This window comes from Halichoerus grypus, chromosome 1, assembly GCF_964656455.1.
Source record: "Halichoerus grypus chromosome 1, mHalGry1.hap1.1, whole genome shotgun sequence".
Taxonomy (NCBI): Eukaryota; Metazoa; Chordata; class Mammalia; order Carnivora; family Phocidae; genus Halichoerus; species Halichoerus grypus.
Window position 1 is genome coordinate 170,902,743 of NC_135712.1, and position 486,362 is coordinate 171,389,104.

The 486,362-nt window shown below is 42.7% G+C and overlaps 2 protein-coding genes, 2 long non-coding RNA genes and 1 other non-coding gene across 10 annotated transcripts; 1 reads left to right on the top strand and 4 right to left on the bottom strand.

Annotated features, from left to right (window-relative positions):
• Nucleotides 1-825: 825 nt before the first annotated feature.
• On the bottom strand, nucleotides 826-2,048 carry LOC144380030 (uncharacterized). Its single transcript, XR_013443746.1, has 2 exons — nucleotides 1,908-2,048; nucleotides 826-1,729 (listed from the first exon to the last, which is right to left on the bottom strand). It is a non-coding gene; the product is annotated as an uncharacterized LOC144380030 (long non-coding RNA).
• A 26,379-nt stretch (nucleotides 2,049-28,427) lies between these two features.
• Nucleotides 28,428-34,097, bottom strand: BHLHE40 (basic helix-loop-helix family member e40). Its single transcript, XM_036075560.2, has 5 exons — nucleotides 33,723-34,097; nucleotides 33,489-33,558; nucleotides 33,123-33,230; nucleotides 32,057-32,180; nucleotides 28,428-30,735 (listed from the first exon to the last, which is right to left on the bottom strand). Exons 1-5 carry the CDS (start codon nucleotides 33,800-33,802, stop codon nucleotides 29,879-29,881), a joined length of 1,239 nt encoding a protein of 412 aa, XP_035931453.1. The 5' UTR covers nucleotides 33,803-34,097; the 3' UTR covers nucleotides 28,428-29,878.
• Nucleotides 34,098-134,428: 100,331 nt separating this feature from the next.
• On the top strand, nucleotides 134,429-150,433 carry LOC118525063 (uncharacterized). Its single transcript, XR_004911951.2, has 2 exons — nucleotides 134,429-134,619; nucleotides 150,211-150,433. It is a non-coding gene; the product is annotated as an uncharacterized LOC118525063 (long non-coding RNA).
• ITPR1 (inositol 1,4,5-trisphosphate receptor type 1) lies at nucleotides 134,753-460,499 on the bottom strand. 6 transcript variants are annotated; one of them, XM_036075555.2, is made up of 62 exons: nucleotides 460,273-460,499; nucleotides 459,395-459,465; nucleotides 439,838-439,945; nucleotides 435,608-435,678; nucleotides 341,937-342,052; nucleotides 331,532-331,618; nucleotides 328,834-328,992; nucleotides 326,842-326,940; nucleotides 325,377-325,460; nucleotides 325,121-325,267; nucleotides 319,565-319,660; nucleotides 318,067-318,111; nucleotides 313,941-314,095; nucleotides 307,886-307,985; nucleotides 306,750-306,910; nucleotides 306,110-306,251; nucleotides 304,226-304,384; nucleotides 301,966-302,138; nucleotides 300,220-300,339; nucleotides 299,062-299,256; nucleotides 296,603-296,854; nucleotides 295,937-296,078; nucleotides 295,053-295,206; nucleotides 293,584-293,771; nucleotides 290,471-290,609; nucleotides 289,738-289,792; nucleotides 287,217-287,382; nucleotides 286,927-287,097; nucleotides 286,371-286,436; nucleotides 285,190-285,327; nucleotides 281,955-282,080; nucleotides 279,483-279,683; nucleotides 277,554-277,805; nucleotides 276,166-276,291; nucleotides 273,647-273,775; nucleotides 270,133-270,253; nucleotides 267,249-267,433; nucleotides 263,304-263,452; nucleotides 262,262-262,373; nucleotides 256,685-256,717; nucleotides 248,442-248,477; nucleotides 247,216-247,263; nucleotides 241,830-241,962; nucleotides 239,605-239,795; nucleotides 209,205-209,385; nucleotides 207,287-207,540; nucleotides 200,087-200,287; nucleotides 198,427-198,537; nucleotides 196,696-196,791; nucleotides 193,995-194,117; nucleotides 192,812-192,916; nucleotides 189,840-190,032; nucleotides 183,200-183,322; nucleotides 177,479-177,654; nucleotides 173,169-173,333; nucleotides 168,112-168,307; nucleotides 166,642-166,734; nucleotides 165,322-165,461; nucleotides 164,585-164,750; nucleotides 161,690-161,850; nucleotides 143,638-143,799; nucleotides 134,753-136,083 (listed from the first exon to the last, which is right to left on the bottom strand). In XM_036075555.2, exons 3-62 carry the CDS (start codon nucleotides 439,927-439,929, stop codon nucleotides 135,997-135,999), a joined length of 8,247 nt encoding a protein of 2,748 aa, XP_035931448.1. In that variant the 5' UTR covers nucleotides 439,930-439,945; nucleotides 459,395-459,465; nucleotides 460,273-460,499; the 3' UTR covers nucleotides 134,753-135,996. The 6 variants fall into 6 exon arrangements, with proteins under 6 accessions (XP_035931448.1, XP_035931447.1, XP_077931926.1 ...); XM_036075554.2 differs by having other exon boundaries at nucleotides 247,216-247,266; XM_078075800.1 differs by having other exon boundaries at nucleotides 287,217-287,378; nucleotides 289,734-289,792.
• On the bottom strand, nucleotides 433,367-433,511 carry LOC118525069 (U4 spliceosomal RNA). Its single transcript, XR_004911954.1, has one exon. It is a non-coding gene; the product is annotated as a U4 spliceosomal RNA (small nuclear RNA).
• Nucleotides 460,500-486,362: the final 25,863 nt, after the last annotated feature.

A 486,362-nucleotide genomic window follows, 5' to 3' on the forward strand; every position in this document is an offset into this window, starting at 1 on the left:
TCTCTGCTCAGCAGGAAGCCTGCTTCTCCCTCCCCCACTCCCCCTGCTTGTGTTCCTTCTCTCGCTGTCTGTCTCTCTGTCAAATAAATAAATAAATAAATAAAATCTTAAAAAAAAAAAAGAGTTCTGGTCTAGAGCAGGGTTTGTCAATCAGGCAGGGGCGATGTTTCCCCCCAGGGGATATTTGACACTGTCTGGAGACATTTTTGGTTGTCATATCTAAGGGTGTTGCTGCTCGCATCTAATCGGCAGAGGCCAGAGATGCTAAGTATCCTACAATGCATAGGACAGCCCCTCACAACCAAGAATCATCCAGCCTAAAATGGCAATAGAGTCAACGTTGCAAAATTCTGGTCTAGAGTCATCTCCACTGTCTCTGAAATTATTTATTTTATTACTCGTCTATTCATTGTTTTGGTCCCCTCTCCTAGAATATGAGTCCCATGAGACCGGCGGTGCCGCCTGCCCGTGGGTCCTAGAACAGTGGCTGCTGTGAGTTACGCATGGCCTTCTGGAATATACATGGAGGATCTCCCTGGCCACCTGAGCCAACCAGGTGGTTTGAATCCATCCATGCAAATTAGCCCAGGCTCCCCAGCCACCAGACATCAGAGTACATTAAGGCTGCTCTGCCCTGCAGTCAGGCTGGGACAAGACAGATTGGAAACGTCTCGGCTGGATTGCCCTCCCAATTGCACACGAATCAATCTATCAGTGGCAGGCATTAACCCAGGGAGCAGAGATAGGAACTGTCTCCGAAGGGCCGTCTGTCTTCTGCCCGCCTGCCCAGCCACACCCTGACAGGACTCTCACAGATCAAGCTGCTTCGGTTTCCAGGGACTTTATTTACCACCCAGGGGTGGTTTCAAAGGGCCGCTCCAGCCCATCTGATCCGCCGCCTTTCCTTAGTTGCTGGGCCCTGATGAAGCCCAGGCCCAGGCTTTCTACGGAAGAGTCATCTTGTGAAGGTTCTCCCTTCACAAGAGGCCGGTGGGTGGGGAGGGTGAGGCCAGAAGAGCAACTTGGGTCCACCCAGGGCGGGCGAGGGAACAGAGCCAGAGCAGATTAACTTCTCTTGTTCAGATAACTCTTTAATCTTCGGTGTAAAGTCTCGAAAGCCACGGTTCTGGGCGCTCTCCTTTCCCACTAGGCAGGCACTCCCGAAGGTGGGGCCCTGTCCCGGTGGGAGTCGGGAGCCCAAGTTTGGCCCCGGAGCTGGGCTGTGTGGCCTCGGGCGAGGGAGGGAAGTGCTCTCGGCCTCAGTTTTCTCTTCCATAAAATGGAGGGAGGGAAGTGGGGGAGTGTGTTGTGCTGATCTTTAAATCTTCTAGCATTTCGCTCTAGTCAAAGAGTCCAGGCTCCTTAGCAGGGGCGAGTGTTACTCCCAGCAGCCTCCTGGGTCCCAGCCCACAATCTACTTCCTTGCCTTGTGTTACAAACACATCTCAAGCGTCAGCTGCAACAGCCCACCTTCAGGTTCATTAGCGTGCCTGCAGTTCTTTGGCCATACCCTTCTGCCCTTCCACGGAATGTTCTAGAGTAGGGCTTCACAACATGCACGGTGGAGCACATGGCACGTGTTGACAGTGTGCCCTGCAGCAAGTTACTTAACTCTCTTTGTGCCTCAGTCTCTTCTGGGAAATGAGAATACCAAAGGTATCTGATTTATAGGGTTATTGTGCTGGTTAAGTGAGGTGATTCCTGTACGGTTGTTAACAGTGCCAAACACCTAGAAAGCAACAGGGTAAAAAGCTCCAGTCATCATTATTATCAATTCTAGGAACTGTTCCCACTCAGCTCTCAGGAATCAGCTCAGTTGTCACCTCTTTCAGGAAGCCCTCCCTGACTCCCACCTGCCAGCTGAGGTAGCTGCCCCTCCTCTGGGTTCTGACTCACCCTGAACTCACCTTGGTCACCACCCTTATCCCCTGGGTGGTAACGGCCTGTTTACTTGTCTTGCTCCCCTCAATAGACTGTCGCTTCCTTTAGCAGAGGTTGGAAATGGACCACTTGCTGGCACAAACCACAGGTGTGCTTTAACTGGACTGAAAGGGAATTCGGAGGCATTTTAATGGGAGGCGATTCTTTTAAAAAGTCTATGAGAAAAAATCTAAATAAAGTCTGTTTAGAAAAAAATAGGATGATTTTGTATAAAAACCTAGATTTCCAGCTTGTCTTGGAGAATTAGAAACTGTGCTAACCCAAGCCGCCATCATCACTGGCACCTGACCCATGTCACCTTCGGCAGGCTCGAGCTGTTGTCTGCTGCAGGCCCAGCCCAGCCCAGTCCAATTAGCTCACACCCTCTGCCCCAGAAATCCAGGGAGATAAGCTATCCTCTTCATCTGGGCACTTCTGAGAGTGAAAGGGGGATGTTATTTATAACCACAAATAAACTGGACAGCCCAGGAAAAACCGGAGCATACACCCCCCACGCCCCACCCCACTCCCACCCACCCCCAACGATAGGGCAAGGGTCTGGGGCATCTTTGGGTCCCACACCATGCACTTCCTGCCACATCAATGTTCAATAAATGGTAACAGCCAGGGGCGCCTGGGTGGCTCAGCCCTTAAGCGTCTGCCTTCGGCTCAGGTCATGATCCCAGGGTCCTGGGATCGAGCCCCACATCGGGCTCCCTGCTCTGCGGGAGGCCTGCTTCTCCCTCTCCCACTCCCCCTGCTTGTGTTCCCTCTCTCACTGTGTCTCTCTCTGTCAAATAAATAAATAAAATCTTTTTTAAAAAATGGTAACAGCCAGAACTGGCTTTCTTGACCATTTGTTAGCTGTGTTAACTCAGGCAGCCCTCCCAAGCACCCTGTGGGGTAAGGGCTGTTGTCTGCATTTTGCAGTTGAGGACACCGAGGCATGATAAATTAGTAACCTCTCTCCACTGCACAGCTAGGAAGTGGGCAACCAAGGCAGTCTGGGTCTAGAAGACGCCGTGTTGGCCAAATCAAGAAGCAGCTCTTAAGGTCCCTCTCAGCTCTAAAAATCTGTGGTTCTTTGCATTTTTTCTTTTCTTTCCTGTTAGTTTCTCCTTTCTGCCCTGAGGCTCTCCCTCCTATTGTCATGTCTCTTCTCTGACTCTTCTACTCCACGGCCTCTCCTGCTCTCTCCCTCTGCATCTCTTCCCCTTGTTTTTGTTCTGTCGCGGCTGTCTCCTGTGCGGGCTCCCCAGCGCGGTTTCTGTCCGTATTTCTCACGCCCCTTCTCTGGCTGGACTTTCTCAACGTCTCTCTTCCCATGTCTCTGCTCTCCCTTTCTCTCGCCCTCCTGCTCCTCCTGTTCTTCCTCCCCCTCTTGCTCTCAGGCATTCTTACCAACCGTGACTAAACAAACACTTCTGAGGTGGAGGACTATGTTTTCAGTAACTCCCCGTTGGTCGTGGCTGGCGGGAACCGACAAGCCAGACACCGTGCCTTCTGCGCACTTTGCCGAGGACAGAGGACAGGACTGCGGACAGAGGTCCGGGGCCGGAGCCGGGAGGCTCAGACGCCAGTGGACGCACCACTCGCTCCCCACTCCCGGCCTGTGCCTCTGTCCAAGTCGGCAAAGCCGCTGCAAGCCTCTCCGCAGACAGCCTGCAGAAAGGGAAGCTGCTCTGGGTTCGGGTCTTCCCTCCCAGCGGACTGACCCGCAAGTGTATCCTTCTGTTCGGCAAGAGCAGGATGACCGAAGGACACTTGTCATAAAAGCAATCCCGCCAATGACTGTGATCAAAGTATATGAAACCAATGACTTTTGAAGGGAGAAGACAATCTTGGAATATTATTTTGAAGGCAGGGGGAAAAGGCAACTTTTTTTTTATTTTTTAAAGATTTTATTTATTTATTTGACAGAGACACAGCGAGAGAGGGAACACAAGCAGGGGGAGTGGGAGAGGGAGAAGTAAGCTTCCCGTCGAGCAGGGAGCCCGATGTGGGGCTTGATCCCAGGACCCTGAGATCATGACCTGAGCCAAAGGCAGACGCTTAACCACTGAGCCACCCAGGCGCCTGGAGGCAACTTTTTCTTAACAAACAAACAAGGAGCAAAGGTATGGGGTGGAAGAAAGAAAGGGGTTCTCCTCGCCTGCAACGTGTGCCAAGAATGAAGGGCAAGGCATGGCAGAGGGGAAAGAGAGAAGAGAAGGGAACTTAAACAAGAGTCAGTCAGTGGCCAGAGGAGGAGAGGTTGAGAGCGGGGGAAGGAAGGGAGAACGGGTGACAGAGATTTTTCAAATTCAAGGTGACCCTTCAGCAGCTTCAGGCCGAGGCAGCCGCCTGGTTGGCTCTGCTCGAATGAACGCGCATTTACTGAGGAAGGAAGGAGGAGGAGACGGGGACAGAGAAAGACCACACAGGTGTAGATGCCCAGGCTCCAATCTCAGACTGGACTCTACCCTCTTTTCACCTTGGTTTCCAAATGGGTGTTCTGGCGTGCTGGAGGGGAAGTGTTCAGACACAGCTCGGCTGGTGGCGGTGAGTCAAGGCCCCACCCAGCCTGCTGCCAGCCCCAGGGGTCCTCTGGCCTGCAGGCCTGGCAGCTGCTGGATGTTATCGGGAGAGAACGAGGCAGCAGGGGCACGGCAGGCCATTCGAGTTCACTCCAAGTGACCTGTGGCCACAGGGTCTAGCTCCAGAGCTCTGTTGCTTGGGTGGCTCCATCCATTCTGGCAATTAATGGCGAGCTGGCTGCTGAGTGTGATTTCAGTGTGAACAGTGCAAGGGAAACAGCCTTGCAGAGTGGTATCAGCCGAGCAGCCAAGATCTGTCACGGAATTATTACCCACGTGCCTCTTCAAGTGGAAGCCCTGAGAGGGCAGGAACCCCGTTGCGGACCCCCCTTCAAAACCGCACTGGACATGCAGGCTGGTATACAGTCGGAGCTCAATAACAGAATGATGAATCAGGATGCCTTCAAATCTCCCTGCTGCACGCCCCCACTGGCTATATGACCCTGCTCAGTCCCTTAACCTCTCTAAGCTGCCGCTTCCCCTATCAATACAATGGGATAGTACCAGTAAAAGTATAGACTTTATATTTAGTGAAATAAGGGGGTGGGGGCACCCCGTCAGTAGCTGTCACTCAGATATGGCAGGCATGTGAACGGAGGAGATCTTTTACACTTTGTGAAATCTGCAGCTTCTGCTGCTAATAGTTCCAGGTGGGTCATATAGATGTTACTTTTTAGGAAGACAGTGTGGTGAGGTGGTTAAGAGCTCATGCTCTGGAGGCCCAAAACTTGGCTCCAAATCCTGCCTCCACCCCTCACTGCCTGTGTGTCGCTGGGCAAGTCTATCTGTTGAACAGAGCTGCCATGAGGCTTCCAAGGTCAATCCCATGCTGTCCCTGGCACGTAGTAGATGCTCAATTTGTGTTAGTCACTAGCACTGGTTTCCACCGCCAAGCCCTACGAGGCAGACAAGACCATCCCCAGGGTGCAAAAGAGGAAACCAGAGCTGGCCAGGTGGAGAGGCATGTCTGCCGGCAGAACCAGAACTAGACATCTTCTGCCCCCAAGGCCCACCACAGCTGCCAGAAATAAGGCCGAGTTATCACCATGCCTGCCTCCACCCCTTGCTCCGGTGGAGAAGTGAAACACAAACCCACCAGTGTCAGAAAGAAGAGAAGCCAGCTGAGGTGAGAAGAGTCCAGCGGCCCCCAAATCCTGCCAAAAGGACGGTCTAGGACAAGGTCAAGTGGAGGGCGGCGAGAGGGTGGGGGCAGTGGGAGGATAGTGTGACAAGAAGGGGACTGGTGGCTGAGTCGGCCAGTGGCAAGGGGTGAAAAGCCGATCCTGAGAATGCGGAAGGAAGCCCTTTTATCAGCGTTAACAAGAACAGAGAGGGAAGTTGTTTGCATCTGGTCAGATACCTCGGCTATGACCTCCTGTCTCGAAGAGAAGGGTCCATGCAAGCTTTGCTTTCAAAAGTCTCTTGGGAAAAAACACATGGCCCCGATTCTTAGAAGCTGCCCTCACCCCAACTGCATAAACGTCTCAGCTGCTCTTTGACCGGCTCCGAGGGGTGGGCCTTCTGCTTGCTCTACCTTCAGGATCTCAGGAGAGTTGACATTTCCCAGGCTTTCAGCCCATCCATTTTATAGGTGCAAGACTGAGGCTGGAACCTGGCCTCTCCGGTCCTCGCTCTGCCATTAGCCAGCTCTGGGATCCTGGTGGCTTCACTTGGCAGGCCTCAGTTTTCCCATCTGCAAAGTGGACATGTTTAGACCACATCTTCCTTTCAGCCCTTCCTCTTCTTTTCCCTCCAGACAGTGTGGAATTAGAAGGCAAAAGTCACCCTGATCAAATGGTGTGGATTAGTAATAACCCAGCACTGAGGTCAGCCTCTGGAAGCAATTTAAGATGGCCCGAGGATCTGAGATTCCAAACCCCGCAGGCAAGCAGAAGTGTTCCCTCCCACACTGGGCCGCCTCCCTTCCTGAGCAATTCTGCTCCCATTCTGTGGGTGAAGCAGCTGTGCCTTCTGCAGAGTTTTGATGCCAAGCACGTCGTAGGTCTTAGACCAGGCAGGATGCTCCATCTGTACTGAGCACTTACTGAGCACGAGCCAACGGTAACCACGTCTTTCCTCCTCACAACAAGCCCAGGTGAGACACACACTTCCTCCATGCATTTTATATCCATGGACGCTGAGGCCCACAGGGGCACCTTACCCAGGTCACGTACCTGCAGGCAACAAAGCAGAGGTTCAAACCCAACCCCTGCCGGAGCCATCCCATTGAAATCAACACCAGGTGATTGGGATATGTGTCATTTTCTTCCTCTTTTAATTTAAAACATTTCCCCCCTTGTCAAGAACACAGATTACTTGCATTTTAAAAAGGAGTACTACCAATCAAAGCATTTCCAAATAACACGATAAGTTGTCTGGAATTTGATTTAAACGAATCCAGTTTGGGGGGAAATATAAACAAAGCAAATGGTGCAGGAATGGGTATTTCTTGAAGCTGGGTCTTGGGTGGGAGGTTCTTTATACTGTTCTCTCCCATTGCAAAAGTGTTTGAAAATGTCCCTGATCATTTAAAAATATAATTTACATTTAGCATGTGAAGAATAATTAATTCAGGAGAAGCGAAGTGGCCCCGGGAAAGGCCCTGTGCTGGGGGGGGGGGTGGCGGGGCATCACCCCGCTCCACAGCTGAAAGCACTTTCAGGGCGCCTCGAGAAGGCATTCATTACGGCCTCCAGGTTCTGCTCTCCCTGGATCACAAGGGCCCTCTCTGCATCCAAGAGAACAATCTGCCCCCAAACTGCCAGCCAAGTGGCGATGCGTGTTAGGGCTTCTGAAGCCCCACTGCGGTTTTGTGATGGAGTTTGGAACCATACGGGGTTCACGTTCACCCAGTCGGGATATCTGGGGAGTCTCTTATCAACATGCCGGCAAAGGCACGGGGGCCGTATATGTCCTGGGTGCCCAGAAAATTGGGGAAGACCAGATCTCTGACTTCCACATGATTGCCAACTTGTCTGGAGCGGCCCCTCTCCATGGGCCCCCGAAGCCCTAGTACCCTCTGCCCTGGCCTTCAGCCAGTGTGCCGTGGGAACTTCACGTGTCCCTCCAGACACCCCCGAAACAAGGATACCTCCTGTTTGCAACCTTCCTCGTCTGCAATTGCTCCTTGCTCAGACAAGTGGAACTCACCTCTCTATTGGCCTTCATTCTATTAAGCTGTGATCAGGCACTTATTCAATGATTGAGCACCAACTATATGCACTGGGGTTATAGCACATAGCAAGCAGATAGATAGACAGATGAAAGGGGGCGTAGATAACATACACAGCATGGAACAGCCTTGGTACCTACGCTCCAACGGCTTCTAATTTCCTAGGGGAGAAAGGCAATCATCAACTATTAATACTATTAATCATTGAATTATGAGTCTGACAAGGGCTTTAGAGAAGTGCGGCAGCTGTGAGGGCACGTAAGGAAGAATGAGGTCTGATGGGGCGGGGGCATGCAGAGGATTCAAAGTAGGCTTCTTGGAGAGAATAGTGTCTAAACTGGGATCTGGAGATTTGAGGCATTCGCTGGTCAAACAGGGAAAAGAGGTTATTCCTGACAGAGGAAACAGCACGTGCAAAGGCCTTCTGGCTTAGTGGAAGGAAGTGAAGGAACACAGTATGGACTCTGTAGTCTTAAGGAGTATGAGTGGGGAGGAGATCATAGAGCTGGATGAGAAGGAGCTAATGGCAGATAGCAAAGGAGCTTGAAGGCCAAGTTAGGGATGATGAGGTACTCATGAGGTAGTGTGTGTGTGTGTGTGTGTGTGTGTGTGTGTGTGTGTGAACATTGTTCTTTTAAGCCTGAAACGATCACTCTGGTTATGGGGACTCGAATGGCTCAGAGCAGGGCAAATGTGGATGCTGCTGGGCCTGGACTAGCAAGCTCATATGGCACATTTGTGAGAAGTCGGAGAAAGGACCTTTCAGGGAAGACACAGCCCTCTAGACCCATGCTTAGGAAATGGAACCTGGCTTGAATTTCAGCACCCATGAACTCTGAGCCTGTGCCCTTGTGCAGTGAACAACTTTACAATGGACTTGGATTCTGGGAAATAGAGAAATCAGAATGCTACAGAACATCTGTTGACAAATCTGTCTCCTCCACTTTCAGTATCTTGAATTCTGAGTTCTTGAGTTCCATATTCATTTTTGTAACGCCAGTGCACCATAGGACATGCTCCACATGTTTGCTGAATGGATTATTCTTTGACCACATTTTTTCCCTTTAGACTTTCTGTCCTCTTGTTCTTTTCTTTTTAATTCATAATGGCTTCCTTTTAATGCACACCTGTTAGGTGTTAGGAAGCGCTGTGTTAGACATTTTGCCTTTTTAGTCTTCCAAATATCTTGTCCTCTGTCCATTCAACAGTGACTGTGGCCATGGTCACACAGCCAAGAAGGTGGGCAGGGAGCAGGTCATACTGTGTGTGAATCTTTCAAGTCCTAAGGGCATGGAGACAGGGTAGGCAGCAGCATCCCTTCTGGTAAATATTCTTGTGGTTGAACCTCTAAACTTTGAACCCTAGAATGTCAGAGCTGAAATGGACCATGTGGGGCCTCATATTATAGATGGGTCACCGAGGCCCAGAGAAAGGCTGGAAATTGCTTGAAGTCACTGAGTAAGTCAGAGCCAGAGCAGAACTGGAAACCAGGTCCCCTGACAGGTTTGGAAGAAGTAGACAGATATCAGCAGTGGAGATTAGAAGAGAAAGACCAAGGGGGGAAATAGCTCTCTCGCGATGGTATCTGACGGCGATAGCTATCTGTGAGGCTGCCAGGGGTTAGCACAGGACACCGGAGAGTCCTTGGAGACTATCTGAAGGGGAAGAGAAGGGAGGAGAAAACAGGACTTCCTCAAGGAATGGGTGGGTCTCTAAACTGGAATCCATCTGGATCCAGCCTGGCCATGAATGTCTCAGACCCGAAGTGCAGTTTCTGGTTCTGGGCCTGGTCAGTCTGGGGACCCCTGGCCGCGAGCCAGGCCAGCCTTCACCGCCAGCAGCCAGCCTCTGATGGCCTGCTGTGAGGGCAGAGGAGGAAGGCAGAGAGAAGGCCTGGTTCCCCTTCCCAGGGGCCTCCGCCACAGGCACCGTCTGAGGGGCCCCGCTCCGGTTCTCTGTCGGTGCCTGCTCGGGGTTTTCCTGGTTCTGGGTCTCTATCACAGCTCCTCTTGTGTCACATTGCCTCGGGTCCCACTAGCGTTGCCCTGAGCTGGAAAATCCCTCAGAGCCCGAGCCGCCTGTGACCATAAAGGCAGGAAACTGTGACACGGAGGCACGCAGGGTGTGAGGTTTATTCTTGGTGTGTGGTTGGGAAGGGCGGGGCTGAGCAGGGGTGGAGTGGGATGGGATAGTCAGGAGAGAAAAGAGAAATCCAAAAAGAAGGAACCCCAGAGGATTTCAGACTAGTTTTCCTTCCCAGAGTGTCACCTTTGCTTCCGGCTCCCGGGATTGTCTCCCTACCTTGGGACTCCATGGAACCTCTTGGGGGACATCTCAGGATCCAGGGTGCAGCTTCTCAATTCGGGGAGCCCGACCTATGGGGTCCGATTAATAGTAGCAATGGTAGCAATGCAAGTAAGAGTTGTCGTTAATCAAACTCTTTCCAGATGCCAGGCTTTGTGTACCTAGTACAGTGCCTGACACACAGGGAGCCCTCGATAAATGGCAGCCTTGTTTTAATCCACATGTCCACCTAAGAAGTAGGTATTAATCCCATTTTATAGATGGGATAACTAAGGCCCAAAGAGCAAAGTCATTTTCCCACCGTCATACAGCTATTCATTTGTCTGTGGACTCAACAAATAGGTATCGATCCCTCCCATGTGGTGGCCACTGTCCTAGGTGAGAGGAATAGAAATCTGAGCACAGTTCCTGTTATCAAGTTTATTTGTGTATGTTCTAGTCAAGGGCGAACAAATAAGCAAATCAGCAAGGAAAGCAATTGTAGATGGGGATAGGAACAAGCAAGGCAAGGAAGTATAGATTGTGAGCATGGTGGTGTTTTAGCAAAAACGGTAAAGGAAGGCTTTTTTTCAAAGGTGCCATTTGAGCTATGGTGGGATGGGTGGGAAGGAAGCTGGGAAAGGCTGTTCTCAGCAGGACAAACAGGGAGAGCCAAGGCCCTTGGGTGGGAAAGAAACTGGTGGGTTTCTAGGAAGTCCAAGGAGGGACTGAGGTGAGCAAGGAGAAGCATGGGAGGAGGGGAGGTGGGGCAGCAGGGCCTGGGTCACAGCAGCCTTCTAGACCCCGGGAAAGGGACAGTTTTTTCAGGGGCTGTCAGTAGCAGAGGTTGGATTTTCATCCATAAATTCAGGCCTCCACGGCCAGCCCAGGCTCTGTCCTTGGCCCAGGCCTCAGTCCTGACTCACCTGGGTCCCTGCTGTCCATGACCCCCTCCACTCGCAGAGGGTCATGGGTCAGGCAGAGCCACTCTCATTTGCCCAGCTCAGAAGCCTCTCAGGCCTGCGGGTTCCCCACTGAACAACAGGAACAAACTCGGGTTATCAGACGATCAGGCCTAAGGAAGCCATTCCAACCCAAGACCCTTCCTTCCTGGCTCCCCGCACCCTTCTGCATCTTCCCCTGCCTCCACTCACCATTCCCTCACGGTAGAGTCAGCATTGGCCTGACCTGGGTTCAAATCCTACCCTCCTCATCAGTGGGACAGTGGGCAAGTGCCTTCATCACCTCTCCAAGCCCCCTTCCCTGCCCTGGGAAGTGAGGTAATACCCGTGTGCTCTCATAGGGACGTGGGTGAACACAAATTAGGACAGGAGGAATATCGGCACATATTGAGAGCCTGCTCTGGGTCAAGCATATGCTCATTGCTTTACAGGCATTAACTCACTTCATCCTTGTATCAACAACATGGGAGAGCTATTGTCAGAGCCAACTCCGTGGGCGTGTGGCCCGTGCAGTCACACAGGGCCACCCCGCACTTCAAAGGGCCCCGCGCTTGGTTTTATACTCAGCCATCGCCATCTTGAAAGTCTTGATTTTTCAATGAGGGGCCCCACATTTTCGTTTTACCCTGGGCCCTACAAATGATGCTGCTGAACCTGATTATGATATATTCATCCAAATATTCAAGAGGTATTTATTAAGCCAGGCACGGCTGAAGACCCTGAGGAGATAGGAGTGAACAAACAGAATTCTCTACCCTCATGAAGTTTACTTGCATCCCCTGCCAGGTGAGAGAAAGGAAGTTCCAAGAAGGTAAGTACTTGCCCAAGGTCACACAGTGAGAAAGCGGGTGCCCAGCTTCCAACTCAGAGCTCATGACTGCAATTCCAACCCTCCCCACCCCCCTCCCCGACCCCACCACCAGCATCACACCGGCCGCCCCAGCATAGGGCTGGAAAGTGTCTAACAGGATGCCAGGCAAACAAATAGCAGATACTGTCCCAAGAGCTTTAAATGTATTAACTCATTTAGTTAGAACAACCCCATTTTAGAGACAAGGAGATGGAGTCTCAGAGAGTTTCAGTAACTTGCCCAGAGTCACAGTGCTGGTAAAAGGCTGAAATTAAGAACCCAAGTAGACTGGCTTATAGCCACACTCCTGGCCACGCCAACACATTGCCTTTTGAAGTAATCATTTAGAAAATATGACTTTTATGATTATTTTCATCACCACTATTTTCATTTTTGTCTCTGGAGGCCCCATGCACACATGAGGCATGACCCAAATCAATTCGTGCAGAATGAAAGGATTAACACAAGAACGAGCAGACTCATTCGACATATGCCCCACCCCCCACAGCACCCCAACCATCCCAAATCTGACACGATTTATCACCTTGACACCCAGCTTCTCTGTCTTGCCTTGAGCCAGTGATGAAATCTCTCAGTGCTCAGGATGTAGAACACAGGGTCGCGTCTTCCAGTAAACAGGCGGGGGCTTGCAGGGAGGGGGTGCCGCGGGGAGGAGTTCACAGCGATGGTTATCACTGAGTAGAAGCTTTCCTTTTCCTCCCTACGTGATGACGTGATGACGGGGCTCTTGAGGCAGAGGTTCCCTCCCCCTAAAGGCTGTCGCTGTTCAGAGGGTCTCCTCTCCCATGCGTGGGCTGATTTGAGGACCGTATCTGTCGAGCAGGCTGTAAGCACCGGGTGGGTTCTAAGACTCCAGAGGCGACCCCTGCCAGGACTGGACATTATGCTCACTGATGCCTGACATCCCCTGTCATTCATTCATTATTCAGCAAGGAGTTATTGCGTGCCTACGATGTGTCAGGCACTTTTCTACGACCTGGGGAATAAAACACAAAAATCCCTGCCCTCGGGGGGCTAATATTCTTGTCCAAGATATTGCCACTGGAAATTCTTTCGAATGGATAACAGACGTTGGGAATTTTACCTTGTTGGGTGCTGGATATTTTTTCACTCTTATAAATATTATCGAGTTTTGTCAGGACACAGTTAAGGCACTTTTTAATTGTTTCAGGTGGGAGAGTAGAACTGGCCCCTGTTACTCCATTTTGTCCAGAATCAGTTTTTCTTTAATGAGAAAGGCTCTAGGCCTGGGAGAGGTAAGACTTGAAAGCCCATAAGTTATTTATACCTTCATGGGAATGACTTTCTAAGATCCTTTCTGAAGCACTGTAGTAACAGGAAGTGAAGAACTGGAAGACACTAGCGTAGAATGTAGGACCCAGAAGAAAAATCCAAAAATGCTCATGGAGGGGCGCCTAGGTGGCTCAGTTGATGAAGTGGCTGCCTTCAGCTCGGGTCATGATCCCAGAGTCCTGGGACTGAGCCCCATGTGGGGCTTTCTGTTCAGCGGGGAATCTCCTTCTCCCTCTCCCTCTGCCCCTGCCCCACTCTCCCCCGCCAAACCCCCCTCACCGGCTTGTACCCTCTCTCAAATAAATAAAATCTTTTTTAAGGATTTTATTAAAAAGATTTTATTTATTTATTTGAGAGGGAGAGTGAGAGGGAGAAGCCGACTCCCCGCTGAGCAGAGAGCCCAACATGGGACTCTATCTTAGGGTCCTGGGATCATGACCTGAGCCGAAGGCAGACATTTAACCGACTGCGCCACTCAGGTGCCCCTCAAATAAATTAAATCTTTTTTTAAAAAATGCTCATGGAGCCATTATTTCATTTGAATTCATCACCATCTTGCAAGTCTGCCGCTAGGTCAAGGGCTTCTTTCCATTTTATAGATGAGGGATGAGCCTTGGATTGTTTAGATGACTGGCTCAAAGCTAGGCAGCTGGTTAAGACCCAGGGCTATGACTTCTCCCCTAGAGTTCCTTCCAACAAACCTTGGGTCAGGGGTCACCATCCAGAGAGGGAGAACAAAGGGCATCTACGGTCCCCAGCACTTGTACCGACTTGGTTAGTTCACACACGGCTGGCCTTGCCCCTTCTGCTTCAGGTTTTTCTGAGAAACAGCCTCGGGGCCGAAGTCAGTACCGTTCCTTGTCCTGGCAGCAGCAGCTACAGGTTAGGAAGACTGAGCAATCTGACAGGAATGTAGATGCCATGAGAGCAGGGACTGCGTCCGTTTCAGTGACCCCGGGGCCCCAGTGCCTAGCACAGCGCCTGACCCCTAGTAGGTTGTCAAAGAATATTTGTTGGACAACAAAGCACGAAGGAAGGGATTTGGGGGTTATGCAGACAATAATGAACACCTGTCTCAGTTACTTCAGCTACCAAGTAGAGCGATGATCCCTGACTTATAATGCTGCTTTTCAATTTTGTTGATGTATTTTATGCTCCATGATGGCAGGGGTTTATGTCTGTTTTATTTAAGTACTGCTCTATCCCCAGCATCTAAAACAGTACCCGCCACACAGTAGTAGGTCCTTAAGAACTACGAGTTGGGTGAAGGGACAAGAGGGAAACATCTAGGTTTCAGTGAAATGTGTGCCTAATAGGTCCCAACATAGCCCTCTGGTTAAGAGCAAGGAATTTGAAGTCAGACCTGAGTTTTACCCCGGCTCTGTCACTTATTAGCTATATGACCTCCAAAAAATCTGAACCTCAGTTTTCCCCAGGACATGTGATGAGGGGAGTCATCTTCTCTGCATAAGGTGTTCTGAGAATTAATTAAGAGACGTTCTGTGTATAGAGTGCTTAGCATAGTACCAGGAACAAAGAAAATGCTCCAAAGTTATTTAAGAGTTCATGTGTCTAAGAGTGAGGGTGCATTTTTTTAAGGGCCATTTTTCTCCAAAAGAACCTTTATCCCTGAGACTCCCCAAAAAGACCCCAGAGGTTGTTCTCCTGAAAGATGAGGCTGCCTGGAAAATGAATTTTCTTCAAATCTCCTGTTGGCAACTTGGAAACCCCTTGAGCCCGCAGGGCAGCACCCCGTCCTGCCTCGCACCAGCTCGATTCTGATGCAGCCAGATTTGCCGTGGGGGCACCAGCCTCTGCCCAGCGTCCTGGTCTGCAGCAGCCCTTTGAAATTGGGATGTGCCTTTTCTTGTCTGGTTGGCCTGGCCTCAAAGCTAATAAGCAGCACGTTGCCACACCAGGGTGAAGTGGGTGCTCGAGAGATCACCAGGGGAGATAGCGAGTGAAATCTAGTCCCCTAGCGAAGGCAGCCAGCAGATAAAGTGACCTCCCTGGGCTCTGCCATTCCCACTGTGGCTCATCCACCCTCATCCATGGATCCAGTCCAACTCACAGGTCGGAGTTCTGGGCTTCCTGTCCTCAGCTTGTGAAGCCTGTGGGTGTCATAAATATTTGTCAATTTTTGCCTTAGAAACGTTGGTCATTATCAAGGAATATTGCATGGCTTTGAAAAGAACAGCTAATGAAGCTGACCTTGCTGTAGACTGCAAGGCGGGGGGCGGGGGGGGGAGCCGTCCAAAGGGTGATTAGACAAGCCTCTAACACCAGAGGATGAGACGACTCAGAAGATAAGGTAGGAAGGGTGCAGGCCATAGAGAACGCTCTCAATTCATGAAAGCAATTATTCTGTTGATTTAAGAAGGAGATTCCAGGGGCACCTGGGTGGCTCAGTTGGTTGAGCACCTGACTCTTGCTTTCAGCTCAGGTCATGATCTCAGCGTCCTGAGATGAGCCCCACATTGGGCGCGGCACTCAGTGCAGAGTTTGCTTGTCCCTCTCAGTTCCCCCACTTGCGCTCTCTCTCACTCTCAAATAAATAAATAAATAAAATCTTCCCAAAAAGAAGGTGATTCCGGACCTAAGTGTCCCTATTTCCTTGTGACATTCAGAAGTCCAACTCATGTTTGAGGCTCATTCACACCTCACTTCTTTGGGAATCTTTCTGGAGTGTAAGTTTCCTAGGCCTCACTACTTCTCGGTGCTTTCCTCCCCATCTGCTATTCTCCACTGCCAGCTCCCTGTGTGTCTTTAGCTAGCTGGTGTGCTTGCACTCATTCATTCAAAAATAGGCAGTATGGGCCAATGGTTAGGAGCGCACCTGGGAGCCAGAGGGCTAGACATCGCTCTGACAGTTGCTAGCCTACCCACTTACTCTCTCAGCCTCAACCCTCTCATCTCTAAAATGGGCATACGGTACCAACCTCATAAGGCTGGGTGATAGTCAGCTAAATGAATACCCACAAAGCATTAGAAGAGTGCCTGGCATATAGTAAGCTCTCAATAAATAAGATACGCATTGTTCTTATTCTCTAATAGCCGAGGCCAAAAGGAGAAATGTGCGACGATGAATCTGGGAGTAACTCATGTAAGCCCAGGAAAAGCAGAAGTGCAGCCAGCCCTTGGGACAACGGAAGGGCTTTCCCTTGCTCTGTCTATCTCTTTTTGTCTTTCCGTCTCTCCCATCTTGTCTTTGCCTGTCAGCTTCATTCCCACAAACCGGCCCCTTCTATGGGGCAGGAAACATGGCCACCAAAGCATCCTATTTCTTTAGAGAGAAACTGAATTTTCTTCCCTAGATCCAAGGCTTCTGCCCTGCCTCCAAAATCGCAGGGAAAGACTCTGATTGGTCCAGCTTGGATCATGTGTTTATTCCCTGGGTCAATCAACTATGGGGGGAGGGGGAGGGAGAGACGGAGTTGCACAGCACAGATGTGGCCACCAGGGGGCCTTTACCCAGGTATCAGGACCCCCTCTCCTCTCCCACCCCCATAAGGGAAACCCCCACTTCAGCCCCTGAGAATATCTGATGCTGTCTTCTTACCACACTTCACACTTTATTGTGTACTGGCCTAAACGAATGTCATGTCCCCAAGTAGACTACAAGCTCCCTAACAACAAAAATGATGTTGGATACTATTTTCATTCTTCTCTCTTCCCTCTCACCCTGCCCGTCACACACAGGGTGGCAACATCAAGCACACTGCTAGTCACATGGTCATGGAATGTCCCAGATAAGGAAAGAGATTGAAGAACTAAGACACAGAGACAGCAATTTGCCCAAGGTCACACAGCTCCAACTAGACTCCAGGTCTCCTGCCCTGTGATTTCTGATAGATTTCTCTCTCTCCTAGGGTTAAGGCTCCAGTCCTCATCCCCACAAGAAAACCTCCACCTACCCCAGTCACTTGCTGCCTCCGCGGGCTTATCTCGATGTTCTATCCATCTTCAAGGTGCTTATTATTTTTATTATTTGTATAGTTGCCCTCACTGACCCCCTCTCCTCTCATTAGAGATAAAGGGATTTGTGACTCTGCCTTCCAGCCAGGGTGGCTTGCTTTCTGAAGTTTGCCTCACCCCCCTCACCTTCAAGGCTTTCCCACTTGTGGCTTCCTCCGCGTGGAACACTGTATTGGTTTGCTGGGGCTGCTGTAACAGAGGACCACAGATTAGCAGAAATTTATGTTCTCAAGTTGTGGGGGCCAGAAAGTGCAGAATCAAGGTGTCGTTGGCAGGGGTGGTTCCTTCTGAGGGCGTCGAGGGAGAATCTGCTCCTGGCCTCTCCCCCAGCCTCTGGTGAATTGCTGGCCACCTTTGGCGTTCCTTGGCTAATAGATGCAGCCCTCTGATCTCTGCCTTCGTCCTCACATGGCCTCCTCCCTGTATCATGTCTGTCTCGGCGTCCAAATTGCCCCTTTGTATAAGGACACCTTATTGGATGAAGGCCCATCCTAATGACCCCAAGCAAGGTTGACTTGCTTACCTCTGTAAAGACCCTATTTCCAAATAAGGTCACACTCTGAGATACCGGGGTGTTAGAACTCCAACATCTTTTTCGGGGCGGGGGGACACAGTTCAACCCATAACAAGCACCATTCTCACCCTCTTCCTCACTCCAACTTCCCCCAGACAACTCCTCCTTATCTGTTCTATCTCAGGCGAGCCTTCTCTGACACCAGGCCCTGATGCCTTCTCTTGCATGCTCTTCCTTCATATTTTTCATGGATTGTTGGTATCTGCTTATGTAATTATCTGGAGAGTACCTGTGTCCGCCCCTCAGACTCTCCACAAAGACAGGAACATGACTGTTCCGTGCACTGCTACACCCCCAAAGCCCAGAATCTGGGCTATCAGTAAAGGGTATCAGCAAATATCTGTGGCCTGAATGAATGGTCTAGTGAGAGAGGTTAGTCCTTGTGAATCACAAAAATGATGAGGAGGTCAGAGCCTCAGAGGCAGAGAGAAAGAATTTGCTCCATGAGCCACCAAGGGCCAAAACCCCACCCGCACACACCCTTCCCACCTTTGACTAATGGTCGTCGCCTCTCCCTCCCCCAGTTACACTGGGAGAATCCGTGTCAGCAGAGCTGTGCAAACCTCAGGGAAGCTGGGGGTGAGTCAGAAGGGACGGTAAAGTGAACGGCTCTGAAACCCAAGCCCTGGCACTGAGCTGGGGGTGGGGGCGGGTTCATGGAAGGTAACGGTGTTTGCTTTAAGATTCCGGGGGCCCTCGGCAGCAGCATCTTCAGGAAAGCATTCTAGTTGGTAAGGGGCCAAGAATGCCCCAAGCTCCAGGTCGCTGGGGGTGCTGTGCCGCCCCAGCCTGCAGAGGGTGGCAGGGTGGACTTCCTTGTGTACACCCCTTCCCCAGCGGCCATTCTGGGCTCACCTGTGTAGCAGATGCAGATACAATCTTTGTGGCCTCCACGTTCTCTCGTTCTCTCGTGTAGGGGAGGGACACCTTCATCCTGCTCCATTGAAGCAACTCGACCTACCCCCCAGCATAAGAATTCCAGCCCCCATGCTTCCCAGGACCCCCTGGGAGCATGCCCTAGGCAGTAGAATCCCAAAGGGAGAAAAGAAGCCCTCCCAAAACCCAGCCCAGGACCACGGCCAAGCTGGAAAAAGTGACTTGCCGGCCAGTCACCACGTTTTTCCCCAGTGAAAGGCTGACTCATTGCAACAGGCCTGGGCTGGCTCAGACTCGAGCCGGTGGCCTGGAACATGCCTGGACAGTGAGCGCCTTGTCTGAAGGGCTGGTCCATGGGAAGCCACGGGTCAGGGGAGACCAGGCCACTGCCCCGGGAAATACCCGAGTGCGGCCTCAGGAGCCCCTAGGGAAGCAGGGTGGCGGGGCCCTCCTCACCGCCCCTCCGAAACTCTTGGAGGGTGGCATAGTACGTACGCGCTGGGGAAGGTCTGGAGAGGTCCTAAGACCCCAGGGGGAATTAAGCCCTAATATCCTGAGGCATAAATGTCATGGTGCTCCCTCCCCATAGGAAATTCAAACAGAAAACAACACTAAACAAAATAAATGTAGAAAAACCCAATAAGGTCTTGATTGGCTTAATGAGATTATCTCAATGGTTTTTTCGGAAATATCAAAAAGAAATTATTTTCCAGTGTTGGGGGGCCATGGAAGGGAGCCAGGGCTGCTTTCCCAGGGCCCTTAGTGCACCTGCCTTTTGGGTAATTCGGCACCAGGCACAGAGTGCAGCTTGTCTCTGGTGGATGCCCCAGAACCTCTTCACTCCTCAGGACATCGTCCGTGTTGTCATCCAAGGCTCTTTGGCAAGGACTTTTGAGTCATATGTTGGCTTAAATCCTGGCTGTGCCATCTGCCTGCCATGTGACCTTGGGTAAGTCATTTGATCTCACTGAGTCTCAATTTCTGTACATGCAAAATGGAAATTACACAACGTAGTGCCCTAGTACAGTACTTAGCACAGAGTCTGGGGTATATGCTAGGTGTCTCCCAGCTTCTCCCTTTGTCCCCTACAAAGCTTCTCTCAGGAAAGAATGTCATCAGTCATTCGCACTTTAATGTGAATAAGCTCCTATCAGTGCCCTTCGTTCTTTCCATTCAGTTATTCCACAAATGCTTGGGTACATGCCATGTGCCCGATTTGAGCCAGGTGCTCTTTAATCTATGTACAGATTTTTCTTTTCATCCTCACAACGGTGTCTACAAGATCGCTAATATCCCCATTTAGTGGTGGAGGATACTGAGTTTCAGGAAGGTGAAAGAATGTTCCCAAAGTCACCCAGAGGAGCCTGGGTTCACTTGTTCATGCAGGAAACATGGGCTGAATTTTTGCTCTCTTTCAGGAGAGGTGCTAGGGACACAGCAGTGAAGGAGTTGGACCCCTATCTTAAGACTCTGGCCACTGTGTGCATTTGTACCTTTTGTCATCGTTCTAATTGTGAAAGTCCTGTTCAAAGCTTGTGCACGTGGGCAGGGAGAGCCTCTCCCTTCCTTCTAATTGACTGTCCGAGGGAGTTGCCTTCTTCCTACTGTGCGGAGCTGATCTTACCCAAGACTGAGCTGACAAGCCAAAAAAACCTCCTGCCTTTTCTTTCCACATCATTCTGGGGCTCTGCTGAGTGCAGATTTCCAAGACTACCTCAGAAGAATTCCATTATTCCATTCTTGTCCTTTTTTTTTCTTTTGCACTTCATGATATATATTACAGAAACGACACATGTTCATTATTAAAAAAAAAAAAAGAAAATACAGAAAAACGAAAATTCTCAAATAATCACTCTAAGTCCTGCTAAGATGGTTAAAATTTTGTTATATTGTCTGCCAGACCTTTCTCTTATGCAATTCCTTTTTTTTTTTTTTAAAGATTTTATTTATTTATTTGACAGAAAGAGACACAGCGAGAGAGGGAACACAAGCAGGGGGAGTGGGAGAGGGAGAAGCGGGCTTCCCGCGGAGCAGGGAGCCCGATGCAGGGCTCGATCCCAGGACCCTGGGATCATGACCTGAGCCAAAGGCAGACACCCAACGACGGAGCCGCCCAGGCGCCCCTCTCTTATGCAATTCTAATACAATTAATAATGATAAGAATAATGGTGATTTTCACTAATTTTCACTAACCCCGACACAGAACTTCCTCTGGGCCAGATACTATTCTAAGCATCTTAGAAATTTTAACTAAATTAATCCTTACAGCAACTCAGGGAGCCGATAATTATTGTCCTCATTTTACAGGAGTGGAAATTGAGGAAGAGAAAGAGAAAACTTAAAAGTATAGATGCTATTCTTTATTTTAAAAATGGGATCATTCTGAAGATACTGTTTTGTGACCTACTTTTCCCCCCTTAACAAGAAATAAATAATAACTAATACACTTTCCCCACATACTTTTTCATGACTATGTAGTATTCCAGCATTTAAACATATCATAAATTACTCAGTTACTCAACCAGTCTTCTGTAGGTCATTTTTCTGATTGTTATTTTTTTTTTTTATTATGACACAGAGATGTTCATCCTTGTAGCTAAATCTTTGAAAACCTGATTCACAACTCCCTTAGAATAACTCCTAGAAGTAGAATCTCTTGGTCTGAAGATGTACACGTTCCAAGGCTTCCAACATCTCTTGCAAACTACTTCCTAGACAGGCAACTCTGCTGGGTTGCTAAAGGAATACGAACTGTCACAGCCCCATGGAAGACAGCTTTGGTAATACCCATCATAATGACAGATGCTCATGCTACGGACCAGCAATCCCACTTCTGGGAGTTTACCCCGAAAGTATTGTTGTACACATGCAAAATGATGCATGTATAAAATTAGTCATTGCAGCCCTGTTGATAATCGCCAAAGATCAGAAATAACCCAAATGTCCATCATAAGGAACTGGTCAAATAAATGATAGTATATACAATAATATACTATACAGTTGTGAAAAAGAATTAAAAGCCTTTCTATGTATTCTTGGGGATAGCTGCCAAGATATAATAATTGAAAAATAAGTGCAGAATCGTGTACATAGCATGTTATTTGTATGAGAAAAGACTACAAATGATAGCGAACGTTCCTATTTGCACATATAAATATAAATAAGCTCTAAAATAAGTTAAAACAGTGCCTAGCAGCCTACTCGTGGGTGACTTTGGTGAGGAGAGGGACTGGATGAAAGAGGATGAGTCGGGACAGGAGAAAAATTTTTTTCACTGATCATTTCTCATGCTTTTAGATTTTGAAACCATTCTGTACTTGTTCTCAGAAAATTAGTCTTTAAAAATCGCCTTCCAGGAGACGGCAAGTGAAATGCATGCATTTTTGGTAACCGTGAACTTCTGGTGACTGTACAGTTTGAAATACTATTTTTTTATCGAATTTTATAAAAAAATAAAAATAAACAAAAATTGGCTTCCAGTATGGTTAAATTGTTTTAGGTGTGATAATGCTATTGTAATTTTTAAAGATTGCTTACCTTTTAGATATATATATTAAAATATTTATAAATGAAATTATATGATGTCCAGATTTGCTTCTAAATAATATATGAGCAGGGGAAGCAGATCAGTACATATATTACAGATGACACTGAGCATGAGTTGATGATTATTAAACCCAAGCAACTGGTACAAAGAGGGTTTATTATGCTATGCTGGGTATTTTTTAAAAAATAATTTATATCGGTGAGATTCACATAAAATTAACCTTTTTTTCTTCTTTTTTTAAAGCAATACGGGGCTTGAACTCACAACCTTGAGATTAAGACCTGAGGTGAGGGTATCCGGATGACTCAGTCAGTTAAGCATCTGCCTTCGGCCAAGGTCATGATCCCAGAGTCCTGGGATTGAGCCCCCGCATCAGGCTCTCAGCTCAGCAGGGCGTCTGCTTCTCCCTCCCACTCTACCTCTGTGCTCTCTCTCTTTCAAATAAATAAAAAAAAGAAAAGAAAAAGAAAAGAAAGAAGACCTGAGCCAAGACGGAGAGTGGGACGTTTAACTGACCAAGCCACCCAGGTGCCCCCAAATTAACCATTTTATTATTTTTTTAAGATTTTATTTATTTATTTGACAGAGAGAGAGCCAGAGAACACAAGTGGGGCAACAGCAGAGGGAGAGGGAGAAGCAGGCTTCTCGCTGAGCAGGGAGCCCGATGTGGGGCTTGATCCCAGGACCCTGGGATCATGACCTGAGCCCAAAGGCAGCCGCTTGACCAACTGAGCCCCCCAGGCATCCCAAAATTAACCATTTTAAAGTGAACAATTCGGAGGCACTGAGCACATTCATAAACTTATGCAACTACCACCTCTATCTGGTTCTAAAATAGTTCCATCACTTCAAACTGAAACCACTGTACCCATTCAGTACTTTTCCCCCATTTCTTCCTCCCTCCAGCCCCTGGAGACCACAAATCTGGGTTCGGTCAGTGTGTTATTCTCAAGATTTCATATAAATGGAATCATCCACTATGCGACTTTTTGTGTCCGGCTTCTTTCACTGAGTGTAATGTTTTCAAGGTTCATCCATACTGTAAAATATATCAGCACTCCATTGCTTTTTAGTCTAATATATATACGTGTCTGTGTATATATACACACGGCACATTTTGTGTATCCATTCATCCATTGACGAACACTTGAGCTGTTTCCATCTTTTGGCTATTGTGAATATGCATGCCTGTGTACTTGCTGGAGTACTTGCTTTCAACTCTTTGGGGTATATACCTAGGTGTGGGATTGCAGGGTTCTATGGTAATTCTATATTTAACTTTTTGAGGAGCCACTTAAGTGTTCCCAAGCAGCTGGACCATTCTACATTCCCACTGGCAACGTATGAAGATTCCAATTTCTCCACATCCTCGACAACACTTGTTATTTTCCGTTTTGTTTTTTCTTCATTACAGCCGTCCTAGTGGGTGTGAAGTGATATCTCACTGTGGTTTTGATTTGCATTTCCCTGATGACTAATGATGTTGAGCATCTTTTCATGTGCTTCTTGGCCATTTGTCTATCTTCTTTAGAGGAATGTCTATTCGAGTCCTCTGCCTATTTTTAAATTGGGTCATTTTTCTTTTTGTTGTTTCTGTCTACTTTTATATATGTTTTAAATTCTCCATAGTAAGAAGAAGATACAAAAATATTAGATATTGTATTTAAAACTTTAAGAAACACTTTTTTTTATTTTCTGGAGAGTACTTTTCCCTCCTCCTCCCACCCCCCCACTTGAATTCCCCAGAGACCCTTGCATAATCCCAATCTCCATGTGCCATTCATAATGCGACTTCAAAAAAAGCATTTGCCCTTCAAACAAATAAATAAGCATGTTTCTTCCCTTTCTCCTTCTCAAAGGTGGGTGGGAGACACAGAGAGCAGGGCTGAGTCTTTGGAGGAACAGACGCTGACTGTCCCCATCACTTTGGCCTCAGTCTGAGGCTGACCCCACTACCTACCAGCCTGGTGATTCATTCCCTGATGTCCCACCTCAGTGTCTTTACTAAGATTCCTCCGGGAAGGGAGGGTCCCATCTATACCAGAAGAAACCTTCTGGGCCCCAGTCCAGCCACATCATAAGACTGGATGGCCCAGCCTCGAGACAAGCATGTCAGGCTTCCATAGCCAGTGGGAGAGGCTTCGCCCGGCTCATGTTCCGCTGTGGTAGTCGGGCCAAACAGATGGCTTGGGATAAACAGGGGGGTGGTGCTGGGTTGAGGGGGTGGAGGTGGCTTTGAGTGGCCTCAGCCTCCCTCAGGATCCTGGAGAAAGAGGCAGGGAATGGGAAGGCCATGCCTGAGGAAGGGTACGCTACAGTTTAGTGCCTTCCAAACGTGTGTGGGATGTTTTTAGCAGTAGAACTCTCGTTCAAACAAATCATTACAAGACATAAGACAGAGGAAAAAGGAAAAAGGAAGCTGCTCCAGTTGAAGAGGCAGTGAGAAGCCCAGAGCCTCCCCGCCCTCCATGCCACGTGGCACCTCTGGGAATTCTGGGTCTCAGAAGAACACGCCGATCCTGTTAACACAGAGTCATTATATGAGAGCGCTTGGGAACTCAACACATTCTGTCTCTTTGAGCCTTGCAGTGGGCTCTAGAGGCCTGAGGAGAAACCCAGCAGCAAGGCAAGCTCCCACCTGAGACACTCGGCCCATGCCCCCAAGCAAAATGGCTTCTTGCTTACCCGTCATCAGCCAAGGGCTGGGGACATGGACCAGGGTTCGGGTGGGCTGAAGGAAGCTGAGAGAGACAGCAGCTACAGTGGCCAGGTCTCTGCGCCTGCCAGGTTCCCTTCCAGCAAGACAGCATGGAACTTAGTGTCTGCCTCCCTCTCTCCCTCCCTCCCTCCCTCCAGCAGAGTTGCTTTGACCTGAGTGGTCCACATGCAGCTCCTCCCTCAGGCCCCTCTACCTGTCCCTCTTCTAACCTGAAGAGAGATGTGAGTACCCCTAGTCCCACCCCAGAAAATATGACATAGAATTTCCTCAAACCCAGATTCTGGTTCTCAGCACAGTCAGTCTCTAGGGCCTCCCCATGTGACCCCAAATGCCTGTGGGGTTAGTTCTTTAATTAGAGAATGGGCCCATTTTTTGCTGCAGGATGGTGTGTGGGGGCATTTGTAAGGCAACAAAGGGTGGGCAAATAACTTCACTCTGAGTGTCAGTTATCTCATTTGCCCACTGGGGAGCATAGTACCTACTCCATAGGGCTATTTTGAGGATTAAATGAGCTCATGCATGTCCAAGCCCAACAGCAGCTCGGTTTAGAAGCAGTTCCATACCAGAGAAAGGGCATGACGCTGTCTTTAAATGATGTGTCACCTCAGATGAGGCATTTCCTCTCTCTGAGCTCCAGTTGTGTCATCTGTAAAATGGGCATATTAATATCTGTTATCTATCACAGTTGCTAGAGGAAATAGAGATAATTCACACAAAGTGCTTAATAAAGTGCATGGCACAGGGAAAGTGTTCAAAATATGGTAGTAACAGCTATAATTATTACCACTTTTACTTTTATTATTATTACTATCATTTAGCTAGAAGGGCAATGTGATTTCGTAGCTAAGCACATAACTCTGGAGCCAAACTGCCTAGGTTTGAATTCATTTCACCACTAGAGCTGTGTGACCTTATGCAAGTTACTTAACCTCTCTGTGCCTATGTTTTTTAAAACCATATGAGGGGATTAATAATTATATCTATCTCATGGAGTTGCTGCAAGAATTAAATTATTGTATGGGAGCGCTTTGAAGAGTGCCTGGCAAATTGTAAGTGCCTCGAATGGGTTTGCTGTTAACAGTAGTGGTAGTTCTGTTGCTATTATTATTATTATTATTATTATCATCATCATCATTATTAACAACCGAACTCTGAAAGCCTTCACCTTGGATCCGATTAAGGAGAGCCACAGTGCAACATGTTCACCATCCCACTAATGGTTTAGCAACTCGGAAGCTGTGTGACTTTGGGCAAATTACCTCCCCTCTCTGAGCCCGCTTTTATTTCTCTCCAAAACGCGAGTTATACTACTACCCCTAATGGTGCTTCTAGGTTGTTAGGCTTCATTAACGAGCGATGACCCGTGGGAAGCTTCTAGCTTGTAGTTAATTAGGCCCTTGTCCCAATGCCCTGCCTAAATCCAGCTCCCTACCCCACCCCTGCGGGAGCGCGCTTGGATTCCTTCCTGCTGGGCGCGAGGGGTAGGGGTGGGGGTGGGGGGCGGGGGCTGCCCGGCGCCCGCTGCCAGGCCCTATTCTGGGGGCCGAGCGATCCCGTGGCCGTGCCAAGCTTCCCCGGGGATCAGGTTTCTGCTGACGCGGTGCCAGGCACGTCTGCTTCCAGGAACCGGCAGCCGCATTTAGCCGCGGGCCGCACATGAAAGGGCTGCAGTCGGAAACGTGACGTTGTGTCAACAGGCGAGGCAGGTCAGCGCTGGGTGAGACCATCCCGGCAGGCCCGGAGGGTCACGCCCTGTCTGAAGGCGGCCGGATCCCCAGCCTCGGCTCCCCTGCCTCAAAGCCAACACTTCACCCCCTCACACTCACACACACCCCTTTTAAACAGAGGTCCTCTTTGTCCCGAATGGGCGAAGGGCTGGGGTGCAAGCCTCTCCTCGCCATCTCCCTGGGAGCCACTTGGAACCTGCTGCAAGTGGGCTAGAAGGAAAGGCAAGGGCAAAGGGGGCAGCGGGGCAGCGGCTCCCTTGAGGGGTGTGCGACCCCACAGACCCCAGGAGGGCGACTCTGGGTCGACTGTTAGGTGTCTGAACGCTCACATGTTTTTTTTAGTTCAGGTTGCTCCAACCACTTCCTTCAGTCTCCACGGCGACTCCTTGAGTTATGGCCCAGGAAAGAGAGAGGGGCATGCAAAGGGCGTTTGGCCCTGATTTCAACCCCATGCTCCATCCCGGGGAGCAACTGACTTGTTTAGGTTTCTACCAAAAAAGCCTAGCCAGAAAAGCCTAGCCATTCATGGAGGCATTTCAAGGGACTTAGCAGGCAGGAGACCTGGAGGCCCTAAAGAGCTGGGAGAAGGAGGGACTTCCAGAATTTGCCATCTGCCTGCGACAGGACTTGTGACAGGGCTCAGAATCCTTATTTTACCTAGTCAAGACCAGGTGTGGAAGGGAGATGACAGGCCATCGGTTCATCTCCAGACTCCTGGTGCAGGGCTCCCGTCCATGATTCCATGCTGCCCCGGGGGATCACTGTGTCTTTGAGAGCATGCGTTCTGCATCTCACACAGCCAGGCAATGCTCACTCTCACCTGCTGGCTCATCAAAGGACAGGGAAGGCGACGTTGGAAGCAAACTCATGATGGGCAGGGGGCGCCTTTGTCTGGCTGAGAACTCCCTGGGGGCAGGTTCCCTGCTTAGGCTCCAGATGACCAAAGGGTTCTGGAAGACTCAAGATACTTGGAGATCTGAAGCATGGCAAGCCAGGCACTGGCTATCAGGACATCCCTGACAGAAGGAGAGAGGCAAAAATCCTCGACCGGGTCAGGTCATTTCCCACTTCTTTTCACATGGAATTTTTTTTTTTTCATAAGAGCACTTGACTAAGGAACACCAATATTCATTCACACACAAACACACCCAATGAGAGGAAGTCCAGGAAGGATGTAGAAAATAATTATGGAATGTTGCCCTCAGCAGCAATAAGACAGGATATGGCAAATCCATTAGACTTTGCTAGACTCAAAAAAGTTAGACTGGCTTGGCAGAGGTGCTATCCCCAGCACTAATTATTGCATAATAATCCATTAAATCTTTTCTCCATGTGCCTACCGTTCCAGCAAGCTCCCCAGACCCTACGGCCTAACCATTCCATAATTTGATTTTCTGTCAAGTTCTAAGGACCATGACAAAAGCAGGCCAGGGCGGGGTGGGGGGTGGCAGGGACAATGTACTTTTTGCCTAACTCTGGAAGGAGGCACAGGGTGACCATGAACCTTTAGCAAGTGTTAAAAAAAAACCAAACAAATATTTACCTACAAAATTGACCAAGTTTATTCGTTTATTCTGTCTGACTGAATACAAGGCACATAAAAAGCTGAATGAAATGTCGCCAAGATTAACGAGTTGTTGTCTCCAGCCAAGAAGGGGAGAGCAGGAGACAGCCGTTTTCACACGACTGGGGTATTTTTAAAAAATGCAAAAGACCGGGGACCTGGGTGGCTCAGTCGTTAAGCGTCTGCCTTCGGCTCAGGTCATGATCCCAGGGTTCTAGGATTGAGTCCCACATCAGGCTCCCTGCTCGGCGGGAAGCCCGCTTCTCCCTCTCCCACTCCCCATGCTTGTGTTCCTGCTCTCGCTATCTGCTATCTCTCTGTCAAATAAATAAATAAAATCTTAAAGAAAAAAAATGCAAAAGACCACCTTTCTCTTCCACAGGAAAAGGATTATTTTATTAAGTATTTTAAAACAACTACTTAACATTGACTCATAGATAAAAATATTTACAATTTCACACCTTCAGGAAGGCTCCAAAATATAAACACTGTACCTCTCCCTAGAGAAAAAAATTCTTCTTCTCTTCAAAAACAGGAATACATTCATTTTTCTCACTTTGTAGATCAAGTAATTATACAAATAAACATCTGAAACATTTCCTGTTTAATATACTTATATAATATATATTTATAACAGTTTTACAAATAAAGGCAATGACTTTATACCAAAATAAAAACAGGAAAAGAAAAAGTTAAAACACCATCGGCGATCAAGCATAGTGCATTTTGAAAAGCTGGTGCAGGGCTAGCTGGACAAGTCAGAAAACAAGTACTCTGGACCAAAAATAAAACTTCTTTGAAGGAGACAGAATCCTTTTTAGCAATAAGGACACTCCCTATGCCGTCGGGCGAGGGGCATTAGCCTGCAGAAAGGATCTTGCTGTGCCAAGAGCTGGTTAGGCCTGTAAGCTAAGCTTGGTTAAAAGGAGTTTTAGGATAGAACTGAAAACCGAGTCTAGCTCTGCTTGTCGAAGGTAGCAATTTGTTACTTGGCTTTACGCATTTTGGGGGTGAGTGGAACTTAGGCACCTGCATCTCTCAGACCCTGCTTTGGTTCCCGGGACAGCAAGATTGTTTTCTAGGTGAGACTTAGAAACAGGTGCCATAGGGCCCAGGGACGTCTCCCTCATTCCTGGCAGCTCAGCTTTACCAGGGGGCCCTTTTCAGTTCCTTATTAAGCTAATCACTACAAAAGCCTGAGCAGGAACTACATTCTCTTTATTCATCAGAGGCAGGGGGTGGGGAGCAGACCTGTGGCGATCTCCCTAAACCACTACCATGCTATGCCTGCGTCTGCTACCTCACCACTTAGCAGAAAGCTCAGTGTGGCTGCCCTCTCCCCGTGTGGTGAGTCACGGCAACAATAAAAGGGAGAAGGGTGGGGTCATAAGAGCTGGCTGGGAACAGCGCTCTGGAAAGCCCTCTTTTGAAAGTACCTTTTTCTCAAAGCCACAGACCCGGCTCCCAAAATGAAGACTGACTCACAGACCAAGACTTTGAAGCTTTTGAAAATCCAGCTGATTTGTCTGTATCTGAGGGGGCTATTCTCTGGGTGGGGGAAAGCCCAGAGATCTGCTACAATCCCCCCTAAATCTCCTGACGTCAGGCAATCCTTCATATCTTCCCTACGCCAGAAGGAGCTTTCATGTCCTATACCAACACACCATAATGCGTGTGCGCGCACACACACGCACCCCAAATCTTCTCTCCGTGCCTCAGATTATCTCAGCATACACACTAGAGCAATCTTGCTGCAGTCACACTTTCTTTTTTTGGGGGGGGGGAGTAGGGAGGAAGGAAAGCAGAGCAGCAGGGTCCCCTAGTCTTTGGTTTCTAAGTTTAAAGGGGGGATCTGCTTCAAAGCTTGGAGCAGGGCAGAAGAGTCGATGGCCGGATGTGCTGGCAAGGGAGAAGGGAGTCTCTGGGGCATGAGCAAGGGGGCTGAGATCTTGTCTGGGTTCATGAAGCTGGTGAGGGCTGCTGCGGAGGCGTTGAGGCCCGGGTATAACACGGGGACGGAGGTGGGATACCAGCACTTCTCCAGCATGGGCAAGTAGGCAGTTGCTGACGGCGGGATCAGATAGAAAGGCAGACAGAAGGGAGGTTGGTGTGGGTGTGGGCCCAGGAACGGGGAGCTGATCAGGTCACTGCCAGTGAAGTGGCCTTCATCATCGGAGAGCTGCATTCTGCTCTTTTTTGTTGGGGGTTCTTCCGATTCTTGCTTAATAACACCGATCCTTTCTCCCATGGTGAACCTGCGTCCATGATCGCTTTTGAAATACTGCTGCTCACCACGCAAGTCACCCTTCTCGGATTCTCCTCCATAGCCACTGTCTGTGTCCGTGTCACTGCCACTTTGCTCCCCACTCGAGTGCGCGAAAGTCCGCTGGATGACCGGCACACAGTTTTTCCCAGGGCCTTCAGAGCCTTTGGCCAGGGAGCTGGGTTTCTCCTTGAAGTCCATGGCTTTGGGAGCTGGGTCTGACGGTTTCCTGGAGGTACCCCCCTGCAGCAGCTCTGAGACCACACGGTGAAGGTGGGTGACTAGCTGCGAAGACTTCAGGTCCCGAGTGTTCTCATGCTTGGCCAGGTACTGAAGCACCTCCCGGGCACACGTCTGGAAACCTGAGCAGAACATCTCTTGACCTGCTTCAACATTTCTCCCCGACAGCTCACCTGGATCGACACAGATCCAAAGGAAGACATTTCAGAAGGCCCTGTGGTTCACCTGGATACCTACACCTCAAAGACTGGAAGCTTTCCTCTCTGTTATTAGCACTCACTGATTTGTGTTCCTAACTCCAAAAGTAATATGATCAGAAAAAATTTGGGTTATACTGAAAAGTACAAATAATAGAACAAAAATAATCCATTATCCTACCACTCAGAGGTAAAATATGAGTTGTAAGGGTTGCATAATATCCCATCACAGAAACAGAACATAATTAATAGCGATGGGACTATTTTTCCTCTTGTTGAATCGATAGCTTGTTCCTGAGTTTTCATTATACATGACACAGCAGTGAACATCCTCGTATGTTTATAACTAGAGTTGATTTATAGAACATCAGTCTTACCAGAGCAAGATCGGACAGAGACCAGTCATAGAATGAGATAAAGAATGAGGAAACGATGTCACCCAAGTAAGCTTATTTTCGATTAAAAAAGTTGCAGTTGTGCTGCAATCTTTAAATTTCAAAGCTATTTCTAAGCCTTTTCCATGTATTCTATCCACAAGCCCCGAGAAATCAGGTATGATCATCTTCCTATTTTCAATGAAGAAACTGGCAGAAGCACCTGCTAGGTTTTTGTGATTCTCATCATACTAGTCTTGGAAAGAAGGGCAAGAAGAATGGAATGAGGGAGTGGGTAGAAGAATTTCTTCCCGGTCTGTACAGTATTATTTGGAAGGGGTGAAACTAGAAGGTTACAAGCTGACTGTGATTCTCTGGAAGTTGGTAGAAACTAATGATGAAACTTCAGTGGTTTCATTAGATTGTGCAACTCACCAAGATACCTAGTGGCTATTCAGGGAACCACATGAAATGCAGGAAAAGCTCCTGCTGTCATCCTGCCAGGATCATACCACACACAGAGTGATAAGGAAGTAGAGAAACAGGAAAACACTGGGGCATACCCATGATTTATTCTCCAATGAAAGAGGACTAAGAAGACCAACTGTAAAACACCCACGATACAAATTATAGGTGTCTTGGCATTTTAAACAGGAGGGGGAAAATGTCCCAGAACCCAGAAACCCTTAAACCAAAATGCCACGGAAATATTTTACCACTTGACTAATACGTATTCATGCCAGGTGGCATACAGCAGCATTCCGAATGAAAAGTCTGACCTTTTAGGAAAGATAAAATGACATCTCCCCCAATGAATGTGCATAAGCAATTTGTTGTAGGAATGTTCCTTATACCAGATGTTGAGCCCACAGGCTATTTGTGCTACAACTCTTAGGTGATGATAACCAGACTCGGGCACTCACCAGCTTGTAAACCGCTCTGCAGGGCAATGATTTTCTGCTGCTGCTGGTCAATTAGGTTTGTTAGTGCTTTCACATGCTTCAAGGTAAGTTCCAGAACCACTGCTTTTTCCAAGTGACCCAAAGTCTGGAATAAAAAGAGCCTTAGTCAACAGTGAGCTCAGAGAAGTCCCACCTCTGGGACACTTATTAGCAATGGGAAATATCTCTAAAGGAAAAAAAAAATATGAGCCTTTCCTGGTTGACTACATTTAGTTTTAAGTTTGGAGATGATGTTTTTAAAAAGTGTGTGTATGTATACATACATGCACACAGTTCTGATTAAAGAATAAAAAATGAGCGTCACTTATCTTTGGAGGCATTTGGGAAGAGGCAGCTACATCAGGAGAAAGCTCTGACAGATAAATTTCTCCAGCAGCCGCAGCTGACCTTAACTCAGGGGAATCCGGAGATAACATTTCTCTGCAGTGGTGTCAACCTGAGGAGGGACTTCTACTGTGTCTGGCAGCCAAGAGGCTTCCCCTAGCTTCTTTCCTGACACCCTTTCATAACTTTCAGCTCATCCAGGCTTTTTACTTCCTCCTCAAATACTATTTTTTTTTTCCTTTCCCAACCAAAGGCTGCCAAAGCCAGTAAGCTGTTGGCTACCGCCAAGAAAGGACAGGACATAAAAATCACGCACCCAAACAAGTCCTCTTTATTTTTAAAAAGGGGGAGGGCGAGAGAAAGGGGGTAAATAAAATCTGCGTGTTCCTTGGTTTACCCAAGTCAGCAAAACTAAAGAACCCTGAAAATCACCAGAAAGGAAAGGCTTAAACTCTTGAAAACGAAGTCTAGTTGGTGTTGGAGCCAACTTGGAGAAGTCCAAGCGGTTCTCACCTCATTTGCATGAGGCTGCCAGAAAAATCCCCGGGCTGGGGAAGGGTACCCCAAAACTGCCACCCGCAGGCAAGCTCTTGAGCCGCGCATCTGGTCTGCAGTTCCCCGTGGGGCCTGCAGGCGGCGAATGACCCCCGCCCGCTCTCTGGGCAGAAGAGCTGGCTTGGAGAGGGGCCAGATTCTCACTTACTGTAAGTTTGAGATGTTCGGGTAGGAGATCCTTCAGCTGGGCGATGCACTCGTTAATCCGGTCACGTCTCTTTTTCTCGATGAGCCGGTGCGGCAGTTTGTAGGTCTCCTGCAAGGCGCACGGGGAGGCGGTGGGCACCAGAGGAAGCGGGTAAGAAGCCCCTCTCCTCCCCCACCCCGCGGCGCGGTAAGAGTTGGGGCCGCGGAGTCACACCCTGAACCACTTTCTGCCCCTTCTAGTCCAAGCCATTTCATAGAAGCACCGAGCTCACACCTTGCATAGCCCGGCCAAGCTCAAAGTGAGAAAACTTTTCTTGGAAACAGCGCGCGCCAGGGTCTGGGGTCCCGAGGGGCGCGGTGTTCTTACCTTGCTATCCTCGCTCCGCTTTATTCCCCGCCTCGATTTGTACACTTGGTACATGTGGGCAAAATCCATCCTGCAGGGAGAGGGGCCAGGTAGGGTCATGACTTTGCGTGCGCATAGGCTGCAGGAGCCCTGGTAAAAGCCCCTCGGATGCGGCCAGAGCTGCTCCGAGTCGAGAGCCGCGCAGAACGCAGGGCTGGAGCCGAGGCTTGAAGGGGCCAGGGAGTGCCAACTTACCCAGGTAGGTCTCCGGGTTCCAGTCCTGGAGCTTTGGGCAGGCAGGCGGGGGGCGGTTGCGCGCTGGGGATCCGCTCCATGGCGCGGCGAGCCGGGGCCACTGTGCACTCCTGTCTGCAGTAGCGGAACGTCGGGGTGAGGACTGTCCTGCAAGGGGCTTCCGGGGGGTGGGGGGTGTCTCTCTCAGCAAGGGTTCCTCTGAGTCTGAGCTCCCTGAAATCCGCTTGGGCTGCCGGGCGCTGCGGCTTTGAGGTGCTGCTTCAGTTGGGGGCGTGCATGGTGTCCCCGCGGCCTCTGGCTCCGGCTCTGCGCACAGACTGGCGGCGTGTGCTCCCTGCGCCGTCTGCGCGGTGCGAGCCAAGTGAATGAGAAGTGGGGCGGGCGGGGAGGCGGGAGGGAGCTCGGAGGGGGGGGGCCGGCTAGGGTGGCGGGGGGTGGGGGGGGCGAGCTGAGGAGTAATGGAGAGGCTGCGGGCTGGGTTAAATGGGAGCGAGTGGGTGGGTTGGAGCTACGTGTTCTACCCTGTGACTCCAGGCACGTCTGGCCGCTGCCAGGGAGGGAAGGAGCGACCTGCCCGCCCTCCCCCGGCTTCATCACATGAGTCTCACGTGTTGGACAACGCTCCCGCGGCTGCGAGGGAGCCCCCACCCCCAGCCTCGGCCCCCAGGTGTCTGCGGCTGCGGCTGCCTTTCCCCGAAGAGGGGGTGGCAGCACGGCCTGGGTCCTGCCCAACCGGGTGGGGGGCGCGGAAGCTGGAAGGGGCCGGGGAGCCGCTGGGCCCGGGTGGGGGGGGGGTTGGTAACGTGGGCGAACCTGCCCCAGGGAAATGAAGTAAGTTCCCGTCTCCTGGGAGGGAACGGGGGAGGACGGATCCGCCCGCGTCTGACTCAAGCCGGGAGAGGAATATCCCCTCGCTCGCTCCAGCCCAACCCTCTTCCTCCTCCCCCGCCCGGCCGGCTCCGAGGAACCGGCGCGCAGCGGAGGGAGTCGCCCGGTTCCCCTGCCCTCCCCAGAGGCTGGTGTTTCTTTCCGTCCCGGCTTCCCCGCCCCCACCCCTCAGCCGGGCGTCCAGGAATTGCCCGCCGTGGGGAGGGGCCGAGGGGCGGGGCGGATGTCACCCCATGGGAAGCGGGCTGGCAGCCAAGCGCAGGGGCAGCCGAGGCCGCCGCTGAGCACGCTGCGCGCACCTGACCGCCGAGCGTGTGCGCCACTGCCCCCTCGCTCCCCGGGAGCTCCGCTCCTGGGTACAGCCTGCGGGCCGGCGGGCACCCTCTTGCGCACCCCCCTGGGTGTCCCAGTGCCCACCTCCACCCCACTTCGGCTAGTCCGGCACAGAAAGATACCGGGCGCGATGCCCTGCGTTCCCTCCCTCCCCTGCCCCCTCTGGAGCAGAGGCTCCCGGGTCGCCTCCCCTCCGGCTGCAACGTTACACAACTGCGGTGGCGACGCCTGCCCTGCAGCAGCACGGGGCGTGACGCTTCACGTGGCCAGAGCTCGGGCCACAGGGCCGCCGCATGCGAGTCCCTCTGCGCCGCCCGTGGGACCCAGACCCTGGGGACGCGGTGTGCCCGCCGGGTGGGCCATCTCCCTGTCTGCCAGGAACTTGGGCGGCGCTCTTGGCGGTCTGCACCCGGAGCGGGAGGGAAGAGAGACTAGAAAAAACTATCTGTCCATCACATTGAAATCTTAGCACTCATTCAGTCGATACACATTTGTTGAGGCCCCTCCTGTGTGCCGGGCGTTGTGACCGTTGCTAGAGATACCGTGGGGAATCAGACAGATTCTGCCCTTGAATTTACAGGAACCTCTGGAAAGAGGATAAATTGGGCAATGAGGGAAAGGCAGCCCTGGGAAAATTATATAGGTGCCACTGGCTGCCAGAAAAAAGATAAGTTTGTTTTGTTTTGTTTCAAAATTTATTTAATACGGACCAAGATGCGTGGGAAGAGAAGGAGGAAGAAGCTAACCTACTGCCCTGAGCTTGGGGCAGAAAGGCCTCCCCCAAGCAGCCCCAGATCTCCGCAAAGCGCGCCTGGGGAGGGGGGGCGGCGGGGGGTACCTACCTCCCCCGGCAAAGTCCGGGCTCTGTGACCTTCTAACTCAGCCTGGAGCAGGGAAAACAGCTGAAACTCCAAGCCCGCGGTGTGAGCCGCGCTGATGCAGTCAGAGGAGGGAGCCAGTGGAAATTCATGACTAAAATAAGGCCTGGCTGGGGATTTCACTGACCTCTGCGCTGCCCTGCCCTGCAAGTTCGGGGAGTTGAGAGATGACTGTAAGCCGTTCCCACCGCGCCTCGGGTCAGTTACCCCGCTGCTGAGTGGCCTGGCGGTGGGAAGGATTGAAAAAAAGAACAAAAACGGGGTCGCTGCGGGGACTGGGTGAAGCTTTGCCTCGGGCAGAGTTTGGGGGTGTCAGTCTTAATTGGCAGTGTCCTTGACAACCTAGAGAACTGGGATTCACACTTTGACCAAACTGGGAGTGGATTTCCTTCAGGTCGCTTTGGAGAGCTCCCACTTCCTGTTTATGTTTCACAAGCGTCGAACTCATTAGCAAGTGTGAGAAATGCCTCCTTTTCTAACTGCTAACTGGCGTGACCTCTCTTGGGGGCTCAGGGATCCTTCCCTCCCAGAATGTACTTTTGCTGGTTTCTGTTCTCAGCCATCTCTAGGGAGGGAATGACTGCGCCGCAGCTTCCTGCCGGGAGGTGGGCAGCAGAACCATCGGGGAAGGAGGGGACCGGCCTGCTCCGGGTTTGTGCTTTCAATCTAGGGCGACCTGCTTCATTGTGCGACTTTAATACGGGTGAAGGATTGTCATGACTGCACCTAAACCACAGTTCTACCAGGAAAGAAGCGCTGGGGGAGGAAGGAACACCTGTCCCTGAACCATCATACACCTCGCTCCCCCCATGCCAGACATGAACCCAAACATTTCAGCTCCCATGGCACAATGTCGTTCTTAGAATGTTTTGATGTTATCAATACTTTTTGTCCTTACCTGTGCTACAGTTGGAAATAACAAAATATATGCATTTCCTACTTTTTGTTCCAAATGTATTCTTAAGCTTCAAGAAATAAAAGAAAGAAAAAGAAAAAGAAAGAAAGGAAGGAAGGAAGAAAGGAAAGAAAGAAAGAATCTCCACCCTACAAAAGTTCTATCCTATCCAGATTTTATATATTTTATACCATTTCCAGATTTTATATATTTTAAACCATTTAGTCTGTTTTTCTTTTCTCAGTAGCTTGTGATTATTTTTTCATCAATTTAAACAAAATAATTCCTTCCCAACCTGCATCTTTCCACCCTGAAGAATCTTAAAATTTCACTCTGTCATCTTTTGTAGATACTTGTTTAATGCTGTTTTATTTTTTAGACATCTGCAAAAACTTTGTCTATGTTAATTCATTTAGTCCTCCCCACCACCTTATAAGGCAGGCATAAGCTCATTTTTATATTCATTTAACACATATTTATTGAGAACCACTATGTGCCAGGCACTGAAGTAGGTCCTAGGAATATATGTGTCCTCTTAAGGAAATTGAGGCTCAGGGAGGTTAAATAACCTGCCTCAGGTATAATAGCCTGAGATTAGATCTGGAACTAGACCCTAGGTTTGTTTGGCTCCGAAGCTTGTACTCTTAATCATTATACTCTTGGCTGCCTGGTAGGGTTGTATGAGTTATGCACTGTTCAACTCCAGGGGGAGCCATTCACATCACAGTCTGTGTGAGAGCACCCTCTCGAGTTGTGCATTGTAGCACTGAGCAGCTGCACTGGGTAATTCTGACATTTTGTAGCCCTCCCCTCTGTTTTGTCCTTTTAAGTGTAGAGAGAACATAATCTTGTACAGGGAAGGACCGGATTTTCCTTTTCTTTTCCTACTGAGACTCAGCATTTTAAAGGTCTGATGCTGTGTGTTGGGGAGAGTCTATCCTGTTACCTGGCCCCTTCCTGTGTAGGAAGTTAGAGCTCACTTTCTTTCTTGCTCAGATAACATCATTTTTTGCCTATTAATGGATCCTCAGGAAATTTTTTATCACATTTCACATATCACATTTTTATGTATCAATAAACACATACAAACACATACACTTTAAGTACATTAAGCATAGGGCAGCCAAGTCCTGATGGGGCTACAGCAATAAGCCGCCACTACCCTCTCTCTCTTACTACTGAGTAACCATTGCTCACTTAAAGAAAAGCTTAAACTATTTAGGAAGAAGCCAGCTCAATGTATTTCGGACGCCTGGGTGGCTCAGTTGGTTAAGTGTCTGCCTTCAGCTCATGTCATAATCTCAGTGTCCTGGGATGGAGCCTCGAATGGGCTCCCTTGCATGGGCTCCTTGCTCAGCAGGGAGTCTGCTCCTCCCTCTCTCTCTGCCCCTCCCCCCCTTGTGCTCGAGTGCCATGCGCACTCTCTCTCTCAAATAAAATCGTTAAAAATTTTTTATAAAACAATATGTCCTTGATATGTGAATTCTGATATTTTCTAGTTTAGTCTAGTCAATTTTATTTAAAAAATATTTTGGTCTTGGGGTTCCTGGGTGGCTCAGTTGGTTGGGTGGCTGACCCTGGATTTTGGCTCAGGTCATAATCCCAGGGTCCTGGGATCAAGCCCCGGGACGGGGTCTGGGCTCAGTGGGGAGTCTGCCTGAGGATTCTCATTCTCCCTCTCCTTCTGCCCCTTCCCCTGCTTGTGTGCCCACATGCTCTCCTTCTCTCTCAAATAAATAAATAAAAATCTTAAAAAAATATATTCTGGTCTTTACTTGATAAATTGATTTTACAACCCACCAATAAATCCTGACCTACAATTTGAAGATGTGTTCTCTCCACTAGAGATAGTGTTGTAATTTTAGCTTGTCCCCACCAGAAGGAAATCAATAGCATTTGTACACTTGAAGATCTTTAAAATCACTTATAAAAATGTTAAATAAGACTGTTGGTTCTGGTTGAATTTGGTGTTATTAATGTCTCCATTCAGGATATCCTTGCCTTATGCTCAAATGTAGAAGTAAAAATATTCAGAGTTTCATCAATACATATAATGTTATATGCTGGTGAAATGTAGTTCCTTAATTCAGCTGAGGATGTTTTCTTCTATTGCTACATCTCTGAGAGAGTTTATCATAAAGGATATTGAAGTTGTCAAATGCTTTTTCTGCATCAAATGAGACACTCATATGGTTTTTTCTTTCATTTTGTTACTATTATGAATTATAATCTGTTAAATGTTAAACCAGGGGCGCCTGGGTGGCTCAGTCGTTAAGCGTCTGCCTTCGGCTCAGGTCATGATCCCAGGGTCCTGGGATCGAGCCCCGCATCGGGCTCCCTGCTCAGCAGGAAGCCTGCTTCTCCCTCTCACACTCCCCTTGCTTGTGTTCCCTCTCTCGCTGTCTGTCTCTCTGTCAAATAAATAAATAAAATCTTTAAAAAAAAAAAAATGTTAAACCAACCTTGAATTCCTGAAATAAGCCAATCTTGATCAATGTGTTATCCTTATTTTTATTGCTAAATTTGATTTGCTAGTATTTGCGAGGGATTTTGTGTCTGATTGTGAAGGGTATACATCTGTAGTTTTTCTTATAATCTTTGTCAGGTTTTGTTGTCACAGTAATGCTGGCCTCATAAAACAAGTTGGGAAATTTTTCTTCTTTTTTCTGAAAGAGCTTATGTAGGATTTGGTACTGTTTCTCTCTTAAATAGTAGGAGATGCTGCCTGGGCCTGGAATTATCTTTAGGGGAAGGTTTTTACTATGTATACATTTTCTTTAATAGATGCCAGATATTTAGAATTTTTATTCTTGGGAATAAAGAAGCGCCTGGGTGGTTCAGTCCGTTAAGCATCTGCCTTCGGCTCAGGTCATGATCCCCGGATCCTGGGATGGAGCCCTGCTCCAGATCAGCAGGGAGCCCTCTTCTTCCTCTCCCTCTGCCCCCTCCCCTCCGCTCGTGCTATCTCTCTCTCTCAAATAAATAAATAAAATCTTAAAAAAAAATAAAAATAATAAAATTCTTATTTTGTTCTCAGTTTTGGTAATTTTTGTTTTTTAAGGAATGTGTCTATTTCATTGAGATTTGTTAATATATTGGTAAAAAGTTTTATCCCTTTAATGTCTATATAATCTAAAGTGATAAATACTTTCTACTCTTTTAAAAATTTTTTGTTAATTTGTGTTTTCTTTTTTTCTTGATCATCTTGCTAAGAGTTGTATTAATTGTATTAATCTTTGCAAATACCCAAATTTTTATTTTGTTTTGATTTTCTCGATTGTTCATTTTAAAGTTGATCAATTTTCTCTCTTATTTTTCTTATTCCCTTTCTTCTAGCTATTTTGGATTTAATTTGTTTTGAGTTTTCTAGTTTCTTGTGATGTAAGGTAATATCACTGATTTTAAACCTTTCTTCTTATAAGTATTTAAAGCTAAATTTTAAGTATTTATAAGTCATTTCATTATAAGTATTTAGAGCTAAAATTTTTCCTCTAAGCACTGCTTTCACAGGGTATTTGTATTTTATTTATCATTCAGGTCAAAATATGTCCTAGTAGTTATTGTCAGTTTTCTTTGATTCATGGGTTACTTCAAAGGGTATTGTTTAATTCCCAAATATTTGCAAATTTTCCAGGAAACCTTTTTCTTTTTCTTTTGAAATATAGAATCATAGAAAGTTACAAAAATAATACAGAGAAGTTCCATGTACCTTCACTCAGTTTCCCCCAATGGTACCATTTTATGTGACTGTAATACAATATTAAAACAAGGAAATAAGGGGCGCCTGGCTCAGGCAGTTAAGCGTCTGCCTTTGGTTCAGGTCATGATCCCTGGGTCCTGGACAGTTTTCAGATTTTCACCCATTTTACATGCACTCACTTGTATGTGTGTCTGTATGTGTATAGTTCTATGCAATTTTATCACATGTGTAGATTACTATAACTACTGTCACCATTAAGATGCAAAACTGTCCTATCACTACAAAGTCCTCTCATGCCACCCCTTTATCCCTTTATAATCATACCAATTCCTTTCACCTCTCCTATCCCTAATGTCTGGCAACCACTAATCTGTTCTCCATCTCTGTAATACTATCATTTTAAGAATGTTATATAAATGGAATCATACAGTTTGTAACCTTTTAAGATTGAAAAATTTTTTCCCCTCAGCATAATCTCTTGAGATCCATCCAAGTGGTCATGTGTATCAACAGTAAGTTTCAATGAGTGGTGTTCCATGATGTCGCTGTGCCATGATTTGTTTGCCCATTCACCCACTGAAGGGCAATGGAGCTGTTCCAATTTTTTGTGATTATAAAACTACTATGAACATTTTTCTACATGTCTTGTGTGGACATGTTTTCTTCTCTGAGACAATGGACCATATAATAATGTATGTTTATAAAGAAACTGACCAACTGTTTGCTGGAGAGGCTATCCCATTTTACCTTTACAATTGCAACGTATGAAAGATCTAGTTTCTCTTTATCCCTACCCACATTTGCTATTGTCACTATTTTTTTTTAAAGATTTTTATTTATTTATTTGTCATAGAGAGAGAGTACAAACAGGAGGAGTGGCAGGCAGAGGGAGAAGAAGACTCCCTGCTAAACAGAGAGCCCCATGCAGGACTCTATCCCAGGACCCTGGGATCATGACTTGAGCCAAAGGCAGACACTTAACTGCCTGAGCATCCCTGCTATTGTCACTATTTTTAACTTTAGCTTGTCCAAATAGGTGTGTAATTCCAGGTATCTTTTTATGTTGGTTTCTAATTTATTATTATTTGGTCAGAAGATACACTCTATTAGATTTTAATTCTTTGACGTGTATTAAGATGTCTTTCATTACCCAGCATATAGTCTATCTTGACGAATGTTCCCTGTGGGTTTGAAAGCATGTAAATTCTGTAGTTGGGTGCAACATTTTATTAAGTTGGTATTTTATCAAGTTGGTTACAGTGCTGTTCAAATATATCTCTCTACTGATTTTTTCCCTCTCTGCATCCTAAAATTACTGAGACAGGAGTATTAAAATCTTTCCAAGTATGAGTGAAGCGTTGTCCATTTCTGTCATTTTTCTTTATGCATTTTGGAACTCTATTCTTAGTTGCAAGTACATTTAGGATTGACATATCTTCTTGATGATTTTTTTCTTTTTTCTCTTATCATTAAATTTTTTTCTTTCCTTATAGCATTTTTCTCTTTCTTTCTTTCTTCTTTCTTCTTTCTTCTTTCTTCTTTCTTTCTTTCATCTTTACCTCAACAATGGGAGGCTGACTACATGAGTCTCCATCCAGGTCCCAACAACAAACACTCTTTCCACTTGTCCTTTCTTTTTTAATTTTTTTTATTAACATATAATGTATTATTTGTTTCAGGGGTACAGGTCTGTGATTCATCAGTCTTACACAATTCACAGCGCTCACCATAGTACCTACCCTCCCCAATGTCCATCACCCAGCCACCCCATCCTTCCCACCCCCCTCCACTCCAGCAACCCTCAGTTTGTTTCCTGAGATTAAGAGTCTCTTATGGTTTGTCTCCCTCTCGGGTTCCATCTAGTTTCATTTTTCCCTCCCTTTCCCTATAATCCTCTTCCGTTTCTCAAATTCCTCATATCAGTGAGATCATATGATACTTGTCTTTCTCTGATTGACTTATTTTGCTTAGCATAATACCCTCTAGTTCCATCCACGTCAGTGCAAATGGCAAGATTTCATTTTTTGATGGCTGCATAATATTCCATTGTATATATATATACCACATCTTCTCTATCCGTTCATCTGTAGATGGACAACTAGGCTCTTTCCATAGTTTGGCTTGTGGACATTGCTGCTATAAACATTGGGGTGCATGTGCCCCTTCAGATCACTACATTTGTATCTTTGAGGTAAATACCCAGTAGCCTTATAGCATTATTCTTATTCTAAAGTCCAGTATTATTCTTCTATCTTTGTCTGATATTAATAATATAGGCACACTGACTTTTTGTTGTTGTTTTTTTGAGTCGGCTCCATGCCCAACATGGGGCTTGAACTCATGATCAACAGTCACATGCTGTACAAACTGAGCCAGCCAGGCACCCCCACACTAGGCTTTTTTATACTTAGTGTTTGCATGATATATTTTTTTCTACCCTTATGCTTGCAACCTATGTCTTTATAATTGAATTGTACATTATTAAACCACATGTTGTTGGATCTTGCTTTTATATCAGTCTGACAATCTTTGCCTTTTTATCGTAGAGTTTAATATATTTATATTTGAGGTAATCATTAATACAGTTGGGTTTAAATCTCCCATCTTGATATTTATTTTTCTATGTATCCCATTTATTCTTTGTTTCTGTTTCTACTTTCCTACCTTCTTTTGGGTATATTGCATTTTTTAATCATTCCATTTTATCTCCTTTTTTTAAGTATACTTCTTTGTGGTATATTCTAGTGGCTGTTCTTGAGCAGTGGTTCTTAAACTTTACATGTATTAGAAAACAGCTGGAAGTCTTATTAAAACATAGATTTCTGGGCCATACCCCCAAAGTTTCTTACTCAGTAGGTCTATGACAGAGCTCAAAAATTTGCCTGTCTGATAAGTTCTCAGATGCCACTGATGATGTATGTCTAGGAACCATACTTTGGTAATCTCTGCCCTAAAGATTATATTCTATACCTTTAAGTTATCACAATCTACCTTTAAATCATATGCTGAAAAATACTATTATACAATTTTACAGATATGTAAGAACCTTACAGCAATACAATTCTATTTATTCCTCCTCTTAACCTCAGTGCTCTTATTATTTATATTTTATTTCTGCATAAATTCTAAAGATTTATTTATTTTAGAGAGAGAGCAGAGGGGAGGGGCAGAAGGCGAGGGAGAGAGAGAATCTTAAGATTTTATTTATTTATTTGAGAGAGAATAAGCAAGAGAGCAGAGCAGGGGTAGGGGCAGGGGCAGAGGGAAAGGGAGAAGCAGACTCCCTGCTGAGCAGGGAGCCTGATGTGGGGCTCGATTCCAGGACCCTGGGATCATGACCTGAGCCCAAGGCAGCTGCTTAATCAACTGAGCCACCCAGGCGCAACGGAGAGAGAGAATCTTAAGCAGGCTCACCACTGAGTATAGAGACCATCAAGGGGCTCAATCTCACAACCCTGAGATCAGGACCTGAGCTGAAACCAAGAGTCAGTTGCTTAACCGACTGTGCCACCCAGGCACCCCAGCTTCTGCATAAATTATAAATCTCAAAAATATATATATATGTATTTTGCTTTAAACACTCAATAGTATTTTTAAATATCATGCACATGGATAAAAAGATATAGATGTAGATATATTACTTTAAAAAGGCCTTTAAAGGGTTGCCTGGGTGGCTCAGTCAGTTAAGCATCTGCCTTGGCACAGGTCATGATCCAGGGTTCTGAGATCAAGCCCCGCATTGGGGTCTCTGCTCAGCAGCAAGTCTGCTTCTCCCTCTCCCTTTCCCTCTGTGATCTCTTTGGCGCTCTCAAATAAATAAATAAATAAATAAATAAATCTTTTTAAAAATTAAAAAAATAAAAAGGCCTTTAACATTTACCCATCTATTTACCCTTTCTGGTGCTCTTCACTTTTTGCAGATCTGAGTTTCCTTCTGGTATTTTTTCTAAAATGTTTATGTTAGCTTTTCTTGTCGTACTGGTCTGCTGCAGATGAATTCTCCCAACTTTTGTCTGTCTGAAAATGAATTTATGAATTTATTACACCTTTATTTTTGAAGTATATTTTCACTGGTTATGAAGTTCTAGTTTGATGATGTTTTTCTTAGCACTTTAAGGGTGTTCTATTGTCTTCTGGCCTCTGCTGATTCTAGTGAAAAGTCACCTGTTACTTATATCATCAATCCCTTATGCTTCTATCTTTTATCCCCTTTCTTTTTTTTATAGTTTTTTTTGTTTTCTTAAAGATTTTATTTATTTATTTGAGAGAGAGAGAGAGAGTGAGAGAGAGCAAGAGCAGGGGAGAGGGTCAGAGAGAGAGGGAGAAGCAGACTTCCCACTGAGCAGGGAGCCTGACGTGGGGCTTGATCCCAGGACCTGACCTGAGCCGAAGGCAGATGCTTAACGACTGAGCCACCCAGGCACCCCTCTTTTATCCCCTTTGAGATTTACCGCTTCCCATTGCTTTTCAGCAATTTTGCTATAATTTATTTAGCTGTGGTTTTCTCTGTATTTATTCTGCTTGGGGTGTGCTGAGTTTTTCGGTTCTGTAAGTTGATATTTTTCATCAGTTTTGTTAAGTCTTAGCCAACAAAACCTCAATGATTTCTTGTGTCATGTTATCTCTTATTTCTGGACACCATTTACACATCGGGTTGTTTGAAATTAGCCCCAACCCAGTCAGATGCTCAGTTTCCTTTGCTCTTGAGGCTGCTACTAAGCTCATATAATGAATTAATTTTTGATACTGTGTTTTTCATTTGTAGAATTTCCATATGGTTCTTTTTTCTGGTTTCCACTGTTTTGTTGAAATTCCCCATCTCTTCATACATGTTGTCTTCCTTTCTGTGCAATCTTTTAAGATTTTTATCATTTTTATGTCATAGGTATTTTGTATTTTAATATGCCTACTTGATAATTTCGACTTCTAAGCTCTTTCTGGATCTGCTTCTATTGCTTTTTTTTCTGTGTTAACCGCAAGACACATTTCCTCGCTTTTCTGTAGGTTTTGGATTTTTTTTATTGTGTGCTTCATATTTTGAAGTAAAGTAGAATACAAAGTAAATATTTACCTCCAAAAAGAGAAGCCCCTTCTTCCATGAGAGGCTGTCAGTCTGATCTCTAGTTGAGCCGGGCCTGGGTTTTGTTATAGCTTTAGTTGGAATCATTTCCCTGCTGCTTTCAAACATTTTGAGGGTGAGATTAGGACTTCCCCTTCAGCAGAGCCTGAGATCTGAGTGCTGATGAGATTCTTGAGATCGACCTATACTTCAAAACTAAGCTAACAGGTGTGAGAACTGGGGGAAGTCTCTCCCTGCTCTATTGCCTAGCTGATAGCTTTCTGATTTCTCTTTGCCATTTGCCCCCTATTTCTGCCCCTCTGGAGATCTCCTCCAGTCCTTTTGTCCCTCTCAGTACTTTGCAAATCCCTGGACTTTGCGAAAGCCAAAAATGACTCAAGGAGTGCTCCTTGGCCCTTGTTCCCTGCCTCCAACTTCGGCAAACTATTTCCAGCCCTCTGTGAGGACACGGGGGAGGATGAGGTAGATAGGTGTAGACTTGCTCTGTGGCTATGGCCCCTCAGCCCACAGACAGCCTTTACAAGTCTGTTAACATTTCAGCTGAGTTCTCCTTACCCTTGCTGATCATGAACCCTTCTTTCCTCTGCCATTCCACTAGACAATGGCCATGGGTCCGCTCTCTCCCACGTAAAGCTAGTTACTTTGAGTTTAGTGCATTTAGGTTTCTTTGTGCCATCAGTTCTCTGATGGGTTTTAAAAATCAACGATCGTTGGGGCACCTGGGTGGCTCATTCAGTTAAGCATCCAACTCTTGATTTCAGCTCAGGTCATAATCTCAGGGTCGTGAGATCGAGCCCTGTTTCAGGCTCTGTGCTGGACATGGAGCCTGTTTAAGATTCTCTCTCTCCCTCTTCCTCTGCTCCTCCCTCACTGCTTGTGCTCTCTCTCTCTTAAAAAGAATCAGTGATTGTTTTGTGCTTACCTGACTTGTTTTAGTTGTTAGGGTAACAATGACATTCTCTTGTAATCCTATACATGTGACCTATAAACAGAAATCCCCCAGATAACTCTTACCAGAGATGAAAAGGTGCTTAGGGATCTTTAGGAACTGATGAATTGGCAGGAATTGAAAACCTGAAAGATGAAGCCAGTGTGAGGATCTGACAAAATAGGGGATGGCAAAGGTGTATTGTATTCTATCAAGCACTGCTAAAATCACACACAACACATACACACACACATACAGGGTCTGGGAGGAGACTGTGGCAAAAAGGAGATGCTTTGGCACCCAGCAAGTGATATTTACTTTCAGAGAATGGACAGTGCACGTAATTGTGTTGGTGTCTTCTTTGGACAATGTCCCACTCCCTCATCCGTCTCTGTCTCTTAGGGCAGTGATTCTCACATTTTACTCTGCATATAAATCACCTGGGCATCTTGTTAAAGTTCTGATTCTCTCTTAGAAGGTCCGTGGTTGGGCTTGAGATTCTGCATTTCTAACAAGCTCCCAGATCATGCTGATGATAAGGAATAACAAGGTCCTCAAGTACGGACACCTGCATTTTTAGGTGGGTAATAGCAATAGAATTTAATTGTGCTGAGGTGAGTTTACAGTATAAAGGACAGAGGAAAGATTTTAACTGAATAACTAAATAAAACTAACAATCCAGGACACCCAAGAAGTAGATAGAATGTGGTTTACAGTCACACAAAGTGTAGATAAAACATGTCGAGGAAACGTTTCCTGTTGAGGAAATCCAGCGAGAGGCAAGCCTACAAGTCATCACACCGGCTACTTTGGTGGGGATGTAAGTTTGTTTTCAGGTGGGCAGCTGCCGTCCTGGGAGCTAGAGTCAGGGGAAGTGCATTGCCCAAGGGATCAGGCCTTTTATGGCTCTGCTGTCTGCCTGAGGCCTGGGAACACCCATTCTGCAAGGAGGGAAGGATGGAGAAAGGATGTGTGGAGAGGGTTTGGGTAGCTCCCTAGGAGCTCAGCCAAGAATTTGGCTCTGTACATGGATTGGTGGCAACTGCAGAGAATATTCATCAATTGGTTACAAATTAGCACCTGACTCCCATTGCCCCTCTTTTCCTTGCAATAACTGGGTAGATTTGTTTTCACCAAAAGAGACTTACCAACTGGAATTTCATAGCTCTGATATTAGCTATTGGTCCTATGTTACTTACAATGTTATTTTCAGGACTAATTAATGCACCAATAGAAGAGAAAATAAAATTTCCTTCATTTTCTGTACTTAGTAATGCAGTACTAATCTCAAAGAAAGATGATTATGGTCCAGATTGCCTTGTTAGGAGAGCTCTGGAAAATCATAATAAACCAGCTGAATATAAAGATTCAATTTAATAAAACTTCACCATTCAAAGAAATGTGGAGGGAGGTAGTCTAAAGTTTTGATGACATCCTAGTCAAAGAAAATTTAAGGGATTGCAGTATTTATTTCATCAAAAATATTTACTGAGTTTTCTATGTACCAGACACATACTACATGAATGAAATTTTCATGATGCTCACAAATCTCATGGATGGCAATTTTATTACTTTGAAGCATGTAACTTGAACTAGGCTAACTAATTATTGCATGCAATTCCCTTGGGGCAACTGTTTAATGAGTAGACAAGCATTATTCAAACTTACCACGGTTTTTGCATACAAACAAGGGCATTTTAACTGGCAGATAATTTGTTCTCTTAAGTACTTAAATCAAATTTCTTCAGATATTATGCCCCCTATTCCTTTGCTTGAGCAGTACCGCTTCCCTCTTTCCTTCAATGGCACAGATAAAGTTGAGGCTGAGCACTAGCCAGTTAGTTAGCACAGTGTTCTCAAAGAGTAAGGACTTAATGAAATGGGGAATGATAAATAAGATGAAGAGATTCAAGAAAGCAGGATGAAATGATTAGTAGTTAGAACCAGTGCTTTGGTGCAATAAGACCAAGGAGGTTAAGAGCCTTGTGGGAGTTACTTAAAGCCTCAGTTTACTCATCTGTAAGATGAGGTAACAAAAGTAGCTATCTCATAGGGTCCTTGTGAGGATCAAATTAAATAATGTGTTTAAAAGACTATCACAGCACTTGGCACATACTAATGACTCAATATTTGTTAATACTACTTATTTTTATTAGTAGAATGCCAAGGATTGCTTAGCATATCTGAGCATTTAGTCACATATATATAACTTGGACATTAGCAGTACAACTGGAATTTTCTCTGCAAAAGGTACTGACATTGACCTCGGGTTCTAAGACGGGAAGGGTTTTGTATTCAAACAGTCCATTGCTTTTGGGACCAGCAGCAAGGTAACAATTTGGGAGTCCTGAACTTTTTGCCCAATAAAAGGTAACATTGACCTTCTGTTGCCCTTCCCCAGCATGATAGTCTCCAGAATAACCTAATAGGCTTTTGTTGTTGTTGTTAACGAATAAAGGAAATCTTAAGTTTTAGCTTTTAAGTATATAAAAAAATAAATAGATGATTCTGAGGAATATGAATTAATGTTTATAAGAATTGTGACTGAACTGAAAAAAAATGATTGGACTCATTTTTAAAGTATCTTCCCTTAGAATCTAAGAAAAGTCATGGAAATTTTTAGAATTAACCTATATAAATTCATTCCACAAAGAGTCAGGCAGTTTCATGGAGGTGTTCAGAGCTCGGTGGTTTTGTCTACAGGGTGCTGAAACTTTTGAACAATTCAAACAATTGGACAGTATTTTTTTTTTTTAATAAAATAAAAGCTGTCTGACAGATAAGCCTGGTTAGTTAAGACATCTGTTCCGGTGGTCAGCTGTGCCTGGATGGACTTTGCCTGGATGTATCTTTCTAAATAGTTTAGCAATAATAGGGATTTGTGATAAGAGTAGCAAAGAAAAATAGACAAGTTGTGTTTAATAAAGCTCCTAACAAATACAGTATGAAACCCTGGCCAACTGACACTTTAAAAAAATCATCCAGAACTATTCAGACTACGAAATGTAGTTAACTCTTGATTACATACAGGAGATTATATATTCGTTCATTCAACACAGCTTTATTGAATGCCAAATTCATCTGCTTGGGCTGCCATAATAGAATACCATAGATTGGGCAGCTCAAACAACAGAAATTTATTTTCTCACTGTTCTCTGGAGGCTAGAAGTCTGAGATCAGGGTGCTGGCGTGGTTGGGTTCTGGTGAGGACTTTCTTCCTGGCTTGCAGACAGCTGTCTTCCCACTGTGTCCTTACAGGGCAGAGAGAGGGAGATAGCAAGCTCTCTGGTGTCTCTTCTTGTAAAGGCACTAATGCCTTCATGAGGGCCCTACCCTCATGATCTTATCTAATTCTACTTACTTCCAGAGGCCCCATCTCCAGACACTATTACACTGGGGATTAGGGCTTCAACATATGAATCTGGGGGGAGCACAATGTAGTCCATAGCAAGTGCCTTCCTATGTTTGGGACTGGAAATACAGATATGATCCCTGTCCTCCTGGTGGAGGGGAAACAGACAACAAATGAATAAACAAATACAGTCAATTGATCTGAACATGATGACTGCCGTGAAGGAAATGAATGGGTCTCAAGAAAGAAAATAATGGAGCTAGAGACGAGGAGGCCACTGGCCCTTCTGATGATGGGACATTTAAGCTGAGACCAAGCAATGAGAGGGAGCCAGCCACCAGAGACCAGCCAGCAGAAGGGTATTCTATAGAAGGGACCACAAGGGCAAAAGCCCTGAGGTGGGCAGGGGCTGCCATGTTCTAGGACCAGATACAAGGCCATTGTGATTTAAGGGTCTTGAGACTGAACAGTGAGTGACACAAGAAAAGATTGTAGTGGTAGCCAAGGGCTGGATTATCTGATAATCTCCGGTTTTGTTCATAGCAATGCTGAGGTTTTATTGGTACCTTGTCAGTTGTTGTGAGTTAAACTCAATCACCTACAATATTGTAAAATGCCTGTGGATAATTCAGCTTCCTCAGTTCACTTTGCCTATGGGGATACCCTTTGAAACCAAGACACCTAACCACCTATGGAAATTTAGAAAGACTCAAGATATTCAATGCCATCACCAGTTTGGGACGAGTTGAGCCCAATCAATGACCTGTGGCAGGTTTTCATTATTGTGGTAATACCCAAATCTTAAAACATTAGAAAGCATGCTGAGATCAGCTGGGGATCAGCAGCCATGCACAAAGGTGTGACCAATTAAAAACTGACCCTCTCGTCCTGAGTTTAGATGTGGTGACACACTAGATCCGAGGCAGCAAAGTAGCCCACATACAATTAAAACCCATGCTGTTGCCTCCTTCTATAACCTACCCAACCCTAACCCAACAGGCATATTTCCCTCCTCCTTTGGCACAAAAGATCTTTTGTCTTGGCACAAGAACCCAAGGGGGCCTTTGCATCCTACCCTGATGTTATGCCGATGACTTCCTTGAGAGGTAGAAAATATATTGCTTCATTAGCCTTTTGGTAAGTTCACTAATTTTCCCTACCTGACATCACCAAGTATCCAGGAGTAGACTTCCAGTTCCTCCTCATCCAGGAAGGCACTTCCTTTCTGTCTGCTTCTACTTGTTGTAGTGAAAAGGTTCCTGAAAAATATGCAATGATAAGATGCAAAAGCAGCATGTAAAACTGACAGCTTTGACCTCCAATGTCTGCAATCTGGAGGGTAAGGTTTAGTGACTTTTAAAGGCTGGGTACACTGCATGGATCCTCGTCAATTCAACCACTTGATTATAGAAAGTACTGAATGTATTACTAACATCGAAGTGCTAATTGAAATGTGTAGTCATCGAGAGAAAATGTGTATCGTTACTTAAAGGGTCTGATCTAATATGCAAATACTGAAAAGAGAAGGAATACTTGAGAATTTATGAGAGGCAAGACAAATCAATCATTTCATGTAACAATGCAGGCGTAGCCCCCATTTACACCAATGAGTCTGATTAAATCCTGAGAAACATGATTCTTTCAGCTTTCTGGACCTGGAGTGTGGACCTCCTGGTGCCAACTCTCAGGAAACACAAGTTAATGCACGGGGAGTATGGAGATATTTAGTAAATATAGTAATCATTTTAATTCTGCAAATATGCCCTTTCTGCTTTTTAATTCTTTCATGAATTGGACTATAATGTAGAACTATTTAATATCAGTTGTTTGTATTAGAGCCTAATTAGATTAATAAACAACCAAATGAAACTTTATTTCAGCATGTCATCTGAGTGCATATGGTTACCATACCAATGCAGTATGTATGTATGTATGTATGTATGTATGTATGTATTTATAAAGATTTTATTCATTTATTTGAGAGAGCGAGAGAGCAGGAATGGAGGGAAGGACAGAGGGAGAGGGAGAAACAGACTCCCGCTGAAGTGGGGTGGATCCCAGGACCAGAGACCAACACCATAATGGAAGGCAGGCACTCAATGGACTGAGCTACCCAGGCACCGCCCCCTAATGCAGTATTTAAAAGCTGTATATTGTATGGTTTCACTCATATGTGGAATATAAGGAATAGCGCAGAGGACCATAGGGGAAGGGAGGGAAAACTGAATGGGAAGAAATCAGAGGGGGAAACAAGCCATGAGAGACTCTGGACTCTGGGAAACAAACTAAGGGTTACAGAAGGGAGGGGGGTGGAAGGATGGGGTAACCGGGTGATGGGTATTAAGGAGGGCACGTGTGGTGATGAGCACTGGGTGTTATACGCAGCTAATGAATCGTTGAACACTACATCAAAAACTAATGATGTACTATATGCTGGCTAATTGAACATTAAAAAAAAGCTGTATATTTTTCTACAATTATTTGGATTGGGTTTACCTTGAAGTGTTTTTACTTAAAAAAAAAAAAAAAAAGCCCAGGATTTAATATGACACTGAACTCAGGGGTATATTAAGTGCACTTGAGTATATGCTCCTTCTAGACAACTGTTTTCATGGATTTAAAGAAAAAGGAAGAAGGAAAAAGGGGGAGGGGGGAAAAGTGAGTTTGTAGAATATACACACTTTCTTGAACAAATGATTTGTGCTTAGGCTTTTTGCCCCACCCAGCTTTTGTCATTAGCTCTAAGATTAAACAGGACTTTCCACTGGGAGGGACATCAATGCGGAGGCTGTACAAATGGAAAGGAGCAAAGATCTAAGCAGAAGATCCAGCTCGGAAGAGAAACTCTAAGAAGTCAGGGGCCTCTATCTGATTCTTACCTGTTAATTCTGTAATTCTTTCCCTGGTGTCTCTTCCATGCATGCATTCCCTCACTCATTCATTCAGTGTATTAAGTGCCAGACATTGTCCTTTGGGAATTGTCATTAAGGAATCCTTTACTGACTTTCTGTTAGTCTGTTGTTTTCAAGAATGGAAGAAACAACAACCAGCGACTTCTGGTATGTGGAACAGATGAGTCCCATTTGAACTTCCTTTCCCTGAATTAGCTCAAAGGGGCAGCCTGGCTCTCTCAGAACACCACCCGGCTGCCAACGCCCTTGGCCAGATGTCCACAGAAGGCTCTGGCTCTTGGATAAGGCCAGGAAAAGACTGTGACTCCAACGCTAAGCGAGAATCTCTACAAAATGTGTAGAAGAAGATCCAGACACGTTTGTCATCGTCATTCAGAACGCTGACCCCTGACTAAACCCTGCCGTTGAGGAGTGGCCACGGGAAGTTTCCCAAATTGTGTTCATGGCAGACGTGTTTCAGTGGTGGTAGCAGGTGTTCTTTCTGGTCTGGGGCTGGGCTGAGGCAAGTGACGTGCCTAGGGTGTAAAACTGAGGGAGGCACTCGCTCCTGAGCCCTGGCTGCTCGAGTGCTTTTGTGCAAGTGGGCGCCTTCTTACCTGCTGGACCCGGGTGCCTTGCTTGCCTTACCCTAGCTCCGGCCCTGCAATTCATTCTTTCCTTTTTTTTTTTTTATTCCCCCCATTCCTTCCCCAAGGAATCCACTGGCAAATGAATTTAGAAAATATGGTTCACCATGTACAGTGTATTCTTCAGTTCCCCATCTGCATTTTTTGGTTTCTACTCAGTGCACAGTTTATTCTCAGTGTCTGTTATGGACCCTGAGAATCCCTGCAGTAAAGAAATCCTATAAGCCTATTTAACCTGCATTTCCCAAATGTATTTGTGGCACTCTTCTTGCTTTTTAAAGAGATACTTATCAACATCTCAGGGGACTTTTTGGAAGTTAAGAACTACCTCAGAATGGTTGCATATGGAACATACTCTATTTTGAAAACTTTGCTGAATAATACCTACTTTCTATGCTGGGTTTGGGTTCATTTGCAAGTTGTGCTAAATCCTTCAGCATCTGAATAAGGGGAGGTGAGAATGTTTATTTATACCTTCCACTTCCCAGATTATCAGTTCATTTATTCAGCCAACACGGATTAGGCACCTACTATGATCTAGGAATACAAAGGTGAGTGATATAGGGACGCCTGGGTGGCTCAGTCAGTTAAACTTCCAACTCTTGATCTCAGCTCAGATCTTGATCTCAGGGTTGTGAGTTCAAGCCCTGCATTGGTCACCATGCTAGGCGTGGAGCTTACTTAAAAAAAAAAAGAAAAAAAAAAAAACCAAAAAAACAAAGGTGAGTGAAATAGAGTTCTTTACCCCTCAGGGACTAAGGAGGAGGGGAGTAAGTCCAAATACAACTTGACAAGTGCTGTAAAAGAGCAAGACAAATAAAGAAAGTAGCTCACAAAAATGTCCTTTTATGATTACACCTCCAGAGTAAATTAGTTGCTTCTTAGGAAAGAGCTATTTACAATATTTTTCAGTCTTTCTTATAACACTTAGCTGGGACTATGCACAGAAGAGATGCTCGATGAATGTTTGTAAAATAAATGATAGTTGAGGGAAAATCTTACGATTTAATTGATGCACCCTTGATGAGAGTATCTATTAAAGATCACTTGCAAACATACTTTAAAGGAAAAAACAAAAAGTTGTACTAACATCTCTAAGTTTCCATTTCCCTGTCCATGAAATAAGGATAAAAGCCCTAATTTCATGGGGTTCTTGAGAGGATGAAGTGAGAAGGTACAAAAAGCAGCTGTGTTCCTTGGCATGTCAATAAACTACGGTTATTATGACTACAATACAGTGTGCTTTTTATCCACAAAGTTGCCAAAAGTGGCACACTCTGATTCGACAGAGGTCACCTAGAGCTTTAGACGGTTTCATCCACGTTCTCTCCTTGTTGAGAACATGGTTTTGAAAGGTCGGAGTGAACACATGTAGGCCAAGAGCCCTGGGTAGGACTTACACATACACACACACACACACACATACACACACAGATTATACCACACCCACCACACACATATAACACACCACACACACACTTGCACAACACAATACACAACACACACCTACCCCACACCACAGTACGCACACCAAACCACATGCACAGCACTACCCCCAAATACATACCACATACACACCACATCACAGAGACAATACACACACACCACACAACCTGCAAAACATCCACCACACACATACCACACACAATCATACAACACAGTACATAACCACACACACCCCGCAGACTCCCCCATATGTACACCAAACCACATACATAGCCCTACCCCCAAATACACACCACACACACACACACCACACTCACAGAACACAATATACCATACACATACAACATACAGATTCTACAATACACACACCAAAACACACACAGCCCTACCCCCAAATACATACCACACAAGCACGCATACTCACCTTCCCTCCCTCAAAAAGCACCAGCTGCAGCTCCCTAAACGGCCTGATTTCCCCAATCTCCAATGTAAACGTGCCATGAAAGAGTCAGGTTGGTCCTTCCCCTGAAGGCTCTGTTTGAGACACAAAGCAGGCACGAATACTGGAATGGAAGAGAAAACCCAGGAGCACCCAACGGCATGAGACCGCGCCATATTAGTTCCAGTTAGCTTCAGGTTCCTCAGCCGGCTCTCTGTCGTGCTCTCATTGGACACCTCACTGGTTTCTGCCGCAGCGTATAATTAGCTGAATTGCCGATCATCCCCACTAATGGAAACCCTCCCTGAGAATCAGCTTTGAGCCACATTCACTGACACCCCTGGCTAACCCCCGCAGTGTTCTCTAAACTGGAATAGGCATTCCAATGACCCGAGTGACTTTTTAAAAATACAGATTCCCTTCAAAATCTCTAGGAATGGGACCCAGTGAGCTGTGTTTATAGCCTTTCAGGGAGATTTTAGACAACCAGTGTGATGTTGGGGATGCCCAGTCCCACAGTGCTGTGCTCCACGTCTTGCTCATGCTTGGCTTCCATGTTTACTGAAAAAAAGGAAAAATGAATGACCTCCGAGAGGGCAAGGCCTTGACAAATAAGAAGGCATTTTGCAAAGCGGTATGTGTGCGCGTGCGCGCGCTCGCGCGTGCACGAGCATAGGTGCCGCATGATCTACAGACTAGAGATTGGTCTGTGGTGTAAGAAGTGGCCTGTATCCAGGACCAGGTGACCCAGAAGCCAGAAGATCACCATGAGGGGATGGTACCAGAGGGTGGCAGTAACTTGAAGGAGCCTGAAGCAGAGTGGACCCCTTCCCATGTTGCTCGTCCTGTAGACCAGTGTAGCTACTGACCCTAATAGGCTGCACTCTTTTGGTTGCTGATTACAGACAGCACCAGGTTTACATTATCCTGTGTCCAAAGGATCCCAGAGGAGAGCAGGAGCTTTTCTCTCCCAGCATCCACAAATAAACTACCCAGATAGGAGCCTGATGGGCCCAGCTCAGCTCATATGCCCTTCCTTGGGCTAATCACTGTGGCCCATAGGCTGGGGTATATTGTTGGCCAATCCAACTTGGGCTAGTGGACAGAGTCCTGTGATGGACCACCCTACCAGAAGCACATGGGGTGGGAAGCAGCGGTTCCTTGAAGGCACGATGGCTCCAGAAGGCCTCCAGCAGTTCCAGAAGGCCTGGAAGGGATGGCTGTAGGGATGGAATCCATGTCTGTTCCCAGCCATAACCTTGATCTGCTCTAACCCCAGGCAGCCAGCTAGCCCCAAAGGGATGCAGCCTACCCCCCAGGCAAAACTCTTAAACCTCTCTGTTGAAGGGCCTTTCACCTTAAAATAACCTCGAAGATAGTCAGTTTTTATTTCCTGGTTCTTGTATGCTCAAAGCAGGTGTAGTCAGTTTAAGAAACTTTTGGAAGTCTCCTGTTTCAAATGAAGAAAATTTTGTGAACTGTATTATACCCATTCGGTGCAAAAATAATGTTTCTTCCCCAAATTTTTATTTTAAAAAATTTCAAACCTACGGAAAAGTTGAAAAACAGTATGATCGACATCCATTTTCCTTCAGATTCAACAATGTTCACATTTTGCCACATCCACTTCATTTTTCTCCCTCTGCACATATGGAAAGATAGAGACACACACATAAATAAAAATATTTCCTTTTTTTTCCTCCACCAGTTAAGAGTTGGTTGCAGGTATGGTGACTCTTTACCCCTGAACACTTAATCTTATATCTCCACAGAACAAAGACATTCTCCTACATAACCACAGCTAATTATTATACTCAAGAAATTTAACATGGATGTGATATTATTATCTAACATATAGTTCATATTCAAATTTCCCCAAGTGTCTCAGTAATGTCCTATGGAGTGTTTTTCCCTGCCTCTGGGATCCAGTCAAGCACAAGTCTCCTTCTTTTTTATATTTCATGCCATTGATATTTTTGGAGCCCAAGCTCCAGTGGCAAAATGTACCTTAATTTGGAACTCAGAGTCTTTCCTTATGATGAGATTCAACATTTTTGGATGGAATACCGTGTACTTCTCAGTGCATTCCCTCAGGGGCACACGATATCAGTGCGTGCAATTATTGGCAATGTTCTCTTTGATCACTTGGTTAATACAGTACCTGCCAAGTCTATCATTATAACAGTACATTTTCCCTGTATAATTAACGAGTAATTCACATGGGGGTCATGTGAATACCCTGTTTTCCAACAACCTTCCCCCTTATGGTGATTTTTGTCTAAATCAGTTATTACTATGGTGGTTGTAAAATGGTGATTTTTCTATTTCTGTTATTTCTTCCACATTTATTAGTTAGTATGATTCTGTTAAAATAGAAGCTTTCTTGGGGCAGCTGGGTCGCTCGGTTAAGCATCCTACTCTTGATTTCGACTCAAGGTCATGATCTCAGGGTCATGGGATGGAGCCCCGTGCTGGTGCAGAGTCTGCTCAAGATATCCTCTCCCTCGGCCCCTCCTCCTGCTCACTCTCTCTCAAGTAAAATAAATAAATAAATAAGATCTTCAAAAAAAGAAGAACCTTTCTTTCTACCCAATATTAATTTTTATTTTTAGTAACAATATGGACTAGTGGATTTTACAAATTCAATGTGTTATAATCCATTCCTGTTTTTATTCATTCTGATGCTCATATTGTCTGCAATTTGGCCAGTGAAAGTCCCTTCGTGGTGGCTCCACTGTCCTTTTGAGATAGCCACATTAGTTTTTTTTATTATTAAAGATTTTTATTTATTTATTTGAGACAGAGAGAATGAGAGAGAGAGAGCACATAAGAGGGGGGAGGGTCAGAGGGAGAAGCAGGCTCCCTGCCGAGCAGGGAGCCGGATGCGGGACTCGATCCAGAGACTCCAGGATCATGACCTGAGCCGAAGGCAGTCGCTTAACCAACTGAGCCACCCAGGCGCCCTCGCCACATTAGTTTTTGACAGTGCCCTTACTGTCTGGCAGAAGATGGTCCCGAATGACCCTGTATTTTCTCTGCTTAGCCCTGGAAACGGCCATTTCTCCAAAAGGCCCTAATTCTTTTTTTGGTATTTAGAAATCAAAGTATAGATGATGGTGTGTGTACTCATTACTATTGGAATGACACTGCTTCCCTCTAGCAGTAGACAGAACCCAGGAATACATGCATGTATATATATGCACATACACACATATGCCCACACATATCTAGAGCCATTTCTAGGGTCTAGCTACACATCTTAAAAATTAGAAGGTCATACTGTGAGCCCCAGTACCAGTCAAACATCACAGGATTCATTCTATTCTTCTCCCTTTCCACATTTGCAACTGTTCTTCAACCATATAGAAGATAAAGTTTAATCTTGCAAACACTGTTATAGCCATAGAATGGAATTCTGCTCAGTAATAAAGAGGAATGAACTAATAATGCTCAACGTGGATTAATGGATGAATCCAAAAAAATTATGTTGAGCGAAAGAATCAGACACGAACAAAAATTAGGTACACATATTGTGTATATTGTATATTTCGTTTATACAAAGTCCAAGAGCAAGCAAAGCTAATCTATGGTGATAGAAATCAGAAAAAGTGGTTCCTTCTGGAGGTAGTGGGAGAACTGACTTGAACACAAGGGAACTTTCTAGGGTGATGGAAATGTTCTAGATCTTGTTCTGAGTGGTGGTTACACAGGTGTATTCAATTGTCAAAATTGATTGAACTGTACACTTAAGATCTGTACATTTTAATGTATCCATATTATCTTTAAAAGGAAAAATATAAAAATATGGAAAATAGGGGAGATGGGTGAAGGGTTGGCATAACTGGGTGATGGGCTTTAAGGAGGGCACGTGATGTAATGAGCACTGGGTGTGATATGCAACTGATGAATCTCTGAACTCTACCTCTGAAACTAATAATACACTATATGTTAATTAATTGAATTTAAATAAAATAAAATTTAAAAAATTTGAAAAATAGCTCTTAAATGAAAAGATATGAAATTTCACTCATAATAAGAGAATGCAAATTAAAACAGCACTGAGATACCATGTTCACTTACCTAAATGGCAAAAATAGAAAATGGGCACCTGGGTGGCTCAATCAGTTAAGTGTCTGCCTTTGGCTCAGGTCGTGATCCCAGCGTCCTGGGATCAAGCCCTACACTGGGCTCTCTGCTTAGCAGGGAGTCTGCCTCTCCCTCTCCATCTGCCTCTCCCCCACTCATGCTCTCTCTCAAATAAATAAATAAAATCTTTAAAAAAAATAGAAAACTTGACAATCACAATGTTGGCGAGACCATGGGAAAATAGGCAATATTATCTAAAAATATCTAAATATCTAAAATTATCTAAAATATTTGTAAATAGCTATATGTACCCTTTGCCCCCTCAATCTCACTTCTGAGAATTTATCCTGAATATATAGTCTAATGCTAAATTTCCATATAGACTTGGGTCTATTTCTGGATTTCCTATTCTTTTCTGCTGGTTTATTTATGCTCTAATATCATACAGTTTTAATTATAGGGGTTTTATAATATGTTTTAATGTCCACTAGAGCTAGTCCTCCCTCCTTGCCTCTCTTTCTCAGTTTTCCTAGCTATTCTTGTGTGCTTTATGTTTTAAAATACATGTGAAGTTTAAAAGCAACTTGTCTAGCTCCAGAAACAAAAACTTAATGGTATTTTTATTGGATTGCATTACATTTATAATTTAGGATAAGTGACATCTTTATGATGGGTCATACTTTCCAAAAACAAGGAATGTCTTTCCATAAAATACACTTTTACATCTTTCAGGAGTGTTTTAAGGATTTCCTCATACAACTTTTACACATTTCTTGTTAATACCTAAGTATTTTATCGTTGTTGTCATTGCTATTGTCAATGAGGCTTTTGCTTTCATTATCCTTTCTAATTGTTTTTTTTTTTAAATTCTAACTGGTTATTATTTGTTTATGTGAAACTATTGATTTCTATGGGTTAGTTTTATATCCTGCTATATCATTGAATTATTTTATTATTTAAGTTTTATCTTTAAACCTCTTGGGTTTTGCAGGTCTAATATATTATCTGCAAATATAGGTCATTTTATTTCTGCTTTTCCAATTCTTATGACTCAGATTGCTTCTACCTGGCTAATTGCATTGGCTGATACCTCCAATAATATATCAGATAGTAGTTGAGATAGTTGGCATCCTTGCCATATACCTTACTATAGTGATAACATCTCTAGTGTTTTCCAGTTAAATAAAAAGCTGGCTTTTGGACTAAGGTATGTTTTATCTTTTAAGGAAATATCTATCTTCCTATTTTATTGAATATTGGAATGAATATTGAATTTTATCAAAAGCCTTTGTGGCATTTATAGAAACAATCATATAACTTTTCTTCTTATACTAATATGGTAAATTATATTAAAGGATTTCCTAACATCAAACCATTTTTGCTTTCCTGAAATAAATTCCACTTGATCCTGATGTATTTTTAAATGAGGTGGTTTGTGGGGGTTTTTTGCATCAATATTCATAAGTGAGACTGATCTTTAGGTTTTTGGTGTGCGCTATATTTATTAGGTTTAAGTATAAATGTTAAACTTTATAAAAAATTTAGAAGTTTCTTTATTTTTTTTTTAGAAGTTTCTATTTTCTATGCTCTGGAATAATTCATGTAGCATTGGGATTATTCAAATTTGGAAGTTTGGTAGAAATCCCCTGTGAAACCATCTGAGTGTGATGATTTTTTATGGGGTAGTTCTCTGAAATATTCTTTAATACTTCTATGGAAACTTGTCTGCTTAAGCATTTTTTCTCTACTGGGGTCAATTTTGTAAAACTGTATTTCTAGGAAGTTATCCATTTCATCTAAGTTTTCAATTTTATTTGTGAAGGTTTGTGAGCGTAGTCTCTCATGATTTAAAAAATTTCCTCCATTTTAAAACTTTTCATTTTTCTTTTTTATGTATTTACGCTTTTTTGTCTTATTGATTAGGTTAGCTAGTGTTTTCCTCCACTTCCAAGGAACTGTTATTTTCATTTACCAATTAGTTATATTATTTTTCTGGGGTTTTTATGCTGTTAATTAATATGCACGACTTCTTTCCTTATGCTTTCTTTTGGTTGACTTAGTTGGTTTTCTAGCTGTTATGAGTTGGAGTTTCGTTCACTTGTTTTCCATCTTTTATTGTTATTTATATAAGTATTTAAGGCTATGAATTTTCCTCTGACCACTGCTCTGATGTATCCCGTAACTTCTTATATATAATGCTTTCATTATTACTATTTTTTGGGAATCCTGCTTTTGTGATTTTTATTTCCACTTTCACCTAAGTGTTGTTTAATAGAGTGTTTTAATTTTCACCTACAAAGACCTTTAAAATATGTTGTTGGTTTTTTTTTTTAAGCTTTTTTTATTTATTTGAGAGAGAGAGAGTGCAAGAGCATGAGCAGGAGGAGGGGCAGAGGGTAAAGCAGAGTCCCCACTGAGCAGGGAGCCCAATGCAGGACTCAATCCCAGGACCCTGGGATCATGACCTGATCTGAAGGCAGACACTTAACCGTGTGAGCCACCCAGGCATCCCCAAAATATGTTGTAGTTTTATTGTATTGAGATCACAATTATGTTTTAAAGTACTTATCAATTTAAACTTTTTACTCTGAAAATATTAAATTAAAATTAATATGAAGAAGATGTGGTATATTCATCTGGTTACATCTTGTAGCCCCTGGCATATTACCACATATCCCGAACAGCACATTTAGTATTTTTTGTCATACTTTTTAAAGGATAGAATCAGTTCTTCTCATATGTTCTAGTATTACTTTCTTATCAGTAAAGGATAGTATTTGATTAAAATAGTCTGGAAAAATCAAACTGTAGTGGTTCATTAGAATGTCAACCTAAAATATGTATATATACTCATTTTCTTATGGCTCAATACTTTTATGAAAAGTAAATCCCTCTCTTTTTTCTCAGTCCACTGAAAATATTTGATCTCATGCAGTCTTTTTTCTGTAGGGTCAGGATCACATAAGGGGTTACAGTCCTACACCAAAGACAAAGAGATGTCCATATACACCACAACCTGGCACAAGGCTTCACCATTAGTGTGTTCAATAAATACTTTAAACATTGATGAGCAAATGAATGAATATACTACATACAGATTATAATTCACTTGTACCAAATAACATCACTCTGATAGATCTTCAGGTAGTTAAGTATGAATGCTTTAATCTTACTGCTAGTAACTCCTTTTCTATCATGCTTATAATCTAAGTTTAATGGGTTGGGGTGCCTCATAGCTTAAGCACAGTGCATTGAAAAGAGAATTTTCACGGGTGGGTACAAGGACACTAGTGTTTTCTCAGGCTGATGGGAAGGAACTAATTTCTCAGGCTGTCTTAAAATAACAAATCATACACTCTTTCAATTGATGATACAAAAAACAACTCTTGAAAGGATCAGTGTTGGAGAGAAAGGATAGCTTCACAAGTCACTGAACATTTTCCCTAGGTTAAGGGTCTCTAGACAGAATGTGGAATGGAACATAGCTTTAGTTTATGGAAGTATTTTATTTTATTTATTTTTTATGGAAGTATTTTATTTTATTTATTTTATTTACTTTTTATTATTTTAAAGTAGGCTCCATGCCCAACGTGGGGCTTGAACTCATGACCCTGAGAGAGTTAAATGTTGCATGCTGTACTGACTTAGCCAGCCAGGCACCCCTGGAACATAGTTTTAATAAGCAAAACTCTTAGAATTTTGTGTAACAGTCTGTTACATTTGATAACCTCCAGTGAACCATGCCTCCCAGTACTTACACCCTTCAATAGCCCTCCTCCTTGAATCTAAGCAGGCCCTGGGACTCACTTTCACCAAAAGAATATGGTGGAAGTGATACTATGTAAGTTCCACACCTAAACTCTAAGAAGGCTCGACAACTTCCACTTCATTTTTGGAACCAAACACCAGGCTGTAAACAGCCCAAGCCACATGAAGAAGCAACTAGGTAGTCCATCCAAGATGGCTCACTCCTGGAGTACTACCTAGTTGAGCCCCAAAATCTAGAGTGGGCAAATGACGGCTTTCAGTCAAATGTGGCCTACCATCTGGTTTTGTAAATAAAGTTTTATTGGAACATAGCCATGCCCATTCATTTATATATCATCTGTGGCTGCTTTCTCACTACAATGGCAGTGTCAAATAGTCATGACAGAGAGCTTACAGCCTGCAAAGCCTGAAATATTTACTGTTTGGCCCTTGACAGGAAAGTTTGCAGACCCTGTCCAAGATGGCTGTAGCCCCAGCTGACTTCACAGGAAGCAGAATGCCCAGGTGAACCAAATCAACCCACAGAATCCTGAGCAATAACCAATGATTTGCTGTCTTAAATCATTAAGTTTTAAGATGGATTATTATGCAGCAACAACTGAAACAAATTATAAAATCTGATATCTATATTTTATAAGCTTGGTGATTCCATGGCTTAAATTTTTACCTTCTTTTCTCTTAACTTTTAGTTGGTTCTATTGAAATTTTTCTAACTTGTCTTAGTCAGTTGTCACTGAAACGTCTCTCACCAAGATCAGTGCACTCCTTGTTACTAAAGCCATTGGATGTTTTTCAGTCTTCATCTCATTTGAGTCTTGGTCAGCCTTTGACACTGTTGGCCATTTCTTTGGTCTTAAAACATTTTCCCCTCTTATTTGTTTAACATTTGTTAAATGTTTTAAGATAGTAAATAATAATAAATAGTAAATAAATAAATAAAACTTTAAACAAAGTTAGGCCTCCTAACTTTCTTTTGTCTTCTAGGAAGTTCTTTGTCAATTTCTCTTTGGGGGAACTGATCTTCTGCCTAACACTTAATGTTAGAGTTCCTCAGGATTCCCTCTTAGATTTCATTCAGCATTCCACTAATAGATGTTGAGCCTACTATATGCCAGGCACTGTTCTAGGTTCATGGGATACGTTAGTGAATAAAAATTCTCTGCCCTTGGGGAAATTTTTAAATGTATATATAATAAAATACATTATTACAAAATCTTAAATTTAATATTTATTTTAGAAAAGAAAATAAAACAGGTTAGAGAGTATGGGGTGGGGGGGGATTTAAAGAAAGGTGGTCAGAATAAAAATCTGAATCATCTGAATCAGAAATCATGTCCTTGACATTTGACCAAAGTCTTTTAAAAAAAAGGTAAAGCGACAGGCATGTGGATATATAGAGAAAGAACATTCCAGGCAGAGGGAGCAACAGTGCAAAGACACTTAGGCAAGGAGTGTGCCTGCAGTGTTTGAGAACAGGAAGGATGCCCTTGCGGTGGAAAGGAGCAAACAATAGGAGATGAGGTCAGAGAAAGAATGGGCGCCAGGTCCTGTAGGGCCTTGTAAGCCGTTGTTAGGACCTTGTCTTTTCTCAGTGAGATGGGCTGTCACTGGGGAGTTTTGAGGAGATGAATCAAGTTATCAAACAGACCACTCTAGCTGCTGAATTGCGAGGGGAATTGGGGGTGGCAGAAATGGCAGGAGACTCTTGGAGAGGGCAGACCAACAGGGTGCCAGCAGAAACCAAGAGGAGTACCCATGTCTTCTCACTTGACACACTTTTCCTGGACCATCTGAGGTACTGGTGCTGCCATGTTTCTAATTATCTTTCATGTGCTGCTACTCCCAAGTCTTTTTTTTTTTTTTTTTCCCAGCCCAAATCTCTCTCTTGAGTTTCAGACTGACATATGTGAAGACCTAGTGGCCATCTCTTCTCCCAGTGTTCTCTAGGTATCTCAGGATCTACTGTTTCCTCTACGGCCCTTGTCCCCTTCCATGCTTCCTCTACTTCACCACTAAAGCCATGCAGCCACACCTTCTTCTTAAGGCATTCTTTTTAAGAGGCCATCGCTAACACATATGTTAGTGAACAATCTTTGCTGGCCTGTAAATGCTTTGGCTTCCACTAACACATCATTACGGTTTAGTTTACCAGATTTTCTGCCTACAATGGCAACATGAGGATTAGACATAGGATAGGTAGATTTTAATTGGGATAAGATGATGGAATGCTGCCTTAGGAGACAGTTCAGGGCAAGGTGCCATACTGGGGGGAACTAAATGCTCTGGGGAGAGAGGATGGAACTACAAAGGGAATTCTCTACATTTTGCAGTTTTCCCAACAGGGACACTGCCTTTGGGTATTGTGAAGACACATAATTCTGAAATTGTCACTTTTGTTACAAATAGTACATTTATCACATAGCCAGCAAGAGTTAGGCTCCATATATATCACAGACTTTTAATTTGTGAATTCAATTTTCTACCATCTCTCAGGAATTTTTTTTGTCCACTCCCCATTATAATTTTAGAATTTAGCATTCATTCTTTTGACTTTCAGCAAAGGAACCAGTTTTGTTCTGGAAAATATTTAGTCAGAAGGGTGTGTGATGCCTTTTTCCATGATCTTCGTCTTTTATAATTTGTAAAGGAGCTTAAGAAATATCTTAATCTTTTCTAACTCTTATAAGTATTTTTTAAGATTTATTTACTTATTATTTGAGAGAGAGAGAGCAGGGAGAGGGACAGAGGGAGAGGGAGAGACTCTCCAGCAGACTTTCCACTGAGCAGGGAGCCCAATGTGGGGCTCAGTCTCATGACCCTGAGATCATGACCTGAGCCAAAATCAAGAGTCAGAGGTTTAACCAACTGAGCCACCCAAGTGCCCCTCTTATAAATGGTTTTTTAAAAATAATAACTGATACAAGGGAAATAAGTCTTCCTAGGTTATATTTTTCCCATATTATACCTATATGTGGGAAAGAGTCTTGTAAAAAATCATTAATGTGAAACTAACTAGGCCAATGAGAGCTATTACTTTTTATTAGAAAATCAACTGCAAAATGAATGTTTAAAGGCAAACTTAACATAGTTAATAATGTAATTAAGTCTCATCCTTTGAGACTTGAAAGCTCTGTTTTATTTATTCGTCATTTTCAACAATATTTATCAAAGGCTTGTTCTGTACCAGGCAGCATGTTTGTGCTAGGGATAGAGTACAGACAAAACAGAGAAAGAGCTTGCCTACCATGGCACTTAATTCTAGTGGGGAAGGCGGACAATGAAGCAGTAAAAGGAATTACTACTTGTAATAAGTGCTAGGAAGGAAATAAACAGAGAGGTGTTGGAGGGGAGAGAGAGAGAGAAAGGTAGACACACAGACAGACATTGGTGGCTGCTTGCAGAAGGCCCTCTCTGAGACAGATGAATGGGAGTCCTGAAGGATGAGATTGAGGCTGCCAGGAGAACTAGGAGAAGCCTCCCAGACAGAGGGCCCAGCTGGAATAAAGGCCTAGAGGCAAGAAAGGCTTCATGTTCCAGAAACAGAAAGGAGGCCAGCATGGCTGCCGTGAAGTGCCCAGGAATGACAGAGGCACAAGACAGGCTGCAAAGAGGGCAGTAGTCAGATGGTGCAGGATGTGTTTTATTCCGAGTATGATGGCAAGACCATGAAGAGACTCTGCAAAGGAATGTGGTGCTCTTCCTCTCTTTTTAAAAAGATTGTGGCAAAATATACATATCATAAATTTTACGATTTTAACTGTTTTAAGTGTATAATTCAGTGGCATTAAGTCTATTCATAATGTTGCACAGCCATCACCACTATTCATTTCCAGAACTTTTTCATTATCCCAAGTGGAAACTTATGTACCCATTAAACAGTTACTGTAGGCTACCTTATTTGAGAATCATATTTTCTTCTTTTTAGTTTTGTATTCCCATGATGACTTTTTTTTAGGCTTTTCCTAGGTAGATGTCTTTTCACCCAGGGAAAGCTATGATGGTGACTACAGGAGTTCTGTCCCTAAATCGTGCCTGTAGTCCAGACTGGAGCCCAAGGTAGTACAAGCTAATGCTTCTGGTTGGGGACGTATAGGAAGTAGCAGCTGGATTTTAGACCAATTCTAAGCAAATAATCTTCCTCATGTCAAAAATCAGCTACACCACTTTGGAAAATGGTTTGGCAATTTTTCAAAACGTTAAAACATAAAATGATCATAGGACCAACAACTCCAGTCCTAGGTATCTACCCAAGAGAAATGAAAACATGTGTCCCCACAAAGATGTGCACATGAATGTTCATAGAAGCTTTATTCATAATAGCCCCCAAAGGAAACAACCTAAATGCCCATCAACCAATGAATGGATGGACACTATGTGGCATATTCATGCAATGGACTACTTTTCAGCATCCAAAAGGAACAAACTACTGACACATGTTCCATCATGGATGAAGCTCAGAAACATGAAGCCACACACAAGAGAGCGCATATTGTATTTGGATGAAATATCCAGAAAAGGCAAATTTATAAAGACAGAAATAGATTAGTGGTTGCCTGGGGTTAGAATTGGGAAGGGAGATCAACAGTAAATGGGCATAAAGATCTATCTTATTAAGAAGATGAAACTATACTTACACTGATGTATGATTATGGTTGTACTATTTGGTAAAGTTACTAAAAATCATCGGTCAGGGCACCTGCGTGGCTCAGTCGGTTGGGCGTCTGCCTTTGGCTCAGGTCATGATCCTGGGGTCCTGGGATTAAGCCCCAAGTCGGGCTCCTTGCTCAGTGGGGAGCCTGCTTTTCCTTCTCCCTCTGCCTGCCGCTCCCCCCGCTTGTGCTCTCTCTCTCTCTGTCAAAGGAATAAATAAAATCTTTAAAAAAATTTTTTTAAATAAAAATCACTGGTACACTTGATATGGGTGAGTTTTATGCATATAGTCTAATACTTAATGCTCTCTGGAAGATAAAAGGTCTGCTGGACCAATGTTGAAATCTTTTTATTGAGCAGAGTGGGAGGGAAAACCTGTCCTAATATTGCTGATGCCTTGCTTTATCTGTGATGATTATATTTGGAAAGCCTCTCAAACTGCCTATTTTATTTATTTATTTATTTATTTATTTATTTATTTATTTATTTGAGAGAGAAAGCACACGAGTGGGGGTGGGGTGAGGAGCAGAGGGAGAGGGAAAGAGAGAATCCCTAGCAGGCTCCACGCCCAGCGCAGAGCCCAGTGAAGGACTCCATCCCATAACCTGAGATCGTGACCTGAGCTGAAATCAAGAGTCAGACACTTAACGGATTGAGCCACCCAGGTGCCCCATCAATCTCTCTATTTTAAAAAGAATTAAAGTCTCTCAGGCCATTTTTTAAAGAATGTAATTATTTCAGTTTTACCCATTAACTGTAATTCTATTTTTCCTGAAGGATTTAGGATCTGAAATAATTTTTTTTTAAAGATTTTATTTATTTATTTGAGAGAGAGAATGAAAGAGAGAGAGCACAAGAGGGGGGAGGGTCAGAGGGAGAAGCAGACTCCCTGCCGAGCAGGGAGCCCAATGCGGGACTCGATCCTGGGACTCCAGGATCATGACCTGAGCCGAAGGCAGTCGCTTAACCAACTGAGCCACCCAGGCGCCCTGAAATAATTTCTGTCCCCTGAACTGTTATGTCTGCCTCCCTGAAAATTGGTTATCCCAAAGATTATTGCCGAAGATTTCACGGTTGGTGATATAAAGGGTTTGAGGAATTTGTTTTTTAAACTTTAGAGAAGCATTTGTTCCTCAGAAGGCTAAAAAGTTCTGACAGATACGGTGGGAGAGAGAAAGCCTTCACAAGAGCACTTGGCCAATGTTTGCTAAAATCCTGTGCTTGGCTGTTTTTGAAAACTATCTTCAAATTAATTTTAGCGTTACAGGGTATGGTTGGAAAAGAGTGGCTGTTTTACTAAAATCCTTCTCTAAAGTAGCACTTTAGAAAGAACCCAAGAACAAAGGCCTGTGGTGTGACCTTGGATAAGTCTAATTACCTCTATTTTCCCTCTTTTCTCATCTGTACCATGGGGACAGTATCTACCTGAAATAAGGCAATGTATAGAAGCACCCTGTTTGTTGTATTTTTTTTTTTATATTCCCATGGAAAATGCCATTGGTAGTAGTTTGTGCAGTGTTGATTTATTTGGACTTTTTTGTTCTCTTTACACAGTCATTTCTTTTCAAGGAACAGAATGAAAAGCATTGTATATCTTGGTTTTTGAGAGAACAAAGCAATTCTCGTCTGCATTACCATCACCGACAACAGATATTTATAAATGCAGGATGGTGTCGCAGTGATGAGCGGGAGCTGGGTCAGCCTACCTGGGTGTGAATGACCACCCTACCATTACTAACTCTGGTGACCTTGAACAACTCCCTTAGCTTCCCTTAGCCTGGTTTTCACTAATACATTGGAACTCATAAAGGTACTTTTGTCATAGGACAAAGGTTGGAAGATAAAATGTGTAAAAAGCACAACACAGTCTAAAAATGGAGCCCAAATGATGACTATTAGTCAGTACAGATTCTTAGACTCTGTATAAGAGACCATCCCCGCTCTTGAGTAGCTAGCAATCTCTGTTTGTACTTGAATTCTAAATTTGATGCGACTTTACTCAGTTGATAAAGTTCAAATTTCCTTACCCATAAATGGAAACCACTATTGTAGTTTTAATGAAAGGCAGAGAACTGTATTGTCTGACTCCTCTACTTTAGGTTTGACGACGTTGGTGCCCTTGGCAGGTCCAAGGAAGATTTAAATCAGGCGAGGTTTATCTTCTTGTCTTTGACCCTCCTTTTAGCAGTCTTCTCTCTCTTCCCCTCCCCAACTTTGAAGCCTCTTCTCTGGCTGACTAGGGTCTTCATGTTACCCCCTGCAGTAGACTGAAAAACATGGCAAAAATATTTTACAGATACTCCCATCAAAAAAGGTAGAGTCTACTTCCCCATACTTGGGGTCTTGGTCGGTCTAGTGACTTTCACTGACAGAATGTACCAAAAATGATAGCATAGCAAATTCAGGAGTCCCAAGAGGCCTTTCGGCCTCTGCTTCTGCTTCTTGGAACACTTCCCTGTGACCACCATACTATGAAGAAGCCTAGCATGTAAGACCATGAGAGGAGAGAGGCCTAGACAATTCCAGCTGTGCCAGCTGGGTTCACTAGAGTCCAGCCCCGACTGATCCACTGGCTGCCTGTGGCCACGTGAGCAAGCACAGATGAGACAAATATGACCCACAGGACTGTTAGAAATAATACACCATTGATTCTCCTAGGAGTGGAGTTGCTGAGTTATGGGATAGCTCTCTAACTATTTGAGAAGCTGTGAAGATGTTTTCCACAGTAGCTGAACCATTTCACGTTCCGACCAGCAACATATGAAGGTTCTAATTTCTCTGCATCCTCGCCCAAACTTGTTATTTTCTGCTTTTATTTTTGTTTTTTTAATAGCCTTCCTAGTGAGTGTTTATTGCTAGTGGATGGAAATACAACTGATCTTTGTATATTGATTTTGCATAATGCAACTTTGCTGAACTGGTTTATTAGCTCTAATGGGTTTTTTGGTGAATTTTAAGGGTTTTCAATATATAAGTCATGTTACCTGTGAATAGAGACAGTTTTACTTGTTCCCTTCCAATCTGTCTTTTCTTTTTCTTGCCTAATTGTACTAGAACTTCCAGTACAATGTTGAATAGAAGTGGTAAGAACAGACATCCTTACCTTTTTCCTAATCTTAAGAGGAAAGCTTTCTTTCATCATTAAGTATAGTGCTAGCTATTGGTTTTCCATAGATGCAGCATGAGGGTTTTTGTGTTCTTCCAAGGGATAGTTTATTCATATATAAGAAAATATATCTTAACATAACTGTTAGATGCAATGTGTAGATCTTGACTGGATGAAGTTTTGGTCTACACATTGCATTTTGGTTGTTCTCTCTTAAGTATCTTTTATCTAGAACATTCCCATATATATTTTAATATATAAATTATATATAAACAATACACAAATAATAAAATATTGACTTTTTGAAGGGACTAAGTTACTTGACTTTGAGAGTGTTCCACACTCGAGATTTGTCCGATTGTTTCTTCATGGTATTGTTTACTCTGTTCTTTTATTCCCAGTGTTTTCTGTAAATTTGAAGGTTAAATCTAAAGATTTGATTAGATCCAGGTTAAATATTGTTGGAAGGACATTTAGTAGGTGATTCTATAGACTTACTGCATCCTCTCAGTCGGCATGTGATGTCAGGTACTTCGCCTATTTGTGATATTAAGTTTGATCACTTAAGTGGTGTCCAACAGAACTGTCCTTTGAAAAAGTACATTTTCCCCTTTCAGGCTCTGAAATAGCTGCTCCTTTAACAATGAGAGAATATCGAAGACTTGGATTTGGAGGAGAGGGAGTAGACAACCATTTGCTTTTTTTTTTTTTTTTTTTTTTTAAGATTTTATTTATTTATTTGAGAGAGAGTGAGAGAAAGAGCACAAGAGCGGGGAGCGGGAGAGGGAGAAGCAGACTCCCTGCTGAGCAGGTAGCCCGACGCGGGACTCGATCCCGGGACTCCAGGATCATGACCTGAGCCGAAGGCAGTTGCTTAACCAACTGAGCCACCCAGGCGCCCCCATTTGCTTTTTTTCTTCCTTATACATCCCAATTCCAACTAGTGGTTTGGATGACTTTTAGGTACAAACGGAAATTTAGAAGCAAGCTTGCAATAGATCACATGACATGCTATAACTTGGAGTCACAGTCGGCTTCTTACTCAGGGATCAGTGAAAAGGTCATTGCATTAGAAATCAAAATCAGGGGGTGCCTGGGTAGCTCAGTTGGTTGAGCACCCAACACTTGGTTTTAGCTGGGGTGGTGGTCTCGGGGTCATGAGATGCCCACATCGGGCTCCGTGCTCAACAGGGAGACTGCTTGAGATTCTCTCCCTTTCCCTCTGCCCCCTTCTCCCCACCACACGCACCCTCTCTCTCTTCCTCTCTCTAAAATAGATAAATAAATCTTTAAAAAAAAAAGAAAATCAGGGATCAAAGTTTCAGTTTCTGATCTGTCACTAACTAGCTATGTAGCCTTAACTCATTTAACTTCTCTGGGTTCCAGTTTCTTCAGCCATGACTCAAGATGGTCTTTAGAGTCCCCTCCAGCTCACAGAATCATACTTCATGATTCTGTGGTTTTACTCCCTTTCATTTAGTGAAAAATACTAGGTCACATTTATTAGCTACATGATGTGGGAGCTTTTATTTCTCTCCAAAATCAAAACACAGGAATTTCAATTAATCTCATGGAGAATGCCTACTCCATGTAGGTGCTCAGTAATTATTTTTGTGAACCAGGACACTAGTTTTGATGAGTGGGCATTTATTTTGCTTTTATCATTATGTTTTATTTTATTGTTTCCCTTTATTCTCCATGACCTAAGAAAATCGTTGGGCAGCTAGGTTACTTTTTCTCAGTCCTGTGGCTTGAATTGTGTCCCTCCTTCCCCCACTCTCCCCCCAATTCCTATGTCCATGTCCTAATCCCCAGGACCTCAGAATGTAAATTTGTTTGGAAATAGGGTCATCACAGATATAATTCATCGAGTTAAAATGAAGTTGTTAGGGTGGGCCTGAACCCATGTGCCTGGTATCCTCAATGAAAGGGAGAAGTCTGGACACAGATACAGATGTACGTGTGCGCTCACACACACACACACACACACACACACACCCACGGGGAGACTCCCATGTGAAGGTGAAGGCAGGGACTGAGGTGATATATATATGAGCCAAGGAATGCCAGATTGCCAGTAAGCCTCCAGAAGTTAGGAGAAAGGCCTGGAATAAATTCTCCCTCTAAGTTTTCAGAAGGAACCATCCCTGCTACCACCTAGACCTTGGGCTTCTAGCCTCCAAAACTGTGAGACAGTAAATTTCTATTGTCTAAGCCACTCAGTTTTTGGTCCTGGTTCCAGAAGCCCTAGCAAACTAATACACTTGCTATCGCTGATCTGGTAATGAATTCCTTGAGGAAATATAATAATAGCCTATATGGAAAGTAAAGAAATCATAGGCTTTCTCTTACGTAGAAGTCAGAGCCCTGAGCAGGTTGAAAAGTTCTTTTTTTTTCAAATTCTGTCTCAGGCCAGACATCTTCTGAACTGTTCGTGGAAGACTTTGCTGTTACTGTGTCTCTGGTAAGTTTTGTGCATATGTATGTGAGCATGCGTATATGCTCTCGGGCACGTATGTATAATGTGAGTGCTGACCTCATCCTTTCAACAGATTTTGACTTTTGATACCAAGGAGACAGACTAGAACAAAATTTAAATATCTTAGTTGTTTTAGCATACATATGATCACATCTACAATACAAAAGAATTACAGTCAGACTTTTGAGTGAAAATTTTAATAATGGCTCACATTTCCTGTCTGGATTTACAGAAAGATTTCAGCCATAGAGAAATATTAAGGGGCCCAGCTAAGTAGAAGAGACCTGTGAAGAATACAGATGATCTGCTAAAAATTTTCATTTATTTCTAAGCTTTGCCATAATCTTAGAATGGAGAGCTCTCAATACATGTTATATTTCAGTAAGTAGTTTAAAAAGCACACGGTTGCAAACATGCTTTTGTTTGGTTCAGATGAGTCGCTTCAGAAAAATATATGGATCTAGTGGGTTTTTTTGTTTTTGTTTTTGTTTTTTTGAGCATTGCTTGCTTTATCCATTCTAACAGTATAATTTGTTATGCTTTGGAAGAATTGCTTCCGCTGTGCCCTGATGATCACTGTGGTCCCTTCCACTTATAAAATGCCATCAGCCTAACATAAATAATGGCATAATGAGTTGGTATTAGCATGGATTTTTCAAATATGACTTTTCAAGGTTGACATTCTGACATAAGCCTTCTTCAGTGATTTGTAACAACAAAATCATCTTGCAAATTTAACAAACGAGTCTAGCTTATGTTATAAAAATTTTAACTGCCCACGTCTTTGATTAAGTACCATGCTAAGAAAAGAGCACTTAACCAGAGAGTTGATGGACAATGAATAAAAAAGGGACAATAATGGGATTTTTGTACTTAGTGATGAGTAGAAGTTCACATATATCTGCATGTCTGCACTGAATGCCCTGTGTAAATGTAAGCAAAAGGTGCTCATCTGCCTGAAAAGAAGATCACCTTGCAAAACTTAAGGTTTTAAAGCAGTTCTCTTTTGCATAAGGCAAAGTGACCGGTGATGAAGGAGGAATGGGTTTTCATCCTAAAGACGACAGTGGTATCCCCGATCTGGTAATGAACTCCTTGAGGAAATAGGATAGCCTGCAGGGAAAGTAAAAAAGAAATGACAGGCTTTCTCTTGGGTAGATGTCAGAACCCTGATCGGGTGGAGAAGGTCCGTTTTTCCTTTTTTTGTAAATGCTATCCCAGGCTAGACACACTTTCCGAACAGTTCCTGGGGTGCTTTGCTGCTGTTGTGTCTCTGCTAGGTGTCGCGTGTAGGTGCATGTGCACGTGTGCACGCGTCTAGACGCCCCAGGGCCCCAGCAAAACTCTCACACTAGGGACTGAAATGAGAATGGTTTTCTCAGGCACACCAGTTTGGAGTGAAAAGTCATCATGCAGACATTATACACAACACTCAACTTCTATGGTCGTATAAAAAGAATGGAGACTTCAGATTTTTCTCTTAGGATTCACAAAGACAGACAAATGGAAACCAAAATGAACTCCTACAAGCCCAAAGGACTTTGACATCACTTTGACACTATCAGCCTAAAATACTGCCTTCACCTAGGCTCATGGAAGTTCTAAGAAACACCGGAGGAGTCATTCATCCAGGGATAAAATTTATTCCATAAAAATTGTCTTTTCTATAGGGATGCTTCTGGAACTATCAGCACTTATCTCATGAATGGGCCCGAAAATGACTCCATAGTCCATAATTTATCTTTACAAGCGGAGAGCCTAAGAGCCCAGCTCCAGCAATTTCAGTTTCAAAACCCAAAGAGATAGAAGCAGGACTGTGACTTAGGGCACAAACATGATAATAAATGGTGATCAAATTTAATCTGATTCCAGATTTTCTAATGATGATACAGCGTTGCAATGTGGGGCTGCAGAAATGTTGTAAATAATACATTTTTAAAATGCCAATGTTTTTATGATCTCATTTCATATCTGCCAGTTCAGGTTATTCAAGACATCCATCAGTGCAGATTGAACATTGTTCCATGTGTTTGACTCTCTTCGATCCAACTGCTTCTACTAAAACCTGTGCTGAGTTGGGTTCTTGAATTCTGAGAGTGAGTTTCTCAAAGGTCACATATCCGGCAAATAGAATTATTTTGATATTTACTAATTCCCTTTCTTTTGCTATTTTTTAGGCAGTTTGGGCTGCCAAACACAAGTTGAGGTGAAACTATGGGGAAGGATTATTTAATATAGTTAATGGGATGCCTAGGTGGCTCAGTCCCTTAAGCATCTGCCTTCCACTCAGGTCATGATCCCGGGGTCCTGGGATCGAGTCCCACATCGGGCTCCCTGCTCAGCGTGGAGCCTGCTTCTCCCTCTGCCTGCCGCTCCCCCTTCTTGTGCTCTCATCACTTTCTCTGACAAATAAATAAGAGCTTTAAAAAATAATATAGTTAACTATTCCTGTTTTGTTCACAGCAACAATCTGTCTTCAGACATCCCAAGACATGCCCTGTGTTTGGACTCTTTTTCCCCCAAATTCTCCAGTGTTAGTAGATACTTAAGGACTCAGGAAGACAGTTATTGATAAAGTACCAACGAGTCCCCACAAGACCTAACTAAGGCTCAAATACATTTAAGCAGCTCATGATAGGAGAGGACAAAGATGGGAATTCTCTTTTTCCATGTACTCACCCGAGGATGTGCTGTCCACACTTGTCTTTAGGGGTTGGGTGATGCTTACAGTGTGTATGTGCATCCACCCTCCTGAGCCTAGTGTGACTTGTCCAAATGATTTCCCCTTCTTTCTTTTGAATCTCAGCTTGAGTATCCCTTCTGCTGGGAAGGCTTCCTCCCCCAGCCTAAGACGGGGCGTGGGTCGGGGCTGCCATGTTGCACAGCTACAGGCACCATTCACATTGTGCTTTAGGCGGATGGCGCCCCTGGAGTTGAGGCAATGAGGCGGCCCTCCCCACATGCCCTATCACAGCACCCTGGGTTTACCTCTTCCACGGACTTTACCCAGCTGGATTGTAACTGCCTGTTTCTTTGTCCATCTCCCTTCCTCAAGGGCCGGGACTGTCTTCCTCTTACAAGGCTGAACTTGACACAGAGTATTGCCCTCAGGAAAGGCTCGTAAAGGACTAACCTGAGTTGTTGCATTGGGAGGCTCTGGATCCTGCACTCCCTGATGTCTAGCCCTGATCAGCCAGTTGTCGTCATCTTGTTTTAGAAAGGGGTGCTACTAAATCCATATGGGGGCTTCCTGTTCCTTGTCAGTTATGAGCCTTAGCTCCTGCCAGGCTCCAGTGCCCTGTGGACCTTCTGAGAGAATGGGGCTGCGTGGGGGGCTGGAATGGGAGAGGGGCTGAAGAAACACAGGTGCTCCTGGCTTGGTTGGCAACAGGGTTTTATTTTAAAGATTTTATTTATTTATTTATTTGAGAGAGAGAGAGAGAGAGAGAGAACATGAGAGCGTGCACACACAAGAGGGTGGGGGTGGCAGTGGGAGGAGGGGGAGGAGGAGCAGAGGGAGAGGGACAAGAAACAAGCAGACTCCCTGATCAGGACCCTGAAATCATGACCTGAGCTGAAATCAAGCATGGGTGCTTAACCAACTGAGCCACCCAGGAGCCCCGGCAACATGGTTTTTGGGTTTTTGTTTTAAGATTTTATTTATTTATTTGAGAGAGAGAGAGAGCACATGCGCACACACAAGCAGGGACAGAGGCAGAGGGAGAAGCAGACTCCCCACTGAGCAGAGAACCCGATGCAGGGGCTTGATCTTAGGGCCCTGGGATCATGACCTGAGCTGAAGGTAGACGCTTAACCAACTGAGCCACCCAGGCGCCCCAGCAGGGTTTTCAACAAAAGCACTTCTGCCCCTCCTACAACCCCTTCTTTTTTCTGAGGTGGACCTGTAAGTCCTAAGTTCAATTTTTTTAATGGCAGAGGATTATATAACCAGTAAACTCTGATTTTTTTAAATTTATTTAATATTTTATGACTATATAAGTATAAATGGAAGGATCAAAATCATTGAAATCAAAAAAGTTGGTTCAGCTTTGTGGAAAACAAATCCTTCTGCTGTAGTACATTTTTCCATTAAAAAAGAAAAAAAGAAAAACTGATTTTCAGAGTCCTGCCAACAACACTCTAAATGTAAGTGCTAGATTTGCAAATAGGCTTATATTCAAATTTAGAGAATATGCATATTCAGAGACTTATTATTCAGGAAATATTTGGTTATCTTCAGACTAAGTAAAACTTTTGGCTAAAAATAAGAGGGGTAACATATAAATAGTGGGGAAAGTTAGGGAACATGCCATTACAAGAATAGAATAGAGAGAAAGAGGTAAGGAGAACTGTGTGTTTTCTGTTTTGACTCGCCTTTGCCACTACCTGAAATTCAATTAAATTTAACAAACATTAACTTGGTGCCTAGCATGCAAAGGGTTGGAAAATGCAATCTTGACCCCCATGTTCTTAGAGTTGAATAGGCAGGATATAATGGAACAATGAGACTGATTTACCAACACCCTCTCTTACACCATTATGAAGACCAGATATAATTCAGAGTTTCTACTTCAGTTCAGGAGGTGGGCTCTGATTGGTTTAGGACTATTATCGTACCCCCCACCCCCTCATCAGTGACTGGTTCAGGCACTCATCAGGCCACAGTGGTTGGTTTAGGAATGATTGTGTGACCCAGTTTAGGCCAATGAGACACAAAAGAGTTTTCTTAGGGTTTCAGGAAATGTTTCCTCTCCTAAAACAGAGAATAGATAGTGGAGTATTCTTCCTCAAGCCCTTGTTGGGTATGAATAAAAGGCCCAGAATCGCTGTAGCCTCTTGCTATTTGAGGATAAAAGTTGTGAACAAAGATAAGTAGAGTCAACAAAATCTTAGAGAAATGGATGAAGAACCCTGATCAAGCCTTGCCTGAAGCTGCCTACCTACTTAATTTCAGTTATGAGTTGATAGATCCTTTTTATTGTTTAAGGGAGGTGGAGTTGTCTTATTTTTCATACTAACTGATGCAAGTGATAAGCACGTTGATACTTATAACACTTGTCAGAATATGATAAATGATGTTCATTTTATACCCAAGAACAAAGCAGAGTCCATCAGAGATGGGATCCTGTTGCTAGTAATTACGGAGTGCAGTAATAAAAAATATTATCAACTAGAAATTAAACGAGGCTTACCAGGATGAATTAACACTGTACAGGACAAATAGCAAACATGAAATAAGAGAAACCTAAGTTAGAAATGAATAAGAATTTGAGAGTTGGAAGAGATCTCAAAGCTTAGATAGGAAAGCCCCTAGGTTTCCCGTGCAGAAATAGGCCCCTAGAGGTTAAGTAACTTGCCTGAAGTCACAGAACTGAATTGAGCAGAGTTGAGGACCCAGTTTTTTTGAATTCCAAATGGGGTTCTTTCTGTTACAGCTTCCTCTCTAAAGATAGGAAATGAAATAGGAAAATGATATTTTAAAATGTCAGCGTCGGAAGAGGAGAGAGGAAAATTCTGCGCTTTTATTTAACGGGAATTTAGGAAGCTCATAATAGAAATTTTGGATATTTTGTTTTTAAATCAGACTGTGGCCTTTACTAAAAGGTTGAGCATATGCTACCATGTGGAGCCACCTGGGGTAGCTCTGTTGCTAGGCGCCCCGCCCAAAGCAAGGCAGTGCTGGTTCAACCCAGTCTCACCCAAACCCTGACCCCCCAGAGCCGTCAGTCAGCTGGCTCTCACCAGAGTTAGACTATACATTCTTTTACAAGATCAAAAGTCAGTCTATCAGGGAGCAGACCAATAATGTGTTCAGCCTGGTGCCTGCCCCAGTATAGGCACTAAGGGATATTTCTCTCTCTTTCTTCCTTCACACATGGAGCAAGGTAAGAGATTCCAATAGAGCCATATTATGTTATAACGGCAACAAAGCAGATCTTGAATTAGAACTGTGTTCTGGTCTCAGGTGTTCTATTTTAATTGCTCTCAGATCTTAGACACATGCGATCTCTGAGCCTCCATTTCCTCGTCTGCTAAATAATAACCATCCTGCCCACCTTTCGGGGTTGCTATGAAGATCAAAAGACCTACTGATTGTGAAAGCAGAGGGTGAATTCTCCAAGCCTGTTACCATGATCTACTTCATACCCCTCGGTTTAAAGATCAGGGAGCCAGGAGCAGCTGAGTGATTTCCCCGAGGTCTGTTAGTGACAGGTAGACCTACCTCTTCCCGAGCTTGGTGAGAGCTGACCTCCAGCAGAGGGATTTATAATTACCTACAAAACAGCCACAAGATTTGCTAGATTTATTCAGCAACAACTGCCTAACCAAGCTACATATTCTACCAGCTCTCTTGAAATGATGCCCCAAGTATAACGAAGCATGATATACAATGTCAGGAGAGATCAGTAGGAACAGTGTAGCCAAATCAAGCCCGTTTTAAAAACAGCTTCCAGCACTATTTTGCTTTTTAGCTAAAGAAAGGAAAAATGCTCAAAGAATGACTAGGCAGTTCAATGAAGGAAATGAGAACTATTTCTTATAGACTTGCATTAATGTTACAGTCCTCCAACAGATCATTCTCTTCCTAAATTCTCCTTTTGCCCGAGTTGGTGAGCCCTGCAACGTGAATACGTGAGGTGTTTCCTCACACTTAGTTAGTCTCTAGGGTTAACAATTCAAACAAGTGATGTCTTGGCTTAGCCAAAAGGACTCTCAGATCTTCCAGTCTATCATATTGTGTGTCTGTCTTATGTGTTTGTCTGTTTGCTGCTTTCCACAGAGGGACTTGAAGCTGTTTATACAAATAGATGCTTTGTCCAAGAATAAGATAATGTGAAGTGAGTTTGGAGAAAGAAAAAAAAAACGTGGGTAAGGAAATGTGATGAACTGCCAGACATAGATACCCAATAGCCTAACTCAGTTGCCAGAAGAGGCGGGGGGCAGGGTGGAGGAACAAAACCAAAAAACCAAAAAACAAACGCTAAGCTTTCTAGAAGCCAAGAGCAAACTGGTGATTGCCATTTGGTTCATACTCAGCAGCCTGTGTGGGGCTGGAGGGAAGGGGCAGAAGACAAGCTTGGCTTATAGCCAACGCAGCACACTCCTATGGAGCCACACTAGTGAAAGCATTAAAGTGCACCTTGAACTCTGAATATTCACTTTTAAAACATCCGTCATCCACCCACTGAGCTCAGTGGAGTGGCTGCTTCACTTCTCCAGTGAGTACCCGATTTACAGATTCTCCTACCTTGAACAAAGTGGGCAATATCCAAATTCAAAGGCTGTGTTTGCTCTCATGGAAGCCACTTGGAGAGTCTGCTGCCCTTGCTAATTCACTGCGCTAGGCAACTGCTTGTTCCATCTCTGTTCTTTTCCCAGCCAGAGTCATTGTTCCAACTTATTTGTATGACTTAATGCTTCTCCATACCCAGAAGCCTATTCCAGAGCTCACTCATTAGTCAAATCTGTTTTTTCACTAATCGATTATATTCTTTTGTGAAGTAGCTAATCTGAAGGAAAGTGAGTTAGCTAATTTGGAAAAAGCAAGTATTTAAATCTTGGTAATATAATGTTCTCATGAAAAGTGCTTCTCTAAATTAGAGTCAAGTTGCATATGTGAATAATGCAAGTGGTTGTGGAATTTTAGGAACGGGTCTTTATCCCCATGTCGTATCTCTCTAGAGTTTCCTCTCTCCTCAGGTGTTCCTTTTAAACAAGTGTGCTATATATAAACTACTTCATTCCTTGTTGAAAAAAAGGAGTGTGAAATGACAGGACAATAGGTGTGTACGGGAGGGCAGATTGAGACATTCGAAGTAGGCGAAGAATGGGCGATACCAGTTGGGCAGTTGGATTTAGCTGTGTCTGTAATCATTACTCAGTGATAATTTTTATCACCATCTGCCTTGCTAATCACGTTTTAAAAACTAGGACCTTTATTCAACCTCTACAGATTGTTTTAAACTATTTGGTCTGTCTAACAATTGGTGAGAAATTACCAGAACCTTTCAGAAAAAATTTTTAATTCATTTACACAGACTTGAATGTTTAAATTACATGAACATATCATCACTTTTATTTTAGTCAGTTTTCTTCTCTTGTTTTGATCTGCTGTTTGACTTTTTGCCTTGCCAACCCAGATTCAACTGTCTTCAAAGATGTCTTTAGCTATCATTTAAAAAATCAGCTCTCTTTTCTTTGGATAATTCTGCAACCTGGAGAATTAAAACAACATTGTCTAGTTGTGCTGTTGACTCATGTGCAATCTTCAGAAAAATACATCATTTTCATGTGGCTGATTAAGTTTTGTAGCAAGGTTCTCATAAACATATGTTCTTTGGAGAGTAGCAATAATTCCGTCTGTTTTTCTTTCCTGTTCTTTGTAATACACAAGTAGAGGATGTACAGGGGATGTGAATTCCTAAAATTCTCTATACCTTCAAAAATGCGTCTCATATGGCAAAGATTTTTGTTATCTTTGTTGAACAGTACAGTTTAGGAAAAGAAACTATAAATCTATAAAACTGATATCTATCGAATGTTTTCTGTGGATGCTGGGGTTTTTTTTTTTTTTTTTCTTGTCCATCTGTTGCCATAAACTAACAAATGAGAAACAGAAATTATTATGAAAGCAGAGTAACCAAAGAGTGGTTCTCTCCAGTTTTGGAATAGGTTATACTACTTTGTATTCATCTTTATCTGAAGATGTCAAATATCAGTGGAAATCTCAATGCCTCTGTGAGGTAGATAATTTTGTTATCTTACAGAAAAGGATAATGCTATACTGAGAGGTAAATTAAGTCCTGGGTCACATCACCATAGCACAAAGTAAGATTTTAAAGATCAAATTCAAGGAACAGAAGTATGATTTGCAATCAAACCACATCAACAGAGATTCCCAGATTTTGACCCCAAAGCTATGTTTATTTGACATAAAGATAGGGAGGTCAACTGGCTAAAATTTGTCTCCATCTCTCCAGTTTTCCCTCCACTTAATCAAATAAAACATAAGCCTCCTCTTGCTCTCCCAAAAGTTTCATCTGTAAAACAGGGATGATAATACTAATACTTACCACGTAGAGTTGTTTTGAGGAAGAAATGAGAAAATGGAGATATCTTATTACAGACACTGGCACTTAGTAAGGTATCCAATAAACATTAACTGCTATTAACATTATGATCAGTTCATAAAGAAAATAAATGGAAGAAACCCCTGACTTGGGGCATGATAAAAAAATGTTTGCTTACTTCGCAAAAGAGAAAGTTTCTATTGTTTTTTCCAAAAGATTGGAAGGGATAAAATACTCTTTTGTATTCTATCATGTATTATTATCTATCTAGCATCTATGTATCTATTATCCATTATTATGTTTTCATCTTTTATTATCTAATACTACCTATTATCCTTTCTATTATGCAAGAATAAATTTTTATCCTGTAACTATTTGATTACCCATGGCCAATTGACAAGAGTCAAAGATAGTATCATTGGGATAACAAAGGAGAAATATTGAGGAGGTAGCCAGCAACCACTTACGAAATCACCAATATTTGACGATTTTTGACCTAAATAAGTGGCAATTTCACTTATGAAATAGTGAACCTAATAGACTCCAGAGTCAACCTAATAGACTCCCAATCCAGACACATCCAAGCTAAGGATTAAAAACCAAAGAGACAATATATCTTCTACTGTTTCTTCTCACCTACTACCAAAACATATGAAACAAACAGCAAAAAACCAACAATAGAATAGGAAATAGTGATTCACCAGGGTACTTCAAACTTTGGAAAATACAATTTAATTTAGCACAATTTCTGTTTATTGTATTTTCTATTTTCAAAAGCCATTTTGTTCATTTTTTTATTATGTTCAATTAGCCAACATATAGTACATCATTAGTTTTTGATGTAGTGTTCAACGACTCATTGTGTGTAACACCCAGTGCTCATCACAACACGTGCCATTTTAAATATAGTAAATGTCATTTTCTCAATATAAAATATAAGTAAATATCAAATGATATATATATTTTTAAATTACGGCTATTTCTAGCATGAGACAAAGATATTTTTAAAATTTACAGTAGATCACGGGTGCCTGGGTGGCGCAGTTACGCGTCCAGCTCTTGGTTTCAGCTCAGGGTCTCGGGATTGAGCCCCGGTGCCGGCCCCGTGCTCAGCACAGAATCTGCTTAAGACTCTCTCTTACTCTGCTCTTCCCTCCCGCTCTCACTCTCTCTCTCTCTCTAAAACAAATAAATCTTAGCAACAACAAAAAAGTTTATGGTAGATCCAGCTTCACTTTTAGAGGACAAGATTATTTTTAATAAAATTCTGTCCTGCTTTTGACCATAATTTTTATTATGTGTTAAATAGCTCTAACTTTGAAGAGTATTTTTATAAGATAATTTTATACTTCCCTTCTTGCTGTTTTCTGCTTCCTTAATTGGTCACCTAGCTAACAGAGCTCTATTTGAAACATGGCTTCCTTGTCAAAAGGGAGAAGTCAATAGGCTTCTTTAATGCCGTCTGCGAAGCTGGGATTATGATACTTCAGCAGACCTCTCTTTCATACAGGCTGAGCAACCATCCATTATAGTGTGTACGTGCTCTCCCAGGACAGACTAACCTCCAGCATACCAATAAGATCATGACATGCCCTCCAACACACAATTAAATTTCGCTGAGGTTTTCAGATGTGACATCTTTAAGAGAATTTCATATGCAAAAGTTTCACGAATCACACACTCTGGCAAATTACCAGGACACTATCCTCAGCTGGATCTCCTTGGGAAAACAGGCTGAAGTATTAACATGAGGGTTTTTGAAAGGCTCCCTATGGCACCTTTGCTGAAAAGATATTAAACCAAACAGCTGCTGATATGGAAACCGGCTGTTTGAACTGTAACTCGGTTAGATATGTTAATAGGGGAAGACTATGATATCTGACAAACGTGACGCAGGAAATGACTAAACAGTTAATGCTTATTACTTTGCAGTATTCCTGAGGCCGGGGAGGTGGTTAAGGGTGGTATCGTGTGGGCACTAAACAGTAACCCAAGGCAGTGACACTTGAAAGGGACCATTTCTTTGTCCTTCTTTCTAGAGTTTCAGGCATTATAAATATTAACTCGTCCAAGATCCTGCTTCACAGCAATCATTGACAGGACAAATGAAACATTTTGCAACACCTTAAAAAAACAGTCCTATCACTGTTACAGAGCTAGTTTTATTATCCTGCTTCCTAAAAAAGGCCGTGAGGCCTCAATAGCTCTGGCAGAGTTTCTGTAAAGGTGATGGAATTTGGCCCTTGAATGACGCAAAAAGGTGCATGCATGGATTTTGCAAATTCATGCTTCCACATACATAAATGCTGGATTGAACCCAGGTTTTTAACCGTTTGGATTTTTAAAATAAAATAAAATTAAAAAATCCCACTCCCCCTGCATGTGCTCTCTCTCTTTCTCAAATAAATAAGTAAAATCTTAAAAAAAAAAAAAGTATGAAAAGTTAAGCATATAAAAATGTACTAGGGCGGGGCGCCTGGGTGGCTCAGTCTTTTAAGTGTCTGCCTTCAGCTCAGGTCATGATCCCGGGGTCCTGGGATCGAGCCCCACATTGGGCTCCCTGCTCAGCAGGAAGCCTGCTTCTCCCTCTCCCTCACTTGTGTTCCCTCTCTCGCTGTGTCTCTCTCTGTCAAATAAATAAAATCTTTAAAAAAAATAAAATAAAATAAATGTACTAGGGCTACATGCACCATTGATCTTTCACAATATTAGAAAAATGGAAGAAAGCATATTCCCTTACAAATACTGTCATTTTTTAAAAAGATTTTATTTATGTATTTGAGAGAGAGAGAGCACAAGCAGGGACAGGGGAGTGGCGGAGGAAGAGGAAGAAGCAGTCTTCTCACTGAGTGGAGAGCCCAAATCAGGGCTCCAATCCCACCACCCTGAGATCATGAGATCATGATCTGAGCCAAAGGCAGACGCTTAACTGAGCCACCCAGGTGCCCCACAAATACCGTCATTTTTTAACCAGTAGAAAAATCATCAATTATGCAAAAATGTCCGTAAATACAAAATAAGTAATTTCCAACATAACTCAAGACCATCGATGATAACGCAAGAAATATTTACTAAGCCGGCAAACTATGAAGTCAGACAAACTATGGCCCCAGGGCCAATCCAGCCCCCAGCTGACCTGGGAGCTAAGGGTGTTTTTTGTTTTTAAAGGGTTGTAACAAAGAAAGCAAAGAAGAATCAACAGCGACTGTTCACAGCTGGCAATTTCCTAATCAGTCTTTTGCAGAGAGTTTGCCCACCCCTGTAGTAAGCAGTTCCAAACCCTGTGAGGCGAGCTGCGTTTTCGTCTCAGACCAGCTGAAGACGAATAAAGCCTCCTGTGCCTGTAAATAGCTCATAGGCTCCGGGGGCGCAGGGCTCGTCAATAAGCCAGACTGTGAAACAAGATGGCGTCAGATAAGGGCTTCAAAGAAACAGGCCCCAGGGTTGGTGGGGAGAAAGGGAGTGGCCTGTTGGGAGGGTGATTCTTAAAATGAACCTTGAAGACCACAGGTCTTGAGGGATACAGGAGGGTAGAGTGAAGAGGGGATCGGAGAGACCAGAATGCAGGGTGTTCCGCACCCAGTGGGTGATTCACTCTCAGAAGCACTTAGGTGGCTGCAGGTGGCCTCCCAGGCTAGAACGTGAGGTCAGGGCTGCGTGACAGAGGCCGTGATCGGGAGCTTGTATGGAATCGAGAGATTCATTCTCTTAGAGACCGAAAGGACAATGCGTGCTTTTACTTTGGTGTCTGGTATTACTGGGCTCGCGTGCGGTCGCAGAGAAGTATTTTATTATAATCGGTGAAAAGCGAGGGAGACAGTCCCTCTTAAGCCATGCATCTAGTAAATGAATGGCTTTTGGCTGTAGGTCAATGAATAACATGAGTATATGCAGTTACCAAGTCACCGTTAACAAATAAAGCTGGTAGAGTTTCAATGTACTCATCAGAATTCTTGAAAGCCTATTTTCCAGGCAGTTCAAATAGAGGCGAGGTAGCTGAGGTTGGCGAGGCTGCCAGGAACACCGAGTTCTGAGTTTGCCCCTGACTCAGTGCGTGACCTTCGGCAAACCACTCAACTTCTCACTATCTCAGTTTCCTTGGCAATAAAATGGGGATAACAGACCGTAGCCACCTCATAGGAGTGTGACGAAGAGTAATAAATGTCTGCAAAAAGATAAGTGTTCCTGAGGGTGGGGGAGGTGGGGGGCGGGGGGTGGAGGAGGAAGAAGTTCTCTTTCGAGAGTTTAGAAGAAAAATGGAGATTTTCAAAATTAAAGTAGGACACGGTTTGCAGCTTCTAAGAGCCAAGAGCTTTGTAAAACAGAAAGGATTACGGATGACACAGAACCTACAGCTTGTTAAGGTACCTGTAAGCTACCAGTAGAAATTTGGGACTGTATTCTCTAAATTAAAATCAGGAGACAGATTATTTTGGTTCAATGGTGGGAGAGAATATTGAAAATCAGACAACACTGCCCTAGACAAGGTGGCCTCATATGGCTGCTCTGTCTGTACTCCAAAGCTTAGAATGTTCTGCTCGGTTCTCCTGTGTATTGTTTGGTTCCAAAGCTGCAGAGAGAAAAAAAATCCCTTTCTCCACTTCCTTTTCTCTTCAGACTTTCATAATCGGTCCTAGAGAGGGACTGTGGCAGCAACGTCTACCCGGCCAGAAGGGCTGCCTCATAGCTAATCATCTGTCATTGGCCCTTGGAGGCTGAGGGAGATACTAAAGTTCTAAGGAAAGTTGAAGAATCAGCCCTAGCTATGCCATACTGTGCCTGGAGCAGACCACTGGGGATAGAAGACATGCTCCGCACTGCTCTGGACATTTGGGGCAGTGAAATGTTTCTTAGGATCCTTGCTGTCCCTTACCCCCACCCCTTTTTTCCTCTCCCTCCCCTCCTTCCTTTTTCTTGCTCTTTCTCTCTCTCTTCCTTTCTTTCTTAAAGAAATCTTTACTTTTAGTTGGCTAAACTGGAGAGGCAAGCCAAAATAGTTCAATTTGCAATTTGCTATCTTGTTGGGAAGACACTAGCTCAAAACCACAAAGCCCTGAGTTTGACCCTAGCACTCTGTGGCTACTGATGACTCATCCTGATAATTATCAGATTGAATCTTCTCTACTGGTTTGATAATAACAATGAGTGGAAAAAGAACTTCAATCCAGTGTTCATGCCTAATAATCGGTCTCCTGATTGCCTTTGTAGACTCGTGGTTCTCTTCATTTTCCTGGTATGTATAAGACAATATGCTATTGATGCAATCCTTGGGTGCATAGTTTGCATATATAACCCTGTTATATGGTTAACCCTGTTTTTGGGTCCTTGGAGAATGCTGCCTGAGTAAAGGAGGGAGCCACAAGACACAAGTACCAGTCAGAGATGGCTGGAATAGAAGCTGCTCTCTGATGAAATCTTGATTTTATGTGGCTTTTCTTAATAACAGGGTTGCTAAATAGGAAAGCTAAGCTGGAATTTAACTGCCGTGATTCTGCCTTAGATTTTGGAGCTCTGGGTCCACTGATGTTCCTTTCCATCCCATCCATTTATAACTTTCATCACTTTTTCCTCAAAGTAAAGAAGACGTACCTCTGTGACTCAACGGCATGCCAAGGCCATTTGAGCCTTCCCAGGGTTCCAAAGGAAGTATTGATTTGAATTCTGCTGCTTAAACAATTAGTCTCTAAGACGGCAGCTTGCAACTTCCTTAAAGTAATGGTGTGGGTTTGGAGGGGAAATTATCTTGTTGGTAATTGTTTTAATTTTTCAATTCATGGTTATTCATCTGGTTGTGTGTAGTCTTTTGAGCCTGATACTCTGCTGAATGAATCTCTATGCTGAAGTAAAATGGGAAGAAGACCAAATTTCTGTTCAGTGGAACTATGTATTTTCGGACAAGGAATCACTTGCATATCCTTAATAAAAATCACGTATGGATGGCCCACAATAAAACTCAATGATGCGTATAAGTTATATACACTTATATATATAAAATATACATTTTTATTTATATATATTTAAGTATATTTATATATTTTAAATATATATATTTAAAATATATATAAATATATTTTTATATATACTTATATAAAGTAATAAATATAAAAGTGTGTATACATGCACCAAAAAATTATATTATTCACAGCAGCACTAGTCACAATAGTTAAAAATTAGAGACAACTCAAATGTCCATCAACTGTAGAGTGGATAAATAAACTGTGGTATGCTTATACGATGGCACGTTACATAGCAATGAGAAAGAACGAGCTCCTGCTATACACAACATAGATGAATTTCACAAACAAAATGCTGAGCAAAAGAAGTCAGATGCAAAAGGACACATACCTATGAATCCATTTATCTGAAGTCCATAAACGGTCAAAATTGGTCTATAGAGATGTATTCTGATAGAAATCTGAACAGTGGGTTTCTTTGGGGTGGGGCTAGAGTTCTTAAAGGGAACTCCTAGAGTTTGGTGATGGTTACACAAGCATGGAGCTGTACAATAATGATTTGTAAACTTTTCTATATGTATGGTCTACTTTAATAAAGGTTTACCTTAAAACATGCATAGTCATTATTATCAGTTTGAGTTTAGTGTTATTTCACTTTTCATCAGAATGAAGGAGGTCAGTATTGTGTGAATGCTCTTAAGCTGCAAATGACAGGAGACCCAACTCAAAAGTGGTTTAAACCAGGGGTTGGTAAACTTTTCCTATAAAGGTACAAATAGTAAAGATTATAGGTTTTTTGGGGTGATGGGACTTCTTGTGAGTATTCAGCTCTGTGTTGTAGCAGGCAAGCAGCCACAGAAAATATGTAAACAGAGGGCAGGGCTGTGTTCTAATAAAATTCAAGTGAACTTGGGGGTTGTCTTATTTTGCCGTCCACCAACCCTAACCTATAACATCAAATCAGGTAAAATAGCACAGTAGAAAATGGCACATTCAGAAGAAATAGGCTTTATTTGGCATTCTCCTTGCTTGGAGGATTTATGTTTAAAATCCAACTCCATAAAGACAATGATAACATGGAAGTCTTGGAAAATCTTTAGCGATTTGCTGTAGCAAGATTGTCAAAATACCAAATAAAATACTGAACTATTTACATAAAAACAATCAAAGTGGCGAGGGCTTTTATTCATTTTAAATGTTATTTATTTATTTCTGGACTAAGTAATATACTAACAACATTCACATCTCCAAAAATAAAGGAATGTGAAGAGAAAATCTCTTTCCTAGTTGTTTCTTTTCTGGAGACAACGGATGACTGTAGTTTCTGGTTTACCTTTTACTTTGCAGTAGGTCATGGGAATCCTTCCAAATCAGTATATAAAGAGCGTCCTCGTCCTTTTTAACAGCTGCATAATGTTCCATTATAGAGATGTAGCCCCACTTAACAAATTTTCTATTGGTAAGCATTTAGATTATTCCTAATCTTTTGCTATTAGAGAAAATGATATATTAAATAACTTAGTACCCACATTATTTCACATACGCTCAAGCACACATACAGGATAAATCACTGCAAGTGAAATTGCTGCATTAAAATACAGGTCCATTTATGATTTTGATATATATTGCCAAATTGCCCTTGGTGGTATTGTACTGATTTAAACTTTCAGCAGTAAAATTGGAGTGCCCATTTACCATGCTTGTTTCAACAATGAATTTAATTTCATCTTACCCAATCTGACAGGTGAAAATGATATCTTATTATGAGTGAACTGGAACTTCCTTCTATTTATTTCTTTTTCTGCAAACTATCTCTTTTTTAAGTGAAATACTGATCTTTTTCTTATTAATTTGTAGGAATCCTTTATCTGTTATATGGATTACAATTTTTTCTAAAAAAATTTGTTTTTTTTTTGTCTTTCAACTACGCCAATGTTTTGTTGTTGTTTTGCCATACAGAAGTATTTGATCGTATATATATATATGTATATATAAATGGTATATATATCAATTTTTTAATGGATTCTGGCTTTTATTCTATATTTCAAAGGACCTACCCTATTCCGAGATTATATTTAAAAATTACCTAACAATTTATTCTGGCATGCTCAGAATTTCCTTTTCCTTTCTTATTTCTAAAAATGTTAATTCATCTGGAATTTATCATGGCAAAAGGTGAAAGGTTTGAATCCAACCGTAATATTTTCTCCCCAGAGACCTGTTCAATTGCTTGAACACCATTTATTGAATGAGTGTCTCTCTCCACTGATAAGAGATGTTGTTTTATCCTATACTAAAGTTCTTTTTGTATTTGAGTCATTTCTGTTCCAGTGAGCTGCTATCTATTCATGTAGCATGCCTTTTTAATGATTGTAGCTTTACATTTTAGTATCTAATGCAGCTAGGTTAACCCTTGTTTTTCTTTTTCTTTTTTTAAAGATTTTATTTATTTGACAGAGAGAGACACAGCGAGAGAGGGAACACAAGCAGGGGGGAGTGGGAGAGGGAGAAGCAGGCTTTCCGCTGAGCAGGGAGCCAACGCGGTGCTCGATCCCAGGACCCTGAGATCATGACCTGAGCGGAAGGCAGATGCTTAACGACTGAGCCACCCAGGCACCCCAACCCTTGTTTTTCTTTTTGAGGGTTTTCCTGCATATTTTGGCATGTTTATTTTTCCATATTAATGTTATAATCAGTACATACCATTTTTAAAAAACTTATTTTTAAGTGATTTTTTTTTACATTTAGAGATAATTTAGGGAGAACTGACCTCTTTATAAAGTCTCTTTTATCTAAAAACATAAATACCCTTCTATTTGTTCAAGTCTTCTTTTTGACCCTCAGTAGCTTTAAAAATCTTCTGCCTGTAGCTCTTCACTTCTCAAGTTTATTCCCAGGAATTTAATCTTTTTTGTTGCTAATACAAATGAGGCCCTTTCTTCCATTTTATTTTCCAACTGATTGTTATTTCAAGGACGTTTAAAAACCAAAGGGGGGAAAAATTATTTTTAGCTAAATAAATGGAATCTTCTAAACCATAATAAGTAACCATAGCAGTTGTAATTTAATTCTGTTCAGAATAGTTGCAAAGGAAGAAAAAAAAATCCCAAATTCATACAAGTAGAAGGATATTAGGAATAAATTAAAATATCTTTTTATAAAGTTGTTCTTTTGATTCACGTTTTAATCTTAAAATAGAATCCATATAATTTTCCTGTTCTCACACATCACTCACTGTTCATCTTTTGCCTGGTAGGGTACACACGTTGTTTTTACCCAGGGCTTCTCAGGGCGCTCTGCTAATTGCTTACCTCGCCCCTGGGGAAAGCTGGCAGCTCAGCACTTCTTTCTCACCTAGATCTTAAGGGACAAACGCTGCTGGGAACTAGAGCTTACAGCTCATGCAGAGGAGAGGCTGATGCCTCCAGGGCCCCACTTCCCAGCCCCCACACGCCAGTTCCCCTCCACAATAGCCTGGGAAAGCAAGATGTATCCAAGAAATCCCAGCTCTACCGAGAAGTGAGAACATTTCCAAGGTCAGCAGGAAAGAAGAAAGAGGGAAGTTCTTACAGAGGACTTCCAGATTTGCAACCTGGGAGGTTATAGGATGAAGGACTAAATTGTTCTGGGAGGGGAGCCTGGAGCTGGGAGGACACCGGGCTGTGTAGCCTTAGGGGAGAGTTTTCCTTTAGTGAGTGGCCACATTAGAGTCTTGGTTCTCATCCTTAGAACTGAGTTGGTTGACTCTCTGACTTTGGAATAACCCTTGATTGGGCTAGGAGAGGGAAGAGCAGGGTGACTTCTTGCCTCTCCTTTCATGCGGGGAAGGGACTGGAGGCCATAGTCTTCTCTTCCTGACAACCAAACAGCCTTTTTACAGGCAAAATCTCTACTGATCACATTGCTTAGGGTTAACTGGTGGCCTCTATATTTATTGGAAGGCAGTCAAGAGGCCTTTTGCATAATAATGCTAATAAGGAGTCGAAAGGCTACTGTATTTGGAGTGCCATGTATTGTCTCTGTCTTTTACATGGGTTCCCTTAATTTAATCCTCGCAATGGCCCTATAAGTCAAATATTACTGTGTTTCTAATTCACAAATGAGGAAAGTTAGGTTGAGGGAAATCACATAACATTGCAAAAGATGGAGTTGGGATTTGAAATCGAGTATCTGACTTTAATGATCATGCTTTTTAAAAAGATTTTATTAAAATCTTTAATATATTATTTGTATAAAACAATTTATTTGAGATATAGAGAGAGGGGGAGAGAGAGCACACAGGCAGGGGTGGGTGGGGCAAAGGGAGAAGGATAAGCCCACTCCCCAGTGAGCAAGGCTCTGGCCCAGCACCAGGGATCCTGACTTGAGCCAGGCACTCAAGGCAGACACTTAACTGACTGAGCCACCCAGGCGCCCCAGTGAATATGCTTTTTACCATCACACTTAGGTCTTATGAAAATGAAGGGCAAATCTCAATATTTTGAAATAAGGATGAGCAAAGAGAGTAAAGTTCTTTTTCTTTTTCTTTTTTTAAAGATTTTATTTATTTATTTGACAGAGAGAGAGAGAGAAAGCACATGCAGGGGGAGCAGCAGAGGGAGAGGGAGAAGCAAGCTCCCCACTGAGCAGGGAGCCTGAAGTGGGGATCAATCCCAGGACCCTGGGATCATGACCCGAGCTGAAGGCAGATGCTTAAACGACTGAGCCACCCAGGAGCCCCAAGTTTTTCCTATATATTAGATATTTCTTCCTGTAATTTTACATATTAATATATTCATTCTAAAAATGTGAGCTTTACATAATCCTGACTGGGCTCATGTCTACGAGGGATGTTGTAAAGCCCATTCACAAGCATATAATATTTTTTGCTTTAAGAGACAGATATATTCACACAGACATTGAAGTATAAGTAACAGCTCAGCCAGCATGTTTATTATACCATGTTCCAAAGACTATTCTACTTGTGACTATAATTCTGTACTCATGGTTTGTAACATTCTTCCAGAGATGTCAGATGTGTGTATATGCCCGTGTGTGTGTGAGTGTGTGTGTTTATGCATAATGTGATTTCCTTGTGGGTGTGAATTTCATCCTCTCTGTGATTCCTGTGCCCTAACCATATTGCTAGGCAACACAAAGCAACACACATCCCACATTCTCCTAATTCCATTTAATGTTTCACCAATGGACCTTCGCTTTTGTATGCAAGCAGAATCACACCAGTGGGTTGAGGATTTTGGATTTTTAAATAAGCAAGTGTCCACTCTGGTCAAACCAAATGACCGTAACTATCAGAAACTGGCAAAAAAGAGGGAGAGCTGACATAAAGCAAATGCACATATTTGTTTTAAGGCTTCGGTGATAATTCATTAGTAAAATTGGATGTGATTCTTACAGGTGACATCGAGGAGAGAGAGAGTACTGGCTTCCTTCCAAAGGACTCCTAGGACTAGAGGGGAATTGTATATGGAATACTTTTTCTGATATTGGCGATGTTGCACACGTATAATCTGCCAGATGAAAATCAGGTGCACATCTCCTCTGTTAACACAGAGACCAATAGTTTCATGTCAGGCTCCAGTTTAGTAGAGTACAATGAAGGTACTCATGATAATTCCTTGTCATAAGCTAAAGTCACTTACATTCCTCCTGCCCTCTGTTCCCAGGGAAAGGTCAGAGGTAAGCTTCAGTAGGCATGAAGCATACTGGAATTAGGCCTACAGTGGGCAAACACACAGATCTTCATCGCTACAAAAAAAGATCCCTTGATTTTCCCCCCATCCATTCAAGCCAAACCTTGGAGAACCACAGGAGGAAGAACTTGCAAGTGTTCACAGTGCTGATCAGCATTATTTAAGAGGTAGCATTGCACAGGTCAGAAAGTCCTATGAGGGCACTCTGAACTGACACTCAACCTGTAAAAGCAAATATCATATTATAATTCCTTAGCTGCAGGCTTAGGAAAAAGAACAACCAAAATTTTTGCCAGTTGGGAGATGAAAATGACATGGAAAGGAGGCCACTGGTAAGAACAACACATATGGGAAAGTGTGATTGCATTAGTTACTGAAGGCTGTGTAACAATTTCCCCCCGAAGTTAGTAGTTTATTATTTTAGTTTTTTAAAAGATTTTATTTATTTATTTGACAGAGAGCACAAGCAGGGGGAACAGCAGAGGCAGAGGGAGAAGCAGACTTCCCATTGAGCAGGGAGCCCGATGCGGGGCTCGATCCCAGGACCCTGAGATCATGACCTGAGCAGAAGGCAGACGCTTAACCGACTGAGCCACCCAGGTACCCCCAAACTTGGTAGTTTAAAACAATCAGAAACATTTATTATTTCACACAGTTTCAGTGCCTCTGGAACGGAAGAGTGCCTCAGCCTGTTGGTTCTATCTCATGATCTCTTACGAGTCCACAGTTAAGATGACAGCCAATGCTGCAGTCATTTGAAGGTTTGGGGCTGGAAAATCCACTTTCAAGATGGTTTATTCACATAACTGGCAAGTCAGTGCTGGCTGTTGGCAAAAGGATTTACTTGCTCACCATATGGCTTCCTACATGTCCTCACAACACAGTATCTAGCTTCTCCAGAGTGGACAATCCGAGAGAGAGCCAGACAGAAGCCACAGCGTCTTTTATAACCTAGCGCTAGAAGTCAGAGTCATACCATTCCAGTATCCTCCTATTGGTTATACAGGTCATCCCTATTCAGTGCATCAGTGGACCACATAAACCCAGTGTAAGCACTGGGAAGTGGGAATCACTGGAGGCTATCTTGGAGGCTGGCCACCACAATGATAGAGACATTTCTGTGTGTACAGGATTGAGAAGAGACTCATGTATTGGTTGAACGATTGACGGCACTGGACCAGTGGTCCCAATGCTAGCTGTAAGCAATCGCCTGTGTCACAGTGACCTGAGGCACTTTAAATAATATTGGCTTCCCAGGCCTCTTCCCCAAATAGTCTGATTAAGTCAGGGATGATGCCCAGATTTCAGAATTACTGGATTAGGTGATCTCCAAGGTCAAGTCCAACCTTAACCTTGTTCCCCAACCTTTCCAGATCATAGGTGTTACCCAGGGAGTTTGTTTAAAATACAGATTTCCAGGCCCTACCTCCAGCTTCATGAATCAGAACCTCTAGCGAGGGCCCTAAAAATCTGTATTTCTGCTTAATTTTTTAAAAATTTGGACCAAGTCATTCAACATGATTGGAAATTCTAAAAGGTATAAAAGGATGTCATTAAGAAGTGTCTTTCCCAACTTTGTCCTCCCAAAATCCCAATTCACCTTCCTAGAGAAGGTGATCAGTATCACTTTGTATGTGTGTGTGTATTCTTCCAACAATAAATGCACACATATAAATGTGTATATATATGTATATATTTTATTTTAAATATTTTATTTATTTATTTGTCAGGGAGAGAGAACACAAGCAGGGGGAGCGGCAGGCAGAGGGAGAAGCAGGCTTCCTGTTGAGCAGGGAGCCTGATGCGGGGCTCGATCCCAGGACCCCGGGATCATGTCCTGAGCTGAAGGTAGACGTTTAACTGACTAAGCCACCCAGGTGCCCCTAAATGTGTATATTTAAAAAAATGTTTTTTTAAGCAAATCAAAAATCAAAAGCATATATGGTAAAAAGCAAATTCATTCCTGATCCTAATCACCAGCTCTCAAACACTTTTACCAGTTTCTTGTGCTTTTCTGTCATTTTAATAAGTGACTCAGGCATTCTGACAACCCGGTGTGTTTGGGACACCATAAGTCTATCAGAATAAGTTGAAAGAGCTGGAAAACTTCACTTGGCTACTTATGCATTGTATAACACTCATTTAGTTGAACTCGACCCTGGATATTATAGTTAGATTCTTTCATTTAGCCATTACTTACAAGGTGCCCGGCCCAGTCAGTGGTAAACAGTGAACCCAGCTCACAGGAGCTCACAGTCTGATAGAGCAAACAGCCACTTTCGGTGCCAGAGTGCTATGAGAAAGGGGGGGAGGGGCGCCCCAGCAGCTCCCTGGCACTGGAGGTGGGTGAGGGCTTCTGGAAGGAAGGGGTTTCCACACTGGGGCGGAAAGGATGATGAGGCAGTGCTAATTGGGCAAATGGAGAAGCAAAGTATTCCTGGCAAAGAGAAAGGAAAAATGCAAAGGTCCCAAGTTTTGATCTGGCACGCTCCTCTCAGGCAACCTAAAAGTGAAGCATCTTGGTGTCTGTGTGCAGGAGAGGCCCGAGATGAAACAAGGGAGGTAAACTGAGGTCAAAATAAGAGGGAGGGACCTATAATGGCTCTGAAAGTCAGGAATTAAATTTAGGGATGATAATAATCAGTGTAAAAAGTGGATTTGGGGGCACCTGCCTGGCTCAGTCGGTAGAGCATGTGACTCTTGATTTCAGGGTCGTGAGTTCAAGCCCCACATTGGGCATAGAGCTTACTTAAAAAAATAGATATTCAAACATTGATGTTGATGCAAAAAAAAAAAAAAATGGATGGGAAAGGGTAAGAGTGGGGAGGTAGGGAGATAGTTTAGGAGGTTGTTGTCAGAGGAGATAGGTGCAGCCTGAATTAGATGGTCCTCGTAGGGATGGAAAAAACGAGAAACCGTTTGAAATTATATGAGAGGTAGATTCATCGGGACTTGGTGATTGATTGACAGGGGATGGAACTGGGTCACTCCCAAATTTCTAGCACAGGCAATTAGGTGTTCTGCACTTCAGTAGGGAACACAGGTGGGAAAGCACTTTGGGAGAAGGCATTTGGGAGAGTGAAGGATGAGTTTGACATTTTGAGTTTGAGGAAGAGAGAGCGAGTAACTAAATGAAAATCTAGCGTCAGACTGAGAAATAAGAGTCGGTTGGTGGTGGTCAATGGCAGGACGGGCGTCTCCTAATTTGACTTGAAGCCTTACCTAGCTTGCACCTCCACCTCTACCCCTGCTTTTGTCCTGCCCCCGACCCTCTCCCATCCCTTATAAAGCAGGCTGGTTCAACCTTTCTCCACCCCTTGGAGTGGAAGGGGCTAATGGATGGTCCTGCGTCATAAGCTGCTGCCTGCACAAAATTCAGTAGCTGGCCAACAATGTATTAGGTTCAGTAAAAAGATAATATGCTTCCGTTGATTATAAATGATAACCTGATAGTTCCATGTTTCCCGGCATAGTGCCCTAAGTGGACTCTGCATCTTTTTTCAGTTCTTAGTTTATTCTGGGTACTGAGGCTATGTATTGCACGGGCAACTGATGGCACTGTGGATATATTTGAAACAAGGTAAGCCCGCAGCCATAGTTTTCTTTGCCTTCTGGAGTTCCTAATTCTTTTTGCCAGAATGAATAGGGCTTCAGCTAATTAGATGTTTGAAAATGCTCACCTTTGTTTGGTGCTGTGAACAACCAGCCAGAGGCATTTTAAATTATGAGGGTGACTAAGAAAATAAGATCTTTGCTATTGTGCAGAGAAATCTGAAGAATTTTATCCATTCTTCAGTTCTTGCTAAATGGCTCATTGTATGCTATCTGTATGGTATGGGTCTAGGACAGATTTCTCTCTGAACTTCACAGCATGGGTGGAAGAGAGTAATTTGGCCTTTCCTTTTTCCTGGCAGTCCGTGCCAGTCCATTTATATGGTATGTTCACAGGAGAGCTGACAAGTGTTGAGAGGTTTTATTTGATATGCATTTTTTTAAAGTAGAAAAAAATCCATAAAAATAGGTACTTTTAAGCCAGTTTTCCTAGTTAGTCTTAAGGTCATAACCCATTCTGTTTCACTAAAAAGTTCCACCTCAAACCGACTGCCTACCTATGCTAAATTCTCTGGGCTGTGTTTAATATTTATGATGAAACCATGTACTACAGGGACAGTTTTTAATGATACAAATGCAAAAATCACATTATTTTTCTGTGTAACTTGTAAAAGCCATTCCTTCTAAAATGGGGCTGCTTATGCTAATTTGTTATAGTTAGTGAGTTGCAGGCAGCTCTGTGAATTTACTTTTCTTGGCAGTTCTAGAATATCCTGCCATAACACATACTGAAAAACTGTTTGATGGATTATGAAAATCTGGATGTACTAAAGGTACATCTTGTGCAAACCATAAGATAAATACATGATTACATCTTTAAAAATCTGTTATCTCATCAGGTTAAGGAAATTGTCATTATAACAACCCAAAGAAAATTAAACTGTTTTGAATAGAAGACCCATTTGTCCATGCTGTAAATATTTTTAATATCCAATGCTGGCTCGATTTTTGCTGGTCTTTCTGAAAATACTGCCTGCTAGAGATAAACTGTATTTCATCTAGAACCCACTTTGCAGATGGGTAGCACTTCATTGCTCTAGTTGATATTCTTAGTGAAGCGTAAGAAGCATTAGTTGTTGGGATTACTGGTGCAAAATATATTTTGAAATGTTATCATTACATTTAATGAGGCCAGCCATGTTCTATTACTTCAAGGACGTTGAATTACTGGGCCTGTCAATATTAGATTTGCCCTGATATATGATTGCTTCATTAATAATAAATGAAAAAAGTATATAATTTGGTTCAATTGTGTGTTAGCTACACGTAACCGACACTTTTGAAATAGTCTTTAACCTCTAGCACCTTGCGTTTCTAACAGATGAAAAGGGGTTGGGAAAAAAAAAAAAAGGCAATTCATTTGTTCATTTATTCAAAAAAATATATATTGAGAAACTATTATGTAAAAGGCACTCTGTTACACTTTCTTGGGGCCTAGGGAATACACCTTGATGAATAGGAGAGATCTGGTTTATATCTTTGTCTTCTATCAGGGAGACAACATGAAATGACAAATTATAAAATTAATTATTTAGTAATTATGGGAAGTGTTTTGAAAGGTACCAGTAGGGTGGGTTGAGGGCAGATAACTGGAACTGGGTGGAGAAGCAAGCTTGTTTTAAGGGAGTTTTTAAAGTTTAAGTTGCATTTGGAATGAACTGGAATAAAATCTTAACCGTGTCAATTAAAAAAAAAAAAAAAGGAAGAAGAGTTCTTGTATTGAAAGGTAAAGAGCCAAAAGATCTGTAAGAGAAATATGGTGTAGTGTGGTAAGAATCTTATACAGACAGGAAAACATCCTTGCATGTGCTAAAAACATCTTACCACTTGAAGGAATGATTTTTAACCCTAGGCTAAAAGTAAGATACTATATTTCACTTTAGAAGGAGGAAAATGGCTAAGAAATGCAGATGGCCAATTAACTTTTTCAGTTCAACTTCATGCACGTGATAAAATATGTAAAACTTAACATAAAAAACTTTAACATGTTTATATGCTTATAAATGCTTCAAATTGATTAAAATTCTTCAGTTACAAGGTTAGGCTCCTTGATTACTGAATGTTCTCACATATTTAAAAGCAAAATGGAATTTTATCGGAAGCTGAAGCATAAGGACAGAGTTATACAAAGAAAGCCTAAATTGACTAAGAAAAGTCAGGTATGAGATGAAAATAATTTTTGCCACTTACTCTTTCCATAATGAATTTCAATCAAACCTAATTTATTTTAAATTTCTAGCATAACATGCAATTTTAGAAAATGTGTCATTAGAGAGATGTAAAATCGGAAGTAAGTGTGATCATCTAGGCTTAGATTGAGTAAAAATTAATTTATTGTTAATTTTTTGAGTAGGTAATACGTATATTATTGAAAAAATAGAAGAAATCCAAAAATTAAGCTTTCTCTCCACCCTGTTTCCTACCCACCCTGTTCCCAACCACCCTCGACCACATGCAGAAACAACTGCACACTTGAACGTATTATTACTTGTGCATAAATATGCACATACCAGCAAATCTCAATATAGGCTTGTCTTTTTTTACACAAAAGGTAAAGTGCCTTCACTCTGTTTTCACTGAATATTATTTCTTGGAGATCTTTTGTAACAGATGCACATCCTTTCACTTCTTTTTATTTTTTAAATATTTATTTATTTATTTTTAGAGAGAGAAGGAGCACAAGCAGGAGGGGCAGAGGGAAAGGGAGAGAGAATCTCAAGCAGACTCTGTGCTGAGCGAGGAGGCCCATGTGGGGCTCAATCTCACAACCCTGAGACCATGACCTGAGCTGAAACCACCCTGCACCACTCAGGTGCCCCCCCACCCTTTTTAAGATTTATTTATTTATACTTGTTTTTATTTTTTTTAAACAGCTGTCTATTATAGTATGGATGTACCATCATTTATTTAACCAGTCTCCTGTGGATAAGCATTTGGGTTGTTTTCTTTTTCTTTTTAAAGATTTTATCTATTTATTTGACAGAGAGAGAGCACAATCAGGGAGAGGGACAGAGGGAGAGGGAGAAGAAGACTCTCTGCTGAGCGGGCAGTCTGATGCGGAACTTGATCCCAGGACCCTGGGATCATGACCTGAGCTGAAGGCTGACACTTAACCAACTGAGCCTCCCAGGCGCCCTGGGTTGTTTTCAATAAACAACTCTATAGTGAACAACCTTGAGCATGGTCATTTCACAAGTATCTCCACAGAGGTAGAATTACTAGTCAAAGGATATAATTAATCATCAATAATTTTAGTAGATATTGCCAAAATGTCCCAGAGTTTGTACCAATTTACACTGCCAGTTGTGATACATACGAATGTGTATTTTCTTCTTGTGTTATCCAAATTTTGGATTCTTTTTGTGAATGATTGGAGAAAACTGGCATCTCATTTTCTCATTATTTATCTCTTTTAAGATTTTCCAATTGGACCATTGGGGATTTCCCTCCCCTCACTTTGAAGAAGGTCTTTTATATTAGGAAGGTAAGATTTTCATTAGTAATAATAGGAGTTGTAAATATTTTTATCTCACCTTATCATTTGTATTTTGATTTGCCTGGTGGTGGCTTTTGCTGCAGCAGTCTTATTTTTTTGTAGTTTAATTTACCAATGTTTTCTTTTATGGCTTTTGGATTTGACCCATAGCTGGGAGGGACAACTATACCCCAAGGTCATTAAGAGAGTATCTTGTTTGTCTGCTAGGGCTTGAGTAGTTTGTCATTGTTTGTCTTCAAATCTTTTATCCATTTCAAATTTGTCCTGGTATAAGATATGAGTTTTCCTCCTAAAATGGTACCCAGTTATCTCAATATCAAGTATTGAATTGTTCATACTTTCATATCCCTTTAAGATGTCATTTTTATCCCATATGGATTTGGATCAATTTCTGCACTTTTTTTGGACATATGTATTTTTACATGTTTCAACTCAAAAACATTCCCATGTTGTTTCTGTGTTTAGGCTCCTTTTAGGTAACTGGAGCGTTTAATTATTTTAAATATAGTTTTTCCTATTAACAAACTTTGCATTTGTTGCTTCCTTGAGCAACATCTTTAGAAAGTTATACGAAGTGAAAAATGTGTTTGCAATTATGTGAAAATATTATCCACCTCAGAGCGAATTCTGCAAAGCCTGGAATCTTGTGAAAAAGAAAAATCTATTTCAAGTGAAATCTCCTCAACCCCAGGGAACCTCCAAATACTCAGACCAGGAGTGGTTTTGGTTATACATAATGTATTTTAAAGAGAAAGATGGATCAATTGGGCATTATATCTACCTCAGAATCCCTCAGTGAGGTTACTTAAGAGACTTAACCCTAAATCACATTTATTGCAGGCTGGTTTTGTCGCTTTTTGGGGGGATGATTGGCAGAGGGAGAGAGAGATAATCTTAAGAAGAAGCAGTCTCCACGCCCAGCACGGAGCCCAACGTGGGGCTCGATTTCACAACCCTGAGATCATGACCTGAGCCGAAATCAGGAGTCAGGCACCGACTGAGCCACCCAGGTGCTCCTGGTATTGTCACTTTTAAAATATATTTTTCAGTTGGAAATGACAGCAAACTGGTTATATAATACTTGTAATTACAGGATTTTAGTGAAACTATCAGGCCTGCAGGTTTTAGATAACCACAAGCAAAGTCATGTGTGATTGTGGAAAAGGAAGAGGAGCAGAGATATGTCTGTCTGATTATTTACTCTCTGTGAGGTGTACACAGATTACTTCTGGTGCAATTTAATCTGGAAGGTTATATAGCTGAGAATAAGAGATCAAATTGATATCCTCCAGATATCAGAATCTCATGAGTCAGTTGAAAGCATGGGGCACATGGGTTACCTCTGACACTCACTGAGGTTCTCTTCCTGACTTTCTTTAATCAAATAAGGTCTGTTTGAAAGGCTGAAGTGAGTATTCATATAAACAGGGAAGTGCTAAAACCAGCTGGCATTCTGCAAATGAAATAAATAGAATGGGGACTTGGAATATTTGTTTTTTCTCGATTATTGTGCTAGGTGGTCACCATAAATGGCTCAAACCTAAGTCAACTCTCTGACTCTTTCTGGGGGAGATGTCAACACTAGCCTTTTACAGGGTTTACTGAATAATTTTCAAAGCATACGTTGAATTTAATAGAGACATGGCTATTTATAAGAATACAATGACTACTTGACAATTTGGGAAGAGTTCCATGGGATGCTACAAAAAAGAGAAAGCTGTTCCATTACCGTCAGACATGGAGTAGAACTTAGTGTTAGCTGGATCCTACATACAAAATCGTAATAAAAAAAATCAAAGTTACTTTTTAAGTTTGTGTCAGAAAATCTTTCCTCTTCAGAACATTGATCCTGAAATTAAAATGAACAAATCAAAAATGCTAGTCTAATCTACCCATCAGAAACATAATACGATCACTTGAAAAAAATCTCATTGACTATACACCGAATAGTTTTGCCTATAAATACCAACACATATAAACATAAGTGCATAAAGTCAAAATTAACTTTAAACTTGCTCAGCTCTATATTTTTGATGATCGAAAGGGAAAAAAAGTAAGCATTACTGAGAAAATATCCCAAATTTCTTTTAAAGAAATTTTATTGAATATGAGCACTGAACTGCTTTCTTGTATGAAATGATTGACCAATGTGTGGATTTTTTTCCAAAGATAAGGAAATAGGCAAATCAAGATTAGGATTAAGAGTCTGGGGAAAAAAAAGAATGGATGATTTAAATGTTATATGTCTAATTAAATGTTCTTCCTGCTCTAAAAGTAGCACTTTGTTGGGCCTACCTGCACAATAGGGAAACGGTCTACGGGTGTTACCCTGTGATAACTATACAGTAACTGTATGGTCGATAAGAAGCAAATTGATTTACTACTGATGAGTGAAGAAAATACTGCAATAAGAGGGAAGAAGAGAGGAGCTGTCAAGTTGTTAGTATGAGGCCAAGAATGGATGAAACAGTGGATAATGGTGATTATTTTGTAGTAAAGCAATGAAGGCCAGGATTACAGTTTATATTTCTTTTTATAACATTTAGTGCCTACTGTGGCTTTCGCTGTTTGCTGATTTTGTTGCCTGAGCAGCATGAATCTCCCTGTCTGATTCCTTTTTAGTGGTTCCTCATTTCAACTGCTTGTGACAAATGAAAATTGAAAAGGCTTTTTTTCTTTTTTTAAGGAAAATAAGACTAGTATGAGGTCAAATTACTCTCTGATTAGTGTGTGTAATAGAAAACAATTATATCAATTTAAAACGCCTTCTCCTGATATTTTAGACATTCTAGGGCTTGTGGTTTTTTATTTTATTTTTTTTAAGATTTTATTTATTTATTTGACAGAGAAAGAGAGAGAGAGCGCAACAGGTAGAGGGAGGAGCAGACTCCCCGCTGAGCAGGGAGCCCGATGCAGGACAATCCCAGGACCCTGGGACCATGACCTGAAATGAAGGCAGATGCTTAACTGACTGAGCCACCAGGTGCCCCAGGCTTGTGTTTTTTTAATTAATGGATTTATTAAGCACATTCTATGTCTAAGGGGACAAGACTTGGTCCCTATTCTATAAGCAAATGATTTTGTTTGAGGGACAAACTTGATGTTTTCTTCCATGTAATAGTTAAATGTTTCAAATAATTCCAGTCACAGCATTTCAGAAGGAGAAAGGCTATATGAATTATCATTTCAGGAAGGTTTTCCTTCCTGAAAGAGATTAACGTCAGTTCTTCTCTCTACTTCCACACATTGCCTGTAACTGGTGAGGAGTCCGAGAACTGGCTTGTTCCTGCTTAGAAAAGAATAAAGGGCAGGACTGATGGGATTCAAGAACTTTGTACATAAACTTGGGGAAAATTGCTTAACTTGTCACGGGGGCGCCTTTGAGGGTATGGGGTGTGAGAACTATACCTCACCCGAATCAGTTTTTTTTCCTGGAATTTTCTCTTTCCTGAGCTGGTAGCTGAAGATGCCATAGAGGGAGTAGAGGTGGTACAGAGGATGGATAGGATTAGGTTTGAACGCAAAGGTCGTGGTTTCAGGAGTTTCACTGCAGCTTCTGAACCTGGGGAAAGACAACTTGTCCTGGGAAACATTATGAAAATGCAGTTCCTCTCAGTATGCGGGAAGCCAGCATTGGAAGGAATTCAGTAAAGCTCAGGGAAAGACAAAAACCACACCTTCATTTTTGATAGGAATGGAGATAGGAGCAGAATCATTTGACGTCATGGTGGGGATGCTTTTGTCTCTGAATACATTCTCAGCAGGCTTCCTGGAAGTCTTTCCAGACGACTGAGATCTTCTGGTTTTCTGTCTTAGACTTCTTCCTGCCAGCAATGAACTAAAACACAGTAGCAGACACTCCTGATCTGTTCATCTCTAGCAAGAATCTCTTCCTTTGAAAGAGAACCCCTCATGTTCAGAATCCTGTCTCCTGCTTTTTTACTCGCATTTCTGTCCCAGCAGGTCCCTCTGAAGCCCAAGGTACAACTCTGAATTCTAGGAATTCTCTGACTTTTGCTCAGGTTCCAGAATGAACATTTGCCTGAATCAATCCTCAGGTCGTTCTTTAGAAATAAATCCATCTCAAACCATCCTATGCAAACTACTCTAATACTACTGGAATCTTTCTTCTGGGTCTGGATTTTCTAGAAATGAATGTTTCTTCAGGAATGCTAGCAGGGTTGCGAAATCTTACCTCGGTTGAGCGTTTTGTTGCTTAGTGAGCTATTCTTTGATTCTTTTTATCTATTTACAGCTGAAAAGCTATGATGATTGGCTACGGTCAATGTGTCATCCAGAACCTCATTTAACAAATACGAGTGTTCTGACGATGTGCATGGCACTAAAATGCTTTTTTCTTGCCCTGAGGAAAGCAGTATAATGACCTTCCTTCTTTTTTGGGAAATGGGGGTTGCTGCTTATCCAACATGCTTCTGTTTGACTTGGCATCACACTATTTCTTCTTTTCGTTTAGAGTTTTCTGGGTTTTTTTGGAGTTTCTATACCAGTTACATATATAATTTAAAAACCGTCTGAATGGAAACATCATGCCCCCCAAACTGAAAAAAATGGAAACTTCAAAAAACAATATATGGAGATGCGCGCGCGCACACACACACACGCACACACGTGCACACACATGCAATGTAACTGTTAAATAAAGGTTCACAGTGAGGAATTTTTAATAATGGTGATATTTGATGTTGGCCTATCATTTTACCACTTCATAGTTGTTTTCATATGTCTTACATTGGAGGTGGAAAGCTTAGTAGTTAGAAGTCAGTTCACATCTTGCCTCTGCCGCACACCAGATGTGGCCTGGGCAAGGCATTGCATTTTCTAAGCTTTGGTGTGATCTCTGTACCTGTCTCATAAAGTTATTGTGGGGATTTGGTGGAACGACGCATATAATGTGCTAAGAGGGTAGAGATCATAGGAAGTGTTCAGTTCATGTTACCTATTGTCTGACCTTTGTGTTCCCTCCACAACACTCCTGTAAAAATAAACTAGGCCATGTGGGATTACCTTCATTTTACCAAGGAGAAAACGAGTGCTCGGAGAGATTAGGTGAAATGACAAGCAGTTCTTCAGTTTTTATTTTTTTATTTTTATAAGATTTTATTTATTTATGAGAGAGCATGCACATGCACGAGAGAGAGAGAGAGAGAGAGAGAGAGAGAGAGAGAGAGAGAGAGAGAAGAGCACCAGAGCAGGGGCAGAAGGAGAAGCAGACTCCCTGCTGAGCAGAGAACTCGGATGCTGGGCTGGATCCCAGGACCCTGGGATCATGATCTGAGCGGAAAGTAGACGCTTAACTGACTGAGCCACCCAGTCATCCCAATTATTCAGTTTTTAAACTGAGTTTCAATTGCAGTATTAATGCCAGGACTAGAAAGGGCCATCAAGTGAGTTTACTGGGACCTTTCTCTAGGGTGGAGTAAATATGCAGGAAACCTGAAACACCTGTTGAACCACTCTTGTGGGTTGAAGAGAACCCCTAAAGATCTGACACTGTCAGATATTCTTTACGGTCAGGGAGCTAATGGCCTAAAGTTCAATTTGAGCTGAACATTCTAACAAGGCAGGTTCAAATCATTTTTCACTTTTTTGGGGGGGAGGAAATGATGCAAATAAATTATATTTATTAATTTCAGTAACTTCCTCATCTCTAAATGAAAATGACTTGTCTGAGAATTTCTGTGAGTGTGTAGCTACTTTAAAAAAACTCAGCTTCCTTGGTTAATGTGACTTTGCAAAAGGGGCACACACAGAGACTGGGAACCACAGGGCACTGGCTGGCCCTTGCCTTATTTGGCCAGATGTGTTGATCCATCAGCTTTAAATGAGACAGGGCTCCTCTTTTTAAGCTACTTGAAAAGTAATGCATCTCATCAACTTGTGACAAAGATGCACTCTGTGATTTCATCGCAGCAATTTTATTTACTTTTTTATTTTTTAAAGATTATATTTATTTATTTGACAGAGAGAGCACAAGCAGGGGGAGCGGCAGGCAGAGGGAGAAGGGGAAACAGGCCCCCCGTTGAGCAAGGGAGCCTGGGATCATGACTTGAGCTAAAGGCAGATGCTTGACTGAGCCACCCAGGCGCCCCCAATTTTATTTTATTTTTTTACTAGATTGTTACCTCTGCACAGCACACTTTTGCCATTCTTTGGCATGTAAGCCAATTTCCTTTTTTCTAGCAAATACTTCTTAAGATAAATTCATTCCTTTTAAAATGAACCAAAATATTAAAATGTTTCAGCTAGGAACAGACTCACCCCTCATTCTACTGTGCTTTTTGCAGAAATAATCTTGGACTGTTCAGCTTTAAAAGAGATAAAATATGTAAGTGAAAAAGTCCCAATAAACAAATAAACAGTGAAAACTCATTATTAAAGAATTTTTTTGCTCAGTGATGGATTCTGTTAGTTATACATTTAATTTAGAGGCATGAAATGTTAGAAGTCAGTTGACCAACAAAATCTCTGAAATCACATTGTTGAGAAGACTATTTTTTTGATATATATATATATATTTTAATTCAATTAATTAACATATAGTGTATTATTAGTTTCAGAGGTAGAGGTCAGTGATTCATCAGTCTTACATAATACCCAGTGTTCATTACATCACGTGCCCTCCTTAATGTCCATCACCCGGTTACCCCTCCCCCGGTCCCCTCCCCTCCAGCAATCCTCAGTTTGTTTCCTATGATTAAGAGTCTCTTATGGTTTGTCTCCCTCTCTGATTTCAGAGAAAATGATTTAAAATGCAAACCTTGGGGCACCTGGGTGGTGCAGTTGGTTAAGCATCTGACTCTTGGTTTCGGTACAGGCTCTGATCTCAGGGTCATGAGATCGAGCCCCACGTCAGGTTCTGCACTCAGCTCTGAGTCTACTTGGGATTCTCTCTTCCTTTCCCTCTTCCCCCCCACTTATGCTCTCTCTCTCTCAAATAAATAAGTAAATTTTTTAAAAAATTAAAAAAAAATGCAAACGTTGGATACATACCAAAGCTTTTGGTAATGTAGTTCTTTGGTAAACTTGAAAGTGGAATCTCCAAAGATTGTCTGGAAGGCCACTGTTAAAAGGTTTATAAAATCTTATCTTCAGGTTATGATGAAAACATAATTTAGGAAAGGAAGCTGAAAAAACTAGGTTTAGAGATCAGACCACAGATAAGTATTTAACATCGGTACAATAATCTGCAAAGAATATATGGATATTTTTACCGGATATTTATTTTTACTTGTAACAGTTTCAAAACAACTACAAAATGACATAGAAGTATAGCAGCTCTTCTCTGATTGGTACATGTCCTGGGGCACGTTTTTGCAATAACAGAAATGTTAGGTTTGCTGTTCGCACACAAACTTCCATTTGGCTAAGTGTTAGGCACCATATGATTCCTACCAGAAGTACAGTAAGACACCGCACGCTTTACTTCCTGTCCCGGGCATTGGAGTGTTACTAGGCAACCGTTAAAAAGGCACTGCATCCCTTTGGTGTGGCACTGCCAGATCAAAAAGAAAAAAAAATACCAGGTGAGCTGGGTTGAGAAGCTAGAAATCCCTCGGGAATAAAAGATAATGAATGAATGTGGTGTGTGCGTCTGCATGGATGTGCATGTAGAAATGTAAATTATTAGTATTCATCCATACAGAGCATACAAAACTAATTTCTTTAAAATATGTGGTTGCCAGAGGCAGATTAAATTCATAATGTCTCAACCTTCCTATGAATACCCTACTTGTTTCAACTATAAGCAGTGAATCTATTTTTCTAAAGAAGGGGCAGGTTTACAAAACAGCAATAACAGTAGATTATACACATTCCCTTCTCCCCAGCTGTAATCCAAATCCCTGGGCAAAAAAAGGAGATAAACTGTGGCTCTCAAACCAAGTCATCTATAAGGAAAATGAATTAACTTTCTTAAGTATTGCAATTAGCAATAAAATTAAAAAAAAAATCAAAGCTCCCAGAATTAGTTTTTCTTTTTCTTTTTTTAAAAATATTTTATTTATTTATTTGAGATAGAGAGAGGGAGGGCATGAGCAGTGGGGAGGAACAGAGGCAGAGGGAGAAACAGACTCCCCGCTGAGCAGGGAGCCCGACACGGGGCTCGATCCCAGGCCCCTGGGATTACGACCTGAGCCCAAGGCAGACACCTAACCAACTGACCCACCCAGGCACCCCTGGAATTAGTTTTTCTATCTAGATTTTATTCCTAGCATGAAATTCACATGCACGTTTGGAAGCTGGGTGAGGCAAGATTGTGTTTTCCAAATATGGGAGCACTAACCTAGCCCTTCCCATATGCTCTTCTAAAAGTGTGATGTTGGCACTCCTCCATCAAAAGGTGGCCTATTGGGCACCTGGGTGGCTCAGTCGGTTGGACGTCTGCCTTCAGCTCAGGTCATGATCCCAGGGTCCTGGGATCGAGCCCCCCATCAGGCTCTCTGCTCAGTGGGGAGCCTGCTTCTTCTTTTCCCTCTGCCTGCCGCTCTGCCTACTTGTGCTCTCTCTCTCTGTCAAATAAATAAATAAAATCTTAAAAAAAAAATGTGGTCTGTTTCCTTGAATATGGGTAGGCCAGTGGCAGGGCAGAAAGGACTTTATCTGACTTCCAAATCTAAGTCATGCAAAATGATACAGCTCCTGCTGGGATCCCTTCCTTGGGACTGTGTCTTCGGATCCCTGAACTGATAGGTAAGAGCACCAGCCAGCCAGAAGCCACTGAGCTGGGGAGACCACGTGGGAAGCTCCATGGAGATAGTAATCTCGAGAAGCCCAGCTGTTCTAGCCTCCAGCTGTTCAAGTTTTCCTCCCACTACCAGTCTCCAGTTGGGAGAGAACTGGCCTTCAAGCCAGCCCTACCTGATGCTGAGTAGGGCAGAGACTGGCTGCCCTCGTGGATCTCTGCCCAGATTGCAAAGTAGTGAGCAAAAGGAGAAGTGTTATGTTAAGCCACTAAGTTTTCCGGTGGTCTGTAATGCACCACGAGATAACCAGAACATTAAATTTTTTTTTCTTTTTTTTAAAGATTTTTTATTTATTGATTTGACAGAGAGAGACATAGCGAGAGAGGGAACACAAGCAGGGAGAGTGGGAGAGGAAGAAGCAGGCTCTCGGCCGAGCAGGGAGCCCGATGTGGGGCTCGATCCCAGGACCCTGGGATCATGACCTGAGCCGAAGGCAGACGCTTAATGACTGAACCACCCAGGCGCCCCCAGAACATTAAAATTGAAGAAAATGTTGTCATAGTTAAGTATTAAGTTAATATAACTGGGGCAGGGTTGGTTGATTAGCAAATTAATAAACTAATTTATAGCCTTAGTGTCTGAGTTAATTTAAAGCAGAAAACCACGTTGTCTTGATAAGATACATGGAAGTGTTGGTCGATCAGGTTCCTAAGACTTCGGAGACCTAACTATGGTCTAATGTCCCGATTTCTTAATTATGATAATCAAGTGAACAAAATAAGGCAAAGGAGGTAGGGGTCATTCAGTTGTCTATTTCTCATGATTCTCTGGGTCAGGAGTAGAGTTCAGTTGGACAGATCTTCTGCTCCATGTGACTAGGTGGGGGTAACTCATTCAGCTGTGTTCAGCTTGTGGCTGGGCTGGGCTGGAAAGTCCAAGGAGGCTTCTCTCAGGTCTGTTGAGAGACCTTCCACATGTCCTCTCTGTCCATGTGCTATGGCTCATCACTCAGTAGTCAATCCCGGCTTCTTTAAAGCATGGAGGCTGGCTTCCCACAGCAGGAAGTAGAAGCTGCTAGACCTTTTAGGGCCTGAACTGGGAAGGCTCATAATGTTACTTCCCCTGCAAAATATTGGCTAAATGAAGTCACAAACCAAGTCAAGGGGTGGAAAGAGACTCCACTTGCTGACAGATGTCGAGTCATGCACATCCATGGGTGAGGTGGGAGGAAATTGATGACCATTTTGGGGACAAATGGGAAAAGTAATTGTCTCTAAAGAGAGCGATTCTAATCCTAGCTCTGCTACTCTAACTAGGTATGTGGTGTTGGCCAAATCACCTATTAACATGCTTAACCAGTTTGCACACATGCCAAGTGAGAAGAATGAGCCATGAACTCCAAAAGTCCTGTCTAGTTCCAAAAGTTTGCTTCTCATCAGGGCAGAGCCTACGCTAAGCCTGGAAGGTGGGGGCGGGAGGGGAACACAACTAATGAATTCTCCAATTGTTCTCTCCTGGGCTATTGTTAGCCTGTGTGTAACCTCAGCTGTGGACTGGGTAACTCGTGACATCTCCCTAATCAATCATCATATGAACTCTGCTTTTGAGAGATCATATGTTCCTGTTACAAGCTACACTCCCCTTCCTCCGCCTCCTCTTTGTCAGCCTCATGGGATGGGAAATCAGTTTCCACAGCTGTTATTATCTTTTACAGTGAGCAGGAGACACTAGGGCTTCAAAGGGACTTGGGGTAGGGATCCTGGAACTAAGATTTGACAAAATAATCTAGCCAACTCTATGAACGTTGTGTTGAATCTGTTGCAAGACGAGACCCCTGAAACAAACTGAAACAGATTTTTTGGTGTGTTTTTAAAAGGCTTCAACCAGGGGGCTTTATAATTTTGAAATACACAATTTCTTCAGCAAGTATTCTAAAAAACTTCATTTTAGGAGGATTACAGGTTGCCACAAGGACACCGCCTCGAACTAAATCTGTGATCATTACTTGGTGAGGGGCAGTCCATAGAAGATCCATGGTAGGTGTACAAGGAGCTCCTTAAGGAGCTCAGCATTCAGTAAATTATCTGGTGCCTTCCAATCTGTGGGCTGAAGTTAGACATAGCATTTGAGCCCTTACAGGCTGTATGGCCCCAGGAATTTCAGCAACAGCATCCAGATTCAGGCAGAGACCTGTGTACCTTACCCAATTACTCCTTCCCCATAGTCTTTGATTTTCAACTTGGGGGGTAGGGTGGAGACACTAAAACAATATGCACTGAGATCTACTGGATCCCAGATTATCTTTCTTGTCCCAGATTATCTTTCTTGTACTAAACTATCAAACCCTCCTTATGTCCTTCCAGCTTTATTGCCAGAACTCGTAGGACTCCTCAAATGAGGAAATGGTAATGTTTTTTTGTCATCATAAACAATGTACAAATCTTCATGCCCAAGAATATCATTACTATTAGAGCATAGAAGAATCTGCTAGATCTGCCACCCAGTCTATTTTTTTTGTCTTCATTCTTTCTCTAAGCTCTACTTATCTCCCCTCACCAGAATTTTCTTATCCTCCTTAACACACGACACTGTCTCCCCACACACCCTATTTCCAGTGCTTCCATTCCGCCAAAATTTCAACTCAGGCTATACAAATCCAAATGCAGGAAACATTATGAAGAAAGATGCGATTAAAAGCATCGGCGAACAGTCAATGAGTTCTAAAATCTTAGGAGGAGAGGGTGCCAAAGAGGAACCAGAACATTAAGATCTCAAATCAGTAAAGGTTTTTTTATTTGTTCAATTCTCATTGTTCCTTAATCCTTCTCCCTTTCTTACAACTGTCTGACAAAAATCTTCAGTGAAACTACTCACCCTAAGAGACGAGAGAAAGAGAAACAGGAGTAGCAATTCTGTATTAATAAGAAAATGAAGTTTGGAGGTAGAATAGCAGATCTGGAGCTATTTCCCCATGGTATTTGCACCCCGGTAACAACCTAAAAGTACTGTCCATGGGAATTCATAATCAAGCACAACTATATGCTGCCAAATATGACAAATGGGGGACATATGTTTGGCTAAGTCCCGTATCAGCAATTTCCCATGTTACCATAGGCCATCATGACAGCTTCTAAGCAGTGTTAAAAACAACAAAAATACTTCGTGTTCTTAAGGGGCATGTGGCTTAATTGAGGGACCTGTGACATAAGAATATGCACAACTGACCTAGGTACGTATGTCGGTTTCGGACATAGCAACGTGGTCTAGATATAGTCCTATTTTTTCTTCATAAAACCATCCACGAGAAAGCTGCACGAGGATACCTGTAATTGAATTAAGTTAATGACAGAAGTCTAAGTGCCACTAAAGTTCGAAGCGGGCCCTGGACTAGCCGATAGAGAAGGCCACGGGCCAGGTGGGTGTCCTCGGATGAGATGAGCTCTATGAGCCGGCTATTCCTCCTGGAAGATCACAGACTTGGCCCCCGGCAGTGCTCAAGAGATGATCATTACTGCTCCATGTGCAGCTACTGCGAAGTAATTGCTGATGTTCCTGACGTGACGGAGTTTGCGGGGGTTCGAGTGATTTAACCATAAAATGGGAAAACCTGGAGCCGTTCTTTCTGACTTCCCCGAAAGGGCAGTGTGTGCAGCAGGTGATACCCATTTCCTTCCTTTTCCTGGGAAACGGCCCTTTCCCCATCGAGGCCTTCCCCGACACCCCCGCCTCCCCCTAGAGCTTGTGGCTTCAGCTGCCTCAACCGCGTTTCGACGACACCCCCCCCCCCAACCCCCCGACCTTGCACACGCGCATACACAGCACGCGGCAAAGCAGGCACAGCCGGCGCAGCGGCGAGGTACACGGGCCAGCCCCGAGTCCCGCTTTCCCTCGAGGGGGCGGGGCACCGAGGGGCGTGGCAAACGCGAGGCCCTGTTTTGCCATTGGTGGCGGCGGGGCCACGTGGAGGCCCACGTGAGCAGTCGGCTCTCGGGCCCACGGGCCTTGGGCAGGCGCGCGCGGGCGCTCAGCTGGGTTGGGGCGAGGGCGGAAGGTGGTAGAGGGGTGAAGGCGGAGGAGGGAGTGCCTGCGAACAGGCAACACATGCTTGGCGCGGTGCCTTGCAGCTGGCGGCGGGTGGGGCCGCCGGGCGGGCCGCAGCTTTCTCCTGTCGACGGAGGCTGCTGACGGGAAAACGATCCAGGTGGGGAGCGCCCCGGCCCTAGGCCCTTTCCCCTGAAAGTCAGCGGGAGCCTAGGGCCGGGTAACCCAGGTAGAGACTCTGGGCCGTCTTACAAACGGACGTTGAGGATCGCAAAGATCAGCCTTCTAGCCCTCTCTCTGCCTATTACGGGCTCTGTGACCAATGGCAAATCACTTTACCCGCGCCTCAGTTTCCCCACTCTTCTAGAGGGCTTGCGACCTGAGAGTGGCCAAGAGGAAAAGAAAGTTCACGTCACAAGCACTACCTGCCTAGTGAGTATTTAGAGCACCTAAGCCATACCCTTGCCCTCAGGAAAACAGGTGCACTGAGCAAGATGAAAGTTCCACGGTGGTTTATGCCAGGGCCCTGGAGTGGGCCCTCCTGGTGGATTGGCCGCACTGCCTGTGTGAGCTTGGGACTCAGTTTCCTTACCAGGGATAGAAGGTGCTTCAAAGGCAATGAAAGGTAGCGCGGAGTGGTAAGCGTCGTCCTTGGCACATAGTGGTCTCCTAACACTGTGACAAGCTTCAGGCAGCGCGAAGGGCTTCTCTGTACAGTTGCTCATTTCAAAGCAGCTGGGATGTCTGCGGGAATGCGAGCACAGTGTAGGAGCTGGGGTGCACACCCGCAGAACAGAGGTTGATGTTTATTCTCTAGGCTAGCCAGAGGGAAGGAATGCGATTATTGATTAAATACATTCCTATTTGTCCCTGCCTTAGAAAAAAGCTTCTGCGTCTTACTTTCTGAATCCCTAGTTGGTAGTGTTTTAGAACAGGTGAAGGAGAGATTTAGTTGGGGATTTTTCTGAATTCACTCTGACGTTTAGACCTGATGACCAAGAAGGAAACTGGTTGATTTGTATGTGGGGGCAGTTAATAGTGTATTGTAACAATTCGGGATGAAATTGTCGGTACTTAACAGGAAAGCCGGCAAAAACATACTCTTCAACTGTTACTGTGGCTCCATGTTGAAAGCCTGAAAAGTATTCGTGGGCTTTGTTGTATTACCTCTTTATTTTGGTCTCCATAATACCCCTGCCTCCATTGTTTCTAGGTGGTCCTTAAAAACTGTAATTTATTACTTTTGTATAGATGTGCATTTTGACCTTAATCTCACCTTTTCTTACCAGTAACCACTTTAAGATCCTGTTGCTACAAGAGTTCAGGAAAATCCATTTGTAATATTATTTAGAGAAGGATGACCACACCCTGACTTTAGCAGAGTGTTGAGTAAATCAAGCTACTGTTCTTTCTGGAAAAAACCTGCAGCTGAAACCGGGATCAAGGATAAAGAAACCCAGCTGGATTTTGCCCAAGTGCCAGTGATAGTTTCTGTTTATGGTCTGTTTATCATACAACATGCTTTGCCAGAATATGACTAGTTTTTTGGTAAGCCTACCATGACTACACATAGTATGTATGTGATGCCTTGTGTCTAAAGGATGTATAAATAGCTGATTGATCTTGACCTTTTAAGTGAGTGGAAGATGTTTGCTAAAAGTTGGTAGCTTGTCCCCATATAGGTCTTTGTTGGAAAAAGTAGCCATTTGATTGATGCTATCTAATTGAAAGCCTCTGAGAGATTCCAGGAACTTTTTCATTTATTTTCAGTTTTTCATTTTAGTATTGTAAACACTTGTAGAGTTTACATGCAGATGTTTCAGTTTCCTGAAATTGGCTTTAAAGAATTAGTTGTCCTTGGTCTCACTCACTATTTCAGTTCAACATACATTATTTAACACAGTGTAGTAGCTGAGTAATTGCAACAATCATAATAGACATTTGTTGAGCATGTACTATTTATATTCACAATTTATATATATCATTTATATCCATTATTTCACTTCATCATTTTGGACACTGGGGAATAAAACAGTGTTTATTATATGTTCCTCCGCCTCAGGAAATTTATGACCTGCTTTCTCTATTTATTTATTTATTTGACAGAGAGAGAGCACAAGCAGGGGGAGCAGCAGGCAGAGGGAGAGGGAGAAGAGCAGGGACCTGATGCGGGACTTGATCCCAGGACCCTGGGATCATGACCTGAGCTGAAGGCAGACACTTAACCGACTGCACCACCCAGGCGCCCTGTTTTTTGTTTCTTTTTTTAAGAGAAAAGAATCTTCCGGGAAAGTTACGCCTTTCAATTGTGATAGAAATCCTGGATATATTTATAGTGTTTCTTTGAGAGTACTCGTTTTCTTTAACATTTTTATTTTTTCTTTGTTTCAAATGAAATAATCTTGCAATGTTAGTGTAGGTCTTAGCCACAACTGATTATTTTCTCACTTTATTAAAGGGATCAAGAATTTTAATTTAACACATAACAAGTATTTAAGAATTTGCTCATAAAATTGATATTGGATGATGAGGGTTTTATTATTTTTTTTAAAGATTTTATTTATTAGAGCATGCACACACACAGAGAGACAGGGAGAAGCAGGTTCCCTGCTGAGCAGGGAGCCCATTCCAGGGCTGAACCCCAGGACCCCAAGATCATGACCTGAGCTGAAGGCAGATGCCTGACCGACTGAACCACCCAGGCACCCCTGGATGATGAGGGTTTTAAACAAGGGTTTTTGGGGCACCTGGGTGGCTCAGTCGTTAAGCATCTGCCTTCAGCTCAGGTCATGATCCCAGGGTCCTGGGATAGAGCCCTGCATCGGGCTCCCTGCTCAGCGGGAAGCCTGCTTCTCCTTCTCCCTCTCCCCTGCTTGTGTTCCTTCTCTTGTCTGTCAAATAAATAAATAAAATCTTAAAAAAAAAAAAAGAAAAAACAAAACAAGGGTTTTTGACTTCAGAAAAGGAAAGGTAAATTTGTGTTTATTCTGTTTCATTAAAATAAAACTAGTAAATTTGAAAATGTAGGAAATTAGCACTGATGGATAAAAGTAAGCCATTAGACTTTGGGCACCATGGATTAGTTTATGATACATGTATACTTGTATATAATGATATATATGTGTATGTACCATTGTTTGATTTACAAAATGCTTTTACTTTATCTCCTTTTATCCAGTTCTCCTATATCACTTTGATATAGGTGTTGCTTAATTCATGTGAGAAATGGAAAAAAAAGATGAAGGGAATTGCTCAGCATTTTTTGAATCCAAGTTAAATATGAAGACATAGATACATTAAAAGTAAAAAGATAGAGATAACATATACTATCCAAAACACTAATGAAAAGAGAGATGAGGTGGCTATACTAATACCGGACAAAGTAGATGTCAGAACAAGAAATATTACTAGGAAAGATGAAGAGCATTGCATAATGAATAAGGGGTCAATTCATCAAGAACACATAACAGTCATAAATGTGAAAACACCTAACACAAAAACTGAAAGGACCAAAAGGTGAAATAGACAAATATACAATTTCAGTTGGAGATGTCAATAGTCCTCCTTCAGTAACCCATAGAACTAGTAGAAGATGAATAGGGATGTAGAAAACCTAAACAGCCCTACCAACCAACTTGATTAAATTGACTTCGAGAGGATACTCCATGCAACAACAGCAGAATACACATTCTTTTTCAAGTATATATGAAAAATTCACAAAGTTAGACATTCTGGACCATAAAATGAACCTCAACAAATTTAAAGAAGTATAATTTCCCTGGTCACAAATGAATTAAATGAGAAATTAATAGCAATATCTGGATAATTTCCAAATATTTGGAAATTAATAAACAACACACCTCTAAACCCATGAGCCAAAGCAGAGGCATAGGGAAATTAAAAATTATTTTGAATGGAATGGCAAAATATATGGAACTAAGCTAAAGCAGTGCTTAATGGGAAATGCATAGCATTAAAAATACTTAGATTAGAAAAGAAACAAAAAATACCTGAAATCAATGATCTCAGCTTCCACCTTAAGAAACTAAAAAACAGAGGGGCAAATTAAGCCCCAAAGAAGCAGAAATTAGTAGGAAATAGTGCAGGGCAGAAAAAAGTTTGAAACAAAAATAGAAAAAGTCCGTAAAGCCAGAAGCTGGTATTGGAAAGATGAAATTGACAAACCTCTAGTAGACTTGTCAGCAAAGAACAGAGAAGATACATATGTTAATATTAAGAATGAAAAAGAGAACATCACTGTATGTTCTACAGAAATTAAAATGCTAATAGGGAATATTAGCAATTTATGTCAATAAATTTGATAACTTAGATGAAATGGACAAATTTCTTAAAAGACTACCAAAACTTACTTAAGAAGTAATAGACAATCTGAAAACTTTCCCACAGGACAACTCTGATAGCTTCACTGGCCAGTTCTACAAGTATTTAAGGAAAAAATAATAGCAATTCTATACAAACTCTTCCAGAAATAGAAGAGGAAAGAACACTCTCCCACTAATTTTATGAGGCCAGTATTAACTCATACCCATTAGGATAGCTACCATCAAAAATAAATGAATAAATAAAAATAATAAGTGTTGGTGAGGATGTGGAGAAATTGAAACTCTTGTGCACTGTTGATGGGAATATAGAATGAGAGCTGCTATGGAAAATGGTATGGTAGTTACCCAAAAAATTAAAAATAGAATTACCATATGACCCAGCAATTCCATTTCTGAGTTTACACCCAAAAGGATTGAAACTACCGTCTTTTTTTTTTAAAAATATTTGTTTATTTTTTAAAGATTTTTATTATTTGACAAGAGAGACACAGCGAGAGAGGGAACACAAGCGGGGAATGGGAGAGGGAGAAGCAAGCTTCCCGCTGAGCAGGGAGCCCAATGCGGGGCTCGATCCCAGGACACTGGGATCATGACCTGAGCCGAAGGCAGATGCTTAACGACTGAGCCACCCAGGCGCCCCTGAAACTAGGGTCTTAAAGAGAGATTGTGTACCTATGTTCATAGCAGTATTATTCACAATAGCTAAAATGTAGAAGTACTCCAGAATGTACATCAACAAATAAATGGATAAGCAAGATGTGGTATATACATACAGTGGAATATTATTCAGCCTTAACAAGGAAGGAAATTCTCATATACGCTACAACATGGATAAACCTTTAGACATTGTGCTAAATGAAGTAAGACAGTCACAAAAAGACAAATACCATATGATTCCATTTACATGAGATAGAGGAGTCAAACTCATAAAGACAGAAAATAGAATAGTGTTTTGCAGGGGCTGAGGGAAGGGAGAATGGGGATTTATTGTTTAATGAGTACAAAGTTTTAGTTTTGTGAGATGAAAAGAGCTGTGGCGATAGATGGTGGTGATGGTTGCATACGTTTTGAATTTCTATAATGCCACTGAACTATACACCTAAAAATGTCATGATGGTAAATTTTATGTTACATGTATTTTATCACAAAAATAATTGAGAAAAGATCCATTGTATAAAAAGAAGAGTAAATATGTCTTGACCAAGTGGGGTTTATCACAAGATGCAAGGTTGGTTGGCTATTTGTAAATCAGTCAATGCAGCATACCGTATCAACAGACTGAAGAAGAAAAACCATATGATCATCTCAATAGATGCAAAAAAAGCACTTTACTAACATCTATCATTAATTCCTGATAAAACTCTCAGAAAAGTAGGAATAAAAGTGAACTTCCTCTACCTGATAAAGGCCATGTAGGACACACCGACAGCCAACATCATACTTAAAGCAAAAGACTGATTTTTATCCCCCTAAGATAGAACAAATCAAGGATTTTGGCTGTCACCACTCCTATTCATCATTTTTTTTCTGGAGATCCTAGCTAGTGCAATAAGGCAAGAAAAAGAAATAGGCATATAGATTGGAAAGGGAGAAATAAAATGCCTCTATTGGTAGACAGCATGATTGTCTATGTAGAAAATTCCAAAGAATTTACAAAAAATCTACTGTATCTAGTAGGAAGTTTAGCAAGGTCACAAGATACAAGGTCAATATATGAAAATTAATCCTACTTTTCTAACAGCAAACATTTTGAACTTGAAAATTTTTAAAGTGTTATTTACAATAGCATCAAAACAATTAAAATACTTAGTGATAAATAAAATATATGCAAGATTTGTATGCTGAAAACTACAAAACTGATGACAGAAATCAAAGGAGATCTAAATTAGTGGAGAGATGGACTGTGTTCATGGATTGGAAGACTGAATATTGTCAAAATGTCATTTCTTACCAAATTGCTGTATACGTTCTTGTGAAATTATAATCACAGTGTTAGTAGTTTTCTTTGTGGAAATCAGGTTGTTATTTTTGTTTTTATTTTATTTTTTTTTTAAGACTTATTTTAGAGGGAGTGTGTGTGTAAGCAGGGTGAGGGGCAAAAGGAGAAGGAGAGAAAGAATCCTCAAGCAGACTCCCTGCTGAGCTTGGAGCCCAATGAGGGGCTCAATCCCAGCACCTTGAGATCATGACCTGAGCCAAAATCGAGTTGGCCACTTAACTGACTCAGCCACCCAGGCGCCCCTGGGCTATTTTTTAAAATTTATTTATTTTCTAGTGAAATATAGGTGACATAGAATGTTATATTAGTTTCAGGTGTACAGCATAATGATTCAACATTTATACACGTTAGGAAGTGCTTACCATGATAAGTATAGTTATATCTCTCATTATACAAAATTACAATATTATTGACTGTATTCCCTATGCTGTACTTCATATCTCTGTTACTTATTTTGTAACTGGTATTTGTTCATCTTAATCCCCCTCACCTGTTTTCCTCATCCCTCTGCCCCCTTCCACTCTGGCAACCACAAGTTGGTTCTCTGTATTTGTGACTCTGTTTCTGTTTTGTTTGTTCATTTGTTTTTTAGATTCCACATATAAATGAAATCATATGGTATTTGTCTTTGCCTGTCTCACTCATTTCACTTAGCATAATATCCTCTAGATCCATCCATGTTTCCGCAAATGGCAAGATTTCATTCCTTTTTATGGCTGAGTAATGTTCCACATACATACATACATACATGCTTACATACATACAACATTTTCTTTATCCATTCATCTATGGATACATACAACATTTTCTTTATCCATTCATCTATGGATGGACACTTGGGTTGCTTCCATATCTTGGCTATTGTAAATAATGCTGCAAGAAACATAGGGATGCATATATTTTTTCAAATCAGTGTTTTCATTTTCTTTTGGTAAACCAGAAGTAGAATTACTGGATCATATGGTATTTCTATTTTTAATTTTTTGAGGAACTTTCATACTCTTTTCCATGGTGGCTGCACAGTTTACATTCCCACCAACAGTACATGAGGGTTCCCTTTTCTCCACATCCTCATCAACACTTGTTATTTCTTTTTCATTCTAAGCCATTCTGACAGGTATGAAGTAATACCTCATTGTGGTTTTGGTTTGTAGTTCCCTGATGATTATTGATGTCGAGCATCTTTTCATGTGTCTGTTGGCCCTGTATGTCTTCTTTGGAATAATGTCTATTCAGATCTTCACATTTTTTAATTGATTTGGATTTGTTTGTTTTGTGTTGAGTTGTAGGAGTTCTTTATGTATTTTGGATATTAGCCCCTTACCAGATATATCATTTTCGAATATCTTTTCCCATTCAGTAGGTTGCCTTTTCATTTTGATGATGATTTCCTTCACTGTACACAGCTTTTTAGCTTGATGTAGTCGCAATAGTTTATTTTTGCTTTTGTTTCTCTTGCCTGAGGGGACAGATCCAAAAACATACTGCTCAGAGCAGTGTCCAGGAATGTACTGCCTATGTTTTCTTTTAGGAGTTTTATGGTTTCAGGTCTCACATTTAGGTCTTTAATCCGTTTTGAGTTATTTTTGCATATAGTGTAGGAAAGTGGTCCAGTTTCGTTTTTTCCATGTAGCAGTCCAGGTTTTCCATCACCATTTATTGAGCTGAGTGTCTTTTTCCCATTGTATATTCTTTCCTCCTTTGTTGTAGATTAATTGGCCACATAAGCATAGGTTTATTTCTGGGTTCTTTACTCTGTTCCATTGATCTATGAGTCTGTTTTTGTGCCAGTACCATATTGTTTTAATTACTATGGCTTTGTAGTATAGTTTGAAATCTGGGAATGTGATACCGCCATCTTTGATCTTTCTCAAGATTACTTTGGCTATTTGGGGTCTTTTGTGGTTCCATACAAATTTTAGGATTATTCTAGTTATGTGAAAAATGTTACTGGTATTTTGACGGGGATTGCATGGAATTTTTGCTAAATCTTTATGAATTGCTTTGGGTAGTATGGACATTTTATTTTATTTTTTAAGATTTATTTATTACTTTAGAGAGTGAGCGAGAGAGCACAAGCAGGGAGAGATGGAGAGAGAGAGAGAGAGAGAATCTCCAGCAGACTCCCCACTGAGTGCAGAGCCTGATGCACGGCTTGATCCCATGAACCTGAGATCATGACTTGAGCTGAAACCAAGAGTCAGATGCTTAACCAACTGAATCACCCAGGCACCCCTGGGTACTATGGACATTTTAACAATATTCTTTCAACCATAAGCATGGTATATCTTTCATTTGTGTCATACTCAGTTTATTTTATCAGTATCTTATACTTCTCAGAGTATAAATCTTTTGCCTCCTTGGTTAAATTTATTCGTAGGTATTTTATTCTCTTTGATGTAATGGTAAATGGAATTGTTATCTTAATTATTCTTTTTCAAGTATGTTATTTGTATATAGAAATACAACAGATTTCTGTATGTTAATTTTGTATCCTGCAACTTCACTGAATTTATTGATTAGTTCTAATAGTTTTTGGTGATGTCTTTAGGATTTTCTATATGTAGTATCATATCATCTGCAAATAGTGACAATTTTACTTCTTTACCGATTTGGATACCTTTTATTCCTTTTACTTGTCTGATACCAAGGCTACAACTTCCAGTACAGTGTTGAATAAAAGTGGTAAAAGTGGACATCCTTGTTCTGTTCCTGATATTAGAAGAAAAGCTTTGATCTTTTTACCACTGAGTATGTCAGCTGTGGGTTTATCATTTGTGGACTTCATTATGTTGAGGTGTGTTCTCGCTACACCCACTTTGTTGAGAGCTTTTATCATGAATTGATGTTGAATTTTGTCATGATTTTTCTGCATCTGTCAAGATGATATTTTACCCTTTATTTTATTAATGTGTTATATTAATTGATTTGCAGATATTGAACCATCCTTGCATCTCTGGAATAAATCTTACTTGATTGTGGTGAATGATCCTTTTAGTGTATTGTTGAATTCATTTGCTAATACTTTGTTGAGGAGTTTTGCATCTGTGTTCATCAGGGATATTGGCCTGTAATTTTCTTTTTTGTAGGGTCTTTGTCTGGTTTTGTTATCAGGGTAATGCTAGCCTTGTAGAATGAATTTAGAAGCTTTCCTTTCTCTTCAATTATTTGGAATAGTTAGAGAAGGATAGGTGTTAACTCTTTAAAATGTTTGGTAGAATTTACCTGTGAAGCCATCTTTTCCTGAACTTTTGTTTTGGGGGAGTTTTTTGATTATTGATTTAATTTAATTTTTTTAAAAGATTTTATTTATTTATTTGACAAAGTGCACAAGCAGGGGGAGTGTCAGGCAGAGACCAAGGGAGAATCAGGCTCCCCACTGAGCAGAGAGCCTGACATGGGGCTTAATCCTGGGACCCTGGGATCATGACCTGAGCTGAAGGCAGATGCTTAACTGACTGAGCCACCCAGGTGCCCCTAATTTCATTACTTTCTACTAATTTCTTTTCAGATTTTTATTTCCTCCTAATTCAATCTTGGAGGATTGTTTCTAAGAATTTATCCATTTTTTTCCTAGGTTGTACAATTTGTTGGCATATAATTTTTGTAGTAGCCTCTTATAATCCTTTATATTTATGTGGTTCAATAGGCTATTTCTAACATTTATATAGAGAAGCAAAGAACTTAGTACAGCCAAAACAATTTTGAAAGAGAAAAGCAAAGTTGGAAGACTCATACTACCTGATTTCAAGACTTACTATAAAGTTATAGTAATTAAGACTATGTGATTTTTTTAAATCTATGGTAAAACATACACAGAACATGAGCTCTACCCTCAATAAATTTTTAAGTGTACAATACAGATTATTAACTGTAGGTATAGTGTATAGCAGCTCTCTAGAACTTTTCAATCTAGCATGACTGGAAGTTTATACTCGTTGAATAGTGACTCCTTGTTTCCACCTCTTCTCAGACTTTGGCAACACTATTGTATTTTGTGCTTTGATGACTTTTGACTAGTTTAGAACCTCATATAAGTGGAATCATGCAATAATTGCCCATGACTGGCTTATTTCATTTAGCATAATGTCCTCAACTTCCATCTATTTTCTGGCATATGACAAGATTTCCTTCCTTTTTATGGCTGAATTATATTCCACTGTTTGTATATACCATGTTTTCTTTATCCATTTATCTGTCAACAGACATTTAGGTTGTTTCTACCTCTTGGCTATTGTGAATAATGCTGTAGTAAATCTGGGAGTGCAGATATCTCTTTGAGAACATGATTTCACTTCTTTTGGACTTTTTTCTTTTTAAAAGATTTTATTTATTTATTTGAGAGAGAGGAGCACAGAGGGAGAGGGAGAAGCAGACTCCCCACTGAGCAGAGAGCCTGATGCGGGGCTCCATTACAGGACCCTGAGATTATGACATGAACTGAAGGCAGACACCCAACCAACTGAGCCACATAGGTGCCCCCAATTCTTTTGGATTAATACCCAGAAATGGGATTGGTGTATCATATGGTTGTTTTATTTTATATATATGTGTATATATATATATATATACACACATATGTGTGTATATATTTTTTAAGATTTTATTTATTTTGACAGAGAGAGACACAGCGAGAGAGGGAACACAAGCAGGGGGAGTGGGACAGGGAGAAGCAGGCTCCCCGCGGAACAGGGAGCCCAATGCAGGGCTTGATTCCAGGACCCTGGAATCATGACCTGAGCCGAAGGCAGACACCTAATGACTGAGCCACCCAGGTGCCCCTATTTTATATATTTTTTGAGTAACCTTCATATTTTTTTTTTATAGTGGCTATACCATTTTACATTTCCATCAACAGTGCACAAGGGTTCCCGTTTCTCCACATTCTCTATACTTGTTACTTTGTTTTCTTGATAATGGCCATCCTAACAGGTGTGAGGTGTTAGCTCATTGTGTTTTTATTTGCATTTCCCTGATGTCTAATGATGTTGAGCATCTTTTCATATATTTACTGGCCATTTGTATGTCTTCTTTGGAAAAGTGTTCAAATTTCTTGCCCATTTTTAATCAAATTATTTGTGTTTTTTTGCTTTTGAGCTGTAAGAGTTCCTTAAATATTTTGGATATTAATCCCTTATAAATTTGCAAAATATTTTCTCCCTTTTGATAGATTGATTTTTCACTCTGTTGATTGTTCTCTTTGCTGTACAGGAGCTTTTTAGTTTGTTGTAGTCCCAGCTTTTCTATTTTTGCATCTACTGCCTATCCTTTTGGTGTCATATTCAAGAAATCATTGCTAAGACCAGTGTCATGAAGCTTTTCCCTGAGCTGGTTGTCAAAATTTATTCTTTTGCATGTGGATGTCCAGTTTTCTCAGCACCATTTGATGAAGAGACCATCCTTTCCCCATTTTGTATTCTGGACGCCTTTGTTGAAGGTCAGTTGACCATATACCAAGGAAGGGTGATCCTGGTGAAAGGATAGACATATAGGTCAATGGGACAGAATACAGAGTTCAGAAAAAGACATAAACATGGCCACAGGTGCCAAGATAACTCACTGGAGTGAAAGGTAGTCTTTTCACAAAATGGTGCTAGAATAATTGGATGTCCGTATTTTTAAAAAATGAACCCTGATCCATACTTCAAACACATACAAAAATTAACTCAAAATGTATCATAGACCAAAATGTAAAATCAAAACTATAACACTTCTAGAACTTCCTGTCCATATGGTAGCTACATGTGGCTATTTAAATTTAAATAATTAAAACTAAATACAATTTTAAAATTCAGCTCTTAGTTCTAGCCACATGTCAAGTCCTCAGTAGCTGTGTGTGGTTCGCTATAGCTAGTGTATAGGTTAGCTTGGAGGATAGCACGTTTTCATCATCACAGAAAGCTTTATTGTACACTGCTGTTCTGAAAGAAAACCTAGAAAATCTTTGGGATCTTAGACAAAGATTTCTTAGGACACAAAAAAATATGAACCACAAAAGAAAAAATTTGATAAATTGGGTTTTGTCAAAATTAAAAATTTTGGATGTTTGAAAAGCTGTGCTAAGGAAATAAAAAGACAAGCCATAGACCAGGGGGGAAAAAGTATTTGCAAAACATGTATTTGATAAAGAAATGGCAACCAGAATATAAAAAACAAAACTTAAAATTCGGTAATAGTAAAATAAATAAAAAGGTAAGCAAAAAAATTGTACAGACACTCACCAAAGAAGAAATATGGGTGGCATATTATTTAAATTTTCTAATCTTATGCAGGTATATATTGGCTTCTCCCCCCCCACCCCCCCCAACAAGGCTTATTGCCTGGGAAGTTTATGGTCCACTTTTGTTTTCTTTGAGTTTCACTGGGTCTTATTTACTTATTTTTTTATAGGTGGGGAGGTGGGACAGAGGCAGAGGGAGAGAGAGAATCACAAGCAGGCTCCATGCCCAGCGGAGCCCAAGCAGGGCTTGATCTCACGACCCAGAGATCATGACCTGAGCCGAAATCAAGAGCTGGCTGCTTAACTGACTGAGCCACCCAGGCGCCCCTCACAAAAGTGCTAATGCTCAAAAGTAAAACTGAGGAAAATAAGATGTGTGTGTGTGTGTGTGTGTGTCTAAAAAAGCAAACACATCTCTTTTGTAGTTGTTTCTGGTTGTCCCAAGAGTATGACTAGTGAAGGTAAAAGGAAGCAACATGCCGTCTTAGGTAAGCCTCTATAGCTTTGTCAGTTTTTACGATCATGTTAATGAACTGACTTTTCAGTCTTTTTGGACCATAAGAAAATGTGACCTTCCTAATTGTATTCAAATCAGTTAAGCTTGAAAACAGATGGGTGATTTGCTTTTCTTGTCTTATACCTAAGCACTTGCCTAGACTCTGCTTAGGTGTATGTGGTAGGCAGAATAACAGACCCCTTAAAGATGTCAACATCGTAATGCCCAAACCCTATGAATATGTTACCCATGGCAAAGGGATTTTGCAGATGTGATTATGTTAAGGATTTTGAGATGGGAAAACTCGACGGGCCATTTCAGGTTTTGAAGATGGGAGCAGGCCACAAGCCGGGGAATGCAGGCTTCCTTTTGAAGCCAAGAAAGGCAAGGAAATAGATTCTCCCCTAACGCCTCCAGAAGTAATGCAGCCCTGCCAAGCCATTGTAGACTCACTGGAAGTGTAATTTGTGTTGTTTAAGCCACTACATTTTTGGTAACTTGTTGTGGCAGCAATAGAAGGTGAATGCGGCATTACTAGAGGACTGTTGCATATACAAGTTCTAAAACAATTTTTTTTAAAGCAGGAACACACCTTATCTTTTTTTTTTGAAGTCTCGCTGCCAGCCTTAGAGGACACCCAGTGAGCATATTTTTTGCTCTTACCCTCCTACTGAACTCTGTGAAAAGATACTCCGTTCCAAAAGTGTGCACATGGTGTGTGCCAAGAAGGATAAAGGTACCGTGATGCGACCCAGACATTAGCCGTGCTTCTCAGCCTGTGGGCTGCGGACGGCCTGCATCAGAATTACCTGGGGGGCGAATGAAAATGCAAATCCTTGGACCTGGCCCTTTTATCTCCCCTCCCTCACCCCCATTAGTTTCTAGAAATATTTTCAGTCAAGTTTACTGAGGTATAATTTACATATAGTACAATTTACTTCTTTTAGGTTGTAGTTCTTGAATTTTGAGAAGCCTGTGTAGTCATAACTATTAACACACCGAAGATCTTTCCATTATCCAATGTATTTCCCCAGTGTCCCTTTGTAATATATCCCTTTCTCATACTTCCTGTATCTGGCAACCACTGATCTGATTTCTGTCCCTGTAGTTTTGCTTTTTCGGGAATGTCATATACATGGAATGACACATTATGTAGCCTTTCAAATCTGACTTCAGTTGTTTCACGTAATGCTTTTGAGATTCATCCATGTTGTATGTATGTTCATATGTAAATGAACCATAATTCTTTGTTACCCAAAATGGCCCTCACTTCCTTCTGTTACCTAAATTGTGTTCTGTCTCTTTGCGGACAGTCTGAGAACTGCTACAGCACTCCACGGATCATGGAGGGAAGGTGTCTTTTAGTGTTGTTAGACGAGGGGCTGTGGTGGAGAGAGGAGCGTGGGAGTATGCGTGCGTCTGAATTTGCGCCTTCATGGAGACAGCACAGTCACGCGTTAACCTGTTAAAGAATTGAAAGAAGGGAGAGGTGGGGGGTCACTAGGTTAGAGGGAGCAGTGGAGTGGAAGATGGTCTTGAGTTGTGAAGCGGGGCTGTAGGAGCCAGAGGCATTCCAGTTAATCATTAGTTGTAGGATTAAATGGTCAATTAGCAGCAAAAGGAGTAGTGACTGTTCTATATGTAACACCCTTGGGGCCGCTACTAGATACTCCTTCTTTATTGAAAGACTCCTAATTGGCCTTGGCTCCAAAACCCTTGAGCAGATTAAGTGAAGATTTGCAAAGAATATTTTCCCTCCCCTCATGTATTGAACACCTTTGGCAGGAACCGTGCTAGGGACCCATGGTACAGAAATGAACTAGTGCAGCCATGACCCTTAAGAACTTTTACATTCCTTTGTGTCTCAGAATTTTTAGCTGGTACAGATTTTCCCCAAACAGGTGGGCAGGGAAGAAGGGGCGGCCTCAGCACCTTATCAGCAGGACTGCACCTTGCAGAGTGAAGCAGCGGCATCCAGACGAATGTGGATAAGATCACATGATCGGCCCTGGAATCCTAGGTCCCAGGTTCTATTTGGGCCAAACCACTTCTAAATGGATTTTTTCTTCTTTAAGATAGGAATGTATCAGGAAGGAAAAAAAAAAAGCTACTTTAAAAAGTGGTTGATCTTTGAGTTGGAAGCTAAGGACAATGGAATTATGTTTTTTGTTTGTTGGTTGGTTTGGTTTGGTGTGGTCAAGGTAAAGGGCTAATTTAGATAGGAGTGGTTGGGACCTGGGGGCTGAAATTGCTCTGCATGGTAAAGAAACAAGAAGTTTTTGTTTTTAATTGAGGCTGGAGGGAATTTTTTAATTATGCTTTTGTTTGGGCAGGAGTGGTAAGAGAGTGGGCCCAGCAGTAGGGTAGACGTGAGAAGTTGCTCCTCCAGTGGCAGAGAAGGAAGGGGGCGTGGGCTTTGATGTCTGATTCTCAATTTTAAGTTGTTTCCTATTCGCTGTTATAATCTTCCTCCCATGAAGATCTGCTTGCATGACACCCAGATGTTAATGTGTTTTGGGGACAGAGAGTAGAGCAGGCTGTGTCAGCAATAGGTGTGAAGTGAAAGAGGGCAGATGATGAGAATCAGGTTGCATTTGGGGTTTAGGATCAGAAGTGACAAGGAGTCATTAGGAACTTCTAAGCACCCTCCTTAGGATCCTCCTTAGGAGTGCTGGGCTCTCCACCGTTATGTGAGATCTGGTCTAAAATATGCATTTGCATGTTAAATGACAGATGGAATAATTTAGAACCATGCAGATGTCAGGGATAATGGGAGGTGTAAATGAGAATGTAGGTGAAAGCATTTCATAAACTGGGCACCTGGCTGGCTCAGTTGGTTAAGCATCTGCCTTCGGCTCAGGTCATGATTCTGGAGTCATGGGATCGAATCCTGCATCGGGCTCCCTGCTCAGCCGGGAGCCTGCTTCTCCCTCTGCCCTCACCCCGCTCCTGCTCTCTCTCGCTCTCAAATAATAAAAATAAATCTTAAAAAAAAAAAAGCATTTCATAAACTAAGGAAACACATCATCCTCCAGAAGATAAAACATCTTTCTATGAAGAATATTTTGAAAAGTCAGATTTGAATTCAACACTGATCACAAATATGAGAATAATTATCTGGAAGTCATAAGCTAGGATAGTTTCCTTTCTGTATAAATTCACTTCACATTGGTAATTAAGACATAGTTTGGATGTTAGAGATACAATTTTAAAAAATGACTCAATGTGACCCCAACGTGTCATGTTCAAACATGAGGATTTAGGATCCTACAGTAGTATCAGGCCCATTTGGTAGGAACAGAAAGCATCTTTGGTCATTTACTATTTGGCTGAGATTGTGGATAGGTATGAGAAAGGAAGTGATTATGTTGCAAAGAAATGGTAAGAGCATGTATCGGATATATATATAGACACTTGACATGCTCAAGTGTCTTTAATGCTCATTATTGCCCAAAGAAGTAAGTGGTGATGTCCATTCTTTAGATGGGGTGTGACAATTATAGTGATTAAAGGACTTGCTCGAAGTCATAGCACTGAAGTGGCAGAGCTGGTACGAAGACTCTCAACCAACTTCAAGGTCCTTGTTCCTTTCATCCCACCGTGCTGCCGTGTGGGCTCTGAAGTGAGTCAATGCTTAGCCCCCAAGCCTTGTGCGCTTCTGGGCTCCTTGTCCCAGTTTCATACCAAATCTCAATTTTTGTTCTTCCAGAGAACTCGTACAGAAGGCTTCTGACAAGACTTGATGAGATGCTATAGCTGACAAGCATATGAAAAAGGATTAAATAACTTGAGTTCTGGAATGAACAGTTAAATTCCTGGATTGTTGAAAGTTCCATTCTTTACATGGGACTAACCATTTTTTGTGAGGTAATTACAGAAATGCTGGCAAACTCTTTCCATTAGTGGTTCTTGCATACAGTATGCATTTCTTATGTTGTGGGGGCTCTTTTTTTTTGTTGTTGTTCACAATTCACCTTAGGGGTTTTCTCAAACTCTGCATTCTTATTCTATAGTGGTTTTTAGCTTTCTTTTTTCTTTCCAGGCTGGGTGGATGATGCAGTTTCACTTCTAGGTGTTAGGATTCTCTTTCACACTGGTTTGGCATGACCTTAAAGTATTTTAAGTTTCTCCTTTGGTAAATTTATCTCTCTTTAAAATGTGGTACCCCCAGTAAGCTAGAGATTTGTTTTACCAAATGAGTTTAAAATACCAGCACCTGGAGAACCCATAGTCCATAAGCATTGTTGGGAGTTGACCACATGTCAAAACCCCCTAGGGATCGACCTTTTTATTTTCTTTATTTTGGCAGGTTTTGGGGGTCCACACTTAAAGGCTAGTTATGGTTCTGAATTGTCGTTAGGTTGCAAGAATTACCAATGTGGTATATATTGCCAAAGAAGAAAAAAAAGTTATGATAATCATAATTGTCTTAATTTATAATTGCCATCATAGCTCTCCCCTGTAGATAACTGATGAGGCCTAATAGTCGTTTTGAGCTGCAACCACCCACAAAAACCACACACATGGCATTTTACTCAAAACTTTACTTTAACCACTACTTTGTGATGCAAAACTGGTGGAATTTTGGGTACTTTCTGTAAAATTGAAATCTTTATGGGGGTTTTCCAACACTCTAGTTGATTGTTAGCAAATTATCAGTATACTGAACAAGAGCAAAGTGGGGTTTGCTAATAAACACCTACTTCTGTGGTAGGATAGGATGCCAGTGATCTGTATCTGAATGTTTTCACTAGGAGGAAGCCACCCTCATTGAGAGAACAGATTCTCCTTCTGAAAAATGCAGTTAAGTAAGAAGTATTCTGTGAGATTAGTAGTTGTAAAAGAGAGATTTTAGGAGCTGCTTATCTTTGCCACAGTTTTCAGTCTTGACGAAGTATTCATATTCAGTACTTTCTAACTTGTAGATCCCTTATAAAAATAGGTTTGTAAAGAAAAGCAAATCGAGGGGCGCCTGGGTGGCTCAGATGGTTAAGCGTCTGCCTTCGGCTCAGGTCATGATCCCAGGGTCCTGGGATCGAGCCCCACATCGGGCTCCTGGCTCAGCGGGGAGCCTGCTTCTCCCTCTCCCTCTGCCTCTCTCCCTGCTCATGTTCTCTCTCTCTGTATCTCTGTGTCTCAAATGAATAAATAAAAAAAAAAAAAAAAAAAACCACACATTAAATTAAAAAAAAAAAAGCAAATCGATTTGCATCGTAGGACAAAGCACAATTCTCCCTAAGCACTTTCTGTGAAGGGAGAACTCTTGTGGAAAACTGATTTCTCATGAGATATTACAGTCCCATTCTGGAAGACAGGTAGTAAGTGGGAAGAATGCTCTCTGTATTTGGCTAAGTCAGGAGACCTTTGTTTATTCTGGAACTGAGTCCTTAGGCCAGTTGCTTTACCTCTCTAAGTCTCCACTTCTTTTCTCTTTTTTTTTTCTTAATCTCTGTGCCCAACATGGGGCTCGAACTCATGACCCTGAGATCAAGAGTCGCATGCTCTACCGCCAGAGCCAGCCAAGCGCCCCTCTAAGTCTCTCGATTTCTTATCTTTGAAATGAGTTTCACTCCTCCTGCATGGTTTGGTAGATACAGCATATTGTCTCAAGAGCCTTCTGTAGGAGACCTTTGTAATATCCTGTCTTCTATAAAAGTGACTTTTATTGTCATATAATTTACACCTCCTATCAAGTACCTATTCTGTCCTTTAAAATCTGTAAAAACATTATTTTAGCAAAAACCAACTCTACTTCTAGAAGTATGTAGTTATGCCCCTTTTGTATTTAGTATTTTTGAAGGAGTAAATTTCCATCTCTGCAGCCCAGAAGTCAGCCTTAAAATAACTGTCAGAAATTTCCAGGCTATTTTTCATTCATGCATTATCATGCTCAGTAGGAGGATAGTAGACCATCCTCAGTAGGAGGATAGTAGACCATCCTCAGTAGGAGGATAGAGAAATCTAGAATTGAATTTTTAACAGGTTAATTCCTTAGTTTACTGTGAAGATCTTGATAATGTCCCACTAGCACATAAGTAAAGCTTTGTTTAGTTTGCTCTACGGCATAGACTGTTGGTTAGCTTCCAGAAATAAAGTATGCTTGCTTTATAATTTATGTTAGGAAATATTTAAACAGGATGAAAGAGCAGTTTTTACAGGACCCAAATCAAGCAATCCATTTTCAGAAAGTACAACCAAATAAAAAAATTGGCTGAGTGAAGAACAACGAATAAGAAGCATGAACTTGGAAACAAAACAATTAAGTTGAATCAAATTTTTAAAGAATGAAATAAAAGAAGTTGTATTTTGTATGTGTGTGGGGTGAGTAGAGACAGATACAGTACTAAGAAAAATTGTATGGGATAGAATAGCATTTAAAGCTTTAGGACCCAGCAGAGTAGAAGCTTTCTTTGTAGGGGAAAAGAAGATTTATCAGTACACAGTTTTATATACAGAGGTAGCAAAGGGCAAGATATTATAAATGTTAGAAAAGTGGAATGGAATTTCCCAGATCCTTTGATTTAACAAATGGTTTATTTAAGGAAATTGGTAAAATCTGGAATTTTGGATTGGTGCTACAGCAACCTTTTAAAATTAAATAAAGCCAAAAAGATTTTCTTGCATATTAGCACTCTATTACCACATTTGTTACTCAGCCTGATAATACCAGGCAACTTTGAAGGCGATGTGGACCTCTATCCTTGAAATAGAAGTGTTTGAAAAAGCAACGTCTGGAGAAAGGTGAAATCACAATTATACATCAAAGGCTATAGAAGTTTTAACTTCAGATTTTATGTTTCAATTATACTTTGTGTTCACACCCAAACTCCCAGGGTAGGATCTGCCACATACAGGGTGGAGTGGCATTCCAATTCCATTTATTTTCTGCTGAAGCTGGCAAATTGAATGAAGATTTATATCTTAAGTGACAGGATTCAGATGAAACATGACAAACCTGTAAACGCTACAACCTGGACATGTCAATGCAGAACTTTCCAGTGAACTGGATGGGACTGGGGAGACAAACCACACACACACTGCCACGCCGTGCACGAGAGATCAAAGAGAAACCCGAGGAGGAGCAAGTCCTCGCTGGCTCAAGCGCAGGTGGTGGGCTTCAACAGAGACGGCGCTTTTGTTTACAGGTTCAAGTGTGTGTCTATCTTGGGTTTGCCTTATTACGGAAAAATACGGAGATACACTGCATTGACTGGAAAATTATTCATTTGTTTTTTTAAGTTATCAAATTTATAACGTAGAAGCATTGGTTATGAAACTAGTCATTTAACTGGAACTCAATCCTGACCTAGTTCCCAACGTTGGGTGGTAATTATTCGTATTTACCAAAGCACAGAGAGAATCAGTGTTAAAAGAGCAAGCAGGCAGGCATTGCTTTGAGGAGGGAACAAGTTTTACTACCTTTGGATAGACGAGTCAGCTCTGTGAAACATTTTTGACAGTCTTGCTGAAGGCCTCCAACCACTGGACACGAAGGAAAACAAACGGCAACTGTTTTATTGCAGACAGCAAGTCAGAGCCCTCGAGTCCCAGGAAAGCCCAGGAGGCCGGAGCCTCATCAGAGCCCACCCCTGACTTTCCCTCCGTGTGCCCTGGTGCTCGCTGCTCAGGACAGTCTGCTTGGCAGCCGCTCTAGAAAAATGAATGAACATCGTATTAAACACTCCCTGATCACTCGCTAATCAGGTAAGCATTTTCAGAATTAATCTGGTAACCAAACCAGTTGCACTTTAAATTGGTCCCAAGGAAAATAAGTAATTGGAACAGCTGTTAAGACACAAAGAAATGCCAAAATGAAAGCCACCAGTCTGCCACTGTATATTATTCTGCATCATTAAATATTTATTTTCATATATGCATTTACAAACTTTACTCATTTCAGAACTCTGCTTTCAGTACATTTTTAAACTTTTTTTTTGCAGAGAGATTCTCTTGTAAAATGAGATCCATGTACAAAACTAGGCAACAGATATAAAAGTTTCCTTTCATACTTTTCATCCATCAAGGAAAGAAATCATGTGACAAGGAAATAAAACCAAAACGTGGCTCTTTCACAAGAATAACATGTCAGTGTTCAACTATGAGTTCTAATGGGATAGATCATATTTCATCTTTATATGGATGTATATAGTTTAAATACTTCTTAGCTACTGTAGCATGTTGGTTCAGATGAAAAAAATCAACTCTACTGTTTGGACTAGATAATCTAGACACCATCAATTATTCATTTCTTTATCGCGTGACACCAGAATTCACCTTGGAGATGACACTGATTGGCCAGCAGTATGCATTTATTCCAAATGTTGCATAAAAAGTTCCCTTTCAAAAATTCATTAACTTCACAAGCTAAAGTCTGAGCTTCTAATTTAGCTCTCTTACTTAAAGTTTAAATGATCAGTTCAGAAGCTTAAAATTATCTTTGAAACTAAAGTTGCTTTTCTTAAAATGAATGCTGACTTGGAGCACTGTCACTATTAGACAGAGGCCCTAATGCCACCAGCAACGAGAAACAGTATCACCACAGAGAAGTATATGGTACAAAACGCCCAGGGGCCGGAAACTCACTATTCATATGATTTTGGCAGCAGCATCATTTGATATTTAACCATTTATTACATAGTATTAACACACCAGCTTCAAAGATGTGCACTCCCTTTAGGACACTCAGGAGTTACAAATTCATTGTGATTGCATAATTCGTATTGCACAGTTTTATAAAAAACATAAATACTGGCTATTCTAGTTTTAAATACAAAATACAGGTCATATACTTTTAAATCTATAATCTGGTTCAAGTGCAAATCAGGTGCTTTCTTTAGTCCTTCCAAAAAAGGCATTTTTAATATTTTTGGCACAAATGAAATTTCATCATGCCAACAATTCTAATTACAATACATATATCCAAACCTTTAGAGTAGCAATCATATACATACAGTATAAAACTGATTATTTACAAATGTACTAGGCATTAATGTCACCTTTGTGGGTGAATCAGAACTAAGTAGCCATACCCACACTAATAATAATTAGCAAAGGTACGGGAGATTCCTTTATTTCATTTGCTTATGCTGGTTGCTGTGGGTTGACATTCATATGAGGAGGATGTCCTAGAAGACCAATTCTTTGTTTCTGCTTCCTTTGTTCTGTCATCTGGAAAGTTAAAAAGTTTCATCATTAGACCCAGACACTTCCTGTACGTCAGATCATACACTGAACCATAGATTTACCTCTGTGGTTATGGTTTATACTGAAACCCACTTTCTACAAATAGTGTACCGTCACTAAATCAAACACACACAACTTCAAAAGGGACATCTTCCTAGGCAGAATGGGGAATTCTGTGACCTAGTCATGCAATGTGGCATTCAGAAGTATTGCTTGCTATTTGTTTCATAAAGAAACAAAAAAACGGTAAAAGCACAGGATTCTTGTTTCTCAAATCCATTTCCAAATGATTTAAAGGCTCATTGGAAAATGGTGGCTTTGTGTGGTGGTGACAGCACACCAAACTATCAAGAAAAGCAGTGTGTTTAGAATCCTAGGTTTGAGAGGGACTATGTCCATGGTCTTCAGGGGGTCCTGATTTCATTACTCAATAATTCCAGAGTAATTCTGGTTTGAGAGGGAAAAAAAATGATGTAGTACCTTGAGGAAGATGAGGAATGTCCTCACATGTCACTGAGATCCAGAGTGACTAAATGTCATAATGCTTTAGGCACTCAGTGGGGTCTGTTCTTTGCCACACACAGACACAGGACTGATTAAGCTCAGGAAAGACTGGTCAAATGAAAACGTGCTTTCAAAACCCCACACAAGAGGTTACTATTCATTTGGCTGCTGAACTAAATCACTTCTTATACTGATGGGTAGCTAGCTCTGTTCTAGGTATTTTAGGGCACATTTAGTTCTCTGCATTAACATTTTCTTAACCAGTTGGTCCTAGCTCTGGATTTGATGCTGGGCATTTAAGCCAATTAAGATAAAAAGGCTATGATGAAATATATATTAGATAAAATTGTTGTCTACAAGTGGCCATAGGTCCTGCATGTAGATTTTTGGTTTCCTAAAGTCAGAGATGAATTAGGTATCCTGGTAAAAAGAACGTGGGCTTTGGAATCAGACCCATTTCCTTATGTTTCTATGTTATTTAGCTTCTCAAAATCTGTTTCTTCACTCACACAATAAGGATGATAATTCCTATCTCACAGGTGGAGAATTGAACAGATATATGTAAACTTCTTGGGAGAGTGTCACATAGATGCTTAAATCTCAGTTTTCCCTTGGACTAATTTTTGGTACAAAATATCCTGAGAGAACATAAAACAAGAATAGCTTACCTAGGTTCAATTTTTAAAGTGGTTGCTTATTCAAAACATGGCAGTTTTCTTTTAAATCAAAATACTATTTTTAGGCTCCTTTGAAGTGCCTTCTGTTAGAATTTACAAGGAGTGAATATTTCCAAAAGGTAGCTTTTTATAAAGAATTGAATTAGGATATTCCAGCTAGCCTCTGAAGTTTCCTTAGATGAATGACAAATCTTAAGTGTTACACACTACACTATATTTCACAGATTCAGCTGAGAAGAGAGAACCTAATTTGACATGTGGGATAAATGCACAATTAGATTACAGTGTAATCTGTAATTCATTAATCTTACTGCCTGATACTTCAGATACTTAGCTCAGATTTCCTCCTCCCTTCCCCAACTGACGGACACACAGATGGACACACTCACTCACTCTTCCCTTGGCAGTTAACCCTGAGAGGGAATCCAGTACAACTTCACGAAGTTTAACAATCTCAAGCATTCTAATGGATTTAGGAATCCTGGGGGGGCTCAATCCCTATTGAAGGCTACTTTATTTAAATACTTTCATTTAAAGTTACTGAGGTCTTTCAGCTGTCAAAGTTGGCTATTATACCCTTTTCTGTAATTTTTCTATAAATAACTACTTGCATTTGAGATAACCTTTTATGTTTGCAAATGTTCATGCCTGTTGGTTCAATCAGCTTTTAACTTTCAATCTGTTGGCTATTCATTCTCTTAAATAGAAAAGCCTCTACACTGTATTTCCTATAACCAACGAGAGTTCAGCTGATGGCACACCTCCCTTCCCACTTCTGCAGCCATCACCTGACACCTCATTGCTGCTCCTATTCTAACTTTCTAGGTTTGCCTTTCTAAGATAATGATCACATCACCCGCCCTCCCTCCTAAACCTTCAAACTCCCTCCTCATGTAGGTTAGTGGCCATCTTCTTTTCTCAGGCAGTCCTTTTCCTGGTAATTTCAAGTACCCAGTACATACCTATCTAATTTTGTTTTCTATTTCTGTAGAATAGTGGTTCTTCAACTTTGGCATAAGCCAGAATCACACAGAAGGTTTGTTAAAACAGATCAAAGGGCCCACAAACAGAGTTTCTGATTCAGTAGGCCTGGGGTAGGGCCCATGAATTTGCATTTCTAAAAAGTGAGGTTTATGTTGCTGCTCTTGGACCACATTGCTGCTCTAGAAGAACTTTTCATGGAGTCTCTCTGAAATGGGTCAAAGATCACTTCAGGTGTACTTTCATATTCTTGAACACAAAGTATTTTGGGTACATATATCAATCATTTTTCTCAAACAAGATATTGGAGAAGATTATAGCTGAGCACAGTAGAGGCACACACATTTCTCTGAATTCTGTTTTCATCAACCCTGGCCTTTTAGAATAGCTGTGATTTAAGTGACTAATAAGTGAGAAGGAATAGGGCAACTGCTAAAGGACTTGGCTCTTTTGACAGTGGTCATCATCCAATTATGATTATAAGGAAACAAAAGCCGTAAAGCCTAAATCTGGCCTGTAAAAACTCAAGGTCAACACTGTGGCCAGTTAGGTTTCCCTGGCCCACTAGTGCACGGTCTCACATAACTTCTGGCTTTATGGGCTCAATTCTACCTACTTACCTATCTACATAATTCACACACAAACTGTGTATAAAATATGCGTGTGTGTGTATAAATTCTTATTTAAAGTGTATTACCTGTTGCTGTTACCTTTATCAAAGCAAATAAATATAATGACCAAAGTGAATCTTTATATTCTCACATAGTATTCTCTGGACATTTGAAACAAAACTGACTCAAAAAGATCCATCAGATTCTGATCTAAGGTAACTATATTCAAAATATGAATACTGAAAAATCTGTTTCATTTAAAATCCTCAAAATTCCCATTTAACTAAAGGATAAACATTTGAAGCAGTACTCTTCTTCCTATCTCTATGAATATAAAAACTAGCTTGAATGTTAGCATTCCTTCTTTTGACTCAGTCTAAATAAGAAGCAAAGAATATTGTAGCTTCACAAATCAGATGCAGCCAAACGTCGGAAAGATCTTTTACGACAACGCTAAGGGTAGAGAGCACATGAGCACATTTCACCTCCCAGCACTGGCCTCAATGACAGAAGGCTGGCAAAGGAAGGACCGCTCAGCAGCAGCACAGGGATGCCACGATCTGGTTTCTAATGGATCAAGAGTCCGAAAAACTGCTTTCCTGTCACAGCAAGGTCTTGGTTACTCAGATTCTAAACAGCTGGGAAACTCTAAAATCAGCCATGTTTCTAACAATGAGCCTAAAATACTAAGAAAAAAACCCAACACAACTCTCAGACACACTTATGTTGATTTAATGTCAACATACAGATACTTGTTCACACTCTGAGCTGATCCCTAATACTCTTCCTCTGTTTCACCTGGCAGACTCTTCCTCAAACTCTGAACTCAAGCTCTTGCAGTACCACCTCTGAGGCTTCTGTGGCATAATGAATTCTCTCCCAGAGATCAAGTTGACTGAATTGCTTTCCTTCTTTCCCAGTCTGTTCATACCTCCATTACATACTTACAGGGTTGAATTCTCAGTTAACGGTTTACTGATTTGTTTCCCACTCTAGCCTGTTAGGTGTAGAAAGAGAACAGGTTCTATTTACCTTTGTAACCCCGGTCCTAGGGCTGCACCTTGCACATCCGATTTCACAAGTGGTGGTTCAAAGAACGAACTGAATTAACCAGAACATAGTGCCGTTCCTGGAGCATGCCATGTGTTCTCATGCCTTTGCTCATGCTGATTCCTCTCCTGGGATGCCCCCTGCTGCATTCTCTGCCAGCTCAGAAGTCACCTACTTGTACAGGCTCTAGTCCTTCCTTACTCCAAGCCACACACAGGACTAAATGCCTCCTTCTCTGTGCTCCCATCAAGCGGTCTTCATGTCTCGAGTGGGTTGTACAACTTTCCACACTGTATCATACTGTCAGAGGTCTATATTCCTGTCTTTCTTGCTAGATTATGGGACCCTAGAGGGCAGTGGTTACCTTAGTCCCCCTTTGAGGTTCCAGAACAGGGTAAGGAACAGAGGCACTCATTCCATTTTCCAACTGTAGGCAATTATTCTAATCTAATCTAATTATTCTAATCTTTTGTTATTCCTCCCTTCCTTAAGCAGTTAATGTTCACAAGATAACCATCTTGCATGAAAAGTGCCAAACAGGAACATGCTAATGTGATCTGAATTTTCAAGCACTGTTCGTATTCCTAACACATAAGGGTTACTGTCCCATAGGAAGCCAGTCACATTTTCAATGAAGTGAAGCCTCTTCGATATTTGCTCTTTTGCATTATGAAGAAAACATGCAAAAAAATGTAGGTTCTTACATCAGTTCCCCTCCTTGGAATAAAAATGTTAAGAGAATCACATTTAGTATTCGGGATCTCTTGGGAGGGGAAACTTCAAGATGAGATGCATCATTAACACTTAGAATAGCAATTCTTATCAACTGTTCTTGGCAGTAGTAGGAAAAGTGACACCACCAACCAGGTTTTTAAGTTTGATCCTTCACAAGAACTTTTTCTCCTCAAATTGGTATTTTAAAAGAAAACAACTACCAAAGAGGTCAATAGCAGTACAGATTAAAACCAAAGACATTCACATTTATAAACTATCATTGCTCCATTATGCTGCTTTTTGGACCAGAAGATCGAAAAAAATAGCTCAGTGATGAAGCAATTTTTGTGTTTCCCAGCACTTTTACCAGTGAATGGTATTCTTTCATAGCAGTTTTAGAAACAGAGTTTCTTGCTCACTATAATCATTTCTAGGCTTTTATTTTTTAATTCAAAAAATTTTTTTCTTCAGAGGGCAGGAATTCTTACAATTGCCATTTAAGAACCAGCAACTCTAACATATCTGCATGATTTTTTATGCAGAACAATTTAAAAAATTTTTTATGATTGCTATTACACCAAATTTAATAAAATTACCCCAAATTTTCAGTACGTTGATTCTTAAACAAATGGCCTTAAAGGTTTGTTAAAAGTTACATAATCAAAAGAAAATGTTGATTAATTCCTTTGGAAAGAAACACATTTCCCCAATAAAAGCAGCTGTGCTGAATTTTTCCTGAGCACCTTAAAACCTAAGCAGATCAATCCTGGTAAGCACTTGAGAATATATTACTGGTTTCCTCATACTTCTTTTTAGCTTATAGTGTCTTCCAAGAAAAAATGGTTCATATGCATTCATAGGGGAAGGGCTTTCGGTCCAACTGCCAACGTTAAGACAAAAAATATTAAAAGGGCCCAAACCAAGCAGTTTAAACCATACTGGCTTTAATGTCACTTAATGAACCCTAGTCCCTATGTAATGAAGTTTTACGTATTTTGTTTAAGCCGAAATTTAGGCTTAATGGAAACAATTCTACCTTAGATTTTAAAAATGCCAAGTTTCTACCATGCATAGCTACGTAAAATGGCCGTGAAGGTATCCTCCACAGCGCTCAAGTGTGGGAGGCAACTTTGGAAACTTTAAGGCTCTTCTAAAAAAAAAAATTTGTAAGAATTTAAACAGCCAACCTGAAAGGCAAACTGGGTACAGTGACAAAACAAATGAAAACAAAAATACGACATACAAAAATCAAACCCACATGGGAGAATCAGGAGTTGCAGCCCTGGCACTGTCCAAGAGAGTTCTGGAAGCTTCCTAGGAGTCTTCTGTGCACCCCGGTACCCTCATCAATACAATGAGGGAGTGAGGCGGGAGGACCTCTGTGGTCCTGGATGCCCTCCTGCACCTCGGAAGCCCCCCGCGAATTCCTCAGCTCACCTCGCTCCTGTAACCATTTTAACGGGAGCTCAACAGTTCCTTTATTGAACTCTGTCTTAGATCAGTTTCTGGAAGGTTTTTGAAAACCTCAGATTTGACTAAGATTCTTGTCGCCACAGCCCTCTCCAAAGGGAGATGGTAACTAAGGCGTTGCTGGACGTGGTAAGAAGTCCCCCCGGCTCCGCAGAGGGGCGCACGGAAGCCGCGGCAGCAGTGCTCCGCAAGCCGTTCAGTTCTCTGGAACATTTGTCAAGTGTGTCACAGAAGGGTACAGAGTTAATAAAATAAGAAGCAAAGCAATCTAGTTAGATTCTCATTAGTTTTACTCACTTCAGGTGGCCACCAAGCTCAGCGCTAGAGACAGCCTTCATAAATAAGCCTTGCGGTTGTCCTTAGTCTCTTTTATTTGCATCTTAACACAAGTCAAAGAAAAGAACTTGGAGGCCAAATGGTATATCTGGGCGCATAGTTTGTAATAATTTAGTTGGAAAAGAAATATAATTCAAAGTAGGATCGTTACAATTGCTCTACAGACCGTCGCCAAGAAGAGTTTATTCTAGATGGGGTGTTCACTGGCTATGTGCCTACGAGTAAAAAATCACCTGTGGGTACACCTTGCCACTTACCTCCAAGGCAGCCTTGCCTGACAACTTTGGCTGTGCAAAATTTATAATCTTGTCTACGGAGTTGATTAAAAAACTTTCAGAAACCATCCAGCCTGCTGACCTGTTCCCACGTCTGTGCCGGATTATCCCGTCAGCTTGGCATAGCAGCTGCTCACCACCCCCCCCCCCCCGACACAGCGGCATCCTGTCACCACATAACCACCCGGTGACTGTTCATTTTAAGGGGATCAGAAGGAGGAAAAAAGTACATAGGGTTTGCTACAAACCTACCCCTCTCCTTAACTTTCTTCAAGGGGCAAGTGTTCACCTTAGGGACAGGGAGCAGGATGGAGCGGTACTTTGTAGACTGTTACGCGCTGTGGGAGCAGGGATAGGTCTAGATTGTTCGTGGCTTCATCCCCAGCACCTGGCATAATGCCTGGACTACGATGGCCACTCAGTAAGGATTTGGCCAATGAATGAACCAAAAGGAGCTTTCCCACAAGTATGGTTTATCCTGGGATGCTGAATTTAAGTATCTTGAGTGAAGGGTTGATAGATTTGAGGGCCAGAAAGCAGAACTAGAAACAGCTTTTATTCTGTCAGTAAGTAAAGTAAAAAGAGTATGGCTTTACAGGTCATGTTTTCTGTACAGCACTTCACTGAAGTCATTTGCACTCTCCCATTTTCTGGTTTTGTTTTTCCTATTAAAGGCTTGTACTAGCACTGCAAGTAGTGTTATGGGCTTATCCTGTAAAAGGGCAGTGAAGGAGGGCTGGAGGGGAAACGGGCAGACTAGGCGAATTTGTTCTCTGTGCCCCGGGTTCCTTTTCTACATCCACGTGATGGAAACGTCAGCATTTTAACATGAGCACTACTGATTTTGCCTCAGCAAATTTGGTGTGTCTGGTAGTGGTGTGTGTGTGTGTTTAGGGGGCAGATGGGGTATCTTTTCTTTACCTGATCCTTTAATTCCGACAGCTGGCCGGAAAGGTTAGTGACCAGCTTCATGGTGGACTCCAGCTTCTCCTGCAGGTTCCTCAGCTCATTCTGCTCTCCTTCAGAGTCGCTGCTGACCAAGGACATGGCTCTCATCCTGGGGAACCAGTCAAGGTTTCTTTCCTAGAATCCACATAAAAAAAAAAGTCATTTCTAGGAGTAGAGACAAGAAAGGCAATCCTACCATGCTATCTTTTCTTTGTGACATCTTTCATAAGGCTATCTCTGTTGTTACAGAATTAATGTGCTGTGCCTTTTAAAAAAACAGTAAATATCTTTCTAAATTGATAATCTTTTTTTTTTTTAAGATTTGTCAGAGCGTGCACAAGCAGGGGGAGTGGCAGGCAGAGGGAGAAGCAGGCTCCCCGCTGAGCAGGAAGCCCGATGCGGGACTCGATCCCAGGACCCTGGGATCATGACCTGAGCCCAAGGCAGACGCTTAACCGGCTGAGCCACCCAGGTGCCCCTTAATTGAATATCATTGAACTCTCTCAATTCTTAGAAGTCACTTTTGACCTAAATACAGTGCGGGGTGGGGGCGCACCTGGGTGGCTCAGTCAGTTAAGATTCTGGCTCTTGGTTTCCACTTAGGTCATGATCCTGGGGTCCTAAGATCCAGCCCCATGTTGGGCTCTGTGCTCAGCGAAGAGTCTGCTTGAGATTCTCTCCCTCTTCCCCTCTCCCTCCTCCCTGCTCAGGTGCTCGCTCGCTCTCAAAAATAAATACATGAAATCTTAAAAAAAAATAAAAAAAACAAAAAAACTAAATACAGGGGAAAAGGTAGGTTTCCGAACAACTTCCCTAATCTGTAAATAGGAATGCAGCCACTGCATTACAGGGCTAATGAGTGGTGGGTGGTAAAATATATAGAACATGAAATTTTCCATTGAAGTCGTTTTTAGCTGTACAGCTCAGTGGCATGAAGTGCATTCACACTGTTGTGTAACCATCGCCACCCTCTACACCTCGGGAACTTTGTTCATCTTCCCCATCTGAAACTCCATCCCCATTCAACACTAACTCTCTCACCCCTGCCAACCATCATTTTATTTGCTGTCTCTATGAATCCGACTGCTCTAGATACCTCATACTGTGCTGTGTATTTTTAAAAGCATTATACTTGGAAAATCATTTGCAAACACTCTGGAAGTGAAATGAATTTTGAGATCCCAAGTGTTCTGGCATTTACCGGATATGCGTATGTGCGCTTTCACTTGGTAGGGGAGTGTCAAGAGGCTGAAAATGGGGAATGGGCTTCTTGTTCAGTTTCCCTCGTCGTCAGCTTATGGAAATTACTGCTCTATTCTTGTTTCCTTTTCCTTCCAGCTTGACATCGTTGATAGGTGCCATTAGTTGGTATAAGAAAGGCCCATTCAGTCTCCATCCTTTCTTTTGTTATCTACAGCTTATACCTGAAAACAGTTTTTCTCACCACTGGTTAACCAATGGGCCAAGACTCCTCCTCCCACCTCTCTTCCTTGTGCCCACATATGCCTTTCTCCTAAAAAGTATGCATCATAGATAAGTTCTGTACAGGGAGGCAGGAATGAATAGTAAAAGCTAATCAGCACAAGATAAGGGGAAAAAATGGACTCAAATCCACATCTATCTGGTGTCATTTCTGACTGGAACCATTTTGATCTCATCAAGATAAACCGTAATTGACATTCTAACACAAATCTTGCCTGTCCCCTCACCCTCTGCTAGTACACACCGCACCACACACACACACACACACTCTCACACACTCTATTATTGCTACTTTGTGTACACCAGAGGTCAGCAGAATTTTTCTGTATAGTAAATATTTTCTGATAGTAAATATCTTTGGCTTTGTGGACCATATGGTCTGTCACAATGACTCTGCTACTGTATCCTGAAAACAGCCACAGGCAATACATAAATGAATGAGTGTAGCTGTAAATAAAACTTTATTTACAAATGCTGGTGGCGGCAGGCTGGGTTTGGCCCATAGGCTGGAGTTTTGGCAACTGTCATACCATAGAAGGCATCAACATACAAAATTGAATCAGATACAAAATCCCACAAGACATGTCTAAATGTTAAAAAGCAACCAAGACAGTCTAGCAAATTGAAGCCAAATGAGAACTAGTTGAAAAATATTACAGGAGCGCTTGGGTGGCTCAGTCATTTAAGCGTTTGCCTTTGGCTAGGGTCATGATCCCAGAGTCCTGGGATCCAGCCCTGCATTGGGCTCCCTGCTCAGCGGGGAGCCTGTTTCTCCCTCTCCCTCTGCCTGCTGCTCCCCCTGCTTGTGCTCTCTCTCTGTCAAATAAGTAAGTAAAATCTTAAAAAAAAATTACAAAGAAGGCAGACCACACTGGCAACACGACATCACACCTACTTTAGAGTGTTGGCTTAAAACATCTGGGGAATCTGGTAAGTAGGAACTCACGAGCCCTTCAGCATCATGAGTGCAGAAACCACCTTCGTGTAGTAACCAGAACACAGTAGACACTTGATAAATATTTGTGGAAGGGAGGAATGATAAACCATCTCTATTTCCTGCATGGGCCCTCAGAGCAAATGCTGAAATGGTGAACCTCAGTTGCTTAGAATGACTACCAGAGGAGAAAATGATGATCTCTACCTTCCTGTACCAAATACCCTGTGATCAGCACTTCACATGTAACTTAATGTTAGCCTATATTCATTTTCATCAATTTCCCACCACAGTACAACAGGCAAAAAGACCATTCAATAAAATATCCCATTTCAAAGATGACCGCCTAAAAATCTAAGGTGTTTCCATGTCTGTAATCGGTTTTCTGCACTGTGTCTACAGCAAAGCAGAGGAAGAGAGCAGACATTTAAAAACATTTAAGCTTGGCAGTGCTGCTGGAAGGCAGCTAAGGTAGCCTGCCACTGCTCCTGGGTCAGTCCTTCAGACATAGTCACACCCTCCCATCAAAGAAACATCCCATGTTCAGTGTCTGTCCAACTCTAAGGGAGGGATGAACCTAACTGTTCAGAAGAGGGCGCCCCCAGGGATGGGTGGCTGGGGGTTACTTACTTGCACTGGGGCGAAGCAGCCCGTGTTGGGAGGAGAGAGGGTGTGGGCTGGGCTGATGAAACTGTGAGCCTTTGCAAAGCACGAATGCAGTAGGATCACAGAGCACAGGACGGGACCGGCAATCAGAGGCCTCACCTGTCCACAGGGACTGCTGCAAGCAAATTTTGCAGACTGACACCCCCCCCCCCCACCCCGCAACCCAACCAGGAGAAGAGGAAAGACCCAACGTCCTATTTACACTGTCAGACTCAGAGGAGCAGACACCATCGATTGGGATGTGACAGAATGTCATGCCAAGAAGGAGTTTAGAGATCACGGTCACAGTTGTATCTGTAGTGCAGAAAACTGAGCCTTGAAAAGGAAAGTCACTTGTCCTGAGGAGGGACCTAACAAATTCCTATGTTTTACAGGGGACCCTGACAAATATCTGGTGCTAATGAATTGTAAACTGCTATTATTGAGTATATTTTGGGGTGAAATATTTGCTAATTCTTTGGATTCAAATCAAAAGTATAAGCATTTTGGCTCCCTGGAAGGAAATATTTTAAAAATATAACATATATTCAACATCTGCTTCAGGGGCACTTCCCTTATGTGCATGGTGTGTGTGTGTGTGAGAGAGAGACACGTGTGTGTGAGAGAGAGAGAGAGAGACACGGTTGCTGCCTCCTGGACCTCTTTCAAGTGGAAATGGCCTTCAGACCTAAGTGTGAGATAGGGTTCCTGCCATCACAGCACTTGTTGTTTAGTTAATGAGAGTGGACACACACATTAAAAAAGAACGGTAGAAAGCAGGCTGTGCTCTGTCAAATGAGTGGCAGAGAGTAGGGCCAAAGTCAGAATTGACTGGCAGTGAGGACGACTGGCCATGGCCCTGAAGGAGAGTCAGTGCTTGGCCAAACTAAAGGCAAGCATGAGGGCATTCTCAACCAAGTGGGGCCAGCACAGGGAGGAAACCAGTTTGGCTGGAGTGGGGGATGAGGGCCTACAGGTACGGGCAGCTTAGACTGTAGAATCCTGTAAAAGGATTGAAGTGTGGGATAGACCGGCGCAGGAAATTGCACAGAATGAAGAGGGCCGGGGTCAGGGGGCTGGCCGAGGGAAGGAGGAGGCGAGGGGTGACCTGGAGTCCCTGTGGGCCTGTCTGATGAGATGCAGGGAGAGAGACATGTGCAAGCCACTTTAGCGGGTAGGGTAACGAGGACTCACCTGAAGCTACCTCACTACGGACGTGGGAAACTGCCTCATCGGGTTAGAGAATGCATCTGAAGTCTAGCTCTAGCTAGTCTAGCTCTCAAATCTTGCAATGTTCCTTTGCTTAGCAAACCCCCCATAAAATAGAAAACACAGATTTCCAAATAGAGTTGACATTAATGAAGTCTTCAAAAGAATACAGAAAACTGATGCAAGAGTCTGCACACAGCTTAAAGCTCAAGCAACAGTTTCTTTTCCGTATTCCAACAGCAAGTGACCAAATGACTACAGATTAAAAGAAGTTTTCCGTGGCAGGTTCCCACCTTCTTTCATGATATATTTGATTCCTGGACTCCTATGGAAGGATTTCAGAAAGGTCTTTGGACAAATGCAAAAGGCACAGATTTCACTTAACTGTTTACTGAACATTTATAACTTCCGTGCCCGGCCTAGGGCTGAGGGTCTCAAGACGAGCAAACCAGGTCCCTGGCCCCGAGGTGCTTTAGCACACAGACTGCAGTCAGGGGGCAGGTCTTGGGGCATGGTCCGTCACTTCTGAGGGACTCCCAGGTTGTGACTGCCTAACGAGGACCTGCTGGATGAATGAATGAGGTCTGCCGGGATCAGGATGGCCGATACTGGCGTCCATGCTCCTCATCTCCATGGCTAAGAAGGTGCACTCGGATCCCCTTTGTTTTTGCTTTATTTGTGCTTCTGTGCATGAGATACCTGTAATCCTGGGGCAGGAAGGCCTGGCCCGGGGGTCCATAACACCACAGACAGAAAATAAGGCATCTTTTTTAGAATGTCCATTTCATTCAATGGTAAATTACTAAAAATACTTTTATATTAAACTCAAAATAGGCCCTACAACAGAATATGAAATTGAATCAAATTTAAAAAATAAAATCCAAGATTTAAAAGAAATGTCATATTGGCCCGAGGCTGCTTTGGGCCACGTACCCTGATCCTAGGGATAAACCTTCATTCTCCAGCTCAGGAGGGCCCTTCAGTGCAGAGCTGGGAAAGGGTTTCTGGTCTAGATCTTTACCGGCTATCACCATACAGGTTTTCTCTCAATGCTTTCCTCCGACTCTAATATTTAACAATGAGATCTAAAGTGGGGGAATCCCACTAAAATCCTAAGCCGTAGGAAACCAGCTCAACTGCAGAAATCAAGTACTTTGGATGGCATGTATTATTAGCTTTTCTGCGCTGAGGTAGGTAAATCCCCAAATCTGAGATCCTTGGTGTTGCCAGTATTTTAATTAAATAATCATCCTGAGCTGTTAAGTCAAATCTCAAATTACCAAGGAGTACCTAGTGGTTAAAATTAATTAGCAGTTCTAGCCAAACTGTTCTCTCAGCTTCCATTTGATTTTGCACCCTGCACAGGAGAAGCTCTGATGCAGAATATAAGGTTGCTTACCGACAGGATCCCCCCTCTAGAGAATCTACATCTTGAAGGGAAGATGTTTAGACTCTCCCAATTACTAGGACAGGAGCAGAGAGAACACCTGAGTCCAGTTCCTTTGTACTTAACTCAGACTTTCGTAGGAAAGGCTGTGCTTGCTTGAGTGCTGCAGGACGCAGTGAAGCCTCTGCACACGGTCCTCCAGCCGGTCAGAGCCTGCAGGTCTACAAGTGTCTGCAGAATCCTGCCTTTATGTGTACTGAAGATCAGAAACATGTCTCAGTGTCTCGGCTTCCGCATTTTTTGAGAAAACCATCTTCAACTATGGCATTCTGTCTATACATGAGCCCAGCGTCTGTGTGCGTGTGTGTGCGCGCGCGCGTGCGTGTGCTCAGGGAGGTGGTGGTGGGGGCGGCTGTGGGTTCACCGAGCGTCTGTCAGTAGCATCTGTCACTCTGGGTCTGAGACATCCCTTTGAGCTTCTCTGGCTCCCCTTGCTGCTGGCACGTCGCATACCAATGTCATTAGGCACTGTCTGCCCCGGTCCTCCTGCAATCCAGCCAGTGCACTTCCCGTCACAGCAAGCGCTTCCTCTGTCAGAGCAGACAAACCGACTGAAGCCACAGCCGGAAGCAGGCTGACCACAAGTGCTAAAGTTCTGGTTAGTTCTTTTCTAGGTAAAGTTGGAAAAGTCCCTGCAAAGGCAAACATTGAAGTTTTAGACACGGGGGCGGTACTGACCTCTTGAAATGTCCTTGACTGGAAAGAAGGAGGGTGTGTGTGTGTGAGTGAGAGACAGAGAGACAGAGACAGAGAGGAGGAGGAGCGGAAGTTGGATTGTATGATGCAAATGCTAATCATTCTGAGAAGAGGTTTTTTTTCTTCTTCCCAGGTTCAACTGAAGAGGCTGTTCTAAGAAAGATGACTGAGGTAATCAATCACCTTCCTCAGAGAAAGTCCGCTCAGGTAGAATTTTGTTTACCATGTAAACAATGGAACATTTATTGCCGAATCCCTTGTTCCTTTTTAGCCAGGCTAGAGAATTTAGATTTCTTGGTGGGGGGGCATGAGGGTAAAAGAAATGGTCATGGGAGAGAAGCTGGGTCCTGGAGAAAGAGACCCGTGGCTTCTTGATCCTTCATAGCCCCCTCTGAGGAGAATCAAAAAGGTAAAGACTGTCCCTTCGACTCAGATGGTGAGTGTGTTTCTCCTTATTTTACCAAGCGGGATGACAAACCAGGTTTTCCCAGAAAGCCTGGGGACACACAGGGGATAGGAGTGACTAGAGAAGGGAGGGAAGCAGGGGAGGACTGAAGATCATCCTTAACTTTCCAAAAGCAGGAATATAGGACACTTAATAAACTTTAAATTACTTGCCCCTTTTATGGACAGGGGTGATTATTTTTACTGAAGAGGACTAAAATAATTCATTTTTAGAGCTCACTTTTGTAAGATCACAGCAAAAAACAAAACCCAGAATCTGTTGCTTTGGGTGAAAAACGGTGACAATGATCTTTAACTATGCTCAATGATTCTAAAATTGCTGTTTATAGGAAATATTATACATTAAAAACAACTACACTAAAAAATGGATCCCAGCTATGGACACAGTCAAGAGATCAGGGGTTGGGGAGAGGGAGGGATGAACAGGCGGAGCACAGAGAATTTTTAGAGCAGTTAAACGATTCTGTTTGCTGCTGTGATGGGCATACACGTCATTATACATTTGTTAAAACCTATAGAAGGTGCACCACCAAGAGTGAACCCCAATGGAAACTCTGATCTGTAGTTAATAGTAATGTGTCATATTGGTTCATCAATTGAAACAAATACAGCGCAGTAATAAAAAATGTTAATAATAGGGGAAACTGTGTGTGTGTGGGGGGGGGGTGAGGTGGGGAGGGAGTAATATACGGGAACTCTGTGCTTTCTGCTCTGTTTTCATGTAAACCAAAAACTGCTATAAAAAATAAAGTTCATTAAAAACAATGGCTCCCACACCCGGAATTTGTTGACCAGTCCCAAATCCAAGGATCCACTTCGCTCGGTTCCAAAGTACAGTGAACTCAGACCACATACAGCATCCCTACACTTCCCAGGTGCCTTTCTGCAACAGCCTTGTGACATTAGTTTGTCAGCAGGAAGAGGGATGGCCTGACTCAGGAGCTAAGGACTTGAGGTCACAACGCCCCAGTGCTACAGGACAGCGCACCAGTGCAAGCGTCACTAACCGACTGGGGTCTCTGTTTCTGTTTTTTTGAGAAAGAGATCACAGGGCTGCCCCCACGGAGCTTGTATGAGAAAGTGTCCCAGAAGCTGGAAAGCATTAAGCAAAAGAATTATAAATCAGTGTCATCAGCCTGAGGTCACAAAGCTAGTCTAGAGTCAGCCCCGGAATCCAGATGCTGACTCCACGTGTAGTGCTTGACTCCCAGGTCCGGTTAGTTCCTGCCTTTCTATGGGATTCCATGTTAGAGACACACATCTCTCTTTGAGCAGCACAGCCACGTGAAGGCTGCCCACAGTGCTCCCAACTTTAGGTGTCAGAGGGGTTATATAATCGTCAGCTGGTCTGGAATGACCACTTAGCCTTCCCAGACTCAGGTAACAGTTGTTCTTGGACCACACAGTGTAACAAAGACGGGCCCTTGCCAGTAGAGAGAACCACACCCATTTCTGATGAAATCCCTAAAAGCCAGCTGCAGAATCACGGTTTTCAGTCATTCTAGGCCCTCAGGTGAAGTGGTTTCTGGGCGCCCTGGAGACTTTGAGAAAGCAGGGCTTGCCACGCAGAGTGGCGCGGCTGGGTCCTGGGCACCTGGGCTGCCAGGCAGAGGAGGAGGGTAAGGTGGGGCTGGCAGCCGCTGTCAGACAAGGCAGGGTTGGCCCAGTGGAGATTCCCAATAAAGAACAATTAGGGTACCTTGCCCTTCTCTCGAGCTGGCTCATGACATTTTGCTTAGGCAACTTCCCCTGCATTTTCAGTTAGCTAAGAAATCTACCAGAACGTTCCCAGAGGTTATGTATGGGATTTTAGCAATTTCTATGGGTTTACCTCTATTCTTTTCTGGGTTTCCTGACTTTTCAACTTTGATCTCTTAGTACCTTTATAAAGTAATGGTTTTTGTTTTTTGTTAAGCCTACTTAAACAGCTTTCCAAATTTCTTTGCTGTTGTTTCAGGAAAAAAATACTTGGCATTTATCTTTGAACCTACAGACACATACACACCCATAAGCCTTACTAAGCTGCTTCACATACAACAAACAGTGTTCTCTCTAACATATAAACCCATCCTGTGGGTTGGCAAACTCTTGACTCCAGCGGTTTTACTTAAGGTCAGCCCTGCCTAGATAGACTCAAAGAAGAGAGGAGAAAGTCCTCTCTCTTACTCTTCATAGACTCCAGCAAGAGTTGAGGGGCAAGTCACCAGCACTGTCACTGCCGTGAGAATGGCTTGGAAGAAAGGCGCCACACAGCTTGAGCTCTTAAGGGTGAAAGAGATCATCAGCTGTGTGCAGATTCTCTCAATTCCTCAGTCCTTTCCAAATCCCCCATTTTACTCACCTGCCCTATGCCCTCTGACCCCAAAGATTGACTAGCTTGTTCCCATAGGTCTCCTCTTTCCCTCCTGACACCTACATCCCTGCTCTTGACAAAGACCCTCTTCAGCAGTTCATGAACTCCTACTGGCACTTCGCAAGTTGCTTCACTGAACTGTAGCACTAAAGATGGCATGAGAGACCCTTTGGTTCAACTTTACTTTATAGGTGGTCACACGAAGGCCCTGAAAAGAAGTGGGTTTGTGAAAGGAGAAGCTGAGAGCCTTGTGCACCTGTGTAAGCTGCACACACGCAGGACTACACCTACAATTCCCACATTCCTCGGCAGCACGCTCGCAGGCCTCGTTATCAGGAGGTATCTTAGACTCCCGAGTGTAGGCACGGTTGGCCCTTGAACATCATGGAGCTTCAGAGGCACTGACTCTCGCACCATGAAAATCTGCACAGGGCTTGTGACTCCCCAAAAACTTAACGACAGCCTACTGCTGACGGGCATCAATAGTCAACATATTTTGTATGTTCTATGCATTACATACTGTGTTCTTATAATCAAGTAAGCTGTATCAGTTACAGTCAGTGTTTAGATTCAGGAGGAAACGAAGGAGTTTCGAGTGCAGTTAGGGTGTCTGGGACGGCAGGCGACCAGGAAGGCAGCCCGGTGGGGTCAGCACTGGGGCAAGGAGCGGAAGGCAGGTCCAGCGTGTGAAGGGGAGAAAAATACATTTCTGGAGTTACCATGTCTGCTGAGTTGGGGGAACTGTGTAAGCAGGTATTTATGTACAGACACAAGCATGTGCAGACATCCTTGGACCAGCTCTCAGTGGGGAGACCAGCACCGGTGGTGAACGCAGTCTTCAGCTGACTGGTCGAACAGTTGCTACGCACGCGCTCCACGTCTGCACGGGCTCGCTGGGTGGACCGCATTCCCTGTCCGCTAAGTTAGCACAGAAAGCCCTCTCAGGCAGATTATGGCTCTGCCCCACTCACTGTTAGCAACAGTGCCTCCCGCACCCTCTGTGACGGTCAGGCTGTGCAGAGTTCGGAGGACAGTGCAGACCTGGGGTCCCAGGGCCAAGTGCTTCATAAGAAGAAGAAGGCACCTGTGAAGTGCGCAGCGGGACAAGGGGTGACTTCAGAGCCTCTAGACAAGAGGGCAGAGCGTGTGGGAAGCGCGGGCGGGGAAGCACAAGCCCAGCAACTGCCCTGTGCCGCTGGCACCGCCGCGAACCCGAGCTCAAGTGCGGAGGGTGGGGCGAGAGCCCGTCTGGCTGGCTGGGAGGCGAGTCCAGTGCTGCTGACGCGCTGTTTCCAGCCACTGAAGAGCAAGTGCCAAATCCCTCTCCACGTCTCCCTTGCTCTGATATTCTCGAACTCTGCGTGGTGCCGGCTGACTTCGGGAGCATGCTGGGAATCGTACTGGAGAGCCTCACAGGCCGCATCCTCACGCACGGCTAAGGACTTCTGGAGCCCAGGGGACATTTTCATCTAGGCGTGCGGCCCCCCTAAGTCAGGCAGGGAAGCTGATGATACAGCACGACCGGCGCCGAAATCTCTGTCCCAGGAGCTTACCAAGGCACTCCCTTCCTCCCAGCATCCTCCCTGGAATTCCAGAATAAAAGTCTGAGCCCATTACTGCACATCTGCCCGGAAGCAGCCTGCCCGGCACGTGATGAAGCACAGATGCGGGGGATGGGTGGGGGGAGGTGGCTGCACAGGCTGCTGACCTCTCCTGGACTCCCAAGTCCTGGCTGCTAGGGACTCCCGAATTCTCACTGCCTGGGGCCGAGACCCTCCAGGACGGCTGTGTCCACACGGACATTCCCCGGCTCACACCGGCTCACACCGCCCCTGCCAGCACCCCTCCCCTGCAGACTTCCAGGGCCTTGCTTTTATCTGATTAGGAAACACCACTCATTCCTGCTCTCCTGTTTCTGTGTTTCTGTGCGGAGCGATTCCCTTTGGTCCCTTTACCCAGTTCCTCCGGGCAGAAAGCCGCTGCCCTCACTTTGGAAAGTGACTGTCTGCAGACTTCATAGCACCAGGCTCTCTCTCGGGTCAAGAAAGGTGCGAGACTTGGGTCAGTTCCCCTTTTAAAAGAAGGCAGTGACTTGTAGGTAATTCAGTTCCCATTTTGATCTTTTGCCCTTGTTAACACATTGCTTTCTGACTGTGCTTGCTTCCTGTGTTTTCTTATCGAATACAGATAAACACAAGTGCTGAGGCCAGATGCCCTATGGCTTTCGAATCTTCCTCTTAGATGTTTAGTAGTGCTTTATTTGCTAAAAGAATTTATTTGCTTGGGAAATTTACCCAAGAGGTATTTTCCAACCAAAAAGAGCTCTCTCTCTTACATGGCTTTTTTGATGCAAATTGACTAGGGCTTTCATTAAAGCATTTTCCAGGAATGCAGGCTCCTGGACTCAGCCCTCCTATCTGAAAAAGGGCACTATTTTCTAAGAGCATTTCACTGGCTGACCTGATACTACTTTAGACTTGGAAAATTGCTTCTTTGCTTTTATAACCCTATACAACTAGTTTCTGAAGAGGTCAAGTGAATTAATACAAGATGGAACAAACTGGAAAATCTCTAGTGGAATGGTGTGTGAGCATGTGAGAGAGAGACGGAGGGATGGAGGGGGCAGGGAGAGAAGTCAAGAGCGGTCTATTTTCACTGTGAGAAAAAGTCAGCACCAGGCTTAAAGGATGATGGATCAGACACTCTAATTATCAGGGAGTTCTAACTATGCAGATGAGTCACCCTGGTGTGGAAGCCCGTCTGTCTATGGTTCTGGCGAATCTTCCTTCCCCTTTAACTTAGACACCTCTCTTCCCTCAAATAGTGGCCACCGAAGGGAGTATCATTCCCTGTTCCAGGCTCAGGGGAGGGTAATGACGTTTCTCAGATTTTACCAAGTCAGAATTAACACCTATTTCAGACACACCCTTTGCAAGAGTTGGCTCTGCCTCTCCCCAACTCTAGTCATGTCTACAACCCCCTGTAGTGTTCGACTCCAGGTGGTTGCCTAACCAGCAGTGCTGGCAGCAGCTCAGAGAATTAACACGCGTCGAATGCACCGAGCTTCCGTCTCGCTGATTTGTGCGTTAGCCAGTCAGCATCACCCAGGAGGTCCTTCTCCCTACCCCAGTGGGGCCTTTGCCGGGCCTTGCCTCTTTTGAAGGTGGCTAATTCTCCTGGGAGATAAGCCAGTCCAAGGCAGGAAAACCAGATTCAGCCTGACCAATGGCGGCACATCCTTGACACGGAGGGTTGTGCGTGAACACAGAGGGAACCACACTGCACGCGCGCATGTCAGGACAGCCCCAGGGTGGGTTCTGACTCAGCAGCCCTGGATGGGAGTCTCAGCTGCAGCCCTTCCCAGCAGGGGGACCCTGGAGAAGCTGCTCACCCTGGCTGGGCTTGTTTCCCACCTGTAAAATGGTGGCAGTGCCACCTACAAATGCTGTTCTGGGGATTACACAGGACCGTGCGTGCCAAGCATTTATTTCAGTACATACTGATTAAACATGACCTATTATTAGAGTTATTATCCAATCTGCCATTGTTACGGCAAAGCACAGCCCGGTCCACTACTCCGGAAGCAGCGGCCTATCTCCCGACACTCAGGCTGTGGCGGGAGGAGGTTCTCCCCAGCCGGCCCGGTTGTCAGTTAAGCGCGCCCTCCTGGAGAAGAGAAGGGGCCAGAGTAGCTCCAGGGAGCGGGGGATGCTGAAATATGGATGAAGAATATTCCGCCTGACCACCCTGCCATTCACTCAAACACACGCCTCTGAAAATAGAACTTATTTTTCAAGGTAGAATTCCAAGATACCGAAGGGAAATCTGTATTTCATTAACAAAATAGATGCTATTTATTAAATTATAGTTTGGTCTTCTTTACTGACCTTCCTTCTTAATATTTCTGGAGTTTTTAACTTTCAAGAATAACTTAGTCTGCTTAACAGATTAAGCACTGGCTTTTCTCCTGAGCTAGACTGTCACAGAAAATTGGGCTGCTGAATCGTCGCCGGGAATCCTGTATTTGATCTTTTATGTACAACTTGCCCACTGTGCAGTATTTAAATTCCTTCAGGCAAAGATACAACTAATTTACCACTTATCCAGGTTAAATATATCTGATTGTATGGCCTATCAAATCATCGTCTATGGACTAACACATTCTCATTTCAGTCAGCAGGAGAGAGAAGTCAAAGACTGTTAAATTATTTAAGAAGAGCATGTGGTACATCAATTATCGTGAAAATTTAAATGTAGTTCAGGGCTAATAAAACTTTGCTTCTCATAAAGGCTGCCACTAAAACTCTACATGGTAGCCCCAAAAATCCAGTTGCTATGGAGAGAGGAAGCTCAGGGGTTTTTCTCCTGCCCTGAGCTGCCGGGGCTAAGTGAGGTCACTCTGTAGTCACATTTCTCTGTAAGTACAGCCCTGTCTGGGGCCTGAGTCAACGAATCTGAGGCTGCCTCTCCCGTCCGAATGGCACTGTCCGTTCTGCACGGAGGTACGGGGGGGCTGGGCTCCCCCCACGCAGTGCCAGCGACAGCACCCGCTTCGGCCATGTGCGCAGAACCCGGGGCAATCATGACAGCATCTCATACACAGACCCGGGGGCCACTCCCCACGTCACCCCAACTCCTGGTCATGGGTAATGACTGTGAGTGGAGGACGCAGCTGAACACATGGGTCCGAGTCCCCAGTATTGAGGCCTGTTCGATGGAGAAAGAGTGAGAATGTCAACTTTGTCCTGCTCCAACATTTAAGAGCACTTAAAACGTTTAAATTTAAGAGCAAGGAAGAAGCAGGAATTTTCCATGGGAGGAACGTCTTGGCGTCAAGATGCCCATTCTGACTTTTCTTAGCAACAGTGTGCCAGCAGCCAAGGCATCTTACACAGCCGTGAAGTGCAGGACACGATGCTTGCGTCAGCTCTCTGCTGGCAGGGCTCTGGTGTCCTGCCGACCGCTCTATGTGTCCGTCTGGCCCTGCTGGCATCCACTCCCTACCTCCTCGAGGGCCCACCAGCCCCACCCCGGTCCCCCACGTTTACCTCGGTCCCATCACCCAGTGGACACGGGAAGTGCCGTTAACCCCCATTTCCGGACAGCAACCCAGGTCAGGGAAGCCCCATGACTTCCTGGGGCTACGTGGCTCGGAAGGAGCAGAGCCAAGACTCACATCCTGGATTCTCTGCCTTCGAATCCAATGCTTAGGGAGCAAGGACTTCATGGTAGGCATGAGCCTGGCCTCGGCTTTGCCGGGAATAGTGCATCTCTAATGGAAGGAGAGAGGGCACGACCAGAAGGAGAGAGAAGAGAATATACAATCTTCTATCATGTTTCGATGAAAATTAAGTGTGGCTGAACATCTGGCTGCCAAGTTCTCTGCTGCCATCTCTGGCAAGAAGCGCACCGTCTCCATGTTTTTTTTGAGATGAAAATCTATTTACCATCCCTGACACCACGGTCTGCAGGGAGTTGTTTCCGGGGCAGCTGTGAAGCTCCTCCTCTACCTCCCAGTGACCAGCCGGGGCCTCTTCTGTTTGCTTCTTCTGGGTTGTCTACAGGCAGCTGTTACTTCATGGTTCTTAATGAGTCTCCAGGATCTTAATTCATGAGCTCAGGGAGAGCTTAAAACCCCCAGCCTCTGGCCACTAGGCAAGAGGTGGTTTTCCTGAGAAACCCAAGTCCCAAAAAAGCCTGTCGCGATTTCTTTTGGGACATGAAGTAAGCAAAAGGGTAGCTGACTTTTCCTTCCCTCTCTGACACTGTTAGCTGCCCCCCTCTCCTTGATCCTGGAGCAATAGAGTCGGCTTCTCAAAGACATCACCAGCCTTCTCCTCCCAGAAGCGGTGGGCAGGAGGCCTGCCTCCTCAGGAGGAATGTTGAGAGGAACTCGTCTCTGGGCCGTGGCTGCCTCCACGGGGTATGACCGAATGGGTCTGCCACGGACATGTGGCCTGCTCCCCCGCAGCTCTGAGCTCCCCTGGGCTTCCAGCCGAACAGCCCCAGTCTACCCTCCTGTGGCGAGTGCTCTCCAGGCAGGGACTCATGTGACCACTGAAAATGGTGTTGGCTAAGGCACAGCCTTTCAGCCGGGGCATCTAACCCTCCCCGAGCCCTCACTAAGGGCATGAAATATCTGGTTCCTCAGCAACTTTGACACTCAGAGTGAAGAATTTTTTGATGCTACATATTTTTAGGCCTTTTGACAAGAAGTTCTGGTACAATTTAAGAATGATGTGGATGAGGAAAGCACACTGAATGCTGGGTTTTTCAAAGCGTCGCCAAGCAATGGGCTCTAAGCAGGCTCGGTGGGAGGCTGGGGGGTGACTTCTGGCCCTTAATCCTCACCAGGTGACTGCTCACAAGGCTCCTTTAAGTCTTCACGACTGACGATTGAGACAGAAACCTTAAAGTGCGCCAGAGTTTTCTGTGACGGTTAAGTAAGGTGATTAACAGAAAGCTTTAAAACTGGCCCCTGAAGATTTAAAGACAGGGCACAAATACTTTCGAGAGAAGCAAACAAAGTGAAGGAGAAAAAGAATGTGTGACAAGGGTAAAAACTAGAGGTCCTCTCCTCTACCCATTACAGGACTTAATGCGAATGAAGGTATTTGTGTGTGCATGCAGACAGGTCGCTGTCCCATGAATGCTGACCAAGTATCTTCATTTGGCAATATCAACAATCGGAGGAAAAGATGGGCTAGGAGAACTTTTCAGTTAATGTGTCCTGACCCTGGAGACCTAGCCGAAAATCTGCCCTGGCAACCAACAGAATTCCTAATTAACAACAGATCTGCTCCCACCTGGCGCGGTGCCACCAGCCGCCTCCCCGTCTGCTCCCTCGCTGGGGCTGTGGTGCAGTCCCTGTCACTAACCCTGAGCCTGGCTTTCATCTGTTAGGGAGCACACCCAGCAGCCACATTTGGGAACTCCTGCCTTTTTTCCCTCTCGGCTGATTTTTTTTCTCTTCTCCTTCCGCTGATCTATGATGCTGTCTCTCTTTCAACACTCCTTTAAAAGTCATCTCTGGGGGCGCCTGGGTGGCTCAGTCGTTAAGCGTCTGCCTTCGGCTCGGGTCATGATCCCAGGGTCCTGGGATCGGGCCCCTCATCAGGCTCCCTGCTCAGCAGGAAGCCTGCTTCTCCCTCTCCCACTCCCCCTGCTTGTGTTCCCTCTCTCGCTGTGTCTCTCTCTGTCAAATAAATAAATAAAATCTTTAAGAAAAAAAAAAAATAAAAGTCATCTCTGCTGTAAAACCTCATCCATTTCTCTCTACCCTCTAAGTTCTTTCTGAATGGTTCCCCACTGAGGGTAATTTTATCAAACACAGTACTAGATGTGAAAGAGCTTTACAAGCCATAGAGTGCTAAATACTTAGAGATTATTAAGAATCCCTCTCCTCGGCACTCACATCACCAGTTCAGAGGATCATTTCTTCAATCAGCATTGTTTTGTCTCCTCTGTTGGATGCTTACTACTCCAAGCATGACCCACCAGCCTGCAGCTTCAGCGTCCCCCCACCTGCCGGAAGTGCACCCTCTCAAGTCCTGACGGTGCCCGCTGAATCCGAATCCAAACCCTCACCACATCTCCAGGTGAGTTCTATGTACGTTAAAATTTGAGAAGCATGGAATTCGACGTTAAGGACCTCAAAGGTACAGATGGCACAGAATCGCCTGAAAGCCCTCCGGAACCTGCAGAGGCCTCTAAGCTGGTGTTCTATGGGGGGTGGGGTGGGGGCTCAAGAATATCGTCATGTGACTGCCGGCCTGCCAGCAATAAAACTAAAAGCCTGCCTGAGTCTGCCGCATATGAATGATGCTATTTACAGGAAAAGACGTCACCTGAGATTTCTTTATAGTAAAAGCTTTAAAATTACATCTGCATAAAAAACACAGACGGGTCCGTTTAGGATAACTCATTATCAGGCTGAGTGCTTAAGTCCTTGGCAACTGGAAGGAGAGTCAGTGAACTGTAGCCCCCTCTCCCCAGAGCGAGCTCGTGTAAACCACAGAGGCTCCCTAGACTTCACAGTTCAGGCCCCGTCGCTTTACCAATGCCCCTGAACATTTTAATGAAGTTCAGAAACCACAGGTATGAAAGGACAGCTGCCCTGGGACCCCCACGGCACACGTTTGGTACCTCTGCAAAGTCCTGACCGAGAGGAGTGCTCTGGAAACCCGGGGCAGCTTCCCCTCTTCCCAGGACACGGCGGTCACGCTCCCCAACAGCAAGAAGATTAATTTGGGACTCCAATTCCTCCATTATATGACCCCTTCCTAATTAGCAAAGCATCTCCCAGAAAGGCTAGACTGAGGCCAAACAAATGAGCAAATAAACCAGGCTGAATGAATTCCGTCAACTGATCATTATTTAAAGTTATCTCTTAGGGACCAGGTCTTATTTAAGGAGAAAAAAGAAAAGGATCCATTACGAAGAAAAGAGGCTGAGTATGTAGAGATGGGAAATCAGGTTGTGGGGTTAGATCTAGGTTAAAAGCCCAGCCCCAGTTAGGTGGCCGTGTTCGAATCTCGTGGAGCCTTACTGTTTCCTCCTCTAAAATGGGGATGATACCACCTGTCTGGTGTTTCTGCAATTCACTTGAGAGGACACACAAACTCTAGAGTCTAATACCTCACCTAGGCTAAGAGTTCAGTAGCCCAGGACACATTAGATGTTCTTTTTCTGCTGTGTGACCTGCTCGCTGGCTCCCGTACCGTGCTGCTCGCCCCGAGGACAGAGCTGCGGTCCCGGCCCAAGTGTGAGCCGCCTCCAGGAGCTTCCGGCTCACCTTGATCATTTCTGCCACGTAGCTCTCGGGCCCAGTGTACTCTGTGGAGTCCTTCACTTTCACCAGCACGATGAAGCACAGATAGTGCCACATGTTGTGTTCTTCCTTGATGTGCTCTTCAAAGGTGACAGTCTTGTTGTCAAACTTGTCTCTCTCCAAGCCTACGGAGAGATGGAAAAGCCCCCAGCCCCAAGTGAGCAGCCACGGAGCAGAAAAGTCTGCGAGAGAACTGTCCGCAGGGGAGGCTGCGGGTCTAGTCCCCATCTTTGTGCAGAGTTGGATTCTGGTGGCCTCCTCCATGCATTCCCTTTTACATCCCCACAGGGAAACCCAGGCTGTGGGGAAGATGGCCCTGGGTCTGCATCCCACCTCTGCCCTCTCCCAGTCACTGTTTAGTCTCCACGTGCCTTAGTGGCCTTGTCAGGGAACAGGGGGAGAACCTTAAACACATTTTGAACTTTAGCTGGTAAGTTTGTATTTTGTAGAGGTCTGGGTGAGCCACTGTTTGAAACTAGTTTCTGTGGATTCTTGGATGGAGCAAGAAAATATATGATGTATAATGGGAGCTAGATTTCTGTCAAAGAAGGGAGCACAAATATGGAAAGGGAGAAACACTGTAATGGTGAACTGGAATGAGAGGTATGGGTATGAACTCATCCTTTTTCAGATGTATAAAAAACAGACACAGAAGTGTATGGCATGTGTATGTGTACACAAATACCCACAGGTGTGTGTGTGCATGCCTATGCTAGATCTGCACCCTAATAAGCCCTGGGAGCAGGGGTACAGCGGCAGGAATGTGCACACCTGGTCCCCGAATCCTAGCTTCTAAATACCCTTCTCCACTAAAAAGAACCAGGGCTTTTTGGAAAAATGGGCGATGCCAGGGCCGGGTCAGGGAGACACAAGTTAAGCTTAAACCTGGACTATCTCATGGCACTAATAAAGTAAGGAAGTACACAAAAAATTACGGTGACATGACAAAACAGAGAAACCAGCTTGAAGGGCAGGACACATCTGGGGCAATCTGAGCATCAAAACAAATAATGACATTAAAGGATTATAATCCACTGGATTAAATAAAAATACAGGAATCCATGTTGTCACAAATACAAAATTAATATGTATTAATACATATATAGTATACATACCTACATGAGAAGAGAAAGTTCTTTCTTAAAAAGCCAACTAACAAATGTAGAAATAATAAAATAATAAAATCATCAAGGGACAGCCATCCTAATAAAAGAGGCAGGCAGGAAACATCAGTGGACATTAAAGCTAGTGGATAAATGTTTAATTTGAGGAATAATGGGATATTTACATGGTTGCAAAATATCTCCTCATAAATGTTTCCTAACTACAAAGAGAAAAAAACCCTAACCTTTTGTGGAGAAACCTGGTGATCACCACCTTAACCAAGTGACTGGAGTTAATATCACCAGTTATAGGAGGAATAGGCATCCTGTGCCTCCTGAAATGATGCACTGAGGAGAATAAACATTTCTTTGATGTTCCTACAGAAAATGCATGACCCCAATTCTACCATGAGAAAACATCAGAGAAACCCAACCTAAGGGACATTCTACACAATAACTGACCATTCTCATTAAAAATGTCAACAGAGGCTAAAGAGCCATGACAATGGAATGCAACATGACCTGGGCTTCCACTGGCTATAAAGGGCATTACTAGGATAAAGGGTGAAATATGAATAGGGTCTGCAGACTGAGTAACAGTATGGTATCTTTGCTAATTTCCTAATCTTAGTAACTATACTGCATATTTATGAGAGAAGCTTCTTGTTTAGGAAATACATATTGAAATACTTAGGGATCAAGGGGCATCATGCCAGTGGATCTCAGACTATAAGAAAAACTGTGTGTATGAACAAGCAAATGAAGTAAGACATTAATATCTGGGGCTCTGGATGAAGAGTAGATAGAAATTCTTTGTATCATTCTTATCACTTTTCTGTAACTCTGAGATTATTTCAAAACAAAAGGCTTGAAGTGGTTTTAAGGGGGCAAAAAGCAGATTTACGTTTTTAAATGGAAAATGCTCATTTTTTGAGTAGATGTACCAGTAGGAAATTTATATATTCACAGTTACTGTATTATGAATAATCATGAAATGACCACTCAGCTGCCAGATTCCTACGTGATTAGTATACATTTCCACGTACCCCCCTGTGGCTATACTGACAATGGTTTCTTGGGCACCCCATGCACCCGTCTACTACTTCTCATTCAGCGCCTACAATGTGCAGGTTCTGTGCTAGGAGGGCTACACGGACCAGCTCTCTTAGCCCCACAATAATGCAGAGAAGTACATATTATTGTACCCATTTTACAGATGGAAAATCAAAGTACAGAGAGTGAAGCGACTATGCCAAGATTATGCGCCTAGGAAGCAGCAGAAACTTAATCAGAACCCAGGTCTGAGTCCTGAGCCCAGGCTCTGAACACCTCCACCATACCCTCTGAGGGGAATATTCTTTCATTTAACGCCCGCTACCATCTGCAGTGGAGACATCCACAGGCTGGCACCAGACGAAAGATGTCCAGTCTAGTTACTGAGAAGGGGGCCAAGAGATGCTCGGCAGCCCCCCAAAAATGAAAAGACCCCAAGACACATTCATTTCAAATTATGTGCGATCACATGTCTGCCACGGGAACCTTCATTCCTGCAGACTCACTGGCACCGGGAACTGCCGCTCGGGTCCCTCGGCTGCAAACACCTCCCAGCAGAAGGGAGGCAGAGGAGAGGCCCCCCCAACGCCAGGGGCAGAGAGGCTTGAGGAGGCAGCGGCGCCTCGCCACAGAAAGCCTGCGGGCAGCCCGTCCGGTCCGTGGAGCCTGAGCTTCCCTGCGAAAGCTGGGCCACCACACTCACCACAGATAAAGCACGTGGTCTTTAAGATCTCCTCCTTCTTCTGCTTCTCGCTCCTCAGGTCAGCAAAGGTGTCAATGATGACCCCGAAAATCAGATTAAGGACGATGATGATGACCATGAAGAAGAACAAGAGGTCATAGATCACTCTAGCGGCAAAGAGGGGCTCCTAGAAAAGAGGCGTCTCCATCAGTGAGGTCACCCCACTGCCCTTTGGTCTGCAGAGCTCAGGGCAGAAGGAAGAGGCCGCCAATGGGCCCAACATTCGTGGCTCACCCTCACCCCACGGGTCTGCTCTGTCACAAGTTAAACTGGGCAGCAAACTTGAAAAGTCATAGCTGTGTCTCTTTTTCACACCCTTTGTCCAAAGGGTCGGTTCTGCCAGTGTCGTGTGGCATGTGCACGAGAGCAGCTCCCTGGCATCTGAGGGGTCTTGGACATGTATTCAGGTAGGCCAGACCCGGCCCGGGGGGCAACAAGCATTTCCGTGCCCTGAGCGGAGGGCGGGAGCTGCCCCGTCCCACAGGGCAGGGGTCCTCGCCCCGCTCCAGGGTGGGCAGTGGAGAGAAGGAAGCCTCAGCTAGCTAGCTCTGCACGTCTACTCCGCACTACACCAGCTCTGCTTTGTCGTGGGTTTCTGCGCAAGCTCTCTGCCTTGTGCTCTGGCCCCCCGCCCCCCTGCCCCCCCCACCCCCGCCCCTCCCCCCCCACACTCTCCCTTCCCCTCGGGATCCAGCTACCTCTTTGGATGGCTTCCTGAGCACATCTCCTACTCCGCCCCCGCTCCTCAGCCCATGACTCAGCACCGTGACGATGCACATCAGCAGTGTCTCACACGTGTGCTCTTTGTCTTGCTTCGTCTCTTCTGCAAGGACCGGCTCTATGAACACGGTGAGTAACAACAGATTTACAACGTGTGGGAAAAGAGAGACCATGATTTTGAAATGGTGTTCCCTGAATGCCAGCTCACCAGCTACACACAGGAACAAGAAAGAATAAAACTAAGGAATCGAGTGTCACATACCTTCTTTCAAAAAGCTGAAGTTACCTGGGGCGATTCTGTTTTCATCACCAACCCTTGCTAGTTTCTCAAGCCAAGTCAGAACTGCCCTTCCCTATATTAAATCCAAAATACTCCCTATCCTTTTCAGATTTAAACTCCAGTCCCAGCTCTGAATAGGCATTTGACCTTAGATAAGTTGCTTAATACTCCGAATCACAAGCATCTTGTCTCTCAGGTGAGGGTAATCCCACAGGACCTAGCTCCTTGCTGGCTAAATCCAGCCATGTTTTACAGCAGGTCCCCTGGATAAATAGCTTTATATTGGACGCTGTCCATTCTTAATCATTTTTGGAGGAAGAACTATATCTTGCTGCCTATCTTGTTCTTTTCAGCAGTTGCAGGGAGAATGGTCTTGCTAAAACAGATCTCATCATATCACTCCCCCCGCCCCACTTCAACTTCTATTCATCCTTTGGGTGAAGTTTAACCTCCTCAGCCTAACACGTAAGACCCTTTGTGATCTGGCCTTTTGTTGACTTCTCTGGCTTCATTTCTTGCTACTACTCTTCCTCATGATCATTATCTCCTTCAACACACTATATTCTACTTCCAAGCCTTTAGACACCTTATTCCCTCTAACTGGAACACCTAACCCTCCTCCACTGTCCAAGATTCTACTGTTTTAGTTTAACTATCACCTCTGGGTGCCTATCTTCTGTATTCCCTCCTTATTCCTAGCATTTAACATACTATCTAATAATTACCTAGGTGCCTCCCTGCCTCCTCCATCATACTGGTGTATCTTAGAGTACAACATAGTCCCTGGCAAATAGGGGGTAGCCAGTAAATAGTCGCTGAATCAACCAAGCAGGTATTTTCTTCCCATGTAGCCTTCTTTTCCCTTCATCTCCCTCCTCTCTCCCAGCCTTTCCCCTTTGCTACTGGCCTTACTTCTGAACAATAAATCTGCTTCCATCTGCTTCCAATGTCCTGTGCACCATCTAAGCTTCCAGAGGAGCCTAACACTAACATGGGGCTTAAGCCTACAAGGTCCTACCTTCTTTGGGTGCAGGAGAGGAGCAGTTCTCCACAGTCTCCACCCTACACACGTCAGAGTATAGGAACTCGCTTGCCAAACTCTCGCCGGCTTCTGGGAAAGAGAGGAAATTTTATGATGAACAATCTGGCAGCATATGGTTAAAATGTTTGAAGTCCCCAATTCACGGCTGATTAAACAATTCTTTACATAAATAACACCCTACATTCCTGCATATAAATTCAAGGCAGAGATGCAATTTACACTTTCATTTGGTGATCTGGATGGGAAAGAAGCCAGAAATGTCAATTCCTGTAGGCTTACTAGAAATATCGCACTTAAATAGCACCTCTCCAACTTTAAAGACACACAGCTGAAACTCTTCGACAAATACTACTGTACGTACAGACTCCAGCAAGATTTACACCAAGTCTGCACAAAAAGCATCAGCGAGCAGGAACGGAAATCCAAGGTCCAGACCAGTTTAGTTCGGAACCCTAAGATGGTTGGCAGCAAATTTCACTTAGTGTCAACTTGGAGGCTAGAGTTACATGCCAAGAATGCAGCATTTGGGAGAACAAGGCTGCCTGGCTTAGTCAGTGATAATAATTCTAGTTTGTTCGCTGGACTTGGGGCCTCTGGCTACCTGATTAAAAACAAAACAAAACAAAACAACCCAGCAATCTTTCACTTAATGGTGTTAAAATATTTTAATTGAGACAAGGAACATTTGAGTATCACTCAAGTATATGATCATTTTATTTCATTCTCAAAAGTGGAAATGACTTCTGTTTTCTCTCTATAAAAATAATGTAAGCTCACTGTCAAACTTGCATACAGTAAAAAAAAAAAAAAAAAAGCCCGAGACAGCCACTGCTGGGGGGAGGTAATATTCTTCCATATTTTAAAAGACATATATGAGTTTTTTCATTTTTAAAAAATATATGTGGATCCTATTATAGTTATTATTCTGCAATTTCCCACCACACCTTTGTGGGTGCTTTTCCTTGAAGGTTTACAAAGATGTGCCCTCTCTGCAGGGGAGGACACTCTAATGGAATACTCTATTGAGTTTAGACTGGTTCTGCTTTCACACTGCAGTGAACATTCTTCCATATACATCTGTTTCTGCATGCACAGGCAGCAGGTTTTTCCTTTAAGGATAAATTCCTAGAAGTAGATTTACCAAGCCAGAGGGATGCATCCCCCTATGCTTTCGATATATAGGGTCAAATTATTTTTGAATAAGTTGTATTCTTTTAAAAACTGACTTTAGTGAGTAAGTTAAATGTAGGCTCTGGACCCTTATACTCAGCATCTGACATACCAAACCACCCTTGGAATAAAGTGAGAACCAAGCCCTGGAATCAGAATTCATAGTCTGAGTGCTAGGGAGATACCCACATTGCTAAAGTCATCGTTCTCTTTAGTTCACTTACAATCAAGAACTGTTCTCTTAACATTAAAAAGATCCAAAGATCTCCAACTCACCTGGAAGAGCGGTTTCATTGGGCAACCTATCTACTTCCAAGATAAAATCATCTTTGAAGAAAAGATAGCCCACTATTGAGAACAGGTAAACCAGGATCAAAGCCAGAACTGCTGTCAAGATGATGGACCGTCCATTGCGAGTGACACTTTTAATGACATTAAGCAGAGTCTCTTCTCTGTATACCAAATCAAAAAGCTTTAAAAACGAACAAAGAGAAGACAATGGGACAGTTTTAAGAGGCCTCTAGGTTAGATGTACACGAATATCTCATAATGAAAACTTGATTTATAGAGAATTTACCCTTTTAGAAACTCAAAAGCATTCTATTATCTTAACACTTTATACTGCTTGTCTTAGTGAAAACGGAGATGGGAAACATGAGCCTAGAAAAGGTGGGCAGGAAGCAAGAGCAATTTCCAGTGGTACTCATACAGTGAGAGGTCCTGGGGATGGAGAAAATACAGGGTAGTACCAGTGGGTTTCAGAAGGCTAGGGAGAGCAAAGTGATGAGGGTCCTGGCATGCGTCTGTGTAGGGAGTAGTTGCTGAGTTTCTGCTAAGGGCCAGCCACTCTGCATACAGGATTGGACCAGCCCTGGCCCTGTCCTCCCGGAGCTTGGAGTCTCACAGGGAAGGCCACATACAGCAGGCCAGCGTAGGCAGCAGGGACTCTGGAGTGCGAGGGGCAATCTTAGCTCAAGCACAGGACATCAGGACAGTGGGCTAGGTACTTTCTCCTCCCCACTGAGCCTCCGTTTCCTCATCTCCAGATGGGAGGACAGGGTGCTGCTGTGAACCCTAGCTACGTGATGTGTACTGCGTCCAGTACATGGCGTACAGCTGCGCTTACATGCTGAGTACGCACAGTAAATGGTAAGGAGCATTTCCTGATGAAGGGACTGGGCCAAGGTCACACAGCTCACGGCAGGGACACTGGTGGTGGTAACACACCAGGAAGCCTAAACCCTTCCCATCTCCCTAATGGGGGGAGGAGGGGGGGGGCGGAGACCCCGTGCAGTGCACTGTGGGCTCACAGTCTCGGCTTGCCCTCTCTAAGAGACTACTTGCTCTTTGCAAGAAGTTGGCCTGTAGGTACTTCTAGGTATGTGGTACTGATGCTGGTTTTCTCAGATATTTGGCTGCAGGAAGAGTACAGAGCCGTGGAGGAGAGCTCTGTGGGCTTATTCTTGGACCAGGGGGCTAGTTTTAATGTGGTCTCTGTGCTGACACCGAATCTTCTAAAGGTTCTGCCTCCACACGGCTTTGGGGAATGACTGCACAGCCAACTGAGTCAGGGGACAAGGGTTTGAATCCTGACTGCTTTTAATTTGTAGTAAGATGATGATCAAGTCATGTAACCTCTCTGAACTAGCTAATCTCCGAGTCCCTTCCAATTTATAGTTTTACATCTGAGTTCATTTTCTGGTCAATTAGCCCTTCTGCCTCCATAAGGCCAATCTGTGTCCTGAGACCTGTGGTCAGGGCACCAGGTAAAGTAGGAGACTCAAAGGGAAGGAAGCAAGAAAGAGGCATTTCATCAATATAAGAGTACAAAAAGCTAATGTTGCTATTACAGTTAAATATTTTCCAGCAACCTACTATGAAGCAGCAAGTGAGAGCAACTTCAGACAATAAACAAATGACACTTGTGTTCTGGGGTAGGAACTGTAAGATTATATAGCCACCAAGTCATTGAGATGACAAGTAATTCCTTTTTCCACTCATCTGTAATTTCTGACTTTAAGACAATGGACATGCATTAACTTTATAAAGGAGAAACTTTCTTCTAATTGGAAAATGACACATGTTCAATGGAGAAAACTTTGAAAACACAAAAAGCACAAAGAAAAACAAAATTCACCAATAACCCCACCATCTACTCAAGTTATTTCTTCTGCCCCTACTACATTGGAAAAATGTTATACAATATACCATAATACTGGCATATAGTCAGCCCCTTTCACCAAGCAATCATGAACATTTTTGTGTCAGAAATGATCACCTAGACTGTCACTGTACAGAAAAACCAGTCTACTTAACCAAAATATTTACTTTTTTTTTAAAACAGTCAAGATGTTTCCAATTGCATGTCATTAAAAATAATGCTGTGATGAACACCTCTGTACTTGCCTCTACACATACTTGTCCAGTTATTTCTTTTTGGAGAATTTCCAGAAATGGAATTGTTGGGTCAAATGTTGCAACTTTCTAGAAACATATCGATCGCCCCACTGCTTTCCAGAAAGGCTGTACTGATCCATGCTGTCAGGGGACGGGGGCCACTATAGCACACCCTCGTAAGACCTGGACATGCTCAGGCCTTTGGACCTTTCCAAACATCACAGGTACAGCTCGGGATCACACTGTTGTTTTAATTAGCACATCTGTGTTTAGCATTAATGTGGAACATTCTTCCATGTTTACTGACCATATGGATTTCTCCTCCTGTTACCTGCCCATCCATGAACTTGACACATTTTCATCTCGGGGTGTTAACGTTTTCTAAGGACACATTTGGATGCAGGCTCGAGACCAGGTTCAGCCAGTCTGGGGCCCCACTCTCCCACTGTCCTTTTCTGGTCTGCTGGAGCGGGGCTTTCACAACCTCGGGTGATGTGGGTTTTCCCTGCTGGAGGTCTCTCTCCAGCTCCTTTCTGTCACAGGTTTCAGTACTTTGTCTGTGATTCTCAGTAAACACGTTAAATACTACTTTTGATAGCAAAAGTAACATGTCACCTGAGGTCACAGACAAGTCACAGCCAGAAACACATACAAGAGGCATCCAGCCACCATCTGGTTGGATCCTGGTGAGTTCTCCAAAAGCGAGCTGAGCTCAGGTAGCACTGGCAGCTCGGAGTTACTGTTTCTGTGACAGATGAGAGACGTGAAAGCAAGAATGCAAACTGCACCGGGAAATACCAGCCACACCGAAGCAGGGACTTTTTCACGAGCTCAGATGAAAGGCAGTTCGGAGCTGGGCTTATGAACTGACTCGGCAGTCACCAGAGCTCAGCTGCTATCCGGTCTCTGGCACTTACTGGGTGACTCTGGGCAAGTTACCTAACCTCACCAAGCCTCAGTTTCGCCATCTGTCATTTGCAGACATCATCTACCTCAGAAGTCGTGGTGAGAGACGGTATGAAAAGAGCACACGGGGAACATTCAGTAAATGGTGGTAAAGATGATTTTGTGGTCCGTGAGGGCTGTGAGGGCAGAGAGGGTATTGGTTTGTCTCCCTACAACAGCCCTGCACCTAGCATGGGCGCCAGCCGTCATCTCGAAGGACCAAAAGCAGAGGACTTGAAGGTAGAGCAGGGAAACGAAGCCAACGGGACACAGAACGTAGGCAAAGTCACACCCTCCCAGGAAGAGATGGCACTGTCTGAAGCAGAATCTCCTGTCTCTTGGGAGAGATCCCTCAGTTGGGATGAGAGAGACCTCCAACTGAGCTCTGCCTCCTTGCCCAGGAGGACATGGGTCTCCCTGACTCCAAAACCAGATCCTCGGGGCGCCTGGGTGGCTCAGTCATTAAGCGTCTGCCTTCAGCTCAGATCATTATCCCAGGGTCCTGGGATCGAGCCCCGCATCTGGCTCCCTGCTCAGCGGGAAGCCTGCTTCTCCCTCTCCCACTACCCCCTGCTTGTGTTCCCTCTCTCGCTGTGTCTCTGTCAAATAAATAAATAAAAATCTTTACACACACACACACACACACACACACACACACACACACACACACACACACAAAAACCAGATCCTTATCCAGGGACATTATTGTAAGAGACAAAAAGGCTCAGAGATATACATGGAGCTCTCAAGATTTCTGATACAGAGTGACCAAAATAGGCCACATAATGGCCATCACAAGTATATCCAGAGACCTCTTTACCTAAAACCTCAAACTATAGCCAGACCTATTTTAAAAGGAGGTAAAACAATCCATTTCCCTCAGCCTGCCAACATCTACCACTAATGGAATGAGCTAATCCTGATGACCTGAAAGGTGAATTCTTTATGGTGTTTTGGATGGCAGAGGAAGTAAGCGATGACAAAGACAGTAATAATAGCTAGAATTGTTAAGCATTTCTTGTGTGGTAGTGCTATTCTAAGGTCCTGACATGCACAGTTGCAGATAATCCCTGTGGCAGCCCTGTGAGGGGGACAGCTTGTTCTCATTTTGTAGATGGGGAAACTGAGGCACAGAGCAATTCAGTAACCAGTCCAAAGGTCACATGGAGAATACCTCCCAGAAGAGTTTTCCTTGCTCCCCTTTGCAAATAAATCCCTTTGATCATTTTTTATCCTCACTAACATTTTAATTCTTCTAGTCCCTTTATAGATAGTTTTGCTTGCAGATAGCTCAGCTTTATGCTTCTTGTCATTTGATGTAGGTACAAGGCAAAGGTTTCTTATCTATAACTCTACAGGTCTAGATTCCCTCTAATGACAGGAAAGTAAGTAGATATTTGGTCTATAATTTAAAAACCTGCTCAGGAGGAAGGTGATTGAACCAACTCATTTTATAGACTATCAAGACATTAATCACTTGGCTCAGATTGGAACCAAAGAACTTCCAGTGAAAAGGTCTCCTGGACCAATAAATCTATTGAGCTCCCTGTCATAGATCTTGGGACTTTGAAAAAACTCCTCCTCTTATTTCGTCACTACACGTTCTCCCTGGGAAGCGGATCCCATGAGAACTGTCAGATGATGACAATCTCAAAAAACATTCTGCCCGGTAAGCACTGGCTGAGTCCAAGAAAGAAAGCAGAGCAAAGATGCATGTGGAGGACACATCCCCTGGTCCAGACGGCAGGCACCGCATACCCCTGGAAAGTGAAAGGTCCAGTGTGCACACAAGCAGCACAATCACATACCTCTTGGTCCCCTACCAGCTGCCCTGCTCCCTGGGGAGCTTTCTTCTCCAGATACTGGGGATGAGGCATGTGACCTTGTTAGCCCCGACATACCAATCACCATTAAAAGGAGGGGTCTGTGAGGAGAGACACGGGACACTTCTAGTTTTCGACATGTAAAATCTTTCCATACCAGGAACTCACCAGCAGACTGTAGAAGAACTCGTGGACAAAGAGGCCCATGGCGCAGATCAGCAGATACAACAAATGGTAAAGGAACTCAACATCCAGAACCATGGCTCGGTAGCCTCTAGTGAATGTTCCACAGTTGCCCACAAAACTCATTAGAAAGATGATTTTATTGCAGACCTGAGAATAATGACAGGAACAGCCAGATAAGCACGGACCATGATGAACTGCAGACTTCATGACAGCCGAGGGCCATTTTCACGCAATGGTATTTCCGCAACTGTGCCCAAACAAAGCTTCCTTTTGCACCAAGTGCCCACCGAACCCGCCCAGAACCATTTTGCAGATCTAAGTCATATCGTTACTTTGCTTTTCAGGCATATTACAGATTATGTGGTAGTCAAATAACTTCATAAGCAACAGTAATCAAGTGGCATTTGTATATGACAAAAACAAAATTAACACATACTGAAATTATGATTTTCGAAATGAGATATGAATCATTTCTAACATTCTTATATGAGTTAGTCAAACACAGAAGTCACCTCAATCTATGAACCCTGTGATCAGCATGAACAAAAGCATCTTCTGAATTTCTGTTACATTCTAGGCATTATAAGGGTTGCAGTTTAATGAGAACCAGCTAGTTCTTGTCTTTCATTGCTCCTAAATTCATAGAGGAAATAATTTTATTGGGGGAAAAAAAAAGTAAGGGATTTCAGGATGAGTTCTGTTTCCCTGCCCCCCCCCCCCCGCCCCAGGATTAATAATTTTTCTTTGGGGATCCGTCCCTTTCCATGTATCCTCGAAATCTGGGTGGGGCTCCATCCCAGTCAATTGGCATAAGGGCTGGTTCCGGGATAGTCACGTGACCCAACTAAACCAGTGATATCCGCTGAGAGCTTTCCTGGGACTGCAGCAAGAGACAACTTTATTGCTTCGTCCTGACCTTGAACCTAAGAGAAAGTAAGTATGAAGCTGCTAGCATCCACCTCGCCCTACCAGGGAGCCTGAGTACGATCGATGCGGAGCCCAAAGATGGAACTGGATCCTGAGGCTACTGTCTGGGCACCTGTACTCAGCTGCACCTGACGCTAGGATCTTCATTTCTCAGTCACACGAGCCGATGCATCTTCTCCTTTGCTTCAGCTGGCGCGGATTCGGTTTTTTGATACTTGCAGCTGGAGTTTGAGCTACTGTATAATATAGTTCCACCTCTAATAGAAACCCCATGCCTAAAAGCCCATCTCCAGCAACACGCTGACAGAATCACTCCAATCAAGAGAAGACTGGAGGGGAAAGTTTTTCGGATGTACTTGGTAAAACCATCTTCTGCTCCCCTAGCTGCCTTGGCCATAGGTGCCAGGGAAATCCTGCCTGTTAATCTGGCCGGTCAGTGTAAGAGAGCTTCTCCGCCATCAGATAAGTGAGGAAGCCAACACCCACAGAGAACGTTAGGCTTTCTCAGACAGGATAAACATTCAACGCCCCAGTACTTTTTCCCTATTATTCTACCCATCACTAGTATAGGATCTTTCATTGGGTGAGAAAGTACCATTGACCTTGGATGGTCTGTGTTGATGGGGTTTCAGGAAAACAAACAAACAAAAGGCCATGCTCTGATTAACATTCTAGGACCTCAGACATGCCTCGGCTCCTGCTGTCTCAACAGAGCAATTCGCTTTACTTGAATCCACTCTGCGCTCGGTTTAAACAACTTCTGCCCTCGTTTCCTCCATTGCTTCAGCAGCCCATATGTATTCATGGTCTTGGCCTGGTGTCCCCACCTCCTACCGACCCTGCTTAATGAGTCTGACTGGCTTCTGGCCTCACCTCTCCCCCAGTCTACAAAGGACCCAGCCAGGGCACAGGCGGCAGTCTGTTGGCCCTTAGCACCTAATCCTGGCTCCTGCAACATGAGGGCTCACCAGCCCACCCCTCCCACCACTCTGCCCGCGCCTGGCTGCCAGGACACCACCCTGTCCCGCTTCACCGGCCCTTGTATGCCCAATGCTCCTTCTCTGCCCGTAACTACTTTCTTTTGTCTCCTATGTGCTCCATGTGAGTGTTTCCCTTTTTTTTGTTCACTCTAGTTATTTATTATAGTTATTTCAGCTCTCCTCACCCAGCTGTTACTATAAATGGTAATTGCCTAGTTTGAGTCTTTCCCCCAACTGATTTATGTTAAAGGAGAGATGACTGTGGAATGATTAAAGCCAGAGAAACAACAACAACAAAAAACTAAACAACCCATAAGACAACAACCCCTGAAATACTGAGTTTTTTCCCTTTTATTTTTTTGTTTATTCTATATTTCCTTCTTAAGTAGATTCCTCTTAATGATACCTACATCAGTGAATGACACCTACCTTCCCTTCTGTAACACTGCTAAGTCTTTGTCACTCTGGTCATACGTTTTCAAATGCCACAGCTAACAATGGCTTGCCTTATCATCTCAAGCCGAGTAAATCAACAATTTAAGTGCATTTTCACCCTGAAACTTAGGTCTTTGCATGACTCCACTTTAGTTAGTTGCATTATTCTTTTCCTAGTCATCTGTGACTGAAAATTTGGAGTTGGGGGTTGCCTCCTTCATCACCCCATCAAGATAGTAATACCTTGTTGGCTTGGAGAAAAGGACCCCGACTGAGGCCCTACATGGCTTTCAGGTGTGAGGCTCTGACTCTAGGCCCACAAAACGTTACCCTATCCTTTCCAGCTCTGACATCTGTACCTTTTCTTTCTTCCACGCTCTGACCAAGACCCAGGCTTGTCACACCTAGTCAAGAGCTCTGCTGGGGGTCTGAAATGGTCCTCCTGCCTCCAGTCCCTCCCACTTGAATCCACATAACATTCCACTACTTGAGGGCATTTTTCCAAGAATACTTTTTTGTATATGCCATTTCTTTGCTCAAAAAAACTTGAGTCATTTCCCACTACTGGGAATAGAGTTTCCCAACCTATATTCTACAACACTAATTCCAAGTGATACTTAAAACAAAATGTGGGCAAGTAAGTTTAGGAAACAGAGATACACGGTTTCCATTTCTTGGAGATTCATAACCCTTATCATGCACGTTAAAGTCTCTCAGAAATCCTAGAGTAAAAACCCTTTAATTTTGTTTAACCCAGGCTTTCCCTCATGGACTGGACCACTGAACCTCTTTCTCACCTAAGATTTATCAACTTGGAGCCTGCTTTGGAAACACTGACCTGGAGGATGAGGCCCAAGGGCATTCTCCTACCCTGGTGACCTGTGCTGGGAGTAGGTCCTACGTATCCCTCCCTGAACCCCAGTGGAGGGGAACGCTCCTGCTGGCTCTCTCTTGAGAGTGTCCTGGGCCTTCCCCACTGCTCTGGCCTGTGGGGCCTACAGCAAAATGCTCTTCTCAATTCCTGCTTTCTGGCCCAGTCCTAGCCATTCTCCAAGACAGAGCTGAAACCTCACCTCCTCCCCTGGGGCTTGTCAGCTTGAAGTGGTCCCTTCTCCCCCAATGTCCTTGCTGCCTTTGCCATCTGAATACCCATCTAGGGACATTTACTGCTGCACTGAATTACTGTATTAACTTTATTTTGCAACATGACTTCCATTTCTATACAGCAACCTCAGCTTCCTTATATGCTCACGGCAGAAACCTCTAGAAAGCAGTTTTCGATCCCCACAGTGCCTCCCATGTCCAAACCTTTTGCTTCCTTTCACCAGGAAACCTCTCCAATCTATGGTCCTGTATCAGCTATCTCTACTTCCTAAGAATTCCCCCTACGGGTGCAGGTAGCGTCTATCCTTCAACTACAGTGGAAGAGCACTTCCAAATGTCACCACTGACTTTGAAATAACCCCGATTCTCTCCTTACCTCTCTACCTGCTCCATCTCTGTCTGAACAAGTCTTCCTGCCTCTTCTCCTGGCTCCGTGTGGTCCTCACCAGAAGTGGGTGTGCTGTATTAATATCTGACCATTTGACTGATACCATTAATATTTGACCATTCGGCTAAAATCTCCTGTCCCCCCAAACCTCTGACCTGACTGGGAAAAATAATTTACATCTCCACTGCTCTTCCTCTTCCTGCCTTACTTCTGAGAGGGAAATTCCCTAAAAAGGAGACTGTGGATGCCCAGGTAATAGATTAAGAGGTTCACTGTACCGTGAGAAGGTTAAGAGGGAGATGTCCACCCACGCAGCTCTTGCTTCTGCTATTTTAACAGCTGACCTCAACAGTCTTTTACTGCACTGAAAGCCCAGGCCAAGATCCTAGGAACCAGAATGGAAGGCATTCCTGTTTGCATGTCAACAAGAACACGGCTATGAAGGTATTTATACTTACATTGAAAGCTCCCAGAAGAAACAACGTGGGTTGTAATCCAACTGAAAATATCAACCGGAGAATTGTGGAAGCAATTAAGGCTCGGATGCCATGGGGCTTGGGGAGGGCAATGACAATGGCCAGAGAGATGAGCATGGCTGTCCACAGCAGTCCTGACCAGTGTGGCTCCAGTGTTCCTGGAAAGACAAGGTGGGGTTCTCAAAGATCAGTGCTTTCATGGAGTAAGAGGTGATGGACCAAAATGGGCTTAATGACAGTTTCTGCAATCACCCAACTGGCCTTATTGTCCAAACTCTCACCTCCAGTTCTGTGCCCCAGATGTAATCCGTCACACATCCATGTTTTCTTACCTCCAAGCCTTGACCTGTGTTCCTACTACCTGGGAAATTCTTTTCCCTTTCCTATTCATCCTAGGTCTTAGCTGAGATGTCAACTCTTCCAAAAACCTCCCCAACCCCCTTCCTCTTCAGAAAACTATGCCAGGTGCCCCTCCCTCTCTGTGTTCTCAGTACTCACTTCAGTCATCCCAATAGAACACTATTTTCTGGTGGTCAGTTTACTTGTCTTTCTCTCCCCTCCTACCCTAATTGCCCCCCAATCGGGTTCCCCCCAACCAAATTCCCTGAGAGAAGCACACAGCACCCCATAGATGCTCGTCAAATGAATCTGTTCAATCAATAAAACTCATACATGTATCACATTTCACTCTTCGGGAAGGCAAACTGGAAGCCTAAACTTCTAATTTCTATTAAAAGTATGCAAAGGAAAATTGCAGGTCCCCTGCCTGAATCAGATTTCTTCAAGGGAAGGAGGAAGGCAACTTCCGTATCATTAACATCATCCTACAATTAGATTATCCTTGTAGTCAAAGAGCTTATACCAGTTTTTGTCATCTCTTGCTATTTCAAGTTCTATTTAGAGTGTCCCACGAGACGGCTTAGTTATATAACATGAGCCAACAAGGCTAAAAATATAGTTCTGTAAAACACTCATTAAAAAAAAAATAAAACCCTATTTCAAATGCTGTCACATTTTGAGTCTCCTTCAGATGTAAACAAGCAGCACTACATGATTAAGGCCACTTATATAAAGGAGTTTCACTTCTCCAGAACTGCTGGGATTGAAGCCCCACCCAGGAAAGAGACACCCTTGCGAGTTACAGCTCTTCCCCGAGCCTGCTGGCTGCCCTAGTTCATTCTGTTCATGCCGCTGAGACACTTTTTCTCTAGAAACTGTTGCCCAACTCCCAACCACTTACCTCTTCCCTTTTGATATCCTTCAAAAGAAAACCTGATTAGAAATGGGCACAGAGAGGCAAAAGCTTTTCAGAAATTTGGGAAGATGTGGATATCGAGACTTATGTCATTTCTTGTGCATTTAACAGTGGTTAGATATCCTGTTAAGCCCTTTACATTGATTATCATTTATGTGATCCTCCCAACCAGCTTATGATTCTCTTCATTTTCCTCTAGAGGAAACCGAGTCTTGGATTACATATCAGGCCTAAGGTGACACAGCAAATGGCTGGAGTCTGTATGCCTCTGAAGTTGATGGTCCTTAATCACCAATTTAAAAAAATAACACATAAAATCCACTGATTTTCAGCTTAACGTGATGAATTTTGGCAGTTTATATAGCCATAGAGCCACATGTAACTGCCAACACAATCAAGATATAAACATTTTTATTCCCCGGAAAGGTTTCCTGTGCTCTTTGCAGTTGCGGCCTTGCCCCAGCCCCACTTCTAGGCAGCTACTGGTCTCCTTCCTAGCACTAGAGCTTTGCACTTTCTAGAATTTCATAAAAGTGGAAACATAATCAGATTAGGAGGTAGTCTTTTTCATTCTTCCACTTAGTGAATTTTTAAGATTCAGTCAGGTTATTTTGTGTATTAATACACTGTCCTTTCTATTGCTGAGTAATATTCCACAGTATGGATATACCACAATTTACATATCCACTCAACAATTAATAGATATTTGAGTTGTTCCCAGTTTGCAGTTATTATAAATAAGGTTACTGGGAACATTCAAGTACGAATCTTGGAATGGGTGTATGTTTTCCTTTGCCTTGGACAAATACATGGAAATAAGATTTCTGGATCCTATGTTTAACTTTCTACGACACAACCATACTGTCTTCCAGAGCGACTCCACCATCCAGTCGTACGTGGGAGTTCCACTTGTTCCACATCATCACCAATACTTGGTATAGTCAGTATTTTCTTTTTATTTATTACTTGCTCATTTTTATTTAGTATTTCAGCATTTTCAATTTCAGCCATTCCCGTAGGTTTCTCCTGGTATGCCATTCTAGTTTTCATTTGCATTTCTCTGATAACTACTGATGTTCAATATCTTTTTTTATGTGCTTATTGGCCAATCTCTTGTGAAATATCTGATGACATCTTTTGCCCACTGTTTTAATCAAGTTGTCTTTTTATTATTGAATTGTAAGAGTTCTTTATGTATTCAGGATATAAGCCTTTTGTCAGATACATGTTTTGTAAATATTTTCTCCCAGTCTGTGTCTTGCTTTTCATTTTCTTTAAGTGTTTAATCGCCATCTTAAACTGCCTCAAGATCTCAGTATAATAAATGGGACCAGTACAGTGGACGTACCCAAATCCCAAAGAGGCCGAAATAAAAACCTGTTGTCTCCCCACTATAAAAGCAGTGTTAAAAAAATAATGCTAGATTTTGGGCGCCTGGGTGGCTCAGTTGGTTAAGCGACTGCCTTCGGCTCGGGTCATGATCCTGGAGTCCCGGGATCGAGTCCCGCATCGGGCTCCCTGCTTGGCAGGGGGTCTGCTTCTCCCTCTGACCCTCCTCCTTCTCATGCTCTCTGTCTCTCATTCTCTCTCTCTCTCAAATAAATAAATAAAATCTTTAAAAAAAAAAAAAATAATGCTAGATTTAAAAAAAAAAACAATTATAGAAAGACATCTTTAAGACAATTGGAGAAACATGAATATGGACAAGCTATTACATGATTTGCTGTTAGTTCTGTTAGATATGATAATGTTATGGTAATTATACATATTTTGAAATATTCTTAGAAGTTAGAGATGCACACTGAAATATTTATGGGCAAAACAACAAGATGTCTAGACTTATTTAAAATGTTTCAGAAAATACAGTAGGAGAATAGATGAAACAAGATTGACAAAATGTTGGTAGTTGTTAAAGCTGGGCTAATAGATACGTGGCAGTATATTAACTTCTTATTACTTGTATATTTGAAAATTCTAAAAATGATAATGTTTTAAAAGGAGTACCATATTTGCTTTAATCATCATAGCATGCTCACAAATTCAGTAAAAAATCTGAATGTGCCCAGGTTTCATGCTTTTGGAGCCTGTGTGACTCATCAGTTCTTAAATAAAGGGGGAAAATGATACTTTGGAAAAGGAGCTTTTAAGGCCACCAGTATTCTGGGCAGCTGCAGGCCTACGACACCACAGAGCCTCATAAGCACTCATCAAAAGGGGGACATTCAATGGGGACATTTTGGAAATCCTGGTTTTAGAGTCAAACATGAACAAACACTGATCTCAAAGAAATACTTTCAGGTAACCAACCAGATCTTATTTTGAGGCATGGCTAATACAACCCTTGTCCTGAAGATGGTTAGTAGCGAGGACAGAAGATGGTCCCCACATGTCTTACAGGAGGAAAAATAAATCCCTGAGAGTGAACTGATGTGTTTGAGGTGAGCTCGGTCACTGTGTAGCAGAAAAGGCTTCCTGAGGTCAGCTCAATCTCCTTCCCTTCCGGGAGATCTAATGATGCTTTCCATTTAGTCCACACACATGAAAGACTGCAGTCCACACTGCCAGAAGAGGAAGCCAGAGTCGATGCCACATTGAGAACCCAACACTGTAGAGTTGGAAGAACCTTTAACAGTCATCTCATCGGTGGGTCTTGAACTTGTTTGGGCCAGAAATAGGATGCCCCAGAGATCCTGACTGGGTCAACCACTGTTTTTGCCTGAACTATACAGGGATTTCCAAATCCACATCAAGGTTTTACAACTACTGGGTCAATTTAAGCACCTTTTTACAGAGAAGTTAAGGAAGACTAATTGAAGTTGCCCGTCCAGAGTCGTGTGAGGATGTGGCAGAGCCAGGCCCGGACACTGAGTCTGGATGTTGTGAGTCTAGATTTTCCACTGGACGAGGCTGACCACTGCAGGGGAGGGGAGCTGTCAACTACCTCTCTTCAGACATGGGCCTCAATGTGGCCACAGGTGACCAGTGAAGAAAATGGTCAAAGCGTGTAATAAAACGGATTTTAAATATTTTTAAAGAAATGGGGGATAAAGGAAAACACATCCAAAGTAATGGTTGAAGAATCGGTTATGATGCACATAAGGGCTTCCCTGAGATGCAAAGAGAGCTGGGCTCTTTCCCTCCGACAGACCACTTCACACTCGCACCTCTGCTGACCTGCAGAATCTCTTCACACAGGGGCACTTATTTTCCTAACATGGCATTAAAAAGGAAAATACCCCCAGACTTGCGTTTAGGTGTTGCTTTTGGGGGGAAAAAAAATCACTCAAATGAAGCTTTCAGTGTAACTGAAGGCCAAACAGAAAAGCTAACTGCTCGAATGGGTATGTTGGATACCTGAGCATCACAGAACAAGTCATCACTTTCAAAACGGATCTTAAGTAGACTTTAAGTCTAGACATGCTGTCTCATTACGTATACACATCTGCATTATTAGGCTCAAGAGCTAAGCCTGGAACTCCTGCGCTGTTTTAGTGTCTTACTTTTGGGTTCTTCATTCCATACGTTTCACAAAAGGTGGCTACTGGTAGGTTTGTGACATACGTATCTGAGATGATCTGCCAAATAGCTCTGATGAAAAATGTAGCTGAGAAGACCTCCCAAAAGGCTATCCAGGGTGTCAGAAAAGGGGCCGTGGAAGTGTCACAGCAGAGGGGCTTCTGCCAGTCCCCAGAGCCCCACAAGTGTGCATGACTCTAGAAGGCCGTCAAGCAAACGGAAGAGCTGCAAACAAAAAGATGCCCCTGCTGATTGTTGCCTGTTCTCAGCAAGATGTGTAGAGTGCACATGGCAGGTGGCTGGAAGGAGACGGTGGGGGTAGGGGGATATCCATAACGACCACGGACGGACATCATGTTCTATCGCATGAGTAGCGGCAGGTGGCTCTTTATAGACTAAATATCCAAGGAGGTGCGGTCTTCGGTCATTCAAGTCCTGCCTCCCTGAGCCCCTTGCCAAAATAATTAATTAATTAATTAATTTAAAAAATCCAGACACGTCTTAAAAATTCTTCACTCTGAAATTAATTCTGTAAGTACGGTATGGGGAAAATAATCTAGTGGACTGAGCATCAAAATATCTATGTTCTAGGGTTAGCTCTGCCACTACATAGCTGTGAAAGTTTGGCTCCACCTTTCAACTTCTCTGAGACGAGGTTTCCCAACATATAAAACAAGGAGGCTGATTGAGACCATCTCTTACAGGTTTCAGAGTGTACAGCTTCTCTTTCTTTCCTGGTAGATAAATTTACATTCTTTTAAGTGAGATTTAAAACTAAGTCTGCGGTGAAAGCTACAATCTCATCCTGTCTGAAAATGGGTAAGTGGGATCCCATAATACTGCACCAACACTTCCAGGGACCATTTTTAAGATGCAAGTCATAACCTTCCTGCTGCTTCTCATAGTTTCCTTGAAATTAAAAATATGGGTACCTCCTCGGACTCCTTTAAATGGGTAGAAAAACGCCACGAGCAGATTCATCAGGACAGCCAGGTTAAATGAAATGCTGCTCCAGAAAGACATGTTGCGGGCACACCAGTACAGAACGGGCTGGGCTGTGAAAACAAAGACCAGGCCATGTAAAGTTCGAAGCCACAAGTCAGAACGCTGGGAATCCCACTCGGCCCTTCCTCCCGCTCTGCCCCACAAGCCCACTTTTGTTCCCAGTTTTTACCACAACAGTAAAAAATGATCATTTGTTTTGAGGTTGACTCATAGGCTCATAACGACATCAGATTGGTTTATTTCTGTTTGGAGTAGTTACTGGAACAGAAGATGCATTTGGGGACAAGGGAGAGAAGAAAAGGAGAAAAGTTGGAACATCTAAAAACCCTGCATGCCCCAGTCAACACCACCAGTTATGGAATCTGGGGTTGTCCAGAGTTCATGCACTGAATCGTCAGTCCTTCCAGGGCTCTGGGACCAGAGGAAATGCCCAGAGAGACCCAAGAACTTAATCAGCCTTTTAGAAGTATGGGGCTCCAGTTGGAGGGACACATAGCATTTACAGTTGGCCCAGCAGGGCCCCAGACGAGGGAGGCTACCATTGCCACACTCAAAATCCTCCACTAACTCACTGGTGCCTAAAAGCTAGACAATGATCCCTTTCCTGACACTGAGACATTTTCCATTTTCCTGAAGTCTGATGATCATGCCGGGGGCAGGGGAACTATGGGAGGGAGTTGCTGACTGGGTAGTCAGCAGTAGAGATCCCATTCCCAAAGGCTACAGTAGAGAAAGGAGGTGGTACCAAAGCCATCACTGAAGGGCGAGAGACATTTTGCATATTGCTGCCATCTGATTCTGTAGTCGCCTAGAGGCCATATCACACCGGCCAGGCATGTTCAGTGTTAGAACAACAAGCCTCTGGCCACACCATGTGTGGTGGTGCTTCCTTTCCCCCCGAGTTTTCCTCCAGTGGTGCCTTAGACTTAGGATGATGCTCATAAATAGATGTGGTAGGAATAATTTCAATCTCCATGCCAGAAGCAGAGTTTCCAAAAGATAGCCTCATTCCACATTATCTCCCTCCAAAGGAATACGGAGTATGGGAGAATGGGTCTCTAGAGCGTGTTTCTCTTTCCCAATGAAGTCATCATTTAACTTTAGGACAGGAGCCAATGACAAATTCAATGGCCCTGTAATGATGCCTAGAGCAAGCAGCCAAATCTCTGAAAGCTTCTTCCAAAATAAAGTTATGGCACAATTAAACAGAGCCCTGGGTAATTTAATAATTGCTCATTTCATGTTTGCACTTGGAAATAGGAAACGTTTCCAAAGTCTAGAGTTTTAGAGCTACAAGCACCATCTAATTTAAAATCTCTTGTTTTATGAGGGAAACTGAGGTCCAGCAGGGGGGAGAAGCTGTGGAGGAGATCTCATCACCCAGGTCAGTGATCCTCTCGAGTCAGACAAGGACAGAGGAAGTGGCTCATGTCACCATTCAGTACAGGAGCTGACCAGGACTTGGTCAACCTCCACTAACAATTAACTTTTTTTTTTTTTAAGTTAATTGCCGAAACAAATTTAAGATGAGAAATCATCTGTTCTGGAAACAATAGCTACTGGTGTTTCTTCTGGGACTGATGACCATGTCTGATTTGGATATGGAAACTCCAGAAGAGACAGGTGGCAAGAATGGCAAAGGGTTGGTAATGATTGAAGCTGAGTGGTGGGTACATGGGAATTTATAATATCCTCTCCACATTAGCGTACATATAAAAAGCTCATATGAGGTAAAAGAAAAACAGGAAATGGCAAAGCTCAGTGATGGTCTATATAAGCCAAAATTCTCTTCAAGGGGGTTCTCAATATCAAATGTAAGAGTAGCCATTGTAGGACACTTTCATTTAATTCTAATAAATGGCCCTTAAGTATGGCATAGAGTTCACAAATAAATCATATATTTATAAAGCTAACATACTTAAATTGTGTCATTCCAAATATGATGAACAAATACTCAGTCCTTCAAATCAACTGGGTATCTATCCATGGGCAAAAAGATACTTAAAGACCAACCTTGACACGCACAGTCTTCTATTTCCCATGTCCCCATCTAACTTTCCAGATTCTTCTCCCACTTCCTTCCCCAGACAGGCCACCTTTACATCCCAGTCTAGTGGTGGCTCCCTGATCGTACGCTGCACCTCCAGCCTCTGTGCACTGTCCCCATGGCGGTTTAAAAATATGTCCACAAAGTCTTTGATGCTCTCCTCTTCGAGGGGTACAGCTCAATCCCCCTCCCCTTGAGTGTGGGATGGACTTAGTTACTGCTTTTGGGAGAAGACAGAAGTGACAGGAGTGCTTCCTGACATTTGGTCATAAAAGGCCCTGCAGCTTCCTCCTTGCACACGCATGCTCACGCTCTCCTCAGTCATCTGCTCCGAGGAAACCGCCCGCCACGTCATGTAGAATTCAAGCAGCCCTACAGAGGGGCCCATATGGAGAAGAAGTGAGGCCTCCTATCAGCAGCCATGTGAGTGAGCAGAGAAGTGGATCCTCTGGGTCCACCCAGCCTTCAGACGAGGAGGCCCTGGCTGTCAACTTGACAGCAACCTCACGAAAAACCCTGAGTCAGAACCACCCAGCTAAGCCACTCCCAAACTCTGGGCCCTGAGAAACTGGGAGGACATAAATATTTACTGTTTGAAGCCACTAAGTTTTGAGGTCATTTATTATACAGCAATATAACACAACTAACATACCTTGTGTGATGGGTAAATAGTAATACCCCCCAAAGATGTCCACATCCTAATTTTCAGAATCAATGAACATGTTACCTTTCATGGGAAAAGGGACTTCACAAATGTGATAAAGTTAAGGATCTGGAGATGGGGAAATTATCCTGAATTATTCAGTGGGCCCAACATAATCACAAAAAGTGATTAAAAAGTGATTAAAAGTGAAGGACGGGTGTGGGAGTGGCAGGGGCAGAGTCCTACGGCAGGAGAAAGGCTCTCCTGGTCATGGCTGGCTTTGCGGATGGAGGAAGAAGCCAAGGGCTAACGAATGCAGGAAGCCCTAGAAGCTGGAAAACAAAGCTAGAGCCTCCAGTAGGCGGGCAGTCCTGCCAACACCTTGATTTTAGCCCAGTGAGAACCTTTGTACATTTCTGACCTCCAGAACCTTTAAGATAGTAGATGTATGCTGCTGTAAGCCTCCAAGTCTGTGGTAATTTGTTAGAGTAGCAATAGGAAATGAATACGCCTTCCCTTTCTCCAAACTCTCAGATGTATGTTTATCCAAGTTCTATCTATCCTTCCAGATGCTGTTCAGATGCCACCTTTTCTCAGAAGCTTGTCTTTCCCACACTTCCACAGTGTGTCACTGCTTAATTACAGCCCTGCTCATCGTTAGTTGCCTCAATTACAACCACTTAAAAATATCCTGTGTTGCCTGCCCCCATAAGATGGTAGGTTCACACAGGAAGGAATCATAGCTTACACAATGTTGAACCCCCCCACTGTACTTTGTATGTTTTCTACTTATTAGGGGTACAAGTTGGCTGGATCGATACACCTGCTACATCACAGAAAAAGACAGGGTGCTGTGATCCCAGTGAGGCAGGTCAATCTAATGACCTACATCCCAGAGCACCACTTGGTAACCCTCTTTCCTAGCCTTTGTATCTGTTCTTCTGAGGGAACTGGGCCTTGCTGGGGGACCTGGACTCTATGAATATAAAAAACAGAATTCCCCAGCTCTATTTGGATGGGTGTGATAACCAGGAGGGAAAACCCCAAGCAGGAAAAGGTCAGCATATGCAACTCTGCCTCAATTTCCTCTTTCACTATCTTCTCATTTTCTTAGCCCTGAGTTTTCACTTCACTGCGGCTGGGAACTTCAGGAGAAGGGGTCAGAGAGGCACGGGTGAGAGAGGATGTGAGCGCGCTGAAGGGGGTGTGCGTGTGTTCTGTGAGAGGAGCAGGGAATAAGGCTTCGGGAGAGCTTAGGAACTGACTATCTTAATACCTGCAGAAGCAATTACTGAGTGACCTCAGTCTTAGACAGACCTGGCTTTATATCTGAGCCCTGGCTACAGATGTACAAAGCCCAGGTGATTCTGTGATACTTTTAGGAAAGGGGAAAGCAGCTTATGAATAAAGCAGAGTTTTTTTTTCCCTTGCAGATTTATTAGAAGAGAAATACGCTACTTAGAAGGGAAAACGTATTTTATTTTAATTACACTTCTAATGAGTACATTTCTCCCCTCCCTAAATATGCATATCATGTTTAATTCAGTTACTGTTTTCAATTTCTCTCTTACCAGCAGATAGCTTTGAAGCCAATTAAAATCTTTCAGTTGACAACTATAGCTGTGTTTAAGCTTTACTGAAACAAAAACTGTTTCTGAAACAAAGGTGGGCTAAATAAGAGAAGGTATTAGCTACAATGCAATATAAATCTTGGAATGACGACGTGGCCGTTCGGCAAGCAATCAATCTCAACTCCCCGTTTTCTAGGTGAGGGTCTGGGAGCAGTGAAGTCACCTGCTCAGGGCCACACAGCCCGTGGGGGCAGAAGTGGAATGGGAGTGAGATCCCCCACCTCTTGGGGCTGAGGGCTTCCCATTGTGCCTGGCTGAAGACAACATCCCAGAAGGAGAGATTGCAAGGTATCTCGCCTGAGCAGAAGAGCTGAAAGCCCCTCTGTCAGTTCATAAGCCTCTTGGAGAGCCTATACAATATTGATCTATTTTTTATAGGCTCTCAGAATTGTGAGGATGAATCTCTCTGACCAGTCTTAGTAGACCCACATACTGACAAGAGTGAAATCCCAGTTGTAGTGACCACTGTGGAGGCCTGGATACATGAACTCAGGATCACCCCTGGAAGCTGGAATCACAGATGACCCCAGCAAACCTAACGGCTGAAAATATAAGAGTACAGAATAGATGCGGTCTATGTCCACCTTATTTCTGGTATTTTTTCTTTCTCTGTTCACCTGAGCATTGTGCTATGCAGATGTTCAAGGCCACTCACACTTGAACTGGAGGAGCTTGCATCAAGTCCACAGTAGGCCACAAGGACACACTGTATCGGCTAGAAGTGCACCCTAAATCCCCCGTGATCCCTACCAACGAGGACATGCAAGCTGTTCTGCTAAAGGCCTCTGAGCCCCTCTCTCTGTCAGACACCTGGCTGGGTGAGGAATGGGTTTTGGCTCCAGAAACATTTTCTTTTCATGATTTTATTTTTAAGTAATCTCTACACTCAACATGGGGCTTGAACTCATGACCCCGAGATCAAGAGTCATAAGCTCTAGCTATTGAGGCAGCCAGGTGCCCCCCAGGAAACATCTACTGTTTTAAAAATTTTATTTATTTATTTGTCAGAGAGAGAGAGAAAGAGAGCGAGCGAGCACAAGCAAGGAGAGCGGCAGGCAGAGGGAGAAGCAGGCTCTCTGCTGAGTAGGGAGCCCGACGTGGGACTCCATCCCAGGACTCCAGGATCATGACCTGAGCCGTAGGCAGACACTTAACTGACTGAGCCACCCAGGTATCCCGAAAACATCAATGTTTTAAAGTGCTGGATGACGAGGTAGCCCTTAGAGATGAGCAAGAATGTTGTAGGGTGGGGGTGTGGTAAGAACAGGGGCCCCTGGCCAATGTGCACGTACAACCCTCTTTGCCACCAGCCAAACCCAGGGGTGCAGGGAGGTAGGGAGAAAAGTGGTGAGGTGGAAGAAGGGTGCAGTGAAGAACGCTGGTCTGTTCTGCCTCGGGTTGGTGGGAGGAAGGAAGAGGACAGAAGCTCCCAGAAAGTGATCTCTAACACAGCTTCCCCTACCGCCGCCCTGCCCTGCAGAAAGAGCCCAAAAGATCACAACTGTAGCTGGAATCTGGGGTTTCAAAGAAAAAACCTGGCTCCTGACTAACAGACAGAAATAAAGCACGATCCTTTCTACGTTGGTCACAACAGTTGATAAGGAGTGTACTGTCAGTACTGAAGGATCCCATTAAAATCCTAATGAAAACCAGGAGCTGAGAAGCCCTCTGGGATAGCCCTATAAAAGTGTTTTAGACGAGTCATTTCAACCCGACTGGCCAGGTATCGCAACGGGACTCGCTGGTGAGCAACGATGCGTCTTATGTGGCAAATGATTCTACTGCCTATAAAATGATACTAGAGTCTAAAAACTGAGCTACCCTATATAAAAGGGAGAGACTGGTGTCTTCAGAGCAGGTGAGCTAGTAAATGAGCAGTCAAGCTGGCTCAATTTCCTGCTCAAGTGCACCATCCTGTGAGCTCAAAGCCTGGTCTTTTCTCCCTTCCTTTTATTTCCTACATCAAGATACCAAAGAAGGACATTCTGAAAGTCTTGCATAGCCAATCCAATCCAATCAGATGGGGCATGAAGGAAGACTTTTCTGGGGAGGTGCCTCCCTGAGGCTAAAGCCCGTTTCTCAGCTACAAAGGTGTCTAGATCTGCCCGGTGCTCAGAGGTAGAAAGTGCCATAAATTAGGCTAGCTCTGCTCCTGCTTGGAGACACGCCCTTCACCATCCAGCCCAGGCTCGTGAAAGCCCAGGATGGCATGGCCCTGCCATCCCGTGGGCGCATCGCTGACCCACCTCTCAGTTTCTTCTGCCAGTTCATTTCATTGAAGAGGTCCTCGGACCGCAGGAAGAAGTCATTGATCTTGCTGCCTTGCTCATCTCTCTCTGTAGTGTAGTATATTCGCAGTTTCGACTCCTTGGTTAGGAATTCACATATGCTGGGCACAGGGAACACAATCTGTTCCATGGTTCGGTCTAATCTGACAATCTAGGGTGAGAAAATGGAGGAGCTTAAACAGTCATTTTCAAAAACCTTTCACTAAGAATCTTTGCTAAGGTCATGGGCTTGGTGTTCACGACGGCGTATAATACAAACCTGTTCTTGCGTCTTCTCAGATCTTATAACCCCCAGACTGGGCCGTGTCTCTTGCATTTATATAAAAAACAGTTTGGGCAAGTCTCTAAGAGTTGGTTGTTTTGTTTTGTTTTAACCTGAGACCCATTAATTTTACTGTGACTAACTTTTGTCTCAACAATTTAAACTGTGTTTTGTGTACATATCCAGATGAGGGGGCTAGGACTGTCCAACAGAACTTTCTGTAATGAAGGAATGGTTCCATATCTGAGCATCTACCCCACATGGCTAGTGCAACTGACCCCCTGAATATTTAATTTTAATTTAAACAGCCCTATGTGGCTAATGACTATCATACTGGATGGTGCAGCACCAGACTGTGGGACAGACCTCACCTAAACTTCTGATAGCAAAATTAGTTGTTGTTGTTTTTTCCTAAATAGGAACTTTAAAAAGAGACCTGTGGTTTATCCAGTTGCATTGTCCTCCTATCTCTTACTTGTCATGGCATCTAAAGCATACAGTGTGTGAACTGGTCCGGCCATTTAACACTGGTGTTGTGCTCAGTGCTCTTTGAAGCAGCTCTGTTGGGCCCCAGAGTGGACACCTCACAGGTTTTCTCCGTGTTCTTTCTAGAGTGGCTCAATCTCCAGAGAGGAGGCAGTCTGGTGAGGATTGTTCAGGTTCTAGGACACTGGACTTAGTCACCATCCTGGGGGGGGTAGGGATTTCAAAAGGGGTGCAGGTCACAGTACAATGGGGGCATGACCTCTCTTTATCCTTCCTCCCCAGAGGCTGGAAAAGTCAGGTGAGGCTCAGGGCCTACGCCCTCTTCAAGAAGATCTAGTTCTCACACTCTCAACACTTTTGTTCCCTGACACAGCAAGAAAGGTGACTCCGGTCAAGTTGTAGTGGGAAGCTCTCTCAGATGTGTGACAGGTTCCCATAGCCCTACGTCTATAAATTCTGGGAGACGTGGTCTTTAGACCAGTGGTTCCCAAATCTAGCTGGAGATCAGGTTACAGGAAGCTTCACTGTCATACTGATTCTGGTCCTTCAGTCAACCTCATCTAACTGGAATTGTGGTGGGGGGGTTGGTGACAGGAGGCTGCACATGAACCAGCTCCCCCAAGTGACACTGCTGCTCAGACAGGCTCAGGGACCAACTCCGCAGTCTCCTGCTGGCAAGAGCCTGCCTGCTTTGCACAGTCAGGTGGGCCCTGGATCTCCCTAAGCTGAAGAGATATGATGTGAGATGTGTTTCTGGAATCTAGAGGGAAAGGGAGGCTTCCTGGCAAGAACTGAGTCCCAGACTCCAGGGCTAGACAGCCTAACTCCCAAGAGCCAAAGGCACTCTGTAGGAAGCGGCAGGGAGTAACCGGGTGTTCTCTGGCTTTGCACAGGTAACTCCCTCAGGAAAGTGGAAGAAATGGGTGGTTAGCCAAGGGCAGGATTTGAGAGCTAGGAACAGCATGCCCGGCCATGTCTCTCCATCATTCAGTATCTGTCCACACCTCCTTTTCATGATACTTACAACTGGGAGTCAGGAGGTCACATTCCAATCCTTCCCCACCTCTAACAGGCTGGGTAACCTTGTTCATACCTCTTAACCTGAGCAAGCTTCAGTCTTCTCTCCAGTGGATGAAGGAGCTCTGACATTCTATGTTGCAAACACCTAAAGCTTGTCTTTGAAGGGCCCCATAGGACAGAGCTGGCCCTGCCATCAAGCTTCGCATCATTAACAATAAATCAAGGGTATTTTCCCACATGCACTGCCTTGGTCAACTCATCAGTAAGGTGATGAATTTTATTAAGACAGCCCGGACACACTTGAGACATCAGGTAAGAATATATTCCTAAAAAGTCTCTATCCTGAACATTTCATATGGCCCAAAGGAGTCTGTTAGCCCTTCAAAATCTTTGTTCCGACATTATATTGAATTTGTGCACTTCTTCCTTAGCTAAACAAGGCACACCACCATCCCTCACTGCCCAGAGCCTGGAGACAGAAGTCTGTGTTCAACGCAGGTAACAAAATGCACCCAGGGGCTCTGGGGTCAGCCAGCCCTGCGTTACACACAATCCCAGCTCTGGCCCTGCTAGCTGGGCTAATGACACACCCTCTCTGAGTCTTCTCTCAGCATCTCCCCATCTGCTCACAGAGGATGAATAAAGTATGCTGTGTGTATGTGTGTTTAATGCAGATCTAACGGCACCACTCCTGTGTAAGCCTCTCCCAAGGTTCCACACGGCTCTCCCGGTAAATCTGGACTTCTTGCAAGGATGGCAGATGGGATTCTGTAGGACCCGGGGCTGCCTGTGCTGCCCTCCCTGCTGCTCACTGAATTCCAGCTCCTTACCCTCACCTAGCATCTCCTTCCTCAGGGTCTCCACTTGTCACTCCCCATGTCTGCAAAGTTCTTCCCTCTAGGATCTGCCTGTTTCATTCCGAATTTTCCAAGGTCTGTGCTTGGACGTCATTCTTCAGAACAGGCCTCTGTGACCTCCAGTCTCCAGCAGGTGCCTCTGCTAGACTTTCTTAGAACACTCTACTTGTCCCCATGGCCTTGTCAGGATTCATAAGCAACATGCTGTTGCTCAGACGAATGACTGTGTGCCTGCCCCAGCACAGGGCAGAACCCTCTGTAGGCCCTCACCACAGGCCGGCGCCCTGAGTTCCCCCTGCTTTTACCTCTATCTGGGCCGTGTGCTTGGCATAAAACTCCAGAGCTTCATCCCCATCCACTTGGCCTCCGGGTTTCAGCATGGTCTGAAGTTCTTTGTTATGCCGAGCCAACTAGAACACAAATATAGAAAACATGGGAGTCACTGTCTCTTTGCGACAGGCACGTACATATGTGCTCCTTTCCAGCCTGGGGTATAAAGAATGCATCCTAACCAGCGGCAAGCTGAAGGGCAAAGGTGGCAGGAGGCTCGCTGCATTCCATCAAGGTGTGCTCTGCTCAAGCAGCTATTTTGGGAGCTTGGCAGAACAGCCTGGAAAGCTCAGGCCCACGTGAGGTCCATCTTTCCCCCGATTTCTTTAGCCAGGCGGGAGGGAGATGGGGTTTTCTGTACAGCCACATGGAGTCTCCATTCAGAATGTTCCCAAACCCTCTCAGTGGCTAAACACGGGCAATGGAAGAGATGAAGGGCAGGAGCCTGTTTTCTATTCCTCCGCCAGCACACTGTAGCAGGGCATACCAACCTCCTGCCCAGTACCGTCGCTGCTTTATCCCTAATTCCTGCACCTCAGCGAGGTGAAAGGGACAGGAAGCACAAGCCTGCAGCAGAGTTACAAGCTGCCCACACACATCAGCAAGCTCAAGGCACATCAACCTCCAGAAAAAGAAAGTATCTTCAAAAGCCCAGCCACTTGGGAAAAGAATTATGAAACAGGGCATTTTGGTGCCAAGGTAGGAAGTATTACTACACCCCCCGAAAAGCAAACAAAAAGAAGTCATAATGATAAGTTAGTTCCCCAAGATTTCTAAATGTGATAGGCAAGGCAGCTGAGGTTTATTTCTTCAGATTGTTAAGACAGACTCATCAATATTTATGAAGAGCCTAAGACTCCTTTCAACTGTCTCCAAACACAGCCATAAACCATCGAAGTGTCAAGGCTCAGTACGAAGGCTTTTAAGCAACGTGGGGATTTCCAAGGACATGACGCTACCATGGGAAAACGGAAGAGTCCTGGAACTCAGCACACTGGGTCAGGCTGCCACGAGTACCTGGGAGCCACATTATCGTGAATACACACAGCCCAGGGTTAAAACCTTAAAGGAAAAGCAAGTTTAAGCACACATTCGCCTTGGAATTCTGGCGCTGAAGGCCAGCAACATCCGGCGCCAGGACCTAGGGAGAGGTCATACCTGATGAGCCAAGATGTAGATGTTGTGCCCCACGTTCCTGGGGGAGGCGGCTCCGTCCTCGCCATTTTCTCCATCCTCAAATTCCACCTCACCTTGCATGTAGGCTTTCTTGATCACTTCCACCTGCAAGAACAGTCAAGCAAATACAGCTCCTGTTTCAAGGAAGACCCGCCTGGGACTGGCATCTCCAGTCTCCCCTCCCGGGGCAGACGGCGCCCAGGAAGCTCAGCATTCTTTCCTGTCAGGTTATGGACCCAGCCTCAGAATTCTTCTCAACACTGCTATAGGCAGTCCCTACCAATCAGCTTCCACCAGCATGAGAAATGAAACCCATTTGCTGTAAGCCGGACCAAGAGCTATTCTTTCCCCTTAGGAGGGGACAATGGTTATAAAAGTTCCTGGAAACAATAAAATAGGAAAATGTAGACTAGAAGCCAGACTTTTCCTCTCTCTACATTTCCTCCCGCCATCTCTCCCCAACCCCCAACCTTTGCCATCTCAGGAAAAACTAGTAAGAATTCCACTAGCCTTTACGAAGAGCTAGTCAAACTATTATCTCTGATTCCACATTTTCCCCTGTCCACATTTCTCCGTCCCTACTCCATGTAAAAATAACACCATTAATAATTAACATCTACTGAGGTCTTTCTTTGTGCCAAGCACTGTGTAAGTATTTTAACATTTTTTTATTTGGGGAAATTTAATGCTCATAAACATTTTATGAAGTGTCAAAGATCATCATTTATTATGGATAAGGAAACAGACTCAGAGAAGTAAAGGGGCATTCCTAAAATGATACAGCTAGTGAGCTGAGATTTGATCTCGAATCTGCTACCAGAGGACCCATGCATGTTGCTTTTTTTCACGCTGCAAGCACATTTCCTAGAGCATTTCTGTACCTGTCTTACTGTTCCCACCTACCTCGGTGCCCTACTCAGGGCCTGGGGGCTGGGTCTGCTCATTTCTCAATCTTTGCCCGGTGCCCAGCACAATGCCTTGGACAAAGTCGGGCCTGGCCAATGTTTATCACATGAACAAATCACTCGAGATTTAATCATTCAAAGAATAAGAACAAACCCTAAGTTGAAGGGAAAACCCTAAGTTGAAGGGAAAATTAATCATTTTCTTTGATGATTCAGAGGGCATCTCAGCCTCCTGCGTTGCCACAAGGCTATTCCTCGGAGTTATTTTTCATTATCCCAGAGCAAGCATGCAGAGGGCCACAGATTTCTGTGCTGACATCGGGTCTGGCCCTGAAAGTAATTTTGGAGAAAAGATCCTCGGGATTTTTGATCTCTGAGCTGGATTTCCTGTTAGTTCTGATACCAAACTGAATAGACAACATGTTGCATGGGCTGTGGGGGCCAGAATATACACGTATGTGCACATGCATATGCACGCACATATGTGCAGATGTGTCCTAGACATGAGTGCTTCTCTTCTATGTGGATTCTTAGAACCATGTTTGTTCCAGGAAGCCTCTGACTCTTCCCGTGAGCTGGGAATGCTGTTCTCCAACCACAAGGGGGCCACCCAGAAGCCTGTGGTGCCCATGGCCCTGGGTGCTGACATTAACCCCCCTCCCCCCACCAAGATGGGGGCATATTGTTGGTCCATGGGTCCATGAGAGTTGGAATGGGGTCTCTGTGAAGTCATTCTGTTCCTACTCACGAGGGACACCTCGAGCCCCCCTCCCCCAGTTACATAAGCTATGATGTAAACTCAGAGAGGGAGTCCATCTCAGGCTGAGAACTCACTCCTGACCTGAGAGATCAAAGAGCTGGGCTCACTGTTAACTTTATTTCAAGGAATACATGAAGGGACTTTAGCCTGGCCCCCAGCGCACACAGGTCACCAGGCGACAGAAAAGTTTTAGTGCCCTCATTTAGTGCTGTCAGTTACAGTTTATTTGTGTGGGAAAAAGTCCCAACAGAGTTCTGTCCTCAGCTCCTTTCACTATCTCTGAGAGCTGCCTGTCTCACAGGTTGCAGCACTAACCTCCACCCTGGAAGTCACAGCCCATTGTGAATATCACTCTGCAAAAATAAACAAGATTTGTGTTTTCTTTGAAAAAAAAAAACAAAAAAACAAAATCCAAGACATCGGCACCCAAGAAACACTCTGTCACCCTGACTATTGGCCCCTGGAAGAGATGGGCATTCTTTAGCTCTGGACGCAGACAGAGCATGAAGAGCTGCAGTGAATGAGGAAGGGGGAGGAAGGAGCTACAGTTCACGGAGGGCGCTGTGCTAGGGGCCTGATGCCAACTGTCTGGTCTCGTCTCCAAAGCCACCCTCTGGCCTACAGGATATTATCATCTTCCTTTTAGGGATGAGGAAACTGTGGCTCAGAGCGGTCAAGTGCCCACCCAAGGTGACGGGGCCGAAAGGGAGAGCTGTGGACTTGAACTCCAGGCTGCCAGGCCCCCAGCCCACTCGCTGCCCCAGCTCCCAGGAGGGGAAATGAGAGGTGAGGGCGGCTGCCGTCTGTGGCTGTGCCTCGGGGAGAGGGCAGACCCCACTTACTCGCAACACTACCTCATTTCTCCAGCCTGGTCAGGGGCCTGAGTCCGATGTTCTCTTTAGAGTGCTGATTCTTTGGCATCTTTAAGAAAACTCAAGGCAGCAGGTTCCCTCTCTGCCACAAACCCTGCTCTGACTGTGCTTCGTGTCACGGCCAGGGGATCAGCCACCCAACTCACCAGTTCCTTCGGCCTCATGTTATAAAGGATCCTCTCTGCGTTCTCGCTGTCGTGCCTGCTCTCCATGATGGCCAGCAGCAACTTGGAAGCGTTGTTCTAATTGGGACAAACAAAGGGAGGAGACAGTGAAGAGGAGCAGCCTGGGGTGGCTGGCCTGAATGCGTGTGCCCAGTTGAGGCAAGTGCTGCAGCCTGGCCGAACAGACAGACATCTCACCCCACGGGAGAACCACGGTTCTAGCACAGCAAAACCCACCTGCACGCGACAGAACAGGCCACTGCAGACCCCAACTGTAACTGCAGATTCTGCTTTGAGTCTCAGAGGAACATGTTTGTTTGGGCATAGCTTCTCCCTAATGTTACTTGACACAAGTCCTAGTGGAAATTGGGAATTTAAACATGGGTGTTTATGGGTGTGTTGGCACCCTCATGATGCCAGTAGTCGGGGAAGAACCTGCTATATGGACCCATGATGCCTTCAGGGCAGGTGTGGCTTTAAACCTTGTTATTCAGGCTTGCAGGGCAGAGAAGATAGGCAATTAAGGTAATTCCTCTCTTTCTTAAAATATTACTATCAGCTCTCATAACCCCTAATATTATAATGAGAGTACAGCTGACACCAGTTAACAAAGGTGACCCAAAGGAGCACCGTATGCGTGCCAAACCCTAATTTCCCATTTCATTCATGTGCCCACACCCTGCACTTCTTGGCTTGTCTTCATTTTAGGTCCTGGGCCTAGGATAACCTGTATGCTTCTTTGTGTATAGGACTGGAAAGTTCTTGCTATTTTTCATAAGAGGGGGGAAGTATTTTTTTCCTTCCCAAGTATGGGTCACAGCAATTCAATCAGGATTCTGTGCCATCAAATAGTGGCCTTTCAGAGCACACAAATTTCTATCATAATCCACAGATTACTGGATTAGTTGAAAAAGTCACTGGAAGGCTGATCAGTAGCACATAAAATTCTGTTCATTTCAGGCTCTCATCATATACATTCTGATAAATGGGAGCCGGGCACATGAGCTTGAATTAATGTTCAAGTCAATTCTACAACACAACTTGTCAAAGGAGTTAAAAATAGCACACCCATGAAAAAATCCACTTAAGTCATACCCCCAAATCAACTATCAATTTGGACTCTCCATTCTAAATACTAAAGGAAAAATAATTGTGCAATTCCTGTGGGCTTCTGTGTTAACACCTTCTCTAATGACCTTTTTTTCCCATGACACTGTTTATGCAATAAACATAGATTAGCTTTTCAGCTAAACCCTGCGGTTCTAGGCAATTCTGTGACAATGACAAAGTGCTCACTGCTGTGTATGGGTGTGAGAGAGAGGACGGATCTCAACATGCCCCGACATGGGAACAGTTAAAAAGGAAATGTGCTCAGTGAGGCTAACACAGTCTGAAATACTTTGGACACCCAAGAGGTCTTTGGACTTTTAAAGAATCTTTGGAACTCCTAAATACAAATGAGGGTTTTCTTTTGGGGGGGTATGCTTAAGAAATCAACATCAGAAGTGGCATCATGTCCTAAGACCCTTATTTGGAGGGGAAGACTGAAGTTTTGCATTTTAGTCAGAACTTACAACATAGATCATTCATTTAGTCTAAAAGAGCTGCCGTATTTAGTTTCATAACATTGACCGTATCACGTGCAGAAGCAAAACACAAAAGTGACTATTTTCACATGCTACTGTCTGTCTTTTGCTTTCAATTCCTACTTGCCTTCAGTTCTAATACAAGGTCCATCCTCTTCTTTCCCAAAGGATTGATGTCATTAAGGATCAGGGCTGTGATGATGTCAATGCCATTGGATTCATGGGTGGCTATGCAGTTCTGAGGAAACACACACACACACACACACACACACACAGACATTTACACAAATGCTGGTCATAAATCTGATGTTAAAAGCCAACAGGCTGAACTGCTATTTCAACACAATGCTTGCCACTCCCAGTAATGTCTCTAGGGGAGAGCTGCAAATTTTCCGTGAGAAAGTGGTAAAAAATAAAAGACAGATGAAAATCGCTAGTTTCAGAATTAACAGTAAACAGCAGGAAAGTCCCCATGCACTGTAACTGATAAATTGGTCATGTCTAATCCAAATAGCGCAGTAAAGTTGGCTTTTGTTCTTAAGGGAAAATACGGTGTGTGACTGATTCTGAGTTCTGAGACCTGTTTTCCCCTTTAAAGATGTGTTCCATTCTCTCTACATCACTTGGTTTTCGTATTGCATACTTTTGCTTAAGGCTTAAGCCTGGAAAGCAAGTTTCCTGTTTAATTCACACAATACCAAAATTAATCATCTTCCTCCAGGTAAGGTCCCCACTTGCAGCAGAATCCACTCCAGTATGTGCCTTTTAACAGACCTCTTTGGCAGAAAAGTAAACTTGAGGTTATAAGGAAATTCGCTTAGATGTTAGATAAAGCCTTTTCCCCCAAGCCTGTTGTAATTTTTTTGTTCCTTTTCACTTTAACTTTGACTACACCATCTGTCTTATCAGTGAACCAAGGGAGGAAAGTGGATCCAACACATGCTAACCTCATATTTATAGCCAACTATGACCAGGTGTTTGATACACAATGAATTGTCCCTTTTGTCAGCCATTCTTCTCCCGAGTGAAGGTCGTGGCCTTGCTCCCCAAGTAACACAGCATACCACACCTTCCCTGTCAAGTGAGTTTAGAACTGGCAATTTCAGTGGTAGTCTACCCCCTTCAGCCAGGATAGAGCCAAAATTCGAGTTCAAAATCATAATCATCCTAGTATCAATGCAAAAACTCACAAAGTCTGCAATACGCCACAGATAAGCAATGAACGTTCTACTTAAGAAATGGTTGGGTTACCCTCTAAAAATCTACTTCTTGAGAGGCCAACGTCAAGACTAATGGGCCTTTCTTTTCTCTGAATGTCTGTGGTGTTAAAATCTCAACTGAACATTTCCTCATGTTGTTCAAGCTGTCTTGGGTAGCAAGGTTTCTCTAACTAGGTTTAAACCTTTCCCCGTTAAGTAGCCACTGTTTGAGTCTTTCCTAGCATTTAAAATTGAGCCCCATCTTCTGGTCTTCACTGAACTCCAACTTTATTATCTACCCCTAATCAAGTTAGTCAAATTTGGACATTTAAACCAAATCAAGCCAAGACATGCCATGCCACGCATGGAAACCAAGGACAAGCCCGCCTATGCCTATGATTAGGTCAAGTCCTGAAGCATGATAAAGTGCCATAGCTTCTTGACTGCTGGAGAAAAGACCTCTAGTTCTAGTGACTTCCTAGGCCAACAGGCACATGTTTTGTGACTTCTGAACTAGTTCCTGTCAACAGCATTTCCCAAATGATGAACTTCTTTTTTTTCCCTACCCACAAATAAAAATGGAAGTACCTGGTTCTCATGGCATGGTCCTTGACAGTATTCAGTCAGACTTTCCAGGGTTTGGTTGATGAGGGCTACATTCTTTTCATTTATATAGAGCCCGAGAAGACCAAGACCTCCAGTAGTGCTTCCACAAATACAGTCCAGGAACTGCAGCGTCTCACACACCAAATTGTAGTTGGTCTTGTTATTTTGGCAACGAAGGAAGTTCTACAATTGGGCAGTGCCCAGAATGGAGGAGCAAAGTCAGAGAGAAGAGGGAAAAGGTCATTCATACTGCCATTTTGCTGGGGTCTAATTGGTTGATGCCCTGAATTGATTAGCAATTATGCAGAAAGATGGAGCACTGGAGAGAAGAGTCAGCCCCCATGATGGTCAACTGTGGACTTGGTCTATGGCAATGGCCACCAAACACTGTAGCCTGTTCTCCAAGGTGCTTTTCTATGTGAGGCTGTGGAGGAGGGCTCCTCTTTGACAGACGCCTAAAGCCTTTTTGAGTTCCCCTCTCTCTTTTTCCCACTCCAGCCCATGCCCCTCCCACCAGGTATTGGGTTCAGAAGCATTTGACATTTCAAAGGGCAACGTTTATGTTTAAAAGATGATGGTGTGGTCTGGATGCTGAATGCCTGGAGCCTAGTACTGGGGATGGCTCATCGCAAAATAAGGTGTTTACAGGCTGACTTAAGCCCACTGCCAAGGCAGAAACCTGGGTTCTTTTCTGGCCATTTCCATTAATTATTAAAGGAAGGGGCAAGAATGAGTAAACGTTCGTGTGCTTGTATGCATGTGCTTAAATTTATGTTCTCCAGCTAAACCTATAATGTTAACAAGAGACAGAAGGGTAGGTACTTCCTCAACAAAATCAAGCAAACCACATTCAACCACCTCACAAAGCAGAGTCTATTTTGATGAAGAGGAGATTTTTTTCAGAGACTCTTCTTAAAATCTCTTCTTAAAAAGAAACAAAAATTAACTGCGAAAATTTTTTGAAGCAGTTATAAAAGTTACATATTTATCACAGAAGACAGTACTATAAAAAGACATGAGCAAAATATAAAATAAATGTAACCTTTGACATGGTAATTCCACTTCTATACGATACTGACTTCTATTCACAAAGTATATATTGGATGTTCATTATAGCACTGTTTGTAACAATGAAGAACTGGAAACAACCTAAATGTCCATCAAGTGGGGAGTAAATATAGTATACCAACATCATTTAATATTACAATTTAGAAACACTAAGGTAGGTCCATATGTGCCAAAATGGAAAGATCTTTAGGGTATACTGTTAAAAGTTAAAAAAAACAAAAAGGCAAATAACGGATTAGTAATGTATACACTAGTCTCATCCAAATACACAGAAGAATGACTGGAAAGCTACCAGCCAACCAGTTAGTTGTCCAAACCAACAATAGTCCTCTCTGGGTAGAGAGGTAGGGATGGGGAGAGGAATAATTCTTTTTAACTAACTTATCTTCATTTGGACTTTTATAGAAAGAATCTATTCAAGTATTCCTTATATAATTAAAGTATTTATAAATGTACAGATTAAAAACTGGTAACAAAGTTTAATGGTGGACTCATCAACTAACCATTTCCCTCTACTCTCCTAACTTAACTTTAGTTCCTTATGCTCAAGTCTTTGTAACTAGTCTAAAAATTGAACAATCACTCGGGTCAGGGAGGGGGGTGGAGGAAGGACGGATGATTTGGGACCATGTGGGCTTTCATAAGATGATTGTTTTCCTAAGGGCCATGGGAAGCCATGGTAGTCTTTCATAGCCATTCTTCGATTCAGTTCCTCAGGGAAGACGCTACCTATTTGAGGGCCAAGCTGAGCCCCTCATCATGTAGAGAGGGAGGGAGAAGTCTTCAGGAAGAGGATAGGAGACGGCCTGGCTGTCCAAGGCTGAAATTCATAGCATGGCTCTCCAGGCCATTTGCCTCTCAAACTTATGTGCTACAGCTCCCACCATGCCCTTCCCCGCTCAGTGACATCACTGCTCCCGCCATGTCCCCCCCGCTCAGTGACATCACTGCTCCCACCATGGCCCCCTTTCTGCTCAGAGACATCACTGCTCCCACCATGCCCCTACTTACTCAGTGACATCACTGCTCCCGCCATGCCCCCCTCTCCGCTCAGTGACATCACTGCTCCCGCCATGCCCCCCTCTCCGCTCAGTGACATCACTGCTCCCGCCATATCCCCCTCTCCGCTCAGTGACATCACTGCTCCCACCATGCCCCCCTCTCTGCTCAGAGACATCACTGCTCCCACCATGCCCTCCTCTCTGCTCAGTGACATCACTGTTCCCACCATGCCCCCCTCTCTGCTCAGTGACATCACTGCTCCCACCATGCCCCCCTCTCTGCTCAGTGACATCACTGCTCCCACCATGCCCCCCTCTCTGCTCAGTGACATCACTGCTCCCACCATGCCCCCCTCTCTGCTCAGAGACATCACTGCTCCCACCATGCCCCCTGTGCTCAGTGACATTACTGCTCCCACCATGCTCCCCCCCGCTCAGTGACATCACTGCTCCCACCATGCCCCTCTCCGCTCAGTGACATCACTGTTCCCACCATGCCCCCCCCGCTCAGTGACATCACTGCTCCCGCCATGTCCCACCCTGCTCAGTGACATCACTGCTCCCACCATGCCCCTCTCTCCGCTCAGTGACATCACTGTTCCCACCATGCCCACCCCCGCTCAGTGACATCACTGCTCCCGCCATGTCCCACCCTGCTCAGTGACATCACTGCTCCCACCATGGCCCCCCCCACCCCGCTCAGTGACATCACTGCTCCCACCATGCTCCCCTCTCTGCCAGGAAGCAATGAACTTCTTTCTCCTCTTCAAGCACTCTTCATTCTCTTCCTCTGGGGTTTCGGGCACACTATTCCCTCTGCCTGTCATTCTCTCCCCATCTCTACCCCAATGAACTCATCTTTCTTCAGAATGGAATCTCAAGTCACTTGTCTCAGAAAGCCCTCCTAACTCCAGTGAGATCAGAGAATGGCACACAGCTCTCTCAGCCCTCCTTACACTTCATGATTTGCTTACAGAGATGTCTGTCAGCTCCGTCCAGGACCATGATGATAGCACGGGGTGCCTGGCAGCTAGCACAGTGACTGGCACATGCCAGGTGCTTCATAAACACTAGCTAAAATAATCTGAATTAAATTGAATGGGTGGAGGAAAGGGGACTTGTGAAGTCCTCAAGCCTGTTGTGTTTCAACTCCTCATGAAGGATAATTGGCTGCCCTTTCTTGAAAGCCTCTCCCATAGCTCATGGTTTTTGCAGAGTGTCAAGCCCGAATCTCCCCCTCCCTAGCTCAGATCCATTTCCTCTGTCCTCTACAAAAATAGAGGGATGCCACTCACTAGGAGGCTCACAGGGACTCTTTCTATGTTCAGGGAATAGATTTCACCATTAGCACACACACTACCCTGCCTTGTTTAGGCTAGAGAAATCCTGTTCTTTTTGTGGTTTTCCTTGGAGGGCCAGGGACTAAGTCAAGATGGGTGGATTGAGAAATGAAAAGACTTCAAGTCTGTTCTCATACAGATGTCAGTGGTAAGAGACCTGCATTCCTTAACCGAGCTGAAAAGCAAAGCCAACCCCTCAGGGGAAGGATGGAAAACACAGGCAAAACATCTCAAGAATAGTCCTTCCCAGTAAGTTTCTTACTACTGTGGACAAAGCTTGCTTAAGGCAGCAGCTGTCTGTTTGGCAAAGTCAAAAGCAGTGGCCTTATCTCTACCGAACATTTACCAACAGGAAAGTTAAGATGCTGGGCAACTTCAAAAGGCTGGATTCCTTCTCTCGTGGAGCTTATTAGTACTTCTTTATACCAGGGGGTAGGGGGTGGGCAATAATTCTGTCCTCGTGAGAAAGTCTTTTCCCTTTGGTACACAAGCAAACCCTGACCCAGAGATCCACCGTCTGCTCTGGAACACTGCCAACAGGGTGGCACTCAGAGTAGGTGAATCCCACTCAAAGCCATCATTTGGAGAACCAGATTTCTACAAATGTAATTTTATCAGAGCAATTTTATCAATACCTCAGTGTGTACGACATAGTGGGAGTCTTTAAACATGATTCTAACCTTCATCCTTGTGAACCACTGGTTCAGATCATCGTTTTCCACCTGGGCCCTGTAGGACCCAGGGGGATCCCTGGAATGCACCACCTCTCAGGGCTCTGGTAGGTAAGGGAGGAAAGGAAAGTTCTTGTGCTCTGTAGTTTCTACTCTGAATAGAACAGCTTTGCTCTCATCTGCTGTACTTAGTACATTTCTGCATAAGATCTTAAACAAAGGATTCTGTGGCCAAAACCAAAAAAGTGTAAAGCCACTGACTTGGATAATGTTTATGGTACTTTCAAAGATTAAGCTGCTAAGACTTTTTTTTAAGTTGTAAGACTTTAAAAAATATATTAAAATATACTCTACACTCCCCTTTCCCCCAATACTGTTTTCCACAGAGCAATGTGTTGGAGAATCAAATTTTGGAAGGACTCATTAAAAGGTGATTCTGCCCATGGGGTTCTTAGGGCCTTAGTTCAAAGGAGAGTTATGTGAAGAGCTAAGGTACAAAACTAACACTGTGAAGACTTCCACACAAGAACTGGCAAATTCATGCAATGAAAGCCTTACTCTCCTTCCACAGTGGACTCTGGGTATGGTGCTAAAGAAGAGAAACCAAGGGGTACCGTGGAGGAGTCAGAACAGGTCCACGAAAGCTGACCAGGCTTGAGAGCAAGCACGTCAGCACTGCCCCTCTGACATTCGTGGAGGAATTCTATTTGAGGCAGTCTTGTGTTAGTTCAGAACTCGGCAGTTATCAGGTCCTCTGAGAAGTCTTCCTGGACCCAGCACAGTGGGTTGGTTTGCCTGCTGTGAACCCACAAAACCCCTAACATGACACCACTATAGCACTTATCATGCTGCACAGCAATCTTGGGTTTCCCCGAGTGGCTCCTGCCCAAGACTCTCAGCTCCGTAAGGGAAGGGGTGAGGTCTTTGTCACCACCAATGCCGGGCACACAGCAGGTATTCACCCAGATGACGTACAGGCCTGGTCTCAACCCACTTCCCTTTGGAGCCCAAGGTCAGTGGAGATCAGTGACAGCAGTCTGGGGGGACAGTACAGGGCCCTGACCACTGAGCTCAAGCCTCGAAATAGCCCCAGCAGCAGGGAGGTCTCCGCATCCACAAAGATGCCACAATTGGCTTTGCCTTCCTGCTGGTGGGACAGCCTGGCTTTCCATGGTGTCATTCACACTCCCTTGGCCAGTCTCCCTCATGACTAATGGTGTACATATGGAAGGCGGAGAGGGCACAGTTGGCCTGGAGACAGAACACCAGCCAATGAGACCACAACCCATCCCTGGATCTTTGAGTCATGAATACTTTGTTCTACCCGGCTGAGCTAGGCAGTCCCAGGCCAGTGGATCTGGGGCCGACATGGTCTAAGCCCAAAGGAGGAATATTTGAGCAACAGGCAAGAAAAGAAAAACTAACGGCCGGAATCCCACACGCAGACATTGAGAGGGATCAAGCAGGGAAGGTCAATGGAGGAAATGAATGAACAGCAATGTGGAAAAAGAGCCCAATGGGGCTTACGGGAAATGCTTTCATTTTTAAATATGGGCCAGATTTGGCTGATGGATGACCTTGGATATACCTGTCTTTTCAAAGCTCAGGCTCTTCAGACCAATTTGATTAAAAATAAATACCAGTGTGGAAGTTGTTAATACTGCAGACTTCACCCAGTTCCATTTCATTGTTCTGTCTTACTGTTTAACAATGTAATTTCTTACTCAACTTTTCCATGCATGGACTGTGTGGCAGGGTTGAAGTAGGAGTGATTTACGGTGGCAGCCCCAAAGGTTCTGGCCACAGGTGACGTGTGAAAGGCCATCAAATCACCTGATGGATAAAGTCAGCATGGCAAATATTTTAAGAGTGTACCTTTTCCTTACCACTGTTTCCTTTTCATACCATCATTATTCAAATAACTGAACTACCACTGCCAACTTGTTTATTTTAGGAGGCAAGATTCTATCTTAGTGGAGTTGTTCAGACACAATTTTCTTGTTAATCCTCAATCCCTTTTAGGCAGAGAGGGGTGTTTTTCCCAAAAGCCAGCAGCAAAACCAGGCAATGGCCAAGGACCTGGTGTTCTAGCATGCTGCTCCTGGGCAGTGATTGGTTCCACAGAGCTATGCCCATTCAGTAGAAAGAAACATCTCTGGGGGCGCCTGGGTGACTCAGTCGGTTAAGTGGCTGCCTTCAGTCAGGTCATGATCTCAGGGTCCTGGGATCGAGCCCCACATCGGGCTCACTGCTCAGCAGGGAGCCTGCTTCTCCTGCTTCCCCTACTTGTACACACACACACACACACACACACACACTCTCTCTCTCTCTCTCTCTCTGTCAAATAAATAAATAAAATCTTAAAAAAAAGAAAGAAAGAAAGAAAGAGACATCTCTGGAATCCATCCTTAGTCCTTCCATATAGGCTTTGCTGGTGGGGAAATTTTGCAAGGGAGAAAATAAGCTCTGTCTTAACATGGTGGTTGACCACATGAGCTCTACCATCAGATGGCCTGGGTTCAAGTCCTGGTTCTCCACTCCCTAACTATGTCCCCTGAGCCTCAGTTCCCTCATCTATAAAATGAATATAATATCAGCAACACTTAGCATCCACGATATTCTAAGTGCCAAACCTCGGCCATTGTTATCATCCCGACATCAATAAAAAAGTAAACAAAAGACTTCTGAAATAATCAGTTCAGCACATATATTTGAGCACCTATTTGTGTAAAACCCTGGAAAGCCACTTTTCATTCATTCAACCAACAAATATTTAATTGGAACTTTCTATGTATCAGATTTTGTAAGTCTAGTATATTTAATCATTCATCCGTCCATCCAAGTTTTACCTGTGCATCTACGGCAGCCTACCACATGCACACACAGGCACAACCCACGTTTCACTATGTATGCAGCAGGCACCTACATTGGTGAGCAAAAGACATGGTTCCTGTCCGTGTGGAGATGGGGGGGGGGGGGAAGACAAACATGTCAGTTGCCCAGATGTCAGAACCATCCTGGGTCCTCGACTCAAGGAAGCTGGTGGCAGCGAGGGGAGCAGAGATGTCTGAGGAGCTGCAAGTCCCAGGGGCCAGCCCTCACCTGCAGGTCCCGGTTGTGGTTTTCGCACAGGAGTTGCAGGAACCGGAGAATGGGCTGCATGATGGTGATGACCGCGCTCATCTCCAGCTCGTCCTTGGTCTTGTCTGCCGTGGCCTGGGCACCTTCCCCGGACTGGTAGTGGTCGTCGGGGTCAGCCTCCCTCCGGAAGGTGCTGAAGGCTTTCCTGGTGGCAGCAGAGGCCTCGAGGAGCTGGTCTCGGACCTCTTCGGTTATTTGTGTCGAGGGCTCTTTGGCTAGAATGCAAACAGAAGACACTCAATGCTGCTGAGTCCTCAGGAGTACGATTCACTGCAGGAAAGATAATGTTCAAAAGTGTAGGTCCTGGTATTCACTAGAAATCTTCAAGGTTGGCCAAACACTCCAAGAAGTCACTTCTCTTAGTCCTTAGGATTAAAACTGAGTCACGCCCTGCCAACTGGCTCACGGCTCTGACACTTCATCTAAGCTTGCACTGTTTTAGAGGAAAAGCCTTAGTATCGGCTCTGTCAGCCTCACACACCTATATGGCTCTGGGCCTCAGTGCCCTCATCTGCAAAGCGAGGAGAGCATCAGTGAATTCTACCTAGAGAAGCTTCTGAGGGGGTCAACATAATGACGACCACAACCGTAATTACTGTTACTGAGGTGACAACAGGTTGAGTGCTTTCCACTAAGTACCCAGGCACTGTGTATTACCTCATCGAATCCTCTGAGTAACCCTGGGAGGTAATTAGGCATCAGAGTGAGGAGTGTGGTGCTCTGGAGCCAGACCGCCTGGGTTCAAATCCTGGCTCTACTGCCCATTCGCTGCATAGCCTTAACAAGGACAAGTTAATCTCCGCTCCTCAATTTCCTCATCTGTAAAATGGGGATAACAATTCTATTTTACAGGGTTAATTTCAGTTCCAAATGAAGTAAAGGATGTAAAGGACTTTCAACAGTGCCTGGTTCATAGAAAGTACTTAGTAAACGTTAGCCTTTCTTCTTCTTCTCTTTACTCCCATTCTAAATCAGTGGTTATAAACTAGAGCTGATTTTGCACCCACCCCTGCCCAGGGGACAATTAGCAAAATCTGAGGACACTTCTAGTCGGCTGCTGGGATAGGCTGATGGCATCTACTGGGTAGAGGCCACATACGCTGTTAAACCTCCCACAGCGCACGGGACAGCCCCTCCAGCAACTCATCCTCCAGATGCCAAATGTACTGTGGCTGAGAAACCCTGTTCTAAGCTTAAAAAAAGAGGCCCAGAGCGTCTCATTAACCTGTTCACAGCCATTTGACTCGAACACGGGTGACCTCTCTTCAAATGAGAGCATAAATGAACAACTTTAGACACTTCCAAATAATTTAGATAAATAAGGGGGAATTAGGTAACAAGGGATGGACACCCAGTTTTAAAGTGCTTATCTTTTTTTTTTTTTTTAGAGATTTACTTACTTATTTTAAAGAGGGAGAAAGAAAGAGAGTACATGCAAGAGCATTAGGGAGAGGGAGAGGAGAGAGAGAATCTTAAGTAGACTCTCCACTGAGCATGGAGCCTGATGCAGGGCTCAATCCCACAACCCTGACATCATGACCTGAGCTGAAATTAAGAGTCAGACAATTAACCAACTGAGCCACTCAGGTGCCCCTAAAGTGTGTGTCTTCCTTAACTTTCCTTACCACTGAACAGAAAATTACAGGAAAATGTTACAAATGGATTTCCTGACAATAAAAGTTTGAGCTTGACCAAGAAGAAGGTATGTAAATTTTTTACAGGAGAAGAACTGCCAAAGCACGGCAGTTCAGCTCTGGTTACTTGGGAAGAATTACATTATAACCAGACTGGTTTGCTTCTCCTGAAAGCCTCAGTCGGAATACAGTTTGGAGTCTAGAGGTCCAGCTGGTGGGAGGGCTGCACACAGGGGAAAACTCACCTTTTTTCCGGGATGGGGCATCCCTGTCTATCTCATCATCTTTCTTTTTATTCCCCAAGTCACTGGTGTTCACGGTCACTGTTGCTTTGATTTCCTGCTGGGCCACCTTCATTCGGTCATAGAAGACTTTGAAGAATTTTTCTGACTTCTTATCTTCTGTTAACCGGCAGAAAAAGGAGTGCTGCCAAGGAAAAGCCACAGATTTTCAACACTGAGACCGACTAGGGATCTAATCCCACTCAAGACACCAAAACCTCACGGAGATCAGAGCCAGCTGCAAAACCTCACGAACGGTCTAGGTTTGGACCAAAGTGGGTTCCACGCACTATCGTTCTCTGGATTGTACAGCCTGAGGTTTTCTATACAGAGACCTTAAAGCAGCCCACCAGGGGATGTCTTTGATGGAGCAGACACACAGGCTTGAGACACATGCTAAGGGGTGGTGGGGAGATTCCAGGCTACTAAGAACAAGGGCCTACACACACCCAAAACAACTCCATCAACAATGGAAATGACGTATTTTTGGTGATTATTACAGGTCCTGTCATGTGTTTAAGGCATCCCTGTCTATCTCATCATCTTTCTTTTTATTCCCCAAGTCACTGGTGTTCACGGTCACTGTTGCTTTGAGGCCCAGAGCGTAGGATGACAAGTCCGTAAGTAAAACAAAAATGTGTCAGTAAAAAGTGCTCCAGAAGCTACACAGTTACATACTAGAAGCTCAGAGCTTGGCAAGGATGACAGCGGGCCGGAGTGATCCCAAAATCTTTGTGGAAAAGGTGATTTTCAAATCAGGTCTTGAAGGACAGGTAAAGAGTGGTTAAATGAAGAAGCTCAAAGTTAACAGGTAGTTTGCCTCTTGGATGCACATTTGTTTTTGGGCCCACTGCAAGCAACAGTATACAATGTTGATGTGAAAACACAATATGGTGTCTCAAATTCATTTATGAGTATTCTCTTTTCACCCCTTTTGCAAACACCACGCTGTTGCGAATTATTTACATAAAAATACAATACGGTCATTTCCAGAGGAATAAAACAAAGCTCCAAACAATATATTTGCTTCTCCCAGTTGGATCTTTCTGCCAATTTCACATCCTCCCCCATTTGGAAAGATGGCATTTCCCTACCAAAGGTAGCCTTAGGCCTGCAATCCTAGAAGGAAGTAAAACCTTACCAGCCACTGTGGCCCCTTAACTCCTCAATCCCTCACCCCGCCACACCTCCCCCACCCCCAACACCTGCTGCCAGGTTCAGCAAGCCCCGGGAAAGCCACCATGTGTCCATCTGCCAAAAGGCAACTGCAATCACTGTGACCCTTCTTCTAGCTACACTAGCCCCTATGCTGCGTTGACAAATGTCAGTCTCATTGGCCGACAAAGCGCTTCTTGATTGTGCTCTTTCCTCTCCTTCTCACTGTTCCTCCTTACTTCTGGTTGTTTTCAACATATAGCACAAGAGCCATCCTTCCTATTTGTGCTCCCTGGTTCTATCTTTTCCCCTCCACCAGCTCCCAGTGGCAGTACAAGTCATCGCCTACCTACTGCTTGGCCTTATTCTGTGTGTCACTGAGTCCTCCCAGACTCCCACACTCTTTGAACCAAACTCAAGTCTTCCATGTCCTCCATTGCCCTTTACCACCTTGTATCTTCTTTTAGGTTTCTTACCATTTCATCTATCCACCCATCATTCCATCCATTTTCTTATTCATTCATGCGCCTATGCATCTATCTGTTTATCCATCCAACCAGTATTTACTGTGCACCTGTCATGTGTTGGGCACTATGCCCATCATAGGAGATACAACAGTGAGCAAAAAGAGGCCTGGACCCTGCCCCCCATGAAACTGGTAGCCTGGTAAGGAAAAGACACAGTAATTCAATAATCACCCCAAGGATGTTTTACTAAAATAGCCATTTATATCCTTATGAAACTGACCCAAGAGAATGCTGGAAAAAGAATACTGTATCAGACACTCAGGGCCACTGCCTTGCTCTTCCTCGCTTTTCCTGGCTCTTCCCCATGGCTGGGGTCCCCTCATCCGCACTAACATCACCTCCTCAGTGAGGCCATCCCTGATCATCCTACCTGAAGCAGCAATCTGGCCAACTGCTTATTCTCCTCTGCCCTATTTTATTCTCTTCATAGCAACTGGTCTCTGTTGTATTTGTCATTCACCTGCTTACTGTATGTCTTATGCAGAGTGTTAAGTTCCAAGGGGGCAGGTGCCTCACCTGTATGCTTTACAGCTGTCTCCAGAGCACCCAGAGGAGCCCCAACACATAGAAGGAGTTTCCTAATCATTTGATGAAAGAATGAATACAACCCAATACTTCATGGCTCCTTTTAACTACAGCCTCTCAATCAGATCCTGCTTATATTCAGTGGCTGTGCCAGAAGTAAACCCCCAACATAGATTAATTCTGGAAAACTGCTCAAATATGAAAAAGCAAGTTCTAACTGTTCACTTCTTTGAGAGCTGAAGCATCTACAAACAAAAGGAGAGATGTGGGGACTAAGAACTCAACCTACACCCACCTGATTATGGTGACTACATTTTTTACCAAGATGAGCCATACAATATTTCACCCACAGGGGGTCACGGGGAGACTGCACCAGAAGGGGGCCACTTGGGGAAATTAACTTTAGTTGCTACCCCATTAGTCTTCTCGTTGCATGGAGGCAACTTAAAAAGCATCCTTTGGACAATCTGGTCACTCAAAACAACAACAACAACAACAACAACAAAAATGCACTTTAAGTAGATAAGCAAATAAATGAATGACTAAAGCCCACCATTTGTCATTGGTAACAGCGCAATACGGTGCAGAGCAATCGCCAGCTACAAACCGCACTGCCTAACGTCTAGCTGGTTAACCCAACAGATGTCAACTGATAGGAGTCAGGGGAAGGGAACCTCTTATGAAATGGGAGAAGGGCAAGTGACTGAGGATTACACACTTCTATATATGTTTTGCAACAGCCAGTATATTTATTTTGCATTATTTGTATCAGTCCTTAGTCCCTCAAGGATCTGAAGCTGCTCTAAACAGAATGTGGTTAACAAAATAAGAAAGTAGACTCTAGGGTACAGAGACATGAATAAGCACAGAGGACCAGGACTAAACAAGGCCGGAGGCTGGAAGGTGGAAGAGATGATTCAGGGCAGTCCCAAGTCCCTGGGGTACCCAGCCATCAGGCTGAAATGGGAGGCATGCTCCATCATGGTTATTATTAAGTATCAAAAGGAGAAATATTGCCAATGCCTCTAAGGAAGGAAAACAGTCCTGAATGAAGGGGTTAGAGGGCAGGGTTTCCAGTCAGAACCCCCTGGGTCCCTCCCTCACTAGCTCTGTCACCCGAAGCAAGTTACTCAGCCTCTCTGAGCCCACATGAAGGGCTGCCGCGGTGCCCACAAAGCACTTAGCACAGGGCCCACTGAGCATCGTTTTTAGTTTTTAAATTTTTTTTTTGTACCACCATCACATTAGTATAATGTGAAAACCCCACAGCGAAGGTGTCCCCCTAAGTGGGTAGGGCAGGGTAGTGAAGGTAGAGAATTCTGTCTCTGGAGTCAGAGACCCCAGGGTTTCAGCTCTGCCACTCATGAGCTGTTATCACCTTAAAAAGTGACGATATCTCTGAAACCTAAATTTTCTCGTCTGTAAAATGGGTATGGTAACAGTACTGCACAGTGGTTATGAAGATCTAATGAGAAAAATCACAGTAATATGCACAATGACTGACATTTCCTGACTGCTTATAAGGTGCCAGGAACCCAGAGTAAACCTTCATGTGTATTTTCTCACACAAAAATTATTCTATAGGGGAAGTTATTACTCGTGTGTGAGAGATCAGGGGACCTTAAAAGATAATGGACATCAAGTAGTTAGCACACCCCCGAGATGCCCACACTGGGACAAATGTAACCTCACCAAGATGCTGTGAGAGTCAAGAGCTGTTGCCTCAAGTCTCCCACCTGAGAATCTAATTAAAGGTATTCTGGAAGGAAGAAGCCTGGTCTCCAGAAGGGAAGCAGTGCTAGCTTGTGTAAGAGGAGAAGTAAAAAGCGACAGCAGTGCAGAAGAACTAAGATACCTGCCCCAGATGTGCCATGGGGAGAAACGGGGTGCTGAGGAACGGGAGCCCTCAGTTAGAGACTCCTGGAGGCAGTTACTGCCCCTCTCTGGTGCCCAGTGTGGTCTGGACTCAGCCAGACCAGGGCCCTGCACACAGTTCAAAAGCCTGTTTGTTAAACCTCTTTCTGTGATACTGTATTTGGAGGACTTGGGAGGGGAAAGGGGACACCCTCCCCAGGACTGTTTCCCCAGATGCAGGTGGGACCTCAGACCAGAGCAGGTGGGTACTTGGCCTCCCAGACCTCAGGCTCTTGAAGCAGGGCCTTTTCTTTTTTTGTTTTTGTTTTATTTACTTATGTTTTTAAATTTAAATTCAATTAACATACATTATTGGTTTCAGAGGTAGCAGTGATTCATCAGTCTTACATAACACTCAGTGTTCATTACATCATGTGCCCTCCTTAGTGCCCATCACCCCGTTATCCCCTCCAGCAACCCTCAGTTTGTTTCCTATGATTAAGAGTCTCTTATGGTTTGTCTCCCTCTCTGATTTCGTCTTGTTTTATTTTTTCCTCTCTTCTTCTATGATCCTCTGTTTTGTTTCTTAAATCCCACATATGAGTGAGATCATATGATAATTGTCTTTCTCTGATTGCCTTATTTCACTTAGTATTATACCCTCTAGTTCCAACCATGTCATTGCAAATGGCAAAATTTCATTTTTTTGATGGCTGAGTAGTATTCCACTGTATATATACACACCACATCTTCTTTATCCATTCATCTATTGATGGACATCTGGGCTCTTTCTATAGTTTGGCTATTGTGGACATTGCTGCTATAAACATTGGGGTGCAGGTGCCCCTTCAGATCACTGCATTTGTATCTTTGGGCTAAACACCCAGTCGCTGGGTCGCAGGGTAGCTCTATATTCAATTCTTTGAGGAACCTCCATACTGTTTTCCAGAGCGGCTGCACCAGCTTGCATTCCCACCAACAGACGGTTTCTCTTTCTTGGCTTCCTTGTCAACATCTGTCATTTCTGAAGCAGGGCCTTTTCCACAAGCTACTTGTCTACTTTGCTCCCTGAATCTATGAATCACCCCTTTCTCCAACTAAGAGCCAGTAGTGCCAAGTAGAGGTCGTTTTGCTTTACCAAAGGTTTCACTGCACCCCACCTAGCAAGTTTGAGTAACCATTCAAAATTCACCTGGCCTAGAGCAGGCAACGTTACATGGTGGTTAGAGAACTCAGAACAGGGGATGCCCCTGGGCAGTGTGAGTGGGGAGCCTGAAGGGAAACAAGAGAACCTTCTGGACTGAAGGAAATACCCTGATTAGGCTGGTGGTAAACAGAAAGGTGTAGTAGAAATAACTACAACAATAATAATAAAGCCTGGAACCTGGAAGGGAAACAAAGCTGCTGACCTTAAAAGAGGGAGATTATTCTAGATTATTCAGGGGAGGGACAATGATCACAAAGGTCCTAAGAGTGGAAGTGGAAGAGGAAGACGGAAGAAGAGCTCACAGTGAGGAAGATGGGAAGAAGCTGGGAAGATGGAGGAAGGGGCTGTGACCCAAGGAACACAGGCAGCCTCTACTGGAAAAGAAAAGGAAATGGATTCTCCCCTGGAGACTCCAGAAAGGAACACAGCCCTGCCAACACCTGGATGTCAGCCTAGTTAAGACTCATGTCAAACTTGTGAGATAGAAAGTCTGGTTGTTTTAAGTCACTGGGGTTGTAGGAATTTGTTAACAGCAGCCAAATACAGGTATGCACATTTGTCAAATCTGATCAAACTGTACACTTAAAATCTATGCATATTATAGTATAAGAATTATGTCACGATGAAAAGGGAGAGAGGAAAAGAAGATTGGCTTTGTTCCCAGAAAGCTAGAGAACTACGTAAAGTTGTCCAGAGAAGGGGCTACCCTCCGAGGCCATCTCCGCCAGCAGAAGGACCTGTGTTGCTACCCTCACAGCTGACTTTTCTTCACCCTCCATGCATCTCCCAAACACATGTGGTTTCAAAGCCCCTTCCACATGAGCTGTCTTGTCAGCATCTTAGGAGACTGCCAAGACAGATACCGTCATTCATCAATCTGTCCTGTTATAGATGAGAGAGCTGGGCTGAGGGAGATCCAGTGCTTCTTGCTCCCCCCACCCCGGGCCCTTGCTACCATCCTGCCTTTTTGAGAACACACAGAAGACCAGCCCCAGTGGTCGGACAGGGAACTCAAAGGAAATGAAGGCTGGTCTGGGGGCAGACACACAGCACCAACCCCAACATCACAGACAACAGGTGTGCTTGGCGTGGCTTTAAGGAAGTCAGGGGTGGGAGCAGGTGAGCAAGTGAGCATGGGCAGCGGCCACCTCTGTGGCAGCTCTGGAGGGCCGTGGTGGGAGGGGAACTAGGCGTGGCTGTTGTAAGCCAAGCTGAAAAAACCAGAACCGCAAAAAATAAAATACAGACCACAAAATGTGAAAGCGGGAAGCACTCTATTCCAGCAGTTTCCAATGCTATTCCCAGCAGGGAAACCCATTCTTCCCCTCTCCCCAAACACCACCTTAGGGAGAGACCCCACGTTTGAGAGAGATACGGGCAGAACTGTTCGGGTGGAAACAGAGCAGGAAGGACCCTCTTGTCACTGGAACTCCTCCTTGGAGCTGCAGAGCTACAAAGAACATAGTTTGGAAACCTACCACTTTAGTCCGGCCCTCCACATTTTACAGAGGAGGAAACAGAGGCCTAAGGTGGGGGAAGAGACTTGCCAAGGCCACACAGAGTCTTTGTCTCCGACTGTGCAAGCCACTCACTTCTGACCATGCTGGGCTGTGGCTGGTTGACACAACGGCCTGAGGGCATGTTCTCACCCTTGGTAACTGTCAAGTGGACACAATTCGCCCTCCTTGGGCTGCTTAGCTGTAGAGAGACTCAAGAACTGAGGTCTTAGTTTAAAATAATAATGAAAACATCCTTTCAGATCACTCAAAAATACTAAGGTATTGCTTAATTAGCCTGGCAGCCACCTACTATGGCCACTCAAGTCCTTGCAAAGAAGTGGAGCATGGTTGATGACAAGCCCACCTGGCTTCTGAAATAAGAGGCAGCCTGAAGTTAGAGACTAGCAGACAGTTGCAGCTATCCTAGTGACAGGCAGGCAGTGGGCGGACACTCCTTTCTTTAGGGGCAAGAGGTCACAGTCTCAATTACCCTGCAGCCAAGGGGTCCCGGGAGAAGAATGGGAGACAGAAGCCTGCTCCATGCACTGGACACACACCAGGGAAGGTGAGCACATAAGCACCTTCTTGAAAAACCATCTTCCTCAGAGTTCAGAGACTTGGGGGGCAAAGACAGACTTTGTACCCCAGAACACAGAGCCAGCCAGCCAGCACCTACAGGCACACAAGGCCTTTCTGAAGGGAGAAGCCCTTTATGGGCATCTTAACTAAAAGAATGGGGAGTGGCAGGCAGCAGGGGTAGACATGATCCAGGATGGAGCATGACAGGAGCAGGGATGGCCTGGGGGCACTAGTCCACAGTGCCACTGGGACAGCTTCGAGGCTTTGATCCTGCCCCAAAGGAAAGCATTTCCACACTGAGACTGGCCCACCCTCTAGAAGCCCTTGTGCTGGGCCTGGAGGGAATCCAGAGAATGAGCTTTTCCATTTCACTGCCTAGTACGACATGACCCGACCACCACGGCCCATGACATTCACTCTGGTCACTTATCTGCTGCAAAATGAATTAAGTTCTCAGACTGAGTCCAAGAATTTGAAAAATGTGACTGCTGAACAGTGCTCAAAGCTTGAACTTCCAGGGGCTGACGGAAATTCTTCCCTGGAGTCTGATTTTTCTCTTTTCACCCTGAGTCTGAAACACAAGGACCTCAGACTTGGCCTCGGGAGTCTTGGGGACCTGAGGGGACATCTCCAACCAGACCTTCCGAGCTTGAACAGATGCTCTGCAGGTGTCAGAGGGATGGCAGTGGCTACCAGGGCTACCAATGGCTACCTGTGGGGTTTCTTACTGTACCTGGGGTTAACTGAGCAGTCACCGTTCCCTGGGGCCCTCCTTTCTGTAAATCATGTTACAGTGAATGGTCACTGAACACTTCCTATTTTCCAGGTGCCGCCTAAATGCCTTATAGCTATTAGGTCATGTAATCCTTATAACTACCCCATGAGGTATGTATGATTATTAACCCCGCTTTACAGATAAGGAAACCGAGGCTCAAAGAGATTAAATAACTTGCCAAGTCACACAGCTAGGAAATGGTGGTGGTGCCCCAGGACTCAGGCCCCACTTGTCTGCCGCGTCAGCCCATGCTCGCGACCTCTCTGCTTTGTTAAACACCTCTCACCTGAGCGAGAGTTTGTCAACCTCTAAACACCTCCTGGCTTTTTATAATCCACCCCCCACCACCATGCCAAGTCTCTCAGCTGCACAAACACAGACTATTCTCACAGTAAAGAATAGCTGTGGTAGGTACACATGTGAACACCCCAGTTTCCTGTGAGGCCCGATGTACTTGTTCAGATGGGCTCCCAAGCAAGACCCTTCTGCCGGTTGAAGATTGACCAGGGCTGGGGCTTACACGTTAACAAAACCACTGTCACACAGTGACGGCTATAGGTCTTGAGTCCTTGTCTTAGAGACCAAGGACAACAATCAAAACCCAGGATCATGGACCATGAACTAGGTGATAAAGCACACGTGCTTAGGACAGCCGCCTAGAGAACCGGACGTCTGGAAGCCACAATTTCAGCCTTCGCTCCTCACTAAGCAGCCACGTGACCTTGGGCAATTTACTTAACAGCATTTATGCCCTGGGTTCCTTATCTGAAAAACGAGATTCTTACCACCTGCCTTGTCTGCATCACGTGGAAGCTAGGGGCCCATCAAGGTTGCAGTTATGAAACATTATGTGTGAGAAACACTTTGATTACTATGGGAAACTATTCAAATGTAAGGTGCTGCTGTGATCTATCAATTCCCCTTTCAAAGGAAAGGTACTAGGACGTAGGATACGTGGCTCAACCTGTGTGCTGGGTGTTCCATGATGACCAAAGTCTAGTGTCCACAAACCATCCACCGATAAACAATTCTAGCTGATACTGATAGGTCAAGATGGTCTCTAAACAGACAGCAAACACACAGTGAATAGCAGTTCTCAGTAACTGTCACAGTAAAGGAAGCTAAAAAAAAAAAAAAATCCAGCTGGAATTTCACTATAGAAGCTATTCAGATTCCCTTAGACATAAAAATAAACAATTTTGCTTCCGTTTCTCAAAGTTTTTTGGTTTTTTTAAAGATTTTATTTATTTCTTTATTTGCCAGAGAGAGAGAGAGAGCACAAGCAGGGGGAGCGGCAGGCAGAGGGAGAGGCATGCTTCCTGCTGAGCAGGGAGCTCATACGTGGGGCTCAATCCCAGGACCCTGGGATCATGACCTGAGCCGAAGGCAGACGCTTAACCATCTGAGCCACCCAGGTGCCCCCGTTTCTCAAAGTTTAATGTAAGGCAGAATATAAGCTTGGTGTCAGACCCTCCTCACAGATAGTCCCTAAACATTCAACATGAACTATTTTTCCATTATCATTATTATTTTTTACCATCCTTCAGGAAAAGTATGATGTAATAAAAGAGTCTAATAATTAATAAATTGGGCATTAAGAATCAAACACTCCCCTGGTATCAATTATCACTCCAAGAAGGAAATTTTTTTGCAAGGTTTGATGGGTTTTAACCAGTAAACATCTGGAATTTTCCACTCACCAAGCTCTGTGAGGATGTCTCTAGCTTCAGAGAGAGGTAAAATAAACTTCAAAGCAGAAAAGAAAGAAGGGACGAAGCAAACCAAGTCTAGGTTAGAAAGATATCCACATTTCAAGTTCATTTTTCTCAGTGAGAAAATTCTCCCTGGTCTACACTGTACAGCTGTCTCTGGAGGACTTAGACACAAACGCCCTATTTCAATGACTCTGCCGTGCCAGGGCTGATGGAGGCCACCTTCTGGGTCACTGCAGCCTGAGAGAAGAGGTGGAGGACACGGAGATCCTTACTTAGATTAGTCTGGTCACTGAGCTCCAAGTAAGGGCCTGAGTTCTGAGGTCAAGGCCAAAGCAGTGGCTCTTCATGACTCTTTGCAGGGTGAATTAATTTGAGTATTAGCAATCAGTAAATTCCAACCTGTTCTATAAGAACCACTTTTCTCCTAGGATGGAAAACGTATTACCTCTCTTTTTTTACCTCCCAGTGCCCATGGGAATCAGCAGCTGTGGAGAAAGTCTGCCCTATTTGGTAATAGGCTGGTTCCGCCTCAATGTGGATGAAAACACTAACAGTTTTTCCACATATTCATCAACAACAACAACAAACTGTACTTCCTAAAAAAATTTTTTTTTCAAGTTGTTATCTTACAAAGTCCCCATATATATAGGTAAACTATAAGCAAACATCTCTAGCCATATTTAACAGCAAAATCAGATTTCAGAAAGGCAGGTCAGGCATCCTTCTGGAGGACCCTGGACCCAGGGACAAGACATTAAGGAGACTCCCAACTTTCTCTGGGTTCAATTCTCAAACCTCTTTATGGATGCCAAAAGCCAGCATCTTTTGTTGTGTGTACTGGCAGCTGTCTCTTCCAGCCAAAGATGGAAGAGAAAAACAGAAAGCCTCCACAGAAAAGAAAAGATGACCAGTGGAATGTGAATTAGTTCCAGCCCCCAACATTGCCTGGTGTTGCAGGGGACTATGGGAGGGACCTCCTTGGGGATCTTCAAGTGCAAGGCAGCACTGTGGTTGCTCGTCATGTCAGCATGAGGCTTAGAAAAAGGAAAGGTGGTAGACAGCAAAGGAGACTTGGACTGGACCTCAGGAAGGACTTTTGTTGAAGCACTCAGGGAGGTTTGAGAATCTTGGTCCATGGACATCTACTCAACTAAGGAAGAAGATGCAGGACAATCTCATGTGTATGTCTAGGGCTGCAGGAGGTGCACGCCAGCCTCTGAGGGTGCCCTCCAGAGCTGAGTCTATGACTCAATGAAAAGTAACTTCTGGCGGTTTGGGTGAAACTCTCAGGTCCCATGTCGCCTGCCCACAGACTTGCCATGGGGGACACGGAAGCCTTCTCAGTGAGCCTCTGCACAAGGCCTGAAAAGAGGTGTGTGGAAAACAGTATCATGAAAAATTTCAGCCATGCATCCACACGAGACAGTAACGGGGGGCTGAGCTCGAGTTTGCCTGCTCCTTCCCACTTCACTTGGGCGTTCAATCTGTACTACGGAGAAAGAAGACCAACACAGGAGTTGGAGAGGAAGAACTCTGATCTTTGGTCTTACTTCCATTCTGTGTTTTGAGGGCAATTAATCAACAGTGACCAACTTTTCCTGCCCTAAAAGTTACGAGGTTCCACAGGGCATCCAACTTGAGTTCTGCATCGATGTCAAGAACAATCCTTTGCACACCCATTTCCTGTGTTTGCTTAGACAGTGGCAGGGGCTCAGAGAAAGGGCTCTGTATCCTGTAGGCTTAGCAAGGTAGAAGTGGATGGGCAGGGGGCACTGAGGAGCTGGGTGGGTTTGGATAGGTCATTTATTAACAGGCAGCCACCCTTTCCTCACCGGTAATGGAGGAGGGGGGAGGGTAAATGCCACCGGAGAGGCCTGTATGATGGAGTAAAGAAAGTAACACAGGGGAAAGCCCAGCAGAGGCCTGGCACCTGGTAGGTTGACCAGCCACTTTTCCTTCCCTGCTCTCAGCAAACCTATGACAAATGCACTCAACCATAAAATCCAAAGAAAAATAAATATACTCTGGCCTGCCGGGGGCAAGGACACCGGCTGGCAAAGAGCAAAACGTCAACCAAAGCGAGTGCCTTCCTGATGGAGGTCCCACAGTCACCCTCAGTCCTCTGCTCAATTCCACCAACTCTGGGGGGACAGCCCCCCTGTGGACCCCAAAGGAAAAGCTCCAGGACTTGCATCTCCCAACCCCACAGGCCCATTTGCCTAGGTACTGGCCCATCAGGTAGCTTCCCTGTGGCTGCAGAGAACATCCTTGGGACTGGGCAGTAAAACATACAGATGGCCAAATGGATGGAGGTGGCGGGATGAAATTACACAGCACTCATCTGTGTAAGTGCTGCTTAATATATTATGGCTCTGGCATCAGTAACGTGTATGCAAGCAGGTGACGGCCCGAGCCAACTTGGTGCCCTTTAGAAGCACTGACGGGGCTGGCAGTCAGGTCGCCTGATGACAAGCATATTACTGGGGTCCAGACATCATTTCATTCCTGCTCCCCCCATCGCTATGCTTTCACCACCTTGGCCTCCTTCAGCTCTGGCAAGAGGCCAAGCCCATGCCAGCCTGTCTGTCTGAACACTCTTGCCCTCTGCTCTTCTCATGGCTGGTTCTCTTCTCATCTGTTAGGTTTGGGCTTAAATGGCACCTCCTTAGAGAAGCTTTTCCTGACCATCCTAAGTGGGTTCTCCTTGACACTCTGTGCCCTGCTTATTTCCTTCCTCATGCTTCTCCCAGGGTGTTAATTATTTAACTAGTGTGCTAGCCATCTCTCCCACTAGACTGTAAGCTCCTAGAGGGCAGGGCCCGGACTGATCTCATCCCTGACTGTATCACGGCCAATTCATGCAATGCCTGGCACCCACCAGGTACGCAGGACATGTTTGCCATCTTGACGAATGCACAGTAATCCTGAAGGAGGTTTATTTCCAAAAACCTTAAGTTGAATCGAGATTTGCATCATGGCAGCTAAAGTTTAACTCAATAACCCAAAGATCCCTGTCTGTGAAAGACCCACATCCTGCCAAATGGAGACAATGAAACATGCCAAGGACCAGGTGAAGGTGGCTGATGTGGCCTTCTCCCCTCTCAGAGGCTTATCGGGTTTGTACACATGTCTCTGTGATGCGCTCAGACTGGCTGCAGATCCTTAATCCATCCAGTTAACTGTTAACTACTCTGGCCTCACTGACACTTGCATTATTAACTATGGAGCAGGAAGGACAACCATTTATGAGCCTAACACCTCAGAACCTGGCTCAATCCTGGACATGATAACTACCCAGGCTCTGGGCTGAACAGTTTGTGGGCTTATGTAGCAAGGAGGCTAATAAAAACACATTTCTCAAACACTGTATGGTGAGGGCAACTGAAATACATCCTCCTCAAATGCAATATACTTTTTTTTTTTTTTAAAGTCCCGAATGCAAACGGAAACAAGGGGCTTGAAGATGTTAGATGGTTTATAGGACTAGCCTCGTCAGTGTCTGGGCCATCTCGATGGATGTTTAAAACCCAGTTTAAAACCCAGCCATGGGAAAGTGAGAGAAATAGGAAGAGAGCCTCTGCCAGTCTCAAAAAGGAACTTAGGGGACCCTCAGGAAATTTAAGTGGGTATAGATTTCCCAGTGAAAAGAAGGGTCATGGCAGAAGTCTCAAAGCCAGTTGTGAATGTCAATTAGGTTTGGGGCTCAGGCTCTGTGCTCATGGACGAGGTGTCTTTCCTATCCCCACATCAGGATTCAAAAGGCTGGCAGTTTCTAATGAGAAAATATTTTCAACCATGAAGTTGACTCTGCTGGAAGAGCTCCAAAGGGAAAGTCCCTCCAGTTACTCGGAGGGAAAAAAAAAATTACCTTCTTGGTCTGGAATCTGGGGATATTTTATGCAGATGTCTCAAACAGAAGTTAATAAGGGGAAGTCAGCTTGCCTTTGATTATTCCAACAGGCTACTGCTATTAAGAGTTGCACAACTCTTGGGCAAGGCAGGGGTGGGTTTTGGCTTCTTTTTTTTTTTTTTTTAAAGCCTGTCCTCATGGGAACTGCTTTTTCTTTTCTAAGAATAGTTCATTAAATCTTCCCTACTCACATCTATTCCATACCTCTGCTCTGGCAGGAATGCGGACAGTAACGCAGGCCCATCTCAGAAGGCTCTGTGGTGGGCACTCCTGGGGTCTGCCACAATGACTTCTCAGAATGGCAGTCCCACTTCCCTGCTGAGAACTGGGTGGAGGAGCCACAACCCACGCCCCCACCACTTTTTTTTTTTTTTTTTGGTGCAGGCTGAATAATTTCAACCTGCAGCCTGCAGGTAACAGAAATTGCCCAAGCTCCTAGAATTATCACTGTGGGACAAACACATTCTCTTGTTTTCATGTGGTTCTGTTTTATACCGTTCTAGGTGAGCCAGGAGACATCCACCGGCCCAGGGCAAGAGCACACAGGAGGATGTAGGGAAATACAAATAGCCCTTCTCCTTTGGGGCAGAGCAACTGTTCGTGCGACTAACAGTGGAATCCACCCGGTTTGGGGGCAATCCAATAGGGAAGAGTAAGCTGCTATTGGGTGAGATTAAAGACTTCTGGGATTGGTCCCTATAATGGAGGGGCTGGGTAATAAAAAAAAAAAAAAATCATGGGAAAAGAAATAGGAGAGGGTGAACACAATATACCTTAGCAGAAACTCTTCTGATGTCCTGGAGCTACACAATGGAGAGCTCTTGGGGGGGGGGGGCGTGGAGTGGGGGGGTGAGGAAAAATATTCTGTTTCCGGAGACAGCTCCAAGAATCATGAGTAGGTGTGAGAAACAAGGAAGCTTATAGATTAAAAAAAAAGAAAGAAAGAAAGAAAAGGGGGGAAAGGAAGGAGTCAGGGAAGGGGGGAGTGAGATCTCTGAGAGACAGGGGAATTAAAGAACACCATGGCAACAAGTCCGTCCACCTACCCCGGCCGCCCACCCACAGCCAGATTCTTTGCTGACGCACTTGAGAACAAGCTGGTTCCTACCAGCTCAGGAAGGTGAGCAAACCCAGAGAGCTCATTAAATTCCTTCTCAGCGACTCTTGTCTGCCTGCAGATAGTGAGCAAGGAGGATATAAATAGAAGTTATATAACATCTCTTTGTTGATTCCTGTGCTTACCAAAAAAATGCAGCATGACCTTGTTTTTTCTGAAGCATTTTCCTCGGCCTACTGGGTTGAGGACTTTAATCAAGTTAGGGATCATCTTAAAGTTTAAACAGCAGGATATAGATTTCCAAGTTAAGGGTGCTCAGGACAATCAGCCAAGCTTGGAACCCTCAGGGTCAGGTCTTGCTCAGGTATACAAAATATCCAATAGCTATATAAAAAAAAAAATCTTGAGGAATTGTATAGCTTCTTCTTAGAACACTTCCTGATCATGCTAGGGGTAATATTAATTCCCAAGAGCCAAGAACCATTAATAAAATGGCTTCTCGAGTTTTCTAAAGGAGATCAGAGCACTTAAAAAAATATACATATATATATTTAAAGCTAACTGAGGCTCCTATATGCCTCCAGGCATAATCAGCGCTCCTTTTCTCTCTTAAAAGGCAAGACATTAAGAGTCCAGTGGACTAAAAAGGACTCCTCCTCAGAGATGCCTTCAAAAATGAGCACTGCAGGGAGACACGAATGTGCCCTGAACTGCAGCCCAACCTGGCCAGCTCTCCAGTGCCTCCTGGGGCTTCTGAACAGACTGCCCCTTGGCGCCTTGGCGTGGAGGAACTGAACAGGAGACGTGCTTGCAGGAGGCGCTGCAGAGCCCCGTGACTCTGATACCTCGTCTAACCTGTTGATGCCACAACACTCTTTTAGAAACTGTTGCCATGGGAACTTGCCCCTCTCAGGCATTTGTCAAGAAATGTCACAGGTGCTAGAGAATTCAATGCCCTTGGTCTCAGTGAGCTTTCTCGGAGTCTCGGAAAGCGTGGCTTCAACCAAGAGGACTTTCAAACTTGTGATGCAAGGGTTTTGAACACAAACATCTTGGAAGGGGTTCATCACATAGGGCGTGGGGGGGCATGTTTGTGCTAGGAGAGCCCGCGAGTATATATAGGCCCCGCTAAGCATTTAAATTCTATACAGTGTTTTTAATGCAGCACCTCAGCTAAACAAAGACTCTATAGGGCTCTAAGTAGCTCAGACAGTGACCCCAGCAAGAGATGCTATGGCTGTCATCCCTACTAGGGGATTTCCTTTCCCATCAGAACTGGTGGGGTGGGCAACAACACAGTAATGCATAAATTCAGGATGTAGACAAGAGTCTACATCCCCTGCCGAACCCCTCGTCCGCGGACAGTCACTGCCTCAGCCATCTCTCAGCTGAATTCCATTAGCCTCCTGCCTTCTCCTCTTGTAAATTCCTGCCAGAAAAACAGGCTCTACCTTCTACAATATGAACAGTGCAGATCTGGTAGGAACCAACACATCTCCATGTCCCGACGCAGCAATGTTGCCAGGTAACAAATGTAGAAATATACTCAGAAAACTGTATGTGACAATATACAACCTCCGCGCTGCAGCTGATAACCGAGGGAGTGTTAAAACACCATGTTCTCTTAACACTTGGGCTTTTGGTGTGAAAATAAAATTAAACGGGATACTTCCTCTTGTAAATATAAGACAGGCATACAACTCACACATGCATCCACTAATTGGAAATAGTAGAGGGGTTTGCGACAGCCATCTGCAATGCACTCTGGCTTTCACTCCCCACTCTCCCCGCCAACATGCATTCCAGAAAACTCAAAGAAACATAACTGAGCAAGAGCCCTTCTTATGTCAGGGACAAGTTCACCTCTGACCAGACAAAGCTACTCAATAAAGGACACCAGTAGAAACTAAAGAAAAAGCTCATACATTATTATAAAACTCATCATTGTGTGGATTGGTAGGATGACTTTGAAAATTCATGGTATAACCAAGCAGGGATTCCTTGCCTCTTGAATGAAATAACCACTGCTTTGTAGCCCTAGCCCCAACGGTAACAAGACAGACACTGCTCTCCAGTGTGCGTAGCCCCTCAGTGAAAATGGAGCACTGAGTTAACTCCCTGGCATTGGACCCTTCCATCTTCAAGGCTTTCTAGCATGGTAGAGAGGTGAGAGATGTTTGAGAGGCAGACTTGGGTTCAAATCTCAGCTTTGTTAATTGGGTGACTTTGGGTAAGAGCTTTGGCTCTTGGGACTCCTGAGTGGCTCAGCTGGTTAAGCATCTGCTCTGGGCTCAGGTTGTGATCCCAGAGTCCTGGGATCGAGTCCCGCATCGGGCTCCTTGCTCAGTGGGGAGCCTGCTTCTCCCCTTGCTTTTGCACACTCTCTCATAAATAAATAAAATCTTAAAAGATTTTTTAAAAATTTGTCTGAGAGAGAGAGCACGCACAAGCCAGGGGAGTGGCAGGGAACCTGACATGGGGCTCTATCCCAGGACTGGAGATTATGACCTGAGCCGAAGGCAGATGCTTAACTGACTGGGTCACCCAGGTGCCCGAGCTCTGGCTCTTTTGAGACTCACCTTCCTCCTCTGTCACTGGAGCTATCTGACCTAGCCCAGATAAAGTACATAACGGCACCATGTACAGCTCCTGCCCTAGAATGGGCACTCTTCCTTTTTCTTTCCCCCAAAATGAGTATTCTTCAACCAACTAAAGACTCAAATATGGGGAGAATCCAATGCATGGGGCCTCTTTGTGCAAAATGAGTAAAAGCTGAGCTCTAACAAGCCCCACATTATGCCAGAGCACAAGTGCTTCCTTCGATGCAAGTAAAACCCCAAAATTGTTACTAATGTCATTTAACCTTTCATAGAAGCCCTAATTAAACGAGCCGCCTCTGTCTTCACAGAGAGGAAGTTATGCAAGAGAGTTTCCTCATCATTAACTTTCATAGACCTGGGAACTTGGAACTTGCTAGAGGTGAGGCGGCATGTATAGCACTTAGAGTTTTTATTTGGCAAACAAAACAGCAAGCCTAAAAGAGAAAGACTTTCACGGTTTCCTTCTCTGTCATTCACAGGACAATATTATAACCAAAGCACAGACACCAGCCACAGAAACTGTCTTCTGCTGTATTCAGAAGGCACAGCACCCTCCACAGAGTCCATCCACCAAAAGACCAACCGAGAGTGAAGCCACAAATCCCACTTTGCCTGATCAACAGAGCCAAGGCCCTCGAAAGGGGTCCACAACCCCTTTCCTTGGTCCCCAGCCAGGGAGGGGGATGTGTCCACGTCTGTGCCAAGGAAATTAATGGAGGCTTCTCATACAGGGAGGCAGCAACACAGAGAGCTGAGACCTCAGGCTGTGGCAGGAAATAAACCCGGACACAATTACCAGCTAGCTCGGTGACCCTAAGCAAGTAACTTGACCTCTTGGGTCCTTTATTTCCCCTTTAGCAAAAAGGGGTCATGGCAGCACCTACCCACAGAGGATCACCATAAAGAGTAAATGAGATCATGCAGAGAAGGCATGTGGCCTAGCTCCTGGAACATGAACATTCAGATTCTGGTCCTCATTATTATTACTACTATCTGGTTATTAAGAAGAAAAAAATAGACACTGAGCGTTCCTGGCACAATAAGGATATTCCTCCAAATTCACATTATGTATTTCCCTTGGACTCAGCTAAACTTAACTCCCTTCCACCCCTAAAGAAGGTGCCCCTTTATAGTTGTTACAACCACTAACCATAAATTTTCACATCCTAATGCTTATATTCAAAAAAGGACAATAAGGCTAAAGTATTACGGTGGCCACAGATGGTCAGAACTTGTATTCATTCAGTGAACATTTAGAACATTTAATGAACACCCACCACGGTCCAGGTGCTGGGGAGTCAGATAGAGGCTTGATCCTGGAAGAAGTTACATTCCCGGGTGGGTGAGTAGAGAGAAAAATGTACAACCAAAAAGTAACCATGAGCAATTACTATGTGTTAAGCAGCACGCCGAGCTGAGCACTTTCCATACATCTCATCTAGTTCTCAGAATGACCCTACAGAGTAGGATTCTCTCCACTGAGATGTTAGGTACAGACTGAGTTCCCTTCATCTCACACACACAGGAACTTTTCTACGGAACTTGGGGGTGAGGACAAATTTGGTTTCTGTTCCCTTGGGTCTTACAATGAACCTCCACTTAAAGTGTGGTGACTGCTAGAGTGAATGAACAGCCCAGAGGTAGAGACCACTACACCTCTGCCTCAGGGGATCAAGAGGAAGTTTCCAGAGCAGGAGACATTTCAGACAGGGCTTGGGAAGTATTCTGGGCAGAGGGAAACAGAGCCTGTCCCATGTGGAGCAGAGGCATCTGAGTACACAGAAGGGCCTAGCAAATGAACAAATGTGACTGCAGGACGCAGAGAATCGGGGTGTGGGTAGAGAAACCCAGGCAGGGCCAGACCATGCAGGGTGCCACTGGATTTCATCATGGCTGCAGTGAACTCCAGCGTCTGCAGAAGACTGTTAAGACAGGAAATGAAGTGGTCAAGCTTCTTTTTGGGGGACATCACTGACAGTAGCATGCAAGAGAGAAATGCCCAGAGGCAGGGAGGCCTTTAAGAGGCTATCCCAGTTATCCAGGTGAGAAACAATCAGGCTCAGAACTCGGACAGCCCCATACTGGCAGGAGGTAGGTGTAACAGGGTGGTCAATAGCAGGAATTCTGAAGCCAGAGTGCCTCATTTCAAATCCCCGCTCTTCCGACTCCAGCGGGGCCAATATGGTCAGGTCATTTAATCTCAAGGTGCCAACTGTCTGGCTCATTTTAAGTCCCAACTGAATGCTGACCATTAAACTACTGGGAGGTGGAGTGGATACAGAATGAGCTCCTGACGAAAAGCAAGAGAGGAAAGAGACCAGAGACATCCAGGTATCTCCCCTGGGCAACAGGAGGGTTGCTGGTGAGCCCACTGAGCAGCACATGGAATACAAGAGGGCAAATGGGGCAGAGGAGGGGAGGTGACAGGTGCACTTGAGGTCATCCTAACCTAGAATTAACACAGGTAGAGATGCCCAACAGAGATTTGAACAGAAATCTAGAAATCAGCAAAGAGGTGGAGTCGGGAGCTACACCTTTGGGAGTTGTTGGCATGAACGGTAGCTGGAAGCCATGGGAGTAGATGAGATCACCCAGGGAGTTTGGAGAAAAAGAAGACAAACAGGCTGGAGCCCAGGCTCCAACTTTTCATTTATTTTAAGGTTAATTAAATGCCCCGAGGTGAGTAGGAAACCTTTGGAGGTACAGAAATAGCAGAGCACTGGGCCATAAAGAAGTGACTAATTTAAAATATGGTGGTCTGGGGTAGGATCATCAGAGAGGGCTTACAGATGAAAAACCTGCAATCCCAGGTATCTGGACCCTTGAGCCACAAGGCCAGCTCCCCACAGGAAAGAGCTGCTTTAGTCTGCCTTCCAAATCTGTGTTGAAAGGTGATAAACAGGAGTAATGGGATATATCTGAGTAGAGACGGTGAAGGAAAGGAAAGATCACCTCTAGGAAAAAAAGAAGTCTTCTAAAACACAATCCCACTGCCCCTGCACACCATTTCCCCCCTGAAAAAAAAGGAAAGGAAAGAAAAAGTTAGAAACCTCTCTCTCCTTAAATTCCTGTTTATTAGGTGAATGAGTGGCCAAAGTATCTTGGGACTTAGGATATTGGTCATCTGGTGAATATTTACTAAAAACCCATTGTTGCATACCAGGGGATGAAGAGCACAGAACAAAGAGGAAAAGACATGGTTCTTTCCCTTCAACAGATTAATATTTAGACAGCAAATATTCAACAAGCACAGGGGTTGGCAGAGATTTCTGTAAAGGGCCAAATGGTAAATATTCTAGGCTTTGTAGGCTATATGGTCTCTGTTGCAACTATTCAACTCTGCCCTCATAGCATGAAAGCAGCCAGAGATAATACTAAAGGAGTAAGCATGGCTGTGTTCCAATAAAACTTTATTTGCAAAAGCAGGCCGTGGACTAGATTTGACCTACTGGTCATAGTTTGCCAAGCCCTGGACTAACACACCACAAGCCAACAGAGGTGAATGTGGTGTCAGCCTGGAAGTTCGTAAACAGCATTCCCTCCTTGTAAGTCATTAAGGAAAGTTAGGAAGAGCACAGACCTCTTGCTAGACCTAAAGGAAGAGAAAGAAAGAAGGAAAATCTGGGCTTGTTGTGGATTTAAGAAGATAAAATTAAATGATGGTTCAATATATAACCTTTTTCAAGTCTTCTCTGACATTTTTTTCTGCTCTTCAGTTAAATTTTGAAGACCATGAAAAACCCGAGAATTCCTTTGAAGACACCTCTTAGAAACCAATTCCTGCTTTTTGCACGAGGGAAAGAGATTAACATTCTGCTTCCAAAGATCTCTCCGTAACCCCCAATAAATGCAGTCCTCTAGTGGAAGGCCAGAGGAGCAGATATATGGGCTTGCCCACTTCTGCCTAAATTGTTGGCTTTACTACTCAGAAAAAAAGAAAAATAATACCGGGTCTCCAATTCCTCTAAAAACATGAGCCAGGGTGCACACTTTGCCCTAGGAGCACCTCAACAGGACAGTGCTTCTTATACCCAAGTGAGGATGAGCCACAAACATATGTGCTGACAAGCCTTGCAGTCATTTCTTGCCCCAAACTACAAAATGAAGCCAACAGGCCCATGCCTTCTCTAGGTGCCCACCATCACTTGGAGAGATGCCACGACCAGGATTGCACTATGCGAGGGGTCACTTTCCTTTTTTAGGAGAGTCACTCATGTCTTATGTTCCCAAGAATGGTAACCACCTTTGAGTGTTGAGTTTCTATCAAAACCTGAATTTTGAGATCAAAAATCTTAAAAGACCTTAGTTCAGTGACACACTAGTTTCCTGGGAATGGAGAAGAAGGAAAAAAAAAGGGAAAGGAAAGTAAAGGCCTGGGGCAGGGAGCACTTAAAACCACAGAGTGACTGGACTGCCCTTCACCTTCCACTTCATCCAGAATGTCTGTCATTACAAGTAACCAGTACCCAAGGCACAGAAGTGTCCTGACCTTCTGGACCGCTAACATCATTTCAAATATACAGTCAGAGGGACTTAGGTAAACTGAGGATCAAAACAAGGTAAAACATAGCACCCCCTCTAGGCCTACTAGATCGTAAACTACTAGACAGAAGCAAAAGCTCAGAAGTCAACTTTTTGAGAAGAAACCTATTTAAAAAAATGAAGTCCATTTTTTAAAAAGATTCATTTGTTATCTGAGAGAGAGCATGAGCCCGAGGAGTGCGGGGGTGGGGGGAGGGACAGAGGGAGAAGGAGAGATTGAACCACAAGGAGACTCCCCGCTGTGCATGGAGCCCGAATCTCATGACCCTGAGATCATGACCTGAGCCAAAATCAAAAGTCAGGAGCTTAACCAACTGAGCCACTCAGGCGCCCCTGAAGTCCATTTTTTAAATAAAAAACATTTATTAATAAAAATAATCAGCCAATTTTGAGATCTTTCTACGACCCTGGAAACTGCATGAGGCACTTTCTGTGGCCCACCTTGTCTAACTGGCCCAGGAGCCCCGTGAGGGGGACACTGTCACCATCTTGCTTTTCAGTTGGCAACCACGCTGACAGAGGTCAAGGACTTTGCCCCAGGTCCTCAAGAAGGATGTAGTCAGAAGCAGGGCTCGAACCCGGATCTTCCTCATTCCATACAATCAGTCCCCAAGGCAGCAGCTCACAGGTGTGCAGTGTCTGCCGGGGCAGGCACTTTACCCCCCCCCGTTACGATGTTTTATCCTCTCAATAACTCCATGAGGAAGGGACTTAGTTTTTCTAACTCTTACTTTACAGATGAAAAAGCTGAGTGAGTTTCAAAGTATCCTGAGAAAGTCCAAGGTCACCCCACTTGCCAAGGGCAGGGCTGGGATTCCAATACAGGTGTTTCCACTCTAGAGGCCAAGTTCCTTCCCACGTTCATAGGCTTCCCTTCTAGGCAGTGTCCCTGAAGTCTCTGACCCTTTGCCACCAAACTCTCAAAGGCAGCTGTTCAGACCCTTCCCAGCTTTAGCTGAAGGGCAGAGTGTCCAGGGAAGCTTGCTGGGGACAAGCCACCTGCCTCCCTCTTATTTCAATTCCAATGGCTCCCAAACCCCCAACGCTGGGGCAAGGGGGGAAGCAGCCTTCTGACTGTGGCAAGCTACACTCATTTCCCACATGGATAAAACCTGAGGTCAGAAAACACCACTCAGAAATGACTCATTTCTGACTTCCCTGCCAAAAACAACACGCTTTTACGTAACTTGCTCACACACCAATCTCCTGCTCCTTCTAAGGGTGAGTGTCCTGTCAAACCAAGGCTCTTCCTCACAAACTGGCCTTCCGTTTCCAGCAGAGGCAAATCAAATCACCCTTTCTGGCTTCATCTCTCTGCTAACTGGGGTCAGAGGGAGCCAGACCAACATGCTTCTCCAACATGCTCTTCTGGTGACTTCTTCTGGAAGGGGTGGGAGAATGCTTATCTAATATTGGCTCTTGGGCTGATTTCTTAAGCCAACCACAAAATAAGTGTGTGGTGGGGAAAAGGCCCCAAGGGCTAGGGATCTCTCACAGATGAATATGCAAGCCAGTTTCCTGATGGAGCACTTCTCACATTTTCCATCTCCAGCTGCGTACGTGCAGAAAAGAAAGCCCTTTTTGGGTGTGTCTGTAGGCTAGACTTGGCATAGGAATAGCTGGGCAGCCATTTGATACATAAAATTCACTGTGCTTCTGCAACCGGAAGCAATTAGTCCAAAAATTTTTTTGTGTTATGTCTGTCCCCTTAATTTGCTATGAGGCTCTCTATGGTCATGTCAGCACATATATCCCCGAACATCTGTATTTGCTTAAAAAAAAAAACAACCCAAAACACAAGATAGTGTTCAAAGAGATACCTTACTCCCCCTCTTTTCCAGGTGAGGACAGCCTCTACCCTCCTGTAGGGAAGAGGAAGCAGAGGGAACTTCCCCCGGGTGCTGGTGGGAACGTCTCAGGAGGAAGGAACACAGAAATTGGCAAGGACTCGAAGGACGGATATGCAAGTGCCGTAAGGCTTGCTGAGCCCGGAGTGTGCCAAAAATTAATTCATAAGCAAATGCTTATTTTATAGTTTCCCACTTGCTACAAAACACCAAGCAGAAAGGAAAGATTCCTTCTGAGGGCTGGCAGGATGGGGGTGAAACCAGAGTGGGGAGAAAAAGCAGGGGTTGTTCAAAGCGAAGCTTGATTCCATGGCGGGGCAACGTGTCACTCCCCCTTTTGTGGAGCCCAAGGGCGGTGGTACCACCTCATTGTTCCTATAAGCAGAGGGTTCATTCACCATGAAGTCTGAGCTACTCTGATGGCACCCAGGTAGGAGGAGTTTTGGAGATTAGATCTACCCTCAGATAAGCCAGGGCACAGACGGGAGATGCTAGAAGACTTGAATCGCTAGGAATCCATTATGCCAGGCTGGGAAATATCCTAAATTTGGCTTCCTGTCATTTCAGAGCTTTAGGTGATGATGTGACAGATAACAAGGTTTCAGAGTAAGGGAACAAACTCTTTCTGTTAGGGTTCCTAGCAAGCACTACATGTCTTTATTTTTGGATTCCCATAATTGAATCCTCCAAGGTCTGGGCAGTGAAATTCAGAACTTTTGGAGAGCTACAGGCCCCAATGACTTTATCCTCAGGACTGGGTTGAATACTCACAGATCACTCTGAAGGAGAACAACATGAGTTGTAACTTCTGCAAGATAGGATTGCAGAAGATTTGTTCTTCCTAGGAGAACAAAGCTCCTCTATGGCAGATAATGGTGTCTCCCCCTTTTTGAAACTTTAGCACTCAGGGGTCAGACTGGCCCATGGCAGGTGCTCAATCAATTATAATGGGGGGCGGAGTCAGTCTCCACACGTGCCCACCCCCCAATTCCCTCCTTGATGCGCATGCCCTCCTCTCAACCAGAGGTGGTTTTTCTCCCCTCCCTCTGAAGTTGGGCTGACCTTATGACTGCCTTTGACCAAAATGTGGCAGAAGTGACATTCTAGGAATCTCCCCGAGCCCAGGACTTGAAAGGATTTGTAGCTTCCACTTTCTGCTTCTCGAAACACTACTTAGAACTCAGCCACCATGCTCTAAGAATTCTGAATGACATGGAAAGTCCACATGGAGGAGAACCGTGGCAATCCGGGTGACTGAGGCAATCGGGACTGAGCTCCCAGCTGAGAGCCAGCACCAAGTGCCACAGCCACACAAGCGGCCGCCATAGCTGATGACCCAACTGAGCCCATGCCAAGATCCCACAGAGTGGAAGAACTGCCCGGCTGAGCCCAAGCCCCCAGAATTGTGACAGGTGTCAAAATGGCCGCTGCTTCAAGCCACTCCATTTTGAGGGCGCTGCTAAGTGACAGAACTAAAACAGGGGGCCGGGGGGAGACAAGAGGCACATGCTATTTGGTCTAGTTCTGTAGCTCTGAGTGCGTCAGAAGCCCTACAGGGCTTCAGTTTCCTCACTGCTATGATGGGGGCCATACGTGCCTGGCACAGCATCCCAGCACAACTGGGGACTTAAATGAGACAGCCTGAGTGGAAGGACTTCTTCATCAACACTAAGTGCTCGAGCCCAGGTAGAATGGATGCTAGTCCTGCTGTCTTCTCTACTGAGCTCTGCAGCCGTGGACCCATCGCTGGCCCACCTAGGCCTCTGTCTCTGAAGATGACAAGGGCTGACCTTGTAGGAAGGAGCAAGTCATCTTTCTTTATAAAGCACCTACTATTCTTCCTCGGATCTTTACCATCATCCCGCAGAATGAAGCCATCACAGGCAAGGACGTGTTTGCAGAGCCAAGCCGCCCTGGTTCCACTCTCGGCTTTGCTGCTTACTGACTGTATGATCTGGGGCAAGTTCCTTAACGATTTTTCATGTTGGTTTCCTCCTTTGTAAAAAGCAGTAATTATGGCACCTGCTTCCTATAGAGAGCATGGGGGTTAAATGAGAGGATACGTGACAGACACTGAAGCACAGTTCCTGGCTCACAGTAAGCACTTAATTGGCCACTATCGTCATCATTATGGCTTTTACTTTTGTTAATTTTTATAATGATCATACAGTAAAACCGACTTTTTTTTGGTATACAGTTCCACAGACTTTCGCAGATGGATAGACTCATGTGGTCACCACCAAAAGCAGGATGCACAACAGCATCATCGCACAAAAAACTCCCTTGTGCTGTTTCTCTATAGTCAAATTGTCCCCTCACCCCTAATCCTAGCAAACATGGATCTGTCCTTTATCGCTACAGTCTTGTCCTTTTGAGAATGTCATATAATTAGAACCACATGGTATGTCTCCTTTTGAGCTTGGCTCCTTTCGTTCAGCATAATGCCTTTGAGATACATCCAAGTCATTGCATTTATCAATACTGTGTTCCTTTTTTTTGGTGAATAGTATTCTATTGTATGGCTCACCTGGAGTTTGTCTAATCATCATAGTTTTAAATATTATTTTTATAAGCCAAGGAAAACTTCAGAAATGGAGCCAGCCAACCATCACTACCAGGTCCTAGGAATTCCTGGGAAAATATCTAGTGACTGCTTAAAAGTTCTGACTCATAGTGACAAGGATCCCAGAGGTCCACACTTGTGCCTCACACTTGATAGACATGGGAACAGAAACCCAGGAATAACTTCCTTAATCCCACACAGACCCAGACTGGAAGGTGGGTCTCATTCTTCTTCTTTGTGTGAAACACATCCCAGATCCTGGGAAGAGGTGCTTATAAGCACAAGGGTCCTTCTGCAGCCCTTTTCCTGGATAGGCAATATCCAGTTCTGGAGCCCTGTAGCCTTCCATGCTTCCCTGTGATCGCCCTTTCTACTGCCTGTCACTGACCAACAATCATCTATGGAAGCCCACTTGACCTCAGCCCAATTTCCCCTCCTGAGACCATAACACGACAATCTGACCAGGAAGTGATAATGGGCATGGAGTTCTGGCTGGAACTGACCCTGCCTTTAATGGATTACAGCATTTCAGCAATCATTAATAGTCACAATGGCAGCTTTAACCCAACTCAGACTCACTTCCCAGCTGGTCATGTACTACTTCAAACCAGCTTCTCTAAAGCAGGATGAAATTTTACATCACTCCCCCCTGGGGCTTCAAGGTTCCTGTCCTTAACTGGCTCCATACACAAGCCGAGTTCCTGTCATATTCTCCACAGAAAGAGAAACTCAGGGCCAAGGGAGATCTCACCAGTCAACTCCGGGCTAGAATGAATTTTCCTGGAACCACAGGTCTCTATTGAAACAGTGGGCTAGATTCTCCCCTCCACCCTCTGAGGTCACCGAAGGCGGGGTAGGGTGGGAGAGGACAGGGAGAGGGAGAAAGAAAAGAGCGAGCACAAGTGCCCTTGGTGCTATGCCCTCCCACCCTGGCTCACCCACTCAGGAGCACGCTGGCTGCCTTAAGAGAAAACCTCTCCTCTCCCTATGAGGCTGAACTACTGGAACTCTATCGTGGCATTTCATCTGGAGCCTGAGCATATGAGTAATAAATGTGTGAAAACATGAAACTAATATTCATAATTACTTTACAAGATAAAGAACTTGAAGGAAAAACAGCTTCTGTGTGCCTTGCCATCGCCATCAGGGGTACACTGTGAAAAACACGGCATCCTGCCAGAACCTCAGACTTCATCTTGCCAGCCAGCCTTAGCGCCGGCGGCCCTCAGCCCCCTCGAGCCCTTTCCATGCTTCATTATTCCTTAATTAATGGTGCCTTCATGCATCTCATCATCCAGACTCTTTAAAGCCTCAAAGAGCCAACTGGGACCTCTGACCTTCTCATCTCCAACGTCCGTTTAGGTGCCATTTTGGCCAACGTTTACGAACTACCAACGGGTGTAGGCTCCAGCTCAAGGAGGGAGGGTTAGAGAGTCTGCACTCATGGTATCCTGTCCCTGACCCTCTTGGTCCCCTAGGTTCAGTATCTCTTTTTCTCCCCATTTTTTCTTTTCTACTGAGGTATAACTTATATACAATAAAGTATACCAATTTTAACTGTATGCATCACTGAGTTTGAAACAGGTACGTACCCACGTAACCATAAATATCTCCAGTACCCCAAAAGTTTCCCCTGCGCCCCTCCTAGAAAATATCCTCTCCCAAGTTATGACCAATTTTATCATAGAATTACTTTCAGTTTAGGTTCTCATTAGCTCTCCCCTAAATTACTGCTAATTAGCTTTTTAATTATTGGGCTGCCTCCTTCTGGACCTTGCTTTCCTCAACTCATCTGTCCTACACTGCCAGATTTATAGTCCTAAATTACAGCTCCACGGCCCTTTGAAGGGCTGCCCTGTTATTGCATACAAACTCTCCCGCTGCCAGTCCCCGTACACCGGCCTATGCCGGCTCTGCTCAGTCCGAGGGACCCAATTCCTGTTCTGCCAGCACCTCTACTGCTCCTACACTCTGGGCCTCCTCTTCTCTCCCACGCAGCACAATACAGCCAGCCCATGCCGCAGATCCACATCCAACTTCCACCTTTCAGACCCGAAGCCATCCTTCAAAGCCAATCTCATCAAAAAACCTTTCACTGACTCCTCACGCAAAGGTTGTTACTTCTTCCTTGGAGGGTCCACATTACCATTCTTACCTTTTGGATGGCATTACCATTATCCTTGAGACAGAGCTTCCTATGTGCATGTGTTTACACTCTTATATCCATGCTAGATTTTTCAATTTCTTGAAGACCAAGCTTCTAGGATTCTAGGATTTCTCTAATTACTAAAGCTTTAAAAGAAAATTGGGAAGGAGAAGGAATAACCTAGGGTTCCCAATTTTTTTAATAAACAGAGAAGAAAAAAACTGTCATCCACTCTCAAAATCTTTTCAAGAAAGCAAAGACACTGGAGAGGACATAATATCAGAAATAAAATGGTAAGATGGTCCTTCAAATTGAATACACGTGATTTATGAAAAACTCACCACACTGCCTTCATTTTTCATACTTGGCTATGCCTGAAGAAAATTCTCATAGACCAACTGGCTCCTGTTTCTAGAAACCACCACCTTGTAGTCCCTACTAAAGCTCTGTGTACCCACAAAGTGCTCAATAAATGTTTAGTTCAAATGATCTAGTCACTGGAAATCCTGTGGTTGGAAGACAAGGAGTGTTTGAGCACTGCTTCCGTTCCAACACGGCAGTGGGTTGGCCACATCCTAATGATGAGAAGGACCACAGGATCCATCCACGCTCACGGTCAGACTCACATGTGACAAAATCAAACAGCCATCCCAATGTGTCACAACTCCAGCACCAAAGTGATGACTCAGGCACGCAGTGGACTCTGCCACCAGCACAAATCTCCACTTAGGGCAGCGCCTAATAATGAACTTCTTAAGTGTGTGTTAGGGAGAGCTGGGATTGGAGTGCGAGGAGACAGGACCACCGCAGGTGGCTGTGCAGCTCGTGCAAGGGGCAGGGCGCCTGGGAGAGGAAGCACTGAGAAATGCAACCTGGCCTGGGGCGAATCTACCCACAGCAACCCATCCTCTTCTAGTTTGCACTAAGATCCAAGACTCTATTAATCCAGACTCTGAATTTAAGTTCGGGCCCAAGAATTTAATGTCAAGTCAAATATACACATCAGGGTGAATGAAGTTTATGATGTGTTAATTATATCTCAATAAAGCTGTTATCGAAATGTAGATGTACATACACATGCAGCTAAGTAAACCCTTATTCAAGAGACAACAAAGAAGGGAGATTGCGTGAAGACGGGGATGATAAAATATTTAAAGAAATAATTTTAATTGCCATTTCAACATGAAAATTAAAATTATATATTATTAAATTCATTAAAATCGCTTCATTAAGGACTTCTATCAAGAATTCTTTCAAGTTTTTATTACTGCTTTAAAATATATATTCTAACCAGCTATCAAAAAATTATCTACACATCTTTGACTAACCTAGCCTGACTTTTTCCTATTGGTTCAAATTGGTGTTATTAGTTCAAATGGTTCTATTGAACTTTTCACTTGAAAGGTAGAGAAATTTATAAGCCAGCAATAACTGCAGTATCTACAGATACAAAAATTAAATCTAAACAGCACACACAGCCCAAACTCCTTTTTAGTCATCCTCTGATGGGACTGTCTATGATCTGGGATAAAAACTATAAATACACTTCATTCAATCACTCATCGAACAAAGATTTATGGACTTCCTACCATGCCCCACATCTTGGATCAATTTTCTTTGCACATCCTCAGCATTTTATAAGTTTTCAAATGTAACTCATGTTTTGAAACCAACTCTGAATTATGACTGAACGACCGAGGAAAATACCGGTAGAATTTGCTTTTCATAAGAACAGAATTTTGTGCTCTAGGAATGAGCTGTCCATCATAGAAGAGCTGTGGTACCACACAGGTGCCTGGCTCTCAGAACAGATTCTCTTCCTGCTCAGCAGGGATGCCACACAGCAGCAAGCTGCCTCCTTACCTGTATGGTGGTGTTGCCTCCTTCCAGGAGGGCGATGGCCAGGAGAATGCTTTCATGAAACACTCGGTCACTGGACGCATTCATTATGAGGTCGATGACCAGATTGGAGGCACCCTCCTTGTCGAGGTGGCACTGAACCTCAGCCAGGCTCATCTCACCCCTGCTCGTGGAGCTGGACCCAGAGCCTCCCCCTGGGAAGATGGAATATTGTTCTTATTAACCACAGAGTATGTATTGCATACTTACTATGCACCAACACTTAATGCACTAAATGTTTTAACAGTATTAGCTCTTTTAACCTTCTTAAAGACCCCACAAGGAATGTATTAATTATTAGCACAGAGATGAAGTCACTTGTCTTTGAGGAGGACATCCAGCTTGTAACAGAGATGGTATTTGAATGCAGGCAGGTAGGTAAGATGAGAAACAACGTATTTCCAGCAAGAGACCTACAGCCATCCAGCCAAGACTCTCTCTGATATTAAAATACAATGACTTGGTGCAGAATTATTAAGAAACTTTTGAGTTCAAGAGACAAACCAAACTTATACATGTCTTAGAACACTCCTAAGAAAATATAACCTATAACAATCACTTTAGCCCTGTTTCTAACAAACCCACTCTAGCCCCAAACTCAACCCTTCACATAATTTATCTGTTCATTCGTTCATTCAATAGTTACTCAGTGCTTGGCATGGAGCCAAGAGCTGGGGCTAGAGAGTGAAAACAGATAAAATTCCCATCCCCACTGAGCTTGAGATAACATGAATAAACTTAAGAAGATAGGGCCTATGTCATTTAGTGGAATGGATTCCAACTGTGTTTAGAAAGTGCCTACATAAGAACTTGCCTTGCATTATTATTGGCAATAACTGAAACGTTAATGTACACGGGGAAATGGGCTGATCAATTTCAGAGAGAAGAAAATCATCTGCCAGTCCTTCCCCGCAGACATCAATTCAAATGCCACCTCCTTTGCACCGCTTGTCTTAACTACCTAGATCCATTATATCCATAGTGCAGAGTAGAAATTGGGTTGCGTCTCTTCTCTCTTACAGCTTTTTTAAAGCAGAAACAGTCTCTGATGCATTTCTAAAACACCCTCAGAAGGCCTCCCCAGGGCCTCCCATATTTGTGGAATGACCCCACTACAGAAAGTAAAGAGAAATAGTTTTGAGATGTTATGCGAGGGACTTCTGCTTGAGAATCCCTGGGAACTTGCAGATGAAATGCTAAGGTCCTGTTCCTGGGATACTCTGAGAACTCTATCTTCACTGAAGCTGTACAGCCCCATGAAGTGAGTAGATATGCTTCAAGTTTTCATTTGGTGAGAAACTCAAGATCCCTTCCCAGATATTGCTAGGATAACTTTATTCACCACCAAGTATTTTGGTGCTACCTACAGAATGCCCCCAAAACCTATAGTGCATAACAGTCATCATAGACAAGGAATCAGACAACTCACACTTGTGCTTCCAGAGAGCACTGAACTCCTGCCCTCCCCACTTTAAAACCAAAACCAATACCCACAGTTGAGTTCAACGTTCTTGCAACTTTTGCTGTAACTGTGCTTACAATGTTTTGCAACCTCTTTGAGGATTTTTTTTTAAGCAATTCTATAGAGGCTTTTCTTTTTTTTTCTTTCTTTTTTCTTTTCGGTAAACTCCCTTCAGAGTTTGGGAGGAACACAGAATAGGCATTAGAATTAGACATATCGAGGTTCAAATTATAGACCAGTCACTAACAAGCTTCCATTTTTCTTCTGTTAAAAAGGGATAACAACAGTACCTGCCATATAATGGGGTACTTGGAGGAGCAAACAAGAAGCTCAAATGCTTGGGAGAGCCCTTGGCAATCAGTAGGTGTACAGTAAATGGTAGTTTTCACCATCCTCACTGCTAACACCATTGTTATTTAATGGGAAGAATGAATCCTCACAAGCACAAGAAAATGGGGAGTAAAATCAAGTTCCTTGTGTCATTCAAAAATCACCCAGAGGGTTGCTGTACTGGAAAGAGGGGCAAAAGACTTAGCCAATATCTAACTGCAGGGAAATATTTTTAGATATCATTTTGATGGTAGACCAAAGACAAAACAAGTTGCTAGAAAACACACTTGCCACCCAAATTCATCTGTTAGTTTCAACCTGTTTAGGAGAAACATGTAGCTCTCATGTGGCACACTCGATTCACACGTGCAGCTAATTAGCACACCACACAGCCTACCTCCTCCCCCAGGCTTGCTGGGTCCTCCTGGTGACAGCGGGCCATTGCCAAAGGTGGTGAGGCTTTCTCTTCTTCCTGAAGGTCTGATGTTTCCATAGTAACGGTTGACCAAAATTTGCCTGAGCGCCTCACCCTTAATTCAAACAGGATAATGAAATCAGGTTCTGAATTTAATGCATAACTGAGCTACTAATACTCAAAAAACATGGGGGTACTCAGTTATAATTGGCTCAGTTTCACTCGGTGAAAAAATAAATTATTAATAAAAGCACTTGGAAACTCTGAAGTTAACTTCTTCAATATTTTCTCAGGAAAGCGCATCATTAAAAAAAAGCAGCAATCTAGAATATTAAATATCTCAAGTTCTCTCTCTCACAGTGATAAACACAGAACATTAATTCTGAAGGGCAACTAACAATAACAAAAACAAAAAGTCCCTTTGGGGTAAGCCAATAAAACTCAGACAAAATGAGAATTTTACAGGTCACCTTTCACATAGCAATACAAAAATGTTACCCCAGGCATAGGGTCTATTCCCAATATTGTAAGAAAATTTAAGATATAAAAGTAATACTGCATAATGATATAATGAGCTGAAAGTAAGCTTTTCTTATAGAAACAGTCAATGGGTTGAGTGGTGAAGAAAAAATAATGCTATAGAAAATAAAGTAGGGGCAGATATCACACATGCCAATCAAAAAATAAGCACCATGAACAAAATGAGTTTGACATTTGCTTTGAAATAATAAGGGAGGGGAATAGGTAAGGGATATAAATATGAGCAGCCAGTTGATAGTTGTTGAAGCTGAGTTAGGAATGTGGGTTCTCAAAACTTTTCTAGTTCTTCTTGTATGTATTTGAACCTTTCCGTAATACAACGTTTTAAAAATATAACTATCAAAGGAATCTTGGACAGAAGACATAACAATTCTTTCCACAACTCCAACCAAAAAAATAAATAAAACCATGATTTGTTCTCTAATACTAGGGGACGTTAGCAAAGCAGCACAAAGCAGCAGGATTTATTCTCAGCTCTATTCTACATTCAGTCCTGCTAAGTGACTCTCAGACCACCTCCCGGTCTGGAAGTTTCTAAAAGTCAGAGGCTGTATGGTTCTCCCCCAGACTCATTCCCAGGGACAAAGTAGTAAGGCATGGAGTTCCTCTGGCACATCATCAGGAGAGGTGAGTGAGAAGTCTAGCAGAGGGAAGGGGTGCTGAGATATAGCAGGTGTCCAAAATAGAGGCCCAAGAGTTCTTCTGAAGAGACCTGCAATGGTAACACGAGTCAGTAGAATTTAAAGTGATTTGTTAATAAGCTCCAAGAATAGGTCTGGAGACTTCAAGTGGGGTGTCTGCAAAACAGGATGGGAGGGAGCAGACGGGAGGGCAAGAAGGGCCCTGAGAGGGGCAAGGAGGCTGGGGTGCCAGGGGAACGCGGGACCAGGGAACAAAGGAGAAAGGTAGAAAACTCCTTAGTTCAGCATCAAAATCACGTAAGGTCCCAGGGCTACACTGCCAAGTTTTTCTTCTTTCTTAATTCATGCTGCTGGTCAAAGACTCGGGGGACAAATTGGGATGGGATAAATAAGAGGGGGGTGGGCAGTACTGATTTTTAATTCAAAGTTCAGGAAATGGAAAAAATCTCTATTTTCTTCTTTCCATTCCACCCACAAATACGTCTCTCATTGTAGTTCAGCAAAGGAAGGTGCTTCTATTAGCTCATGAGACTTGTTACCCACCTTGACTGACTGTAAATACAAAATTCCAAGAATGCTTCCAATGGGGAAGCTATTTATGAGGTTTTCACGTACTTTTTAAATAGACTGCATTTGGCACAATATTCTTTAATGGTTTGGAAAACCACATTTTGTTATAAAGATATAGCTTTGCTGGCGTTTTCGTCTCCAGCACCAATACAAACACATCGATGGTCTCCAAAGCAGTCAGTGAGAGCATGGTGATTTAAAGGTTGACTTCATAGATGAGAGAAATACAAATTTCAAAGGATCATTCACAGAAGCTGACCCAGAAAGAAAAAGGGGAAAGAAAAAGTTACCTCCATGCTGAATGTAACAGGAGATTAAATATGATTTCCTTTTTTCAACATAATGATGTATCAGTTTGATTTTCTTTCAATAACATACAGTGTTTGAATTCCCACAATAGGGAAGGGTTGGCAGTAAACCCTCCTAACTCTCTAACTGGATCCCTCTGGGCATCACAAGAACATTGTTTGAGAGACAGATGGGTGGGCTGAGGCCTACAAGCTGGAACTGCTCAAGACAGCCAATGTGGCCAATCCTGGCAAGCGTCTGGAAGATGGAAGATGGAATGGTCAAGTCAAAGGCAGGGTGACCAAGACCGACCAACCAACAAACACACGTCTTTTAGGAAGTCTCAACTGCAACCTTTACACTCCAATTCCGCTTCAGGGAGGAGCAACTCAGATTTTCCACTCCTTAGCTTGAGGGCAATTGGCAAGACTATGGTCAGTTTGCCATCAAGCAAGCGGGAGGTGAAGGAACACATGTCATCTGGGAACACGTGGACTCCAGGAACAGGAACTTCACATTTATGCAGCCTGGATGCCAACTGAAGTTACAAAGGGATCTCACATTACCATTTTGTCTCTCCTTCCACAGAAAAACCCTAGCGGTTACCATAGCAACTGATGCATCAAATGGTACATTTTCCCCCATAAGAGAATATCATGAAATGTGCTAATTATGGAAAAACACACACACATACATTCTACCCTACAAACTTTTATTTTTTTTCCTTCTTAATTATAAGGCTTTTGGCACATATTCACCTCACCTTCTCTCCACACACACAAAAAAGTTTAAGCTGCAAGGGAAAAAAAACCACAGAGCATGTGGGATTTGCCTTTTTTTTTTTTTTTTTAACAAGTTGAGATTTATTCCTTTTCTGAAAGAATAAAGACTGATAATTTTAGGTAAAAAGGGAAAAAGAAAATGGACAACATTATAAAAAGTTATGCAAATCCCTAGTGTAAAAACTTAGGTTTGAGAAAAATTCTGTTTTCTGAGCCAGTGGTTTAATTTAGGAAAAATTAAAATCTGCAGAGAAAAGCCTTCCTCATCATCATGATATAAATCACTCAAGAGCACAAAACTCCTCACAGCGTACTAGGATCAGAAACCCTATTGCAGAAAAGGAAAAAAAAAAAAAAAAAGACTCCCCAAATAACGTCACTTCTGCGATTTTAACATTTGACCATGCAACCCTCCGCCCTTCTTTTTAAATAACATTAATTTTTTTCCAGAAGTTTACACCTATAGTATGCAAACAGATATCAGATGTTTGTCTCTGGTAAGAAATTCCACACACACATTATTACCTAAGACTGAGAAAAGGCAAAGGCCAAGAGTTTCTTTTGTAGTAAGTGTCATTTTAGAACAGCGAAAATGGTAGTTCAGTGATGTAATGAAACCAAGCTCCTTCCTTGCAGTTTGGTTCAAACAAGTTTCATTTCTATCAGTTCGACTGAGTGGCTAATGATATGTAGGGACAGAGACAAGTGCTGAACAAGGCACTAAGCAGTTAATATTGCCACATATGCACAGGAGAGAAAAAGTGAACTTTTTGGCTTCCTAGGTTCCAGCCACTTGAAAATCACATGCTGCAGGAAAGATCACCCTCTCTCACATGAGTGGTGAGCCTTTCACGCTTTAGTCAGCACTAAGGTTGCGTCTCAATTTAAAAATACCTTCCTTTTGCTACTATTGTCTACCAAACCAATTGAAGCGTTTCAGTCTGCAAGGTAACTACAATACAATAGTTAATATCCCTTGTCATATTCCAGCCACTGTGCTAAGTGCTTCGTGAGCACAGCTCAGCAGGACAGTCCTAAGGGGCAGAGGCTATTAGTATCCCCATTTTACAGCAGAAGAAACTGAGGCACAGGGCGGATACATAACTTGCTTTAAATCACACAGCTAGGGCTTGGCACAGGGAGACTTGAACCTCTAATTCCAAAGCTTATGCCCTTATGTAGCATTCAGTACCGTGTCCCCTGAGAACTTAGGGCATGAGGGATGGCTATGTGTCTTTTCCAGCTACTTCTAAGGCCCGTGGCAATTCTTAAAGCACAGGTACGGATGGAAAACACAGGAATGCAAGGGGCCCTTGGTCGACTAACTGCCAGAGATCCAGGATGCTGGAGGGGAAAGGCTAAATGCCAGCTCCCCAGGAGCTGTTCTTTGGTCATAGCCTGAGAAATTACAATTGAAGAAGAATTCAAAGAATTTGGGATGTGGTGGGACTGAGCAGGGGCTGGAGCATGTGAGCAGAACAAAGGTGCATGGGGCCACACATTTATCTCAGGCATAAATCCTCCAGGATACTGATGACCACAATTCCAAGGCAGTCTTTGTTATAACTGCTCATGTTCTAACCGCATGACCTTAGGTAAAGTACCTCATCTTCCTGTGTCTTAGTTTCCTAATATGAAATGGGGATGAAGGCTATGTCACTGAGTCAATGTCAGCATTAATAAAAATTAAATTGATGAGTTAACATATGTAAAAGTCTTAGCACAGTAACTGGCATATGATAAGTACTCAGAAATCCAGGATATCTGGTTATCTTCCAAAAATGAGTAACATGAATTGGTCAGCATGCTAACAATGTAGATAAGCCTTGTAGAAAATGGTTTGGCAATGCATAATGAGCACCTAAAGAAAGTATCTCTCCTTTGGCCTAAGAATGCCCCTTCTAGGAATCTACCCAAAGATGTACCCATTTCTTCATTTCTTCATCAAAGGAAAATACTGCAAACCACTTGTTCATTTGTGGAACTTCAGACAGCTATTAACTTTCAGACTTTCAAAGAAAATCATCATACACAATATTAAATGACAAGAGCAAGGTACAGAAGTTGTACACTTAGAATAATCCCAAGGACAAAGAAAATGTTTGTTGGTACATATACACACCTGCGTAAAAAAAGTGGGCAGAGGAAATATTATATCATTAGCTGCTTTTATAGCTGAGTAATGTAATTGTGAACTTTTTATTGAACTTTTTTTGCTTATTATAAATTAATCATAATGATCATCAGTCACTTGCAGAAAAAAATTTTTTTAAAGACTTCATCTAATTAGAAAGCCACTACAGAAAAAGAAGAGAGGTCATGAAAAGCTTCCTGGTCATCATTTGGACACTGGCAAGGTATAGGGCTCAAGCAGGTAGATAATAAGTGGACTCACCAGTTAGCCTCACTAATACAAATGGCTGTGACTGGTCCTGAGCCAATTAATGCTTTAGCAATATCAACACCAACATAAGCTGTCTTTAAATTACAATGTATGGCTGAGGAAGGTGTTATGGTCATTAGCTCCCAACATCCAAGACTACGTACCCTTTTATGGTCTTCCAGTTGCCTCAGGGGGGGGCTCGGTTCAAGCTCCTGCTAAGCATGCAGAAATTCCATTTTAAGTACAACACTAGGCAGACATGACCATCTTCAGTATCAATCACAAATAAAATACCAAGAGCTCATACTGAGGTAAGAGTTACACAAGAGGATTTTAGGCCTTCTAAAATTTTTTCCCCAGACACATGCTAATGCTCGATTACTTAGAATACTGCTTACCAACTGTCCTGTCCCCAAGCCTAACACACTATTTAAATGAGCAGGTTTCTGACTTTTTGGCCATATACTATATTAGGTACTTTTACGTGACCCCAAAAGGGGTTATAATGCAAGACACCAACAGCGCAAGTCCTCACGGTTCATACATGCATAATTGCACAGCACATGCATCAGAACATCAATGCATACTCTTCTGAGCAGACACACACAAGGCCACCTCAGCTCTCCCCGACCCACCAGTACACAGCATTCTAATCAAAGCTGCTAACAATGAAGAGCTCTGATTAGCAGAGTAGACACTGATCATCATAAAGCAGCCACACTGCAACTCAGCAATTTGATAATGTTTGTTTCATTTTTAAGATCTTCATTAGACTTTTCTCAAATGAAGTACACTTCATTCATGCTTTACCCTACTGCGATTTTAGAATAGCTTCTGAAAGTAAATTCTGATACTTAGAAATAGGTCTCCCCAAAAAGCTTCTCTATAACTTTAGAGGCCTAAATTAATTCTAGTCCTTCATTTAACGAGTTTAGTTAGCAACAGGAAGAACAGAAAGAATGCAATGTGAAACTATGATTTATTAGTAGCTTTCACCAAAACTATGCGTTAATATCCAGAACTTCAAATTTGTGTTACCTCTGCACAGAACCCAGTCTATTTTGTAGAACAACAGAGGGGTCTTGACATTCCAGAGTTGCTCAACTGAACACTTCAAGACTGAGACAGTTTTGAGTGAAAGCCTTCAGAGAGTCCCATCTCCTCACCTGGAGGGGCGCTCTGGTTTAGCTCCAGCAACTCGGAACTTTCTTTCTACACTGAAGGCCTCCTCAATTACAGAAACCATCAGGTCCCAGCCCGGCTAGAAGACTTCCCTCCTGTGCCTACCACCAGGACAGAAATTTCACCACTACAACTCAGACACTCAACCAGGACAACTGAGAAGCACCCATATTTGCTGTCACTGCAAATATAGGTGAGCAACACACACCTCTGTGGAGTTCTCAGAATCCGGAGCTTGTGGGAGCTAGTTGGGAGTAAAACAAAGCATATTAGTTATGGCACTTGAATCTCATGGGCCACAAAGAAGTCCAGAGACCAACATCAAGGACAAAACACAGAAGGCAAGATCAAAGATGAGGTGACATGGCTATACCAGATCTTGAGCAACTGAGGGGAGGAGACACTTTCTCTTTTAAAATGCACTCAATGTGGTTGCACTGGAAGAAACAATTGGCCTGAGATAGGGAAACATATTTAAAATAGGAAAAGAAACAAAAGACTACTAATGACCAAGAAGGAAACAGATCTTGGGGAAAAAAAAAAAAAGACGCCAAAGGAAGAACCACGGCACACCTGTGTTTTGTTTGTACACCGAGAGAGAAAAAGCAATCACAGTGCATATCCAAGGAGGTGCAGGGAGGGAAAGGGGGTGGGTAATGGTAACAGAGGTCCCAGGGGCACTCCCCTTCCCAGAGGCCCAAAGCTTGTGAACGACGGCTCCAGGAATCTGTCTTCCACAGGGCACGTGCTTGGAGCAGGGAACTGACTGATGTCAGAGGTAACCACCAGACCCTACCCAGGCCTCCCTGGACCAAAGTCATACACCAGGCATGGCTGGCTAGTTCAAGGTACAGTCTGGCACTGTGGAATGAGGCCGAAGCTCACGTTGCAAGTGAGTGACCTTGGCCTCCCTCATCAATGCTCCAGCGACACAGCATCCATACTGAGGCCAGAGTGTGGCTGTCAGCTGGTGAGCCAGAACAGGTGCTGAAAGCACAGAAGGACTGAAGCTGTGAGATCTGGTGGTGTTTCAATTCAGCCCAATGCTACCCCTTTGGTGGTTTGATCCCCAAGATGGAAAAAAGTGTTCTTGATATAAGATTGTCATTATAGGGGCGCCTGGGTGGCTCAGTTGTTAAGCATCTGCTTTCGGCTCAGGTCATGATCCCAGGGCCCTGGGATCGAGCCCTGCATTGGGCTCCCTGCTCGGGGGGAAGCCTGCTTCTCCCTCTCCTGCTTCCCCTGCTTGTGTTCCCTCTCTCGCTGTGTCTCTGTCAAATAAATAAAATCTTAAAAAAAAAAGGATTGTCATTATATAACTTTATGGTTTCTGTTCTGTTTTCATTTCTCAACAGGTAAAATGATGAAAAGACACAGGAGATGTCTTTAAGTACAAAGATTAAAGTAATTCTCCAAGGACAGTGGGGTGTATGTGGAGGGCTGCTCCCTCAATTATGGACAGAAGAATTTTCAGACATGAGCACAACTTCACTAGCCTCAGGGAAAAAATTTATCTCCAGAGTCTTGAGCTTCCCATTGGGGTGTGGAGACATAGAGTGGCAGGAGGGACTGAAGAATGGCAAGGAAAATAAAAACAGAAGTCAGTTACAGGTCTTTTCAAGACATAAATAATATGACAACCCAAGAATACACTTTAACTCTGTTCTTAAATTCTGTATGCTTTAGGCTAAAGAACCGAAACTGTGCAAATGTATTTGCTATCTCCCTTAGTGTAGAAGGGACACATGAGAAAAAGAATTAAAGCAACGGCCCATGTATTTTAGAGCAGCCAGAGATACCAACGGAAAAAAGATGTTATCTTCTACTATTTGCACTGGCTACATTCCCACTAACATATCTTTTTATACTGATCCTATAGGATTAGAACAAAAAGATTATAGGCATGGGTTTACTGTAGGAACCCACAGAGCTACCCTCCTACTCTTTTGCCAATCAAAAGTTAAAGGAAATGAAGAAGACTGAATTGCAAGTGGTGGGGTTTTGTTTTGTTTTTTAAAATTTTCTTGTTCAAGATCTCTTTGTTCAAGGAAGTATTGTGAATACTTCTAGAATGCCCATAGGTAGTATATGGGTATTTCTTAATCACTCAGACATCAGTGATTTCTGGTATGTTTTATAATTGTACACTTACTCTACTGCTTCCCTAAACTACTGTCATGCTTGTTTTAAAATTAATTTCCAAAATAATAATTAAATTAAAATTAATTATCTTTTCTCCTTGAACATTTCATGAAGCTCTTTGAGACAACAGAGGATGCTTTGCAGCCTCAGGATTCACTGAATAGTGTATAGAAGGACTATCCGTTCATGAAAGAGAATAGAAAAACCAAGAGCCCTACACAGGGTCATGTGTCCACAAGCTCATTGGTTCTGTATGAACCTGAGCCAGGCACTGAACCTCTCTGGGCTTCCACGTTCTGACCTGTAGTTCAAGGAGACTGGAGCAGATATTCTTTAGGATTTCTTCCAGTTAAAACATTAAACAATGCTTGGTATATTTTCAGTAAACTTCATTTCATAATATCTAACAGCAAGTTCCCTAAATATAATACAACTTGCTAGGACATAAAATGATTTCAGGCATGGCAAAGGCCAAACCATACCTGGCATATAATTTGGTAAAAACAAAATAAAACAAAACAAAAAAAACCTGACAGCCTTTACTAGCACTTCCTTCTAAGAGGATTTCAGCTCTATTTCCTTGACGATGAGGTTATTTTATGGCAGTAAGCTGCAATTTTGAAAAATAGAAGCATATTTATAATAAGTCACATTGTTCAAATAAGATAATAGCTACATAAATATAATATATAATGCCAAAACAGAACATAATATTTAATAATGAAGTGATTCTTCTCAGCATATTTTATTATCAAGTTAAATTTTTTTTTTACATGAAGGGTCATCCTCAATGAGCACACATTAAGGAGGCATGTTTTGAGAAAACGGTGATGTCTGAATTTGGACAAGTCTTGTCTTCCCCACCTTAGTCCCAGGATCAGTCACTACATTCAGGGGCTGACACCTCCAATCAAGGCAAAGCCTCCCAAACCAGCAGGTGACGGACAGTGGTCTGATGTTGCCTGGTTTTGAACTTGGAAACCTATTACTGCACCCTATTGCCTTTTTGTATTTATTCACTGATCTTATGTCTTCCCAGTGCTTTTAGACTAGGTCAGCAAAATCTAACCTCATAGAAAAAAAGATTTCAAATGACTAGTTTTGAAATAGAAATTCAAAATGAATCTCAAGTCACTAAAACCCAAGTGGCCTTCTTGGATGAGGCCGCAAATCAAGGGACTTGAGTAGTAATCAGGTATGTGCTTGTGAGATATGGACATGCTTGCTTGCAACATGTAACATACCTAACATTTTTCGAAGGATGGATTTCTACTATAAATGAAGGAAATCATACCTTCTCATCTTAAAAAAAAAAAAGAAGCCCTTAGTCTTCCTAGAGTTATTATTTCCTATGTATGTACAACAATATCCACTCACATACATACATACGTTTCACATATGCCTCCGACAGGCTAGCACAGACCACAGCCTTGTTAAAAAAAAAAAAACAAACCCAAAAAACAAAACCTTTTGTTTTCCGCTGCCATTAACATAAATCATTCCATTAACCATGGGCTTCTAGAATCTTCCCTTGAAAGATGAAGTCTCCTTCCATGGACCATCCCCAGCAGAAGCTGAATACAGTTCAAGCAACGCAGACGTCCTATGGCCCTCCTATTCAGCACATCAAAGGGAATGTATGAACTCTAGTACCCCTGAATCAGCCTCCAGTTCCTCTTCACCCACTCAAAACCTCAGAGGAGGGAAACCAACCAACCAGCCAATAGTAGACAGGCTTGCAAATATGTTTGCTGGGACCCGTCCTTCCTGAGCCTTTGCAAACCCACCTTAAGAGACTAGAAAGCTTTAAAGAAAATTGAGCTAAAATATGTGATCTAGCATTTCAGCAGAACAATTTTAAACTTTCACATCTGCTAACACAATGCCCTTTATTAATGGCATTTGTTTTTAGAAACCAAGTAAGAAGTAAAAATTTAGTCCCAATGATGCCGTTTCACCTTTACAGAACACGTTCATTGGAACCCAATAGCGAAATTCATTTTTAAAAAACACATTCTGACTTGACTAAATTATACAATTTCAGTCACTGTGGAATAATCTCAGCATCAAAACACACACACACATACACCAGCCCCCTTCCCCGCAAATCCTCCTGCAACAGCTTCTGTGTGCTCTTAGTTGAGCTCGTTTGCTGTATGGTCGCTAGTGTCTAACAGTAAACAGCCCCGCTGCATTTATTGGCAATTACTGCTGAAGGTCACACATCAGCAGTGAGCCTAAATTCCAGGAAAAAAAGCAGCTCTTATGTAACTGCCGCCTGAATGTTGGCAGGTGCCCAACCCAGCAGTTCACAGCAATGTAAAAAAGTAGGACACCTCCAGCCTGGGTTGGATGTCATGAGAACGCCCCCTGAAGGTGAAATTTAATAATTCTTGTGTTTCTCTTTTCTCCCCCTCCTGAATTTTACAAAGTTCTCCTTCGCCAGCATCCTTGGCTTGCAGAAGAAGCTCAAGGTGGGATAAGTTGAGGGCTTACTTTAAGCAGGCCACAGCCACCCTTAAACCAGTGGGAATGCCACTCTAGCCAGTGGTGCTGGAGATTTCATGGTCCAAGTGACAGTGATGAAATGGGGAAAACATCTCAAATACAAAGAAATGCAGCATGTCCCACTGAGCTATAGCCCACACTTTCTCAACACACCATTCCCTGCCACAGACACATACGTGAAAATGAGATGGATTACTGTTCTGCCTTACCGCCTCCACCTCAGGTTTGAGTATTGGATTGAAATCGTCTGTTTGGTTAGCACAGCACTTTACAGTTTAGAAAGGTGATTCACAGGATCACCTGCTGGTGCTACCCACCTGCTGTTACCTGACCTCCTAAGCTCTTATGCGACCTCCCTGCTCAGGTAGAAGTTCCCAAATTATGGGTTCTCATAACCCCCCAGGTACTTCTCCATTCTAGCAATTCTCATGGTTTACAGCTGTCACTGAACACTAATTTGTACTACTACCCGTCTCCCCCACAAAACTGGACTTCAGAAGAGCAGACACTGTGCCTATTTGGGGGCAACACCATAGTCCTACACCCTCACACCATGCCTGGAATGTAACAGGCATTCAAATATTAGTCATATAACTGAGTGTCTTTAGCATCAGTTGGCATCTGTTTAAAGCCAAGAATGGGTAGATAATGGGAACTTTCTGGGGGTGATGGAAACATCTCCTATCTTGATTTGTGTATACATATGTAACAATTCATCAAGCTATAAACGTTAAGAGTGAGCTGAAGGGACACCAACCCAAGTATGGTAGTTTCCTTTTCCCCTACACCCAATCTGTACCCCCTCAAACAACCCCCCCAAGGAAAAGGTAAAGTTAGGGGGGTAGAATGGACACTGTGCCTCTTTATTTGCCGAAAAGAAAGAAAGAAAGAAAAGAAAAGAAAGAAAAGAAAGAAAGAAAGAAAGAAGGAAAGGCCAAACCTCCTCTTCCTGGTTTCAAATGAAATTTTGTTCTAGAAGACAGCTGGAGGGCTCCATACCATGCCCTTTCCTTACAGGGATTCCATGACTCTGTCCTCATTTCACCTTGATTTCTCAGAGCACTGACAAAGACACAGAGGTGCTGTGCTTTTTCAAGAGTCATTCACAGCACATCTCCTTCCTTGAGATGCCCGAGTGGCCTCTATCATCAAAAGGCAGCGGCCCTCCCCCAATCAGGGTTTCACGGGATCACCATATACGCCTTACACTACTTCAGGGGCGATTCCCCACCATGTTTAGAATTGAACACTGGTTTGCAAATCAGGTGTGAGGCCTTCCCTGTATCACGGGCCAGCGTGAACTCTCATTAAGCTTCTGCCGAACCCCAGCTGTGGGCTGCAGGTTTCCACCAGCACATGCTGACAAAAGGCTTGGTAGAGGAGAAACCACAGGAGCTGCGGTAGTTTCCAGAACAGCCATTGATGAAAAAGGCCAATCAACCATCTCTGCTTAGAGGACCAGATCTAACAGCCTGAGGGACTGGGGACAGAGTGCTGGTGTCCCAGGGCTCTGACGGTTGCCAGGGGTAACAACGATGAGGGGATCCGCAGTTGCTTCCTCAGGGAATTTTCAAAGAATCCAAGTGGCTGCCAGAACATTCTTCTTTTATAAACAGACAGTATTCTATTTCCTAGAGTATAATTATAAACACACCTGCTCCAACTGTGGAATCTTTCCATAAGCAAGCAATAAACTCCCAGCCAGGAGATCCAAGTTCTATCTTGAGCAAGCAAACATATCAACTGATTACTATGGTGCAAAACAGTATATTAATAACATTGCAGACTCCGATTAGGGAAGGTGCTCCTTCATTTGTACTTAAGCAAATAGAAATACAACTTCAGCATTTCAGAGGAAAAGTTCAAATCAGTGAGGCATTTACAACTCCAGGTAGAAATAAGAGTAATGAAAGGTGCCAACATGCAAATTCAGCATGAGGTATTTTTCTGGCACAGAAATAACCAGGAAGAGAAAGAACGAGACAGGAAATGGCAAAAATCACTGTAGTTAAAGCCATTCATTAAGCCTTTACCGCACAACCTTTTCTCACCTTCTATTCATCCCAGAGGGCATGGCCTCCTCCCCGTCCAAGACTGATTACTACAAGGAAAAGTCCACGTTTCCAGAGTTTACTGTGGTAGAACAGCAAGCACACCAGGAGAGGAGCTGAGCCGGCAGAGTGCTAGCTTTAATTTAGCCACTATCTATCTGGCTGTGCAAGCTAAGTCCAGTCACTTAACCTCTCGGAGCTCCATTCCTGAGGGAACTGAACCAAATTCAGAGCAACTTGCTTTCAGCTTTAAGTCTGTGATTCCAACTGTCCTTTAGTAAATCTGAACCATCTCTTAATATTTTTGAAATGATGGTGGTGGATATTAGAATAGACAACATATTCGCTCTGGTAGCTCTATCCTGCCCAAAGTAAGGTAGTACTTGGTCTATCAAAAGAAGTAATAGATATCTAAAGAGGTAGAGCAGGAAAGAGATTTTTAAAAGTCCAATAAAATTTTTTTCCAGGGTGCTCAATTTGCCAAGCAATTTTTTTTTTTTTTTTTAAAGATTTTATTTATTTATTTGACAGACAGACACAGTGAGAGAGGGAACACAAGCAGGGGGAGTGGGAGAGGGAGAAGCAGGCTTCCCGTGGAGCAGGGAGCCCGATGCGGGGCTCGATCCCAGGACCTGGGATCATGACCTGAGCCGAAGGCAGACACTTAACGACTGAGCCACCGAGGCGCCCCTTGCCAAGCAATTTAACTCCCTCATTTATATACTTTAATTGTATTACATGTATTGCAACCTAAATATATGGTAGGAAATGATGAAAAATATTCACCAAACAAAAAATATTTCAGGGGTGCTGGGTGGCTCAGTTGTTAGGCTTCTGCCTTCGGCTCAGGTCATGATCTCGGGGTACTGGGATCGAGCCCCGCATCGGGCTCCCTACTCAGCGGGAAGCCTGCTTCTCCCTCTCTCACTCCCCTTGCTTGTGTTCCTTCCCTCACTGTGTCTCTCTCTGTCAAATAAATAAATAAAATCTTTAGAAAAAAATATTTCAGAGGCCCCCAAATCCCAAATAAAATGACCACTCATTGGTCCCCAGGATAACTGTGGTCAAAAAACTAATTTGATATGAATATATATAAAATTAGTTTGATACTAATTTGATAGGATCCATCAGATGACATTTCAATTTCCTGACCTCTAGGTAGTTTTCCTGGATGAAAAGCCACAGATCTAGTATATTTTTAACCCCATTGTAAGCCTGCATCTAGATAGTCTCAACGAGCAATTTGGAATTCACAGCTCACTTAGACAAAATTTTATATGATCCCTCATACTCAATACCTCCCAACATGTGGACCAAGAGAATAGTGTTGTTGTTGTTGTTGTTTACTACTTTCAAACTATATGAATGCAGTTATTTCTTTTTGCATTGATGCTTTGCATCCAGATAGAAAAGCTCTTTATAAATATCAACACTGAGTTTCAGAGATAGGTTAATGACCAGCATCAACCACAAATTCAGCTGAGATTCTAAACAGTGAATGATTGAAATCTTATCACAGTTTTAGAAAATCTTTATCTAGATTCTGATGGGATCTCCAAGGACAAATGGCAAACAAACTCATGGGAAATGCTAAGACAGACACAAAGGACTCAACTCACGCCCAGAAGGCACACTACACAAAGTCAGATACTAGACGCTGCAGAGACTAGGGGACAGACCACAGTGTTCACTGGAAAGGTGTCATGGAAACATCACCATGGGACATTTAAAAAAAAAATGAAATTAGGACCTCAGCATTATCCAATTCATCAATGGAAATGAGCTGGAAAAGAAAAAAAGGGGGAGAAAAAGAAGGAAATGTTAGGAAATACCAGCAAGTGATGTGTTAGAAACTTTGTCTTAGCACTGAGTCTCCCATGTTGGAGCGTTGTTAGATGGGGACCATCTGAAGAGGTGCAGAGATCTGGGGCACTAACCACCACAGCTCACAGTGACATCTGCTCTGCACCACACCATTCAGGATGGGGGCAGGATGCTGCCACACTGTGTTCACATGGCAGGTATCAAACCTCCCAGGTCAGTTAACCAAGGGCTCAGAGGTGCACCTTCCCAATCTCTTGCAGATGTGAAAACTTGAACTGAGCTGTGAGCAAGGGCCAATTACCCAAACAAGAACCATGTTCTTTTGGAAGAGGGTGGGAAAGAGGAAAGCCAAAGACTACAGTTGGATCTACGCAGGTTAGGAGAAAATTCTTTCTTTCGATTCATTTTACCATTCAGTAGGGATCTGGGGTCCAAACTGTAGTTGGGCTAAATCAGAACCAGGTTCCACTTCAGCAAATAGTATGACAACATATCCTAAGAGCAGAAGCTCCAAATCCTGGTACTATTGATGATTAAAAAACAAACAAACCAAAAAAAAAAACAAACAAACACACTTTTTCCCCCAAAGATGATTAGAGCCAATTCAAGCGATATTAGTAACAAGTAAATGATTAGCATCAAGGTCAAGAAAAAGAAAAAAAACTAGAGCATTAATCACAATTGTGCTTGTTTAAAAGGGGAGAGATGATCCTCAAGTTATTTTTATTATCCTTTGTTAATAGTACATTTGCAAATTTAAGTTCCTTATTAGAAATCCTGGTAGCTGGGAATGCTAATATTTTATTCACCTAGAGAAAAGGAGCATTGGTAATTAACAGGTACTGTCGATTAGTATGAAATGAAAACCCTGACGTTACTTGAGGTCAAAAACTCTCTAGTAGTAAAACAGCTACTACTATTCAGAAGAGAATATAGATTTTAAATAAATTCTGAGATACCCTTTTATATTAATTCTTGGCTTCTGAATTTCTTTCCAAAGCTCTTTGACTAATAAAAAGCCTATAGTAGACTACAGAGAAGCCAATATACAACATATAATATAATTATGCTGTCTTTTCAAGCTGGGTCTAAGGGCATTTGGACGTTCTCTGAGTTAAAGATTTGGATTAAATTTTAGAGATGTTTAGCTATGGGAAGTTTTTTTGTTTTTGTTTTTTAATAAAGACATGGTTTAATTTGTGGATTAAAAGCAGGCACGTGATACGATGAGCAATGGGTGTTATATTCAACTAATAAATCATTGAACATTATATCAAGAACTAATGATGTACTATACCTTGGCTAATTGAATTTAAATTAAAAAAAAAGGCAGAGTTTAGTAGGCATTTCAGACAAAGAATAGTTGTAAAGTCCTGATACAATTTTAAGGTTTATTAACCTTGAATACATAGGATAGCAAGACACTGTAAGCATCACACAAAAACACGTTTCACCATTATTTTGGTGATCATTTTTAATATTTAGATTTACCACTCTATGAGACAAATATTCATTGCTGCTCCTTTGCATTTTAGAGACATAATAAAGATGATTTTTTTCATTCCTAAATGAGCATGATTAATTTTTTGTGATAATCTCCTTCTAGCAGCCCCAAGCTTGGTGTCCCATGTGCCAGTTCTTAGACAGGTACCTGCCAGGGAACTGACCAAGACAAGAGGACTGACCACTTTGATGCTTTCTTTTGGGACCTGACTAGAACCACCAGAGATTGTGGAGGACCCTGGGACAATCGTAATTTGTAAAGCCAGTTGGCACCAAGTGGAGACTGTTTTCAATCAGGTGAGACATCACAACTCAGTTGAAGATGAGACGTTTACATTTTGCTACCTGCTGTGCGTCAGAGCCACCGTCCGGTGTCGTCTACACAATGATGGAACATAATCGAAACTTAAATGTTACATTTGTGGGTGGACTTCAAAACATTCAAATGGTGTCAATCACCAATGATACAGTGGAGAAGGCTCTGAAGTCAGAGTGTTCCGGTTTGAACTCCTGGCTCCCCCATTCCTGTGTGGCCTTGGGCAAGTTTCTGAACCTCTCTGAGCCTACGTTTTCTCCCCCATGTATAAAATAGTTAATAACACTACTGCTATCTCTGAGGCTGACCTGACATAATGTAAGACATAATGTTTAGTACAGCGGCTGGCACATAACAAGAAGTCAAAGAATGTAATTGTTATTTAAGACATACTTTAGGACACTAATGGGTATATAATGCATTTAAAAAATGTAAGCCAGTGTTCAGTGATTCTGTTATGTTTTAGTCTATCTGGTAATATGGGTGGCAATACCCAGAGGCTTTTTTTTCAGACAAGTTAATCCATACAAGCAAACTAATATTTCAACATTTTTTAAACAGGATAATAAAGAATGATCTCAACTTTCATTTTCATCTGTGACCTTGACAATCCTAAATATTGAATGAAGACACAGAGATGAATAAAGGCATCTATGTCTCTTTATCTTTAAGGATTATGGCTTAGGAGACAAGAAAACTTGGCCCACAGACAGGGTGGACACTACCTGAGGGGTGGAAGAAAAGGGCAGTGCACTGGGATTCGAGACCCTGGCTTTCAGTCTTGATCCTGTCACACACTTGCCACGTGACCTTGGGAAGTCACTTCAGCTCTGAACCGTGGCCTCCTGGTGTGCAGAGGGAGGGCAGGACAAAGTGATGCCAGACCAGACTATGGCCATGAAGACTCAGGACAGGGCAGGGAGGCAGAACAATTCTGGACATCCCAGGAGGGCATTAGTCATGGGACAAATTCCACTTAAGAGACAACTAATAGGAAAATTGGGCCAGGAAGACGGAAATGACCTCACACTTGCCCTCGTGCCCTGAGCATCCAGTCCAAAGAACACCTCATTTATTTTATCAACCAAAGCCAACTGGTTTGCCTGAGAAAGGTTAGTTCTTTGGCTCTGGGTTCCTTCTACCCTTGAAAGAGCTGGCCTGCCCCATACATCATGCATCTGTAGTCAAACAGGGACAGCCGTGAAAACATCAAAATCATTTTCAAAAAGCCTTCATAAAACAGGACAAATTTAATACCCACTACTGGATCGGAAAAAACAGAAATAGTTTAGCACAACCCCCCCCCACCAACTCTTTTAAGTTCAATTAATGTCAATAGTTAAGTAGCATTTTCCCACAAAGCACAGGGTCACAAGCATTCTAAGTACGTGCTATAGGTATTGAAGCTGTTGACTAACATGGGTTTCTGGAATGTATTCCTTGGTTGCATGGCATTTCCCACATTTGCCTGTGGTATTTTCACTTTCGTGAAGGGGGATGATAGCCCCAATCAGACTGGAAAGACATGCCATCTTTCCTTTAAGCCTCTCTCTGCTTGGGTGTGGCTAATTTCTTCACCAACTGAAAAAAAAAGAATGTGAGCCAGTGCCTAAGAAGCTCTTCTAAACTCTGACAATTTACTCTTTCATAGTGACCTCCACCCTACTGCCCTCGTAAAGCCCCAGGCTCCATCGTTTTCCATGAGCTTTATAACGACAGTTTTACAACATCTCAGGTCCAGCACCTTCCATGGTCTGTGATGATATTCTCCCAGTTAGCACCAACAGCAGGGAAAGCCAGTGAGGAAGCATACCTTCCATGTGGCCCAAAGACCCTGATGTACTTAGTTGCCAAATCCTAGCTTTTCTACTTCCCATGATATTAAAAACAAAAACAAATAAAAAAAACTTGAGAGAAATTGAAGTATAATCACAACTTGTAACATTTGTGGGAGTAGGGACACCACGTTTACTATAAAAATCTCAGTCATGGGGTGCCTGGGTGGCTCAGTCGTTAAGCGTCTGCCTTCGGCTCAGGTCATGATCCCAGGGTCTTGGGATCGAGCCCCACATCCGGCTCCCTATTCTACGGGAAGCCTGCTTCTCCTTCTCCCACTCCCCCTGCTTGTGTTCCCTCTCTCGTTGTGTCTCTCTCTGTCAAATACATAAATAAAATCTTAAAAAAAAAATCTCAGTCATAGAAATGAACAGATATTCTAAAGAAGAGAAAACTGGTCTCCACCTTTTAAAATCAAGTTTTATGCCCCCAAAGCTACAAGTATATTCCTAGCTGGTTATGGCTCTTTTGGTGGGTTTTATCTTTTTATGAAGAGTGAATTTCTGTTACTAGAATTATATTTTAAAAACATTTTTTAAAGCTCACTTTAAGAAAAAGAAAGATCTTATGAAATAAATGCTGCTTGTTTGTCTGGTACTCTCTGCTATTAGCTTTTGCCTACTCTTTCTTTTTGTTTTAGTGCAAGATCTACATAGGTGTCTCTGCAGGTGCTCATATGAACAGGACATCATCTCTTATTTGTACAAGGGGTCTTCACTTCTATCATTTATAAACTCTTGTCTTGCAGGTTTCTACCACAAAGTTCCTACTGAGTTACAGATACTTACTTCCTAATTAGTCCACATTCATTCACCTTTTAATTTATGTATTTTTAAAATTCAGAGTGACACTTCAAAGCCGTGTGATCTGGGGACAGTGAAGGAATGTATGCTGCAAAAGGGCTTGTGTACTTTGCCGGTTTATTTTTCTTATCCAAAGATTTTCACATGTGAAATTGTTCTAATATTTGCATAAGATATTGCTTAGGTCAGAAATCAAGATCCCTACAGACTTCTATACCTGAAATAACCTGGTTGCCACCACCCACCTTGACAAAGAAGGCAGTGATTTAATTATTAAGGCTTCTTCACAGAGATGAATCAATGAGTTACTGGGTAGTTTGACAAATCAATGACATCAGTGGATATACCTACTCAGAAAATGCTACTGAAGTGGCTAGGAGACCATTAGTGAACATACTACCTTCAAATGAAAACTGGTGGGATTTTAAGTTCATGCCCCCCCAATTTTTAAGGTGGGGGGGCAGAAAGAAGGGGTAATGAGATTGTTTTTATCCCACTTGGACCAAAATCGAAAGTGTGAGGAATGGTGTCTTGCACATCCTTGCTCAGTGCCTGTGCCAAGAAGTAGCATGTCCCAGGGATTGCCCATTTCCCAGTCTAAGCTAGAAAGGGTAATGTGTTTGCCTGCGCTAATTCCAGTTAGAACTGGAGGGAGTTTCTTAGTACACTGGAAGGATTGTGCAACATCTCACCAGAAAGAAGCAGTAAACCCACAGGTATGCCTAGCTGGAACCCAAAACTCAGGAATGCAGGCCTTGATACACAAGAGGCATTTGCATTCCCACCAGGAATTTAGATGAAATACCTTGTTACTATTTCCCTGACATTAGATTACGTGGCAAGCAGCCTATAAGACGACTAAGTATATGTGATTTTTAGAAGAGAAGGCATATGATTTAGCTACCTTTCATGACCAGATAATTAGCTTTAAAAAATAAAAAGTCCCCTTAGTCAATATGCCTGAACTACAGTGGATTTCTAACCCACCATCCCACTTCAATTTAATAGCAAGACCTTGTCTTGACAAGAGAATAAAACACAGTACCTTTTCTCCATAGCCTCTGTCTTTGGTCATCATTTCTCGGAGGGTCTGTAGGACCTTAATGCAGAGTTTTTCCTCATTCTCCTCTAGCAACTGTTTAGTATGCTTTATTAACCTGAAGGGAGGGGGGCATACATTAGGTCCCTGAAATGATCTTTCAATTAAACAAACAATCACTTCACAAGCAACTTATTTTAAGTAGTCAGTTAATGAACAAATATCTGTCAAGGACTCCCAGGTTAAACATGCTTCGGGGCATTCACTGTAGTGAGAACAGCCAGTTAGTGTCTCAACAGCGACACCTGCTGGTCAGTAACAGCAAAAGGGCACACTGGCAGGAGTCTACCACATAGGAGATGATAGGGGGAGGAGAAATAGGACAGGGGCCCACTCAAACCTGTTAGTTTATAAAGTGTGGCTTTTTATCCACTAAGGAGTGCTGGTATCATGGCTAAAATATGCCACCAGTATAAAAAAAAAACCTCATGAGGATAATGGTTAAGGTGAACACTGTTCATTCACCCATAGTCTTGTCCTTTGAGGGACCCAGGGTCCTTTGAGGGGCTCAGGGGCAGAGTCCACTCTCAAGTTAATCAACCCACCTTAGGATAAAAATCAAAAGGAGATTTCTGGTCATGGAACCAGTTGTTTCTTTTAGGTAATGCCCCAAAGCATAAACTAAGAAACTACAAAGGTGTTAGGAAAAGACGGGGGTCCTGGTAGGTCTGAGCTTTTGGAGGGCAGAAGAGCCACGGCTTTTCTACATCGGTATCGCAGCCCGCAGTGGGCACTCTGCCAGTGCTTGTGGCATGGAAGATGATCGGGCATGCAGTTAAAAGGAGGAATTCTCACCCAAAAACAAGTGTCAGTTAAGTACAACCGAACCCACAAACTTACTTTAGCAAGGTCAGAACGGGACTCTAACGCATGACCTTTTACTCATCAAAGTCAAAAACCAGGCCAGCGTCTGCTTCTTCACGAACAAGCACTCTGTCTGGTCAGCAGGGCTCTGTAACTGACCACCCCAGAGCGAGAGGCTGCTTACTTGCAAATGAAGCCACCACTTTCGCACTTTCTTCTGGCATCTGTGTTCTCTGGGAAAAGCAGCTCAGGTCTGTGGAGCACATCCACGAGCACAGATAACTCTGCCTGGACCAGGGGCCTTAGACGGTCCTCCAGGGCTGAGACGATGTCCTGGAACGGAAGGGCAGCTTTGGTGAGCAGCTCAGGCTGAGGCTGGCTACAGGAGAGTGAGAACATTCATTTCTGACCTCAAAAATGACCACAAGCTAGGCTAGATTAGAGCACTGTTAATACTGTCTGGTATTTATCTCAAATTATTAAACACTGCCCCAGGGGTATCTGAAGCCATAGCCCCTGATGCAGAGAACGAGGTAAAAACAGCCCCACCAGCCCTTCTATTGTGATGATCCTTATGTCACTCAAGGGGTCATTCCACATATTTTAAAATACGATGCAAAAAGTACATTCGACAACATGGAAAAATGTCTACAATATGAGTGTAAAAAAAATGGTTAAACAATAGCATGGACTATATGATCCAATTTTTTAGAAACAACATCAGTACCTAAGGATATATACCAAATATCAGCAAAACATCACTACTGGTTTTCTCTGGGTGGTGGGATTGCAGGTGATTCTAATTTTCTTCCATAAATGGGTACTTGTGAGTACAAATTATTTCCAATGAGCATGAACTATTCATATAATAAAAAGTCATACAAAAATGAGCACACAAATGAATGAACATGCTGTATCAACATGCTAAATACATGTACCCTGATAGCATGATGGTCTTCAAATGCAAAACACATAGCTGTAGGAGAGGAAAACAGAGAGAAGTTGAAAGAGCAGCAAAACCAACACAACAAACACCATATAAAGGCAAATGGCAGAAAACAGATGAGAAATTATCTTCAAAAGATGCTAAAATCTGTTGTGGCTTGGTAACTTGGAACCTAACTGGAAGCATTTGCTGGCTAAGACAGGGGCTGAACACAGCATGGTGGATAATATGGGAAGGCCTAGTTAACCAAGGAGATTTGCATGGGAAAGGCCACTTAAATTGCATTCAACTTAAGTGTAGATTTCATAGGGAATGGGCAATAAAGAATTGATTTATCTGTTACCCCAAAACTAATACTAAAACATGTGAATATTATTTATTTTATATTTAACAAAATTTGTAATCACTCAATAATATTTAGGATGCATAAAGAATGCATGAATCAATCAAATTATTTGGGGGGGCAATTTTCCCAGCAAGAGTACACTGCAATACCCCTTAATTCATACTGACATTCACAGCATAGTCAAAAAGAGGGTCATTTTTGCAAAATTCTCTGTTTCCTCTTTGAAAGCATTCCAAATTCCCTTCTTCAGTAGTTATTGGTTCTAACTCTGGCAAATCTTTGTCTATAGCATTTGCAGGGGGTTGAAGCAGTTCTTCAACATCATATTCATAAAATCCTGCATCTTTTGCAAGGTTTGAACTTCACACTTCCATTGATTTGCGTTGTATTGTCAAATGTTTAACATTCAGCAATCAAGGAGAGACCAACAGACAAGGATGGTGAAGCGATGGGCAGGGAAAGATGCTGGTGTTAAGTGAGGGGGATGTTCCAATGGGGATTAATTATATAAGCAGTCGGTCTGCAAGTGAATGTTCTCATATTATGGTAACTTCTGCTGTCCTAGGCAATCTTATAATACAGGGACTCAGACAATAAATCATTGCATAATGAGGATCCTTTCAGCCACTACTCAAGTCTTCACAACAAGCATTAGCTAGGCTTACATATTTTATTTTATTCCCTAAGAATATGCATAATAAGTCCAAGAAGAGCACAAGAAACTGGTGTGTTTGGCTGCAGATAATTTAGTTAGTTTGAACAGTAAAAAATACTGTGCATTCAAACAGTTATGAGTCTATAATATCCCTCCCCTTTAAAAATATAGTAGAGTCAGGAAGCACTCTATTTGAACTAAATTATCTTTGTTTAAGACTGGGTGTGTCACAGTAAGGATGAAATTCTTTCCTTGACCTAAGAACTCCTTCCTGCCTCCCCAGCTCCATGGGCTCCAGCCACACCAACCTTCCTTTGGCCTTTGAATGCGTCACATTCTGTCCCATACAATGTTCTTTTCAAATGCTGTTTCCCTCCCTTCTATTCCTTTAAGTAAGTCCTACATTCCTCTGATCTTGGTTCAAACGTCACTCCTCAGCAAAGCCTTCTTGGATCATCATCCCAGCTCTGGGCATGATTAGGTTCCTCAGCAGCCCTCCATAGCACTACTCACTTCTCTGCAGCATTGTCTCTCTTGCCATTTTACTTTTATCCATGTGATTAGCTGACTAATGTCTATCTTCCTTCCAAAACTTGAGAATCTATGAAGGCAAAGATCATTTGTGGTTTTGCTCACCACTGCATCCCTGGTGCCCAGCATGAGTGGAGCTGATGAATGCATCTCTAGGCAGGTTATATAACCTCACGGAGATTCATTTATTTTATCTAATTATTACAGTCCTAACAGCAATGACAATAACAGTAATAATCATAATAGCAGCTGTCACTGATCAAGTGCTCACTACACGCCAGGCTCTAGTCTATGCCATTTACGTGTACTGTATTTTCCAAAAATGGCCACTGTTATATATCTTCTCTTGCACGTTCTTCTTACACTGCACCACGGACATTCTTCCCATTAAATGGTGGTCTATGTCCCCTTCCCTTGAACCTCAGTGGACACTTGGGACTGCCTTGACCAACAGAATTTGACAAAAGTGATGCTATGTGTGCTATAAAGGCATTACAGCTTTCCTTGTCTCTCTCTCGAGATGCTAATCTTAGGCCCCAGCCACCATGCTGCAAGCAAGCGCTGACAATATGGGGAAACTACATGTAGATGCTTCAGGTGACAACTCCAGCTGGGGATCCCAACTTCAACTGCCAAACATGTGCAAGATTTCAAGATGAGTCCAACCGCGGCTGTCATCTCACTGCAACTGCTTTCAAGACCCTGAGCAAGAAATACCTTAGTGAGCCCAGCCAACCTCTAGAACAGCGGAAGAGAGGGAAATAATGGCTGTTGCGATTTGTTAAGCAGGCACTGATAATGGGAACACATTATCAGCCTTGTAATCCTCACATCAACCCCCCGAGGTAGCTTTACGATTATCCTACTTTACAAATGAGGAAACCAAAGCACAGAACAATAAAGTAACTTTCCCAAGAACACACCATTTCTAAGCAATGGAGTCAGGATTTGACCCCAGGCGCTGGCCTGTGATCATGCCCTTAAGCACGGCAACGGGCCCATCTGAAGCGTCTGAGAATCTCCAACTATGGCCCATGTACACTACCTGTAAGAGAATCCCTTGAGGAGCTTGCTAAAGGAAGATGTTAATGTTAAGATGTATGTTTAAGTGTTTCATGTACACCTAATACTCACTACTCTCCCCTTAACAAAGGGACAGATCTCTTCATAGGTGCTAAGAAAAAAGTATAATCCAGGTAGAATTTAGTTATACTTTTATTTTCAGTTGGTTCATTCTGATAGAAAACTCTTTTCTCAGGCATTATTACACTTGTTTACTTGCTGAATCAAGAGGCTAAATACGCCAGGATGAGGGGGAAAAAAAAAAAATGGAGCCCTCATTCCCTTATCCTAAGTATCCTTTTGTAATATTTAAATATTTCTTCCTGGTAAGAGCAGAGTCCCTATTCTCAAAAAGAAATCTGTAAATCTACGAATAACCTTTAAAGACCATGACTTCGTCAGGAGCTTTTCTCTTCCCAAGTAGCTTTGCATTCTTGGTTCTTTGTATATTACTGTGCTTGACTATCCATTCACATACTGACATCTCTCTATGGCCAATCTTGGTTTTTCTCTGGCTCATGGAAGCACTGCTGTGTGGGAACCACCTTAGGCCAGGTTCAGGTTCACTCCTCTCTGGGCCAAGCATTACCTGCAATCTCTCAATGATATTCCGGTAGTCTCTAGAAGCTGCCAGAACAGAGTCTCTGCGAGCCGCATTACGGGCAGTCAGACGCCAGTTCATGGCAGTTTTCTGTACGATGTTGTGGGACTTCAGAAAGAGGTTGTTGACTTGGCTGTCCAGGTCCACAGGAATAGCGATGGCCCGGCTCTTGGCTACACAGAAGAAAGATGACTCGTGAGTCTCCAACTTGCATGGGAGATGCCCCAAAGACAGACTTAACTCCCCCATCACCCCCTCAGGCAGATTTTTTCCATAGTATGTCACTTGCATGGCACGGAGTGTGAATGCTGAGGAGCTCAAATGAACTTGACCATCCTTAGGTCAGCGATTTTCAGTGTGAATTCTGGGGGACAGTAGCTCTGAGGTATGTTAACATGTTCTAAGGTCAAAGTTTAGGCAAATCAAAGTGTGTTCATATATTTTAAGAATTATTTTTTTTTTTTTAAGATTTATTTATTTATTTATTTGAGAGAGAGAGAATGGGAGAGCAAGCACATGAGAGGGGGGAGGGTCAGAGGGAGAAGCAGACTCCCTGCCGAGCAGGGAGCCCGATGCGGGACTCGATCCAGGGACTCCAGGATCATGACCTGAGCCGAAGGCAGTCGCTTAACCAACTGAGCCACCCAGGCGCCCTATATTTTAAGAATTTTTAAGATAGGGAACTCATTTGGCCAACAAACTATTTTTCCAAAAATTCTCTCTCAGTGGTATTCTATAGAACAATCTACAAAATGCCAATTTAAGCCAAACATAATACAAAAGATGACATTTACAATAACGTAAGCCATTCTTTCCATTTAGGCTCTTCTCTTCCCCTCTTAAACTCCAGTCTAATCATAAGAAAAGGAACAATCAAGCCCATGGTGTGGCGGGGGGGGGGGGGGGGGGGGGGGGGGGGATATTCTACAGGACACCTGACCAGCACTCTTTAAGACTGTTAATGTCATAAAACACAAGGAAAGTCTGAGGCACTGTTGCAGCCCAGAGGGAACTGGGGAGGCATCACAACTAAATGCAACGTGGGAGCCTAGACTGAATCCTGGAACAGATAAAGGACATTGATGGAAAAAGTGGTGCCAGGTCTGGAGTTTAATTCGTAGCAATGGGCCAATATCAGTTTTGTAGTTTTGACAAAAATATCCTGGTGTTGCAAGATGTTGACAGCAGGGAAAACTGGGTGAGGGGCATATGGGAACTCTGTGTGATATCCTGGCAACTTTCCTGTAAGTCTGAAATTATTCCAAAATAAAAAGTTTAATTAATAAAGGAAAATAACTAAGACCAACAATCTTTTTTTCCCATATGGGAAATCCAACAACCTCTGAAAAACAAGACAATGACTTCCTGTCTTCAATGCTTCATAAGACCAGAAGCAAAGAAGGTGCCATATTACCTGTATCTAACTGTAAAAACAATGCCAGCACCCTGGAAGAAGCAATTTGAGAAGCAACTGTTTAAATCCAAAAAAACAAAAAACAAAAAACAAAAAACCACAGTGTGGGGAAAGGAACCATCAGCCAGCCAACGAATTTCTAACAGTTTAATATAGCAAGTGAGAAATTTGGGAAAAAAGATATGAATAATATAAAAATAAAAAGCAGGATGCACAGCATATACTCAGCTAGAAACAATGTGCCTTGGATACCCCCTTTTGAAGATAAACCATGAAAATAGTGAACTTTGGTGTGATTTTAGTCAGGAAGAAGTATTCCCCAAGGGGCATATGTCTGAATTCCTGGGGTGCTGTGCTGTTTCCATGGCCTCCCACTTCATAGACATCACCTCCCTCTGTCTTTTCTCATCAATGCCAAGCCAATTAAAACATGTCATCTCCCTAATGAGCGTTGGGCTGATCAACTGGGCAACCTGCCCAAATTTTACTCAACAACTTTATGATGCATGATCCTACATGGGCAGAGTAGCGAGTTTTGGGGATATAGTCTCAGAGCCCTGGTTCTGAGATATCACATCATGAACCTATAACGTACACACTTTCAAAAGCCTCATCTCTTATTGTGAAATAGTGCTGCGAAAATAATAAAAGGACACCAACACCTACCACTTGAGAGTCAAGGAAATCAGGATGGGACGACTGAAATCAGGGAAGTAACACCATCTGTATTGGCTGGACAGCTACTCAATAGTGCTAAGAACCCCACCTGCCTCTTCTGCTGCTCTCAGGGGATCTAAATAGCTACTACAGGGAGGTAACTCTTCTTCAATTTAGGCAGGAAGATGAACGCCTTGCTTAACATTTATAAAGGAGAACAGGGCCAAGGAAGAGAGTCTGAGTAAGTCAGGGTGAAGGGAGCAGTAATTTTCATGACTTCCTTTCAAAGCTGCCAGAGAGGTGACAAGTGAGGGGCGGGGAGGAGGGAATGGAGCACCATTTATCATCGAGAGGCAAAAGGGATCAGTGTAGCATTTCTGAGAAAGGATGTTCCTTGGGGTTGGACATGTACTTCGTAGGAAGAAAGTTTCCATACGGTCAAATACACTTACTGGAGTAAACAAATCCGTTTCCTGAATGAGAGACTTCCCAGAGCCTTGAATTAGCTCATGTGCACTGTGACTTGCCAAGAGTTGCCTAACATTGAATGGTGGACTCTTTATTTTTTCAAAGCCTAGCTTTCTTTGGGACTTACTGGCTCTTAACTTTGGGAGATGCTGGCTTGGTAGATGAAAGCAAGGGTTAGCAATCAAAAAGACCTCCATTCCAGTTCTGCCTCTGCAACTTCTTGTGTGCAGAACTTCAGAAGAGCTAGAACAAGTGCTCAAGAAATGGCAGTCTTTATTACTGTCAGGCAATTCATTTTCATCACAGTCAATCCCAACTGCACTAATATCTTACCTACATCAGAGAGCACCCGAATACAGCTCTCCACAGAGGCTTTTTGGCTCGGCATTAACCAGTTGCAGTGGTAAACCCTGAACACACCTTGCAGCAGTTGCACAAAGACAGGCTGGCGAGTCTGCAAGGAAGAGAAGCCAAGAGACAGGCGGTATGACTTTTCTGTAGATCACTGATATGCTGATCAGAAATAGACATTGCATTGAACTGTGGGTTAATGGTAATGGACCCTTTGCAAGAGTAAGAAGGGGTGACCGGTTATGAGCAGGATTCTAGAAGTTGCCTAGCCCAAGGAGGAAAAAATCAGAAGCATTTTAAGGGCATCTACAAACCTGATGCCATCTAAGTCTGACCAGAAGAACAAAGAGTGGAATCACTGTCTGAAATCTGGTATTCTTGTCCAGTTACCAACTGGCTATATGACTTCAGGCAAATTGCCTCATGTCTCTGAGCTTTAACTTCATCCAATATATAAAATAAGTGGATTGAGGTAAATTAACCCGAAGTTCTTTCCAGACATTATTTCCTATAAGCAGAACCTCTATTTTTAATCAGCAAAAACAAACTGATGAGTGGATCTCACCAAGAATGCTTACTTATTTCTAGCAGTGTCTTCAATGATATAAAAGAAGATAGTTCTTATGGTTACATAAGTGGTATTATCATCCCTCCCATTGGCTCGTAGGTGTTAGAGTTGGGATGAGAACCCAACACCCAAACTCAAAGAAAAAAGTATCCTTTGACTAAATTAATTCAATTGAACCAATATTTATTAGGCCTCTGCTCTGTTCCATCTGACCCCTGGATAAACAAAAGATGAAGAAATTGGCCAGAGTAGCTGCCTCCTAATTACCTATTCCAATGGGCAATCTGGGAACATCAGCTCGCCTGACCTCTTGGACTAAAGAACATGGCCGCTCATCACCTTCTTCATAAAATGCTCCCTTTTCTTAGATCCTGAAGCCCTGCTTGTTCCTGAATCCCATCCTGCACGCGGGATAAAGTGAAGACCTTCCCCTGGCCTCTTTTGTATCTTGCCTTTAATTATCTGTGCTCTGCCCAGTCCCCTCTAGTAAACCACTTCATTTTCCGGGCCACAACTTCAATGAGCAAATGTTTATACTTGGATTCTATCCCTCCACTCTCCTGAGTCTCACAGATTCATTTACTTATTCAATGAGTTAGCATCTCCTAGGTTCCAAGCACAAAGCAAGGCACAGGGACCGAGCAGTATCGCAGACAACTGTGACCTAAGACATAACCACGCCCTTCTTACCAAAGCTGACAGTGTAGTGGGGAAAAGCACAAGCTCCTATTTACTAAGCACCTCCTATGTACCAGGCATTATGCTAGATGGTTCATAAACATTATCTCTAGTGCTCACAATAACCTGCAAGGTTGATATTCCATCCCTGTTTCAAATGTAAGCCAAGAGGTTCTGAAGTTCAGTGACCAAGGCCAGTCCACAGAGCTGATAAGGGGCACAGTGAGGATTTGAAACCAGCTTTATCCTGCTCTAAAGCCTCCAAAATTCTGTTCTTCCTCCCTGGATCCCACAGTTCCAGTTGCTTCCTGGACATTCCACTGGCAACATAAATGCAACACAGCCAAATCCAAGTTCATCATTTTCCTTCCTCATATGTTTGGGTTGAATAAAAAGAAGGAAACAAACCAAAAAAACCAAACAAACAAGGAAGTAAGCCAGGAAGGAGGTAAAAATCTAGCTGGGGAAATGAGGCATATGCTTTTCAGCATAAAAACAAAATAAAACAGGCTATGAGAGCTCCAAAAATAGTATTCCTTGAAAATGAAGGCTCTAGAATCCATAAGCTACCCCTTAAAAAACAAAGCTAAAACCACTTTGGACTTTGTATTCTAAGTATAGATAGACAACCTGGGATCTCACTAGGAACTTTCAACATTTATATTGAAGATTCATCTCTCTGACGATTCTGGCTTATTAGGTGGTCCAAAAATTGGTTTCAAAGTAAGGCAATATGAGGAGACAGGAGTGGCCAAGATGGAAATCCAATACACAAGTTCCTGTTTAATGGTTTTCCAATTAATTTGATTGATTTACTTTGACATTTTGGTTTTGCAATACTGTTTCACAATCTATAGGAGAATGGGCATTGCTGTGGCGATTGTCACTTTAAATTACAAAAGAAGCAAGTCCAATCTTAGTAACCAAAGCAGCTTTCCTAGCTGGCTCTCCGTGTAATAGTAGTTGGTGAGGAGCATGTTCTGGTCTCTAGGAATTCATGTGCTTGGGATCCAACCAGTTTCTGCTCCCCAATTACTCAAGAATATGTACTGACATTTGAAAGGCAGCCTTCTAACTTCGTGATACTTTAGCTTAACCACTAGCTTGTACAGTTATTTCTAACTAAGCATAAGGTTACCAACAGTCCCAAGGAAAGGTATCTCATGAAAAATTCCATAATTCAAGTTTTTGCATCAGAGAGAAGTAGGCTGAAATCGTGGTTATGCCACCTAATGGTTGTGACCCTGACTGAGCATGGTAATTAAACTTTCTGAGCCTCAGTTTACTCAGCTGCAAAATGGGAATAGTATCATCCACCTCATAGGCTGTAGTAGGCTTATATGAACTCTTTGCATATTAATGAAATATAGCAGTATCTAATTAACACACCAGGGAGTATGAATCACCCTTCCCTTGGAGAATTTACCTTCATTAGGATTATCTGTCTGTAGTCCAACAACCCTAGGCCACCCATCAACCCTAGGCCACCCATCAACCCCAAGACAGCCTCCACCTCTTTCCACGACAAGGAGGGTTAATATTTCTCTTCTGACCGCTGGAGACCAAGACCAACTTTCATCCTGCAGGCGGTACGAACGCACCTGCAGTAAGACTCGCACAGCAGTTGACCTAGACATAAGTTATATAAAGAAGAATGATTTTTTTCCAAGTCAAAGAATGACATCATCTCCCGGATCCATGGATTCCTACCTTTGAACCTGGAAATACCGTGGGAATCCTGATGCAGAGCCCCTGCAGTGCACGGCCCCAGGAGCACCACGGAAGGCGTGCACACGCCCGCGGGGCCGGGCCACGCAGCAGCCCCGCCAGCCAGGCTGAACACCTTCTCACGCTAGCCCCGCACCGCTTTGGGTGAACTCTGGGTACACGCCTGGGAGTTAGAATCGGGATCTCCAAATGAATTTTTAAAAAGTGTTAATAACATGCTAGCACCTATCTGAAAGCTTCTTCTCCTTCTTCTAAGATTGAAGGGGAGGAATAATAAGATTGAAGGGGGAAGAAAAGGCATCTTAAGGGGAAAAAAAAAATCAACAACCAATAGATTCATCTGGTACAGAAAAGCATTCTCAGGTGCTTCTTTAGCCAAGGGGCCCTCCACAGCAAGAAAAGCATCTTGTCTGAATGCCTTGCAGAACGGCTCATGGATAGCTGCTCACTGCCAAATCCATGCCAATGGCCCCTGCCGAAGCTCGGCCGTGAACACCCTGCACGTGCATTTGCCTTTCTTACCTGCAGCGTCGTGCTCTGGTCTGAGAAGGGAGAACTGAAGAAGGTGGTAACGATACTCATGACAATTTCAGTAACGTACTTCTCCAAAATTGAGTCTGCGTGCTTCCGGTCACTGGTGTTGTTACAGGCCTGCAAGGCAATTGGATGTTTCAGACATGACACCAGAACCTGCAGTCAGTTGTAGGATTAAGAAATCTGTGACCACTCCTGCTGATTACCCTTAACAAATGAAAGGTAAAGGCTTGCAGGTCAATATGTCTCCCTCTCAGGAATTACAGTAATAATAACAACAACAACAATAAATCATGCAGAAAGAGAAGCTGATCAACTCGGATATCACATGCAGACGCACAAAACATTAAAATCGGGATGGGACCTACAGGGCCTTTGCTTCCAAATTCCTAGCCACGTGTGGCAAATCTAAACCTTAAAAAGGCAGCAAAAGGCATAGTAACTATAGTTGTCTGTACTTTTCCCTAAAAGTAAACTGTCCTCCTGGTTAAGCCATTCATCTGTTATAGACCATGGTTTCCTAATCCATATAATCAAGAGAATCAAATACACCAGTGAAGTCCATGTGATATTCTCCAAATCCACAACACTCTTTCATTCCATAAACATGTTACTATAGAGTTGTCAAATCACTATGTTGTACAGTGGAACTAATGTAACATTGTGTGTCAACTACACTTCAATTTTTAAAAAGTTACTGATATGCAATGCTGTTGAAAGTAGTGGGCTGTGAGTCAGAGTTATGGACTCTGTAAGTTTTAGGGTGAGGAGAGACTTCAGATTTTACTTGCATTCTACTTAATTTTGCTGCTTAAAACAAGATTAGAAATTTAGAGGGAAAGGTTTAGAAAATACATTTTTAAAAAATCAAGTTTTATTACCAAATTCATTAGTCCTACAGTTTGAGACATTAACAGTGCTTATCATAAAAATATATGAAGGACAAAAAAGAATCAAGTTTTATTAACTACCATGTTCTAAGCTTAATGCTGAGCAGTTTGTAGACAAATTCAGAGAATGAAATTAGCAACTGATTTTACATTTCTGAATAATGTAATGTAGAGGTCAGCAAAGTTAAGGGCTGGTGGCGGCTTTTTTTTTTTCTTTAAAGATTCTATTTATTTATTTGACAGAGAGAGACACAGCGAGAGAGGGAAGGAACACGAGCAGCGGGAGTGGGAGAGGGAGAAGCAGGCTTCCCTCAGAGCAGGGAGCCCGATGCAGGGCTCGATCTCAGGACCTCGGGATCATGACCTGAGCCAAAGGCAGACACTTAACGACTGAGCCACCCAGACACCCCTGGTGGCTGCTTTTATAAATAAAGTTTTATTGGAACACAGCCATGCCCACATGATTACATATTGTCATGGCTGCTTTCAAACTACCAGGGCAGAGTTGAGTAGTTGTGACAGAGACCAGGTGGCCCACAAAGCTGAACATATTTAATATCTGGTCCTTTACAGAAAACTTTGCTCAGCCCTGATTAAAAAAAAAAAAAAACAAAGCAGGGGTGCCTGGGTGGCTCAGTCAGTTAAGCCTCTGACTCTTGATCTCAGCTCAGGTCTTGATCTCAGGGTCATGAGTTCAAGCCCCACACTGGGTTCCACACTGGGTGTACAGCCTACTTTAAAAAAAAATAATACAACATAAAATAAAAATAAAGCAAAACAGTCCTTCCATCCCAGTCTCCAAAAAAACTAGATTTATGCGATTAAAAGACTAGAGGAATTTGAGATTTAAAATATATATATATGTCTGTGATACCAATACCTGGGTATTATTAAATAAAGTCCTAGATTGGGAAGAAAACAAGTTCTTATAGGTTCCTTGTTTTGCACTGGTAACTGTACCATCAAGCAGAAATTATCACAGTCTAGGACTCTACAATGCACCTTTCTTTTTAACACGTTTCCAAAATTAAGATTCACTTTACAATTACTCTCTCTTGGTTACTGGCACCCCTCCCCCAAATCTACCACCACAAAACTCCTAGTGAATCTATGGTGTGCCTTGTTAGGTGGTAAGTCTTGCAGCCTTAGGATCAATGTTAAGCTTGGAGCAAAACCAAATCAAGAGTATGAAGCCCAGCACAACGGCTGGATCAGCAAAGCAGATGCAAACGGAAGTGCTTTGCAGAATCCTCGACACCAGACCGAAGGAGAGAAATGCTCAAGCTCAGGAAGGTGTCCTTCAAGAAGAAATACTGTCAAGGAAAAGAAAACTTTTAGATGTGATTTTAATACATCTCAGATTATTATTCACAGATCAATCCATAAAGGATGAAATGAAAAGCAGAAATAATCCATCTTCCCTAGGAGTTTCTTTTACTAGGAGTAAAAGGTAGAAGAAATGAGATGTGTGCAATGATAAGAGTCACATCTGCCGCCCTGTACCACACATTAACAAAGTTGAAATCATGCAGATATTTCCCTTATGCCTGCATAGGGATGTCCAGACATGCGCGCACACACACTTGCGCTCTGCCACTCAGTCCCAGAGAGCCTTACCCTGCAGATGTCCACAAGGAAATTCTCAAACAATTTCCACATGTGATTGCTGGTGTAAATCTCCTTCATTTCCACCTCAGTATCCACATAGCAGTGATTAAGGAAGTTAATGTATGCAATTTTAACCTGAAGACAGAAACAGACTTTTCTGAAAAATCGGTTTGGTATATGTGGAATAAGAGAAATGCAAATCAAAACTATGTTAGAACACTATTTTCACCTATCAGATAAATAAGAATCAAAAAGTCTGAGAAAATGCTGTGTGGACAAGGCTGAGAAAAATGCCATCTTGTCATTTCCTCCTTCATTAGAATCACCAGTTATTATCATCTCATTATATTCGCATAAGCCCGTTGAATAGCCATGCAGGGCAATTACAGCACATCCATATGATAAAATTTTTATGTAACTATAAAAAAGGAATGTGGACTCTCTTTACAGACTGATAACGAAGAGAAGAACAGTGTATCCATAATATCACCTCTTGTGTTTAAAAAAAAAAAAAAAAAGAGGGAGCAGGGGAATGGACAATATATATTTATATTTGTTTATATGCAGAATTCTAGACAATGTACAAGAACATAATAAATGATTTTCTGTGGGGCGGGAGGGGACAGATTAGGAGATTTTGCCTAGTTTACTCCTTTATAGTCTCTGCTATTTGAACTTTTCAAAATGTATTAACTTTTCAAAAAAATAACCTAAAAACATAATAGTGTATATATATATGATACATACTACATATGCTATATATAAATATATGTACATTTAGTTTAAGATATAAATTAGTAGTATGTATTTTAAATATACAAAGGCAAACTATATTCTGAATGATCCACAGTTTTTGTTGTTTTTGTTACCAGCCAAAATACATGAACAAGAAAATGGACAGCTTAGAAGGAATCATTTCCAAAACCTAACAGGTATTTATTATGGGTGGTGGAATTATAGATTATTTTGATTTTCCTATTGCTTTCCTGTAGTTCCTCAGTATTTTATAATTGTCATCATTTCTACAATACAAATTTTCATTTTAAAGAATAAACTTGCAGAATAGGTCTTACTTGCACAGGAACCATATATCAACCCATTCAATCTTGTTTTTCAGACATCATTCAAAGGGGATTCAAAAATCCTCTTTGCTCCACAGGCTGAATTATTAATTTCCAAGAACAGAAGCGCAGCAGCAGATTCCCAAGGTTCTCAAGGAGACAGTAGGAAAGACTAACATCCCCCCAACGCCGACGATCTTCATGCACAAAATTGGCATTCGAGAAAATGTTGCTCCCACCAACTGAGATGTCGCTATGAAATGAGCGACAGGTCTCAGCACTGTGAGGTCTCGTGTGGGCCGGCCATGTGCAGAGGCATGAGAAAGGCTCGCTTACCTCGGGGATGCAGTCCTCGTGGGTCACAACGCGGACGATGTCATCCAGCGGGAGCAAAGAGTTGCACTTTATCTCCGTGTAGACGTTCTTGCCCTCGGTGCACACGGCCAAGAGCTCCACCAGGTGGATGTGGTACATGAGAGGGCTGTTCTCGTCCATCCGGTCCCGCTCTGACCTCATCATCTGGATCAGGGTCTGGAAAGAGGCTCTGTCGTTGTAGAACACGAGGACGTCCTCTCCCGAATTAACCAGCTATAAAAAGAACAGGGCTTGTTTATTTTACACTCTTGCGGGGGGGGGGGGGGGCACCGTTTAAAAAATATCTACTCGCAGAGAAAGAGAGATGTTCTGTCAGCATTTGCTTTCCAAAGCCAGTCTCACCCATATTACTAAACTCATCGAAATTTCATTCATTTCTCTGAATCAGTAACTGAAAATCTCCAGCAGCAGCATTTTAATCGACAGATACAGGTATTTGACAGTCGCCTTAACAAACCATCAGGGGAAGAGAAAGTCCACAGACCAACATTCATGTATCAAGTGGAAATGTAGACGGCAAGCTTGCACTTGGACTTCCAAACCTAATATTTAGGCTATGATTTTTCTTTTTAAAAATGTTTCCATCTTTTTTACGCTTGAAAAGTAGTATCCCTCTTACAACTCTTTCACATACTGCCTTCTGTCTTCACAATTACCAATTATCCACTTCTTACTAAGATACGCCTTCCTTTCAATACTCGTCAAAAAAATCAAGGCATTCCTACTTATAACTTGTCCCCAGGACTGTGTGTGGCTTCTCATAAATCTACTGAAGAGTTAGTCAATTTCAGCACTGTGGGAAATACAGAAGATCGAAAAACGAGCTGGCACAGAAATCAAAATAAATATAGTCAATAGTATCTGCATAATAACAACTCACCTCTATAAGCCCTAATTAGGTGCCAGATACCATGATAAACACCCCAGGTGGATTATCTAACCTCACTGTGCCTCAGTTTTGTCTGTAAAACTGAGGACAAAGATGGTATCTAACTCATGGTGCTGCGTCATGCAGATTAAATCACTGATTATATGTAAATTGCTTAGAACCGTGACTAGGGTATGGCAGGCTTCCAATAAATGTTAGCTATTATTGTCACCATTATTTCACTGAGTCGGCATATCAGCTTCTCGGCTGAATACCACTGCGCCTTCGTTTTGTAGGAAGGCGCGCTGAGGGTTGGGGAAGTCATCAGCTCACAGTGCCAGTAAAGTAGCCTAGCCTACATTCACATCCCAGGTCAAGTCAATTCTTTTAATTACACTACATTACCTTCCACTGGAATCCTATGATTTTTTTATTAGACAGGATTATAAATCCAAGTGTTAGGTGGATTTACTTGAGGTTTCATTTTTTAAACAGGTGGAAAGATTTAATTAAGTATATTTGAACACCAAAACCACAGGTGTGGCAGAGGGCTTTCCTGGTCAGACAACATCCCATGGGGCACCGCTTCCCACAGACAACCCAGCTTCTTCCCATGAATCAGCAAGCAACAATTTTTCTAGCTAGTAAAGTGAATAATTAAGGAAAAAGTCCTATAATCCACAGGAACATAGGCTGTTCTGGCTCACTGGTTTCTATCTACACTTAATCTCTACTCATTGTAATTTGGGTTCAATATTCCTATTTTTTCCCCTCTCAGAAGAATCTGAGCCAAAATGCCTTAAAATAAATAGGTTCACTGTTATGAAAAATCTGATCAGATTCTCACCTATATACACAATTTAAGCTCACAAACACACTCTCTCTCTTACACACACAAACCACAATTACGTTTTGTCGTTTATGTGGCTCCGGGACAGGGTGCCAGTTCATATAGACAGCAATAATTTAAAAAATTTGTATGGAACACCAGATGAAGGTATATAGAGATAAATAGTTGTCACCTCAGCCATGACCATGTCTTGGCATTTTTTGATGAATTTCCCTTCTGCCTTGACGATCGTCTGCAGGAACTTTATGTACTGGACGTTTCGACCGTGAGTCTCAATGCAGTGAACAAAGTGCTGGACAACCCGCTCATTGATCTCACTGCAGAGCTGGAAATTGTTCATGAAGATGTGCTGCATGGTGACTGCCTCCAGGATCTGGCACAAGAGTGAGGGCAGGAACACAGGGAAATGGTCAAAAGGCGGCTAGAGCAGAGTACAACGTGAGAAAAAGTCTACCAAAGCACACAGAGAGAAGCATTTAAACCCACGAAGAGACCTTTCTCCTTTCTCACTTCTGTGCTGCCTTTTTTTTTTTTTTAAAGATTTTATTTATTTATTTGACAGAGAAAGACACAGCGAGAGAGGGAACACAAGCAGGGGGAGTGGGAGAGGGAGAAGCAGGCTTCCCGTGGAGCAGGGAGCCCGATGTGGGGCTCGATCCCGGGACCCTGAGATCATGACCTGAGCTGAAGGCAGACGCTTAAGGACTGAGCCACCCAGGCGACCCCTGCCTTCTTTTTTAATCATAATAAACACACAGAAAGGGAAACAAATCACTAGTCTTCAGCTCAATGAACTACACAGGAAACCCCAGCACCCAGATCAAGAAACGAAACGCCTCGCCACCCAATTTAACTCGTTCTGATTTCTGCTACCACAGATCAGTTTTGCCCGCTGTTGAGCCTCCTGTACTCTCTCCTGTCTGGTTTCTTTTGCTCAATAGCACATTTGCAATGCTCTCAACATGTTGTTGCATGTATCAGTAGTTTGTTTGCAGTCACTGCTATGTATATTCCATGGCACGGATAAACCACAATCTGCTTATCTATTCTATTGCTGATGGGCATTTGGGTGCGTATCCGGTTTTAATGGCAAATAGTAACACTACACTTAGCACAAATAGGGCTGCTCTGAGCATTCTTCAACGTGTCTTCTGCTAAACTTTAATATATGTGCATTTCTGTTGGGTTTACACGCAAGAGTGGAATTGCTGGGTTGCAAAGTATAAACGTTTGGCTTGAGAAAGTACTTGCCAACAGCTTTCAAAAGATGTTAACAATTTCTACTCTACACTAGAGCTTTTCCATACCCTAGCTGATTTACAGTGTTGTTGGTCTCTTTGGTTTTAGTCATACTTTGCTGTGCAAATCTTAGTTAATTTACACTTCTCTGATGATCACTTTGTCCCATTTACTGGCTGTCTGGATTTCTTCTATGGATGATTTCATTTTAAAGTTTTTTTTTTACCCATTTTTAAAAACCCCTTTTAAAAGTGGTTTGTCCTTTTCCTTATTGACTTTTTTGAGTTGGTTATATATTCTGGATAGGAGTTCTTTATTGGACACATGCAATGCAAATGTCTCCTCCCACTCTCTGGTTTGCCTATGGAGGATTTTAATAACGTCATTTGGTGAATAGAAGTTTTTAAAGAAGCCTGGTTTATTGATATTTTCCTTTATAATTAGTGCTGTTTGTATACTGTGTAAGATTTCAGTTTCCACCAGGTCATCAAGATATTTTCATGTTATCTTCTAAAAGATTTATTTTCTATTTTTTACCCAGAGTTATTGAGTGACTAAGTTATATGTTTGGTATGAGGTAGGGGGCTTTAACCTTTTTATCTTTAGTCTTTTCTTTCCTCATACATAACAAAGAGGGAGTATTACCCCTCAGCCTATCAGTCCTTCTCCTCCAAAGCCCTAGTGGTACTAAAAAATGAGTGTGTGAGTGTGCGTGTACTTACACGGATGTCCTTTGTAGAATTATTTACAAAGCCAAAAAATTAAACATTGTCTAAATGTCTACTAATATGAGAATGATTTTTAAAAAGTTACAGCCATACTAGGGAACTCCATGTAGCCATCACAACCTCTCATCAAAAATGCAAAAAAATTATATATGTATGACTGGCAAAGACAGCCGTAATGTATTAAGTGAAAAAATCAAAATGCAAAATAAAGTGTAGAGTACATCACCATTTTTCTTTAAAAAACTGCACAATACATACTTTCAAAACATATCTAACACAGTTATGTTTTAAATGAATATATTATGTATTTGTATGTATCTAACGTATTATGTATTATATTATGTACATCAAAAACTTTATGCATGACCTCAGGAGGATGTGGCTGGAGAGTGAGAATCAGCAACTCTCTAGGGCTAAAATTTGATGTAATAATGTTAAGAAAAAATATAAATAGATCTTACCTTGCCCTACCACCTCCTCCTCCCTTCCCCCGCTTTCTCCCCTAAAAAGATGGGGAGTATTTATGTCCTCCTAAGAATTGGTCCAAATGTTCCCCTTGGAATGAATGTTGCATTACACAAGTCCCCGTGGTCACAACAGCAAAAGAACAAGCTGTTCCTCTTACTGCTTCCTGCCCTCCTCCCCTCATAGATTTCCAGACAGGCCTGGAGTCTTACCCCTGGGTTGAGAAACAGGTTTATGTGTTTGTGTAGCAAGGCTTGATTCTGCTGGTTGCCTGCACAGAAATTCTGTAGGAATTCATGTGCCAGCCTCATTATCTCCTGCATCTTGGTATCTTCAGCCTGTGTGGAAGGAGATAGATGAAAAATAGGTTGAAAACAGGGCTATGCTGTGGACAAGAGAAGGTCAGCAGGCGGCAGCACCTATCTCCAGGCCAGGAGACCCAGTTCCTCGACACACCCATCACCTGCCGAGTGGGGTGCTGCAGGTGCTTGCTGAGGGCCTGTTGTGTGAAAATATGGGGGTGCTGTGCTGTTGACACTTCAAAGAAGCCAGTAACCTGTTCAATTGTGCTATATCCTCTTCCGCTAGCCATGGGCAGATACAAAAAGAATTTATTCGGGAAAGATGCAACACAGAGTGGAAGCTGAAAGGAAGCCTCTGGATCCCATTTCTAGCAATGCCCCCAGATCTCTGAACCCCCCCATTTCTGAGAACAGAGAGACAGCAGAGCAACAGCTGAGTGCCTCACTGGTGGAGAGCCCACATCGCCCCAGCTCTCGGGCTCACCCTTCTTAATCTGCCTAACGCATATATGCATTAGAGCTTTTGGCAGGAGATAACATGTCGGAGTAGAAATCACTTTAGATTATCGATTTGGGCAAATATACTTGCTGTAATCCTTTCCTTGTCACCTCAGGCTCAGCATTTAACCCAAGAGGTAGTTTTCCCATCTGCAAAATGGGGATAATACCTGCCCCAGGCATTTCACACAGCTGGTTATGTGATTCTCATTTCCTACAGTAAAAACATATACTCAGTGTTTGTAAAGCATCAGATGCCCCATGATAAGACAACTGATTAAACCCTACTGCCATTCTGCCCAATTCTAAACAAATAAACCTTTAATGTAGCAAAGATGAAAGGAGAATGAAATGGAGTCATCCCTCCTATTCGTTTAGCCCACGGGAACCTCCCTAAGTCTTCTCACCTCTTTTCAGAGGCTGGAGAGCCTAGCAGTTAGGAAGGCAGGCCGTGAAACCTGACTGCTTAGTTCTTAGGCCAGATCTACCACTCACTAGCTGTGTGACGTCGGGCAAGTTACTTAACCGTTCAGGGCCTCCGTCTCCTCATCTGCAAAATGGAGGTAATAAAAATGCATACTTCATATGGTTGCCATGAAGATTAAGTGACAAAATCCATGTCAAGTGCTTAGATGGTTATCACATAATCAACGTTAGCTACTGGTCCTGGTCTAGACCAAGGGTCAGACAGAACTTTAGGCTTTGTGGGTCAAAAAGCAAAAGAGAGGACATCATGCACGTACCACTAAGAATGTAACTATTTAAAAATGGAACAATCATTCTTAGCTAATATGCTGTATAAAAACAGGTGGTAGGCTGGATTTGGTTCATGTCTGCAGTTTGCTCACCCTGGTCTAGATAATCATCCTGGGAGAAAACAGGACACATCTGTCAGAACAACTAACAGAAGGAGTCTGAGCTACCAGCTTTAACAATCCAAAACGGGCGAGTTTAAGAGGACATTAATAGCAAATCCCCACACAACAGAGTGGGTATTACATTTGTCTCCCATTAACAGAGAAAAGTGGCACGCCTTCCAGTTCTAAGAAATCAGAGGCCTTGGGGCAGAGAGAGACACTGCTGGTTGGCAGCAGTCACCTCAAACAGTTCTGCACTCTTTCACTTCTTCAGCTAAAAGGAGAGTCTGCTGGGGCTCACCAAACTAAAGACTTCATCATTTGACATGGATTTTTACAAGGCAGGTAAGCTCTAAAGACATCACGTAACAAGAGGGTATCTGTAGCAATTCCTCCACTGTTCTCCCACACTGGGATATCTGCACTCACGCGCGCGCGCGCACACACACACACACACACACACACACACACTATGTTCTGCCACCAATTCCAGCCACATCAGGTTACCTATTCGTTAGGTTAACATTACTCTACGAAGGCACAACTTTAAGGCAACTGATGATATTATGAGGCAAAGATAAGGCCAGCAAACCACCTCCTCACATTCTTTACACATAGCAAGGTGGTGAATCAGCTTGCTGGTTCTAGTCTAAATGTCAGTCAAGTTTGGATGACATGCACACTTACATTAATTTCAAGTTAGTTAAGTTCCTGACCTAGTAGAGGGATTAAGCTTAATTGTGGCTACTGAAAGGCTTGAGTAGCCTGAATCCCACAGTCCCCATGACTGTGGTGGTGGCCTCTGCCAAGAACTTCCTTGAGCACAGGGCAGCAGGTACAGAAAACAAGACCTGGGCTCCACAACTGGGCAGGCTGGCTCTGTCATGTGTTGCTGGGCCGTATAGGCAAGGTATTGAACCGCTGGCGACAGCCTTCTCACCTAAAGTGGGGCTACTAAAAGCATGACCTCTCTCATGTGCTGTCTTAAGGATGAAATGAACTAGTGAATGAAAATGACCTAGTGCAGTGCCCCCTGGCACGCACGAGCAGTAAGCCTTCTTCAGGCAGCTCTACACCAGCAAGTTTCTCTGGCAGTCACTGGTAAACTCAAGAGGCAGAAATCTATGCCCTGGGACTCTAAATTTCCCCAAGCCTCAGTCTCCTCATCTGTCAAGTGGGAACACCAAGACAACTGCACTGGATTTTGGAAGCGAACGGACGCTTTTGCAAGCGTCAGGCAGGCTGCACAGTGCTAAGCACTATTACCCTACTTCCCTAAATCCTAGCACTGTCAATGACAAACGCTGGCGTGAAAGAACACGACAGAGAGTGTAGCTTCCAATGACAGAAAAGAGGGCTTAGAGCAAAGTATATGCTAGATCCAAATACTCGGCCAGACGTCAGCACACTCCTGAGGACCTCCAAAGCGGGCAAGCTCTATGTTCCCACATGCCCCTAGCAACCTGTAGGGCTTAAACTGCCTGAAGGGCACTTGCAGAGGACTCTGTGCAGCACAAGCCCGTGTGCAGACAGAGCTCCGTCTATCGAACCTTCGCATCCAGCGTGGCGTGGGAGCGAGGCGACAATCAATGGATTCTGGCTTAGAATCCTACAGTTGGAGGCAGGTTGTGGGTGATCCCATTTTATGATGCTCTTTGTTTCATACAAGTGACCTACAAGGGCCTTATACTCACGGCCATCACATACTTCATGTCTTGGCCAATGATACCAAATGCGAAGGGTTTAGGAAAACCCGGGGATCCCCCCCACCCCGAGGGGGACTCGCTCACCTTCTCGTAGGGGATCTGCAGCAGCTCCAGCACCACGGCGTGCGCGCTCATGTTCCGGAGCAAGCGCTGCTGCTGCTTCCGGCTCTTCCTCACAGACGCGCTCTCCTGAACACAGAGCTTGCTGAGGCGAATCAGAATCTGTCCGAGAGAGACACCCAACGGTTGTACCTCTGACCAACCTCGCAGTTCTGAGCTCCAATGTACCGCACGGCAACAACAGTCAGTGAAGGTGTACGTACAGGTGAAATTTGCTGAAGTAAATCCTAAGTGTTCTCACCCCCCTCGAAGAGCTTGCTCTGCGAGGTGATGGAGGTGTTCGTTAACCTGATTGTGGCAGTCATCTCAGAGAGTATGTCTATCAAATTACTGCGTGTCACGCTTCAGGGAGGTGACAGTACTTTTTTGGTCAATTATACCTCAATAAACCAGATGAAATTTTTTTGAAAAAAAAAAAAAATGAAAGAAATCGACCTCCGAAAACTAGGGAGCACGACTGAGAAAAAAAACCGTAGGCACTGGTCGTGGGCAGGGAGGCGGAAGTGATCACAGCATATTAAAACACCCAGAATGAGGGAGATGGTGCTCTAATATGTAGTATCCCTGTTAATCGCGTCAAACCGAACCTCCACATGGCTAAGACCATGTCTTTCCAGTGTACGTTACGCAGTGGATTATGGCTTCAACCAAAAGTGGGACAGTTTCAGAAAGATCTCCTAAAATGGTGAGACTCAGCATCATTGCCAGGGACTTGGGAAGAGTTTGCTCTGGGGTAAAAAAAAAACCACAAAGCTCCCAACCTCCTAACTCTGAACTACCTTATGCAAAGAATTCTAAAGACCCAGAGCCCTCCCTGGTGGACTATGTGCCAGCCACTGAGATAGAGCCTTGACAATTATATCAATTAATCCTTTGGTCAATTATAAACCTTCAGAAATACAGGTGCTAACTGCACCTATAAAAAGTGAGAAAATTGAGGACACACACAAAAAAGTGGCAGAAATTGCTTTGAACCAAGATCTGACCGTAAAACCCAAGTATGTAACCTCTGCAAGCTTCTTTCTCCCTGTGAAACTTTACATGAAGAAAAAAGCTGAAGTGTTTGCACTTTCAACTTGACTTTCACAAACCATAGCTCCTAGGAGAATTAATAAAGAAGGAAAGAAGGCAGGAAGGCCACTTACCTCTTTTACCACCCTGTAGTTGTAGCTGCTGGTGCTCTCGTGCTTTTGTGACTTGTTATTCCCCTCCTAGGGACCAAAAATAAATGTAAGTGTGGTTTGTTCGGCCCTCGGGCAATAGTCTGTTTGTTCAGGTTGGCATCAGCATTTAGGAAACCATGAGAGTTTGGCAGTTTTCCTATAGTCATGCTGGGTTTCAGCCCAACTCATTCTGATTGACATGATTTCACTGAGGTGGGAGACGATGGGGGGCCAGCCTACTGAGAACAGGTTCTTTCCTGGGTGGGTCTGCAAGGGAAATCTGGTGCTCATCCACTCAACAACAAAGTCTATTCCCCATGGTCCAAGGTAACACAGAAGAAATAGCTAAACTTCCATTTTGCAGCTTATTTCCTAGGAGAATGGCTGTTACTTCGGCTACTTAACAAGCAGATCCCTGGAGAATAAAGCTCATCCTACAATCCTACAATCTGCACTTTTACCTAAAACCAGAGAGGATATTCCCTTGTTTGAGGAGCCCATCCATCTGCTCTGGAGGCGTGACCTGCGTTTCACCCACCTCTGTTTTCTTATGTTCATTTTCACCAGAGGCACCATCCATGACCCCGTCAGGGCCCTGCCCTTTGTACACCCAGAGCTCTGACTTTTCCACAATGGATCTCAGCTGATCCAAGTCTTGTTTGATCTGTTTGTAGTTGTCGACATCTTGGCTGGTAACAAGCAGCTGGACCTGAACAAATGTAATGTGTCAGGGGCGCACAACCACCTCTTGGAAAGTCGACACCACCACCACCACACACACACACACACACACACACACACACACACACGAATGGCAACCCCAGCTACCTGTTTGAAGGCCTGCAGGACCTCCTGCCTCTGACTGAAGTGCCGGAAGAGGAGCTGCAGGGCCCCCGACACCAGGGGCGGGTAGTCGTGCATCGTCAAATGCAGCAAGACTCGGAGGAAGGTTCTGCCGCCGTGGTCGTCCAAGTCCAGGGGGGTGTTCTCCTCACTAAAGGAGTGCATGGTAGGGGAAAAGCCAGATGAGCCACAGACGCCCTTCTCGCATGCACTCGGACCCAGACACACCCACCAGTCAGTTCTAACCCCATAGTCAACCTTGGGGGACTTGAGTATTAATAAGCTCCTGTAACAACACAATCTTGTTTTAACTTCAACTCTATTGTAAGGTGAGGGCACAATGAAGATCTCACCACTGTCCAATTTTAAACCAAAGTCCCTATCTTCCCACAGTGACAGGACCTGGCTTTTTTTATCCAGATTCCTGACTGACTCCTCGATTTGAGTGTTCTTCTGCTGGGTCTCATCTATGGGTGGAGAACTGCACACAGTTGTGTTTCTCCTCAATTAGGAGTTTATTTTTTTATGTAAGGTGCTGTAATTCAGGGCCTAGCAAAGTACCTGTGGTAAAGGACCTGTTGCGTATACTTCCACTTTACAGCTAACTGATGCCTTAGTCTATACCAGGTCCCCTGACCACGCACGTGGATGTGGCAGTGTCAAGGTGCCATAAAAGTGGCCCAGTGATTACTCCCATGCTCTGTACTTCCCATGTCACAGACCGGTAGCAAGCAGTCTGCAGACCCCACTTTGAGGCGTGTTGACACAAACCATGACCACGCAGTGTGCTTCAAACTGAGGTTCGTTAGCAAGCTGTCAGGGGTCATCGCAGCATCTATTATAACTGTGTGTCATTTATATAATTAAAAAATTAATAAGCATGTCCTTGATCAGAGAGCAGATCACTGCATAACTGAGCACTGCCACCCCATTGTTGTGTCAGTGGCTATATTGTGTTTACAATCAAATGAATGCCAAATGGCGAGACCTTCATGTTTGCAGGTTAGCAAGAAAGGCAGAGAGAGGATTTCACAGGAAAATACTCCATTCATGCTATGTGCTCCAAAAAGATGTGAAGACAGTGTCACTGCTGTTCAATACTAGAAAATGATGGGAAAGTTGAGATACCACAAGAGCACATGGGAGTGTCATCATGTTGAACTCAACATACTTTGTGTTTCAGAAAAACATCTTTCATCATAGTAAATAATACTGCTAATTCAAATTTCACAGGTTTTACTGTTAGACTGCTAACACTGGTGGCCCCCGCAACAAAAGAGACTTTCCTGGTATAGACATCCTTATGTAGGCCCCTCCCACACTGACACTGGGCTCAGCCATGTGATTTGCTTTGATCAACAGGATATTAGCAACACGATACAAGAAGAGGCTCAGTTAGTGTTGTACATTGTTGGCCTATCCTGTCAGGATCTTTGCACTTAGAGCCAGTCACCATGCTAAAAAGAAGCCTAAGATAGTTACATGTAGAGAGAGAGAGAGGGAGGGAGAAAAAGAGGTCCCAGCCTTGCAGATATTCCTACCAAGGAGCCAGAAATGTGAGTATAAAACCTTGGATGTACCAGGCCCAATCACCAGCCCCAAGAGACTGAACAGTGATCAGCAGATGAGCCATCCATCTTAGCCCCAGTCAACCCACTTAATTCTGAGAGGCAATAAAAGGATTATTTTTTAATCCACTAAGTATCTGGAGTAGTTTGTTACACAGCAATAAATAACTGAACCAAGTATGCGTATGAAAAGAACTATGCGGGGGACGCCTGGGTGGCTCAGTTGGTTAAGCGTCTGCCTTCGGCTCAGGTCAGATCCCAGGGTCCTGGCATTGAGCTCTGCGTCAGGCTCCCTGCTCAGTGGGAGTCTGCTTCTCCCTCTCCCTCTGCCCCTCCCCCTGGCTCATGCTCTCTCTCTCAAATAAATAAAATCTTTTAAAAAAGGACTATGTGCATAGGGTATTTATATGAGCTTGTGGCTATTCGAGTCTTGTAGGTATTTGAGTCTCATAATAATGTTTTAAGTCAACATTGAGTAATCTAATCTTTTAAAAAGGGGATCATACATTTGTCTAATGTTAGGGACAACGTGTGTTTCTATTGTTGCATGGTCTCAAAAGAGCTCAGGGACAAAAATGGCAGTCCACCAGCAGCAGAAACACATGATCTTGCTAACCTCACTTTGTTTTCAATCCCCTCTTTCTTCCAACCCTATTTTGCACCATTAAAAAAAAAATCTTTTAATATGTGTATTTGGGGAAACCTACTTACATTCCTTCTATCCCAGGCAGGAAATACATAAACACACACACACACACTGCCAACTAATATCATTCTGACCTAAGCACTAAGGGTTACAAAGAGAGCCATAAAATAACCTAAACCCAAAGACTAATTGTTTCCTAGAAAAATGAAGGGAAAGCCTTTTAGAGCTACACAAAAGGAGGCTTCCCAATCTCAGAACCACCTACAAAACCGAACACTGAAAATATACTTTCCTTCCTCCAAAGATGCCTTCTGCTTGCTCTTCAATGTGTTCAAAGTCAAGAGTACCTGAAAAGTTAGAGAACATAGCTTCAGATGTAGAAAGGTCTAAAAAAACGGGCTATTGGTGAACTTTCCCAAAAACAGCCTTGCCCCGCCCCTACATTAACTTCAAGTCTTCTAGAATCTTATCTTGTAAAACTGTGGAGCCAGGTCAACCCAGATCACACTGTCCAGTGGCTCTGGTGTGCACTGTTCCACATTTCTGCCAGTTTTCTACCGACTCACGAACCCCTTAGTAGAGCAGAGTGATGACCTCATGCCAAGGAAGCTCAGGCCTTGATAGGTGGAATTATGTCTATCACCACCACTTTTCCCTGTACACTTCATCACTATTTCTTGGGCAGGGAAAAACTTCCATCATGAGTAAAAGTTGCTGGTGGACAATACATTTTCTTAGAGGGTTTTGTTTGTTTTTTTGGCATTTCATGTAACCACAACACTACCTGTCTTATGACTAAGGCACTCCAAGATGCCAGGAAACAAGACCTAACCCAGAAGAGATCACAACTCTTTCAATTATTCTTTTGTTCAAAAAGGATAACTCCCAGGATTTCGTTCTCAATTACAATAATCCTCAAAATATTCATATTTTACCCTTTCTGTAGAATGTACTGTTGGAATCCCCAGCTTTTATTAGACCCACACCCCATTCTATGGCTGAAATCCCATTGCGGAATCACTAACCTGGTACATTACTTGGCCCCTCTTGGCTGCTATTTCCGGAGGATGTTTCTGAAGTCTGGGAATTGCTTTCATCAAACTCTCGCTTAAATATACACAGGAGGCAGGAGATCCTATAATCCAACCTCACATTCAAAATAAACTAAAGATTCAAGTGGAAATGGAAACAGATTGGTTACATTAGCATACCACCTGTAACACTTTGCCAAGCCACTGCACTCTGGCTAGGCCTGGTATCTGTTGCATCAATTACCTTAAGCACTAAGTGAGCCAAATATTTGGCTTAGAATTCAACAATTACTTTAACAACAGACTTCCATGGGGTATATCAAGCCTGTCCACAGCACCTTAGCTTCTAGTGCAAACTTCAACATCCAGACAATTAATTTAATAATTGGAACAATAAATCACTCACTCCCTCCTCCATCCTCTATAAAACATTACTTCAGCAAGTAGTAAATGCCAATTCTGGGCCTTGAGAAGGGTGAAGTTGGCTGCTTTAATTTAAAAGAATTAACAGAGAAAAATATGTTTTTCCTACTAGAAATTAGCTTGGTCCATATTTTTCATTTGAGATGGTTTCCTTTGATTTATATACCAACACTTGGGTTCCCTCTTCATTCACTTCCTAGATTCTTTTGCCCTCTGCTCTGAAGCAAGGTTACCTTTTCCCTGATTGTTGCTAGAGCCAAAAAAAAAAAAAAAAAAAAAAATCAACCACAATCCCGTTATTTGAGGACCTTAGTGACATTCTCCCTTTCATTCTCTCCTCGTCTCTGCCTTGCCCTCTTGGTGACCTTACCCAGTCCCAGTGCAGTCACCTCTCCCAGACTGAGACACTACCTTGGCTTGCCTTCTGAGCTCTTGGTCATTGTTTCCTACTGACTACTGGACATCCCATTTGGGGTCTTCCCAGAGTCTCAAATCTAATCAGAGACGAAGTCCTACTGGTGGTTCCACTTCCACCACTTCTCCTGGATTTCTCCCGACTATCACTTACCCCTGCTCACATCCTCCTTATCTCCTGCCTTGCCATCACCAGATCCAGCTCCCAAAGGTGTTTATTCTTACATTAGTCCCCTGTATAAAAATCCTCAAAGGCTCACTAGAGAATAAAGTCCTAACACTTGAGGCACTCAGAGCTCTCTAGAACCTGGCCTGGTCCTCCCTTCCAACCTCATTTCTGACAACCTCCGTTCCACACACTCTAGGTCTCTAAGGGGAACTTAGAGGGGGAGGTGCTATGGTCCCGTGTGATGTCATGCCCTCATTCAACCTGCTCCAAGTTCAAGGGGACTTGAGAATGTCCCCTTGTTTCTGTACTATAAATCCTGTCCATGCTTAAAAGTGCAGATGAAATCTTACCTCCTCTGTAAAAACCTTCTCTGGTGCTTACTAAATGGATCACATGACCCACTCCCAGGAGAACACTTTTCTCAGAGTTTCATTTCCTTATTTTCCTATTAGACTGTAAGTCTCTTGTGGATATAGTCTCTGTCCAAATCATCTGTGCATTCCTCCTAGTGCCCAGCAAAGTGCCTTGCATATGGTGGGGGCTCGTAAGTATTTGCTGAAACAATGACTCCATAGACCAATTGTTCTAAGATAAGGACAGCGAGAGGACCTGAAGGTGTGATCAAGGTTTACGCTGCATCACTGCTGATACACAGTCATGACACTAATGTACTTGGCCACAGCCTAAGAAGTCCTTCTCAACTTTTGGTCAGGCAAAAATTCAATGAGATTTCTTCTGCGTCATTCTCTATGGCCTTAACTATTTGAGGACTCTCATTAATGCTTTCTAACTATTGATAAAATGTGATTTCAGATTCAAAATACAAATTCTTAAATCTATAAACACTGATAATCACCTACTACATGTTCTGGGGTTGGCATTAGGCAGCATGGGATAAAAGAGAAAAGTGGTAACGGTGTTCTTTTCATTAAGGAGCAAATGATTTTGTTGATGAATAAAAATGACCTACACGAGCAGAAAGGGGAAAACACAGGAGGGTTCTCATACCTAAGACCAATCCCTCTCTCCAGCAGACTGGTTCCCATACCTCCTTTTGCCCACGTAAGGTCTTCAATCCTACAATTATCTTCTCTCTCCTATGTCAACAACTTGTCCCTCTCTAGCTGACTATTCCATTCCGCATACAAACTTGCTATAAACTCCCAACTTAAAAAAAATACTACAACAAAAACTTCCTGTGACCAACAATCACCCTTCAGGCACCTCTCCATTTCTCTGTGCATTTTATAGCAAATCCACTCAAAAGAGTTGTTTGCACTTACTCCCTGATTCATCTTCTCCTGTTCCCTCTCGAACCCAACCTATTCCAAAACTTCAGGGTCTTCTCACTGCTGTTCCCTCTGCCTCAGAGACTTTTCCTAGATATCCACATGCTAGCTTCCTCACTTCATTTGGGTCTCTGATCACGTCGCCTTACTAGAGAAGCCCTGTCTGACAACCCCATCAAAAACAGTATCCCTGATCCCCACCCCCGGTGGCCTCCAAACCATCCTGACCCTCCTTTAGATTTTAGCATCTTTAGCACTTACCACTATCTGACACAGTATACCTGTTTAATATGCCTATGACTCCTACCAAAATGCAGGCTCTTTAGAATCGGGAATTTAATCTATGCTGTTCAGTGCTGGATCTCCGATGCTTAAAAGTACTTGGCACAGAATCAGTTTCAATAAATATTTGTTGAATAAATGAATGAAAAAGGAAGGGAGGGAGGGAGGCAGGTGTTGCCAAGTTAATGGAGCCTTAAACTAGTTATGAACGATAAGCAAGGAATCCAGCTTTATGTAGAAGCCTAACTAAGTGAATTAGCTTGGGTGAAGACATAGAGGGCAAGGATTATGAAAAGCTAAGGTAACTACAGGAAATTCTGTCATGGCTGGAGGGACAAGGGCACATCGGGGAGGGGTATGAGATGACAGTAGAAGGATGAATACAGCTGGTTCATAAATGGCACTTAACAATGAGCTAAGAATTTATCTCCATTCTCTCCCCAGAAGGTCTAGGGCTTTATAAAAGCAGGGACACAAACCAGATGGTAGCCCTGTGAGCACACTCCTCTCCGCCTCTGACTGACGGTTACCTGGAGTATTTCGATGATCTTCAACTTGGTGTCCATGACCATGATGTCCTCCTTCTCTGGCTCTGCCTGCTTCACGTTGCCTTCAGGGGCGGCAGCCATGGGAGTCATGGGTAAAAAGCCTCCTCCCCGGAGCACCACCTGGGTCATCAGCTCTCCAACCCCGTGGATGGACCGCATTACATTACTCCCTAGGAAGGGCCAGGACAGACCTCAGTCATGACAACATTTCGGGAGACTGCTTTTAGGTGCCTGGCAGGGGGCACAGGCTTGAGCATATTATTTAACAAGTCCCTGTTCCGACACATTCTCAGGACCCTAGGAACCAGAAAAGGTTAATACCCATCAAAAATTTGGGGATTCAGGAGTAGCGGAAAATACATGGGCTTTGAAATCCCCAAAGGGGCATTTTTGTGTATTAATTCACCTGCCAAATTTTACTGGTCATCTAGCACATGCTTGTTGCTTTGCACAAAATTAGGGGTACAGGAGTTAACAAGGCACAAATTGAGTGCTGCTACTAACACTGATTTTGAGTACACTGGATTACCTCTGAAGCTCAGCTTCTCCATCTCTAAAATGAGAATAAAAGAGCTCAATCAGAGGATGAGATGGTGAAAAATATGTGAAATAACAGCACAAGACCTGACAGATAGAGGGAGGTAAGGAGATGTACTCTTTCTCTTCTAGCTGTAGAGACAAGTTCAACAATTATCCAGAACATGAGTACCTAGTACGTGCCCACTCTGACCCTAAAACAGAGGAAAACAATACACATACAAAGGCAAATTTTCCTATTCACAGATTGGAAATACAAGTTTGGATTTTATTTCATCATATGCTAATATCATCATTAAATGCCTCACAACACATCAAATATGAGGGTAGGACATGTGTTCTTCAGAGATAAGCATTCAATTTGTTAGATAACTTTCAAATGGTTTGGCAAAATAGACACATAGACTCATATATAAATCTAAAGGAAATCGAGCAAAATGTGAATAATCAAGGACCCAAAGTTGTGGATCTATAGGTGTCTGCTGTGCTATTCTTTCAGCTTTGCTTTTTGTTTGAAAATGTCCATAATGGGGGCGCCTGGGTGGCTCAGCCGGTTAAGCATCTACCTTCGGCTCAGGTCATAATCCTGGGATCAAGCCCCGCATGGGGTTCCTTGCTCAGCAGGGAGTCTGCTTCTCTCCTGCTTGCTACTTGCCGCGCCGTACCGCCCCCCCCCGCCCCCCCTTCTGTGTGCTCTCTCTCTGCTCTCATTATCTCAAATAAATAAATAGAATTTAAAAATAAAAAAAAGGAAATATCCATAATGAAAAGTTCAGAAGAAAAGGACAAAGAGAGGACAGGACCTCAGAGGGAAACACATGACAAGAGTAGTAAGGGGAGAGCCTGGGAGGACGTGTCCCAAGCATGTGGGTGCCAGCAAATTCCACTCCTCTACTTTGCTGCAACATTCTTACCTTTATTCTCTTCTCCTTTTGCCATCTTGCTAATGGGGAAGATGGTTGTCACATGCACGCAGTCCAGTATGGCCAGGAGGATTTTGGTTAATCGAAGAAGGTCAGAGAAGTTGTAGAAACCGAAGTATATGAGATTCCTAGCTAAATTTACAACCTGTTATATTAAAACAAAAGAGAGAGAGAGATGGTATTTCATAAACTATACCCTTCAGTTTTATGTTGACTAGCTGATAAATGACTAATTCTGACCCTCGTTATGGTAAGAGAAGGCATATACTTTGCTGGCCATTTCTGATCAAATTTCATTTTGTTTCATAGGAGAAAAAAATAAGAAACAAAAAACTGCAAAGCTACTGACCTATTTCAATAACTAGCTAATCAACAACTGACCTAATCATGTGTCTGTGCAGCTTCCCAAAGGTATTACAGGGCCAGCCATGTTATAGCCAAAGAGAACACAGGTAACGATATTGCAATTCTCAGAAATAGAACTCCTCACAAGGAAAGGTGGTCTCAAAGAGAAACATTTTAACTCAAAGGTAACAAGGATTTATGTACCTCAAATGATTAATCTGTGACAGATCCCAAACGCAGTCTGTTTCTTTCCTGCCATTTTTAAGATAATGTACAGAATATACCTAATATTCCATCGTTTTACATGATACAATTCACCCTGGGTGGTACTTCTAAGAGCTTAACTACCATTAAGCCAAGTGACTGGTAACAGTTCTATTTTATTCTGGAACAAAATTAAGCTGAATTCCTTTTTATTACAAAACTAGAGTCTCATGATAGAAATCACCACATGCTAAAATATTTTCTATTTACCCGATAGAAGAACGACCAATGAAAAGCAGATAAAAGATCATTTCATCATGAATTACCTCAAAGGTAAGCTTATTTTTCTCCTTATCAGAGAAAGGAAACCTCTGACAAACCACATCTCTTAAATACTCCTCCACAAATTCCATGGTCTGTGCAAACCTCTCCTTAATTTCATCTTTGGAAGTTCCACTACTATCATAGCTAAAAGAAAAGGAGAAAGAAAAGGAAATCAAATTCCAAGATCTTTGCACTTCGGCCTTCCCCAGCTGCTCTGGCCGCAAAGCCAAGAATCCCTCCCCAACACCTCGTATCCCACCTTCTGTCCTCACTTTATTTTTTCCTCCTTAGCACCTATCACCAAGATATGGAATCATTTATCTTGTTTGTATCTCTTTTCCCCACTAGTGTAGAGATAGTGTTCTGGTTGGTTCACAATACCTTACTTAGGGCTGACACAAAGTAGAGACACATATTTGTTGAATTAAAAAAAGGGACAAGATATAAAAAATATAATCATGCCATCTTTTGCATTCTTCCAAAAAAAAGTAGTATTTGCCACACACTTTTTAATTTTAAGCTTAATGAAAAAAAAAAAAGACTTCACCTTGCTTCTATGATTTAATTAGACCTAACCTGACCTTAAGTGGTTTTTCTACCATGACACCAAACATTATGAGGTTTTAAAACAACATGAGGTCTTGGCAGGGAGAAGGAGCCAGGCTCACTCATCAATGGCGATCTCCGAGGGAATCTCAGACCACAGGCGGGCGTATTTCACGGGAGTGACTTGTTCCTGGGGATCTCGGTCCACGTGCATATGAAGCATGAGACGGCAGAAGGACGCCCTTAGGTCATAGGGCAGGTTCTCATCAGACATGCAGCGGAGAATGAGATCGACATCCAGCTGGCCTGATATTTCATTGATGGCCAGGTACTGGCGGTCTAGACACATCCTAGCAAAAAGGTTCAACTGATACCTGGAGAAAGGTAAAGTTATAGGAAGAAATCAGAATTCATTGAGGATGAATGGAAACACATCAGGACAGTCCAGATAGACCCAACTTTCATAGGAGTGACATTTGGTCACCTGAACTTAGACTGACATGCTTAAATGGCTTCTGTACCAGGCCAATAAAAGAACAGTTCAAGCTACACCACTAGTCATACGTGTCCACCCTGCTGAGTTGGGAGTAATTACGCGACTACTTGATTCCATTTTGCCCTTGTTTATTTTATGAAATAAATGGGGGAAAATGTTACATCTAAAATGGTTGTCTATTTCTTCAGCTGTTTTTTTATACAGTATAAAGACCATGTAGGAAATGTTAAAGGTATCTCCCATGTTGAGTCTAATCAGAAATTTTATAATACTCTTAGGATCTTATCTCATATAAGCCTACACTTTGACTTCTACATGAAAAACATGGTGTGCAAAGTAGGGGACTCATCCAAATGTCTTATGCTTTCTTCCTCAACCAACTACATGTGATCTTTGTCACCCTCCATACTGGACCAGGGAAGCATGCTTTCTCATTCACCCTCAGGAGAAGACATATCAAACATTAAAAGACTAAACAACTTCTCATGTGAAATAAGCCAGCCACTAGCTTCCAAAGTGGCAAATATTGGCTTCTGAATCTAAAATCCTATTTGTTATCAATAACCATGAGTTGAAAATATTCTCAATCTCACCAGATACCAGTGAATGCAGATTAAAACATGATTCTATTTCATGCTTATAAAATTAACAAAGATTAAAAAGCATCAGAATATTCAGAACTAGCAAAGACCAGGAGAAACAAAGTTCTCATTTACAACTGGTGGGAGTGTGCTCCAAAATATCCAATCTAGGATTGCTGAGTAAAGTTTAAAAATATGTATCCTTGCCAATTCAACAATTCCACTCTTGATATGAAATGGAAACTCTCATTCATAGGCACACTTTTGAATAAGGATGTTCCCTGACATGAAAAGCTAAACTGTGGCATACAATGGAATATCAAAGAGCAATGAAAACGTGGCATCATAAAATGGATTACTGCTCAGCTGTCAAAATTAGGCCGATCAACCTCCATTACCACGAACACATTACAGAAGCAACACAGAATCAATCAGGCAGCCTTCAGAATGGAACAGTACAGCACCATTTACATACATTTCTAGTATCAGGGAAAATACTCCGTATTTGTTATGAATGCACACTAATGTAGTAAAATTCGAACACACCAAGACGTAGAAGGGTACGCACCACAGGCACAAATGGGAGGGAGGACAAAGGAACGCAGGAGGTAACAGGGCGCCGTAACCGCGAAGTTTTACTTATTAAAAAATGCCATGAGCACTTCGCCATCTTCCCTTCTCTTATCTTTGCAAGGTTTTTATCGGCTCTTCCCCCCTCCCCTTTTCTTCTCCATTGCCTTCCCTGAGGTGGCAGGGCCAGCAGGTTTTAAAACTGGGACCAGGGAGACCTTGGGGCTGAAGGAGGTAACCAGCAGAGGTGGACAGTGAGCAAACAGGTATACACCAGGGCAAAGGCCAGCCAGGTTTCTCTGTTGCAGGATGGAGTTACGCACATGGAAAGGTGAAGGCTGCAATAACCCCATGGGTGTTGGAATGGAAGTACTGATATGGACTCACGATTTCATTATATATTTGTACAGACAGATATAGAAATAGAAACATGGGTGCGTGTATATAAATATGCATATATGTGTGAATACACACACTCATTTCCTAGCTCTGTCTGCAAAAGTTCTAGGAGGTTGGCACTGTTGTCTCTATTTTGCAGATTAAAGAACTGGGGCGTGCAGAGGTATGTAACCTGACCAAAGTCAAAAACCTCATATGTAGAAGGTCAGGATTTGAACCCAAGCAGTCTGAGCATACAGTCTGACTCCTAACTACTACAACATGCATAAACTTCCTGTAAGGGGAAACGGTAACTAGGGGCTATGCAAGCACACCTCTTCTGTCGACCTGGCCACATCTGGAAATCAATTTTAGATACTTACTTAGTCCCGTAAGTATCAATGAAACCTTACACTCCCAACTCCTAAACTACACAGCATTTGCTAGACAGGTGACAACTCGTGGTTCCTTGGAGCCATCGGACAAACAAGCAATAAATTCTCCCTCAATTCTTTTCAGGGCACCCCAAACCGAGCCCAGAGGGACTCCCTGTCACCTGTAGTAGCTGAGAACGTCTCGGTCTTCCTTTTGTCCTTCTTTAGCATCCTGCGCCAGTTCCCTGACGCTCTTGCTGCGAATCTCCTTGCTGCTATCCCTCCAGAAGAGCCACACCTCTTCTTCATCTTCTCCTGCCTCCAGAGCATTCTCTCCAGTAGAAACACCCTCAAATTCAAAACGAGAAAGAACCAACCTGGACAGTAAGAGGAAGAGGGAAAACTCATTATGTTGAAATACTTGCTCATGCTGGAATCTAGCTTCACTTTCAGCATGAAGATAAAATGAAAACCATTCCTTCCCTCAATGGCAGGATCACAAAGAGCCAAACATTAACTTCTTCATATACTTTATCCCAGTGGTTCTCAAGCAGGGTGACTTTGTCTGCCCTGCCCCCTCTCAAGGAGACATCTGGCAATATCGGTGGACATTTTCACATTTCTGTTTGTCCCAACGGAGTGGGAGGGGTATAATGGGCACCTACTGGGTAGAGGCCCAGGATGCTGCTAAATGCACAGGACAGTACCCCATGACAATTATTCAGGCCCAAATGTCAAAATGCTCAAGTTGCATTAGTCCAAGCCCCAAATTGTTATGCATGAGAAACAAACAAAAAAAAATCACTAGCTCAGGGTCTAATTGAGTTTGGGGTTTTGTTTTGATTTGTTTTTTCAACATTGGCCCTATTACTGGCACTGTACTTACCAGGAAACGGTTCCTTTGCTAAAAATGAATCACTACTATTACCAAAGTTTCTATGTACCACTAAACACTTTTTGAACAGTGATAACTTAAAAAGCTCTGCCCTACAGCGTCTTAATATCACCATTGAATTAGCACCTTCAAATTTTAAAACTGATTATCATACTTAAAGAACTTTAAGCTCTTAAAATGAAACTGAGTGTGTGCAAATGCTCTCTGGTGAATATATATCAGTTTTCAACCAGTGTGCAAAGTAAGTGCAGAGCAAACTTCATTTCCCTATCAAGGACCTTTGCCTCAGACAGATCCCATGCCAGCCCATCCGACTTCAGACCAAGTCTGAAGAAATCAAAGGGTTAAGTTCTATTAGTCAGGAGTGCAGGCATCCACTGGGCCACACATTCTCTACCTAAATCCCTTTCTCACCTGTATCTTAAATCCCAAGACCCCCACTCACTTGGTCTCAATCAGGATGTCGGCATTGGTTGGATTCAGCACAGCTTTACATATCAGTTCCTGGGTCACTGGGATCGATTTGTTCATGGACACACAGAGGTCGGAGAGATAATCTAAGAATCTGCCGAGAGAGAGAGAGCAAACAAGACATTTTCTGTAACCAGAGCAGAGGTTTGGCTCTTGGAGCCCAACTCTCTGCAAGTGGACAGATCCAACAGAGCATGCACCAAAGAAATCAGAGACAGTTTAGGTTTTGGTGCCAGTGTCCACGGCACCACCAGGAACCCAGTCGCTGTAAGAGAGGAAAGAAAGAAAGAAGCAAACGAGGAAAGATGACAGTGGCTGGGGCAGACGAGGAAGTGATGAGGCAAAAATGCACAAAACAGGGGTGCCTGGGTGGCTCAGTCATTAAGCGTCTGCCTTCAGCTCAGGTCATGATCCCAGGGTCCTGGGATTGAGCCCCGCATCGGGCTCCCTGCTCTGCGGGAAGCCTGCTTCTCCCTCTCCCACTCCCCCTGCTTGTGTTCCCTCTCTCGCTGTGAAATAAATAAATAAAATCTTTAAAAAAAATGCACAAAACAAGATAAGGAAGAAGCTCACGTAAGGGAGCCCTCACGTATGGAGGGGAAGCAGAGAGGCGAGGAAAGGCCCTGAGGCCTGAGTGCCCCAGCTGGAATCCCTGCTCTGATTCTCATTAATTATGTTCCCATAAGCAGTGTGACCTGGGGAGGTTTCTGGACCTCGCTGTGCTTCACTCTTCTCATCTACAGCAGAGGGTAATGTATAACCTCAGAGAACTGTCCTGAGGATTAAATGAGATAATTCATGGCGAGTGCTGACTTAGTTCACTCCCAGGTATGTGAGAATGCTCCACAAACTTTACTTACCTCTGTGGGTGGGAGGAGTCATTTTACAACAACACTATCAGCTCTCCAGTGTGATCATTCACGATAACTATATTATAAACTATTTCCCACTTCTAAAATGTTGTGGATCCCTTTCTTTTTTAAAGATTTTATTTATTTACTTGAGAGAAAGAGAGAGCAAGAGAGAGAGTACAAGCAGGGGGAGGGGCAGAAGGAGAGGGGAAGCAGACTCCCCGCTGAGCAGGAAGCCTGACATGGGGCTCAATCCCAGGACCCTGGGATCATGACCAAAGCCGAAGGAAGATGCTTAACCCACTGTGCCACTCAGGTGCCCTGATGTTGTGGGTCTTAATCAGGAGAAGAGGGAAGACAGTAAGAAGACAGGGAGATCCATGTAAATGAGAAAAAACAGAATTCTAACATAAAATAAAAACACTCAAGTAACAACTAAGTTTGCAAAAGACTCTTACTGATGATATTTGGGGGAGATGTTCTAACTGATAATCAGGGGTTGCTAAACAGTGACTGAGTGGCCAAAACTGTCATTTACTGTGCATCTACTAAGTATCAGGCACTTCCCATGCATTTATTCTCATTCAATTTTCATAACCATCCATTTAGCATAGAAGGAAATTAAAGCTCAAGGGGAAAGCGAAGGTCACCTAGCTGGTAAATATTAGAGCTAGGATTCCACTACGGGTCTATTCCAATACCATGTTCTTTCCACTACTCATCCAAGAGCCTCTCAAGGCCGGCCTAAAAGAAATCTGTCACTGGCAGCCCTCAAAAAGGAAACCTAGCCAAAAGCACCATGACTAGCTGAGTGCCTGCATCTTCAGTGCCCAGACAGCTTCCGCCGATCAGGCCCACTTCCGCCTCACCTGGGCTCCCTGTTCTTTCGCACCAGACTGACAAACGTGTCAATCTCAGCAGCGGTGATGTGTTTTTCCAGGAGTTTTCGGTTATTGTGAAGTAGGGCGGTGATCGTGTCTTCGGCCAACACATCATAGCCAATCTGCTTCTGCATGAAGCCAAACTGCTTGGCTATGTACTCCTTTTAAGGAAGAAAAGAGAGGTCAGCAGAAACAACAAAAGATATTAAGGTTAACCCAAAACTAAGGGAAGTAGCAACAGTCCCTGATGAAAATTATTGCTCATAAGGGAAATCCTAGTGGAGCATCTTTCCACAACTCTCTAATCTAGGACAGCAGCTGCAAACTCCCCCACATCCTTCATTCTACTAAACCCGCCACACAAATGTAATTAAGCAAATTATCCTGCATGTACAGATGGGCATTTTATTAAGTGCACAGGATAAATATTAATGTGGTGACTTATTTTTCTAAAAGGTCAAAGGCGGTTTTTCAGCTCTGATTTTATTGCTAATTCAAGAGATTTAACTGTGCGTTACTGCTCTGTACTGCTGAATAAACACACTTAAGCCTACCTAGGTATTTAGAACAATATTACCCCATTCTGTTTTCTTTATCTGGGGTGAAAATACATTTTTATAGTCAATGGGTAGCAGGAGCAAGTAGGAATACCTAAGCCAGGCAATCAGATTCACAGAACATATGAAAACACCTCTGGCTTCTCTCTTTGGGGATCAGACATGACATTCCATAAAAATATATGAGAACTCAGGGAAGCCTCTTGCAGATATTTGTTTGTTTCTATTCAAGGATATAGCCCTTCCCAAGACAGACTATTTGTGTCCTGAAAGTTCTGAAAGCCCTTTAAACTTGGCTTAATTTTTTTTAATTAACTCCAAAATCCTAAAAACTACTCAGGGTGTCCACAGAGGACCCTGGCCACTTTTCAGCCCATGTTCAATAAGGACGCATGTTTGGGAATTCACCAGCCTTCAGGGACATACTACTGTCAAGCAGCATAGAATCTATAGATAAAAAGCAAAGACAGTCCATGTAGCAGCAGTGAGAGGGACTGGGTGTTTTCATGTACAAGCAAAATGTGCTGGCACGCACCAGAGGCTCTGGGGCATCCTCATCTGAAGATGGCAGAGAGGAAGAGAATAAAATCTCTTTGGCACTATTGGAGTATGGTGTTAACACACTGCAGGTGGATTTAAAGCCACTGGACCACCCAAAGACCACCTGTCCACACTAATGAACGCAGCATCATAGGTATAGGACACTCTCAATTTCAACAGTAGTAAAGGCCAAGTCAAAAGCTTAGCAATACACGCTAACAAGGTTCTATCTGATACTTTAGAGCATTGCCTCAGCTTAACACTACCTTCATGACAAAACTTTAATTACAGGGGGAAGTTTAAATTTAAAGGCCAGATGTCGTGGCAGTCGAAAGTTTACAAACAAAAGCCTTTCGTAACACAATGCAGAGACTGGGAGTCAGGGTTATCAAAAGTGTCATCTGTGCACCTACAGTACTTCATGTCACAAAGTGCAGGGCTCCTCAGGCTCAGTCCTACTGACTTTAGGGCTGGATAACTGTTTGTTGTCCCGGGGATGTCCTGTGCATTCCTGGACATTCCTTCTACCCACTAGATGCCAGCAGCACCTCCAAGTGGTGACACTCATAAGGGTCTCCCGACATTGCCAAGTATTTCCTGGGGGACAAAATTAGTCCCAGCTGAGAACTACTAAATGTGGCAACACAGTTCACAGGTTTCCTTAAAAATCTCAAACTGATGGGAACCCCCAGAGAGGTTAGAACCTTTATTTTATGGGGAGAGGACAATATAGACAGTGCCATGACATACACAAGGACTTGGAATGTCATAAAACATGAGCCAAAACCAAAATAAAGAGAAAGTTACCAGCAGACATGGAGGATATGGAAGGGAGCAGGAAGAAAAGATTCTGCTCTACCTTTAATATAAACACATGCAATCACTTCCCTAAACCTTAAGGCAAGGTGCCATAAAAAACACTAGAAATGTCAAAAAAAAAAAAAAAAAAATCTCACTGAAAGGTGGCTGCAGAAGGGGACTTCTCAGGTATTTTTCTTAGGGACTCTGTCTTTTTCTCAGGCTTGCAAAAATGTATTTCCTTTCTAAGCGCAAACTTAATAAACCATTCTCTAGCAATTAAGTAACGACAGATATAAGACTTAAAACTCATGAGGCAAGTATATGAGCTTCGATCAATCCCGAATCCCAACCTGGTTTTTCCTGTAGTCTTGCTGGGAGTGTCTCAGGACCCTGTAGCAGAGCCGGCAGATATGTCTGAAAGGGGCATGCCGCTGGTCCCCAAGCTCCTCCAGCCGCAGCATGGGGCCATCGCCACAGTCCGTGAATGGGGCTTGTAACAACTTGAAGATCTGATTGTGAGAAAGAAGAACAGGCACTGCCATCATTTAGAGTGTTAATGGCTAGCCCTGTGTCCCAAACTAATATAAGCTCACAGGTGGCAGGCCTGCACCGGCAACTCTCTCTAGATCGACATCAATAACCTGAATATTATATGCAGTCCATCAACTGGGACTAGCTATTCACTGAAATCAGGCCACCTGGACCTAATTGGTCCTCAAACACTTGCAAGTATGGTGTGAAGGGCAACAGTGAAGAGTACAGACTCTGGAATCAGCAGGTTCTAGGTTGAAATCACACTCCTGCATTATTCCCTAGCGGTATAAAGCACAGTCGAGGTAACTTCTGGTTTTCTCCTCAGTAAAATGGAAAGAATACCACCCAGCTCCCGAGGGGATCCTAAGGATAAAAGGGGATAATAACTGTCAGTTGCATAAATATAGTGCTCAATGAAGGCTTCTGCCATGGAATCCGACCATTCTGGCCCCTCAAGGAATTACTATGGTGGAAAATGAGCATTGGCATGGAGCCTGAGATCTAATCTGGGAGTCATCTCATGAAACAGCTGGACATGATTTATTCTTGGACGGGAAATCCTTGCTGAAACATGATGGAGTGTTAATAAATTTTGTCTATCATCAACTGACAGGAGAAAAGATTCTCAAATCCCAAGTTCCTATGGAGAACTGTAAGACTAATAACTAATATGTTTTTCTTTGGGGTTTAGTGGCCAGGAATTTCTAAGCCAAGCATATAGCCAATGTATAGCTTTCCAGAACTATATGGTATGCATTTCTGTGCACTTCATCTACCCTTGTCACCTACCCCCCTATAATTTGTCTTTACACCAGTTTATTTAAATTTATGCCAAATAATACCATCTATACATATTCTATAAGCCACTTACTCATCCTTTATGGTAAGATTTTGTGGTGGTTTATAGAGTTCCCTATTTATCAAATACTCCAAATCTCCCAAACATACGAAATAACCTTAAGGACACACAGCACTTGCTATTACTTTTGATGAAAATAAAGTTGTCAAGTGAACTCTTCTTGGATTTCCTAACAGGTGAATGCTCACACATTGATATTCAACAAGTGTGTTTTCAACTGAACTGAGCTAAGAAGCCATGAAAAGACACAGAGGAATCTTAGATGCATATTACTAAGTGAAAGAAGACAGTCTGGAAAGGCTACGTACTGTATGATTCCCACTATAGGACATTCTGGAAAAGGCTAAATGATGGAGACAATAAAAGGACAGTGGTTGCCAGGGGGTGAGGGGAGGGAGGGATGAATAGACAGAGTATGGAGGATTTTTAGAACAGTGAAAATACTCTGCATGATATTATAATGATAGATATGTCATTATACATTTGCCTAAACCCAAAGAGTGAGTGTATAACACCAAGAGCGAATCCTAATGTAAACTACAGATTTGGGGGGATTATGATGTGTCAATGCAGGTTCAGCAACTGTAAGAGATGGACCACTGCAGTGGCGCATGTTAATGATAGGTAAGGCTATGCATGTGTCTGGGCAGGAGGTATATGTAAACTCTGTGCTTTCCACTCGCTATTGTTATGAACTCAAAACTGCTCTACAAAATCAAGTCTGTTTTCTCCAAAAGTCAGTTGATCAAGCGTTCCAGGTGGGAAACATCCATGTCCCTGTGTAAGAGCGGGGATCCCACCGATGTCTTACAAAGATCCCAGTACGTCGCATCTCACAGACCTGCTTGAGAATGTTCTGTTCTCTCATCAGCTTCTGCCGTTCTCTGTTGGGCTTGGAGAAGACCACTTCAAGTACATCTTGACCAGAGTTAGTGCCACCAGTGACAAAGTAAACCAAGTCTTCCAGCAGCTTGGTTACAGACCTTAGGGGGAAAGAAGCTATTAGAGATGGGAAATGTTCAACGTCCAATAGGTTGGAAGCTTCACCTTGGACGACTTGGGCCTAATGAGCCAGTTAAACACAAGCAGATCCATTCTTCCCAATTTCCCTGAAAGTGACAACCAATTACCAAAAAGTGTAAAATACACACAACACATTATTGTTCACAAAAGGATAACCACCTTCACAAGATAGGAGCCATCAAATTTTATTTCAGAGTAACACTGGCTCCTAACATTTAGTGAGGTAGTTCCAGAAGCCAAATTGGAGACAAAGAAAAAGACCGATCTTCAACTTCAGAGACTTTCAAAGAAGTGAATGTGGTTTCTGAAAACCACAGGTTGAAGCCACGTATAAATGCTAAGGCCTGCTCCTCTCATACAAGGCTGTTCAGAGTTGGTGTTTTCTCTTTCTGCAAGCAAGAGATTTAAAAAATCCACAGTGACTGAGGATGTGTCTGGTTCTTGTGTGAAGCCCTCACCTTCTTTCATTCTGGGTGATGGTGCCCTTCTCCAGCTTCCCAGCTATGGAGCCCAGCACCTTGCTGGCATCATTGGCAAAATCCAGGTCCCGAACCTCAGCAGGGGAAACTGGAACTATGGCAAATGCTTCCTTATCCTCCTTCACGGGGGAGGTGCCGATCTGAAAAGCAGAATGGTCTTTATGGAACTGTCTCTTGGACTGAGAGAGCAACACATTAATCAAACACTATATTTACACGACACTGGGCTATCCAGAGAGCTGGAGCTATCTTGCAGTTCAAATTAACTAGACATAGAAAAACATCTGGAAGGAAGTACCCCAAATCATTAACAGTTGTTACCTCTGGAGATTCTCACAGTGGGGAAGTGTGAGGCAGAAAATGGGCTGTGGTATCATTTTATACCTTCATTTGTTAAAGGAAGCATGTTAAGACTGTTGTAATTTAAAAACATGCTTATAAATACATAAGGAAAAAGCAAATGAGCAAAGTGGTAATTATTGACTCAGAGTATAAGGGTAGACAATGTACCATTCCTTCAGTTTTTCTATATACCTGAAAATGTTCATAAAAATAGAAGAAAAAAATTCCAGTGACCTCCCCCATCACTAAAAAAAAAATGTGAGAGCATCATTTCACTTTTTAAAAACAAAATCCCTATGTTTGTGAATTTATGCTCTATGACCCTAAAGAAGGTAGTGAAGGAGAGGGGGGTTCAGGGAGAGAAATTAAAGGGGCTGAGAGAACTTTCAAAAAATAAAAGTATATTTAAATACACAGAGAAATAAAGAAATAATAAAGATTGGGGAAAACCGACTAGGTATCTGATGTGCCTCAAGGCATAAGCAAACATTCCCCCAGCCAAAATCATCCTTCAGACAGATGTGAAATCCAGACAATTGCTCAACTTTTAGGGCAAAAGCCATGGAATAAAAAAGTTCTGGTTATTTCAAAAAGCCTGGGCTTGCTTTAGCCAGGTTCCTTGGAGAGAATTCTTTCACTGCATTCAAGTTTGTCCATGACCACACACTGGCCAAGCCAACAAAACGCAGTCCCTACGCCCCCATCTGTTCTCCAAGGAGCCCTTTCATTAGGGAACACAAGACCAAGGGAGGCAGCCAAGTTCCAGAACTCACTTTCAGCATCACAGGTTTTTCTTCCTCCTTGTCGATGGGGATATTTGTGCTGTGAACCCACGTATTAGTGCACAGGTGTCTGAGCCGGACATAGGAGTTTCTAACGGGGGGAGAAAAAGGACTTGAGGGACAGGAATTTTTAGGTTTTCTACAGCCACTGGCCTAGAATACATTCTATCAAAAAAAAAAAACGGATACCAAAATGGTGTTTTGCTACATACACAATACACACAATATAGACTGAGAAGCAAATGGCCGCACACTGAGATATATTCTAGTGTATTTACAATAAGAAATCATTCATCAGGATTCTAACACTGGGATATGCTGTATTTCTAAATATAAGATCACTCCTATGAATGAGTATCTCAGAACAAACTGAGGAGACAAAGCAACAACAAATATTTCCTGAGTATATATTAATGCATACCATGAGAGGTGATAAAGCAACACATGAAATTTTCATATGGATCAAAAAAGCAAAAAATAAAATTACTAGGATAAAATATGAGTTAATACTTAATAATCTTGTGGTAGGAAGGTCCATAAATTTTAAAAGTCAAAGATGGATACATCTTATAATACAGTTTAAATTTTATATCTTCCGTAAAGCAAAAAAAACAAAAATAGAAACAAAAACAAACAAAAAAAAACCCATCAGGAACAAAGCTGAAAGGAAAAGGACAACCTGGGAAAATGAAAGAATACCACATAGCATAAAAAGGTTATTAATCTGCATTTATAAAGAGATCTTTAAAATCAGTAAGAAAAGAACATGAATACTGGAAATGAAAATGAGACTAGGACATAAGCCAGTAATTTAATAAAGCAATATAAATGGCCAATAAACTTGGAAGTACACATTCAATCTCCTTAGTACAATTTATATAAATTAAAACTATGTATCATTTTACTCTACCATATTCCAAAGATCTTAGAGACTGACATAACCCAGTATTTACAAGAGCTTAGGGAAATCACCTCTCCTCACACTCCTGGTAAGAGTGTAAACAGGTGAAACTCTGCAAGGGAGTCTGGCACTTTATAAAACAAGTAAAATGTATCTACCTTTTCACCTAGCAATCCCATTTTTAGATTTTTCACTTAAAATGACAGCCCAAGTACAAACTGGGGCATAGAGACATTCAACAAAGCATTATCTACAAGAGCTGTAAAAAATCCAATGTCTCAATAATGGACTAGTTAATTGTAGTACATACACTAGAATACTAAACATTTAAAGTGATTATAATCCATATATACTTGGAAATATGTACAGAACATACTCAGGGAAAAAATGTTAAAAATAGCTTATAATTCTATTTATGATAAATTATATACATGTTAATCTGTGTGCCCAGAGACCTGTCTAAAACGACATAAACCATAATGTTAACAGTGGTTATCTCTCAATAGTTAAATTTTATGTAATTTTTATTTGCTTTTTTGCTCTCTGTGATGTTAACACATTTTTGTTGTTTTTTTAAAGTGAACATGGATAATTTTACAATGTTTTTCAATTTGCTTTAAGGAAGTAGTAGAAATAATGGCATAATTCTTGCATCAAGAATCTACCACATTAATGAGACAAGATCAATGAACACCAAGCAATAGTAAGTAATGGGGGACAGTCAAGGTAAGTACTGAAGGACCTTTAGAAGAGGAGATCAATGAGGCTTCAGAAAGTCATGGAAGTTTTTTGTTACAGAAAACTTGAGTTGGAACTTTGAACATTGTTGGACCTGGAGCAGACAAGGGGTCCCTTGCGTTAGGGACGTCGTTTGTGTTAAATGGAATTTAGAGCAATGGTATAGACATGGAAAAGAGGTGAGGGTGGGGAGAGCATCAAACCAGACACCTATCTTCAGTACATCCTCTCTGCCTTCTGCTTTCCCTCATTCTAACTGCCCTGAACATTGTAAGTAAGGGCAAACATAGTGATATTTACGTAAAATAGAATGAATACACATGAAACAACATGACCAAGAAATCTGACAGAGATTTGTAATTCTTTTTCTTCTGAGTGACTTGGACTCATTTTCTTAATTTCAAAGTATAACCAAAGCTTGGAGCTTAGCTTTTAATTGGATGATTACATTCTATAAAGTTCTAGGTCAAATTATATTTAAGACACAAAAGTGATTCTATCAATTCATCCCAAGTCCCATTCCCAATCCTTAATTTAAAAGCCATGACATCAGGACAGTTACAAAACAGCCACAAAGTTGGATGCTCTCCCAATGTTCATTTAATTCCTCTATTTTACATATATTGCAATTTTATTATCTTGTTTAGTATATCCAGGATTTGCCATTATCCTTTTCATTTTCTCTTGGAAAGATTCTTTTAAACAGTAACTATCACAAAAATTCTTTTGCTGATACCATTTCAGAGACATTCATTTATCTACTTTCAGACTTCCTGATCTTCAAACAAGCAATATTTAGCACAACTTTAAGATTCAGGGGAATGAGTGTACTACCCCTAAGGTTTTTTATCCCTCCACAGGACCAATGAATAAGAAAGCCATTCAATTCTGTCTCTTGGGTTGCTGGTCAAAGGCAAGAATGGATAAAAATTTTTAAAGTCCAATATAACTGGTAACTAACACTGGCAGACCATACTGGACACTTTTTCCATGGTGAATACAGACTTCCCTTGTTTAAGAGTTTAGAATCCATCTACCTATGGACAACTGTCCACCAAGAGTTTTCCAAAAGAGAAACAGAGATGAATCAAAGTGGATATAGAAGCAGGGTCTCTAACCAGCCAAAGCTGCTTGGCCATCTGACCTAAAAGCTTGGACTCAACTTCCCCCTTCCTACAGGATCATGTGGATTTCCAACCCATTGGGGAATATGGCCAACTAGCACCTTACTCCCCTTGCCAAGGGAACGCCACGAAGCACCTTCTAATAAAACAATGTGATATTTCAAATCACAGGGTCCTGTTCTTTGCTAGCCCTCGCAAACTAAAATATTTAGCATGTAATATAAATGCCATTCCCTTGTCTCCTGGGACCTAACCAAATTCATTAAATAACTACCAGAACAGAGGACAAGACAAATGGAAAATTACTTAAACAAAAATGCAATTGGGTTCTACATACCTGTACTTATCTAGTTAACAAGTCAATGAGAAAGGAAGTTTTTAAAAAGCTATCTACTGGGGCACCTGGGTGGCTCAGTCGGTTGAGCATCTGACTATTGATTCCAGCTCAGGGTCATGAAATTGAGCCCAGCATTGGGCGCTGCGCTCAGTGTGGAGTCCACCTGGGATTCTCTCTCTCCCTTTGCCTCTGCCCTTCCCCCTGTACTCACATACACTCTCTCTCTCTCAAAATAAATAAAATCTTAAAAAACATAAAAAGCAATGTCCCATACTACAAACCATATTTTAAAGGGATCTCAAAATGGATCAAAGCCCTAAGAGTAAAGAGCAAAAACTATAAAACTCTTAGGAGAAAACATCAACATAATTGTTTGTGACCTTGGAATGGGCAAAAGCTTAAGCAATCAAAGAAAAAATAGATAAATTGGACTTCAACAAAATTAAAAACTTTTCTACTTCAAAAGACACCATCCAGAAAGTGAAAAGACAACCTAGAGAATGGGAGAAAATTCTTGCACATCATATATCTGGTAAGGGGTTTATATCTAGAATAAAGAACACTTAAAATTCAATAATAAAAAGACAACTCAATTTTTTAAATGGGAAAAGTTCTCCTAAGATGATACACAAGTGGCCAAAAAGCACATGAAAAGATGATGAACATTATTAGGCCTCGCAGAAACGCAAATCAAAACCACAATGAGGTGCCACTTCACACCTACCAGGATGGCTCACATAAAAAGACAGTAACAAGTACTGGAGAGAGAGAATGTAGAGAAATTGGAACCCTCACACACACATGGTAGAAATGTAAAATGGTGCATCCATGTTGAGAAACAGTCTAGCAGTTCCTCAAAAGGTTAGACAGTTACCATATGACGTAGCATTCCACTCCTAGATATATACCCAAGACAATGAAAACTGTGTACACAAATGTTCACAGCTGCATATTAGCCAAAAAGGGCAAACAACCCAAACGGCCATCAGGTAATAAGTAGATAAATATGGGGCGCCTGGCTGGCTCAGTCAGCAGAGCAAGCAATTCTTGATCCCAGGATCATGAGTTCGAGCCCCACGCTGGGCACAGAGATTACTTTAAATAAATAAACAAATAATATTTTTTAAAAAGAATGGGTATTAACCCCTTTTTTAGAAAAATAAAATATGAAAAAGTGGATAAATACAATGTGGTATAACCACATAATGGAATATTATTTAGTGATAAAATAAAATGAAATACTAATACATGCTACAACATGGATGAGTCTTAAAAATACTAAGTGAATGAGCCAGTCACAAAGGACCACATGTTACATTTATACAACATGTCCAGAACAGGCAGATCACTAAAGACAGGACACAGGTGAGTCTAAGGCTGGAGATGGAACACGGGGAAATGAGAGTGATGGAGAAAGGATATGGTGTTCTTTTTGGGGAAAAATGTTCTAAAACTGTGATGATAGCTGCCCAACTCTGCTCATCCCCTAAAAACCACTGAATTGAGCACTTAGGTGAATTGTATGGCATAGGACTTAGATCTTAACAAATCTGTTATTTAAAAAAAAAAAAAAAAAGCAGTCTAAATCAGGAGTTACAACCCTGGAGAATGCAACGCTGTGCACATACTTGAGATTTTCTAGAGAAACATGTCTAGCTCTCCCCAGATTCTCAAGGAATTAACAACCCAGCAGAGTTTAAGAATCAAGTAAACCTTTAACTGGATGGCAATGGAAGGCCTCCCTGCAATGTAAAATCTCTTCTACGTGGACACTGTCCTCCGTTCATCACTCCAACAGCACGAGAGAAGCTTCTCTTCTGCTGATGGCACCCACACCGCACTTACCAGTCTCACCGACAGGTTAAACAGGGAAAGGGCAAGGACATAGATGAATAACAAAACATAAAGTGATACTCAGGGAGACGGCCCATGTGTAAATCCTACAGATGCCAATGAGAACTGCCCCCAACAACCCTGTCTGTCTTCAACATTTAAGACTTTGGGCTCTGCAAAAGGGATTGGCTGACGTGTGATGAGTCGCTTGAACTCTCTGAGCTTCAGCGTCTTTATCTAGAAGAAGGGGCAAATAGGGATGCCTGGGTGGCTCAGTCGGTTAAGCGTCTGCCTTCAGCTCAGGTCATGATCCCAACGTCCTGGGACTGAGTCCCGCATCGGGCTCCCTGCTCCACGGGGACCCTGCTTCTCCCTCTGCCTCTGCCTCTGCCTCTCTCTCTCTGTCTCTCATGAATAAATAAAATCTTTAAAAAAAAAAAAAAAAAAGAAGAAGAAGGGGCAAATAGTAATACCAGGCTCACGGGGTGGGGAAGGGGGGGTTGTGAAGATGAAATTATGTAACACAAATAAAAGTACTTAGCATTGAACATGGCATGTAGTCAGCACTCAATAAATGTAAGCCATTATTAATAATATTGCTGCTGATTTTGGTGTTAAGCCAAAAGTGTTAAGTTTTCATCGCCCTTAGAGTCCAGTTATTCCTTCCACCAAAATGCATTCTTATGCAACCAAACTAAGAGTTAAATTTAACAAAATAACCAAAGAACACCGGTCTGACTTCTCAATACTCTACTACATACTCAGTGAACTACAAATATTCCATTTTCCAGAATTTCTTTACAACTGTTTATTCAGTTGACTAGGAGACCTCTCAAGTTTGGCAGTGAGGACATGAGTAGAGGAAACTAGAAATATGGAGCTACTTGAGCTTACGGTTTGACTTGTTTACCTAAATAAAGCACTTCTTATCCAACTCCTGAGAACTTGTAATTAATGAGCCATAAAAAAACCAGCCAACATTCCAATGGGCAACCAGAACAAATCCTTTACAAATGCTTCAAGGAAGGCAGTATGATTTGGATTCCAAGCAGCCCAGCCAGGCCACGTACACCAGCGCTGACTCACTCGGGATAAGCCATTTGAGATTCATACCTCGGAACAAGGCTGTCACCTCCACGGAGAGTGGTGGGGTCTAGTTCAAAAATGGAGGAGATGTCATTGCCCTCAGGCACAGAGACCAGGGAGTACACCATCTTTTCTTGGGCATTTCGCAACCTGCTTCGAGAGGCGTCCTGATCAGGGTCCACCTGAGGAGGAAAAGTCATCAAGTCATGGATTTTGCACGCCAGACCCTTCCCTCACTACAATCACTGCACAGTCCACAGGAACAGGGGAGAAACAATAGCGAACATCAGCAGTTGGCAGGAAAAGAACCACAGTTTCAGAGCAGTCATGAAAGATGACAGTCGGCCACCCACGCCAAGAATATTTACACTCTACCTCCTTGTGTTGCAATAAAAATGTTTAAACAATGCAGGGTTACAGTAACAGATGCCCATGGAAAGAGTGCTATATAGGTGATGAAGGAGTCCGTATGGCTACATCCGTCTGCAGTAGTTGGAAGAGAAAAGAAGCTCTTTGAGAAAACTCATCCTGTGGATTTGGTTATGGGTCATTGTGTTAATCTACGGTTAAATGGTCTAGCAATAATAGGATACATCTACTTCCCAGGAGAAAAAGTAAAATAAAATAAGTCTGAATCCAAGTGTTCGTAAGCAGAGATCCCAGTGTGGCCAAGAAAAATATTTGAGAAGTCAGACTAGCCCTGAAAAAAACATTCGTAATTAATCAAGGAGCGCTGCCGATGACAATTCAGGGGAAAAGGGGCCTCTCTTGCTATGTAAGGGATTTGGCGGAGGCTGAAGAAAATCTCTGACAGTTAAGACTAATGAACAATGACGAAAGCTTTCCTGAGAAACTATAAAAACACATTCTCGTTTCCAGAGCCCGTCTGCCTGAGCGGATTTAAGCAGCATGCTTAGACTGTCATGTCCTCTCACAGGTTTTGCAAGGTGCCTCCCAGCGCTGTGACTCTACGTGGGATTATTTTTAATTTTTAACGTCCTTGCAAGAAGACAACATCCACTTGCATCTGCTGGGAAAATCACATTTTCTTTGTCACTAACTTGCTTTGCTTGGGCTGAGGCACTGACTCCTTTCCAAATGGGGAATGGATAAAATGAAATCAAGTTCAACAGGCAAAGGAGAGAGCATGAGAGAATTTATTTCCAGGGCCTGACATCTAAGATCGCAGGCAATAGTCTGCTCTAGGAGTTTATCGGCAGCCCCAACTTCTGTCTGAGAAAAGGAAGAAGGGAGTGGGGGGGTAGGGCGGAGAGGGGGATGGAGAGAGAGATAGGAGGGAGGAATGAAGGAGGGGAGAGAGAGAAGGAAAGAAAATACAAATGCTTCTTTTAAGCTCTGTGTCTTCCTCCCTATGTCCTCTCCTCTCATACTTTGTAGCACTACCTAAACAAACCCACAACTCATCGTTCTATCTACCCTCAAGTATGAATCAAGGGGAGAGCACCAAGTACCTCAGTTCAAGAAAAAGCTCAGTCCTCTTCTAACTACTCTGACCTGCAAAGTCTTCCACACACCACTTTCAAAATAAACCCTGACCTGATTCTGGCTTGAGACACATAGCTCAGCTATACAGGCTGGCAGTTCAATTTCAGACCTGCCGGAACACTGAAGAAAAATTAAAATTGCACAGAGTGCCTGTATCTGGACCTGTGACTGAGCGACAGCATCTTCGCGTTGTGTGCAGTCGGCGTTTGCCACCTAGTGGGAGGAAAGGTGCAAGTACAAAAGGCTGCGAGACAAGAGCCAGCCTGGGGTTGTCCTTTCTCTCCCTCTGGCGTCAAGCATGTGGCTCATGGGGGCTGCTAAATTGAGAAGGATGAACTCAACAAGCTAAGTAAGATTCCAGGCAAAGGTTGCTACAAGCACTGGATGCCAGTCTCGGGAACATACGTGACCCACGAGCAGAACAAAGTTTCCTCTCCCAAACTTTCCCAACTCCAGCTTTTCTGCTCAAGTTTCCCGGCCCACAAGAAGGTGAGGGGTGCAGGACTCTCCCAAGGCTAACAACTTCCCCACAGAGGCAGGAGCTGGGCCACTGGCCTCGTTGGTGCAGGGTGAGCCCCCCAACCCCTCCTCCATATGAAGACTGCCACCCAAGCAACATCCAAAGCAGCCAGAGCAATGCAGTCTGGATCTGCACCCAAGCCTGCTGGCATATTCCACCACCGTGGCATGGAGAAACATGAGAAAGTAGAAAGATGACTGAACTCTGAGAGAACCGAGACATGTGACAAGTTAGGACCATGCTCTGGTTCCTCATCAGTCCTACAGACATCATACAGTCTCCCCTAACTCCTTTCACTGCACTGCTGTGCAGCCCAGATGAACTCATGCATGTAAAGGCACTAAAAAATGCTACTGATCTTGTGCAACTTACACAAATGCTACTTACTGAGCGCTTACTATGGGCCACACCTTAGGAACCACACCTCAGCTGGTCCTTACGACAAGCATATCCACCACTTTCACAGAGGAGGGAAGTGAGGGCCAGAGAGGGGAACGTAGTTCCTTCAGTCACACAGCTCATCCAAGAGGGGGGTCTGCTACTTAGACCCAGCTCTGCCTCACTTCCCTGCCCTGCTTTGGATCACTGCATTCTTCCTCCGGCACTACAAATGCTGGACCTCCCCGTGCCCACCAACAGGCCAGGAGAGCAGCCCCGTTCCTCACAGAGCTCAAGGTTCAAATGGACATCAGCTCTCACTGGCCAAAGCTACAGCACTCCTTCCAAGTCATCTCAGAGAGGAGACTTCCTCTGTGTTACAGCCCAGATGGCCATGATAATACCATTAGAGGCAAGTCCCACAAAGGCAGTTCTTTCTCTCAAAATCAAGAAGGTGCAGGGACAAGAACTGCCTTATGAAAAATGGCGCCCTTGCTAGTCCCAGCCTCTGGAGACCGGCCACATGAACACTACACACCGATGTTGGGCAAAGATTTCCCTGCATGTTGGCAAGAAGTCGGGCTAGGTCAGTGCTCTCAACCTTCCAGGCAATGTGGAAGGGCAGCTTTCAAAATGAGCTCTGGAAGTGAGGGTGAGGAAGATGAAAGGAAGGAACAGGACCCTCAGCTGCTCCCTCCAGAATTGGAAAAGACATGAACTCCTGCAGCAAGTCCGGGAACTCAGGATGTGAAGCCCTCGGCTAGCACTCCTCTTCCTTCCTTCTGAAGCTAACATTCTATCCAAACATAACTGCAAGGGTCATCCTTCCCACAGAATTTGGACCTTCCAAAGACAACTGCATTCTGTATTATGTCCACCCCAAACCCCTTTATTCATGGATCCACCTTAAAACCTGTAAGTTCTTCCAAAATTTTACCGCCCCCCACCCCACCCCGGCAAAAAAAAAATAAGCTCAATACCACCTACCATATTCACCAGAGATGATCACATGAACACACAATGTCAGAGTAGCAATTATTTGCATTTTTTTAAATCCTAGACCAGAATGAAGTGTTTTATTGATAGCCATCATTTCTATATAATACAACCACTGCCCTCTTTAACCCATAGTTGTGGACAGTTCAACCCTTGAGTGCCTCCAAATCAGCATTAATTGGTTATATGGCTTCTAAAGAAGGATCCTGTTGGCATTAAATTCTAAACCACATTATAAAGTTTATTTCTGAGTTTGCAGAAAGCAAGGACAGATGGTTAGACAATTAAGTGTCTAATCAGATGTCAGGAGCACCATGCTTCATGTGTTACCTCCATCATCTAAATGACACTATCCATCTCACACACTCATTCCCTGAAAAAATCTGGGTGAGTCATAGATTGAGGTCAACAGCAATCAGATATTCATTTGTAAAAGGCCGACTTCTTAAGGGGCCATCTCTCTCTCTAACCTAGGGGCATTCCAAGAGACACCATCAACTTCTACAACTTAATGGTGGAGACCCCTTGACGAAGCACACAGAAGGAGCATCATCTGACAGTCTTGGACCAATCAGAACACAGGAAGATATGACTGCCCTCAAGGGAAGCATAGAACAAGACCCTCTTTTAAGTCATCCTAAGGTGTCCCCTTCCCCATCACTCAATGACAAATGGCAGTTTCTTCAAGGGGATTCCAGATCATTTGGCCTCACCCTACCAGATGGAGACAAGAAGGCTCTTGCTCATACTTACTGAGGGCTGAAACTCCAGGCATTCTTCCTCAAAGTCAGGGTCTACCTGATGAAAAAGAATCATTAGGAAATTAAAACATCCATTGATTTCTCCAGGACTCGGCCCCACTTGCAGGAGACTTCAAGGCCTGCGAACATCTCTGAACAACTAAAAACTTGTCCCTTCCCTCTGTTCATGAAACCAGCATGCCACAACAACACACATCACATGAGTACAACAGACACGGAACGATCTACCAGTCACCAAAAGACGGCTCTCAAGTGTTGACAGAAGAACACAATGAATTCACTAGCAAAGCAACAGTTACAACCCTGAGATAAATAAAAGATCAGTATTCAGTCATTGATAATCCTTAGTTTTAGTCAGAAATAAAAAATTTGTGGCCTCCAGCAAGAGTTTACACTCGCTTCAGAACATAACAAATAATGCAAATACCATTGATCTTTGGCAAACCACGTCATCAACATTTCTCACAGCTGGTTAGCTGGGTCCATAATTCCTTATGGCTTCATTTTCAATTTCAACTTAGTCTTGACCTCCAGTTCTTAAGTATTTCAAAATCATCACTTCTTACAAGAATCAGGCATCCCAGGGGGTTCAGCACATTTAGATTCAGCCTTCTTTGGGGTCAGCTGCAGAAGCAATACTGGCACCCACGCATCACCCTGAAAAATCTCTGAGCCATCCCACAGTGGAACCAGACAATGGGAGGTATCTGTTGATGTACGACTAGAATCTGATATGAATGTGTATCGTACACCTTCTAGCAGATCAGAGTAAAACTCAGCATCTGTCACACAGTATGATGGCTCCTTAATTTAACACAAAAATTAAAAAGTAAATTCCTCCTGTCCTTCAATACTGAGTCTTGCCTTTCCTCAAAAACCCTTTACAGACATTTAAGGTAAAGTTAATTTCCTTGATTTTTGGCATTCTTGCAAGTAAAAGACAAGACCCTGTCTATTCCACTAGTGCTCTGAGAACCAGAATACTTGTAAAATTGTCTAATTCTTCGTGTCCTAATGCTTCCAGCTTTACATACCATGTTTCACTACAGCTGAGTCTTGGACATTCATGTTAGGAGCAGGGCTGGTAGATAAGATGTGGGGAGAGCAAAATGCAAGAGAAAAAATTTCTATAATCCTAAATCCCAGATTAGCATTCTTTTCTTTGTTTTTTTAAATCTACTCTCTTAGCAACTTCCAAATATACAGTATAATTAACTACAGTCATCGTGCTGTACATTACATTCCAATGACAGTATTATTTTCTAATTTGTTTTCTCCCCATATCTTGATCAAAATCCCTGTGAAGTACTAAAATGTGTTAATCATCTTTACCTTTTCTCGTCTATAAGCAGGGAAATGAGGCAGGAGGAAACAAAAAGCAGAAGGAAAAGCAAGGTGACTGAGCATCTAACTACCCAATGGCCACAGGTAAATGAAGAGAAAGGAATGTCTCAGGCTTGAAAGAAAAAGACACAGAGGCTGCTCCTTACCTCTGCTGCTAAGTAATGCCCTGTAGCAAGATGCTTGAAACGGAAGAGGCTGTTCCAATATCCTGCTCCACCCCGACACGGGTCATGTTGGACCACCTACAAGAGGAGAAATGATTAACAGGAGTGGAAATAATGTCAACCCATATTAAGACAACACTGAGACTTCACACATAAGTCATAGTTCAGCAGTGATATTTACTAGCTAAAAAAAAAATGAGTATCTTCAAACAAAGCCATTGCAAGTATCATATGTAACGTCAGAGGTCAAACATATGGAAGTGTTATGTTTCTCCAAAGAAGAAATAGTCTCCCAGTTAATACGAAATGATTCCAATAAAAAGCTGAATGTTTTTCAGATTATTTGCTTTAATCATAATAAAGTAGAAGTTAAGATTCTACAATTCATCCATAAAAGGCATGACAAATAAAAAGAAATTTCAGGGCGCCTGGGTGGCTCAGTCGGTTAAGAGACTGCCTTCGGCTCAGGTCATGATCCTGGAGTCCCGGGATCGAGCCCCGCATCGGGCTCCCTGCTCTGCGGGGAGCCTGCTTCTCCCTCTCCCACTCCCCCTGCTTGTGTTCCCTCTCTCGCTGTCTCTCTCTCTGTCAAATAAATGGATAAAATCTTTAAAAAAAAAATAAAATAAAATAAAATAAAAAAATAAAAAGAAATTTCAGAGGACACTGTGAAAGCATTCTATACTTGTACTCATGTGCTGAAACACATAGATAAGCCGGGGCTCTGAAACTTGAAACTCACACAGCCTGGGCCAATTTACCATAAAAAATACATCTAACTTCAGCTTCTGGTCATGACGGTATAACTGGCACTGGTAGTTGGTGCCATGAACAATTAAACACTGCACAAAATATATGAACTTGCTATAGACAATTAGAAAACTGGATAAAATACAGGAAACAATTGTGTTCAGATGTTGGACAACAGGCAGTACACAATTGTGATCTCTGAGAAAGGGGAAACAAAGTGATCTTCATGAATATTCCAGCTTTCTGCCTTAATGTTCTCTCTGGATGGTAGTGTTGGGAAGAAGAATCCAAGCAGAAGACACCGGTCTGAGTTGAGGAGATACATCAGAATTTAGGGAGACTGAAGTGGCTGGAATTTGCTGGGGCAGAATACAGAGCTACCCAGAGAAAAAGCTCCAGACATCTACCCAGGGGCCTCCTTGAGTTTTTGGTTGAATACCAAGTTGCATATGTGTAAGTTGAGACCACACAAGGCCAAATGAAGAATGACAGGAAAGCTGTGAGCTCAACGTTCTCATTGCTCACTTGGGGCTGGGTGGCGTTCTGAGAGATTCCATGGAACACCTGGGGCATTCAGCAAAAATGTCAAAAGGGTTACACCTTAGTAATGGGGCCAATCCAGCCCTAAAAAAAGAAAAAAGACTGTAACACACTTGATTTAGCAAAGCTTTAAAATAAGACTCCAAAGCCTCAAACTGATTCACAAGTAACTTTACTGTCTAACAAAACAAAACTCAAAACTCTTTAAAGGAAGACAACAAAATACAGACACTCCACAAAGTAGCACCACAATGTTCAGCATATAATCATGAAGCACTGGACAGATAAGAATCAGGAAAATGTGACCCAAAAATTCAGTGACCTGTCAGACAATATCAAATGATCCAGCATGTCTGTGTGGGTTGGTGGGGGCAGGAAAAATATTTGAGAAAAAACGAAACCAAATTTTCCCATTTTAATACATATACAGATTCAAGAAACTCAGTGAACTCAAAGCCAGGATAAACACACACACATACACACCTACACACCCACCCACCAAGGCACATCATGATTAGATTAATGTAAACCAGAAATAAAAAGAAAAATCCTAAAAGCAGCTGGTGGGGGGGCGAGGGGGTGGGAGCACTTTATACAGAGAACAAAGGTAAGAGACCACTGAATTCACATCAGAAACAATGCACACAAGATGACAATGGATACACAACTTTTAAGTACATAAAGAAAAAAACTGTCTACCTAGAATTCTGTATCCAACAAAAATAGCCTTCATAAATGAAGGCCATGTGGAGAAACTGGAACCTTAACACACCACAGGGGGGAGTATCACCTAGTGCAATCTGGCAATTCTTCAAAAAGTTAAACAGCATTACCATAGGACCCACAATTCCACCCCAAGAGAACTGAAAAACCTATGTCCTCACAAAAACTTGGTACGTGAATGTACACAGAAGCATTATTCAGATGAGCCCAAAAGTAGAAACAATCCAAATGCCATCAGGTAACAAAATATGGTATGTCCATACAATGGAATGTTACTTGGCAATAAAAAGGAATGAAATAATGATACACGTGGCAATATGGTTGAACTTTGAAAACACTGTGAACTAAGTAAAAGAAGTCAGATACAAAGGATCACATTGTAGTATATCATTTATAAGAAACGTCCAGCATAGACAATTCTATAGAGACAAGAAACAGTGATTGCCAGGAGGGGAGTGGTTTGAGGAGAAACAAGTTGTGATCAGTATGGATACAGGGCTCCTCTTGGAGTAATGAAAATGTTCTAACATTGATTGTGGTGATGGTGGCCAAACTCTACAGACCTAAGTCAAACCATTAAATTGTACACTTTAAATGTAGGAGTTGTATCTCAATGAAGCTATTATTGAAAAAAAAAAAAAACACAGATTTTTAAAATGAAGGTGAAATACATTTCCTCATTTTCAAATGAGAGCTAAGAGAATTGGTCACTAGCAGGCCTGCTGTACAAGAAATGCTCTACATGGTATTGTCTTCCTTTTTTTTATTTTAAAGGAGCATTTATGATTCCAGAATTTGCAAGAAAAATATTAAAAAAGAGACATTCAATGTTTTCCAAGGATATGCAGGGAAAAACCGGCAGAAAACAACTTTTTAGGGAGTAAGAATTAGATAGCTGTTTCTTCTCAGAAGAAAAAAAGAGACAGAGAGAAGGTGCTCTGAAGTGGACTTCTGAGTTAAGTACCTGAAGTTTTAGAAATCCAGACCTCAAACACCCTCCACACAAACTTGTGATCTTTCATTCATTTCTATCAATTTAGAAGTGAATAAGACATGGTACCTGCCCTTAAATGTACTCAAGTCAGCCACAGTGACTTCTGCGGGTTTCAGACTTTTTTTTTTGGTTGGTGGGGTTTATGACAACATTTTAAAGCAAGATGCAAAAATGTTTGTAAAGTGATGTCAACTGTGCAAAAATAACCTGCTCACAGAACAAACAGCTCCATGGAAATGGGCACATTAAGTTAATGAAATGGTTTACTTCTTCCTTTCTTCCCATATTTTCAGTTTTTCTTTAGTTTCCACTTACTCGTTTAAATTCAGTTAAGAATTTTTTTTTTTTTTGGCACTAGTATCCAAATCACACATGAAAAGTGGTTCTGAAAGACTGTTTTGAACGTATAAAACACTGTGCTGAGTACAGTGGTGACATCAGTGAACAATGACAAAGGTCTAGCTCACAATGGGTTTAGAATCTAACAGGACTGACAGTGTCTCTATGTAGGCACTAACTAAAAAACTCCCAACAAGTGCTATGGGCGTGGAGAGGAGAAAAAGAATAAGGAGAAGGCAGAAATTGAAAACTTTATGTAGAGTCCTTTCATCATGAAAACTGTAGAAATTTTTCTATACAACAGCCAAGATAAACCTGAGTATTACAACATCCATGTTAAGAGACGTAAGACAATTTTTAAAATGGGCAAAATATTGGAACAGACACTTGACTGAAGATGATACACTGATGGCAAATAAAGACACGAAAAAATGCTCAATATCATTAGCCATCAGGGAAATGCAGATTAAAAGCACTAGGAAATTTCATTACACACCTATGATAATGGCTAGCATTAAAATGACTAACCATACCAAGTGTTGGAGACGATGTGGAAGAACCAGAACTCTCATACCCTGCTGGCAGGAATATAAAATGACAGGAGCACTTTGGAAAATAGTTCGGTAGTTTTTTTTAAACATACACCCACCATATGATCTAGCTATTCCATTTCTAGATTTAGCCAAGAGAAATGAAAGTTCATGACTATGAAGAGACTTGTACACATTTATAATGCCCTCAGAAGCTTTAGTTGTAACAGCCAAAAGTTGGGATCAACTCAAATATACATCAACAGGTGAACAGACAAATTGTGGAACACCTTATGGTGAAACACTTCTCACCAATAAAAAGGAATGAACTATCGACACATGCAACAACATGAATGAATCTCAAAATAATTATGCTGGGTAGAAAAGGAGACCAAAAAAAGATTATATGCTGTCTGACTCCATTAATACAAAGTTCAAGAACAGAGAATACCTAACCATGGAGATGGAAGTACTTCTCTAGGAGGAAAAACAAGATAGTGCTGGAAAGAAGCTCAAGGGAGCCTTCTAGGTGCTGCTAGTCTTCTACTTCCCGACCTGGGTGCTGGTTTTGTGACTGTACGTGTATGTAAAAATTCATCAAGGTACATACTTTTGACCTGGGCACTTTGTGTCTGCTCTCTCTCAATAAAAACGTAAAACCTTATTAAAGCAAGAGAGGAAGAAGAGAGGAGGCAAGCCAAGACAGAGAAATGCATGTACCCCACGAGCTGCAGTTACACAGAGAGAAGGGCTGCGGGGGAGAGGTCAAGTCCCTGCAGCTCAGGCTCTCGCCACCTCTGTCACCAAGCACTCATGCCACTGTCTGTGAGTCCCACGATTCTAGTCTCTCTGCACCTCCTCTCAATAAATGACATGCCGAATCATTTATCTCCTCAAGCAGCAGAATCACTTATCCCCGTAAGGAGCTCACTGATTACATTACTCCCCTGCTCAAAACTCCTCTCCAAGCTCCTCCCCTGCCTATAACTTAAATCCCAACTCCTCACAGCCTGGACAGATGCCCTTCAGGCTCTGGTCTCCAAAACCAGTTTCTCTTTCACTTCCGTGCCTATCCTCTGCTCCCCACCAAACTGGGATGCTGAGCCTTACCCTCAAGGCTGTTTCATATTCCCAATTCCATGCCACCGTCTGACACGAGGTGACCTACACTCTACACATCTCTGCCTTCAGAAATACACGTCATCCCGTACGGACCAGCTCAAGTGCCACCTCCTTCACCCGACCTGACCTCCCTCCCTCATCCCTCCCTCCCACACCCCCCCCCCCCCCCCCGAGCATGAGGAAAGTGTCTCTGGCCACTTCGCCATCCAGTGATCTGGGTGTGTCTCTTTCTATCCTATCCCTGGCATGAGTCCCCAATGTATCCTACTGAGTAGGTGCTCAACTACATATCCTTGGGACAGACAAACGAGCAAGGGAAAGGAAGACATGGAAGGAAAAGACAATTCAATGGCTGAGAGTAAGAAACTTCCAGCTTCAGCTGTGAGTTTGCTTCCCAAGTGGACATCATTTTCCTTCCCAAGCACACCCAGCATCCTTCGGATACGGCACGATGTGCTTGTTCATCTGTCATCCTGACCCATTTTCGGAAAGAGGCCGACCCCCTAACCTTCTCTCTCCCTCTCCAGCCCCGCCCCTTACCTCCACCTCCCACAGGGCTTTTGAACTCGTGGCAGATGTGGCTGACTGCCGGCCGGTAGTTCTCAGGAAGACATGCTGTTTCTTCCTGTGCTCGTCGCAGGTAAGGAACTTCTCCTGCTCCGCATGGAACAGCCTGACCACGTCACCCTAAAACGTCAGCACATGGAGGGTTTAAGGACAATGAATTTTACAAGAGGACTTAGCTGCTGCCCCACGTAGAGCCAAGTGCTGCCAGCCTGAGAAGTAGCAAACTCACCCCCTTCAGTATGTCGTCTTTGTTGTCACTCCATTTCATGAAAAGGACGATTTTCCAGCTTGTATTGCAGTTGACAGAATTGACCTGGAAAACAAATGACAGTTATTTTTTCACACATCCCTCCCCATGACTGTGTCTTCCAGCCCCCAAAACTCCTCATTACTACCCAAGAAGCAGGGCTGGGCTTCCGCCCCAAAATCCTACCAGTTCACACCCTTAAGTTCACAGGAACTGCAAATTTAACTGGCCTGGCAGATGTGTTTGGTAATCAAGGGTGCATTTGTGCCCATCACCATGTATGCTCGAAATGACTAAGGGAACCTCACTTCCAGCCTTTCTTCTCCAAGTCTCCTGTTCTGCAGCCAAAAAGTAAAAGTTCAGTAAAAACAAGGGCTGATAAACAAAGGTACAAAGACTCCCATGAATACACTCTAAAATGTGAATGAGCGTCACTAGCAATAAAAGCCACTGCTTGTACATTAAGTATACGCCAGGCACTGGGCTAAGCGCTAGTATTCACGACTACGTTTAGTCCTCAGCAACACCCTAAAAAAACAGTCAGGACCATCACACCTATTTCAGACAGGAAAACTAGTGCACAGGGAGATTAGGAGATGTACGGTAACTAGCCTAGAAACGCGAAGCTAGGGGATGGAAGATTTGGGATTTCGGGGACGCCTGGGTGGCTCAGATGGTTAAGCATCTGCCTTCGGCTCAGGTCATGATCCCAGGGTCCTGGGATCGAGCCCCACATCGGGCTCTGTGCTCAGCAGGGAGCCTGCTTCTCCCTCTCCCTCTGCCTGCCTGTCTGCCTACTTGTGATCTCTCTCTCTCTCTCTCTGTCAAATAAATAAATAAAATCTTAAAAAAAAAAAAAAAGGGGGCTCCATAGCTCAGGGGTTAGAGCACTGGTCTTGTAAAAAAAAAAAAAAAGATTTGGGATTTCGTTCCACATCTATCTGACTCCAGAGCTTGTGTCCCCAACCCGTAGACAAATATTTATGTCACAGTCAAGTTACTGCCCTTTGGTCCTGTAATTGCCAAATTTGAGGCCAAGGAGATATATTGCCAAAATCAACATACCCCATTGCAGGGCCGCCGATGGCCTGTAGTACACTCATCTTAGTAATCAGCCAAAGACATTCTCCCAAGGGAAACAGACTGGAAAAAGGAGCTCCTCTGGCCAGAAAAATCTGGTAGAAAAGGCCCTTCTCTGGCTTAACAAATTAGGCAACAATCTCCCAGTTATAGGAGGCTTAGTAGACTGAGCCCTAGGGTAGCTATCAGCCCTCACCCAACCCCACATGGCAATCCTGATCCTGGGCCTTGGTTACTCACCTGCAGAACAGGTATGCTGCCCCAAGTCACTAATAAGGTCACTTTCAGCATGCACATGCTCTGGCCTCAAGAAGGCCTGCTCCTGCAGCCTCTGCCTGCCCACAAGCCATCACGAGGTTTCCCTTACCTCGTTGCAGCCAGGGTTATCCACCAGCTGATGGCTGCTAGCATGAAGGGGCTGGCCAGCGTTGACGGGGTTCAGTACAACCTTGTCACCAATGACCACCTGGAAAGGAAGAGGCCAACGGAGCCTTTCACGAAACAGGTCAGAAGTCCCTGGTGGAGGGCAGGTGGGCATCCTTAGACCACCCCCTCGGATATGGCACATCCTCAGCCAGCACAGCCAAACCCTTCACAGTACCGGCCAGCCGGTGATGTCCCATGATCCCTGTCCAATCCCTGGAGAAATGCTAAGACCAGCATGGGACACCACTGCCAACTGTCAATATCCCCCTTTTCCTATGTTAACAGAGATCTATAAGGAAGCTCTGAGTATGAGGAGTAGAAGCAGAACAATGCCTGAAGGAAGTCTATTTTTAAACGAATAAAACTATAATCTTCTGTATCTAAAGCAATGACTTTCATACTTTTTTGGTACAAACCACAGGAAGAAATACATCTCTATTATATTCCAGTCATTCCTACTTATGTGCACATACGTGTGTGTATATATATATGTGTGTGTGTGTACATATGTAGATATACATATCTATATTTATCTAAAACAGAAGTTACCTCCCTAAAACAATACTTATCCTCATTATGTTTAGGACAGCCTGATACTATCTATTCTACTCCACTTTCTAAAATGGTAGTCACAAGCCATTAAACTGATCTGAGTCCACAAATAGTTCAACACTTGTTTGTAAAACACTATCCTACAAAGGATAACCAACCTTTCAACTCCATCTTACCTTCTCAACTAAGGTACAGCTGAACAGGTAAGTTTAAAGAATAAGAAAGCCAAGGATTTCCCAAAAATGAAATTCAGGACAAAGCACCTTGCTCTTTTATTATGAGGGCAGAAGGAAGGAGAACAGAAATGATGGCTTCCTAAGAGGTAAAACTCATCTATTTTCAGTTTGTTACGTTTGGGAAGGATATACAATTAAATTTTCCCTAACTCCATTTGGAGTACCTCAAAAATATATATTAAGTACCTCAAAAAAATCCAAAACTTATGATGAAAACTAAGCTTTACTGGACTTGTTCTTCTCTTCTCAGTTGAGGATCAGTATTTACTGCATACCAACTGGGAAGGAATGGTCTGCTTCTACCTGCTTCTGGGATACAGCATATAAATGAATACTATACTGCCTAAAGCTTGTAAACTTAAATAACAATACTGAAAATGGCAAAACTCAGTTTGAGGCTAAGGCTAGCTGAGCATTTTGACAAGATTTCAAGCTGTTTAAGGAACACATTTCGTTTTAGTAAAAAAACTTCTATTTCTGAATCTTAACAAGGTCAGAAAAATGGCTTAATAGCATTTAAACATACTTGTTTTCAAGTATATGCCCACATAATGATGTACTAATGTAGCTGACGAGTATCAGAACTGTTCTAAGTCACATGGACAAGTATCTCAGTGGCTTTATATCCTAGGGACCCTGAGGAGAGACGCCTACTCAGGACCAATTGCAGTCACTGAAATGGGATGGAGAGCCTGCCGGCTTATCAATAAAGGAACAAGTGAAGAATAATCCTAAAATCCCTTCTCCTTCCCTGCTGTCTCTAGTTCTCTTCTCTTCTCCTTCTTTACTAACTTTATTTCCAAAATAGAGAGGCGTTTCCATTCCACTAATGATCTAGAATGACAGGGACACTGCCCGGGACATTAATATATGATAGCTGTTTTCATGGTGAAGTTACTGGGGTAATGAGCTATTCATACCATTTTTTCAGAAACTCAGTAGGAAAAACACAGCTACTGTATTTAGGTCACACTTCTCTCCAAATTTCCCTGTTTCCCAAACATTGGTTTCCATAGTGACTCCCTTCTCTTCATACAGGATGAGCCTCTGGTTCCAACTATAACATTCTCCCAGTTGACTTCTATATACAGTTAGGGTTGGAGGAGTGGCATGGGGCACTCCCCAGGCTGTGAGTCTGCACTTACACTGTCTCCGATGGAACGCAGCTTGTAGAATGGCTGAATATAAAACCAGGACCCTTCATTTCCCGCCTCATCCAAAGTCACTCTCATGGCGTTCTTCTCCAGCAGAGCTGGAAGCCTCTTATTCACAGTTAGGTATTTATTACTTTTCAAATGCAGGAGCTGAAAACCCACAGAGAGAATAAGGGGAGTGTCAGCAGGTCTCTGAATCTCTAAGATGTCTCTCTCAGTCACATAATATGTATCAAACATTCCTTCCACCCCTGAGCTAACTGTGAAGTTAGAGAGTCATCGAAGTGCCTGAGGCAGGGAATAATTAGAAAATAAGAAAGAGCAAAGGGAGAAGTAGAGGGAAGAAGAAATATTTTATTTTATCCCCCCAACATGGCCATGGGCAAGATGGACGCTGTTCATGTCAAGCACACAGTCAGCAAGGAACAGCACTCTGCCATCTGTTAACGGGTAGGAGCCTAATCCCATGTAAAGGAGCTGAGGAACTGCAATCTGAATATTCCTGACCCTAACATGGAGCTAAGGAAAGGCACTTCTGAGCACAAGAAATAGTTGAAGAGATGACCCTATAAGGGGTAGTCATTTTATGTGGAATAACATGGCTACTATAAATTTCCACCTTCAAGTGCTAAGCACTTTATTCTTGATTCTTGGGAGAACCAAACAACTAAATGGGAAACAACCTGTCTCATAGTAGGTCTATAGCAGGAAGCATTGATTAATGCTTCCCAAATTAACAGGCTATAAAAGAAGATGGAAGGGTAGATTATAGATTGCTCAAATCCTGGAGAAATATTAAGACCAGCATGGAACTTCATTGCCAACTGCCAATATCCCTTTTACACATGTTAATAGATACACTTTCTAGAACATTCCTAGGAGGTCCACACTCTTCTATCAATGTTGTTAGGGTCATGAGTCTGACTTGTGAGTCCCTGGCATCCCTAGGCCATTATACACAAGGGGAAGGCAATGCCCTCTTAAGTCTTCATTGTTATCCTGGTGAGTGGCCCCCGATCCTCCACATACCCGTCCAAGTGCTGAACTGAATTGGTTTATAAACTGACATTACCTAGAGATGGATCCCAAGATCCAGGCTTCGAAGAAGTAATAATATCAGCTAAAATGTATTCAGAGCTTACTCTGGGACAGGTACCCCTCAATCATTCTAGGAAACAAATATCATTATTATTCCCATTTTGCTAGTGAGCAAACTGAGGCCTGGGAACATTTCTTGCCCAAAATCTCAGAGTCATTAAGTCACAAAATCTGAATTGGAATACACTCTAGGGTTTACAGTCTTAGCCCCTGTACCTACCTTCCGTCCTCAGTCCAAGCCATGCTCTCTGATCTAAACACAGGAGGGAGTCCTGAGTTTGGAGGCACTGCTCTGGCCCAGTAATAAAGCTCATACTGAACTCTGGGCCCACCTGGCCCCTTGTGTCCTTTTTCAGTTGGACAGAACTTGAAAGGAATTTGGAGTGGGACTGGAAGGACCTATCTTCAAACAGATTTGAAAGCTACTTTACTATTCCAAAAGGCCAAATCATAATAACCCATTTAAACATAAAGGGTTGCTATTACCAGTGTGGCAATTCTACTTTTTCCATGATCTAGATTATCACTGCTCTCTATCTAACACAAATAACAATGGGAAGGAATTCCTTTGGAACCAGTCAAGTTGAAATGGCAAGTGCTATCTTTCAGAAAGGGAAATGATGAAGCAAGATAACCAGATGGGTCAGGTCTTCAAAAGTTGGTCACTATTACCCTCTGTGTCTGTATCAAAATGATCCAGCAAGAGATACACAGAAAGGGGCTACAGGGGTACCTGGGTGGCTCAGCCAGTAAAGCCTTGGATTTGGTTTTGGCTCAGGTCACAATCTCAGGGTCACCAGTTGGAGCCTCTGGTTGGGTTCTGTACTCAGTGGGGAGTCTGCTTGAGATTCTTTCCCCTCCGGTCCTTCCCCCTCTGCTCCTCCCCCCCACACCCACCCCCATTTGTGCAGGCACTAGCTCTCTAAAATAAATATATAAATAAAATCTTAAAAAAAAAAAAGAAAAGAAAAAAGAAAAAGGCTACATTTGGCACTGGACCTTCTCACACACTATTTTCTGCAAGGATAGACCCAGATAGATTTTTCTTAGCAAACCCCGCAGTAGCTATTTCCTAAAGTGTGTTTTATCCCCATGTCAACTTTAAAGCCACAAGGGATCAACAAGTAAACCTCACAACCCGTGAGACAAGACATGAGACCCATCATCAAATATTCTACCTGGAGGTACTGAATTGCTCTTACTGCCCCTGTGACCAGCTGTTGAACCAACAGATAAAAGTTACAGGGAAGCCAATTTTTACCAAATAGAACTTTCAAGGAAAGCAAGTGAAACAAAAGTGCAGCAGCCAGGCTCATTTCCAGATAGGCAACTTCTCACTTAAAATATCTGCACAGAACTTACATTACCAACTACAGGGCAGAGTAATGGCTTCTCGTGCTGAGAGCGGGCCAACTCAAAAGCCCAAGAATCCAACCCATATAAGAAGAAATGCTAGACGTTTTGCACCAGACTGGCTGTCTCCATGGGAGTCCTGCTGGAAAGCTGTCCAAACCCAATCTCATGTGTTTATTTTTTAGTTTTATTCTTTGTAACGCTCCAGCTCCAGAAGAGAAGAGCGGCCATGACCTACCTGGATCACGTTGCCATACTGGATTACGGTCCCCAGCAATTTCCTGTTTTCTGTCTCATTCTGCTTCTTTTCCAAGTCTGCAGCATGCTGTACATGGAGAAGAAATACTGGTCACAGAGAGGAAGCAATGGCTTATATTTCTCCACAGTGATGCAAAACCAATGTCACCAGTTCATACAAGAGCCACAGAAATAAGCAAATACCTAAGCAAAATGAGCAAGGGGTTCAGGAAGCCATCCCACTCTGCCCTTGTTTTTGTTGGCCTTCTTGGCTTTTTTTAAATGTATTTTTTTTTCTTTCAGGCATTCATGGACATCTGCTTAGGTTAAGACGACGTCAAAAACTTGTGTATTTTTGAAGAAAATAGGGTAGGGGTGGGAGAGAATTTGCATAGCCTTTTATGATTTGTAAAAGTCCTCTTTTAAGTTGGAGTAAAATAAAATTGAATTTGAATGCTGGTTTCAAGTGATTTCTGGTTCTGCATCCTGGAACATTCATGAGCCTCAGTTTCTACTTTTGTAATAGGAGGATAAAAATAGTGCCTACATTCTCATGTATCACAGCGCCTGGTCACTGCAGTATTTATGGAATGCTGGTTATTATTGCTAGACACTACGGTAATTTATTTAATTTTTATAGTAGTTCCCTGAGGAGAAGATCATTATCACCATTTTTTTTAAGATTTTTTATTTAGTTATTTAACAGAGAGAGACATAGCGAGAGAGGGAACACAAGCAGGGGGAGTGGGAGAGGGAGAAGCAGGCTTCCTGCCAAGCAGGGAGCCCGATGCAGGGCTCGATCCCAGGACCCTGGGATCATGACCTGAGCCAAAGGCAGACGCTTAATGACTGAGCCACCCAGGTGCCCCCATTATCACCATTTTAAGAAAAAAAAACAGATTAAAAGGTTTATTTGACATTGCAATTAGTTGGATAGTGGGTACACAAGGGGTTTGTTATACTATTTCCTTCTGTGTACATTTGAAATTTTGCTTAATAATGTCTTATTTTGAGGCACCTGGGTGGCTTAGTTGGTTAAGTGTCTGCCGTTGGCTCAGGTCATGATCCCAGAGTCCCCTGCGTTGGGCTCCCTGCTCAGTAGGGAGTTTGCTTCTCCTTCTCCCTCTCCCGCTCCCCCAGCTTGTTCTCTCTGTGTCAAATAAATAAATAAAATCTTTACAAAAATAATGTCTTATTTTAAAAATCACATATCTGTACTGTGGTATGTGTACACACACACACACACACACACACACACACACACACACACACACACAATGGAGTATTACTTAGCCATTAAAAAGAATGAAATCTTGCCATTTGTGACAACATGGATGAACCTAGAGGGTATTATGCTAAGTGAAATGAGTCAGACAAAGACAAATACCTCATGATTTCACTTACATGTGGAACCTAAAAAACAAAGCAAATCAACAAACAAGGGGCGTCTGGGTGATTCCGTTAGCTATGCATCCAAACTCTTGATTTCAGCTCAGGTCACGATCTCAGGGTCGTGAGTTCAAGCCCCACATTTAAAAAAAGAAATGAACAAACAAAAAAGCAGAAACAGACCAATATATAATGACAACAAACCGGCAGGTTCTAGAAGGGAGGGGGAAGGAGATGCGCAAAATGGGTGAAGAGGAGTGGGAGGTACAGGGCTCCAGTTATGGAATAAATAAGTCATGGGGATGAAAGGCACAGGATAGGGAATACAGTCAATGATACTGTAATAGTGTTGTATGGTGACAGATGGTAGCTACACTTGTGAGCAGAGCGTAACCCATAAACGTGTCAAGTCACTATGTTTTACACCTGAAACATAACATTGTGTGCCAACTATGCTTCAATTAAAAAATAAATAAATAAAATATAATGATGTTGGATATTTTTTAAAAAAGCACACATCTATTAAGTAGCAGAGATAATCCTCAAACCCACATTTGGGTTAACTGCAAATCTATAGGTACAAATAGGGCCAGGAGACATTACTAGTCCAAATTTGGCATGCTCGGGAACCTGGTAAAACTGAAGAGAGGGTTCCAGAATAGTCTGCCAGGGCCATCAACTGGAACAGGCATTTTTATTCATTTACTTGTACACCTCAGAAAGTATTGTTATCATATTATAACAAAGCTGAAGGGGAATCAGCTTTGTCCTAGGCAATAAAGAAACTGTTGTTCCAAGCCCTGTCCCCCAAACCTAGACTGGGTCAAACAGAAGTAAATTAGCAGGGAAGAAATTCCATATCTAATCTGATGGATAATAAAACCCTGGTGACCAGCCGTGCATTTCAAAATAGCTTCCACTGTTCTCTTCCCAGAGTTTCCCTCTCTTTGAGGCCAGATGCCCCCCAGATGCCAATGGGCTAACAGGCCTCTTTCCCAAGAACAGTCTGCATTTTCACAGGACCTCCTGGGTTTGGGCCTGGCTCCACCACACACCAGCTCTACCATCTTGGCCAGGTTACTTAATTTCCCCAAGCCCCACTCAATATTCTCGATCACAAAATGGGGACAATGCAAGGGAGATCAGAGAAAATGCGTGCCTGATACATAACAGGCATTCAATAAATTCTAACATTATTACACATAAATTAAGAAATTTCTAAAATTAAGAAATGTTCTAATGCTCTGAGGATGAGAATTTCAACTGGTGGACTAAGTTGGGTGGGGGAGGAATCTTTCCATTTCCTTTAAATCCAGCATATGCTCCATCTCTACCTTCAGTGTAAGTATTTTTAGGAAGGTACATCTTTTGACAAAAATAAGCTGCAGAACCCCAATGTTTATAGCAGCAATGTCCACAATAGCCAAACTATGGAAAGAGCCTAGATGTCCACCAACAGATGAATGGATAAAGAAGATGTGGAACATATATACAATGGAATATTATGCAGCCATCAAAAATTTGAAAACTTGCCATTTGCAACGACGTGGATGGAACTAGAGGGTATTATGCTAAGTGAACTAAGTCAATCAGAGAAAGACAGTTATCGTATGATCTCACTGATATGTGGAATTTGACAAACAAGGCAGAGGATCACAGGGGAAGGGAGGGAAAAATGAAAAAGATGAGACCAGAGAGGGAGATATACCATAAGAGACTCTTAATCTCAGGAAACAAGCTGGAGTGGAAGGGGGTGGGGGGGTTGGGGTGTCTGGGTGATGGACATTAGGGAGGGTATGTGCTAGGGTGAGCGCTGTGAATTGTGTAAGACTGATGAATCACAGACCTGTACCCCTGAAACAAATAATACATTATATGTTAATTTAAAAAAAGATCTCAAAAAAAAAAAAAAAAAAAAAAAAGCTGCAGAAAGCAATCCTAAACCAAAAAGAAACCACATTACAAGAGGGAATGATCTGCCTATGTTAGTGCAGATCACTGTAAGTTTCTCACATCTGTCTCAACCCTGTAAAACAATGGTCTATTCAGAGACTTTCCTCCCGTCTCTCTCCCGGAATTAGTTACCAGTCTGCTTCTCTCAGTTACCCAAGGATAAAAACCCCTGGGTTCAAGACACATCCAGAAATAATACCAGCACAGACAACATGCCAATCCTAGGCATCCGAACTGCCCTCAGCACCGTTCCTAGGTCTCTCTTCCCCTCCATCCACACCCTCCCTACATTTCTTCCCACCTTCTGTTCTTCCTAGTTTCATGCCTGTGCTGCACCCCTCCAGAGATCTCCAGAGCACCGCACAGGTTCTACAGGTAGTCTCCCAAACACAGCACTGGACTGAATCTACTTGGAAGGAGGGTTTAGACTTCTTAAAGAGGCATTTGTTCTTGCCGCTAAGTAGTTGTCTCTGCTAATACGGACAGAACAACTGAAGAAAGAAAAAATTGTCCCAGTGGGAAAAATCAATACGTTCAATAAAATAAGACACAACGTTTTCCAACAAATATAGTTTTTTTCCTCTACTCAAAACCTCATACTGAAAGGACTCATCTTTAGTAAATCACAAAGCTGTGTTTCTTGGGTTTAAATGACATAAAGGTTACTGTTTAAGAGAGAAAATTCTCATGGACATTCCTCTTACTCCCAATTTCCAGTGGCCTCAGTTTAAGAAGCACTCATCTAAAATATTAAGTTCCTACGCTTAGATGAAGTACAAAAGGGGCAACTCAGTGTCTGCTGACATGTCTACACAGAAACATCAAGTCAGTCATCAAGAAGGCATATATTCCGTATTAAAAACTAATTAAGTACCACCAGCTCTACTAAAGAGTATTTGTCTAAAAAGATATAAAAGGTAAAATTAGAAAATATTAGAGAATAAATACCTAAGAACCTCTCTTAAAATACTGTCACATCTGTAATACTGTTGAAAGGTTTAATGATAACCAAGCTTACATAACTACTGAATGAACATTCCATGCATTGACCTTATAGACCATTTGAAGAATTCACTTTTTCTGTAAGTATAAGCGCACTTTTTTAAAGAGAAAACTCTCCAATTCATTTTACTTTTTACTAAATACATAAATACCAAATGTGTTCACTTGAGTTCGCCCATCAGTCCTTAGATAACTTCCGCCACAAAGCCAAATTCCAGTCTTAAAACCATTCTTCATGATTTTTGGGTTCAAGAGGTGAGGCACAGATTGGTAAAAAGGTAGTGAGGTACTAACTACACCTGGGCCCACTGATCGGGGTTGCTTCACCCTTGAACAGAGTGTGACTTGGTCTGTTGAACCCCTCAAGTATATTCTAAGGAATGGCCCATGCTGTAAGGCGGTGAACTGACAAATCTTTCTGAAGGATTTTCTGGCCATGTCTCTCAGAGATTTTCAACAGGCGCAACTTTGATTTAGCAATTTCATTTCCAGAAATTTCTCCTAAAAAGATAATCTTTCACACAAACAAGTCCATAACAGCTAGTTTCAGCACTGTAAAAACTGTCAGGATTCCGAATACCACCCACCCCACAAGGATTGGCTATGTAAAATTACAGTGCTGGCATACGTGGAAGAACCATGTGGCCAATAAAATGAAAATAAAAGATTCTTATTTATTCATTACATATTAAGTGAAAAAAAGTGAGTTAAAGAAAGAGAAGACAGCAGTACGTTTCCATTGATACTTCAAAATGTAGAAACACAGGAATATAATGGGGGGGGAACACACCAAATATAAACCAAGATCATATTTGAGGAGTAAGATTTAGGGACTGTATTTTTTTTCCTTTTTTTACTCATGTATATTTTGCAATTATTTTTCTATCATACTCATGTGTGTTATTTCTTCAAAAACCTCATCATATCTCTGTGACAAATAGCCTTGATTTTTTCAAAAGTCACCTTAAATGTATTATGTTTTCAAAACTTAAAACCTAATAATTTAAATACCTTTTGCTCTTTTCCCTTACACACTGGGTTGAGGACTGTTTTTTCTTTTTTTTTTTTTTTTTAAGATTTTATTTATTTATTTGACAGAGAGAGACATAGCGAGAGAGGGAACACAAGCAGGGGGAGTGGGAGAGGGAGAAGCAGGCTTCCCGCCGAACAGGGAGCCCGATGTGGGGCTCGATCCCAGGACCCTGGGACCATGACCTGAGCCGAAGGCACACGCTTAACGACTGAGCCACCCAGGTGCCCTGTTTTGAATTTCTAAGGAAGAAATAACACTTAATGCTACGGTCTCTATCACCATGGTTCACCATGGATATTACCATGCTCCCTAAGCAACATCAAGGTCAATCTTATCATAGCCACCTGTTACTTTATTTCAGAAAAACAGAGAAACCATTATTCAGTTACTACAGAAAGGTCACTGGAACAGTGGGGAAAGGTTATTTCAGGTCAACAAACTCTACACTGTGTAATACGATATGGAATTAAGGCTTCTGAAAACAAGCAATATAGGACCCAGGCTTCGGGAGACAAGAGACTTGCTATTCCTCTGGCTTTTCCTAGCTTGTCAAGACTATGACTTAATGTAATTGACCGTTTCTCAGAACCAAAACAATGCAGGTCAAAATGCTGTCAGCAAACAGTAGTCAAGGCCTTTGAACACATTATGTGATTTGTGGGTGGGAGAAAGCTCATTTTGCCAAAAGACTTTTGAGAAGTCATGACCAGAAGAGTTAGAATCCATTTAGTCCTGCAGAGGGAATGAACACGCAGTAACCAGCCACTAGATGTCATTCTCCCTCAGAATGCTGTTTACATGTTGCTTATCCTAGTCAAAAGGAAGTCAAGTGGTCTAGACAACTAATTCCTTAAATGGCATTAATTTAAAATAATCTGACCTTTGATTGGGGTGCTGCACAGTTGTTGACAAAAATAAAAATGAAAACCCACTGGAGACTTGCCATCAACCCCCAAAAGCAAGCAGCTGGCCAAAATACAACATTTTAATGACTGCACTAAAACACGTACATGACTTCTGGACACTAGAGGGGAAAAAAAAGGTCCAAAGAAGCAGGAAAGTAGGAAATGCACAAAGTCAACATCCAAGTCACATCAGTACTCCTAAATCAGGGGAAAGTACTAGTTTCCTTTGTAAAAAATGTTTTAAAGAACCAACAGCATGAAAGAGCTATTTCATTTTCTTTCTTTTTTTTTTAAATAAGGAGTTCAGAGTTCTTGATCACCTTCAAGATTGCATTTTTTCAACTGTGCAGTTTTTTGCACAGTTCATTCATGGGAAGAAGCACTGAAAGCAATTTGCATTGACACTTCATCACAGGTTGCAAACAGGTGGCTAAAGAACCCCATCCAGCTTGAGACATTATTGTACTGAATGGATGCTTTAAACTTCAATTGAATTAGTTGCCAACATTTTTTTTTTTAATTGAGATATTAGATATAAAGCATGAACTTTTAGCTTCTCTTGAAAAAAGTAGAAGATGTGGCAGCAGCTCTGGGCCCAGGTTCCCACGCAGCAACAGCAAGGGGACAGAACGGCCCCCTCTGGACCCACAGACATGCACACTCCACTTAGCAACCAGGCCCACCAAGTTCCTTTTATTCCAGTTGGCTTCCTGCATAGTCAAGAGGAATCTGATTTTACAACTCCTGCTGTAAAAAGCATAGGAAAAGGAAGGTTTTTGAGATGCACTCTTAAGATCTGATTGAACAGAATGATTTTCATATCAGAAAAAGAGAAGTCCGAACTACAGAAGACATACTTCTTCCAAGATAACCCCACAGGCATAAGCACTAAATAGCTAATGAGAGAGATGTGCAAGATTAAACAATCTTGCCCAACCCATTCAGCTAGATTCCCATAGTCCCAGCACAGACGTCAGGAGGACCCTGGGTCATCACAAAGTTGGGGGAGGCGGGGGGTGCTACTGATATTCAGTGCACAGGACTCAGGATGCTGGATGCCCCAAAATGCATGGTACCATCCTGTATAAGGATCAAGCATTATTAATCCTGTACAGTTGTATGTCTGGTTGTCATTTACATGGGTTAAAAGGCTGTCTGCAATTTCTGGGTCTAGCTCCTAACTCCACTTTACATATCAACACAAAGCATAGTTTTACATGGTTTAATTACCATTAATACATTTACCCAAAATGCAAGGGCTATTTAATAAAGGGAAGAGTGTACTTTGCATTATTTGTAACACTACCAAGATCTGCTGACCATTTTGGAAAATTACTTACAGAAAACATGCTTTTTAGCAGCCAGTACTACACACCTACCTGAGTCACAGTCTTTGGTTGCCTCAGAGTTTATACAAACAGGAGTGAACATTTACTTCCTTAAGTCCCCTAGAGTAATCCTGCCCAAGCATTAACTAAAGTACACGATCATAAGATTTATTACTTTCCTTTTATTTCTCCTTTATAATTCATTTTAAAAAAATCTGGTGTCTTCAGAGGTTGTATTATTTATGAATGTTATTTCCTGTTCATATAGTTACATAGTATTTTCTATTAAGAGGGAGTCTGTTGAGGTTGAGAATGTCTGCCCTAAAATCATGAAAATAATGATGCAATTCCTGAAGCATTCAAACCAACCTATTTGTTTCTGTTCTCTCTTCTTCTCCTACCCTGACTCCCACAGATGCCTCAGAATGAGGCTTGTCACTTCTTCTTCCTCCAGGAAGCCCTCCCTGACTACCACATTGCCCACACTTACAGAGATGGATTTGGGTGCCCCATCTAGGTGTTCCCACAGCCTCCTAGGTGCTTTTAGGTCCACCCCGTAATAGTACTTGCCACACTATCTTGTCACCACTTCTTTATTCCTTATTAACTCTTGAGCTCCCGGAGGGTTCAAATGCTGTCAGTTTTATCCCAATTACCTAGCACTGTGCTCCTTCATTCAACAAATATTTTTTTTTTTTTTTAAAGATTTTTTATTTATTTATTTGAGAGAGAATGAGAGACAGAGAGCACGAGAGGGAAGAGGGTCAGAGGGAGAAGCAGACCCCCTGCTGAGCAGGGAGCCCGACATGGGACTCGATCCCGGGACTCCAGGATCACGACCCGAGCTGAAGGCAGTCGCCTAACCAACTGAGCCACCCAGGCGCCCCATTCAACAAATATTTCTTGAGCACCTACTATGGGCCAGATACTATCACAGGCGCTGGGGACACAGCGGTGAACAAGCCAGCCATTGCTTCTCATCGTGGGGAGCTGTCATTCTAATGAATGAAAGAGGATAATTAAGGGAAGTACTACATATAATTGCAGACTGTCGTCAGTGCTGAGAAAAATTGTGTTGCAGTGGAGGAAAGCCAGCAGGGCATCGCTGAGATAAGGAGGTGAGGTGAGACCTCACTGAGATAACATTTAAACAGAGATATGAAGGAGGCAAAGGTCTTCACCTAGGAAAAGTCAGGAGAAGAAAGTTCTAAGTTGACAAACTGGAAGCACAAAGGTAGCAAAATTGTTAAGAGACTATGGCGCTCAAAAAAATGAAGTGAAATAAAGCTACTGGAGCAGAGTGAGTGCAGTTCAGAGGGCTCAGAGGAGAAAGCAGGGTCCAGCAAAGCATAACGTCTAGATTTCATTTTAAATGCAATGGGAGGGAACGCCTGGGTGGCTCAGTCGTTAAGCGTCAGCCTTCGGCTCAGGTCATGATCCCAGGGTCCTGGGATCGAGTCCCACATCGGGCTCCCTGCTCAGCGGGAAGTCTGCTACTCCCTCTCCCTCTGCTGCTCCCCCTGCTTGTGCTCGCTCGCTCTCTCTCTGACAAATAAAAAAAAAAAATGCAATGGGAGTTACCGCCTGTGTGTTCTCACCCTGGACAAGCTCACTGAGTTTAGGAACCAGGTCTTTTCATCAGACCTAGAGCACCTAACCCCATCCAACATAGTATGCACGGGATCAAGAAGGCCCTCCACATGACCCTTCCTTTTACCAAATGCAGCTGGTTGTGACTTTGCCAAAAAAAAAAAAAAGAAAAAAGAAAAGAAAAGAAATTAGTCAAGGAGAGCCAGCGTGACAGATGACCTGGTAAGCTCCATGGTGCTCCCAGATACTCTACGTCTTTAACTATTACCACTAAGTCTCAAGAGAGACCTTTGTTTTTCATTCCATTAGTAAATATTTGAGTGCCTACTGTGTGTTATAGGCATGAGAGAGACAGCAGTGTGCAAACCTGACACAAATCTGTGCCCTCAAATAGTTTACATACAAGTGGGGGTAGCCAGCTGATAAAATACATTAGAAAGATTATGATAAATGACATTGAGAAAAATAAAGCAAGAAAGGGGCATAGTGAATGGGTTGCAATTTTAATACTACTACATTGGATATATGTCATGTCCTTCTAAACATCTCAAAGTAGTTCCACACAAATTAGCCTCACCAAAGAATTAGGTCATCTAGATACGAGACACTAGAAAACTATGTCATTGTTTTACAGATGGAGAAATATGCTCAGAGAGGCTCCGAAACTCGCTCATGGTCACACAACACATCAGCAGTGGAATAAGCTTATATGCCAACTAACAGTCAAGATATATACAGTGCTAAAATTTATTAAGCACTTATTACGTTGCACGCACTGCTCATGTGCCTTTTATGTTTCATTTCACATAATTCTCACAACAATCTCTTGATGTGGATATTATTACCATTCTCATTTTAGAAGCAGGTAATGAAGACACCAAAGAGCTAATTAACTTTCCCAAGATCAGTACTGAGTGAGTGATACAGCCAGGATTTGCTTCCAGAGCTTGTGTTCATAACCAGTACTCTAGCTAGAGTCACCCCAGAAAGGGAATGGCTAAGAAAACAGTAACTCTCAAGGGATCCCAGGTTGACTCCAACCCATCTCTTCTTAGGGTCAGCTCCCTTTTACCCCTTTATCAAAGGACATAGGAAAGCCTGTGCCCAGAGCTGGAGGGTTGCAAAGCTAACCCACTTCACTCAGACACAACCCAAGTGGCCGTTCCTAAGACCCCCATCATGGAGAGGTCCCTCGCAAATACGTACGTGCAGTTTGTTGAGCAATACGGCATCTGTTGTGCTGTTGGCCCCTGGCTTGGCAGCTTTCCAGAACTGCTTCTGGGCAGAGTAGCGATTCATGGGACATAGCTTAAAGAGGCAATCTAGAAGTGAAACAAATAAAAATCATTTTTGAGGAAGTATATGCATTCAACCTATGAAAAAACATTCTATGTATGTATAAATGACAAGTTACAAGGCCCTTTTAGGAACCTTTCCTCTGACCTTTAATCTATACCACCACAATGTGAGGTGCCAGGTGAGGAAACTGAGGCTTTCAGAAAGTAAATCAATTCAATGGCCATTGTCACACAGCCAGTTAGGGGCGGATCTAGGACTCGGAGTCCAGGGCTCTTAAAGCTACCCCATAGTGATCTCCTTTCCTTCATGATGGGCAGACAGAAGGATGGACACCCTAGTAATATGCAACAACACAAGCATTTTCATATGTAAATACAACTCTCTTCCATCCAACTACATTAAAAAAAAAAAAAAAAAACTACAGAAGGGGTGCCTGGGTGGCTCAGTGGGTTAAGCGTCTGACTCTTGATTTCAGCTCAGGTCTTGATCTCAGGGTCGTGAGTTCATGCCCCATGTTGGGCTCCACGCTGGAACCTACTTAGAAATAAATAAATACTAAAGAATCTTTTTGGCAGGGACCTCTTAGGGCAGTGGTCTCTTGAGCACCATATACAAGATGATTCTCGGGAGCAGAAATAAACTATCAGGGGCTTGCACTGAAACAGCACAAGCCTTTGTCCCTCAGTGTCGGTGCATCATGATGTGTTTCCATGTGGGTATGCCTGGGCTCATACGACTTCATATATTGTCTTAGGTAGTAGAACTGGCCCTCACGTGCGGAGAAAGGGGAACCCTCCTACACTGTTGGTGGGAATGCAAGCTGGTGCAGCCACTCTGGAAAACAGTATGGAGGTTCCTCAAAAAGTTGAAAATAGAGCTACCCTACGACCCAGCTATTGCACTACTGGGTATTTACTCCAAAGATACAAATGTAGTGATCCGAAGGGGCACGTGCACCCCAGTGTTTATAGCAGCAATGTCCACAATAGCCAAACTATGGAAAGAGCCAAGATGTCCATTAACAGATGAATGGATAAAGAAGATGTGGTATATATATACAATGGAACATTATGCAGCCATCAAAAAAAAAAAAAAAAAAAAAAAAAAACCCGAAATCTTGCCATTTGCAAGGATGTGGATGGAACTGGAGGGTATTATGCTAAGCGAAATAAGTCAATCAGAGAAAGACAAGTATCATATGATCTCACTGATATGAGGAATACTTAATTTCAAGAAACAAACTGAGGGTTGTTGGAGTGGTGGGGGGTTGGAGGGGTGGCGGGGTGATAGACATTGGGGAGAGTATGTGCTATGGTGCGCACTGTGATGAATCACAGACCTGTACCTCTGAAACAAATAATACATTATATGTTTAAAAAAAAAAAAAGAAGATAGTAGGAAGGGAAAAATGAAGGGGGGGAAATCGGAGGGGAAGATGAACCATGAGAGACTATGGACTCTGAGAAACAAACTGAGGGTTTTAGAGGGGAGGGGGGTGGGGGGATGGGTTAACCCAGTGACGGGTATTAAGGAGGGCACGTACTGCATGGAGCACTGGGTGTTATATACAAACAATGAATCATGGACCACTACATCAAAAACTAATGATGTAATTATGGTCACTAACATAACATAATAAAATTAAAAAAAAAAAAGAAGAACTGGCCCTCACACAACAGACAAGTGGCTTCAAAGTATTTCTGCAAAGAAATCCAAACATCGAAGATAATTGTAATGCAAACCGAGCACAAGATAATTGTAATGCAAACCGAGCACGTAAGAAAAAGGCACAATCAACCCTTGTTGCATTCCTCTTGTGAGCCACTAGACAGGAAAAATAATGATGATCTAAAAAAGAAAATCTGAAATCACCTAGATAATAAACCTGATAAAACCATTTAAAGCACTGTCTCTAATGATGAGCCTAACCCTACAGCACCTCTGTGCCTTACAGTAGGATAATCATAATAGGATAATCATGATAGGATACTACGCTGTTTAATCTTCATCTTTTCATCAATGTTTATTTTCTTGCTTGTTTTTATAATGTATACAATATATTAGTACTGTAACACATATATAGAACTTTTAAATATTTACATAGACATAGTTTAGATGTATACTTGTCAAATATTTTTGATAGGGACATGCTACCAAAAAAGTTTAGAAATAATTGCTCTAAAAAACTAACACGAAAATTGACACTTATTCCCTGAGAAGTTTACATTTTGACATAATTGGGTTTTTAAAAGGTTAAGTATAGGGCGCTTGGGTGGCTCAGTCATTAAGCGTCTACCTTCGGCTCAGGTCATGATCCCAGAGTCCTGGGATCGAGCCCTACATCGGGCTCCCTGCTCCACGGGAAGCCTGCTTTTCCCTCTCCCACTCCCCCTGCTTGTGTTCCCTCTTCTCGCTGTGTCTCTCTCTCTGTCAAATAAATAAATTTAAAATCTTTAAAAAAAAAAAAAAAAAAAGGTTAAGTATTTATAGAGTAAAATTAATAACTCTGGAATGAAAACCCAGGTTTGGAAAAAGTATACTCTGAAGTATTTCAGAACGAGCTTCTAAGGACATTCAATCTATTAACCACACACTTATTCTCATCTGTTCACTGAAACAGATTCTCTTAAAGGACCTCAAACAGGAAAATACCTAGTTATAGTCTACACCAAATAACTCTCTCAAAGCAACAAAAATTCATTTGCTATCAAGTACGTAGACACTAGGACTTTGCTCTAATTCAGATCACCGTTTCTTCTGTTGGGATCATTGAATTTTTACAAAGTACTACACAATCCCTTGACACTGTTCAGGAAAAAAAATAAAAGATCATTTAATTGTAGAAATAAAAAGTACTTTCCCCCTTTCTGTAATCTCCTTCTTCACTAAATATTTCTACCTAATCAAAAGCAGTTATAAGTTAAATATAAAACCACTGATGCCTACCCTTATCAAGAACATAATCCACCTACTCAAAGTAATCATTAGGGCATATGAAAGATGCCATCTAGATCATTAGAAAACAAAGGACACTGCAGGTAACCTATTAAAAGATAGAGCTGTTGTCCCCACCTCTTATGAAAGCCAGAGGTCACTGTCATTTACTGTCTCAGTGGCAACTTAATGACATCACTGAGACAGTATTCCTACCAGTTTCACATATGTGAACCCCCCCCCATTTACCCCATGAACAAGCACACACAACCATGAGACTATTGGTCAGCTTAGGTCCTAGCTTTGGTGGTGGACAGAGGTGGGCTGGACAACGGTGACTTCCTTGATAATCACATGACTTAAAAAAAAGGCATTCAAAACATGAATGCCATCAGTATTAATATTTGACACAGAACTTACTTTATGGGCCAAATTAGGTAAACAATTTCAAACTTCATCAATAATGAGAGTAAAACGGTCTATTTTTTTCCTCTAACACACTTCATATGATAATAGCTAAATGGTATGAATGGCAAACAAAAGAATTTAAGTTGGTTCTAGGAATAATCAGGCTGGAATCATAATGCCAAGGGATTAACATGAAATGGAAAGTACCATTCTACAAGTGTTCATGGGACAGCCAAGTCAAACACCCCACTTAAATAAATGGGCCACAACACAGGCTCAAAACTTCAGGGGACTTTCCCTTCATCTAGGATGACAGTGTCAATTTAAGTACTATCAATCCAACCAAAGTCTTGCCATAACTTCCACACCAACTATTTTCCTTGGACAAAACAAAGCATTGCATTGGATTAAGCGTATTTACAACCAACCAGCTATGTAAATATAAGAGATGCTAACAAACTAGTAACAGAACCAAATTAGCCTTGCTGATTTTGTCCTGTCTTCCCGGTTGCTTAGCAACTGATTCAAAGAGAAAATTAAATTAAGCAATTCAAATGTGATGTTAAACTAACCTTCCAAAATTCTGCAAGTCAGTGGCTCCACATTGCCCTTTGCTATTTGGATGGCACAGCAGGGCAAAATTAAAGTTCCATTGGATTCTAATACTGTGCCAAGTATAGAAATACACAAATACAGGAAATCCAGAAGAATATATATAATACATATTTGAGAGAGGGGAGTACGTGTATGTGTGTGTGTATATATATATGTATGCATGTACACACACGCACACACACAGTGGTTTGATCTCACCCCAAAGAAATGCCACAAAGAATACCTTATGTGACAAGTGTTATTTCAGGCCTTTGAAGAATAAACTAAGCTTTCAAAAAATTACTTCTGAATATTCCTAAGCTTTAGCAGATGCCATACTGGGCTAACACAGAAGAAATTAGCCGAACAGAGGGTTGGGTTACATGCTGAAGGGCTCAGTGGGCTGGAACCCAAACAGAACAGGCCATGGGAGACCTTCAGCATCCCAGAACTTGGTTGGAGGGAGAAGGGTCAACTACTTGAGGATGCATTAACTATGAAATGAGCACTTGTGGTGCCCAGTTAAGAGAAGAGGAAGTCAAGGGGCACTTGGGTGGCTCAGTTGGTTAAGTGTCAGGCTCTTGATCATGGCTCAGGTCTTGATCTCAGAGTCATGGGTTCAAGCCCCGCATTAGGAAAACCAAACAAACAAACAAAAACAAAACAGAAAGAAGTCAACAGGTGTTCATGGAGCCCTCTGCAACAGGGTCCCTGGGGGAGAAAGCAAAAGAAGCCCTCTCAGCGGGAGCCACCTTAGGGACTAAGTCAGATAATAAAGGCTGCCAGAAGAACAGCCAAAACCCCACTCTCTCCACACCATCCTGCACCTACATCCCTAGATTTTTGAACTCTAGAATGAAAGCCTCCTGAGCACAGAGATTTTTGTCAGTTTGGCATGCACTCGTAACCCAGGGCCTAGGAGTACAGAAGGAGTGCAGTGATAGCTGCTGAGTTAGTGCCTATATTGTGCTGTAATCTCTACAGCTCCCCAAGTCATTACAGGTATGTCCTCTCAAGACACCTCCAGTCCTAAGCCCCCAGGAATCTATTCACGGACGCAATTACCATTTACTAACGTGCCTACTGTGTGCTGGGTGCAGTACAGGGTGCTGAAAATACAACAGTGCACCCAACTCGCAAGTTTCTTAATGACAGCAAAAAACTAAAGATGCAAGTTGAATGACATCAAGTCAAAAGTATGTGGAGGGAAGCATTACATACTGCCCCAGTGGGGCTGCTGTGGAGAAGCAGCATCTGACCCAGGGTCATCAGGATGGGCACCCCTGGCACAGTGGCATCTGACAGAGAGCCGAAGGGTGTGGGGGAGCCGCCTTGATAAATACCTGGCGGCAAAACCTTCCAGGCAAGATGACTAGCAAGTGCAAAGGCTCTTAAATAAAAGAAATTTTGAAAAGGTTAAAAAAAAAATAGAAAAGATGGCCTGAAGGTACTGGGCAACAGGGAGAGTTACAAGAGATGTGGCCAGAGAAGCAAGCAGACACTGCGTCATGCAGGGTGGTGTAGACCCTGAGGAGGCATCTAATTTTTATTCTAAAAGCAGTGAGAAGCTACCAAAGGACTTTAAGCCAAGAACCTCCTAAGGGAGCCTTCTTTCTGATGTTGGTGCCTACTAAGAAAGGGAAGGCTGCGGAGGGGTGGATTTGGGGAGAGAAGTAGAAATCAGTAATTTCAACTATGCTTCGTTTGAGATGCCTATGAAACATCCAAGCTGAAATGTTGAGTAAGCCATCCATCAACTAGCAGGTTGGAAATACAGGAGTTATTTAAGGAGTGTGGGCAGGGGAGGGGAGGGACGCTGAAGAGGAGAAACGTTGAAGAAGTCAGCATTACAAATAGAACGGAGCTACCCATCTTTGACTAGGGAGGGCAGAAAAAAAGACCCCTCCTCTCTCCTTTCCCTCCCCCCAAAAGAAAACAGTAAAACCTAAATCCATCCCCTACGAAACTCAGTTCCATCTTCCCAAGTTGCAATAAATGAAGATGGAAAGAGGATGGAGGGGTGGAACTTGATAGAGAGAGAGAAGTGAAGCCTGAGTGTCTGCAGAGGGGTACCAGGGAGAAGGAAGACAATTTGCCCAGGAACCCAGGAGGACACTGTGCAGGGCACATCACTGCCCAAGCCGGAGCAAGGACAAAGCGCTCCAGGGGCTGAGCATGGTGCTGAAGACCAGGAGTGACAGATGATTCCATCCCCTGCCACATGGAAACATACTGAGGCTTTCAGAGGCAGAGAAGACTCAGTACACGCTATGAAAGAGTTATGTAAACAAAGAAAACATTATTGCTAACTCCACAGGAAAGCTGCACATTAAAATCTAGTATGTCGGTAGCCCAACAGTGAACAATATTTACATAGTCATAAAAATCTAAGACTGACATTATTAGTCTAGCCAAAAAGAAGTGGTACAACTCTAATGGGAGGATGGAAGAGGAGCAGAAGAGTGTCGGAAAGCCAACCTCATCTACAATAACAGGAAGTCAGCAGAAGATATTTATAATAGGTTCATCTACAGACATCAAGAGATACACATCATCTAGAAATACAGGGGTAAATACCAGTAGAAAATGTTAAAATATTCTAAATTGTTGCCTCTGGAAAGTGGGAGGCAGGAGGTGTCAGACACAGGACTGTTATTTTTATTCTGCATTTTATCAATATTTGAACTTCTTTGAGGCGAAATTCACGTAACATAAAAATAACCATTTTAAAGTGAACGATGCAGTGGCATTTAGTACATCATAACCTGTACCTGGTTCCAAAACATTGTCATCACCCACAAAAGAAAGTCCCTATCTATGAAGTTCATTCCTAACCCTCAATATTTCATTTTTTAAAGAATGTGCACCTATCAATGAAAATGTGTAACTTTCTAAAACAACCTTTTTGTACTCAAGGGCATCTCAGTTCTGAGTTACCACTCCACAAATGAGTGACAAAAGGCAGCAAGCTGGATAATGCCAGGGAGCAGTGGGGATACAGAACCCTTCTGCACTGTTGATGGATACACAGACTAGTGTGGCTACTAGGGAGGAGTCAAGTTATATAGATACACAGAGCCTATAACATGTAATCCAGCAATTCTGCTACTGGGCAGACACCCCAAAGACAAGTCTCACAGGCCCTCGGGTCTCCCAATTTCAACTGAAGGAGAAGGTTCTAGGGAAGAGAGCCATGAGAAGGCATACCAGCTCTTAACTGTACTGGCTTGGGAGTAACACAAAACCTGTATCACCAGTCATTGCTGATAGCCAATCACATGACCTCACGGTGCTACAAGGAACTAAAATATGTACTTCAGCTGAGTGCCCAGGAAGAAGAAGGCATTTCCTGGGTACCTAGCAAACCTCTACGGCTGTCTGTCCTTCAGAATGCCAAGGATCCATTTCACCCTCTCTACCACCATCTACCGGCCAGTGTTGCAGCAGTTAACTAGACAAAAACAGTCCCTTCTCTCATAGAATTTGAGCTCTTCAAACCTACTTCAAGGACCAGAAACACAAATAATCAACAATCATTTTTTTAAAAAAATTCTTTATTCACCCATCATATATAAATGTAATTTTATATGGAGAGAAATCAAGGGGAGAGTTATGTAAGTTACAAGAACAAAAAATTTAAGTGTTGATCATTCATATATTGCCTTCTTTTGAAAAGGAGAAGGGCAGAGGAATAAAAATTTCAAAAGAACAGACAGAAGAAAAGGCACAGTATTCCCCAGTAATGGAGTTAAGATTTAAAAAGAAGTATTGAAAGGGAAATAGAAAACAATCCATATTTTAAGTATTCTCCCAATTCAACTTTACTACACTGAAAGTTTCACAATGGTAGGACTAATCTGCCTTATTCATCATTCTGTCCCCACGGCATTCAGTAAAATAGTGGGCCAACGCAGAAGAATGAAACTTGACCATTCTCTTACACCATACACAAAGATAAACTCAAAATGGATGAAAGACCTCAATGTGAGACAGGAATCCATCAAAATCCTAGAGGAGAACATAGGAAGTAACCTCTTCTACACTGGCCACAGCAACTTCTTTCAAGACATGTCTCCAAAGGCAAGGGAAACAAAAGCGAAAATGAACTTTTGGGACTTCATCAAGATAAAAAACTTCTGCACAGCAAAGGAAACAATCAACAAAACAAAGAGGCAACCCACGGAATGGGAGAAGATATTTGCGAATGACACTACAGATAAAGGGCTGATATCCAAGATCTATAAAGAACTTCTCAAACTCAACACCCAAAAAAAAATAATCAAGTCAAAAAATGGGCAGAAGACATGAACAGACACTTCTCCACAGAAGACATACAAATGGCTAACAGACACAAGAAAAATGTTCATCATCAATAGCCATCAGGGAAATTCAAATGAAAACCACATTGAGATACCATCTTACACCAGTTCGAATGGCAAAAATTGACAAGGCAAGAAACAACAAATGTTGGAGAGGTTGTGGAGAAAGGGGAACACTCTTACACTGTTGGTGGGAATGCAAGTTGGTACAGCCACTTTGGAAAACAGTGTGGAGGTGCCTCAAAAAATTAAAAATAGAGCTACCCTATGACCTAGCAATTGCACTCCTGGGTATTTACCCCAAAGACACAGATGTAGTGAAAAGAAGGGCCATATGCACCCCAATGTTCATAGCAGCAATGTCCGCAATAGCCAAACTGTGGAAAGAGCCGAGATGCCCTTCAACAGACGAATGGATAAAGAAGATGTCGTCCATATATACAATGGAATATTACTCAGCCATCAGAAAGGATGAACAGCCCACTTTTGCATCAACATGGATGGGACTGGAGGAGATTATGCTAAGTGAAATAAGTCAAGCAGAGAAAGTCAATTATCATATGGTTTCACTTATTTGTGGAACATAAGGAATAGCATGGAGGACATTAGGAGAAGGAAGGGAAAAACGAAGGGGGATAAATCGGAGGGGAAGATGAACCATGAGAGACTATAGACTCGGAGAAACAAACTGAGGGTTTTAGAAGGGATGGGGGTGGGGGGGGATGGGTTAGCCTGGTGATGGGTATTAAGGAAGGCACATATTGCATGGAGCACTGGGTGTTATACGCAAACAATGAATCATGGAACACTACTTCAAAAACTAATGATGGGGGCGCCTGGGTGGCTCAGTTGGTTAAGCAACTGCCTTCGGCTCAGGTCATGATCCTGGAGTCCCAGGATCGAGTCCCGCATCGGACTCCCTGCTCAGCAGGGAGTCTGCTTCTCCCTCTGATCCTCCCCCCTCTCATGCTCTCTCTCTCTGCCTCATTCTCTCAAATAAATAAATAAAATCTTTAAAAAAAAATTAATGATGTACTGTATGGTGACTAACATAATATAATTAAAAAAAAAAAAATATTGGGGCGCCTGGGTGGCTCAGTTGGTTAAGCGACTGCCTTCGGCTCAGGTCATGATCCTGGAGTCTCCGGATCGAGTCCCGCATCGGGCTCCCTGCTCAGCAGGGAGTCTGCTTCTCCCTCTGACCCTCCCCCCTCTCATGTGCTCTCTCTCGCTCTCTCATTCTCTCTCTCAAATAAATAAATAAAATCTTTAAAAAAAAAAAAAAAATATTGGGCCAATGAATAAATGGATACTCAAGGTGGAAGAATACTCTAAAATGGCAGTTCACAAAAGTAAAACCTACTCTTAATTCCAAGAAAAGCCTTCCATGAACAAGTAATTAACTCCAGTTCACTATTAAGAGGAAACCAGACTGTTGGTTGTGTCTGTTGCTTGCTAATCACATTTCCCAAGTCATGACAGGAGCCCTTTGAAGTTAAGTGACATTTTCCAATTGGGACTGCCAAATAAACCTTCCATTACCTGTCTGTAAAAAAATATACACGTTGTTATTAAGAGACAAAGGAAAACGCGGTAATTCTTTCCCATTTAGGCAACCAGATGCTTTTTCTGAGTAGAAAACTCAGGACAGATACTGTTTAAGAGTACAAACTTACAAGTAGTAAATAAGCCCTAGAGATCTGATGCGCAAGACAGTGAATGTAGACAACAGTAGTGTACTAAATCATCAAATTTGCTACGAGACAGAACTTAATTATTCCAATAAATAAAAAAGGATAACTATGCAATGTGATAGATATGCTAATTATTGCTACAATGGCAATCATATCATAATATATAAATGTATCAAATTATCAAGTTGTATACCTTAAATTTATACAATGTTATATATCAAATATATTTCAATTTTAAAAAATACATGGAGGGGCGCCTGGGTGGCTCAGTCAGTTAAGCAGCTGCCTTCGGCTCAGGTCATGATCCCAGGGTCCTGGAATCGAGCCCCACGTTGGGCTTCTTCCTCAGCGGGGAGCCTGCTTCTCCCTCTCCCTCTGCCTGCCACTCCACCTGCTTGTGCTCTCCCTCTATCAAATAAATAAATAAAATCTTAAAAAAAATACATGGAAAAAAAAGAAAACCCAAGCTGACTACAGGCAAGGCTACCTTCATCATCTTTCCTGGTTGTAGGGCCATCATTCACAAACACATTAATAAAGTGGAAACACAGGTAGAAATTCCTACTTTAGCTCAACCAAGCAAATTTTTATTTACTTATTTGCACACATTATTGAAAATGGATCAGCTTTAACCCAGAGATAGAAAGTAAAAAATTTAGTTAAAAAGGCAAGGCCTCTATACAAAAGTGCACACAAGTTCCTTCCAGCGGCAGCCTTAGCACAGGCATCTGCTAGCCCTTGGAATGTCAGATGTCCTGCCCTCTGCACCTGGACAGACAGAGGCAGAGACCCAGAGCCAGTTAAAGATCACTGTGACAGCAGGGTCAGATGTCCAGGGGCAATATGCATAGTGTATCAATGAGGGGTGATGGGTCACTGCAACAGAGGCAGCACCCTCCCCGCCAAAAGCGTTCTGAAGCAAGTACCTTGCTGTGCCCCTACACCTCCCTTAGTGCCTGAGCCTGGTTGCCTCCCTATTGATTTTGTGAGCTACCCAATATTCTTCCAGCAGTTTGCTTTTTGGCTTATCTTAGTCCTAGCTGAACTGCAGTGTGAAAAACCACTGCACTCTGCTGGCAATGGAAATAAACAAAGGCTTTTACCGTCACCGAAGAGAATGCCAAAAAGTAAGAGACAGCAAATCTGGAAAGCTGGGTGTCCAGGCCTGGTTCCACCCCTCACTAGCTGAGCAGTGTTGGCCACGTTACTCCAGTTCTCTTCCTCTAGCAAATGAGTCATCCCTATGGGACCACAGACCTTTGAGACCTGATGGAGTATGTGGAAGCCTATATTCCAGGTCAGGTAAGTCATAGGAAACTCAGACACGGAAGGGCTCAAGTGTACACTGCTCTACCATCTAGCTGAGTGGGTTTAAACCTCAGCTCTATCATGTTAGCTGTATGATCTTGGAGAAAATTATCTCATCTCTGTAGGTTTTTGTCTCTTGCCTATAAAAGGGCAATAACCACAACAGCTAACTACAAACTAACTTAGAAGATTAAATTAACTACTTCATTTAAAACAGTACAGATCCTGACACAGAGTAAACACTCAAATATTCACCCTTGTGATAGAATGCATAAACAAACTGCATATTCATTCTACACTGCAACGCTGGGAGGATACACTGCATTGGATAAACAACTATTGTTATACACAACATGGATGGATTTCACAAATTATTTTGAGCGAAAGAAGTCAAAGCAAAAAAAAAAAGAAGAATCCATTTATACTTAATGAATCTATGTGAATTCAAGAACAGGCAAAACTAATCTATAGAGTCTGAATACTGGTTACCTTTGTTGGGGGGTGATATTTCCTGAGAAGGGGCACCTTCTGAGGTGTTGGAAGTGGTCTCTACCTCAATGTGGTTGGGGTTCATGAGAGAGAAAAACTCTGTGTGTGTGTGTGTGTGTGTGTGTGTGTGTGTGTGTGTGTGTAAAACTTCACTGAGATCTACATTTTAGGTACGTGTATGTGTGTGTGTGTGTGTAATACCTCAATAAAAGATAAAAATGAAATAGCTGTTCTCACAATAAGGAGGATTAAACACATTTTCCCTTTATGTGAAAGGTTAACAATAGTGTCTGATTTCCATTGCTGGGAAAACATGCTTTGTTTTGTCAGGGTTTTGGGTTGGGCATTTGCTGGTTTATAATGGAGAGGAGGAAAGGCGCAACAGAGATTACATCACTGACTCCCCAAATGGCCTCAGTTATTTGCATTACTCGCAGGACACCCTGGGCAATGAGCATTCCCTGGCCCAAAGCCTAATACCCAGAGGGACTGTGACTGAGGGAGGCTTTTCTCTGCTGACTCCCTGTATTATCCAAATATAATACCATTAATAGGCAGCAATTTAAAAATGCAATTTGTAACGAAATGCTAGGATGTCTATTTGTTTCAAAATAATCAGGGAAAGGGGAATGGGGGATATAGATGAAACAAGATTGGCGATGAGTTTGTAACTATTAAACGTGGATGTTGGGTGCATGGAGGTTCATTATATCATTATTCTCTCAGCTTATATAGGCTTAAAATTTTATGTAACAAAATCATCTGTGAAATTTCAAGTATGAAACTTTTATAAAAACCACACAAGTATTCACCAAGTTCAAAACAAGGTTGTCTTTAAGTTAAAAGGAAGGAAGGAGGGTTATATATATATGTATATATAACCTGATCCAATTTGCCAATATATTCTGTAAAGAAAGTGATGGATGGACTGGTCAAATAAGAAAGATAGTAGACCGGGGGCACCTGAGTGTCTCAGTCAGTTGAACATCCCACTCTTGGTTTCGGCTCAGATCATGATCTCAGGGTCGTGAGATCTAGCTCCCGTGTGGGGCTCCACGCTGAGCATGGAGTCTGCTTGACATTCTCTCCTTCACCCCTCCCCCTCTGCACATGTGCTCTCTGCTCTCTCTCTAAAATAAATAAATCTTAAAAAAAAAAAAAAAAAAGGAAATACAATAGACTGAAGTGCACCTAAAAATGAGAGGATGCCCAGCTCTAGGTTAGATCTGTGAAGGGGTGCCTGGGTGGCTCAGTCGGTTAAGCGTCTGCCTTTGGCTCAGGTGCTAATCTGGGATCAAGCCACAAATCAGGTTCCCTGCTCACCAGGGAGTCTGCTTCTCCCTCTCCCCCTGCCGCTCCCCCTGCTTGTGCACGTGCTCGCTCACTCTCTCTCTGTCAAATAAATAAGTAAATCTTTAAAAAAAAAAAAAATCTGTGAATAGCACATAATTCCATGGACTTTGGAAAGCTTTGCTCTAATAGAACTCTACGTCCTTGGCACCTCTCAGAGTTAAAGGCAAATGAAATTTCACTGTGTAATAGCCCTGGCTATTTAAACAACTACAGCACTTGTGAACCTCTGAGAATATGTCAAATCTTCTACAAAAGGGCATTCAGAAGGTCTGGAACATCTAGTCTGAAAGGAGTTACATAAGCTATTGGACTGGTCATCCCGGGATCCTCCTGGAAAAATACTTTTCCCATTAGAAACTCCCATTACACAAAGGAAACATAGGCTGTCTCAAAGTAATTGGATTTCTCCTTCATTCAACAAACATTTCTTAAGCGCCTGTGTACTAGAGATAAAGAGTCAGTAAAATCTGGTCCTGAATGTCCTCGGGGAGAGAGAGGAGCCAACCGGTAACTCTAGAGTGTATGGAGTAGAGGGTCACCTAACCCGATGTGGGAGAGATGGAAGAGTAAGTGAGAAAAGGCCCCTCAACAGAGCTTTGCCGGACCTACTGCTGAAGCCAATGGGCAGGGCAGGAAGAGGAACAGACAACAGAGAAAGAATCAGAAATCTGTTGCATTATATGCAGCATATTAGCCCCAGAATTAACTTACTTTGTCAAGTGGGCCAGACCTCCTGATATGGCCCACAGTTCTCAATGAGAAAGGCTGATACCGCCAACCTGCTGCCCCCTAAGCTCCTCTACCTGGAGTCCTCAACACTGCGTTTTCTTCACTTTTTCTCCACCTGGTGTTCAAGAAATCACAATTTGCACCCATTTCTCCACGGAGAGATAAGAGGGCAAGTAAATACCAACAACCAAAAGAAGACACGACCTCATTTGTCTCGCTCTGGTCTTTTCTTTACTGGTCTCCACTGAAGACCCAGAAACCCAACTCTGAGCCCCCCAGTATTTCTCCCCAATGTGGGGATTTCCCAATCAGCCCCCACCATTTGTGAGCAGGGCCTCTCCTCCACATGTTTTTGACTTTTTACATATTACTCATACTGTCAATGAAGAGATTCCTTCCAAAGTGGCCCTTTCACTGACTCTAATCCAGTGAAAAGGAATTACTCAAACAAGAGTTCAAAGAGGTCATTATTTACCCTAAATGAAAAGTCACTTTCTGAATTCCATGACTTATGTTTCCTTTACTTACACTTTATTTTTATCTTTGCAAACAAACACAGACTACCATCAAGCAGCATTTGGAAGTCAAAATATTTGCCAAGAATGAGGATTATTAAACTTTTTCTCTCCCCAAAACACCTACCTGATACACATTGCTACCCAAAATAGTGCCTTATTATAATAGAGGTTCTCCAAGAAGCACTTCCAAAATGATAACCCCCGCCTCAAACAAGGTGATTATATCAGGGTTTCTCAACACTGTTACTGACATGGTGGATGCCTCCTGTAGTTATTTGTTGTGGGGGCCTGTCCAGTACACTGTAGGATGCTTAGCAGCACCCCTGGCTTGTACTTTTCAGTTGTCAGTAGTGACCCATCCCCCAGTTTCTTATGATCAAAAATGTCTCCAGATGTTGCCAAATGTCCTCTGGGTGGGGCAAAATTACCCCTCACTGAGAACCACAGGATTAAACCATCCTTCCTATCCTTCTTGAGAATCAGTGCCCTCAAGTTACCAAAAGTGACAAGATGGACTGATAAAGACAATAGAGAGAGGCAAAAAGCATTCTAGACTCTGATGAATTATGACTCAAAAGCAGCTATTTTGTTTGCTATACTTGAAATTCTGCCTGACAGCTGGAATTCTCTTCCTGTAACTGACTCCCCTGCCTAAAATCCTTTAGGGTTGTAATTCCCCGGCCCGGCTAGTCCTCAAAGTCACATGGGGAGCTTTCAAAATAACACAAGGATCCAGCCCCTCCCTCACAGATTCGAATTCACTGGCCTGAGGGTGGGGCATGAGCAAGGTTTCCCACCCAAACTCCCCAGGTGATTTCCACTGAGAAGAGCTCCTTTAGGACTTCACATGGCAGTAGTATGCTCAAACAGGGGTAGAGCACCATCGCCAGGGGATTTTACTACCATACTGATGTCTGGATGGAGAGTAGGGCCTACGAATCCTCATTTTACCAAGTTCTCCAGGTGATTCTAATGTGAATGACCCCCCAATCACACTCTGAGAAACAGTGGCCTGCAGAATAAATGAATTCTAAAAACCGTACTTCTCACACTTTAATATGCAGACAAATCATCTAAGGATCTTGTTAAAATGCAGGCACTAATTCAGCAGCTCTGAGCAGGGACCTGGAATTCTGCATTTCTAACAATCTCCCAGGTGATGGGAAGTGCTGATCTGGGGACCACTCTGCCTAGCAGGGTTCTAACAGACTCAAGAGACGACTAGCAACTTGGATTCCCAAGTCCTGTAGGTACATATATCAAAGAGCTTAGCAATGAAAACATTCAGATGCTTCAAATGTTCAGGCGTGGTAGAAAGAATGGTAGCCAGGAATGCGCGGCCCTTCATATGGCCCATCTCCAGCTTCACTTCTTCACAGCACTCCTCCACCAACGTCCCACTCTGGCCATTCCAAACTACTTACAATTCTCACAAACATGTGCCATATGTCACTCTTCCGTATCTCTACCAAGTTGTTCCCTCTGCCAGAAATTATCTTCCCATGCCACCATCTCAACCAGCAAAATCGTCATTTTTTGCCTAGGCCACTCTTCATCTATCATGCTTTAGGTTCACCTCATAGTTCAGCTCCCTGGGGAAGACTTGCGTGTCCTCCATCCTACCCCTCCCTACCATGCAGGAACATCATTCCCGCCCCCAGGATCCCAAAGAGTACCTTCACTCTAGGACTGCCTTATGACTTGTCTATGTAATGGGTACGTGGACTCCTGATTTAATCAGGAAACATCTAACACCGTTTTAAAATGTATTTGGTGGAAAGGTTCTTTTCTCCCCCTGGTTAAAAAAAAAAAAAAAAATGGGTAAGACTCTAGTAACAGCAAGACATTGACTATCCTAGATTACAAATACTGCCAATTCAGAAATTACAATTATCTAGACCCATTAATGATCAAAGTTCCAAATATTATTTCGAGCTAAGATTCCACTCTTCCCACTTCCTGTCTTATGCCTCCATCCTCCCCATCCTACTCCTATCTTGCCTACTTCACTTTGGACCCCATCTGGGTAGCAGCAGGAGATGTGGGGAGAAGGGCAGCAAAGTTCTTACTTGGCTGGAAGTATCGAGCTGGCTTCATACACCAGCCTTAGATGAGAGATGCTTAAAGCTGACTTTTTCAATCATTGGGGAATTTTTCTTAGGTTTTTATTTGTAAATAATGGCAAACTTACAGAAAAGTTGAAAGAGTAGTAATACATAAACTACTCTCTACCCAAAGTCACATTTTGTTAACATTTCGCCCATTTGCTTTATCATTCCTATTCTCTCTCTATATACATATAGAATATAGAACATTTCATAGGTATGATATACATGAATGGCATATGAAATAATTTCCTGAACCATCTGAGAGTAAGTTGCATTACATTATGCCCTTGACACTTCTTTCAGTGTCCATTTCCTAAGAATAAGGATATCCTCTAACATGACCACAGCACATTATCAGTTTCAGTACTATTAACACTGATTTTGTACTTTTATCTAACCGGTAGTCCACATCTCTACTTTGTCATTTGATCCAACAATGGCCTTCTTAGCACTTTCCCCACTCCAGTTCAAGATCCAGTGAGGACCAGGGACTACATTTACTTGTAACGTTACTACAGTTGATCTTCATCTGTTATGACCATTGACATTTAACAACACAATCCCCCATTTTTTTAAATCGAGTAGTTCAATTCCAGCTGGAATACTACATAAAGGATACCATACCCTTCTCAGGGCATCACATCTGTAAGGACAAGGTGTCCCTCTGCTCTGGCTGGCACTTTTAACAGGCATCCTGGAGATCAGCCTGCTACTGCTAAAGGTCTCTCCCCTGCATTCCCTCTTCAGGGGGAAACCAATCTATTCTGGCAGTTGCAGGCCCTCATCAGTCACTGAAAATCCAGCACTGTGCTCCCAGATTCTTCTCTGAAGAGGCCTCCTTTCCAGCTAAGATGATCTCCATACCAACTCTCTCACACATGGCCCATCTACACCCAATGGAAAAATCATGAATTCTTTGCTTGGGCACACTGACACCAATGTAGCAGAAATACTTTTTTACTTATTATTAACACACCTAGACAGCCCTTTCATCCCCTAGACGGAATCAGACACCCCCATCTCTTCCCAAAGCAGAGAAGACACATACTCAGCTTTCCAAATAATCCAGTTGTAACTCTTTACAGATAATGCCTTTATAAATGCTCGGAATTCATCCTCATGAATGCATTACCCTTTGTGCCTTGGTGCCTCAGCACAGACTTCTAACTTCCACCTTATCTACCTGATCTCCCACCTCCAGAATTCTGCAAAGGCCTGCAAATATAGGCCCCAGGTCTTATTCATCACTGTACTCCAAAGGGTCTAGCCAGTACATAAGCCTTCAATAACCTTTGTTGAATGAATTATAATGCACCTCCCACCTAGAACATATCCTCAAATACAATCGAAAACTGTCATCTAAAAAACTGTCATCTAATAAGGTCTTGCCTTATTTCCTTCCCTTTTACCCTTTTTTCACTTGTTTTTTTAGTCAAAAGTTGGTATTTTATTTTATATGTGTTTCACTTTCATGTTTTGTTGGCAGTAGGCTTCAAATTTTTCTATATGTACTCATTTTTTAATTGAGATTTCATTCATATCCAACAAAATTCACACTTTTAAACTATACAATTCAGTAGGTTTGTTGGAAATTCAAAGTTGATTTAACTATTACCACTATCTAATTCCAGAACACTTGCATCACCCCAAAAAGAAATCCCAGACCCATTAGCAGTCATTCCCCATTCTCTCCCCCCCTCAGTAAATAGCAACTCCTACCCTATTTTCTGCTTTTATGGATTCTGGACATTTCACATAAATGGAATCATAGAATACATGGTCTGTTGTGATTGGCTTCTTTCATTTAGCATAGTGTTTATAAGGTTCATCCATGTTATGACATTCCTTCTTATGGTTGAATAATATCCCACTGTATGGAGAGACTACATTTCATTTCTCCATTCGTCAGCTGATGGACATTTGCATTGTTTCCATTTTTAGCTATTATGAATAATGCTGCTATGAACATTTGTGTACAAGTTTCTAAGCAGACATGTTTTCAATTCTCTTGTGTATATACTAAAAGTGGAATTGCTGGGTCATGTCATAACTATGCTCAACCTTTTGAGGAACTGCCAAACAGTTTTACAATGTGGTTACATAATTTCATGATCCTAGCAGCATGAGGGTTCCAATTTCTCCAATCCTCACCAACGCTTATTACTGTCCACCTTTGACTCTAGTCATCCTAGTGGTTTCTCTTTGTATTTCCCTAATGACTGATGATATAGAACATCTTTTCATGTGCTTATTGGGCAACTATATACTTCCTCTGGAGAAAGATCTATTTAAAGCCTTTGCCCATTTTTAAATTGGAATATTTATTTTTTAATTGTGAGTTGTAAGGGTTCTTTATATACCCTAGATACTATTCCCTAACTAGAAAAATGATTTGCAAATATTTTCTCCCTTTCTATGAATTCTCTTTACTTTCTTGATACTATCCTTTGAAGCACAAAAGTTTTCATGTTTCGTTAAGTCCAGTTTATTTTTTTTCTTTTATTGCATATGCTTTTGGTGTCACCAAGAAACTATGGCCTGATCCAAGGTCATGAAGAATTATACCTATGTTTTCTTCTAAGATACATATAGTTTTAGCTCTTATATTTAGATCTTTGATCCAACACCTTCACTTTTATGATGTGAGGTAGGTGTCCAACACGTGAAAATCCACTTGCCCCCATATCAACTGTTGAAATTACTATTTTCCCCATCTAATTGTCTTGGATACACATTGAAAATCAGTTGAGTATAAATTATGGGTTTCCTTCCCTTTCACTTCTAATAGGTAATTAATGTCCACCAAACCTTTCCACACTCAATTCTTACCAACAGAAGAAAAAAAAAAAACTATTCCAAAAATTGTTCTAGAATTTCACAAGAATGCCTACAAATATAATTAAAGACCGTTGAAATATAAAATTAGCATAATTTCTCTAAAAGTTAAACACAGCATAAAGGAACAAAAAAATACCATCTATAACACATTCCAGTATGTAAGAATGTGAGGTGATACACTTGGGTCTTGAAAAACCAGCTTTTCAAATATAGTAAGAGGAAAGAAGGTCTGCCAAATGGGGTCTTGTTGACATAAAAGACAGTGTGAGATGCTGTTCCCTGGTGACTTTTCTTTACTATCAGTGATTTTTTAAACTATGATGTGACACCATATTTGGCCAAGTTAGCTTTGACCAAGTTCTCTTCCAGGAATAAATGCAACTTATAACATTGAATGGATTTCTGTGAAAACCACAAAATTATGATGTGGTTTCATGAGCTGTAGTACCCAACTAAGAAATTCAGTGGAGTTCACAATTTTCTCTCTCTATTCCTGTGTTATGAAGGATATAGATGTTCTGTGGAACCTACCTTTCGGGAGCAAGTAAGTCTTAGAGGGAAAACCATAGAAATTAGCTTGTATGACACAATCTTGACCTTTTCCCAAGGAATGTATCTACCACCATTAACTTTAAATTCCCAGAATACCACCCTTCACACCATAATCTCCACATTATAATTTCTCAACAGCCCACAGACTATCATTTTACATAGAAGACACATAAACATTCACATATATTTGACAAATGCCAGGGAAGTGTTCTCAATTTAGAAGCTAAAAATTAAAGCTTTTTAAACTCTTCACAAAACAAACACACACACACACACACACACACACACAAGGCAGGAAGGCATGCAAAGATGGCATTCTTTCTGAGTTCTAGGCTGGGGACCTTCAAACAGCCCATGTGCACACTCCCCAGTAAAGCCATCTACAACAAGACCCATGGCTGGCATTTCCTTTGAATCACAAAATCATTTAAGACCTTGAAATACTCAACTTCAATTCTAACCCATGGGAAGAATTTGAGGGAGCATGATGAGTGGGCAGAAACCAGGACCATAATGTCCCCAAATCTGCCTTGAGTGGATAAACAAACTGAGGTATGCAATGGACCATTCTCAGCAGTAAAAAAAAAAGAAAAAACAAAAACAAAAATAAAAAAAACAGACTATTGACAGACCCAACAACAGGAATGAAACTTAACCTAAGTATGCTTCATGAAAGAGGTCAAACAACAGAGAGTATACACTATATGATTCCTTTTAAATATAAAATTCTAGGAAATGCAAACTAACCTATAGTAATGAAGCAGATCAGGGTTCCTGGGGGCAGGATGGGTGGGGAGGTGATTGTAGGAAAGAGGGAATAGGGATTATGAAGGGGCAGGATAAGACTTTTGGGGGTAGTGACTACCTTCATTATCGTAACTGTGGTGATGGTTTCACAGGAATACACGTGTGTCAAAACTTATCAAATTGTACATTTTTTTATTATGTTATGTTAATCACCATACATTACATCATTAGTTTTTTGATGTAGTGTTCCATGATTCATTGTCCACGTATAACACCCAGTGCTCCATGAAGAACATGCCCTCCTTAATACCCATCACCAGGCTAACCCATTCCCCCACCCCCCTCCCCTCTAGAACCCTCAGTTTGTTTTTCAGAGTCCATAGTCTCTCATGTTTCGTCTCCTCCTTCGATTTCCCCCCCTTCATTCTTCCCCTCCTGCTATCTTCTTCTTTTTTTTTTTTTAACATATAAAGTATTATCAAATTGCACATTTTTAAAATGTGGAATACACTGTATGTCAATGACACCTCAATAAAACTATTTAAAAACCCCACAAAACTACATCCACCACCTTACAACTCTATACACTGACATGCCAACCTGATACTGTCTAGTCCAAGACTGATTCAGCGCAGAGCAAATGTGACTCATGCTAGTGCCAGGGAAGTAAAGCCGAGACCCCAAGGAATCCAAGTGAAAAACCACTGCCACTGTCTAGGTGGGTAAGGATGTCAGCCAATTAATTTCATTAAGGAATTTTCACTTTTAGAATTCACTACTTCTCTTATCTCCAGTTTTTATGTATCAAGCACAGCATCACAAACCCAACCGCCTGCAGTAGCCGCTCTAGAATTTTAAGGTAAGGCCATAGTAAATGGAGGAATGTGAGAGCAAACCATAGAGTGCTTCCCCTGGGAAAAGGGGAAAGCTGCACTGTTACCATCTGGGAATGCTAAATCCAAAGTGGCTAGATCTGAATTTTGCCAAAAAGCCAAAAATTTGTCTTTTCATGTAAAATCTGAAATTTTTAAGGGTGAAGCAAGTAACTCAATTTTTAAAACACCATGCGGTTTAAACAAAAAACAAGTGTGAGCAGGAGTCTGCCTGTGGGTTGCTGATTTGCAACTATAGACTAAGCTCAGAACACAGGCTCTGGGCTCAGGACCAGCTCTGTAACTTCTGGCTCTGTGACCTTAGGTAACAAACCCAACCTCTCTAAGATCCCCTATCCTCATCAGCAACATAGAGCTAACAATACAGGATTCACATCTGAGGGTTGTAGTAAAGATGAAATGTTCTACACATGGAAAACCTACAGTAAATATACCCAGTACTATTCTCCAAATGAGAGCATGCCTCACTTCAATAGATCTCTCCAAAAATAGTTTTCTCTTTTGTGTTGAAGCTGCAGATGGCTTGTAGCTTGGAGGGCTCATAAGAACACTGGATAGCAGCAAATGGGCTTCAATGAGCCAGAGGAAGGGGACAAAACAAACCTCATCACACTCAAACACAGAGCAAACTCTCATTTCCCAAGTAAGACACAGGGAAAATTGTCTTGGGAAGGAGTCTGAGTGATGGGAATAGAATGTGTCGGTGTTATGTGGCACCAAAATATAATGGCCAGGAAAAAAAAAATTAGTAATGATCCAGTACACTAATTAGAACACACCTAGAATATGACATTTTGTTTTGAAAGCCATACTAGGAGAAATGAGCAAATTGCATCCCAGCCAGAGGATGGAACCAGGACACCCAGTGGACTTCACAATATTCTCAGAGGAAAGGGAGGCTCAGGGAAGTTAAGTGACTTACATGACATCACACCTCAACTGGGACACTCCCAATTGACAGACTTTTAGTATACTTTTGGAAAAGTTCATATGAACAAAGCTAAAACTATTTCTTTATTGTAAGACTAGATGGAGCCTTTAATATAACTCCCATGTTTTATGATCATCTTAAAGGTGGATGTAATAATTGTGTTTCCTAAGTTTTCTGCTTTTATTTTTTAATTCTTGGGTCAAACTAGGGTTTCTTGAAACATACCCAGGGAAGTAGGGAGAAGACCTTCTTGTTGCTGTCAAGAATCATGTCACAGTTAGAGATCTGACTACCATAGGTCATGTCCAGAAAAAGAGCAATGACAGGTCACTGAAGGGAAGACTTACTTCCTTGCAACCAGGAGCAGTGAGAAGACCAGGAACAAACTTTAAGTGGGAGAAGGACATAAGCTCAGCATGACTCACTATCCAGAGCTGTACAAGGTCATATAGACCTTAGTTAGGTGCCTAAGCCTCATGCCATTCACACGCCCTTCCCCAAAAGGTAGATTCAAGGGGACATCACAGAACCACACCGCAGGTGAGCTCCAGGATGGTTTAGCAACCCAGCACTCTGACTCTGAGAGTCTCCTAACACAACTAGCCTCTCAATGCACGAGTCTCTGTAGGTGTTTGCAAATCCAAGTGTGAGGATTAACACAAGAGAGGAGACCACTACAACTCTGTGTACTTTAGATGCCAAGCAGACAGGGAGGAATGGCCTGCCAAGCTAGGAGGGGTGGCAGCAGCTAAACAGGACCACACATCACACCAGATCAGAATCTCCGGACCAAAGTTAACTGGTACTTTACTTCTAGCCCAACGCGGTCATTGACTGTTACCTAAATGCACATGCTGTGTCTCACTTCCAAGTTTCACTCTGCTCCTCCTTAGCTAGTATGGCCCCTTGTGCCCCATCGCCTTCACAGTGCACCTCAGTGCACCCTTCCTCGGGGACGCCAGCCACAAGTCATCTCTCAAACCTGGAAACCCCTTTTACCCTTCCTCTCTTACTAAACTACTCACGTACAGCCCTGGATTGCTGTCTCATTTGTCCAATGCACTGTAGACAGCAGCTCCACGGGGGCTCAAGGGACATCATCATCACCTACACAGACCCCCAGCTCCACAAAACCTTCCTCTGTGCGTATGGACACATTGAATGAAGAGTAGCTTCACTTAAAAATGTTATTATCTCAAGCAAGAGTTGCCAGCTGGTGGGCTTAGGGCCAAATCCAGCTCATAGACAATGTTCTATCTGGCCTGCTCCATGTTTTGAACAAACTGATATTAATTGCCACTATGTAAAAGTAGGCAATTTCATATTAAAACCCACCTCTCCAGCTTTTCATTAAAAGACAAAAATAGGAATTCGTAACACTGGCTCTTACTTCTGCATGGCAGCAAATAGCTGGAGGCCAGTGAACGGACACCCCTTTAGACAGGACATATGCTTGTTTTCTCATTTGCCTAGTTCTCTCTGAGCTAATTTACTCACTTACCACTCTATATTCCTAACCCATGCTTGCTGAAAATGAGTAAGCCACAAACCACTACTGACATATCAATACACTGAGAATATCAGCCTCTAAGAGATTACACTTTCATTGACCCAGAGAAACAAGATAAAGTCAACTGTTTTCATGTGAATTACAACCATATTACTATTCCCCCATAGGGTGACTTGTGTCTTTTCCTGTGTCATAGAGTATTTGCTGGATTTAAACACAAACAGGGTATACAAATGAAGGGGATTATGAAAAGACCGAGCAGCTAATGAGGACTTCTGATCCTAAGAAGTTGTCCAAGATTTTAGGGAGGAGAGAGATTTCCATGTATGACAATGAAAAGGATTCTAACAAAAAGGTAGTCATTTGATCCACATTACCCCAAACTGGAAAGGTAACACTTCACACCTTTATTGCAATAACAACCTGGTTCGGAGAACTGAAAACCCATCTGTGACCACTTACTAAACCCTCCAGATCATAAATAAACCCCACGTTCCACATCTGCCACCTGTAAGCAAGGGATCAGCAGAGCACAAACACCACCTTACACAAATAACAGACTATTATTTCACTCAGCTACTACGTTCAAGATTTGGAACTAACTGCAGGGCAAGTATAACCACTATTAAAAATTCATACTTTAAAAGCAGGAAAGAAAACTCATGGAAAGAGTTCATCTGTTGATGGACTTAGTTTTCAACCATAAACGCAGACCCCTTCTAACATCCTAGGGCACTTTTTCTCAATTCGTGGCTGATAGTTTCACTGTTAGAGGCTTACCTAAAAAACACACAACAATTTAAGCTTAGTGAGCTTTCTGAAATGTGGGGGACTTTTTAGAACAACATTTATCTATACTTTGGCCTTATCACTCTTTTGTAAATGCAGCTGGCATGCACAGCAAGGCCTTCATAAGCAGGGGATCTGGATTTAATTTCTGGTTTCACCTTAATCAATTAGGTCGGGGTTGTGGGAGTGGGGAGGTGTGGCGGTGGCAGGGCAGGGTGTGCTCAGGCAAACTCCAAAGAGAAAACAAACATATACCATAGTTCTCCATCTATGACATGACAGTCATACCTGGCCTTTCTGATTTCATAAAAACATTCTGCCCCAGCCACACTACCACAATTCTCTCAAAGGTCATCAATGACCTAAAAGCTGAAAAGTGAGCTGCCCCTCCAGATGGCGTTCTCCCTAATCTTGGCGCCATCTGACACTCTCCCTTACCCTCCCCGGCAATTTCCAAGCTCCTACTCTCTGCCTCACTGTCCCTCTTGAGGCCCCCTCACTACCTGTCTTTCTCTGCTCTTGAAAACATCCTTGAACCAATGCCCCTGTTCCTCATCTGTAATGGCCCAAACTGACTGGAATGTGTACGAGGTATGTTACTGAGTTTCATAAACGACATCTACCTTAATAATTCACAAAGCTACTTTTTGAGCTAGGTCCCATTATTATTACCATCCTCATTTTTTAGATGAGGAAACAAAGGCTTAGCAATCAGCCCGAGTTATATGTATCAGGTAAACATTAGAGCAGGGGAGGGGTTTTAAATCCAGGTCTAAGTCCAGAGACCATTTCCTTAATACTATGTTCTACTTTCTGCACCTCACGCAGGCTTCCATGAGCAACACTACCTGCATGCTTAGTTTTGATTTTAACTTCTGTGGCAGACATTGTTTGCTGCTTACTCAGTACCCATTCCCCTTCTTCCTAACAGAACACTTTATCGTTGGTGGTGGCAATGGGCCCAGATTTAAACACACACACTCACACTTCCCAGCCTCCCAGTAAGATGGCCACTGTGAAGGGCTTTTGGCGAAGGTTTTTAAAGGAGGCTCAGTTAGTGGGTAGGTGCATCCTTGTGCCCTTTCCTCATTCCCACACCCTGGAACATGAATATGATGGCTGGAGCTAAACTAGCCATCTTATGATAGAGACAACCTAAGCATAGGCACACACTAGGGATAGGAGAGCAGAAAGAGACAAGGGACCCAGTTCTCATTAACATGCAGCTGCCACACCAGACCTAGGATACCTATATCTGGACTTCCTTTATCTGAGGTAAAGACCTGTCTTGGGCTGAGTCCCCCAGAAGGGGAAAATGAAGTAAGAATTCATGTACCAATGATTTATTAAGAAAATGCTCCTAGGATAGACCTAGAGGGAGGTGGAGAAAGCACAAGAGAGAAGAGAGAAGCCCATCAAGGTGGACTTTTAGGCAGAATTTACAAAAGACCACCCTATGAAGAACCCTGGAGTATAAATGATGCCTCCTGTTATCCTAACCTGAGGCTGGGTTGCTGGGCTTTCATTCTTCTGTATCAGTCAGTCCCAGGTTAGGGTGGAGAACGGTAGAGACTCCCAGGCACTTTCAACTCTCCATGTTTTATTTTCTTTTATTATTTTATTTATTTATTTTCCAGAGAGAGCGAGCAAGAGAGCACAACCAGGGGAGCGGCAGGCAGAGGGAGAAGCAGGCTCCCCGTTGAGCAAGGAGCCCAATGTGGGACTCGGTCACAGGACCATGGGATCATGACCTGAGCCGAAGGCAGCTTAACCGACTGAGCCACCCAGGTGTCCCTGGCTCTCCATGTTTTAAAGCAAAGTCTCCTTCAGAGCCCAAAGGCAGTCTTCTGATGGTGAGGCAAGAGCTCAGGCTGTAGGAGGCAAATGCTCACAAAACCCAGGAGGAACACATGGGGATGTCAGGGGATAAAGAAGAGCAATGACAGCAGCCACTGCAATGTCCATCTGGTTCAAGTCCCCATGATTTGTATTTCTGTTCTGTAACAGCCAAGACCCTGTCCTGAGTGATGCAACTTCTCAGGTGAAGACATCCGCACTTGCATCTCCAGCTCTCGTGGCTCTCCTAAACTGCAGACCAGAATTTAAGTGCCTGATATGTGTCTTCACATTTGTTCATACCTCATCTGGCTTCTTCGAAGGTATGGGTAGCTGACACCCACCCCATGGCCACGGCAACAGGACATGAACCAGTGTCAAATCATTCTCTGTCCCTGTCCCCACCCTAAATCCATCCTTTCTCTTAACCATGCATCTTGATTAATGGTACCACTAACCTCCTGGTAAATCAGGAAAGAATGCTTGAATTATCTCAACTTATCTCTCTCCTACTTATCTCCCAAAGCCAGTGAGCAGGTTCTAGTGAATCTACCTTACACCTCTGGCCACCCCACCTTTCGTGCTGCCTCTGTCTTGGTTTTTGGTCCCATCGTCTCCCGTAGGGACTGCTGTCTTCCACCTCTCCACTACAGTTGGCTTTCTTAAACACTTGTTGCCCATATCCTTCCCTATGCAGACATCTTCAAAGGCTCTCATTGCCAGAATAAAGGTCTGAGCTCCTTAGGCCAGCACTCAAGTTCAAGGGACTTCAATCCACATTCCAGCTTCATCTCCCCTCTTATCCTGCATATCTTTAACAACATGTCTTCAACTTCTGCTCTGGGCTCTCCTGGAATAGGACATGAGTCTGTTTCGTATTTATTTTCTCATGCCTTATAATAGAACTATCATAGAATAAACTAGCCTTTTTCTTCTATAGTATTCCACATGACTTCAGGGAAACATCTTATTCATCAACAAAGTTCTAATGCAAAGGAACTAGCATTAGAACTTTGCACACAATTATTCAGTTTTTACTGCTGAATCAATCACCAGCCCCCTTGCTGTTGTCCATCACCAGCCCCCTTGCTGTTGTCTTCATTTCTTTCTAATCTCAGCTCTTAAAATATGAAATGCAACCCAGACACTGCCACTGGCAGTGGTCACTTGGAGTCGCACATGCTTACTCTTAAAAAGGAGAGTGGCCTAAATGACATCACAAGGTTTTAGAGCTGAAAGGAGCCTTACATAGGCCTCCCACTTACAAATCATTGTAACGGTTACACAGAGAAGGGAAATGATGTGTCCAAGTTCATCAAACATGCAAGTTAATACTAAACATGGAAGCTCTGAGTACAGCATCAACCACAGATATTGTCAGACATAACACCAAGTGACCAAGCACGTCCCCCACTGAGCAAGGTTTCGTCTTAGCACACAGCATGTCCTGAGTTTTCAGAACATAGGTCACATTCCACTGATTATACCAGATAAACCAATTGTTTGTTCTTAGCATGCCCAGCTAAGACCAAACCCCACTCTCCCAATGCTACTCAGATTTCCCCCATGGAACCAGCCTCCTCCCCGAATCCCTGTATTTCGGTGGGACTCACTCTACCTTCCTGTGACCCAGCCTTATTTGAAAAGGGGATTGTGTCCCCTGGCCACAGTGCTAAGAGCCCATGGCCCCAGAGTCAATGGGACTTAATCAGCTGGAGAAACTAGGAAGGGACATCTTCCTTCCCATGGCATGGCTGAAGAGCATGCAAATCTGGAGCTGCACACCACAGTGTGGATATCACCAAGAGAAGCCTGCCTGAGAATGAGGCCCAACCATAGGGAAGCAGAGATGAAACAAGGAGAAAATGGCAGAGTATAACCCGTCAAGACACAATGACATCATTTCAGTCCCTTTGCGCCAGCCAGCTACATGAGCCAACAGATTCCTGTATCAGCTGGGTTTTCAGTCTGTACCCTAAAGAATCATGATTAATATAAAGGCCATTAAGGGAAAACAACAAGAACTGCTTTGATTGAAAAGCCAGATATGGGTCTCACAGTAGATGAAAGATTATATATTTTATAAGTAATGAGCAAAATTTGATGCAAACGCTTCATGTTCAAGGAATATCACCTAAGTACTGAAGCTAAGAGACAAGGAGCCTAAGAGAGACCAACAGTGAATAAACACAACCTAAAACAGGCCAGTCAACACTGGGCACAAAGAATGACTCTTGCATCTTGACCATGGTCACTCGAGCACCTTCCTGGCATTCCGTGGTATGGCAGATAGGTACTAGTGACACTTCTTAAGGCTGATGCTGTCCTCTGCCCTTACTCACATCTTGTCATTAAACAAGGACATTACTCTCACTGTGTTCTTTTTTGGTTGAAGAATTCCTTAGAACCCTGGCTCTGAATTAACCTACTGAAGGAGGGATCAAGGCTCTCAGATCAAAAGCAGGAAGACCAACCCTCAAAGCATATAAAATAGAAGCAGTTTTGAAACCTAACTGCAATGACTTTTCAATTTGCATCCTTTAAAAGTCTGATTATGTAATGCAGTTATGTCAGTTCTGTTAAACTGACAGTGTTCCAAATGAGGACTTAAAAAGAAATTGACTAAGATAAAGCAAGCTATCATTTAAATACATCAACTCCAAATCCAAGCCAAAATCACCTCTGACATTTAACATTCTGGTATCAGTCCTAAATGCTATAGGTTTCTGTTATTCAGTTATAAGCTTCTCTTCAAAAAGGAAAAATGCCCAGGTTAAATGAAAAAGTCTCCCAAACCCTACCAAAAAAAGCAAAACCAGCTCAAGTTAAAGATCTGGTAATCTGAAGACACTTGAGTCCCTTTAGGAAAATAAGTAATCCTGCCATTCAGACAAGGAACACTGTCCTGAATCAAAATATATGGAACGGACTGGAGTTACTGCTTACTAGGGATGAAGCATTCTTCCTGCCTCATGGTCTTGAAACAGCATGGGCAGACTCAGTGGTAAAAAGCCAAAAAAAAAAAAACCCAAAAAAAACCCCATGATACAGTCATGTACTTACTCTACTGACTTGCATTCATTCATAAATGCTAATTCAGCATCTCCTGTGGGCCAAGCACTATTCTAGTACAAGACGTACCATAGTGAGCAAGACAGATATGGGCTCTGTCCTCACATAGCTTCAACTTCAGAGGGGGAGATAAAGAGTAAATAAGTAAGGCAACAATGTTAAATATAGTGCTGGGAGTAACAACTGCTATGGAGAAGAATAAGTCACATATATGGGACGAATAGAGATGAAGCAGCCAACAATAAGAAGACAGGCCGGTCAGGGGAGGTCTCTGTGAGATGCTGACATCTACACAAACACATGAAGGAAGGAAGGGCATGAGCCCTGCAATAATACAGAAGAAAATGCCAGGCAGGACAAAGGCTCTGGGGCACAAACTAGCTCACCGTTGTGCAAGGAAAGCCGCCAATGTGGTTAGAGCTGAGCAAGCCAGGAGGGCCACACACAGGCCAATTCTGAGAGGTAGGCAGGGGTCAGATGGCACGTCAAACAGCAGTTCTCAATGCCAGCCGCCTATGCAGATACTCTGATCCGACTCTGTGATGCATTCCAGGTACCGTTTTTTTGTTTGTTTTTCAATTCCTCCAGCTGATCTTAGTGTGCTGCCAGCCAAGGCTGAGAACCTGGCTTGATACAGTGTCCTGTAGGATTTTATTCTAAGTGAAGTGGGAAGCCCTGTAAGCGAAGGAACTGCTTATCCTGAATGGTCTTAGAAGGACTGCCCCAGCTCTGGGCACAGTGAGGAAGACTCCAGGGGACATGACTGGCAAAAAGAGCTAGTGGACAACCACAGAGGTCATTCCAGACAATGCCACTCAAACTTCAAGTGCTGGCCAGTCACCTGGGATCTCCTTCAATGCAGAGTAAGGTTCAATGGGCCAGCAGAGGGGCCAAGATTTGCATTTCTAAAAAGCCCCCAGTTAATGGCAAGGCTCTTGGCTCCACGGATTACCTTAAATAGTAAGGATCCATACCAGTGTTTTTCAAACTGCAGCTCATGAATGAAAGTGGGTCAAGGAAATCAATTTAGTAGGTCTCCACTAATATTTTTTTTCCACGTAGTAAAAGAAAGTGCAGTTTCAGGATACACTATAACAGTAAAGGTAAGTACGGTTTTGTGAACCTTCTGTTTCAGTCACATATACATATAAATGTAACACACACATATGTACCTATACACATATGAATATGCCCAATGGGCTGCACTATGAAATATATTTCCTGCAATGAGGTCCAGGGCTGAGAAGCACTAGCCTGGACAGCAGATGAGGGTGGCTGCAGACTAGGAGGTGGGAAGTAGGCAGATGTGGAACATAAGTGAAGGCAGAGCAAGGACTCAGCTGGCTAAGATGTGGTATGTGAAGGAGGGAGAGGAATCAGAAAATTTAGGATTTTACTTGAGCAACAAGAATCACCATACACTGAGATGGGGAAAAGCAGCCATAGATGAGGTCTGGGGCAAGGAGAACCGGCCAGTTTGAGACAGATTCGAAGTTTAAGATGTCTCTGAGGTCCATTCAAGTGGAAGGGTCACTTAGAAAGTCAGAAGTGTAAGTGTAGCTCTTGGGAGACAGATCTGGGCTGGAGAAACACACCTCGAAGCACCTCGAAGGACTGGATGAGAGCATGAGGAGTGAACACAGGGAAGAGATGAGGGCCAGGAACCATGCCCTGGACCAGACCAAGACTTGAAAGTGAGAAAGAGGAAGAGACTGTCAGGGAGACCCTGAAGGAGCGGCCAGCCAGATTCTGGAGAACCAGCCAACTAGGGTGTCTCCAAGCCAAGTGAAAAAGGGATGTCATCGTAGCTTAGAATACTAGGCTTAAAAACCCACTGTGATATTAAAATACACTCTCAATAATAGGCTTAAAAAGTAGAAATGCAGAGAAAAAAACACCTGGGAGGTTACAGAGCAATCTGGTAATAGCGGTCACCTACGGTTAGGAATAGAACAAAAAGAGGCAAGCCTTTGCACCAATACTTCACTGTTTCACAAGGAGACTGTATTTCTTCCATAATGAAAAAAAAAAAAAAAAAAAAACGTTTTTAAGCTCTTAAATGATTCTGATAGACAGCAAGGTCTAGGTATGATGCTCAAGGGGACATACTCCAGGATCAAATATCAAATTAAATAAAATGTCTTTGAGGGCTTTGAGATTGTGTATGACTGATTCCATACCAAGAAGAAAAAAATCAGTAGAAGCTTAAGAGAACATGCTTGGCAGCTGAAATATGCTAGGAGAGAATCTCCCTACACAGCTTCTATTTTGGATTCCAGCAGGCTATTTAGCAGAGTCAGATGAGAAGTGTTAAAAACCTCTGCAGCTATAAACTGTCTTCAAGAAGACTCTAGGCAGCTTGATTTGCAGCCTTCAGTGACAAAGATACGAAGCTAGTAATTAAGAATGCCTGCCTTTTTAACAAGTCCTTTTCAAACAGAGACAGTTTCCATCTTGCCCCTTTTTCTGACTTTACCCCAGAGGTAAGTACTTCCAGTAGGTTGTTAGAAGGCACAAATTCCGGCCATGGTGAAGTACGACTCATTCCATGGACTTGAAAAGTAAGGGAAGTACAGTCAAGATGCACAGTCTAAGTGCTAGCTACCTGAAACAAAGACTGTGAACCACTGGCTTGAGCATCACTGGGTGCTCAGTAGAAAGGCAGGATCTCGGGCAGATAGACAACAAGCAGCAGACTGATGCAGAATCTCCATTTTAACAAGATCACTGCATCCTTTCACCTGCACAGTCAAGTTTGAGAAACAATGCCTTAAAGCCAGGCTAGCTGGTCATGAAAATCTCCAGGGAAATGTAAAAAACAAAAACGTATTCCCAAGGCCTCTCTCATTGGCAGGGATGGAGCCCAAGAATTTGTTTTTTGTTTTGTTTTTTTTTTTACTCTCTCAAGTGACTCTGAGGCAGAGTCAAGCTCATGAACCAATGCTTTAAAGGACCCAAAGGTCTGAGCGCTACCTGAAATATAAATGAACCTGAGTCAGAGAAAAATCACAAGAAGGGAACAAGGGACATGAAGGGTAAAAGACTGCATGGCAACAAAGCAAGGCAAAGAGGAGACCTTATTGAAGAAACAGCAATCACAGCAAATAACTTATGTGCATTTAATCTAGGCAGGAGTCTTTGCACCATGGTGTCCAGATACTAGTTCAACCCAAAAAACCACTCGAGGCTCTGGGCCGCTGGATAGTGACTTAAACAGTGTTAGGAGGCAGAATGGCAAAGCATCTGGAAAGGAAGTACATTTCTAGCTGTGTTGCTGTGGGCGTGTTAATTCCCTAAGCCTCAGTTTCCTCAATAGCCGAACAAAGATAGAACCGGCACCAGCCTCCCGGTGTTGCTTTGCAGAAGAAATGGCAAACTGTGGGCAAAAGCTTTCAGTACAGACCAGGCACATGGTAAGCATTCGACTGAGTGTGATAAAGAATTATGTGCCTCAGGACAGATAAGAAGGAATAACAAACAGGATCAAGGAACTAACACCAGCCAAGAGACATTAAACTCTAGTGCAGAAGGACCGCAGGTCGTTAAATCAAAATATTCTTGTTCACCCTATACAGACAGATAATTGGTTGGGTTTACCCACTTAACCCAGCATTAGGCAAACATTCATAACATACCTACTATATAGGTCTGAATCTCTGCAAACTTGTGAATTCCTAAAGAGGAAAACAATAATGCCCAAACCAGGGACGCCTGGGTGGCTCAGTCAGTTAAGCGTCTGCCTTCCACTCAGGTCATGATCCCAGGGTCCTGGGATTGAGCCCCACGTTGGGCTCCCTACTCAGCTTCTCCCTCTCCCTCTGCTGCTCCCCCTGCTTGTGCTCTCTCTCTGTCAAATAAATAAATTTTTTTAAAAAAATAAATAATAATAATAATAATACCCAAACCTGACAGGAATGAACAGAGCATTCAGGTGCCAAAACAGTTGCCCAGTCAGGGAATGGCACAGAATTAGTAACTGAGGAGGGTAGCCTACACCAGTGTCCCCCTAACTGGCCTGGATAGGAAGGTAATACCTTCTGACAGTGTGAAGGGCAGTTTCATTCTGGTATTTAACACTTGGAGGCTGTCCTTCTGATTTTCCCCCACAGGCCTTCCATCCCAGTAAATTTCTAGATGTCACACATGTGCCTCTTCAGTAGCCTTTTGGGATGCCCTATGGTGCTAGCATCCCTTAACTCCACATACACATGAAAAACGAATTGCAGGGGAAGGAAGAAGAACAGGGAGAGTCTGTGACATGCAGAGCAAAGAGAGAAGTGCAGCAAAGATGAAAAAACGCTCCACCAACAGGTCCTTGAAAATGAAAGTGAGTTTGGGAGCTTTGCTGCTTCTCCCACTGAGTGGCAGCCTCCGCATTCTGGGAGGTAAAAACATATCCTTCAGCCCCCTCCCTCCAAAGCCTTAATAAATCCAACTTCCTTCTACTTAAAAAAAAACAAAACAAAACAAAAAAACCACCAAGCAACAAAATATGACTGTCCTTTTGGCAATGAGTGGAGGATTAGCTTACATCAACCTCGCTTCCTCTCCTCCCCCTCGTCTTCAACCCCATCTTTTATCAGAAAGAACATAACTATCTTTCTGAGGACTAGGGGTCTACAAACTTCCTTTTTCGGGTAAAACACAAAACATATAAGCTCCAAGAAATAAGCCACACCTTCTCATCTATCTAAAACGTATGCCAATTATTTTTTTAAAGTAATGCTACTTAGAGACAAGAGAAGGATGTGTTATCAGAATTCTAGATTTCACTTGGTTAAGGGAAGGTGTGGGGAGCTGAAGGGAGGTGCTAAGAACATGACTTCATATATAACAGAACATGTTAAAAACATGTTTTCCTATAAATAACATCAAAAGAGGTACTTAAGAATAATAAACCCTGAGCACTACTAAAACCTGGGATGTGGAGCTCTCATGTGAACAAAATTATCTATTCCTTAAAAGGGATAGGAAAAAGCCCCAAAAGAGACAGAGAGAAAACAAAACCGGAAGTACTACTTGGGGGAAAGGCGATCTAGATAGCAAGATACTGGGAAAAGCGAGAAGGACATGCCCCTTCCAGGCCCTGGACAAAGCAAAAGAGCCAGCCTCTTTCATGAGTCCTAGTTTCAAGGGGAAGTTTACACTGCACTATATATATTACATGTAAACATCTCATTAGTGAGGGATATATCACCATCAGCCCTGTATACATTGAGAATTCTTCAGGATACTCCAACCCTGCAATTGCCGCAGTTCAAAACAGACACCACAGAATTGCAAGTAAGCTCTGGTTTCCAGCTCAGAACTAGATGAAAGTGGGAATAGTCCTTGAAACGGGTGAAACAGCCCTTTCCAAGAACAACGAAGCCCACAGCTTTACCAAATAAGGCAAGTGAAAGCTAAAAGCCAAGGAAGAACAGGCTCCAGCTCTATCTTTCCTAAAACTAGCCAGCTGGATGATAGAAATGTGAGCATCCTGATTCTACTAGCAAGGATTGCAAATGCAAAGAGAAAATGCAAAGAAACTACAAAAGAAAGAATACTTTGCCAAGGAGAGGCCTGTAGTGTACTGATTCCAACTACTGAAACTTTCAGGAAGTTTCAAACCCGCTGAGCTGCCGAACATACTCTTGTGAAACACATAACTCAAACTGAAACCAGTCAGTGCTATGATTCAAAGCCTAACCTTTTTTTGTTCAATGTCACATATGTACAGTTTTACAGCATAAAGTTCTGATAGAACATAGTTAGACATTATTACAGATGAGATTACCCAATGAGTTTTCATTTTTTAAAATAAAATTATTTATGAGACTACTTGTGTTTAAACATCTTTTTAAGTATATATATTTGCTTACAAAGCAGCTCCAAATCCAATTTCCTGTTTTAGCAAATCTCTCTTATAGGAAAAATGCCTTAATTTTTAAAAAATCTTTTCTCCCCTCCCCCTTATGCCACAAGTCTTTTACATGCTGAAGATGAATTTAAGTAAGTATTAGAAAGAAAGATTGTTAAAATGGAAAGAGAGAGGAAACAATTCTCTGTAGGGTTTGGATGTAGACTTCACCACTGTCTTCTGCAAGTTTTCAGGCATGCCACCAGCCCAAAGAGTATGGGCATCTTATAGAAAAGGAGACCGCTCCCCTTAGGCACACGCATCACTGTGAGAAGGATGACACATTCCATAAATTGTTCCAGAATGTCTAATATTGCTTTCACTTTCCTTGAGACACTGAGGTTCCTGAAAGCTAATCATCTCACAGAGATATCAAACACAGGGTAAGAAACTTTCACAGACATGAAGGGATGCATTCAAAGGGTTAAAAGGCTCGGAGAAAATGCACCCGTCCCCTCAATTGCTAGTCCCTTTAAATCCAAAATGTGTGTCCTCTCTCCACTTCCTTTTAATGCAACATGGCCAGTCACTTACCACCTTGGATCTTTTCTTTTTCCCTTAAAGTTTGGATATGAGAACACAAATTGAAATGGTATTCAGAGGCTCACATGACTGTGTGCATCTCTAAATGCACACCTGCTGGCAGGCGGGGCAAGGAGCTGGTGACTACCGATTGTTCAAGGCACACCAAGAAGTGGGTCAATGGGGCTCATCCTGGACATACTCAGACTAGGAGAAGAGCATTTTCCTACATATGCAGCAGGAACACAGTCTTTAGGCATTAAAATAACCAGCTGTTCCTTTGGCACACTCTAACGTTTCTGGATCCGAAAGCTTGTTTATTTGCTAGGGGGAGAGGGAAACTGCCTACCTGATAAAAATCAGAGGCATCCAACCTAGGAGCTCAGAGCTTCATTGCTGATGTCAGTTTGACAACATTGGCAAATACACTACTTGGTAAGAGGACACAGGCCAGTATGGGAGCGCAAGAATACTCCAGTCTCACGCCAGCAGAGCTCAAGAAACGTCAACATTAGGAAACATAGTTAAGGTTTTAAAAGGCCGAATATCTCTGTCTTTTGGTTACTCTAACCTGTGGTCTGTTCATTTCCATTTCTCTCTTTTTTTAAGTCCGAAAAAAAAAAAAAACACCACAAAACAAAAAAACTCACAAAGTCTTCACAACCTGAAGAGACCATTTCTTTTAGGCAATCCAAATAAATAAATAAGTAAAGCCTATCTAAATTATTTTAAGTTTCTTTAACAGTTTGTGTGGGCAAGATGACATTTCAAGTCCACAGGGAAAACTGCTGGGCCTTTCAACTCCAGAAAAGCCTTGGAATGACCTAACAAAACTAGTTCTAGGGCATGATTTCTGGCCTATACTATCCAGTCATAACCAGGGCAGAAAATAACAAGGTTCCCCCTACAGTCATTTTTTTGTATCAGAAACGGTTTCAGAGCATTTGGTTATTTTTAGTATATTATACAGTGGAGTCTGCACAAAGCAAAAATAGATGTTTACTTCATATGAAACTTGTAATGGAGTAGGCGTTACTTGTCCTAGACTCATTTAATACGAAAGAGGGATGGTTCCCAATATAGACTACAACTACCATGCTAAATTTTCCTAAAAGAGGTTTATATAGAATATGGCAAGCAACCTAAAATTATGTAAAACCAACTGACATATACAACAGTGGTCTGGGAACAACAAAGAAGTTTTTCCTGGGAGTTTTGAGACCTCCAACAAGGAGGTGTACTCGGGACATGGGTCCATAGAATCACAGTAGATGGGTTTCATCCACCCAAGCAACTCTTTTGAACAAGAATCTCATGGACCTCCCAGGAACGCAAGAGAGACTACCACTTGGCATTCTCCCTCTACCCTAATGCTGCCTCAGCAAAAACACTATCCAAGATGATTGGGCTATCAGGGCAGTTTGGGGTTGCTTCTTAGGACAATCACTTTGAAATTTTACCAGTACCTGAAACAGGTTTATATCCTGGGGTCAATACAGTTAAGTCCTAAAGGCTATGAAGTCCAGAGGCACAGAGTTTAATTAACTACTCTGGCACCTAACATACTGCTTGGTATTTATAGAAACAATAAATATTTACAGGGACAAGTTAGGAACCTTCATTCTTCTTCCCTGATGTTTCCCTTGGTAGGGGAATCTTCCCAAGGGTGACACACCTAGCCTCTCTCCAGTCCCCCACAATCCCACCTCCCAGTGGGAAGAAGTCCCATTCCATGATTGGAGGGTGCAGAGAAGGGTGGGCATGCTCAGTTCAGCCCCTGTGGCTTGCCCAGAGTCTGCTGCGATCAGCTCAGCCATGGAAACTCTGTTCCTGCAAGAGGCTGGGGATAAGGACAGTTGTGGGGGAGTAGTAGCAAGCATGTGGGACAGCAGAGCTAAAGTCATGTGCTTTATCAGTGAGCTGTAGAACAAAGACGCAAAAGCTCTCTACTCTGCTCATCTATAAACTCCCTGTAACACTTGTTCTTCCTGCAGGAGATCTCTGGAGATTACAGAACTATGCTGATTTGAATATTCGATGTGGTAGTTTCCATAAAGCAAAATACGGGGAATCTGTGGGGGTTCTCAAGTTCTGTCTCCTATTTGAAAGGGTGACATAGGTCGTAAGGAATAGCTTATAGCTGAGTAAGTTTGAAAAACCACTTTCTGTGAAAGTTTTTTCTGTGAAAAACCATCAACCAACCAATTCCTTATTTCACTATTGTGAATTTTAACCTTCCTCTTCACTCCTGAATGCTTATTAAGTTAACATTCTCTATCAGGGGGTGCCTTGCAACAAATCACATGGTTTACAAAGAAGGCTTTATTTAACATTCAAAATGCAGTTATATCTAATTACCTAATCTAGATGAAACATACCTATAATACGCTGAGAGTGGGATGTGCTTTAAAGAAAAAGCAATGAAAGAAAACGATTACCCATATAGTCTATATCCAACTTCTTTTCATTCAGCACCAAAAAAAAAAAATCCACTATGTCATCTGAGAATGCCACTTTTCAATTCTCTATCATTAAAACAAAAATTCTAGTTCAGTAGTACCATTGTCTAATATAGTCTTTTCTATAGAAAAGAACCAAATCAGGGGTGCCTGGGTGGCTCAGTTGGTTAACCATCTGCCTTCAGCTCAGGTCATGATCCCAGGGTCCTGGAATCGAGTGCCGCATTGAGCTCCCTGCTTGAGGGGAGCCTGCTTTTCCCTCTCCCTCTGACCCTCCCCCCTGCTTGTGCACACGCTCTCTCTCTAATAAATAAAATCTTTATTTTTTTATTTTTTTTAAAGATTTTATTTATTTATTTGACAGAGAGAGATAGCGAGAGCAGAAACACAAGTAGGGGTAGTGGGAGAGGGAGAAGCAGGCTTCCCGCCGAGCAGGGAGGCTGATGTGGGGCTCGATCCCAGGACCCTAGGATCATGACCTTAGCTGAAGGCAGATGCTTAATGACTGAGCCCCCGAGGTGCCCCAAATAAAATCTTTAAAAAAAAAAAAAAAGAAAGAAAAGAACCAAATCAGTAAAGACTTTGTTTTTAAAGGGAAACCACCAAAGATGGACACAGAGTGGGTGACTGACCAATATTTGGGTGATTGACCAATATATCCTCTAAGCACAGCCAAGCCAGCAACCAACCATCTCACAACTATTTATCCTAAAAAGAATAAATAAATTTCCATGAATACAGCACTAGCTCAAGTTACATGATCTACCTGATGCTTCCTCTAATTTATTATTCCAAACCACACATATATAAAATATGTAAGACAAATATACTTATATATTGATATTAATGAGGTATGATCATCATTTTATGATAACTAATAATTATAGAGCTCAACAAATTCTCAATTGTATTATTATTATTAAATGCTTCCAGGAGCACCTGGCTGGCTCAGTCAGTAGAGCCTGCAACTCTTGATCTCAAGATTGTAGGATCGAACCCCATGCTGGACAGAGAGATTACTTAAAAATAAAAATCTTCAAATAATAGTAATAAATGCTTCCAATGCTCTGTGTACTATGTCACTACTTTACAATATGATCTCACTTCATCAACAAAGCAACTTATCGTTTAGAACAAGAAATCAAGGTTGGGAGAGGTTAATTAATCTTTCCAACATCACATAGCTGATAAGCTAGGGGATGGAAATTAAATCCAGGCAATGTGATCCCAAGCCCACCACACAAAGTCAACTGCCAAAATGGAATTTCTTAATGTTCAAGTCATTACAGCTATAGACTAACTCATACAATTGGGCAGGTAGAACCAAATGAAACACTTTGGTAGGTTGAAATTGGAAGTATCACACAGATCAAATTTTTGTTCAGGTCAGAACTGTAGAATGCTCAAAATTATAAGATAAAAAACAAAAGATGGTTTGATCCCTTGAGTCCTACCCTCTTGATGACACTACAAAGGTCACTGTTAACATTTCATCTGGTCTATCTCTAGAACTCTGTGCTCACATAGACAAAATGTAAAGGGCGCTAAAAAAAAATCTGCAATTAAAAAACAAAACAAAACACCTTTTGAGGTTCGGTCATTTGTAATTTTTCTGTTGATCCTTGGAAACTAAATACTTCATTATGGCAATCAGGAGAGCCCTCAACGGTCAAGTCTCCTGCATAAATGTTGACTGGAAGATTCCTGAACACAAGGGCGTTTAGAGGAGGGGCCTATGAACAACAGAAACACATGCTGAGGAAGCCCATCATACCTGATTACTTGGCTGAGTAAGGACTAAGGTCAGTTTTCACCCTACAAACACCGTAAGTTCTACAATTGTAAGTGGCAAAGGATCCTGGAATAACTGGCTTAATGCCCTAGTTGTCAGCCTTGGAAATTTCTAATTTGAATATGGAGGCTAATACACAATAGAAGGAAATTCATCAAGAAGGCCAAACTGCATTTTTCTCCCCTGTGATATTTTGTAGTCTCTGATATTGTCACTCAAAAAAAAAAATGGAAAAATCACTCTTTTAAAAAAAGGTGGCAGAGAAAATCTGTTTTCTATAGAATCTTATGTAATTAAGTTTTTAACCTCAAACAATTTAAAACAAAAAACATGCCTACACAAAAGCTCAATTTATTCACTTACGACCTTTAAAAAGCCCAATAATGTTAAGCATTATAGCAATCTAAAGGCAATAATTTTTCTCCTTCTGCTTGCTAGAAACAAATTAGGAGCCAGAAGTAAAAGGGCTATTATTTCAAGACATATATGGAATATGCAGTTTCACTAGCAATTGGTTGTTGGATGAGCTTCCGGTAATGATGTTATTACCCTCCAAGATTTTCTGTGCATAAGATACGTTATCTTATGCACTAAGATAAGATGGGGGGTCAGAGAAAAAGAAACCAGTATGACTTTTGTCCATACCCTGATACAGACATCCCTGGTATCCTTCCCATTTCCTTTAGAACACTGATTACACTTGCAATTACTCCTCCTCCTGCCTTTCCTCCTCTAATGTGAGAGTTGGTGAACTCAAGAAATCTTCTTTTATCCAAAATGAAGTTATAATTTTTTCCATGAGGTAAAAAAGGGTTAGAGAAAAGAAGAAATGCTGGGGCGCCTGGGTGGCTCAGTCGTTAAGCGTCTGCCTTCGGCTCAGGTCATAATCCCAGGGTCCTGGGATCAAGCCCCGCATCGGGCTCCCTGCTCGGCGGGAGGCCTGCTTCTCCCTCTCCCACTCCCCCTGCTTGTGTTCCCTCTCTCGCTGTGTCTCTCTCTGTCAGATGAATAAATAAAATCTTTAAAAAAAAAAAAAAAAGAAGAAATGCAATCATAGAAGTTGTCTTTCTAGACAAATTTCCATAGCGAAGGTATTTTTCTAATTATACTGTACTTGTTACAAACTTAACCAAAAAATCAATTGACCTAACTAATTATCATGGAAATCATCATCAGTGACTCAGACGACCTACTAATATCCCCTGAATAGATTCTTGCTATTCAGTGTGGTCCATCTATCAGAAGCATCAGCATCCCTGGGAGTTTGCTGGAAATGCTGGACCTCAGTCCTTCCTCTAAATCTAGAGAATGTGCATTTTTAACACTACCCTGGGTGATAGCCTTGCATGGTAAAATTTGAGAAGAACAGCTGTACACTGTCCAAATAAATCACATAAATGCATTAAATGAAAGAGATGAGGGCCATCCACAACCTGCTGCTCCAGAAATACAGCTATGTAGAAAGCTGCATGGCTAATCGTGTGCCTAGATCACCAGTTTGGTAACTGTCTAATCAGCGCACCAAAAATAATAAGATGCCTAGGAATAAACTTAACCAAAGAGGTGAAAGACTTGTACTCTGAAAACTAAAAAACACTGATGAAAGAAATTGAAGATGACACAAAGAAATGGAAAGACATTCCATGTTCATGGATTGGAAGAACAAATATTATGAAAATGTCTATATTACCTAAAGCAATCTACACATTTAATGCAATCCCTATCAAAATACCAAAAGCATGTTTCACAGAACTAGAACAAACAATCCTAAAATCTGTATGGAACCACAAAGGACCCCGAATAGCCAAAGCAATCTAGAAAAAGAAAAGCAAAACTGAAGGCATCATAATTAAGGACCTCAAATTATATTACAAAGCTATAGTAATCAAAACAGTACAGTACTGGCACAAAAAAAAGGCATGCAGATCAAGAGAACAGAATAGAAAATCCAGAAATAAACCCACCATTATATGGTCAATTATTCTTTGACAAAGCAGAAAAGAATATCTAATGGGAAAAAGATAGTCTCTTTAACAAATGACATTGGGAAAACTGGACAGCAACATGCAAAGGAATGAAACTGGACCACTTTCTTACACCATACACAAAAATAAATTCAAAATGGATTAAAGATCTAAATGTGAGACCTGAAACCATAAAAATCCTAGAAGAGAACACAGGCAGTAACTTCTCTGACATCAGCTATAGCAAATTTTTTCTAGATATGTCTCCTGAGGCAAGGGAAACAAAAGCAAAAATAAACTATTGGGACTTCAACAAAATGAAAAGCTTCTGCATGGCAAAGGAAACAATCAACAAAACTAAAAGGCAGTCTACAGAATGGGTGAAAATATTTGCAAATGACATATCCAATAAAGGGTTAGTATCCAAAATATATAAAGAACTTACACAACTCAACACCCAAAAAACAAATAAGCCAATTAAAAAATGGACAGAAGACATGAACAAACTTTTCTCCAAAGAGGACATACATATGGCCAAAAGACACATAAAAAGATACACAACATCAGCTGGCATCTGGGAAATACAAATTAAAGCTACAATGAGGGATCACCTCACACCAGTCAGAATAGCTAAAATCAACAACACAAGAAACAACAGGTGTTGGCAAGAATATGGAGAAAAATGAACACTCATGCACTGTTGGTGGGAATGCAAACTGGTGCAGCCACTGTGGAGAACAGTATGGAGTTTCCTCAATAAGTTAAAAATAGACCTTATGATCCAGTGATGCAGTACTGGGTATTTACCCAATGAATACAAGAACATTAATTCAAAGGGATATATGCACCCCTACGTTTATAGCAGCATTATTTACAATAGCCAAGATATGGAAGTAGCCCAAGTGTCCATCAATTGATGAATGGATAAAGAAGATGTGGTCTACATCTACAGTGGAGTATTATTCAGCTATTAAAAAGAATGAAATCTTGCCATCTGCAACAACATGGATGGAGTTAGAGTATAATACCTTATGATTTCACTCATATGTGGAATTTAAGAAACAAAACAAACAAGCAAGTGGGGGGGAATAAGAGAGAGAAGGAGAAAGCAAGAAACTTATTCTTAAACTCTTAATTATAGAGAACAAGTAGAGGGGAAGGGGTGGGGGAGGGGTGAAATAGATGATGGGGATTAAGGAGGGCACTTGTCTTAATGAGCAGAGTGATGTATAGAACTGTTGAATCGCTAAATTGTACACCTGAAACTAATGTAACACTGTATATTAACAGAAATTAAAATAAAAACTTAAATTAATTTTTAAAAGGAAAAAAATGTAAACAGTAGGGGTGTACGTAATGCAGTTTGTTTCCTAGTAAAACGGCCCTGCTATATTTAACTGACCTCCTGGGAAAAAGATCTCACAGGAGAAATTCCTGTACTTGTTCTACAACTGACATCTTCATTAGACTGTAAACTCCTTAAGGGCAAGGACTCTATCAGTTTTTTTTCCAGTAGAGTCTCAGAGCCTAGCCCAGGACTGAGCATATCGTAAGGGCTTAATATGTGATGAACAACAAACAAGTGGAATGATTACTTATCGGAGACCTCTGACTTATAGCCAAAGCTCTGCTACCCCTCACAAGTTACTTCCCTGACTCTGGAACTCTGAGTCTTCGATCTTAAATGACAGGTTAGATCAAGAGGCTACTGTCTGATATTAGTTCCAGCCCTAATGTGTAAAGACACAAATTCATCTAGAATGACATTTTCATTTAAATATTAACCTCATTCTTAAGCCACCTTCAAATAAAAACATTAAGTACAGACCATAGCATTCTATGGATAATGGGTTCAATTGCTATTATCTGTCCCAACATCAGTCCTTCTAATACTAGAGACTGCCTGACACATTTGCTCCTTCTAGACAAATTTTTTGCTTCTATCTTGGGAACTAGCCTGCCTCCTTACTGAACGTTGTCGTTTTTTACTTCCAAGCATTTGCCTTCCACCAATCCTCCTCTCTCCCTACATCATTTCCAACCATCACTTCTCACAGCACAGCCTGTGAACCACCCACACCTACATAATGCTAGGCTTCCCCCAGGCCCATGGAATCTGGGAACAAGACTTATGAATCTACATTTTGAACTTGTTACCGAGGTATTTCTTAGGTGCCTGCAAGTCTGGAACCCACAGTTTGGGTCTAATGACTCAAAGTTCCCAACCATTCCCTAACCATTAGTTTTTTGTTATCAGTTCCTTCTATGAGCTGAATGCATTTACTTTAGAGAAATTAGCTTAATACTAATTTGCAATGCTTGCTAATCACTGCCTATTACAATTCTGTTCAATCATTATGATAAAAAGAAATAGTACAACCTTGTGTATCTCATCAGACCCTTTCATAGCAACATTTTTGAAAAATAGTGGTATCAAAATTTTTTAAGGAATTACTACCCCACCACCCCTTACACACACAACACCAGTCTCCTCCAATACAGGGTCATGGCCAGCCATCAACAATACTAAACATTTCCCAATAACAAAACACATCAATGGACAACCCACAGTCATGTTTTCAACTCTATTCATTCACCCATCTAGATATCCATGCCAAAAGAGAGGTAGGTCTGGGGAGACAAGCTTCCCGAGGGCAATGATATTTTTAATGAATTTTTTGTTTTTTAAAAGCAAGGGTATTTTATCTTCCAAGCATGCTAATCGCAGAACTAGAATCTAACCTACTTATTCTGGTTTGCTCTAAATAAATCCTGATCGTGTATAGAGGAAGCCAGGAAAAGGTGATAAATTCCATTTAAGTCTTCTCTTTGATTTTTCTCCATCCTCCCCTTAAAAGATGAGTTCAATCCCTTTTATTTGTGCTTCCATAATATGCTGTCTTTAATCTCAGCACTAATCTGAGTAATGTGACCTATTTGAATATCTCCATCAGGAGGAGACTATCTTGCAAGTAGGAATTATAGTTGGTTTGTTTTCTTCAGAAAGCTTTTTTACTGAAGTGTAACATATATACAGAAAAGTATCCAAACCCTAAGTAGAGAACCTGAATTTTCAGAAATGAATACACTTGTGTCAACAGCACCCAAATGGAGCATCTAAAAACTACGTTGCAATCATCTTTGAAGCTCTTGAAATTGATAGACCCCAGGAATCTACAAGACCCATTTTAAATATCCTTGCTTCTAACAGACCAGTAAAACTGAAATAGACTTCTCTAGGCCATGAGGAGGCCAGAGCAAAGACAATGTTCCAATCCTATGACATTATCACTCTGACTGATGCATCAGAAGCTCTCTTCCACAGCATGGAAGACCATTTAAGGTAGCAGCACTCTGCTCAGCAAGCGTGTGCAGATCCTTTAGAATTAACTGAACGTTTCCATCAGAATAACTTCATCACAAACCCAGCTGGGGGAAAAGAAAGTTATTACACATAATTCTGATCCCAGAGCCCCTTAAGTATAGGACAGCAGGTAGGAGAGTGCCAAGAATATCCCAAATGAACTGGGGAAAAAAGCCCATTGTTTTTGATATTTTGGTATCTTTTATAAACAGGTAAAAGGAGATCCCATTATATAATTCGCAGACTTGTCAAGCTATCATCTCCCCTGCAGGAGGAATTTCTGGCTTTGCTTTTTGCTCTAAAACCCATTTCCAACATTCATTGTGCAAATGAGGCACTGCCCTCACATTACAATTGGAAATGTGATTGCACGTAATAAAGAACAGCCAAGACTCATTTAGGAAGGGTGATCTGGGGCCAAGAGGACAGAGGCAAACAACCTCTATCAATCTTTGAATTATTTTTTTCAATAAGAGGTTGGATGAAGCATCTCTATTTTCCCACTCATATCTCAGAACAGCCCACAAGTGAGTAAGAGCTGGGGAAACCAGCTGGAGCAGGAAGATACACCATAGGCATTTTCTTTGGAAGTTACCCCTATCCAGGACACCATGTGTGCACAAGGCATCTCTGTCACCGTGGGCCAAAGCTGTTTAGATACAAGAGTACAAAGTATTCTTTCATTCATTCATTCAACAAATATTAACAGAGCATCTTCCAAGTGTTTCAAGGTAGTCTTCCAGATGCGGAGATAGAATTCACAGTGCTTACATTCTTTTGGAGAAAAAAGGCCAATAATAAAGTCACAAGTAAACATGGTATGATGTCTAAGAATGTTAAGTGCTCAGGGAAGGTTGAAAGTGAGTGACTTTTTGGATTAGGTAGTTTAGGAAGGCCTTTCTGAATAGGTCACAGTTGAGCAGACACCAAAATTAAGGGAAAAAGTGAATCAAGAAGTCTATGAGTGGGGCCTGGGTGGCTCAGTGGGTTAAGGGGCCAACTCTTGGTTTTGGCTGAGGTCATGCATGATCTCAGGTCACGATCTCAGGGTCGTGAGATCCAGCCCTGCCTTGACTCGGCGCTGGGTGTGGAGTTTGCTTGAGATTCTTTCCCCCTTCCTTCTCCCTGCCCCTCTGCTCCTCACTGCACCTCACCGTGCACTCTCTTTCTCAAATAAATAAATACATAAAAAAAAAAAAAAGTCTATGAATAAAGCCATCCAGGTTGAGGGTACATCAAGTACAAAGGCCCTGAGGCAGGAACGATCTTAATGTGTTTAAGGCACAGCTGGAGGTCACCGTGTCTGAAGCCAAGTAAGTAAAGGGATGAGAATTTTTAGGACATTATAATCAAGGGAGGGACTTTGGATTTTCTGTCAGAGTGACAGAAGTCATTAGAAGGTTCTGGGCAGAGTGATAAGGTCTGGCTTATGTTTTTAAGTTACAGTTCTGGTTGCTCTGTGGAGAACAGACTGTAGGGGGTAAGTGCAGTGGTCAGGACAAGAGCCAATGATGATTAGGGGAAGGGTGACAGTGATGAACAAAATGAGAAGCAGTCAGATGGGGGATATGTTTTAAACATAAATCAAGAGCATTTGCTGATGGATTCCATTAGCAATCTAATCTAAATTAAGAGAGAGAAGTTATAAAGACTCTAAATCTTGGATATGAATAACTTAGAATCCCTGTGTACTAGAGATAGGATTGTAAAATTGTGCAACAACTACAGAAAACAGTATGGAGTTCTTCAGAAAGTTAATAATAGAACGATCATGTGATCCAAACAATTATTTAGCCCTAAAAATAAGGAATTACTGCCACATGCAACAACATGAATCAACTTTGAGGATATTATGTTAAGGGAAATAAATCAGTCACAAAAAGACAAATACTGTATCATTCCACTTATATGCGATATCTGAATTGGTCAAATTCATAGAAACAGCAGAATGCTGGTTACCAGAGGCTGAGGGGAGGGGAGGGGGGAAAGGGAGTTGTTGATTAATAGGTATAGAGTCTCAGACTTGCAAAATGAAGAAGTTCTGGAAGATCTGTTTTATAACAATGTGAATATACTTAACATTACTGACTTGTACACTAAAAGAAGGTTAGGATGGTAAATTTTATGTTAAGTGTTTTTACCACAATAAAAAATGAAACTCACATTTAAGGCACATTTAAGTACTATGTTTAAGATATTCATAAATGAAAATACATAGCATCTAGACTTTCATGATCAATTTTACTTCATCTATATATTAAGTTTGCAAATCTGCTTTCTTTTATAATGTAGGTACTACATTAGAACTGTAGTATATGTATATTATTTTATTTTATTTTTTATTTTTTTAAAGATTTTATTTGTCACAGAGAATGAGGAGCACAAGCAGGGGAAGCAGCAGGCAAAGGGCGAAGCAGGCTCCCTGCTGAGCAAGGAGCCCGATGCAGGACTCGATCCCAGGACCCTGGGTTTATGACCTGAGCTGAAGGCAGACATTTAACCAACTGAGCCACCCAGGTGTCCCTGTACATAATTTTAAAATAAATATATAAGCAAACACTTAAAAAGATTCTAAAGCTTGAACAAATAGTAAAATAGAACTGCCATTGACTGTAAAAAAGACTGGGAAGTGAGGGCTTATAAAGGGGAAAACAAGTGGTCCATATGGGGTAAAAGCTCGAGATTCCTAGGAGATATACTAAGTGGAGATGTGGAATAAGATAGAGTGTATGTGAGTCTGGAGTTCAAGGGACAAGTCCAAGCTGGAGACAGAAACTTATGAGTCATCAGCATCATAACAGCATTTAAAGTCATGGCACTGGAGCGGATCAGCAAGTAAAGGAGTAAAGAAAGAAATGAAGTCTGAGAACTCAACCCTGGGAGACTCAAAGAGTAGACCTGAAAAAAGCCAATCCATGAGCTAGGGTTTGGGCACATGAATTTGAGACTGGCAGTATTCAGACAGGGAGATACGGTGGATGCTTGAAGTGAAAGGTCACACAGAGTTGGGAATGAGGAGGCCATGTAGGGTCCTGGGCAAAAAAAACAGAAATGGGAGCAGCATTAAGAGAAGCCACATGGACTCCCACAGACAAAAGAGAACAGCCTCCTAGGCTAACATCTAGCAGTCCCATTGAGACCTGCCTATTCTTGGTTACCTTCTTTTACCTGTGAGCTTGCCTGTTAGGTTCACAGTAACCCTCCAGCTGACTCAAGTGGGTTCTCTTCTTTACCACCAAACAATACTGATGAAGTCCCAAAGAGAGGAGAAAATATACACAGTAGATAAGAACTGAAATCAAATGGTCTCAATAAAAATTCTAAATCCTACGTGGTGGATTGCAACATTTGGCCCCAGTTCTTCACTCCTCCTTGCGTCCATGCCCTTTGCCATGTAATGTGCGGTGCCAATCTACCCTGGGTGGGGTGGCCTGCTCTGCCTCCTGACTGTGGGCTCAGCCCAGAGCGACATGCTTTGGTCAGCAGACACAATGCAAGCACCAGGAGCTCGGGCACTGAGGCTGGCTCTCCAGAGCCTGCCTTGACTGCTGGACAAGGAGGGACAAGTGGAGCAGAGCCAAGTCACCCAGTCACCTCACCCCATTCAACAGCGAGCCAACCCCCAGACACATGGGTATACTCACCCATGATCAGCAGAACCTCGGTGACCCCAGACACATGAGCAATAAACACTCATTATTCTGTGCCCCTGATGTTTTTTAATTGTTATGTAACAAAGGTAATTGATACATTATATATAAAAACATGGATCGGATTTCATCCATTTATTTCCTATTCGATTATCACCACTGATAAGTGAGGAAAACCTGGCCCCCAAAAATGGCCCAACATAAACAAAAAGTAATTGATAGAGCAAAAAAGGGAGCTTCAAAAATATCTAAATGATACAGGGTCTAGCTGACTTATCCCCAACTACTAAAGAATTAACTGCAATTTTAAGGTTTATTGTAAAATAAAGAAGCAAACAGTTTTCCATATTGTTTTCTTTGCTTGTTTGGCTATCAGGTATTCAGATTCTTCTATTCATGATTTGTTATACAGGTGGAAAAAAAAGTCAAAAAGCAGTCTCTTTGTTTTAAGAACCAGTCTTTTATTCTTTCAGCATAAAAACCTCATTCATCTTCAGTGAGTGGTTATACAGTCCAAAAGCATTACTTAGAGAATCATTTTACATGAACTCAAGTTAGCATAGCACTCATAAATGCTATTCATAGATTATAAAAAATTGTGAATTTGGAGCTGGGTATTTTGTGATAGTACAAAAGTTCTCAATGAACTGAAATTAATATTCCAATAGTCTATACTTTTTTATGTTTAGCAATCAATATCTCAATATATTATCTTATCTGGAAATAATCTAGGTTTTCCATGAACATCCAATATCTAGTGTAACTTAGCATAAACTGATCTCATTTATATTTAAATTACTTGCTTTTAACAATTATACTTGGATGAGACATTAAATAGCTAGCCATCATCTTATTTCTCTCACTAGTAAATTTTGTAATAAAGAGACATGAGCTTTTATGATTAGTAAACCCAGGTAGACAAAGGTATTTATCTGTACTATATTTAATGCTGATAACTCTGAAGACATGCCTGTTTTTATTAAACCAGCAAACTAAAAACCAGTGTTTATTTATCAAAGATTATCTCAGATCATGTGGACTTGAAAAACCTTTGAGTTAGTTTTTGTTACATTTCTGAGAATTTTTGGAATAGTTAAATTCTGTAAGTGCTTACTTTTCCTTAAGCCAATTAGAGTTCTTTTATAAATTAATTTTGGCAATACCACCTGGAAGTAGAAAATATGACATACCTATAACATGCATACATAGACACACATAACATATAAACAGAAAAATTCATGCCATCAGTCAAGAACAAACCACAAAGAGTAGCTGAATCCAAATTGTATTTTTAGCAGATGTACTAAGTTAAGGTTACCTGCTCAGATGGCCAAAGTCTTTTACTAAGTATTTTTATTTGCACCCTGTGAGGATCCTTTTAGAGTTGTTTTTTTTTTTTAATTGAAGTATAGTTGGCACACAATGTTACATTTAGTTTCAGGTGCACAACATAGTGATTCTCCAAGACTATACATCGTATTATGCTCACTGCAAGTGTAGCTACCATCTGTCACCATACAATGCTATTACAATACCATTGACTATATTCCTTATGCTGTACCTTTCATTCCCATGACTTATTCATTCCATAACTGGAAGCCTGTATCTCCCACTCCCCTCCTCCCATTTTGCCCAACCCCCACCCTCTCCCTTCTGGCAACCATCAGTTTGTTTTCTATATTTATGTGTCTTTCTGCATTTTGTTTGTTAATATGTTCTGTTTTTTAGATGCCACATATAAATGAAATCATATTGTATTTGTCTTTCTCTGTCAATAGTCTATATTTTTAATTTGATAATACCATGAGGCTTAGGAGTTTAAGAATTGTTAAAGAAGCCTAACTAACAACTTATTTGCCTCTGACCAAGCCTGAAATGTCATTTTCTCTCGGCAACAGTACTTGTATTGTACATTGAAATAGTAAGCCTCAAAGCTAGAGTGTGAAAATATGCAATGCTCCAAATTGAAGGGTAGCTCAATTGTAGAGTTGGGAGAAGAGAGGAAATGAATAGCAATATAACCTTCAGCTGTTATACTTGGGACTCCCGAAGTCAAGAATATCAGTAAATACCAGTCCTTGGTGAGCCAACAGTTTAAAAATATTAAATTCCCACAGGAAGTCCTTTCCTTGAACCTGAATGTAATTGCCTTCAGATCTTTAATAGCAATTCAAAAAAAACTTAATTAAATATGCGTGAATGCATTCAACAGCTGGTCTTCAGAAACCACAGTTATTCTAGAGTTCAACAGGAACAAAGTTTAAGGTTAAAAAATGGTTTCCAAAACTATGCAACTCCCACGACAAGCTCAAAGAACTCTTCCTTAAATATCAAAATATTCATGCACCCTTTTAAAGACATCTATAAAACAGCTGCGTTACCTATGCTGGTAAACACTTGGAATCATTGGTTCCCAGTTTTTGGATCATGGGTTCTGGGATCTCTCATAATACACAAAAAGAAAGTAAAGCATTTTTTAAGGCACCAGAGATCTGAGCTTAAAATCCTCTATCTTGTGGTTCTCACACACTAAGTTTTTTTCTTTGACAATCAATATTCATTTTTCCATAAAAAGGGTGGTCACAACGACTTCATTTATAGAAACCTAAAATATCATTTGCTAAAAATTTGTAAAAGTATTGCTATAATGTTATCATGCTGTTAGAAATGGATTTTATATGCATGCATAATATATATATATACTGTTATAATGCTAGAAATTAAATGTCTTAAAAATCAAATTTTAAGTTTTATATGAAAGAACGGATGGAAGCAAATATCTTCCACACTATCCCCAGAATTAACTTTTGTTGTTAAAAGAAAGCCAAATTTAATGCTAAGCCACTTTCTGGTTTAAAAACTTTCATGGAATCTCTGGATTCTACCACATGCCCTGAAGAAAGCATAGAAACTTGTCCCCTATACTTGCCCTCAGGAGCATTTCCAGCCTCATCTGGAATCACTCCTGCCCTCCATGTCAGCCACACAACTCCACGCATCCTTAACTCAAGCTCTGGCCTTTCCTCCGTGATTTTGCAAGCTCTGCTCCCTTTGCTGAAATGCCTTTTTCCCTGCCTGGTCAGTATCTATCCATGTTGCAAGACCTACCTCAACTTGAAGCCATCCATCCCCACGACACACTCAGGACATGCTCCCTCCTAAGCACACACACTCTCTATATCCCACTGGCTACACTTGACATTGTCTTCAGTTCATCACACCACTAGCTAGCCCCCAACAGGTGAGATCACCTCCAGGGCACGGATATTGTCTTCACCCAGCTTGCTATCCCCTAGTGCCTGGCATGTAATAGGTGTTTAGGAAAGTTCTATGGAATGAGAGGGAAGGGAAGGGAAGGGAAATTAAAATAGAAACAGATGAAAGCATGCATGTGTCCTGAAGGACAGTGAGGATCTTAGCAGGAGAATATGACTTATTTTTACTATGTCTCAGTTCACATCCTGTTTTTTGTCTTCTGTATTTCTCTAAAATATCACTAGTCCCGGGAAGTTTTACTAAAAAACTCTACAGTAACAACCATCACCTTCATGGCCCAACTACATAATAAGAATACTTTTTTTGTTTGTTTTTTTTAACCTCCTCTCCTCAGTTCCTGCATTTCAGGCTCCCCAACCAACACTGGCATAGACTCTCAGGGACAACATATCTGCTAAATCCAATGCGCGGTTCTCTTGCCTCAACATAATTGATTCACGGGGAGTATTAAAGGTGTTGAATATTCCATCACTGAACCTCTTGCCCCACTTGGCGTCCTTTCCTACATATTCTGCTATTCTCCCTCGCTGCCTCTGTCCCTGTTTTCTCTCTTCCCTTTATTTGTCCCCTAAATGCTGGTGTTCCTTGAATGACTAGTTTTTATTCTTTTGCCCTTCTTTTCTCTAAGCCCACAGTTGTCACCTGCTATCTACCTGCTACTGTCTTCTTAACATGAATCTAACTTTAGCCACGTCTCACTCCTGGACCCCTTTTTTCTAAATGCCTATTAGATACTGAACACATCCTATGCTGAACTCAGCACCACTTCACCTTCTCCTCCCACACTCCCTACCATGGTTAACTGCACTGCCATTCCTGCAAGCCTCCATGGCAGAAACTTGGGGAATGTTCCCAGAGCCTCGCTCTCCATCAGCACCCATGTCCCATGAGATACAAAGGGCTGTTAAAGTACTTCTTAGATTTCTCTCCTGACCACCCTCACAGCCCAAGCTCCTTGCCATCTCTCACCCATACTGTAGAACACCTGGTCTTTAGCTTTCTGAAGAACTCCCTCTTCACACCACACATCTTATCCACAGTGCTAGCAGAGCTGTCCTCCTAAAATTCAAGTGTACCAGACTCACTCCTTTGCTAGAGCCCTTCAATGGCACTCCCGCCTGAAGGTCAAGCCCCAGTTGCTTCACTGCCCACAAGACTCCCTATGACCCTGGTCTTTGTTCATCTAGCTTCACCTTCCCTACAGCAAGACCCTCCTCTGACCATGGTGGAGCTCTTGCACAGTCTTCCTAATGCTGTTTGTTTGTTTTTTTAAAGATTTTATTTATTTGAGAGAGAGAGAGCATAAGCGGGGAGTGGGGCGCAGAGGGATAAGCAGACTCCCTGCTGAGTACGGAGCCTGACACAGGGCTCGATCCCAGGAGATGATGACCTGAGCCCAAGTCAGATGCTCAACCAACTGAGCCACCCAGGTGCCCCTATTCCGGGGGGGGAGGGGGGCTGTTAAATTAAAGATTTATTTATTTTATGGAGAGAGAGAGAGAGCATGGGGGTGGGGGGGAGGGGCAGAAGGGGAGGGAAAGGAAGAATCTCAAACAGGTTCAATCCTGACCTGGGGCTTAATCCTGATGTGGGGCTTGATCCCACAACTCTGAGATCACAAACTGAGCCAAAATCAAGCACCAGACACTTAACTGACTGAGCCACCCAGGCACCCCATTCCCAATGCTGTTTGTATCTCCATTCTTTCACATGTGAGTTTACTTCTCCCTGGAATTCTTCTTCCTATCCTGTGTGCCTAGAAAATGCCTCTTCATCCTTTAAAAAACAGCTGAAGGGTCACCTCCTCTGAGAAGCCCTCCATGACTAACCCCTGCCCCCAAACCTATTCTGTATGGTTGACTATTATCTTCCTTTTTCCTATCTCTAATTTTGGTTTGTACTTGGGGTCTAGCACCTTCTATACTATATTGTAATCCCTTGCTGGCAAGTCCCCTGTCCCATTACACTTTAAGTCCCATGAGAAAAGAATGTATCTTCTTATGCTTTATTGTTTCACCTCTGACTGGAAGCATTATAAGAATTCAACAAGGAATTGATCTATCAGCAATTAGGTCTTTTCTCCTTCTTCCTAGTGCTGTAAGAATGAATAAGAAAGAGGAAGAACTAAACAATAATAGCAATTGTCCAATGTTACATAGGTAAGAATTGAAAGGGATAAAGAGGAAAATTCACTTCCTTTTCAATTAACACTAACTGAACACATTATAGGCCACACCCTAAGAACTTAACATATATTAACCCATTTAATTCTGAAAACATTGTAATCCAATGGGTATTACTAATATCCCCATTTCACTGATGAGGAAATTGAGGCAGAGAGAGACTAAATAACTTCCCCAAGGTCATGTAGGTTCTAAGTGGCAAAGCCAGAATTCACACTCAGGAAGTCTTATTAACCTACACTGTGGTACCACTCAAGATACACATCTAGGAGAAAGACGGCTGAAGGTAGGAGTGCCTAAACGAGGAATGCAGGAAGCACAGACAAGGAAGGGAATTCTCTTGAGCAGAAATGAAGACAAAGAAAACTGGTCTTGACTGCACTTGGTGCCAGGAGACTATCTAGTAGGAGCCAAGACCCAGGACAGGTTGGTTACTGTCCAGAGTCATACGGGTTAGACAGGTGGAGCAACACAGAGAAGGCAAATGGGGAGGCATCTCTGCTGCGTTCAGGAACAACCTGGGAAACACCTCCATGTTTGCACTGTGGGAGTGTGTGTGTGTGTCTGTGTGCACGCATCTGTCTCTTGGGCCAAACACTGCTGGTTACTTTCCTCCGCTCCCAACTCTCACCTGGCTCTGAACTCGGCTCACCTGGCCTCACTCTTGGCTGAACTGTGTCCCCTACTTCTTCCCGTGCCTATTCACAGCTGAGGTTAGAGGAGCTAAATTCAACAGAGGGTTGCTCACAGGTGAGACTGGAGGCAAAGGTCAATATATTCTGGGAAAACAACTCCTGTGTAAGAAAATATTGCTGACATATATTGTTCTTTTGAAAAGCAATTGTTAAACTCATGAGTTGAGAGCACTGTTTAAAATATCTACCCAAGAGGAGAAGGCAAGAATACAGTCTTTTAGAAATCTAAGATTCAATCTCCAACTTGGTTCCCAATTTGGCTCACACATTCTTACAAGTCATGATTTTTTACATTTATTTGTCCTGTGAATTTATCTTCTCCCCCATCCCCGACACAGTTTTATGTAGTTCATTTGAGGATACATTACAGCACACTGTTTAGGAATTTGGCTATCAGGAAGAGCAATGGACAAGACTGAGCCAACACCATGCCACTCAGACTCATTAAGAGTGAGACATCTGAATGTCCTGGCAAAACCTCAGGCCAAAAAGGTAACAAATGAAAAAGACAAGCAAACAATTGCAGCCTAATGTCCTGAAACATCAATATTTCTTCTGGCGTTTATATACTCAGCCCAACATGAGAATCACTTTTCAAACTATAGTGACATTCATCTCCGAATTTCTGGGGTTGCATTCAATTTAATTCCCTAGAAGTTAAGATTTAAAACCTGTCTCAGTATCAATCACATTTCTATTTAGCTGGGAGTCAACTGTTCAATAGTTTGCAGAATCCAATCTAGGGTAAAAGAGAACTGGTCACCATTCAGATCGTCCCCTCGGGGAGATAATCCATACAGCCTGCTCCCTGCAAGGATGTGGGCGAGCTCTCCTGCATGATAAGGGGGAGCTTTTGAACCCAAACAGGAAAGAAAAAACTGTTTATTCCTTGGCACCACGAGACAAAATTTAATTTTACTTCGTGTCCAAGAGCTTTTCATCTTCAAAGTGCTTCACAAATATTAACTAATTAATCATCACAGTACTACCCAGCAATGACACAAGATCTTACAGGGATAAAGACCAAGCGAGTTACTGAATGCCAGGGAGTACAGTTCAGAAGATAAGAAACTACCCCCACAATAAGAAACTCCTTTGCTGGAGGGGTAGGAGTGTGGTTACAGCAGGCTCCCAGGATTCCACCAAGTCCAGCAGTTTAAAATCCATGCGAAGAATAGCGTCAAAACCAGAGCTGATGTGGTCACAAGGCCAAAGGTTCCTTACAGAAGGAAGCCTCAGTTCCCTCAACTGCAAGGGTGGCTGATTCCAGAACTGTCCCCAGAGGGTGCTTGTGAGGATTCAACAGGGTAACACCTGTCAAGATCTTAACACAGAGAAGCCTAGTGCCCAGTAAGTGCTCCATAAACACTCATTGTTATAAAATGGAAAGGGGGCCATGACTTCCAGGTACCTAAGCTGAAAAATGGGTTAAGAGCTTCAGGAAATTTTCAGGCAATGTCCATTTTTCTATTTGTGAGAGACAATGAATTTGGCCAAATTATATACACCTCTGTAATGGACTGAACTGTGTCCCCTCACCAAATTCAAATGTTGAAGTTCTCATGCCCAGTACCTGTGAATGTGACCTTAATTGAAAAGCGGGTCATTGCAGTTGTAATTAGTTAAGATGAGGTCGCACTGGAATAGGGTGAGCCCTAATCCAATAAGACTGGTGCCTTTTAAAAAGGGGCTATCTGGATGGACACACACACACACACACACACACACACACAAACACTCTTAGAATTCCATGTGAGGATGAAGGCAGAGATCAGGGCAGGGCAGTAGAAGCCACGGAGGGCCAAAGATGGCCAGCAAATCACCAAAAGCCAGGAGAGAGATGCTGGGGACAGATTTCTTGCTTGCAGCTGTCAAGAAGGCTGCCAACACCTTAATTTAGGTGAGACAATAAATTTCTATTGTTTCAGCCACCCAATTTGTGGTGCTTTGTTATGGCAGCCCTAGCAAACTAACACAACCTCTAAATAAAGTCAATTTTGTTTAATAAACAACCACGAACCTACCAAATCCCAAACACAAGTCTATTGGTCTGTTGATTCACAGATACCCCAAACACCCTGAAGGAAGGAATCCAGTAGTCTCCTCTCCTTGCCAAATTAAGAGTAAGCACCATAGGAAAGGGGGCGCTGGAAATCCAAACAACCAGCAGGACTTGGGACACCTGCTCCTACCACCAGTCAGGAAAGCAGACTTTTGTCATCTCAATTTTACATGGCTTATCAAAATCTGATTTACATAATACTTCTCGGTATCCATATAGAGAGGCCAAATTACACCTTACATGGTCTTGACCATTCTATATAGTGAGGACGGGTTAGGACACACTGATGGGCGCCCCGGCACCCGCATGCTCCCTCTTCATCCAACACTCCATGCACCTGTATCACAGTTTTTACCCTTGTCTTCCAGGTGCCTAGCACACCAACCCCCACAGGCTCACATGGCAGCTCCTTAGAGACTTTTATTTTCAACCCATAAGTTAACCTTCTCTAGAAGATTCCCTCAGCACCTCCTTCAGTGCGGGCCACACCATTGCGCCCCAGTCACACTGCAGGTCATCATCTGATTTTATACTCTTGAGAGCATTTATCCCTCTCTGATGCACCTTGTTTACTATTGTTTACTTCCCTGGTGTCTGTCTTACCCTCTTAGGATGTCATTTCTATGAGGGCAGACACTTCATTTGCCTCAGTCAGTGTGGTAATTTCAATGCTTAGCATGATACATAGTGCACTGCAGGTACGTAATTTTTTGTGAATGAATGAATAAATGAGTACTACCTTCAAAGGTGAATTATTTTCAGCTAGGTACAAAGTCCTGCAGTTTATTCAAAGGGAGAACCATGAGCTGGTCCAAGTATAAGATTCTGGAAAGTCTCAACATACAGAGTTGGCAAATCTAAAACCTAAGGTATTGGTAATGCATATTTAAATGATCCCTGCTATTAACAATTTGCTCAGTGTAATATAAACATGTCAGATATCTTTTCAGCTTAAACAATTAGTCCAACTGCTTCACGCACTCAGTATTTTCTTCATACGTTATCAGTCAAAAAAAATCTGTGGTTGTTTACAAGTTTTTTGTTTTTTAAAGATTTTACTTTATTTATTTGAGAGAGAGAGAGAGCAAGAGAGACTTGGGATGGCAGAGGGACAAGCAGACTCTTGTCTGAGCATGGAGCCCAAGGTGGGGCTTGATCACAGGATCCTGAGGGTCACGGCCTGAGTCAAAACCAAGAGTCAGATGGGTAACCAAATGAGCCACCCAGGTGCCCCTACAAGACAAGCATTTAATAAAATTAAAGGCTATTACAACCTAAAATGCGAAGCTACTTGTTACAACTTAACGTTTCAACCTAACAATTTTCCTTATAAAAGATAGAAATTAATAATTTTTTAGAATATGAAGATATTTTGATAAGAGGTATCTAAATTCCAATCTTTTAACATGTTTGGAAAGTTAAGCATTAAAAACAAAGCTAAATAAATGTCAGTGACCTAGGAGATACTCAATTCAACTTGTCTAAAAGAATTCCCTTAAGAAAAATAGCTACCCTGGGGCACCTGGGTGGCTCAGTTGTTAAGCGTCTGCCTTCGGCTCAGGTCATGATACCAGGACCCTGGGATCGAACCCCGCATCGGGCTCCCTGCTCCGCAAGAAGCCTGCTTCTCCCTCTCCCACTCCCCCTGCTTGTGTTCCCTCTCTCCCTGTGTCTCTCTGTCAAATAAATAAATAAAATCTTTAAAAAAAGAAAAAAGAAAAATAGCCACCCTAAGAGTCATGAGCTCTGAATCCTGAATGTGACCTTTATAGGAAAACAGTTTTCTGTTTATATTTTAAAATAGTTATTGGCGGTATATTACTCATGTTCTTTTATCCCACATTAAAAAACAAAAACAAAAACAAACACCTTTAAGTCATTCAGGGTAAACCATGAATATAACAAGCCAATGCTGGGGGGCGGTGGGCGGGGGGGAGGATGGAAGGGGGGAGTGAAGACATCCCTAGGCAAATGTAATACTGTCCCAAAATCCATTCCAGATTCAAAAATCAGATATAAAATTAACTAATATACATTCTTTCTTGTCTTCTCCTTTTTCCCCCCCTTTAGGTCAGTTTATCAAAATGGACCCAAAAAACATCAGTAAGTTTAAACCTAGAAACATTCTTTAATGAGTTTTGGTTTAGTACACATATTCTAAACAATTATGTATTAGCAAATTCAAAAGGTTGAAAAACAAACTAACTAAATAGGATTTCTGGAGCCATCATTAACCACTCAGTCACATTATCGTTATGGTCACCAGAATTGGCCATATGTTATTCAGAGAATAAAGTCAGACAATGGAAAATTCTACCTCATCCTTCTCAATGAGGGCAGTTGTTGCCCTTGTTAAGATAGAATTTCACTCACATTATTACCAATTACAGGAAGAATTTACTAGGCTGATCACATCACCTTCTTTCATCTGAAACTACATTCCAAACTACCTGAGGCTAACACCAATTACACAATAGTAATCAGCAAATCACAATCAACCCCGTCAGCTGCTGAAAATGTATCAGGAGGAATTAAATACAGGATTCTCCACCTCATTCTTTGTACATCTCCAGCAAAATCAATACAGGATCTAAAGTCACATCAGGGGGCACCTGGGTGGCTCAGTTGGTTAAGCATCTGCCTTCGACTCAGGTCGTGATCCCACAGTCCTGGGATTGAGCCCCGCGTCAGGATCCCTGGTCAGTGGGGAGTCTGCTTCTCCCCTCTCCCTCCCCCTGCTCTCTCTCTCTCAAATAAATAAAATCTTTAAAAAAATAAAGTCACATCAGCCTGCAAAGCATCATCTTGAAAGCATCTGAAAGTGCTATCTCCAAGGTGCTCTAGCCTCCTGCATCATAACCAATAATGTGTTAGCAAACTTTGAAAGGTTGAAAAAAATAATTTGGTCAAACCAAGTAAGAAGTTCTGCCATTGTTAACTGCAAGGTCATATTATCATAATCTATTGTCACCTGTACTTCCCTTCCTGAGACCTCGAGGACAGATTACATGGCAGAGGGTCAGTTACTGCATCTACTACCCACACACTCAAGTTAATCTGTTCCTCCAGAATTTTTAAGATTTATCAATACGGTAACATGACTAACATTTTTTTCTTTCTCGAGAGCAAAGCCCAAAGCCAGTTCTCTCTCCCTCTACTGAAAGCTTAACATGATAGTTGCCTTTCACACTTCCTGATTATTCATAGGATTTGAAGAAAAACAAATTGAAAAGGAATGGTCAGAAAGTTGACATGAACACTAAACATCAAGAAATCTTTCAAACAAAATATTATAGGACCTAACAGATAATCTTATTACATTAAGAGATTCCCTTCAGTGATGAAATATAAGAAAAACAATCTACAACTTGCTTCCTCCACTTTTTCTTATTTGTTCATCATCTGTCCATCATCTATCCATCCACATATAAACCAAGCATGGTGTCTCCAGGTGGCAGGTTTTTTTTTAATGTATGTGCCAGGTGCTGTTCCAAGGTCTTTAAAAATAGGAAGTTATTTAATTCTCATAATGACCTATGAGATAGGACTGCTATCCCCATTTTACAGAAGAAGAAACAGAGACACATAATGATTAAGTAACTCACCCAACACCGCAGAGCTATCAAGTATCAGAGCCAGGATTAAAACCAGGTAGTCTGACTCTACAGTTCATAGTATGAACCAGAACACGACACTGCCTATTAGGAGAAATGGCTAATATGTCAAAACTAGGAAGCCCTATGTGGTTTAGAAATGAAGACTCAGGGTCCAGCATCAAAAAAGACCTTGCTCGGAACACCTGAGTGGCTCAGTCGGTTGGGCATCTTCCTTCATCTTGGGTCACGATCCCAGGGTCCTGGAATCAAGTCCCGCGTCCGGCTTCTTGCTCAGCAGGGAGTCTGCTTCTCCCTCTGCCTGCCGCTCCCCCTGCTTGTGCTCGCACTCTCTCTCATTCTCTTTCTTTGACAAATAAAAAATATAATCTTTTTTAAAAATCTTAAAAAAAAAAAGACCTTGCTCATAGACAGGCTGAGTCCCTTACTAGTTCAGTGACCCTACACAAAATTACTTAATCTCCTCGGGACTCAGATTCCTTGTCTATACACTGAGGATTCTCTCATAGGGTAGGGCACAGATTAAATAAAATACATTTAAAGCACTTAGTGGTGGGAACCTAATAAAGAATCCATTAGCTATTACCTTAAAAAATAATTATAATTCCATATGGCAAAAATGTCTCAGCAGGGATGTTCAAAAATCTTTGAGGACGGGGCACCTTGGTGGCTCAGTCAGGTGAGTGTCCAACTCTTGATTTCAGCTCAGGTCATGATCTCAGGGTTGTGGGATCAAACCCTGCATTGGGCTCACACTGGGCGTGAAGGCTGCTTAAGATTCTCCCTCTCCCTCTGCCCCTCACCCACCTTCCTCTCCTTTTTAAAAAAGAAAAAATAAAAATTTTTAAAAATTCTTGAGAACAATTATTTTTATACACCTTTATATGCAAAGAATCCTTCCCAAAATAGCTGATAAATAAATGCTGCTGCATTAGAGATGTTTGAACTGAGGCATTAAAAGGGAATTATTTGGGTGCCTGGGTGGCTCAGTCAGTTAAGCATCTGCCTTCAGCTCAGGTCATGATCTCAAGGTCCTGAGATAGAGCTTCTCTCTCTCCCTCTGCAGCTCCCCTTGCTTGTGCTCTCTCTCTCTCATATAATAAATAAAAATCTTAAAAATAAATAAAATGGAATTGTTATTACATTATGCTTAAGGAGAGCATAAGACTTTTAAAAAAGCCACCCATACTTTAACCCTTTAAAGCTTTTAATCAAATTACTACAAGCACATATTTTTAACATCAAATATTGCTCAGTAAGTCAATGGCATGATAAAAAGGATAAGGGAACTATTCTAGATGAAAGGACTTAAAAGAGATTCAAGACACATGATGTTCATATACAAGAGGGGGCCTGTTTTGAAACCTAATTTGAATGTATCAACTTTTTTTTTTTTTCAGATAACCAGAGAAAAGTCAACATGGTAAGGATAGGAATTGTTGGTTTTAAGAGGTGTGATAATGGTATTGTGGTTATCTAAGAAGATGTCTTTTTATTGGGAGATTCCGTGTTTAAATTATTATGACCATGTAATTATTGTCCAAAGCCTATGAAATCATGTAATATGAATACATTTCCTTTTTAGTTCAGTTTGAGTCTTTCCAGGAGTTTCTAACTGCTTTTTTTTTCTTCTTGCACTGTTTGTCTTTAGAATATCTTCAGCTTTCTTCAAATTTTTCATCATATCAGGAATTCTTTATTTCCAATTACGATTTTTTTCCTCCTAGGTTTTACTAATAATCTGTCAGTTGACAGAAGAAATTCTCACTCATATTATCTATTCTAAAGCATACTGTCCCAGTTTTTAAAGTGAATTGTGAGGTGGACTAGTTTGCAGACTGTCCAAACATTTTTATAAACTTATTCAGTAGACAGACAATGTTCTTATAGGAAAGGGGGGGTGGTGGGGAGCAGTTTATGTGGTTGTCATAAAGCTTACTTTAAAACTCAATGGATTCATGTCATGAACATCAGTGAATTTACAATGAATGCTGAAATAATTGATCATAGAAGGGAGATATGCATCCACATGAAACCACTGATTCATGTTTACATTTAGAATAAGCAGAAACACCACTACCCTTACCTGGCCTTCAAAGTCATTTCCCTACACCTTAACTTTGATAAAGGGGGAAAAATACAGAATCTGTACAAAGAATCCGGAAGAAAAATCTCAAAATAAATCACTGTGTAAGCTTAATTCCAAATGCCAAAAGATATAACTTTTAAGTTAGAAAGCCACAGATGACTATTTAGAAGTCGAAAGTTTTAGCCAAAATATTTCATCAAATGGAGACCCAACTGAACATAATCAAAAGGAAATTAAACAGTATTAAGAGTTGAGGCTCTGGAATTGAAGAAATCTGGGTTCAAGTCACCAACTGCCATTCACGAAATGGGTAAGTTCTACTGGTGGAAATGTAAACTGGTGCAGCTACTAGTTTTGGAGATTCCTCCAAAAACTAAAAATAGAACTACCATATGATCCAGCAGTTTCACTTCTGAGTATATATCCAAAAGAAACAAAATCAGTATCTTTAAAAGATATCTCCCTTGTTCACTACAACATTATTCACAAGAGCCAAGATATGGAAACAACCTAAGTGTTCATCAATAGATGAACAGAGAAAGATGATGTGGCATATACATACAATGGAATATTATTCATTCTTGAGAAATAAACACAGCAAGCCATTTGTAACAATCTGGATGGACCTTGAAGGCATTATGTTAAGTGAAGTCAGACAAAGACAAATACTGTATTGTATCCCTTTTATGTGGAATCTAAAAAAGCCAAACTCCTAGAAACAGACCAGAATGGTGGTTACCAGGGGCTGAGGGATGGAAGAAAAGGAGAAGTTGGTCCAAGAGTACAAACTTCCAGTTATAAGAGGAATGAGTTCTAGGGATCTAATGCATAGCATGGTCATTCTAGTTAACAGTATTATATACTGGGAAGTTGCTAGAAGAGTAAATCTTAAATGTTCTCATCACACACACACACACACACACACACACACACACACTGGGAAGTTGCTAGAAGAGTAAATCTTAAATGTTCTCATCACACACACACACACACACACACACACACACACACACAAATAGTAATCAAGAGGTGATGGCAGCTGTTAAAACTTATAGCGGTAATCATTTTGTAATATATAAATGTATCAGATCAACACATTGTAACATCTTACACAATGTTATAGGTCAATTACATCTCAACAAAGCTAAAAAACCAAATGAATGAATGATCTGGGGCCATAAAAACCTTACCACATTGTAATTTCCTTAAAGTAAGAGATTCTACCTGGGCAAGTGAGAATCAACTGTGGGAAAGCATATGAAGCATTTAACACAATGTGAAATAAAGGCTAGTCACTGATATTATCAACACTCAGAAGTCACCTTGCATCTGAATGCTTGGCCATTATGCCATAAAAAAAGGTTCTTTGATAATTCTATTTCTTTGATGTGCTACCCATCATGCAGAAATTTCTGCGCATGTGAACACAGAGTTATATAAAGGATACTCAATTGCTAAAAGGCAGCTCAGTGCAGGGGTTAAAAACACGGGCTCTGGAGCTGGACTATGGTATGCAAATTCTGGCTTCAAACCATGTGGCAAAGTATTTAACTTTTCTCAGTTTCTTCATTCGTAAGGCAGATAAGCCTCATTAGGCAGTTACAACCATTACATTACTTACTATGTGCACAGCATCTGGCACAAAGTAGGAACTATATAAATTCTTAGTAAATAAATTGTAGTACTGTTCATGATAATAAAAAAACAACAATTTAGGCTTATCATTCAGAGAATGGCAACTTATACTGCACGTCCATACTGTGGACTAATCCTCAACAGTAGAAAAGAACTAGGCACCGAGTTTAAAAAAAAAAAAAAAAATAGGTTAAAGAAATACTGTCAGTTAGAAAAAGCAAGTTGTAGAAGAATAATTACAGGTTTAAGAAAACTCGTAACAATATATATTTTTATATACTTCTATATGCCTTCAAATAAATAGGAAACATTCTGAAAAGATACACACCCAAGTGCTAAAACCGATCAGTTACCTCTGAAGACCTAGTTTCTGGTCCTGTCTCTCTAATACCTAGCTCTACAACTGTGGCTAAGTCACCTAACTCAGCCAACACCCAAGGAGAGTTTCCTCATCTGAAAAGATGGAGAAGTTAGAGATGGCTGCATTCAGTAATCCCTCCAATCAATTCTAATCCCCCAAATACCCTGACTGTGATTATGGGATTCTGGTGCTTTCTATAAATAAAAACACCGCATTCTCCAGCACTCCATGCTGCTCAGTATTTATTAGAAACTCCATGGAACAGGGTGCATTGTTTCAAAAGCACAGCCAGTGCCAGATGGAAAACATTCCGTGTGGGTACAGTTCCATCCCCAGATCATGCTCTCAGTAACAAAATCTTTCTTCGCCCCCAGCCCCCACATGGGTGCCATGTGTTCTTACAAAAAAGATTTGCTTTATCAATTAATATATGAGCAACAGTTCCTTTATTGCCATTTTTGCTTTTTCTCTGGATTGTCATCAGAAATATATTCATACCATCAATCATAGACATACGTAACCCAATTTGTCTACCCACAAGTAGGAAGACAAGAAACCGCTGTTTCAGAATCAGGGTCATGTTCGTATCATCTGCCCAATGAACAATGAGAGACATGCTGTCACTGACACCCATCGTGACTGTTGGTCACTGCTGAGTGAACCAGAACCTCAGTCCTCAATCTCCTATACTGTCTGTCTTCCACCCATCCTCTCACTTGTGAGACCTGAGACCTCGCCTTCATGCCTTCCTGCCTGGCCTCCGGCCTGCCTACAACCTCTCTGTGTCCAGCCCAACCCACCACTGAGCTCACCACCATATATCCCCAGAAGCTCGACACTACCTAGCACAAAGCAAGCATTAAAATATTAATTCAATAGGGGCACCTGGCTGACTCGTAAGAAGAGAATGCAACTCTTGATCTCAGGGTCATGAGTTTGAGCCCACACTGGATGTAGAGATTACTTTAAAAACAAACTTAAAAATTCAAAGTATTAATTCAATATATTCATGCCACACACACAAAAAAGTTAACTATTACCAAACTAATCTTCCTAAAGAAAAATAATGATTACATTTGTGACTAGGTAAAAATTCACTCTCTCAAACTCTATAAGCATCTATGATGTGCCAAGCATTGTGCTCATTTCTGATGATAGAAAGAATGATATATTGCTCCCACCCCCACAGAGAAATGCTAGCCTCACAGATTTCAGTGAGAGAGAATACATATCACCAACTCTGCTGCTCACTGACTGCTATGGTCTGAATGTTTATGACCCCATCTCCTAAAATTTTATGTTGAAACTTAATCCCTGGGGCACGTGGGTGGCTCATTCGTGAAGCGTCTGTCTTGGGCTCAAGTCATGATCCCAGGGTCCTGGGATCGAGACCCACATCGGGCTCCCTGCTCTGTGGGAAGCCTGCTTCTCCCTCTCCCACTCCCCCTGCTTGTGTTCCCTCTCGCTGTGTCTGTCTCTGTCAAATAAATAAATAAAATCTTTAAAAAAAAAAAGAAAGAAAGAAACTTAGTCCCTAATGTGATAGTATTAGGTGGTGGGGCCTTTAGGAGGTGATTAGGTCATGAGAGTGGAACCCCAATAAATGGGATTAGTGCCCTTATAAGAGATATTTGAGGGAGCTAGCCCCTTCCACCATGTGAGGACACATCTAGAAAGCACTGTTTATGAACCAGAAAGTGAACCAGAAAGTCTGCTGGCACCTTGATCTTGGACTTCCTAGCCTCCACAAGTGTGAAAAATACATTTGTTTTGTAACCCAGTCTGTTGTTATTATAGTAGCCTGAAGACAAAGACAAGGACTCTGTGATCTAGGTCAAGTTAACCTCTGTGGGCATCAGCTCCTAGATCTATACGAAGAAGATACCATCACTATATACTTCATGGGACTCACTCAACTGCTAAATGAAGTCATGTATATAACGTATTCAGCATAGCAAGAGAGTAATGAATGTTCTTTCTTTAATAGTAGCATTATGAACAAAACCCAAATGTCTTATTTAGTTGATCAATGGCTTCAAATTCCTACAAATAGGATTATCTTTGCTATCTTCATACCCAGATGGAAGGCAAGTCTGTTTTAACATAATACCTCCAGAATGTACTTAGTAACTATGTTCATTTTTCTATTAAAAGTAGAGTTGGTTGAAAGTGGAAACCATGTCTTAGAGAGTAAAGAAAATGAACAGGAGAAAAAGAACAAGATAAAGTCTGTATAGCTCTTTGACTTGCCAGCAATATAAGCTTGAACTGACCTCTCTCATTTTCGACGTCCTCATTAGTATAAGGGAATAAGCTTTTAGAAACTGTTAACAGCACTGCACATAAAATATTATCTTTGTCTCTACCCCACTACAACTAGCACATATTGCATGAATTTGGGAAATATTTACTGAATGGGTGGTACATCACTTGCCAAGGCCAGGAACTAGCTCTGTTATGACCTTGTCTTACAAGCAAGGACCAACAACAATCCTGAGATATCTACTCAACCCTTTATAATTAAGACATGGAATAAACTCTCTCGATAAAAAGCCTAAGCATTTCTTGGCAATGCTGAGAAATCTGAAATATCTATCCTCATAAAATCTCTGTATGCCAAAGCTATCAGAAGACTGTGTTTTTCTATGGAAACATTTCTGAATCATTGCATGATTTCACATCTCTCAATCTCAGCACCAACAGCAGGAGGCAAGTCAAAGAGTTTATCCCATAAATCCAGTGATGCTGGGGTGATTCTAACACACTCTCCCCATTCTCATGACTTTTCCCTTCTAGACCCCAGCTGGGTGCTTGCGTGCACTCTCTCTCTTTTACATGCAGACTAAGACTAGAATGGAACCAACCAAACACATATTGGAGAAGAGGTACATCCCGGTATCCCCATCCTTGGCCTCCAAACCTCCACTGTGGCCACAGCGGGCATCTTCTCTTTCCAGCTACCACCCCCTTACATACAGACACTTGAGCACTTCAACTGCCTCTCCGGGGAAGAGGAAAGCCAGACAGCACTACTCTATCCTCAGTCCTTCCTTCCTCCAGCCACCTGGGTTCCTAGTGGAATCATCTTCAAGAAATCAGTGTTTCCTATTTATTTCTTCAAGCCCAGGTCAGCAATGCATGTCACTAGTATCATGAATGAAGCCTAACTTAAAGACAATGGGTCTAATTATGCACTCAAGGGATTTTTTTTTTTTCTTTTAACCTGTGCCAGGCACAAGGAAAAGCAAAGTTTGCAATCATTTATGACATAGCAGGCACTAAATGGTTTCTATGAAACAGCCAATAAAATCATCGCCACACCCCTGCCAGGTGGATGCCGGCTTATCAGTGGGTCCGATGGGTACTACGCACTCTAGCTGCAGCCAAGTCACGGCCCTTTTGCTGTCCTGTGTGTTTGGAACATCTGCACCTGTAGTGTTCCTACTGTCCGGACAGAGCTTGCTGTGGCCCTTTGCAGCAGGGCCTCAAACAGCACAGGTGCTAGAAATCTCCAATCCGGCCCTGCTCAGAGAGTTATGGGGAATTTTTCATAGCAAGAAGCCAACAGCACCAAGAATGGCTTTCTTTCTAGCATATGCCTAGTTGTTAGCACACTCAATGACAGGTGAACGTTATAACTTTCAAAAAGAGATGGAAAGCACAGGAAATGCTGCAGACACCGATTTCATCAGCAAAAAATAGACCTCCAAAGAAACCAGGGACACTGAAGAGTTGTCTCAAGAAGAAAATCTTGTTTTGTTTTCTCCGGGGTGGGGGAATAACACCACCCTTCCCTTTTCAGTTAGTAGAAATATCCATGTTCCTTTCTTTTTCCTATTTCCTTCCTCTGAGGGCTCACATGGTGTGGAGCACTTACTAGACCAGAATCAACCCCACAGGAGAAAACACAGAGACATGGCCAAGAGAAAGAAAGTAGTAGCTGATACTGACACTCTGCTACTTCTCAGCAACCCAGGTTATAGTTATGGGGGGGAAAAGTCAAAGGCTACTGATAACAACACAAGATCGGGGATCAAAGACTTCAATTCCTGGTTGATGCCATGGAAGAGTTCCCCACTGCCCATACTGGAGTATAGCAGCTGCAGTTTTCAGATGGAACATGTATTAAATACACATGGGAGGAAACGACTGTTGGCAGATACCAAAATGTTGGGTGTCTGAACAAACAAAAAACAAAACAAAACAAAGAAACTCCAACTTCAAGACAGATGTTTATGAGAAATGAACAAACACTTTAATATTTTATTCTTGGTGAAACTGTCAGGATTTTAGAAGCTTAAAAGTCCATTTTCATTTTTTGCAAGAAAAAAATAATTTCAAACCTTTCTGCTTTAAACAGCCCTGCTGAGTCTTTTAAGTTATCTATGACTTCCATTTTAAATATTTGTGTGATAAAATGGAAAGGGAGATTATTAAATAGCTCTGTCAGTCCCTTTGCCAACTATGAAAAAGCAAAGCTTCATATTTATTTAAACTATTAAACTATTTGTTATAGAGTAAATTAGAATTTGGAAGGTACTACGCCCCCCTGAAACGTGATTCCTTAGTAACATGAGAACACACATCGGTCTTCTGTTCCGAGAAGTCACTTTTTGCTGAGAAGGGAGAGTAACAACCCAGATTTTCTTAATAGGGTTTACAGATTAGGTGAGAATTAGAACCATTTTACTCCAAGCGTAAAACGCAAACACTTACTTGAAACTTGCTTCTGTGACAGAGAACGTGGGGTTCTAAGTTCTTTTAAACACCACTTAGCCATTAGTCCCAAAACTTTGCCCCAAAGTACAACTCAGGACTTGAGTGAGACATTCTCTGCTCTTCCTTCGCACAATAAAAGGTCCTTCATGTCACCTTGAAATAACTGAAGTGACCAGTGGAAAGGGTCACTGGAACAACTCCAATCAACAGGACAAAGAGTTCATTCATCGCTACCCGTATACTTCATAAGGAGGCATGCGGGCTTCAGGAAGGGTGCTGAAATTTATTTTCTGCATGAGGTAAATTAAACAGCTGCTAAACTGGATGAACTAAATGAAACTTAAATGCCATCGGAGAAATGAGAAATAAAGGACTATTTGCTAGAAAGTCAAGAATATCCCACTTTCTCACACATGCATACCCCTTTTTAACTTTACAAGTTCTTGGATAATGTGGCTAGAAAACATCGTGGAAAATGAAATCCAAATGTGTAACCAACTCAAACTTGGTGTCTGAGGGCAGCACAAACAAACATGAAAAACTGAAGAACTCTGAGACCTAATTCTCAATTTTAATTAGCTGAATTCAACGCTGTTGGTTTTAATTCAACTGCAATGCAATATTGGCAGTGTCTTTCCACGTAAGTTAGATTAAGGTGGTATTAACTTTATCCACTACTAAAAACAAATCTGAGGAGAGCTGGGGACAGACTCCATTTAGAGGAGTTTTTTAAATGACATTTTCTACCCAGCCAGTACTCACCCAATCACCCTCCATAATCTTGGCCAATGGGAGTTAAGTGAGGTTTCTTATTAAGTCAATGTGAGAAATAAGGAGGTAGGAATGCTTTGTTACAGGCAGGCAGCCAGACTGAGCCAATCTTGTAGCTGTGTTTCTAAGTGGGTACAGAAGAAAACGTGAACTCAAAAGAGTAAAATAAAATGATCTAAATGGTATCTGAGGCTTTCTTGCAAAGAAATGGGCAGGCACCCTGTTTCATGCCCTACCTAATACACTACCACTGTGTCTTTGGGGTAAGAGGAAGATGATTCTGTTGCACTTGAGGCTCAACCCCTTGGATGTGGGTAAGTGACTTATACCCCAAAGGTAACTGGACAGGAAGAAGGTTGAGAATTAACATTTACCATGTGCCTAGGAGATGCATAACAGACCATCTTTTTTGATAGAGATATTATTTTATAGCTTAAATAACTAAGCGTCAAAGACATTGGCATATCATAAATGGCAAAGCTAATATCTGAACACAAGTAGTATTATAATCTTGGGTATCACCACCATACCACCCTATCTGCCAACATGCCAAAGTCCTTTGAAGACATACTGAACAGGAGTACAATTTTGAGAGACAAATCCATGTCATGTAAGGGGAAATGGAAGTAGGGAGTCTAGAAGCAGTAACAAGGGATGGCAGAAGACCAGTCTTTTCATTGCTTTTTTAAAGCTTTTCATTATGGCTAAGTTCAGACACTATTATAAATTCTTAGCCATATGATTTTAATAAATGCATACATGGTGTTTATTCATGTAAGTGTGGGTAACAAATTCAAGGGATTCTTAGGGGATTCTTATAAGTAAGACATAAGAACAAAATGTTAGACCTAATCTTTCATAAAACAGAGACTAAAATTAATCAGACACAGATGGGACCTGAGTGATTTCAGAAATTGTAAATATCATTGTAATACAAATTGTGCCTACCTCAGGCTTTGAATGGTACAGACATTCAATAAAAGTTTTGTTGTGTTGCATTATCCAATCCAACATACTCACGTCACAGAGGAAGAAGCAAAGGCCCAGATATGTGAACAGTGTTTGGAGGTCACACTGCTCGTCAGGGACAAAGTAAAGGCTGAGACTCAGGTCCTTCAGCTCTTCAACCCCGAGCTGAGCTGCGTTCTGGATGCTCTAAGTCACTCTTATCCACTTGTCCTACCATCCATGCCCACACTTCTTCCCCTGGGGAGGGTCTGCCAAGATTTACTGCAGAATACAGCACACCATAATCCAAAAGGGAAAAAAAGCCAGAACGCTCCTAACGCTTGGTTTATTTGAGTCTTCTGCATTACCCCACCTCTTCTGCCTTTCAATTATCTGCCCACTCTTAAAACAGCCACACAACCCTTTTAAGTAGATGAAGTTTAAGAAGAAACAATGAAAAGTGTAATAGAGCTTTCAGATTCTGTGGGCTGAAGACAGAGCACACATCTGCTACTGAGTGGACAGAACACCATTAGAGAGAGCTTAAGCCAATGCATGAGGTCTGAGTCAAGAATTCTGGAGAGGAGGAAAGGTTCAGTAGGTACCACTTAGCTTCAAGCCTCGCTCTTCCATTTGCTAGAATTGTGAGTTTGGGCAAGTTTCATAACTTATATGGTCATCTTCCCTCAGTGAGAAAATGGTTATAACCACCAGCTTCACAAAGGTAAGATGAAGACCAAATGATACAATGGTAAATGAAAAGTTTGAGCATATACATACTCTAATGCACCAGCAATCCTAATGTCTTCTTATGGGGCCTTGAAGAGACACCTTCTGCTCTTCCACTCTACCCTTTTAAAGAAAAGGATAATTCCTTTCCAACTCAGAGGCAAAATTCAAAAAAGTAAAATAAAATAAAAAATTAAAAAAAGGAAAACAGTTTACAGCATTACCATCATCATGGTAAGAATGTTGAGCATTAGCTACATGTCTACAATGTACCTGGCACTGCTCTAAGAGCATTTCTTCTATCCTTTAGTCTCCTAAACCCTCTGAAGTTGTTGGTACCGTTTTAGTCATGAGCAAATCAAGACAGAAAAAAAATTAAATACTTTGCCCAAGATCACACACTAGTCAGGATTTGAACCCAATAAAAATGCTTCCAGAGCCAAAGTCTTTACTGTAACATATACAGCCTCCATACACAAACACTGGAAATAAGAATGGAAAGGTTTCCCTACCACTTTCTAGGAAAAATACTTCCTTCTCAAGATGAAAAGAGAAAAAATACACAATTTAAAATAGATCATCAAATTTATTTTAGGTTTTTCTCACAAGCTTAATCTTCTTGAGGATAAAAGTTATTAGCCAAACTGTTTTAGATGCTTCAAGTGAGCTTTTGTTTCTTAAGAAGCTGTTCCAATCAAAACAAACCTAAGGGCAAGCTCACAGAATGCCCCCTCATCATCACTATCACATGAGAGAGATGACAGATAAAGATAAAATCTAAGACTATCCATTTCCCTGTGTGAGCTGGAAGTGTCGTTCCAAAATGACTGAGATGGATAGCCCCCAGACTTGGTCAATGGAAACCCACTCATGTGTATGAGATCCTTTTCTTCACCTAGACCCTCTTATCCAGCCAAACTAAAGAATTACAAAGCAAAAGCAGAAATTAACAACTTGGGGCATACTTCTCATATGCAGGCCAATAAAACAAATCAAGTGGCTATTACTATTAAATTATCTGTTTCACCAATAGTCATACTGTTAATGGTGGATACCGGCATCTGGTGAATACATACAGTTGCTTTCATTCATTTGAGATGCCTTTTCAGGGCTGACTTCAATGGAGAAAAATATCTGCTTCATCTTAGGGATGGGTCCATTACATTATTTACTGGTGATAAAAACCAGCATTCTTTGACCACCAAACACTAAAAAATTACATGGAAAGAAAATCATGTGGAGCCCTCTACGTACCATCGATATACAACAATATGGAAATCCTGTGCCTGCCCAAACCATTTCCAATACCCCTCTCCTTGGCTGCTTCCTAATAAACAAGCTGAAAAGACAGAGCATCACTTCCCCAAATTCCTTACAGCTAGAAGTATGTATGGAACCCAATGTAGACCAATGAAATAAAAGTAGGTTGCTAAGGAACATGAAGATAAGCTTCTGCTGCCTAATGAAAGGGATAGGAATGAGAGGAGAGCTCCCAGTATTGCCCCACCCCCTTTATTCTTGCCATGAATGCAAACAGGACGCCTGGTGCCATAAGAGCCATTCTGTAACCATGAGGTGGCAAGACCATGAAAAGATAAGCCCACAGACATCCACTCTGAGGATGTGGAACAAAAAAGACAGGACACATTGGAGTCCTTCACTGTATTTGGTACTGCCTATCTCTGGATTTCTAACTAACAATAAATGTCCTTATGTTTTAAGTCACTCTTAGATGGATTTTCCCCTTATTCTCAGTCAAAAATCATTTCTAACAGACTCAAATGTTATTCCTTTCTCCCTGATTACCACCACAGTAGACACCTGGATTGTATGTCCAATACCTGTTCTTTTAGGAACTGATTCTAGCACAGATGGTTTTCTTAGGAACTTCCAGGTTAACACATATAACCCTAACTCCCTGGCCCTAGATTGATTCAGAGGAAAAAAATCTTACCCAAGCTCAACCAGTCCTCTTCTTGAAATTTTTGAATATTAAAACAACAGAGATCAGTCTCTCTCCAATTATTAAAGATATAAAATTATAAATTTTAGGAGCTATTGGTAGCCATGTTTTCCATCACACAGAAAATGAGTTTGCAGTGAGACAAAAAGTAACAGGTATGTACTTCCATTTCTTAACAGTATGACAGACTAGATATCCTGAATGAGACTCTCAATTAAAACACGAAAAAGGCTAGATGAAATACTAAAACACATTTTTAAACCATGTACTGAATAGTTCACTAGTAGGGAACCCAGAGGCCAATAACGAAGTGAAAACAAGACCCCTAGGAGTTAAGTCAGTCCTAAAGCCAGCATTCGCCCTGTGCTTATGTGGAAAACCTGGTGACCTTAAGCTCCCTTTTTGATACCTGTGCTGGGTATAGAAGATAAAACTTTGAGCCTACTCAAGGTCAAAAGTTTTCTAAGAGACCCTTCCATAAAGCTTGAATCCCTAAGGGTTACACCTTAGTGAATGAAAAACCAGCTCACCCTGAAAAATGGGAGGGTAAGGTAACCTGTCTATCTTGACTTTACAGGAAAAAAAAAAAAACTCTAATAATTCATAACCACAAGTGGGCCTCCATACTGGTTAGTCACCCAGATTCATGCTATGTTGGAAATCTTTAAACTTAAAGCAGAAAACAAACAAACAAAATTCAGAAAATTTCAGGCAGAGAATTTGATTTAAAGTTCCTGAGTTGTGGCACTTCAGACAATTAGCAAAAGCAAATAATTTTCTCTGAAGGAACACAGCTTTAATACAGGCCTCAAAGAATTCCCACAGATGACATTCCAAGAAACACAAGCTAATAGTCAAAATTACAAAACACATAGGGAAATAAGACACCATTTTTAGAATGAACCCCTATAGAAAAATTACAAGACACATGGGGAAACAAGACGCCATTTTTAGAATGAACCACTACAGAAAATAGAGTAACATCTGCAGAGATTTTACCTAGTGGCATTTTTAGAGATAGGGTATTTTTAAACTATGGTTTTTATGTAACATGAAATAAAATAGAGGCTTGAAAATATGGAAGAATGAGAATGACCAAATATTTTTAGAAGACACAAAGAGAACTTTTAAAAATGAAAAATATAACTGAAATTAAACTCTCAAAGAATAAAGAGATTAGAACAGAATTAATAAAGAATGATAGATCAGAAGAAATCACCCAGAGTGCAGCATAAAGAGCAAAGATGAAAAAGATGAAGACATTAAGGAACACAGCCTACCCAAAGCTCCTCAGGGAACCAACCGGGAAAGGGAGTATTCTAATAGATAAAGGCTCAGAATTTCCCACTGTTAGCAAAAAAAAGCAACCTCAAGTCTAAGAATCTAACAAATACCATGCAGGATACATGAAAACAAACCACTACCTGGACTCATACCAATAAAACCAGAGAAAATCAAAGGCCAAGAGAAGATCCTAAAGTCAACCAGAGAGATAGTCAAGTCTCTGCCAATTACTTTTAAGAGCAAAATGGAACTCCAAAAAAATAGAGAAGTTGAGAGAAAGTACCTATCCACCTAAATTCTATACCAAGCGAAACTATTCCTTGAGAATAAAAGTAACATTTTCAGACAAACAAAATGAGTATTTTCAAACAAAGTAAGAGAATTTACTGCTACCAGATGTTCTAAGTTATATAGGAACTTCCTGAGGCAGAAAGATAATTATCCCAGATAGAAGGTCTGGTAAATACTAACTAATATGTAAGTCAACTTCAAAAATTACAATGTAAAACAAAATCATATCTAATATACAAGTTTAAATTTAAAAAGTGCTAACATTATGAATGACAAGAACATATACTAAGAGGGTGACAGGACTTAAGATGTTCTAAGGTCCTTGTAGCAGAAAAAAGAATGATAGTTATTAACATTAGGCTTAATTAAACATACACATTAAAATATCTGGGGTAAGTGCTATAATAAACATATAAAGTATAACCCTCAAACTAGGAGAGGGAATAAAGTGGAACGGACAACAATAACAAAAACTTTCAATGAAACTTAAAGGTGGCAAGAAAGGGAAAAATGGAAAAAAAAATTGAGGTAAAAAAGAAAACCACAAACTAAGATCATAAGTCCAAAGCCATCAGTAATTACAACAAATGTATATGGACTAAAGATTCTAATTAATAGACAAAGATGGTGAGAATACTTTTAAAAATCCGGTTATGTTTGTTTGTGAGAGATCTCTAAAACATAATGATGATTCAAACGGTAAAGAAAAAATTACACCAAATAAATACTAACAAACCAATTCTGGTCTGCATATATTAGTAGTAGACAAAAGAGACTTCAAGACATATAACAGATAAAAATGTTCCCTACGTAATGACAGAATGTTTACTTCACCAGGAAGTTAATAGTTTTACAAGTGTTACCCTTCTGTGACATAACTTCAGGAAACTAAAAACTAAAAAAACAAAAAAACAAAAAAAACACCTTACAAACTACAAGGCAAGATTACAAATCCACTGTCATAGTAGGAAGTTTTTAAGCCTTTTAAAAATTTTTACATATGGTAAAATTCACTTTTTTCTTTGGTATACAGTTCTATGAGTTTTAACACATATGTATATTATGTAACCATCACCATAATCAGGGTATAAAAGAGTTTCAAAACTCCAAAAAATTAATTTGGAAATTTTAACAAATGTCTTTCAACAATTGATAGGTCAAAGAACCTAATGAATTCATATATAAGATATTGCACCCCAGAAATGGAAAATGCACATTCTTTTAAACACAGTGAAATGTGTATAAAAATTGTCACATGCTAAGCCATAAAGCAAGCCTCTCCAGTTATCAAGGACTGATCGGACACAGTTATTATCTGATCAACATACAACTAAGTTGTAAAACTTTTTTTTTTTTTAATTGAAACTGGAAGTCCTCCATGTAGCAGAAATATAAAACACTTCTAAATAACTCATACATACAAGAAATGATAGCAAATATAAGAAAATATTTAGGGGTGCCTGGGTGGCTCAGTCGGTTAAGCGTCTGCCTTTGGCCCTGGTCATGATCCCAGGGTCCTGGGATCGAGTCCCACATCGGGCTCCCTGCTCAGCAGGGAGTCTGCTTATCCCTTTGCCCTGCTCATGCTCTCTCTCTCAATCTCTCTTTCTCAAATAAATAAAATCTTTAAAAAACATATTTAGAACTCAGTAAGAGTAAAACATACATATCAAAATATGTTGGATGCAACCAAAGCAATGTTTAAAAGCAACTTAAAGTTTTAGATGCTTACAATTTGAGAAGGGCTCAAAACTCCAAGTTGATTATCCAACTTAAGAGAGTAGTAAAGGAAGGGCACCTGGGTGGCTCAGTTGGTTAAGCATCTGCCTTCAGCTCAGGGCATGATCCCAGGATCCTGGTATAGAGCCCCACATCCAGCTTCCTGCTCAGCGGGGAGTCTGCTTGTCCCTCTCCTTCTGCTCCTCCCCCCACTCATGTGCATGCACGCGTGCTCTTTGTCTCTCAAGTAAATAAATAAAATCTTTTTTTAAAAAAGATTTGAGAGAGAGCAGAGAGGGAGAGTGAAAGGGTGAAGCAGACTCCCCACTGAGCAGAGAGCTCGATGTGGGACTCGATCCCAGGACCCTGAGATCATGACCTGAGCCGAAGGCAGATGCTTAACCAACTGAGCCACCCAGGCACTCAAATAAATAAAACCTTTTAAAAGAGAGAGAGCGAGAGAGTACTAAAGGAAGAGGAGAATAAACCCAACGAAGACAGAAAAAAGAAAGTTAATAATGGACAGAAATTAAGGAACTTCAAAACCAATCTACGATGAAATCAATAAATCCAAAATTTGTTTATCTGAAGACTCATAAGACTGAAATACATGTGTCAATACTTATCCAGAAAAAAGAACACACAAATGAACAAGACTAGGAATACTAGCACAGTAATCCTGCCGATGATGCTGTAACAAATTACCAAAAATCTAGTGGCTTAAAGCAACACAAATCTGTTATCTTAACGTTGTGACGTCTAAAAGCAAAGGGTCAGTGGGGCTGCATTCCCTCTGGAGGCTTCAGGGGAGAATCCACTTCCTTGCCTTTTCCAGCTTCCTGCACTCCATTGCACAGGGCCACGTCACTCCAAACTGCTGATTCCATTCCTGTATGTCCCACGACTAAATTCTAATCCTCCTGCTTCCCTCCTACAAGGACCCCTGTGATTACATCAGGCACACCTGGAAATCCAGGGACATCATCCCATCTCAAGATCCTTAACTTAATCACATTTGTTAAGTCCTTTTTACCAAATAAAGTAATATATTCACAGATTCTATGGATTACAAAGTACACATCATGGTGTCGAGAGGGCATTCTTCAGCCCACCACAGGGACCAAACCAGACCCTTGAAGAATTAACAACATAACAGGAGGATATTACAGATTAGAAAACTTAGATGACACTGGGTAAATTTCTAGAAACATACACTTTACAAAACTGAGCCAAGAAGAAATAGCTCTTTGAAAAAACTAAATCAGTAGTTAATCTTGCCATAAAGAAAACACACGGCTGAGACTGCTTTACTCACCACACGATATAGGAACAGGTATTTCCAATGTTACAGAAACTCTCCCAGAGAGCAGAAAAATACCGAACACTTCACAAGTCGTTTTAAGAGTGTAGTATAACCCTGAACTAGATGAGAACAGGACAAGAACACAAAGTAGCAAATGTGGAGAGAGGAAAGGATGAGAGATGGACATAGATTGCTGAAGGTACTCAGTGCCTGAAATGGGTCTATTCCTGGGCCCTTGCTGCATCCCCGCCCTTCATGCAGTTCAGTTGTCCAGCCAGGACTGTTTGAGACAATAAAAGTCCCCTAGTTCAAGCTGGCTATCACCCAGAATAAAGAGTCCTGACTAGTTCACCCTGCCACCAACCAGCCTGCCACATCCAACCTCTTTAATGATATTTGCTAAGTATCATCAACTCAATTATCCATAGTAATGCAAGGGCCTGAGGACAAATGGGTAGTGAAAGCCAGGTCAACCAGAAGTACTTTAAAATGCATGCTGTCACTTTTCCAGCAAGCTCTCTAACTGCATTTTTTTCTTAAGCTTTTATTAAGATGAGTTCAAATCATTTGGGCACAGTGAACTGATGGACTAGATGAAAACAATGCACATCAGGGGAATAAAAATATGTGTGGGATTCAACATTCTCCAAGAATAATGCTCAAACTAGTTCTCACTCATCTCTCCTCATAAGATTGCCAATTCCTTCAGGGCAGGAACCATTTATATTCATTCAGGTAGATGACCTTATAAATAGTCAAGAAGTTTGCACAATCCAATGACCTTTGGGACTATGTTTCTAAGAGTCTTGCCAAGGACATATTTTCCATTGCAATAGTTAAGATGCCAATACAGAAATATGCAAAATGGTGAAGAAAGTTTATATTCCCTTGCATAATGCCCCACACTTCAAATTCTATTAAATAATTAATTCCTTTAAGGTAAAAGAAAAAAACCAAAATCATAACAATGAAACTGAGAAAGAACATTTACCAAGATGCAATTGACAAGGAGATGTAGCAGTGGAAGTTCCAGAAGAGCCTGAGCAATGTTTTCAATCAATAAGACACCTGGCAAACAGATTAACTCAATTGCACCTCTGCAGCATCCACAGCAGGTGATGATAAATTAGACAAGAAGGTCAACTAGAGATATGAATATATGTCCTGAAACCTACTTCATTCAAGAAATGATACCACAACTTTCTGGGATGGCCCAATATTGGTAACATTTTCAGCTGTCATCAAAAAGATGAGCCACTGCAAGGGTTCTTAATAGGCAGGTGACAAGAGAAGCCAAATTTTATATAATCTACATGCAGATCATTGCTTGGAGCTAAATCAGTGCTCAGTGACTTGATGGACCCATGGGGTTGAAGGAAGGAGAACATAGTTGTACTCAGAATTTGGGATAAGGGGCCAAAAAGGAGGCGTTGTTTCCTTATTCACACATTAAGCGTTGAAAGGAACAAGAATCTAGAACCTATATGTTCAAAAAGACCCAGATTTCAGACAGGAAATAACTTTCAAATGCCTCTCCTTCTCACCAAGCTCGCTACGAGATCACCAACAAGTATTCTTGTCAGGGTCCCGGCCAACATCATTTTCCCATCTTGCCTTGTTAGTCTGTACCCTGTAGGGGACAACTGGAAATAATGTTGAATGTTCTGTTTTGCACTTTAAACAAGCTTTATATATTCGTCCCTGACAGATCTGAAAATAAAGTCAAAGCTAACATTAAAAAAAAAAAAAAAGAAGAAAAAAGGAAAAGTTCTTCTAGCTTACAAGAGAGCAGTAAAGGACGATTAGGGGTTTCCTCCCTCCCCCTGCCCAGATCAAGGGACTGCATTCCCTTGGGCTTTTATATCCTTGTATAATATTTAATTAAATACTCTGTTCCTACTGGTTTATGTACTAGAGAACACTAATTTTAGAAAACCGATTAGCTAGTTCTTTCTAACTGTATGTTATTGTAGCTAAGGTCAAATTTTTCACTGAAACTATGGCAACAAAACCCCAGTATTCTTTGTCGACAAAACTGAAGCAAAGTTCTCAAGAGATAGGCCTCCACTAGATGGCTAGACCTGGGCTGGATTATTCTATTTCCTAGTTCTACCTGACATGCTATGTTCCTGGGAATGATTGGGGGCTGGGGCGGAGGACCTCAGTCAAAGAAATTTTCTAGCATAAGTCCAAGTGAGCTTATATAGAAGTGTCATCACTGATAACATTTTTAGACACATATAATTTTAGCAGCACAAAACATCAAGACATTTCAGAAGCACCCAAATTGGAACTCAAATGTACCCGGAAAAATACCAGATGAAAAAAAAGGAACTTTTAAAATTTCAAAAAGAGGAATAATTGCCCAATTTATTTTCTCAGTTATTACAACTGCTCAAATTGGAGTTTTTCCTGCACGGACCTCCAGCTATTGCTGTATAAAGGAAAAACGATGGACTCTTTGAAGGGACAAATTCTTCTCCCCATACCTGCAGCCACTCTCCACTTATCTCCCCAAACCAGTGCCCATGGACACAAGCACAATTTTTGCCTTCAAGTGGAGCCATGCTGGCCTCTCGCCTTGGAGAGAGGTGCCTCTGCACTGGCTGATACGACCAAGGAAGCAGCCAGTGGACATCCCTTCTCCTTGGAATTCAACTGTCCTCAAAGCCAGGGAGAAGGTCCCTCTGTAGACTGACTGGCAAGAACCCCTCCCTCCAAACTTACAACAAACACACAGGGGGTGGGGGTGGGGGGGTTTCAGGAAAACAGCAGATTGGCAATATCTTCCTCCTGTCTGTCAAGAGTGGCTGGAATGCCTGCTGCTTGGGTTAAGATAAACACAACTTCCTGTCCCAGCTAGGCTTGTAATTTTATACATAAGGCAGGATTACCATCTGGAGCAAATGCTCCATCAGTAACAGAGGCTCTGATCAAGGCTGTGCACACAGAAAAAAGGCCCGATGGCTTCTCTTCAAAAAGCCACAAGCTCTAGAGCTCCCTCTTAATTATGAGGCACACTCCATAAAATCTAAGACATTCAGAAAGGTTATAAAGTGTGGCTATGGATACCTTTGTGTAATCCCCATACCGAAATATTACAACAGACATCAGTGTTCTACAAGACGGCAAGGGCTGTGTTTGATCTTCCCGAGAGAAGCTGCTGCTGAGAGCTGCTAATTGCAGATGTACTCATGACAGCTCCTCAGTTACTACTTACTGAGTGCTCAGCTTGTGCTCAGCATGTGGCTAAATGTGCACCACCTCAGCCTAAAACAATCCAATCAGTTCCATACTATTATTAACCATAGTTACCAATCGGAGAAATAAGGTTTAGAGAGATTAAGTAATTTGCCCATGGTCACACAGCTAATTAAGGAGTAGGGTAGGTACCTGACTCCACATCTGATTCCAAAGCCAACCCTCCTAACCCCCATGCTCCATGGCCTCCCCAATATACCTAACATACTCATCAAAACTAGACTCAGCAGTGATGTAATGTATGGGGATTAACATAACAATAAAAAAATTAAAAAAAAAAAACTAGACTCAGCAGGAGCTTGACTCAGGGTTTTGTTTTTTATATTCATTCACCTTTTCCAATATTCAATAATTCCATCTTTCCACTACTTTGCAGTGTTCTCTATTGGTTAGACTGAATACATTTGGATCCCTGAGAGGTTCTCATTTGGAGCGTGTATCTGTTCTCTCCCCAGCTGTTTGCTGACCCAATGCCCCCAACCACAAGGCTTCCACAGGGAGCAAAAACAGAAGAAACAGCTGGGTCCTTTGGTGGGAAAACAGACCCTTATGGTCAAATGGGATCGTCTACTTAACCTCTGTCCCCAAGCTGAAATTCACTCTTCAAAATCCCTGACAAATGGTTAGTCTCCTTTGAATGAGAGGAAACTCAATTATTTGAAGCAGGCCTCCTCCCTGAGCAATAGCTTGGCACTTAGAATCAAGTTCCTTAAATCTGAAACTCTGCCTCTGGTCACTTTTATCTGCTGGCCCTAATTCTCTATTGTTCTGGGCTCAGGACCTCCATCTTCCATATGATAGCCCTAAAGTAAGGGAAGACTGACAGCTGGTCCTTAGAGCCTTACAAGAGTATGGCAGCTTGTCAGAAACGCCAGAATCTCAGGCCTCACCCCAGACCTACAGAATGGGAATCTGCATTTTTAAGAAGATCCCCAGGTGGGTTCTATACACATTCGTTTCAGAAGCAATACCTTAGAGGGCTCTGTTCATTCATTCTACAATACCTAAGAGCCTACTATAATCCAGGACCTGTGCAAAGCCTCAGGGGAGACAGGCCTGGTTTCTGACCTCACAGTTAGCTGGAGTTGGGTAGGAGTGAGGTCATAAACCAGCCATAAGAGCAAACAGTTTTACAGCATGTAATAGGGGCCAGGAGCTCCTTTAAGTACTTCACACAGATTAGCTTCTTTGGTCCTCACAAAAACACTGTGAGGCACATACAGTCATATCCCCATTTTCAAGACGAAGAAATAGAGGTACTGAGAGACTAAGTAATGGGTCCACGGTGACATGACCAGCAAAATGCAGAGCCAAAAGAGTCAAACCCAAGCAGTCTGGTTTCAGTCTTTGAAAAGGAGGAACAGCTTATCTGCACACAAGGGGTTGGCGAAGATAGTCCAGAGGGGACTGTCTGATTTGAAGGATGGGTGGGCATCAGGGAGACCAGGGGTCCCAGAAAGAACGACAGAGATGGGGAGATCACTTCAGCGAGAAGAAAAAGGGCATGCAAAGGCCCAGAGTGTAGAGCAAGCACAGTGACTGCCAGGAAGAAATCAATCAGTCTGGTAGGAGCACAGGACGTGGCGTGGGACTGCAGATGAGGCCGAGAGGTAAGCAGAGTGACTCATGCAGGGCCCTGTGAACCCTGGAAGTATGTCGTGTATCCTAAGCACAACTAGGGAACAGCCCGGGGCTCCACCCAGCCAGTGACATCATCAGATCTGCATTGATTCCTGTGGCTGCAGTGAATGGTGGGTCAGAGGGGGGGCCCACACTTGGGCACACAAAGGCGGCAAAGAGGGAAATGCAGAAACCAGAGAGGAGGCCAGTGCAGGAACTTAAGTGAGAAATGTTCCAGCTGGCCTAAAATGTCTTTTAAGTTCTCTCCATCACTCTTCGTGCAACTTCAATGCAATCGTTTTGTGATCCATCCTCCTGGTTACCCCTCCCTGAGTTTTATTCCCACTGAGCAATATGCCCCTTAAATGTGGAACCCAGGACTTGGTAAGAGATCCCAAATGTTTCCTAAGCAGCGCAGCTCTATTCATCTACTAGAGTGGTTCACTGGAGACTCTGCAGCCCTCCAGATGTGGGTTCAAATTCTGAGTCTAGCTTGGTGACTGACCCTTTCTGGGTTCGGGGTCCCCAACTGTAAAATGGGGATAATACCACCACCCACACCATAGGGATGCTCTGACAGTCAAGAGCAAAAGCATGCCATGGACCTACCAGGAGGCTAGGCACCAAAGAGAAGGTCTTTAACCAAGATTTGTTTTTCATGATCATGAATTTAGTGAAGACAAGGAATCTCAAAACTATAGGCATCAGAGAGAGAAGAGAGATCCAACAATGGGGGTCAAAGAGAAGGCACCTTCAGAGGGTAAGTCTAGTCCACTGTTCCAGGGAGAAGACAAATCAACTATAAAAAAATCTTTTCAGAAGTGCCAGACTTGTGTAATGTGGAAAGAGACAATAAAACAGCATCCATGTTAAAAAGTCAGTTGTTGACCTAAAAGGTCACCAGCAGAAACACTAGTAGCAATGGGCAAACTGAAAACTTTTTCAGAAAAAACATGAATTCCTTCCCAATCAGCTTTTAACTAAGGACCAACATTACAACAGGCCCTGGGCCAAGAGTGCAGGGTAAGATCTGGTCCCTCCAGGTGCCCCAAAATCTAGCTATGGAGACAAAAATAGCAAACAGCTGTGTAAACACCATACTCCAGGTTGGTAAGCAGGCAGGCAGTTCATGCCTCTAGTATATAGATATTCACTCCCATGTCAGTGCATCTCAGAAGGACTTATTTTGGGGTAAGAGGAAATGGAGTAAGAAATCAGCAATTTAGTGAAGGAATAGTTGAAGACCAGTCCCCTTCTAAAAGCAGTTTTAGGGGCACCTGGGTGGCTTAGTCGTTAAGCATCTCAGGTCATTATCCCAGGGTCCTGGGATCGAGCCCCACATTGGGCTCCCTGCTCAGTGGAGAGCCTCCTTCTCCCTCTCCCTCTGCTGTTCCCCCTGCTTGTGCCCTCTCCCTCTCTCTCTCTGTGTCAAATAAATAAATAAAAATCTTTAAAATAAATAAATAAATAAATAAATAAATAAATAAATAAATAAAAGCAGTTTTAGTAGGTATTAGGAGGTTTTCTGATATCAGACTATCTGGGTTCAAAGCCTGGCTCTACCATTTCTACCTATGTAATCCTGCATCAGATATTCAATATTTTGTGCTTCAGATCCCTTATCTATAGAAGGAGGTTAACTATGGCTGTCTTATGGGGTTAAACAGATTAATGTATACAAAGGTAAGTATACAAATTAAATAGATTACTTGATGTACATATGCACTCTATAAGATATTCACTATTATTTATAGAAAACAGAAAACACAAGGTAATGGGCAAATAATAAATAATACTACTTTTTAAATCTATGGCCCAAACACAGCTGCCTAGCCTAAAAGTGCGTGTGGAAACCCAGGCCGTGTCCCAATCCCAATTTTGACACAAAATTGTTCTTTTTTTTTTTTTTTTTTTTTTTTTTTTTTTTTTTTTTTTAAGATTTTATTTATTTGAGAGAGAGAGACAGAGCGAGCATGAGAGGGGGGAGGGTCGGGAGGGTCAGAGGGAGAAGCAGACTCCCTGCCGAGCAGGGAGCCTGATGCGGGACTCAATCCAGAGACTCCAGGATCATGACCTGAGCCGAAGGCAGTCGCTTAACCAACTGAGCCACCCAGGCGCCCGACACAAAATTGTTCTTGGACCCCAGGAGATTAAATCTAATTTCCATATCCGTCATAAAAAAAAAAAATGAAAGTTATCTTAAGCTCAAGTGATTAACCACATATCTTCATCAATGTTCTGAAGACAGGATTATAAAAGCCTTTGCCTAAAGAAAAAGTCTTTAATCAACCAGTGTTCTCCTTTCGGGAGAACCATGAACAGTCTGATAATATGACCCCATTACACTCACTCACCATCCCAATAGAGGAAGCCACGACAGCAGTACTGAGACTCAGTTAGATGACAAAGTAAAAGTACCCATTGCACTGGAAGTATTTTAGGCATTGAAGCTGAAAACTGTTCTCCATTAGCAAATGAATTATCACCAGTAAATGAATTATAGAACAGGGGTCTGGGGCCTAACTTCCATGGGTGACTCTGATATTCACAAAGGAAGCTATCCAAGGCATTCGAGTAAGCAGAAGCTCTCTTGTGCCCATGTGTGTAGGACGCCCAGAGCCTTCAGAGATGCAACTCAAAGCTTCGAGCAAGCAGGCAGAAATCCAGTGAGGGACACATGCGGCAGTGTGTGGGACTCCAGCATAATCAAGCAGCAGGCATCAGCCCAGTGAATGTGTGACACACTGTGAGCATTCTATGTTGCCTGGGGAATGGATTTAAATTACAGTGTTGTTCCCTTTAAATGGAGTCTGTTGGTACGAGCTTGAGATAAGCTGGTAAATCTGAAATGACGATTATAAAAAACCTACTAATCTTTTTATTAAATTTGAATTGATTTTGTGAACACAAAGTCAAAAGAGACTTTCTACAAAGCAACTGCACGCATGCGCATGTACACATAAAACCTTCAATATGCCTCAAAGCGTATCCTTAACAAGCACCTAAAACAGACGGATTTTTCTGCCTTATTTAACAAGACAAGCAGAAGCTAACTCCTTTACCTGCACTGTGAGAGGCCCATCATGGATTAGAATCAAAAGAACAAACAAATTTTAGGTTAGGCCCTCCCCTTTGCATGTGGGTACTTAAAACTAAGATATGGGTTCGTTCCTTCAATGCGTTGCCAAAAGAAAGAATGTTGCCTAGCAACAATTAAGACAATGTGCAGCAAAGGAGGGTGGTTTCAAAGAAAGCTAAACCAGTGAGTTTGTTATGGTCACCGTAGTCCAGAGACCTTTGCAACCCAAGACCTAGCTGTGTCCCCATCTGGCCCCAGAGTAAGGCCTGGCTGTTTCCATCCATTTGTCTTATCTTGACCGAGAACTGAGAAGATCTGCAACCCCAAAGAAATAAGAACCTACTTCTGGACAGCACGAGACTCCTGAACATCAATGCCCTCTTGTGAAATGTTAACTGGCCTGTTTCTGGCACCAGTCACAAAGCTTCAAGCTGGAAGAGATCTTGGAAGTTACTTCACCTATATCCCACTTAACAGATAGGGAAACTGAGGCCTGGAGAGATGGAATGACTCCCCCACGGTATCACAGCAGCTGGCCGCAGACCCTGGGCTGGACAGTGGCTCTCAGGTCAGGTGGTGCTCTCTACCCCAGCCTTAGCAGTTTGCCCACATGGGCTAAGAACCACTGTCTACCTCAACCGAAACACAAGCAAGACAATGATCAGGTAAGTAGGCCGCAGGTACTCAAATACTTCTTATCCCACCAACCATGAATAATGCCATTCTTATTTGAGGCCCCTTTCAAAGCTGCCGGGGGGCTGCAAGAGCTTGCCTGAGATGCGAAACCTCTTTCAACCAAGACATCCTAACTCAGTCCACAAGCCCCCTAATAGGTGGGCTGACGTAGAGTAAGCACTCTGGGACTGAGGAAAATCACAGTGAAAGTGACAAGGGCACAAGGGCTTTAGGTCCAAGAGTGGTTTGTTGTAGCCAAGCAACATACTCTTCTTCCCAGGATCGTCCCAAGACTGTGATTCCAGGCTGTCACTGTTTTAAGTGGGACACTTGCTGAGCAATCAGGAGTTGTCAGTCAACTTGGAGATACCCAGAGACGGGGTTATACCGGCCCAGACCTCCATTTCCACTACAAACAGGACTCAAGTTGTAGGTAACATGCTGCGTATCCCACAGACTGTCCTGGTGGTAGTTAAAAACGCATTAAGTCGAAAGGATCCAGTGCTTTCACCTTCTCATTTGGCTTTCTTCCTCATTTAAATGGTCCTAAATCCAAGTTAAGAGCTTCAGCAGATAGCAGAAGAAAAGTAGTAACTTGGCCCATTTTCATTTAGAGACTGGAGGTGACAGGGTTCACAGCTTGAAGAAACCCTAGTGCTTTGTGTGGAAAAGGGCCCACAGGGCACAGAAGAGTAAAAGCACTGCGCCCGGGCCTTTGGAAGAGGGTTCTGGCCTCACTCTCTCACATGTCATAAGACACTGGGCCAGATGCTCAACACTCATCGGCCAAAATGGCATCAGGCACCTGGGCTGAGGAGATGCTGCAGAGCTAAACCAGAGGATGAACATGAGAAGTATCATCATCCACTTTGCCCCAGCAAACTACAGACTGGAAGGGCAATTTTTACACTTTGTTCAAAGATACTTCATGTGCTTTGCCTCTACTTGCATATAAAGAGCTGCAGTGTGAACAACAATTTAAACAAGTTCCTCAGAGATGTTAAGTGTGCACGGGCATTGACTTCCGTGAGAAGGTATCTTTCCTCCCTCGAAGAGCTGGTACACGGGAGGTGTCTGATAATGTTTGGGGAATGAATGATAATCATTCTAAGTGACATGCAACTAACTATGGGCAAGTTACTCAATTTCTTAGAATACCCATTTCCTCGTCTGCATAATGGGAACATCAGTAGCTATACCTCATGAGTAGGTTACATGGATTAAAAGAGATAATCCATGGGAAGCGTTCAGCACAAAGTAAATGCTCTATTCATGTTGGCTACTATTATTTATAATGTGGGTCTCTTTCTCCATAAAACCCTAAGACTCCTGAAAGCAAGGGGGACTATGTAATTCATCTTGTCCCCTCATCAGCAAGGCCAACAGCTGGGACACAGCAGGGCTTCAATGTCCCCTGAGCTGAACACCCATTTTCACGACACATTAGCTGAGCGGGTTATTTTGCTTGAAAGCAACTTGATTGGGGGAAGAGAGAAACACGGGACAAGAAAAATACTTACCTTGAACATCCACACTCTCAGCCTGATCTCTGACCTCTGCCCCAATTCATATAAACCATGGAATGATCTCAGAATGCTTCCTTTCTCCTCACCTTTCCCTGCCCAAACTTCTCCCTACATTAAGCTGAGTTTCCTTGCAAACAACTTTTCTTCTGAAACTAAGGGGTTCCTGCAAGGTTAAAAACTTCTCACTCTTTGCTCACATTGATATGGTAGCATCTGTCCAAGATAACAACAACAACAACAACAACAACAACGAAACACAAAAAACTGGGGGCCAAGATTGACCTCTTGAACTAAATGGAGAAGATGAAGTTTTGAGGGTAAGAACTTGGCCATTGCCCCAATCTGAAAAAGCAGATTACACAATAAATGGCATGTTCAACACTAATGCCTATCTTATTTCCCAAGAGCCCCAGGCCTTGTTTCTCCTCCAACACCCCTGGAAGTCACATTTAAAACAGTAAAGGTTCTGGGATCAAAGCAAGACTGGTAGTTAATTTCCTTCTTTTCTTTATAGAAGACGCCATTATATTTAGTAGGGGGAAGGGACAGCTGGGGGTGGAAAAGGAAAATGTCATCTAGAGAAAGAATTCCATAACCACAAAGTTTCTATTGCTGGTTTCAATCTGATGTCTCTCTTCCTTTTTTCTTTCAAAATTATGAGCAAAGCCAGCACAAATCAGGGAGAAGAGAGATTCTGTCTTACCTGCCATGGACACTGGTGCTTCCAAATGGTACCACATTAGCTAAAGGACTAAAGTGACTGAATTCATCTACATCGCTGCTCTTCTCATCACCTAGAGGACAGGGGCCATTGACCAAAATTCATGTGGACAATGAAGGAGGTCTCGGCTTAAGTGAACCAGATATGCACCCAGTCTTTCCTTCCTATAGATGAAGTCCGGGGCAGAAGATACATTCAAGGGAATCACCAAAAAAAAAAAAAGCAATTCACTTGGTAATGTACTTTTACCCATCAGAAAGAAGCGTGTTCAAGATTTTAACTCTTTTGCATCTACTGGGGAAAATAACAGCTACCAGTTACTGACCAGATCTTGTGTACCAACCACGTACTCTATTTGGTTCTTTGGCCATATTATCTTCAATCCTATTACCTTTACAGGGAAGGAATTCTTCCCTCCCACCCATTTTATAGGTAAGGAAACAAGCTCAGAAAAATTAATCTATCAAGGCCACTTAGCTTGTATATAGGAACGCCAGGACTCAAATCTAGGCCATTGGGTCCCCATGCACACCCCTACCCACAAAAGCATTTAGACACAAAAATGAGAAACAATATTCTCATATCATTACAGGATTCGTGTATAGGATTCCCTTCTGCCACCATTTAGGAGTGCGAGCCTCTGTGCTAAGTACTGGGAATGAAAAGATAGGACTAACTAAGGCTTCCTGGGCCCTGAACCAAAGGCTAGGCTCCCTCAGTACTGAATTTGAAACACATTTCATCTTCCCAGTAACCTTATGAGGTAGCGACTAACATCACCTCCCATTTTACAGATGAGAAAACCAAGCCTCACAGAGGTTAAGCAATTTGTCCAGGGTCACACAGCTAAGAACTTGGATTTGAACTCAGAAAGCCTGATCCTAGGGCCTATGCTATTCACCACAAGGGTGGCAGGTTTCAAGAGGAGCTCACAAAATTAAAAAACCCCAAGTCAGAAGCCATAGGGAGCATTACATAAATAGGTCTTTGGTTTCCATTTACTTAAGAACAGGTTATGATGGTTCTCAATATAGGAAATAAGTTGGCAAGGAAACAATGGAAGCAACAACAAATCCAAATGACTAAATGTAGCTCTGCTGATTGCTCAGATAAAGACTCCATCATCCTAGCCGGCTGCTTGCCAGCATCTCACTTTTCCATATGTGTTTGTTAAACTCCAGGGTGTAATGGCACGGCAAGGAAATGGACTAGAAATGCCTCTAAATTGTCCAACTGCCCTATGCACAATTTCTAAATATCAAAATAACTTCAACTTCAAAATACACTTGTATTTGGAAAGGCAATAATCACTTCCAAAAGAGAAATCGGTTTCTTCATTTTAGGGAAAAAAAAAAAAAAATTTTTTTTTTTTTCAAAGAATGCTATACTAGAACTGAAGGGCTGCTTTGGAAAGTGTTTAAATCCTCATTGCCCAGATTCCAAGGGGGAGATCTCCAAGGCCCTCTGCCTGGGCCCCTCACCTGCATGCCGAGGGCCTCGGGTGCAGCATGAGGAATCTAGGCAGTCCTGACCTACATTTGCAAAACCTGCAGCAGGGCTTGTTTGGAACCAGATTTTCCCACAAGTGCAAAGCACCTCACAACCTAGAAACCTTTATTTTTCAATTAGCAATAATCGCGCCTCGGATAAACCTCATTGGCTACGATACTGCCACTGCGCAAAGCTAGAAACCTTTATTTTTAATTTATGAGGAAAAGCAGTCAACATATATCAGGTCACTGTCATGTGACCACCTGTAGAACCAGGCTGGGCCATAAACAAAGTTTGGTTCTTTCCAAATGGACTCTATCAGACTGTCACTCTTACCTCAAAACAGTCCCTCCAATCGGCCACCAGATATCTATCGAAGCACCAGGCACTTTGACCCTAGTGCCAGGAAAATATGTCTTCTGACTTCCCCTGGCTATGGTCCTGTTTATTTTAACATTCTAAACCCCATATTCAAATAGCCACTAGTTCACTTTGTACAGGGCATGAACATCTTTCCCAGGTTCCTTTCACAGCTAGCAGGCCTGTGAGCAGAATGGGATAAGAGCTCACACTGAATCCAAGAAATGAGTGCCTTCCACTTGGCTCCAGCTGCATAAGCCACACTCCAACCAGCTCACCCCTAAGTAATAAAGCCAAAAGTTTATAGCCCAGGCTCTATTAGCAGTGGTGCTTAACCTTGGCCATACAGAAGAATCACCTGGGAAGCTTTAAAAAAAAAAGAAGAAAGGAAACCATCGATGCCAAATTAAATGATCATCCTTGAGGTTGGAACTTCAACATCAGTAGTTTTCCAAGTCCCCCAGGTGATTTTAGCCAAAGTTGAGACCTATAGCTCCTACTCCATCCATCACCAGCTGTGTGACCTCAGACAAGACACTTAACCTCAACCTTTGAGGACTTCAATCCTCAAAGGATTGTGGACAGACGAACCCATGAGCTAAAAATGTACACAGAACCCTTAGCACAGTGCCTGGCACAGAGTCTACTGATCTTGGCCCTGTTAAAAAGATAAACTGAGGCATATTTTATTATTCAGTGTAGAGAATTAATTCTGTAAGTAACTGCCTGGATTATGATTATTAGATCAAATCTTTGATTTCTGCTGCATTCAGGATTCTGTTCTAGAAAAAGCCACGGAGGAAGGATTGGAAAGAAAAGGCCGCAGGGGCCACAGCTGCTCAGGATCCTGTGGCACAGGGCTTATGGCAACAATTTTCTTTTTCAACAGTCCCCCTCACCACCTCCCAGGTGAAAATATTCTCTTGATAGTCTCATGCCAACTGGATGCAGTTCAACATCAAACATCTTCTAAATGGCTTCTCTCCATCTGAACGTCTGCCTTCTATTTTATTCTAATTCCTTTAGCTTTTACCCAAAAAAGTCAAACAGTTTCTACATTAACTAACAGTAAGAACTTTTCACTCAAATGATGTAACCTAAAAATGGCAAGATTTGAGCCCTTTGGGACTGAGGCCATGAGTCAAATACTAACCCAATGGGTTCTCAACCCCAACTCAAAATTTAAAAAAAATCACTTGGCAAGCTTAAAAAACAAATGCCAGTGCCCGGGCCCATACCTCGAGAGATTCATTTGATTGGTCTGGAGTGGGGCCCTGAGTATCTGTTTAATTTTAAATCTCTCGCAGGTAATTCTACTATGCAGCTGGAGTCGAGAACTATGAACCACAAAAGCAAAGAAGAAAAACAAATTGTTTAACATCTTAACATCCCAACTATATTTTAAGCACCTTCTGGAATAAACTAAAGCTACCTTCAGAGGAAGATACCAAATATAAGAGGCCTAAAAAGAAAGCCAGTAGTGGGAAGCTACTGGTAGGAAGGCTATCCTGAGTAGGTCTTTTAACAAAAACTAAGGGCAATAACCGACACCTTCTCCCACCAGGTTGAAGCATCTAAGAATACCAGAGCCCCCAAAGGCAGAGTGAGATCTGCTGCAATAACATATGTTCCTTGTGACGAGATCCATAAATCCTATTTGTTTAAGGACATAGTTGCACAAATGTAAGGCTTTAAGCTGAATTTGCACTGATCAACATGTATGCAATATACAAATGAAGGCTCTAATTCCAATCTTGACGCTGAACTTACACATTTTCAAAAGGTCACAAAGCTTGGAATTGAAATCATACTTTAAAAACTATAAGTAAATAAACCTACAATTGCTTATTAAACACACACACACACACACAGCAACACATCTGATGAATTTTCAAATGAGGGAGGTGCCCACTCCAAGGTCATCAACTTACCTCTGAATTTCTTGGGTGGATTATTAAGGTCCCCGGCTTCTGGCTGTACAACGCAACGATCATCAACCAGGCTGTGAAGACAAGGATAAATGCTATATCAAGCCAAGTCTAAGGAAACAAAACCTAAGCACTATGCAAAAATTGAACATCCAGTGCTGTTCCTGTACGAAACTTAGATGACCATGTTCTCCTGCCAGGGGCCTGTTTACGCTACAGGTTTCCCATGCAGGGAGCTAAACCTAATCCAAAAGCCCAGGTTCTGCTTCTGCAATGCACATATTAACCTACTGTTTTCTGTGGCTCTTTTCCCTTAACCATATCCATGATGGATTTGAGCAAAATGTTGAAGTCGGGAGGCGTACCAAGGGGTGAACGCATTCAGCTCATGGTAGCTGAGGGGTCCATTTGGTGCCAGGCACAGTGCTGGGCCCTGCAATGTGAGGATGAATATGAACCAGGCCCTGCCCTGAGGGAGCTCAAGGCTAGTGCAAGAGCCACAAAAGCAAATTAATAAAGAGAATATACCCTAAGGGCTATAGAGAAAGAAGAACAAAATACAGCCAGGAACTAACTGTGCCCGAGGCCATCTGAGAAGCTGCCGGCAGAGAGAATCATATGGAATTACTGGAAATCGAAATGGAGGTGGGGAAAGTGCAAAAAGTTATAAATAAACAACCAGGCCCAACTTATATACAGACCCAGTATTTAGAAGTGCAGACTGACCAAACTAACGTGTACAATTCTTTTAGAAGAACAGATTTAAAATAATGTGCTTTTTGAACAGATGAGGAAATTGAGGCTGAGAAGTTTATTTTTATTTTTTTAAGATTTTATTTATTCATTTGTCAGAGAGAGAGAGCGAGCACAAGCAGGGGGAGCAGCAAGCAGAGGGAGAAGCAGGCTTTCGGCCGAGCAAGGAGCCCGATGTGGGACTCACTCGATCCCAGGACCCCGGGATCATGACCTGAGCCGAAGGCAGACGCTTAACTGACTGAGCCACCCAGGTGTCCCGAGGCTGAGAAGTTTAAATGACTTATCCAAGTTCCTATAACAGGTATTGGTCATTTGCCAAGTGACCACAGAACTTGCTGACAACTAATATACTACGGTTTTCCGGGGTTTCTTCCATTAGTCTGTGGGGCTCCTTATCCCAAAGGCAAGGCACCATTAAATAGTTTGCCTTTACTCTTACTGCCCCTTCCTCCAAAATTCCATTTCACCTCCTAAAGTCTGGCCTGTCTTTCAAGACTGACTCAGGGCCCCCATCTTCACCACGAAGGCCCTCCTCCTGAGCCTTTCCTGGAGTCAGCATTCCCTGCCTCTCCTCACCTCATTGAATGAAGCACAAATGGTGCAGTAGGCTAAGAGCTTCCTAGGGGCAGAGAAGTGCCTGCTTTTGTGGCCCAAAAGATGCCCACGCTAGTACATTTTCCTGCCCAGGAAAGGTGCTCAGTTATCTATGTGGTAGGTGAATCAAAGCGGCCAGAGTAGCCCACCAGCAGCTTGCTGCCTTTGGGTCTAAGACACAAGACCTCTCTCCATCAAGAAGAGGAAGAGTGTGGTCAATGGCTTGAGTTTTTATGCAAAAATCAAGAACAGAATGTGAACATAGAAAACTTCCACCTGGAGCCCCTGTGATGTAAATATAGTAAAGCTACCAGATCTAACATAGTATATGAAGTGGTGGGAGTGCCTTGGAATCCAATATAGGGCTGGGTTAAGGGGTAAGAGAAAGGGCCCCAGTCTAGGCCAGAAGACAAATGAATTGTAGATGGCCCTTTGCCACCTACTAGCAGCTTGACAATGACTACGTTATTTCATTCCTCCTGGTCTCAGTTCCTTCATCTGTAAAATTAAAGAGTTGGTCTCAAGGAGTCTCAAGGAGGGTGATGTTCCTCACATTTTGTTTATAAAATATACTGATACCAGGTCCCCATCATCCCCAGGCCTATCAAAGCTGTGTTCCAGGACGGGACCTGAGAACTTTTATTTTTAACATGTTCCTCACGTGATTCAGAAGCACACCTCTGATACTGCATGTGCACGCACACAGGCTCTCCAAGGTCCAACTCAAGTTCTGAAGCTCAAGGAGTCAATAAAGCCATTGGGGAGGTAATCGCCATCTATACAAATGGAATGTGGCTGGGGAGCTAGATGCCAAGTTCCACAAAAACTGTCAGTCACACTGGTGCTCCATAAATGTTAAAGATATTAAAAGGAAAAAGGTCAAACTTTATTTTCCAAGTCCATTTTGAACCAAAGGAATATTCATCTGAGGTAAGTATTAGAGCCCCAAATTCAAAATGGACCATCTGCACGTTAAAGAAAAAGTGGAGGGTGGGGGAGAGGGAACCTTATCAATAATTTGTTTATAACGCTTGAGGAAAACTCTTATAAAGCAAATAATTTGTACCTGATAGGAATTCTAAGAACAGATGCTCTGGAAGAGGATGAAGGGAAAGGTGGCATTAAGATTTCAGGGGCTGCCACAAGTGGGCTCAGCTACCGACTGGAAGTGAGCCTGGGTGACTGGAGGGGCAATGGCACTATTACAAGAAATCGGGGCCACAGAGAAAAGATGAGGCATAAGGTGGGACTGAGGTTTCACAAGGCAGCCAGGTAAGAGCTGTGGGCAGACAGTGAGGAGGGTGGTGAGCCAATTTGCCAGAGACGGATAGTCAGGAAAGGTAGAGAATGGAAAGTCTACCCTGCCAAGGTCAACTGTTAGAAGCACTGGTCCTGGAGTCTGGAATGCTCACAGCTGTGAAACCCTGGGCAGGTGACCTCACTTCTCTGAAGCTCCAAGGTTTTTTGCCTCCATAAAGAGCAGTAATAGCGCTCACTATAAAGATGTGTTTAGGAATTAAAGGCATTATGTATGGACAGTCCTTAGCACAGTGCTGTAAACATCCACAGGATTCGTGGAAGTGGTGACCCCTGCTACTTATTACCATTGCTTTACCTGCTGAAAAACAAGAGGATGGAAGATTCCAACATGAGGGAAAGAAAAAGGAAGGAATCAGCCAAGAAGTAAAAAGGGACAATGAGAGAGGCACAACCGGCAAAGGGCCTCTTTGCCAAAACCCACAGAGAATAAATCATGAAGGGTGGGTCTTTAGTGTTGAGAGGTTAAAAAAAAAAAAAAAAAGGTAAGGACCAAGAAACAGTCACTGGATTTGGGGATCACAGAGTCAGGGATGACTGCTTTTTATCGGATGACTTTTGAAAACAAAATTTTTATACAATGAGGTCCAATTGAGGTATACTTCTACATCTGAAATAATTTGCTCCTTGAGCCTGGAGTGACCTGAATGAGAGCCTGAGAGTACTCATTCTGCACAAATACCAGAGACCAAGCATGCTTTAAATAATAGCTATGATTAAAAGAAAGGCTCTGGCTACTCTAAGAATGAAGTTCTTAGAGAAGGTGTTGGCTTTCCTTTCCCCCATTTGAGATCAGCTCCTGCCAAATTCAACAATTCCACCCCAGGGCCTAACTCCTCCTTTCTACACAAAGACAATCTAGACCATTCATATGTCTTCTGGAGTTAACCATCTTGATTCTCCATTCTGCTTCTTTCTGCCTTTGGCGCTATTTCACTTCTCCTTTCCTCTTCTCAACAACGGGAGGCGGAGAAGGGAGAAGATAATCAAATAAAGACATTGTGGAATGTACTTCCTCTCTTAAAAGTTGGGTAAAAATTGAAGACAGCACAAAAGAAAAAAATCTGATTTACAGAACTTTGTGCAATATGTAACTTTCAAATGCACACTGCAATTTAAAATAGGCAAGGTTCTGCTTCAAAGAAGAGAGATAAGCATCGGAGAAGTTCTGGTCTTTGCTTAAATGACAAACAAGTCAGCATATGAAAATAAGAGCTTTTATGAAAGCTAAAAAGCACTTCTTTGGGGTCTGTAAAAAATAATACTAAAATTTTATCCCATATACTCTGCACTTTCCCCCTTATATAAGGAATAGGGAATTATAATAAATTCTGAATGACAAGAGTCCTAATTAATGAGATATTGCACTTCCAGGACTTACAGGAAAAGAGTATTTTTGTGCCAGAGGTAAACCTGGCTAACATGAGATTTGGTATCATGATTCCAATTGCCCCTGGAAAAACCAAAGTCAAATGCTAACATTCTTATCTTAGGAAAATCAGTTTTTAAGCTGGCATTAAGAGGTCTTAAAGAAATCCTGCCACACAAGATATCAGGTGCTCTTACCCCAAGGTGCTAATAAATCCATTTGTCGATCCTTCCGCGTACAGAGAACAAATGTCTCCAATATGCAGGAAACTAGACATCTTGTCAGACATGTCTTTCTCGAAAAGCCTAGACAAAGTAAAATATGCAACATTATTAGAGGGAAAGAAATGCTCAGAGGGGGAAAAAAAGTCACTGAGAGTTGGCTTAGCTCAATTTTCCAAAGCGCCCTACTTAAAAGTCAAATTTAAATGAGTGTGTGACAGGCAGGCACTTAAATGAGCCAAGCAAGGACATATGCAACAACATTTTTTTCCATATATCATTTATTTCAGGATATTCCAACCACAATAACGCTGGTTTCTAACACAACCACACCCAAATCCGATTCTACAAATTGAGGACCCTCGATAATGAATAGTGAATCTAAAGACTGCAGGGAAGTCAGCCAACAACTTGCAGTGATTAGGAGTTGGAAAGTCTGACTTATGAAACATTAACATACTCAATCTGCCTCAGGCAATGTGAAGGCAGAAGGAAACACCTGGTATATAACTCGGGTCTGGCAGTGCCTGTGCTGAGGTACCAAAGCAACAAAATTAATAAAAAGAAACCTAGTAACAAATACCACAAAGCTCTAGCGGCCTTTTAAAAATTCAACAATTGTACCCACTTCATCCAAATGCCGTTTCAATTTCTTTCCTTCTCCTTCACCCAAACACTTGCAGGAGGAGAAAGGTTCTTAGCACCTGGTCCAAACCCATGTCAATGCAGGCAAGAATAATGCAGCTTAGGCCCAGGGAGAACCCCGGTCAGGAATACACATGGCTAGTTAGGGGCAGTCCTAGAAAGGGCTCTAAGTTCCAGAAAATCTCTCCACAGCCCAGAAATGATTACACACCCACACACACAAGTATCAACAAAAATACTGACATGACATAGGAATAGTCTTCCTGAGGGCCATAAATATTGAGAAGTGGGAGCCAATTATAAAAAACTAATTTAACATTTAAAAAACAAGCTTAATCAAAAACTAATGATGTACTGTATGGTGACTAACCTAATTAAAAATAAATACAATAAAATAAAAAACAAGCTTAGGGGCACCTGGGTGGCTCAGTCAGTTAAATGTCTGACTTAATTTTGGCTCAGGTCACGATCTCAGGGTCGTGAGATTGAGTCCTGCATCAGGCTCCGTGTTGGGCCTAGAGCCCTCTTCAGATTCTCCCCCTCTACACCTCCCCCTCTCAAAGAAAGACATACATACATACATACATATATACATAAAAATAAAAAACAAACAAACACCAAGCTCAGTGATGTGGGAAGACAGTGTGCTGGGGTGGACCCCAGCTAACTCCCCATGGCTTCATCAGGCATCTGGTGTAGATGCACAGGGTAACCCAGGTCTTCCCAGGATCTCTCCTCCAAACCCAGAGCCCCTTAAACGTCTTTTCCAATGTCTTTGCTCAAGTTCCCTGGCTAGAAATCATTCACCTGCAAAGCCACAAGAGTTGTAACGGCGTGGAAAAGTATTCTCTCCTGAAATTGCTTTCTGGGCTCCAAGTTTGTTTTCCGTTAAAATTGTGCAGCAATGATCATCAGGAAAGCTAGGGAAGCATTTCTCCTATTTAGAAGGAGTGCCAGGTGCTGAAAAGGAACTGAAAATGAACCTCAGTTCATTGCCTGTGAGAATCTACAAGGAAAAACCAATTCCTCCAAACAACCCAGACCTGGCAAGAGAAAGACCATTTCACTGAACCTGAACTTATACCTAGAGAAAGGGAGCACAGGAGAACACATTCTCAAACAAAACAGTCAGCATCTGTAGACCGTGTAGAAAGACACACAAATCATGTGCACAGGGACAATCTGCCAGCCAAGTTCCACTCTCCAAAATCGAATCTATCATTTTGTCATTTCTTCCTAATGCCCAAAGGCAAACCAATGTTTTAAACAACATCCAAAAAAGTGGCACAAATGAAAAATACTAAGGGCATTAATATTTCCCTTATGTGCTTATACTTAAAAGACTTATCATAAAGGGTCAGGAAGTCAACACAGTTCTGGGACTGATTCTTGGAAAACAAGTTCTGTTTGATTTTGAGACACACCAAATTGGTGTGTTCACACTCTGGCCTCCCCAAAGGACACAGGGGAGTGCTGGTACATGACCTCAGCTCAGTCAGGAGGGCCTCATCTAGTGTGACTAACTCTGTCCTTTGGACCATTTGGCCCCAGTGGAGACCAGGCCAGGAAGTAGCAGTGTGACCCTGGTTTTCTTAGCTTTCCTCACCACCTGGTTACCTGACTAAAAGATTCCAGGCTCTTCATGGAAAGAAGCAGACACAACTCAGTGTTCTGGAGTGATGCACTCAATATTGCCTGCAGGTGATCGCTGAAACAGATGTCTAGACACAGTGTCTCTCTAGCACAGCCCTGCAGTGTTACCATTTCTAATAATGATGACTCACCTTTATCGAGCATCATCATGCCCCCCCCCATTGTGCTAAGGCCTTTACAAATGTTCTCTTACTGAAGCCTCATGACCACAACGTGAGGCGGGTACTACTATTATTCTCATTTTATTATTGAGGAAACCAAGGTACACAGAGGTGAAGATGCCCAAGGCCAGGGTTGTAACTCAGGTCTACCTGACTCTTAAGCAGAGCTTCTCATCAACAACGACCCTTGGAACATGGGAGTAAAATGTCAACCACCCTTATTTCCTGGGTGGTAAGATTACAAAGACCTGATTTTCTGTGTTATGCCCAATTCTATTTCCTCCTTCTTCTATTTTGGTGTTTCCTCATTTTTCCACCATGGCCACATAACACTTGGATAAGTCAGAAAAAAGAAATTAATCTTCTTCCTGACCATGTTTATTAAGTAGAAAACTAAATAATAAACTTTAGCCATATTTTATGTTTTTCCTAGAAAACAATCAGGACATCCCCCACAGTTAATGATCCTCAAATGGGCAATCTGCCAGAGGTCCCAATTTTAAAGAAAAAAACAAAAATGGGGGGTAGGGGAGTACAGTTCTTTCCCAAGGATCTCAAGCCATAAGTCTCCTCAAAAGAGACTGGGCAAAAGCCTTCCTGGTCTGCCTGGCAGCTCTAGAGGTCTCCCCTCACCTACCATTAGTTAAGTGGAAGAAGAAGAAGGAGGATAAGGGAGAGAGGGAGGAGAGGTCCTGAGGCAATCACCAGCCATCCTGGAAGGAAAAACAAAGGCCAAGAAAGTGAACAGAACAGGCCTCTGGAGCCTGGAGGGGAGGAGGTGGAAAGTCAGCCAGTGTGTGATGGACCTGGCAGCAATCTTTTGGAAGACTTCCTGTTGTTCAGAACAGGGTGGGAGAACCTGTCTCTTTATCTGATCCTGGACCACTTGTGCTAGCCAACTTCTCACAGCTGGACCCAGTGCTCCCATGTTGCCCACACAGTGGCTGAGGACCCCTTAGTACAAAAAGAGCCAGTGCCAACCTGCCATCTGCCTGACCCTGGGACATCAAACACTGTATCGACACCCAGGGCTCTTTGTTAATAAACTCTGAGTTGGTCCCACAACATCTATGAGAAGGGTCAGGTGGTCAGTTGCAGAGCTCCAACCTTCTCTCTGGATACAAGCTATGATTATTAGCCCAACACTGCCATCCGGCCCACTTAAACCTCTCTGTTTTTGTTTCATCTGGAAAATGAGGATAACACTTAACTATGGGGGTTGTTGTAAGGAACAGATGAAACAGTGCATGAAAAGTGCTTGGTACAGAGACTGGTAGACTTTCACTCCTCAATGCTGGCTCTTTATTATTTTTTAATGAGATGAAGTGGAATTCAGGAAGATTCTAGGGCTTCAAAATTTAAACTCAGCAAAGGAAAGGATCCTCTGTTTAAAGTTGGGTGGAGGGGGTACACCTGGGTGGCTCAGTTGGTTGAGCATCTGACTTTGGCTCAGGTCATGATCTCAGGATCCTGAGACTGAGCCCTGAGTCAGGCTCCTCATTCAGCAGGGAGCCTCACACTGCCCGCTGGCTCAGCTCCAGGTCTCTGTCCACTGAAACTGCTCCCTGAGCAATGTGTAATGAAAAGGGACATTTGATTCTACTCAAAAGAATAAAAACACAAATTCAGAGAGATCCTTGGAGAACAGAAACCAGAGGTCCTCCAAATCTCTGGTCTCAGAATCTGTGTTGCTCTTTGCCTTTTCTACACCCTCTCTGGTCATCTTGTCCCCTCTACTGACTCCTGTGACTTCTATAATTCCTAAATCTGTACCTCCTAAATCTGTACCTCATGGCCAACAACTACTGGGATTCAGCTCCTGGATACCAACAGCATCTCAATGTACCAAAAAGAATTCACCCGTCTGCCCAATCTGTTGCTCTTTCTCCCTACCCATGTCATCTACCACTGCAAAGCCTGAAGCACCTCCAGTCTTCCCTCTCCTTATCCCTGCCACAGGGCCTTTGCCCATGTTCTTCCCTATCCCACCCCCTGTCCTAGTTAAAGCAAGATCAGTTGGTCTGGGGATGTTTTGCAAACCATTTTATTCCGATCACCAATGCCTAGCACATGGTAGGTGCTGGTAAATAATTTAGCAAATAATGAAGTCTGAGCATCAAATCTTACTGATCTTAAGTTTTAGTCTATCTCTTGAATCCTCCAATTCTTTTTAACTCTTCTGCCCCCACCCAAATCTCAGCCAGGATCATTTCTCAACTGGGCTGCATAAAGACTCTCTCTGAATCCTTCTTTGCCCCCTCAATCTATTCTACACATACAACCAGCATGATCTTTTTTTTTTTTCCCCAGCATGATCTTTTAGACACATACATCAGACCATGTCATGCCCCTGCTTAAAACATTCCAAAATCTCTTTGGGAGTTCTCATGATCTGGTCCTTGCCTACCTCCCCCTCCTCATCTCTATGTACTCTCTATCTGCCTTCTACACTCTAGCCTTGATGAACTTTCTCCAGATCCCCCAATGTGCTAGGTGCCTTTGGACAAGCTGTAACTGCTGCCTGACATTCTTCCCCACATGGTACCCTCATTACCCTAGGGCGCTACCACTGTCCGAAAATTGCTAACTCACTGGTTTGCTTATTAACTTGTCTTCACCACTAGACTGTCAGCCCATGAGGACAGCACAGCCGAATTCTTCTTTCCTACTGAATCCTAGTGCCTCGTACTGTGCCTAGGACATGACAAGCAGATTTGGATCCAAAGTAATTGTGTCATCTTATCTGTTACCTAAAAGAACGTAAAGTATTTTTAGGTGATTGTTTTCCTAAAACTAACAAAAATCAAGTTTATACTGTTGGAGCAAATAGAGAATAGAGCTTTGTTAGAACTTTCAATAGATTTCTATGAGAAATTTGGGAGCCAGAAAAAAAATATCTAACTTCTGTCCCTGGCAGAAAGTACCCCTACCCCACTGACCAGCCTTGTGTGTGTCTAAAAAGGCTAGTAACAGAACACCTGAGTCTGAATTCCAGCTTTACGTGCTTAAGCAACTGACATAACTTTTCTGAACTTCAGCTCCATCAACCGATTAAAAGAAAAGGGGAGGAGGGAACTTTTCTTATCTCTCAGGGTCATCATGAGGGGTAAAAGAAATAATCCCCACAAAGTACTCAGCCCAATACATGGCCCTTACTAAATACTCATTTTTATATGAGACTGAAATGAAAATGTTCACTTTTCTTCCTCCAAAGCTTTCACTCACTTCTGCCCATAACTTGTCCTTCTTCTACTTGATATATGCTTCTTACTTTGTCGACACTGTTGGAAACAAATCAACACAAGTCCCAGAAAGGTTTCAATCCTCTGTAAGCCTAGGAGGTAAGTAATACTTGGACAGGTCATCCAAGGTATTGCTGCTTTTTGGCCCCCAAACTCACCAAGACCACCAGACCTCAGAACTCCACTCTCATTTCTAACATCAAACCAGGCCCCTGTGGGAGGAAGGGAGGGGGTGAGGTGGAAACCTGTTCAAAGAAATAATTCAATATTTAGAACCTCTTCCACTTTGGTGTTAAGAAAGGCTAAATCACAGCCTCACTGAAAAATAAGTATATTCATATTAAGCATCAGGATAGGTTTTGAATTTTTTCTTTTTGCTAAAAGCTTTGACTGTGGCAGAAAACTCACTTATTGTAATTTTTCCCATCTATTTCTCCTGTACACATTGAACTAATTGCATTATATTCGTTTTTCTAAAAAAAAAGAGCTCAATTCTCGCCTACACACAATTCAGAATTTAAAAGTTAGCAACTCCTGAAAAGAGATGAAATTAGAACACTTTCATTAACCACGAAGTTACCTAAGGTATCACGTAATCCTAGACAGGCAAGGGAGGAAATCAGAAGCTTTATTTACACCAAGTAAGGACCCCAAAGCCAGGGACCCAAATATTCTGATTGGAAGATTTTTATTGACACACAGAAGCAAGTCTCCTTTATTTAAGATGAAGCCACCTGGCCCTTGGGGCTATAATGAGGGGGGAGCCCCACTGACACTGCCCTTAAATTTGGTTCTTCTAAGCACTGGTGTCAGGAACTAAGCCCCCCCCATACCTGCCCCCCTCCCCAGTGCACCGTTCTTTCCCTGATCTCCAAGCTCTCCAGCATTTGACCACCCAATTATCTGAGCTTTGACAATCTTATATACATCACTCAAGACATTCAAAATACTCCCCAGAGGCCTGGATTGTAATCATTTGCCTTTCTTAAACAGTTGGCTAGCAGGGAATAGCTCATCTATTTTTAACACCTTCTACTTTGATGTCTTTAACACCAGATGTGATAGAACCTGAGACCAATAAAGCACTGAAACAATCTAATTTCTATTATAGGACATAACTCCATCTAAGTCCAAAAGCTACAAGGAGAACTAAGTAAGGGTTGTAGAGTAACAGCTATAAAGGGAGTTATATTTGAAGCTACTATTCTCAGACATGGAGAAGAACCCACGCTTTATTATTTTTTAATGACCCATCCCATTGCAGAACTTTTAGAATGCTTGGTATAATCTTGCCCATCTGGAAAAGATGAACATAAGACAAGTACCACTAGCTTCCAAGTTTTCAGTGTCCTTTGCAATTCAGGAGGTGCTTTAGCTGGGAAGCAATTTTTCTTTTTCTTTTTTCTTTTTTTCCCCAGAAACAGCTTAAATGCATCCCCATGCATATATTTCTAAACAAAATCCAGACTTAGGGATAATCAATTACATCCTGCTCCCTAAGCCTTCAACTTCTCCATCTCTCACCTGTTCCATACCACCACCCACCTTTTAAATAACCTAGCTATCCTATAAGCTAGTGGCTCTCAGTGACACCCCAACACTCTTTCAGAGGTTCTTCAAAGTCCTAACTATTTTCATAATAACACCAACACTCTATTTACCTTTTCACTCCATCTCTCAACACGACAATGGAGTTTTCCAGAGGCTGCAGGACATGTGAGGTCTCAAAGACTGAAGGCAGAAACAGGTATGTGATATGTGACTCAAGCTATCTTCCATTAAGCCAGATGGCCAACAATTTGCAATAATGTAAAACAGTGCCACTCTCTAATTTTTTGTTTTGTTTTGGAAAATACAGCTGTTGTTCATTTTTAAAAAATGTTACTGGGGCGCCTGAGTGGCTCAGTATGTAAACCCTTGGTTTCAGCTCAGGTCACAGTCTCCAGGTCTTGAGTTCAAACCCCACATCGGGCTCTGCGCTGGGTGTGGAGACTGCTTAAGATTCTCCCTCTCCCTCCACCCTTCCCCCCCTCTTAAAAAAAAAATGTTACCGCATTAATGTGTGATTGGCTTATTTTTTTGTGTTGTCTCAGTGTTCATTTTCTCAGTGGTAAATTCTAACGAGATAAATACAGATTGTTATAACTCATATCAACTGAAGTTTTGGGGTCCTCAGTAATTTCTAAGCATGTCAAGAGTTCCTGAGACCCAAAAGTTTGAAAAATGCTACTATAAATTTTAAGTTTTGGGTCGGCACTGGCTGTGTACTTAGGACTCATACTGCATTAATATGAAAAATTGGACAAGATTAAAATACAAAACATACAACATGCAGGACTTTAGAGAGGACCCCCTGATTTGAAACCGCCTTTTTATTCAACACATTCATTGAATACCTACTACGTGCTATCCCTGGACCAGGTGTGCAGGATATAAATAAAAAGAAGACAGTCAAGGTCTCTGTTCCCATGATGCCTATATTCTCATGAGGCAGAGAGAGAGTTTGTTTACAGGCAAGACAAATCGGGTAGTGTTAAGTACTAGGCAGAGAATTGAAACTGAATGATATGACCATGTGACAACTTACTTTTGTCTAGTCAGAGAGTGCAAGTTGAGATATTTAAGCTAAGACCTGAAAGTCAAGACAGAGGCAGTCATGCAAAAAAATCAGGCGAAAGAGCATTTTAGGCAGAGCCAACAGCTAGTACAAAGACCCTACGGCAGAAAAGAACTTGGCAAGTTCGAGAAACAGCCAGCCAGCCACAACGTCTGGAGCATTAATGGGAAACGAAGAAAGTGCAGGGTAAGGTCAGAGAAGAGAGAAACCAGGGCCAGTGGGACTTCCCAAGTGAGGGTAAAGAGTCTGCCTTTTATTCTAAGTGTGACAGGAAGTTTATAACCTTGACCAAGTTTCTTACTCTTTCTGGAACTCAGTTTCCTCATCTGCAGAATGGGGATCATGAGAGCTTGCCTCATAAAGTTGTGTTGAGGATTAAATGTGTAAAAGAAAATAATGGGCTTAGCACATAGGAAGTAAAACACTGCAAACACTTTTGTTTGCTGTGATTATTCTTATTGGCTAATTTGTTGTATTTTCAACTCTCGTGAATACTAAACTTACTAAATTTTTGAGGGCTTACCATTAGTTGAGGATTAACCCTATCAACCAGTAAGTTCACACGATGAATGGATATAGACAAGGGACACACCGTGAGACGTATTTATCTGAATTTATCAGTGCCAACTCCAGCAGACTGTTCTCCCCACTATTCCCAATAAGACCCAGGCCCCCAAAGTACAGCCATGTGAAGAATGAATGACTGAATCCCACCTTCATAGCCCCTCTGGGTCTACCCTTCAGTCAGTAAGTTTTGCCACTTGGCCTCAAAGTACAGTGCACTTGGAAAGTTATTCTTTCGCTAAAAAATGTAACCAGTGGAAATCCATCAGTCTTCTCTGTTCTTTCTTGGCATAGCCACATCACCTCCACCTCCTAAAAAACAGAGGGCCTTTGCCAAAGACTTAGTGCTGGTTTTATTGCTGCTTGCTTTAAAAATGATTGTTGAAAAAGAATAAAACCAAAAGGCTTCCTTTAAAGATAGGCAGCAAAGAGAGGGGAGGGCTCGTGCACGAAGACTTAAAAGCGCCTGGAGATTCAGGAGGCCATCGGCAGCTGGTCCCCCAAAAACATGGATGAGACCTGGGGGCCACAGCTGCCACCAAACACAAAAAAGCCGCACTTCACTTTCAGGGCAAGCAGCCCCCCAAGGGCAAAGCCAGGCAAACCACAAGGCCTTTCAGAGGGAAAACAAGAATATGCATGGAAAAAGGAAGAGTTGCCCGCATTTGATGGATCTCCTGGCTGGAGGCCAAGGACACTCCTTCTAGAGGAGCACAAGCCTCCTTAAGATGCCCTCGCCCAGGTACATATATGGTAATATGGCTGTAAATACAGGGAAGAGAAAACTTACTACATTTGCAGATGACTCTTCCAAGACAAGGAAAGAGGTTCTCTCTTTACAACCATCTCTGCTTCTGTGACTAGGTACTCTCACGGTTAATTTTGGAACTTCCTTTGAGCAAAGACTCTTGACAATATCATCTTTATTGTGAAACGAAGATGAGCAACACAGTATTTTTGAGTTGGCCACCCGGGGCCGGCAGCTTCCCTCGCCCCACCCTCATACACATTTATGTGCAGCCCCCTCCTTGCCTTCTTGTTCAATTAGCAGTTGATCAGATTGTCCTCAGAAATGCAGTGTGTCCCCATCAAGGGATAATTTATTCTACTGCAAAAAGCGCTTCTCGCGGAGCATAGAAAAATTGCATTCTGCTTTCGTTTTCAGAGAGTCCCAAAGGAAGTCACCAACTCAGAAGTTTCAACTTTAAGCAGGGCCCTCTATGACCATCTCAGAAACAGCAGTTGTAAACCTGTAGTTCAGGGCAATTCTCTAGTTTAAATGTTGCTCATTAGACACACAAGAGATACACACACAAAGATAAACCTACTTGCCTTTTCACAAACATGCCCACTAAATAACCTATTCTCCAAACAGGTACATCATCTACATGGTTATTTTAGAAAAAAAGATGTCAATTCTGACGTGTGCTCTCGTGTTTCCTATTCTCCAAGGCCAACACAAGAGAAGCCAATCAAAAGCTCAAAGTTGCCAGTCAGAAAATTTTATATTTGGTGGGTAGAGATCATCTAGCTAAAATTCCTCATTTTATAGGTGGAAAGAGCAAACAACAACAAAAAAACCTGAATGACTTCTTGTAGGCCACACAGCCATGTACTGGCCAAAGCTAATAGACTACAGGGCTCTAGAAACCAAAGCCAGTACTTGGGGCATGAGGGGGAGAGGGAGTGGTATTTATTTTATTAAAACATTAAAGTCAGACCCAGTCTGAAGAGACACCCCTCTGTTCACAACCTGAACCACAAAAAAAAAAAAAAAAAAAAAAAAAAACCCAGCAAATCAAATTAGGTTAACATCCTCAGAGAGCAAGAAAAGTCTCACTCAGTCTGGGAAAATCACTCTAGGACAGGGTTTCTCAACCTCAGGGCTGTTTGACATTTGGAGGCAGATAATTCCTTGTTGTGGAGGACACATCCTATGTATCGCAGGATGTTTAGCAGCATCCCTGACCTCTACCGACTAGATGCCAGGAGTACCCACTCTCCCTCGGTTGTGACAAAAAAGTCTCCAGACATTGCCAAAAGTCCCTGCAGGGCAAAATCACCCCACTGCTTGAGAACCACTCCTCTAGGACAGAGGCTTTGTTTTGTTTTAACTTCTGAGACTTTTTGCAAGCATGTATTATTCTACAAGTTGGCAGCAACGACCCAAAGCAGGTATTTTTATACCTATTCTACAGAGGAGGAAACAGAAGCACAGATGTGACATGTTTTGCCCGCACCCAAGAGACAGTCAACACTCAGACGTCTGGAGTCCCCATCCTGCGGTTCGGCAGGGCAATACCATTACAACCTGAGAGCAGCTTCGTTTCACTACCTGATCATTACCTCCACTCCCTTTTATTAACACTCAACAATTTCCCACACCTCAGGCCCTCCAAAGAACTGTTCTGAGCAACATCTCCCAAGCTATCAAAAGGAGCTGCATGACACATGTCCACACGGCCCTCACTCCGCTTTCCACAGCAAAAGGGGCTTTTCAAAGCAAACCACCAATTCAAGAAATATTTAATTAAATATTAGATTCTTCTGACAAGCAGCCTATGTACTTCAAAGGGAAACAAAACATGGAGATAAGTAACTTCATTCGACAAATGTTTGGTGGACACTTAACTATTTGTCAGGTGCATTTGTAGGTTAAAAATCAAAAAGGCCCGTGAGGAAAAGACATATAAAGTGCTAGGGAGTTTCAAATCACAAATATTTTCAAATGATCAGGAAAGGCTTTCCAGAAGAGGAAGGAGGCATTCAGGTTGGGAACAGAAGTATTTGGCAAGGTGGGTACAGATGGGGTGAGTATGGGGACGGCAGGGCAGAAAGCATGTGGGCAAAGACACAGAAGCAGACATGGTCACACACACAAATGCACCAGGGCAAATCCATGAACGTCCCTAAGTCTAGGTGTTGTGTCAGCTTTTTCTATTCAGAAATATGCACACGGTAACGTTCTGAAACTTTTTCTGCAAAACAAAAATCACTTCCCAAAGCTCCTCCTGAAATGCAAACAAACAAGGAGCTTGGAGGTTAGTGATGTTTTTTCTTATGTCCATCTTTTTCTAATGAGCAACATTCTATCAAGCAGTCCACAAGTTCTGCTAATTGGAAGGGTCATAAAACATTATAAAACCTAAGTTGCTGAAAGTGTCTGACAACATCATGTTAAAACGCAGCCTTGTCCATATCTGGGACTTCCCAACCTTAAGTAGGTTCTACATGTACCGTTTGGTTTCTACCTCTATCTGAAACTGCCAATAAGAGAGTCCCCAAATGAAAGCATGAAAGTTCCCATTCTTGTCAAAGAGAGTCCTGCCAGGCCTACATGCTCACCTCCAGTGGGTGACTTCGCCTATCTTTCCACTTCACTGAAAATGAAAAGCCTGCTAGGGGCAAGTACATAGGTCAGTTTTGACAGGTGAGAGCCAGCCAGGAAAAAATAACCATAAAAACAAGGCAAGTACTGAAAAAGCACAGGGGGTTGGTTCACTGTAGAGGTTCTCATACTTTCAAGTGTACATGAATCCCATGGGGATTGTGCTAAAAGGCAGGTTCTGATTCAGCGGGTCTGGGGTGGCTCAGAGTCTACATTTCTAACAAGCTCAATGTTGAAGCCCGTGATGCTAGCTTGATGACCACAAATGGAGAAATAAAGACGTAAAACAATGTTTCTCAAACTTTGGACTGCAACCCACAGTAAGAAATACACTACACTTATAACCCAGTGTTCACTGTGTGTGTGAGAGAGACAAAGAATTGGGGGATGGGAGAGTTTGTGGCAATGTACACAGTTCCTTCCAAGTATCCATACAATATGCTTTGACATTCTCTAGTCCCCTCTACTTCATTAAAAAACCGGTGATGGAGGCCCACTACACTGATTTCAGGACCTCATAATGGGTTGTCATACAGTATGAAAAACATGGATGCAGAACAAGAATAACAAGAGTAACATGCCTGCTCATCTGGGGAGTACTACTGTATTAAGACACCAGTATACTAAGGTTATAACTGATACCAAAGTGAAAAGTTTTGATTCAGAATCCTTTTTTAAAAGGAAAAGATGTGTTTACTACGTTTTGGAAATACTTTCATTGAAAGCATTCAGGTTTTAAGTTTCCTTCATTTTGATTTGTTTTCTGACCTGTATGAGGAGAACAAGAATACCTATCTGACCCTGAGAAGAGGTCTCTAAACACCATTTCCCACTCAAAAGAACTATGGCTCCTTGGACAAAAGGCTGATTCCAGGTCTGGGACAAGAAATATAGAAGATGAGCCTGGAACACTCATATCAAAATCAAGAAAGCTATCAAAGACTACTAGGGTTGTGTTTTTGGAGCCAATTTGAATAGCCTTTCTCTTGCTGAGCAAAAATGGGCACTTTGATCATCAAGAAGGTAAGCAACACAAAGAGAAACATATAAAATATGTTTAAATGCACCACTTCATACAGATACTAACCAAAAAAACATACCAATTGGTCATCTTAGTACAAGGGTTTCTAACCAGTAGCACAGCTAGTACTGTGAAATGGATAATTCTGTGTTGTGGAAGGGCTAATCGATGTATTGTAGGCTATTTATCAGCATCTCCAGCCTCTAGCCATTGGATGCCAGGAGCACCCTCTTCCTAGTTGTGACCACCAAAAATGTCCCCAGATATGCCCAGTGTCACCACACTGACAACCACTGCCATGTATCATGGTAGGGTATCAACTTGTTATTTTTGAAAACTGGTAAAATACAAAAAGAAATTTAAGTACAGATCTTGTCTTTCTTTACATGAACTACATACCCCAGGAAACAAAAACTTAGTGGAGGGAAATTTCTTTTTACAAAACAGTTCAGCTAATGAATGAAGAAAGAAAAATAGGAGTTTCATAAGTCCAAATGAATTAATGGATTAAGGAAATGAGCATCAATGTTTGCTAATATCACAAGAAGACATACCCACACATATCACACACTCCCCTGAATAAAGTTCAAAAAAATAGAAGTGCCCCCCCAAAAAAACCCTGATTCTGATCAAGCCTCTACATTTAACAACCAGATATGATATATACAGGGAACAGAGGAACATGTTCAACTATACCACACTGACACAGTGAGCAAAATCTTAACTATATGAAAATAGATCACCCAGTTTCTTCAGTAACGACCATAAAATGCATGGGGGGAAAGAGGTGTAGAGGAAACATACAGATTAAAAGACACATCAACCATTTGTAATGTATTGACCTTATTTGGATCCTAATTCAAACAAACTGTTAAATATCCATATACATTATTATTACATGTACCTAGATGTATATATATCATATGCATGTGTGTGTATACATGCACTTACATATGTTGGAAGGAACTGAGAACACAGACTCAATTAAAAAATGTCTTTTTTTCCTTGAGATGGGCAAGAATACTATGATTTTTTTTTAAATCCCAATACTAGAGATACATACTAAAAGACAGATGAACTGGTATGCCTGGTATTTGTTTCCAACTCACCCAAGAGGAGAGAGTGTATCAGAATACAGGTGAACGCAGAATAGTCATGGATTGATAACCGTGCAGGGTGGGTGAATGAGCAAAGAGGGGTTCGTTATACTAAGATCTCACTATTAGACATATTTCAGATTTTCTATAGTGAAGTTTTCCTTTTAAGGTCAAACAAACAGAAAAGAGTACCTGGCCCTAACTATCTCACAGAATTAGGTTACCCTGAAGAAGAAATAAGAAATCCTGTATTGAAATGAATGATTACTAGGCTTCATCCCTGTAATAAGACAGCTAACTTTTGAAGAGTGCTTTACCTTCCATTCACTTTTCTTTAAAAAACAGTATAAACTGAATGAGAAAACCTGGATTCTATGATGGTGATGAAACCTGAATAAGTTTTTTTTTACCCTAGTGATTCCATACATGTCACCACTCAAATGCAATCCCATCAAACGTGCAGACACCTTCAGAAAAATCAAGACAAAGATGTCTATTAACAAGAATAGAGGTTCAGGATCGAGTGCAAACAGCAAGGTACCAAACTTGAAGTACTGTATGAGTCCTTTTTTATGAAATTTAAATATACATGGAGGAGTCTGGAACCCTCACCTTGGATGGTGGGGTTGGGGGTGACTGGTTCGGTTTTGCTGCTTATCTTTATTTCCTATTGTTTTACTTTAATTGAATATGCTTATCTTATGCAATTAAGTAACAACATGTATGTACATTATAAATTTGTACACACGAAGGGGTCCACTTCACTCATCAGAGAGAATCGCTTATGTGGAACTTTGTATCCCCCAAGGACAATGCTAGAGAGCTGAGCATGAGTTCTCCTTGTGTAATTCTGTAAAATGAGACCTGACAGATAAGGGTGGTAGCAAAGTACACAAAGTCTGTGTTGAAGAAAAACCACCAGGAATATTATTAGGTTCTTAAAATTCGTTATCCAAACCAAAAGAATATTCCCTTCCTACTAAAGTGGGTTACAATCCCAGATAAGCCATGTGATTAATGAGACAGTCTAGAAATCTGGGTTTGACCCCCAAACAAGTTCCAATCTGGTAGGTGATCTTGCCAGCCTCGCGAGTCTCTTCAGAAAGGACAATGTAGCTCAAGGATGCGGAGAACCACACTAAGAGTTCTGAGACCGTTAAGAAATCCTCAGGGAAATAAATTATGGCTTACCTGAAAACACCGGGCTCCTGCAGGATCTGATCCTGACTCCCTCTACCACCTGAACGCCTAGCACTCTCCCTCAGCTGCAACCAACTTGGCCTCCTGACCTTTCCCTAACCTGTTGTACCTGCTCCCATCTCAGGGCCTTAGCACTTTCTGCTCTAGCCCTTTGGAATGTCCTTCTCCGCCAGATAATTACACAGGCTAACCTCTCACTTCCTTCAGCTCTCTGCTCAGACGCACCCTATTAGAGAGCCCTTCCCTGATTCCAGATCCCCTCCCGAGTACTCCTCTATCCCCTTTACATTGTTTTGTTGTTGTCATTTCTTTACTGTGGTAAAATATACAAACACAAGATAAAATGTGCCATTTTAATCATTTTTAAGTGTAAAATTCATTGGCATTAACTTCATTCACAGAGTTGAGCTACCAACACTACCATCCCTTTCCAGAATTCTTTCATCTTCCCCAGATGAAACTCTGTACCCATTAAACAAACTCCACATTTCCCCAGCCCCTGGCAAGCACCATTCTACTTGTCCTCTTTATGTATGGCTTATTTCACTTAGCATAATGTTTCCAACCTTCACCCGTCTTGTAACGTGGATAACAATTCCATTCCTTTTTAAGGCTGAATAATATTCTTTTATATGGACATACCACTTTTTGTTTATCCATTCATCTGTCAGTGGACACTTGGGTTGTTTCCACCTTTTGGCTACTGTAAATAATGCTGCTTATGAACATGAATGTAAAAATATCAGTTGAGTCCCTGCTTTCAATTCTTTTGGTTATATACCCAGAAGTGGAATTGCTGGAGCATTTGGTAATTCTGTTTAGTTTTTTGAGGAACTGCCATATTGTCTTCTGCAGTGACTGCACCATTTTACATTCCCACCAACAGGACACAAGAGTTCCACTTTCTCCAGATCCTCACCAACATTTGTTATTGCCTGTTCCCCTTTACTTGGATTTTTTTTTATCTGTAGCACTTGCTACCTGTTATACAATAATATTTGCTTATTTGTAATGCCTACTTCCCCCCAACTAGGATTTAAGCCTCTTGGGAACAGGAATTTCACTGTTGTATGCCCAGCACTTAGAACATATCCCAGCACATAGTAGGTGCTCAAGTAATTGTTGAAGGAATAAACACTTGGATAATAACAACTTTAGCAGGTATTAGACATTCATAAAGAGATTTATCACACCAAATGCCTTAAACTGTGTGCAGCTGAGGGAAGACCCTAGCCATAGTTCAATAGGAGGAACAGCTCCACAAGTGATGGTTTTAGTGGTGTTTTCAGCTTATGCTCGTTAGCAATAAACTCAGAACCAGAGACACTATAAAAATTGGTTGGAATCATAAAAATTATGTCATTCATGTCACTGACTTCAAGCCTTAACTGATTTCATCCAAAGAGCGTGCAAAAGCTTAAAACAGCAAAAGTAAACTAAAAAATTGCATGCATTTCCAGTTAATAAAGAGCCTGCAAATGCAATGTGTTTTATTTCAAAAGATCAAACCAACAGTAAACAAGATGCGACATTGGCCTTGTGTAAACTCCTTAATTAGATGTATCCAAGGACAGCTTGACCTAGAAACCTAACTTCAGCCCTATTTTTGTTGTTGTTGTTGTTTTCTGTTGTTCATATTTGGCGTTTGTTGTTTCATTTTGGTTTGTTATTTAACAGCTGCTTGTCAAGAACTCAGAATTTCCATGAGTTCATTATAAATGAGCTAAAGAGCCATGCAACTTTTTTTGTCTAGAAGTCAGCTAGTTGTATACCATTGGATTAGAAGTTTCATTTCTATCTCTAATACCCTGGTCTTCCCTACTTGAAAATATTTTGAGGACAAAGGCAAGAGATTTATCTTGTTGGGTACATCTTCCCTTTCTTCTAAGCAACCATTCCATCTCTCATTCCTAAAGAAAAGATGCCAATTCCCTCCAAAAGGCAACCACTTTGTTTAAAAATGGGTAATACTATTGTCAACCCCCAACAATTTCATGGGTCTCAAAGTAGAGGCCAGGAGTCATTCATTTAGAGCATGAAGAAGTTTCCCTGCCTGGTAAGAAGGAAATCTTGATAGTATATTCTGTTCTGATTTGAATTATTTAAAGAACAGACTGTACTTTCAACACACACACACATGCATGCATGCACACACAAGAAAAAAAAAGAAATGAAAAAGTGTTCTGCACAACCGGCCATAAACCAAACTGAAGAGTATATGTAAAGATACCGATACTTCACAGTTTAGACTCACTGCAATTTAAACTATCAAATTATTCAGACTGAGAAATATCTGATTCTTTTAACCTCCTCAGATGCCTTGATGTAGATGATCAAGATGGATTTCAGTTATGAGATGAACCTAATGCTGGACTTAGACAATGTTCCTCGTGGTATGGTTTGGTTTCGCTTACTCTCCTCATTCAGGCTTTCAGCATACAGCTTTCTAAGAGTCAGTATAACCTCTAATACCTTCTCAAATAGCCACAGTCTTATCCCTACATCTACAGCTACATCGTTTCCTTCTTAAATCAAGGTAAATATTATTATTCATTCATCACTGGTGGGACATAAGCAAGAGTTATTTCATTAACAGAAATAAGTTTACCATTTTTCCTAGCTTCTCCCTTCACCTCTTCCCCCCAGCTTAAATGCATTTGTGGAACACAATACAGTCCCACAACCTGGAGTTACACCTTGCTTTCACTGTGCACCAGCTACTGGGCAAGTGTTCTTACTCTCTACACCTCAGCTTCTTCACCTGTACCTGACTCACTTTCTGTGATATATGGCTCTGGACCTGGCTTACAAGTACTTCATGTGTGAGTATTATTTTTAGTAACAAGTTGGAGAAGAGTCTATGGATCAGTTTCTCCTGGTCTGCAGCTTACTCAAAAGAGGGGAACTTAACCCTTTCCTTGGCCTTTTGAGTGCCCAAGTAGCCATGAAAGTCAAGAGAACTCCAAGAACAAACTACATCCCACACATCCAAAGGCTTCCCACTCCACCAGCACTCCTAAGGATCTTATCAACAGGAAACAAAAGCACTATACTACTATAATGAAGTGTCTGCCTTTTATTTTCTAATTTAAAAAGCCCAAAGATTGTAGCCCAGGGAACAGCTAAATATTTAGAATGTTAAAGAAGTTACTAAGACCCGGTCCTCTACCCGTTACCCTGTTGTCTACCCTGTTCCTGGCCATTTCGGAAGAAAAAACTTGTGATGGCCAAATCCGCAGCAATGGGGATGTATAAACAGCTGTTAAAACCTCTCTTTCTTAAAGTGCAGTCTGACCATTTGGTGCGGGTGGACAGGAGCTGCTTGTCTTTACAGATAAATGCTGCCCCCACAATAAGCACCTAAACAAGAGGGACTCAGATTCCTTGACATTCAGGCGGCTTCAAGTCAAGGACTGGATGCTACTCTCTCATGCTTCAAGAACTAACTTCCCTTTTTATAGTACTAATTCTTTCAAATTGCCAGCAACCACTTTCATTTCTTGCAATCCAACCTACTCTGATTAAACACATGTTACAGCAAGAAAAAAAGTGACTATTTTTGAAAGACAGAGGCAGTTAATTTTTGCTTACATATCTTGGCAGATGAAATGTACTGCATCCTTCAGAATTTAAATCATCAGCACGCTGCCAGGCACCAATGGGCATTCCTTTTATTGCTCCATTTAATGGCTTTTTCCCCTCCTCTCATAAACCTTCAGGCTGCTTTAAGTCTGAGCCTTCGCCAAAAGTGATAGGCAGGACTGCCCCCTGGATCTCAAATGCTCCCTAAAGCTCTCCCAGAAGGCAGTGACAAATTTTGGACACTAAGCCCCGGAGTTTGCTTTTCTTTTCTACTCCTAATCTCCATGGCTCTTTAGAGAGGACATAAAATACACTTAAAACAAAAACTCATTTTTGACTACAGCTCTCAGGCTTCACACTCACCTGACCGAGGTCAGGCACTCTGTTGCCAAAACCCGCCAGCTGTGCGAATCCTGCTCCTCTGTAGTCCGCTCCTAAGTATTCAGAAAGAAAGAAAACTGAGTGTAAGACTACAAAGGCGGGCCCCTAACAGAAATGCTTCAAATTGCAAACTTCCACCTTCTTTAGCCTCCTTCCTGGACAGACCCCCTCCTCCACCCTCCCCAAACAAGACAGGAAGGCTGGAGGGATCAGTTGGACAACGACTACAGGTAACTTTGCTTACTTATTTCCAGTATGTAACTGACAAGTGAGACTAGGCACGCAAAAACTTGGAACGTGCCGGGGGAGCTGGAACTAAGGGAAGTGTTTGGCAGATCCCAAAGCACTTGTTTCCCGGAGCCTAGGCCAAGTGTCCGAAGCCCGCATCCTCATTGGGCGTGAGCTTCGTCCATACCTCATCCCTCACCGCTCCCCGGGTTTTCTTCCGTTTTTCAAAACCCTCCCCACTGGGGCCCCCCCACATGCATTTTTCTCTCAACCAGGCAGCTCGAGGGAGGGCTACTTTTAAAAGATTGTTTCCTTGAGCGGACTCACATATGACACCCCCACATCCCCCCCCCCAAAAAAAAACCATTTCCTGCAGCTGCTGCAACAGTTTCCAAGTTGGGGGAATGCCATTCCAGTCCAGAATGGGTAGCCCTCAAGGCCAGTCACTGGAATCGGTAATTTTTTTTTAGCCTCAAATGAACACCCCAAAATGCCCTCAGTTAAAAGAACCCCCAAACGTATGCAAGTGCATGCAAATCCACCAAGAACTCCCAGAGAGCGGGGCAAAAACTTCGGCGCCCGGGGAGGACAGTACCAACTCCCCGCGCCCTCTGCCCGGCCCCAGCCGCTACCTTGGTGCCCGGGAGCCACGCCGGTTTGGGGGAGCAGGGCGAGGAGAGGGGTTAGCAGCCGCTGGGTAATCCCATGTCCGCGAAGAGGGAGCTCGTTCCGTTAGGATGGAAACGGAACACCCACACCTCCTCTCTGCGTGCGCTTTCTCTCTCTCCACCCTCTGCCTCCTCCTCCTCCTCCACCACCACCTCCTCCTCTCCTCCCACCCCAGCGAGCTTGAGGAAACGCTTCAGCAGCACATCCACATGGTTACTGCAATTTGAAGCGGCTCCTGGCGGCTTATATAGGCCGGGAAGCTCCCTGGGCAATGTAGTCCGAGTCCGAGGTCGCGGCAGCGCCTGGGGCTGCGGGGAAGGACTACGAGTCCCAGAATCCCCTGGGCTCCGGGCTGGGCTCTAAATAGAAGCGCGCGGGGACGGGGAGGGGCGTCCTGCGGGGCGTCCGGGCTTCGAATCCGGCTTCTTGCAGAGAGCTGGCAGGGCTTGGAGCCGGCGACCCAAAGCCACCCCTGGGGGGCGCCCCCAACCCTTGGGGACGCTCCTCCTCCGGCTGCCCCCCTTCCCGTGAATCCAGGTGTCTCTGGGAGAGGGGGGCGGGGAGCAGCTCGGATTTCTGCTTTGGGAAGTTTTTACAAGCTGTTACCCACCCTCCCCCCACGCCTTGAGTCCCTGAGCCAAGAATTTCAGAAATCCAGGGCACAAAAACGCCAGTGTTTGCGGTCATGGATTAAAAGCGCGAGGTTGTCTTTATTTAATCTGCTCCGCCCTGCTCGGGTTTGCACAGAAAACTAACTCAGAGCGACGGTCCACGCCGGCGGGGACACAGGCAAGTGGCTTGAGAGACCCCGAGCTGCGTGTGTCCTTCCTCGCCCCGCAGGAGGTAGAGAAACGCAAGCCTCTCCGATGCACAAATAAAGGAGCCGTGTTGTGACTTGCGGGCGCGGAGATTGGGAGGCACAAAGTAAATACAAACCGCGACCTAGGTCCTGACCCCGCTTCAAGCAGCCCCTCTGCTCCCCGGAGCTGTAAATGCTTAAGTAAATAAACCGCAAGCCAGAAAAATTAGGGCTTCGGAGAGAGCCGCTCACACAATGATGCACGTCCAGGCGGGGCGCCCTCCAGCAGCCCGGACAGCGGCGTCAGGGACGAGATGGCTTGCTGCCCACGGCCAAAAAGTGCCTGGGCTCTTGGGCTACAAGCTGTTTGGTTTTTGGAAGAAGGGCAAGGGCTAAGCTAGGCAGCAAAGTCGGTAGGCTGCTCTCCCTTCCTCAGATGATAGGCATTCGTTCCACACACGTTTCCTGAGTGTCTACTGGGTGCCAGGCACTGTGCCAGGCGCTGGGGCATAGTGGTGAGCCAAAACACATCGCAGCATCCCAGACAGGCACTGCCTGCTGCGCCACATAGTAGCTACAACAACAATAGGAATCATAATAATTTGAGAGACTGATTTTATTGAACCCAGACCACATGCACTTTTTATGCATCATGCTATTGAGTTTTAACAACCTGGGCATATTTATTATCTCTATTTGATAGATGAAGGCCTAAGGGCTCAGAGAAATCGGGTAATTTCCCAAGATGACACTGTGAATTAAATAGTGCAGCCTGGATTCCAATTCCAGCCTATAAATGTACTAAGTCCTTGTCTTTGGGGAAATCCATCACCACTGCCTTAACTGACCTCCTTCCCCATTTTAGGAGCATCCTCTGAGCCTTTGGGCAAGTCATGTTCATCTCTTTGCCCCAGTTTTGCCATCTTAGAGGGAAGAAGTCATTAGAATTTGCCTACTTTGTATCAGGATTGCTTGATAGGGTCACCCATCTTGTGAAACTTCAGGAACAAATTAAGGGAGCCCCACAGATAATAATTATTATTGATATAATAATGCCAAAATTAATAATAATTACTGAGTACATGGCATGTGCCAGGCATTATTCTAAGCTCTTTATTTACATTTTCTCATCAAATCCTATTAACATTTTTTTTATTTATGAGAAAACTGAGGCACAGAGAATTTAAGTAACATCCCCAAATTCACACAGGTGATGGGCTGTCTGACTCCTGAACCCTGGACATTAACTACTATCTCCCACAGCCTCCCCAATGAAAACATATGCATTGTATTTATCTGCTCATATAAGTATTTAATACTAGTCCAGGAATGGGCAGCGCTCTGAAGTAGACAAAGTGTGTTCATTATTTTCACTCTTGCCCCTCCTCTCTGTCAGCAGTAGCCCCTTGTTCCTGGGCACTAAAGCTTCATGCTTAATGCTTCAAGCTAGCACTCCCCATCATCAAGAAATACCCCCATCTTATAAAATAAAATTAAAAAGAAAAAAAAGAAATACCCCCATCTTGTCACAACAAAAAGGCCCACACCGGGATGCTTGAGTGGCTCAGTGGGTTAAGTGTCTGCCTTTGGCTCAGGATATGTTCCCAGGGTCCTGGGATCACCCCACATCAGGGCTCCCTGCTCAGCGGGGAGCCTGCTTCTCCCTCTGCCTGCTCTGCCTGCCGCTCCCCCTGCTTATGTTCTCTCCCTCTCCCTCTCTCTGACAAATAAATAAATAAAAATCTTTTTAAGAATTTTTTTAATTAAAAAAAAAGGGTCCACACCTTTCCCATCTGTTTGTCCCCTTTCTTCTTTTCCCCTATGAAAAAAATTTGTTCTGTTTCTAAAGGGTTTTTGGCTCTATTTTCTCAAACAAATTCAACAAATCAGTCATTACTATTATAACTGGTAAATACTAAAGGGTAATTATTTTATGTGCAGAAACAATGGAATTTTAATATAGGTTTTCTGGGAAAACTTGATCTTGTTTGAGAGCTAGAATTCAGTGATTTTCATGCTTACCATACAATGGACACTCGACCCTTAACTGCTTTACCTAGTCTTCCCTCCCAGACCACAAGTTTCACTGAGGGCAGGAGTCATAGTTTTTTCATGCTTATATTGCCTCCTCCCCTACCCAGCAGGCCTTAGCTCTCTGCACATTTTAGTGGATATGTACCCCCCCAAAATTTGTAAACAAAAGCATTGTAATAGAATGTATGTCAGGCCTATGGCAGACTATCCAACAGTTTGCAACTGTCATTAGGTTCTGGGAGCCACTGGGTCACTAGAAAGTAGTTTTGCTAAATTTGCTATGATGCTAAGAGGCTCTCTACAATGCTATATGATTGATGATTGATGATGAAGTATGTCATAATAAAGGCTCAATTCATTCTCTATTATGAATAGAAAGAAGGGCACTTCTTTGTCTTAACTGTATTTTTTTCCTGGAAGATTTTTCCAGAACTGTGCTGCCAAATACAATAGCCACTAGCCATTTAGGCACTTAACATGTGGCTAGTTCTAACAGAAATGTGAAGTAGGTATAAAATACAGGTCAAATTTCAAGGACTTAGTACCAAAAAAAATCAGAATATCTCAATTTTTATATTGATCACATACTGAAATGTTAACATTTTGGTTGTATTGTGTTAAATAAAATAGATAATTAAAGTTAATTTTGCCTGCTTTTTACTTTTTTAATGTACTACTATGATATTAAAATTTTTATATTATATGCTATTGGGCAGTGCTGGTCCAGAAAACCAAGAATCTAATTCTCAAGATCCAATCAAGATGACGACCGGCCCTGAAAATTGCCATTTATGACTTTGCCCTTGAAGTGCCCATGCAGGGAAGTAGGAGGGCTTTGCAGAGTCAGGATAGTATCATAGACTGAGTGGAAGTCTGAAGAACGTCCAAAACTAGCACACCAGCCTACCCCCAGGGAAACCCTACAAATAGAAACAGGTTTTCATCAGCAGTGTACAGCTAAACACTGCAACTGAATGAATCTTCCTAGAAGCCCACCGTCAAAACGCCACCCTGATTAACACAGCAAAATATACCAGAGAAAGCAAGGATCAGAAAAAGTGAGTTTGACATTCAGCTGCTCCCTTAACATCCATGTAACTGTGGCCGGTCACCTAACCTTGCAGAGAATCAGGTGTTTTTTTTGGGTAGACTGAAGGCTGTAATCTTTGCCTGCCAGCCTCACTGGATCAAAGGTGTTGTTGGACATGAGAAGGCTTTGCAAGTAAAGCTATACCAAAGTGAGAGAACGTTATCGACAAGCTTGGAGAAAATGTTAACGTGTCACAATATAGTACTCAGCTCCACACCAAACGTCAGATTATTAGGGCAGTGCTAGACCCAATTTTCTCCCAGGCAAAAGATTTTATTTGCCTGTAAGTGCCCCAATGAGCCTTGGATACTTAATAGCTTCTCCAAATCACTCTTAAATGGCAAGACAGAATGATTGACACTGAAGTCAGAGAATTCAATCTACTTTTTTTTAAGATTTTATTTATTTATATGAGAGAGAGAGAGAGCACGAGCAGGGGGATGGGGAGAGGGAGAAGGAGAAACAGACTCCACACCTAGCATGGGGGCCGACTCTGGGCTCGATCTATTGGCATTGATGCATTACCTCCATTTGCCATTGAACCTGAGAACTATCAGTAAAGAGAAAAAGCTACTACTATAGAGTCAGTCCTCCAACTAGTCTATCTTGGTCACTGTTAACTTTTTGTCGTGAAGGCATGGAGTCACAGGTTCTTTGAGAATTGTATAAAACTCAGGGACATTTTCCCCAGCACAACACAGATTCTTACAATTTTAGTGCCAGTTCTTGGAATTTCTTGTACCGACCCCCACAGACTCGTTCACAGATACCCCTGGCAAACTAGACTATTATTCAGCCCCATCTTTGTGTGATATTGTCTCTCCAACCAGATAAACTTTTTGAAGATAGGGATCAAGTCCTATATTTGTGTACCCTTTGTAGCATCTAGTTCAGCTCTGGATACAGAATAGGTGCACAGCATTTACTGGCTTAATTCATTATTGGAACCACAAGAGTAGCCAGAAGAAATCACCCACAGACAAATAGAAACCCTAGATGAGAGGGAAAAGTGCAGCTGGTGTTTGGACATGAACAGGAGAGAGACCAATTTGGTGTGGAACTAGGAAAATGAGATATTTTTCCTGAGCCCTGGTTCTGGACATCCTGTGAAGCTAAAAGAGGGCATGAGAGGGGACAAGTCCTGTATTTGTTGTCCTATGTCTGGAGTTTAGAAGAGACGGCCAGTCAGTAAACTTGCACATGGCGGAGGAGGGGAAGCATTGGCAAAATGTGGATGATTGAAGTCCTGGGAGGCAGCATGATAGCTACAGAAGAATGCAAAAGTTACAGTTATTACCACTTTATACCATATGGAAGTGACAGCTATACCATCTCTGAGCATCGCTGCCAACACTGTCTATAACCATGTAAGCAAACAAAAAGGACTATTACTGTCTCATACGTTATCTCCCTGTGACATATGCAGAACCAGGAGTTTATTATCAACTCGGATATTTTCCCACATCTCCTGCTTCCCATCTGCAAGACTATCATCCTGAATTGCTCTGGTAGCCAAGCTAGATCTGGGGACTTGAAAAAATCTGGAGAAAGGCCTTATTATCTTATCCTAGTGTTTGAACTGAAAGGAAATCTGTTTATCAAAAGAAAAACAGAAAGCTCTTCTCCACAGAGGAATTCAGCTAATACATGTAGAAAGAAAATATAAAATTAGAAAAATCACCACTTTGCAACTTCCAGTGTAATAATTTACTTAGATATCAGTAGATGCCAAGCCTCTTGAGCAAAAGGTAATGGGGAAAAAGATATTTATACAGCCCTAAAAAATTACTTTACATCCTACGGACTAATAATGAGGTGGAAAATGGAACTTTACAATGAAGAAATATGGCCATCACCCACATTAACCAAGTGATCAAATTTACCATTAACAACACTGGGACAACCAGACACCATTTAGATCCTGATATGATTGGATAAGAACTATACAACATCACATAGCAATGTTTTTGCCAACAATGCCTAAGGATAAAATCAGGTCCAGAAGACCAGAGACCTGAACTCTTCAAATAAATCAATGTCATGGAAAAAAAAAAAAAAGTCAGGAGGCTATCTAGATTTAAAAGACAAAAATAAACATTATAACTTAATGCAACATGACCCATGATTGGATCCTGGATTGAAAGAAATAAAAAATAGGGGCACCTGAATGGTGCAATCGGTTAAGCATCCAACTCTTAGTTTCCAGCTCAGGTCATGATCTCGGGGTCGTGAGATCGAGCCCTGAGTTGGGCTCAGTGCTCAGCATGGAAGTCTGCTTGAAATTCTCTTTCCCTCTCCCTGCCCGTCCCACTTGTCCTCTTTTTCTCTCTCTCAAATAAATAAATAAATCTTTAAAAAAATCTATAGAAGACATTCTCAGCAACTAAATATTAGACTATATATTAAAGAAAAATTATGGAATTCTTAATTTTGGGGGTGTGATAATGGTATTGTGGTTATATAGGACAATGTTCTTGTCCCTAGGAGATGTACCTTAAGGTATTTAGAAGTGGAATCTCATGGCATCTGAAACTCATTCTCAAAAAATATGTATCTCTTTAATCTGAAAACAATTTATGTTTATGAATTTATACTTGTCTACATTATTCAAAAAACTAAAATCTTGCCACATTTATAGATATTTATATTACCATTTTTGTGACCATTTAATAGTTACACTGGAAAATTATTTTGTATCTTTAAAGGTGGTAGTTAATAGCAATAAATTATTTTAAAATCTACATATAATTTTTTAGATAAAATGCAAAACAAGCTAGTAGTTATGAGTAGTAACTCCAAGTTATGAGTAATTCCATTTGTGCCAATATTTCCCTCTTAGGGTCTTTCTAGGTCAACCAGAAAAAGCAAAGGGAATTAAGCATGAAAAAAGGGGAAGTGGAAAACTTGAATTTTTACAGGCTTCAATTTTGCTTATAAAATTATTTGACGATCGGTAGACCCAGTCACTAAATCAGGCACACTGCAGCCAGTTGCTCATCAGGTAGAAGTTATAGCTTTTTCACTTCCTGTGCTATCTCAGTGTATCCAGACCCAAGCAAGTTAACTGTTCCCCCTTAATTTTGTTCCCAGATTTGACATTGTATTTCCCTTTAATTATAGTTTTAGGATATGGATAACCTGTCTCATGAGTTCAACCCAGATGGTGTATATGAGGTCAATCCTTCATGAAACAGATCAGTTAGGCAGGGTCAGCCCAGGAAGGTGGGACTGGAGGGATCCAGAGTGGAGGGATCCATACAGAAACATGTTATCAGTTGCTGGAGTGCCCAGCTGTCAGTACTCAGCTGGTATTTGATGGGTACCTGTGGGGTCCCCTAGGTGCTATGCTAGGCATGAGGAGAGTGGAAAAGACAGAGTAGAATACAGCATGCTTTTGCTGTCTGCCTTTTCCTTAATCATGACCTTCCTTCCAAAGGAATTTCAAACGTGATGTTTAGAGGGTCACAAACAGGAAAATTGTCTGCTTTTTAATCGTGAGTTTTTGTCCTCAGCTGGTTGTTAATTCCATTTCCCTTGTCATTTCTTCTTTCCAGTAATATTTTGCAGACCTAGCAGCTGTAACTAGGAAATCACCTAGATGCTGTCCAGGGCCTCTGGCCTTCCTTAACTACTTCCCCACCACCCAGGCACCTGTTCGCTCACACTGCAGTATTTCTGCATTAGAGGTACACATGGTCAAGATGATCCTTGGTCACTGAAACACTTAAAAATTGAACATAGTATAGCAAGTGGAAGGAAATAACGTCTCCTGAGTAGTTCCTCTATTCAGCTCTCTCTCAAACAAGTCATTTTATTTACATTTATTAACTGTGCTACCTCTTAGGAGGAGAAGGAGGAGGAAGCAGAAAGTACATCACTCAGCATCTGAACTACCTGGAGAAACAGATGAAGTCAGCCCTTTGAAGCAAATGAACCATTCTGTAAAGATTAGTATCCATCAGAACAAAAATCAAACATACAGCATTCTTATCATCAAAAATAAATAAGGATATTTAAAAGAGATTATTATTTCCAAAAGAATCCCATTCTTTGGAAAAACAAGGCCTTTATTTCTAAGTTTCTGAATATACTCTTTTGTACCTGAATGAAAAAAAAAAACAACACTGTAATAAAGTTCAAGGAAAATGTTTCTACGTAGTAACAAGTGTATAGATCTAGTCTTTTAAAAAATGATTCAGGTAAGAATTTACTAATTATTTTTAACTTGTGCATGTTGAATGATCATTTGACCTTCATAAAAAGCAAAGTCTTTAAGTTTGTCTGGTTTTGGAAAAGTTCACTTGGTTTAGGAAGTGGGTGAAATGCTGCTATTAAAAAAGCCTTTCTATTATGTCTGTTGCCCTTGCTTTAAAAAAAAAAAAAAAAAGATCGTGTACATTCTGACCCCAAATCAGTATTAGAAATTAAGTTCTGAGATTAAATTAGCCTTTATATCTCTTGCACTTAACTTATTTTCAGAACATTATCACAAGGGAAGAGGCATCAATATAAAAAAGAAAAGGGGAAAAAAAGACTTCTTATAATGTCAACCTATTTTGGAACAATGTCTTGAAGCAATTGAGTGGCACTTGGTGGCAAGTCAATCCATACTGAAAGCAAAGGAAGAAAAAAACACTTTCATGAATTATATGGCATCATTTTTAATCAGCAAGTAATTAAATTTTGATTAATCGCAGCCATTATGAATCCTATTTTGTGTCACCATCTCATTTGAAATGCAGTAGAAGCGAAAAGTCTTGAGGAAATGAGGAAACAGTAGAGTATGCCTTGAAAGTCTATTTTAGGGGAAAAGAAATAATGGATTTATACCCTTGCCCCATAGAGAAGAAGCCTATTCAGGAAGTATAGGAAACTTTTTGCTTATAGGATGGGACACCATGCTAGAGACAGGTATTTGGCAAATTTAGCATCTGTAAAGCACACAATAGCAAAGAGAGTTGGCAGATTTGGGCAGAATGTAGAATGTATGCATGGCTTTCAGGATAATTTCCAATGCTCTGTTCTTTGATTTCCCCAGTTCCTCCCACAGTGCCTGGCACATGGTGGATACTTAATAGGTATTTATTATATAAGCCAAGTGTAGTCAATGTATTTCTTAGACATATATCCTAGATATGAATAGGATGTTGGGTCTCCAAGAGTCATTTAAAGTGATAATGGAGATCCCTAAAGTATTATACACAAACTAGGTCGCCCTGGTTATTTAATATTCATCTACATATTCTAAGAAAAGTACATCCATATACAAATTTTTATTAAATCAAGTTAGGGGCGCCTGGGTGGCTCAGTTGGTTAAGTGTCTGCCTTCTGCTCAGGTCATGATCCCAGGATCCTGGGATGGAGTCCTGTGTGGGGCTCCCTGCTCAGCGGGCAGTCTGCTTCTTCCTCTGCCCTTCCCCCCGCCCAGGCTTGTGTTCTCTCTCACTCCTTCTCTCCCTTTCTCTCTCTCTCCCTCCCTCCCTACTCATGCTCTCTCTTCTCTCTCTCTCTAAAAATAAAAAAGAATATCTATATGTAGTTATATCTTACAATATATATCTATATTGATAACTAATATCTATTGTAGGTATATCTATACCCAATGTAGAATATTTATACAATAGAATATTATTCAGCCAGAAAAACAAATGAACCACTGACATATGCTATAACATGGATGACCCTTGAAAACAATCACGCTAAGTCACAAAAGGCTACATATATGATTCCATTCATGTGAAATGTCCAGAATAGACAAAGCTACAGGGACAGAAAGTAAATCAGTGTTGGCCTAGGGCTGGCAGGGAATGAGGGTGCTTGGGAGAGATGGGGGTGACTGCTAAGGGGTATGAGATTTCTTGTTGAGATGATGAAATGTTCCAAAATCAACTGTGATGACGATTGTGATTATGAAAAAAAAAAAAAAAAACCCAAGGAATTGTACACTTTTAAATGGGTGAATTGTATGTTAAATGAACTATTTCTCAATAAAGCTGTCATAAGAGAAAATTCGGAAATGGGTTTGGGGGCACCTGGGTGGCTCAATCGGTTAAGCAGCTGACTCTTGATTTTGGTTCAGGTCATGATCTCAAGGTCTTGGGATCAAGCCTTGTGTCAGGCTCTGTCCACACTCAGCAGGGAGTCTGTTGTCTACTTGAGGATTCTCTCTCTCCCTCTCCCTTTCTCTCCACCCCCTAAAATAAATAGAATATATGGGCTTAGATCCTATGACCTGTCACTCACTAATTAGATAAGTTACTTTTCTGAGAAGGGGCCAATATAGTGTCTACCTCACCGGGTTGTTGCTATAATGTTTAAATAAGATATTCCTAGTAAAAAGCCTCAACTATAACAAGCATGTAAGCGGTAGTTATTACTGATTATTAAAGGACGTTGGCCCATCCCCAGCTCCTGCTGCCATGTTTCATTCAGGGCGCATCTCAGGCCCCATAGCAGCATGTGAAAAGTGAGCAGCGCCAGTCGAATTGCTGCTTTTTAGATTTAAATGAAGAAACAGAGAGTTTAGGGTAAATGACTGTTTCAGTTTTCCAGGTCACAGGGTTTGGGTGAGCCCTGTGCAAATCGAAGTGATGAGGGAGCGGAAATAACTCTGAGGGGGCAGAGGGGAGCGCAGAAGACATGCTCAGGAGAAGGCGAGATGCCGCCAGTGAGGTTGAGGGTGACCGTTATCTAGAACTCCCTGAATTCCTGATCATTTCTTTGTCTGATCTCAAACCATGCAGTATGCCGGCACTTCCGTGGGAGTCAGTGTAACCAAGTGCTGTATAGTAGGGGTGCTGCGATCACATTGCAGAGGTCTGAGACCCCCCCTTTCAAATCCCGGCTTAACACTTACTAGTTCTGTGACTTTGGGCAAGACACTGTCTTGGAAGGGGCGCCTGGGTGGCTCAGATGGTTAAGCGTCTGCCTTCGGCTCAGGTCATGATCCCAGGGTCCTGGGATCGAGCCCCACATTGGGATCCTGGCTCAGTGGGGAGCCTGCTTCTCCCTCTCCCTCTGCCTCTCTCCCTGCTCATGCTTTCTCTCTCTCTCTGTATCTCTGTGTCTCAAATGAATAAATAAAAGCTTAAAAAAAAAAAAAAAGGACACTGTCTTGGCTCCTTTCCAAATAAGAAATTTACCTCAGCTTTCTAAGGCTCAGTCACCTTACCTGTCCAATTGGTATCAGGTTAGAACTGCATTGTGGAAGGAATGAAATGAGATCATGCACCTAAATGCTCAGCATGTAGTAAATATTAAGTAAATGAGAGATTATTAGTTAATACTACAGTCTCTTTTTTTTAATTAATGTAAATTTCCTCCTTACAAGCAAATGCATTTAAAATTATGTAGCTAGTTATACAAAGTCATTTACAATGTGAAGTCCTTTAGTTGAAATGTAAATTGTATGAAAGACCACTTGACAGTGAAAATTTTAGAAAGAGTGATCTACTCAAGCCCTCTGGCTGGTGAAGGAAGAAAGGACATCTAAAGATTCAATAGTCCTTCCAGCTCACACAGCTAAACAGAAGTTATGCACAGATGAGAAGCCTTGCTCTCTGTCCACTGACCTTGAAACTATTTTTTTTAAAGATTTTTATTTATTCATTTCAGAGAGAGAGAGAGAACAAGTGGAGAGGCAGAGGGAGAGGGAGAAGCAGACTCCCTGCTGAGCAGGGAGCCCAGTGTGGGCTCGATCCCAGGACCCAGAGATCATGACCTGTGCCAAGGCAGATGCTTAACTGACCGAGCCACCCAGGTGCCCTGAGACTGAAACTATTAAATTAACTTAGTGAACTTTCCTATTGTCTTGACCAGCTCTTTATTATTAGTTTTTTAAACAGAAGGTACAATTAAAATCTTAATGCTACTTACTTTTTTATTATACCAATTATATTATATAAATTATAATAAACTTAATCCACTACTTATTATAGTTGGATTTTATTCCACCAAACTATTGGCTTGTCCATGTATATGGCCAAGTTCCACCAGGAAAGAGACACTTTCCATGAGGAAATCACAAGAATGTCGTGCGTTCCCGGTGGCCTAACCTGTTATTCTGTCGCTGTGTCCTGGAGAAAGAATTCCTCATAGTGGAAGGACAATGAGGTCATTCTGGGGGTGGCGCTTTTTTTTTTTTTTTTTTACATGATGTTAATACCAATTATCCTAGAACAGGGAGGGGAAAAAAAAATAAAACCCTTACTTTTTTTGTCAGATTTCCCAGAGGTGTTAGTGTGGCACAGTTCCTTTTTCTTTTCTGCAATTATTATCAAATTAATTTGCTCCTGGCCCGGTTTACTTTTATTCATTTCTATAGCCATTGCATCACACCCAGAGGCCTTTCCGTTTTCTATTGTTAGACAAATTTTCTCAAAATGTTTTAAGACTTTCTGCTTCTTGTTCATTCTGTTTCGTGGGTGAAGCATTTTTAGACTCTTTTCCTCCAGAGTCCTCTTGAGTTACAAAGTTAAATGGTCCGTGGGTGGGAGACTTTGAGAAAGTTCTGACAGTTGTCAGAGGGCAGTTTGTGAGGTGACATTTATTGTCTGCCATTAGCTTGTCTGTGGATGTGTTTCTGGCGCCTTGTATGGTACACTTATTAACTTGGCATTAATCATCATAATAATGGTAAACACATTATAATAGAAACCATGTATTGTGGACTTACTATGTGTTAAGTCTTTATATAGATCATTCTATTTAATGCTAAGAGGTAGGTTTTATTAACTCTGTTTGATAGGTGGAAGAAGGTTAAGAATTCCAAAAGTTAAGTTGCCCAAGATCATTCAGCTTGTAAACAGCAAGCACTGCCTGAGTCCTAAGCTCTTATTTGTTATGTCCATTGTTCTCATACTGTGGTCCTCAGACCCACAGCACCAGCATTACCTGGGAAATTGTTAGAAAGGTGAATTCTTGGGCTGCATCCCAGATCTACTGAATCAGAAATTCTTGGAGTGAGGGCCATCAATCTTTGTTTTAACCCCTCTGGGTGATTCTGATGAATGCTGAACTTATAGAATGAGCAGCATCATGCTATACTTTATAGGCACAAAGGCATCACACCTGTAATTAGGGAGCTGGGAAGTCTGTTTGGGAAATGATTCCAGGAACTTTGGGCTGCCTGGCCAGGAACTGACTGTGACTTCCTGGTTCTCAGAGGGAGGGCCGAGATTGCTCAGGGTTCTAGAGGACCCCAAGATCACCAGGGGCTGCAGCTGGCATTTCTCTGAATCCCCCAAACAGCCGGCATCTCAGTTCAGATGGTCTGCACCTAAGCCCCAAATAGTTATCATCCCCCTCATGTGCCTACCCCAAGCAAATCACTCACACTTTCCTAGTGACAAGGGAGAGCAGTGAGAGGGAGAAGGTGAAGGGTAGCTTCCCTTTGGTGTACACACACACCCTGGTGTAGCTGTGGCCCAACCAAAGCACATTGTCTGACTCTCCGAAGGGTGCCCCTTGCACCTGCTGACCTTCTGCCTGAGAGTTGCAGCCTGCACCTCATGAAAAAGTTCAAACCTAATACACACTTGTGTTAGTTTCCTATTGCTGCCATAACAAATCATCACAGACCTTGTGGCTTAAACAATGAAAATTTATTATCTTATAGTTCCACGGGTCCGAAGTCCAACATGGGCTTCACTGGACTAAAATCAAGGTGCTATCAAAGGCTGCATTCCTTTGCAGGGGCTCAAGGGGAGAAGCCATGTCCTTGCCTCTTGCATCTTCCAAAGGCATCCTGCATTCTTTGGCCTGTGACCCCTTTCTCCATCTTCCAAATCAACAGTGTTGTATCTATCTGAGTGTTCTTCCATAGTCACTTCTCCCTTGGACAACAGCTGAGAGGGGGAGGGTCTTCTGCTTTTAAAAACCTCTGTGAATAGTCTGGGCCCATCCTGAAGTCCACAAAAATCTCCCCATCTCAAGAACCTTAATGTAATCACATCTGCAAAGTTCCTTTTGCCATGTAAGTTAACATTTTTACAGGTTCTGAGATTAGGACATGGGCATTGTTGGAGGGTCATTATTCTGCCTACCAGAGTGTTCTTCTGCGGAATTGGGCAACATTTTCTTTTGGAGACCGTGGCAAATTTCAAGAAATAAAAACAAGAAGAGAAAATGAATTCATATATTATTTGTCAATTAAAGAAATATGTAAAACCATATTTCCTTGATTCCAAGACCATTTACTGGATATATACCCCTGCTTCAAAAACATTTTTTTGAGGTAAAAGGAAGTACGGCCACATTATAGGTGTCCATAGCTCATATCCATAGCTTCTGTTATGTTGGGTAAGTTTTCCCAGAAAGAAGTTACTTCTCAGTGGTAGCCAGGCTTTAGGTCACAGACCTCTGGGGAAACAGTAATTACAAGAATGGGGACTTAATTCATATGCTAAGCATTGGCTGAAGCCTGAAAGAGTAAAAGAGTAATGTATATTTGTACCTTTCAAATATATACAGGTGCTAAATACGTGTATATATATGTGTGTGTATATATATACACACATGGATACACAATATACACATACATACAGGTGCTATTGTAATTTCATATGCAGTTTCCTTTCTTAATGTACTGCCTTCACAGTGGTATCTTGGCATTTCATTTTCTAAATAAATGGATGTGGAAAGTAAAACTGCTATTGGATGAGCCCTCTTCACAAATGAGATATCATTCTTAAAAAAGATGGGAATCATTCTTCTCCCTCATTTTCTTTGATTTCAAACATTGAGAAAGTCAGGATCTACAAGAGATCTACAAGAGAACCATGACTGTGATTTCTTATCTTATTCCTTCCTCCTTCTTTCCAAAAGCACATAAAACATCTTTTGCTTGATTTAAACTTCTTCTGGTATGATTCTAGCTTCTCATCTTTCTCTTCAATCACTGCTGTTCAGGAACATCAGGAAGATTAAATGGATGGTAAGTTTGGAGAAGGAAAATTATAGGTTGTACAGAGCTGTCAATCACAGTGCTTGCTGTGCCCTTAGCATTGCTAAGGGGAAAATGCCCCGCCCAGCAGAGGTACTAAAGGGGTAGCACTATTGGCTTACTGGCAGACCACAGAGACATTGCAGGTTTGGTTCCAGACCACCCCAGTAAAGCAACTATGCACAATAAAGCAAGTCAAATGAATTTTTTGGTTTCCCAGTGCAGTATAAAAGTTCTGTCCATATTATACTGTAGTCTATTAAGTGTACAATAGCATTTTGTCTTAAAAAATACATACCTTAATTTAAAAATACTTTATTGCAAAAAAAAATGCTAACCATCATGTGAGCTTTCAGTGAGTCATAATCTTTTTGCTGGTGGACATTCTTGCCTCAATGTTGATGGTGCTAATTGATCAGGGTGATGGTTGACAAAGATTCGGTGACCGTGGCAATTTCTTAAAAGAAGATAACACTGAGGGGCGCCTGGGTGGCTCAGTCATTAAGCGTCTGCCTTCGGCTCAGGTCATGATCCCAGGGTCCTGGGATTGAGCCCCATATCGGGCTCCCTGCTCGGCGGGAAGCCTGCTTATCCCTCTCCCACTCCCCCTGCTTATGTTCCTGCTCTCACTGTGTTGCTGTCAAATAAATAAATAAAATCTTAAAAAAAAAAAAAGACAACAGTGAAGTTGGCCACATCGATTGACTCTTCCTTTCAGTAGCTTGTGATACTGTTTGATAGCATTTTACCCACAGTAGAACTTCTTTCAAAATTGGGGTCAATCCTCTCAACCCCTGCTGCTGCTTTATCAACTAAGTTTATGTAGTATTCTAAATTTACTTTGTTGTCATTTCAACAATCTTCACAGCATCTTCACCAGGAGTAAATTCCATCTCAAGAAACCACTTTCTTTGCTCATACATAAGAAAGAACTCCTCATCCATTCCAGTTTGATCATGAGATTGCAGCAATTCAGTGATGTCTTCAGGCTCCACTTCTGATTCTGGTTCTCTTGCTATTTCCACCACATGGGTAGTTACTTCCTCCACTCAAGTTTTGAACCCTTCAAACTCATCCATGAAGCTTGTGATCAACTTCTAACAAATTCCTGTTCATGTTGACATTTTTACCTCTTTCCATGAATCATGACTGTTTTTAATGGCATCTAGCATGGCGAATCCTTTCCAGAAGGTTTTCAACTGATGTTGCTCAGATCTATCAGAGGAGTCACCATCTATGACAGCTACAGCCTTGTGATATGTATTTTTCATGCCGTAAGACTCAAAAGTCAAAGAGATCCCTTGATCCATGGACTGCAGAATGGGTATTGTGTTAGCAGGCATGAAAATAGCATTAATTCCATTGTACATCTCCATCAGAGCTCTTGGGTGACCAGGTGCATTGCCAGTGAATGATAATATTTTGAGATGATTTCTTTTTCTGAGCAGTAGTGGGCTTAAAATATCTCAACAGTGGGCTTAAAATATTTAGTAAACCATGTGGTAAACAGACATACTGTCATCCAGGCTTTGTTGCTCCATGTATAGAGAACAGGTAGAGTAGATTTAGCATAATTCTTCAAGGCCTTAGGATTTTGGGAATGGTAAATGAGCACTGGCTTCAACTTCAAGTCACCAGCTGCATTAGCCCCTAACAAGAGAGTCAGCCTGTCCTTTGAAGTTTTGAAGCCAGGCATGGACTTCTCCTCTCCAGCTATGAAAGTCTTAGCTGGCATCTTCTTCCAATAGAAAGTTATTTTGTCTACATTGGAAATCTGTTGTTTAGTGTAGCCACTTTCATTAATTATCATTCATTCATCAGCTAGATCTTCTGGGTAACTTGCTACAGCTTCTACATAAGCACTTGCTACTTCATTTTACATTTTTATGATATGGAGATGGAGTCAACCTCTGCTAGCTTCAGACTTTTCTTCTGCAGCTCCCTCACCTCTCTCAGCCTTCACAGAACTGAAGAGAGTTAGAGCCTTTCTTCGGATGAGGCTTTGGTTTAAGGGAATGTTGTAGCTGGTTTGATTTTTCTATCCAGACCATTAAAACGTTCTCCAAATCAGCAATAGGGCTTTCTTATCCTTCATGAGTTCACTGGAGTAGTGCTTTTAACCTTCTTCAAGACTTGGGGTGCCTGGCGGGCTCAGTCAGTAAAGCATGTGATCCTTGATGTCAGGGTTGTGAGTTTGAGCCCATGTTGGGTGTAGAGATTACTTAAAAATAAATCTTAAAAAAAAAAAAAAAAACCAAAAAACTTTTTCTTTGCATTTACAACCTGGCTAACTGTTGGCACAAGAGACCTAGTGTTTGGCCTACTGGCTTTCAACATGCCTTCTTCACTGAGCTGAATCATTTCTAGCTTTGGATTTAAAGTGACAAATGTGCAACTCATCCTTTTACTTGAACACTTAGAAGCCATTGCAGGGTTATTAATTGGCCTAATTTCAATATTTTCGTGTCTGAGGGAATGGGGAGACCTGAGGAAGAGGGAGATGGGGGAACAGTGGAGCAATCAGACACACATTTATTGATGAAGTTCACTATCACATGGGCATGGTTCATGGCATGCCAAGACAATTATAATAGTAACATCAAAGCTCACTGATCACAGATCACCATAACAAGTGTAATAATAGTGAAAACAATTGAAATATTGTGAGAATTACCAAAATGGACACGGAGACATGAACTGAGCAAATGCTGTGGAAAAATGGCACCGAAAGACTTGCTCCCTGCAGGGTTGTACAGACCTTTAATTTGTAAAAACAAAACAAGACACACGAACAAAAAACAAAAACAAAATCTGCAATATCTGTGAAGTGCAATAAAGCAAAATGCAATTAAAAAACTATGCCTGTATTTTATGAAAGTAGTGGGTTACAAACTGTCCAGATCAGCAGCATCAGCAGCATCTGGGAACTTGTTAGAAATATAAATTCTCCATCCCCACCCCAAGACTTATTGAATTTGGGAATAGACCACCCGATCACTATCTTAAGTAATTCTGATGTGCACTATAGTTTTGCCTCAACTTCTAATGGTAGCTGGTTGGACCAAGGTAACTGTGTGAACCAAGCACAGCTAAGCCACAGGCTCCCGTGGCCTCTGCTAGGCTGTGGTGTGAGACCGAGGAGCTGGACAAGCCAGCTTCCTCTTTGTGACGGCTGAGCGGGGAAACAGTGACACCGAGTGTTAGCAGCACAGTCAACGCTGAGTGAGGCTGTGCGGCAGCACTGAGGACATGAAGGGTCCTGGGCCTACTGGAAACAGGAACTGAACCGTGACGAAGCAGAAGCTGTGGAAGAAAAAAAAAAGACAAAGAGAGACACTGAGCAAGGCAAGCCAATTGCAGAAGAAATAAGTGTGCAGGGAACAGCAGACCTCTTGGAGAGGTGGGCAGTGAACCAGGAGGGCACCCAAGTGAAGATCAAGAACACCTGCTACAGAATCTTCAGGTTCTGGTTCTGTTCTCAACAGTGTCCCAGTCCCTTCTGAAATGGAAGAGTTAACTTTTCTGCAGCTCCTCTTCTGTTTGTGAATCCTTAAAATGTATCTCTTCTTTGCATTTTCTTAAAGGAAGCCTTTTTTTTTTTTTTTTTGGTGCTTTCAAAGAGGGAGAGAAGTAAGACCAAACTATTACAAGAAAAGAAGAAAACAAACAACAAGCAAAAAATGAAAAGTTCTCTATATGTACGTTTTCCTCATTGATTCCAGCATAAATTAGCAAAACTAGAAAGCCTAAGTTAGTGGGCTTTTCAATCAGGTGATTTCACCACACAATGGCTCTGAAGAATGCCTAATGAAGAACCGCATAGCAACATTTTCCTGCCGCTGATTATCTGGACTTCACATTTTTACTCTCTAAATATACAGAGGAAAATGTTATATTAAAAATAAAAACCAGGGACACCCGGGTAGCTCAGTTGTTAAGCGTTTGCCTTCGGCTCAGGCCATGATCCCAGGGTCCTAGGATCGAGACCCGCATCAGGCTCCCCCTGCTTCTCCCTCTCCCACTCCCCCTGCTTGTGTTCCCTCTCTCGCTGTGCCTCTCTCTGTCAAATAAATAAATAAAATCTTTAAAATAAATAAATTAATTAATTAAGTAATTAAAAAAACAAAAACCTTGGGGTGCTTGGTGGCTCAGGCAGATAAGCATCTGATTCTTGATTTCGGCTCAGGTCACGATCTCAGAATCAGGAGGTCGAGCCCCGTGTCAGGCTCTGCCCTTGGAGAGAGTCTGCTGGAGACTCTCTCCCTCTGCCTCTGCCCCTCCCCACGCCCCGCCCCCCACTCACGCATGCTCATGCGTAAGTTCTCTCTCAAATAAATAAATAAATCTTAAAAACAATAAAAAAGAAAAAGAAAAACCTTTGGAATGCTCATTTTAGATAATAAATAGGTTGATAATTGTAATAATCATAACTAATAATTTTTGAGCTATTGCTATGTAGTAAGAAATGTTCTAAGTATATCACATGTTTTGAGTTATTTAATGCCAGTTCCACAAAGGAAATAATTTTTATCTGTTTTGTTCTCAAGCCTGGAATCATGCTTGGTAACTGGTCAATATGCAACAAATACTTACTGAATGAATGAAAGTGGATCATCACAAAACCCAAGATGGAGGTGGTATTATCTCCATCTCACAGACCCTCCTGGCTGTCAGAATGGAAAGTCACATCCTGAAAATCTTTGTGAGCGTAACAGTGTCACGCAGCAAGCTTCTGAGACAAAGAAACTCCTCCAGGGTTCATCTCACAAATGTTTTGAAGCATTGTTATTTGAGGAATGTTGATATTCCACAATAAAAACCTTTCAGAGTCTGAAGGTTTTTATTCTTTTAAAGATTCATTCATTTATTCAACAAATATTTACTTAGCACATACACGTACCATGTGTTGTTATAGGCATGGAGGCTATAGCATTGAACACTAAAGATGCTATACTTGCCCCCATGGGGAGAGAGGTAAAAAAAAAAAATTAATTTCAGGTCGTGACCAGTACATGAAGACAATAAAAGAGGTGATGTGATATGGCATAACAGGGAAGGATCGCTTTATATGTGGAGATCAGGAAAGGCTTCACTGAAGAGGTAATACTGTGTTGAGACCTGAATGACAAGAAAGAGCCAGTCATGAAAAGGGTAGAGTATAGGAGGTGGAAGGAACAGCAGGTGCAAAGATCTCCGGGTGGATTGTGCTCGCTGTGTCCCAGGAGCAGTAAGAAGGACGCCGTGGCTGGAACATGGTGAGCGAAGGACACCTGGTGGAAGATGAACTGAGAGGAGCAGCCTGATTACCGAGGACCTTCTCAGCCATGCTGGCGGCCAGCAGGTGTGTGCTCTGATCACCCTTCAAAAACGGACCTGCCGAGAGGAGTACAGTCAACTGACAGCCTCTAGCAGCAGCCCCTGTGGGACCAGCCAGTAAACTGAGGACACCATTTTCCTGGGCAGCTCTGGCCAATGACTGGCCGCAGGGGGAAGACCAGGGCCTGGCCATGTTGGCTTTGTGCAAGACTCCTCTAATGAGCAATCTTTGCTCTCGAGGTTCCCGCTGTGCTCGCTTAGACCTTCTCAGTGCAGCACTGTATTGGTTCTCCAGAGAAACAGAACCAACAGAAGATAGATAGAAATATAGACATAGAATAGATACAGACAGAGATAATGAGATCTTTAAAAATATTTTATTTATTTATTTGACAGAGAGAGAGAAAGAGCACAAGCAGGGAGAGCAGCAGGGGAAGAGGCAGACTCCCCACCGAGCAGGGAGCCTGATGTGGGGCTCGATCCCAGGACCCTGGGACTATGACCTGAGCCGAAGGCAGACGCTTAACGACTGAGCCACCAAGGTGCCCCTCTCCTGCATTTCTAATGAAATCCTGGCACCTGTTTTTGAGAGGAACCACCTGACAGGTGATAAGATGGGTTTTGGGACGGGGTCACCCACTGCCTGGGTGGCAGTGAGGACTCCCATCTTGAGTGGTGGGTGGGATATGTCCCCTGCACAAGGTGGCAGCCCAGCTGCCAAAAATTTTACTGGTTGTGACCTGGGAAAATGTCCACGTGGAAAGGAATGTCTATGCCAGAGTGCTGAGTCAGGAATTTGAAAGGTCAACAGGTACAATATATCCAAGGATATGGGATTGTCTGGTTATTACCAAGTTGCATTGACCCCCTGCAAAGGATAATGAAAAACTGAGGACAGTTAACAGTTAGAAAATTGAGTGTGAGAAACAAAAACAAAAACAAAAACAAAAACTGAGTGTGAGAGCCAGAGGACCTCCTGGATAGCTTGTAAAGGTTATTTATTGAGCAAGGCGAGACCTAGCTGAGTGGCAGGATGATTTTGTTAGAACCCTCCAGAGATGTCTGGACGCTCAGCTAAGGCAGGTCTCCTAGGCTAAAGTCAGGGGTCAGGTTGGAAAACCTTGGACCTGAAACATGGTGCATGGATATCGAGGTGAGTGCCCTTGGGAAATGTGGCTCTGTGGACTTCCCTGAATGCTCATAGCCTATGGAGGTGGCCTATCTCTTCCCATTGAGAACTAGAAGTTCCTCCATGTGGGAAGACACTGCAAAGCCTTCTTCCTTACAACATAACAGGTTCCCCTGACACCAGGCGCTGCCCCACCTCCTCTGTGGCTACCAGGCTAGAAACAGGGTTAAATCCCAGTATAGCCAAACTGAGGAAATGCTGGGCCTGATAAAGGAGAAAAAAGATTTTATGTTAGAAGAGATGCAAGGGTTAACTATCATGGCAGAGACACTGGAACACCTTATCCATTGTTGGCAGGAATGTAAAATGGTACAACCACTTTGATTTTAGCCATTCTACCAGGTATGAGGTGATCTCTCATTATAGTTTTGATTTGTATTTCCCTAATGAATGATGTTGAGCATCTTTTCACGTGTCTGTTGGCCATCTGGTTGCCTTCTTTGGAGAAATGTTTGTTCATGTCTTCTGCCCAGTTAAATCAGATTATTTGCTTTTTGGGTTTTGAGTTGTGTAAGTTCTTTATATATATTTTGGATACTGACCCTTTATCAGATATGCCATTTGCAAATATCTTCTCCCAATCCATAGATTGAGTTTTGTTGATTGTTTCCTTCACTGTGAAGAGGCTTTTAATTTTGATGTAGTCCCAATAGTTTATTTTTGTTTTTGTTTCCTTGCCTCAGGAGACATATCTAGAAAAATGTTGCCACAGCTGAGGTAGAGAAATTACTACCTGTGGTCTCTTCTAGGATTTTTATAGTTTCAGGTCTCACATTTAGGTCCTTAATCCATTTTGAGCTTATTTTTGTATATGGTGTAAGAAAGTGGTCCAGTTTCATTCTTTTGCATGTAGGTACAGCCACTTTGGAAAACAGTTTGGCAGTTCCCTCGAAAGGTTAAAACGGACTGGCCCCGTCTAATCAGTTGACGGCCTGGCTAGCATGAAAAAGCTGATCCTCCCCTGAGTAAGAGACAGTTTGTCCTCCCTGACTGCCTTTGAACTGGGACATCAGCTTTTTTCCTGCCTTCAGGCTTAAATGGAAACATTGGTTTTTACTGGGTCTCGAGCCTGCCAGCCTTTGAACTAAAACTACACCATTATCTCTCCTGGTTCTCAGGCCTTTGGACTTGGATGAGGATGTATACTGTCAGTTCTCTTGGGTCTCCAGCTTTCCCACTCACCCTGCAGATCTTGGGACTTGCCTGCCTCCATAGTCATGTGAGTCAATTCCTCATAATAAATCTTTCTATGTATAAATATATATACATCCTGTGGGTTATGTTTCTCTGGAGGAACCCTGTCTCATACAATTATGCATCTTGAAAAAAGCAGCTCTTGACATGCTCCTAAGCCCTGGTAGAGATAAAATGGTTGGCTACCAAGTAATCATGGATCTGGAACTGCATTAACTGGTTCCGCCAGACCTATCAAGTTCTAATGTCGGACAAGCTCAACAGCAATCCATTATGAGGTGGAAATGGTACATCCAAGATCAAGTCCAAGCAAAACCTGATGACATGAGTAAGCTGCACATAACCACCATTGCACCAGTGCCCCTCCCTCCACTCATATCTAGGGTCATGTAGGGGTCTCTTATGACCTACAGAAGTAGGAGGAAAAAAAGCCCAACCTGGGTTTTTGGATGAGTGGGCTCAGGATAAGGATGTAACTTGAAAATGGATGGTGACTGTATCATAGCGATGCTCAGGAGTGGCCTTGAAAAATGGTGACAATGGGAAATCTATGCAATAAACAAAGTCTGAGCTATGCTTTCCGGCTCCAAGAGCCTCTGTCAGCACCACTGTCTGGGGGCTTGTAGAATGCCTTATCCACAGGTATGTATTCCCACCAACATAGCATTTGAGCAGGGAACCCATTTCCTAAGGAAGGAGATACAGGGGTAGCGCCTGGTCCTGGGGTCCAGTGGTGTTATCCCGTACCACACCAGCCTGAAGCAAGCTGTCCTCGTGGAGAGCGGGAATGAGGTACTGAAGGCACAGCTGAAACACCAGCTTGGAGGCCATCCTCTGCAGGAGGAGGTCATCTATAAGGACATATATATACTCAATCGATGTCTATATGGCACTGTGTCCCCATGTAGTAGGAATACCTGGTTTTAGGAATCAAAGGGTGGTAGTAGAAGTGGTCCCACTTATTATCACTCTGGCCCTCTGCTACCTTTCTGATCTCCTTTCCTTTTTATCTTCCTTTTGCTCACTCTGTTGTAGCCACAGTAATCTCCTTGCTGCTTAGTAAACATACACTTTCCGGACTAGGGTTCTTTCATCCAGCTTCATTAGATAGAAGGAGCAAGAAGACCAGCAGAAGTAACTCAAGTGGGAGCTGGAGGGTGGGAGAGATTCTAGATAAATGCCCTTTTTCGTACAGAGTTGATTGGTGGATTGTATGTTTACCTCTAATTTCTAGCACAAGTACCCTCAACTAGGGATTTCTCATCAATATTTTCCACTTACTCTTTGATTGGTGACCTGTAAGAAATTATTCAACAGCTTGAGAGAGAACACTGATACTTCCTGGAGAACCTACAAAGTTTCCATCTTGGATAATGATTGCTAATAATAGCAAACTTTTTTGGGGGGGCATTAGGAAATTCCAAGCCCTGGGCTAAGACTTTTATGTACTTAAACTCATATAATCTTTATAAAATCTCTAGGAAGGAGATATTGTTATCCTTATTTCATATATAAAGAAAGAGAGGCTCAGAAAGGTGAAGTGATTGGCCTCCGTCATACCTCTTGCAAGTGGACAGCGTTAAACACAGCTCTTTCTAAGTCTAAATCTATATTATTTTCTCAACAATTTGCTTCCCTTAAAGAGAAAGAGGTCATGATTACTCCCATTCGTCCATTTGTCCATTAATTCAATAAATGTTCACTGAGTGTTTATTATGTGTTAGGCGTTGGCCTAATTTTGCTGATTCAGTGGTGAAAAATGGCAGGATCCTTGCCTTCACAGAGGTCATACCTTAATGGTTTAGCAGGATCATGAATCTAAGGTGTGTCAGTTCTCAGGAGGGCAGCTGACACAGCATGTGCCAAGGCTGAACTTTTGCAGAGAGACTGACAACAACTATCTTTGACCTAGACCCTGGAGTCTAAATTGTCCATAGTAAATATATAACCATAGTTAAAACAATGACTTTTTAGCTTCACCAACTGTGAAATGGGTACGATAATAGAAGGTAGCTTGCCAAGTGATTGCAATCTCAAACAAGAAAATGTGTGAAAACTTTGGGAAACTGTGAAATAGTCAACAAGGAGGAAAGGACTTTGCTATATTCTTTATTTAAAAATCCAAACATAGGGGCGCCTGGGTGGCTCAGTCGTTAAGTGTCTGCCTTCGGCTCAGATCATGATCTCAGGGTCCTGGGATTGAGCCCCGCATTGGGCTCCCTGCTTGGCGGGAAGCCTGCTTCTCCCTCTCCCACTCCCCCTGCTTGTGTTCCTGCTCTTGCTGTCCCTCTATCAAATAAATAAATAAATAATCTTAAAAAAAAAAATCCAAACATAAACTAGAGAGAGTATTATAACAAACACCCAGATACCCATAAAAAAGTTTCAACAATTGTCAACTCAAGGCCAATCCTGTTTCATCTCTAGCCACCCTCTCCCTCCCATCACCCATTTTTTGGAAGCAAAGCCTTGATAGCATATCTTTTTATCTGTATATATATTCCAACACATATATTTCAAAGGAAGGGATTCTTTTATTTTTTTTTTTAACGATTTTATTTATTTGAGAGAGAGAGAGAGAGAGCATGAGCAGGCAGAGGGGTTGAGGGAAAGGGAGAAGCAGACTCCCTGCTGAGCAGGGAGCCCCATGTGAAGCTTGATCCCAGGACCCTGAGAGGATGACTTGAGCTGAAAACAGCCACTTAACCGACGGAGCCACCCAGGCACCCCAGGAAGGGATTCTTTTAAAAAAACATAATCACAAATACTATTACCAATCCTAAAAACCTAAAAATAAAATTGATATTAATTGCTTAATTTTATCAAATATCATAATTTGATTCAGGGGTCATATTTCTCTGATTTTCTCAAAAATGTTGAGATCAGTAGGTTTGAATCAATATTTAATAAGGTGCACATATTACAGTTGGCTGAGATGTCATTTTAAAACTTCAAGTCCCTCCTTCTATCCTCTTTTTCTTTTGATTGTTTTTTTTCCTGAAGAAACTTGTTCCTGTAGAACAGTGGTTCTCGAACTTTAGTGTGTATTAGTGTGCATCAGTATGCATTAGTGTCATCTGGAAAACTTGTTAAAAACATAGATTGCTGTATCCTCTCCTCACAGATTCTGATTGAGTACTGCATCTCTTTTTTTTTAAGATTATTTATTTATCTGAGAGAGAGAGAGAGGGAATGAGCAGGGGGAGGGGAGAGGGAGAAGCAGACTCCCCACTGAGCAGGGAGCCCAAGGTGGGGCTCCATCCCAAGAATCTGGGATCATGACCTGAGCCAAAGGCAGATGCTTAACCAGCTGAGCCACCCAGGCGCCCCAAGTACTGCATTTCTAACATGTTCCAAGGTGATGCTGATGCTGGCTCGTCTGGGACTCTTTGAGAGCCACTGTTGTACCTATCCCAGTCGTACCTAGGATTTCCCTAATTGTATCCTTTGGTGAAGTCTTTCAACACGCTCATCTTCCCCTTATTTCTT

Coding starts and splice junctions, on each gene's coding strand:
- BHLHE40 (XM_036075560.2), bottom strand. CDS start 33,802: ATGGAGCGGATCCCCAGCGCGCAACCGCCCCCCGCCTGCCTGCCCAAA. Junction 32,181..33,122: donor CCGAACATCTCAAACTTACA/GTAAGTGAGAAT, acceptor TTTTTATTCCAG/ACTTTGGGTCACTTGGAAAA. Junction 30,736..32,056: donor GCAGAGCGGTTTACAAGCTG/GTGAGTGCCCGA, acceptor GTGTCGATCCAG/GTGAGCTGTCGGGGAGAAAT.
- ITPR1 (XM_036075554.2), bottom strand. CDS start 439,929: ATGTCTGACAAGATGTCTAGTTTCCTGCATATTGGAGACATTTGTTCT. Junction 435,679..439,837: donor GGATTTATTAGCACCTTGGG/GTAAGAGCACCT, acceptor TTGTCTTCACAG/CCTGGTTGATGATCGTTGCG. Junction 342,053..435,607: donor TCCACCCAAGAAATTCAGAG/GTAAGTTGATGA, acceptor TTTCACTTCTAG/ATTGCCTCTTTAAGCTATGT.